Below are 514,882 nucleotides of genomic sequence, written 5' to 3' on the forward strand. Positions count from 1 at the left end.
AAGCGCAAGAGGCGGAGTCTATTTGTAACATATTTATGTTATAGTGAAATTGCTAATTTGTTGCAAAATACATAAAAAAAATTAAACAAAAATATAAACGCGAATCGAACTTCCGACCTCAAGAACATAAATCTTCTCCTCTACTCACTACTCCACCAGCTCTTCGAACAATTGCTTCGCCAATCCACTATATAAGCGACCACATTACCTGTTAATGAATGCTTGTTGTTTGTTACTTTACTGCACCCTTCGGTATACAAACACATTGCTGGCAAAATTAGGCCACACCTCAAATAAACCAAAGTTATTGCAAAAACTTTGGCGCAACATATGAGAAACACCATTTAAACAGACAAACTGTTGCTAGACATGTTTTTCGTAGTTACATGGTGCATAATGTGAAACTCAACTATATTGCAACTGGATTGAAACAAACAAACTTCTAGCTGTCAAACACGTAGTTAAATGCAACTTTCGCGCAACTGAGATGAATCCTCTTGAGAAGTGAACGTTGAAACGGAACTTGAATGCAATAAACTCAAGTTGCGGATGTTTGAATTGGAAGTAATGTGAAACATAACATTAAAATAGGCATTTTGGGAGAAGTTGCAAGAGTTTGTTTGTAAAGTTACTGAATACATCTTGATAAACTTAACTTCATTGCTGATTGCAGAGAACATTTGCAGAAAATCTCGTTGTTTCGATAAAGTTAAACGTCAAACAAGGGGTGAAATGCAAGTTTATTGGAACGATAATGAAACTATATGAGCTTCGATATTGATATGCAACGGAACTAGAACTAGATATGTTACAGATGCTTTTATTGATACATATTTGAAACCAATTTTAGAATGCATCTCTTTGAAAGATGTTTCGCGTGTTACTTGGGTGTGGTTTAACTGTAAACCAGAAGTGGGAAAACTAAAAGTGTTTGATTGTGTTGCTTATGCACATATCAACAAGGGACATCGTAGCAAACTTGATGGCAAGAGCAGAATGCTGGCCATGGTAGGCTATGCTCCGAATGGTTTTCGTCTATGGGGCTCTGCACAATAATCTGTCCCTCTCTTTTACTCCTTCACGAAATTAGTAAACAACAAGGCCAGCAAACGTCAAAATCGCAGACAAAATCCAAACAGTGCAGAACCCCATGGGATAGTGACGAGAACAAAATCGTCATCTCGAGGGACGTCATTTTCGACGAAGGTAATTTCTACTTCAAAAACAAGGATAAACCCTCTAACGAAGACTTGAATAAAAGGCTTGACAAACAAGACGATATCTTTGAGATAGCCTTACTGAAGCATCAAATGTGTCCTGAGATTACGGAAACAGAGTCTGTGGATTCAGAGAATGGAGAGGAGGATGAAGAGGACATTCTCTATTATTCCCTTCCTTCAGAGAATGATTCTGAGCATGACACTGAAAACAACGATGTTGACTTACAAATACGTCAAAGCCAAAGGTGTCGTAAAGCACCTGGTTGGCTTCAGGACTACGAAACTAATTTCGACAGTAGTTTCTTTATGACGCACAATCAAGGGGAAGTTCCACAAAGCATTAAGCTTCTCATGCAACGAGATGACTGGCCAAAACGGAAGGATGCAATCAACGAAGAAATGACCTCTTCATTGGAAAACCAGACTTGGACTTTGGTGAGTGTCGTTCCGAAAGGAAGACGACCTATCAATTCAATGTGGGTTTTCTCGATAAAAGATGATGAGTCAAATCGATATAAAGCGAGGCTAGTGGCAAAAGGTTGCTCGCAGCGTCCAGGCTTGGATTATGGTGAGACTTTTGCTCCAGTGGCCAAGATGTGCACGATACGAACAATGCTATCCATAGCTGTTAAAAGTAATTTACTCATACATCAAATAGAAGTTAAAACAGCTTTCTTGAATGGACTGTTACAAGAAGAAGTCTACATGAGATTGCCTGCAGATATGGACGGCAACATAAAGACCTGCAGATTAAATAAAAGCATCTATGGTCTTAAGACACATTCCAGCGTAACGCGACACCACGAGGAACCGACTTTCATTATCAAATGAGGCCTGTTCTCGGAAATATGCCTTGTGACCATATGATTAAACAGCCTTTATATTTTGCATATTAAATGTACTTGATGTTGTGACATTCATTTTGAAACATAACACTGTATATATGGTAACTAAAAGCAGTTGCATTTCGTAACGCGACACCATCGCTGAAATTCACTTTTTTAAACATCACTCTATAATCGCCTATATTTGCTCTGCTATAATTTTTACAATCCGGGTTTGTTCTAGGAAATCCTTCTATGTATTGATAAGAATCAGAGTGCGACTTCAAACTGGAAGGAAATATTGAATAATTGCAGAAATCATTGATTTCATTTTATGAGCGCCGCGTTACGTTTATCTTCCAACAGGGTTCTGCAAATGGTGTCGCGTTACGCAAAAAGCATTTTTTAATTTATATTGATAAAATCAGTAATGTTGCTTTCAGGTTTCAGAAAAAATGTATATCTAGTATGGTTATTTGTTTAATACATTCGACATTCTGCCTCACAGTGGGGTAATTTGATCCGACACTGGTTAAAATTTATTTAATGTTTCTGTGATACCCTTTGAGAATGTCGTGCTTTGTAAAAGCGTAGATGTGGTCACCATAAAAATTTGACTAAATTCTTTGCAGTAATATTTAGATATTTCTTAAGAATGATTTTTTTTAAATGTTACAGTGCTTTCCGATGGCGGCGCGAATAATCTTGAGCTTTGATACATGTTAGAATGATTGAATTTGATTGTAAAATGAAATTATATAAACCTTTCAACGATGTACTTTTAAAGTATGCTTTCGGCAAAGTTGACAAGCAGACGTTTATGGTTGTCGTGTCGTAACTACCCGAAATTCAATAACACAGTGGAGTTAATGGATCTGACAAATGGGTAAAATTATGAAAAAGATTTAATAAATTATTTTAGGAATATTTTTTCAGAAATTTGTAGACGACCATAAAAGCTTCTTAATGATCGAACGAAAAATATGTAGAGCTGCTGTACAGTGGGGTAATTGCACTTATTTTGGGTTAAATTTTTTAACTGTTCCTTTGATATTTATTGAAGATGATGAAAATATCCGATGTACATTCGATTTTTATAATCTGCTGGTTCAGACATAGCGTGTGCATGTGTTTATGATTTACTAATGGTGGTCTGAAAGATACAGAATTTTGTGGCACAGTGGTGTAATTGAACCAGATATTGGGCCAATAAAATTTCAACGTATCCATGTAGTATTTTAAGGATCATCTTTTAGCAAAATTGTTAAAGTCGTTTATGGTCTCAAAATAGTGATCTGAATATCATGGAATTCTGCCGCAAAGAAGAGTTATTAAATCAGATTATTAGGCGAAATTGTGAATACATTTTAACTCATAAAATTCAGTTCCTCAATTATTCAACCAATTGTTTGAGCTTTCATTGAAAGTAAATAGTTGTACCAGATTTAAGCGTTGGCGCAATTCTTCTGAAACCTTTCACTTTTTGTGAGAGGTAAATACCTATGTTTATTTTTTTCTTTTTTGCACAAAGCTAATCAAACAGCTTTGGTTTAGGTCTGGTTTTAAGAAGCGACACAAATCTTATCAGAAAGGTGCCGGTCAGTGAAAAGATAGCCTCACACATCTTGGGGACTGCTTGGCTTCAATGGCAAACAACATGGATCACTGGAAAATCCGCAATATTCATACAAAATATCAATTTATAAAATCATTCAATCAGGACTGCCCATGGACAACTACAACTCCCTTGGAAAGATCAGCAAAACTGGGCGTAAAAATAATCCTAGACCACTGTGCGTTTTTTTAACATATGAAAAATCATAATTATAGAACTTATAAAATTTGTAACACACGAATAATTGGGGGCCTTTCTTAGCCGAGTGGTTAGAGTCCGCGGCTACAAAGCAAAGCCATGCTGAAGGTGTCTGGGTTCGATTCCCGGTCGGTCCACGATCTTTTCGTAAAGGAAATTTGCTTGACCTCCCTGGGCATAGAGTATACTCGTACACGATATACGAATGTGAAAATGGCAACTTTAGCAAAGAAAGCTCTCAGTTAATAACTGTGGAAGTACTCATAAGAACACTAAACTGAGAAGCAGGCTCTGCCCAAGTGAGGACGTAACGCCAGGAAGAAGAAGTATAATTTGTATTGAAATTAACCCGTTAACGCAAAAGGTATCTCACAATTGGAATTCAGCTCTGTTTTTGTTATTCATAGCCGTATTCCCATAAATTAAACCTTATTTCACCAAAAAATTTCAAGTCTTTGGTGGGGATCCAAAAAAATTCATGGAAGTGTGTCGTCCATATCTAGCTGTTCTATAAGTTTGTTTTCGAGATTATTCAAATATATTTTCATGCTCTTCGACTCATTACAATGTAAGAAAGTTGAAAAAACTGCAGGTGAGGGGTAATTCATAAATTACGTCACGTACAGCAGAGGAAGTAGGGGTTACAAGGAAACGTGGAAAAGTGTGATATAGAGGAAAATAGAGGAGGATGAATATGGCAAAACTTTGCGTGACGTAATATATGAACGTACCCTGATGAAGAAATTGCAGTCTAAAGAATACAAATTTCAGAGGCGAAAGATGCATGCCAGAACTAAATCGTTTAGTGACTTCAATTCAATTTTCTGCTCTACCACGTAAGTAAGATACAGACATACATACATTTCCATACATGTACATGTACAATTATGCACACTTATACCCTTCATACCAAAAGTAAAATAAAAGCTTACGTCAAATATTTTGATTATAAAAAAACAGATGTTTCAGAATAGTCTTCAAAAAGATTCTATAACACTTGCCAGTTGATAATGAAAACATAACTAGCAAAGTATTTTTTTCTGGGTCAAGTTATTAGTATACAATGTGGCTCGGATCTGATAGCGATCGAAATATATATTTGGCAATATCAGAATTTCGTTAGTGCTAATCAAAAGTTAGTCCTTCAACCCAATGACAGTCAAATACTGGACTCCAAATAATACATATTTAAAGCCAACAATATTCGTCTATAACGTTGAAGTTACTGCATCACTGATGCTATGGTCTTATCCACTGATAGAACCGAATCCACGCGGTCCAAGATTTTTGACACTATTCGACGGCTAGAAAACATGTGTTTTCATTTTTTACCCTTCAATAAATGGTGTCAAGGTTCATCTAAAAATGTAAGGAGCATTGCATCCGAAATAAGAGATTGTTGCTCGAATCGATAGTAAGTATCCATTGTTTTGATCTAGGCACACCAATTTCTTTTTGATTGTTTCCTTGATGTTTCGCTCATAAAAGCAATCCCAGCTAATATGTTTTTTTTTTTTCGAAAATATCTCCTTTAGTTGATCATCGTTTTCGAAGATACCAAATTAATCATCACTGGACTTCAATATAGGCGAATAAAATATTTGCCGACTAGCGCCATCATGAACTAAGAAGGTTTTAGGCGAATAGCTTTCTTTGGATTTAATCAGTGGATTGATATATAAGTGAATAAAATGTGTGCCCAGTAGTACCATTTAGGTGATTTCCGAAGTAATACGTTTCCAGTCTCCAGGTCTCATTAAGTTCTTCAACTTTGTCGATAACACTAACTTTGTATCCAATCACTGGATTGAGATATAAGCAAATAATATGTTTGTCTACTATCGCCACCTTGGGAGAGCGTTCCAAACTACTATGTTTCTGAGCGAATACAAGCCATTTAGTTGAACACTTTTGTCGAAGACACCAATTTCGAATCTCATCGCTGGACTGAGATATAAAAAAAGTATTTGACCACTAGCGCCACCTTGTGAGTGTTTTCCGAACTAATGAGGTTTTAGGCGAATAGGATTCATTTAGTTGTTCAACATTGTCCAAGACACACACTTTGTATCTAATCACTTGACTGAGATAAAATCTTTGCCCACTAGCGCCATCTTGTGAGTGTTATAAGGTTTAATGTGACTTAGAATCATTTAGTAGTTCAACATTGTCGAAGACACCAATTTTGTACCTCATAACAGAACTGAGATGCAAGCAAATGCAATATTTGCCTACTAGCGCCATCTAGTGAATGTTTTCTGAACTAATTAGTTTTCGGGTGACTAGATCTCATTCAGTTTAACACATTTGTCGTAGATACCAATGTTGTATCTCATCACAGAACTGAGAGGCATTATTTAGTTGTTCAACTTTGTCGAAGACACCATTTTTGTATCTCATCACTGAACTGAGATATAAACAATCAAAATGTTCGACCATTAGCGCCATCTTTTGAGTGTTTTCCGAACTAATAAGGTTTTAGGCGAATAGGTCTCATCTAGTTGCTCAACTTTATCGAAGACACCATTTTTGTATCTCATAACTGGACTAAGATATAAGCAAATAAAGTTTCGGCTCACTAGCGTCATCTTGGAAGTGTTTTCCGAATTTATAAGGTTCTATGCGAATATGTGTTATTTAGTTGTTCAACTTTGTCAAAGACACCATTTTTGTATCTCGTAACTGGACTAAGATATAAGCAAATAAAGTTTTGGCTCACTAGCGCCATCTTGGGAGTGTTTTCCGAATTTATAAGGTTCTATGCGAATAGATATTATTTAGTTGTTTAACTTTGTCGAAGACATCAAATTTATATCTCATCGCTGGACTGAGATATAAACGAAGCAAATATTTAGACGCTAGAGAGTTGTTTCATATGTTGCTCATATATGCGACATTCGTTGGCGTCTGTGCGCCACCTGGTGAGTTAATTCTGAATTAACATAGTTTCCAAGTGGAAGTCAGCAGTCCTGTGATCAACTTTGCAGAAGACAGTTTTCTCCTAAACCTCTTTATTTTCAAGTTATTTGCATTACAAGTACTGTCCTATTTATAGGACGCTGGGCGTTCGGGGCTTCTGTCCTATTTTTAGGACGCTGGGCGGATATGGGTTAATCTGATTGAACATAAAGCATTGAAAAACGCATCGTTCTACTTTTTCCAATGAAAATGAATATTTAGTGCATAGAAAACTGTGGCCCTTTTTTCATGTTTGTCAGTAAAGATCTAAGGTGCACAACAAAAGGAAACTACCGATTTTCTCGAAGCCTGCCTTGATTGTTGTTGGCATACTGGAGTTATCTTGCAGTTCAAAATAACGTTGTCTTATATTTCGTGTGTAGTATCGGTGCCTCCCTCCCAGGTGTGGACCATCATTCTGTTCAAAATAACCTTTTCAAAAAGTTTACTGACGCAGGAAAGTAAACTGATTGGACAATAGCTAGAATCTTCTGCAGGGTTTTTGTCTGGTTTTAAAATTGGAACAACCTTAGCATTTTTCCATTTGTCAGGAAAATATGCTAATTGAAAACATTTGTTAAATATATCAACTAAGAATGATAAGCTACTTTCTGGAAAATTCTTGATGAGGATAGAGAAAACTCCATCATCGCCAAGAGCTTTCATATTTTTTAATTTTTTAATAATAGTTATCACTTTTTCCAAATCAGTCTCCCTGGCATTTTCAAAAACGTTCTCTTGATTGAGAATATTTTCGAAGTCCTGAGTAACTTGATTTTCAATTGGACTATTAAGTCCTAAATTAAAATTGTGCGCGCTTCCAAACTGCATAGCAAGTTTTTGAGCTTTTTCGCAATTAGTAAGTAATAATTTGTTTTCCTCTTTCAATGCCGGTATTGCTTTTTGAGTTTTTTTTTAAATTTCAGATAATTTCCTAAAGACTTAGAGCCAGGATCCAATTGAAAAATCATATTTTCAAAATTTATGTTTCTTAATTGTGCAAAACGTTTTTTGATTTCTTTCTGCAAATCCTACCATATAATTTTCATAGCAGGATCGCGAGTGCGTTGAAACTGCCTTCTCCTCATGTTTTTAAGGCGGATCAAGAGTTTAAGATCATCGTCTATAAGCACGGATTCAAATTTTACTTCACATTTTGAAATTGCAATGCTCCTGGCTTCAACAATGGAATTTGTTAATGTTTCAAGAGCATTGTCAATATCAAGTTTTGTTTGTAAAGAAATGTCAACATCAAGATTAGAGTTAATATATGTTTCATATATACTCCAGTCGGCTCGAAAATAATTGAAAGTGGAGCTGATAGGATTGAGCTGGGAGGGAGTACCCGATACGAAATTTATGTACTTCAAGGTGAGCCGAGATTCTGCTGTCACGAACTGTCACTGTGAGCCCAGATCTCAAACAATGGACAAACATGATAAAAGCGCGTAATTGATCAAAACATATTTTAGCATTTTATCAAATGTGACAAAAAATCGATTAAAAAGCTATTCATGCTTATTCAAAAGTAATGTCACGATAGCACCTTTTATTCTGATTGAATATAAAGTATTCAAATACTCATAATTTTACTTTTTCCAATAAAAACAAAAATTAACTGCATAGAAAACTTTGGCCATTTTTTCATGTTTGTCCAGAAAGATCGAAGGTACGCAACAAACGAAAACTAGCGATTTTCATCAAGTCTGCCTCAATCGTCGTTGGCAGGTTGGAGTTTTCTTGCAGTTTGAAATAACTTTGTGTCATTTTTCGTGTGTAGTATCGGTGCCTCCCTCCCAAGGATTGAGAATCGCTTCATGAGATATTTGAAATGTAACAGGGACGTGATCAGAATCAAAATCAGCATAAGTAACTTATCGGTTACAAAGATGACTAGAGTCGGTTAAGACCAAATCACTCGTAGATGGATTACTAGAAGAGGAAAAACATGTAGGGCTATCAGGGTATTGAATTGAGAAATATCCTGGAGAGCACTCATCAAATAAAATTCTGCCGTTGGAATTACTTTGAGAATTATTCCATGACCGATGTTTGGCATTCAAGACACCAATGACAAAAAAAATTGACTTATTGCGAGTCAATTTTTGCAAGTCAGTTTGGAGCAAATTAACTTGCTATCCAGAGCATTGAAAAGGCAAATAGGCAGCTATGAAAGTATACTTACCAAGCTGTGTTTCAACTGAAACACCTAAAGTTTCAAAAACTTTAGTTTCAAATTGTCCGATCACGGACAGTAGTTGACGAGGGCAATCCTTCCGGATGGAGCATCCCTGCTGGGTGGCCACTTCCTCTTCGGAATGCCAGGGATGATCGGCCAATTTGAAGGAATGCCTGGGGTGTCGATAGCTCAGACTGTGAATATGATTTCTCAACAACAGTACTGAAAAGGACTACTAGGTTGGGCTGCTTTCGGTGAGGGAAACGCTTTCGGTATCGGTTTTCGAACTACGACGGTTTATTGCGCGTGCCATACAATAGCTAAATACTGAATGAATAGAGTACAAAATGGGAACACTATTTATAGTGAATGAGTTCTTCTTGTTTCTGTTGACTAAATGATGATTGGAATAGGGCGCCAACCAATCAGAGCATGACAGCTGACGCATACAAAAAAGTAAGGATCTTTTTTAAGTTTGGATTCAGGTTTTAAATTTGTTTCAGTAATAATCGATATTTGCATATATGTTTCAGTAATAACTGATATCTGTGAGAAAATTAAACAGCTGCGTCCTCTTTACCATTCATGAAACATTCCAAATTGAAATATATAAGTTATTAATTGGATCCATTAGAAAAAAGTAATCCAACAACAATTTGATTAGTAAATTTTACACCTACTTGGACTGCTTTAGTCATTGTGGTGGATTTGAACATTGCATCAATCATTAGATTCAATTGTTCAGTTACAAAATTAAAATCTGAGGCAGACATATCACTTGAAGTGGGTACATTTGATGATTTTCCGTTAGAATTTTCGGTAGACGAAGAGGCGGAGTAGATGTTACCTGTGGCGAACAAGTAGAATGGGTACTCATAGTACGAATAGGGGAGGAAGTCAAATTACCTGCTACGATATTGGCAAAGGATACATTCGAAATTGAAAGATTCGAACGGCTACCCGGCGGATTAAAATTAGTTTGTGAATGAGCATGATCATAAACTTCCTGATGGGTATGATTCTTGATCAAGCGATCGTTTACTGAAAAATGAGCATTGTTCGATACTCTACCAGGCAGATTCCGGAAACGACCGTTATCGTAACGGATATTATCTTTCATCTGCCTGGCTCAAGCCTCGACGACTCTCCTTCGCGAAGGGCAAGCCCAAAAATTGGACTTATGATTGCCCCCGCAATTCGCGCATATAAACTTGGTGGTATCTTCCTTCACTGAGCATACGTCCTTGGCGTGAGAAGAACCTCTGCAAATCATGCATTTAGCATCCATGCGGCAATTTTTTGTACCATGACCCCACTTTTGGCACCGACGGCAATGAGAGGGGTTCTGGTAATTTCCTCCAGGTTTCTGGAAATGTTGCCATGTCACACGGACATCGAACATAAGTTTTGCTTTTCCTAAAGCTTCAATATTATTTAGTTCTTTCTTGTTAAAGTGAACTAAATAATATTCTTTGGAAAGCCCTTTCCAAACAATGCCAGATTGGGTTCTCTTTTTCATAATGATTACTTGGATTGGGGAAAATCCAAGTTAATCATTTATTCCAATTTTGATTTCTTCAGGTGACTTCTAGTCACTTGAGAGACCTTTTAAGACGACTTTGAACAAACGTTCAGTTTTGTCGTCATAAGTAAAAAATGTGTGCTTCTTCTCTTCAAGATGTTTGAGAAGAAGCTCACGATCTTTAAGAGTTTCCGGCAAAACGCGACAGTCTCCTTTATTTGCGATTTGGAAGGAAACCTTGATTCCCCTAATGGAGTTCAAGATTTTCCGCCTAAATCCCCTAAATTCGGAACAACTGACCACGATAGGAGACACTCTTTGCTTACTCACTTGAATCAAAAAGCCTGGGCTAGAGGCTGCTTCGATTTGGTGTTCGGAAAATTTGTCTAGAGCATCGAACTGATTGCTCATTTCGATGCAATTATTAACATTATTCATTTCACCCTTAGAAAGAAGTTCGCATGCCTTTCGTCCATTCTTGCCACGTTTAATGTCAATTTTAAATCTCACTTTTTGGGAAGGAAGTTGTAAATTCAGAGATTCACCCTTCCTTTTGTTTGTTGTTGCAACCACGTTTAGTGAATAAACGAAAGAAGACGTGACCTTCCAGAGTTTTTTTCCCAAGACGGTGTCCAAGAAGGATTACCACCGCTAGCTTTCGCCAACGGGTCCAAGGGAAAATCGAAGGCACGGGTCCAAACAAGGTTCGTAAAGGGATCAATAGTAGAAAAAAATAGTACTGAAAAGTACTGTTTTAGTAGCACTGAAAAGAACCGTTTTTAATTTTAGCACTGAAAAGTACTGTTTAATCGCTTTAGGTAGTTTTTAAGAAAACTTCCAAGAGCAGAAAGAATTCGTGTACGCACAGCACGAAGGTACGATGCGCTCTGAATGTTCCACTTATTTTCGCTATGTAATTTCGATCATTATCACTCTTATAACAAGCCCTTTCCAGCGTATCTTTCCGGCTTAGGCACCTTCAGGATACTGGGTTTGCCATAGAGTTGAGCTAGCTCGTAGTTCATTATTCGCTGCCACACACCGTTCTACTGCACTACTGCATATTCTCCTCCAGTTCACCGAATGTCACTTTCCCGAATACACGTTTTCCCAAATACCCCGTTTTCTCCAATACCCCGTTTTTTCCCCACTCTTAAGATTCTCGGAGGACTTTTCCTCATGAAGGGCCATAGTGCACAGCTTCAGGTGTCAGAAGACCGGCCTCAGAGGCACGCCCTCCATGAATTAAGTACACAGCTTAGCTTTGTGTTGTGTATTTCTCACTAAGTTGTCCGGCTGGGATATCATTTTTTCTAGTATCCTAAATAGCTAGAAGTATCACGGCGTGGAGCTGTTTGGCGAACATTAGGCTTAGTACGGTCACTGCACCTAGTTAACTGTAATTCAAAAACATTGCCTACCAAATATATGCACTTGCAACTGAAAAAGCTAATTTATGTAAGGCTTAATTCGCGAATCTCATTTACATCTCACTTCGCATCTATGAAAATGTACCCTTTAGGGAAGTACATTGCACCACTTTGAACGTTTGTACCGGAAGCGGAAACTAAATTAATATAAATGAGCATTAAAATGAATTGCTTCACCAAGATTTCCTCAACCTTGGGCTGCATGTAATTACGGTCAGCCTCTTTCCCTGCTCACTTTTTGTTCAACTCACGCTCTTATAGCAAAGCAGCCAAAGACCGGTGCCCCAGCTTTAGCAAACAAGTGAATGCACTTCAGTATTTTAACTACAAACAAAAAAGTTTTCCATCTGCTCGACGACGACGGTCATCGTAGGTCTATTCGGTAGTACACATTTTTTTTTTGTCTTCAACAAGGCAATGACTGCAGCACAGCAGCGTTGAGAAAACCAAGTTCACAAGTGGAAAACAAAACGAAACTGAATCAGCATCCTTGGGGAGAATGCAAAACTATGGAAAACTAGCAGAACACAGTTTCTGAGAAATGAATTTTCGTAATTGATATTCTTTCTCAAGGCAGCAAGGACGAAAGATTTTTTGCATCACTGTCCACTTTTTACCTAATCCCACATCTTGAGAAATTTGTTTGGCTGTCGAAGAATGTTTATTCGTATCCATAGGTTAATGTCATTAGGTATTATGTAGCATTTTTTTTCCCAGAAGAATGGATCCAATTCCCGCTGCTTTATATGCTTCCAATAATTCGCTAGTAGAACTATTGGTATGTTGGTATCTCCAAAGCTGTTTTACACACCAAAAGAATCCAATATTTTCCATCTCACGGATTTCAAGTATTTATTTTGCACCCTCAGGTGATAAATCATACAAACATGGCTATTATATCAAACATTGTAACAAAATTCTAAATGTTGAACGTAACATATCTTCTCTTAAAAAATGTGGCTAGAAAAACTACACCATTTACATGGTTTTAAGGACTGTTCATTTTTCAAAGTGGACACCTTGTACATCATTCGACAAATATTGTATAATGCTGTGGTAATAAAAAAGTTGTCAGAAATAGATTATTGAAAATTGGCTGAAAAATTTGACAATCAATTTATTTTATTTCCAAAAAATGCTTGTAGTTCGAAAGCACCATCAAATAGAAGCTTGATAAAAAAGATTAAGTAATTTTTGGAGGAACAATTTGCCAGATATCACAAAAAAATATTTTTTTTAGGAAAAATATATTAAATTTAAATGGAACTGATATGAGTAGAATTTTACAGTTTAAAGTACGTCCAGACGGAAGCAATAACACAGCATTATTGAGAAAAATAACCTACGCCTTCATAAAGTTGCTTATTTAGACCCCACATCATATGTTAAGAACAATAGAAAAACAAAAGCTTTATTTTCAGAAGACATTTCAGAGCACAATAACAATCATCAAAATAGAGATAACCTATCAAAATGTTCGGAGAAAAATGCTCACAAATTGTATAGTTTCATTAGTTATGTAAACCAGTTCTGAACATGCTTATTACTTTACTCTTTTGCTGGGAATCAGCAAATTTGGCCATAAGGAATGAATCACTAAAGTGACCTAGTATCAGAGACTGGTGAAATATTATTGATGTTTTTAAAGTTTAACCTTTAGAATAGTAAAGGATACCAAAATACAATTTGTTAATAAACTTCGGGATTTTTTTTTCATGCGAAAAATAATACTTTACTTTGACGAACAGTTATTCTTAGAAGTTTTTGCAAAAACAATTTATTTCTTCAACAAAAAGCATTTTGTAAGTTTTTCTACTTTCATAACATTGTAGAATAATAGTTGAACGATGCACAGAAAACCGATTACGATAGTATCAAAAAATGAAAAATATATAGCATAAATAAGGTGCCCACTTTATAAAATAAACAGTCCTTACTCTTGAAAGATTGTCATAAATTATACATATAAATTGACCGAGCCGTCGATTCATTTATGTACATGATTGGCAAAGAAAGATCTCAGTTAATAATTAGTAGTTTACAAAACAAAACAAACACTTTACTATTCAATATATATTTTCTGATGTAAAGCTCCAATTAAGAATCTTCTAGCATGAAATAAAGGCCAATCAAATTTTGCCATCGAATATGAGAACATAAGATTTCTTTTAAACTAGCCCGTTGCAAAGTATTAATGATATTGTTGAAAATTGTATTATTTTTCAGCTCTTTTGTAAGAATATGTAAAATTTAGTCTCAATTTAAGGCTAAAGAACACAAATTTAAAAAAATTCACTTATGCGACACTAGAATAATAAGGAAAATGGTTAAAATTGCTGGTTAAAAAAAAAATGGAAAAACGTTTACTTCACAGTCTTCATTGGCTTATGCAATCATCTCTTATGTTAGGTACATAATGTTGAATTTTCCAATATCAATAACATCCAATTATTTTTTTTAGTTCCTGGGGTGAGAGTCCAAGAAGATATTGTGAAAATTTGAGCGAAATCTATCAACTCCATGGAGGGGTTGAACGAGCTTGAAGTTTATATGAAGGAAATCGACCTAATTGTTGAAGCCTCTTCCCTATTGGAGAATTTTAAAATCAATAACTTATGGTCCACAATGTAATGAGAACCGTTTCACTTTTCTCTTATCTCTTAGGTATCTCTCATCTCTTAAATCTCTTAGGTATCTCTTAAGTCTATTGTCGCTTAAATCCTTCAATACTTTTTTCAGAGGAATGAATGGTTTCTGGGAAATGTCCTACAATCCTTCATGAACGGTGCAGGCGATCTTGTGTTTCTCTGAGATAATCTGCTGCTCTTCTTTAGTGTCAAGCCTAAGGCTAAATAAGGGTGGGATATGTATGATGTTAATTCGTTTGATTTATCACCTATAAGGATTCGCAACATGCGTTTTATACAGTATACTCTGTGCTTTTTTTTTGCATTTGGCGACTTTTAATAGATACGGATCTGTTTTTTTTTTCGTTACTGGTCTATTTTGTGCTGTGATGTGCTGTGACCACATTGCAGATGCTATTGATCCTGAGTAGCGATTTTTGGTTCCCTGTGTAAGTACAAATGTTCTTATAATAACGGAGTAGCAACTGCGGACGATCAATCATGTTCATGCTCATATTTATGCCTGTAAAAGCAGAATTGCAGTCTCTTGGTCAGAGCGTTGGCTGGCTACTGCCGACTCAACTCTCACATCGTAAATATTCGGCGTGCTGACTCATTTGTGTTTGATAGTTGTGATTCCGGTTATGGAACTTCGTATTATTTTTTATTAACCCCTCTACCGTTAGCTTAATTTTTTACCGCAAGAAAAAAAATAAAATCGCGGTAACTTTTTTGTTTCTCGGTATTTTTGCACCATTTTTTCACAAATTCTCAACTCTTCTAGTTTTAGTATCTGTGCCAACATTGATCATTGGTCATCTGGATCCAGTGAAATTCCGAAATTCCTTGGGGGACTGACGCGTAACCAGAACCCACTTATATATCTCAGGCTACAGAATTTTTATCGTATTCGGATATTCACCCTTCGGAACAATACATTAAAGAGAGAATGTTGTAAAAAAGTAATCAATTCGGTGCAGTCGTCTTTAAATAATGAACATTTATGTTGCTGTTACCACGCTGGCCAAATGAAGATCTTGAAAACTTCAAAAACCTCATATCGTAATTTTCATATTTCTCTAAGCATACATAACCAATTTTTATATTTTTTTCAGAGTTGCTCTTTATTACATGGCATTGGATAGCCCACATTCTAATTTTTCGATAAATTGACGTAAAGCAAAATGGTCATTTGAGACATTTAATATGGAAAATATCGGTCGCCCGGAATATCTTCAAAACCAGATCATCAATATCGACATGGATTCTCAAACTAGAAGAGTTTTTTGAGAACTTGTGTAAAAAGGGTGCAAAAATACCGAGAAATAAAAAAGTTATCGCGATTTGATTTTTTTTTTCATGCGGTCAAAAATGAAGCTGGCGGTAGAGGGGTTAAGTCAACAATTATTTAATGAAACTGATTTCAAATGGCTGAATCTTCTGGACATTCTAATATTCTAAATCCGCTGTGGTAATGAGTTTTATGCTGTCTTTACGCTAATGCGTTTCACAGTGCCCTTTTTAGGGCGTTGTTTAAACCCATTGTGGTATGAAGCTTAATACTCTAATTTCGCTTATAAGGTTTTCTCTCTTCAAGGGACCCCACTCCTTTTTCTCCCATCTTTCCCTTCCCTTTTCTTTCTCATCGAGTAAATGATACCTGATACCTGGATGCAAAATCATGAAATTTTTCTGTTTCACACAAAATTACAATTATTTTTTTATTATTTGGGATGAGGCAGTTTACGTTATGTATCGTTCAATTTTCAGTTCGGTGAAGAAAATTTCTTTACTTCCAAGGGATCGAGTATTTAAGTATCTGTCACATTTAAGTATACACATGCCAAAATGATCAATTGGCAAAGAAAGCTCTAAGTTTACTGTGGAAGCAGAGATAAAACGAGACATAGTAGTCGAGTTCAGATTGGGTACCACTTCTACTGCACATAACTGCATTTTTGTCGTATTCGACATTTTTGAAAATTTCGACTAAATACCGTAGAGAATCATTACATGATTAATACTTTCGATGAACTTACTGAAATCTGTGAGATTGTTCTAGAAAATTCGAAAAAAATACAAAGTTGTCACATTGGTAATTGTAACCGCATTTCTTGTATAATTTCTATGTAATATTTCAGTCATATAGAAATTATACAAGAGCCTCATAATGTAGAAATTTTTAGTAATTTGAGTGGTTCTCCGACATTACCCGGAAAACCATTACCCGGAATGCAATTTACCGGAAGACCATTACCCGGAAAACCATTTACCGGAATGTACCATTTACCGGAAAACCGTTACCCGGAAGGACCATTTACCGGAAAATTATTTCTCTATTTCTCGCCTTTTTCATTAACGTCCTTTTAACCGTTTTACGGTACTTCAGGTCAGTATTTTGACATGAAATATTTTAAATGATCACCAACGATAATGAACAGGGAATGTTCTTCCTTCAAAAAACATAAGCATTGAAGAGGAGTCTAAGATACTTCATACTTGATTATGTCAATATGCACCATCTTCATATATTTGCATTTCATAGATGATTCACCCTTTTTTTTTTAAATAAGCTGTTCTTTCAGCTTATCTTTCAGCTTGTCTTGGCTGAACTGGCTAAATTTGGCTACAACTATGTAACTTTACTTTCGACATTCGACCATCTAGAAGGTTCTCCAAGTGTCCAAATGTTAATAAATAAGCAATGGTTACAATTTTTTTTTCGCCGAGTGTCAATTCACCGAATGTTGTTTTTTTTTTTAAACGTCATTCAACCAAATGCAAATGCTTCGTATATCCCTTTTTCTAGAATAACCCATTTCGGGTCATCTGATATTCACCCTTCTTCATTTGATTGGCGGTTCTTTCGAGTTCCACCGATCTCGGCATTTTTGGCAAAATGTGTTTAGTCGAAAATAACCAAATACCTTCTTCTTATGATTGCTTACTATTCTTTCTAGTGTATTATACTGGATTCGGGGTACAGACATTCAGAGTTATGAAATTCGTAGAAAAATAGCACAATCAAGGAAATTCAAAGGAAAAGTAGATCTATTGGGTTCTCCGACATTACCCGGAAAACCATTACCCGGAATGCAATTTACCGGAAGACCAATACCCGGAAAACTATTTACCGGAATGAACCATTTACCGGAAAACCATTACCCGGAAGGACCATTCACCGGAAAATAATACCTCAATTTATCGACTTTTTTCATTAACGTCCCTTAAACCGTTTTATGGTCATTCATGGCAGTATGTTGACTTTAACATATTCAAAATGACCACCAAGGATAAGGTTCTTAGTTCAAAATACATTAGCACCAGAGAGGAGTCTAAGATATCTTTATACTTGATCATGTTAATATGCACCATCTTCATATATTTGCATTTCTTAAATGATTCACCCTTCTTTTAAAAATAAGCTGTTCTTTCAACTTATATTTTCAGCCTGTCTTGGCTGAACTGGCTTAATTTAGCAGAAGCTATGTAACTTTACGTTTAATATTCGACCGTCGATTCTCCAAGTGTCCAAATGTTAATAAATAAGCAATGATTAGAATTTTTAATACTTTTCGCCGAGTGTCAATTTGCCGAATGTCGTTTCCGCAAACTTCAATCAACCGATTGTAAATCCCCCGTCAGTGTTGTGAAAAACTCAATTTCTTATAACTCACGCTTGAGATTTATCATGCTTGAGTTGTCAATCACGCAACTCAGCAGTCAAAAAATCATGGATGAGTTGGCTCACCTTTTTGACTCATTGTTTCATATTTCCACAGTTTACTCACACACGGCAATAATTTTTTGTTAGCCTGGTAAAATTATAGTAATCCTTCCCAACGTAAACAACAACATTCGAGTTTGACGAGTTTTTGACGGGTTTTCTGATTAAATCCTTTTACGGTTTGAGTTGATTGAGTGATTTTGCATCAAAATCTCAAGCGTGAGATTTACGAAGCAGATCTCTAATGAGTTTGCTCTCACGGGAGAGCGTAGTGATTGAGATTTGAGTGTGAGTTTATCAACACTGTCCGCCGTATATTCCTTTTTCTAGAATGACCCATTTTGGGTCATCTGATATTCACCCTTCTTTATTTGGTTGGCGGTTCTTTCGAGTTCCACCGAGAACGGCATTTTTGGCAAAATGTGTTTAGTGGAAAATTACCAAATATCTTATTATTTTGGTTGCTTATTGTTCTTTCTTGTTTATTACACTGGCATTGAATTTGGGGTACAGACATTCAGAGTTATGACATTCGGTGAAAAATAGCACAACCAATCAAATTCAAAGGAAAAGTAGATCTATTGAGGTTCCAAAGATGGACGTTACAATGGCGAATAGTGTCCCTACTCTCAATAACCAAGGCACTCTTAGTTTTCGTCTTGATTTTTTTAGCTTTCCCCAAACCATAAAGCTGGCATGAGAATTGAACTGTTTTATGTTGCTTCCCTCGCAAGATAAGTTTTTTTTTTTAATTTTGATACATTATTAAAATTGGATTCTGGTCTGTTTTAACGTAAAGGAATAAGGGCCGATTTCTTCACCCCCGCTTAGGCCTTAAACCAGGTTTAATTGTATGGGTAAACGTGGTTTACGGCTTAAGCGGAGGTGAAGAAATCGGCCCTAAGAAAACCATGATAACTCCAAACATTTTTAAATGCTGAGATGTTCCATTTACTCAAATGCAACCTACCTTACCTTGTTTGTTGAGCTTTCCTCGATTTCGATTTATAATGATGGTACCTTCCAAGTGGTCTCGGACATAAAAGAAAATTAATAATTATTTTCATTCTTTCTATTCTTGCCTGTAATATTTAGTTGTATAGCCTTAATTTGAAGACATAGTTTTTCGATCTATATCAGGCGATTCTTTTCTAATTAAGTCGTCAATAAAATTATATGTTCAATCAAGTTTTGGTATCGTGATATTCGTTCATAGTTTAAGGCTTACGTTGTGGTAAAGTGAATCTATTCAGAAAGAATACCGCCGGTTCAAAATTATTTCTAGATGACAAATTTGACAACGTTTCAGAGCTAGAGTACGCCGGCGAGAACAATAACGTATTTGGTCCAGGGACCGAGGGAGTCGAGAATGTCCATGGTTAGCGTGACATAATTTGTGCTGCGCATTAATGGAAGGTCGTCGAAAATGGAAGATTTGGCTTTCCGGGTAATGGTGCGTTCCGGTAATTGGTTTTTCCGGGTAATGGTACATTCCGGTAAATGGTCTTCCGGTAAATTGCATTCCGGGTAATGGTATTCCGGGTAATGGTATAGAATCGATCTATTGCGGTTCAATATCTCGGAATCCAGAGATGGACGTCACAATGGCGTAAAGTGCCCCTACTCTCGATCACCAAGGCACTCTTAGTTTCGTCTTGATTTTTTAGATTTCCTCAAGCCTAAAGACTCCCCTTAATCAAGGCGTTTTTTTACGGCGACAGCGACATGCGCTGCATGCACAGTTTGATGAGCGATTCGCAGCGATTTTCGTCGTGTCAGTCTAGAATCTAGATGGTTCCATATAAGAGTGTTTCCAACACTCAACAACGAAATCACGTCGATTTTTTGTCGAATTCTCTTAAAAAATCGTGTTGATTTGGGGGAGTTTTAAAGCTAAAATGAGAATTGCACTGTACTGCACAGTTTTTTTTTTAATTTTTTGATACAATATTTAAATTGGATTCTAAACTGTTTTAACTGTAGGGGATAAGAAAACTATCATAAATTCAAACATTTTTAAATGTTAAGTGCATTGGAGTAAATGTTACATTTACTCCAATGCACTCTACCTTAATTGATAGGCGATTTTTTCGATTTATATTGACCTCGTTAATATTTGACATCATATATATAAATCTTTTCATTATTTTTATGCTTGCCTGTAATGTTTAGTTTTATAGCCCAAATTTGAAGATATAGTTTTTCGATCTATAGGGAGCCGGATCCTATTCTTGACATTTTTGATTCACTTCGGCAGTGGGGTTTTTCGAAAGCTACTTAATTCATATTTGGCCTCAATGTGCGTCGTACTGTAGTGTTTTTTTTTTGCAAAATTTCAGATAATTCTATCGAGAAAAACCTCCCTCCCATGTCAAAGTGAATCATGGAAGTGCCCAAGTAGCTCTGCACCATATCAGGCGATTCTTTTCTAATTTAATCGCAAATAAATGACATGTGAAATTAAATTTTGGTATCGTAATGTTCGTTGCGGCAATGTGAGGCTATTCAGAAAGATCAAGCTGAGGTTGGTAGTATTGCATACCGCCGGTTCAAAATTATTTCTGGTTGGCAAACTTGACGACGTTTCAGAGCTGGAGTACTTACATACTTATCAAACTATGAACGAATGTAAAAGTGGTCGATTGACATAGGGTCTCAGTTATTAACTGTAGAAATGCTACAAGAATAGCTTTGTTCTAGTTGAGTCGTAACGCCGGCATAAAGAAAAACATATTTGGTCCATAGCTGTTTGAAGATGACTTTTGAAAAAGTATTTATGGAAACCAAGGCAAGAATGTCCATGACATGTCGTGACATAATTTGTGCGCAGCATCAATGAAAGAGAATAAATATTGCACACACATATACTGAAAAAGGTCGTCGAAAATGGGAAATTTGGCTTTCCGGGTAATGGTGCATTCCGGTAAATGGTACATTCCGGTAAAGGGTTTTTCCGGGTAATGGTACATTCCGGTAAGTGGTATTCCGGTAAATTGCATTCCGGGTAATAGTATTCCGGGTAATGGTATAGAATCAATTTGAGTTTTCTCCCATACTGCTATAGAATGCACACATGGTATTCCATTTAGTCAATGCCTACTTTTGACGAATGTTACAAATATGCAGTTATGGGCAGTATAGTACTGTATTGTGTCCCTTGGTACTGCAAAAGGTACCCAAGTTTGATAGATCGCAGTACACTTTTCACGGCATTTTAGGTTTTGTTCTACCTTACCTTATTGCCATAAAATTTATTTTTTCTTTGGTGGAAGTGCTCATTAGAACACTAAGTTGAGACACAGTATCTGTCCTAGTCCCAGTCACGCCAGAAAAAAAGTGATTAAAGTACAATAATAGACATAATGATGGTACAATGAAGGATATACGGAATCAAATTTCGACAAACACAAATATTTGGTAAAATTTGCACGTTTAACCAATCATCCTCAAACTTTCAGGAAGTAAAAAAAATATGAATATGAATATTTTCCTATGTTTGTTTTATTCAATTTCAATTCCATATCTAAATCTGAGAGAGAGGAGACAGCTGGCTTAGATTGCGAGCTCCCAAAAGTAAGGGGAACCTGTCATCAACTGTCACTGGAAAACCAACCCATCCGGAGGGCAGAACGAAAAAAATGCTAAAATTAAAATAAACGTAATTAACATTTCAAGAAGTTTTTTGATGATTTCACATTTCAAAAAGTAGAATACCTAAATATAGTTGTGTGTTGGCGAATTGCAGGGTGACGCTCTTTCTAACTTGCTGTTTAACATAGCGCTCGAAGGTGCTATCAGGAGAGCCGGTGTGCAGAGAAGCGGTACCATTATCACACGTTCTCATATGCTCCCTGGCTTCGCGGACGATATCGACATCATCGGGATTGACCGTCGGGCAGTGGAAGAGGTGTTCGTGCCTTTCAAGAGGGAGACAGCGAGAATCGGGCTCACGATCAACACCACAAAAACGAAGTACATGATAGCTGGTGGTCAACGTGGGTCCGGACGTGTTAGTGGTAGCGAAATGGTGCTAGGTGGTGATAAGTTTGAAGTGGTGGAAGAATTTGTGTATCTTGGAACACTAGTGACATGCGATAATGATGTTACCCGCGAGGTGAAAAGACGTATTGCAGCTGCGAGTCGGGCTTTCTACGGGCTCCGTAACCAGCTGAAGTCCCGTAGCCTGCAAACGAAAACAAAACTCGCGTTATACAAGACACTGATCCTTCCGGTTGTCCTTTATGGCCATGAATCATGGACATTGAAGGAAGTCGACCGGAGAGCTTTCGGGGTGTTTGAACGTAAAGTGCTGCGAACAATACTCGGCGGTAAACTAGAAAACGGCATCTGGCGGCGTCGCATGAATCACGAGTTGTACCAAGTGTATAAAGAGGCGGATATTGTCAAGCGCATAAAACACGGCAGGCTGCGTTGGGCTGGTCACGTTGCCCGTATGCCGGAAGAACGACAAGCAAAGATAATATTCAACAGAGAACCCGGACGAGGCCGCCGACTTCGTGGTAGGCCGCGCACACGATGGCTTTTTGCGGTTGAGGAGGACTTAAGGGCACTTAACGTTCAGGGCGACTGGAAGCGATTGGCCCAGGACCGAGCCCAGTGGAGAAGACTCATCCATTCGGCGCAGATTCATCGTAGCGAATTGTAGCCCATCAAGTATAAGTAAGTAAGTTGGCGAATTGCTATTGATTTTTTCGTATTCATATCCTTTTCCATAGTGAACAACATGAAGTAAATATGATTCTGACCAAAATAAGTTTTTCTGACCGTTGTACACTAGTTAAGAATTGAAAAAAAAAAAGAAGTCAAAGGAAGCTAGAAAACATGTCAGCTGTCAGTGAGCTGTCTCCTCTCTCAGATCCAAATGCACAACACTTGGACCATTTTTTTTTTGCGTGGCAGTCCATATTTTCTTCATACCTTTCTCCGATTTCACTTCCCTAGGATGCTTCCGCAGTATCTGCTCCATGAGGGCCAAGTACTTTTCAATTGACCGCAGTTCCGGTACGTTCCATGCGATTGAGATGCTTCGGCACGAAATTGACCTCCTCAGCCTTGTACCACTCCAAAACCTCTTTCGAGTAATGGCACGAGGCCAAATCCGGCCAGAACACCGTAGGACCATCGTCTGACCTGAGAAAATAAAGTAGACGCTTTTGGAGGCATTCCTTTAGGTACACCAGTTGTTACGAATGGGATACTCCGCTTTGCACACGAGCAAATTGTTTGCTAAACCATACATTTTTGGGCAAACTTTGACATCTGCTTTCTTAAGTCCTCATGGATATCAAATTTATGACGAGCAGTGAGAAACTGGAGCCCCGAAAGCTGTCGGTATCCTGTTTTTATGTTCGTCGTTATGGATGAACGAGGCAATGTGGTTTCGTCAACATCTGGGTGTAGAACTTCCGTGCACGTGTTTTACCTACCGTATTCTGCTGTTCATCGCGATTAAGCGCCATTTGGACTTTGTACGTATGTAGTCCTTCACTTTTTTTCGCATCTTGCACGATAGTTTTGGGTCGATTCAGTTTCTTTGCCACATCTCGAACTAAACTGTTGGGATTCCTCTTGAAAGCTTAAGCTACCCGTTTGTGATCCTCAACACTATACCGTTTTAATTCATATTACGGACACTTAAGGCCTCAGTGAAGTATAACCCAGCTTGGACCACACAAAATAAATCATTCTGTATTGTTTTTAGCGTTATCGAGCGTCGGAAGCCCTTAACTTTCGGATGGTGGGTAAAGAATACGCGTCCGCAACTTGAATAATTTTAAATAAATCAAAACGTGTGGCCTTTTCATGATTCTTATTCCGGACGCTCCCTCACTTTTGCCTCATATTCCGGACGCTTTGATTCGAATTACGGACAGCTCATGATAATCATTAATGGAACAGTACGGAGATCCATTTCCGCCACTTTTTTTTCTTTCCGATCGATGATCAAACGTTCATGGTACCGATTTAAAACACGAGACGCCGTAGAATGTACCATTCTCAGCGTTTTGCTGATGGCACGATGAGATAGATCCAGATTTTCGAGGTACGTGCGCAAAATTTCTTTGCGCAGCTGCTGTTTTTGCCGAAACCATCTTCACAGCTGCTATTAAATTTACACAACGTAAACAAATACACATTGAACAAACTGCACCTAAAATATCAATAGTAAAGAGTTACAGCCATTCAATAGTGGTACAATTTTCTTTCGAATCTATCAGTTATAGATCTGGGATCAACTTAGGGTCATTTTGAGAATAACAATACAGAACAAAAATACCATCCTGGCACTACAGAATGAAGTTATTTTCGGGAACTCACCTCAAAACTTGCGATTATTTTATTTTATTATTGATCAAATCAACTCGTATTATGGATCAAAAATATATAACAACAATTTATCAACGAGGGACATGCACTGTGTGTTTAAGCTTTAGCTGTTGCTTCAGCAAACCTGGAGCGTCTGTACTCCATGTAAGGAGCGGTTCACAACAGCGTCTGTTCCTCATGTCAGGGGCGGCTGATCATCGTCCGAGTGCCAGAGAAGGACTCTAAGCTAAACTGCGCACTAAGGCCATCCAAACATTCATGGGGAATGGTCTTCCGTAAATCTAGGGGGTTGGTGTCAGGCCCTGCAAGCCAGCCGTGAAAAAATCAAGCAACGAATAATCCACGAGAGAATTCGAACCTGGACAATCGACGAAGACCACAGCGACGTAAAGGGACTAACAATTGGAAGCTCGGTACGTGGAACTGTAAATCTCTCAACTTCATCGGAAGCACACGAATACTCGCCGACGTGCTGAAGGATCGTGGATTCGGCATCGTAGCGTTGCAGGAGGTGTGTTGGAAGGGATCAATAGTGCGAGCGTTCAGAGGTAACCATACCATCTACCAGAGCTGTGGCAAAACACACGAGCTGGGAACAGCTTTTGTAGTGATGGGTGATATGCAGAGGCGCGTGATCGGGTGGTGGCCAATCAATGAGAGAATGTGCAAGTTGAGGCTCAAAGGCCGGTTCTTCAACTTCAGCATAATAAACAGCCCACACTCCGGTAGCACTGATGATGATAAAGACGCTTTTTACGCGCAGCTCGAACGCAAGTACAACAGCTGCCCAAACCATGACGTCAAAGTCATCATAGGAGATCTAAACGCTCAGGTTGGCCAGGAGGAGGAGTTCAAACCGACGATTGGAAAGTTCAGCGCCCACCGGCTGACGAACGAAAACGGCTTACGAATAATTAATTTCGCTGGCTCCAAGAATATGGCCATTCGTAGCACCTACTTTCAGCACCTTGAGGCTGCATTACCGGAAGAGGGTAAGCTAGATGAAGCCCCTCTTGAGGACTGCTGGAGAACAGTGAAGGAAGCCATCAACAATGCAGCTGAGAGCAACGTCGGGTACGTGGGACGGAGTTGACGGAACGATTGGTTCGACGAGGAATGTAGACAGATTCTGGAGGAGAAGAACGCAGCGCGGGCGATCATGCTGCAGCAAGGGAGCCGGCAGAACGTGGCGCGTTATAGACGGAAACGGCAACAGAAGACCCACCTCTTTCAAGAGAAAAAACGTCGCCTGGAGGAGACGGAGTGTGAGGAGATGGAACAACTGTGCCGGTCTCAAGAAACACGCAAGTTCTATCAGAAGCTCAACGCATCCCGCAACGACTTCGTGCCGCGAGCCGAGATGTGCTGGGATAAGCATGGGAGCAGTTTGACGGATCAGCGTGAGGTGATCGAAAGGTGGAAGCAGCACTTCGACGAACATCCGAATGGCGCTGAGAGCACAGGCAACGAAGGTCGGGACAACAGGGGAAATGCCTTCGTCGGTGCTGCGGAGGATGGAAACCAACCAGCCCCCACTTTGAGGGAGGTTAAGGATGCCATTCACAGCTCAAGAACAATAAAGCTGCTGATAAGGATGGTATCGGAGCTGAACTCACAAAGATGGGCCCGGAGAGGCTGGCCATTTGTTTGCACCGGCTGATAGGCACAATCTGGGAAACAGAACAGCTACCGGAGGCATGGAAGGAAAGGGTGACACAAGAAAGGCGACAAATTAGATTGTGATAACTTCCAAGCGGGGCCCAAATAGCCGTAGCGGTAAACGCGCAGCTATTCAGCAAGACCAAGCTGAGGGTCGTGGGTTCGAATCCCACCGGTCGAGGATCTTTTCGGGATGGAAATTTTCTCGACTTCCCAGGGCATAGAGTATCTTCGTACCTGCCACACGATATACGCATGCAAAAATGGTCATTGGCATAGTAAGCTCTCAGTTAATAACTGTGGAAGTGCTCATAAGAACACTAAGCTGAGAAGCAGGCTCTGTCCCAGTGGGGACGTAACGCCAGAAAAGAAGAAGAAGAACTTCCAAGCGATCACCATTCTAAATGCGACTTACAAAGTATTATCCCAGATCATCTTCCGTCGTCTGTCACCTATAGCAAGCGAGTTCGTGGGTTATCAAGCCGGCTTCGTTGACGGCCGCTCGACAACGGACCAGATCTTTACTGTAAGGCAAATCCTCCAAAAAATTTCTCTAAGTTTTCCTTGAATCTAACCTCGAAAGACCGCTTTGTTCGACCAACGTAGACCTTGCTGCAGTGAGAACAGCTGATTTTGTAAACACCAGCCTTGTTTAGTGTGTTTACCGGATCCGTGGTAGAGCCTAACGAAGTCTTAAGTTGGTTGTCTCTGCTGGAAAATACCAAATCGATTCCGAAATTCCTTAGCTTTGGGCTGAGCTGTTTGCTGATGTGTACGTCGTATGGGATGGAGACTCTCCTCATGGGTTCGGTGATAGACGTTAGTGTCGTCAAAGCACTCCGATTTTGCTGTCTTTCCTTTTTGTCGATGATGACTTTTATCGTCCTTTCCGTTGTATCCGTTGATCCTTGCCGTCTCGTAGCCATTAGCCGTTAGCCGTGAAATACGGAGGTGCATTAGCAGTGGAAGTCGGGTCCTACTATGGCCTCCATAAGAAGCTGCAGTCAAAAAAGATTCACACCCCCACCAAATGTACCATGTACAAAACGCTCATGAAGCCGATAGCCCTCTACGGGCATGAAACGTGGACGATGCTCGAGGAGGACTTGCAAGCACTTGGAGTCTTTGAACGTCGGGTGCTTAGGACGATCTTTGGCGGTGTGCAGGAAAACGGTATGTGGCAGCGAAGGATGAACCACGAGCTCGCCCAACTCTACGGCGAACCGAGTACTGTGGCGTGAAATTGTTGATTCTGTGTTATCTATCAAGATGTTTACTAAATAAATGAAATGCTTCATATCTCAAAACCTTTCACACAAGCGCCTTCTGAACCGTGTTTCATGCAAAATATTCATGGTTTTAAGGTGAAACAGTTTGGAATCAACTTCAAAGATTGCAGTGAAATTTCAAAGGCACAAATCACGCGAAAAACGCATCCAACAACAGTGAACTTTTCATTTTGGCTTTGTGCACTAGCAAAAAGCTTAAAATAAGAAGATCAGAAACGTTTGCTCAACTTATTCTTCAGTTTTGTGCGTTTTAAAACATGAGTAGGGGCACAAGGCGACCATTGTGACAGCCATCTTTGGATTCCGAAATGTTTTACCTTAAGGAAAATTATTGTGAGTGTTACGCTTGGTGTTACGTCTGTTTTTCTGTGACTGTGGTATGGTTTCCAATGATCCACAGTTATGAATCACTGCTGCTAGGGATATGGTTGACATGTTATTTCCTAAAAGGTAAAATGTGTTCTGCGTAGTTGCAACTGATGAGATATTCTCCATTTAAGGGGGTAGGATCCGTCATTGATTTCGAAATGTTCGAAAGCAGTTTTTTCGTTCAAAATGAGACAAATTTACAGGAAAATATGTTCACTGCATTGTATTCTCCAACAGAAACACAGTACACATATTTTTATCGAATAATTTTTAGTTCTGAACAGAAAAACTGCTTTTGAAGTTTCGATTATGACAATGATTACGATGACGGAGCGTTGAACGTTAATCCATCTCTGATCCATATCTGTGTGCTATCTTTAACTGTGGAGCGACTGTTAATGGACTTATCAAGCACATTAAACAAAAAAAAAACAAAAAAAACTGGTACATTTGAGCACAATCTTGTGCAGTTTTCTAAACACTTATCGGGCAGTTGGTCAAAGAAATGCTTTCAACCCTCCCCATGTATATGGTCTCAAACAGTCAAGCTATAGAATGACTAGAAGAAGACCCACTGGAATGTTCCGACAAGTTGAGCATATGTGCACATGTCCGTTAATGTCTAAACGGAAAACCAACTTTCTCTTCCGCTGTTCTTGAAAACACTTTCCATCTTCTTCGTTTTAGATTATTAAACACTATATGACGCAGCAATCACCAAGCTGTTTGAATATGCGGGTCACATCGCATTCAGGCAAATAATAGTTTAACTGTATAGTAAAATTTCAAGCTTTAATTGTTCAATGTTTTAAGAGCAGTCATTGTATCATATGGTTATTACTTATGTACACGCTAGTTACTACTGCATTGATGGACACCACATTAAACAGTCGCTTTTGAAAATTTAGCTACGGGTATACCTTGATATAAGATGACAGATGTATCTTAACTAAAACCTTAATACATGAAAAAAGTGTTAATTGGATCGAAACATTACGACTTCAAAGAGGTTATCCAAATGCACCCGATAGACCAGTTTGGAGACCACTCCTGTTCGGTACCACTCTGACAATGGAAAAGTGAACGTGCGACTAGTAAAGCCAAGTAACTGCTTTACGAGAACTCCAAGGCAAGATTAAATTAATCTGCCGTTGATGAATAATTCAGAGTAAACCACACATTTTGCAGAACATACTTTGGTTGGCAAGTCTAGCAAACCGTATACTGGAGGCGTGTTGGATGCTCTGTTCATCATCAGTTGCGCGTTTTATCGAGTAGAACATATGCCCCAGAGGAAACGTGACAGGAAGCTTCAACCGGTCCATATCGGTGGCCTACCATCAGGATTAAATTTCGATTAATCATATTTGTGAATATAAAAATTTATCAAGCTTTCAGCGAGACTGCGTGCGGGAGATAAGTTTCAATGGGAAAAATGTTTTGTGATTTTATTAGCATTAGGCGCTTCTTTTTCTTCGTTTCAATAATTGTTCGTTCCCAGTGGAACATATTTCTTCAAATTAATATTCTGATGCGCATTTTCAAAGTTATTATTAAAAAGGCTATCTTTGTAACCTTTGTAAATATTGTAATCTTTATATGCATCAAATTTTCCTATCAATTAAGTTAAATAAATTTCGGCAAATTATCGTCACGTCTCTTGTTTGTTTTCTTGTCCCTAAATTATAACACCTTCATCGAACACTCTCTGGACATTCTTTATGAATGTCCAATAGTTGAAAAAATCAGAACAATAAGGACTGGGAAATTACCAAAATGAAGTTATGCATTCTCCTCGGAAAACTACCACTTAAAATCCGGAAGAACAAAACAATCATCGAACGACAAAAATTGAATTTGCAACCATCAAGCAAAACGAGTCGAAACAAGTGCAAATTGTTTAAATTAATTAAATTTCCTTCATCTCGATGCCATTCACAGCCAACGAAAAGTTTGCAACGTGTCTTCTAATTTTAATCAGACTCCCAAAAACAAGTTTGTCGAAAACACCGAAGAAACTTCTGCCTAAACTTGCCAAATGCTCTCCTAGCAATAGATAAGACCACCATTTATTGCTACAACAATTTGCTCCGGGTAGTTCCGTAAACGTACCAAAGATGAGTAAACTTGCACTGATGGTATACCAAATGAACTAAATCTAACTTTCGGAAAATTTCGTAAGTTTATCTTCCAAAGCAGAAACATTTCACCCGAACCTCTCAACTGGACAATGTCTTCCGTCGTGCTGATTTAGAGAATTGAAAAAATCAACTCAAACAATTTTCTTCAGTTTTCCAATTGTTTCTTTCTTGCTTGACGGTAGCTGCTTTTTGTCAGCTTCCGGTCGGTATCTTTATTATTTCATGTCAGTTTTTCTTTCTTGGATCAATTTTCCCCGCACCACAATTCCAGCCGCCGCGAACCGTTCATGTAAGTCTTGTTTTCGAGCAACTTTTAACATTATCAACATATTTTTGCAAAGTTTCTCTTCCGATACTTACTTAGAAAGCGGGAGCTGAGAATGGAGCTAGTTGGTGCACGGCACAGATTGTCAATTCAAATGCTTCATATAGAATGTATATGTACAAACGTATACTACTATAACTCATGGAAAATACGAGCTATTATATAATTTTGTTAACAAGTCATACCTAATTGCATCAAAATCTTGAAATTAGAACATCAGAGATTTAGAAACATTATATTACAGTACTTGTTTTAATTATGAATCGTGGTTTACGGCCAACCAGCCGAGTGGAAGTTTAACAACTACCGAAAAGCTAAACATTACATATAATTTGCAATTGGATTAGATGGACAAATTGATGTGAAAATTTGCGAAAAAGTTACACGTCTTCTCAGTGAGAATCGAACTCACGACTCCCCGATCTCTAGTTGGGGCGCGTTAACCACTACGCCATGAGAGGACTCATGAACGCAGAAGTTAACCTGAATTCGATTTCAGCTCAATAATCACGTGGTCCTCTTTCGCAAAGTGCACCTCTTTCGGAAGAATTAGATGCCCATCCAAACACAACGCTTTCTATATATATCCAATGCCTAGCCCGAGAGCGCATTGTTTTTTAGGTATAGGAATAGCACACTACACTAGCCAGCAACTGCGCTGGCTGAGGTTTCTATTGTGTGGGCTTCCAATGGGTCGCGACGTTCTCAAACGATCGGTTACGGAACATGAGTCCGTTGCTCGATAAATACTTGTTTTAATTATGAATCGTGGTTTACGGCCAACCAGCCGAGTGGAAGTTTAACAACTACCGAAAAGCTAAACATTACATATAATTTGCAATTGGATTAGATGGACAAATTGATGTGAAAATTTGCGAAAAAGTTACACGTCTTCTCAGTGAGAATCGAACTCACGACTCCCCGATCTCTAGTTGGGGCGCGTTAACCACTACGCCATGAGAGGACTCATGAACGCAGAAGTTAACCTGAATTCGATTTCAGCTCAATAATCACGTGGTCCTCTTTCGCAAAGTGCACCTCTTTCGGAAGAATTAGATGCCCATCCAAACACAACGCTTTCTATATATATCCAATGCCTAGCCCGAGAGCGCATTGTTTTTTAGGTATAGGAATAGCACACTACACTAGCCAGCAACTGCGCTGGCTGAGGTTTCTATTGTGTGGGCTTCCAATGGGTCGCGACGTTCTCAAACGACCGGTTACGGAACATGAGTCCGTTGCTCGATAAATACTTGTTTTAATTATGAATCGTGGTTTACGGCCAACCAGCCGAGTGGAAGTTTAACAACTACCGAAAAGCTAAACATTACATATAATTTGCAATTGGATTAGATTGACAAATTGATGTGAAAATTTGCGAAAAAGTTACACGTCTTCTCAGTGAGAATCGAACTCACGACTCCCCGATCTCTAGTTGGGGCGCGTTAACCACTACGCCATGAGAGGACTCATGAACGCAGAAGTTAACCTGAATTCGATTTCAGCTCAATAATCACGTGGTCCTCTTTCGCAAAGTGCACCTCTTTCGGAAGAATTAGATGCCCATCCAAACACGTGTAACTTTTTCGCAAATTTTCACATCAATTTGTCCATCTAATCCAATTGCAAATTATATGTAATGTTTAGCTTTTCGGTAGTTGTTAAACTTCCACTCGGCTGGTTGGCCGTAAACCACGATTCATAATTAAAACAAGTATTTATCGAGCAACGGACTCATGTTCCGTAACCGGTCGTTTGAGAACGTCGCGACCCTTTGGAAGCCCACACAATAGAAACCTCAGCCAGCGCAGTTGCTGGCTAGTGTAGTGTGCTATTCCTATACCTAAAAAACAATGCGCTCTCGGGCTAGGCATTGGATATATATAGAAAGCGTTGTGTTTGGATGGGCATCTAATTCTTCCGAAAGAGGTGCACTTTGCGAAAGAGGACCACGTGATTATTGAGCTGAAATCGAATTCAGGTTAACTTCTGCGTTCATGAGTCCTCTCATGGCGTAGTGGTTAACGCGCCCCAACTAGAGATCGGGGAGTCGTGAGTTCGATTCTCACTGAGAAGACGTGTAACTTTTTCGCAAATTTTCACATCAATTTGTCCATCTAATCCAATTGCAAATTATATGTAATGTTTAGCTTTTCGGTAGTTATTATATTACAGGTTTTTCTCTACAAAATTTGTTTGAATTTTTTATGCTCAACAGTATCGAATCAGAATTTTCAAGGCACTATTGTCATGGTTTTAGATTAACATACAAAAAGGGTGGAACAACATTTGTAATTTTTACAGACATCTGCTATTTTAAGAGGCTACAGTTGTGTCAAATGTCAACATTGTCCACTTCTTGCCAATTTATCTTATGGCCCTAGGAACGTCGATGAAGTAATCAGCTTGCAAAAATTCATGGTCCCCATCATCCTTGCTGCAATAATATTCGTAAGCATAACAGAATGCACTCAAATAGTGATATTTGGCATCATGATGGCATCGATCTTAGGACTTCCAGTTAGCTGGTCCAACCAACTTGGTTCATAACCTAGTTTTCAGTCAGATTACAACGTGGTTATCAACTGTGACGAACTCAAGATCACAGCGAATAATTCGATTCAATATCCAGCGCTTGACAGTAGACGATTTTACAATCAAATACCACCAGAGGCTGGATGAGTAAATGAGTGAGTCAAGTAATAATTAAGTAAAAATATTTTCAGTTGCAAGCAACAAGCCATACATATCTCTCGCGTCTCGTTTCAGCTCATTCCACATATGGAATCCGAAAGAAAATTCAATGATAATTGAATAATGCAAATTTACTCTTACTTGATCTGAGACACTTAACACACCAACCGTAGAAGCATTTGTAAATACATTCAAGATGATTTCTGGGATTGCTCTGATGTACTTATCCTATCACACAGCTCTTCTTGAACGTATCTCACACACCGGAGAACGTTCGTCTCCAACTTGCTGCTTTTGCCACTGGCAACACATTTCTCAAGTTCATCCTACATTTGAACAGCTGAAGAATGGTGTGCCTTCCTGCTCGTTGAAGGTAAGTATTCCATCTTGACGGGTGTCCCCTGCCGGAAGCACCTAACGAACAAGGCAAACGTGCGCAAATTTTGAACACGTTTCGAACCTTCGAACCGTATAAATTCAGTCACATTAGGTGGTGGAGAAATTGAAAGTGACTTTGCTCGATGTGTAATTTGATATGCTGGGCACATTTATTCAATAATCCTGGTGTTTGTGAACACGACGGAGAAGTGATTTGACGAACGAAGTTGTAGATATGATGCTCGAGGGAATTAAAGAACGAAACCATGAGCTCAGATTCAATGAAGTTTTTCCTTTAACAATAAATAATCATTCAGATGATACACCAAATAATGAATTTTAGAAGCAAAATCCCGAAAAAAAACAACACAGCGGTAAAGTTGAAAGATAATTGAAAGATGCGTCAAAACTGCCTGTTAGGATTAATCATCTGAATAGACCTCTCGATCGTTTGTCTAACGCAGTGCTTCCCAAACTTTTTCAACTTTCGCCCCCTTGAGGCCAACATTTATCTGGAATCGCCCCCCTGATATGTGATTCCAATATTTAATGTAATTATGTCATTTTTTTCATTGAATCCAAAAACTTTAAACAAATATATGAAAATACAGAATGGTTTTTAACTCATATTTCAATGCAATATATAAAAATGGTATTTTTTCTAACACCAAGAAAAAATTGTCTCTAAAATGATTTGTACCATGAGAAATGATGAGAAAGTATGCAAATCTTCTTTTTTTCTGTAAAAACCTGCATGCCAATGAAAGAAATAATATCTTTCTAACCTCAAAGTTCTCACGTAAAAATGTCCTTATATAAAATATTGGGCATTTGCAAAAATATCTAAAAATTCTCAGATACATGTTTTGTGGTTTAGGGACAAAATGTCGAAAGCCAAAACGTCGAATGCCAAAATGTCGAATGCCAAAACGTCGAATCCCAAAACGTCGAAAGGGACAAAACGTCGAAGGGACAAAACGTCGAAAGCAGTCATTTTGGATAACTAGTGTTGCTAAGGAAAAAACGGTTGCGATGCGGACGGCGTTAGAAACAGCAAAATTTACAATTTTCGTCGCAGTATGCATGGATTTTTTTTTTTCAGAAAAATGTCACTCTTACATCCATTTTAGACGAGGACAGAAGAACTTGGTGAAGCAAATTGAATTTGAAGTACAGAAGTGATCAACCATGTCAACCATGATGTTGAGGGTATAGGTTCGTGGGTTAAGTTGTATTTTCAGCAACGGATTCCGCAGATCCCCCCATTATGTGAATTATCATGTTCCTTTTCTGTCCCTATAAACATCCTTTTTCAACTCGTCTTCTAGTCTTTTCCTTACGATAAAAGCGTTCAACGGTTACATCCAATAAAACTTCTTTATTTTAGTGAAACAAGGCGCGCGAATTACATGTCTATCGATTGGATTCTTACTGACTAATCTATTGCTGTTGTTCAAACTGATCAGTTTCGTCTATCTTCGAGTTCCGTAAATGTGACATCATGCTATTGTTACTCTAGTGTTTGTAGTTCATGTTGTTTAGTATATAAATCAATATAAAACATTTTGTGTAAAGTGGGATGATATTTCCAAACATGATAATTTCAATAACTTAATTTCATTTGAATGTTTAACTTTTCCAATGTGTTGTAAACTAATTACTAACAACTAACACATAATTTTAAACAATTAGTAAATTCTTTATTCTTTAAAAACATACTCATTCTTTTGTCGAATAAGTACAACTGAATCGATTATTTGTTCAAAAACTGCTTATTATTTTCCAAAACATGATTATCTTTTCTGAAACTTTGGGATCACATATATAGAAGTCAGGATCTCCAGCAAGTTTCCTATATGAACTGCTGACTTAAGTTTAGACGTTGTTTTTTTTTGGTGTAGAGAATTTATACAGTTTTATAATTTAAGCGTTAGTGAGACAGTACCAAAATAGAAAGAACAATACAAGTATCAATTGAAAAAATAATGAAAACCGAATACGATACAATAAATTTAATAAGAGTTAATTGATATTTTTATTTCAAAACACGCTAAATGTTTAACTAATATTAACACTTTGATGAGACACTCTAACACATGTTTTGTAACTTGATGATTTAAACTTAAATATTGTTTAAATCATCAATTTCAACAATTTCTTTTTGATATACCATCCAATACCAACTAAAAATTACGGTACCACGGTAATAACATTGGAAAAAAATTGTCACTGCCTTAACTGTTCAAAACACTGTTTAATTTTTGCATCTCACGTTACATTTTTATCGATTTTCTTCATATTCGTTCATATCCTTGAATAGATAGATGTTTTGTCAGACATTCGCTTTTTTTGTCTATTCCATGTTTTATCCCTCCGACGTTTTTTTTCTTTCGACGTTTTGGCATTCGACATTTTGGCATTCGTCGTTTTGTCTCTTCGACGTTTTGTCCTTTCGACGTTTTGGCATTCGACGTTTTGGCATTCGACATTTTGTCTTTCGACGTTTTGTCACCCAACCATGTTTTGTACATCCAAAATATATTGTGTTTTAAATGTTATCTGTGGCTAATCATATCCGACCTTGTAAAAATCTCAAATATCAACCATTCTAAAAAATTTATATGATATTAAAAAACGTGAATGCATGTGTTTGACAATTATCAAGTGTAGTGTATCATAATTTAAAAATAATTCTGATTGAAGATATATCGATCCAAGGTAAAATATTCCTGAAATTAGTTAAGTTTGGAATTGATTAACCTTCAGATGTGTGTCCTAAAAAATGATATTATTTTCAAATGCTCCCGTGTTAGCCTTTTCGCCCCCTTTCTGAATTTTTCGCCCCCTAATTCTATTTTACAAATTTTCGCCCCCTTGAGCCTGAAAATCGCCCCCAGGGGGGCAAATTAGCCCACTTTGGGAATCACTGGTCTAACGGATGGATCGCAGGCAGCTTCACACTAGGCTAAGTAAAACCCCAATACACATTAGCCTGGGACACGGTTATATGAAAAATTTAGATTCTCGCTCCAGTCCACTTTATGGATTGCATTTTGGTCCCATAACAACTGAGCAAAATTTCAGCTCGATCGGAGAAACTATATTTTAGCGCCAGCCGTTCGAAGTTTGTGTGGGATTTACTATGGGAAAACTCATTTTTGCAAAGAAAAATCGCCAGAGGTCGCCCCTTGTGCTCTATAAAAATTCTGAACACAGATCTTGGTAGGTATTTCTACGATGAACAACATTGTCAAAGACCGCAAAGCCATCCGATGCTTGTGAAAAAAGTTATTAAGCATATACTATTCGGAAATTTTGCCTGATTTCGTTATTATTGTTATTCCTTTACGTGTTAATCAACGTTGCCTTGCCAATAGGTTTTCATTGAATAACTTTTTTCACAAGTGTCGGATTGTTTCGCGGTCTTGGGCAATATTCTTCATCGTTAAAATACCTATCGAGGTCTGTGTTCAGAATTTTTATAGAAGTCAATGGGCGACCTCTGGCGATTTTTCTTTGCAAAAGTAAGTTTTCCCATAGTAAATCCCATACTAATTTTGAACGGCTGGCGCTAAAATATAGTTTTTTTCCGATCGAGCTGAAATTTTGCACAGTTTTTATAGGACCTAAATGTAATCCAAAAAGTGGACTGGAGCGAGAATCTAAATTTTGTCCCACACTAATACACATACAACATGCAATAGAGCTCCTCGCCATTGTTTGCCATTATGGCCGATACAATTAATTATCAGCTAAAGCAATAAAAAACAGAACCAGTGTCCAATCGTTAAAATTTATTTTCTACACCATTAGTAAGAATTTATTGCTACTAATACCTTATATTGTTCAACTTATACTAAATTTCTTCTTAAACTAGGTTTCCTTAAGCTAACTTACCTAGAAGCATATTTGTTCGCTGAAAAATACTTTAATGAGGAGATTAAATGTAATGTCGTTTTACTTTATTTGCCCCGCCTGCACCGTTTTCCCACCGGTGTAGCAAAACTTGCACCCAAACCGTTCTTTTATTCCGCAGGTAGTACACCGTTTCTGCACTCGATCGCCAACGGTGCAGTAAATTCTACACCCTGATCGAGTTGGGTGTAGCAGGTACTGCACTCTTTTTACCAATACATGCATGATGCTTAGCTGTCAGTGATATTCGTGTTTTGATCGCTTTGGTAGGTTTTGTTGTTTTCGCTGTCGAGCAGGTGATATCGTTTTCAGTTTTCGGTCATTATTGAGTGCGTGGATAAAATGGATTTGATCAGGAATTTGATTGAATCATCTGATTCAGAAGGAGACGAGGAAATGTTCCTTGCATTTTTTCAAATAAACGGTACCACAAGAAATAAAAAATCGCGCGCTGAAAATTTTATGAGTACGATTGATCGATACAATGATGAAGAGGTATGTTTTATTGGTATGCTTTTCAGCTTACATCACAAAAGCTTTGTTTTTTTTTTTAGTTTCGCAACAATTTCCGATTAACGAGGAGTACAGCAGAACTTCTTATTTGTAAATTTGAAAATTCTGTTTTTTCAATGAAGCAGAAGAACGGGGCAGAAGTAGTCTATGTGCATAAAAACAAATGCTATCTTTTTTATGGTGAGTTTAATTAATTTAAGTTTAATTATTAAACATAAAACTAATAACACATTGTTGTTTAGGTTCTGTGCAAATAAAAACTCCTATAGAGAGATTTGTAATTTGTTCGACATGTCGGAGTCAACATTTTTTCGACACACGGAATCTATCCTAGATTTATTCCATGAAATATCTAAGGAATACATAAAAATGCCCATGACTGATGCAGAAAAAGCGAACGTCGCGAACGAATTCGGAAAGGTATACGGATTTTTTATGCAATAATGTTGTTGTTATTTATAAACTGTTATTAATTTTATTTTGGATAATGCATGAATGAGGCCATTAAACCATCTTTTTAACTTTTACAGCTCGCCGGATTTAAAAACGTTATCGGTTGCATCGATGGAAGCTATATTAATGTTCGAAAACCAGCAAACAAAATTCGCTCCACATATATCAATAGGCATGAATTGGTATCTATAACACTGCAGGGTATATGTGATGCCGATAAAAGGTTCCTTGACGTCTTTTTGGGCCCACCTAGCAAAATTCATGATTCGAGAATTTTTAGCATGTCCCCGATAAGCCAAAAATTGCCAACGATATGCCAACAAAGTTATCATAGCCTAGGAGACGCAGCTTATCCTATTCGTGAGCATCTATTAACTCCTTTTAGGGATTATGGTAACCTGTCAAATAGGCAAAAAAAGTATAACAAACGTCATTGTCAAACACGAGTTAAAATAGAAAATTGTTTTCAATTATTGAAACAAGGTTTTAGAAAACTTATGCGTCTAGATTTTTTAACTGTTAACAAAATGTGTAAATTTATAATGGCATGTTTTGTTCTACATAACACATGCATCGATCAAAACGACTTATTTTTAACAACCAACGAAGAAAACAATTAAGACGTAGATAATTCTCAAGACAATGTAAGAATAAATAATTATCAAGAATGTAATACAAGAGACAATCTTTTAAAAAGGCTAGGAGAGATGAGAAGAAACACTATTGTAAACACTTTTACATAAATGACGAAAATAAAAAGCTAAATAGTTGAATAAGAGAAAGTTGATTGTGTATTTTTAAATCTAGGCATCAAAGCATATTTGTCAGTTGAACATTATCATTATTCATTTATCTGCTATACGTTGCAACAGTTGAGTTAATGTATCCAACTTTTCCATGCGCTCCCTATGCCTCTCCTTTTTCTCCTCTTGGGCTTTAGCGAAAGCTTCCAGAATTTTTCCTGCAATAGGTGACTTCTGCTTCCTCCTTTATTTTTAGTTGGCTTAGGCGAGAGTGATTGTGATGGAGTCACAGATCCTGACGATGGCGTACTTTTTGAAACGTTTGATTTCGAAGACGTAATTTTCGTTTTCATCGAAGTGGTATCCATTTGCAACTCAGGTTCAATAGAGTCATCGATAGCCACGATTTCTTCGAATTCCGCATCGAACGGAGTGCTCGCAAAAGTGCTTCCAGAGCTCCGATTATTAGCTCTTGCAATTTGACGTCTTCTCGAAACAGTTTTATAGCGATTCTCAACTTGTTTTGAACTGAACGACACACCACACTGCTCGAAAAGCTGGTCACGAATAAACTCCCACATCTTCTTCTTATTTTTGAAATCCTTTAGAGGACCAACATTATCTAAATTCTCCTTGTAAAGAGTTAGCATCATCTTCGTTTGCCCGTCTGACCACTCATGAGCTGTAGCCGATGGGGTGCTTTCAGGAGTGGTTTCTTGGAAATCTGTTGAACCGGGTGTGCTTGGAGTTTTTGCAGCTATTTCAAGCGGGAAATCATAAAACTCCGCTACCAGACAATATCTAACTTTCACTGTTTCGTCCACTAAAATAAACATAAATGTGTAACTTTAATACAAAAAAATATTTCAATATACGCACCATGTTTGTTTCTCAAAAAAATATATTCCTCTTCGTACAGAAGACAATTATTTTCATCAACCATTGGAGCTTAGTCCTCGAGTGATATGTCTTTTGCCATTGCACAAACCTACTACAAAAACTATTTGAAACACAAATGAGTCTAAAATTTCCAAACATCAAAAGCAGACCAACTACAAAAGCAACGGTCGTTTTGTTTATTCTTGATGAATGACATTTGTTTTGGTTGTCGCCTTCACTAACACCATCATACGCTGTCAAAATATTGCACCGAAACCGTTCTATTTTCCGGTGTCAATTGTTACACTCGCGCGGTGCACCGTCGGGAATAATCGAAAACGACATAAGTACAAACGCTATTGTTCGGCATGTAAATGTTTAATAAAACTATTTACAGCTTGAAGCTAACTTTTGAGCAAAAATCGAGTTTGCTTCAGAGAATCCGAATACTTCAGTAACACTGACTTCAACTAAGTTATACCAAAAATACAAATGGGACTGACTTGACTACTTCTTGGCATTACGTCCTCACTGGGACAGAGCCTGTTTCTCAGCCTAGTGTTCTTAAGAGCACTTCCACAGTTATTAACTGAGAGAATTCAAGGAAATTTCCATTTCGAAAAGATCACCTAAGGCTAAGGAAGGCCTTCTCTTTCTATCATCTATTGACTTTGAATTTACGTAAATTTCAAAGAACAAGTCGAAGTAAAATGTGCAAACGAAATCGCACTGCCAGAATCAGCGCGGTAATGCTGCGTACGAAAACTTGAAGAGAAAACAAATATTGTAGATTTGCCGGTATGATAATAAATGCAGGATATAAACTTTTCTATGATTTACGGTGAATCAGAATATAACTAACAAATATTACTATAAAACCGATTCATTTATTCACGTCATCACATTTTAAAAGCTTATCGACGAAGTTAACAGTGAGAAAGAAATACCCATCCACTAATCGACTCACTTTGTACAGTAAAAGGTCCTTTTCAAATTCTCATCCTTATTCGGCACTTCCTTTTTCTGATTCCAATAGAAGAGAACTGCTATGATACCAACACAACGTTCACCTTGTAACCATTGGCGTAAATAGGGAGGGGCCAGGGGGGGCCTGGCCCCCCGAATCATGGGCTTGGCCCCCCCGAAAAAAAAAATGGAGAAGAAATGACAAAAAAGTAAAAACTAGTTTTTAGTATCAAACATGTACTTATGATACTAAACGCGTTAAATGCATTTTGAATATTAATTTCTGGATGATCATTGTTTGACAGGCAATGGCAATAGCAACGTCACATACTGCCATACTATTTCCTTTTTGCCCTTTCCCGATATTTAAATTAATTGAAGCATGTTTTAGAATTAACAGAACTGGCTTGATCCATTTGTAGTGGTATAGTTAATTAGAAAACCAAATTCTATTCATATTTTAAAACAAGCTGGGATATTTTGTGATCAATTATTTAAAACGAATCGTTGTTACTGGAAAATGTTTGTGTATGAGAGTTATGGTAAAGTTTTACAAAAAAAATCTCAGCATCATCATCAGCAAGCGAACTTTAGTTTGTATACTTTTTTTAAGAACTTTTAAATGTTTCATGTTCAAATTTATGAGTCATTGTCTCTCAGACGTCGGGAACAGATATAAACTGCTGTTAAGTAGACGACAAAGAAACAGTTGCATTCAAATGTGACAGCAAAACTGTGAACGTTGAAATCCCTTTATGTATAGTAAGATAGTGGCAGATTCGTACAAAAACAACATCTAACCGTGAGTTTTCTGAAGTTTTTTGATTGAAAAGAAATAATACTATGTTACTATTTGTTTCTGTAGAACAAACGTAAAACCTTGTTCATACTGAAGATTGTTTTAAGACACGCTTTTAATTCTTTTATAAGTGTTTATAATACGACTTTTTTTTATCTATTTTTATTAATTTTTGTTACGCACAATTTTTTGGCGTCTTACGTAGGTTATACGGACATTACATGAATTATTTGTTTATTTTTTGTCTCTGTTAACGAGATTTTTAACCCTGGGCTTTGAAGTCGCCACTATAGCTCCATTCATTTTAAAGCTTATAAATACCGTAGTGTTCAAGTAAGATACTTTCACTACAAATATCATAAGAATCGATTTAGAATTAGAAAAAATATGGCTATTTGTTGTTTTTTGACGTAAACATTATAATTTCTAGTCAAATTTTCATTGCATGGAAATAAATAAGGATAAAATCTTCTTTGATTTTTTTATGTAAGGACGTTTTAAGGCATCATAAGGAATCCTTATGATGCCTAAACACTTATTAAGGATGCTTTGGGGTGTATTAGTACTTCATAATTGATTGGAATCAATTTTTGGCCCATAGTGTGGCAAAAGTTGAACCCATATAAGCTCGCAGATAAATTTACAAATTACCCCAAATTCACATATTATCTTCAAGTTTAGCGACATTTTCCCGATTGTGCCGAAAAAAGTCACCAAAATTTCACATTTTCACTTAGTTTTGTAGAAAACTGCTTTTTGTGGGCTTTGGGAAATTTGTTGAGGAAAACTTAGTGTGTATTTATCTGTAAACATAAGTTTTAGCTAGTATAAAGTATGTCTGTCGTAAAAGTGTCGGTATTTTGTGTTTTGGGCAAAAGTTCGTTCAAGACAATCAGCGAAATTATAGCAAATATGTTGTTTTTATGAAAATTTTGATTATACCACTAAGGACGAACATTTTCCCTACCTTACTCTGATTGAATATTTAAAAAAATCCATGCGCAAAATGCCTTCCATCCTGCATTCTTCAAACAACTGTCATCATACGAATTTGCTGACGACAGCTTTATTTGAATACCGGGTACCCCCGTTGGTTTAACCACATTTAATCTGAACACTTTTTAATTTGTACCCCGCTAATTTGCACATCGTTCAGATTAAAAATGGTTCAAACGTCATTTAGCTCATGGAACGGAGTAAAGTGGGATGGAATGCTGTGGAACGGAACGCAGAAACAAAACATAACAGTGAAAGGGGTGACCAAAAACAGGTTTCTAGGGTGACTAGATGTTCAAATTAAAAATGAACCCCGATGGTTTGCATGAGGTATCGTTCAAATTAACGGAGGTGTACGGTACAAAAAAACCTTCAATCCTGCAATATGATGGTAGCCAAGCAGCTTTAGGATTTAATGTTTTTAGCTCTAACAAAAAAAGGTATTATTCAATCCTATGTTCAAATTTTGGTTTAGAGAGGTTGAAAAATGCTGAGCAACAATAATTCGTATTTTCAAAAAAGTAAGGTTTTTTTTCAAAGGCCTGGGTTTTTTTTTTTTTTGACTTGAAGGCTTCAAGTGGGTTGGATTTCACATTGATCTTGAACCTTAATTGAACTGAAACATTTAAATCTTTATCTTGTTTTATAACTTTGCAAAAATTCTAGTTCAAATCAAATTGTAAAGGTAAATCCTGATTAAAATCTGCTTTAAAATACTTATATTCTATTCAAGATCTATAAGATAGGGTTGAATGCGTGTTCTTGGCAACGAAAAAAAGATTTTGAAATACGTTTACTATTTTTCCCTAAAAGTGGCATTTGGTATCTAAGAAAGTTGATCAATCGATTTTGGACGACCTCTCATGAGAAGGGGCCGTGGCCCCCCTCAAGTCTGATGGCTATTTACGCCCATTGTAACGTGGATTTGAACCTTCGTTCACGAATATCATACCGTCGACGTCGATTCTGGAATGCACACAAAATACCATAGATGGGTGCCAAAGCAGTCATCTTCCGCTCTAGTAGGTATCCTTTTGGGATGGTTTCAATAGCTTGTATAAAGTATCTTGGGGTAATTAAAGTAATTTTGTTTCAAATGTAACCAACTGATTAAAAATAACAATGTAAAATGTCTATATCTTTGGAGTAATTTTCATTTGAGCACAGCCCTCCCAAACATTGATCTCAATAACACTTTTTCCTAATAGGGTCCTAAAGCCCTGTCCCAATTTTAGTGCCAAACGCTTAAGTTTAGGGCAAAAACACATGTTTACTCAATTTTCTAATGTTTTCCGTTGGTTTAAGCCCAAAATTTTTTTTTTTAGATTTTATCACATCCTTTGGCTTAAACTCAAATTTTGGGTGTATTTTGTTTTCCGTGTCCCTTACGAAATGTCAGATAGGAACAACCCCAGTGGTCGAACTAAAACCCCTGTGGTGTTTTTGTCGATTAAGCGAACGTCATACATGATCAAAAATGTCAAGGTTCATTAATGGACCAAATTTTTAAATTAAAGTTTAAACATGATATAGCCATTATTTGAGCGGGAAAAATTGCTAAAGTAGTTACAGTAACATGTTTTTTCGTGTTATTAAATAAAAACAAGATTTCATTACACATTTTAGAACCCAATTGTACCCTACATGCACTCAAGTGAACCAGTCACCATCAATGACTTGGCTGGGACGGATTTCCAGCGGCAAATCCAATACCACTATGCACCGTTCCTAGTTGAATTCGGATTGTGTGCTCATGCAAATTTTAATGGAACTGAACGAACGTGATTTAAATCTACCAATCACTTTCAACATCAGATATATAATATTAATTATAACGATGCACGGCCACAAATGCTGGAGGCATTGCAGCATCGTACCGCATCAAGTGCTCCAGCCAACGGAATCGCTTTTCGCTGCGACCGGCACAGTATCATCATTGAAGCGAATACTTTCCGTCGGTGTTATTGATGCTTGCAAGTTTCACTGGTAAATCTGTTGTAGTGGAATTCGCCGAATATGTGGCCACAATTACGCGTAAATGTTATGAATTCCACACCAAATATAAGCAACTTTAAGGAACTTTAACGTGCGGGTTGGAACACTACCATATTACGTACATTCCTCTGTTTGGCATTAATGTCCTCAGGGGGACAGAGCCTGCTTCTCAGCTTATTGTTCTTATGAGCACTTCCACAGTTGTTAAAATGATTATAGAACGAAGCCATAACTCAAATTTTCAAGAGCACAAGACCTGAGAATCAAACAGCACTCCGCGTTGAAAATTTATCCCATTGATCACAAACAGCAAGCAAGCAATTTGATTGATTTTTAATGCGAACTGTTGTCAGATTCTCCAGTCTTGTGCTCTTTAAAATTCAAAGTTTGGCTTCGTTTTATAATCACCTTAACTGAGAGCTTTCTTTGCAAAAGTTGCCATTTTCGCATTCATATATCGTGTGGCAGGTACGATGATACTCTATGCCCAGGGAAGTCAAGAAAATTTCCTTTACAAAAAGATCCTGGACCGACCGGGATTCGAACCCAGACACCTTCAGCATGGCTTTGCATTGTAAACATTCTACTGGTTCGTCATATAAGCAGAAAACTTGCTCAAATGTATACATTTGCGTTGAGGATTTCCCCGTTTGGCCATGGCAATCATGATAACATCCCGCAGTGCTATTTATCTGTGACAGCTTTGAAGCTAACAAAGCCATCAGCCCTTTTCAGGACCATCAAATGTGTGGAAAAGAGTTAAAAGAATAATATTTACGACTTAATTATCTTATGTTCCTCAATCTCACAGCTTCATACAAAATTTAATTTGTCATGAATAATTAATGACACGACATTTTGAGACTGAATTCGCGGACGCTGCTGCAGTGCCCGGGGTGAGAGCTCAACATTTCACAACGATTGTAAAATAGTGTGGCATTTCCAACAGCATCTTTGATTTCCCATATTTTATATGAACACTTCGATTATGAAAATTATCACATGTAACAAATTTGCGACATATTTAGAATGCTTTTCAAAAAAAAAAATTCCATTGAACAATTTGCATAATTTTGGTACCGATGGATCAGAAAAGTAGAAGCAATAACCTTAGAATGCTAATGTCGCTACTGTTCGTGTTACCAACATCTAGTTTGCCAAGCGCTGACAGCGTGAGTACCGGGAATGGACTTTTGGTCGAAGAGAATTTAATTGCTTTAAGAAGCATATGATAGTTGGTCCAAGGAACATTTAGTCAACACTTTGGTGGAATAGGATTTTTTGACAATAATACATAGAAATTTGGATTGAAAGAGCGGAAAGCATGTATGGTAGGATTTATTACTGGAGGTTGCAGATGCAAGAACAACAATTTACTTCAGGTTTTAATAAGCGACGAGCGATATTTTGGAATTCCAGCTGATCATCCAGACTCTCGACAAAATCCATTGACCCCTGACGCTGTTGACGTTACTTGATGTCATTTCTATCATTCAGGCTTATTCTGCGAGTCAGATAATAGCGACGAGCTGATCTCAAGTAGAAGCATGTGAACTTTTATCACCTAAGTCAACTCGTCTCACCTCACGCGATACATAGGACAAACACAATTACCACTTTTGATTAATGTCGAATTAATTCATAATCAACTTGTTATCATTAGAAGTCATCAACTACTCTATCAAACCCACATGTTTGCCCAAGGAATGTGATTTAGCTGGAAGTAATCATCATAACACCATCATCATAACACCATGAGGAGGAAACGTATCGTACAGGTGGAACATCCAATGGACTCTGTCAAAATCGTTTCCTAAAAGCCATGGCCATCAAAACTCTTCCTCTTATACTACGTAAAAAAGTCATTTTAAGCTGACAATTCAAATTCTCACTCACGGACGTACGCTGTAAAACTTGATACGTTATAAAACTTCCGAGCACTTACACTCGAAGTTGTCATAGGATAAAGATCAAAAATGTATAAAAAGAACGATGACATTTTTAATGAATAATAAATTCAACAATGTTTAATACTACAATTACTGAGCAACGAAGATAGTAAGGAGAATTTCTTGCAAATAATTAATACTTATATTTTGAAAAATAAAACGTCCCGTCTTCCAGTCCAAAATTGGATGAAGAATGAGTACATGTACAAGAATAATGAATCCTTTATAGACACTAATGTAAAGTATGTTTGTCCTAAATTAAAATTCATGTTTCAAGGTCATTCGACCAAACGTTCATTCGACCAAATGTACTTTCGACCAAATTTCATTCGACCAAATGTCATTCGACCAAATTTCCTAAAACCAGGCACCATAACCAGAAGCCTTATGAGTGGCTCAGCCGAGGAGCTGTGAATCGAGCGTCCGGCCTGTGGAATCGCTCAAGATTTCCAGATTGAGCTACATTTCCAAATTTTGACTTAAACCATGCGATCCACTACCTGTTGCTAACATTCAGCTGATGCGACGTACAAGCAGATAATTTGCTCAAATATGCACTTGCTTTGCGTTGGCTTTAAGCTTTTTTCAAGCCTTCAGAAATTCTTTAACGCCAGCAATCAACTGAAAACACCTTGAAGTGCTATTTATCTTTGAGAGCATCCGAGCTAACAATGCCTTCGGTTCTCTTCAGGGCCACGAAATGTGCGTAAAAGAGTTAACAGAGTAATAATTCGACTTAATTTATCACATTGCCAAGCAATGAATAATATTTCTCTCAATCCATCAGACTAAGCGATGACTGGAGCTTTCATCTCAATCCTCGAATAACTTCCTATATAATATTCTTTATTAAGTTCAGCATGTTGAACAAGTCTCAATCACTACTGCTTTTTCCAATGCTACCATATTTTTCATAGGAGGTTACTAATATAATTTCTAAATGATCCTACAACCTGATGTGGAATTTCATATCCTTATTGATAAATATGACGGATGATAGATCCAATTGTTATGCTTATACAAAATGAACTCACTCTCATCGGATAAAGATAATGTATATTTGGGGTATGATTAAAGGAGCACATAGTTGCAAATCGTTATAATATAATATGCATGAATATTTACCAAAGTTTCGAGCACTGAAAACAGTATGAAGTCAAAACGAGCAACAAGCACGACATCAAAATCAGTTACGCAAACAATCGTAGTCCTTATAGTTTTGTTTTATGATGCGCCTCCGTATTTTACGACTAACGTTATTGTCATCCGTTACCAAGGATCCAAGGTAGACGAACTCGTCGACCACCTCGAACGTGTACCCGTTTATCGTAACACTGCTACCTAGGCGAGCCCTGTCGCGTCCGGCCCCTCCAACTAGCATGTACGTTGTATTGTCGCATGGACCACCAGTCCAACTTTCGCTGCCTCGCGTTTCGGCTGACAACGTCCATATCATCTGCGAAGCAAACAAATTGACAGGATCTCGTAAAAATCGTATCGCGGCTGTTAAGCCCAGCTCTCCGCATAACACCTTCAAGCGCAATATGGAACATCAGGCACGAAAGTCCATCACCTTGTCGTAGTCCCCGGTGGTATCCAAACGATCTGGAATGTTCGCCAGAAACCTTCACACAATTTTGCACTACTTTCATCGTTGATCTTATCAGTCTCGTGAGCATCTCGGGAAAGCTGTTCTCCTCCATGATTTTCCATAGCTCTACGCGGTCGATACTATCGTATGCCGCCTTAAAATCGATGAAAAGGTGATGCGTTGGGACCTGGTATTCACGACATTTTTGGAGGATTTGCCGTACAGTAAAAATCTGGTCCGTTGTTGATCGGCCGTCAACGGAGCCGGCTTGATAACTTCACACGAACTCGCTTACTAAAGGTGACAGACGATGGAAGAAGAACTGGGATAGCACTTTATAGACCGCATTTAGAATGGTGATCGCTCGAAAGTTCCCAGACAACCAGAAGTCGCATCAAAGTTCACGTAATAACTCGTTTATTCATACAAATTACATCAAACTCGCAAAACACGGTGGATAAAATCTTCAGATTGATGAGTTTCCTCGCATAAAACGCTTTTTTCTGAGTTCATTTGTACATTTTGTTTCGTCTCGTACACTCGTACAAAGTAAATCGAATCAATCCGTAGCAGCTGTCAAATCAACATTTGTTATCATTAGTTAAGTCGCATAAGATCACAGGTTAGTCCGGTATAATATTTATACACTCGCATTGTATGTTATTATTCATCACATAATATATGCACGAATATCGCCTCCACTTTTGTACGTAGAAGGCCTTTTCGCGGCATTTAATAAGTGAAAGGTTGCACGTACAAAGCCTCCAGGTGATTTCGTTATACGTACATTTTGGTTGTCTGGGTTCTTACAATTTAACTTGTCGCCTTTCTTGTTTTGTTTCCCAGTCAGCCTCTCCGGGCCCATCTTTATGAGTTCAGCTCCGATACCATCCTTACCAGCAGCTTTATTGTTCTTGAGCTGGTGAATTTTCATCCTTAACCTTCCTCAAAGTGGGGGCTGGTTGGTTTCCATCCTCCGCAGTTAGCGTTAGCGTAGTTACGGTATACTTCGTAGATTGGATACTAGCAACATTCATGTTTCTTTTTAATAATCTCATCCTGACTACTTTCAAGAACAAGGCAGGGGAGTATACCTTGTCCAAATCATAAACAAGAATACTAAAAGCATGAATATCGCTATTCCCGGCCACGCCCATCTTTACCGTAACTTGGGATAGGGGAAGGAAATGTTGATGTAGCACTTACTTAATGAGAGGCCACCGACTCAGCGACACCCTCATAAGTGCTACGGAGTTAGAGGTTGGGGAAGGTATATTGTCAGAATTCGCCTAGAAAGCTGGCGATAGACCATAAATATTTGTTGTTTAAGCGTTTTCAAATTAATCTTTCGAATGCCGGCAATCAAAAGAGAAAACAATAGCTTATTTATAGTATAAATAGTATTTCGCGAAATGCTTGTCGATTGTGCAGTAATATTTTTGCTCAACAACCAGTAAAAAGCAAAACCGATCCCTCCAGGGTCATCGGATTGTGTAACGATACGCGTAAAAAAAAAATCACGCCTATTGAAAAACTGTACTGTGCTCATTGAAAAACTGTACTGGGTGGTACTGTATTTTTAGATAATCGAAAAACGAAAGGAAGCGCGTTCGAACTAAACACACTAGGACACAGTCGGTTTTTCTGCTCAAAATTATACGAAAAGCAGGATCGATCCCTCCAGGGTCATCGAACAGTTAAAAAGCATCCACAACCGATTGTTAGTTGCGTTACACCCGCCCGGACAGAATGCGCAATCTGAACATAATTATCAAACTCCGAAAATAACATTTTCCGTTCAAGAAACGATCAGAAGTTCCACGACGCGAACAAAAACGATCCGGAAGGCTCACAAAAGAAAAAGTATCATACTGGAACAAACTCACCGGATTGATTCTCTAAATTTATGTGCTGCATGTCACTTCCGGATGGTTCGGTGAACTTAGGGCAGCCAAAAACCAACAGTACTGAGGACACAAATCAAACAAATCACTTTTTCATTTTTCACTTTTCACTATTCCATTTCTGAATGTAAAAACGGTCCTGCTTGGGCTTCACGAAGCACTACCCAGCAAGATGCTCCAAAACAGGAAAAAAAAAAAAAAAAAAAATCTCCGGCGACGAAAACATGCGCGAAACCGTGAGACAAATCTATCGGACGACGCAAAACCGAACTGTCCTGCTTGGGCTTCACGAAACACTACCCAGCAAGACGCTCCAAAGCAGGAAAAAAAAAAAAATCTCCGGCGACGAAAACATGCGCGAAACTGTGAGTTAAATCTATCGGACGACGCAAAACCGAACTGTCCTGCTTGGGCTTCACGAAACACTCCTGGTTGGTTTCCATCCTCCGCAGTACTGATAAAGGCATTTCCTCCGTTGTCCCGTTCTTCATAGCCTGTGCTTTCAGCGCCATTCATTTGATCGTCGAACTGCTGCTTCCACCTTCCGATCACCTCACGTTCGTCTGTCAAAATGCTCCCATCCAAATGCCAGGGGGGCCTGGCCCCCTCCAGAATCATTCAGCCCCCCCCCTAGAATTCTTGATGATAATAAAAAAAAAACTATTTAACATGAAGCAAAATCTCCTGAATCAATGTACATGAGTCTTGTTATTGACAAAAATCTCTTCAGTAGTTACGTTAATATATATTGTACAATTATAGTGAGAAAACCTCGCTTGTCTTACACAACATCAGCGTAGCGGTTCTGACTTCGGTGAATCGCGTGACCACCGAAAGCTTAACCGTCCAGCTGTCGATCGATTGGATACTGTTAGAAATGGCTTCTTGTTGTGTGCGATAAGCTCAGTTTTTCGACATCTTCGTTGCAAAAAATACCGTGTACAAAAAAGCGTCAATATCCGGGACGTTTGATTCCCAAAATTCTTTTTTTTTATAATAATGTTGTTTCAGCATAAAGCAGCATGTTCACTGCATTCTGATTTCTCATGTTTTGGAAAAAAAAAAAAACCTTGCTCGAAGTGTCCGGTGATGATTTCCCTTATGAGAATTCACTTATGAAATCCATACATTGACTTAAACTCGTATGAAGTAAAAAACACAATCAAAATTACTAAAGAAATTTCTGCGATAATATATAGCGCAAAATTTTTGCCGAAAAATAAGGCTAACTTTCAAGGAACTTTGGTATGGCCAAGTTCTCATAAGATGAATGTCAGAAATTTAACCTGGTGCGAAAAAATGTATCAAAATCAACCATAGTGCTCTGCAATAAATTTTCTCTTTGATTTTGATTAATTTTTTTAAGCATTTTTGTATAAATAAATTTATTGCTTAAGGTGAAGATGCATCGCAACCAAACCTCTAATTTTCAAGAGCACAAATTTAGAGAACCTGACAACCGTTCGTGCTAAAAATTGGATCGATTAATCACCACCAGCGTGTTACCAGCGTGAACCAGGAGATTATACAAATCAAATGTACATCGGATTTTTTCTCGTTAGGGATTAGTATTTGGTCTATGTTTTCATAATCAGAAGGTTTCAAAATATTCTATCGGTGAAATTTTGATTTTTACCACTTTTAAGTTATTTTTCATACTAAAATCTGTGGAAATTCCGTTTTGTGACCCAAATCCGCCCATACAAAATGTATGGAAAAAATTTCACCGATAGAATATTTTAAAACCTTCCGATTATGAAAATCCGATGTACATTCGATTTTTAAAATCAGCTGGTTCAGACATAGCGTGCACAAACGATTGTCTGGTTCTCTAGGTTTGTGCTCTTGAAAATTAGAGGTTTAGCTTCGATGCATCTTCATCCTGAGCTATATTTTTGCAAGGAAATTTATTATTTCATAAATATTCAAGTAATTTCTAACAGCTTTGTAGCAGATTTTTCAAAATACTTTTCGGTTTTCTTTAAAGAATTATAGTCTAATCAAAATCCTCAAGTAATATGGAAGGGTGGCTGCAGAGCTTTATCTAATCTTTCGGAAATTAGGAAATTATGAAATAATATTGTGAGGCTTGTTCATACGTTCAAAGCGAATCCTCCTGGTGAACATAAATTCCTTCTATGTCTGCTTTTTCTAGCAAATTGATTCCGGAAAATGTTCTCGGATTTACCTAAAAAATGTTACTTCATCTTTCAAAAGTTCAGTTTTCACACGAAATTTCTCCAAAAAACAATTGATTTTGACAAATCTAAAACTTAGATATTTTACTGAAAGTTCTATTGGAAATTCTTCTGTAAATTTCTTTAAATAGTTCTCCCACAAATATTATTATGAAAAAGTGTAACAAAATCCATAATAAATATTTCCAAAATACTTCACAAATTGCATCAAAAATTGTTCTATGTTTTTTTTCAAGAAATTTTGCTTCAAATCCCCGGATTTTTCAAAAATTGGAAATAATATTGTTTTTGAAATATCTCTTGCCTCCGAATCTTCAGAGGAAATTTGTTGAAACTCACAGGAAAACTTTTGCTTCCGAAATTAGCATAGCGGTAAAGGAATCTGTAAAGATAAATGTAGCAAAATAACTGGGAAGGGGGAAACTATTTATTGAGATATTCATAAAGCAATTTGTATTGATCTTTCTCAAATAACTTATTAGAAATAATTTTACCAGTTATTGGCAGAATTCATATTCTTGCTAGAAAAACAGAAGTCAAGGAAAGATAGATTCGAAGCATAATTTCTTAAGTAGATTCTGATGGACCTTCTTGAGACATTTGTTTTATTTGTGAATTCATTACGGAGGTTTTAACTATCCTGTAATTTACAATAATATAATAAACTATCATTCATTGTATCGTTGCGCATCTATTGTTCTTCTTGCTTCAACATTTGTTGTTTCTACTCTCTTCGAATGACGCTTTGAGGAACGTCGTACAAGAATCTTTCCATGCTCAAAGAGCAACATTTATTTAATCTAAATAAAGGTAAATTATAGGAGTTCTGAAAACTTGCAGGATTCTTATACGTATGATTCCTGATTCTTAAAAATTCATAAGGAATTTCTTAACAATTTTTTAAAGTAATGTATAAGTTTTCCCTAATATTTAAATTCCTTGAAATCCTGCATTAAGAATTTTACCACAATACATCTTCGGCAATGTTCTTAAAAATACCGGAAACATTTTTACGTTTAACTCCTAATACTACAAAATATTCTATAACATACTCTTTAGAAAAAAGGTGGGATTTTCTAAAGGTAGGAAAAATGTGTTTTACATCAATATATTCACCATAGTATCATGAAACTTTGGAGTTCATATTATCTAAGATTTTAGTTACAAATACTTTCAGTAAAAATTCCATCCATCCAAATGGTTGGTGTTAAAAATCATTTTCTATCATAAAAGACGCAAAAAACAAGATTTTTTGTAGTAAATTTTACAAGGGTCACCTACGATTTTCTGTGAAATACATTGTCAACAAGCTTCAGAAATTCTACGATTTGTTTCTTGAATTTGACGACAGGAATTCAGTAAATTTTTCAGAATTATATTTACGCTGCAATTTAAAAAAAAATGCCAACAAGGTTTTTGTAAACCTTCTTTTGTATGTGATTCTTTAGAAATTTGATATGGAGTGATTCGTAGAGGAGTTGGTGAAGCAATCCCTTAAAAGTATTGAGATATTCCTGGAGTAGTTTTTGAACCAAAATATGGAGAGCGGATATATTTTTTAATTTTATTTATGGAAAAATCCTGAGATTACCATTCGCAAACAGGAGTTATTTTTAGAACCAGAAAGAGTACTTGTTGTAACTTCTGAAGAAATTTTTTAAAAGTTCAGGAATGAATTGCAAAAACTTAGTAAATCTAGTGAAAAATTTCTAAAAAAAATTCTCATCAGAAACGTTAGTGCGGTTCAAAGAGAAAAAAAAATCTTTGATAAATACTTATATGAATCTCCGGTGAATTTGTCGGATGCAAGACAATTTTGATGAGACTCTTAGAATTTTTGTAATATTTTTTGAAGAAATCCCGATCAATTCCAGAGAATCCTTAACAAATTTTTAATGAACACAGGTGACAATTGGAATTTATATTTAACTCAAGAGCGGTCGCGCATTTAGCCATTGCCGACACCACCTCGCTCGAGCTGTGCATGGAAAGCGAACTTTTTTCAGGGTGCGTGTACTCAGTACACGCATGCGACCGATCTTGGGTTAATAAGTACGTAGAAGACCTTCCAGGAGAAATGGGAAAGATTTTCCGTGGGAATCCCAGGACGAACTCAGTGAAAACTGGTAAAAAAGTTCTTGGAGAAAGCACTGAAAAGTACGAAAATAATAAATGAAGAAATTCCCGTAGGAATTTTCAGAGGAATCTCTTCATATCACATTGTTGAATACCAGAAAAGTTCGTGAAAGAATCACAAAGGATATTGTGAGTTTTTTTTTAATAGATTTTTTAAAGGATTTTTGACTGGATTACAAAAAGAATGAAGCTTTTTCGAAGGGAAAATTGAAATTTACAAATATCACAGATTTGCCGTGAAGTGATACAAAATAACTGATTAATAAAATCAATACAAATCTGATAAAACTACGAAATTTGTGAAAATTGTGACTATTGCAACCGACATTACTTCTGTAAAACAAGTATTTGGTAGGCCCTCCCGAGGCCCTCTCCAGCAAAAAATCCTGGCTACGCCAATGCTGTTCCATCTCCTCGCACTCCGTCTCCTCCAGGTGGCGTATTTTTCTCCCGAAAGAGGCTGGTCTGCTGTTGCCGTTTCCGTCTATAACGTTTCACGTTCTGTTGAGTCCCATGCTGCAGCATAGCCGCTGCATTCTTCTCCTCCAGAATCTCCAAAACCAATCGTTCCGTCGACTCCGTCCCACGTACGTTGCTCTTAGCTGCATTATTGATGGCTGCTTTCAATGTCCTCCAGCAGTCCTCAAGAGGAGTTTCATCCCGCTCACTCTCTTCCAGAAATGCAGCCTCGAGGTGCTGCGCGTACGCAGCTGCGACATTCGGTTGCTTAAGCCGCTCTACACTCTTAAAAATAATGAAAATCACTCCGGACGTAATTCACATTATGACTTAATAACACATGATGTAAGTGATGAAATGTCGTAGAAATGGGTTTAGAAAGATGTATTGAAAGAAAAATGTAATTTTACATGATGAAGGTCTTGAAAACGATGCCGCTATGATTGACATTTGCCGAATCAGACACCATTGTATTTGAAATGAGAAACAAATTCACGTCATTTGGTTCGCTTCTTTTATGTGCATCCAAAAGACGTAAAATCGCATGATTTCGGAGTGTGTAGGTCATACCGGGGCGGCCGTCAGTACCGTACGTTGTTAACGACGGAGAGTTTAGGGCGCAGTTAGCGCCACGATAGGTCCTGACGTCACTGTCGGAGAAGTCTGTCTGTCTACTGTGGTGATCTACAGGTGTATCGGTATGGAAGGCTGTGCTGGAAGTAGGTGGTACCAATGGCCATATTCTTGGAAGCGGCAAAATCAATTAGTCGTAAGCCGTTTTCGTTCGCTGAACTTTCCAATAGTTGGTCTTAACTATAATTCTGGCCAACCTAAGCGTTTATATCTCCTACGATGATTTTAACGTCGTGGCTTGGGAAGCTGTCGTATTCGCATTCGAGCTGCGCGTAAAAAGCGTCTTAATCATCATCAGTACTTCTGGAGGGGGCTGTGCACGTTTATTATGCTGAAGTTGAAGAACCGGCCTTTGATCCTCAACTTGCACAATCTCTCATTGATCGACCACCACCCGATCACGCGCCTCTCCATATCAGCCATCACAATAAAAGCTGTTCCCAACTCGTGTGTGTTGTCACGGCTCCATCCCATTACCCCGAACGCCACTACCCCGAATAGGTCACTACCCCGAAAGTCATTACCCCGAACGCCACTACCCCGAATGAGCCATTACACCGAATAGTTTAGAATTTAGCATACACAGTACCAAAAAATAATGTGATTTACGTCTTTTGGGATGCACATAAAAGAAGCGAGCCGAATGACGTGAATTTGTGTTCAATATCAAATACGTTAGTGTCTGATTCGGGAAATGTCGATCACAGTACCGTCATATTCGTGTCCTTTAACATGTAAAATTACATTTTTTGTTCAATACGTCTTCAAGGACACGTTTTTGTGTCGTTCCATCACCTACATCAAGTGTCATTCAGTCATAACCAGAATTACGTCCAGAGTAATTTTCATTATTTTTAAGAGTGTAGTATTGTTTGTGGGCAATAAAATTGGACTGAGCATGGTTTATTTGTATGCATCTGTAATGTAAGCTGGCAAGCAACGGTGTGGAAAATCGGACCTAAAAATTTGGTTGGTTGTTTTTTCGGAATATTCTGTTGGTGTAGATTTCCCCTCTTTTATCAGAGATTTTACTTTCTTTTGAACGATCTAGGGTTGATGTACCTATAGTGGAGGTACTAGCATGATTGAACTTCATTTAACCACCTAAATTCAAGAAGCGCAAGTAATCCACGGCATGTCAGTGAAAATAATACCTCCACTTATAGTACACTGTTCCTTTAGTTGCGGTATATTTTTAATTTGTGTTCCTATAGTTGCAGTATCCGTTGTTTTCTTATGGGATCCTCCACTATAGGAACACTTTACCGCAACTATTGGTACAAGCTAGGAAAGTTTTAGCAATTTTATTGATATTTCATTAGTTTTAAAGCAATTTGAAAGCACTTTTCAACTATTCCGTGTATCAACAAGCCAATTGGCAATGTCGGTTCTGTGTCTAATGTAATAAAACCAGTGAATACAGCACTACCGCAACTATAGGAACACCCACAACTAAGGGAACACTTACCCCGTCTATTCTTTTGTCTTGCTTATTGTCATTATAATTATTATTATTTATTAACGAGACTTCCATCCTGAGATTTATTCATCTCGGCGATCATTGGCATCATAGCTGCAAAAATTTCATCAGAGATATTCCCTTCTATAGGCTGTTCTTTTGAGTTATTGTTACAAAAGTTAGCCACTGATATTTTCTAATACTGTTAAACTTAATCAAAAACAGACTTTTTTTGATTAGTTATACTGTTGTAAGGACTATTGATAAGAGACTAAGCAACATTTTTTTTCTCCAGTAAGGGGCTATAATTACAATCAACATATTTAATTTATTTTGAACATAGAGTTCTTTTTGATCTATGTTAGTTCAGTTCTCTTATAGAGCTGCTCAACAGCTGTTATTAGAATTCAGATGAAGAATTTAGTTTCTTTTAAAAATTCTGTTAAAGAATTTTATTTCTTTACGAAATTCTGCATACAAAAGCTTTTTTTGCCGTAACGAAGATGGAATTTTATGATCATGTTTTGTCGATGCAGGCACATTCTACACAGCCTTCAATATTACAGCCCAGAAATTTTGGTCAAATTGGTCATTCAAATGATCCAGATGGCGACCATTCATTGTCGTCACTGCAAATAAAATATGAACGAGTAAATAATTGATGAATAAAAGTTTGGCTAAGTTTCTGAAAATTTGGAAAATGAATTGGTTAATTCTGACTTGCTGTCGTCTAGATGATGAAAAATTTATCAAGATTACATTTAAAAACATTTTTCCTACATTTTAATCACAATTAAAGTTGTCTGGCAATTTCATGGTTTATAATTTCATAAGAAATTAACCCGTCTTTTCAATATAGGCTGTTCTTTGAAACATATTTAAATCATAATGCCATAATTTGTTGTGTAAATTTTGGAACATACGCTGAACTCTCGACAAATGAAAAGTATTGTGCAAGTGCATCAAATCACCAAAAGGATAATCAATTTGCGCCCACCTTTGTTACAGTTGTTAGACACAGCAATAGGTTGTACAAGAAACTCCTGGAAGACTTTACATCGGAACCCAGATAGCCAGTATTGCATTTGAACGCGTTCAGTTTGCGTTCCAGTTCAAACCATTGAACAAGGGATCAAGTAGGCTTGAACATTGCGCAGTTCAGAAATTTGAACCCGTGCGAGCTGAAAATTGAACACAAAATGAAAACTGTCGTCATGGTAGACATTCGACTTAGTTCAATGTTGCAAAGATATGAGGAAACATTTAAGCTGCCATGTATTTGTAACGATTGGAATTCAATATGTTATGATGTAGTGTTTTTTTTTGTGTCCTTAACTTCAATGTGCATTTTGATGTGAACGGGCAGTTCATGAGCAGGTGCAGAATCATGCACGAGAGTTCAATGTCTACCTACTAGGTTCTCGTGCAAAATTAAAACTCGTTCAGTTCACTTTTGGCTCGCGTTCACTTTAAAATGCATCACTGCAGATAGCTAATAGCAACACTAAGAAGCAGGCTCTATTCCAGCTGGATCATAACGCCAGGAAGAAGAAGTTATACTTTCGAGTTAATGGCGTTCGGGGTAGTGGCGGTCAGGGTAGTGTCATAGAGTCGTTGCCGCAGCTCTGGTAGATGGTATGATTATCTCTAAACGTTCGCACCATTCGTCCCTTCCAACACACTTCCTGCAACGCTACAATGCCAAATCCGTGGTCCTTTAGCACGTCGGCGAGTATGCGCACGCTATGTCTAAACCAGCAGATTATAAAGATCGAATGTACCTCGGATTTTTTCCCGCTAGATATCAGTATTTGGTCTATAATTTCATAATTGGAAGGTTTTAAAATATTCTATCGGTGAAATTTTGATTTTTTACACTTTTTAGCTATTTTTTCATATTCAGCCTATGAGAACACGTTTTTGTCTCAAACACCAAAATACCGCTATACACTCAACTAAAGATTGCTGAGTTCATTGCCGTTTTCAAAAATATCGTAGCACGTCTAGTTTTTGAGATATAGGCTGTTGAAAATGCCAAAATTGACTATTTTAGCACACTTGCATGCAAGTTTACCAGCTTGTAAGGCAATTTATTTGCATGATTTGTCACAGAATTCAAACTTTATGTGTATAACAATATCGTATCCAAAATGTCAGATTTAAAGGGACTACAATTATTTGTTTGTTGCCAAATTTGATAACACATTTAACTAAAGTTTTCCAAACATTAATCCCCGTGTGAAAGCGAATCCGTTCAGAATCTGAATTAATACTATAAAGCCATCTTTCATTAGGGTGGCTTATTTGTACCGAGAAGGGAAAAAATCATGGTGTTCTAGTTGGACCTCAGTTTATTTGATTCTTGAAGGAATAATTTGATACATCACCCTCCGATATTCTCACGCTTTCAATATCATCCTAGTTGAGCACTTCACAAAACATTTTCATCATCGGAATAATGTTGACGTGAACCACCACTATTGCAAAGCGATGTAGTCCTGCATCATATCTCTATATCATGTTATAACGTCGAGTGACGGTGCAATTTTGTGCAGTCTGAATCTCCAAACAAGTAGACAGAACGAATGACAGTTTTACACAGCCCGTGAATGACATTGCCCAGTTTTAAACGCCCGAATGGAAATACACTACCCTGATACCGCTTTGCACTGAAATAGCACACGTTCATGCTAGGTGTCTGTTTGGCAAACATATCCAAATCGTGACATTCAATTTTATCCAAAGGCTGCTCTGAGATGTCTTTCACAATTGTGACAATTGTTCGTTAACGCTTACAGAATTGATAACAAGCACTTGTGTTCTGGTCAATGCCAGCAACAATATCTTCACATTGTAATAGCTTTGGCAAAAGAGGTCCCGTAAAATTAGGATGATGGAAATTCGAGCAAATTTATTTTGGTGTATTTTTATCACAAATAATGCTTTGATAACCACTTCTGATGGTACAACAAACCCCATTATCAAAACATTCATCAAAGTCTGGTACGAGTAGCATACGAAACAACAACGGAAACTTGTACCGTAAATAATATCAAAACCTCTTAACTTTTTGCGGACGTGTCAAAGTCACTTTTCCTAGTCTCAGCTTGAGGTTATGGCTTTCAGTACATAGCACGATAGTCCCGAACCCCACAATAAGGGATACACCCGCTTTTAGCCGGTCCACCAACCGGAGTCAGTGCGTAGTAATAAATTGATAAAAATTCCGTAGACGAAAACACACGATAATCTGGCAAATTGAGAGTGCCAAAACGTGTGAAAGCAAGAAATATGGGGGACATGAACGAAAAAAGGCTGCCTTCGTCGTCCTCCATCAAGGTGGGAGAGAGGGTAGTTGATATATTTCCGGATGAAAAATCGTCTGCGGTATATGTTGCCAGGAATCGTTTAACCTACTGCAATCTTGAGAAAAGTTTATGACACCTGGCACTGAGGAAGCAATTTCGGAATTCTAAATGGACCATAATGCGTTCTAGTATTTTTTTTCTTAGTGTATAGGCAATTTCAAACGTATTCTCTCTAGCCTTCCTTTTCTTCCATGAGCTCAAAAGGGTCTTATTAAAGTTATCTGCTTACTTTTTAACTTCCTCAACTATTATGGGTAATGAGAAGTTGGAAAATGCTTGACCTGGACTTTCAAAGATATGAGAATGAATTTGTATTAGAACAGCCTATCATATTTTGCATAAATGTACGTGACTTGCCTTGAGAACTTTTCTAAGCCTTTGCTGCGAACTAGAATATGACGAGATTTTTAGCTGAATTCTAAAATTTTTTAACGAATTCTTGGCGAGGTGTTGTAGCATTTGAGAATCGGTCCTGACAAAATCATGTAGATTTCAGGAGTGGTTTAGAAAATTTACACCAAATTTTTAAGGGTTCCTAAGAGGAATGATGATTCCTACGGAAAGTGAATCTATTGGAATCTTATGCTAACTCAACCGGTACCCAATAAAATCTTGAAATTCCAAAGGGGGATTATGGGAATCTTATCGAGAACCTATATACGCAGATATAGGTTCCTAGCGAGAACCTGAGACATTATAGCTATATTCTGAGGATTTTGAATGGGATCTTGAGGATTTCTAGCTGGTTTCTGGAAAAATCAATAAGGATAGCAACGGTTTCTGATGATTCCCAATAGGGCCAGGGGTTCCAACCAGGATACGAAGGATTGAGGCCGGAATCTACACGATTTTAGCTAATTTTAATGAGAACCCAACGGAAACAAAGAAGTTATCGCGATTTTAATAATTTGTTGTGGTGATAATATGAAGCTGCTGGTAGAGGGGTTAAGGGCGTTATCATAAATTTTTTAAAATATACAATATAATAATGATTTTAAAAATCTACATAAGGGTTGTGTCATCGGTATAACCCTTTCGGGACGGACCATATTTGAGTGATTATTTCAAAATTTACCTTATAAACTCATCATCTTGTAGAACAAAACATTCTTTATTTTGGCTATTCTATCACTCCATGAACTTTTTAGGGTCAAATTCAGACCAACACAATTGTGCTGGTCCGTCCCCAAGGCGGTCGATGTTCGAAAAAAAAAAATATTTTTTTTATTTTTTTAGAAAGTTGTTTAAGTCATGCCTTTTTAAAAAAAATTGGACCCGTATTTTTTTATTTCGTCATTAATGTGCTCTTTCGTGAGGTAGGGTGACCCAAAAATTCAGAAATAATTATGTTTTTTTAATGCACATTGAAATTTAAAAAAATAATGTATTTTAATTAATATGATTTTTTTTTATAAATGGAACGAGAACAATGTACGAGAGATAAAAATACTTCATATTCTCTCTAAGATTCAAAGCATCACGTGACGATGACGTTTATCGAGATTATTCAAGATCTAGTCTACGTCATATAAAAATGGGTAAAAATACATGTGTGAATAGCTTGAAAACTAATTGGCTCAATCAAATCGTCTTTGTTTTGCTATGTTTGTTTATATCCTCCTAAGTTATGTGGGATTTTTCCTCAAAAATAATTATGCAATAAAAATTAAAATTGAAAATAATAATAAACCTACGATAAACCGAATTGAGAACTATATCTTATTATTCCACTACAGTTTGTATCCTTTGACAGTTACGCATAATTCGACCTCCACTATAAGGCCGTTGTCAGAGTCGTGTACTAGACTCGAAAATTAAATTATTTTTTTAGAGACTCCCTCCAACCTCTTTCACTCACTTTACCTAACATATACACTATCACTTTTGAAATCACATAGCCCTCCTTCAAATGATGCTTGAACGATGTTTTTGTTAAGGTTGGTAACATGGAACTAATTTATTTTAAATAACTGGAATCATTCATTTTATTCCTAGAGCTAAAAAGGAAACGTCAAAATATTCAATCTGCGTAAGCAGCTTTCCTAAAAATTCATGTAAATTTACGTCATATGTGCCCGACAGCTTGGACGTTTTTAAGTGCAAATAATTACCATAAAATTTCTTCTTCTTCTTTCTGACGCTAAAGAAGCCTGCTTCTCAACTTCTCATGAGCACTTCCACAGATATTAACTAACAGCTGCATGTGTATATCGTGTGACAGGTACGATCATACTCTACGCTCAGGGAAGTCGAGAAAATTCCCTTTACGAAAAGATGCTCGACCGGCTGGACTCTATTTTGTCAGCCCCCCGATGAATTTTAGGCTGACAAAATGGGGACATATATTTTGTTTCTGTTTTTTCAAATTTTAACATGTTAATATTTGCTTATGAACTACGTTTACGACCTACATAGCTTTTAAAGGGGGCGAGGGACATGGGCGTAGTCAGTTTTTTTGTGTTTATCAGGGGGAGAAAAGCGGCCCTCACAATTTTATTCTCAAATTTCACGCCAAAGGATCCCTTTGATCGGCAATTTTGCTCTGGCCTGTAATACAACCGGCATCAATCTGAATCTTAGTTCTACCTAACCGTTGAATTATCTAAGCATTTTTCTTACAGCTAGACAGCTGCAAACAGTAGATTTTTTGATTTTCCATGAGCTTTTAAAGTTTCGCAATCGGTGTAACCGTTAGATTACTAAGGAAAATGTAAAGCTCGACCATACTCGTAAGTTTTGTTTTCCCTTTCGTTTCGGTTGCATGTACATTTTTAGCTGTCAATCCTACCGTGGAAAGATTCCTGGAAAGCATTATGTACGATTATGGCCTTTGAAGGAAGCATCACACGAATCAACGGACTAGCATGCAACGCCAAATGGCACAATCATAATACGTATCTGACGAAAAAAATACTGCAGCGGGAATTGAACCTAAACTTCTTTGATCGATACTGCTAGTTACTTTGCAACACTATACGCACGGCAATAAAGTACAGATTTTTATTTTTAATATATCAGCTTATCAAAGTCTCAAAATTCCAGATTTAGACAATATATTTTTGAACGTAAAAGGAATGAAACGATATTTTTTATATGAGCGGATAATCTAGACTCCATAACTTCATACATTGTTTAATAGTTAAGTAGACTATTTCAAACGCATTTCATACATCATAAACAACATATTTGCGAGTAATACCAGCAGGGGCCTTCCTTAGCCGAGTGGTTAGAGTCCACGACTAAAAAGCAAAGCCATGCTGAAGGTGTCTGGGTTCGATTCCCGGTCAGTCCAGGATCTTTTCGTAATGGAATTTTTTTTGACTTCCCTGGGCATAGAGTTTCATCGTACTTGCCACATAATATACGAATGTGAAAATGGCAACTTTGGCAATGGAAGCTCTCAGGTAATAACTATGGAAGTGCTCATTGAACACTAAGCTGAGAAGCAGGCTCTGTCCCAGTGAGGATGTAATGCCAAGAAGAAGAAAAAGAAGAAGAAGAAGACTAGCATGGGCTGCATACATCAATAGTATGCCATTCAAAGGACTCTGTGGTTTGGAAGCAAATAGTAAGTAAAGGTTTTCAGCTTCAGTTGTCAAATTTCATAAATATTATGGCAGAATTTGAATCGGCATACATTGTAGAACACCAAAATGGATTATCGCGTCAACATGGTATTGATCAATTATCAAAGCAAGGGGAAATTCAAAAATTACGTCCATTGTTTTTAAGTCAATCTAAATCCTCCCCATGTCCACTATCACGCTTTTGCCCACATGCACTGTCGCACTTTCATACACCTCTACTCCCCTAAATGAATGACGTAATTTTTGAACGTTCCCCTAAACTTTTACTTTGTCTTAAACTTTGCTAAAGGAGATTTAAAACATTAAATGTGATTTCCAATCTATTTCAAATATGGACGTATAAAAAATAAAAGTTTTTAAACCAAAGCTATGAGTTTCTGTTACATAGTTTTCGAACGGTACATTATCCTTATGATTCGTATGAAATCACTCATTCATGTTTTGATGCAATATTATGCACTATTGTGGACATTAGAACCAGATTCAGCCACTTAATTCGATCAAAATACTGAAAATGAAAATTGGTAGTCTACAACGAACATCGACCGGGTAAGTGCCGGCACCAGCACAATTGTGCTGGTCCCACTTTGTCCCTCCAGAAATATTTGCTGTGTGAATTAATTCTCATATGGTCTTCACCATTTCAAAGAATGACTCTTTCACTCTCGATTCGTATCCGTGCATACCTAGCAATAACGAATAGTTGAAAAGTTGCGACAGATAAAACTTTTTCAATTCTTACGGTGTTTGTTTACTTTTTGTTTACCCTGAGCTGGTGTTTTCTAAACACGATGTAAACAAAAGCTGTTGTGCTTGATTACAAGTATCAATGATAATTCAATAATCGAAATCGAAAAAGTTTAGTAAAACAATGATTTATTGGCTGAAATAGTCATTCGATGTCAAGGGTGCCGAACAGCACAATTGTGCTGGTTCGTCCCGAAAGGGATAAATAAACTATGACTGAACCTAAAGTACCGTCCATTCTATTTTTAATACCAATTGAGTTGACATTTCTTTCGGGCTTAGGGCAACTGTTAAGGCAATTTCGAATTTATTTCCACTGAAGCGATTTTTTTTCTATTGTTACGGCAGACATGAACACAGTTTGAGTGACATTTATGCCACTCTCCCGTTTTCCACATCCGGCGTCCATTATTGTATCATCTGTCCGACCGGTCATCCAGAGCACAATCTGCGTCATTCCTACTCGCGTAGCGTAATTTTTATCTATTATATCAAACTCGGGCAGTCTTGTGCAGTAGGTATATGCGGCTTCCGGCTTTCTTCAATATGATTTTCTGTAGATGACAGCCTCAAAGCTTCAGCTGTTTTATATGTGAGAAACGTTTGAATAAATAATCCAATTTGCAAAGTACGTTGCTGGTATAAGGTGTGAGATCGTTCATAACGGTGCTTGGAATATTAATCATTTTGGAGTTTATAGTTTGCTCTATCCGTAGGGAATCCGGCACTATTAAAGCACTAGAACGCAGCATGTTGTGCCACTTTCACAGTCATTTGCCGGTCGAATTAACCATACCGCGTTGCAGTTAGCCATACATTCTCCTTGATGATCAGCACAGGTCATGTCCATTCTGGGAGGCTTCACTGAAAAACAAAACACAATTATTGCATGTATTGAAATAAGTACCGAGCCATTTAAAGAGATGTTTAAACCATTGACCCATTGTTATGAGACGTAACGTTTTGTCTCAAATTCCGAACAGACTAGGTTTTTGTATGGCGATTTGGTTCAAATGCTTCGCAAAAATATGTCATCAAATCACCAGTAAATGGTAGTTAATTAAGTTTCAACTGTAACTTCTTTTATTCAATTTAATATTTCGGGAGTAGTGATAATTCCCTAGTTCGAGGCTAGTAAAACTATCTCAGACGAATCCATTAGCGAAAGTATTCATTTGAGTACACAGCTAAAAGTATGTTGTAAATTTCTCATGCACATATTTGCAGCATCAAATAGAACTGGAAAGTCAACGACAAATCGCTTATTTTTTCAATGGGATGCACTTTAAATTTACACGCTCGTGTAACATTCAAGCATCTTTAGTTGAAAATTAAACGTGATGCTGTAACAATAGATGAATTTGATTTACTTTTACTATACTCTTCTGTTGACGCTACATTAAAATTTAAATATGGTTTCTGTGTACGATTTATTCGTACTGTTCGGAAGTTGAATCAAGGTGTTCGGAATATGAGATTTAATGAACACAGTATTCGTCATTTTAACTAAACTGTTGTTCCATACTATTACGTAAAAACAATACCTAGAAATTGAAAAAAATAAAAAAAATATCAACATATTCACGTTAACACAAACTTTCACACTATTTAATCGAGTATGAACTCAAACTTCATTGTTTAGCGATAGGGAGTAAGTAATATGACATGCACTTGAAGACCATCCATAAACCATGCGTTCTTCTAGGTTATGATAAACTTTTAACCTGTCTCCTTTATCTCCTGTATGGTCACGTTGTTATTTATTGTAAATAAGTATCTAATATACCAATTGTAATTATCTTGATATAACCTTGATAACGATATCTCACCAAGTCACTCGGCTCATGGTTAAATACTCAATGAAGTTTCCAATCCCGGGAAGGGTCCTGGAATTGGCTTCAGAACATCCTGCAAGTACTTGTAATTTACCTTATGTTGCAAGAAATTAAACAGTGTGAATCGTATTATATTCCTGGTGAAAATCTTGAAGATCACATGATATGATTTGCAATCATCGAATTGATGTTCTTTCTCAAGGTCCCGAAATCGGCTCCAAAGCATCCCGGAAATACTTGTAAATCGGCTCCATGTTGCATTGCAATTGCATTGATTCAATGAATTGATGTTCTTCTGCAGAGTCCAGGGATTGACTTCAGTACATTACGCAAGTATTTGTAAATGACCCTGTGTCGTATACAGTTCCTCAATATACATCTTATTACATTCCTGGCGAACAATCTAAAAGATTGATGTATCGCATGATAAGGTTTGCAGTCAACTAGCTGATGTTCTTCTTCAAGGTGTAGGGATTGATCTTAGAATATTGCTCGAGTACTTAGTATAAGTACTACTAATATATGGCCCTATAATGCAAGAAACTATTCAGTATGCATCGTATTACATTCCCGGAGAAAAATCTTGAAGATAGATCTTTAGCATGGTTGTGCTATTTTTTCCCGAAATTCGTTTCCCCGAACGCCAGTTCCCCGAATATCTCGTTTCCCTGAATAGACAACTTCCCCGAAAAGTTTTTGGCACTCATATTTGTCGTAACTTTATACATTTCAGGATAAACGAACTGGTCATCTAGGAAAAGTGTACCAGTTATGGCTATAGTGGTTCCCTATTTGGACGTATGTGTTTTCTCACAAACTTTGACATTTTGAATATTTTTGAATGTTTTAATGGCTCTGCCCCATTTGGCATAACGGACATTTGGCATAATTTGAAGAATACATTTCCACAAATTGTTTTTCTCAAATTTGGACTCGATAAATCCAATGTATGTCATCTTCGACTCATGATAATTTTATTGATTCTCTTCCGAGCTTGGATCAGCGCCTTCCAAGTCATACTTATAGCTGTGAGTATTTATTCGTATCGTTTCTTGAAAAGGTAATATGAGAAGCATAATATTCAACCCCATAGAGTGAGCTCGCTTAAATCAATCTTATGATGCTCTCTGAACGTCTGTCTTCACTTATTTGTGATACTGCTATAGCTCGATTTTTGACCGTGGCTTGGGTACCACGATTTTGTCGTAGCTGGAAACACAGTCACATGAAACCGTTTAGCCTAGCCTCAAAATTGTATTGAAATTTATTTATTTTTATTTATGAGGGCGCAGAAATTAAATATGAATAATATTCAATGTTCTAAAGAAGGAAATTCTCAAGAGACATGATTTGCCGCAAATGCTACAAAAACAGTTGATACACTGTTAAGAATTCTGTTCGCCCATTGTTGAACAGTACGTGTATTTCTAATGACTTGTTCTACAATTAGCGAGTATTATAGGCATTCAAAAATTGACGAATAACTCTATTATGAATTCTACCTTCTTTCAAAAATTCTTTTAAGTTTACAGCGTAACGAATCATAGTAACGCCAAGATCAATATTTATTCACAACAGGTTGCCTTAATACCGTGTTGATAGAACTGCCCGGGCTCTTGGAATCACTTGCACCGGGCTTAATTTACACAAAAATATTTTTTTTTTTTTTGGTTTCTTTTATGCATAGAGAATGTAAAAGATGTCGCAATAGGACTTTAGACAAAAAAAGTCTGGATTTTGTTTTGGATATTATTTGAAAAAAAAAGACTCATTTTATTTTTTCTTCTCTTCATCTTTATATTTAAGTTTATGCAGTTTCACTCACGAGAAATAAATGAAATTCTTAAACAAATGGGTCAAGAAATTTTCTACAGAGAGATCCATTTGAATGGACATTTCATCTCAGCTGAGTACTTATCTTGATTCTACCCCATTACCCCGAATACCATTCACCCGAATGCCATCACCCCGAATTCCATTACCCCGAATGTACCATTGCCCCGAATTCCATCACCCCGAATGCTATTTCCCCGAATTAACAATTATCTTCACATGATGATTTTGATGACATTTCCCCATGATATAGAAATTCGGGGTAATGTCATTCGGGGTGATGGGTCGTTCGGGGTTTTGGAATTCGGGGTAATGGCGTTCGGGTTGATGTCATTCGGGATAATGGGAATCGGGGTAATGGGGTAGAATCCTTTTCTTAATTTACTTGAACATTTCAAGCAAGTAATTTTCCACGCATTTAGATAGGCGATTACTTTTCTTGTCAGCAAGGCAATTGAATGGAAGGTTATGTTGCGAAAGTTTTACAAATTTTAATGAATATTTACACTTTCCTGTGCTTTGAAATGTCAAAATCATATTAGTAATATATTTGTGGTGATTTTTCTTCGAAAGTTATCATCACCAACTTCCACTGGGATGCACTACCCGAGCAAAGTCGGATAACTGGATGATATCAATATGATAACAACTTTTATTATCACTGTTATCATTTTGATATTATGTTTTCAGTGATAACCGAATGATAACAAAATTTGTTATCATTGTACCCGTGACAGACATTTTTGATAACAGGTTGATAACAAAATATGTTATCACACATCTTTCCTATAACAGTTTTATAAAGCGTGTGTTGGGGATTTTTTTTTATTTCCGTACGGGTTTGGGCCGAAAGGTCTCAGATTTTCATGAAACTTTTTCCACAGACAGGACTCATCAATATATGAATAAAAAAAATTGATAAAAATTCCCTTGGCAAAGGCACAACCTTGTGATCAGCTTGACTGCTGTCAGGTCTCGGGGCTTAAATGTATCTTTACTCTGAAAAGAAAGATGCACACTAGTGGTGCCAATGGTGATAACAATCAAAAGTGTTTTCTAATGAACACTATTGATTAGCATCACCGCGAACCGATACTTTACGTGGTCTATGATGAAGCGGTCCTTGTTTCTCTTTAATGAATGTTCGAATCCTCTGAGCAGAATCTCAAATAGAGAAACTTTAAAGTAGATGGAGTACCGTGTACCTTTTAATTCCGCTCCTAAATGCTTATCTTTGACAGATACGCGTATTTCGACTACCACTTGCAGTCTTCTTCAGTGTCAGTTACTCGTATCCACGTAGTGGATACGAGTAACTGACACTGAAGAAGACTGCAAGTGGTAGTCGAAATACGCGTATCTGTCAAAGATAAGCATTTAGGAGCGGAATTAAAAGGTCCTTGTTTGTTTTTTTCTATACGTTTTTTTATTTATTCTTCCAGACACTCATCCGGTAACAGTTTCACCAAAACCTCCTAACATTGAAGAAATCGTGCTGAACAGGAACACGCATGGCCGTACAAGGATACAACAGAATCTTATGAAACCCGTTTCTTTTACTAATAATATCACTATTTACTAATTTACTAATTATATCATTCTCTTCTCATCAACAAGCGTCATTTCAGGATTAGGTTTTTCATTATAGCATTGAATATATTATAAGAATGCCGTCAGACTAAAAAAACGTGTGACTAATCGCTATCTCTATTTATAGGTACCCGTAACCGTGAATAGGAATAGAAACTCATGAGAAAATTACTAGGATATAAGTGAGTACGAACGAATCACTAACACCCCCAACACTGAAAAGGTAAGCACATATTATGTTCCATTACTCTAACACATCAAATTATCAGAGATTACTACAATTTTAATAATCTGATAGTGTCGGTTAGAGTTTTCAAACAACGTCAAGAACAAATTTCTTCTTATAACAGATCCTAGTAATGACATAGGGTAACCAATATATTTAGGACCCCTATATATTTTGGACCCCCTGGGCCATTTTCCTGCAAATTTCCCAGTTTAAATCGAAAGACCAAATCAATTTGCATGCCATTTGGAAAGATAGGATTATTCCGCACAGGCATCAACCGATGGTACATAGAAAATGTGTTTATTTGATCTAAAATTGATTTAATTTAATCAGTTCATCCATGCAACCGGTTTTTTTTTTTTTTTTTTTTTTTTTTTTTTTTTTTTTTTTTTTTTTTTTTTTTTTTTTTAAATTTCTTTATTAGTATCATTCCAAACATTACATTCATTATTTCTTATATCTAGGTGTTCTGTGTTATAAGACAACACTATCATCCTAATTTGGTAAAACAAATCTAAGATTTTATTAACATTTTGTTAACAACATTTTACATTTCATTTGCCGTAGCAGTTCAGATTTTTTACAGGTGAGTTGATTTCACCTGCTTATAAGAGAAAAAAAAAAAAGTTTTTAATATACTTAACCTAACTTAACCTAAACATATAACGCATTAATCGTGGCAATAGAAGATTGTAACGATTTTTGCCTGAAATTATTGATTATTTTATTTGACATTTGTTCCAATGTTTCAACATTGGATATCCTATGTAACTCATTGGTACTATACCAGGGAGGAAGCCTCAGAATCATTTTCAAAATTTTATTTTGAATTCTCTGCAGAGCTTTCTTCCTGGTATTACAACAGCTAGTCCATATTGGTACAGCATACAACATGGCTGGCCTGAAAATTTGTTTGAATATCAAAAGCTTGTTCTTAAGACAAGTTTTGATTTTCTATTAATAAGGGGATAGAGACATTTTACATATTTGTTACATTTGGCTTGAATGCCCTCAATGTGATTTTTGAAAGTTAAATTCTTATCTAGCATGAGTCCTAGATACTTAACTTCATCTGACCAATTTATTGGAACCCCTCTCATCGTGACAACATGTCTACTTGAAGGTTTCAAATAAAAAGCTTTTGGTTTATGTGGGAATATTATTAGTTGAGTTTTGGAAGCATTAGGAGAAATCTTCCATTTTTGCAAGTATGAAGAAAATATATCCAAACTTTTTTGCAATCGACTACAGATGACACGCAGGCTTCGTCCTTTGGCGGAGAGGCCTGTGTCATCCGCAAACAAAGATTTTTGACATCCCTGAGGTAACTCAGGTATGTCAGATGTGAAAATATTGTATAATATTGGTCCCAAAATGCTGCCTTGGGGAACACCAGCTCTTACAGGAAGTCTTTCAGATCTGGAGTTTTGATAATTAACCTGAAGTGTACGATTTGACAGATAACTTTGAATTATTCTAACAATGTATGTTGGAAAATTAAAATTTTTCAATTTTACAATCAAACCTTCATGCCAAACACTGTCGAATGCTTTTTCTATGTCTAGAAGAGCAAGACCAGTAGAGTAGCCTTCAGATTTGTTGGAACGAATCAAATTTGTTACACGTAAAAGTTGATGAGTGGTCGAATGTCCATGGCGGAATCCGAACTGTTCATTGGCAAAAATTGAATTTTCGTTGATGTGGGCCATCATTCTGTTCAAAATAACCTTTTCAAAAAGTTTACTGATGGAGGAAAGCAAACTGATTGGACGATAGCTAGAAGCTTCTGCAGGATTTTTGTCTGGTTTTAAAATTGGAACAACCTTAGCATTTTTCCATTTGTCAGGAAAATATGCTAATTGAAAACATTTGTTAAATATATCAACTAAAAATGATAAGCTACTTTCTGGAAGTTTCTTGATGAGGATGTAGAAAATTCCATCATCGCCAGGAGCTTTCATGTTTTTGAATTTTTTAATAATAGTTCTCACTTCTTCCAAATCAGTCTCCCAGGCATTTTCGAAAACGTTCTCTTGATTGAGAATATTTTCGAACTCCTGAGTAACTTCATTTTCAATTGGACTAGTAAGTCCTAAATTAAAATTGTGCGCCTTTTCAAACTGCATAGCAAGTTTTTGAGCTTTTTCGCAATTAGTTAGTAATAATTTGTTTTCCTCTTTCAATGCCGGTATAGGCTTCTGAGGTTTTTTCAAGATTTTAGATAATTTCCAAAAGGGCTTAGAGCCGGGGTCCAATTGAGAAATTTTATTTTCAAAATTTTTGTTTCTTAAATCTGCAAAACGTTTCTTGATTTCTTTCTGCAAATCCTGCCATATAATTTTCATAGCAGGATCACGAGTGCGTTGAAATTGCCTTCTCCTCACGTTTTTAAGACGGATCAAGAGTTTAAGATCATCGTCTATAATCACGGATTCAAATTTTACTTCATATTTTGGAATTGCAATGTTCCTGGCTTCAACAATGGAATTTGTTAAAGTTTCAAGAGCATTGTCAATATCAATTTTAGTTTCTAAAGAAATGTTAACATCAAGATTAGAGTCAACATACGTTTCATATATATTCCAGTCGGCTCGTAAATAATTGAAAGTGGAGCTGATAGGATTGAGAATCGCTTCATGCGATATTTGAAATGTAACAGGGACATGATCAGAATCAAAATCAGCATGAGTAATCAGTTGGCTACAAAGATGACTAGAGTCGGTTAAGACCAAATCAATCGTAGATGGATTTCTAGAAGAGGAAAAACATGTGGGGCTATCAGGGTATTGAATTGAGAAATATCCTGAAGAGCACTCATCAAATAAAATTCTGCCGTTGGAATTACTTTGAGAATTATTCCATGACCGATGTTTGGCATTAAAGTCACCGATGACAAAAAAATTTGACTTATTGCGAGTCAATTTTTGCAAGTCAGTTTGAAGCCAATTAACTTGCTGTCCAGAGCATTGAAAAGGCAAATAGGCAGCTATGAAAGTATATTTACCAAACTGTGTTTCAACAGAAACACCTAAAGTTTCAAAAACTTTAGTTTCAAATGACGAAAACAGTTGATGTTTTATACGCCTATGAATGATGATTGCAACTCCCCCACATGCCCCATCAAGTCAATCATTACGATAAACAAAAAAGTTAGGATCTTTTTTTAAGTTTGGATCCAGGTTTTAAATAAGTTTCGGTAATAACTGCTATATGCACGTTATTAGCTGTAAGAAAATTAAACAGCTCGTCCTCTTTACCATTCAGAGAACGAGCATTCCAATTTAAAATATTTAAATTATTATTTGGATCCATTAGAAAAACGTAATCCAATAACAATTTGATTTGTAAATTTTACACCTACTTGGACTGCTTCAGTCATAGTGGTGGCTTTGAACATTGCATCAATCATTAGATTCAATTGTTCAGTTAGAAAATTAAAATCAGAGGCAGACATATCATCTGATGATTTCCCATTGGAATTTTCGGTAGACGAAGAAGCGGGGTAGGAGTTACCTGTGGCGGTAGGGTTTTTTCCATTTGATTTGAAACAAGTAGAATGGGTACTCATGGAACGAACAGGGGAAGAGTTCAAATTACCTGTTACGATATCGGCAAAGGATTTACCGTGGGTAGATACACTCGAAATTGAAAGATTCGAACGGATACCCAACGGATTAAAATTTGTTTGTGAATGAGCATGATTATGATCTTCCTGGTGGGTATGATTCCTAATCAAGCGATCGTTAACTGAAAAATGAGCATTGTTCGATACTCTACCAGGCAAATTCCGGAAACGACCGTTATCGTAACGGATATTATCCTTCATCTGCTTGGCACGAGCCTCAACGACTCTTTTGCGTGAAATGCATTCCCAAAAGTTAGCTTTGTGAGGGCCCTTGCAATTTGCGCATTGAAACTTTCTGGTATCTTCTTTCACAGGACAGTCGTCCTTAGCGTGAGAAGAACCTCCGCAAATCATGCATTTAGCATCCATGCGACAATTTTTTGTACCATGACCCCACTTTTGGCACCGACGGCACTGAGTGGGGTTCTGGTAATTTCCTCCAGGTTTCTGGAAATGTTCCCACGTCACACGGACATCGAACATAAGTTTAGCTTTTTCTAAAGCTTTAATATTATTTAGTTCTTTTTTGTTAAAGTGAACTAAATAATATTCTTGAGAAAGCCCTTTCCGAACAATGCCAGATTGGGTTCTCTTTTTCATAATGATTACTTGGACTGGGGAAAATCCAAGTAAATCATTTATTCCATTTTTGATCTCTTCAGGTGACTTATAGTCACTTGAGAGACCTTTCAAGACGACTTTGAACAAACGTTCAGTTTTGTCGTCATAAGTAAAAAATTTGTGCTTCTTCTCTTCAAGATATCTGAGAAGAAGTTCGCGATCTTTAAGAGTTTCCGGCAAAACGCGACAGTCTCCTTTCTTTGCGATTTGGAAGGAAACCTTGATTCCCCTAATGGAGTTCAAGATCTCCTGCCTAAATCCCCCAAATTCGGAACAACTGACCACGATAGGCGGCACTCTTTGCTTCCTCACTTGAATCAAAGAGCCTGGGCTAGAGGCTGCTTCGATTTGGTGTTCGGAAAATTTGTCTAGAGCATCGAACTGATTGCTCATTTCGATACAATTGTTCATTTCACCCTTGGAAGAAAGTTCGCATTCCGGGGAAACGTCCTTTCTTCCATTCTTGCCACGTGTAGTGACAGTTTTAAAACCCACTTTTTTGGAAGGAAGTAGTGAATTCAGAGATTCACCCTTCCTTTTGTTTGTTGTTGATACCATGTTTAATTAATAAACGAAAGAAGACGTGACCTTCGAAAGGTTTTTTCCCAAGACGGTGTCCAAGAAGGATTACCACCGCTAGCTTTCGCCAACGGGTCCAACGAAAAATCGAAGGCACGGGTCCAAACAAGGATCGCAAAGGGATCAATAGTAGAAAAAATAGTACTGAAAAGTACTGTTTAAGTAGCACTGAAAAGTACCGTTTTTAATTTTAGCACTGAAAAGTACTGTTTGTGTAGCACTGAAAAGTACTGTTTTATTGCTTTAGGTAGTTTTTAAGAAAACTTCCAAGAGCAGAGAGAATTCGTGTACGCACAGCACGAAGGTACGATGCGCACTGATCCATGCAACCGTTACAACACGTTACATACAGATATTGAAGCCTTCAGAAAATTTTCAAATGTAAACAAAAACGTTTTTCAAATTTAAGCACTAAAAGCGTAGAATTACTTCGGTTTTCCATTGTCAATCGATTGGTTAGACTATGGGCAAGCATATTATACAACCAGTGTCGTAGATTTTGTCGCCAAACGATAAAAAATGCCGGGGGGCAAAAATATATACTTTGAGGGTCCAAAATGTATTGGTGTGTCCAAAATAATAAAAAACAGTGCTTCACAATTCAATTATTTTCGACATTTTTTAGATCCTCCATGATCGTAGGGGCATTTCTATCTCGTAGGGGAAGTTTTTCTCCACATTTTGGCATGTTCTTTGACTTGGTTACGCTGTGCAATTAATTAATTGGGACAAAAACTAAAATCACTTCCTTAGGGGGTCCAAAATACGACCGTTACCCTATTATCGGCGCGGTAAAAAATTGAAACAGTTTATTCGCTGGGGTTGAATTTTTGTAAGTGTAAGTGATTATAGTATAATCTGTACTTGTGATTGCTGTGCGATGCGCTTCATTGTTGCAGGACATTGTTCTCATTATTATACGGCCTTCAACCCTCGGCGGGATCACCTTATGAAGATATATGAATAATTCCGTTGCTGGTTTTGATCATGTTACTATGAAAATAGTGATAATGTGATAATATAGTGAGATGATGTTATTGTGTCGAATAATTTTGTGTGGTTAATGGTAGTAAGCTACTAAGATTGTGATTATTAGAGTGATGATAGTTTGTGATATTTTGAATATTAGTAATATAAGAAACGAGAATCCTACTTCTCTTTTAATGAAGATAATGATATTGAGTGTTGATGTGATTTATTTATACAGTGATTATTTTTAATGAGAAGTTTTCTACTTTAAACTTGATGAAGCAGTAGTATTGTGTTGTGGCTGGGTTATAGATGTGATGTTAATAATAAAATTGATATAGATAATGGTGACGTTGTTAGTAGAAATTCTGTTGATAATGAAGATGGTGATATCAATACCAGTAGATAGTGCTATGAAGTAATCTAATAAAGCCTGTCCACGTTAAATTTCGGACACCCAAATAATGGCAGCAAAAAAAAGTTACTCATAATTCAACAAAAACAATTGTTTATTTCAGAATAAAAGAGTTATATCTACAAAATAAACAGTTGACAAGGATGTTAATCCTTCTTTCTGTAAAATTCTCGAACTTTCTGTGGTATACCCGCCATCCGTGTCCGAAATTTATCGTGGACAGGCTTTGGTTATCAAGTGAAGTGATAGTGTGAAAAGAACGTTTCCCACCTTCTACCGTAACCTTCTGAGACAGATCGCAACAGTGTCTTCTTGGAAGCCATATTTCCGTGCACGTCCGGTGAACTGCTTCAGAAGGATTACGTCCTCTTTACTATCTAAAGTATAGTTTAGAGCTTTGGACAGTATTCACTGTACGGCTAGCAACACATAAAAAAAATGATAAAAAATTCAGGGTCGCCTTTTTTCCCGGAAAACTCAGTTGGAAATTTTTTGTTTTCCCTTGACACTACTTACTTTGAAAAATCATAACTCAAGAACGAAGCATCATAGAAACAAAGTTTTTTTTTATGAAAATGAAAGCAAATTTTCTCAGGAATAAAAAAAATAACTGGAAAAAGTTTTCCACAAAATTTTTTACCGTTGAGAAAATTCGTAAAGAATAGCCGGAAAAACTACGCTCCTACTCGTGGAAAATTTTCAAAAACTAATTTTAAGAAGGTAATTTCATAAGATTTAATCGCTGAAATTTTTGAAATGTTTTTTTTTTTTGTTTTTGAGTTATGGCTTATTTTGTAAAAAATGTGCAAATGTGCCATTTTGAGCCTTTTCTTTGAAAAATCATAGCTCAAGAAAGAAGCATCGTAGAAACAAAGTTTTTTTTTATGAAAATGAAAGCAAATTTTCTAAGGAACAGAAAAAAATGTTAACTGGAAAAAGTTTTCCACAAAATTTTCCACCGTTGAGAAAATTCGTAAAGAAAAGCCGGGAAAACTATGTTCCAACTCGTGTAAGATTTTCAAAGAAATATTTTTGAGAACAGAATTTTATAAATTTCAATCACTGAAATTTTTTAGATGTACTACTTTTTAATTCCTGCGTTTGGTCATAGTTTTGTGAAAAATGCCCTGATTTCTCGTACAAGTTTTTTCGTTCGAAAATCATAACTGAAGAGCGTCACAGAAACATTTTTTTTTTGTCAAATCGGAATCAAATTTTCTCAAAACTTTGAGATTTTTTGAAATGGAATAAGTTTCCCAGGACATTTTTCACCGTTAAGGAAAATAAATAAAGATAACCCGATAAGCTATTCCAGCTTTGAGCTGTGATTTATACATTTATAAGTTTATAAAGCTTATTTTCAAATTTATAAGTTTAAAAACAAAACAGCATAGAAACAAAGATTTCTTCAATCATAATGTAGGCATTTTTTCCAGCTACCTGTTAGGTAACTACAAAATTGACAGTTAAATCAATGAGTGGACAATATGGCAATTAAGTATTTACCAATTCTGGTTCAAAGCGTTGAAATGGCTTGAGAATAATAAGTTTACCAAAAAACTAACAAAGAGCAGTGAGAAAGTGCAAGTGTTGTCAGCTGTATATTACTCGTTATTACCGAAGCTGTTGAAATGGACAAAGTTCAATACTACTAATACTATTCGCTATGCTGTAACCCCTTTGGACTGGACGGCCACAAATCAGTAAGGACAAATTTACGCTCGATTAGCCATGGTCTTATGACCAACTTTCATTCGAATGGAGTTCAGCGGATAATGGAAAAGATGAAAATCTGCATGAAGTGCATGATTATGATTAACCAGAAACGAAAATCTTCTGGTGTTAGCAACCAAAGACAATCTTCCCGGTTGAAAAAATGGATAGTATTAAGATGAAAATGTAAGTTATATACCGAATAATTGAATAAATAAAATTAAAAACAAAATATTAATAATCTTATTTGTTCCATAGAAAAGAAAGAATCCCTTTTCAGTGTAATGAAAAATTGAGGCCGAAACAGCGGTGTAATTTTTCATGAAAAATATCATCCATTCCGACTTATACTTTATTAAAACCAATCCCATATCTTTTTTTAGAAAATTTGCAATTGCTTTGATAAAAAATCTTTGTTTTTCCGATGCTTCGATTGAAATATGAAAAGGCTTATATTTTCAAAGAAAAGGCTTATATGGTCATTTTCCACAAAATTGGCCATAACTCAAAAACGAAAAAAAAAGTACATTTCAAAAATTTCAGCGATCAAAGCTTATGAAATTACCTTCTCAAAAATATATTTTTGAAAGTTTTCCACTAATTGGAACATAGTTTTTTCCGGCTTTTCTTTACGAATTTTCTCAACGTTGGAAAATTTTGTGGAAAACTGTTTCCAGTTAATATTTTTTTCATTCCTGAGAAAATTTGCTTTCATTTTCATAAAAAAAAATTGTTTCTACGATTGGAGAGTAAGTTTAATCCAAAACAATCATCTCTCGAAATTTTTCTTCGATTTATGATCATAAAATTTTAAAATATATGATGAAGCAAATTTAGTTATCAACTTGAACTCAACGATAACTTAATTTACACTTTAACTTTGTTAATCGACAAACAAATTTGAGTTCTCATTTTTTTTATGTTGGCTGTTAATTCAGCCAAGGTGATAACAAAATCAGTTATCAAATGATGATAACCAGGTAACAAGATTTGTTATCATTTTACTATTCATCTTTGCTCGGGTAATCATCAGTGATAGAGAGTAGCGAACAGGTCTGCTAAACTGGAATAAAACCAAAACAAAATGCTTGCGAGTTAATTGTCGATTTAATGGGTACATAACACATTTGTCTGTTAAATCCATAATATATCACACCTTGTTCGGTTGCTCGCGAATAAACTATAGTGAACTTTTAACTGTTTCTTTTGGTATGTCATCCCGACCAGGCGGGTGCTAACTTATTCACACCAAGCCAATTTACGAGTTTTTCATGTTTGTTTACACTCGTAAAGTTCTCCCTGAGGAAAAAATGTTTGAATTGCTTAAAAATAAGTCTTAAGCTTATATTTGACAATTCCAGGAGCTTTGAGAATTACGGAGTTTTTGGTATGATCAAAAAATTACTGAGATAACTCTGCTGTTCAAAAACCCAGTAAAATTGTACCGACTTCGGTAATAAAATCTAAGTGTGTGGAATAAACCTAATTATTCGGCGTCAGTTATTTGCTTAACGTCTGCTGGGCCTAGGATAGAAGCCTTAAAATCTCGACACCCAGCGATGCAGCCACATACATCTGGGTCTACAGATTGAATCCATCAACACATGGGCCAGGACCAACGGTTTCTCATTTCCGAATGACGGTTTTACTTCCCTTCCAGAAGAAGACAGGATCAGGGATTGTATGTCTTAGAAAATCCGTCGACGGGCATAGATACCCAGCCGACTGAGGTGAGAGGCAATCACGCTTACCACAATACCAGCGACGCCACTACGAAAAAAAAGTCGGATGTAAGTCCAGAAAAACATCGTGAAATAGGCTGCTCGGCTTTCGAAGTGTCAAGTAATTCGAAGCAGTACGGTATAAAAGTTTAGATTCGCTAAACTACAAACTCGAAAGAAAAGCTCATGTTTGAAAGATGGTGAAATTAACTAATCTAAATTCATTACTATGCTTCAATGCTTATTTTAATTTCTAGGAAATCCGAACAATACAGATGCGCAAGTTTGTAGGTTGAAGTTCGAAAACAGGGGACTTGCTTCTGCCACTTCAACTTCTTGTACAGATATACAACGTACATATATGTTAAATTGAAAAGATTCCAATTAAGAACACAGTCGTACATGGAATTACATTTGATCCAATAGGGTCCTAAAGCCCTGTCCCAATTTTTGTGCCAAACGCTTAAGTTTAGGCCACAAACACATGTTTACTTAATTTTTTAATGTTTTCTGTTTGTTTTAAACCACAAATCATTTTTTATATTTTATATTAGATTTTGTCACACCCCTTGGCTTAAACTCAAATTTTGGGTGTATTTTGTTTTCCGTGTCCCTTCCGAAATGTCATATAGGAACAACCCCAGTGAAAAAACTGCGGTGTTTTTGTCGACTAAGCGAACGTCAAACATGATCAAAAGTGTCAAGGTTCATTTGTGGACCCCATTTTTAAATTAAAGTTTAAATATGATATAGGGAAAGTGTACCAGTTATGGCCATAGTGGTTGCCTATTTGGCCATATGTAAAATTTCGATAACTTTCACATTTTTTATATTTTTGAATGTTTTAACATCTAGATACATCATTTATCTAACTGTTAAAACACACAAAACTTTTCAAAATGTGAAGAAATTCAAGTTAACACGTATGGCGAAATAGGGAACCACTATGGCCATAACTGGTACACCTACCCTAGCCGTTATTTGAGCGGAAAAACTTGCTAAATTAGTTACAGTAACATGCTCTTTCCTGTTATTAAATGAAAACAAGATTTCATTCAACATTTTAGGACCCTATAGTACGCAACGATCCGTTTCGGTGGTTGTGTTTCTCTACACTCAAAGCTTGCTAAAGATGCTACATTTAAATAAATTATCCCGTATGGTTAGATCTTTATCTACACGATACCTCTTTAGCGATATACTCAACCTCAAATGTGACTTTCCGTTGCTAATGCTTTTGTCATCAGCCTTAAATGCATACTTTGAAACATTTGTCCTTGCGAGAATAGCTCAATTTTGAATATTCCTGTAAGGTACAGTGGGGGAAGTGTATCAGTGGGGTAAGTGGATCATTTGTCCATATTGAGCATAAATACTTGAATATGTTGAATGTTTTTGCACCATTGCATCTTTTTAGGTTATGTTCTTACGTCCACACTGATACTAATGCAAAACTGGTACTTCACGTACACTAACACAAGCAAACTTGTTGGCTGCAAATTCAATTAATTTCAAAATTGTTTTCCGTCAATCAAAAATCCATTGTATCTCTGCCTTAAATCAAATTCTACTAGTTTTTTCAACACATGATAAACATTTCAGTTCTTATTGAATGAATCACAATGAAAAATATGTGATTTTTATAAATAAATACAGATATATTGGACATGATACACTTACCCTTACTTTTTAATGGGGTGGGGTAAGTGGATCATGTATTATTATAATTTATTGGCAGACTGCTTACGATAATTTGAATAAGTTTGAATACTCGCAAATATTGTTTTGTTTTTACTTTTTCTCATTACTAGCTTGAATTTGTCTAATTGACTATAGAAAATTTGAATTAATACACCTAAAATTTATGTTAATATTTCTGGTGCAAGAAAATATAAGAGAATGAATATTGCAAAATTTAAACAAAACTTTTCGTGGTTTATTAAAACTGAGTTGTAATGAGCAAAATATACAAATTTTCCAATTGAAAACATAATATCGTACCTTATTTGACCATATAAATTGTTCTAGACAGATAATAGAAATACATTCATAAATAGAATAAGAAGATTTCAGTTTGTTACTCAAACATAAATGTAACTTATATTTTTAAACTACCAGTGTTTTTCGAAAACTTCGTCAGGAATAATCCTACAATTATTCAGTATAACTTTTGTAAATATATAGAAGAATTTTATCCAAATAAATCTAGCTGCAATGTTTTTTTATTCGAAATAGTGTGAACTACTGTATTAATATTCTTAATCATATAATTAAGACACTTTTTGATTTTTAAAGCATCAAATCATGACATAACTAGCACTAATAACAAGAACGAGAGCAATATCATTCAGAGTATAATCACACCATATATGTTTTGAGAATAGATTTTTTTAGTGGTGATCCACTTACCCCACTATGGTGGAGTAAGTGGATCGTTTGGCGCAAATTTTCAAGTCCCTCATACTCAATACATAAATATCAAAAAAATCTATATAAATGATGATTTGAAGTATATTAGTCCCTCATTTGTTATCCACAGAAAAAAGTTTGAATTACATTATTCACGTAAGCTGTACATAATAATGAAGTTGACTATTGATTTTTCTGTATCCACTTACCCCACGGTACCTTAATCTACTTTTCAAGTCTCTCTTGATAAGATTCCTTGTACTTCACATTAACTTATTTGGACTAAAAATCATGGTCAATATTTTCCCTTTAACTTTACTCATCTTAGACAAACATTTCAAGCATTAAAATGAACGCTTAGAAATGTGAAAGAAAAACAATATTTTTAAAACTATGTCAAATGGCCGTAATGCCAAACGGCATTATGCCAAATGGTTTTATGTCAAATCTACCCGTCAAATCAGAGTAATAATCCCGCTCAAAGTTTTACAACTATCGACTAGACCACTTTTCAACTGCAGAAGGCTGATTTGCTTACATTCATAATATGTAATAGTACACTATTGATAAGGACCATTTTGCATGAAAACGAAGTTATGACAAAAGGTCGAAAGGACAAAAGGTAGACAAAAGGTTGAAAGGACGAAAGGTCGAACATCTTCTTTCAAAGAAGGAAAAAAATCCCACCAAGCAAATCATTTTCGACATTTTGTCCTTTCGAGTAAGTATATTGTATGGTAAGCCCAATGATACTTTATGCCCAGAACGTCAAGAAAATTCCCATTGCAAAAATATCTCAATCAACCAGGAATCAAACTCAAACACCTTCAGCATGCTTTGTAGCCGCGACTACTACCACTAGGCTAAGTAAGGCCCATGATGAGAAAATATTAAAATAATTTTTTGCTGTCATTTTTGGTAAGGTTGTTCGACGCAAGTAGCGTAGAGTAAAGTGGGGCAAAAGTTCGAGTGGGGTAAGAGTTTCTTTTTGAGATTTCTAGCTCAATTCAAAACAAATCTTATAAATGTCATGGTGGTTCAAATGCTATTCAAGTAAGAGACTTTCACTCCAAATATCATAAAAATCGATTGAGATTTGGAAGAGTTATGGCGATTTGTTGTTTTTCGACGTGAATATTGTAATTTTTGGTCAAACTTTCATTGCTTGGAACCAATTGAAGATAAAATCTTTTCCAATATTTTATGTAAGGGCGTTTCTAGGCCTATCATAAGGTTGCTTTGAGGTGTATTAGTTTTTGTATAATTGCTTGAAAACAATTTTTAGCCCATAGTGGGGCAAAAGTTCGAATCAGCGGGGCAAAAGTTCGACCCATGTATAAAATCACGGAAAAAATTGCAAATTGCCTAAAATCCACATATTATCTTCAAATTTAGTTAAATTTGTCTGATTGTGTGAAAATTGCCATGCTATTTTTGAGTATATTACAATTAACCCGGTTTTGGGCAATTTTTTGATGAAAATTTAGTGTGTATTTTTCGGCAAACTTAAGTTCACGGCTGGTGTAAAGTATGCCTGTCATAATAGGATCGAAATTTTGTGTTTTAGCCAGCGAACTTTTGCCCCACAGGTGGGGCAAAAGTTCGAATAAGACAATCAATTTTGAAACTGTTATAACTAAAAATGGGTAAATATTTTGACACAAGTTTGTTCAGCAAAATTATAGCCAATATGTTGAAGGTTCACTGTATGGTATTTGTTTTGTTTTAACTGCTTTTGTTTTTCTGGGAACTTTGATTATACCACTAAGGTCGAACTTTTGCCCCACCTTACTCTATAGCTATGCAACACGCATTGGCTTGCATTATAAAAAAATACACGCTAGGTTTTTAATATATCTTGAAAACTCAGAACAAAAGCTATTTTACTTTATTTTAATTGTACGACGTCTTGTTACAATGCTTAGTAATAGTATCTTTCGCAGTCCGTTAGCTTAGTGTTCATTCGGGTAGAAAAGAATTGCAAGCCAATAACAAGTATTGTTATCTCGACAAAATAACTGGAAGGCAATTTTTACATTGGTTCATTAAAAAAAAAAACAAACAGACCGATAGTGAAATTTTTGAGAAATATAAGAATTTTAGGGGAACCTGGTCCAATTCGGACCCTGTTCGGACCCTTATTCGGACTATCAAGCATTTCTCAAAACTAACGCTACTGTAAAGATCGTGTATACCTTTTTCCTACCCACCGTCTGGCTAGGTTCAAACGTAATAAATTTGACGCCTTACAGTTGTTTTGTTTGCTTTTTATATTAGTTTGTTGTATTGAAGTGCTCTATTGTACTGTCGGATCGTATTATGTCCAAGCTTCCTTTAAGCAGCAATTATTTTCCAATCTTTCTGTGTGATTTTATAATCGAATCCTCGCTACCTAACCTTTCATCAGACTTTATGGTTTCGATATGTCTATGCACTGTTCATGCTCAACTAGTTTGAAAATCACAAAATGTGTGTTGGTCGGACCTTTTGATTTTCAACGTGCACTCAGTTTATTCCAAGAGCTCTACTCTATGAAAGTCTTTTGGTAGAAAATCACAGAAGTTGCAATATTTGGCATAGCTGTTGGTTGATTTATTTTCAATATGATCAGATTTTGTCTCTTTGTATTTTATACTCTTTAATCTCCAACAACACCACCGCCAAGCTGTATCCAAAAAAGTTTATCAATACGATACAAACAACGTTTACGAGTGCTGAAAACAATGTAGCTAACATTCCCTTACTCGGTTGAATTCTGAGAAAAAATGTGAGTATCTTTCTCTTATCACTAACAACCATGATCCGCAACACATTATGAGAGTCTGTTTATCGTCGATTGCTACAGCTCTGATTATATCGGTGCATGATAAAACCCATCTAAACAAGCTACAAACCTGGGTAGTGGGTACATTATTGCTATAGGATGTTCAAGGATTGTTTATCATGACAGTAAACTAAAACATCTACCACCAAAGTTGAATAGGCAAGAAAATTAGTTAATCACCACTCTCTCTTTAGGGCTCCCCTTCTGTTGCTATCAACTTCACCAAGTCTATGTTGTCTGTTTCAGTTTCCCATACCAATTCACCAGTTGAACCCAATATTTTCATGCAAAGTTTCAAAAAAGAAAAAATACAATATTCAACGTCAAGATGGAATAAATTTAGTCAGAATAACAAAAAGAGTTGATCCTTCGACCTTGACACTTGCTCCTGCGGGGGCGGGCGATGAGGGCATTGGTGACTCCCAGATCTTTACCTTATCCCACTAACCCAATATCCTTCCCATGACAACAGTGGAGATGCAGAGGTATACTTGATCTCTAGTGAAAACGGTTGTCTAACTAACATTCCTTCCCTTATCCGATGACCATAAGGACGTGGCCGGCGCCTTTATTGACTTTTAAATTTTGAGCTTTTGTGCACATTAAGAATGGTCAGCTAATCCCAAGCCCCATTCATAAAATCTCTGTGCAGCTTCGATCATTCTGGTCAATCACGGAGCAGTAACTATGAATATTACAGTCGTCTCGGCCTATGCTTATGCTTAAATTTAGTCAGAAAAATATAAAGTCTGACTGGAACATTTACATTTTGTGTATTTCACAGAAAAGCAAAATTATGATGAAATTGAAACGTTGAGTCTTTTCATTGTAAATTTCAACAAAATTGACCATTATTCTTAAATGTTAGATTATTTCTATACTCTAAATCTCCCAGTTTGAACATATTAAAGTATCACAGGGCAAAAATACAAGCACTGATTTCATCGAGTCTCTACCCATACCTACTTATGACTACTGATGATTAAATGATAGAGTAGTAAAACACAGAACCTATATTTTACACATGTAATGTATTTCCATCCAGTTTTTTAATAGTTTTATTGAACTGTTGTCTGTAATTTATTTCCAGATTTCAAAAACATTTGTATAATACATACTTACATTAATTAAACACATCGATTATTTGTACTCAGTTTTACACTTGATTCATAAACAACATTATAAATGTTGCATACACCTATGTTTGATCTTCAAATTTATCATTGTCATAGAAATGCATTTAAACCACCAGCACACAACATGTTTCTTCTTCGCCGCAATCAGTTGCTCTACGTGTCAAAGCTTGCGATCGACAATGCGTCATACATTCGCCCAAATGTTCAGCACAGGTATGAACCGCTTCCGATTGTATCACTAAATAAAAATGAAATTGAAAAATAAATTTGATTAGTTGCAAATCATGATTCTAGACATGCGCGGTCAAACCAATCTGAGTAAAATTTCAAGCAGAAGAATCAAACTGTTAGTTTGCAGCCAATTGATGAATTTTCAAATGTCGTAATCCGGAATATTCAAAACATTTTCTGCTCACCTCATTGATGGCGTTATAAAAGTGAATTTAAGCAAACGTTCGGTAGACATATATCGTTAACTAACTTATTTTAAAATTTGTACTTTATATAGGCAAGCTCTCAAGAAAACATAACAAGTCATCATTTTTTGCTGTCACTTGCACAACATACAAGCCCTTCGGCGCAGTCTACGGCTGGCATTTGCTGCACACGATGGCACCATCTGTCACATTTTGCATCATACTGACGGCACCGAAGTCCTTTGGGTGGATTCACTAGAATGATATCATTTGAAAGCATGCTTCACAAGGGGCAACGTCCCATTCGATGTTACTGTTTAATTAATTTTAATTTTGAATTGTAAGTAAACATGAGCAAATGACATATACATAATTGTTTGGAATTATATAAAAAACAAAAAGAATGAACGGTGGATTTTCTTTAATTTAAATTCCTTATGGTATCCAGATAAAATTCAAAGTTCATTGCAAAAGTCGATGATATGATCTGTCCTATTATTTATTTGTTTAATTGCTTACACTATGTTATTTCAGAATAGTTTAAAAATAATATACAACCTCTTCTATTTTATGAAGTGTTACGTTAAACAGTGAAATGGACCGAAAAATGGCATATATCCATGATTATTAAAATGGGGATTTCAAATTCGTTAAGCATTATATTAGGCATGAAAAGTTTCAAATTGGTTAGTAAGCAAACATAATTCTTGTTAAAAAAAATATTTAAGCACTATGAAAAGCTGTTCGAATATAATTTTAATAGATCTATTCTGATCATAACATGCATGGAAATTAGGAAATAAACCTTCATAGCAGCACTCCACACCGCGGTTGGCATTTTCCGGACAAAGTCCTTTAATGGCGGTAAGTGATTTACAGTCGTTTCTCTGAACGCACAGGCCTCCCTGTCTGGCACAGGCTCTTTCAGTTTTGTACACGTTCACTCCTTGGTATGCTAAAATGAGATTGAGTGTGCAGAATGTGGCAACAGAAGGACAAAATAATTAGTCTTACATATATTGAATCTTTCTTATGGGCAATAGAGCGACGTGAGAATCGCTCACTCTATTAATATTTGATTATCATACGCAACAGTCGTTGAAGAAAAGATGCCGAGGAAGTATGGTCGATATGCGATGCGAAAATTTTCATGAAAATCGTGCAATAGAATCAATTGAAGAAATTTGTATGAGAGTTCGTCCATAAATTACGTTTTTTTGCAAACAGACGCCTGAGAAGGCAGTGTGGGGATGCCGCACCAACGACGACCCACTAAAACCGGTCTATGTACTGTTCTTAAGCAATTCTTGTTGAAGTGGTGTACAGTGCACCGACATTACCCTTGGCCTCAGAGCCTTATCTCCCCGGAACCACCTTACGGTATTTCTTCGGGGAGGGCCTGTGCATATAGCACACACGTGTAGCAAAAGTAGCCTAGGCAAACTGCTTCTCCTAGCCAACATAAACAATGTTACAAGGGACCAGCCTCGGCAGGGCTAATCCTCTGCAGACGCTTATTCGGCGCGCCATAGGCGCTGCAATTCTAACTTAAAGTGAGTGACAGCCATAGTTACTGCATTCCAACACTCAGCATCTACACACATTCTCTGGATTATATTGTCTGGGGACATGCGATCTCTCACAACAATGGAACGGGGAAAATCGAACACGACATGCTCCGCTGTCTCCTCCACACCAGCACATTTGAGGCACGCAGGAGATTCTGAGTGCCCAAACCTATTCAGGTACTGCCTATAGCAACCATGTCCTGACAGAAACTGCGTCAGGTGGAAGTTCACTTCCCCATGATTTCTTTTATACCAATCTGACACATTTGGTATTAACCGATGGTTCTAGCTACCTTTAGTGGGGTTATCCATTCCACCTCTGAGCGTTGCCTTTTTACAGGCGTTGAGAACTCCTTTGGTACCCCTTTGGTTGAAGCACTGAACATCTCCCTTGATGATGAGCCCAATGGGCTATGATGCACATGGCCTGTTTAGATACCGTTCGGTAAGCGCTTGCTACTCTTAAGCACATGATCCTATACGTGCTTTCCAACCGCTTTAGGTTTCTGCTCGTCCTAAGTGTTTTGGAACAGATTGGTCCTCCATACCTTCGCATGGATAACGCCATTCGCATTCCATAACATCGGTCCCAGGATACAACCATGAGGTACTCCCGTGATAATTCGAACGCTTTTCTGTCCCTCGTACAGTAGAATCCTACCATCAAAATAGCTTCCTAGAAGCTTACTCAACTGCACCGGTACCTTGAGGCGGTGAAATGCGTAGGCTATCGCTTCCCGGTTCGCGCTGTTGAACGCATTCTTCACATCCAGACTGACTACCGCGCAGTAACGGATGCCGCTTCTTTTATGCTCGATTACCACCTCAGCTGTCTGAACGACCGACTGGATAGCGTCCAGTGTAGGTTTATTTTTCCTGAATCCAAACTGGTTGTTGGACAGGTCGTTCGCATGTTCCGTGTAGTGTACTAGCCTGTTGAGGATCAACCTCTCCAATATCTTGCCTGTCGTATGTAGTAGACAGATAGGTCTTTATGCCGACGGGTCACCTGGTGGTTTCTCCGCTTTTGGTATTAGCACCAATTGCTGGCGCTTTCGTACATCCGGGAAGATTCCCTAATCATAGCAGCGTTGCATCGCGGTACTGAACATGTCTGGATCCGCATTGACTGTTGCTTTTAGGGCAACATTCGGGATACCATTGGGTCCCGGTGCCTTATTTAACGTGAAAGATTTTCGGACTTCTTCCAGCTCTTCGTTCGTTACCCACCACAGGCCATGGGCTTGTGGGGTGGTTCGGGAAGATTATGAATCGCAGTAGCAGAATATCTCTTCATCGGTGACGGAATGGAGGCTTTCCGTTCCAATGACGATCTGCGCATTCGCATCGCCGATGACTATCTTGGCATCTTGTTTTGGACAATCTCTGTAGGCATTATCTAGGCTCTCATACAACTCATCCATCATGTCATCGGGCTTATCGTTTGTTGGCGCATATATGCTGATTGATTAGGCTGTAGTTGAAGAACTTGCCCTTCATTCTCAATGCACAGATTCGGTCCCGCTGTGCGCTGTGGTAGATGATACTTGGATGAAATGTATTTCCTGAAAACCTGTCACGTTCACGCAAACGTTCCGCAGTTCACAAGCCAGGAGCCCAAAACGCACGGGTTCATTCACAATTCTCACGTTTCAAGATCCGACTTTCCGATCGTTGCTTTTTATTTGTTGCCGGGTCGGTTACCGTGAAATCAATCCGTATGCTCTGCTTTTGCCTTTCTTGGTTGTTGTTGTTGTTGAAGAGTTTTCGATAGGCCACCTAATCAGGATTACGCTACCTACATCGTGCTAGAGGGACTGCATCATCGGTGCTGACACGAGACAGCATTATCCGCTTGTTCTTTACATGATGACCACGGTCAATGCCATCACACCATCCACCTTTATAAGGGCTTAGGACATGTAGCCTGGTTCTCAACTGTTTCAGGATCTTTCGGTCATGCTACTATATTGAGTCGTCACCACGGTGTCCACCTCTAGATCTCTATCAATGTACGAATTTTTTTTATAAAATAACAATAAACATATAATAAAACTTGCTTGAATATTCAAAATTAAAAATGACTCACTGGGTCGAAATTGTTGTCTCAGGAGCCTAAACACTTAAAAGATGGCGTCTTCGGCAAAGTTGTTTTATAGCTCAACGGCTATCATTATTGGAGCTAAGGAATTTGAGATTTTGCCACCAGGTGGCGCCAGTGAGCATGAAACTTTTGCTTGTGGATACCCGAGCAAAGTTGGGTAACAAAAAGATAACAAGTTGTGTTATCCGATAACAGGCATTTGATAACATAGTTTGCTTTCATTTTGGTTGAATAAGCAGGCAACATAACAAACGTGATAACAGAAGTTTATACTAAAGATATCATATAAATATCTCATTGTGTTATCATTTGAAACACATTGATAGCAAGTTTTGTTATCCAGCCAATTTCCCTCATTGATAACTCATTATGTTATCAATTAGTTATTAAGATCGAATTTTGATAACAAACATTTGACGTCATTCACCCGTCGGTGGCATCCTCAATCTGACAGCCAGAAATTCGTTGATAACAAGAGTCTTCGTATTAGCTTAGCTTAGCTTAGACTGACTACACATATCAATGGTTGCTATTCCGTGATTGACCGAAGTCAGTGAAAATGCACAAAGAATCAACTAGAAGTTCAGCTGGGATAGGCCATAATCTTCTTCAGTGTGCATAATTCAGTGCCTCTATTTATACAAGGTCAATAACGGCGCCGGCCACGTCCTTGCAGTCAGGTGGGATTGAGGGAAGGAATGTTAGTGTGTAACCTTTGCTATTTGGAGACCGTGTTTGCCTCTGCATCTCCACAAAGGTTACTGGGAGGGATGTTTGTTAATGGGGAGGATCGTTGGGTCAAAGGATTCATTTTGATAAGCGATTAGACCATGATAAACAATGATTTGTGAGATATATACATGCTTATACGTAAATATAATTGTTCATATAATTTTTATGTAGAGGAAAATTATGCCGACACTTGAGGTGACGAACCATTCAAAGTTTGTTGAACAAATACCTAAATGTAACATTCCTACAGCTGTCAGTACGAAAGCATATGTTATTATATTTTACTCATTTGAAAAGAAACAAAAGACTCAATTGGTTGGGACATCATAGAACACTCTTATTCTTATGCCGACACTTACAGTGGCGAACCATCCAAAGTTTGTTGAATAAAGTGAACCTTTCGCAAGTCTACACTTGTAGTGTCGAACCATTCAAAATTTTTTTAATTACAAAAATAAAGGTATATAAGGGGTGTTCTGAAAAAAAAAATGTTAAACATAAATAAATCATGAATCAGAGTTTGTGTCGACACTCACAGTGACGAACCATCCATAATTTGTTGAAACATCATATTTACAACCCACCATTGTAACGATTAAATGTGCAGTCATACATATTTTATAGATTAGAAATAGTAGCATGAAACGAGCTCACCAATTGATCCGTTATCCTTGACTGAGCAGCCACAATCCACTTTCAGCTTCACTCGTTTGCTCGGCTATAAAAAAGCACTCAGGAAAAAAAAAATAAGCGCGCGACCCAAAAAGAATAAAAAAAAAAAGTACTGTTCGGGCTTTCTTGACGCACTGCCCAGGAGCAAGCGTCAAGGTCGAAGGATCAAACAGAACTAACCGATCGCGGCACTTTTTCAGTTACTCCAACCGAACTCACCGATCACGCCACTTTTTCACTTACTAGACCAACGCGCGACATGTTTGATCCTGCCCACGTCGCTCGCCCCGGCAAAAGCAAGTGCCAAGGTCGAAAGATCAAACAGAACTCCGTTGATAACAAGAGTCTTCGTATTGATAACAAAATATAACAAAATGAAATCATGATGAACATCTTGCTATCACTATGTTATGCGGATGTTATTCGACTTTGCTCGGGTATCTTGGCATTTTGCCAAATCAGGTAGATGTCGTCTTCGGCAAAGTTGTTCAGTAGCTCAAAGACTATCATTATAGGAGCCAATTAATTCAAAATGTTGCCACTAGGTGGCGCTGGTGCGCATGATATCTCAGAAACTTGACCACTCAAAATGATGGCGTCTTCGGCAAAATTGTTCATCAGCTCAAGGACTATCATTGTTAGAGGCAGTTGATTCAAAATTTTACCACCAGGCAGCACTAGTGAGGACTATCATTATTCAAACCAAAAGATTCGAAATTTATCCACCAGACGGCGATAGTGTGCAAACTTTTGTATTGCAGATATTTCTGGATCCTGACTACTTATAAAGATGGCGTTTTGAGCAGAGTTGGCCAGTAACACAAAGACTATCTTTATTTAGGCCTGAAGAAGGGGTAAAATAATGATAGACCTTGAGCTACTGAACAACTTTGCCGAAAACGCTATGTTTCTGAGTGGAGAGGCTCTTGAGATATCTGCAAATCAAAAGTTTCAAGCTCACTAGTGCCGCCTGGTAGTACAATTTGGAATCAACTTACTCGAACAATGATATATCACAACAATATATCGATTTCAAACTGTAGTCTTCTTGAACAGTATATAGTACGTTAATTGTTACGTGACTTCTATGTATATTAGTTGATTTTATCGTATTATAAAGGGCCATACTGTAAACGAAATTTGTTGAGTATTATTCTTAAAAAGATTATTGAGAAACACATTTTGGTCTGGTGTCGATAGATGTAAAATGATAGCATATAGAACACGGCTTTTGTACAAAGTACAACAGAGTGACAGCCCGAAGGTTAAGAATAAAAAAATCCATTCCAACTAAATTTGGGTCCCCAGATTTGAGATAATGACATCACAATTCTTGCAATATGTGTATTAGACCATTCCAAAGTTCAACTTTGGAAATCTGCATAATACGCCTTTCTTGAAAAAACACGTTTTTCAAAAGTATACAGTTTTATGATTCAAAAACTATACAAGTTAGTTATGCTGTACGATTTGAAAACCAAGTTCAGTAGTTCACATTTAATTATTCAAAACACTTCATACACTAAAACTTACTACATAAGCTTAGCAGTTGATATATTTGTGCAAAATTAACCTTCTTCTTCTTCTTGGCATAACGTCCCTACTGAGACTGAGTCTGCTTCTCAGCTTAGTGTTCATAGAGAACTTCCACAGTTATTATGAAATTTAATGTCACGTTTTTTTCTTCTCCGCGAGTGATTTCAAATCGGCTGGTTTGAGAAATTATAAAATGGCTGATTCGAAAAAAGCTGAGATTTTTTTTTTTCATAATAAGTGCATTTTATCGTGACCTACGTTAACTTGGAACATTCGTTGTTGCGGAAAGAAAAACAGAAAACAACGATCGGTGGGAAGTACTGGAACACTATGGATGTGTACTCGTTTCCGTGTTTCAAGTGTTGCTGCTGTTTCCGAAAATAACGGACTTTCGTCAATTTGTGGGCCCGAGTACAGGCGGAGGAAGTGACCTTGGCTTGTGGATAAACCAACAATCAGTCTTGGCACCGGTTACATAAACAGCAGACGGAACAATTCGTCAATAACCCAAGGCCCCCAGAAATGAAAAAAAAACTCCCATCGATTGCTTCAAGCGTAACTTACAATGATTGGCGGAAAAGCGGGGTCTATGATCATTGAATACGGTATCATCAAGCATTGGTGTTCAACTGAAATCTGGTGAGATCGTTTTTAATAATCAGTATTATAATTTTTATTCAAATAACATACATGGTTTCACTTTTGGTAGTTTAAAACATGTTATAATATTCTCTTTTTTCTTATTTTAATTGTACTGAAACCTTTTGTAGAATTATTTTTGAAATTATGTTCATTATATTGCACAAATGTTTTTAAATTTATGGGTAACGGTTTCGGTTTCTGTATAGCAGGAAAGGAGCAATATTATTTTTCATCTCGTTTCAGAGAGCGAGCAATGGCGCTTTAACCAAGGCTCTAGAACCAAGACATAAGGAAGAAATGCCTATGTCCCATCCCAGGAGAACAACAATGAGGTGTGCATTAACTTTCTTAGCAACGCCACTTCCAACGATTTTACCTATAACCCTGAATCGAAACGGTTGGTACGGTTGTCCCCGTTTCTTCCTTCTTTAAATTGAAAATGTTGCGTCTATCAGTTTATTCATGCGTGAATAACCTAATCGTCACGATTTTTTCAATCTTCTTCAACCCCGAAGTCTGCACAGTGGGCCTAGCCATTTTAATATTTGTATCATATCGCTGATATTCTGCAAATATTAATACTGACAAGAAAATACCTGAATAAATTTAGGTATTTCCAGGATGCTTTTCAATATTGGCTGTGCAAGCGCTTAGAATAGAATAGAATAGAATAGAATAGAATAGAATAGAATAGAGAACTTCCACAGTTATTAACTGAGTGCTTACTTTACCAAAGTTGCCATTCCCAACTTACATTGACAGCTGAATAACAGCATATTCAGCTAAAAAACTGTTTATTCAGCCTCATTTAAGCTGTATAAATTGATATTCAGCTATCAATGCTACCTGGGTTTTCACATTCGTATATCGTGTGGCAGGTACGATGATACTCTATGCCCAGGGAAGTCAAGTAAATTTCCGTTACAAAAAGATCCTGGACCGACCGTGAACCGAACTCAGACATTTTCAGCATGTCTCGCGTACTCTAACAACTCGTCTAAGAAAGCCTATGAAAATGAAATTGTTTAAAATCCACAGAAATCTTTGAACTAGAAAAATGAGTTAGAAAAATGTCTGTAAAGCAAACGAGGGATTTAGCATCCTTAGAAGGCATTACTATTTGGTGACGACCTGATCAAATTCGCCCCAGTATTCAATATGATTCCGGATTACGGTGCTTTTGCTAGCAACGATTATGAAACGATTATGAAATATCCCAAGCCGTGAACTTTCTCGCAACAGAAAAATCATTTTTCGTTTGTCTCACGAGTCTTACCTTCAGTCTACTTAGTTCTCCGAGCATTACGGTGCCGTTGATTTGAAACGATATGCTTGTCGTTTGGAGGAAGGGCTGGTGCTGGGATACGGTAAGGCTTGTGCATGTCAGACCAGATCCGAACGATGACGACATTATTGGTCCCAATAAAAGGAACATATATGTTCTCGTAACCACTCAAAATAAGCCGAAAAAATAACAGGGATTTTCTTTTGTATGGGTTGTTGAATGTTGGTAGACCCATAATCAAAACCTTATCAGTGAACTATCTCGTGAAAAGTTTGTCTCACGAATCTCACGTTTGAGGTTTCCATGCAAAATCACAAAACGAAAATGATTCTGACATTAAACTCGTTGGAAATCCGTCAAAACTTAATTTTGTTTTTTGTGTCAGAAAACTGTTCTAAGAAACAATAGAGTTTTATTTTCAACGCACTAAAAATAGGTTTGTGATCTCTTATTGACAGAAATTGTATGTTTTTATCATTAATGAGTTGATGAAAAAAAAACATAAGAAGTCAAATTTTCAAAATGTTCAAATTATCAAAAACATTCACCCCACTAATAATAAGCTCTTGCAAAGCAAGCGAATTTAAAGATTTCCTAAATGTATGTGTAAATCATTAAGGACGATACTTATCAAAATGACTTCGCAGACCCCCTGATAAGTCAAGAAGCCCCCCTTGGGGTCCGCGGACCACCGGTTGGGAAACTCTGATGTAGATATTATGGTAGAGTTTGCAGATATTGAAGACTTCAACATTAGAGTACAGCCAATGGTATACACTATAAACATTATCAAGTATTAGAAGCGCTGCACAGTGCGTTGCCTCATTGACAAAAATCAATTTTCAAGTTATTTTATCCGGCGATAATAAGTATCCACAAGTGTTTATAGATAGCATCCGCTATTGAAACAAGTATTTATAAGCTTTACAAAGCACTAAAATAATCACAACAAGCTTAGAAAAGACAGTTGTCGGAGTAGCAGAAAAACTGAATGTTGTCGCATGTTTTCAGCATCCCTTTCAACTAGTAAGGAGAATGTTGAAACCAATATATTCAATCAAAATCTAAAAGAGAACATGGTTGAAGATTGGTAAAGTATATTTGATGTAATAAGAAAATTAACTTTAACTTTGAATATGAGAAATAGGCAAGTTGAGTTGGTTATGAAATCAAACATGTGAAATACTAGCATGTAACTTTGATTATCGATTCAAAAAAAGTCCCACCGAGTTCCACCCTAAATCAAGCACAGATATGTTTCTTAGAGTGTCGTCTAAGAAGTCTGAGAGATACAGCTGCAACTTTCTGCAACTCTTCGAGATTTTTGACTATTTTTAGGCATACTCCTTAACCAGCATAAGTATGAAAATGAGTTGATTGGGATCAAAAATCCGTAAATCTTGCAACGCTATATGGCCTCGACACAACCTGACATTACACCATAGCAAGTTTAAGCCTCAAATGATATATTTTAAAAGTAGTTTCCTAGATTTCATCAAAATGTTATGTTAAAAACTGGAAAATAAAAAATATATGCGATTTTTTTGCATAAAGGCTTATAAGTCACTTTTGCAGCTACGAGTGAGAAGAGACATATTTGCAAATAACTTCTAACATCATTATGAACAATAATAGTCCTAATTGCAAGCTTTTTCTTGGAAAATTATGAAAATGGCGCTTGAGACAGTTTTGCGATTATGCGTATATTATAGGTCATTTATGCAAATTCAAGCTTTTTTAACCAGAAACAACTTTTCCTTCCAAACCAAGGTGCTCAAATGGCTTGATCTTCCAGTTTTGATTTTTGACCCGCATCTCCATACATTCAACGCACTGTGCGCTGCTTCAGAGGCACGTCCCCCGCCATTTGATTGCATCAAACTGATATATGTAGTAAATTAGGATCATAAATCAGCATATGAGCTGATAAACTTGCATGAAAGTTGACGGAAATAGTTAAATAATGCATAAGACGTGCAACGACATTTTTGCAAACAGCAATAGACGCAGCGATTTCAAAGGTATATAGCGATATTTTAGAACTTGAAACAAAAACTTGTTCCGCAGTGTTATCTTCAAAATTATCATTCCAAATAAATCCTTACCGACAGCTATCAAGGCGGGGGCAATATTCGTGTTACCGAAACATTATTCAAGGTACGGAAACGACCTTCCATAGGACTAAAAAAAAAACTGTCAGCAAAACATTTTCCATCACAGTGCGTGATAAGGAATAGTCGAATAAATAACTCCCCTACAGATGCAAAGAAAAGGGAGATAAAATGCACCACAAGAGAAAATTATCATTAAATTGAGTGGGCTTCTCAGTTAGCGGACGATATTTTTATACAGTCACGACGTTCCAGCTGATCGGTTGTGGCCAGTGAGTCAAATTGTAATCAAAACACACGAAAAACAAACAACAACAAAATTCTCGAAAATTGCAATGCGAAGCCCAGAAAATCGCCTCGCACGCGGTAATCGATTATTGCCATGTTCTGTTCAAGTGGTGATAAACTGATGTTGCGGAATAAAATTGTTGCAACAAGAACAGGAAATGACAATGTCTTTGATGTTGCGTGTTGGGTGACAATTGATTCACTGGTTGTAGCCTTCTACAAGATTGAAACGACATTGTCTATCATTTTTTCTAAGTATTCCTAAGCTTACCTACGGTGCTTAAGATTTTAGCTATAATTAAGTTATGGATATCTGTTTATAACATTTTGTTTCGAAGCAGCCTGATAATGGAAAATATATATAAAAAAAAAATACCACGCAGGATCGGAAAATGGCATCGTCTCCTACCCATTCCAACAGACCATTCAACGATAACTATGTGGATTATGGAAACACCGACCAAGATCAAAAACGATTTCGTTCTATATGTTCCCATTTCTGCGTGAAGCATTTTTGACAGAAATCCACCACCTACGCAATATCGAGGTTTGGTGGAGATAACAACCTACTAGTCGTAAAGCAACCGCCAGCATTATGTTTACCAGCGCTTGTACTCTTATTATAAGAGGCTTTAGAGTGGCGGCGCTGCTAGAGTGCCAGTGTTGGCTTTATCCGAAACCAGCAGCTTCACCAACAGAAGCGTATGATGGTAGATAGCTAGTGGTGGTGTCTTTGCTACTGCTCTTGTTGCTGCTATTGGTGTGTCCGTTTAAGTGCTGTTGAATGGCGGCGAAAACAATAAGCTTTTCACACTCTGACAACAATGGCAAATATTTGTTCTCTATTTTTTACCAGAGCGTAAACGCGACCAGATAGCGACAGTGATAGAGGTTGAACACTATCTGTTAATGGTAAAGAGCGGTTTTAAATACTGGTCGATCACCATTTATTATGCCTATACAGATATTTAGTAGTTGTCATAAACCAGTTTTGTTGATTTACTTTTTTTCATGTCGAAATTCAAGGATAACATAACATGCGAGAATAAAATTCAATTTATTCCTAAATCAAAACAAGCGACTTTTCAAACAGTGATTTCCAACATGACCTTGAACGATCGCAAAGCTAATCTAACAGTCATTTATTGAAACGCATAGCATGTTAGCATTGAACTTAAATAGTTTATCCAAACTGTTGAATTCGGTATAAAGTACGCAAAGTGTTGAATTCATAAATTTCACAAACAGTGCTCACACTTTTTCGATTTTCCATACAAAATGGTCAACTTTGGATGCTCAGATTTCAGTTATTTGTGGACCGATTTGAATGAAATTTTCACAGCACGTCAGACATAACTTTTAAACAATATGAACAATTTTTAGACAATATGAACAAGTTTGTTCAAGAAAGTTTTATGTGCAGGGCTTTCCTATTTTCAGATAAATCGTTTATAATTTTTCGTCAAAAATTTCACTTTCGTCAAACCGTTATTACTTTGAACTCGTGATTGGAAAAATCTCTCAAAAATATATGTTAAAATTCATGTTATGTCTGACGTACTGTGAAAATTTCGTTCAAATTGGTCACAAATAAATAAGATCCAAGCCTCCAAATTTGACCATTTTGTATAGAATATCGAAAAAGTTGCAAATGTTTTGTCCAATACTGTGAAGTTAAACCACATGTCAAAAAAATAAGTGGATATCATTGCTTCAATCTTTTCATTTGCTTAACTACGCGAAAACTTATAGGGGCTCATTTGCTTAACTACGCGAAAACTTATCACTCAATCCTTGGTAATAATCCTTATAAAGATCAAAATAAGAATTATACAATTTCCCGAAGAAAACCCCAAAACCGAGGCAACGCTATTACCATCGGCCACGTAGGCGTTGTGAAATTAAGCTCATTTCTATAACTCACCAAAAAGGCAGAGTAGGACCTATGCCAATATTGCTTTACTTGCATACGGCTACGGTGGGAAAAATCGCACCGGAAAAGTATGTAGAAAAAAAAGGAGTGGAAAATCTCATCTGCCTGAAATTTACCGCAAAGAATCGACACAACCCTTGGCGCCGTCATTCGCCCAACATCCGTATGTAGAAATGAAAATAGATGAAAATTGTTATCAAAGAATTATTTTTATTATGATGTTATTAATGTTAATAGCCTTAGGTAGACGACGTGTAAGACGTGGCATGATAATTGCCGTTTATTTTAGCTCACGCTAACGCGCGAAAACGACCACGGCTCTGCCACCATTCGGAACACGATCCTCATCTGATAATAACTGCGGAAAGGTGTGTGGATGCTGCACGACGCACAGTGGCAAGAAGCCGGACAAAACCTCAGAATTTGACATCAAAATTTTATACTATTTTTTTGTGTTTCTAATGTTATAACTAAGAAAAAGACAAATTTTCTACTCAATTGACCAGGGTAACATTGATCAGGATGGTCCGTAAAAAATCGAATATTGTTTTAAGACAAACATTTCTAACATGTTAATGGTATAATCCAATTTTTTTTATGTTTTTTTTGTACTTTTCGAAACAATGATTGCCGTGTTTATGGATGACACCTACCAAAGATTTATTCCTCACATGAGATCTGCAAATGATCCAAGCAAGGGAAATACTGCCAAAAACGATTCCGTAGTATGTTCTATTAAGTAAAATTTATGAATTACCACGAAAAAAATGGTAACATCGATCATTGTTATTTATTATCAGCTAAAAAACGCCTAACATATGTTTTCAAACATGCTAAAAATTTTCAGAAAACAAAAGTCGAGGGAAGGGTGTTTTTTTGTTTTCAAAATATGGAATTTGCAACATTTAAATGATTTATTTTAAAGAACATCCAAAAAAACTGAAACAATGTTGCTACCAGTGGACGATTTCTCGCGTATCTTTTCAAAACAATCATCTTATTTGTGTTACTGATGGCTTTTCGTACTCATGCTGCGTGCACTAGAGCAGCAAGCTCGATTTTGCGCACGGCGTCATCTACGCCTAATACTTTCAGGGCCGTTAGCGTCCACTTAGGGTCCACTTACGGACTTCAAATGTTTACCTGATTTTTTTCTTACCAAAACGAGCACTTTACAATGACGAACTTATAACATTTAACATTTTCGAAAAAAAACAGGAACGGCCTTCTGCACAATCGCATAACATCATAAATTTGAGAGCCAAATTGCAATTTCAATGCAAAATATTTTAAGATTCCCCTAGCATTGCTTTCGAAGACGCTATAAGAAATGTATTCACTCTAGTTGAAATTATAGATTGTTTTAGGTGTGTCGGCTTTTGACAGATGATCGTTTTACCCCACTTTACCCTAATGAAAAAATATAATAATATGTTCTGTTATGTTTGATGAAGCTCTGGAAATTTCAGCATGATTGGATGATTACTTCATGAATTAGATTGAAATTATCAAGTGTAAGTTGAAAATAAATAATTAAACTTACCCCTAACTTTAAAAATACACAGGATATGTAAAATGAACGCCAAAAATGGAATCAGCATACATAAATTGTTTTAAGGCATTTTGGACTATTGTTGAGATTTTGTCCGGCTTTTGTACGGAGGCCCGCCACTGTGCGACGGCCTATTGTATACCGACGGAAGGAAGCTTTCCACCCTGAATGAAAGTAGATTGTTGAAGATGAGAAGAGCAAAACCCTGGAAGCTAGCTTCCGATATCATACGAGCATTTCCTATCGCTTATGCACACATCCATAGATACTTAGGCTCGCAGACATTCGTTTAGCACCTTGTTCCGCCTGCTTTCGGTGCGGTCTCTTCGTTTATAATATTTATTTTCATCTGGGCATCCGACTGAAGGGCACACGTAATAGCTGTGCCAACCTATTTTTCTGCGAGGCGTTGCAATAATTTCCTACTTTCTGAGCTTCCCACCATGTCTGACTAAATTTTGCTAGTTCAGCATCCCAAGATAATTGTACCTTTGTGCTTTAGTGAATGCTAATAGATGAAGCCCGCTGGATATTCCCAGAGCACGTTTTGGTTCTTGGATAGTCAACTCAGACGCATGTATGTACCATCAAATATTCACGGAAATTATCCAAACTAGGCAGGATTAGGCTTATGCAATCTCAGCAAAAAAAAAAGAACAGCCTCGAACGAACTGGTATCTATCAGAAGTCGCCAAAGGCGAAAAAGTACAGAGTACACTATGTAAAACGCATAACGTGAATCCATATATGAGATTATTCAAATAACAACATATTCATAATTCCACCCTTATTTAACCTCAGGCTTAAGACTGAAGAAGAGCAGCCGATTATCTCGAAAACACAAGATCACCTGCACCATTGCTCCGGGTAGCACAGGAAGGGCGCCCTGGTACTCCACATGCTCCATAGATAAGTTTTGCGGTTCGACATATTTTGTTATTAATTATTGACACAAAACCATGTTATTCGTAACCGTACGTATTCTACATATATTTCGATCCATTTTCAATATTCACAGATCGTAGAAGTAAATTTTAGAGACATTTAAGCTACTGCTTTTCCCTATGAATAATAAACTAAGAACTGCAGGTAGGTAACATCAAAGTCAATAGTTTAAGAGCATGGCAATTTGAAAAAAAAAACTCACCATCTTTTCAAGCATCGGTTGCTTCGTCCATCAAATTTAGCCACTTGCATGGCAGGATCGCAAGGCAAATATTTCTAATCTAGCCCCAAGCATACCGCAGAGAAGCATGACTCAGGAGCAGCAATCTCGACAGAGTCTGCCTCCGTCCTGGACTATTAAACTTAATTTCAATCATGAGACCCCCAGCTCAGTCATATAGCTACGTCCAACGCGGTCTAGAGCTGGTGATTGCAGGCCACTTCTCTGCTCTATAGTGGGGAAAATACTATCTGCTAACGAGCTAGTTGCCTTTACACTGCAGAACAGCAAAAGCATCGTGTTCGGGAAAACGGCAACCAACCAGCCAACCGGTTGTCGTCATCATCATCGTTAGCACCGTTTCCGCATCCAGAAAGGCTGGAGGCTAGGACTTTCTAAATCCCACTTGAGCATACTCTAGCAACACAAAATCACCCCGCACTTTCGTACTCGAACTCGAACGCTGCGCTTTTAGGCGGGACATTTTTGTTCTGTTGAAAACTGCTAGAAGATATGAACAGTGAACACCCTTGAAAAAATCGCTAGGTTTTCCGGTAAAATTAATTGCATTAGGGGGAGATCCCCCAGTGCCGGACAGCACCCAATACCGGACAAAGTCGAAACTTTGAGAAATCATGGTCTAATCAAGATGTTGTATCAGTAGAAAAGAAAGCTCTTATGTAGAATAGTGTTTGCGTAGAATAACACATCCTTGAAATATGCATGCCTTTTTAAAAAAGTAGAAAAGTATGAAAATCTTTTAAAAATTGACGTATCTTCTTAATTTTGAGCCTATTTAGTAATTATTTTGAATATGAAAAAATACTTTGGATCCCGCAAGCATGATCGAACATAATCCTAATTTGATAGTATGAATGTATTTTGTACCATAATTGAAGTAAATATGGACAAATTACAATTTTGGTTAAGCACCCCCTGTCCCTCAGTTTCGGACAGCTTGATTTGTTATATGATATCTTTGAAATTATTGCATCAGTGTCTCAAAATAGTTTCATTTTTCATGGGTTTCGTCGATCATGGTATCAAACATGCAATAAAATTAAGAAGAATGAACATTCAGAACAACATCGTTAAATGTGCTATTTTTCATCATATATGAAAGAGGTTTTTGATAGGCATCTTGCAAACTAAGAAAAACTCAAATTATTCTTGTAAATGTTGCAAATGCATTGAATTGGTAATTATAAACTATTCCTATAGTGTACACATTCAATGATGTTCAAATTTATAGAATTCAAGGCATTTCCAGATCGTGTCCGGTATTGGGTGCCACCTTTCAAGATCGATCAATTTGGTACTAAAATATATCATCAAAATGCAATGTCAAAATTCATATTTATATTTTCAAATTTATTTTTGTACACTATAAAAATGATAATATCAATCATAAATGCGTAACACGAGCCCATACAATCAATATTTATCGAATTATGAATTTAGAGGCTTAAGTGTCCGGTACTGGGGGATCTCCCCCTAATTGCTCGCGGTGGTGTAATTTGCGAATAGCAACGAAAATCAACGATTTCATAAGGACGAAAAGTTTACGTAAAATATCCGACTGAAGATGGTGCACGCTGTTTCCAAAGGAGGATATTATTCAACTTTAATGTACATGAAAGTAGGTACCTTAGATTTTCACTCACAGAAAGATGCGTTCGATCATAAGAAACAAGCTATTGAAAACCGAGAAGTATGTTGTCTTAGGTTTTTTGAGAAATCGTCTTTTGAAATGTTTCAAAGTTATCCATAGAAACTTATATATAAAAATCAACGAATAATTCAACTTGTTTGAAATCAAATACAATATAGTACACCTTAATGATAATGATAATGATAATTATGATCAGTAGTAGTTAGTAGTATGTAATAGGTTGAGGGATGAGTGAACAAATCGTCCTAATAATATTGTGAATTTCTTTCACCACTGGACTATCGCAGAAGTTTTTACAAGTGCGGAAATGTTAATAAAAGTGCACGATTGGTTCAAATCCTGTCGGTGTCTTCAGCGGGGTTATTCATCGAAGTCCAACGAACAACCCCGCTGAAGACGCCGGAATAATTCGATGCAATCCCGCACTTTTATTCGCATTTTCGCACTTATGAAGCCGCACTTCGCAGTCCAGTAGTGAAAGAAATACATAATACTACAGATATGCTTACGATTTATGTGGTTTAAAAAATGGGTATACAGGCTTTTTTGGAATGGAAACACTAACATATGATTATTAGCTTTTATGGGCAACTATGACAAATTTCAAAATGCGATTTCTCATAAAATTCAGAGTGGAATATTTTTCAATTATCACTAACTTGTTTCTTGTGGTCGGGAACAACTTCCGGTTTACGCAAATCCGAGGTACATGAAAGTTTCATAATGACTCCCTTTGGACATACCGTGAAATGGCGTTAAATGTTTGTGTATCTGCAACCTGCTTCTTTTGAAATTGGATTAAACCACTTTTTGATGGGCTGAAATCTAAAATATTCTACTGCGGAAGTTGTGCTGCAGATCTGTGAAAAAGATTGTTCAAAACACACCGATGATATAAATCCTGAGCCAAATGAAATCGTAGTGTTTTGTGCCATTGGTGAAATGTTTTTCAAAACAGATATATGGACATATCATGTTTGAGTTATTCTGAGCTAATATTAAAGGTGCTTTCCTTTCATTTTATGTACTTTTTGAACCGATGTTTGCTGCACTACAAATGGAGTGAATTGTATTGACATTTTCAGCAAAATTTAAATAATCAAATAACGTGAGTTCAATAAAAATTAAGAATTTTTTCAGTCATATAACAAACAAACTTTTTTTTTTGCAACGAATTCAGTATTTCTTATTGAAAAATATAATGTTTATTCTTCAAAAATCGTCAATGAATATTGGAGAAGGGCTCTTGACCAGCCATACGACACAACTTAGTCGCAATGCTATCACAAAAGCGCAGAACAAAAATGACGTCCATCTTCCGGATCCTCGTGGTCAACTGCTTCGTATCTTTGGCCCAGAAATTATTTTTGTACACTAAGGCACTGAAGAGCCTAAAAAAAGCCTCCATGGGACGGAACCGGGACAAATTGGTCGGGTTCCTTGGTTTCAGAACATACGGCGTTTCATAAAACCGTACAACATGCTCGCGGAGTTTTTGCTGTTTTGAAGCCAACTTAGATTGAACTGACAGCACCCGAGCGAAAAGAAACAAGCCACCCATTTTAAGGGAGTCCAGAGAGCTTATACACATATGTTAGTTGAAAACAGTCATCTGATTAAATCCTACTTATCGGAACGAAATACCGCGGAATTTCACGGAATCCAATGCACTATGGGCCAGGGACGCAATCTGGCGCGACAAAATTTATAAATCTGTAACGAAGCATTTCCGGTATTTGGTGTCTTGTAACAACGAGGACCATCTACTGACATAATTTGATAGTTCGTTACTCGTCCGCATAGGTGTCGCCACAATCTAACTTTCTCTGTGACGTTCTAGAGACTTGGCATGTTCGGTAAAGTTGTTATTTTTTATTAAAAAAAAAAAACTCTTTTGATGACGTCAAAATTCCTCAGCCTACTGTTTTCGAGTTATTGGCAAAATCAGACCAAATTAGTGTAAAAACAGTTTTTTTTTTCACGCGAGTTTGATATTTTTTTTAAAGAATATCATATAATATTTTTTGCTGAAAAAAATATAACAAAAACAAACTCTGGGAGAAAATTTCTAATTATACGACGCATAAAAATTCAAAAATAGTGAAAAAAAAAACTTGAAAAATTGAGCAATTTTTAAACCTTTATATCTCCAAAAGCCAAAAAAAAAATGGCAAGCTTAAATTTTTAGGCAACATAAACTAATACTTGATTAAATGGATGTCTAAACTTGAAAGAGGTATATTTTGGTGTTTCTGAGATTTTTTCATATTTCTAAGATTTTCTTTTCATTACGCGATTAATATTTTCGTATCAAATATTAAAGTGTAATTTAAAATTAACGGAAAAATAATATGTAATTATTTCATGTAATGTTTATATCTACCTACAGTAAAAACTGGCATTGGATTTCATCTGGAACTCGTCTGTTACAGTTTTTTTAAGCTTTTCATTTAAGCAAATCACCAGATTTTAAACACATATTCAAGCTTAAACAACCTAACAGCTCTTAAAGTCGATGGAATCTTTGAATCCTCTTTTTCAAAACATCCATGAATCGATCAACGCTCTTTCCGCTTAAAAACAAATCTACAAGCTCATGACAAGAGATCGTGTGCTCTGAAATTTTAGTACCGTAAAACGGGGTAACATTGATAGTTTTTTCGAAGAAAACTTGAATATTTATGCATGCTGTTTCAAAGAATTATAGTTTATATTTTTAAAACAAGTACTGGCATCCTACCTATCGATTGCTGTTGATACATTGCCAAAAGATTTATTTTGAATGGATATATAATTTTTCATATAATCGAAAATCGGTTTTCTGTTTTGGAGTAACTTTGATAATGAAGTATGCATCGAACAAAATTGAATGAATAACGAACATTTGTAGGGCATTGCATACCTATGGGCGTTTAACGTTATATGGAAATTTCTGACTTAGATTACAAAAATGGTCCCAGTTTGTGAAAATGCTTTTCGCCAAGAGATTTGAGACCGTATTCAAGTTCTATGATAACTAGGCTGCCAAATATAAGTGGCCAACTATTCAAAAGTACATCAAATAGTGATCGTAGAACAGATTGTTTGTAAGCGTTTCAAAAATGCTAAAATTGTGTCAATTTTAATATTCGTGTAAAAAGCCTCAAATGAAAACTCGTGGTCTCGATTCAAATGAAAACAGCTTTTATATGGAGTGTCATACTAATATTCTTCAGCTTTGCATTCGTTTTGCTTAACCGATTAACAGAAATTATGATATTTCGTTTAGTATGTGGTGGGTTACGCACTATCATAGTTACCCGCATTATCAAAGATACCCCGTTTTACGGTATTTAGAAACATCGACAGGAATATGCTTCATAATTTGATTTTTCGTATTAAAAGAAACACATTCTCAAAATAAATTACTCACCTTGAGCCATGATGACAACAAGTAACTGTAACATGATCAAATTGGCCTTGGCATATTACCGTTTTGTCTCAAATTCCGAACAGACTCATATTCCGAATACTCGGTTTTTGTATGGCGGTTTGTTTGAAATGTTTCACTGAAATATGTCATCGAATTACAAGGAAATAGCAGTCAATTGCAATTCAATTTTAACGTTATACAATCTATTTAATACCTCGGGTGTAGTAATGAGTCTCTAGTTTGGGATCAGTAGAAACCGCTCTGATAAATTTATTTGCAAAATTATTCATTTGAATGCGATTTATTCGTACTGTTCGGAATTTGAATCAATGTGTTCGGAATATGAGAAAGAATGAACACAGTGTTCGGTATTTGAATCAAAATGTTGTTCCATACATTTACGTAAAACATTACTTAACAAGTTTAAACAAACAATTTTATCGACACACCCAACAACTAACAGTTAGACGTTGCGGAGAAATTAAAATCTTCACAAATATCAGCATTTGAAGTCACTGTTGGCCTTAAGTGTTCGGAATATGAGTCTAAACGGTACATTTCTCGATATCAACTCAATGAACTGCTCTAAAACTGAATTTCATGGCTACTTTGATGGCTTATTGAAACAAAAATAAAGTTTTTGCTACATGATTCTTTATTTCTAAAAGTCGATCGTCATCTCAGATCGACTCTTGGAAATTTAACTGTACCTATTTGAGTAATATAATCATTGTAAAAAATGGAAATATCTCAAAAAACACCAAAATATACCTCTCTGAAATTTTGACATCCGTCAAATCTAGTATTGTTCTATGTTGCCTGAGAATTTAAGCTTGCGGTTTTTTGCACTTTTAGAAATATCAAGTTTCAAAAATTGCTCTTTTTTTTCAAGTGTTTTCATTATTTCTCAATCTTTAAGCATCGTAATAATAAAATTTTACCACCAGAGTTTGTGTTTGCTATATTTTCATCAGCAAAAAATATTAAATGGCATGTTTTTTAAAAAAAAATATCATTTTTAACTAGTTTGATCTTATTTTGCCAATAACTAGGAAACTGTTGGCTGTGGAATTTTGGCGTCTTATAGAGAGTTGTTTTCATCAGCAAAAAATATTAAATGGCATGTTTTTTTAAAATAATATCATTTTTAACTAGTTTGATCTTATTTTGCCAATAACTAGGAAACTGTTGGCTGTGGAATTTTGGCGTCTTATAGAGAGTCAAATTTAACAACTTTGCCCAACATGTCAATTCTCTAGAATGTTACATTAAAAAGTTAGATTGTGGCGCCAGTTACGGATTTACGAACTATCCGTGTATGTTAGTAAATGGTCCTCGTTGTTTTTTTTTCTGTTGCGCCACTGCGACCATCATTTACAGGCCACAACAAACAGAACGCTGCGCTTCAATATACAACGCTTGTCAACTGATGGGATAGCTGCGCAGTACCGTCAGCAACTAGACGAGCAGTTGGAAAGAATCAACGTTGCTGGAGACGTCGACAGCCTGTAGGACCCTATCCACGAAGCTGTGACAACAATGGCGCGGGAATTGATCGGCACTGGTCAACGACGAAGACGAAACGACTGGTTCGATGAAGAGTGCCAGAGAGTGACATACATGGAGAATGTCGCCAGAAGCCGTATGCTTGTGGCCGGTACCCGACAGAACAGAGAGCAGGAAAAGGGCAGCGAGAGCCGAAGAAAAGCGAATCCACCACAGAAAGAAAAGGCAGCACGAAGAAAGTGTGGTAGCTGACGCTCAAGAAAGAATGAACCGGAATGATTTGCGGAGATTTAATGCAACGGTCAATGGTGCGCGGTACAATACCGTACCAGTGCCCGCCATGTGCAATGATTGAGAAAGGAATTTGCTGACCGATAAAACGGCGGTGGCTGCCAGGTGGAAGGAGCACTTTCAGCAATTGTTGAACGGTGGAAATGGAAATGTAGTGAGGAACAGGATGAACATTGATGACGACGATCAAGCTGTGGACCCACCGACCATAGGAAAGGTTAAAAAGGCTATCAGCGAGCTGAAGAACTGTAAGGCTGCTGGGAAGGTCGAGATCCCGGTCGAGTTTCTCAAGCAAGGAAGCGAGCAGCTTTACCAGTCGATCCACCGAGTACTTCTGAAGGTAAGGGAGGACGAAGAATTGCCCACCGGCTGGTTGGATGGCCTCATCCGCCCTATCTACAAGAAAGGGCACAGACTGAAATGTGCCAATTACAGAGGAATTACCTTGCTGAATTCGGCGTACAAAATTCTGTCGCGCATCCTGTTTAACAGACTGAGACCGCTCGAGGAGTCCTTCGTCGGCGAATACCAAGCTGGTTTTCGTGAGGGCCGTTCGACAACGGACCATATGTTTAGCTTGCGAATGATCCTACATAAATTCCGGGAGTATAACTTGCAGACTCACCATCTGTTTATTGATTTCAAGGCGACGTACGACTCAGTGAAAAGAAATGAGCTTTGGCAGATAATGTCTGAAAGTGGTTTTCCGGCGAAACTAATTAGGCTGATACGTGCTACGCTGGATGGTTAGAAATCAAGTGTTCGGATCGCAGACGAGGTGTCAACCTCGTTCGTGACGTTAAACGGATTGGCAGGGAGACGCACTTTCGAATTTACTGTTCAACATTGCACTCGAGGGTGCTATTAGGAGATCTGGCGTGCAGAGAAATGCCACTATTATCACAAGGTCGCACATGCTCCATGCCTTTGCGGACGATATAGACCTAATTGGAATCGATCGCAGGTCAGTGGAAGAGGCCTTCGTGCCTCTGAAGAGGGAGACAGCGAGGATAGGCCTGATCATTAATTCTACCAAAACGAAGTACATGGTTGCAGGTAGAGATAGAGTCAGGCATGGTGGTGTAGGTGCTGAGGTAGTGTTTGATGGGGATGTGTTTGAAGTTGTTGAAGAATTTATTTACCTTGGAACACTTGTGACATGTGACAACGACGTTTCCCGCAAAGTAAAAAGACGTGTTGCGGCTGCTAATAGGGCCTTTTACGGACTACGTAACCAGCTTAGGTCCCGCAGCTTGCAAATGGAAACAAAATTCACCCTGTATAAAACATTGATTCTTCCGGTGGCTCTCTATGGGCACGAAGCGTGGACGTTGAAAGAGTCAGACCGGAAAGCTCTCGGTGTTTTCGAGCGTAAAGTGCTGCGGAAAATACTCGGTGGGAAACTCGAAAATGGTGTGTGGCGCAGACGCATGAATCACGAGTTGTATCAAGTGTACAAAGATGCGAACATTATCAATCGTATAAAATACGACAGACTTCAATCGTATAAAATACGGCAGACATAGTGCGAATGTCGGAAGAAAGAATTGCGAAAATAATATTCAGCAGGGAACCAGGTAGAGGTCGGCGGCTTCGGGGAAGACCACGAATACGCTGGCTGTACGCAGTGGAAGAGGACCTGGCGACCCTAAACGTTCGGGGCAACTGGAGTAGTTTCGCCCAAGACCGACGAAGATGGAGCTCTACAATACGCCCGGCAATGGCGTGACGCTACGCTGTAGCCATCAAGGTATCAAAACTTTGTGTTGGGCTATAAGAAAAAAATATACACTGAAAAACAATTTTATATATTTTCAAAAAAAATAAAAAATAGAACTTAAATTTTAAATTACACAAAAACTCCATTTTTAATATTTTTTAAATTTTTACTATAGAATCTTGATAGTAAACAGATGTTTGGGACAAAGTTTCATGATGGAGAAATTTTTAATAAAAAGGTTTTTCTAAGAACAGCTTTTCGTCGATTTCTAAAATTTTGATTTTTTGTCAAGATAAATACGTTTTTATGATACAGTAAGCATCTTGAAATGATTCTAAGCCATGATGATTATATGAATAATTTCTCTAGAAGTAGTCATTTTCGAATTATGTATATCGAGTTTATATGTATATTATTCATACAACTTCGGCGACCTGTAGCTAAAAACTGTGATGTTCTAGAACATTTCAGAAAACGGCATCAGATTTAGCAACCCAAAATCTACTAGAGACACATAATTTGATCCTTGAGACACGCAAAAATGTTACGCTGTGTTTTCAGCCCAAAAGACAAAACTGTCTTGAAAGTGTATGAGTTTGTTTCTGATTCGATCCATGCTATACTGAAAAGGAGCTTTACGTAAGTTTGCGCACCTCGTAACCAATGTAGGAAACAAGAAATATTTTCTTAAGCTTTCCTAGAAAAGTATGCAAAAAAACATTCCACGGAACAAAGACCATTAAGGTACCGCGGGGCAAGTGAGAATACGGGGTAAGTGGGGCGTTTCGTCATAGCTCAACTAGGAAAAGTTTTTCATGGGGGTATTCTTCTAGAAAGTTGAAGATACAATGACAAGGAATGTATTTAGTACTAAACATATTGTTATTTTTATTACCATGTGGTTCATGTAACAGTTGTCAGTTCAGCGCCATTTTCAACTTGCATGACAAATTGTGACACGTTCCACGTCTTGCATTGACTCGCAAAAAATAAATGTGTTTTAAATCGAATTTCCATCAGTATGCTATAATTTTGAGTATTATTACAAGCTGCTAACGATAAACCAATATTTTGTTTTCATTTCATAAGAAATTTTCGATGGTCTATCTTACCCCAGAATATGTTTGTACCTGGGGTAAGTGGGATCTATCAAAACAAAAACCAGAATCAAAACTTTTCGTACACGTTTCATACATTCCCCTAAAGAGTAGCACTAAAACATTCAAACAAATGATTTTTATCAAAAAAGATCAACCTCAAATTACGTAATTGCATAGGAGGGAGAAGAAAAGTGTTATTATTCTTTATTTTTAAATTTATATTTTATTTTTGAAATACGACTTCAAAATTGAACAAACACACAGCTGAAATTTGAAATGCATCATGAGAACGATTACTTTTCTATTTTATTTGAACTTTATTTGTTATTTCTACCAAATTAAGTAGAGAGAGAAAACAATTCCACCTCATAAGGTGGTTTTCTGCCATGCATATAAATAATAACAAAACATATTTATAATTTCGTCAATTATTGATTGTTTATGTTCTACATTTCAATTAACAACTTATAAATGATATATTTTGAACATGTTTAATACCTTTTTACGCTTTTATTGAGGAATTTTCAGTTAATATTAAATGTGAGGTGACATACTATTAAATAAAGGGTTTCTTCCTAAAACGTAACGTATTTTATGGTTGATCCCTTATGTTCATCAAATATGTACTTAAAATTAAAAATCTATGAATTATCAATCCTATTATTGTAATGGTTGACTTACTGATGTGGATTGACGCATGAAACTGGATGTGTCCCACTTGCCCCGCTTAGCGAGGCAAGTGGGACCATTGGCTCATTCTAAAACTTTCTTCCAAGGTTTTCACAATTTCGAAATTATTCGATTAGTTTCATGCACACACCAGCAAATATGTTGCCAAAACGTGATTGTGTTGTTGGATTTGAAAAATATTGACATTTGAAAATTTGATTGAACAATTTGTTTGAACTATCGTTTTTTTTCGTTCCCACTTGCCCCGCGGTACCTTATTTCATTTCGTTTCGAAAAATGACGTGCATTTAAGTGATAATAAATCTTCGAGCTGTTTAGTGGAAAAGGTACCTATACGTAAATGAAAACCCGAATTTAGTACTATACCATTTAATTAATGCATTTTAAGATTTCGTATCGGGTTTCATGAAACATTTTCAACTTTCGTTTCGTTTTGCCATTGATGATGCCACAAATTCCGTGTATCGTTTCGTTTTGTATTGGCATGAAAGAAATACATATCGCATAAGGTACCCCGGTGCAAGTGAGAATCCGGGGCGTTTCGTCATAGCTCAACTAGGAAAAGTTTTTCATGGAAGTATTCTTCTAGAAAGTTGAATATACAATGACAAGGAATGTATTTAGTACTAAACATATTGTTATTTTTATTACCATGTGGTTCATGTAACAGTTGTTAGTTCAGCGCCATTTTCAACTTGCATGACAAATTGTGACACGTTTCACGTCTTGCATTGACTCACAAAAAATAGATGTGTTTTAAATCGAATTTCCATAAGTAAGCTATAATTTTTAGTTTTATTATAAGCTGCTAACGATAAACCAGTATTTTGTTTTCATTTCATATGAAATTTTCGATGGTCTATCTTGCCTCAAAATATATTTGTACCTGGGGTAAGTGGGACCTATCAAAACAAACACCAGAATCAAAACTTTTCGTACACGTTTCATACATTTTGCTAGAGAGTAGCACTAAAACATTCAAACAAATGATTTTTATCAAAAAAGATCAACCTCAAATTACGTAATTGCATAAAAGGGAGAAGAAATGTGTTATTATTCTTTATTTTTTTATTTTTTTTTATTTTTGAAATACGACTTCAAAATTGAACAAACACACAGCTGAAATTTGAAATGCATCATGAGAACGATAACTTTTCTATGTTATTTGAACTTTATTTGTTATTTCTACCAAATTAAGCAGTGATGGAAAACAATTCCATACCACAAGGTGGTTTTCTGCCATGCATATAAATAATAACAAAACATATTTATAATTTCGTCAATTATTGATTGTTTATGTGCTACATTTTAATTAACAACTTATAAATGATATATTTTGAACATGCTTAATTCCTCTTTACGCTATTATTGAGGAATTTTCAGTTAATAGTAAATGTGATGTGACATACTATTAAATAAAGGGCTTCTTCCTAAAACGTAACGTATTTTGTGGTTGATCCCTTATGTACATCAAATATGTACTTAAAATTAAAAATCTATGACTTATCAATCCTATTATTGTAATGGTTGGCTTACTGATGTGGATTAACGCATGAAACTGGATGTGCCCCACTTGCCCCGCTTAGCGAGGTAACTGCGTCCATTGGCTCATTCTAAAACTTTCTTCCAAGGTTTTCACAATTTCGAAATTATTCGATTAGTTTCATGCACACACCAGCAAATATGTTGCCAAAACGTGATTGTGTTGTTGGATTTGAAAAATATTGACATTTGAAAATTTCATTGAACAATTTGTTTGAACTATCGTTTTTTTAGTTCCCACTTGCCCCGCGGTACCTTAACCTTAAAAACAAATGTTAATTTTTCAATCAATATTCTAAAATTATTCATTGACATGGTTGCATGTTTTGATTTTTTTAACAAATAAAGTAAAAAAATATTTATTCTAGTCTCTTACAGATGAGAACCGGCGATTCTTCCGTGTTTTAGACATTGTTACATTACAGTTACATTATATATTGTTGAAAGGATGTACATAAACAATAATTGTGTGGTATTATTTCCACTTTGCTCAAATGTCCAATCTTAAAGCTCTCGTCCATACATCCATTGGCCATTTGGATTTATAGTATCAAGTCGACTTAACGTTTCGAAGGGCGATAAATCGCATTATTATCATGTTTTATCAAATATTGCATAAAGAACGAAAATATCGAGATTTCTGGGTACTGTCCTTAAGAATTATAAAACCATCAGAACAATTAAAAAAGCATACCAAAATAATGCATAGTTCGCAAAATAGGTAAATCGCACAAGATATTATTTTGTTACCGATGATCATTTTCTACTTTTTCAGTTATTTATTTGTAAAAAAAAACTACTTGTCTCAGACATCCCTTTTATTTTGGTAACTTTTGACTTCTAAAATAAATACATAGTGAAAATTGTACATCAGTTTTCTACATACTTCAGATTATGTTTTGATCCATTCCCACTTCCTTGACCCACATTACATCGACTTCACACTGCACATTAACGACTGTTTTCTTGCACTTGCCTCGGCATTGTAGTAGGTATTCCAAATTGATATGCACTTTTTCACATGCAAATTTTTCATAATCAAATTGTTTCTATTTATAATTTAACGTTCATCCCGGTTCCTTCACCTTCAAAGTTATACAGACATGTTCCCATCCAGCACTTGGAGGCAAACATTAAAAACGTTCAAATAAAACATTTCTTCACGCCTTCTGCAGTATTGCACGGTCAAAAGCCAGCAAAAGTGATTCTAGCTGGTACCATTCCATTCCGACTCGCTCATGTATGTTTGTGGGATTCACGCTTGACGGGGAAATAAAATGTGACCCACATATTTCCGGACAAAAGCGCATTTACATTACCCAAAAAATAACATCCTGCTTGTTAAAATGATATACGAGCTACAAAAAGTGGTTTGCCAAAATTCCATGAAAAATTCTTTCGCTACTGGTTTGCACTTTTTTATACGTAAACCCTCTGATACTCTTGTATAAAGAGGGCGTTTGAGCTAGCATTTATTCGTGTTTACTTCCATATTTGATGTCAATTTGAGGAACTAATTTCAAGTGTTGAAATCAGAGAATGAATTTTGCGAAATCCTCTCGTTTCACTCATGCAAAATGAGGGCTTGGTCGGATGGATAAATTTCCCTTTCCTACACTCAATGAATAAAAACAAGCAACGCTCGTAAAAGTTGCAGCCTCCTCGGATTTCACTAAAAAAAAAGTTCAACTCGTCTCGTAAATCCACTAGAAACTAATCTTACATTCAATTCCACTGCTCAAATAAAAAGTACGAACACAGCATATTCAGAAAGTACCGGCTCATCACAAACTACATAAAATCAAACTCATCATCCTCGCTGTCATCCTTGAAATCGGTATAGGGTGCCGGTACCAATGGTTGTAATGCACCAGTAGATTGGACTATGCAATAAAACGAACATTTTTCGATAAATACGACATGTGCTATTTTTGGTGGATAGATCGTCTCTAGTTTAGTCGATTTGCCAAATTTCAGCTTTATATTTTATCAAAAAGCCATATAAATAATAAAGATTATGCAAAAAATTTGCTCCCTTGCACCAATAGTTGCCGTCGTGTTCCAGTAGTGGATCAACGAATGGAAGCAGGTTTTAAAATTGATGTATAAAAATGAAGAAAAGCCCTAGAGATGATCTTTAAGCTTCATTCGAAAGATATTAATTGCTGTTCCGAGGGAAAAATGTTAAACCTCTGTAAAAATTTACCATTTTGTTCAAAATTCCTTGTATCATTCCCGAACGTCTACTACTGGAGCACTAGCGCAACTACTGGAACACGTGTACCAATAGTGGCTCAAGCGATTTTATGTTAAAAAATTAGTTTTATCACTCTTTTTATATTTTTCACTCTTTTTATATTTTTCCCATATAGTAGAGGTTGAAATCTTTCTGTTGACGCCGAAAGATCTTGTTTAAGGCTTTTCGTTATTTTGTTATGATTTTTTATAGCTTAGGTAGTCCACTAATGGCACCGGCACCCTACTGGATCGGTTACTGCTCACCTTTCTCCTATTCACGGCGTTACACCCCAACTACGCTAGAGCCTGCTTGTTTGATTAGTGTTTGAAATATCTTCCAATAGTTTTCAACATGGTGTTGGTTTGTAGATGCACGTTTACCAAATAAATTTAAAAAGCCTCTCATGTATTATTACCAAAAACGAGTGTTATTGCCAAAAACGAGATCCCTTTCATGATATCTACTCCGAGGCATCATATCAACCAGTTTTCGGTGTCCTCCATTTCCGGTCTGTTGAAAGTAGTACGGAAAAGTTTTTGCCATCATAAATTTGCGACACGAATTTTCAAAATCTTTCGCATTTAAGTTTCCACCCGGCAACATTAATGACATCTGTGATACCACTGCCATTGGTGAATGGGGAATGGAAAATAACTGCAAACCAGAACTATTTCCATCTGATGGCAGAAAAATGGCTCTGAGTGATTTGCTTGCTTGCTGACATGTGATCGTTGTGGTGAAACTTTTATCATGTCGTTTCTGTCGGAACACATTTCTATAAATGTGGATTGCAATCGGAATCAAGTAAGTGGCATCTACGTTTGTTCAAAAGAGAAGATGTTTTAATGGCATATAAATGAATTTCAGTTCGAACTTCTGTTTGTTCGTTTTCTGTATGCAAGTAACCAAATAGCACTTTATTTTGACTCAAATAATTAATTTCAATCGATTTATCCATGTAACCGTTACAACACATCACACACAGAAAGTGGAAAAGTTCGAACTTCTGTTTGTTGGACATGAAACCAAATAGCACTTTAATTCGCGCTGCATGCTAATATAGTGCTAGTGGTTACTTGGGTAGCACAGTGCATGGCCGTATTACAATATACGAACAAATCATTTTAGCTTTTACTCTAGGTGTTACATGGATAAAAAATAACATTTTTTGTTCTAAATACATTCCGTATCATTGTACCTTTAAATTTCTAGAAGAATACCCCCTTGAAAAATTTTTCTTCACTGAGCTATGACGGAAGGTCCCGCTTACCTCGGAACCTCACTTGCCCCGGGGTAGCTTTTAACCCGATGCGTTACTATACTGTCTTTAGATGGGCAATACAACAGAAAGCCCATTTACATTTCATAATCAAATATTGCACGTATTCTTCACCACTCATGACGGCATTAAGAAAATGACCAATTCCAAACATGAGACCATAATCAATCATCGCCTCTTTCCCCTCGCTAAATCCGTGCGCTAAACCACTATCGAACCAAGTCCGTCCATGCAGCTAAACGTTCCAAGGACAAAGCTATCACTTTCACTACTCTTCGCTTTGTAAACAGTCGTTCCACACAAATGGTCTTAACGAGTGTTCTTGGTCAGACTGCTTTTTTCTTGCTTCCTGTATGGGAGAATCCCATATCTTCGATCATTTTCGCACCAACTGCCCCGTCCACGGACTGCGACTTGCGAGTCGTCGAAGCGCCTATATGTCGCACAGGAACAACACCCCATCCACCAAAATGTATGAACGTTGAATATTAACCGCAGATTAACGCGCCATGATCGGTTCCCCGAACGTGTGAACGAGTCGCGTGCGCCCAACAGAGCGAACGAACGGAGAACAATAAAAGTTTTACAATTAGGGTAATTAGCTCATTATTGAGGTAGTCCCTATTATCGCAGTATATGAATTAAATCCACACTTTTCATTAAGAACTTGATTAAGCTTATAATATTTCCAATTGAACCAAATGAATGATTTAAAAACAAAACAATTTTGATCGTTTAAAGAACAATTTTAAATGATTCATAAAAAAAATCTATATTTTCAACCGGAACGAATTTCATAAGCCTATTTTTAAGTAAAGATCCAAAACAATTACATTTAGCTATATCAGTTTATTATGGTTGTAGTTACATGATAGACGAAAAATTTTGATGAATGATTTTTTTTAAATATTTTTTTACTGCTATGAAAGGACCATAAAAATCGCTTTTTTCCTTTTATTGCAGTATTGTATATCACATTCAAGAATTCGATATTTCAATAGTCATAGGGTCGGTGTAGGGGAACTGGGGGTAATTTGCCCATAGGGGGCAAAATGTGCCATCCTCGATTTGGACGAACGATGTGTTTTAGAATGCTTTTTTTCACCCCAGATTGTAGTAAATGGATAGAAAAGCTTTTCTAATATATGTTTATGTGTTTTTCTAGTTGATAGAAAACATGTTCGTTTATCCGACCATAATTAAAAAAGAGCATAAATAATGTTATTCACATCTAAAACCCCTGCTTTCCTTAACATGGGCATATTACCCCCAGTCCCCTACCTTTAGTTGACAGTTACCTATAGTCGCACTAGTGGCTTTTTGCGGCCTTAGCTTTTTATACAAGTATCATTGATTCATAGCTCGATGTTGTTGAAAAAACGATCGAAATAAATAAAATTTATTCAACAAAATAAAGGAAGAATTAGGAACTTTTTAACATAATACGAAAGCTTTTTATCCATTTTTAGAGCAAAAACATAAACGTTTGGTGAAAATACGGTTTCGATATGCGTTTTGCTCACGCTACTTGAGGAACATAAATAAGAAAAATTAAAACACTGACCCTGATAAAGTCTGTTCCATTTATTTGGACGCTCAAAATGAGTATTTTCACCTAGAGTAAAAAATGCATACGAAATCATTGCGCATAATTTTGTAGCATTTTTATAAAACTTCAAGGGTAAAATATGTCTCAGCTGTTCAGTTGAGTTTACGAACTTTTTACCGAATTTCACCCATAAATTCTTGCACAGTGCCATTGTCCACCATGTTTGAAAGTTTTCAAGCAAATGCCTAAACCAGACGATGTTTATATTATTTTGACTTATTTATTAAAAATACGCTTATTGCCCATTTTTTTTCGATCAGTCGAATATATAGACAATTTGGTGGATTAATACTGTTTCACTAAAATCCACATCATTATAATGTCAGCTGGCTAAGTCGGGTCAGAACATTGGACACTTGTTCAGCTGATTGAATGGAAAAATTCCATTCTTAAGACACTTTTTTTGTAAACTTGTCCATTTTGTTGTTTTTCTTACACTACCGCAATAAGTTTATCGCTTATGACAACTAGAGGCACCACAGTAATTAAAATAAGCTGCCAAATACTAAGTGAAACTTACTATAAATTTAATTGCAAGAAATATTTTTAATATTATTTTGTGTAATTCAAACACTTATTCATTCAAGCAGAAGATTAATTTTTATCTTTACTGCTTTTGCTTATTTAATTTTGAAAAACACAATGGTTTAACAACCAATCACGAAAACTGATTGAATATATAATTCGTTAATAATACATAATACACCCGATTCTGTTTATGCACGGATTTTTTTTTACACGGCCGTGCAATAAAAGTTTCCATACATTTTTTTCCACCAAAACCTTATTTTTGCATGAAACGTCGAGAAATGGTGTTACTTTTTTTGCACGGTTTTTGAAATGTTGAACTGAAAACTTTTTTTGCACGGTACGCATCCCCCGTGCAAAAACAGAATCGGGTGTAAAACGTAAAACTAAGCATCAAAATGATCGCAATGAAACAACCTCTTAAAATTGAAACTGATCAGTGAAAGTTAGTGGAAATTGAAGGATTTATTGATGTCAACAAATTTATTTTTTATTTAGCGACTAGTGGTCTCTGATGAAAACACTAGTCTATTTGCAAAGATTAACCTTGTACAACTACGATAGACGATGAGACAAAACCAGCAAAATAAATCATTCGATTCAGTTGATTTGTTTTCGAATCGTGACACATCATTTCGTTGTCTGTATAGACATCAAAATTTGATTTATTCCCGAGGAGGAACAAATAACTCCCAAATAACTTATGCATACCATTTTTTGGTATCATACCAAAATTAGGTATTGTTCAGTTTATTGACAACAACCTCAATTTGATATTATAATGGTATTGAAAAAAATCTTTAAAACAATTAAAAATACTTCATTGAGGTTTTAAACAGCTATTGAGGTCTGCTGGAGGTATTGAACTACAATTGAAAAATTTAATTTTTATATGAAAATCCATCAAGTATTATTGAGGTATTACAATACCTGATCTAGTTATCAGTTTGGTGTTCGTAGAATATGCTTGAGATATTATTTGAGGTATTTTACCTCTTATGCAGGGCTAATTCATACCTCATTCAGGTATGTAGTATTGAAAATTATCTGGTATGGAATACCTCAATTTGGTATTCAGTAGTTATTTTCTTCTGCTCGGGTTGTCTCTAAAAACTGACCGTACCGTGCAGCGTCATTTACATGGAGGGAGCATAATTTCATTGTGTGGAATTGGATTTTTATTCATTGTGGCCGTGCGGTTAGTAGCGTCAGTCATTTAGGCGTATTGTGAGTATTGTGAAGCGTGGGTTCGATTCCCGCTACAATCGAAAAAAAAAACATTTCTGTAAATGAAAATCTTCTACAAGACAACTCAGTTTTTCGTGTGTGGTCAAATGTTAGTGCTTTCCTTGAAACCAAATAGAATTTTAATTCGCCTACGGCAATATTTTGAGAAACCGTCAAAGGATCTCCATAATGAGACATATACCCTAATTCGAGTCGAGTTTAGTTTGAAGCGGTTACCGGTAGCTCTGCCGTGGCAAATAACTATGAATCGATGCGCGACCTATGGTGACAAACACATACATATGATCGACGGGGCATCTCCACTTGTTTGACCATTTATTGCTGAGATGGATATGATACGTTTAATTGTAGGCGGCTTGGTCAATGGCGTAAAGTTAACGTTCATAAACTTATAACTGACGTAAGCGCCATTCGAATTTTGAAAAAAAATATCATCAAACAGTCATTCATCATTGTTGAACAAATCTATTGCATCAACCCATATGTACGGAAAAGACGAATTAAAAAAATATGAAGCGAAAGTTCTGCGAAAAACATGTTTGAAATGTCTGATCTGGTTCTGATACGAGTATTAAACGTGGATTTACTTAAAATACTTGAATTCACTCCACAGCTGTGTGAATATGTGTTGTTTACCAAACCAGACGTCCTTTTAAAATACAAAGCCGATTTCACAAAAATAGTACATCTTATAGAATTGTGATTTCTTAAACATCTGGCAAGATTTCAATTTTGTTGTGTTATCATATATTTTGAAAATAAATATATCTAAAGCTTTATCTTTGTGTGGTATGGTATGCTATGTAAATTAAATATTTCAACACCGACAGACGGGACTACTTTTGCCACTTATTTTTGGATTCATTTGCGGCATATATATTAATCTTAGCAATTTTGTGACTTCAGTACATTGATTATCCAATATATGTTCTACAATTCGGCTGAAACATTTATTGAAATAACGTCAACAATGACAGAATAAACAAGACAAAACTAAAACTAAACTAAAACTAAACAGCAAAACTACCAAACATATGCTATGCTAACATTGTTTTATTTTTTCAGAAATCATGGAAATTTATTAGGAGCAACACAAAACTTGGTATTATGTCGTTTAGCATATTTGGCATAACGGCCATTTTTCATAACGGCAATTCGACATATGGCCAATTGGCCTAACTAGAATTATATCCCCCCTTTCAAAATATGCATGTTCTTGATAAATGTGTTCATGCCTAATGACCATTATGCCAAATGACCGTTATGCCCAGTGTCCTTTATGGCAAATGATATTATGTCAAATGACCTTACGCCTCATGGCTTTATGCCAAATGACCCAGATCCAAATTTTTCTTATTTGTGAAAGATTATTCTTTGACTTAATAGATTCTGCTTTAAATAAAAAATACGTTACAGGAAGTTATGTTTAACGGTCTGATTATATGTCATTCATATAACAATGGAAACCAAAACAAATGTATTTGTACTTAACTAATCAATCATCGCAGTACCTGGTAATAAGTATGTTTCGCTGAAAAGTGGAAAATAGCTCCAAGCATTCTTCAAGAAGGTTGTGTTACTTTTCCCCGAATGTCGTTTCCCCGAACGCCAGTTCCCCGAATATCCCGTTTCCCCGAATAACCCACTTCCCCGAAAAGTTTTTGGCAATCATAATTGTCATAACTTTTTACATTTCAGGGAAGTGAACGTACTGGTCATCTGATATGCACCCTTCTTTATTTGATTGGCGGTTCTTAAAAGTGTTATCGTCCTCAGCATTTTAGGCACTATGTGTATAGTCCAGAAAGACCAAATACCTCCTTCTTTCGATTGATTATCGTTCTTTCTAGTTCACCATCTTGCTACTTAAAACAATTAGAGCTCCTATTCGAACAGTACCACTTTTCGGGGAACCAGGTCATTCGGGGAAATTTCATTCGGGGAAAAGGGTCATTCGGGGAACTGGCGTTCGGGGAACCGACATTCGGGGGAAACGACATTCGGGGAAAAGTAGCACAATCCTTCAAGAAATTCCTGCAATTGATGATTTTTTGTGACACAACGTCTTGATGTATCCTAAATTAGCTTGAATAAGAATGCTTGAAATAAAAATATCTGAGTTGTTCTGATATTAATAATATACAAAAAAACAATTACAGTGAAATTACTGAAAAAATCCCTGGAGTATTTTTCGGCAGAATTCAAGAACGAAGACATGGAATTCTTGAGTAGGTTACCATAGGAATCCTTGAAAAATCTTATGTGAGCATTTTAGAAGAAAAATACGAAGAATTTCTAGATACCCCAAACACAGTTCTCAAAGCTAGACATTTTTATGAATCGCAGGCTGAACTTAAAGGAAAAGATAAGCAGTTTATGGAGCTATTCGTGGTGTAACCAGAAAAAAAACCTCAATTTCTGAAGGAATATCTTAAGAAATAACTAAAACAATTTCAAGAAAATATGAACAAATTTTACAAGGAATAAAAAATCGAAATAATTCCTTATAATTATATTAATTATACAAAATAGGAATTATGGATATAAGGACAGTGACGAACACAATTTGTGAAATTTAAACAATGATCACTTTGAAACCAATGCATTCATACACTTCAGGTTTGTTCCATTTAATAAGTGTTAGTCTTAAAAATATGTAATACATGTTCACAAAGATCTCTTTGGCTCTGTTCATCTGTGACAATAGATTAGAAAGAGCGTTAAAAACATTTCTTCAAATTCGAGAAAATTTCAAGCATCCACTTAGTTTAAGTGAAAACAAATGGAACAATTGTAAAATATTGTTATTGAATTTCGCCTCAATCGATGATTTGAAAATATTTTAATTAACAAGAAGCGTAACATTTATTTTACATCTTAGGCACATTGACACGGATAACGGAAAGGGAAATCATCGAACAGCTGGTGAAAGTTTGGGTGATTTTCTCTTATTGTTGTTGCAAAATGAAATTTAGCAGACGCATATTGTGGCCAAATATAAATACAGTAGCTTTAAAAAAAACTGCCGAAGTGAATCAAAAGTGCCAAGAATAAGATCCGGCTCCCCATAAATCAGTTTTACATAGAAATTCAGGAATCACGAAAAAAGGTTTTAAATTTCTCAACTGGAATGTTATTAATTGTTCGTTTTTTGGGGTTATCAACAATATTCAGCAATTTTTTCTGAGCCGAAAATATCAGCATTGAGGGTGCTGTTTATAATTAATAATCACTGAACTGCCAGTATTTGTGATTTAATTCTTTGAACAAATATTTAAAATTTAATTTTTGACAAATTGTAGTGTGTGATTCAGAATTTTGTCACAGAAATGACATCTGTCAAAACTCCTTGTCAAGTAGCGTTGATGTGAGACAGTTCACCATATTCAAGCAAAACTTTTCCGATATGAGAAATAAGGTTTGTTTTTTACCAAAATAAATCGACATCTGGGTGTTCTATCATTGACAGCTTCCATGTTCTAACATTTTTCCAAGAAAATTTCAAATGCCACATCACGTGTCTTGATCATCATGATTGTCAGGCACTCTAAAATAAATGCTGAAATAAATAAATGAGAACAATTCAAACCATTTACCTTAAAACGGGGTATCTTTGATAATGCGAGTAACTTTGATAGTGCGTTACCCATAACATACTAAACGAAATATCATAATTTCTGATAATCGGTTAAGCAAAACGAATGCAAAACTGAAGAATATTAGTATGACACTTCATGTAAGAGTCGTTTTCATTTGAATTGAGAACATTTAAGGCTTTATATATTGGGGCCCACATAGCCGTAGCGGTAAACGCGCAGCTATTCAGCATGACCATGCTGAGGGTCGTGGGTTCGAATCCCGCTGGTCAAGGATCTTTTCCGTAAAGGAAATTTTCTCGATTCCCAGGGCATAGAGTATCTTCGTACCTGCCACACGATTATACACATGCACAAATGGTCAATCGGCAAAGAAAGCTCTCAGTTAATAACTGTGGAAGTGCTCATAAAAGAACACTAATCTGAGAAGCAGGCTTTGTCCCAGTTGGGACGTAACACCAGATAGAAGAAGAAGAAGGCTTTATATACGAATATTAAAAATTGATACGATTTTAGCAATTTCGAAACGTTTAAAAACAACCTGTTTTACGATCACTATTTGATGTAGTTTTGAATAGTTGGTCACTTATCTTTGACAGCCTAGTTATCATTGATCTTGAATATGGTCTCAAATCTCTTAGCGAAAAGCATTTTCACAAACTGGGACCATTTTTGTAATTTAAGTCAACAATTTCCAGATAACGTTAAACGCCTAGAGGTATGCAATGCCCTATAAATGTTCCGTAATTCATTCAATTTTGTTCGATTATCAAAGTTACCTCAAAACAGAAAACCGACTTTCGATTATTTGAAAAATTATATATCAATTAAAAACAACTCTTTTGGCAATCTATCAACTGCAATCGATACCTAGGATGCCAGTACTTATTTCAAAAATATAAACTATAATTCTTTGAAACAGCATTCATATATATATATTCAAGTTTTCTTCGAAAAAACTATCAAAGTTACCCCGTTTTACGGTATGTAGATTTGAGAAACATTTGAAAATGTAGCAAAAAATCTAAGAAAATTAATATAAATAACGATTTTTTTTCGCGACCCGAGACCAGCTCACGACCTCCCTGGGGGTCGCAACCCACAGTTAGGGAAACTATGTTGTAGTCACATTTTGATAGTCCTGTTTATAAATTGAAAAGTTCTTATCAGAAAATTGCTCACTAATACTTTAAAATTCATACGTTGCATTCCGGCAAGTTATATGCACAGAGTTGGTCTCAGCAATAAAATTCTCCCATACATAATCACTCACTTGTAACATGAGACATTTATGCGTATATACAAAAAAAACTCCGCTAAGCCTATGCAGTTCATACTAGATGCTCCATCACCTAAAAGATAAATTCATAATACTCACTCCGCACAACATCTCCATTTTCGGGAACTGTAGGTGGTGGAATTTCGGCCCCATAGCCGGCGCAAACAAATGCCGCAATCAACAGCACAGCAAACAAGTTGAACTTCATTTTTCGACCGTCAGACTGCAGTCTCCAGTGGAACGATTCTTTGATGGGTTCGACGTGATAATGCTACGTGGGCAGAGGTGCTAGTGTGTGAGATCGGTAACACGCGTTGCTGCTCACAATTCTGCACTCCAAAGCACCAAAACACCGGAACGAGGGTATTCACGCAACAATGAGTAATGAACTGTTTGCCGGGTTTCAAAATAACGAATCTGTTTTCATAGAACTTCGGTAAAGCCGCATTCGGTTCTCTCTATTGTCCTGCAAATTGCAGCAAAAACTGTTAATCCTCTCGAAAAATACTCCGGGCAATTTTCACTGTGTTCTTAATTTGCTTTTAGCGGTCGGTTTCGCACAGCTACTGCCTATCACGTTGCACGATTTATGGGTGAAAATTTTCGGAAGCAACGAACAAAAAACGATCAAGTTTCAAATTGCCTAGTGTCGCGTAAATTTTAGTCACCGCCGCTCGTTCTTCGAGTTCACCCTTTTCGCTCGATTTATTACTGGTTGCCTCTGCACGGCTGCTCGACTGACGACTGTCGGGTGCTTATGAGTAATCAATAGCTTTTATAGAGGCACACTATATTAACGATGCGGTGCGGTTTCATTTAGCACTAGCAAACGACTACTGCCGTCACGCGTAGGTTTCCCGAGCACAATTCCACTCAACTGGGTAGGTAGCTGCTGATATCAACTTTGCATGAGCGCCAATTAAAAATGCATAAACAATTTATAGTTCTGGTCCGATTCAAATTCGTTTGTTTTGAATTAAGATTACAGTAACGTGAAACTTCATCTGTTTCAAAAATGATGCAACAGATCATGACAAAGGAAAAGGTGTTGGATTGTTACTTATGCACCAGAGTAAGTCGCCAATTGTTGATCGAGCCTAAATTCTCTCCAATTGTTCAATATTTCATAGATAAAGTACATATGGTGAGATTTTGAGTAGCTTAGCAATTAACAAATTGTTCTTCTTGGCGCTATAACACATTCCTTTTCAGTACTACTCTTTATACTTTCATATTCATTTTGTTACGACTCGTGCCATCGACTTTCTTTTAGACTATAGTCTATAGTTAATGGAAATAAAATTTCTTTAGCAGTGGTACTCCTTGTCACTGTCTTGCAAAAGAACACTTAGAAGGTCTCTTATCTGATTATAGTTGCCTCCATGAACAGGAAAAACTCCTAATTCACAACTTCCTTCCAAAAAGATTGAAATTCCAAACTATCACTAGACATGGAAAAAATGAAAGAAAGGTTCGTTTCTCTGGAATGCATTAATGGGTGAAATGATTAATAATTGATCACACAGCGTAACAAAAGTGACATTTTTGCGTGTTTCAAGAATCAAAATATGTGTCTCGAGTAGATTTGGGGTTGCTGAATCTGATGCCATTCTCAGAAATGATCCAGCACGTCACAATTTTTAGCTACAGGTCGCCAAAGTTGTATAAAACACCGGTTTTATTGATGTTTACATGAAATTTAAAGTACAATTTATCTAACTTTTATGTGATCTAATCCACCAAATATGCAAAATAGAACTTAAACTTTCATTTCTTTTACAATAATTTTCTAAACCATCAAAAAATAACTTTTCCGCATCGAAGGTATGATAAACTTTGATGATAAGTATTCTTATACTTATAAATTTTGAATTCTGTGGCAAATTAAGCAAATAAATTGCCGTACAAGCTGGAAAACTTGCATGCAAAACTTGCATGATGTTTCTTAAAACGGCAATGATTTCAGCAACCCTTAATTAAGTGAATAGCGGTATTTTGGTGCTGAAGACAAAAACGTGTTCCGCAGTGTCATTGATCATTGCATAGAAACGGGCAATCATTTCGATGCTTTAGACAAATTTTCCGAACATCAAATCGTAGTAGCCTTTAGCCCAGGCTCTGATTCTAGTAAGGAAACGAAGAGTGCCGCGTATCGCGGTCAGTTGTTCCGAATTTGGAGGATTTCGGCAGGAGATCTTGAACTCCATTAGAGGAATCAAGGTATTCTTCCAATTCGCAAAGAAAGGAGACTGTCGCGTTTTGCCGGTAACTCTTGAAGATCGCGAACTCCTTCTCAAACATCTTGAAGAGAAGAAGCACTAATTTTTACTTATGATGACAAAACTGAACGTTTATTCAAAGTCGTCTTGAAAGGTCTAAGTCACCTGAACAGATAAAAAATGGAAAAAATACCCATCAGGAAGATCATAATCACGCTTATTCGCAAATTAATTTTAATCCGTGGAGTAGCCGTTCAAATCTCTTAATTTCTAATGTATCTACCCAAGGAAAATCCTTTGTCGATATCGTTGCAGGTAAATTGTACTCCTCCCCTTTTCATACTATGAGTACCCATTCTAATTGTTTCAAATCAAATGGAAAATCCCCTGCCGCCACAGGAAACTTCTACTCCGCCTCTTCGTCTACCGAAAATTCTAAAGGAAAATCATCAGATAATGTACCCAATTTAAGTAATATGTCTGCCTCTGATTTTAATTTTCTAACTGAACAATTGAATCTAATGATTGATGCAATGTTCAAAGCCACCACTATGACTGAAGCAGTCCAAGTTGGTGTAAAATTTACCAATCAAAATGTTATTGGATTACGTTTTTCTAATGGGTCCAATAAATAATAATTCAAATATTTTAAATTGGAATGCTCGTTCTCTGAATGGTAAAGAGGACTAGCTGTTTAATTTTCTTACAGCTAATAACGTGCATATAGCAGTTATTACTGAAACGTATTTAAAACCTGGATCTAAAGAGATCCTAACTTTTTTGTTTATCCTAATGATCGATCATCATTCATAGGCGTATGAAACATCAACTGTTTTCGTCATTTGAAACTAAAGTTTTTGAAATTTTAGGTGTTTCTGTTGAAACACAGCTTGCTAAATATACTTTCATAGCTGCCTATTTGCCTTTTCAATGCTCTGGACAGCAAGTTGATTTGTTCCAAACTGACTTGCGAAAATTGACAATAAGTCCAAATTTTTTTGTCATTGGTGACTTTAATGCCAAACATAGGTCATGGAATAATTCTCAAAGTAATTCCAACGGCAGAATTTTATTTGATGAGTGCTCTTCAGGATATTTCTCAATTCAATACCCTGATAGCCCTACATGTTTTTTCTCTTCTAGAAATCCATCTACAATTGATTTGGTGTTAACCGACTGTTCGGACAGAAAGTTCTGGATGGAAATATCACCTCTCGTAGCAACAACGTTACTGGCAGCAGCAGCTTTAAGCTGAAATTTATTGAAATAATTCTTTAGTGGTCGTGGGGCTCATTTTCATAACTTCAAATTCTTACATTTCAGTGCAATTCAACCAAACCTGTCCAGAACTTCCGCGACTAACTGTGCGTATCTTACTGGGAAGCGAACTTGAACTGTTCAAAAAACATTTTATATTAATTTCTAATTAAACTTCATTGAAACCTCCAATTTCAAACTCACTTACATCACTAATCGAGCTAGTTTACTAACTGACTGCAACTTGGCGAATTCACTCTCAATAAAACTGAATCTAATACTGTAAATAATACTATTAGAAATGCATGGTTCAAATTAGTAATGTTAACTTGCAGTTTCACTGAATAGTCTATTAAGTAACTCCAAAATCGAACAATTCTCTATTTCTCTCTACTATGGTTATTGTTATCTACGATCATAACCACGTTCCCATTTTATGCTCCATCTGACGTTTTACGATCATGAATCGTCATAATCCTGATATCGATGCCAGACTGACAGCTCGTGGAGCATTTGGGACTCACGTTATCTGGTCATAGTGAGAGCGCAGGGGTTCTCATAACACCGACTCTAGTCATCTTTGTAGCCAGCTGATTACTCATGCTGATTTTGATTCTGATCATGTCCCTGTTACATTTTAAATATCCCATGAAGCGAATCTCAATCCTATCAGCTCCACTTTCAATTATTTTCGAGCCAAATGGAATATATATGAAATATGTATTGACTCTAATCTTGATGTTAACATTTCCTTACAAACAAAACTTGATATTGACAATGCTCTTGAATCTTTAACAAATTTCATTGTTGAAGCCAGGAGCATTGCAATTCCAAAATGTGAAGTAAATTTGAATCTGTGATTATAGACGATGATCTTGAACTCTTCATCCGTCTTGAAAACGTGAGGATAAGGCAATTTCAACGCACTCGCGATCCTGCGATGAAAATTATATGGCAAAATGTGCAGAAAGAAATCAAGAAACGTTTTGCACAATTAAGAAAACAAAATTTTGAAAATAAGATTTCTCAAATGGACCCTTGCTCTAAGCCCTTTTTGAAATTATCTAAAATTCTGAAAAAAAAAACTCAGAAGCCAATACAGGCATTGAAAGAGGAAAACAAATTATTACTAACTAATTGCGAAAAAGCTCAAAAACTTGCTATGCAGTTTGAAAGCGCGCACAATTTTAATTTAGGACTTACTAGTCCAATTAAAAATCAAGTATCAGGTATCAGAAGGCCGGCTCCAAAGGCACGTTCCCCACCAGTTGGGAGATTTGTGCCATCGCCATATTTGAGCCTATTTCATCATCTACCCGATGGGAGAGGAAAGGGAAGGGAAAGATGGGAGGAAATAGGAGTGGGTTCCCTTGATGACGGAAGATCGCAAAAGCGAAATGAGAGCATGTAGCTCCATACCACAATGGGTTCGAACAGCGCCCTAAAAAGGGCACTGCAAAACGCATGAGCGTAAAGAGATCCTATAGCTCATTACCACAGCGGGTTAAGAATAACAGAATTTCCTGAAGATTCAGGCTTCTGAATTAAGTTTCACTTAATAAGTGTTTACCAAGTAATTGGAATCGCATTCGCGCAAAAACTGGACAGTTACATATCAGGTGATACGAAGTTCCATAATCGGAGTCACAACTATCACACACAAATGAGTCAGCACGCTGACTATTTGCCATGTGATAGTTGAGTCGGCAGTGGCCTGTCAACGCTCTGACCAAGAGACTGCAATTCTGCTTTGACAGATTTGTTAAATACTTCGCCACCCTTGGAGATGGCTCAGTAATGTACAATTTTGTTTGACTCCAAACTATTCCAATATTGCTAGTGCTGAGTTGCCGCCCAAGAGTTTATCTGAAGCTTTACCCAGCACTTCGAAATTGGAATAGCCGGCTCAGGGCCAATGAAGTCATGCGATGCTCCATCGCGAGCTAGCTTTCCAGCGATGGAAGAATGACCAGGTACCCACACAAGGTTTACAGAGTTGACTGAATTCAGTTCCTCAATTTGAGTTCGACATGCGATAACAAGCTTCGACCTTGAGTTAGCCGAAGCAAAAGCTTTAAAATCAGCCTGGCTATCTGACATATTCCTTTACAAATAGCCAGACATCGTCCCGCGAAGGGAGTTGTGAGGAACATTACCTATAAGCAAAGTAACAAGCAATTGTGAGATCACTCGAAGCAAGGACAATTGTGTCCCAATTCACCGGAAGTGGAAACATCCAAATCACTAGGATTTCCAATGGACGGAGAGAATCCATGGAATTTGGTCACAACCAATTCCCAGTTTATGGAGTATAACAAATGCAAAGTCTGCGAATTTTCATTCATATGTTCATATAGAGATGTAGCGATGATCAGATAATAATTCATCATCTGATACATGCCAATTCGTCAACTCGTGACTGATTCTGTTCGAGCAGAGCATTATGTCTAACACTTCTTCTCTAGCAGATACCATGAAGGTTGGGCGATTTTTTATAAGTAATCCAAGATTTGAAATACTTAAGCATTCCATCAGACTGGAGCTTCTCAAATTGATATCTCAGCTGCTCCAGATGATGTGATGAGTATCAGCATCACTGCCCACAATCAGCAGAACGCCTTTTATTGGGAGTAAACGACAACTCGTTTGAAATCATCCATTGGGATGCTTCATCATGTGGTAAATACACCACAAAACGAAAGACGTATTTCCTATTGAGGTCACCAACAGAAATATCAATTGTGACAGCACATACATCTCTGGTTGTTAACTCAGAAATGAGTGTAGCAACGTCAGCGCTATTTACGAGCACGCATGCACAAGGTATGGTACGCGAGTTTGCCATTTCATGTTTCTGAAAGTAACAAAAACTGGGTCCACTAGGTTACCTAGATAAAAGTTCACAAAAGTAAGGTTTTTGAACTAGCGCTACTTGAGCTGTACCATTTACATGAGTCTACAAATATTAATCGTTTCTGATATTTTATGCTGAAGATTGGTCTAACTAAGCTATCCTAACCGTAGCCACTACCCAAACTAGGCAGGATTAAGCTTTTCGCAATCTCAGAACGAAAAAGACCAGCAGCGAAAAAAAAAAACTGATCGGTATCTCTTAAAAGTCGCCAAAGGCAAAAAGCACAGAATACACTGTGTAAAACGCATAATGCGGAACCATAAAGGTGAAAATTTAAACTAAAGTACAACGTATTAATAATCCCACCCTTATTTTGCCTCAGGCTTGAGACTGAAGAAGGGCAGCCGATTATCTCGGAGAAACACAAGGTCACCTGCACCATTGCTCCGGGTAGCACAGGAAGGGCATTATACTGTAGAGGGCGCCCTGGTACTCCACAGGCTCCGTTTGCGGTTAGGTTTTATTTAGACCCCCCTAACCATTCATTCTTAGGCACGGTAAACTTAAAGCTGCATGAATTAGAGGTCACCTGTGAGGTGGACTTATACCACCGGAACAGGCAGTCCGTAGTGTTAATTCTTAGCCAATTGAAACAACCGCTACCGACACTACACGGCTATCGGGAAAAGGAAATTATCTAAAATTCTGAAAAAAAAACTCAGAAGCCAATACCGGCATTGAAAGAGGAAAACAAATTATTACTAACTAATTGCGAAAAAGCTCAAAAACTTGCTATGCAGTTTGAAAGCGCGCACAATTTTAATTTAGGACTTACTAGTCCAATTAAAAATCAAGTTACTCAGGACTTCGAAAACATTCTCAATCAAGAGAACGTTTTCCAGTTCCCATTGTCCAGTAGTAAAAAAAACTTCACGTTATCTTATAACTATTAACGTGCAACGTATAATTATCATATTCATAATCATGATCATCAAACATCGAAAGTAGATATTTTTTTCAATACTGACATTTTATGAATAAAAGTATATTTAGTATGCCCCAATTGGAAGGAACATATTTCCATAAATATCAATTTGAATAGAAAAAAATGGTCAATTAATTACGAAGAATTATTTGACGAGCTTGACCTCCTCTGGTATTCTTTCATAGTACGTTCAACAAATCAATCCCAATCTACCTCCAGTGACGAATCACCATGTGACTGATACCGCATTATTTCCATTGTGTACAAAGTATCCGTTGCCACCGTTTCACATGCATTCACGGTGTTAAACGAATTTTATCTGATAATCTTGAAATATGATAGTCCCTGATGGCCCATTGGAGGAAGTTTCTCTGTTTGGTCCAACATTACACGTATAGAAAAAAAACAGCAAGTATCATACACACATTTTCAATGGCCCATACACGTGCGATACTGTCAAAACTTTATCGGAGGTTCGCATCTCCAACGACAACCATCAGTTAGGGCACTTAAGTTTCGAAATTGCCTATCGACCGTCCGGCAGCCGCTATTGGTGGAGGTGGGTGGCATCACATTTGTGTGGAAATTATCCATTTTTTGCTGCTGCTGTTGCAAACTTAATGGTGCCTGGTGCTCGTTCCACCTTTTTTTTCTAGAATAGTGAGTAGATAGGAACAATATTGAAGAGCAAACACAGTCAACACTCTCAATTTGTCCTTGGTGGCTTCAGGCTATATAGTGGAAGCAGAGTTTTCCACCAGATTAGCCCATGGATTTCCGCTACTAAGTTTTTTTTTACTCCTGGGCACTCCGGCAAGGCGAGGAAACGATTGTCAGTGAATCGTTTCAAGTAGCTCCTTCCGATAATTTTCGGTCGATTATCGATTTTTGATTTTATGGATATTGTCTACTCTTGCTTCGAAAACGATTATTCGAGTGGAAAATCAGATTGAAGCTAGAGCGATAAGACTAAACGGTTTCCATGGTGTTGCCACAAATGATCCGGAAAGTGCTAGAAAAAACCCTAGTTAATTGTTAGTGAGATTTGTGTTATGTTCAGACTGCAGTCGATTACGTCGTTCATTTTTTCATATCACAATTGTTGTTGGCTATTTTTTCACTAAGCATTTGCAAAGCCATGCTGAAGGTGTCTGGGTTCGATTCCCAGTCGGTCCAGGATCTTTTCGTAATGGAAATTTCCTTGACTTCCTTGGGCAAAAAACATCATCGTGCCTGCCACACGATATACGAATGCGAAAATGGCAACTCTGGCAAAGAAAGCTCTCAGGTAATAACTGTGGAAGTGCTCATAAGAACACTGAACTGAGAAGCAGGCTCTGTCCCAGTGAGGACGTTAATGCCAATAAGAAGAAGATGTACACCACAGCACATAACATAAGTGGAACTCGAGCTCAAAAAGTGGCACCCACTTTAATATTTGCATGCTGGTATAAGGACATCGGAATGTCAAAAGTGTTATACCACCAATACATCAATCGACATTGCACTTTGGGCCAGACCGTAAAATTAGGAGAAAAAAAAAATTGATTATGAAGATGATTTTTTAGAACAAAACTGTCTTCGGCAAAAATGTTACATATGATGAGGACTACATTTTGACATTCAGTGACATTAGGGTGGTCCAACAAAACACGGAAATATTTTTTTTCAACTTTTATGCTTTTCAAGCTAGTGCTTTGAACTGTTCTATAAAGTTGTTCTCTGTTAAATTTTGAACAACTTTGCCCAAGACGCCAACCTTGTAAGTCTACTATGGCCCTTGCTATGGCGCTTTCAATGTTGCAGGGTAGGGTTGTCCATGAAAAATTGATATTTTTCCCATAACTTTTTGACTTCAAATTCTATCAAAATTACGTCTTCTACAAAGTTTTAGAACTAGTTGAAACGCGCATTTTGGTGAAAGAGTTAAGTGATTCTATTTATTTGTTTATAAAATATGATCAGTTTTATAGAAAAAACCATATTTTTCAAACGTCAATATCGACAATAACGGGGATCCAATTTGCAAAGGATCTGAAAGGTGTAACTTAGAGGTTCAAATGGTATATTGTATTACTGGAGAATATTGGAGGATTTACCGTATAATTTTGATGAGAAAATGAACATGTAATTCGATAAACGCTTTGTACGCCGACCAAGTGTTAATCACTCGCCCACGCAAGAGCTAGCGACACGATCAATAGATCAAACACTTTTAACAATCCGCGACGCTTTTTCATTTCACTACTCGACCGACGCGCGATATTTTTGATCCTGCCTTCATCGCCGCCCCCGCAGGGTCAAGCGCCAAGGACGAAGGATCAAACAGAATTCAATTTTGATGAGAAAACGAACATATTTTACAGAAAGTTCATGATTTTAGCTGAAATATTGTTGAGTGCCGACAAAAACAAAGTCAAAACCATCGGAAATCTTCTCAATCGAATATATATGTTTATATTTTTTGTTTATATGCACCTTTGTATTTACGACAATACTATGAAATGGCAATTACAAGCATTTACACATGTTGTTCAATGAAGCTGAACGTTTGTTCTCTGTAATGTAAACTGATCCAAGCTCAAGCACATGCTTATCAATTGCAAAGTAATTTTTCATACAAAACCAAAAAGCATTGCAATTTCACAGTCTATTTTTTTATTAAATTTGATCACTTTCAACCATACACACCATACACAGCCTATTCATTGGAAATGTACAACGAATCAAAACGTTTTCATTGATGATTAAAAAAGAGGGATTATATTCCGAACACGCGGATTTTGTATGGCGTTGTGGTTGAAATATTTCACTGATATATGTCATCCAATTCCCAGGAAGTGGAAGTCAATCAAAACACAAATTTATTGTGTTTGAACCTATTTTATACCCTGGGAGTAGTAATGACTTTCTAGCTCGATGTCAGATAAACCAGCTTAAATTAATTTGTATGCTAAATTGTTTATATGAATAGGATTTATTCGTGCTGTTCGGAATATGCGGCAGAATAATCACAGTGATTGACAATGGAAACAAAATATTATTCAATACTTTTAAGAAAAACTTATAATGAAAGGAGATATATCAATATTTTTATCGCCAATTCAGGCTGATTTTTGCCTATTAGTTGCACTTCAAGTCAGCCTTAGCCGCAAGTGTGTTTAGATTCACATTATATTAATAAGTATAATATGCTAAAAAATATTCAGTTTAAAAGTTTTTAACCAAATTATGTTTAGAACTTTACAGTAATGTTCAATACGCAAAGAATTGACAGCTATTCAAAAAAATAAATATTTTTGTTGTTTTCAATAAGTGTTTTCGATTTGTTGTAATAAAAAAAATGTTGAAACAACAATGAATTTTATCAGAACAATCCAGCTTTTTACGCTAGCTATAAAACAACGGGGGATGATTTGACTTTGATATTTCTTGGCTATCAATTTTATAGTTTAGTCTTAGTAGGCGATAATTGAAGATTGTTGATTGGAATGTCGATAGTTTTCACTGGATTTGTTTTGCTGCTGCGGTTTTTCTGTGCATATTGCAATGCCTACTCCATTTCACACAAAACTTTATTAAATGAACTCATAAACGAATGAATATATTCACTTAATTATTTCATAATTAGAAGACGTAATTTTGATAGAATTTAAAATAAAAAAGATATGGGCAAAATATCAATTTTTCATGGACCACCCTACCCTGCATCATTGAAAACTCCATAGGAAGCTTTCAGTAGGGAGGCTACAGTAGACTTACAAAATTAGCATCTTGGGCAAAGTTGTTTAAACAAACAAAGATCAACTTTATAGAAGCGTTAAATTGCAAAGCTTAGGGGGTCTGTAGCCTTGAGGTTACGCTTTCGCTTCATAAGCGGAAGGTCATGGGTTCGATTCCCAGCCCCTCCACAAAAAACCCGTCCAGCCACCAGAAGACGCCTCACGGAGGACCGTGCTTTGGGAAGCACATTCATCCTCCGTCAGTATCAGATGGTGACTGAGACAAACTGACACTCTTCGCAGGCAGCTAGCCTCACTAACAACAGAGCTCTCTTCTACCTGCTTGGTGTGAGAGTAAAAGAGTAGGAGAGAGTGAAAGTTGATGTAAATATAAATAAGTTAAAAATAGATCTGTATCGGTAAAGAAGCTACAGATCACCTTATTCCGGCACAGTATTGGCCACGAGCACGGAGTGCCCTAAAAAAAAAAAATTGCAAAGCACAAAAGTTGAAAAAATATTTCCGTATTTTGTTGGACCACCCTAATGTCACTTAATGTCAAAATGTAGTCCTCATCATATGTAACATTTTTGCCTAAGTGTTCTAAAATATCATCTTCATATTCAAAACATTTTTTTTCCATCTAATTTTGCGGTCTGGCCCAATGCGGCATTGTATTGAAATGAACCAAAGATAACATATATCCAGAGTGGCAACGTAGGGAATGAAAATAACACCACTCTTATTCGAGATAATTTAGTCAATGTATTAGATATCTATGTTGTTATGCTTGAATTATATTCTTTAGGTGAATGAATGGAAGGATTTTCGAAAGCAAAAGCTTTTTCACGTTACGAAACAGAATGTTTTTTGATAGGAAATAATATTTTCGAAACGATCACATTCTGTGGTTATGAAACATGAATATTAAATAGTATGGCAGAAAAAAAATACGTTTTATGAAAAAATAAATATGTTTTATCTTCAGACATTGCTTTCCAACGTTGTCGACCGTTCCCCGATCTTAATGTCTGTAATCTTCGCAGCAACTGGTCTACTGATCGAATCATATGTTTTTTGTTTACTCTTGGTAATGACAGTTCGATGTCTTCTATACTAGATATACCACTTGCCAGCAGCTGGAAGTGGGTACAACTTTTCAACTCGCTTTTCCTTCGGAGTTCCACATATGTTATGTGACCACAGCCTCAAATATTTGATCAACTTCACGATCATCAACGATTTGATCAACTTCACCCCGGAATCAAAAACTTCACTTTTTGATTTAAAATAAATGTTATTGTTAATAAGTAAACATTTTATCGAAATTTCGTTTGTATAAATCGATAGATATCCAACCAGTACATGTTTTAAAAATATTTGGGTAATAATACATGCAGTCTACTAGGAGTTACAGAACAGAATCGCTCGAAAGTGATCAACTCCACCCCATTTTACGGTACTTTTTTCAATCTTTATTAAAGAGATTTCTGATTATAAGCTAGTTCTTCTCTGGGTTTCTGACAGCTGACAGCTTCAGTAGTTCATTTTAAAGGCCAATTGGTCGGCGTTAAGTCAGAGTGGACCAAGTGACATTTTCAACATTTTGAGAAAAATGGGCTTAAAGTCTATCACTTTGTATTTTTCAGCTCGCCAAAATTTTGATTCAATATGTCTACACATCTTTGGGTTACTTTCAAACAATATAATGTGAAGCGATAATCATGAAAAAAAAACATAATCCAAACCTCTAAAAAAACATTTTTTAATGAACTATGTGTACTTGGTCCACTTTGACTGAACGAAATACCACCGTTCAGTGATCTGGTTCACTCTGACTAAACAATTTCTAGGAAAATAACAATCATTTAATGCTTTCATGGCCAAACTGGGTGCATATCTCTAAGATAAACTGATTATCAACATCCTTCGACATTAGTTTAGTTGATTCTACAATAATCCATATCTCTAATCCCAAAATCCATGGCATTACGAGAGCTTGAAAATTAAAGTTTTGCAGGGTCAGGGCATTGAAGGTCAGAAATATTCAAATATGCGTTCAGTCAGAGTGGACCAAGTGAAAATCTTGAGTGCCGGCCAAAATATACTGATCCAATGAGCGGGTTCTAGGACATTCTATACAGACAACATAAAACTACCAAAAACTTCTATTGGACTCTGATATCGGCTCAAAAATATACAATAATCAATCAGTTTATTGCTTTTTGACACTTGGTTCGCTCTGTCTGCACAGAAATTGTTGCAATTTCTGACCAACCATCCAAATACAGTAAATGATCTAAAATCAAAATCAAATGCTTTGAATTAGGTAATATCTATAAATTTGTATTGATGGATAAGATGATTAATCATTCGATGTGAAAAAAATCTGACAAATAACTTGAAATGTATTTCAAGTCAGCGCGCTGATCATTTTCGCTGTTATGGTAATAAACACTTGGTCCACTCTGACTGCATACTTTCATGGATTTTTATTGATCATCCAAAGTAAATTTGTTGCATATCTCTCGTAGTTTACAACATTAATCAAATCTGATCAAAGAGATATGAAGGTAAGGTAATTTTGCAATTTATGAAAGAGTAATCATTTTTTTCAAGTTTTGTACTTGATTCACTCTTACTTAACGCCGACCTATTTAAAGTGTTAAATTTTAGAAAATGTTCAACAAACTATTGTTTTTGACAATTTCCAAAATATGACTAAAAACATTTGCGTGCTATCCCATCTAAACGAAAATGCCTACATTCTCTAGTCAACCATAAAACTCTTTCTCTAAACAAGACAGACGAGAAATGAAAACTCGATACGTTCTCGTAACGTCGTGTTCAGCGCTCTCCACCCACCATCTTTGACAGTTGGACCCAAAACCCGGAGCTAGACGCTGTTGTACGAACTTTAAATGAACTGTAACGCTTCATCCCCCAGGTTGACAGGAAAACGTTTATAAGTCCGATTGAACTCGACATTCTGATTTGGACGGGAACAAGCGAATTGAGCCTACCGAATTTTGCCAACCAGCAGCCAACGTACGAGACGATCGGCAAGTTAAGAGTGAAGAATGGTTTCCACTCATTGGAATGACATTTCAATTAAAACAACAACTCAATCGAAATCCAATCCGGATGAAAGGATAAAATGCGAGGGAAATTCGATGAATTCACTGCCTGCAAGATACATTGCATTGTTAAATTTCATTTCCAGGGGCACATTAATTTAAGAAAGATTTATCGCTTTGATGTCTGCAATCGATTTTGAGCGTATGACGAGAATTCACCGAAACGATTTTCGCATGTATGGATTAACCGATGCCAGTACCGCAGAAATAAAGAAAGCGGGGAGTACCGGGATTACCATCCTCCGCCATAGAACCAAATTGGAGGCTTTTTTGTCATTTTGAGAGACAGATCATGGGAAAATATTTCATGCAATTGGCCAACCACAACACAGAATTGAATTGCATATCAATTACATGTTATGAAACAACGTCACAGTCAAATATGATTGACAATTCAATGAATTAAGTGTACATAAAAGAGATATACTATGTCTAGTAACGAAAAACGTAACAATTATTGAAAAAAGCGAGAACATGCTCTCAAAACACTGATATTTTACGCAACATTTACAATTTCGGACAAATACATTACAACTTCGAGCAAATCTCAAGATGACCAACACGTGGTGACGTGCCAAGCAATTGTAATCAATCATCTGCAATATTCCAACGGCAGGATTTTATTTAATGAGAATATTTGTTAATTAAATACCCTGATTGCATTACTTGTTTTTCCTTTTCTAGAAACCCTTCTCCGAATGACTTAATCTAAATCGAATCCATTGTCGTAGGAACCCCCATCCCCCCACCCTAAAACCTTCCAGGAATTTTAGATGATAATGAATACGGAAAGATAAAAAACAATTTTATATGATACTAACGCGGGGAAAAATCTACTGCATCAATTTTTTTTTGACATAAATCTCTTCGTTAGTTTCGTTCTTTTATTCTGAACAACAATAGTGGGAAAACCTCGCTTGTCGTACACAGCATCAGCGTGGCGGATCTGACTTATTTGAATCGCGCGACAACCGGATGTCGCTCGATTGATAACCGCTAGAACCAGCTTGCTGTTGTGTGCGATAAGCGTAATTTTTCGACATCTCCGTTGCAAAAAATACCGTGGTACAGAAAAGCGTAAATATCCTGGAAATTCGGTTACAAAAATTAACATTTTCAGATCAATGCAAACAATGCGGTTTCAATTGGTTTAGTATAATTCAGCATAATGCAGTGATTATGATTTCCTATGTTTTTGGAGGATGCACTGCTCGAGGTGTCTGGTGATGATGATTGCCCTTATAAGGATTTATTGAAGGAATCCATACATTAAGTACACCTCGTATAAAGTCCGAAAATATTAATTGAAAGAATGGGCAAAATTACTAAAGTAGCTTCTTTGCTGGCATAAAATAAGGCTTGATTCGTAACAGATCTTTTCTTCAAAAGGATAGCAGAAATTTAACATGGTGTGCCAAAGACCATTGTTTTTTATTCCAGAAAAAATCTTTTTGCTTCAATTTTCCCGTGTAGTTTCGCATGACTCTAAATTAAACTGCTCTAAACTAAATTCTTTAAAAAAATTGGATTTAATTTTTTTAAATATTTCACTTTTTTTGTCTGATTTGAACAGACTTGTAGCAACATGTTTGAAACCACCCTCCAAAATTCCTTGAAGAATTCTAGTATAAACAAATTTCTAAAGCAATTTCAAAGGGTGGCTTCAACTTTCGCTACAAATATTTTGGAAATTAGTCAAATAATTATTTTAAGATTTGTTCATACTTTCAAAGAGAATTTCTCCTTGACGAACACAGCTTTTTTTCTATGTTTACTTTTGGAATATCTCCAAGTAAAAAAAAAAGTGGATAGATTTTATCATATTATTTATGGAAAGATCCTGGTAATAACGTTTTGAAAAAATGGACTTAAATCTCTTCTTAAATCGGAAAAGATATCCGATAGAATCTCTAGTGATTTTTTCCAGAAGTTCAAGAACGTATTGCAAATTCCTTCAGTAATCTGTTGAATAAATTCTTGTGAAAAGCCCTAGAAGAATCGCTAGTGCTGTATCTGCGTATAATGAATTTTACGAAAGAATCATAGGACGAAATCACAATAGAAGAACAAATTGTTTGGATATTTCTGCGTACCGAAATTTCGGCTGAAATTGATAGTTTTTCACGGTTTTTATATGTTTTCTAAAATTTTATCAACACCATATTCGGGGTGAAATTGATCACTTGTCAATGTGATTATTGTTAGTTTTGAAATCAACTCTACATACTTAATTTGGGCCTCCTGAATCCGAATATGCATGCCGAATTCTTAACAAGCCGATATAAATGGAAATAATTACATTTCAAGGACACCGCGGAAAACGCTTTGAAGGATTTTTCTAATATGGAACAGAAACTCAATTATTTCAGCAAAACGAGCAAATTGCTGCAAGTTTCGATGGTAAAATCTGATTTGGAGATATATTTCAAGCACCCTCACAAACTTTCAGGCTGACACTATGTCCATGTCCTTGTTTAGAACTCGAAGTATATGGATGCCTATCAATTTGACACCAAACATGATTTTGTAATTTCACATTATTTTCATAGAAATAAACATTATTTGACACAGAAAACATCACTAAACACAATTTGACATTAAACAAAGAACATTCATTTACTATAGGTTGCATAGATTTCGGTGCACCATTAGTAAGAAATAAAATCTTGTGACACGGTGATCAATTTCACACGAATTTACGGTATTTTTGCCGAAGAATTTTTGAGAGAATAGTTGAACGTATTGTTCTAGAAAGTTTATGTAATGTTTTATTTTTGTTTAAATTTGCTTCGACAGGCATTTTGAAGAAATTTTCAAGTTTTATTTTTGAGATATTATGGTGGTGAACTGGGAGGCCATTCATCTTCCGCCAAGAAGTCTGTTGAATTCTCCCTGCACCAGCTCTGAACGAGATTTGCTGTGTGGGAGGGTGCTCCATCTTGTTGGAAGACATAATGGTCTCTTCCAAACATTTTTTGAACATTTGGCTACACAACTTTCTCCAAAACTTCCGTTTTATAATACACGAAATTGACTTTAACACCTTTTTCGATAAAAACAAGTGGTAATTTACCGCGCTTATAAATACCTCCCCAAACCATCACTGAAGCAGCGCTTTGAAACCGTGGCATGTACCTATCTCTGTCTGACACATTTCTCGACGAGGCGACCCAGATTCTGTCGTTTTGGACGTTATGAGATCGTTGTAAAACAAATAACTTTTCATCGGAAAACACAAACACTTCTCCAGTATGCTGGAAAAGGATGAGTTTGGCTCTTTCGAACCTTTTTTCTTTGACGGTTCTGAAACTCCATGTGCTTTTTAAAAGCATGATATTTGAGATCACTTTTGAGGATATTGTGCATGGTCGATTTCAAGCCTCCCAAATCTTGAGCCTTTTTCCGCGTAGAGAACGGATCCGAAGAAAGTCTCAGCTTCTTCGGATCCGTTCTCTTACAACCTTTATGACTCGTTCTGTCCTAACTGAGCGTGCCCGGCCGGATCGCTTCTAGTCATCCAAAAAGTAAGTACCACGGTACCGTCTGATGGTCCGGTATAGACAAAATCTCGCTTCACACCTTGGCTTTTCAAATTTTTGAAAATAGCGCCTGGGCACTCTCCATTCACAAGCTTTTTTATCAAAACAGCCCAATATTCTTCCATTGTCGATTACAAGTGAACACTGAATGAAAAAAAAAACATATAGCGCAAAGGTAGAGCAACTTAACACCAATACATTGATGATAAATGATCCTTCGTTATACGACGACACAGAAAGAAAAAAGTGTATGAGAATATATTGGACACGGTGTATATGTACTTATAATCCCATGTTACCAATGCTCTAAATTGTCGAATTGAGGTCATCCACATATTTACCCTAACCTACTAACACAATCTCGTAGCGTCTTTGAAGATAGTTTGGGTTCCCTGTATCTTCTTAAGTAGACGTTAAACTAACATTCCTTCCCTCCCTCAGCGATTGTAAGAACGTGGTCAGGAGTACTATTTGATGCTTGTTTTGTTTATTTATATTATGTAAAAAAAGACGTTCATCCCAAACGTTTTTTTTTGCCACCACATACTGATTTCTCGAAACCGATAGAGCTGAGCATTGTACAGACGCCCACGATTTGTACAGTCGGTTCTTCTTCTTGGCATTAACGTCCTCACTGGGACAAAGCTTGCTTCTCAGCTTAGTGTTCGTTCATATGTGCACTTCCACAGTTATTAAGGTGAAACTCCTTTGAATCCACTAATAACTGTATAAAACCCAACAAACAGTTTAGTGGAACAAGAGTTGAACGAACAACTCTGAAGCTTATTTCAACTGAATAAACTGTTATTCAGCTACTAATGTTACTTGGGAAGTAGTGGTACACAAAAAATATTCTCCTATTTGTTGGTAATAGTAAAATTAAAATTGATAAGACGTTGTTGCCAGTAACCGCTACTTCAATTTGAGTCTTGTCCCCTTCGACTAAATAGGATTGCTTGAGGTCATACGCAACCATCAGCCTATCTGACAGCCCTGCAAGTAAGCAGCCGGCGTGAAATTAGAAAAATAAAAAAAGTGAAATGCTGTGATCGAGTGATTGTTTTTAGCACGGTTTGGTGAAATTTTAAGTTGTTTTCATCAGAAATCAACTAGTAATTGATCTTTAATTAACAAGTAGTGAAAGTAAACTGTGTTGGAGGTTCTACGTTTATCGAAAGTGGTAAAATTCGGCGAAAAGTATTCTTTGTTCGCAGGCGGATAGGTGTAAACAATTGTAGCAAAGTTAAACGTCCGTGTTGAAAATTAGCACGGTTCGTGGAATTTTCACCAGCTACTAGTGTTAAAACTACGGAAATTGTAAGGTATTAGTGTTATGATGTGTGGTTAGAAATTTGGGAGTGGATTTAGTACAGGTAAGTGAAATATTTTGAGAAATAATGTGGACTTCCAGAAATGTGTTTGTATATGTGAGGAAGCCATCTTCACTGCCATGACAGGGATTCCTTCCTATATGTCCTTAACAGAGCTTTATATGCCAAAGCTTCCATGTTCGCATTCGTATGACGTGTGGCAGTTACGATTATACTCTATGTCCAGGAAAGTCAAGGAAATTTCCATTACGAAAAGATCCTGGACCGAGTGGGAATCGAACCCAAACACCTTCAGCATGGCTTTGCTGTGAAGCCGCGGACTCTAACCACTCGGCTAAGGAAGGTACAGTCAGTTATGCTATGCTTATTGGGATTTGTATGTAATACATATTTAAGGAGAAATGTTAAAAAAAATCTTAAGAGTTCTCTGACGGAATTTTTCATGGTATTTTTTAATCAATTAAATAGAGATTGTCCGAGCAATTCTCTGGTAAGATCAGAAAACCTCACTTCAGAAAAAATAACCTGTTTAATAATAGTTACTAATCCGGGGAATATGATAATTCTATGATAATCCCTGTAGGAACTCGACGAAAACTGATTCTGGGAGAAAGCACTGAAAAAGTACGGAAATAATTCATGGAGAAATCCCTGTTGGAATTTTCAGAGGGATCTAAAGGTACGTGGTTAATTAGCTGAAAATCTCCTGGAAACAAAATATGGGATTATTCTTAGTGAGTTCTTTGTAAGAATTCTGGAGTGTTTGTAATTTACCAATATCATTGATGTACAGCGATATGAATCAAAATCACTAACACAAATAAAAATAATACATATTTATGCATATTTCAAAGTATATGAAAATCATGATTATTGCGACAGACATTACTTTTCTAAAGGAAGAATTTGCTAGGCCCCCTTCAGAAAAAATCTTAGCTACGCTAATAACCGACTTTGAAGCCTACTGAGCATGCCCCTGTAACATTTTAAATATGTCATGAAGCGATCTTCAATCCTATCAACTTCACTTTTCATTATCTAATTGCCAAATGGAATACATATACATCGATAGTAATCTCGACGTTAACATTTCTTTCTTTTTTTTCATTTCTTAAAATTTGAATCCGTGTTAACAGACGATGATCTTAAACTCTTGATCCGTCTTGAAAACGTGAGGAGACGGAAATTTCATAGAATTCGCGATTCTGCTATAACAATTATATATTATTTTATATATATTTTTTTTTTTTGAAAATAAAATTTATCAAATGGACCCTCACTCTAATTTCTTTTGGAAATTATTTAAACTTTTCAAAAATCCTTAAAAGCAATTCCGCCATTGAAAGAGGAAAACAAATTATTATGAAACATCTCAATAACTTTTTATGCCAGTTTGAAAGCGCGGTCTCACTAGTTTAATTGAAGGGCTTTCCTTAGCCAAGTGGTTAGAGTCCGCGGCTACAAAGCAAAGCCATGCTGAAGGTGTCTGGGTTCGATTCCCACTCGGTCCAGGATCTTTTCATCGCACCTGCTACACGATATACGAATGCGAAAATGGCAACTTTGGCAAAGAGAGCTCTCAGTTAATAACTGTGGAAGTGCTCATAAGAACACTAAGCTGAGAAGCAGGCTCTGTCCCAATGAGGACGTTAATGTCAAGATGAAGAGAATGAAGAAGTAGTTCAATTGAAAATCAAGTTACTCAGGATTTCGAAAGCAATCTCAATCAAGAGAACGTTTCAATAATTCCTGAGCGACTGATTTGGAAGAAGTGGGAACTATTACTAAAAAAAATTGAAATATTAAAGCTCTTGTCGATGCTGAAATTTTCACATCTTCATCAAGAAACTTCTAGAAAGTAGCTTATGATACTTGGTTGATATATTTAACACATGTCAGTTGAAAAATTTCTCTGACAAATGGAAGAATGCCAAAGCTGTATAAATTTAAAAAAAGGACAATAATACATTTTTGCAAATGAACAGTTCAGATTCCGACATGAACATTAGACCACTCATCTACTTTTACGTAAGGTACCGCGGGGCAAGTGGGTAAATGGGGTAAGTGAAAACAATTGATATATTTTACTGAATATGTGAATTAACGTTTTAAACTCATGCGTAAACCTTTGAGGTCATTGAGAACATTACGATAGGTAAGAGATTTCTGAGATTTTTCAGCCATTATTGCATAATAGAGTGAAAAATTGTTAACCTGTCAACTGTTACTCCGTAACAAGTACAATCTTATTTTAATATTTTCAGTGGTAAAAAGTTGCGGAAAATAATTTCCTGTACCACTTCTTAGATGTCCTCTGTGACAGTTTCAAACCGCAATAAAAAAAGTTTTAGTATTAATTCGATGTAGACCTAAAAATAACTAAATTTAAACACCGTCAATTTTCTTATCAGGTGGGGCAAGTGAAAAGTTTATCATTAGAGATTGAATTTGTGTTTTCTCTTCAAGCAGCCATAAGTAAACATGGTTCGCAATTATCATAGAAAAACATAACGTGCTGATAATTCAAGAAACACTATACTCAAGCGTTAAAAGCTATTAGAAATCATGGAAATTCTCTAAAAGATGTTGCCAAACATTACAATATCAATATGTCTACTTCGGGCAGCCAATTAAAAGGAAGACGTTGACTGAAAAGTTACAATATTAGAGAACACACGGAAATCTTGTGGAATGTCTATGTAAAGCTAGTTCAAAACATAAAAATGGGATATAGGTCTATCCACATAAAAAAGACCCTAAATACGTTATTGAAGGATTCCGTTTGATGTCTCCCGAAGAGTTATCCGACGTCATATCTGACTTTCTTAAAAACAAATAACGAGCGGTGGAAATTCTACAAAGCAGAAATGCAATTGCTGTCCTATAATGTAAGAACTAACATTGGAAATGTTGCAGTTATAATGTTGTCGAATCATTTCAACTAACATAACTGAACAGAAGAAAATTGAAGTGATAAGAATAACATTTTCTTTGTTTACATGTTACTTATGTTATTGTTCATTGGGAAGCCTTAACAAGTGTTAAAGCTAATAGGAATCGTGAATATAACTGTTTGTTTTTGAATTTATTGTTCAAAACGGTAAACTTTTCACTTGCCTCACTATTGGGGCAAGTGAAAAGTAAGGAGACATTTTTCAAAAACTTTTTCTGTACCGTTTTGATTCATATTATGGACAGCTTCTTATTCCGGACACTCTATTTTGTATGGGAAACATTTCATACGAAACGTTTCAATTTTTGCCGTTCAAAAGTTCACTTTTTCGAGGCTCGTTTCAATAAGCTATTTCCATAAATATCTATGCAAAATTATAATGTCCAACTGCCATAGACGTCTCTTTAGTGGTTTAACGATTTCAATTGATGATTTGACCTTTCTAACCATGATTTTCATGAGCTGTCCGGAATTCAAATCAATGTGTCCGGAATATGAGGCAAAAGTGAGGAAGCGTCCGGAATAAGAATCATCAAAAGGCCATACATTTCGATTTATTTTAAATTTTTCAAGTAGCGGAAGCGTATTCTTTACCCATCATTCGAAAGTTAAAGGTTTTCGGCGCACGATAACGTTGAGGAATCATACAGAATTATTTATTATGTATGCTCTATGCTGTGTTCTACTTCCCTGAGGCCTTAAGTGTCCGTAATATGAATCAAAACGGTATTTTTTTCTTCAATTTCAAAATATACAAAATATTCAAAAATATACACAACCTCATTTGTTTCAATTTAAAGTCTCTAGAATTGGAAGAATCTCAACTATGCGAATTCCATTACCCACTTGCCCCACGGTACCTTATAACGAATTTAATTCATTCCAACAAATTCAACTGATCTTGCTCATCTAGGCATAGAATAAGGTTTGGTTGTAAAAAGCTTTTGTTTTTCAACATACATTGTTAAAATAATCCAAAGTTAACTGTCAAATAGTAAACCTCAGATCAATTATCAGAATTTAAGTCTGAAAAACTTCCAGTAAGAGCTAGTGTTCTTCAATGCAACATCGTGTCATCTGTAGTAGATTGCAAAGTTAGGTTAAGTTTGTTGAAAAGCGTTTTTTCTTTTATATACAGATGAATTTAATTCACTTGTAAAAATTTTGAACTGTTACGGTAAATGATATGTTATGTTGTTGATAAAATGCTTATAATTGCCTAATTTATCATTACCAAATTAGCATGATAGGGTTGCCTAACACAAAACATCTAGATATAAAAATTGAATGTAATGTTTGAAATGATACTAAATACGAGAATTAAAAAGATCTTCTGCAATAGTACAAATGCATGAAGCACAACTAAAACTTAATAAAATTAGAAAAATTAAACATAAATCATACCTCCAAATATATAAACATCAATCTATATAAATTGCTATCGCTTAAAAACACTCATCTCAAACCTTAGGCACTGACATTCCAATTTATGGCATCATCGGTGTCGGAACACATAATCCAATTATCAGTATCTCATCACATGCTACACAACCCGGTAGAAGAGAAAAAAGGACCGGTCGTTTCATCGCTATCTAATTCACATTTTATCCCAATCATAAACATTCCTGTTTACTGAAACACAAAAAAAATCTAATAAGTGCTGATGGAACCGGCTACAAATTTAAAGTCTCCCAGGGATTTGTGCCGCAGTGGAAAATTCATTAAAATGATTGGTTCCTAAAATATTCTATTTTCTGTTTCCTTTTCCCAGCATGTAGAGAAGGATCTCGTTGTTCATATATTAGCTTCCACACTGGTCAGCCTGTGGATGTGTGGCAATTGGATAAATAATTTGAATTTGTTCCCATGAAAAACGTACCAACTGCTACTAGCAACAAATACAACGGAGCGACCCTCCACTAACCGAAACTCTAGAACCGAAAACCCATCGAAGAGAAATAATTTTATTTGCTTTTCACTGAGCACCGTTTGAGTGTGGGTTCAAACGGAGATGTCGATGGATATTTTTCCATCGTATGTTGCAAACCGACAAAAAAGGAAGATGTCGAGGAAGGTACGAAGGATACTGAATCTAATATCAGAGATTTCCCTGGATGATTTTGGGAGACCTCACGTTTTGTTTTCTTTGGGTAGGTTTAACAAGGCAGGTCATAGTTTATCCGACGGTTCGACGAGGATATTACTATTGATGCACAGTACCAAAAAATAATGTGATTTACGTCTTTTGGGATGCACATACTTATTCAAAAATTAATACCTTTAAGCATTTTACATGAATCCTAAATTCTCTAATACCCCTTTGGTAGAGCATTCTACATCTGGCTTGATGATGAGCCCGATGGGCACAATCTCGGCCTTTAAGGCACACTGCCTCTTTGGTAAGCGTTCGGTATGCACTACTCTCAAGCACATGAGCCTTTAGGCGTATAAATATGTGCTTCCGTGATATTAATCGTTTGTTATTTGTCATTAGTGATTTGCGATAAAGTCTACTACTTGAATTGAGTATCAATAGTGTTGACAACGTTAGCGTATTACGGCTTACCATAGTAGCATGTCCGAAAGAACTTGAAACCATTGAGGACCAGAACTATAGGTCCAAGGCCCTGATAAAGGTGGATGGTTGTGATGGCTGTGACCGTGGTCATCATGTAAAGAACAAGCGGATAATGCTGTATCGTGCAAGCAGCACTTAGAAGGCAGCCCCTCTAGCACGATGTAGGTAACGCAACCCTAGATAGATGGCCAATCGAAGACTCATCATCAACCAAGAAAGGCAAAAGTATAACAGACGTATTAAAAAAGGACAACGATTGGCAAGTCGGATCTTGAAACGTGAGAATTTCGAATGAACCCGCGCGTGTGGGGCTTCTGTATCGTAGACTGCGGAATGTCGGCGTGAACGTGGCAGCTATTCAGGAAAACCCGTGAACGTCATTTCCGAGGAGTGGATCCCATCGCCAACACTTCATTCAAGTTCCACATCTGCTACAGCGGCGGCGACAGGGAAGAACGTAGCTTTATAGTTCATAGTGATTGGGAAGCAGATTAAGCGAGTTGTTCGGTGGAAACGATAACAAACGATAAGCCTCGATAAGTCATACGAAGAGTACCCAAAACAAGATGTCAAGATAGTCATCGGCGACACAAATGCGCAGATCGGGAAAGCAACAGCTAAAGAACTGTAAAACTGCTGGGAAGGACGAGATCCCGGTCTAGCTTCTCAAGCACGGAATTGAGCTGCTTTACCAGTCGATCCACCGAGTACATCTGAAGGTAAGGGAGAACGAAGAAACGCCCACCAGCTGGTAGAACCATACACCCAATCTACAAGAAAGGGCAGACAGGAGTGTGCCAATTATAGAGGGATTACCCTGCTGACTTCGGCGTACAAAACTCTGTCGCGCATCCTGCTTAACAGACATTACCCTTGGCCTCAGACCTTTTTTTCCCCGGAACCACCTTACGGTATTTCTTCGGAGGGGCCAGTGCATACAGCACAACACGTGTAGCAGAAGTAACATAGGCAAACTTAAACAATGTTACAAGGGATCTGCTTCGGCAGTGCTAATCCTCTGCAGCCAACTCTTGGTTGGCGCGCCATAAGCGCTGCAATTCTAACATAATGTGGTTTGGTTTGACTTTATTAACGAGATTTTTAGCCCTGGGCTAGTTCATCTCGGGACCAACGGCTTTACTTCCCTTCCGAAGGAAGTCGTCACTATAACTTTTTACGTCATAAGTGACTATGTCGGGGATGGGATTCGATCCCAGGTCCTCGGCGTGAGAGGCGAGTGTTCTAACCACTACACCAGGTCCGTCCCCACTAACATAATGTGATAGACAGCCGTACTTACTGCATTGCAGCCCTCGGCACACACTCTCTCTATTATATTGTCGGGGGACGTGTCCCCTCCGCATGTAGCGAGCATGCGACCTCTCACAACAATAAAAAGGGGTCAATCGAACACGACATGCTCCGCTGTTTCCTCCACACCCGCACAATTGGGGCACGCAGAAGATTCTGAGTGCCCGAACCTATGCATTGCAAGTACTGCCTATAGCAACCATATCTTGAAACTACGTCAGGTGGAAGTTCACTTCCCCATGGTTTCTTTCATACCAATCTGGCACATTTGGTATTAGCCGATGGGTCCATCTACCCTTAGTAGAGTTATCCCATTCCTGCTGCCAGCTTCTGAGCGTTTCCTCTTTACACGTGTCGCGGACTCCTCTGGCACCTCTTTGGTTGAAGCATTGAACATCTTCCTTGATGATGAGCCCGATGGGCGTCATCCCGGCTATGATGCACCCGGCCTCTTTAGATACCGTCCGGTATGCACTTGCTATTCTTAAATACATTGCTGTCAAAATATGTGATTCAATGTAAATATAATGAAAACAAGATGCAGCCCGGACGCAAAGGAACAACGTTTTCCTCTGTGTAAAACACCGAAGTTGTAAGTACTAATTGATTGTTATTGTAAAAATTATTATAACTTAGCGACAAACATATTGCAGCTTTGAAGCGTAGGCTAACCGAATTGATTTCGTGTTTTATTGCCTTGCTAAAAGGTCGGTGCCCAACGCTGGTGTTTTCAACACTGTTAGACATCATCCTCAAAAGCACCGCTATAGCCGTAGATGGCATATTCAACGTAATTAGCGAAGCTGAGCTTGTCATCGATCATTACCCCAAGATGCTTAAGGGATCGCTTGAACTCTATGGTGGACCTACCGAGATAAGCGCCCGTTGCTCGGACTTGGGGTTGTTGACCACCACCACCTCAGTCTTGTAACGGGCCAGTCCTAGTTTCCTAGACTTCATCCATTCCTCAACTATAGAAATAGAATGCTGGTTTTAGCGGGCCGTCGTTGGTGCGTCATCCCCGCATTCCCTGAGTTACCTTCTCAGGGGATCTGTATGCAGACATTGCACTCGAGGGTCACATCACATGGTCGCACATGCTCCTTGGCTTTGCGGACGATATTGACCTTATGGGAATCGATTGTAGGTCAGTGGAGAAGGCCTTCGTGCCTCTGAAAAGGGAGACACCGAGGATTGACCATTAATTCTACCAAAACGAAGTATATGGTTGCAGATATAGAGGTGTAGGTGCTGAGGTAGTATTCAATGGGGATGTGTATCAAGTTGTTGAAGAATTTGTTTATCTTGGAATACTTGTGACATGTGAGTATGTGACAACGATGTTTCCCGCGAAGTCAAAAGAGATGTTGCGGCTGCGAACAGGACCTTTTACGGACGTAACCAGCTTAGGTCCCGCAACTTGCAAACGGAAACAAAAAATCGCCATGTATAAAACATTGATTCTTCTGATGGCTCTCTACAGGCACGAAGCGTGGACGTTGAAAGAAGCAGACGGGTAAGCTTTCGGTGTTTTCGATCATAACACTTCACTAATCAGAGGGCTGGTCACTTAGTGCGAATGACGGAAGAACGAATTGCGAAAATAATATTCAGCAGGGAACCAGGTAGAGGTCGGCGATTTCGTAGAAAACCACGAATATGCTGACTGTACGCAGTGGCAGTGGACCTGGCGACCCTAAACGTTCGTGGCAACTGGAGAAGTATCGCTCAAGACCGACGAAGATGGAGCTCAACAAAACGCCCGGCAATGGCGTGACTCTACGCTGTAGCCATCAAGTTATCAAGGTAGGTAGTGTCGATAACCATCCTTGTAGTTCATAGTGTACATGATAAGATTTAAAATTATAGAAACTCAGATTCATGTAGAAAAATGTTAGCGTTTCGATTTGAAAACTGAATACTGCATTTTTTGATTTTAAAGTGTACTGAAATAACGTCGACGCTGAAAAGCAGATTCATGTATGTATGAGCAGAGAGTGAATCCTGAGAAAATTGAGAGAATCTCTCACTTATCGCTCTCTGTAACTATCATAATATGCAGTACATTATGAGAGACTGCTTATCGTATACTGCTACAACTTTAATCAGATCGGGGGACAGCAGTGCATGATAAAACCCCTCTAAACAAGCTCCAAATCTGAGGGACAGTATTGTTTTCAAAAGCCTTGCGTGTTTCAAATGACTCGTTCTCAGAAACTGCCCAACCGAATTGCAAACTTTTTGAAGCTACTTCAAGGGGAAGAGTGGGACTATAAGATGGTATACCGGGATGGTTCCTCGACCCTCCCCCTTTTTATGGGGGCGGATTTAGGTGTGGCATAAGGCATAATTTCAACTAACCTTGACTATATGAACATGACAACAACAAAAGATCATAGTTTTCCACAGGAAAATGATTCTGGACTAGCAATGTTTTACTTATTTTATCAAAATAGACACATTTAGCCTCCAAAAGGCCCCACAACAGGTTCTGGGAGTCCTGGAAACTTTGCAAGGGATGAACGACACTCCTACAGCTCTACAAGCCTATTATACGACACATATATTTTGTTTTGGATTTTTTTTACTACTCTAAAATTAGCCAAACATAATTTCAGATAGATTCTGCTCGTCTAGAGGGCACACAATTGGTCCAGGATACCCAGGAATTCCTGGTAGAGGGTGACGGCATCTCCAGGGAAGTGACCACTTTTAGAATCATTCTGAAACTGTTCTTGCGACACATCAAACTTCATGATTTTGCAAAACAAGTTCAATAGAAGGAATTTCAATGACTTCTGGTGACATTGACCACCTACTGGAATATTTCGGGTATGTGGTACCCTCAGGGAAGTGGCCACTATTAGAACAATTCTGAAAATTAGCTTGCGACACATCAAACTTTATGGTTTTTCAAAACAATTTCAAAAGAAGACATATCAACAAATTTTGGTGACGAGCAAAGTACACTGAAGAGACATATTTTGACCATCCAGAGGCCCCACAACAGATTCTGAAAGTCCTAGAAACTTTGCAAGGGATGAACGATACTCCTATAGCTCTACAAGCCTATTAAATGTTTTTGATTTTCTGACTACTCTAAAATTAGCCAAACATAATTTCAGATGAACTCTACTCGTATAGAGGGCACACAATTGGTCTAGGATACCCAGGAATTCCTGATAGAGGGGAAGTGGCCACTTGTAGAATTATTCTGAAACTGTTCTTGCGTCACATCAAACTCCATGATTTTGCAAAACAAGTTCAATAGAAGGAATTTCAATGACTTCTGGTTCCATCTACTGGCATATTCCGTGGTGCCCTCAGGGAAGTGACCACTTTAAGAATAATTCTAAGACCTTTCTTGCAACACAGCATACTGCATTGTTGAGCATATACGATTGATAGAATAAATTCCAATACTTTCTGTCGATATTGGCTATTGCTTAGTATATTCAGGGAATGTGGTGCCTTCAAGAAACAAGCCAGTTCAGAATTGATTCTGAAACCATTACGGTAATCAGGTGCTCTCATGGGAATGACTTTTGATATTATTCTGAAACTTTGCTTGCGTCATAGAAAAATATATGGTTTTGCGAAACAAAGGAGACAAATCAATGATGAAATTTGCTATGTAGCGGATTACAAATATCTTTGGAAGTCATTGAAATGTCTTTCATTGAATTTGCTTTGTAAAACTATGAAATTTGGTGTGTCGCAAGGAAGGTTTCAAGATTATGCTGAAAGTGGCCTCTTCCCTGAGAGCACCACATCTCCGAAATTTGGCAGTAGATGGCCAATGTTGCCAGAAGTCTTTGAAATAACTTTGAAAAGTTTCAGAATTATTGTACTACTTTTCCCCGAATGTCGGTTATCCGAATTTCGTTTTCCCGAACGCCAGTTCCCTGAACACCCCGTTCCCTGAATAGAATCTATGACATTTGGTGGAATGACGTTCCACTCCGGGAGAAAACCGAATTTAAATCTCTCTAAGTACAGAGTAGGGTTCCTAGTACCGACCCCATTTTACGAGTACCGGTTGTACGGTACTGTAACTCTCAGTACTGATAGTACTGGAAATCTTATTCGTCATGGTTGTGAGTTCTAATAATCACAAAATATGGTTCTAACAATAAAAATGAGTAGCTTTATAAGTCATAAAATAAGCAATAAAATAGTTGTGGATATATAAGTTTTGTCTGACGTGGTAAACCACATTCATTCAAATCTGTCGTTGCACCATCCACAGTTGACCATTTTGTATGGAAAATCGGAAAAGATCAGCCACTTTATTGTGTACCTATTGCATTGTGAAATATTTTTAATGTGGAAAATTCGTTCAACATGAATATTATGGGCAAGTTTAATGTTTTCACCCTACTGCATCATGTTTCACCCTCATCACTACGATGGTTTGTTCTGACCAAAATCCAAATATATTGGATACTTGACATTTCGAAACTACAGTCAACTCTCCCTTACTCGATATTGAAGGGACCATCAAGTTAGATACCTCCGAGTTACAGAACACAAAACCAATGCAACTGCGATCCAAGGGACCATCGAGTTAGCGATGAAAACCAACTTTTACTATGGTTCTCTAACTCGAAATCGAGATACGGAATATCGAGTAAGGGAGAGTTAACTGTACTATAATTTCCATAAAATTTGTCAAAATCTAAGCAAAACCCGGTTGAAAAATGGTTTCAAGGGAGTAAACATTCCTCATGTATCATGTAAATATACATATCAACTTAATATATACATATAACTCATAATAAATAGGTATAAAACTTCATGATTTTCTCTCTAGAAGTATTTACAAGATCGGCCTGTACACGGGGCACCCTACAGCAGATTCTGGGTGCCCCGGGAGATGTGACCAAATCGGAATACGTCACGAACCATACCATCATGAGTATCAAAGGCATTGTTCTTCAAGACGATATGCAAATTCGAATTTTAACAAACTTTTTCCTACCTAAACGTTTTTGTCTAGCCCCTTATAACCTTTTTGCTCCTCAATGAAAAGATATCTGGCTTGTTGTAGTCTCTTCTAGAGCTCAAGAATGAATTGGAACAGCTTTTCCCACATATTTGGTACATTTTCTCCCAACTTCAACTCGTTTAGTCCAAAATCCTTCCCCCCTTCAGCATTGATAAATTGCGTCCAAATTAGTACAACGGCTTCTGGGGGTCCAAATGATAAACTTGGAGAATTTTAGTTACAATTTTTATAAATAAACGAAAAACCAAATTCAGTACTATACCATTTAATTCCGCTAGAGTTGGTATTCTTTGACAGATACGCGTATTTCGACCTCAACTGTAAGGCTGTCTTCAGTGCCGTGTACTAGACTCAGCTTTTTATAGTTTGATCATTATGGGCTACCCTAATACGCACACACGTTACATGTGCATTTGTTTATTATTGAATATAGTGCCAGAACAGAATAATTATGATCAATCATGATCATATGACAATAATGCGTCACCCAGTTTAACAACGTCCAAATTCCCAAAACAAACAAATCACTTGAATATAGTTCAACCCGTATGCCATAACAAAGAATTCAACCTCACCAGCGAACCCCATACGATTTCGCAATTTGAATTCGCAAACGCAAAATTCAATTCTGCGGGGTCAGAAAGTTTAACTTACGCGACCGGGAAAATCAACAGAAACGTGACTCCACTTCCAGACTTTTGCGCAGAATCTTCGATTCAAATTTCAATTTTAACCCAATCGCGAGAGCCAGTTGCAACGATACTGTTCTCTCCTGCACCGCATAGCTTCGAAATAACATCGAAATAGTAGCACATCATAGGTCATATAAACCTATCATCATCATCATCAACTCTGACGCGGTGATAGAGTGAAATCAATAAAAAATCTAATCACTATGACGGTGACTAGAATGTTCGTTCCAATGGGGAGCGAGATCCGAAGGGATCAGCCAGTTCAGCCATTATAGTTTTAGCTCGAAAAGGACAAATCATGAAAAAGTCAGTTGAAATTTAACAACGGTGTTTTAAATAATAAGTTGTATAATTTCCAATATTTTTCCTTTGACAAATTCAAAATTTTAAAATTGAAAGTTCTATTATCCACAACTTGTGCAACTGTATAATTTGAGCTACGACTGTGGAAAACTCCAGGGATGTAGTCAAAAAATAATCAAATTTCTGACCAAAACCAGTTTATACGCGTTGATCACATTCTCGTATATGGTAGACAAATCACTCGAGAGGAAACTAATTAAATCGCAACTAAATATTTAAAAAATATTATCTTGCTGCATCAACGTGTCCTTCATTTTCACAGGGCGCGCGCTTCAACCGGTTGATTCTTGCGGCTTGTGTTGATATTTGGCTCTGCCCACTGTAATCAATAATCAGTCAATCACATTTGGCAGCAGCAGTGAGTAATCGGTGAAAATGTGTTTGCAAATATTGAAGATCCGTTATCAAGGACGCTAGATTGAGTAATCTAAAGTGATTGAATCATACTATAGACAAACCGGGATGTTTGCGCACATGATATTGCATCCCAACTGGGATAGTGCTTCCAATTTTTAGCTTACATAGTATGAATACATCCACACTTCCAAAGTTCTCATTAATTTAATTATTTCAATGGCAGCCACATTAACTAGCATTTAAAGAAGGCAAACACTCTATGTTTTATTAAGCAGTAACTACCCAGAGGTGCATAATTGTCCCATGTGAATAAGAAATCGAACAAATATGGGAGTGGCGTGGGCAGAGAAGCCAATGAAACAATTAGACATAAGCAATAGACATAAGCATAAGATTTAAGGAATTCGGTGACCCACTAGATTGGTTTTTCATGGAATGGCTGTATATCAGCACGATATAGCTCTCTATTATACATATATGCTTTTTGCTTTACTTTTTTGCTGGGAGTCAATGGAGGGTATTTCTGCAAATTTGGCCATAAATGAACAAATCATTAGAGTTGCCTAGAGATTGGTAGAATATTATTTGGTGGTTTTGAAGCTCTACCTTCAGTAGAATAGTAAAGGCTACTAACATACAGTTTGTTCATAAAAATGAAGATTTTATTATGCAAAAAATGATGTTTAACTTTGGAGAACAGCTTTTCTTAGGTTTTAGAAAAACTATTTAGTTCTTCAAGCAAAAGCATTTTGTTGGGCCTTTTATTTTTATAACATCGTAGTAGAGCACGGAAAACTAGCTACGAGCTGGTTAATAAATAAAAAGATATAGCATAGACAAGGGGTCATGCACAAATTCCGTCACGCTCCGAGGGGGGGAGGGGGTCAAGCCAAGCGTGACAAGTCTTACAAAAATTTCGGAGGACTCATACAAAAAACATGGGGGGAGGGGTCAAAACAGTGACAAAATTTAGCGTGACATAATTTGTGTACCATCCCCAAAGTGTCCGCATTATAAAACGAGCAGTTCATATTCATCAATTTGAATTTGATTTTAAAAACAATTGATTCTAATCTGAAATTGCTTTGATGCATCTTAAATTCAGGCCTATACTGTGGCAATTTAGTATCCAAATGTAGGGTTTTCGTAAACATATTTCGAATAAGATGGTTTGAAAATTGCGCAGGCTAAGACGACATTTTTCGAACTATTTTTGACACTTTTGTAAAATACTGCGCAGAAGTCTTCTAAAAGTGCAGTATGTGGAACTTTTTTCATAAGGGACTTACACAAAAACATTAGAAAACTTTTCAAGAAGACATTGCGCAAAAATCAACTGAACAGTTAACCGCATCCGCAAATTTCCATGATACAGGCTGTTAAATTTTGGTTGTTTAGTATCAACTATAACGTCTTTAGAAGATGAATTGGACCCACTTCTCAAATTTCTAGAGAGCTCGGGAGTTGTCTCTAAGCTGAAAGTTTTATATTTGGAATCAAATGTTTTCGCTATAATTGGATATATTTGTACATTTTTTTTCATATAAATTCATAGTGTATATGTAAACATAAATTAAGTAATTGAGAGCACTTTATCGTTTAACGCGCGGTCATCGTAATCATCTTCATCATCGAAACTTCAAAAGCAGTTTTTCTCTACAAAACTGAAAATTATTCGATGAAAATATGTTCACTGTGTTGCGGCTGGAGTATAGAATACAGTGAGCACATTTTCCTGTAAATTTTCTTGATTTTGTACGAAAAAACTGCTTTTGAAAATTCCGAAATCAATGACGGATCCTGCCCCTTATGAGCTATCGCGGAGTACCTGCCAAGACTTCGCGGAGCACCAAATGCTTCGGGGAAAACAATCTGAAAACCGCTGCAGTGATACATTAAAAAAAAACATTTTTATCAGAATGTATATGACAAGCTGGAGGTTGGTAAATGGCTGGGCATGGCGTACCATTGGTACCTCGCGTACCTGAAGGAATAAAATAGACCCCTCTGTGCGGTCCTTAGCCTCTTGCCCAGCAACTCCTATCCCTACCTCCTCGCGGTACTGGCCGGGGTACGAGTAACCTTAGGGAAGATCGGGTAACCAACCCCCGGTGGGAACTTTGGTCGTATGCTGACAGGGAAGGGGGGGTTTGCTTTTGCTTTTGCTTTTGCTTCTGCAAACCTTGAGCGTCTGTACTTAGGTACTTAGGAGCGGCTCACAACAGCGTCTGTTCCCCATGTCAGGGGCGGCTGATCATCGTCCGAGTGCCAGAGAAGGACTCTAAGCTAAACTGCGCACTATGGCCATCCGAACATTTAGGGGGGATGGTCCTCCGGAAATCTAGGGGGTTGGTGTCAGGCCCTGCAAGCCAGCCGTAAAAACACATCAGCACAGGAACGTCAACGAGAGAATACGGACCGGAACAATCGGCAAAGACCACAGCGACGGAAATGGACTAGCGATTGGAAACTCGGTACGTGGAACTGTAAATCTCTCAACTTCATCGGAAGCACACGCATACTCTCCGATGTACTGAAGATCCACGGTTTCGACATCGTAGCGCTGCAGGAGGTGTGCTGGACAGGAGCATTGGTGCGAACGTTTAGAGGTAATCATACCATCTACCAGAGCTGCGGCAACACACGTGAGCTGGGAACAGCTTTTATAGTGATGGGTGATATGCAAAGGCGTGTGATTGGGTGGTGGCCGATCAACGAAAGAATGTGCAAGTTGAGGCTCAAAGGCCGGTTCTTCAACTTCAGCATCATAAACGTGCATAGCCCTCACTCCGGAAGCACTGATGATGACAAGGACGCATTTTACGCGCAGCTCGAACGCGAGTACGACCGCTGCCCAAGCCACGACGTCAAGATCATCATAGGAGACTTAAACGCTCAGGTTGGCCAGGAGGAGGAGTTCAGACCGACGATTGGAAAGTTCAGCGCCCACCGGCTGACGAACGAGAACGGCCTACGACTGATAGATTTTGCCGCCTCCAAGAACATGGCCATTCGCAGCACCTACTTCCAGCACAGCCTCCCGTATCGATACACCTGGAGATCACCACTGCAGACGGAATCACAAATCGACCACGTTTTGATCGATGGACGGCACTTCTCCGATATTACGGACGTCAGAACCTATCGTGGCGCTAACATTGACTCCGACCACTACCTGGTGATGGTGAAACTGCGCCAAAAACTATCCGTCATTAACAATGTACGGTATCGACGCCCGCCTCGGTATAACCTAGCGCGACTGGCCCAACCGAACGTCGCTGCCGCATACGCGCAGCATCTCGAGGTAGCGTTGCTGGAAGAGGGCGAGCTTGACGAAGCCCCTCTTGAGGACTGCTGGAGCAACATAAAAGCAGCCATCAACAACGCAGCCGAGAGCATCGTCGGGTACGTGGAAAGGAGGACATGTAACGATTGGTTCGACGAAGAATGCAGGCAGGTTTTGGAGGAGAAGGATGCAGCGCGGGCTGCAATGCTGCAGCAAGGAACGCGACAAAACGTGGAGCGATATAAAAGAAAACGGAAGCAGCAAACCCGCCTATTCCAGGACAAAAAGCGCCGCCTGGAAGAAGCGGAATGTGAAGAAATGGAACAGCTGCATCGTTCTCAAGAAACGCGGAAGTTCTACGAGAAGCTCAACGCATCCCGAAAAGGCTTCGTGCCGCGAGCCGAAATGTGTAGGGATAAGGACGGAAGCATCTTGACGGACGGACGTGAGGTGATTGAAAGGTGGAAGCAGCACTACGATGAACACCTGAATGGCACGGAGAACACAGGCGACGAGGGTCACGACAGCGGAGGAAGTGACTACGTCAGCACGGCGGATGAAGGAAACCAACCTGCCCCCACATTGAGGGAAGTTAAGGATGCCATCAGCCAGCTCAAGAATAATAAGGCCGCTGGTAAAGATGGTATTGGAGCTGAACTCATCAAAATGAGCCCGGAGAGGTTGGCCGCCTGTCTGCACCGGCTGATTGTCAGAATCTGGGAAACCGAACAGCTGCCGGAGGAGTGGAAGCAAGGGGTCATATGCCCCATCTACAAGAAGGGCGACAAACTGGAATGTGAAAACTATCGTGCGATCACTATCCTGAATGCCGCCTACAAAGTGCTATCCCAGATTATCTTCCGTCGTCTATCACCAATAACAAATGAGTTTGTGGGAAGTTATCAAGCTGGTTTCATCAACGGCCGCTCGACAACGGACCAAATCTTCACTGTACGGCAAATCCTCCAGAAATGCCGTGAATACCAAGTCCCAACGCATCACCTGTTCATCGATTTCAAAGCGGCTTATGATAGCATCGACCGCGAAGAGCTATGGAAAATCATGGACGAGTACAGCTTTCCCGGGAAGCTCACAAGACTAATAAGAGCAACGATGGACGGTGTGCAGAATAGCGTGAAGATTTCGGGCGAACATTCCAGTTCGTTCGAATCCCGCCGGGGACTTCGACAGGGTGATGGACTTTCGTGCCTGCTGTTCAACATCGCGCTAGAAGGTGTCATGCGGAGAGCCGGGTTCAATAACCGAGGTACGATTTTCACAAGATCCAGCCAATTTGTTTGCTTCGCGGATGATATGGATATTGTCGGCAGAACATTTGGAACGGTGGCAGACATCTACACCCGCCTGAAACGTGAAGCAACAAAAATCGGCCTGGTGGTGAATGCGTCAAAAACAAAGTACATGCTGATAGGTGGAACCGAGCGCGACAGAGCCCGCCTGGGAAGCAGTGTTACGATAGACGGGGATACTTTTGAGGTGGTTGATGAGTTCGTGTACCTCGGATCCTTGTTAACGGCTGTTAACAACGTTAGTCGTGAAATACGGAGACGCATCATCAGTGGAAGTCGCGCCTACTATGGGCTCCAGAAGAAGCTGCGGTCGAGAAAGATTCACCCCCGCACCAAATGTACCATGTACAAAACGCTTATAAGACCGGTGGTCCTCTATGGACATGAAGCATGGACCATGCTGGAAGAGGACCTGCAAGCACTTGGAGTGTTCGAACGAAGGGTGCTTAGGACGATCTTTGGCGGAGTGCAGGAGAACGGTGTGTGGCGGTTGAGAATGAACCACGAGCTCGCTAGGCTCTACGGCGAACCAAGTATCCAGAAGGTTGCGAAAGCCGGAAGGGTGCGCTGGGCAGGGCATGTTGCAAGACTACCGGACAACAATCCTGCAAAGATGGTGTTCGCGTCGAATCCGGTTGGCACAAGAAGGCGGGGAGCACAGCGAGCGAGGTGGCTTGATCAGGTGCAACAAGATCTGGAGAACGTGGGCCAAAATCGAGGATGGAGAGACACAGCCTTAGACCGAGTAAATTGGCGTAACATCGTTAACGAGTTTTTATCAAATTAATTGATGTAACACCAACTAAATAAATAAATAAATAAATGACAAGCTGGAAAATATATAGATTTTCTCGTGATTTTTTGACCAAATTACGTTATTGTTGAAACAGTCAAAATACTCTAGAGTCTTCGGCAAAGTGAAAGATTATTGTCTTAGCGACTGGTGGCATTTTCGAATAATTTTCAAAGTTGGGTTTGACATTTTGGTATGAAGGTCCAAATATCAGAAAACCACATTCCTCTGAAATTTAGGTATTGAACTGGCTTTTTTCTGGACAGATAACTTGTTTTGATAAATCAATTCGAAGTTTGTTATGGCATGGGTGCATTAAAAAATGATAAGGTATACTGAGTATGGTCTTGCAAAATAACTGCACGATTACCGCTACTGACATTTGGGCTCCGGAAATCTCATGTCTGGCTGTTTCCATGAACACGACAACCAAGGAAGCCAAAAGAGCAATTAAAACATGAACCAAATAATTTTAACGGACACAAACTTTGATAATGTTACGCGACTGATTTATGAATGCATATCGGCTCATTACTTCATTTGAACATGGAAATTACAATCGAAAATAATGGGCTTTAAATTGCTTGTCTGTCAGCACCGTCACCAAGAAGAAATATATGTAGACCTTCCGCTTGTTTCCGATATGCATGAAAATTCAAAATAAAAACTGGAACGAGTCGTGCTGTTTTATCAAAATAACTTTTGAGTCATAATGTACATCTTACTGCGACAGTTCTACAGCCCTCATGATTTCTCGATTTATATTTTTTGACGTTGGATAACGTCTTACGGCAACATACTGGGGTACAATTTCGAAAAACGGAAAATCGCTCGCGTCACGAAAAGTGGTTAGATTTTGACTGTTAAATACTTACTAACGCCCGCATAAATTTTCAAGATTCTTGCACCAATCGATTGCAAATCTTTCTACGAATCTACTCAAATAATGAAAACTATTGATTTTCATGACTAAACTATTGAACAATTGGTAAATATCGAGGCATGTCTTATTTTTAATAGAAAAGCACATTTTTCTTGCTGTTATAAGGTTTTGACGTTTTGGAGTTTACATGTGCCGTAATTTAGTGATAATTGATCATTTTTCATGGTTTTCCTTGTCTGTTTTCAATCATGTTGAAAATGCCAAACAACTGAATACAAGTACGACGGTCAGCCTCTTTGGCTCATGTGCCAAAATTTTATAACAAATGTGGTTTTATGCTAAAAATCATCCCTTAAATAGAAAATCGGGGAATCCCACTTCGGGGTGAAATTGATCACTTGTCAATGCGATTATTGTTATTTTTTGAAACGACTCTACATAATGAATATGAGCTCCCTAAATTCGAATATGCTTGCAAAATGCTTAATAATGCAATATGTAAAGAAATAATGAATAGTTAATTTCAAGAATTGTGATAAAAACGCCTAGATGTAGGCAATTTCTTAAGGAAAAACCTGATATATAACAGAAATTTAATTATTTCAACCGTATGAGCTAATTGGTACCAGTTTAAAAGATGAAATCGGGCTCGGGGATATATTTTAAGCATCCTTACAAACTTTACTTACTTTGAATAATTCCGTTGTCGTCGTCGCTTCCTACATGCAAATGCATGCTAGAGCGATCATAGTATTAATTTGTCAAACAAAGAGCTAAAACTAATCAGCAACAGCTAACTAGAAAACTAATCAACCAAAATTATAATTGATAAATAAATAAATTAATTAATCAATTAATAGTTATAGATGAAGTGTCTCTGGTTGTAACTCTTTTACATCGAATGACCCGTTTTGTTTGAAATGGTGCTTCAATTCAATTTAAGCGCGTTCTCCACGGATTCGACGAGTCAGTTGAATGTCCTTCGGTATGATGCTGACACGCTTGGCGTGGATCGCGCACAGGTTGGTAATCTTAAACAAACCGATCAGATAGGCCATTCGCTTCCTGACGGCCGAGCTCTGGAATCGCAGATTTGCCTCTACATTTCCCCGGATACCACTACGAAGCAGAAAAAGTTCTTCATGGTGCGGAACTTCTTCGAGTATCAAAAGGAACATTAACATCGATTTGAGTAAAGAGGAGAACATGGAGCTCGCGAACTTCATGGAGAAGTACCTCAACCTCAAACTGGATTCGTAAACTACTAAAGCAACCAATCTTAGTGGATCATGCGTGGACCTAACGTTCGACCGAAATATTTGTTTGGGAAGCAAGAGTTACCGCTCATGCTTATTCTTCCATCGACCGAGTCTATCGGTGTTGAAGTGTTAACCGAACCAAACTTACACCACAGATTTTCTGTGCTAACACACAATGTCCACAATAGGTCAGAATTAACATGCAACAAATAATATGAAAATTGATTGGATTTTTATCAGTAGAAATCTTTCATAAGTTTGTGCCGGTCTTAAGCCAGGAAATAGATGAAGCTAACGTTATCCAACGTCAACTTGGCGGTTGTATCTCGGAAACAACCTCTTACTTTTTTTGTAGCAGAACACATGCACTTCATTTGCCATTCAGCGACAAGTTTTGTTGTCAGTAGGTATACACATATTGCACTTGCAGTATTTTACCTCTTCCTCTGACCTGATTTGAAAAACTAGCCGGTTTAGACGTCGCACCGAAATGCAGTGTATGTGCGTTATCAAATATTTCATTTGTTTAATTAAATTGCGGCTGCTGCCTGTATGTTCAGTCGTGTACAGCTGAACGGTGCGTGTCACGCGCTAATATTTTGTAGGTGACTGAATGAACAGAGAAACGCGTGATGTATACGCATACACAGTGAAATCATCATAAGTCGATGTTCCATGACTCCATATCAACTCTTGGGAACATACTAGAACCTAAAAATTTATGGTGACCGGTTTGTATGAAATTCCGAACATGAATCATATTACAAACACTCGACTTTTTATAGCGATTTTCCAGATAAATCACTTTTTTTACAAGATAACCCCAGTAACCAGTAAGCACGATAATGCGGCACGGTAACAGCATTATATGCGCATATAGAGTAATCATTTGATGCTTGTCAGTTTTATATACGCATATAATGCTATTATAATGCCAGAAAAGGCGAAATAGCGTGCCATTATAATGCGAAGATATAACCGTGCTTCTCGGCATCACTAGTGCTGATATAAGACCACTTGAGAAACGTCAGTTGTTTTCGCCAGGTTTTTCGGGCGAATATGTTATGCTTTCGCGTACGCAGCCAGAGAGCTTTCGCGTATGCGGCCAAGCAGCTGGTACACGAGGTAAATAAATAAATGAATGAAAATGGAAACCTCGAATAGTATGCAAAATGTAATAAAATGATTGAGATAGTACTCCTCCGTATCAGACTTATTCATTTTGGTGGTTTTAATCCTTTTGAGGACTTGAAATTGCCACATATTGATCCTTGTTTTATGATGATGAAATTCCTCATTTTGCGTCTCGAACCTGCGACACCTGTATTGTTGAGTTGTTGAAGTTCTGCTCCTTTGCTCCTTCGCCCACATAAGATGAATAGTATTGGAAAGAAAAGTGACCAATTTAAACCACCACTTTTCCCCGTCATAAAAGCTGCAATTGTAGTAGTGAGAAGACTTATGTTTGACTCCCTCTCACCACTATATGTAAACACAAAGCACGTGGTATATCTGTCAAAACACTGGATGGCATTTAAACAGGCCCTGTATGCGAATATAGAGCCAATATAGTGCTTATTTAATGCCCGTATGCATCAGGCTTAGAAGCATTAATGATGCTGTAATAGGGTTTCTATGCAGCGGAAGTGCTGTTATAGGGTGTGTAAGCATTTGTGGTGCTATTATAATGCATGTACGCATTTATGATGCTGATTAAGGGCTTATTATTAGTGCTTATGGTCAAGGATGTTTTCTCTCGCCTCAATCCACACAATCCGAAATTATTGCCGAATCGATTGTTGCGCTTGGAGAGGGCAACCGAGTTCACCCTCTCAGGCGAAAGGCGACATGACAAAGAGAACGTTGAAATGAACATTGCGCGAGAGCCAGCATCGTTCGAGTGGCACTTATGTTCATTTCAGTCTACTTGTGTTAACTTGTCCATTCTTCATTGCCAGCAGGCTGTTCATTATCGTTTCGTGATCCGATCCTGCGCATCAAGTTGCACCTCTCGATCGGATCACTATTCGATTGTGTGAAGATACTATCGGTTGTTGTTGTTGTTTGAGAGGGACTTTAACCCGAAGGTCATTCGTCCCTAAATATACTATCGGTACTTGCATCAAAGCGTCGGTCGCTCGGGCGCTTTTAGAAATATTTGCGACCACATAGATTATAGACGGTGCGTGTTAGCAAACTGGCAATGTTTTGAAAACTCGACCCGTTCGTCACGTGTTTTTAAACTTTAACTGAATGCATAAGAGACTCCTATGGTATATCAGAAGATACATATTGGCGTGGCAGAGAATTAAAAACTGTCTGCCGAATCTTGGATGTGATTCTCATGATTAGAATTCAAATGTGTACTAGTATATGCGCTGGTATTAAGTACGGCATCTCGCACGGATTTCAAGATTTTTTTTTTCCTTTAATTACTATGCGAAAAAATATTTCAACAATGTCAATGTTCAACCATGTTTTCAATTGTTAAACAAAAAATCTTACACTAGCAATGAGGAAGAAGGGTTCGAGAAACCGACGAAAAATCTAACGTGAACAGTCCTTTAGTATAATGTTTTCACAAACGATTGTGATATATGAAGTATCGTCTTCATCTTCTTGTAGATTTGAACTTTCAATTCAATCTTGTGAAATGATTTAGCGAGCTAAACATTTCTTTTTTCATTGGTAATGAGTATCACCGATCGAGCTGAAATTTTGCACAGTTTTTACATGACCCGAATGCAATCCAAAAAGTGGAATGGAGCGAGAATCTGATTTTTGTCCCATGCTAATGTACACAGTGCAGTAAGGCTAATAGGATCAATTTGAGCAATGGTTAAAAAAGCTTCCCTTGGTTTGAATTAAACATAGTGTTTTAATTTGTAGTATTGTTTCTTATACAGGATGCATCAAGTATACTTACCCGAATCTGGACATGACAACAACACAACATTTTGAATGTAATTGAATTAGAAAAGTGTTTACACCAAGAAATCAAAAACAAATATTAACATGGTATATACCTATCCATTTCATTGTCACCAAATAAACACATTGGGAAAAGAGCCTGATTATTATATTGAATAATAGTTTCGATTGACACCAACATAACTTTAATATACATTGGTCCATAATGGTGACATTGGGCCAATATGTTTACAGCAAATTAAAACCAGAATAATGAAAACGATGTGGTATATTTGAATAATACATTAAAAATAGGCACTGGATGGTCATGGATAAGTTTTTTGACACCCACAAGACAATACGCACGTCAGCATTCATATTGGATGTTCTATTTTCTGAGTTATGATTATAATCATTGAATCCGTATTATAATTCGCTCAAATGTTCGAAACTTATTTCAAAATATCCACTCTTCCAAAAGTTTTATGATGTAGGTCGTCATAAATTTGACTTTTATTGCAAACGAAAAATGGTGAAAATTATACGACATAAATTGTTGAAAACATTTGAACTCCCGTTTTTACTGAACAATCCGACCAAAATTGGACTTTTGACAAATAAAATAAAATTAAAACAGTTTTTTTTTCAGCTTTTTAATAAGCAGAACGCTTTGTTGAATGTGAAATAAGGCGATTAAGTATTGCAGTTCAATATTTCAATTTAAACCGTTTAAACTTTGTAACAAATAATATCAAGGATATCTCACGTCTTCTTCTGCAGTATATCATAATATATCATAACTGTTTCGGATTAAAATAATTTAACTGCATTTATGCTCAACGCTGAAGGAAGTGGCAAATGATTGTCCTCATGATATTAAAGTTCGTACAAAACTGTCAAATTAACGATCAACGCTCCGTCATCGTAATCATCGTCATCATCAAAATTTCAAAAGCAGTTTTTCTGTTCAACACTAAAAATTATTCGATGAAAATGTGTTCACTATGTCCAACTCGTACAAATGTCAATGACGGCCTACTTCGCCTTAAGCTGTCGGACTTGCAAAAGCATTGCAAATAAAGCGAAAACCGCCATGGAATGATTGCGATCAAATGAGTGAAATCCCTCTCTTTTTTGAAAATAGGGTCCTAAAGCCCTGTCCCAATTTTAGTGCCAAACGCTAAAGTTTAGGCCAAAAACACATGTTTACTCAATTTTCTAATGTTTTCCGTTGGTTTAAGCCCAAAAAACATGTTTTTAGATTTTGTCACATCCTTTGGCTTAAACTCAAATTTTGGGTGTATTTTGTTTTCCGTGTCCCTTACTAAATGTCAAATAGGAACAACCCCAGTGGTCGAACTAAAACCCCTGTGGTGTTTTTGTCGACTAAGCGAACGTCAAACATGATCAAAAGTGTCATGGTTCATTAATGGACCAAATTTTTAAATTAAAGTTTAAACATGATATAGCCATTATTTGAGCGGGAAAAATTGCTAAAGTAGTTAGAGTAACATGCTCTTTCGTGTTATTAAATAAAAACAAGATTTCATTAAAAATTTTAGGACCCAATTATCGGGCGGCGATTCTTCTGCATGCGATCTCTATGCAGCCGCTATCATGGCATGAATCAATCGGCTACGCTGTGTTTCTTTGTTCATTTGCAAGAAGAGAAGAAAATGAACAAGTCAACCGAATGACACAATCCGTTCATTTATTGACTTGCCCATGTGCTGCTTCTCCTACCACCCGGTGCGAAGAGGGAAGGTGAAAAAGAGAATAATTATCGTTGGCTCTCGCTGATTCTCTCGCCGATCAACAACACTGCTTATGGTTACTTGGGAAGGTACCGCGGGGCAAGTGGGAACGAAAAAAACGATAGTTCAAACAAATTCTCGCGAAACATTATTAAAGGACCTATGTACATATGAGAGATTCTCTCCTCTCTCGTTCTCTTTCGATTATAACAGTGGAATACTAAGGATTTTGGGAAGTTTTTCACTATAGATCGAAAGTCAATTCCCTTGACTAGCATTTCATACAAAAAACGCAACAGAAGAGGTTAATGTGACTCAGTTATTAATGAAAGAGAAAGTAAACAAAGAGAGCCTCCCAATGTTAGATAGGTCCTTTAGTAATGTTCCGCGAGAATTGTTCAATAAAATTTTTGAATGTCAATATTTTTCAAATCCAACAACACAATCACGTTTTGACAACATATTTGCTGGTTAGTGCATGAAACCAATCGAATTATTTCGAAATTGTGAAAACCTTGGAAGAAAGTTATAGAATGAGCCAATGGACGCAGTTACCTATGCCAATGGACAAGTGGGACACATCCAGTTTCATGCGTCAATCCACATCAGTAAGTCAACCATTACAATAATAGGATTGATAAGTCAAATATTTTTAATTTTAAGTACATATTTGATGTACATAAATGATCAACCATAAAATACGTCACGATTTAGGAAACAAACTTACTTTATCGATTCTACGTGTTTCGCAGATGAAATTCTACACGTTGCGCTCTGAACCAACTCGATTTTTCACTTTTAAAACGTTTAATTTCCGGATTTACAAAACGACGAAAGTAAGATTCTCAACTTTCGCAACCTAACCACTACTTTCGCCGCCCCGCTGTATGGAGAGACAAAGTGACTTAACCACGAATCAAAACAAAACACTACTTGAGCCGATTTTACACTGGTAGAAAAACGTCGAAAGTAACCGAATAAATCGGCTTATCATTTTGTAATATTTTTTTTTTGTGGGAAATAACAGGAACTCCCTAGTTTTTGAACGCGAGCTTAATGTATGCAAAATTTAAGCGATGTACACGGCGAAAAAAAATAAAAAATTGATTAATTTTAAAACAGTTTTAAAAGACAGGTTGTGATTCTTCTGAATTAATTTTCTCAAAACCATATGAAAGTTACTTACGTCGATTTGAAAAAGTAATCGAGAATTGACGAAAATATAAATATGTTTTGTTATTATTTATATGCATGGTAGAAAACCACCTTATGGAATGGAATTGTTTTCCATCACTACTTAATTTGGTGGAAATAACAAATAAAGTTCAAATAACATAGAAAAGTAATCGTTCTCATGATGCATTTTAAATTTCAGCTGTGTGTTTGTTCAATTTTGAAGTCGTATTTCAAAAATAAAAAAATAATTAAAATAAAGAATAATAACACTTTTCTTCTCCCTCTTATGCAATTACGTAATTTGAGGTTGATCTTTTTTGATAAAAATCATTTGTTTGAATGTTTTAGTGATACTCTCTAGCAAAATGTATGAAACATGTACGAAAAGTTTTGATTCTGGTTTTTGTTTTGATAGGTCCCACTTACCCCATGTACAAATATATTATGGGGTAAGGTAGACCATCGAAAATTTCATATGAAATGAAAACAAAATATTGGTTTATCGTTAGCAGCTTGTATTAATACTAAAATATATAGCTTACGAATGGAAACTCGATTTAAAACACATTTATTTTTTTGCGAGTCAATGCAAGACTTGAAACGTGTCACAATTTGTCATGCAAGTTGAAAATAGCGCTGAACTGACAACTGTTACATGAACCACATGGGCCTAGATAGCCGTAGCGGTAAACGCGCAGCTATTCAGCAAGACCAAGCTGAGGGTCGTGGGTTCGAATCCCACCGGTCGAGGATCTTTTCGGGTTGGAAATTTTCTCGACTTCCCAGGGCATAGAGTATCTTCGTACCTGCCACACGATATACGCATGCAAAAATGGTCATTGGCATAGTAAGCTCTCAGTTAATAACTGTGGAAGTGCTCATAAGAACACTAAGCTGAGAAGCAGGCTCTGTCCCAGTGGGGACGTAACGCCAGAAAGAAGAAGAAGAAGATGGTAATAAAAATAACAATATGTTTAGTACTAAATACATTCCTTGTCATTGTATCTTCAACTTTCTAGAAGAATACCCCCATGAAAAACTTTTCCTAGTTGAGCTATGACGAAACGCCCCACTTACCCCGGATTCTCACTTGCCCCGGGGTACCTTAATCTTCTTCTTCTTCTTCTTCTTTCTGTTCGGTAGCACTTTCTTTTGTGTGCTACCTCCTAAAGGACCGGCATCTTAGGCCATATGTCCAACTTGATCTATTTTTATACTCCGTAGAGTTTACAATTCGTGTTCTTCTTTATCGACACTGCGGTGTGTTTGTTTTTCAGTCCGTAGACTTTACAATCATTTTAACGTCCGTAGACTTATTCATTTCTTTTATAGTCAGTAGACTGTATTCTACCCCTCCACCCCTGGAGGGAGTGGGAATTGAACCCAAGACCTTCTGATCCTCAGTCAGAAGCGTAGACCACTACTCTACATCCCCCCCCCCGGGTACCTTAATCAATTTTCTTTTGATTCAAGTCCTCTACATTTAAAAGTGACCATGACCATGCTGAGGGTCGTGGGTTCGAATCCCACCGGTCGAGGATCTTTTCGTAAAGGAAATTTTCTCGATTCCCAGGGCATAGAGTATCTTCGTACCTGCCACACGATATACACATGCAAAAAATGGTCAATTGGCAAAGAAAGCTCTCAGTTAATAACTGTGGAAGTGCTCATAAGAACACTAAGCTGAGAAGCAGGCTCTGTCCCAGTTGGGACGTAACGCCAGGAAGAAGAAGAACATTTAAAAGTTGGAAAAATATCGCTTTACCTTTGAAATCGCCACTGTTTGGAACATGAGTCATGTTCGGTCATTGGTAAACGAATGTGTAGCTCGTTGTTTTGAGGCAAATGAATGAACCAAAATAGAAGCTATCACCTCTGAGAGATAGATAAGGATCTTCTCCTCTTGAAAGCATAAACAACGCGTAAATTCATTCTATTACTCAGTACAACAAGCTACACATCTGGTTACCAATAGTTTTTAGGGCGCTAAATTAGGCGAGAAATTAAGGCGTTCCAAATAATGTTGATGTTGTTTAAACAAATATGTTGCTGGTTAACCAATAGTAAATATAATTATCCGAAACATACTGTTCAATTTGCACTAAACGTTCCAGAAGCTCTTCTCACTAAGCTTCAGCGGCAATCATAATATACCTATGCAGCCGTAAACCAAAAATTGTTATTACCTAGCTATCATCAAAAATTTACCCTTCCAATAAACGCGGCAGCTAATGGAGCAATATGTTAAATGGCGGTTTTCGTTTAATCTGTGGTTTTTGAATTTTAACGATTCCGGGTCGTTAGTGTATCTCCACCGACATAAATTGCATGATAAATTAACACAAGGGGTAATAGTTTTCTGCGTTATTTATAATCCAGCGCCCGCTTCCGTAGGATTTTTATGCTTCGATCCGAAACGTTCTGAAAAAAAAAAATAGATGCAATTTCCAGAATGGGTTGAGCAATCTCACCTCTCGCACAGTGTTGGCAAAAGCGTAAATACCTACATCGCTACATCCACATAAACGCCTGTGCCACCAGACAAAAAGGAAGCTGAATGGCAAGCTTTTCGTCAGATGTTGGTACCGTGAGAATGTTGGTACCGGTCAAGCGAACGAGATACTGAAAATGAAAATTTATTGCCATGATCATCTTTTCCACCAGCAAAGGCTAGGGGGAGATCCCCTAGTACCGGACAGCACCCAATACAGGACACCGTCGAAAAATTGAGAAATCATGGTCCAATCAGGGGGCCTTTCTTAGCTGAGCGGTTAGAACCCGCGGCTACCAAGCAAAGCCATGCTGAAGGTGTCTGAATTCGATTCCCGGTCGGTCCAGGATCCTTTTGTAAATGAAATTTCCTTGACTTCCCTGGGCATAATGTATCATCGTACCTGCCACACGATATACGCATGCGAATATGGCAACTCTGGCAAAGAAAGCTCTCAGTTAATAACTATGGAGCTCGGAAGAATACTAAGCTGAGGAACAGGCTCTGTCCCAGTGAGGACGTAATGCCATGAAAAAGAAGAAGAAGGTCCAATCAAGATGGTGTAGAAAAGGAAGCTATTAAAGAGAGGGATGGTTGCGTAGAACAACACATTCTTGAAATATGCACGCTTTTTTTTGGAAAAATATTCGACGAATATAGAAAAATAATTTTGACCTCGCAGTAATAATGGAACACCATCATAATTTGAGAGTGAGAATGTAGTTTGCAGCATATTTGAACTTAACTGCCCATAAACGCATAATTGTCCTATGTGAATAGGAATCCAAGCAAAGATGAGACTGACATGTGTTTATGGGCAGTAAATATGGTCAAACTACAATTTTGGTCTAGCACCTCCTGTGCCCCAGTTTCCGATAGCTTCATTTGTTGCATGATATCTTTGTAATTTTTGCACCAATGATGTATTCAAATATATTCATTTTTCATGGATGTTATTGATCATGGTATAAAAAATGCAATAAAAATAAGATGAATGAAAATTAGCAGTAAGATACTAATCCTAGGGTAAAAACATGCGATTATGTACAAATTTACAGAGTTCGAGGCATTTCCAGATCGTGTCCGGTATTGGGTGCCACCTTTTAATTAATGTTGTCCAATTTGGTACTAATATACATCATCAAAATGCGATGTCAAAATTCATATTTCTTTTTCCAAATTTATGTTTGTACATTACAAAAACGATAATATTTATCATAAATGAGCACCAAGACCGTATAAAATCAATAGTTTTTGAATTACAAATTTAGCGGCTTAGGTGTCAAGTACTGGGGGATCTCCCCCTATACATAAGTATTCATCGCCGGAAAAGCTCTGCAAGAATGGTTTACACATGCTGTCATAAAACAATTTTCTCACCACCCCAGACAACTGTTTGGCTTGCAATCGACATGAACAATTTGAAAAAAATAAGATTTTAAATATACAATAGAAATTTGATTGTATAGGGGAACTAGGTGTAAAATGCGCCGTCGGGGTAACACGTGCCACCACAATATCCCCAAGATAAAAGGTATTTTAGTCAATTTCGATTAATTCATACGATATCTTCATCAATTTAAGCGCCTCGCAAGGAATAATATTTCCCAATTTCCTTGGGATGTTGCTGCTGCATCCCAAACAAATCTTAATTTTTCCGTTTGTTTTTTTTTAATTACAGCTTATGCTCGATAACTGGGCTGAGAGAACCTTCCAGTTAGCAAGCAGTGCTCGATAACTGGACTGCCATTCCAACGCACACACACATTCAAATAAAAATCGAGGGGGACTTAGATGCAAAGTTTTGGTTGGCGTCATTCGGTTTTGGAATCGCGTCGTGTTCGTGTCATTCCGTCATTGAATTCGCGTTTTAATCGTACCGTCTTGTAAATTTTGAGGTGCATTAAACAGTTTTCGTTCCTGCAATGGACATCCCACCGGGCACCAACCGCAAACGGAAACAAAAAACCCTTACGTTGGTGGAAAAAGTTAAAATTATCGACGATTTCGAAAGAGGAGGTGGATCGCACGAGTCGCTCGCCAGAAAATATGGCGTAGGATCTTCCTCGGTGACTCGCTTCCTAAAACACCGAAAAGAATTACGACAAAAACTGGATCACTATAGAGAACATGGCGTGGAAAACAGGAAAACTATGAAGGAACAGTCAACAGGAACCGGAATTCACGAAAGCCATTCATTCGTTGGACTACTTACTTCACTTCGTGCAAAATGATGCTGCCGATGTAAGCCGCTTGAGGTCATTGAGAACAAAGCTGATCGAAAACGAATGGCGCAAGCGAGCTTTGTAGATCCAGTGCAGCGATTTTTTTTAAATGAATTTTCTAAAGTACACACATGAATTTTGTATGAATATCAATAAACCAGTTAAGAACAAAGCAATAATAACTATTTGTGATTTATTTCTCATTTCGACATATTGCACATTGAATTGAAAAAAAAATTAAAATCTAAATGAAAAAAGACAAATTTACAATTAAAAAAATAATGCCGAAACCTTATTTTGCATTTGCACGCCCCTCGTCAGTTACGGGATGGTGAAAGTTTTTGACGTTTAACTGTTTTTTAACTGGGCTACAGCCCAGTTAGCGAGCACCCAGTTAAAAAGCAGCCCAGTTAAATAGCACCCAGTTATCGAGCATTAGCTGTAATTATGAATCGTGGTTTACGGCTAACCAGGCGAGTGGAAGTTTAACAACTACCGTGATGCGCCCTAATTTCGCGCACTTAATTTTCATCAAGATATTTTTCCTTCTCAAAATAATTTGCGAAGTCAATGATTGAAATTTACTATTGGATGACACAGTCTAAGTAAAATATTTAATCAAAAAAATATAACTTGCGAAATTTGTAAGCCATTGTATAACTCATAGCAAAAAAGAAAATGAAACTAGAAGTGCCTAATTTCGCTCACAAAAATCAAGTGGTTCCTAATTTCGCTCAAAATGGTTCCAAATTTCGCTCACGAGAAAAACGTTTTAATTGAATGTATATGATTGTAAGTATAAATAGGTTGTCATTTTTATTAAATGAAGAATGAAACATAGCATTCAAGAAACAGTTTTATTTAATTCTGAACACAAGTTTACTGAACACTGACTCATTCTTTCTATCAATTAATAAGTTCGACGCTGAAGAAATTGGTCAAACTTTTTCTTGAGGACATTTTTTTCCTTCTCAGCTTTCTTCAGTTGCTTTTCGATCTTCTTTTTCTTTTTTGTTAACTCCTCTTCTTGTTTTTGTTTCTCAACTTTTTCAATGAACTCCTTATAAGCCTTTCCGGTGGCTACGGCAGGAGGACGAATTTTGTTCTTCTTAGGTTTGAAAATCTGTGTTGCACGTGGTTTTGGAAATGCTTCGGTTAAAACATCCGTAGTAGTTTGGGTGTTCTTCAGCTTGTTGCGACAATTTTGATCTAAATAAGAAAGAGCAAAATGATTTTATGATTGTAATAAATTATGTATTTGTAACTTCACCTTTAACATCAGCGTCATTCGCTTGAGAATCAGGAAAACCCAAAAACTGAGGTTCTTCGTCTTCTGACAGCTGCGCTGTTGTTACTGTCTCAACAACAGATTCAGGATTTTCCAATGCATTCGTATTGTTTCTCATTCGCTTCCACACTGCAAACAAACTCGTATCTTCTATCGGTCCAGTCCAATTTCGTGTTGTTAGATTTTGCTTGAAACATTTCAATTGTGGCGGTGACAAGTAGGATTCTAACTGATCAATAGCAGATTCTTGAAGGCTATCAGTCTTGGCTGATGGAGGCAATTTCGGCAACGGAGGAGACGGATCTGTGGCAACAATGTTTCCAGATGTCAATGAACTATAGTCTACTGAATTAGGGTCAAACGGATAAAGTCCACAGCGCTTAAATCCATTAGCCAGCGTCGACTTCAGATGTTCCATCTTATCAACAGTCTTCTTCAGCAGTGGCGCGATTTCACATTTTGGAAGTAATTCATCGCATTGTGTAATCCTCCAAACAACAAGAAGCTGATTCCAGTGAAGTTTTAGAGGTCGAAAAAAGCAAACATCGAGCGGTTGCGTTATTTGCGTTGTGTTTGCTGGCAGACAAATCAGTATTATTTTAGCTTGTTTGCAGAATTCCATGGAAAGATGCGACACATGTGATTTGTGACCATCTACAAAGAGGATCACTGGAAGTGTAATATCTTGGCTTCGAAGCCAAGGATCAAACACATCTCGTAGATAGCAGAAAAATGTGTCGCGATTCATCCATCCTGATTCGGTCTTACCAGCAGCCCATCCCTTCGGTAATTGCTTGAATATGTCACCAGGAATTCGTTGTTTGTAGGGAAATATAATCAGAGTCGGTACCAACAGCCCTGAAGCATTTGCTCCAAATAAGGCTGTGTATGCTTCTTTTTCTGAATTTCCAACTCTTGCATGTACATACCGGCTTCCGACTCCCACCAAGACAACTTCCTTAGTTGGAACAGTGCAAATCGCGGTTTCGTCCATATTAAAAATTCTGGTTGGATCTTGCAATATCTGTTGATGTCCCTCTGACTCAACAAAATCTAATATTTCCGAAAACCATGATCTAATTTGCCCTTCCGTAACAACGGCTCGATATTTTGGGAGAACGCTAGGAACACGGCGGGCAATGTTTGGATGACGTTTTAGAAAAAGTTGAATCCATTTTCTGCCGGGAACGCCATTCTTGAAATTATTGCTTACTTTACACTTTTTAACATAATATGCCACGCAAGCTCTCAATGACCGTGTACATACAGGAAAACCAGCTCTCGCCATATCCAGCACCCAATTAACAGCATAGTTCTCGATACTTGGGGTCAGCACTGTGGGGGCTCCAGGTCTTGATTGAGGATGATTGCACTTAAACTTGTCCCTCAATGTACTAACCGGTAATCCATAGGAAAACGCAGCACGGCGAATGGAATGTCCATTCCGGATCATTTGCAGCGCCGCAGAAACTTTCTCCGGATTATGCTGCATATGCTTTTTAGGAGGCATTTTGAAACGTAAACAAAAACAACGATCGAAATTAAGCTTTGTCAAATATTCAAGCTCCAAATTTCGTGCACAATATTAAGATCAAAATTATCAGCAAATACCTCGTTTTTCATTCAATATTTTAGTAATATAGCTTTGACCAACCTGCTAGATGTAGCTCAAGTGTTTTCCAGGATTGAAACAAATCTCTTTACGACACAAAACTTAATATTCCGCGCGCGACGTCGTTCGTGCTGTTGCTAACGTAGACACAAATATGTGTTGTTTTCATATATTTTTATTCTCATGCCGATTTCTTTGTGCAACTGTAGTTTTTATGAAATCGTGTTAAGAAGTGTTGAGTGTTCCTATTAGAACCTAAATTACGATAATATTGCTGCTTATTCCATATAAATAAAAATTTCATCACGATGGTGAGCGAAGTTTGGAGCTGCGCGAAATTAGGGCGCATCACGGTACCGAAAAGCTAAACATTATATATATTTTGCAATTGAATTAAATGGACAAATTGATGTGAAGTTTTGCGAAAAAGTTACACGTCTTCTCGGTGAGAATCGAACTCACGACTCCCTGATCTCTAGTTAGGACGCGTTACCCCTACGCCACGAGAGGACTCATGGGCGCAGAAGTTAACCTGAATTCGATTTCAGCTGAATAATCACGTGGTCCTTTTTCGCAAAGTGCACCTCTTTCGGAAGAATTAGATGCCCATCCAAATTCAGCGCTTTCTGTAGATATCCAATGCCTAGCCCGAGAGCGCATTATTTTTTAGGTAGTGAAAGTACCACACATTACTCGTCACCGACGTGCTGGCTGAGATTTCTATTGTGAGGGCTTCCAATGGATCGCGACGTTCTCAAACGACCGGTTACGGAACATGTACCACGGATTATTGAGCTGAAATCGCATTCAGGTTAACTTCTGTGCCCATGAGTCCTGAAACTGAAATAAATAAATAAAAACTGAAATAAATTAAAAAAAAAACACATTTCCCGAATTTGGCACCCTCGTGACCCCAGTACAACCCGGATTATCTCCGGCATGATTCCGAATTCAGCATGGTCCATTTATGACAAATAACTGAAACCTTTTTAAAGTAACCTGACAGTGGCTTCAAAAAAATCGAATGGAAATTGAAAAAAAAATTAAATTAACCAACTAAGCACTGAAAATCTGAATAATAAAGAAATAAACAAAAGAAAAGAAAGCCTGGGAAGATTCTCCCGATTGATTATTGGAAAATTATCACGTGAAACCAGAGTTGGGAAAAGTTCTGAGATTCACACTACAGTAGGCAAGCGTAGCGAATCACAGTCACCGGAGCCAGTGAAACTCACGCGTATCGCTGCTGTAGGCAAAATACCTTGAAAATAGCAAAACACCCGTTGCTAAGGGCAACCCAAAACTACTGTAGAAAAATGTTCTATTTCCCGTTGCATTTCCCGCATTTGCAGCCTTCAATGACACTCCTCATTTAGAAAATTCATGTACCCAACATAGGCTACTTGATGAGATTCACAATTTTGAACTACTGTATTAGAAGAGCCAAGTGATTTTCACAAAAACTCAAGCCTACTACTATTACCATTCCCAGCACTGCGTGAAACCCTAAATAATATCCTGCAGCAATTTTTGGGTGTTTTCCTGGAGAACATTGCGCAAAATCTTCAAGAAATATTCAGAGTTATTACTGCCATTAGTTCTAGGGAGTTTCTTCACTGTATTGCTTGACAACGTGCCAGATACAGTTAACTCTCCCTTACTCGATATTCCGTATCTCGATATCGAGTTAGAGAACCATAGTAAAAGTTGGTTTTCATGGCTAACTCGATGGTCCCTTGGATCGCAGTTGCACTGGTTTTGAGTTCTGTAACTCGATACCTCCCTAACTCGATGGTCCCTTCAATATTGAGTAAGGGAGAGATGACTGTAATAATTTTCCACATGAAAAGGGTTACTGCGATTATGATAAATCACATCTCTTTTTCTTTCAACGGGTATCGATGTATACCAACATTTTTTGATAGATCCAGTATAGCATTAGATTGTATTGCTGTTTGCATTTGAGATGCAAATCTCGACTAAACGTCCTTCGAATGCGGTAACACAAAACAATGAAATCACCGCCGCGCTATCAAGAAAAATCTATTTTTGACATCGCATTGCTTATGAAAAATCTTACCGCATTTGGTGTTCCCGCATTAGATATTTGCATTTCAGACACACACAGCAATATTGAAACTTAAAAAACTTCTGCTGAGCAGAATTAATACAAACCCGTATTCATCAATTCGCAAAGTTCCCTCTATGTTTGGCCAAACCAAAATCTCTGAATAGTTTTATATCTTTTATTTGTATTTTTTTTTTTTTTTTTCAAGGAAAACATGACGCATTGCAAGAAAAAATAAAGATTCCTGGAAAATCCAGAACGATTCGTCTGAAAATTTCCCACCAAAATCATCGTAGTTACCCCTGATTTAGCATTATCTATTTGCTGCCACTTCGGAGTTTGAGCAGTTTCTGTCACATGCATCGAACAATCATACCTCTGATAAGAGATTTGGAAATTTGAAAAACGAACCATTCTATCCAATCCGAATTGACGATTTGAGTAATCCGGATCATTGAATCAATGACTGGATCGACAGTGACTCAGCTACCAATTCAAATAAAATAGATTATTTATGTATGCTGCTTATCTTCCATGCCCTATTCTTGCGTGGCACTACCTGTTCATAACATTTTTTTTACATATTTACAAATTGATTAATGTTGTAAGGTAGGAATAAGTATCCCCATAATGAACGAGAATTCAGAATCAGGTTTCAAGGGCTTTTAAATGAAGAAGATTACAAGAAAAACTTAAAGACACCGACACGTTAATGCTTCCAGTGGACGATTATGTCCTTTGAAGGAAGCACCACACTAGACAACGGACTAGCATGCAATGCCCAGTGGCACAGTCGAAATACGTTCCTGATGAAAAGTTTTCCGGACTGAAGCGGGAATCGAACCCACACTCCTCGACTCGATGCGGCTAATTGCTTGGTAACACTTACCGCACGGCCACGAAACCCACAACTTGCCATGATTTACTCATCATTATGTTAACTTGTTGAAAAAATAACTGCACTGCTTACGGAGGTTCATTTGCTCTATGCGGGGATTGCCCGATGCACGTTATTACCGCGAAGGCACCATTTTTTTTTAATTTACCCGCAATACCAATGTGCGAAACTTTAGTACTGCCATTATAGCAGTGGATCAGTGATCACCGAACTGTCGCCCGCTGAATATTCTGAGACCATTGGGGTGGTTCACACAACAAATTACCACTGCAGTAGACCTTACATTTTTACAACCATCGCACTCGACCATCTGCTTAATGAGTGATTCCAAGCAACAGCACCAAAATTTGGTAAATTTTTTAATCCATTTTTTTCTATTGAGCTGAAACTTTGCACAGTTTTCCAGTTCCATCTAAATCGTCATTTTCCGATATCAAATCTTCAAGTTGAGTCACGACTAACTTTTCAAAAGGGTGTATGTGAAAATAGTTCAAAAATATTCAAAAAGCTGCACAGCAAAAACGGTTCGTTCGATTGTTAGACAACTAAAGAAACAAAGTTAGACAACTAAATAAAGATTCCAAAAAAATACACACAGTAAAAAAAAAATTTGTTTGCATTAAAAAACATAATTTTTGACACAAAAACTCAAATATCTCAAAACCCTATCGGAATACCAACGTAATTTTTTGAGGGAAAACGGTCCATTATATTAGCTATCTACCATACAAATTTGGTGATGGTAAACCAATAAACAAAAAAGTTATGACATTTCAAACATGTCACAATTTTCACATTTAGTAGAAAAAAAAAAATTTTTCGGTGTAAATTATTGCGGGAACCGCAGTTTGTTGCTGATTTTATTGTTAAGGGCCTTGCGTGAATTAAACAAGTCGTTTTCATGTATTCATTAGTATTATGTATATTATATGTATAAATATTATGTATATGTATAAATATTATATGTATATGTATATATGTATAAATTAAAATGAATTAACAGATTACACGAAAATAATTTTTTTTTTTACCAGGGTATTTTTTTTAGAGTATGATCGATGAGTTTCTAAATGTTATATATAAACTTTAAAAGTTTTGGATTTGGGTATGCGTTATGAGATCATGAAAACATTTTATTAATACTTATTTATTTATTTATTGTTATTCAATTTTTTTTACAATATCGAACACTTTTGCATCATTATCAGTACAGTTCGAGTATAGTTTTGCTTAAATTTTATTTTCTGACAATGGAATAAAACAGTGAAATTTTTGGGTTCCTTGGATCGTTTTCGCGTTATTATATTGCTCGCTGAGCTCTGATGCCGTTAATTCGTACTCTTCAGTAGTAGTAAAAAAAAATGATAATTTTGTTAAATCTTCTTCTTTTCTGCGATTCGTCCAATCAAATAGTTCTTTTGCAGTTTTAATTGGATGCTCACGTTCTTTGGCTAAACTTGCTCTTGTGGCCATGCGCTTTATGGTTCCTCCAATAGCATCACAAGGACCTTTGCCATGTGACGTAGCAAAGAAATGCCATTCTGCATCAATTCCGTACTTCGATTTAAATTGACATAGGCTCGAAAAATTCTTACGGTTTTTGTACTGCGATGCTGCTCCATCAGACATGAAATATATCTTTCTGATTTCTTTATCCTTATCAACGCGTAAAAAGTTAATCATTTTGGCAATGAACAAATTTACAGATACTGAGTCGTGTCTTAAATCTTCGGAAATTACAATAAAACTAAAATGTTTAATTTGCGTACTTCCATTGAAATAAATAACGAATGGATGAATTGTAGCTTGTTGTACGTTCCAGTGATGGGACTGCACTTCATCTTGTAATACAAAGCTATAGTTTTCAGAAAAATCACAAATGACTAAAAATTCACCATCTTGTAATGTATTTTTCGTATTTTTTAAAAAGCGGGATTGCTCTGTTTTAATAAAGTCGTGAGGAATTAAACTTTCTAAATTCAAGCAAAAAAATGATACAAACTCATCTACAGGTTTTACAATAGTTTCTAGGTCACACCTATCCGTGGTCACCCATTGCTCAAATGATAACTGATCAATATAATTTTCTTTAAACTCAGTGAATAAAGTATTTTCCAATGATGAAGAATCTGGACAATCCGAACAAGATCGTAGATAGCAATTTGATGTTGTATTTTCACACAAAAGACTACCAGTTAACATTTTAATATCCTTTGATAAATTGATTCTTTTCAAACTATGTAAGATTAGGTTAATATTTTCGTGTGTTGTGCACACACAAACATTATGTGTTCCTGAATTGGATAGAAGCTTGCATTGCCTTGGACGAAGGCTTGCAAATGAGGAAAAACCTACCTTAATATTTTCGTTAATTTCCTTGAAGCGTGTATACGCTTCTTTCAAAGTAGTCATCATTAATCGTTTTTGGATTGCTTGACGCTTTCCATCTTTTTTTACAGATACATAATCTTTTTGACCAGGCATAGCTCTACTTACTTCATCGTCTTCAAAATATTGAATTATTTTTTCTTTTGTCTCATCTGTTAATGAAGTACTCGACCTAGCATTTTTGGTTGCAAGACAGTTATTTTTGAATTGTTTTACCTCTTTTGCTGTATTTCTATTGGTTTTGAACTCATCAATGGCGTCTTGAGTAGACCACGAGCTTGGCAGCATCGACAAAATCAATAATTTTTCTTTCCTTGTCGTGGCTAGATTCGAGAACCTTTCCTTCATATTCATAATTACCTCATAGTAGTCTGTATTTTCCACATCCTCAGGTCCTAATTTGAAGAGGTTTCTTCGTACAGCTTCGTTGATTTCACGGTATTTTTACTCGGGATAATTGACGTAACCCATCTTCGTCCATTTAATCGGAGTCACTTTTATTCCAGCTATCCCTTCGTTGAAGCGTTCGATGTTGACCTTCTGGATGCACTCATCCTCTGATTGATTTGTTGAAACAAATGTCGCTGATGGTACCGTGGCAAGACTATCTGCACTTGGTACTTCTGGTAACTCCTCAGTTGTTGTCGGTGCATCTAGTAATTCCTCAGTTGTTGTTGTTTTCGAACTTCCTGCAACCTGATCCACCGATGATGTACAGATTGCCCGTTTGTCAACGTTTAAACGGCAGGACGTACAAATGCGTAAATTTGTATTCAATGTAGACATTGGAGCATAACCAGCCGCTTTCAGTTTATCTATGGTGCTTTCGGTGAGATTTCGTAGCTCTTTCGAACACTTTTTTTCTGCAAACGGCCTGCAACAGTTGAGAAAGCGACTACTCATGTTGCTCGTTAGATTTTAATAAACAAAATCACTTTTAAGTTTTTACCGACTAGTTTGGTGTCGTTTGCTTGACTGAAGAAAAAATTTACAATTAAATCTTTTATAACCATAGTGGTAGTATATTTTTAGCTTTTTCGTGAGTATGTTCATGGTATGTACCTATCATGTTTTTGATGTTGTTGAAGTTACTCGCTTTCTCCCAAATATGATTAACAAAGTCTATTCTCTACCAAGGCGGGTCTATACCCAGGTGTAATCAGATTTTAACTTTGTGGAGAAAACCAGCGCCGAGAAAACCGACCTGCTTTACGTATACTAGATCACCTGGGTATAGACCCGCCTTGTTCTCTACGAGGTAAACTTTTTGCAGGTAAACTAGTCGTATACCTGTATAGAAAACTTTTTTTGTAGCTTTTGTCTTCAATATTAGATTTCTTATAGGTTTCTTTTATCAAAAGGTTTCAACACTATTGAGAGAATTTTTCTTCAGTTACGTACAATAAAAAATATGACACTATCAAGACTTTAGATCACAACACTGGATCGCGTCTAACTTTCTAATAGATGCTATAATAGTTATGAATAATTAAATAAAATATCATGAAAACAACTTGTTAACCTCATGTGGTACCCTTAACAAAAAATTCAGCAACAAACTGCGGTCCTAAAAAAAATTAACAATGAAAAAAAAAAAATTCACTAAGTGTCAAATTTGTGAAATATTTGAAATGTCATAACTTTTTTGTTTATTGGCTTACCATCACCAAATTTTTATGGTAGATAGCTAATATAATAGACCGTTTTCCCTCAATTACGTTGGTATTCCGATAGGGTTTTGAGATATTTGAGTTTTTGTGACAAAAATTATGTTTTTTAACGCAAAAAAATTTTTTTTTACTGTGTGTATTTTTTTTGGAATCTTTATTTAGTTGTCTAACTTTGTTTCTTTAGTTGTCTAACAATCGAACGAACCGTTTTTGCTGTGCAGCTTTTTGAATATTTTTGAACCATTTTCACATACACCCTTTTGAAAAGTTAGTCGTGACTCAACTTGAAGATTTGATATCGGAAAATGACGATTTAGATGGAACTGAAAAACTGTGCAAAGTTTCAGATATTTTTGAAATGGTCGATCAGAATCGACTTGCATGCCTCCGTGGAATCCCTTTAATACGGCTGCTTTCTACAAAGATGAGCATCTCCTGCAAACCTGGCAGATCGAATTTGTCACTTACGATGTTTCACATTGACCACAACCTTCGCTTTGCCTGTTCCCTTATAAGGCGAGCTTATTTTCAACTTCCGCCGGACCCAACAGATCGAATCTGCCGCTTCGGCAACTCGTTTTGAAACAAGTTTTTGTATTTCAGCTCCCTTCTAGAGCGAGCATTTATTTCTCCACCGGACCCGACAGTTCGAAACTGTCGCTGCGGTCGCTCCTCTCTAAGCCAAGCATTTGTATTTCCTCATGTTCCCATTATAGGCGAACTTTTCTATTTGAGCATCCTGATCCGACGGATCGAATCCGCCGCTAAGTCAACATCCCTTCTAAGGCGATGTTTTTATTAATTGCGTACCTACTTTTTCTACCGTTAAACTTAACGCAAAAGTAGTCATTAGCACATAATCGACATCCAACAAATATTGTTCCTTGGTTTTGTCCTCAAAGTTCTTGATTCTTGTGTTTTTCATCTTTTTATCAAGTTTTCCTGTGTCTACAATTCTCCGGAAAACGCTTCAGACTACTGTCAGAACTCTTCACATATTCATATTCCTCGCAAAATATTTTGATTTATGATGGCCGTCGTAGACGAGTTTGGGTTCTCTCGTCGTCAATGTGGAGTTTCTTCACTTTATGTCAAGTAATACTTGGCAGATAGGTAATAATCTTCCACATGGCAAGGGTTACTGCGATTTTGATAAATCACCACAAGTTCTATAAAATTTCTTTATAGAAGAATTTCAATAAATCCATATAGAATTCACTTGAGAAATTACTCAAAATCTTCAAAATAGACTACATGAATACTGGATGAGTTTATAGAGTATTCCCTCAGACAATTCGTGAAGAAATTATTGTAGGAATTCCGGTGAAATAATTCAAAAAGTATGACGAAAGGATCTACATAGGAACTCCTAGAACAGTTATTGTAGAATTTCCAGAAAAATCTCTAAACATATTTCTAAAATAAATTCAGGAATATTTTTTTGCGAATTGTTAGGGAATCTTTGAAGCATTTCCTGGAATAACAATTGGAAAAATCAGGCGAAATCCTATGAGAATTTTTCTGTAGAAATTACTGGAGGTATCAGCATTGTTCTGCTGACAGATTCTATAAAATAATGATGTATCCAAAGAAATTGCCAAATTTGATATTTTATGAATATTTCGGATGAAAAAAATCGCTTGGTTTTGTATATAAATCATCATTTATATGTTAATCTTATTCCAGTTACAATCTGCATTGCCAAAGCACAATACAATCAATAAGAAGAAAATAGCAATAGAAGTTAACCGAACGAAACTTAAACACGTACCTTATCAATCACAAGCGAAGCAGGACCTTAATATAAATCGAAGTTAATAATTTTAACGACGATCCGTAGTTCCAGCGCCTCGTTTGCCAGCGAACAGATGTTTCGGTTTTAGATCCGGTATGTGACGATCGGCTTCACCCTTCCGGGCCAGTTTCGTTACCTTCTTAGCAATGTCGTGCTTCGCCATCACCTTGGCCTTCTTCTTGAGCTGTTTTGTAAGGAAAAAATATTAGAAAACTGTTGTTGCTTATTACCATTTGTTAAACTTACCACAACATCCTTGATGCCCAGCTCGTGACCGGGAGTTCTCCTCTTGATCAATTGTCCAGTAGCCTTGACAATGGCGGACGATTCACGATCCTTCTTGGGTGTTTTAGGACCACCAACGGCAGGGACAAGGCTGCGTCGAACGTCAACTTGGTTCTTGGCAAAGTTAGCTTGCTCCGTTCCAGACATATCGACACCAAGATTTTCCATAGTTTTACGCAAATGATCCACCTTTCGATCGCGAACCATGGCTTGTTTGTGTCGTGGCATAACTGGGCGACCGCTCTTCTGCTGTAGTTTCCGTGCATCCTTGAGCAAGAATCGCTTGAGACGAATTTGTTTGGCCATTTCACGAATTTCAAGGAGAGTTTCGTCCAAATTGAGTGGTGGAGGATCGTAGAATCCTGATTCCAAACGCAACCCTTCATCGCGTTCGAGTTCTTCCAATTTTTCGAAGATTTCTGGATCGATGTAGTCTGCGATATTGACGCCGTTGAGGAATTCAGGAATAACATCGTAGCGCTCCTCCTCCGCAATGTCGGCGTAGTTCTTCTTGAGGTCCAACGTGTATTCGTCTCCCATTTCCTGTTCGATTTCCTTCTCAAGTTTGCGTTGGCGACGAGCAATTTTCTCGGCATTGGCGGCTCTAGCAGCGAGAACGGATTCTGGTATGCAAGGTGGACGCTCTTTGTCGTCACGTTTCTCAGGCATGGCCACATGAAGACGATTCAGCACTCCTTCGATCTTTTTGGCCTTCAATTTTTGATCAACGCGATAGCCAAGAAGTCGTTCGCAGGCTTCAGTTTTAACTTCTATCACTCCCGTCTCAGTGACTGTGGACATTTGCATAATTGGAATTTCTTCAGCTTCATCTGTAATGTCTTCAATGATTTTCTTCTTTTCAGGGGCCAATTCATCCAACGTCAGAATATCAGTTTTGTTCAGAACAAGTAGCAAAGGCTTGTTCACAAAAAGGGGTTTGATACTGTCGAACAATTTTGCTTGTTCCTCAATGGAATGACCGCACTGCTCGGAAACATCCATGAAATACAGAATGCAAGCGCGCAAATGAGCCATGGCCGTTATGGCCTGCATTTCGATTACGTTTCTTTCTTCCAAAGGATGATCCAAAATTCCAGGTGTGTCAATCACTTGCCATCTGAGGTACTTGTAATCCATATGTCCGACGTATAGACTCTTCGTGGTGAAAGCATAAGGTTGAACTTCAACATCGGCTCTGGTGACTTTGTTGATGAAGCTGGATTTTCCGACGTTCGGGAAACCGCAAATAATGATAGTCCTGGTGTACGGATCGATAGATGGCAAACGTGACAAATGCTGACGAACTTGTTCCAAATAGGTCAAATTAGAAGCCTGGCGTTTCATGATTGTGGCCATTCGACCGAGAGCGGCTTTCTTCAGCTGTTTGCAACGATACAGCGAATCACCGAACTTGAGAAGTCGTACGTAATCCTTCGCAACCCTGAGAAAGGAAACAAAATTAAGAAAAGTGTTAAATGATTTTTAACATATCTTGATACAAGTAAGCTAACAATACTATGGATTCTATAACATTCCCCAGAAAACCATTCCCCCGAAACCCATTCCCCAGAATTCCATTCCCCAGAATCTCATTCCCCAGAATGTACCATTCCCCAGAATTTCACTCCCCAGAATGAACCATTCCCCAGAAAACCAATCCCCAGAATGGACCATTCCCCAGAAAATTATATACCTACTTTAAAGTTTTGAAATAATCTATTTAAAAAACTTGAAAATTAAACTCCATACAAAGTTGTTTACAAGTACATGAGAAGATTAGCATTGGTGCTACTAATTATGAACACTTAACGCATAATTCAAATTTCATTTGCAAATGAACTATCACAGTAGTTTCACTTTTATTGGCACTTATAAAAACTGATAGATCAGTCTATGGGGAAACACAATATCCAATATTTATTTAAAAGAATATACAACTCATCACTTAAGGGGCCCAGATAGCCGTAGCGGTAAACGCGCAGCTATTCAGCAAGACCAAGCTGAGGGTCGTGGGTTCGAATCCCACTGGTCGAGGATCTTTTCGGGTTGGAAATTTTCTCGACTTCCCAGGGCATAGAGTATCTTCGTACCTGCCACACGATATACGCATGCAAAAATGGTCATTGGCATAGTAAGCTCTCAGTTAATAACTGTGGAAGTGCTCATAAGAACACTAAGCTGAGAAGCAGGCTCTGTCCCAGTGGGGACGTAACGCCAGAAAGAAGAAGAAGAACAACTCATCACTACTCTGCACAAAATAGAGCTACACCCTTCTTTCGGTATAGTAGATTCCAAATGTATAATTTCACATGTATGTCCAATTTTTATCAAATGTAGTGATGTATGCAGCTTTTCATCAATGTTTTAAGAAGGTGCATCACCTCTTACTTTTTAGGGCTACACCGATTAGAATAAAGACGTTCGTAGTATCATATTATACGTTTCCGATATAATGATTACGTAAACTCGGCAGAATAAAAACTTACTATTCTGCACATTAAAATGATACGCCCTTCTTTGCGTCAAGTCTAAATTACAAATGACTTGTTTAATTTTGCACAAAATAGTGATACACCCTTCTTTCAGTCTTATCCTGTTGACGATATAGACAAAATTTTCCGTAAGAATACCAAATGGAAAGAAGGCATTTGGCATGATTGATTAAATGATCAAGGACCATTTGGTATAATGGTTATTTGACCAATGACCATTTGGCATGACATGAAGAACATCCTTTTTGAAAAGAAGGAGCATAAGTATGGCTGGATGGCAAATGGTTTTATACCAAATTATTTTATGCCAAGTGACCTTTTGCTATATGGGCTCTCCATCGATATATTTTGCCTATATCATTAATGAGATAACACTGAAAGAAGGGTGCATCACTATATATGCAAAAATAAACATATAGTCTGTATATTTTATGGGAATGTATTAAAAAAAGGGTGTATTATAATAATATGCAAAATACTCATGAATAGGGGGATTATGGGCATATTGGACACATTAGGTAAATGCTTATTTTACATAGAATGGAAATATGTTTCTTTGCTCTAAAATAAATCCACCGCTTCCTCTGCTTTGCTTATAAACTAATTTGAAGCTGAGAAAAAAATATAGTAGAATTTCAGAGGACAAATGAAGCAAAGCGTAAACTTTTATACCGTCAAAACGTTCATAGGGCAAACGCTCCCTTAGTGGAGGTAGCTCCAATAGTGGAGGTAGTGTGTTTTGGCATGTTTCGCGCTAATAAATGATTATGTGATATTTTTGTATTATGCACAATGCGAAAATGATACAAGTAATCGAATAATATTCATGAAATTTAACCGTAAAACTATTTAAAACAATTATTTTGCTTAATTTTTTTGCTCCTTTGCACCTATAGTGGTGCATCAGTACCCATAGTGGAGGGTCCCATAAGAAATCAATGGTTTGCGCCACTAAAGGAACCATCCTTAAAATATACCTCCACTAAAGGAACAGTGTTCCTATTATTGGTGCAAGGATTTTTGCAGAGAAATTTCAAATTAATCGTGATTTTTATACATTTGACTGATAGAAGGATTTGAGATCTATCGAATGATACGTTAAAATCATATATTTCATGATCTTAACACCGTGTTTTAGCAGTTTTCCCTTAGGTGCACCACTAATGGTACACTTGCCCTATACAATACAGATTTCGTACAGTTTATAAAGTTTTGCTGAAATATGCATATTCCCAGAGAGTAAGGGGGTGTCCATTTCGCCCCGTGTGTTCATTATGTCCCTAACCCTCCTACCTACATATTTGTTTTGTCACATCAGACCTTAGCCTGTCACATAAGTGACTCTTCTTCCTCTTTTCTGGCGTTACGTTCCTACAGGGACAGAGCCTGCTTCTCAGCTTAGTGTTCTTATGAGCACTTCCACAGTTATTAACTGAGAGCTTACTATGCCAATGACCATTTTTGCATGCGTATATCGTGTGGCAGGTACGAAGATACTCTATGCCCTGGGAAGTCGAGAAAATTTCCAACCCGAAAAGATCCTCGACCGGTGGGATACGAGCTCACGACCCTCAGCTTGGTCTTGCTGAATAGCTGCGCGTTTACCGCTACGACAATCTGCGCCCCCACATAAGGTGACTCACGCAAAGCAATAATTAAAAAAAGAAAAAAAAAAAAATGGATATTCATATAGCTTTCTGGGGAATGGTGCATTCTGGGGAATGGAATTCTGGGGAATGTTACATTCTGGGGAACGATTTTCTGGGGAATGGTTCATTCTGGGGAACGGAATTCTGGGGAATGGTTTTCGGGGGAATGGTTTTCTGGGGAATGTTATAGAATCATACTATGTTTTGTTTGACGGCATATTTCAAACATCCCGAGAAATATACTAAAAAAATCAAACAGCGAAATATAAAAAAACGCCGTCAGGACGTCGATTCAATTAGAAAAAACAAACAAATTCCTTGACTAGTCGGCTTGTTGAAAAAATCCATACTCTTAAATCGATTAATTTAAACTGAAAAGGTACGATTTTTACAAGAAAATACATTTATGACTATTTGAATTATAGGTAAAACTAGAACACAATACGTCGTATACACTCCTATGCCAAAGTTTGGGGTCACCCCTTAAAAAATATTTAAAAGTGTTTTGTCCATATGTCTGTGATTGTACGTCAGATTGAAACTAATTAGACGGCATTCGAAAGGCAATGAGTTACATCTTGTGTTCCCACGACTTATATAAAGTGCTTGAACAAACAATGTTGTGAATGGGCTAAATTTTTGAAATTGGTTTAAAAATATGGTTGATTTTCAACAGTAAATTGATTGTTTATCAATAATTTTACTATTGAAACAATCAGTTGACTCTTGAATTGATCTGAGGAGTATAGAATCATGATCTAGTAGCTACTGCATAGTACCGTGCTGCATCGAATTGCCGGACGCTTCGAAAGTCGGACACTAGCCTTTTTCACTGTGTTTTTGAAACAAATTTATTTTTTTTTAAATTCAGCGCAGGAAAGTAGACCGTTTCATGACAGATTGGCGTGATGAAGAACAGACTATTACGATGATAAATTGCAAAAAAAATTACTTTATATATTTTTACTTGAAGTTTCGTTGTTTGAAATTACACTGAAAAGTATTTTCAGCACGGACAGGTCAGACTTCAAGACCAAAAAATAAACATAATCTCATATTTTTTGAAGATCACCTCCAAAATTTTGGAGGGAAAATCGTAAGATTTTTTGAAACGGCTTTGACAAACAGCTACGAAGTAAGATTAACTCATTGCCTTTCCAACACGAAGAGTTTCAATCAGACGAACATTCACATAGATATGGACAAACACTTTTGTATGATTTTTGAGGGTGACCCTAAACTTTTGCACGGGAGTTTTGATGACTAAAAATTCATGATATCATCCATGTTTTTAACTACCGGCCTCCGATAAGGCATTTCCAAACAGCTGCCATTTCGTCAATTTCCATTCGATATTCTTGAAACTACCCTCAGTTTACTTTAAAAAGGTTTCAGTTATTTGTCATAAATGGACAATGCTGAATTCGGAACCATGCCGGAGATATTCCGGGTTGTCAAATTCGGGAAATGTGATTATTTTTTTATTTATTTCAGCTACAACACTAAAGTTTTTATGTAAAACGTGAGATAATGGTCAATTGTCATCATTTCAACATAATTTGAATAAGTGGATCGTTCCGGAACATCGTAGCCGGTTCCGCCAGGGCCAGTTTGGGGACATTTCCGTTTCATGTCCAAAACATACCGTGCGACGTCTCAATCTTCATGAATTCGGGAGAACATGTCAATAAAGAAAAAATTCCGCCAGGGCCTCTTTTAGGATATTTCCATTTTTTTGTCGGAAACATACCGTGCGACGTATCAATCTTTGTGAATTTAAGAGAACTTGTCAATAAAAGAAGAAAAAGCTCGGTACGAACAGATGTGGCCACTCCAGATTTCCAGGCACAGGTTCCACGAGGGATTCTTGGGGAACATTTCCATTTTATGTCCATAAACATACCGTGCGACCTCTCAATCTTAATAAATTTTTAATAACTTGTCAATAAAAGAAAAATAACACGGTGATAAAAGATTTGGCCACTCCAGAGCTTCTGGCACAGGATCCATAAGGGCTTCTTTGGGGATATTTCTGCTTTGGCTCAATCTTTGTGAATTGTAAAAAACATGTCAATAAAAGAAGAATTAACTTATTAACATCTGATGTGGCCACTCCATAGCTCCAAGCACAGGTTCCACCAGTGCCTCCTTGAAGATATTTCTGTTTTATAACCATAACAAATCGTGTGACGTGAATTCGAAAGAACATGACAATTAATGAGGAATGATCCCTGTGTTTCCACTCCTGCCTGAACATCACGTACAGGTTTCAGAAAGGCCTATTTTATGACGTTACCGTTATTTGAAGGAAAATATATGTCAATAAATGAAGAATGACCTCGCTACCTACAGATCTGGCTACTCCAGAGCACAAGGAATAGGTTACGCCGAAAACCTTTTTTGAAAATTTTCCGATATTTGAACAAAACATGATGTGCCACGGGTATAGCATAATGAAAATTATGAAAAGCATTTAAATAAATCTAGGATAAAATACATACAAACTGATGTGGCTTTTCTGCACTGACGCAGTCTTAGACAGGATCTTTCTGAACAGATGTTTTCTACGATTGTTGGAAAACCTGTTATGCAGATCTTCATGAATACGCCAGGAATGCACTGTGCAACTAGTTAAAACTCAGCAGAAAGCTAATAAGAAAACTAACAAGGAATCCACCAGAACTTTGTTCCGAACACCATCAGAAATCCAACAAGAATCCTAGATTGTTACCAGGAATCTATTGTAAACTTCGAAGAAAATTTTCTATTAATTACTCAGGGTTCTCAATAAATTTGTTGATAAAAACTTATAAGGAATTCGCTTTGGAACTCCCCATGAATATACCATAAAAACATATGATTTATGAAATCCCTTAGGCTTACTGACCTTTGGCATATTTACTGCCAATAATTGTTTTAACAGTATAAAAAAAGAACAACCTATTGCCCGTTAAGAGAAGAGTAAATTCGACCAAACGTCGGTTCCGTCAATCGTACCGCTTATTCATGAATGGAGGAATTCCACGTGCAACAGAATAAAAATTTTGCTTAGAATATGTTAAGGATTTCATCAGAAATTGAACAATAATCTAGCCAGCAATTATCTAATTTGGAACCCATTCGAGATTTCATCTATTACCCGCAAAGGGTTTTGCTGCAGATTAGTGTTCGGTCCATCGATTGTGTCGCTTGACCCTACGGGGGAGAGCGATGCAATAGAAACCAGACGTGTCCGGTTCGCGCAGTGCGAAGAAAAAGTGGAGTAATCCAGTCATAAATGTTTGGTCCATCGATTGTATTGCTTGCTCCAGCTGGAGCGAGCGATGGGACCAGAAACACCCACTAATCCAAAGGAACTTTCCAAGACAATTGTGGAGATGCAGAGGCATATTCAGTCTTTGAACTCTCGCTTCGTGCTCTTTGAGAATGGTTCGCTAATCCCAAGCCCCATTCATTAAATCTCTGTGCATCTTCCACTGCTCCGGTCAATCACGGAGTGCAACTACGAACCGGTCATCTATGCTTGAGCTCATGCTCATTATCCGCAAGGGTTCTACTTACAAATTCTTCATGTATTTTTTTTTTTTTTTGAATCTTGAAACAGGGAGTTACCAAATCTTCGTTTATTGACAAGTTTCCTCGAATTCATGAAGATTAAGACGTCGCACGGTATGTTTCCGGCAAGAAACGGAAATGTCCTCAAAGAGGCCCTGGCAGAACCTGTGTCAGGTGCTCTGGAGTAGTCACATCTATGGATATTTTGTTTATTCTTCCTTTATTGACATGTTCTCCCGAATTGAAGAAGATTGAGACGTCACACGGTATGTTTTGGTCATAAAACGGAAATTTCCCCAAAGAGGCCCTCGTGGAACCTGTGCCAAGAGATCTGGAGTGGCCACATCTGTTTGTACCGGGGTTTTTCTTCTTTTATTGACATGTTCTCCCGAATTCATGAAGATTGAGACGTCGCACGGTATGTTTTGGACATGAAACGGAGATGTACCCAAACTGGCCTTGGCGGAACCGGCTACCATGTTCCGTAACGGTTCACTTATTCGAATTATGTTGAAATTATGACAATAGACCATTATCTTATATTTTACATAAAAACTTCAGAGTTGTAACTGCAATAAGTAAAAAAAAATCACATTTCCCAAATTTGGCACCCTTGTGACCTCAGTACAATCCGGAATATCTCCGGCATGGCTCCGAATAGCATTCTCATTTTATGACACATAACTGAAACCTTTTTAAAGTAAATTGACGGTGGTTACAAAAAAATCGAATGGAATTTGACGGAATGGCAGCTATTCGAAAATGCCTTTTCGGAGGCCGGTAACGTAAAGGTTAAAAGCCTATTAAAATAGTGTACAAGGATTTGTCTCAGGGCTGGATATCGTCCAAAAATTTAAAAAAAAATCCTGATTCAATTAAAAAGCTGTAAATAACAAGAATTATCATTTAGAACAGCATCGTTATTATAACATGAATGTTCATTCTTTTCGTCCTTATGTTGATTTTACCTTGCATGAAGAATTGAAACATATTCATTTTAGTGCTCGTTCAAATTTTGCAAAATTATTATTTGAACGTAAATTTATTGGGGTGGAACCTGAACAAATTTATTTCACAGATGGGTCTTTTATCAATAATATAGCAGGTTTTGGAGTTTTCAATTTTCATATAGCACATTTTTTTAAATTAGAAGCTCCTTGTTCTATTTACATAGCTGAATTAACAGCTCTCCATTTTGCTTGTTGTTTAATCAGAAATTGTGCTCCAAATATATATATGGTGTGTTCTGATAGTTTTAGTAGCCTTCATGCTCTAAACACAATTAATTTCAATTTGAAAACAAGTAAAATTATTTTATCTATCAAAGAAATATTGAATGATTTGTTTTCTAGAGGATTTGTCATTAAATTTGTTTGGGTTCCTGCCCATTCTAATATTTATGGTAATGAACAAGCTGACTCTTTAGCAAAATTAGGTATTTCTCGTGGAATAATTTATGATCGGGTTATTTTTCCATCAGAATACTTTACTAAATTGAAACAAAATTCTATAAATAATTGGCAAATCGCTTGGAATACAAGTGATAAAGGGCGTTATTGTTATTCCATTTGTCCTAAGGTGAAGCATTTCCCTTGGTTTCATCAATTATCGGTCAGCCGTAATTTTATTTGTTTTTATACCAGACTTATGTCTAATCACTATATATGTAACAGTCATTTATACCGCATAAATATCAAGGACACTAATCTTTGTGAATGTGGTGAATCATATGAAGATATAGATCATATTGTCTTTAATTGTACTCGTTTTGATTTGCCAAGAAAAAATGCATTTGAAAAAATTTCAAGATTGGGTCTTAATATACCTTCATCTATTCGAAATATTTTGGCGCTTAAAAATTTAAATATTTTAAAAATTTTATATGGATATTTTAATGAAATTTCTTATTATAGTTGATACTGTTCGTTTTTTTTTTTTTTTGTATATTTTCAGATAACTAATCCTTTGTACCATTCGGAGTTTAAGTTGTTTTAACTCAAGTAACTTGGATATACGAGGACCCTCATGATGACTCCAACGGCTCCGATATGGATCAATTCCGGATGAGCCTTTAGTATTTAAGACTTATTTTTGTAATGTTGTTTGAAAAGATAAAGAGGTTTTGTGCCTTTTTGAGAAAGATTTCTAGATGAAATCACTCAAAGGGGTTTTTCCCTCTTTCAAAATTCAAGTTAAAATAAAAGATAATAATAATAATAATAACAGCATCGTTAGAGATAATGGAAATTTGCATTTTCGCGGAAGCATCGAAATACACGAAATTTAGCCTTCATTGCAAAACGAGACGAGGTACAACAAATTACAAATTTTTGTATTACAAATTTTCAAACCCAGTTTTTTGCTCAAATCTGTAGCAATGTTAAGGGGTGTTCATAAATGACGTAGCATTTTTTCACTGATTTTTTACACCCCCTCCCCCCTCGTAGCATTTCGTCACAAATGCTGATACCCCCCCTTGGAAAATACGTAACATATCAAGCAACCCCTCTCTTTTTGTTTTTATTAGCAATTGGGTTAAAACAAATAAATGGAATTCAGAAGTTCAATACAAAGCTTAGTATTAATTATTGTCTGAAACGTAAGGATAATGTAACGATTAAAAGTTTGGTATGCAGTAGCGCTCAAAACTATTTTGAAAAACAGTTTGAATAAACTTTTTCCTAAGTTGTTGTCTAAATTGTATTACTTTTGCTGTTGTTACCATGAAAAAAAAGTTTACAGCTGAAAATGTAGAAAAACAAATCTGTGATTGGATTGATGAAGCTAACAGTAACGAGTTGAGGTACAATAGATTTTATAATAGGTTGAAAAGAAAATTCTTTATATTAGAGGATTGTTTTTTAATAATTCGTTGTTAGGGAATATATTTCAATAAAAATGATCAACAGCATATCTTAATTTGAAATGGCTGTTCGTCATTATTATCCAAATTCAAATCCATTTAGCAATCAGTGGCCAGATGTAGAAAAGATTACACTTGTAATATTTGGAATGTTCAGAAGATCTTAGCGATTATCATACAAATTATTCATCTTTATTAATAATTCAGCTTAACATCATTATCGTTCCCCATACTGAAATAATCTTACACAGCCTATAACAAAACAATTAAAGACTAAGAATAATCTTTCTCCAAATTACCGAGTTATTAAGAAAATTGAATGATAGAACAATTTCGATAACACTCTAATCTGTTGACCAGGCTTTTCCATCAAGTTGTATTCAGGCTATTCCATCAAGATTATTGAGATATCAAAACAAATCGATGAGATTGGGTGAAGATCTTCTGCAACATTGAAAGCATAATTCACGGAATAAATATCTTGTTTCAATGTAATATGTGCAAAAACGAACATATGTTTTTTTTTAAGAAATAAGCTCTAACAAAAAATATGAATAGAACTAGAATAATGTTTTCAAAATCGTTAAAACGTTGTTTTTGGATATTTTTTTTAACTTTAAACTTGTTTATTTTTAAATTAATTTATCAAGACATGAATAAAATTTTCACATAGTTTTTACAGCATTAAAAAATCTGTTTGAATACACTTATCAAGAAAATTTAAAATTTCTTAGAATTTTTCCAATTTTGTCATATGAATGTTTTGAAGCTGAATCATCATTTTATAATTCAACTTTCTAAATCAAGCAAAAAAAAAGAAGTTTGATAAAAATAATTGTATGTCATTTTTATCAGCGCCTCTCATTTTACCGATGTGATTCAAAATGCTACGTCCACTTGCTAGGACCCCTCCCTCCCCCTCGTCACAAATTCGTGAAGTCCCCCCTCCCCCCTAAAAAGCTACGTCATTTATGGACGACCCCTAATGAGAATCTATCATTGCATTGCACTTGTTGCCTGTAATGTGGTGTAAAATTTTCATGTTTTACGTTTGAACAAAATGTGGGCTTTGTCCGAAGTAAATAACTTCAGAAATGCAAAAAAGCAATGAACTTACAATTTCTGTAAATTCCTTAACCGGTTTCAGATCTTCTTTGTGTTAATCACGGTTTAATAAAAATATGTATTTTTTTATGAAACAGGCGACTATTCCAAATATTATGGTATTTTTCTGCCGAATATTCAGACTAGGTATTCGGCAGAACAATAATTATTGCATATTCAATATTCGGTACAACTCTACTCGACATCCGGCAAATAGATAACTTTGCAATCAGATCAGATCAGATAACTGTTGAGTATTGATAATTTTTCCCTGATCTTTAGTGCAGTTCTCCGACTTCCCAGGACAAACATTGAATTTCCTGACAATACAGGTAGTCGACACCCTATCTATTTTACTTACGTATCAATCAGATGCCTAGCCGTATTGAGCTGTCCGAGTGCCAACTTGTAATGGTCCTTATCGTACAGCACATTCATCAGATCAGCGTAGAATGGATGCACATCGTCCAGCTTGGGAAAATCCTGAATGATTTGCGACAGCCTATCGTGGAAGTTCTGCTGGGTGTATTTCACCTTGCGCATATAAAACGCCCGGATCCGGCTGATTTTGTAGTGCTTGTGGACCACCGTCGGAGTTTTCCGCTGGGTCTTCGATAGCATAATATCGATGAAGGCCTGAAAATAACATGTCAATACAGGTTAGAAATGACGTTGTTGAAAACAATCAAATACTCCTATTTAAATCGATCAAATCAAACTTACCTTTGCTGGCGGCACCACCATGATCTTTTTGAAGTTGTACATACTCATCTTGGCTGATTTTCCGACACTTTTCCGCGGAAAATACTGAAAAACCGTCCAGCAACGGTTCGGTACAGAATCAACACGAGGTGATGGTACGAAGAAAAGAATGAAATTTGACAGCGCACTAGACGTCAACAAACGCACACGCCGTGGTGAGAGACAGAAAAGTAAATATGTCACTTTGGCAGCAGAGGCCGATCGAGGGAGTAGACACAGCGCACGCTAAAACTAAATCACGCTCTTCGTCTGGATTATTAACCCAAAGTTGAGGGAAGTTAGCCCTAGAGGTTAGAGCTGTTCAATGCAGGGGTGTGAAATGAGCCAATAATTGGGTCCTAAAGCCCTGTCCAAATTTTAGTGCCAAACGCTTAAGTTTAGGCCAAAAACACATGTTTACTCAATTTTCTAATGTTTTCCGTTCATTTAAGCCCAAAAACATGTTTATTAGATTTTGTCACATCTTTTGACTTAAACTCAAATTTTGGGTGTATTTTGTTATCCGTGTCCCTTACGAAATGTCAGATAGGAACAACCCCAGTGGTCGAACTAAAACCCCTGTGGTGTTTTTGTCGACTAAGCGAACGTCAAACATGATCAAAAGTGTCAAGGTTCATTTATGGACCAAATTTTTAAATTAAAGTTTAAACATGATATAGCCATTATTTGAGCGGGAAAAATTGCTAAAGTAATTACAGTAACATGCTTTTTCGTGTTATTAAATAAAAACAAGATTTCATTACAAATTTTAGGACCCAATTGGGTCCTAAAATGTTTAATGAATTCTTGTTTTTACTTTACAATACGAAAGAGCATGTTCTTGCAACTACTTTAGCAATTTTTCCAGCTCAAATAACGACTATAACATATTTAAACTTTAATTTTAAAAATGGTTTCAAATATGAATCTTGACAGTTTTGATCATGTTTGACGTTCACTTTCTCTACAAAAATGCCACAGGGCTTTTAGTTTTAACACTGGGGTTGTTCCTATCTGACATTTCGGAAGGGACACGAAAATCAAAATATACCCAAAAATTTGAGTTTAAGTCAAGGGGTGTGACAAAATTTCAAAAACCGTTCATAATGTTTTTTGGGATTAAACCAATGAAAACCATTTAAAAATTGAGTAAACATGCATTTCTGGCCTAAACTTAAGCGTTTGGTACTAAAATTAGGAAAGGGCTTTAGGACCCTATTAGCTACCCAACATTGATTCAACATGGCGTCCAGTGTCTTTGTTTTGATTCTATTGGGACTAACAAAACATATGATTTTTTAGATAGGCCTATTCACATGACGTCTCAAATCAGCTGATCGGGAAGCACTTTGACAGTTCTTCTATGAAAATGACAGGCCCGTGTTAGCACCGGTCCTCCACCGATGTAAACAAATGCATAGACGGATCTGTCACATGAAAAGGCCTATAGGAGACATCAATGATACCTCACTGATGCGTAAATCATTCAACAAAATGTTGAAAGAGGAAAAGCGTCATCAAATATGACGATGCAACGCAATATTATGTATCCGGTAGAAATCAAGACCAACATTTATTTACAATTATTGTTTTCTCGGGCCCCGTGCGTCGCAGCTAATATGTGAATAGTGCGCTGTGTTCATAAAAATCGTAAGAATGCAGCGCCACACTAAAAAACTGATTTCAAAATCGCGCGAGTTGAGGCGCGTCGCGAGTCTCACTGGCGCGATCCGGTTTGGTGGCGGTGCGACAATATAATTAATTGCCAGAAACTAGCACTTGCAGCATTCGAGCCGTATACTCGAAAATCGGGAGCAAATTAGGGCAAACCGACCAGAAAGTGGGTACCAAAACGCGAAGTACCAAAAACGATGTGAGGAAGAGCCAAAATGTATGCAGGATGACAGTGGTGTAAGTCCTCTGGTTCAATGGGTCGGAAAAAAAAATCAAGACAAGAAAAAAGGTATCAGATAGGAAATTTCATTCACAATTTGATTAAAATTATTGGAAGTACACAAAGACAATTCCAATTCCAGGATAGCTTATTGAGCACAAAGAAAACAAGCTAGTCCATTCCTCTGCAGACAGCTACTGACTGATAACTCAACTAGCAACTGCTGTTCCTTTTATTTCATCCAGGTATCTACAATTCATTTCCACTAAGCACAACATAACATACCTCTAAATACTACCACCGACGATTCCCGTATATTCTACCTACGGGTGCGACACTACAATCTCAACACTCCTCCTTAGTGTCGTCATCCGGATTGCTCCTCCTGTCGCCAAACTCCTCGTCCAGGTCCACAAAGCTCTTCCAGGTTCTACCATCTCGTCCATCACAAAAGTCGTCCAGGTTCTACCTTCCGAAGATCACGAAGCTCCTTCTTCTTATCCACCACGAAGTTCAGGTTCTACCTCCTAACGGATCACGAAGCTCGTCGAGGTTCTACCTTCCGAGGATCACGAAGTTCCTCCTCAACTCGAGCCCTGTACAAGTGGCCCGACTCCGATGCTTGTACATGCTCTGACCAATCAGCAGCTCCTCCTACGGATCCCGTGCGGCGTTACACGGCTTATGCGGCCGATCCTCCTGTAGAGCACATTCGCAGATGAACCGTTCCTGGGCCCATAACCTATTGGAAGTACACCAAGACAATTCCAATTCCAGGATAGCTTATTGAGCACAAAGAAAACAAGCTAGTCCATTCCTCTGCAGACAGCTACTGACTGATCACTTCCCCGTTGTCAGTAACGCACTTCAGGAAGCCTTCTCCTACACCGGCGGATCTCAGCACCGAGCCATCCGCCAAGTTCACTTCAATCTTCACACTTTCGTCGATCTTATCGAAGAACTTCCTGTCGCTGGTCATGTGGCTCGAACAGCCACTGTCCACGTACCAGCCGTTCCGCTTCCGCTGTCCGCCAACACCAAAACAAATTCCGGGATTTTTCTTCACAGCTTTCTTCACTTCCGGACCTTTTTCTTCTTTTTCACGCAGCTCTGGGCAATCCCTGCGGAAGTGGCCAGGTTTCCGGCAGTAGTAGCACACTCGCTGTCTTCTTCTTCCTCTGCCCTCGTTATTCGCTTTCAGCGCACGGTCACTGCGCTCACTGGACACATCACGCTTCTCCATCCGTCGGTGGTACTCGTCCATCAGCCGCTGCTTCACGAACTCCAGAGTCTGGTCGTCATCTGGCCGGCTTTCCAAAGCCGTCACCAACCCGTTGTACGATTCCGGCAGACTGCGATACACCATCGCCACTTGCAGCGAACTTTCGAGCTTCTGCCCCGCACACGACAGCCGATCAAACAACTCTTCGATCGCGAACAGGTGCTTCTCCATATCCGCACCTTCTTCGTAGTTGAAACTACACAGCTTCTTTAGAAGCGACACTCGCGACGTCACCGTAGCCTTTTCGTGGTACACAGCAAAAAAAAAATGTAATTTGCATCTACGTAATCCATGCCGATGTAATAAAAATCCTATGTAACCGCTCATTTCAAGTGCAAAATGGCACATTTTTGATGTTATATTACATCGCTTAGAAATTACACCAAAGCAACATTATCATTTTTCATCACATTGAAGTTGTGTAATATTCACATCTAAACTATATAAATATTACACAGAAACAAATGCAACCAAGTCGTTCCGACATACTCTTGTGATATTACACAAACTCAATGCTTTTTCGCATACGATACGAATGCATTAATAAGTCTCGCAACACTGCCCACATTTTGTTTTTCGGTCGATGTGTCATGGCGGATTCCGTGTGCGTTCGCGATTGCATCTTTTTGCGCTTTTTGCGGATAAAAATTTGTTTCTTGAAGCGATGGTAAGTATTTAAACATCTACTGAAATATAAATCGCAACTTATTAACAATCATTAAAAATTGTTCATTCCATTCCAGCCCACATCAATCTACATCGGCCAAGCATCTGCTCCAGCAATGATTCCGTCCGGAATTCATTCAGGGTGCGAGTTCCCCAAAACCAAACGGAAACCCCGAAATGGAAAACGAATCCGCTAGACGGCTGTTTGTGATCTACCTCAGGATGTTTCATTGGCCGCAGAGCTGGGAGTGTTCCGCAGGAAATATATTACACCAGCGGTCAACTTTTGGCCTAAAGAGCCAACAGCCAGCGAGAACAGTCTACGTATTTATTTACGGAAGGAGCGGAATGGAAGTGGCAGATACTTATGGTAAGTGATGACTCGCCAAAGCAAACTTATTGACATCAGAAATTGGACGTAATTTTATAATTTCCAAAAGCAAAGAATAAGAAAAGTGCATAATTCTTAGAACTCCTTTCAGGAATTTCTTAAGAGGTATCATCAGAAGTCCCTTAAGGAATTCAACCAAGAGTTCTTTTATAAACTTCAACAGGATTTCCACCATGAGTTCCTTTAGGAATCCATAAAGTAATGCCTAGGTATGTAAATTGCTCCTGGAGTTCCTCAAAAAAAATCATCCAGGAGTTTTTCTTTTTTTTTTTTGGGAATTCTTCTAAAATTTGCTCGAGAAATTCCATCAAGAGTTTCCTCAGGAATTCCTCCACAACTTTCTTCAGAAATTCATTCAGGAGTTTGTTCAGGGGCTCCAACAAGTTTTCGTCTAGGAATTGCACAGGAAAGTCACCAGTGGTCCTTTAAGAATTTCTCCAGGAGTTCTTTTTTTCTGAAATTACTCTACGCTCAGAGGTTTCCAGAAGTGGTCACACAATTGCGGCTCACGGAACGATGGTTTTGCGCGGCCCGCGTTTCGATTATGGATTCAAATGCGATGTGGCCCACATTTATGATTTTGTGACACAAAAAGTAAATATTTTATATATTCTTGCATATGCCAGATTTTGTGTGATTTAACTACTCATGAATAGTTCGTCGTGGGGTTTCTTCATATTATGATAATTTGTTGGATTTTAAAAGCATATTTTGAAGGTCTACGTGGCTGATGATACTAAACAGCCCTGAGAGCGAATTTTCCAAGATCGGGTGATCTCAGAGACAGTTCCTCGGGATTCGTAAAGTCCCACACTGCCCATAACTGCATATTTGTAACATTCGACAAAAGTTGGTATTGAGTAAATGGAATACTAAGTGTGCATTTTATGGCATTATGGGGGGAAACTAAAATTTCTAAAAACTACCAGGAACTCAAAAATGCTTATTTGAGGCTGATATTTTGTACAACTCATATCGCATACTAGGTGAATTGTCAGAAAATATTTCTGATAGAAATTTCATAGCTATCACAGGCTCATTTATAATCTTAATGTGACTGTTATGCGGTTATAATTACCAATGTGACAAAACAACTTGGGGCTTATTCACAAATTTCATAACGCTGAAGGGGGTGGGTGAGTGTCCTCCAAGGGTGGAACTGGCGGCTCTTTATTGCTACCCCGACGTGTCGCTGGTTCTAAAATGTAAACAACCATACAAAATAACGACCAAACAATGGTGACGGCGTAATCAATTTTCTCGAAAACATCTTTTTTGGGAATTTAGCAGAATTTTCTGATTAAATTGCCAACAGCGCACTGAAGTAGCACGTAGCAAATAACTGCTTGCAAACAATTTCTTTCAAGCGCATTGATTACCTGTAATTTTGCGAAGAATGATTTTTACTTTTCCGCGTTAAGCCTTAAAACTGGTTCTGGACTTAGGTTGGCGGCTTTTCAATTTTACTCCCAGTTGACAGCCGCCCTCCACCCTTGGTGTCCTCATGTTGTTACGGCTCATACAAAATTTGTAAAATATTCATACATAAAGTGTTACGAGGGGGTGGGTGGGTGTCCAAAATGGCAATTTTCGGCGTTATAAAACGTGTGATTAAACCCTTGGTATTTTTTCGAATTTTCTAAAAAAATCTCACAGATTTTAGTAAGTTGATCGAAAGTATTTATCATTTGATGACTCTCCATGCTATTAACTCCGTTTTGTCAAAAATGTCGAATGTGACTGTTTTGCAGTTATGGGCAGCACAGGAAATCCACCAGAAATTACAAAATAAGTAACAAAAAATTCCTCCAAGAGTTGCCCCTGAGATTTCTTCAGGAGTACCTCTAGAAATTTTTTCAGTAGTTTTTCCAGGATATTTTTTATTTTTTGTTTTAGGATTTTTTCCAGGAATTCCACGGAAATTCGTCCAGGAATTCCACGAGGGGTTCCTTCACTAATTCCGCAAGGGTTCTTTCATAAATAACTACAGGAACTCCACCAGAAATTCCTAAACAAAATACTCTAAAAACCCATTCAGGGGTCCCTGGCCACGATCACAGGGTTTGACGGTGCCAAAGTAGAAGGTGCACCATAATAATACCCGTCTGTGAAACATATCACCTTTCCAATACTTTGGCACACCTCTAACGGTTCATGATTTATCATGAAACAGCTGCATTCAGGCGGAGGATCTGTTAATATGTTTCGGCATATTATCAGGTCCTCTTCGAACGGAGGGACCGCCAGGGCTCATTAGTTACTTATAAACCAGTGCTGGTTGTTGATGGTTCAGTTCGTTTACCACGAGCTGTAGCATCCTTTGTACTAATCAGTAATGGTTGTTAAGTTTCGAAGCTAACGTGTGATCAATCGTTTTATAATGCAACATAAGAATGGGTGTTTGGTGGTACTGCGCGTAACACTTGTTGTTATTAAATTTAGTGATTGTGTTGGTGCTAATAGTGTGTTTATAATAAAATCTATGGTGATGAAAATTTGAAAATGAAATTGGAAGTGATTCTGATAGTTTAGTTAGAAATATAATAATGATGATGTATAATGATGTGAACTCTACTAATTTAATAAAGGCCATAATACATTTTGCAAGCATTTCTCTCAATATAAACATTATTGCCTAGTTCTTCAAACATGCATGATAAAAGTGTTAATAATGACAGCGAGTGCAGAAAAATGGATCGAAGTGATTTTGTTTTACTGTAACTTTGTTGATGGTGCTAAATTGTAGTTTGAATAGTAATGACTCTACAGCAACAAACATAATGAAACATTTAAATTGAATATCTTTTAAATACTTAGTAATGCTAACAGATGGTAAATGCTAATAACAATGAATTTATATAAAAATGGTGTGATGTGAAAAGTGATATTATGGAAAGTATATCTGAAGTGTATTACGAAAGTTGATGAGTGATAATCGGTGATAAACGTGATAGTGTCGAAAATAAAAGTGACGATAGTGAGTGATGAAATGAAATGGGGACCTTTTAATAAAACTATTTCGTTCTTCACTTTAACCACTCTAGTAGCATTTCAGGCCTTATCATAGTTTGATAGTAGTCTAAAGTACTAGACTGCAAAACTACGGTAAGGGCTGATTGCTGCTAGGGTACACAGTGACCATTTGAGCAACATTGCTTAGGAACGTCTGTGTGATGAACGCAATAGAGGCTTATAAAAGCAAATGCTGGGAAGGAGCTTAGGGCAGATTAAGAGTGCCAGTACTACCCCTATCGCTACCGACAAAAAAAAAAAAAAAAACCGTTTCGGGGTGCATTCAAAAATTCATCCAGGATATCCTCCAAAAGTTCCGTTAGAAATTGCCGCAGGAGTTCCTTTAGAAATTCTTTTAATTTGTTGCTTGAGGAGTTCTATCAGGAGTTTCCCCAGGAATTCCTTTCATTTTTTTCTAAGGATTCTACCAGGAGTTAGGTATTCAACCAGAGTTTCCTTCAGAAATTCTACCATAAGTATTTTTAGAAATTCCTCCTGGAGTTTCTTCAGACATTTCTCCAGAAACTCTTTCAAAAATTTCTCCAAGAATTTCTCCAAGTGTTACTACAGGTATTCCTCCAGGAGTTCCTCCAAAAGTTCCTTCAGAAATTTCTTCATGAGTTTACAGAAACTCCTGCCCAAGCTTCTCCAGTAATTTCTTAAGGAGTTTCTCCAGGAGTTTTCAGAAATTCCTCCAATATTTTCTTCAGAAGTTGCTAGAGAAATTCATTCAGGAGTTTGTTTAGGAATTTCTCTAAGATTTTCTTGAAGTGTTCATCCAGGAATGCCACCAGGAGTTTCTCCAGGTATAACTCTGAAAATTGCTTCAGGAGTTTTTAGAAATTCATTTAGAAATTTCTGCCCATGATCTTTCATATATTTCTTCAGGAGTTTTTCCAGTTATTTGTTCAGGAATTCCACCAGTAATTTCTTTCGTAAATCCTCCCAGATTTTCTCTAGGAGTTCCTTCAGAAATTTCTCCAGGAGTTTTCTCAAGAAATCCTCCAAGATTTCTTTAAAATTTTTTCCAGGAGTTTCTTCAGAAGACGCTGTTAGCGATTGCTTACATCGGTGGAGGACCGGCACATACATGGGGCTGTCATTTCCATAGATGAACTGTCAAAGTGGTAAAAGTGCATCGATATCAGCTGATTTGAATGAAACGTCTCGTGAAAAGACATATTCCACCGGGAGTTCATTTAGAAATTTCTCCGGGAATTACTCTAAAAATTCCTTCAGGAATTCATCCAGGAGTTCCTCTAGAAATGTTTTTTTTAAAAGAGTTCCTCCAATAATTTCTTCAGGAGTTTCTCCTAGGAGTTCATCTAGGAATTCGTCCAAGTGTTCCTTTAGAAGTTCCTTCGGAAGATTCTGTAGGAATTCAACCCGGAATTCCATCAACAGATTTTTTCATGAATTCCTACAAGAGTACCACCATAAGTTTCTCCAGGACTACATAAATTTCGCCATCAGTTCTTTCAGTAGATTTCCCGGGAATTCTTCTTAAAGTCCATCCATAAATTCCTACAGAAATTCCTTCAGGGATTTGACTGGTAGTTCCTTCAGAAATTACTAAGAAAATCTTTGGAAATTTCTTCAGGAGTTTCTCCAGAAATTCATGCAGAAATTGCTTCAAGAGTTCCTTTAGGAATTGTTTAAGGAGTGGCTCGTAGAATTCTGTCAGAAATTTCCCCAGAAATTTCTTATATTTCTCCGGAAATTCCCCTCAGGAATTTCTACGTGTATTCCTTTTTTCCAGAAATTACTCTAGAAATCCTTCTAACAGCTTGCAGAAATTCATCCGGGAGTACCTCAAGAAATTCCCTCAAGAGTTCCTCCAGGAATTATTCCAGGAGTTTGTTCAGGAATTCCTCCAGGAATTCCCAAAGGATTTTCTCCAGATCTTTCGTTAGAAGTTCCTCCAACTGGAATTTCTCCAGCAGTTTCCAGAAATTCATCCAGGAGTAGATTTTTTTTCGAAGTTCCTAAGCAGTTAGTTCCTTCAATTATTCCTCCAGGAGTGCTGTTAGAAATTTCTTTAGGAGTTTCTTCAAAATTTTTCTCCAGAAATTCCCCCTTTTATTTTCCTATGAGTTTTTTTCCTTAGAATTTTAAGAATTGTTTAGTAGCCACCACGAGTTACCGGGAATATTTCAAATAATTTCAAATAAAGTTCAAATAAATTACTCTCATATTTTTTCAGAGATCTATCAGAATGTTCATACACATTATTCAAGAAAAGATTTTTTTAAAGATTATTTCAAAAATGCATCGAGGTTTTCTTAAAATTTACCACTAGAAACTATTTCAAGATCTTTCACAGTTTCCTTCGAGGGTTCATTGATTGATTCTGATCAGCTCGCGGTTTGGTCGAAATTAGGATAAATTATCTTTGGCGAACTTTATATGATTCTAAATGAATATTCTAAAAAGCTTCTCGAACAATTATGCGTTTCTTGTGGATTTTTTTATATTTACTCCAGAACTCCTCATATCTATTATTACAGTAAATTTGTATAGAAACTGAAATGTTTTTTTTTAAAGAATTTCCTCTTCTATAGCTATTTTTATTGTATGCTTATATGGATTCCTGATTTATTTATTTAAGCAATACTGAAAAAAAAATCCTAAAGAAAAGGTTGAATTAATAAATGAAAATACATGCTTTAATTGTTGGACATTGCTTGGTAGAAATTCTGAAGGAAATTGAGACATAATACTTGGAAAATATCTGAAAATCAATTTATCGAGCTCAGGTAAAATCATTGAAAGCATAGAAAACCATAGAGGCCTTCCTTAGCCGAGTGGTTAGAGTCCGTGGCTACAAAGTAAAGCCATGCTGAAGGTGTCTGGGTTCGATTCCCGGTCGGTCCAGGATCTTTTCGTAATGGAAATTTCCTGGACTTCCCTGGGCATAAAACATCATCGTACCTGCCACAGGATATACGAATGCGAAATGGCAATTTAGGCAAAGAAAGCACTCAGTTAATAACTGTGGAAGTGCTCATAAGAACACTAAGCTGAGAAGCAGGCTCTGTCACAGTGGGGACGTAATGCCACAAAGAAGAAGAAGAAAACCAAAACAAAAAACATTTCTTGCATCTCTGTAAAAAGCGCTTTGTAAACTTCTTAAGGATTTTTCTGAGCCAGTTCTTAGTTAAAACTCTTGGAAAAACCTCTTGTGGAATCGTTGAGAATCATCCGAGAATTATTTGTCGTAGTGCCTGGAATGTTTTCTTGAAGAATCTGAAAATGTACGCCTGGAAAAATATTCAAGAAACATCCTTTCAGAAATAGGTATCACCATTTAGCAGAAATTGCCAATCGTCAATAAAGATAGAAAAAAATCCCTGAGGTATTCTCAGAGAAATTTAGAGAGTAATACTTAAAAAATATCCATGACAATTTTCTTGGGGGAATTCCTGCCAGCAATATGCTTGGAAATTTACATAGTGAAATTATTGATAGAATCCTTGAAAGTTTCCTGAAGAAATACTCCAAAAATATTCGAAAGAATTTCTAATAGAATTTTAAAACAAAAATACAGAATGCGTGTAGTATTTTCTTGCAAAAATATAATAATCGAAGTATTCTTTTCCAAATTCCAGGTAAAATAGCTCAGTATAGCCTACAAAAAAAAGAAACAAAATTATTCTAGAAGATATTATAGAAAACTGAAGTATTTTACAGAGGAATCATCATTTTTTTCATGGAATAACGTGTTGTACTTCATCATTTATTTTTTTCAATTTTTTGAACAAACAAGATTTTACGGGTGGAGTTATTGGTGGGATTTTCTGAGGAGTTCATGAAGCTCTTCAAGAGAAAATGCCAAAAGAGTGTTGAAATCAATTAATACAAATAATTTAATCCCACATCAATTCGTGATAAAAAGTGATGTATTTTCTAGGAGTAATTAGGTAATTTATTAAAATGAACACTAAAAACCTTATAAAATCTTTAACGCTAGATTTTTTACAATCACTGGGAAGTTTTTTTAAGAATTGAAACTATTAATTGAAAAAAATCAACAAATAAAAATGGCTTGTCCAATTTCAATGAAATGCTCAAAAAAATCATCCGGTGGACTATATAAACGAACAACTTGAAAGATAATTTGACGAAACCATTGTCCACCGTTTCTGACTAGATTAATTTTCATGTAAATAATAGTTCTGATAGCAGTATCCCTGACAGAATTATAGTAAATTTCACAATGTTTTTTTTATAACTTTTTATGAAATTCGTTGCGGGTTCTTGACGAAATCTCTATATGATTTTCTATAAGATCTTTTGAAGAAACCTAAATGGATATTAGACTACATAATTTATCCAAAAAGTTTATCATGGTGCAATTTTGTATAAGTCTGAATGCTAGAGATAATCTACTAAAATTTTATATTAACCTTCGTAGGAAATGAATTTATGTTTTCGGTGGCTAGGGAAATGGATTGAGCATATTTAAGGCGAAACAGTCCGGAAATAATTATCATCTTCTAAGATTGCACTAAAACTTTAAAGGCACAAATCTGTTGAAATAAACTTCTACAAAACAACCATGCTTCCGTTCCAAACCGCAGGCTACTGACTGACGGAAAAATCTTAAATACTTTGTACACTTTGCTGCTTCGACATAAACAAAGTCCAATGGCTGGTTGTTTGGAACACATTTTCAACAATTAAGAAGATCAGAAATGTTTTCCAACAGATGTCTAGTGTAGATATATGATTTGTATTTCTTGTCTGTGGGGAGAATATTTCTACAAATTTTGGGCATTCATCGTAGTACGGAAGAACAGAAGGAATTCCAGTTATAACTTGCACAAAGTAATCCGGTAAAAACTTCAAAATTATGGGGGCTTTTTATCGGAGATTACTCCGAACATCCATCGGTTGTTTCAAATGGGAATTCCTCCAAACAATCTTTTCTGAATCTTTCCGTGGTTTTGCTTAGTTATTCTATTTGGAATATTTCCAGGGATTCCTGAAGTAATTGTTTTGAGTATTTCTATAAGTCCCATTCTTCCAACAGAAATTCCTCCATACCAGGTATTCCACCTGGAATTCTACAAGGAACTTTGCCAATGTGTTCTCCAGAAATTGATCCACATTCGTACAGGGAAAATCCTACAGATACCCCTTGAGAAATTCATCCAGGCTCTCCCCCCGAGATGTTTTTTGGAAATTCTGCCAGTGACTCCTCTAAATATTATTCTCTCCACTTATTCCATCAAACATTAAAACAAACAATTTCTCAAGGGATTTCTTCAAAAACTCATAAGGGATTACTCAAAGGCTTTCTCCAATGCTGCCTCCAGGAATTCCTTCAGAGATTCCTAAAATATAATTTCTTCAAGAATTCCTCTAGACATTCCTGCGAATATTTCTCGAGGAATTTGTTCCAAGGATTCCACCAGGAGTTCCTCCAAAAGTTCCTTCAGAAATTTCTTCATGAGTTTACAGAAATTCCTGCCCAAGCTTCTCGAGTAATTTCTTAAGGAGTTTCTCCAGGAGTTTTTAGAAATTCCTCCAGTATTTTCTTTAGAAGTTGCTAGAGAAATTCATTCAGGAGTTTGTTTAGGAATTTCTCTAAGATTTTCTTGAAGTGTTCATCCAGGAATGCCACCAGGAATTTCTCCAGGTATAACTCTGAAAATTGCTTCACGAGTTTTTAGAAATTCATTTAGGAATTCCTATAGAAATTTCTGCCCATGTTCTTTCATATATTTCTTCAGGAGTTCCTCCAGTTATTTCTTCAGGAATTCCACCAGTAATTTCTTTCGTAATTCCTCCCAGATTTTCTCTAGGAGTTCCTTCAGAAATTTCTCCAGGAGTTTTCTCAAGAAATCTTCCCAGATATCTTTAAAAATTCTTCCAGGAGTTTCTTCAGAAGACGCTGTTAGCGATTGCTTACATCGGTGGAGGACCGGCACATACACGGGGCTGTCATTTCCATAGATGAACTGTCAAAGTAGTAAAAGTGCATCGATATCAGCTGATTTGAAACGTCTCGTGAAAAGACCTATTCCACCGGGAGTTCATTTAGAAATTTCTCCGGGAATTACTCTAAAAATTCTTTCAGGAATTAAAGAGTTCCTCCAATAATTTCTTCAGGAGTTTCTCCTAGGAGTTCATCTAGGAATTCGTCCAAGTGTTCCTTTAGAAGTTCCTTCGGAAGATTCTGTAGGAATTCAACCCGGAATTCCATCAACAGATTTTTTTATGAATTACTACAGGAGTACCACCATAAGTTCCTCCAGGACTACATAAATTTCGCCATCAGTTCCTTCAGTAGATTTCCCGGGCATTCTTCTTAAAGTCTATCCATAAATTCCTACAGAAATTCCTTCAGGGATTTGACTGGTAGTTCCTTCAGAAATTACTAAGAAAATCTTTTTTTTTTCTTCAGGAGTTTCTCCAGAACTTCATGCAGAAATTGCTTCAAGAGTTCCTTTAGGAATTGTTTAAGGAGTTGCTCGAAGAATTCTGTCAGAAGTTTCCCCATAAATTTCTCATATTTCTCCGGAAATTTCCTTCAGGAATTTCTACGTGTATTCCTTTTTTCCAGAAATTACTCTAGAATCCTTCTAACAGCTTGCAGAAATTCATACAGGCGTACCTCAATTCCTAAAATATAATTTCTTCAAGAATTCCTCTAGACATTCCTGCGAATATTTCTCGAGGAATTTGTTCCAAGGATTCCACCAAGAATTCTTCCAGAAGCTTATTTAGGTGTTCCTTAAGAAATTCCCCTAGGGATTTTACCAAAAGTTCCAGGACTTTCTCCAATAGTATTCTTGGAATCCATTTTTATATTCTTAAAAAAAATCTCCGGGGATTAATCCAAAAATTCCTCAAAAGATTTGGCAGAAACCCTGGAGATATCCCTAGTGAAATACTTGAAGGAATTTCTGGTAAAATCCTTGGAGGAACTTCTGGTGGCATCCCAGAAGGATTTCATGGTGAAATCCCAACAGAAAATCTTTACAGAATCCCAGTTCGCTGGTAGAGCCCCATGTAGAATTTTTGTTGGGATCCGTGGAGCCATTCCTGGTAGAATCCCTGGCTGAATCTCTGTAGAAATTCTTGGAGAACTCTTTGGAAAAGCTCCTAGTGAAATCTCTGACAAAATGGTGTCTCTAAAGTAATCGCTGGTAGAATTCTAATACAAAAATCTAGTAGAATCGTTGGTACAATCCCTAGAACGATTTCTTTTAAAATCTCTAGAGGAATTACTGACTACCCTGGTAAAATTCCTGGTAGAATCCCAGGATCCGTGGAGGAACGCATGACAACCTTAGAGGAATGCATGAATACAGGAGATTTTTTTTAATTAGCCCGGAAGAATTCCTGGTGGAGTCTCTTAAGTAAAGGCCCAAACGCAATGATAGCGGAACCTGGAATTCCTAATAAAATCATTGTAAGTATTTTTGATGGAAAAACAAGGAATCCGCTATGGAATCACTGGAGTAATATCTGGTAGAAGTCTTGTATGAAATATTTGTAAATTATTTTAAGGAATTGCTGGTGGAATCCCTTTAGGAATTGCTAGCATCTTAGCTAGCTAGCTCTTTGGACAAATTTCTGGTAAAATCGCTTAGGAAGTTTCTGTATGATTTCTTCTGTTATCAGGAATTTCTGATAATATTAGTGAAATCTATTGAGGGATTTTCGATGGAACTCATGCAGGAATTTCTGGCGGAATCCCTGGATAAATTACTGTTAAAATCTCTAGGGAAAGTAATGATAGAATTTTCTATATGAATTGCTGATGGAATCATTATTCTTCTGAAAGAATGTCACTGAAGGCATAATCTGTTAAATCACCGGATAAATTCCTGTTAGAATCCTTGGATGAAATACTGGTGAAGTTTCCAAAATAATTCCTGGGTGAATCCCTTAGACAAAAAATTCTGAGAAAAAAAAAACCTTGAAAAAATCCTGTTAATCTTGAAGGGATTCCCGATAACCTTTAAGGAATTCCTGATAACGTTGGAGGAAATCCAGGCAGAGTTTATGATGGAATCTCTGGAAAAATCTTTAAATAAAATATGATAGAATATCTAAAGGAAATCTTCAATTGCGGTGTTTTTGGAGGAATTCTTTCATTCTTTGGACTGCATTAAACTTCAACAGAAATAACTTCCTTAAGAATTCCTCCAGAAATTTCCTAAATTTTCATTAAAAATTCGTTAGAAGATTCTGAGGCAAATGCCTAGAAGCATTTCTTGATTAATTAGTCGAGGATTTCTTCGAAAAATCATCAAAGAATCTTCAAAAATTTCTACATTAATCTGGATTACTTTTTCAGATAAATCCTGGGTTGAAATTATAAACTTATTGAATGAAATTTTTGGAGGAAGCTTGTTTAAGGCAATATTTGTGGAGAAATTAATATAAGACTAATTTCTATAAGATTTGATAGAGGAATCTCTACAGTAGTGCCTCTTAATATACTTAGATCAGTGAATAAATTGTCACCCAACACGCAGCAACAAAGACATTGTCACCTCCTATTCTTGTTGCAACAATTTTATTCCGCAACACGAGTTTATCATCACTTGAACAGAATATGACAAAGATCGATCACCACGTGCGCGGCGTTTTTCTAGACTTCGCATTGCAATTTTCGAGAACTTTCTTCGTGTTGGTAAATATTGACACACTATCAAAAGGCATCCATAAAACAAATTTGGTTTTGTATTTAAAATTACTGATTAATCGTGAGTTGAAAAGGTTACAACAATGTTGCGCACTGTGATTGTCATGACAATTCTGCTCTTGATTATGTCCTTATCCGCAACAGTTGTGACAAACGGTTGTGAGCGAGCATGCTTTGTTGTTTGTTTTTCGTTTACTTTGATGATATTTTGATTCACTGACTTAGATACATTACTGATAATATTCATGAGATTCTTAACGAAAATCTTGAAAAAATCTAGGGAAGTTCGCGGGAGAACAACAACATGGATTGAACGCCTTTTTTATTTATTTTTTGAGAGAGTGTCTGGAAGAATTCCTGAATCCCTGACAAAATTCTTGAAAAGCCGTTCCATGATTAGGTAATGCTTAGCGATCTTCTATGGTGTTCTAGTACTATAAAGTTCTTCACTCACTGGGAATTCTGGCCTCCATAGTTATAAAAAACATAAAATAATACCCAATACTTAATAAGTACAATGTAGCTTCACTGTAGTAATAAATGAAATAAAATCAATATTCCATACTTGATAAGGACAATCAATGAGTGAAAGAACTACCTATTAGAAAAGCCACGTCAGCTAAGCCTTTACATACACAAATGGTCATAGGGTCATGGCGAGCATTCGGTGTGTATGTCTATGACTGATTTTTATCTAACACTAGAAGACCACGCGGACAATTTCGAAACAAATATTTTTTATACATCGGTCTTACGATCCGAAAGGCTCAGGTATGCTGTGAAATCATTCTTTTGAAGTTACTCATTAGTACTGTCACATTGTTTTAATTCTCTAACAAAATTACATAATCAACTCATTACTAATCACTGTGCCTATATTCTCTCTTTCTCACCTTCTTATCTGTTGCATGATTATGATCATTACTAATATAATGCATGAGCAAGCACAATAAGAATAATTTCAGGATTGTAAGAAGTACATGGATAACTGGAGAGAATAGCTTCGAAAAGGGTGTTAAAAATATGATAATCCTGGTCAGAGAAGTATTATCATCAAGAAGTAAGTTACAATTCTTCATTATTAACTCCTGAGTCACACAAACAAATAAACTAATAATATCAAATATCTTTATTTAAATCAGTTCTGTTGAAATGCGTTCTTTACAATAATGTTCATCCATTATCAAAAACTCCTAAAGCATCGTAAGAGCAGCCCGCGGCATCACTCTCATATTTTGTTATTTATAAAATTTATGAAAAACGATCAGCTCATTCTTCCTAACGTGTACAATTACCAGTCTATTTAAAATTTTAATAAGCAAATCAAATTCCAAAACTCAAATTTAGTTGCTACCAGCACATTTACATTTTGCAGCATTATTGTGTCAAGTCTTATCCAATTCCCTATACCCTACCCCAACCCGTCCTTTCCTTTCCGATGGTGTTCAAGCGGTCCGCATTACGGCCATTATATATCCCTGCCCCGGCTTTGGACTGACTTGCGCTCTCAATGCCCTACAAAACGCTGCAAAATGAAAATTAAAATAACAATATCAAAATGAATCTTATCTCTATAAAATAAATGTGTGAGAAAGTTATGTATAAACATGTGTCGATACACATATAGAAAATTAATACAATTTTTGCACTGTAGACATATATAAAATAACTCAATATTTTCTTTTCTTTTTTCTCAGATCGGTACGTAAACCATGTATGGGTCCTGTGAATCATTCTACCGTTTGCCGAGGAAATCAAAACACACCCTGGAGTGCCTTATACTTGCATGTTACCTGGAAGGGTCCATTGCGGTTCCTTGGATTCACTGTTTGAAGCGTCCATTATGCTCCATAATGTGAATTATTCTGCAATAATTGAATAATAAATGCTGCAATAGGAAATAATTGATGACTCAAATGACTCCGTATTGATATACTTTTTTGTTTGCAACATATTTCATATCTTTCCCATCAAATTCTCGTAAATGGTTGATTAAATTGCTTTTATCAATTCCAAAATTATAATACTCTATAACCCAAACTGCATGGGTGAAGCTCGGTTTGAATCATGAATAATAACTTATCACGAATAAGAATAAAATAAGCAATTTAATCAACCATTGAGCAAAATTTGTTATTGCTGTTCTCTCAAATTGCTTAGATTACATATGGGGCCCAGATAGCCGTAGCGGTAAACGCGCAGCTATTCAGCATGACCAAGCTGAGGGTCGTGGGTTCGAATCCCACCGGTCGAGGATCTTTTCGGGTTGGAAATTTTCTCGACTTCCCAGGGCATAGAGTATCTTCGTACTTGCCACACGATATACACATGCAAAAATGGTCATTGGCATAGTAAGCTCTCAGTGAATAACTGTGGAAGTGCTCATAAGAACACTAAGCTGAGAAGCAGGCTCTGTCCCAGTGGGGACGTAACGCCAGAAAGAAGAAGAAGAACATAGCTCTCATATTACATCGCATCGATTACATCGTATTGTGTACGTTGAAATAATTACATAGGAAAAATTACATCGGTCGCATTTATTACACCAATCGCCCACGAATACGTCGGGCTGTGTAATATTGCACGATCGAGGGAACGACTTGGTTGCAGCGGTTTTGATGTAATATTCAACAACTTTTTTTGCTGTGTACTTCTTCAGCTTTTCCCACACATCGACCGCAGATTTTGCGTCTTTCACTAAAGGCAACTGATTGTCCTCAACGTTCAGAATGATCAAGGCCCTCGCCTTTTGATCTTCTTTCGACCACGCCGCAGTCACTGGCATCGGTTTTTCTTCCGAAACCGTATGCCACAGATCGACACTGATCAACAACATTTCGATCTTCACCTTCCACGTTTGATAATTTCTATTATCCAAACGGGCGATAAAAACTTTCTCAGCCATTTCTATTTTTCGATTTTCTGTTGGCGCACACTGTACTCACGAAGGTACAGCCAACAACACTATCGAACGTACCCGCCGTATCTACACACACGTTGGCGGTACACTCAGTCACAGTTCGATTTCTCGAACACCACCACGGCTACGGCAACGAATCGGAGCACAAAATGGCAATCACTTTCTTCTTTGGCTGCGGGACAAAATGGTGCACAACAGCCCAACCGGCACTCTGGACGCCGTTCCGGATTTACAATCAGACGATCCACGGCTCCACCAACCACTTTCACACAGTCCCGATCACAGCTGTTCTTCACACACAGCAGCTGGACCTTCAGTCAAAACGAGCGCAATTGAATGATTAGCTCCCACCGACCGGCACCACACAGGATAAATGTTCACGAAGCGATTTGCACACACCGCGACTTTCCGAGCCAAACTTTCCGGTTCTTTCACTACACTGGGCCCATAACCTGTGGGAAGGCTAGACCACGGAGATGCCCACCAGATACACAGTGGTACCGACAAAACCACCGGGGGAATTTCGGTACGCGAACGGAATGAACACGGAAACACAGAGTACACGGAGACGGAATTCAACTCAATTTTGGGTTGTTTCAACGCAATTCCGTAGTTGAGCCCAATAACTCAATTTTGGCTAAATTTCCAAGGTCCCCACTAGGTAGTTTGGCTTTAATTCCATTAGAAAAATAAACTCAATTTTGGGTTGATTTAACGCAAAATTGAGTTCTTTCGACCCAAACATAAGAAAAGTTGCATTTACCCAAATTCGGCTTATTGGGCCAAAGTACCCCCATTGGGTACATGCAGCTCTCTCTATTTTTGACAACATTCGTGTGGGAGAAAGAGAAAACCGAGAGATTTTGGGTTGAAACTATAATCGATATACTTAATTTTGGGTAAAGTTAACTCAAAAATTAGGTAAAAATATTTCTCCGTGTAACGTTTGCTCGTCGCGGCGGTCGGTTTATTATTAAACACTGATAAAAATCCACACGCTCGATCTGTGTGTTTAAAATTATGGATCGATTCATGAACGTCCATATCGATTTGCTATGATTTTCTTGCAAACTTCGTGTGTGTTACACATTAAATTCCTTTGTTTTGCTTCATGGATTGATTCATCAACCGACAACAGGGATTCCATATTTTTTCCACATAAGTTCCCGAAGCTTTCTCTTCAGATTCGTATGTGTCAACCTATGGACGCATAGATCATCACTCCAACACGGATTCAGTGTGTTTTGCTTATGGTTACCTTGTGTCATAATCATCATGTTCAAGTTGGTCGATTCATTGATATGCGCAATGAGATTGTTATGATGAAATCCATGAGCTATGCTATCGATTTCCATGTTCAAAGCTTCTAAATTGTTTGTGATCAACCCATGGGATGCAAAGTGAACTGAATTGCGGTTCGACCTCGTGTCGAACGACAGTCATCATCATGCTTCCAAAGAGAAGAAGCAAATTATGAAGCTGAAAGTGTTAGATGAAAATTTGTGAATTCGATTTTTCTTTTATTAGTGAAGTTGACCGATATACGAGAATTCTACCTTTCTATAAGAAAACATTGATTATAATGTATAATTTAGTAGAAAAATCGGATTCCACTAACAGATTTTCCTGGCTTTCAGTTTCGAAAAAAATGGAATATGCTTTTCCCTGGCTTCCCAGATTATGGATATGCGGCGCCCCGCTTGTTGCTGGCTCACGGGTTTGAAGAAAAAAATCAAGAGAGCTTGCGACAAGCAGAGGAGCCTCGGATCCATATTTTGGGGAGCAAAAGTTCTTCTACCAAATTTCTTCCACAGACAAACAGACGTAACACTTAGAACAAATCTTAATCAAAATCATAGTCACGAAGACATGTACGCCCAATGCTATAATCGGTGTGTTTGGCCGACGGGCCAACAGATGGTGGTAGTGTGTAAACGTCAAACACGAACAAAAACGATACGAGCGCTGCGGGTGGCGGATCGGCCACCTACCATATTTTTGAATCGACCGTTAAAAAGGTGGTCGATGGACAACGATGAGAGTGTGACGTCTGTTTGTCTGTGTTTCTTCTTTCAGTCCCATGACATTTATGTTCTATCACACATGACTATCTAAAGCTATTACATTTCGAATTCAATAAGCAAATCAGTTGGTTTTCATGATTTATTATTTGGAAATTCATGTTTGTTTCACATGACAACCTAATGTTGATACACATGTTATTATACCGTGAAATCGATGATGAAATCCATATGGCTACCACACTAAAATCATGTGGTTTTCCTCTTTGCGCAAATCTATAAGTAAAACACACGACCCTGACGTGTAGATTTTTCTCAGTGAACAATTCAACATAAACAACAGTCAACACGCTAACATGGATGTACCCATTAATGGGTACTATGGTACCCATTTTCAAGTAAAGTGGCTTAACTCATTAAAAGAGTAAAGTCGACTTACTCATTAAAGAGTATTCGCTTTGAACTTCAAATAATGGGTATTTTTCACTCTTGGTCTTAAGTATGAAAAAGGGTAATAAAACCCCATTATTTCATGAGCTATGCAGTAGATTGAGGTTAAGGATCACGCAAAATGTTTCAATAAATACAGAAAGTAGAAATAAAAGACTTCACACGACTGGGAACATTGATTTATTATATTTTACGCCATTTATTCGAATATCTAATTCTCTCCTCGTATACTTCCCTGACGTTCCAGGAATCGAATATATAACAAATTGGAAATGAAATGTCTGCCTTCCTGCACAACCCGATCATCACGAGAATTGCTGTAGCGGGCAATGAAATTTGATCAGGTTCTTGTCGTTATTCATAAATCTGCAATGAGACAAGTGATTTTTTTTTATGAACTTACCAGAAAGTGTCTATTTCTATTACTTACGTTTCCAAGAGATGGTATGCGATAATTTTCGTCCATCATATGGGGGAAAACTTAAACAGCTTCCACAACAAACCGGGCGGCAACAAACTCTAATTAAACAAATGGCCATTTTGCTTTGCAAACAATCATGTATACTATTTACCCATTATTGCTATCAGTTAGGATACTTCATTATGAGGTTAAAGTACCCTTTTTTATGTCATTGAAAAATACCCTTTTTCTGACAACTCCATACAGACTATAAAAAAGGGTACAAGAAACCCATTTAATGGGTACATTTATGTTAGCGTGAAACATACAATTCACAGGGCCGGCGCAAGGTAGTGATGATAATCATCGCACTTGCATATTAGGCTGGCCCAAATTCCAACACTCCTCCTCGATGTGTTCATCACTACTTGGAATCACTAAGTCCAAAAAAGTCCTCATTGGGCCACTCAGCCATCTCAGGTTCTCAACCTACGAGTCTTACTCCTCCTGCACACAACGCCCTCCTGCTTCGTCAAGTTTGACAACCACAAAGTCACAAAGTTCACAAAGAGTTTACAGTCGATACACGGTAAAAAATCAGCACGTTCGATTGAATAGATTGATCACTTGACTCAATTCAAAACACCAATCACCATGATTTGAAGAGTTCTAACTTTGGATTTGCTCTACTGTCTCTAGAACTAGACTCTGAAGTGAAAAGTCGTTGATTTTGAACATCGTGTCTATTATATGAAAGCAATGATTGACAGCTCGTTGTAGAAAGTGATTGAGATCAATTCAACCCCTTTCAACAGATGCGAGTTGGTGTCGAGGTAAGACACTAGGCTTGCACTCCGAAGATTGGTGGTTCAAATCTGGGTCAGGCGGAAATGTTTATTTTAACTTTTTTTTATTTCAAATCAAAACATGCAACGTTGAATTCAAGTGATGTTACCTTGATTTTGCCAAGATTCAACAGTAGTGCAAATCCAAGTGCAGAACTATTGATAGCATGGTGCTTATTTTTTACCGTGTACACGATGTCACACTTAGCATCGGTTTCCCTCGTCAAAACAGTCATAAAATTCTTCTTGTTGGTGGCACTCCTCCACAATGGGATGCCCAGCTGCATTTTTTCGGCGGTTGCCGCTCTTCCTCACTTCTGCAGTCTTCAGAGCAAACAGCTCTCCACATAGTTCCGCTACAGCTTGCACTTCTCCGCTACGACTTATAATCTGGCACCTGGACTTCACGAAGTTCACTTTTAGTCCCTTTTGTGCCAGCTTCCGGACTGAAAGCAATCCACAGTCCAGCTCCGGAACGTACAGCACGTCTTTCACCACAACTTCATTCATGCTCATTGATTCATTGACAAAATTACAATTGGGTTATGTAACTTAAATTATGTAACAGATTAAAAATTATCACCTACTGGTTCAGAAATAAATAAAATCATAAAATCTATACTTGAAAATGTTCAACAATCAGCTTTCCTATGCTAAATTTGTGACCGTTGTCTCTTTCTTTTCCATTACCCAAAGATAGATATTATATTTTCAAAGCTAAGCGATCACTTCGAAATCAGATGTGAATAACAATACCGGGTAACCCCGTTGGTTTGACCCTGGAAGGGAGGCACAGATACTACACACGAAATATTAAACAACACCTTTCCAAATTGCAAGATAACTTCCGCTCACCAACGACAATCAAGGCAGGCTTGGGAAAAATCGCTAGTTTTCTTATAATCTGTACCTGCGATCTTTCTGAAAAAACTTGGAAAAAGGGCCATATGTTTGCTAGAGGGCCCATTCACAAATTTCATAACGTTTAAGGGGGTGGGTGGGTGTCCGAACGTTGTTACGGCTCATACAAAAATCAAGAGTATCAATACAAAAAGCGTCACGAGGGGGTGGGTGGGTGTCCAAAATGGCCAATTTAAGCGTTATGAAATATATGAACAAGCCCAGAGTGCCTGTAAACTCCACTCCACTCCACTCTGAGGTTTACGTGCATTTAATTTTAATTTTGATTGGAAAAGAGTAAAAAGATGCGTGTTTCAGTACTTTATACTCGATCAAATCAAAAAGTGCTATCGTGACATTACTTATGGGTGTGCAAAAAAGTTACGTAATATGTGAATAACCCCTTCTGAAATAATAGAAACGCCAAATAACATATTAGGTTTACATATTTCATCGATTAAGGCAATAAAACTAGTTTTGGCCAAACCTTATTTTTTTCCGACCATTGTGCATTGAACGAAACCAATCACAGTATGCTAGTAGAGCCCAAAGCTTTGGAAAATAGCAGAAAACAACAATCATTAGCGTGGTTTCCAAGGCATCATCGCAACCGATCAATAATGTTTTGAGAAAGTCAGCAATGCGACTGCTGCGGTAGCTTTCTTTTCAACAGTAGAACGGAAAGTTATCTCTAAAATTGCAATACCTATATGAATTTTCGTTCCAAGCTCATGCGTAAACCTTTGAGATCATTCAGAACATTGCGAATAGTTATACATTTTTGTGATTTTTCAACCATTATTGCAAAATAGAGTGGAAGATTGTGTAATTGTCAGTTATGGTTTCGTAACAAGCTGATAGCGTGCAATAGTCTGGGACACCGTTATATGAAAAAAAAATATATATTGCCGCTCCAGTCCACTCAATTGGGTCCTAAAGCCCTGTCCAAATTTTAGTGCCAAACGCTTAAGTTTAGGCCAAAAACACATGTTTACTCAATTTTCTAATGTTTTCCGTTAATTTAAGCCCAAAAACATGTTTATTAGATTTTGTCACATCCTTTGACTTAAACTCAAATTTTGGGTGTATTTTGTTATCCGTGTCCCTTACGAAATGTCAGATAGGAACAACCCCAGTGGTCGAACTAAAACCCCTGTGGTGTTTTTGTCGACTAAGCGAACGTCAAACATGATCAAAAGTGTCAAGGTTCATTTATGGACCAAATTTTTAAATTAAAGTTTAAACATGATATAGCCATTATTTGAGCGGGAAAAATTGCTAAAGTAATTACAGTAACATGCTTTTTCGTGTTATTAAATAAAAACAAGATTTCATTACAAATTTTAGGACCCAATTGCATTTTGGTCTCATAACAACTATGCAAAATCTCAGCTCGATCGGTGAAACTATTATTGTCGCATAACTTATGATCTCGCCCTGAAAGCCATTGGTAAACGAGTCTTTACTACTTTATAAATAACTATCACCCCTGAAAGATAGAGATGGCTCTTCTCGTCATTGTATCATTGTAAGATAAATATGAATTCATCTGTTTCCACGGTTTGCGCAGAAGCTACAAACCACACACTTGGTTACCAATGGCTTTTAGGGTGACATCATAAATTAAGCGAGAATTTAGCACCAGCCGTTCAAAGTTTGTATGGGATTTACTACGCCAGAGCTCGTTTGGCCCCATTCACAAATTTCATAGCGCTGAAGAGGGTGGGTGGGTATCCTCGTGATGTTACAGTTCATACAATATTCGAAAGATATTCATATAAATTGCGTTACGTAGGGATGGGTGGGTGTCAAAAATGACCATTGTTGGCGTTAAGAAATTTGTGAATAAACCCTTTTATTGATCGCAATAAAAATTCTGAATACAGACCCCGATAGATATTTTTGCGATGAAGACTATTGTCAAAGACCGCAAAGCAACCCGATGCTTGTTAAAGAAAAAAAAGGATGAAAACTTTCTGAATGGCTGTTATGTTTTGTTTATGTTTATGCGTATTTATGGGGGGCTGAAGGGGCCATGACCACCACAACTCTTGACCAACATATTTGAGCTTGAGCATAGATGACCGTACAATTTGTAGTTGCTACCGTTTTGATTCATATTACGGACACTTAAGGCCTTGGTGAAGTATAACTCAGCATAGAGTATACAAAATGAATCATTCTGTATGATTTCTCAGCGTTATCGAGCGCCGAAAACCATTAGCTTTCGAATGATGGGTAAAGAATACGCTTCCGCAAGTTGAAATAAATTAAATTAATAAATAAATTAATTAAATTGAAATGTGTGGCCTTTTCATGATTCTTATTCCGGATGCTCCCTCACTTTCGCCTCATATTCCAGACACTTTGATTCGAATTCCGGACAGCTCATGGAAATCATAAATAGAAAAGTTGAACCATCAGTTGAAGTCGTCAAGCCATTAAACAGACGTCTAAGGCAGTTGTACATTATAAATTTGCATATATTTTTATGGAAAAAGCTTATTAAAATTAGCATCGAAAGTGAAAACTTTTGAACAGCAAATATTGAAACATTTCGTGTGAAATGTTTCCCATTCAAAGAAGAGTGTCCGGAATTTGAAGCTGTCCGCAATATGATTCAAAACGGTACTCCGTGATTGACCGGATCAATCGAAGTTGCACAGGGAATTATTGAATGGGGCTAGGGATTAGCTTACCATTCTTCAATGTGCACAAATTGAGAGCTCAAATTTTAAAAGTCAATAACGATGCAGCCCAAGAAACAATTTTTGCTTTAAGAAAAGTTCCTCAGAGCTGTTTTATTAAACTATTAGTTGCTTAATAATTGACCTAGTTACAATAAAACTATTATTTAAGCCTTATTCGCCCAGAAATGGAGAATCTATTCAACAACAAACATTTTATCAATGTTATATAGTACATATTTATTCAATAATCCTACTTCGGCTGTTCAACAGTAGTAAAATTATACGCAGCCACGGCAATGTTTATTCAACATTTGAACCACAAGGTATCCTTAGCACATAAAGTAACGTTTGTTCAGCGTTTATGCAACAGGATTGTATGACGTGTTGTTTCTTAATTGTGGAAGAAAAGATATGGATGCCATTATTACTTATGATCAGGGTATACAAAAAAGTAGGCTTTGTTCAGCATTAGTTCAACGGAAAACATGCTGAACACAGTTTGTTTTGGTGTTTTGTGCGACTGGTATGGCTGTCATATTTATTTATAGAATTGATTGTATAAACGTACCACACGAAGTTTCTTCGATGTTTCTTCAACATTTATTTTAAAATTGAAATAGCAAAAACATTCGTATTTTTTGGACACTTTATTATATACACAAATCTGTATACCTAGAACGAATTATTTTTTAAATTTCAATTAATTAAACATTTTTGTGCTGCCGGGGCTCGAACTCAGGACCTTCCGATTTGCAGGTACTTGCATTTCCACTGCTCCAACCAAGGTTACATACAACAGCAGGTTCGAAGCAGTATTTAAAGATACAGCAAGATAATCGAACAGGTTATCGTAAATATGTTGTTCAACCATCATCTAAACACCAGGTCTCAAACACAAGACTTATCAAAGCTATCAGCTTTATTACGGTTTAATAATAGACGAACAATCACTTTATATAAACATGTGGTTGAATTAATACTGTATTTGGGCTGTTATTTTGAATGACGGTGATATTAGGTAATATTGACTTCTACAACTTTTCTTCCACAATTAAGTAATTACTCGTTATACAACCGTATTAGACAAACGCTGAACAAGCATTTCAGGATATTCGATGGATAACTGGTGGTTTAAACGTTCTATAAACATTGTAAAGTCTATTTATAGTGTTACTACTGTCGAACAGCCGAGGTAAGCCCATGGAACAAACATGTACTATATTACATGAATAAAAAGTTGGTATTGAGTAGGTTCTCCATTTCTGGGTGAATAACGCTTGAATAATAGTTTCATTTTAGGCACGACAATTATTAAACAATGGATAGCTAAATAACACAGCGCAGAGAAACTTTTATTAAGGCAAAAATTGTTCCGTAGGCCCATGGATCTTCTGTTTGTTGCGTGATTGTCTATTAAAAAACCATCGCGCTGATGCTGTGCATAGAAAATGAGATTTATTTTTATGATTCGTAATAAGCGCGAGCACGTAAGTAACAAACTACTGGGCAAAATTCTCGATTTCGAATTACGAAATATTATAAACATCAGATCAATGCAGTATCAAGTGATTTAACTGAAGTTGTGAACAGTTGCTAAGCAACTGCTGTTAAATATTGAATGTGCTTGTATGCCACATATTGAACAACAGCATCTTATTTAACAAAACCATCTCTTTTTCAATTACTTTGAAAACATATTTAATGATGTACATTGCCACCACAGTTTAAACTTTTATTCGATCAGTTATGAAATAATTAATATTACTTGAGATAGGTAGACATGACAGTCCTTTCCCCTTTAGAAAATTTCTAATAACTCTTTAAAAGCCACCTACAAGTTGCAACAACTCATACAACAAACAATCGAAAATATATCCAAAGAATTCCACGATCTTATCTGAAATGCGCAAATTTGCTGATTCTATGACTACAACAAAACATTCAAATCATTGGATGTACTGCTCAACATTGCATTTGACAAATTCGCCAACACTAAAGAACAATTTCGTTCATCTCAATACAGCAATTGCTTCGCAAAAGAACAACTATGTTCACAATAAACAACAATTTCGTCAGCTCTGAAGAACAATTTGGTTCAACTCAAATCAGCAATTTCAGCACACTTTCAAAAACAGATACAATTGGCAATTCGCCACCCCAAAGAAAATCGATAATCGCCAACACACGTTTCCATGATCCTCGTCGCCACTTTTATATCCTGCAAATTAAAAATAAAATAATATGTTAATCAGTCCACAGTTCGGAAAGTCTCTCTTCTGCGCCAACTGCAGCCAGTACTTATAGCTCAGAAATACCGTAGGTACGAACAGATAAAAGTCAAAAGGTAGAATAATTAATATTACTTGAGATAGGTAGACATGACAACCACAAGCATTATATCATTGCACGAATGCTACTGCATATCAACACCATTGATGCAACATTGCTTTTATTCAACAAATTTCAAGAGCTGTCAAGCAATAAAGCATTAACCCTACATTACATATGTATCAATGCACTTACATCACTTTATCAATTGTACTTTTTTTTCTGATGGTCCCATTGGGCCGTATTTGGTCCCACCTCCACCCCATACGCTTCGTTAGTAGTTGGGAGGCTTATTGGACGAGTTATCATAGTGATATTTGGTTTTTTAATTCATGTTTCTTCATTTTCTTTTTAACTTTCATTCTTGCTCCCGCGTATGTCCATCATCATGATTCATATCAATCCATCTTTGACACATCTTATACACATTCTCTTGAATGAATAAATGCTGTTTGCCTGCTTTACTTCGGTAGGTAGTCGGTTGAAGAGTTGGAATCCTTTGAAAAAGAGACAGTTTTGAGTTCCAGTTTTCTTAAAGTTCGGTAGTCGTAGATCCAATGCTGCTCTTGTGTTATAATTATGTATATCCGTTCCATATTGAATATTTTCTGTCAAGTACGTTGGTAGTAATTGATTCTTAATTTTGAATACGAATTCTAATGTTCTTACAATGATCCTCTCCTCGACATTCATCCATTGGAGACACTCACGCATAGTAGCTGAAGAAGTTGTACGATGGCACCCTAGTATAAGTCGCATAGACTTGTTCTGTATTTTCTGCATTCGACGCTTTTGTCTTCTGTTGGCAAGGAACAGCACAGACGGACAGAATTCAAAATGTGACGCCACGATTGCTTTATATAGCATGATTTTTGATCCGACATCATGCATTAATATTACTTTATAAGTTGCTTCATTGCTTTATCGTCCTTTTTGCATTAATTTAACTGTAAAAGTGCCCTTTTCCACTTTTAAACTACTTTAATGGTAGGCTTAAGGCAATGCAGCTGCATTATATATGCAATTATATAATGCTCCATGGTTACTTGGGTTCCTTACGGTTATCGGGGACTAACTTATGAAAATGGCCTATTTTAATATTTAAACAATGTTTTTTGCATTAAACTTGATATAATTCGAAAATGGCTACTTCTAGAGAAATTATTCATATAATCATTATGACTGAGAATCATTTCAAGATGCTTACTGTATCATCAGAACGTATTTATTTTTAACAAACAATCAAAATTTTGAATATCGACCAAAAGTTGTTCTCAGAAAAAAACTGTTTTATTGAATTTTTTTTTTGTTTTATTGATTTTTTTTTTGTTTTATTGAATTTTTTTTTCCATCATGAAACTTTGTCCCAAAAAACTGCTTCATATCAAGATTATATGGTGTAAATAAAAAAAAAATAATACAAATGGGGTTTTTGTGAAATTTTTTTACAAATGGGGTTTTTGTGAATGTTTTATTTTTGATTTTTTTATTAAAATTAATAAAATATTTTTCCAGTGTATATTTTTTTCTTATAGTCCTAACGGTTCACTACAACTCCTTCATAATACATTTTTCTCTAAAATCAACAGTTTCGGAGTTAGAATTTTTCAAATAAGTAGCATGCAAAATTTTATAGGCCATTTTCAAAAGTTACACTTGAATCAAATGATCTATTTTTCTAAGGAAAACACTTATTCCACCATACCAAAAATCCAAGTCGAAGATGGTCGAGTTCTGTGACTGACCGATTTGACATGGAATTTGTCAAAACTGGATTATGGTTCATATTTCTTAACGTAGATTCAGAAACATTTAAACGAGAAACATTTAAACAACCCAATTGAGAAAGAAAGTTCTCAGGTGATAAATGTGTATCTACTGATAAAACACTAAGCTGAGAAACAGGTTTTTTATCCAGTTGGTACATAATGCCAGAAAGAAGAAGAATAAAAGTTTAAACGTCAAAAAAAATTAGTTGAGGTTTGGGGGGACATCGAAGAAATTTCAATTGCATTAAAACTACGATAGAACATGTTTTTAACCGAATTGATTTTATTAAATTCGTTTGCTTTTGTTTACAGTTACAAATTTTCAATTTTCTTTCTATTAAGTTGAATTGTGCGGGTATCAGTACGATGTTTTCATCGTTGTTATGTTTCACTTGATTGATTTTAAATTTTAGTGTAACTTATGTTTTTTACGTCAAACTGAGATACAAAAAAATATTATCTTATGCTCCTCTAGAACTATGCATCCATTGATTGTAGTCCTCATTTTATCTATATTTCGTTGAAAATATTTGGTCGTATCAAAGTTCTTGGCGTACAAACGATTCGTTCTTTGTGTATTGTTCGTTGCTTATTTAGAGATTAAAAATTAAAACTACAATTCATTCAAATCAACTTATATTAGAGGAAGAGGTGGATAGTTCAGTAAGGACCGAAGAAGAAACACCCATCACCTGACTTAGCTTGGACAGTTCTTGTGCAAATGTATAACAATTGGACGGAGATTTTTTTCTAATAATAAGATTGAAAGTAGTTAAACATTAACAAACAGAGGTCTGACACCAAAGATTGTACATGGAATGAAGAAATACAAAATATTTTAGATTTCTTCAATTCATGTCACAGTGGAGCCTTGTTGATTGGCCTCTGCAATATTTGTGGACAACCTGATGGTAAGGAACTTTTTAAATAATGTGTTGTCCAGAAATATTTAAAAGTTTATTTGAGTAGCAAAGTTTATAGATAACTTGTTAAAGTTTCACTCCAACCTTGGGATATAATACTCTCGAAGATGTCTTGCAGTTTTCTTTTACCAATAAAGTGAGGTTTCCTAGTTTTAAAAGTACCTATTTTCACTAGTTGGCACGGTTACGCTATGAAATTTGTGCACGATTTTTTCACGATTTGCTTTGTGTTACTAAAAGTGAATCGTTGTTTCGTTAGTTGTTTTTAAAAAAGGGAAGAATCACAGTAGTCACACGTCCTAGTACTCGAAGTTCCACGTCTAATAAAATATCCTATCACACTTGGTTTTGTTCTCACGCACACACGCATACCGGCTATTGTTTCAATCGTTTTGTAGTTTCCGTTTTAGCTGCTATGCGAGAAGGCAGTGTTGGTGTAAGGACCGCTGTAGATCGAGCTTCCCGAGTTGGAGATGGTCTTGCCACTGCGCCGGGCTACGATACACATCACGGCGAGAACGACGGCCAGCATCAGACAGAGGCCAGCAATGGCAATGGCAACGGCAAAACTTCTCTGGGATACACAAATGGCGTCATCCGGCGTCTAAAAATATGTTGGATATTCGTTTGAGTATATCTCAAGCTTCAACGAAAGAGTTTCTTACCTTCTCTTTGAACACTGAATCGGCATCATCGTTCAGAACTTCAGCGTTCTCATTGACGTACAAACCAGAGAATACTTCAATAGTCGCCGGGAGACCTTCGTCATCCGTTTGCCGCTTTGATCGTTTGATGCTTCTGCCGGTACACGTGGGAGTCTAAAAGAAAGTATGTGTTAGCATCTTTTACAACTCAGACCTTCGAGGTGATGGAAGGCTTAATGAAAAGATTACTTTCTCAGATCTGACCTTGATCTTAATGAGGTTACGGTAGGACAAATGAATAGAAACGGTAAATCAACTTTTAACTTGAGATATATGGAAAATATTAACGTGTTGTGACAAAAAGGCTTAAAAAGGAAATAAATACCGTGAAGGCCCCATAAGGACTGTGCGCCCCTTTATCAGTCAAAATCGGATCCCTTGCTAAAGTAAAGAAACGACACCGATATTGTCCATGCATCATAATCCTAGTCCTTACTTCTTCAAACTAGAGAACTAAATAAATAAAAAATCAGAAAACGAACTGTTGTTTTCGACTCATTTTTTTCCTTGTCTCAAGGCTATTTAGACTTGTCACTTTTAAAAAAGTTGAAAATGTAACAAGGACTTTAAATTTGTCACGCCCATTCGTGCATGACAAATTTAAAATAGGCTGACAAAATCGGGTCAAAAAGCTGATAAAATCGGGGGTAGACAAAATCGGGGGCAGACAAAATCGGGGGCTGACAAAATCGGGTCAGTACTGTATTCCTTTGATTACTATAGCATCCTCTACGTTTGAAGCAGTCAGGACTAGGGTTCATTGGTAGATCTTTACCCCATAACGCACCACGAAAAGGTGATCTACCCGCGTTATGGGTCAATGGGTTACTACTTACTTACTTAAGAAGAATAAGAAAGTGAAAAAAATAGGTGGCATACTGCATAAACTTGTGCCTACGTACCAGGCATTGCATTTTATCTCATCAATTGATCATCTGAGAAAGATAAGGATCGAATAATCTAATGGACCGATGCACGAGTTCACTAATTTGAAGTTTGAACGGTTCCGAATTCACTCGTTGCCATGGTCACGTAAATAACACGGCACCGCTCAAACGTCAGATAGTGAATCCGTGCATAGGTCCATATGATTTTGGAGCTCTTTGATGGATTTTCAATAACAATATTTGGCTCATTTGAAGGCTCCCCAGATCTAAGCGACTTTTTACGGCGACAGCGACAAAAAATCGTCGCGATTTCGCTGTTCTTTCGCTGCATGCACTGTTTGATGAGCGCGTGTAAGCCACAGCGACGCGATTCGCGTCGTGTCAGTCAAGATGGTTCCATAGAAGAGTGCTTGCAGCGACTCAACAACGAAATCACGACGATTATTTGTCGCTGTCGCCGTAAAAAGTCGCGTAGATTTGGGGGAGCCTTGATACTAGATACAATCTTTTCCGACTCAGCAATCTGCGTGGTAGACATTCGTTAAGAAAAAAAAACAGATCGTACAGTGACACCGGTCGAAAAAGATCAAAATGGCTTCCGACTCCCAACGGAAAAGAAAACCAATCGGAGATCGTAGATCAAAAGTGAGTAATAACTACATATTTAAAATAATATCAGTTATAATTTCAGTTAATTCATAGGTTTTACAGCACTTTACTGGAGTGGAAGCAGGGTTCGTTTGCTGCGCAGAACCTTCCTGTGAACATTGCCGCAGGACATGTCGGAAATTTGAAACGGCACCTCTTCCTCAAGCACCGAGATGAAGCGCTCCAGTGTAGTTTGAATCCCACGAAGTAGCCAGCAGAGCTTTTTAGTAAAATACAAGGCAAAATGAGCAAGGACGCCTATTTGAAAAACATCACCAAGATGGTTATGGTAGGGAAACTATCATTCCGCAATCTCGATGTCCCTGGCTTATCCGACATCCTTGCCATGACGAACGGCATGTTTAGCGCAACCCCCCCGCGAAGTGACAGATAACGCAATTTTCACGTACCTACTTGCAACGTAAACAATGGGGCCATCCACCGCTGCCGGCACAATTTTTCACTATGGCAGATCGAAATTTTGTTACGTTGTTGACGGGTGCAAAACAACGAATAGAATGAAATGAAATAAGGGCGAGTCTGATATTTTCGTCTGCCAATGGAAATAAATTTAATAAAATCACCAAGTTTAAGCACCGAATGAACTTGGGAGCGCACCAATTCGTTCGGCGAATAGATTAAATGAACTGTTAGTGCTTCGTTTTGCTAGAAAGTAATCCATAATAAATTACTTATAATACAGCCTAACTGATTTTGTGGATCGCTCTTATGCCCTCAAAAGAAAGCGCTGGCCGTAACATAAAATAAAATAAAATATTGTTGGCCTCGTGGCCGTGCGGTGAGTGTCGTCAGGCATTTCAGCTCATCGTGTCATGGGGTGTGGGATCGATTCCCGATTCAGCCATTGAAACTTTTCGTCAGGAATGTTTCTCGGCTGTGCCACTGGAGCATTCTTGTCCATTGTCTAGTGTTAAGTTACAGTCCGTGCAGCCTGAAGACGGTGTCCTTGTCTTTTTATTTGAGATCGAGTCAAGTCGAAAAGTGATAATTTTTTTATTTTTATATTTCTATGTGGATTAGAACACTTTTTCTCATACTCACCACCATTAAATAAGCCTATGAACTAATATACGATGACGAAAAAAAAACCTTTACTGCGGGCGATGTATACAGAAAAATAAACGATTTCGTTGCACATTCATCCACGCATTGTCCATCCGGTGAACATTCGTGTTGGTGCGGATGTCATTTTATGTAAACATATTTAGATCGTAAAAAAAAATCGACAAGAAAAGAAGACCGTGGATTGGATGAACTATCCAGCTTTTTAACAGCGGCTATGGCTGCCAAAAGTTAGTTTACTTTCTGGTAGGGATCCAACGAAATTGACGTGTGGCTTAGGTCCGGTCAATTGACTTGTCCACCGGTGTGATAAATTTACTCCGTTCAAGAATTTTGACACTTTAGCGGGTCACGCTTTTTAATGCTCCCCACGTGTTTCGGTCAAGTGTCAAAATTCTAGGACTGATATTAGAGCTACTAAAAAGCTGGATAGTTCACCCAATAAGCTTATCTGATTGAAACTCAGACATCTGGTGGTCAGTATGAGTAAAAAAGTGTTCAAATCCGCAAAAGAAAATGTACGAGTTAAAAGCTGGATATGATCTCAGATTGATTTCAAGCTTATAACTACAGTCAATTTCCCATAAATTAATGATCATCGTAAATATCTAAGAAATGATTCAAATATTATGTGACGACAAAATTTGCCTATTTAAACCCCCTCCCTCCCTAAAGTTAGATTTTGTAAGGAAAATTTCAATTTATTGTATGGACCGTAACACTACAAAACACCCCTTTCCTCCCCTTGTTGTGTTACGTAATATTTGAACGATCTCTAACCAATTCGTCTTGCTTTGAATTGACAAGCGGTCAAACAATAATTTCGTAAACAATCAGCTACTATAAGCAACTTACAGCATGCGGACTACGTCACACCACTATTCAAAACTCGCTCGTGGGCCATACAAAATCTTCCTGATGACCGTACAAATCCTTTCAGAGAATCGCTATTTGGTGATCACTCGGTTACAATGATATTACAAATGCCAAACAAAAATTGTAAAACTTTTTTTATGTCCATCAAGCATAATTCTAGTTTACGCCCTATTTTGAGCACACTCCATGATTTCATTGAATTTGACAGTACCACGGACCAAAATTTTTCGGTACACTGACGTTGTACTGCAGCTGTCATGATGCTCCCGGGTTGGTTTAGCGTCATTGTGACGTCACGGAATGTCGCTAAATTGGAACTGAAAGGATGATTGGTTTGCTACCAGTTGGATGCAGCAACATGCCAAGGACGTAGCCCTTTAGGAACGACCGCACAATTTGCAGAGAACGGTAAAATTCATAATCGTGTGCTAGGTTGCATCGAAGCTAATGAATCCCACACGACAGACATGCTAGCGGAAGCAACGAAGTCTTTGATGGAGCAGTTTGGACAGAGTGTTGATAACTCGTATGCCATTACCGTTGGCAATGCAGCCAATATGAAGCGGACGGTCAAAAATTGAAGTCATGAACAAGCCCTTGAATTTGACGATTTTGGTTAAACGATTTAAATACAAACAACTCGTTGATAAGGTTGAATTGTTCCATTATTGACAGAAATGAAATCAGTCGCTGTAATGAGCAGGAAACAGATGACAAATCAGATATTTAATTGGATTCAGATGCAAATGAAGAAATCGTGACCAAGATCATAGAGTCGAATGTTTTAGATGTACAGTCCTGTGGTGCATATACACGGATGCCATGAAACCCTATTCCGAAAATCTGAACAGAAGTTTTTTTTGAAGAAAACCATGTTTGTGAAATATCAAAAATTTTATGAAATTCATAAAGTATCTCAACCAAACCTGGATAATGTGACACCCCGAGCAGAAGAAAATAACTACTGAATACCAAATTGAGGTATTCCATACCAGATAATTTCCAATACTTACAACCTGAATGAGCCCTGCATAAGAGGTAAATAGAAAATCATTTGAGGGTACCTTCTGCATATTCTAAAAATACCAAGCTGATAATTAGACCAGGTATTGTAATACTTAAATAATACTTGACGGATTTTCATATAAAAGTGAAATTTTTCAACATTATTTGAAAACTTCCAGCAGTCCTCAATAGCTATCGAATACCAAAATGAAGTATTTTTAATTGCTTTAAACATTTTTTTCAAATACCATTATAGTACCAGAATGAGGTATTGATAACTGAAAAATACCTTATTGTGGTGTGTGTAGGATTTAGAGTTTGTAGATGGAAATGAATATAACAGGTTTGTTCAAATACAATTATTTGAGCGTGCTCTAAGAAGGCTAATATAAACACGTTATTGCATAAGATCATCTCAGCGTGCATGAGTGACAGTTCGACACCATGCAGCTGGGAGTGTGCTGGAAAAAATGAGATTTGGTTGAGTTGAGTGAATATTGTTGTGGAGTAAAGAGGTGTTGTTTGTAGCAGCGGAAGAATGATTCGGCTGATGACGGAATCCGAGTTATTCTTTCCTCCTCGGGACGTTGGTCAGGTATATACAGAATGTTGAAGCCGCTCTTGAAATATAAAGAATTTTACAGTTTGCTGTCAGATAGTCTGACATCAACGGAAATAAAATACCAGTTGATTGAAGAAGATTGGTATTTCGTTGAGCAGTTTGTTGAAGCATTTGAGCCAGCGAGTGGTTGCACAGACCGTATACAAAGTGAACAGCTGACCGTTGGAGATTTTTTCTGGGCATAATCAGAAATGAAGTTGGAATTGGAAGAAAAGCATAACCAGAAAATGGCTAACAATCTACTCGCAGCCGTAAAGAAAAGGGAGGTGAAGCTCAAGGAAAATGATGCCATAGTTGCCGCCATTTACTTTGATTCAAGATATAATTTCAATGGTTCTCCTTCTCAGGGAAGAGAAGGAAAGGGCACAGGTATATTAATCATTTTTTTTTACCAAATTTTATTTTAATGTTTTTTCTTTTTATAGGAACATATTCTGAATTCGTTTAATATAATAATGCTCAGTCAGTAGAATCAAGATCCAAACTAATTCCAAAACTTTCAAAAATGGACCAGCTGTTCACTGAAAAATATGGTCCTCCCAACACACGGCTGAACGACATTCCCAAAAGGATCAACTTAATACAATATCAAGATCGATGTCTAATGGCAATCCAAATCGATCAATGTTTAATGGCAATCCAAATCACTGTCAATTTCTACCAGATGTTGCAACTCCAGTGGAATACTGGAACAGGAAAAGGTGTGATGACCCACACATTGCACATACTGTGTTAGCTTTGCCATGTTGTCAAGTTTGTGTCGAGAGATTGTTCAGCGCGTTGAAACTCATTTTAACGTACTCGAGGACAAGAATTGGTAGATAAATTTTAAACGACATAATGATTCTGAAGGGTAATGGTAGATTGTTTGATTTGCTAGAAATAGATTTTAGTTAAATAAGTTAGGTGTATATTAACCTCTTAACACAGAACACTGTTAAATATTAAGTATTATAACATAACATTAAAATATATTGGAATAAATTAAAATTATGTAATTTGAATCTTGCTCATTTGATTTTCCTTGATTGCCCAAACCATCGCGCTGTTGCTGTGCAAAAAAGATCCTGCATTCTACTACAACCAATGTGTATATGACCACTGAAACGTCGCAAAAAAAAAAAATCCAAATAGGCTGTACTCCATTTTCTTTCAATAAACATCGATAGCCGAACGCAGGTAATTTTTGCTCTTTTTTACCAGCTTTTTTCGTTTTCAATTTTGTCATTACACGTATGGGATAGTTTATCATTCAATAGAAGAAATTACTTTTTCTGCAATCAGAAAATGTTATCGTTTTCACAAAACTATGTATCTCCAAGTGATTATAATCTAATATTGCTGTTCGCATTTGAGATGCAAATGTTGACTAAACGTCCTTCAAATGCGGTAACACAAAACAAGGTGTCCTTTCCTAGTAACAATTATATAAGTCACAGCCGCCCTAGCAAGAAATATATATCTTTGACATCGCATTTATTGTGAAAAATCTTACCACATTTGGTGTTCCCGCATTTGATATTTGCATTTCAAACGCACACAGCAATATTACTTCAACAAACATTAGAATTCAGTTTGGAACAAAAATTTGATCATATTACCCAAAAGTTATCAAGATGAGAAGTTATGCACAAGATGAAAATCATTTCAATGAGCTCTAGGATTGAAGATAATATCAAAGACAAATTAAAGACCCCCATGTTCCTTGCAGTTGCCCAAAATTTTATGGCTCCTAAGGTAATCTAGAATGCCGTTCAAAGTGTACTGCGATCTGTCAAACTTGGGTACCTTTTGTACTACCGAGGGACCAAATGCAGTACTAGAAGTGGTACCCAATCTGAGCCCGAGTGTGACGGACCTGATAATATCTTTTCTCAATCCAGATATTATGATCTCTTTGTTTAGATGAGATTGTAATGCCTGCTACGTACTAAAAATCTGTGATATAGATTTTTTTAATTTGCTTTAAACTACTTGTGATAAGGTACTCCCTTGGGGTTTATTCATAAATTTCATAACGCCTAAAATGATAATTTTTGACAACCTCCCACTCCCTCAAAACGCATTTTGTATGAACAGTTTTCGAATTTTGTATGAGCTGTAACATCTTAAGGACACCCACCCACCGGCTTAGCGTTATGAAATTTGTGAATGAGCCCTTATCATTTTTGCTATCGAGCAGTTAATTTGGAAGTCTTTCAATATTTTCAAAGCCATTTTAGTTTTTATTTAAGTGATAAACGTAAATTTGTCGAGAAAATTTTTCGCGTACTTTTTGATTACTATTGTAGTTATGGAAAATTAATTTTGAACGAAAATTTAATTATTTTACCAAATTTTGTTGGATTTTGGTTGAAGTGCGCAGATTTAGGGGCGGTCCACGGCACACTAATTTTCGACCTAAAACAATACTGTGCAATTTGCGGATTTTCATATAAAAAGGCTCCAAAATCGTATGTATAGGTCGCAAACTAGCGTAGGGCAAATTTGACCAGATCAAATTGACCACTGATTCGATTAAAATTGAATATATCGAACTTATTCATGGATTTAATCGAATTATTAGAATCGATGTTTTTGAATCGATTCAAATTTCAAGCGTAATCGTCGAATAAATTCGAGAGCTCCGATAATTAAACAATCGGCTTGACTATCTTCACTCATATGTGTCCTGAACTGGAAGGGAGAAACCGATACAAAATTTATGTACCGTAAAACGGGGTATCTTTGATAATGCGGGTAACTTTGATAGTGCGTAACCCACCACATACTAAACGAAATATCATAATTTCTGTTAATCAGTTAAGCAAAACGAATGCAAAACTAAATAATATTAGTATGACACTTCATCTAAGAGTGGTTTTCATTTGAATCAAGAACATTTGAGGCTTTTTATACGAATATTAAAAATTGACACAATTTTAGCATTTTCGAAACGCTTACAAACAATCTGTTCTACGATCACTATCTGGTGTAGTTTTGAATAGTTGGCTACTTATTTTTGACAGCCTAGTTATCATAGAACTTGATTACAGTCTCAAATCTCTTAGCGAAGAGCATTTTCACAAACTGGGAGCATTTTTGTAATCTAAGTCAAAAATTTCCATATAACGTTAAACGCCTTGAGGTATGCAATGCCCTACAAATGTTCGTTATTCATTCAATTTTGTTCGACTCATACTCCATTATCAAAGTTACCCCAACACAGAAAGTCAACTTTCGATTATATGAAAAATTATATCATCCATTCATAATCAATCTTTTGGCAATCTTTCGACTGCAATCGATAGCTAGGATGCCAGTACTTGTTTTAAAAATATAAATTATAATTCTTTGAAATAGCTTGCATAAATATTCAAGTTTTCTTCGAAAAAACTATCAAAGTTACCCCGTTTTACGGTACGTCAATGTGAGCCGAGATTCTGCTGTCACGAACTGTCACTGCGAGCCCAGATCTCAATCAATGGACAAACATGATAAAAGCGCGTAACTGATCAAAAAATTTCATCACAGTTGAAAACAATCGGATCAAAATCGACTCCTGCACACCCAAAAGCAATGTAACACCTTTTAGTTTGATTGAATAAAATGTATTGAAATACGCGTCTTTTCACACTTTTCCAATTAAAATTAAAATTAAATGCATAGAAACCTGTGGCCCTTGTGTTTGCCTAGGAAGATCGAAGGTACACAACTAAAGATAACTAGCTATTTTCCCAAAGCCTGCCTTGATTGTTGTTGGAGAGCTTGAGCTGGGGAAACTACAGTTTTTCGTCACGTAAGTAATATAATTGTTCTGTTTCTGGTAAACTGATTCTCATAAGAATGAGTTTTCTTCTTGCAGATTTCAAACAACCGCGAAGATAATTAGCTGCAGCGATTCCAGCGATACTTTGTATGTTCTGCGGACATTTCTCCATTCCATTCGACATCCGTTTTCCGGAAAGATGTTGGGAGCAGCTCGAAAAGTCCGTGTGGACAAACTCAATGAGAATTACTTGGATGAATTATTACAATGCTAAAATGTGGTAAAAAATGCAATACGTTGTGAACAGTTTTATCTCTGTTTAATATTTTTTGTATTTTATTGAGCTTTTTTAATTCCTTAATCTCAATCTTCCGCATCGCTCATGAAAAAATGGGGTTTTAGTACCCATTTACATTCTAGAGCACAAGAGTGATAAATACCTATTATTTGTAGTTCAAAGCGAATACTCTTTAATAGGTGAACCGATGAAAAAAAGATTATGATGTGAAATTGTTAAAACTTAAATATACATTTTCCCTGTGATTTTGGACTAAACTGGTCTTGATTTTCCATCCAATAAGCATCTTCCATCAAAATACGTTCGTGTTGGCGCTTTTATAAGTTCTTGACACATCATAGCTATACGAAACATACTAGGATATGTGTAGCAGTTATGGACATACTGGTTCCCTATTTCGCCATACGTGATAATATAATTATTTCAAATTGTTCAACCATTCTGTATATTTAAGCTGTTTGATAACAATTACATCTGGATGTTAAAACATTCAAAATGTGAAGGTTTTGTAGAATTTACAAATGGCCAAACAAGGAACCACTATAGCCATGACTGGTTGAGATATGCTGGATATAGATGACAAACAAGTTTGATTTCACTAAAATTCATCGTTTTTGACTCCTTTTTGGTGTGATTTTGGTGGAGATTATTCTTTTTCGCCTGAGATGTTAGTTGAAATTTCGTATGCGTCGGCAATTTTCGTTATTAGGTCGTGAAAACGTGAACTGAGTAGCAATTGATGATTGGATTAATTTATGTTTTGTTAAGGGCAATCAATGAATGTTAGTTTTATACAATACTAATAAATTTCCGTACAGCCCTTGTAAAACTAAGGCAAACGCTTCCTTAGTGGAGGAAGTGTGTTTTGGCATGTTTCACACTAATAAATGATTATGTGATATTTTCTATGATGTACGATGCAAAAATGATACAAGTACAGATTGGACTCGATTATCCGGAGTTTCGATTTTTCTTTCACTCCGAATAATCGAATCACTTAGAAAAAAATTGAAATCTTCGATTAAAGAACTTAAATATTACCTTTTTTTTTGTTATTTTATTTATATGATGCGATGGCGTAGCTAGAAATTTTTTCTAGGAACAGTAGGGGTCTTGACAAGAAAAAAAGGTTTGATCAGCATACACAAAAAAAAACAAAAAAAAAAATTCAAACCTCCCTTCTTAAATCCGTTCAAAACTGCAAAACCGTTCATATTGTATATTGCAATACGAAATTATCTCAGATTTATGCATAAAATTGAAAAACAAGAACATCAAAAAACAAATTCCGGATAATCGAGTCTAAAATTCTGGATAATCGAATCCCGGATAATCGAGTCCGACCTGTAATTGAAAAATGTTTATGAAATTCAACCGTAAAATATTTAAATCAATTATTTTGCTTTAAATTTGTGCTCCTTTGTACCTATAATGGTGCATCAGAGTACCCTAAGTGGAGGGTCTCATAAGAAATCAATGGTATGCACCACTAAAGGAACCATTCTTGAAACATACCTTCACTAAAACATTGCAGAAGCAAATCTCGAGTTTTAGCGAACCGATGAAGCTGAAAATTAAATGGGTTGTGCACTACATATATAGAATCATATGATAAATATCTAACATCAATAAATGGTGTGGTGCTTGAGATTTGCTTTCTCAAATGGATAGAGTGATTATAATGACGTCCCGTGCGGCCTTAAGGCTCCATGCATACTTTAAACTTAAAGTTAGTCTTCAATTTCAATCGCTTACGTACCTTATGACAGTCAGGATCGTCCAGGGCGCAAAGTTTCACATTACACTGGTAGTACACGGAATTGGTGTATGGGAACTTATGCGCCGGGAATGTCACCGTTGCCTTGGTCTGCTCCTCGGTGTACTCAAACGGTCCCAAGATTTCGCTGTCCAATGGGCAGCCATCGTCGCTAATCAGTCTTTGCTCTCCCCAGCCAAGACCATCGCGAACCAAACAGTCGGTTACGTGTAGACCGTAAGTGTCCTGTTTATCGATGTTGATGACCAAAGTGAGTGGATCTCCAATCTTAACGTTTTCCGCCAACTTTTCTCCGGTAAAGATTTTCATATGACAAGCAGGCATGGGTTTAACCTCTTCCTCCTGCACTGGATGATCTTTATCCATGGATCTGCCGTAATCTCGTCGATCGGTTCCCTCGGCACTCGTGAGCGCCAGTGGTCGATTATCGTCCCGTGATTTCACAGGTTTCATCGCTGCCTCGCGGCTCTTATAGCGGCATCGAACGTGGTATCCACGGCCCAAATCCGTAACCAGCTTCAGATGTGGCTGTAGGACAATCGTGTTGAAGAACTCAATTCCTCCGTCATCCTGGAATGGAACAAATGGAGAATAAAGAAATCATTATCTAATTGCCGATTGACCTAGAACAGAGCCAGCAATGGACATGAGCATTTTCGAAGCTGTATTTAAATCTGACCGATGACATAAGCATATTTTCGCTAGCTAGGCAAACGATACGTGTTCTGGAAGCCATTCAAACCCTACTTTAATAGCTGGAGAATCACATCGTTTAACTTATGATGACTATTGCGAGTCGTCATCTTGCATTTATATAGTGAAATGGGCCACCGCTAATGGGAAGAAACCACTAGAGAGCTAAGAATTGGCGAAACCGTTTGAGTGGGGCCGATGAAATGGCAAAAAATGGGAATAAATTTGATTTGAAGAACTAGCCAGGGGCGTTCCGAACCGTTATTCAAACGAATGACCAGTCAACAATCTATAAGTACCTAATCTGGTTAAGTGTCAGTGTATCCAAAGATGATTGATGATGAATATGTGGGCTTAGATAGCCATAGCGGTGAACGCGTTGCTATTCAGCAAGACAAGGCTGAGGGTCGTGGGTTTGATTCCCACCGGTCAAAGAACTTTTCGTAAAGAAAATTTTCTCAACTACACATGCAAAAATGGTCAATTGGTGAAGAAAGCTCTTATTTAATAACCGTGGAAGTGCTAATAAGAACACTTAGCTGAGAAGCAGGCTCTATCCTAGTTGGGACGTAACGCCAGAGAAAAGAAGAAGAAGATTAATACTAATTGGATGTTCTCTTAGCTTCATGTAACTCACGAATTTTTATCATCATAGAGATCTGTTTTTAATAGATAAAGTACTTCATAGCGTCTTTCCGGGCATGATTTATTGAATTACTTTTCATGTGTTAATAATAGTCCACCACGCCTAGACTAATCCATCATGTTCAAGCCCATACTTTTAATCAAGATCACGATTGAACCACAAGGCCGGTTTTGCATGGAAATGTCAGCACGATTTAAAGCGTGGCCACTTTTCTTGCATGCAGAGTTATGCGTACACCCTTGTTCATATGCTCTTGGCGACTATATATTGAAAATTTAAGCCCTTCAACATACTGGGGTCCAAACTCGTACTATATATTCCTACTAGTAACCAGGCACGAGTAATAAACCAGTTTGGATTGGTGTCCCTTTTTGATCCGTTTTCGTTTAGTAAGCTGCAGTACGAGCGAATTTATTTCACGTGACATGATCCAAATGACTTGGGTTTAGAGTGTCCATCCCGGGACATCCCGGGACAAGAAATCCCGGGATTCGACAAGTTTCGGGATTTCCCGTTTCCCGAGATTTTAATTCTGACATCCCGGGAATCCCGGGATTCCCGAAATGTATGTAGAATTTGATGAAAACTACTAAATTCCAATGAAAAACAATGACATTTTTCCTCACTATCAACCTTGTTTGATAAAGTAGAAAAGCATAATGGAAAAAGGGAATAAACGAGTTATTATTTTTATGAAAAAATCAATTTACCAAGTAAGAAAAGCATATTTTTATGTGTCTAGTTGCAAAGTTTTAATGCTTTTCTTTTCAACATTAGCCGTTTTTATAAGCATATGCTGAGATAACAAATTTAAAAGTACACATAATCTGCCGCAAATCGCAAGTCAGTATCATCTGCAAAAAGTAGGCATTGAAAAAATTGACTGCGAAGTTTTCAATCTCGTTTTCCATACAAATATTCAAAAAATTTCAGAAGATTGGAACATGTTTCGATCTGAATGAAACTTTCATAATTTGCTTTTCATTCCGTTATCTTTCCAAGAAAAATATAAAGATGACCAAATAACGATTCATTTTTGTGTTACACGATGCAAAAATCTGCAGTGCAGGGCTGGTAGTAGTCAGCCAGCAAAATAATAGTGACTTTAGTGACCAAAATAATCAGAAAAGTGACCAAAAAGTGACTTGAAAACTACAAGTGTTAGTCATATTAGTTTTTTTACAACAAAAAATATTCACATCGCGATAAGTGTTATGTTTTTAAATATTTTTGCACAATTTTTTCGCAAATTCTCAAAAAAACATTTCTATTTTTATAATATGCGTCCATTTTATTCATTGGTCGTCTGAAGCCGGAGATATTCCCAAATTCCTTGGAGTACCGACACGTAGCCATAGCCCACATTAATATTTAAGGCAACAGATTTTTTTTTCTCGTGTTTGATTGTTAATTTTTCGAAACACTTTGATGAGAGTCTGTTATGAAAATATAACACGATTTGGTGCAACTGTTTTTGAGATATGAGCATTTATGCTTGTAGTACCACTCAGGCCGAAGTAGGATCTTGAAAACTTAAAAAAAAAAACATATTCTAATTTCAGTTTTCTTGGAGACGATTCAATCGATTAACATGATTTTTTTCAGTGTAACTCCTCATTATCTAACATTGCACAGCCCATATTTTATTTTTTTGATTAATTGGCTAAAAACAAAATGGTGGCCAAAGATATTTTATATGAGGGAATGTCGGTCCCCCTAAGGAACATCGGAATATCTTCAAAATTCTGAACAAAGAAGAGTTTTCTGATTTCAGTCGAAAAATTAAACAAATAAAATTAAATACCTACATGAACTCTGGTGAACGAACTCGTGATAGAATTTTTAGCAAAATTCCTGTTCATGAGGAACATTCTGGTGAAAATTCATTGTAGATTTTGAAGTAGAGATGTAAAATGAATTACTTGAAGCATTTCTTAACTAATCTGTGGAATAAATCGAGGAAAAATGGTTGGTTGTAGACAAAATTGTGCATAAAGAATTAGAATATGATTCCACGCGTACTTCAAATATCTATATTTCAACTGAACGTATCAATAAATGAATTACAGAAAATGATCATCACTCAGTGGCGGCTCGTAACCCCATGTTTTATTTGATTTACGACCTGAAAAATTACTAATGTTGCATACTTAGATTATAAAGCAAACAATAGCCGATGGGAATCGTATATTTGTTGCTGAAATTAATGAACAGGTTGATTTGACGTTAGGTAATCGCCACTGATATCACTATTGATTAATTATTATCTCCAAACAATGTTCAACAATTTATTATAGAAACGTGTTTTTGTAAAGAAATAGTTTTAGTTGAGTCGTGTAAAAAAACAGTGTCAAGGTCAAGGGTTAATGGTTGGAATATGTATTGTTGATTTGTTGGAATTTCAAATGTAATTTCTGAAATGATTTCCAGCAAAATAAGTATTAGCTATTGAAGTCCTGGACGAGTTTCTGACAAAATCAGATTTTTTTGGATGTAATTCCTAGCCGTCTCTGGCTTATCTTCGGGGGAGATTTTTTAGAATGCTTTTCCAGAAAGCTGGTCTAGGATTTCTTCTAAAGCTCAGATCAGATATTGGTCGTGTATTTGGAAAAGTTTATAAAATATTTCGGACAAAAATTACATCCCAAAGTTGCTTTCTAAGTTTTGCCAGAATCTTCTCCAAAACTTTTCCCAGAAAATTTTTACATTTTCTGTTGGGAATGTCTACAGAATATTGACTTGAATTCATCCAGAAAGTTAGCCGGGATTTCCTATTTTTCTTGAGTATTGACTCAAGAATCTGAACGCTTTGATTACCAAATTCACTATAGTTGTCTACTTATATAATAACAAATATCTATTTCTTTCTGTTTGTGTTTGAAAAGCTAACCCAGCCCAGAAAATTAAATTTAATTATCATTATCATTATCATTATCGAAAAAAGTGACTTAAGTGACCATTTTCTTGAAAAAAGTGACTTTAGTGACTTTTTGTTGGAAATAGTGACTTTTAAGTGACTAGGTCGAAAAAAGTGACCAAGTCACTAAAAAGTGACTTACTACCAGCCCTGGCAGTGGGACATGCGTTTACTTTTCATTATGGGACAATTCAACTTGGTGTTTTCCCTAATTGAAGAAAAAGTGATTTTTCGTTAGTGCAGCTGAAAGATCATTAAAGATATAATAAAAACTCGATATCAACTCATTTTTGACCAACATGCAGATGTGACTGACTTGCGATTCACGACATTAAACTTCAGTCAATAATTTTCTGTAATTAACTTTTAGCATGATCTACAATACCTTCAATGATCTTTAATCATTTGTTTTGTTCTAAAGTTTTTATGACTTCTCAAATGTTTGAAATAAATTGTTTTAAAATTATGACTTAAGTTTTTGCCATACTTCTATTCATAGGTGTAATATAGAATTTGAATAAAATCCATAGCAAACCCGTAGTGAGTCAAGCTAAGTTTTGATTTTTGTTAGGTTACTTCGTCAGAATAAGAAAATCTTATCTTATATGTGATTTGCTATTAATTAATTAATTAATTAACCTATTGTTTTAAAAAGTAACATTACTGTTTATTTCATTGAAAAAAAAAATGTATTGTTAAATTAGTACTTCCATTTCAACCGAAATGCTAGTTTTATTGAAAATTTGATAAATCCCGGGATCCCGGGATTTCCCGGGACAAGCATAGATTTTTGTCCCGAATCCCGAGACGAGTAAAATGGTCGGGAAATGGACACTCTACTTGGGTTATAATGTATGCATGGAAACAGATCAATCAAACGAGAGTCGTTTTTAAAAAATATCATAGCACGTCAGGATTTTCAGATATGTAGGTATTGGATATGGACCTATGCACGGCTTTACTAATTTGACGTTTGGGCGGAGCCGAATTCACACTTGCCATGGCCACATAAATAACACGGCACCGCTTAAACGTCAACCAGTGAACTCATGCATTGGATTATTGATGATTTATTGTCAACTTTAGTCAACTTCCATGCAAGTTCACCGACTTGTATGCTTATTATCAATATGAAAAAATCGATGGAATTTCAAATTTGAAAATTTACTTGCTTTGAAAATTGAATGAATAAGTGATAATTAGCTCATTTTCTGCACAAACGACTTCCTTTACAGGACTTTAACTTTTTTAGAGACATTTTAGCACCTGCATTTCTTTCGTCTCCCAAGTACATTTTAAGTTTTAACATCTTATCGTATTTTGTGTTAAGAATTTAAAAAATAAACACCTAAAACTAATAATACAGAAAAACAGTTTTTCCATATAAACCATCAAACAAATTGCTATCGTGATGCGCACATCGTGAGTGGCCCATAGTGAAATCAAAAAAGTGGGACATGTGTGTTTTTACTGAAACTATTGGGTATAGCGTTTCGACATGTTCTACAAACTTTCATTATTTTTGGAGTACTTCGTTTGGACACTGCCAAAAATCTCACTTCTGGTAGAAACATAACTTTTCTCATACATATTTACACATCAAATTGATGTGCTTGTAGAGTTGCAAGTAGTAGCAGCAATTTTTAGCATCATGCTGTTCCGCAACCTATACCATTTTTATATATGCAGAAATAATTGCGGAATCTAGCGGGACTCAAAGCAGTTTATTAAGTTGACAATGACAACTTTTTTTCAAATAAATTAATGATTTTTTGTTTCGAATTATTTACTCATTTTTTTATTTTGTTTTATATTCTATTTTGAACAGTTTCTGTTTAATGCATAAGGTGCTGTTAAAATGCACAGTTTTTCCAGACACCAAAGTGCTATCTCTGTATCTCTTTATTTAGAGGATTAACAAACACTTTTTCTCCTTATTACATCAAATTAAAGATTGCAAATTTTGTAGAGTTACAAGTAGTATCAGCTAATTTTAGAATACTACTTTTCCGCAACCTATATCGTTTTCATATATGTAGAAATGATTATGGGATCAAGTGGGATCCATAGTAGTTTGATTGATAATAACGATAATAAAATTATCGTAAATAAATAAATTATGTTGTTTAATTATTTTTTTATCTGGTACTTTGCTTTGAAATTTTACTTTTTCCATGTTTCAAATGAAAGTGAAATATATAATTTGTACTTATCTAGTTTAAATTTGAAATTACTTTTGAGGAAAATATGTCTTCTTAGTGCAATGCACTGGATTTTTTTAAGTATATCGAATGCTATTAGACCTATAAGTTCATAAAAATATACCCACAACGGTAGTATTAATCCTTTAATACTCAGTTTTTTCCTTACACTACATATTTTTTTGGCTCATTTTGTCATTTTTCAAACCTTGGATATCAACATGATAGACACCGCTATGATACGTATCTAAACGGATACAATGATAGCTATCAAATCTTCCACACTTTAATAGTCGTTCTGATTCTCAATCGAATAGCAGCTTCCACATATTTATCAGCGCTGCCTTTCCTGTACGTGAAACCCAATAATGGAAATACAATCCATTTTAAATTTGAATATCTCTTAAAAATGTTGTCAGATACACCGAAAACTAACAAAAAAATTAACAAAAAACTTTAAAACTTTAAAACTTAACTTCTCGTTAAAACTTAGTGGACAGTAAAATATCAAAAAAAAAAAAAATAAATAAAAAAAAATGAAAAACAAACTTAAAATTTAAAAAAGTTGTTAAAAATAACATTATATTTTTGAAAAAACTTATTATTTTTAACTTAACAAACTGCTTTAGATTCCGCAATTATTTCTGCATATATGAAAACGGTATAGGTTGCGGAACATCATGATGCTAAAATTAGCTGCTACGACTTGCAACTCTATAATATATGCGCACTTAAATTTGATGCGAAAAAACGAGAAAAGCGTTCATATATCTTTAAAATGAAGAGCTAGCGCTTTGGTGTCTTCGGCAAAAAAATGTATTTTTACAACAACTTAAACATTTTAGTACATTGGAAAAATGTGGAAAATCAATTTTAAAAGTTACGTAGAAAGAATGATTTTTGAAGGGGTACTTATCATATTTACCCCCTAACTTTGTCATTGTAAGAGATAGAACTTTCCGTCATCGACAAAGTTTCTTGAAATTATGTCGCCTATAATGTTTTCTTAGACAGTTTTCAATTTTGACAATAAACAAAAAAAAAAATTTTTTTGAAGTACTCTAAAAATAATAAAACTTTGTAGAACATGTCGAATCACTACACCCAATAGTTTCAGCACAAACACACATGTCTCACTTTTTTTTATTTCGTCCCACTGTAAGGCGTGTCCAAATGTTTGGGGCAAAATTATACTTTTATACTTGGTACTTTGATCTAGTTGAATTCCATTTCCATTTGTGAAAAAATTTGCGTTTTTTCTTTTACAATAACCCGTTTTAATATGAATACAGTATGGCTCATAAAAAATGCAAAAATGGTTTTTCCACAGGCGTTTTTTTTCATTATTTTCGTGAGTAATTGTAATTAATGTAGTATAAACAGGCATAATTTCGCTATCTAGGACGATTTTTGTCATATTTTCCATACTAACCTAAATAATGTACTGAAGGGCTTGTTCATATACTTCATAACGCTAAAATTGGTCATTTTGGACACCCACCCATCTCCTAGTGACGCTTTTTGCATTGATACTCTACAATTTTTGTACGAACCATCAGAGCCGTAGCGTGGTCTCATGGCGCCCTTGGCGAACCCACATTTGAGCGCCCCTTGTTTGAAGCTCAAGTTGTTTTTAAATATATTAAGAAAGCATTATATTACCTGTAATACACGAAATTCTAGTGCGACTTCTGTAAAAATGGTTCATCAAAATTCTCAAGGATTATGATATTGCTGTTTATTAAAACTTTGTATACAGACATTCAATGATGGGATAAAGTTCTGTAAGAAGTCATACACAGTATACCAAATTTTATTCTCAGGAGGACTATCTGATAGCCCGGAAGTTATTGAATTTTCTAATACATTTCCTGTTAAGACTACTGGGATCTATTGAAATATCAGTATAGTGTATATTCCCTAAGAAATGCTTGTTGACAATTGCTGACCCATATACTTTTGCTTAAGTTTTTTAAATTCTTGTCCAATAGAGTAAAACTTAGTACAGTTAACTCTCCCTTACTCGATATTGAAGGGACCATCGAGTTAGGGAGGTATCGAGTAACAGAACACAAAACCAGTGCAACTGCGATCTAAGGGACCATCGAGTTAGCCATGAAAACCAACTTTTACTATGGTTCTCTAACTCGATATCGAGATACGGAATATCGAGTAAGGGAGAGTTAACTGTATTAAGGCTTTTCACTACTGTTCTCATATCAATGTCAAATATTTGTTTAATAACTTGATTCGGAATGTTGTGAGGATTGTTCTGAATATTCGATCTGATTCTTGAATAAGATGCTATTCGATTCAGAATCACTTGAAAACGCCCTCCAAAGCGGACTAGGAATCCTACTTAAAATTTTGTCAAAAACTCGCATGGTATTCTGTCAAAGTCCCACATACATGATACATATGCTACAGTATACTGCTTCAATGTGAATCAGCTCAGAATTCAATTATTGTCGAAATTTATTTACCCCAAATACCGTTTTAAAGGCACTTTACTGAAGAAATAGTAAATTAATTGACCAAACTTTTTTTCTGCTAAGTAGTGCACAAAATACTTAAATTAGAATTTCACTGTTGTTCGCGGCTTCTTTCAAAAGATTTGTGCCTTTAAAGTTTTGATTCAATATTTCATTTGTCTTCTGAACTGTTTCGCCTTAACTTGAATTTTTGTGTCAAAAATATTTCATTAAAATCAATTGAGTAACACTTTTTTCAAATTCTAATTTTTCACCTTGTTTTTCTGGTGTTACGTCTTAACTGGGATAGAGCCTGCTTTTCAGATAAATGGTGGATGTATGGTGACTCGTTCTTTGTGAGAGGAATGGTTTATTGGAATGAGCAACCAATAAAGGCAAAAAAAAAATCACTTGAAAGGATGTAGAAAATGTCTTCACAAAAATATTTTATCAGAGACTAGTTTTATTTCAGCTTGCTAAAGAATCTTTACGTCATGTTCCAATAAAACTAAACTAAGTGGTGTTCTTATGAGCACTTCCGCAGTTTTCACTGAAAGCTATACTTGCCAATTGACCATTTTCGTGTGGCAAGCACGAATATACTCTATGCCCAGGAGAATATAGGTTTTGAACTAACAACCCTCATTGTAGCTGCGCGTTTTTCGCTAGGACTATCTAGGTCCCATAATTTGCATTGTCATGTTTAGAGTTTTTTAACTGTCTCTTCGAGAGACCCCCTAATGAAATATGTTTCTTCTAAAATTTTACAAATTATGGCACGCATTTTGGCGCCCCCTAAAGGCTGGCGCCCTTGGCGGGTGCCAACCTGGCCAATACAGGTATACCTCGATTTAGTGGACCCTCGATTATATGGACCCTCGATTTTATGTACTTCGATTTATGTACATTTTACCTCGATTTTATGGACATAAAAATTTCATATTTAATTTTTTGATGTTTATCCAATTCTAAACATGCTTTATGTAAACTTAAAACCTGTGAAGGGTATACGGTATGCTTATACAGGGGCTGGGTCCTGTTTCATTGCAAAATGCCAAATAAATGCGTGTAAAAGAGGGAAGGAATTTGAAAATAAGAAGACTCCAGTAGGACTTCCTCAGCCCGTTTTTAAGCATTCGAGACCTGGGAGGGAGGTACAGATACTACACACGAAATATCGAACAACTTATTTCTAAACTGCAAGATAACTCCAGCTTGCCAACGACAATCAAGGCAGGGTTGGTGAAAATCGCTAGTTTTCATTTGTTGTGCCGCTCCGACGTTTCTGGACAAACATTGTAAAAGGGCCACAGTTTTCTGTGCATTAAATTTTCATTTTCATTTGAAAAAGTGAAATGATGCGTCTTTCAATGCTTTTTTTAACAGAATTAAAGACGCCCTAGTGACAATACTTTTGAATGTATATGAATTGATTCTCATTCGATTTTGGTCACTTTTGATAAAATGAAAAAAATATGTTTTGATCAATTACGCGCTTTTATCATGTTTGTCCATTGTTTAAGATTCCGGCTCACAGTGACAGTTCGTGACAGCAGAATTTGGGCTCACTATGACGTGCAGAAATTTTGTATCGGTTTCTCCCTCCCATGCCGCGACATGTAAATAAACGATAACTTTTAACATGTTGCAATTCACAAATTCAATATTGCTACAACTAAGTCTGTAGTGATGTGTGCGAATTGTAATTATTAAGGTTACTATTGTATTCTTAGGATTGTTCCAAAAAATCCCAAAATTTCCAATTTCTCTTTTGTGGATTTTATGATGCTCAAAGATTTATCCAAGAGTTTTTTTTTTCAGAATTTACTAGAAAATGGAAAAGTTTTACAATCTAGTAAGGATTTATCAACAGATTATTTAAGTGATTATGCATCTTTCTTCAGGATTTGTTAGACGAATCTGCTGAAATTATTCCAGTGGTTCGTTTTGAAGCACGACAATTAGTTTTTCTACGAATTTTTCCAGACGAATAGCATTTTTTTCAATTACACGTGTACGAATTACTCAAAATGGGTATTTATGTTGAGTTTTATACGAGTCCTTTCAGAAATTTTCCACAGTTTCAAGAGCTTTTTCAAAAATAACTTGAAAATTCCTCATTGAATTCGTTCTATTTTTTTTAAGATAAGAGCGATTGCGAAGAGAAAGGGAGTGAGTGCAGCACACGCACACATTCAGTTTCACCCACTGTTGGTGTAATTGCAATATTCAATTTCACCTAGAGGTACTGAATAGGGCGATATTCAAAACTGAAAAGGCAATAGATGGCTCTTTTTCAATGGTAGTAAAAACGAAATCCTGAAGCAAAGAAAGCACCACGGAAGATTAACTAAACACAAAAAGTTATGTATTCACTTTACACTTGAATTCTAATCACTATTTTTTTGATCCAGTTTCCTAATTGCAAGCAATTTACGATTTTCATTATTTTTCATACGTTTTGACAGTTCTCTGACTACCATTCTTCCATGCGCTTGTGTTGAAAGTTTGAGAAATTTGAGAATCCAGCGTAGCGCGATCAGTGGGTGACATACAAACAACAGTGTCGTCGCTCGGCGGCCGGTAAGAGAAACTGAATGTTCGAAAGGTTGTTGTCTGTAATTTTTGCTGCTGGCGTCAACTGTTAGCGTTTGAGAACAAAATAAACAGTCATTACCCTATTGAGAATAGAATATAAAAAATAAGACTGAATTTTAAATCATTGGTGTAAGCAAACAGAAATGTGATGCCTTTATTTGATTAATCTATCAGATTCGTGCATGTATTGTCAAAAAACATTCACACAAAGAAGAAATCAACGATGGCGGATCCTACTGAGGATCAGCGTTGTTGATTGTATATTGAAATATGCAGACACTGGTTGTCACTCAGTATGATATGTTTGTCAATCCAATAATAATTTTTGTCATGTTGACTATGTTGACCACCCCAAATTTACTGAAAACACATGATTTGATCCCTGAGACATACAGAATGTTTTTTTTGTTATGCTGTGTTAGGAATTGTAATAGAATTTCAAATGCGATCGGCTCCGTTATGAGTGATGGTGCTTGAGCCTTTGAATAAACAGTTAAGTAAACCATATTGAAAGCATTTTTTGTCGGGTTTTTAACAATATTATTATGAAAAAAAAAACATACATAATTTGTATTAGAATGCATTACGTCAATGACGGACTGATTTCATCAAAAATTTGTTAACTCAAGGCAACCTTGAAACACTGAGCCTTGTATCGAAAATTTATTTTTAGGCGATAATGATACATTTTAATGAAGTTTCAACTGAATAGAAATCAAAAAGTGAGATAAAAATTTGGCTTCGATTTTATGTACAATTCGATTTTATGGACAATTTTGAAATCAAAATGTCCACTAAACCGAGGTATACCTGTAGCACGCTACGGTACTGCGAACCATAACAACGTTAGGACGCTCACCCACCCCCTAAAGCGATATGAAATTTGTCAATGGGCGCGAAGCAAAATAGTTTCACTGTACGTTGAAAAAAAGTGTTCGATCGTCGTATACTCGTATATGTCATAATAAAATATTTTGTCAGAGTCATTGCTTTTGGGAGTATTTGCGTCTTATTCGTTTGATGTGCCTTCATTTTTCTTAAAGTTATTCTATCTATATAAATGAAAATGGAATGGTGTTTGTATGTCACGGAATAGCTTGAGAACGGGCTATCAAACTTTGAAAATTCTTCAATAGTTATGTTTCTATAGTGTTCCGACGTGTTCATGTAAGGTACAGTGGGGGAAGTGTATCAGTGGGGTAAGTGGATCATTGGTCCATGTTAAGCATAAAAGCTTGAATATTTGGAATGTTTTTGCATTATTGCTTTGTTTTTGGTTATATTCTCACGTACACACTGATACTACTGCAAAACTGGTACAACACGCACATTAACATAAGCAAACTTGTTAACCGCAAATTAATTTCAAAATTGGTTTCTGTCAATCAAAAATTAATTGTATATCTGCCTGAAATCGAATACTGATAATTTTTTAACACAAGGTGAACAATTCAATTCTAATTGAATGAATCATAATGAATAATATGTGATTTTCATAAATAAATACAGATTTAATGAACAAGATACACTTCACCGTGTATTTTGATGGAATGGGGTAGAATGAGAGTAATATCATTCTTACTATACATAATAGCATCACATTTGTTTTAAGAATAGATTTTTTTTTATTGATAATCAACTTAACTTGGTGGGGCAAGTGGATCACTTGGCGCAAATTTTCAGTCCCTCATATTCAATACATAACAATCAGAAAAATCGAATCAAATTACGATTTGAAGTATATTAGTATATTATTGCTATCCACAGAAAAAAGTTTGAATTACATTATTCAGGTTAGCTGAACATAACAATGGAGTTGACTATTGAATTTTCTGTATCCACTAACCTCACGGTTCCTTTTATAAAAAGCACAGAAATTTAAACGGGAAAGTCGAAAAAATGAGAGTGAACGGAAGTGTCATTTCGTACGGGACGTTTCACAACGTATTTTAACAGCCTACTTGATGACAAGACAAAGTTCGTCATCATCTCTAGTAAAAAATAAATACTGACGTCTTCAATAGTTTTTTTTTTGAAGAAGAAGTATGTTCCTTTTGTAAGAGACTACTTATATCAATACTAGCTCATCGGTTTTTAACAAAACGAGCTTGGCGGCACACTTATCACACTTACATGAAGGTTCAACCACTCCAGGCATGAATCTATTCGAGGCAAGGCCTGTGAAGAATCTTACCTCATTGTTAATGTGTTCAAAGTTTTATCCACAAAGATGTTGAACTCGATGACTACATGATAAAATTTCAAGGTATGCTTCAAATTCCTCTCTAGTAAGGTGGAAATAACAGCTCAAAATCATGTCCAAAGCGAACAATGGAGTCTGAACAGATTAAACTATGCAAGTAAAATAACATTTTTGTTTCGTTTTAATTTTCCATTTAAAACTTCCATAAACCATCATATGAAGATTTTCGCATTTTTATGGGCTATACTGTACATGTATTGTCAGCAAACTTAAATGTTTTATTGATCAAAATCATAGTCGCGAGAACAATGCTAAAATCACTGTGTTTGGTAATGGTCCAACCAGGGTGGGTGTACGGCTGTCAACTACAAACAAAGCTCGCCTAACAATCATCTCTCGGGCAGGCCGGCCCCAACAGCATCAGCTCTCACGCGGGCCGATCCAAAAAGCACAGGTCGAAACGCGGGCCATGTCAGGCAGCAAATGCTGATGTATTTCAACACTCAAACAGCGGGATGCCTAGCAGCGTTGTGTGCTAAACGAATACACTCACAAAACAAGAACGGTAGGCACACCTCGTTCCGTATACCCCCCCCCCCTGGGTCCAACAGGTGGCGGTAGTGTGTATACGTCAAACACGAACAAAAATGACATCGAAGCAACCTGTTGGTTTGAAGTAATCGTTAATCCCATCTCAGTAAGCTTGGCTTCTGTAACATTTTGTAGTTATTATCATTCTCAAACTTACCTCTGAATAAACCACACGTTATATTTAAATGAGCTCTGCGTTTATTCATATCCGTATGATGGATTGTGGAGAAGCTTTCTTGCCTATGAATATTGAGTTTGAATGGAAAACAGGAGCTCTTCGGCTTTCTCAGCAGGCGCGTGTGAAGAAGGTCGTGAAATAATTTCGGAATGGCTAAATGTAATCCCACCAAGTCACCCATAGAAAAAGGACTGAAACGAGAGGGGGCATCAAGAGAACCCTACCGCGAGCGTACTTGTGTTGAGCATTTACCCAGACATCTGATTTTCAGCTGGATACCTGGGTCGATATCAACCACATTCAACGGAAGCTCACAGGATACGTTTGGAGAGTGTCGTCCATTACCTAAGACAAGACGTGGCAGGTCAAAGTACAAAAACGAAACCAATTGCCTATCAAAAAAGACCACTTCTCATTTTTGGCAAAGGCCTACTGGTCGTTTTGGCAAAGGCCTACTTTCACATCGTTGAGTTGGTTTACAACAGGGCACTTTGGCGGCATCCACAAATTACGTAACGCTCTAGGGGGAGGGGGGGAGTAGGCTCAAGCGTTACGGCTCATACAAAAATTAAAAAAAAAAATCATACAAAAAGCGTTACGGAGGGGGGGGGGAGGTAATCAAAAATTTCCAATTTTAGCGTTACGTAATAAATGGACGCTGCCTTTGTTGCTAGCTCAACCGTGGTGTTAGCTCATATATTAGAGTTTTTATCAAAAGTTTGGTAATTGTTCATAAAAATTTATTGTTTCAAATATATTTATATTCGATGTTAGGTTTACCGAATGTGCTTCTATAATGCTAAAATAAATAACAAATACTAATTCTGGAGCAATACAATAGAAATTGTGTCAATTTTCTCTAAAAATATCGCTGATTTACAATATATACCTGGTATAAAAAAGCTAGCACCCTCAATTGCACTGTATGAATGAAGCGTTCAAGAAACAATCAAAATATGATCCTTGTTATTTGAATTTATTTACAAGATTTGCTAAAAAAGAATACTGGTAGCACTGGCTTTTGTATCGTCAAGGTTATCGACCGAAAAACAACAGGGCAGTCTTAGTTGAACTGTCACGTCCTGTCCTAGCCTAAGACGAAGCTCCAACACTGTATTGACGTTCCAGTGCACCGTTGCTCCGCCCCTGATTTGAGATGCTGACTGGGAGGCTGGCAATGAGGACCAGAAGTCGGTTTCTGGAAGGACGAACCCAAATGAATACGCTGATACTTAGCAGATATCAAGAATTGCGACGGAATCTAGGGCTGTTGGTTTGAAGTAATCGTCAATACCAACTCAGTAAGTTTGGCTTCTGTGACATTCTGTAGTTATAATCAGGGTTCGGAAAAATCTTGAAATTCTCTCTACGGTAACCAAGCTAAGCAAATCACAGTCAGCGAACCCAGTGAAACTCATTTAGAGCGTTCAATAACTCTCATGATTTAGGAAATTCATGTACCCAACATAGGTTACTTGATGAGATTCACGTTTTTGAACTACTGTAGTCAGAAGAGCCACGTGACTTTCTTGAAATTCAAGCCTTCTATTATTACCATTCCCAGCACTGGTTATTATCTGGGAGGGAGGCGTAGATACTACACACGAAACATGAAACGAAGTTTTTTCGAACTGAAAGATAACTCCAGCTTACCAACGACAATCAAATATATTTGAATCGACTGTTTAAAAGGTGCTCGATTGACATCGATGAGAGTGTGACGTCTATTTGTCTGTGCTTTTCATACGTATTCTTATGATAAATGTTTCCTCAAAATAAAGGAGTCGAACCATTAACGTCGAGATCAGAGAGCGCATGATTCATTCACAGGCCCATCACACTTAGAAAACCTACTTGGAAGCCAATAAATGTATACATTCTTAGCGCTAATGATTCATAATGAGATCGTACGATTTTCATCAGAATTTTCTTTGTAAGTATTTCATTAGAACGGTCAGATGAAAATCATAGGCGACGTATTCTCAGTGTACAGATAAACCTCTTTTTACGCCTCTAACTGGGGACCGTAAAAAGAGGGATCGTAAACTCGAATTTTAAACATAAAAAGAATCAGAATTGTAAGCAAGTTGACGGTTGTTCTCCACAAGTTTTGCGGAAAAGTGGAGTTTATCCGTGTTTCTTCTGAAAGGTATCAATAGGAATGACGGAAACCGAAGTCTGACGCCATTTTGGAATGAAAGATTCCGGTTCATGAAAATCACATGAAATCCAAGTAATATGGGTATTTCTGGAACAAGACAAATGAGTAGATGCCGAAAAAAGAAGTCGACGCCATTTTGGAATGACTTCCAAATGCACCATGAGTATTTTTCAAATGAGACCGATTAGTGAATGCCGGAAATCTATATCTGGCGCCATTTTGTCATCGAAGATGGCGACTTTCGGTTTGTGAAAATTATTTAAAACGTACGACATATGGGTGTTTTTGGAACGAGATCGATGACTAGGTCACGACAATCGATGTCCATGTCATTTTGGAATTCGTAATAGCGACTTTTGGTTTTCAGAAATAAGCTAGCACTCAGGCAATAAGGACATTTTTGAATTGAGATCGTTGAGATTATGACGGAAGTCGATGTCTGACTCTGTTTTGAAACTCAATATGGTGACTTCTGTAGGTGAATTCTGGCGCACATTTTCTTCGAAGAGAAGAAAATTTCTTCCATAATCCACCAGCAAGAAAATTTTCTTTTCTTCGAAGAAAATACGTGTCGGAATTCGCCTACTGGTTTGTGAAAATTACGATGAACCTATGTAATATGGGTATTTTTGAAACTGTTCCATATTACATGAGTTTCAAGTGAGTTTCACATACCGGAAGTCGTCATCTTGGATTCAAAAACGGCATCGAACAACGATTTCCTGCATCTTCTGATCGGTCTTCTTCTTCTTATTCTTGGCATTTACGTCCTCACTATGACAGAGCCTGCTTCTCAGCGTTCAGCGAGCTTCTGATCGGTCCCGTCTCGTGAATATCCATATTGCATGGGTTTCAAATGATATTCGCTAATCGAAAGTCGCCATTTTGAATATCAAAATGGCGTCAGACACCGATTTTAGACATCTACTCATCGGTCCCGTTCCAAGACGCCCAAATTGCATGGGTCTGAAGTGATTCTTGCAAACCGGAAATCTTTATCTTGAATTCCAAAACGGCGTCAGATGTAGGTCACCGATATCTACCCATCTGTCACGTTTTAAAAATATACAAGTGAAACACAGACACAACACAAACCAGATACCTCTTCTTGTATTTCAAAAAACATCAATTTCCGGCATCTACCCATTGGTCATGTGCTAAAAGTATCCGTATTGCTTAGATTTTAAGTGATTTTCACAAACCGGTAGTCGCCATCTGATTTTCCAAAATGGTGTCAGACATCGACTTACGACAACCCATCGTCAGCCCCGTTTATTACATTCGTTCCCGAGGGTCACAATAAGGCAGGAGCGTAAGTAGGATTTTTCGGAGCGTAGGAAGAGAAAGCGTAAGTTGGAAAAAGCGTAAAAAGAGGGTTGACGGACACATAATTGTCACACTTTTGCTGTCGACACTTTTGTTTTTGACACTTTAACTTATATCACCGATTGTCACTCATTAACTTTCATTATACACATCAGATAGAGTAAGGTGGGCCAAAAGTTCGACCTTAGTGGTATAATCATAGTTTCCAGGAAAATAATAGCAGATGAAACAAAACAAATACCATACAGCGAACCTTCAACATATTGGCTATAACTTTGCTGAACAAACTTGTGACAAAATATTTACCCATTTTTAGTTATAACAATTTCAAAATTGATTGTCTTAAACGAACTTTTGCCCCACCGGTGGAGCAAAAGTTCGTTGGCTAAAACACAAAATATCAATACTTCTATGCCAGGCATACTTTATACCAGCCGTAATCTTATGTTTGCCAAAAAATACACACTAAATTTTCATCAAAAAATGCCCAAAACAGGGTTAATTGTAATACACCCAAAAAATAGCAGTTTTTCGCAAAACTAAGTGGAAATGTAAAATTATTGTGACATTTTTCGCACGATCAGGCAAATTTCGCTAAATTTGAAGATAATATGTAGATTTCAAGAAATATGAAAAATTTTCCGTGGGTTTATACATAGGTCGAACTTTTGCCACGCAGATTCGAACTTTTGCCCCGCTATGGGCCAAAAATTGATTCCAACTATTTATGGAAAAACTAATACACGTCAAAGCATCCTTATAATAGGCCTAGAAACGCCCTTACATAAAATATTGAAAAATATTTTATCTTCATTTGGTTCCATGCATCGAAAGTTTGACCAAATATTACAATATTTACGTCGAAAAACAACAAATAGCCATGACTTTTTAAAATCTCAAATCCATTTTTATGATATTTGGAGTCAAAGTCTCTTACTTGAATAGCATTCGAACCACCATGACATTTCTAAGTTTTGATTTGATTTGAGCTAGAAATCTTAAAAAGAAACTCTTGCCCCACTCGAACTTTTGCCCCACTTTACTCTATATTTTCCATCATATCACTTTTAACTTACATAGCTTTTAAATTTTTACCACTTGTATATTCAATTTTATTACCATACACCATCTGTTATCATTTTTAAACAATTAAAACATTTTCAATTTAAATTTTCTTAATTTTTTGTTGCTGTTGTCATTAGTAATAAAATTACGATATAGTACTACAACCCACAAAGTAACAGGAAAAACAATTACCTCGATCAATTCTACTGCACTTGCTGTAATTATGAACTTTTTTTTATCATGAATGTGTGAAGAATTACCCAATAGTGTTTATATTCAGAAAAACGATAGCAAAATGTATTATAACCGTTTTTAAACTAGTAGGGTTCTTATTATTATCGTTACTATTATTTGCATGTGTTTTCAACAAAACTATCACTTCCAATGCCATTTTCAAATTTCCATCACCATACATTTTGCAAATATTATATTCCACCCTCACAATCACTAATTTTACAACGACGAATGTAACGCAGAGCTTCGCCAAACACCTATTCTTATGTTGCATTGTAAAATGATTGATCATACGTTGGCTTCGAAAAAGAATGCTGCAGCTCGTATAAACGAACTGAATAATCAACAATTCATCGTACTAAATGACATTTATCTCTCCTATTGAGTCATTTTGAACCACCCTTATTTTCAACTGACTTTTCAACACGATTTAAAACCTTGAAAAATCTTAAATGTAGAAAATGTTTTCATGATGATAGGTAGAAAATATTGTATAACTACTGTGAGAACTTTGAATGGTTTCAATAAAACGTGAATCTTATTTTGAGAAAACGACACAAATTCACAAAGTGGAATTTTGAACTTTACGCCTAGCAGTTTTCCACAAAAATACTCAAATTTGATGACTTGGATGTCAATTTCTAGTGCTTATTTTGACATTTTTGTTACAGCATAAAAATAGCGTGGATCTCACTTATAAGAAAATTATCATTTTTGAAATACTATCGCACTGAGTATAACGGCATAGTCACTCCATATAAAAAACATGATTCAAAAGTTTCGAATTCAATATAATGTTTATACCAGCCATTTCATTTAATAGAATGTTTACAAAAAGTAACCATCCTATTTTCCCAGAGGTTCCCGAGCAGAAGAAAATAACTACTGAATACCAAATTGAGGTATTCCATACCAGATAATTTCCAATACCGTAAGGCGGGGTGACATTGGTCCATAAGGGTGACTTTGGGCCAATATTTTCACAGCAAACTAATGCCAGAACAATGAAAACAATGTGTCCAGCACAAAGAATACGTGATAAATAGCCAATAGATGGTCATACATTAGTTTTTTGACGTTCATACTAGCCATGAGGTACATCGAAAGAGGCGGTCAATGTCACCCCCTAGGCCCAATGTCACCCCGCACGGCGGTACTTACAACCTGAATGAGGTATGAATGAGCCCTGCATAAGAGGTAAAATTCCTCAAATAATTCGTTCTGCATATTCTACAAATACCAAGCTGATAATTAGATCAGTTATTGTAATACCTAAATAATATATGATGGATTATCATATAAACACAGAGAAACAGACGTAACACGTAACGTAACGTAACAGAACAAATCGCGATCAAAATCATAGTCGCGAAAACATGTACGCCCAATGCTAAAAACACTGTAGGTGGACGATGGACCAACAGGTGGCGGTAGTGTGTAAACGTCAAACACGAACAAAAACGACGCGAGCGCTGCGGGTGGTCGATTGACCACCTACCATATATTCGAATCGAACGTTAAAAAGTTGGTCGATGGACAGCAGTGAGAGTGTGACGTCTGTTTGTCTGTGATATAAATGTGAAATTTTTAAATAGTAGTTCAATACCTCCAGCAGTCCTCAATAGCTACCGAATACCAAAATGAAGTATTTTTAATTGTTTCAAACATTTTTTTTTCAAATACCATTATAATACCAAAATGGAGTATTGATAACTGAACAATACCTAATTATGGTATGATACCAAAATATGGTAAGCATAAGTTATTGCGAGTTATTCTTTCCTTCTCGGGTTGTCATTACGAAAAGTTAATATAACTACCGTTGAGTTGGACAGAATTTCATTCATTTTAGGGTTTTTCGCTTGCCAACCGATGGGAATCTCGGTTACTAGTACAGTGTGATATCCACATTTTAGCCTGTATGGTCCCGACCACGCGAAACGAAAAAGCCAAAACAGACTGTGTGAGATAAAGGAAAACATGATGCATGAAAGATAGGAAAACTTGACTTCGAGTACACATTGAGATGGATGAACCAAATGAACTATTGTGTTGAAAGGGGAAATGAAACATCACCTAGTCTAAAGGTTCCCATAGTTAACTATTCTGTTTTCATGAGTTGATAGGAATTTGTCGCCAATTTAGTGTTGACAGTTGCTTTCAGAAGGCTAATGGAGGCAAGATAGTACAAACTGATAGTGTACAGTACAAGTAGGAAATGGAAAAACTTAAAAACGGTATTCGGATGGTTCAAAACATCACCGTCATCTCTAGTTGGACGGTGAGTGACGAGTGCAGAAACTTCGAGAATTGGGTTGCAACCATGTAAAATAAACAATAAAAATTGAAGCAGTTAGCTTACAACTTCCCGGATCGTTGGGATACAACATTGTCTTTGTCAACATAATTTTACGGGACTGCTGCAGGCATAAGTGCACTGGGAAAAATTACGGTAGAAACAAGTGCCAGCGCGCCTTAGAGGAATCTCCATTAGAGATACTCATCGAACGAATTGGCCATCGGCATCATTGGCGTGTCGCTTGTTTCAGTTGGTACACGGAAGCATAGTTGGCGCAATTAGCTGTATGCAGTTAACTGTATGTAATTGCTATGACCTATTGCCGGTGGATTTTAAGGAAATTCAATTTGCCAGATGAGGATGCTGCTGATGATATACACATTTAAAGAATTCGATACTTTTCTAGATTGTGTCCGGTATTTGAGACCATCTCTTAAAGCTGGTAAATTTGGCTCTAAAATACATCAACAAAACGAAAATTAAAAACAAAAATCAATTATATAACAAAACTCGTATTTTTATTTTAAAATATATTTTTGCAAGCTATAAACAACATACTGCCCGGCAGACCTTCAATATATTGGCTACATGTGCAAACTTATGTAAGAATATTAATCCAATTTTAGTTATATTAATTTTAAAAACAAACTAGTTTACAAATGTGAATCTAATCATCTCATGTTGGGTGCATAAATTTTCTTAATCAGTAGTGTCATTGCATTTATTTTTTTTACGCAATTTTCACGAATTGACGTGGGTATTGTCAAATTCGAATAATAATACAATGTTTTTTAATCTTCTTGATACTGAAATTTCCTATGCTTAGCATTTTCCACTCATACTAAGGAAAAAGATCTCAACAAGGCGTCCGAAGCCCGAAACCCGCACTGGTTGCAATTCTGAGTACCTTTTTCAGAGTAGGTAGTTCATAAGTTTCATAATATAAAGATGTATGTCAATAGTGATCACAGTTGTTTTTTTTTTAAATTTCAAATTCTAAATTTAATTTTTCACTTCAAAAAAAAAGGTGGGTTGAAATGTATTTCAATATCAGTAAATATCTCTATATGTATTTCACATAATCAGACGCTTGCAAAAATTGCATAACCACACTGGCCACGGAATCGACCAGTCCAACTCATCAATCATTTCGTTCACCGCTGACTCACACGCTTGGTGACTCTCAAAGCCAAACAAACCCGTCCTCGGTTAGTCATTGCCTTTTAGGAGTGCGTGAACCACTTCGATCCACACAGATTTGCCCCACAAAACGTTCACCAATTATTATTCCACCTCTATCTCATCGTAACAAGCCACGACCTGTCGCTGCTGGTGCCGAACGATCAACAATAGTTAAAGCTGCAGCTAAATGATAAAATGATCTCAATCTGGCCATCAGTGGCACTTGTGTATTGAATTTAAAGCTACCGTAATTTGGAGTAACATTGGTATTACTTTTGGATATTTCAATCATTTGCAAATGCAAGTGCTGTAAGGTTAATATTGAAAAAAATTAAGAACGAATGTAAAGACCAAATTCCTTCGAATCGTTTATATTTTGAGTCATTTTAAAACTAAAAACAGCTTGAACCGTGGAATAGGCCCAAAGGTAGGCAAAGGGCCTTCCTTAGCCGAGTGGTTAGAGTCCGCGCTTCAAAGCAAAGCCATGCTGAAGGTGTCTGGGTTCAAATCCCGGTCGGTCCAGGATCTTTTCGTAATGGAAATTTCCTTGACTTCCCTGGGCATAGAGTATAATCGTACCTGCCACACGAGATACGAATGCGAAACTGGCAACTTTGGCAAAGAAAGCTCTCAGTTAACAACTGTGGAAGTGCTCATAAGAACACTACGCTGAGAAGCAGGCTCTGTCCCAGTGAGGACGTAATACCAAGAAGAAGAAGTAGGAAATTTCCTAAGGTAATTCTTCATTGTTTGCAGTAATTCGTTAAGATTGCTGAATAGAACATAGTCATAAAAATTTTAACATCGTATTTGTTTTTGGCCATCCTCTTTTCAATTAAACAGTATTTTCCTTACTTGTTTACTTAATCATGATCGTGCTTTACGGCTAACCAGACGAGTGGAAGTTTAACAACTACCGAAAAACTAAAAATTACATATAATTTGCAATTGGATTAAATGGACAAAAATATGTGAAATTTGCGAGCAGACGTGTATCTTTTTCGCAATTTTCACATCAATTTGTCCATTAAATTCAATTGCAAATTATATGCAATGTTTAGTTTTTCGGTAGTTGTTAGTATTTTCCTTGCTTATATCGTCTTCAGAACTCATGTGGGACATGGATCTTTGAAAGTATCATCTATAACCATGGAAATACTTGTTTAGAAAAGTTGATAAATTTACGCATGAACAAAACTTAATTTTATAAAACTTAAATTGATTAAAACTCAGTTTAGAAATGATTCAACGTATTCGAACTTTTTACGAGTATGATCATTTCGATCAATGTTACCTCGTTTTACGGTACACGTCAGCCAGATTCCTCGTGCGTGCAGATCAATGGAGCGGCGAGTGACCTCAAAAGTTGGCCGTACTTACGTAGCATTTTAAAAGTCCCTTGTTTTTTCTTCTCTGCGAAGATTGCCAATTTTAAAATGTGTCGTAATATGTGAGTGGAATAGTTATATTTTTTTTGCATAACTTTAAGTTCGGATATCTATTGGTATCTAGGTGGCAGTATCACTTTCCACTCACCAGTATTGTACACTGAACAGAGCTGAAATCTATCACCGTCAGTCATCATCGTTCGTTAGCTTGGTCTGTCCATCCTAAGTTTATGGCTACGCCTATAAGGAAGTGCGACTGAAGCTTTTATTGCACTTTAGTTGCTCCTATGACATTAGCAGTGAACACTGTATGTTTGAACCTAATTTTATCTCGAAAGTGTGTTGCTTGACGTAGTTAAATAACCATAGCTTTTCGCTGCCCATGGCCGTTAAATGGCTACCCAAGCCGACTCTAATTGATTGATACGTTTCGGAAGTTTTTTGTTATTATCTCATGAGTGTTTTCTTATGTCATGCGCGATACATGTATAACATATGAACGGCAAAGCAACACCAGTTTTCGAGCGGTAGGGTATGGATTATAATGCCGAAAATCATTGGCACGAAACAATGCCTAATGATGAAATTGGATAAAATTGTTTATTTTTGTTTGAAACAATGTTATGATGTTACTAGTGCAGTGAGGTATGAACAATTAAGTCTTTTTATTATTGGTGTTTTAATCGGCAAGTCGAAGTCGATCGAGTGTAGTATGATTCTTTTTCATTCTGGCGTTATGTCACTACTGGGACAACAGTTTAATACCCAGTAGTGCTGTAAAAGCACCTTCACAGTTATAAGCTGAGAGCTTTCTTCGCCTATTGACCATTTTCTCGCATTTGTATATCGAAGTAATTCTACAGTATGGCCCATAAAAAAATGCGAAAATTATTTGAACGTGAATATAGCATCCACAGGCGTTATTTTCATTGTTTTTGATAGTGAATGTAATTTCTGATTATTGTAGGATATTCTGACACAACTTCGCTATCCAGGACAATTCTTGTCATATTTTTCTTACTGTCCTAAATAATGTAATAAAGCAAATAAGTTCAAAGGGTTTTTCCGCCCAAAGCTAATAACAGCGTCTGATTGTCGTATACTCTGGTGATAAACTTTTCACCTTCAAAAATCACACTTTATTGTTGAAAATTTTAGTTTGTTTGGTATCAGAGGATTGAGGAGTTCTTAGTTCGTATTATTTATGATCACAATTAAATATTTTGCCAGGGTCATAGTTTTGAGGGCATTTGCGTCTCATAGGTTTGATATGCCTTTAGTTTTTGGTAAAGTTGAATAAAAAATAAATACGGAGCCCTATAATAGATTTTTGAGGATAAAATTTGTTCCTTCGGTTAGAGACAACTTATATCAATACTAGCTCATAGCTTTTTTTTTTGAGCAAAACGGAGCCGCTTATCACACTTATATGAAGGTTCAATCAAAGCTCTCCAAAATAAGCCGTTTTTTCGAAAATATGTTTAAGTCTCCAATCACCCAGGTATGAACCGATTCTATCATTTGATATGGGCGTATGCTGGAAATAAGGCTTGTGAAGAATCTCACGCCATCGTTGATGTTTTAGAAGCTTTCATCACACAGATATTGAACTCGACGTCCGCATGATAAAATTTGAAGGTATGCTTGCAATTCCTCTCTGGTAAGGTGAAAATAACAGATAAAAATCATGTCCAAAGTGAAAAACTGAGTCTAAATAGATTAAACAATACAAGTAATGAATAATATTTATGTTTCATTCACATTTTCTATGTAAAAACTACCATAAAACATGATATGACGATTTTCGCATTTTTTATGGGCCATACTGTATGGCCGATGCAGGCTATTTTCTCTCATGTTTCTGGCTATTCCGTTTTTTTTTAGGATTTGATTAATTGTGGTATAGAGTGAGACGTGGAAAAAAGTTCGACCTTAGTGGTACAATCGAAGTTTCCAGGAAAACAATAAATGTTGACAAAAACAAAACATACAGTAAACCTTCAACATATTGACTATACTTTTTCAGAACTAACTTGTGTCAAAATATTGACACAATTTTAGTTATACCGTCAAGCTACCATTTACCGTGCATTTAAAAAAAATCTACACTTCAACAAATTATAGAATTTTCCCAGATAATTTAAAGCGAACTAGAATATCACTATGAAGCGGGAAATTTTACCATAATTCAAGGAAAAATATAAAATTAGTGATGCACAACAAAAAAATATTCAAAAACTGTGTGTACAAATGTCACAAATGTCACCTCGTACCGTTCTATGGGACCATTTACCGTGCACACTGGTGCACCATTTACCGTGCGTCTAGTTTTCCTCATGAAATAATTTCGTATCTTGAAGAAACGTTGTTGGTGAAGTAGTTATGGTGCTAGTAGTGTGCAAACTCATTTTTAAGAATATTCAAACTTGAATTAACAAAAAAGCCATAGAATGTTGATAAAATGGCTTAACCATTATTTTTCTTCAAAATCGTTATAGAAGGATTAACTGTAATTTCCAAAACATTTCATATTCGCTCAAAACCTAAATATGAAGTAGTTTAATCATGCCATAACAGTAGATCCAATATTTCTCAATAATTTCATGCCCTTTTAACTAAAACACGGTAATAGCAACCATACATATTAAGGAAGGTCCATTCACTGTGCATTTGTGTTTCAACTGCAACACAATAAAATCTTCTAATTTGCATAAAACCTTTGGCCACACATCTTACTAGTAGTATCTACAGCGAAAACTTGTTGAAATTATGAAAAAATTGATACTCAAACGTTAAAATGAAGAATGTGACTTTTTGGCGTTTCTACTAAGAGTGTTACAAAATCTCATTATTGAACAGATTTCACATGATTTTGATTACAGAAACTAAGTTTTTTTAAATGCATTGTGACAAAAACTACTTCATTTCATCAGCTCTATCTTGTTTTGCCATCAAATTAACAATTTGTGAACATTGTATGAATATTCTGTAGAAATATGTATACGTGCACGGTGAATGGAGGCCGCACGGTGACTGGTGACTTAACGGTAACAGTTTTTAAATTGATCGTCACAAACGAACTTTTGCCCCACCGGTGGGGCAAGAGTTCGAATCTAGTATGGGGCAAAAATAAACACTAAATTTTCTTTGAAAAAATGCTAAAACTATGTGGAAATGTAAAATGTTGGTGACATTTTTCGCACGATCGGGCAAATTTTGTTAAAGTTTCGTGAGTTTATACATATGTCGAACTTTTTCCCCGCTGATTCGAACTTTTGTCCCACTATGGGCCAAAAATTGTTTCCAAGCATTTATGCAAAAACTAATACGCCTCAAAGCATCCTTATAATAGGCCTAGAAACGCCCTTACATGAAATATTAAAACAAATATCTTTATTTGGTTCCATGCAACGAAAGTTCGATCAAAAATTACAATATTCAAGTCGAAAAATAATAAATAGCCATAACTATTCCAAATTTCAATCGATTTTTATGATATTTGGAGTGAAAGTCTTTTACTTGAATAGCATCCGAATAATCATGACATTTTTAAGTTTTGTTCTGAATTGAGCTAGAACTTTTAAAAAGAAACTCTTGCTCCACTCGAACTTTTGCCCCACTTTACTCTACCCCTGTTTAATTTGCATTCTTTCAGGACGACGAATTACCAGTTGGTGTAAATACCGTAGACTGATGATGCGAAGTACTTCAATGCGGTATGATTCTTAGAATTACCAAACCAACAACCAAATTGGGATTTTCTTACCAAATTTCAAAAGGACTTGAAATGTCTGTTTTGAAATATTGTCTTCTACGTACATATAACGCTGAAAAGTCACAGAGCAATTGTTATGAGGTCTCTATTTAATAGTCGCAAAACCGAAAAACAACAGTTTGACTTCGATTGATATTATTCAAATGATATCTTGTCGGTCAATGTCCTGTAAAAAGCCCATTAAGTATGCTTAAAGATTCTTTATTGAAACCTAAAAGTTTTTCCGTAACCTTTTTTTGGAGTTATGAACAGTTTGGATTGCCTAAGGTTTCTGTTGCAATTGAATTTGACTGTATTATTGGATCTTCCCAGTGTTTCAATTTAGATACTCTGCAGAAGGGTTCTGGTCATATGAACTGGACACTTGATCTTTTCCTTGCAAGAAAAAAAGATTTTTTCATTACCTTTAATTCCACAATATCCTAGTACCCAGTATAAATAAAATTGGTTCTTAACGGACAATTGATTTATCAGTATCATGCATTCTCATACTAGTTTTGATTGGCTTGTGTATGATTTTAAAGCTTTCAACGACGTTTGGCTATATCTAAAAATATGCAAATCCGTGCCTACCTGTTTATGCTTCTTAGCAGGCGTGATAAAAACTCTTCTGCGACGCAGAGGAGGCGATTTCACCATTATTCTGAGGAGAAAAAAAATTGAATTTTTAACACAGATCATCAAGCGATTAGAGTGAGAGTGCAAAAAATAATGCGTGGATTTTTTTTCTGGTACTCTCTCTCTCTCTTGTGGCGATGCTCACCTTTACTCACGCTTCAAAAGAGCTCTTGAGCGTCCCGCCCGAACAAGACATTCCTCGGGGAGTTATGACAGCAATTTAAAAAAAGACACCGAAACCGTCTTCAGCCATTGAGCTGCACAGACTGTAAATTAACACTAGACAGCGAACAAGCATGCTCCAATGGTATAGCCGAGAAACATTCCTGAAGAAAAGTTTCAATGGCTGCAGCGGGAATCGAACACACACCCCATAACACGACGCGCTCAGTGCCTGACGACACTAACGGCACGGCCACGAAGCCCACAGAGTGGTAGATACAAGCAAGTGGAAGATACAACTACAAAGTACGAGGAAAGGGACGGGTTTGGGATTGAACCTATGACCTTCTGCTTATGAAGCAGAAGCAGTAGCCATTGAACCATCAACCCCGTCATTTTTTTATGGAATTTTACTCTGGTGTGTTTTGTGCTGCATCTTCCTCGCTCAATTTTCGTCACCTCTCTGCTTTGCAGTTTTTGCTCCCTCGCAAAGGGGCGGTCCATAAATTACGTAAGGGGTTGTGTGGTGAGGATGGAGGGGAGGAGGGTTGAGATTTCTTATGCGTCATAAAAAATATTTTCAGTTCTCATACCAAAATTCTTATTATGGGGGGAAGGAAGGGGGGCTTAAAAAGGGCAAAATCGTCTTAGGTAATTAATGGACCGCCCAAAAGAGGCAAAGTTAGCACGATGCTCTAGAGTATAATTATGTATCTTCTGAACGCAACGAGTAATTCTTGGGATAATACCTGTATCTTATGTTGAAATGGCTAAGGAATTGAACGAAAGTGATTTTGATGGTCGCATGGATTGTTATCATGCCCATTTTATACGAATTCCCCATTTTTATCAGGATTTTGATAGGATTTCTCACATTATATGCAAACTGTGTATGAGCTATTAAAATAACGCTTTTTAAGCGACGACAATCTGAAGATGTGAATTTAGGAATTAAAACTTATCGCACGGATCAGTGTCATGCTCTTTTTATCCAAATTCCCCATTTTTAGGCTTTGGTAAGAGCAAAAAATTATTATGAACGTTTTCTAGGCAATTATAGTCGGAGGAAATGAATGCTGGAATTGAAAGTTATCACAAGGGTTGTGATCATGTTCATTTCATTCAAATTCTTTATATTGGTCTGCTCATTGATTGGACTTATTTTATTATGTGCAAAGAAACCTCTAATAGGTTGTTTATTAGTTATCTTGGGATATTTTGGTTATGATTTTCAACAAGTTTTGATCAGTGTAGCTTTGCTATAAATAACATTTACCACTACAATCTGAATTTATAATGATGGGATTATAGCGCCCTGAAACGAATATCTTGCCGGAGCCTCAAGTTCTCCTTCTTATCATCAGACCATCTGGAGGATTTTTTTGTTTCGTACTGGAATCAACCTCTATATAAACTATATTCTTAAGTTAACTTCTTTAGATTTTTGTCGCTTAGAAAGCGTAATTGCATAGTTCATTATCACCATCCCTGAATATCCATTTGTCAGTCTCTTGAATTTACACATTAAAGTCAAGAGACTGAAAAATGGGGATTTTGGGTAAAATGAGAATGATAACGATTAGATTGATCAATTGGGTCCTAGAATGTTTAATGAAATCTTGTTTTTATTCAATAACACGAAAGAGCACCTTACTGCAACTACTTTAGCAATTTTTTCCGCTCAAATAACGGCTATATCATGTTTAAACTTTAATTTAAAAATTGGGTCCATAAATGAACCTTGACACTTTTGATCATGTTTGACGTTCGCTTAGTCGACAAAAACACCACAGGGGTTTTAGTTCGACCACTGGGGTTGTTCCTATCTGACATTTCGGAAGGGACACGGAAAACAAAATACACCCAAAATTTGAGTTTAAGCCAAGGGGTGTGACAAAATTTAAAAAAATGTTTTTTGGGCTCATACCAACGGAAAACATTAGAAAATTGAGTAAACATGTGTTATTGTCCTAAACTTAAGCGTTTGGCACTAAAATAGGGACAGGGCTTTAGGACCCTATTGTAATTATTGCATTCCCTTCAGTTGACTTTTATAGCTTAGAAAATGTTATTTCAATAGTTCAAGCGTGTGCTAGAATAAGGGCGTAAGTCACATGATCGATTTTTCTTCATCGATCCTCTCTTCTGTGAATAAAGGTGACAAGAAGTGGATTTGTTAACATTTTTTCACTTCAGGACGCTAGAATGTGATGCAATCTTGCGTCCTGAGGTGAAAAAAATCTGACAAACCCGCAAGAGAAATCGATCATGCGACTTACGCCCTTATTCTAGCACACGCTTGAGTTAATGTTTTCTTTACATTCCTATCATCTAAATAAACGTAATTTGAGCAGCCCATGTACAGTTTCCCTGCATGTACAGTCGCCTCTCCACATCTCGATATCGAAGGGACCATCGAGATAGGGAGAGATCGAGATAAAGAAGATTAATTTAATGAACACCAGATTGAAAATCATTCCGTTACTAGGAAAATAATAAACAAACAAACTTCATTTCGAGTTTTCAAATTGTTCTGAACCTCTTAAATCTGGTCTAGTAACCTTTGATTATATTCATATCGACATATGGAGAAAAAATTGTGAACATGAAATCTACAGGAACACATCGAGATATGGAGATATCGAGATATGGAGAGAGAAATCGTATGCAGAATGAAGGAACCGAAGCAATCATCGACATAGGGAGAGATATCGAGATGTAGAACATCGAGATGTGGAGAGTCGACTGTAATGTAAAAAATCCTATAAAAACCTGATAATTTGGGGAATTCGGATAAAACGAGCTTGATATACCTACCCGAGCGGCCAGTTTTAATTAATGCACTCCCTTCTCTAGACTATAATTGTTAAGTAAACGTTATGCCAATAGCTAATAAATGGTTTCCCTGCATATAATATGGTAAATCTTATGAAAAACCTGATAAAATGGTGGATTTGGTTGAAATGGGCATGATAACGATCCGAGCGGCCAGTTTAAACAGCTGCATTTACATACTCAGTCTAACATCGCTTAGAAAATGTTATTTCAATAGCTCATAAACAGTTTCTTTGCTTATAATATGAGAAATCCTATGAAAATCTGATAAATTGGGGAATCTGGGTAAAATGAGCTTGAGCTGATCCATGGAGTCGTTTTTTAATTCATGCACTCCCTTCTCTAGGCAACGTTATGTCAATATCTAATAAATGGTTTCCATGCGTATAATATGATAAACCATTAAGAAAAACTGATAAAATGAGAAATATGGGTGAAATGAGCATGATAACGATCCGTACCGTCAACTTAAATTCTTGCGCACACTTACTCAGACTGTTAACGCTTGAAAAATGTTATTTCAATAGCTCATAAACAGTTTCTCTGCAAATAGTATGAAAAATCCCATCAAAAACCTGATAAATTGGAGAATTTTGTTAAAATGAGCTCAACCCGTTATCGCCCAATGTATCCCACAATTGTGATTTAATCCTGAAATTGTTATCAATAGTTACGTTCCCACACAGTTTCAGCAATAAAATAGAGTCTATGGTGAGGATCCAAAAAATAAATCCTAAAAGTGTGTCGTTGATATTTATAGAATTTATTTTGCATTTTATTAAGACAAAATGTATGCTAGTTGATCCTTTAGGAACAGTAAGAGTGGTAAAAAATATTTACGGTTGGAAACGTTCAACTATTTTAATACCACGGGGGAGAAAACTTACGCTTACAACAAAGGGTCCAGAAAAAGTTGAAAGTCTAACTTTTGCTATGCATATATCCGTCGTTTTCTTAGCGATTTTCAATATTTTGCAGCAGATGAATCAAACACTATTCGAGATCATTACCCATTTGAAATGTATTTGAAAACATTGTAAACTTGTTTTTTAACGAGAGATACCTACTTCTTTGTATTATTTGTTACCGATTTGTGGCACAAATTAAGAAATGTAACAATATTTAAGGTGATAAATCATGGTTTTCTTGGTGAAAACCCGAACCACAATTCACATGCTTGGGTTGAAATATAAATTTTTGATTGTACTCAATATTTATTTTACTCAAAATATTTCGAAAAACCCTATTTTTAAAACTTTTCTCCTATAAATCAAAATTCGACCCGGTAACATGTAGTTTGTTCTGAAAGATGACTGCTGAAGTCTATTGAATTTATTTGTGTAGAAATATACTTTTTTTTTATTACACTCTAAATCGATTTCAATTTAGGTAATTATCTTAATCCTATTGTTCATACTATTTGGCAATAAATATAAATTTTCTGCAATGACATCTCATCTTACATTGCAGAAAATATGAGAATGAAAGAACACGACCCACCATCGATACTCTTACCTTGAGAGAAGCACTGGATAACAGTAAAGACAGAATCGAAAAACTGATGAAGTATTTTCATGATACAAGACTGTATGTTAAATTGTGAATGTGTATTGTAAATTGTGATGAATTAGTAAAAAGTTTGAATAGTTTCTCTGACACGAATGCACCCTTCAGGTGTAAAGTGTCACCAATAAAAAAAAAGATCGACCAGAAAATAAAATTTTTGTGTGCATTTAAAACTTATTTTATTTCAAAAACAACGAAAAGTCCTTTTTAAACTTTTTGCCTGCAAATCAAAAATAATGGTAATTTTTAGAAATTTTAGTTTTCTCCCATACTGCCATAAAATGCACATTTGGTATTCCATTTACTCAATGCCTACTTTTGTCGAATGTTACAAATATGCAGATATGGGCAGTTTAGCTCTTTTAGTAACTAACAAATTGCTGCGAGCTATTCGTCAGATCGGCAAACATCAAATTTAGATACGCTTCAAATATTCTAGGATTAAAATTTTGATATTATCTCTAAACATTTTATACCTTATGTCAATCACGTCAATACCACGTTTTGATTGTCAGTGCTTCGCTTCCACTTCGGATATGGAATGTGAAAAATAATAAAAGTCTTGTGTCACATTTAAATCGTCAAAATTTAACGGTTTTTATTCGTACTTTGGAGAGATTCTAAGTAAGTTTGCAATGTTGCAATCTTATAGCATCTGGTAGCTACCATCATTATTCAATTATTCGGTATTTCTCGGAAGCTTTTCAAGCCCAAAGAGAATCGTATCGGTATTCGATACCAGACACCTTGATCTTGGATCTTATTTATAGCCACGGCAGTACCATAAGGCTAACGGAGGCCCCTTTAATATTTATCGATTATGGCTTGTATGAGCCGCCTGGAAAATATAACTCAATCTGATGCTATCTCAAATTCTTCCGATGCCTGTTCTCTAATTAAGAACGACATCGCTCTGCTAACACCCTTACTTTGTTGAGATTTAGAACAGGATTGCTATTTAATTAAACTAATGACACATCCCGCTGTCGATAAAAGTGCCACCAGTGCTATGGCCAATAGGTAAGGGAAGACAGGGTAATATGCGCCTCCAAAGGAAAAACTCAATTTTAAACTGTGGATTTCGTCCAAAACGTTGTTCCTATTAGGTTTGCTGAGGAGTCGCATAAAAAAGGCTAGCAATTACTGAAAACTGTAATTGTATTGAGGCAAACTTTAACATAAATTTAAATTCGTTGACTAGAATTTTAAGACAGCCGGGTATGACGCCCAGCGAATTCTTGAAGGATTTTTTTGTGACAAAATCCATTATTTTCTTCTTTTTGGCATTACGTCCTCACTAGGACAGGGCCTGCTTCTCAGCTTAGTATTCCTGTGAGCACCTCCACAGTTATTGACTGAGAGCTTTCTTTGCTAATGTTGCCATTTTCGTATTCGTATATCGTGTGGCAGGTACGATTATATTCTATGCCCAGGGAAGTCAAGGCAATTTTCATTACGAAAAGATCCTGGACCGATCGGGAATCGGACCCAGACACCTTCAGCATGGCTTTGCTTCAAATTCTCTTGTATGCAGCAGATACTACGCAGTTCTTTGTATCGTTTGAGTACGGATTTTTGCGGCATAATTTAAGTTTTAACAATGGTTCGTTAGCAACTATTGAGTATAGGGGACGGACCTGGTGTAGTGGTTAGAACACACGCCTCTCACGCCGAGGACCTGGGTTCGAATCCCATCCCCGAGATTGTCACTTATGACAAAAAGTTATAGTGACGACTTCCTTCGGAAGGGAAGTAAAGCCGTTGGTCCCTTGATGAATTAGCCCAGGGCTAAAAATCTCATTAATAAGACAGAAAAAAAAACTATTGAATATGGTGCATTTTGTCTCACGTAATTTACTTCCAAGGTTGCCAGAATCATTTTTGAATGTATAATATTTTTTGACGTGGTAATTGGAAAATGTTTTTTCGTGAGAGGCGATATAATAGATAGAGATATCATATAAAATGATCGAATTTGACTAAAATTCCATTAATCTTGAATATATCGCCATTGTCCCGACGGCGCATGTTACACCTAGCTCCCCAATCATTCCAGCCTTTCATGCCATCATTGTGTCGTCGTGTGATTAGATTGCCGATGGTCGCCAACGGGAACCGATCGTGAATCATAAAACTGGAAAGATTTCATCGACCGATATGGCAACGAACCTTCACCGCAACGCCGCCGCCGTCATGTGGAATGCAAGCAACGAGCTGAGAATAACAATGCTTCAGCGTGTTGCCAACACCACATATAAATATTGGTAGCCGGATAGCAGCGGAGCGGTAAGCACGATGACAATGGATACACATAGTGCACGATTCCCTCTTGGGTCTTAGATATACAGGTACCGATTCTCGGTCTTTTTAGGTCTCCCTGCATTTCACTTTGGTTTGTGCCACATAAAACGGTAGAAGAAAGTCGACATAAGTTAGCCCTTTTGACCGCAGCTTTCATTTTTTACCATAATAATCAAAACGCGATGACTTTTCTGTTTCTTGAATTGTTTGCAAATTTTGTTCAAAAAAAAAAAAAATTCGTATTCAAAATGACCAAACAAGACAAAAATTCTGTAGCTTGATATATTTAGGTTACTCATCAGTCTTCCAAGAAGTATTGGAATATCTCCGGAAACAGATAACCTACTTCGATACTGTTTAATAAATTCATAAAAGTTTTGAGAACTTATTAAACATGGTGCAATGATATTAGAAAATGAAAAGTTGTTCTTCTTCGTGGTATTATGTCCCAATTGGGAAAGATCCTACTTCTCTGCTTAGTGTTCTTATGGGCACTTCCACAGTTATATACTAAAAGTTTTCTTTGAAGGTGTACATCGTGTGGTAAGAACGAACATACTTTATGTCCTTGGAAGTCGAGAAAATTTCCCTTACGAAAAGGTCCTCGATCGGCATGATTTGAACCCACGACCCTCTGCTTGGTCAAGTTGAATAGCTGCTTGTTTACCGCTACGGCCTTATGGTTCCCAAATAAAAAAGTTTTGAATATTTTTTGGATAAAAAATTTTGCTGTTTTTGGAAGGGTTTATTAAAGAAGTATTAGTGGCTTGCTATGATTATAGGCAATCGAATGCAAGTAGTACTTCTTGTGAAAAATCAGGTGTGTCGATAAAATTGTAAACCACTATAACCACTATTTGAAACATATAAAACATATTTTTTTTGGAGAAAATGGAGAAATATTTATTTTGAAATTTTGTTCGTACCTCCAATTGTGTAGAAATTGGTTGATGATGATGATTAAAACGATAAAAGCGAAACAACATCGACTGCTACACGTTCACCTCCCTTATTTGTATGCGAACTTCAGTTTTCCGCATTTTCCGATTCCCTTTACTCTGTTGCTTTGCTGAATCACGTGCTCGTCGAAATGTAAACAAAAACGAACTACAAACATACAGACAGATAAACAGACCGACAGAGAGCATCAGCATCTAACGGTATGAGGGTCAAAGTGGCTTCCACCAGGAGAAAGTTGTCTTTAATGATAGATGATTGGATTGGGGATTCTTTTTTTCCCGTCGTTTCACCGCGATGGACACGATGCCAATGTGACCTATTTTCGGAGCAATGCAATAAGTGGCGCTGTTCCAGACGTGCGAGGTTGAACACAATGGTGAGAAGCTTGCGCTGGGGGCCTCGGTAAGAATGAGTTCAGCGAGAAAAAGTGGAACCATGATTTAGAGCTACAGAAAGCAACTAGATACAAATTGTTAATGGCTGCAAGCTACTGAAAGCATAGAGAGAAATCTGAATTCATTGAGAGGATAAATAATGTTTAATGCCAAATTATTTTTTTACTTTGGTGTGAATTGGGACAAGATAATAGATAATTGTGGATCTACCAATATAAATAATGAAATTGTTTTAAATTGGTTCGGAACTGGGACAGAACCAGCTTTTTAACTTACTATTCTATGATTTCTTCAACAGTTACAGCTGAGAGCTTTAATTGTCAAAGTTGTAATTTATGCAATCGTATATCGTGTGTCTGGTACGAAGATACTTAATGTCCAGTCAAGGTTATTTCAATAAGGAATAATTCTGCATCATCTGGGAATCGAACCCAGATACTTTCAGCATGACTTTGCTTTAAGGCCGTGAATATTATCACTGGAAGCAGTATTGCCTCGTATGCAGTAGTAGTGTTTTTAGTATCATTCCAAAAATAAAATTCATTTTTGATCATTCTATTTCTATCAATTCCATATTACTGCCCATAAAAACATAACTGATCCATATGGATTTTCGAACCAACACACTTTTTAATCGCAAAATTTATGCTTCAGTATATACTTTAGTACGGGTGTACAAATAAACACATTTTGCTTAGACGGTGTTGGTGGTCCAATGGCTACCGCTTTTGCTTCATACTTCTACTTATGAATTCATGGGTTCAATTCAAGACCCGTCCCTTTCCTCGTACTTCGTAGTTGTATCTTCTTTCAATTGCTTCTAACTTCCACTATTAATGTATCATAGTTGATCTATTCGTTCATAGCAAAACCAGAAACGGACAAAAAAAAACCGTTTCCCTACGCTTCTATTCTTCCATCATTATAGCACGCCTTTTCTTACGCCTGATACATAGGCAGTCTGCTAATCATATAGCAAGCCTCTCTGACATAAAATTACCACCCCTACACCTTTCTGCATTAACTGGCGTAGATGCAGGGGTATATCCGGTCTACTGTGGGGCAGTTTCAAATGCAAAATAAATTCCTCCTGCTTTCCTTCCTTGGTCTGCATTCTGAAGTGACAGGCGCCATTGTTGGTTAAAAACAGAAAATAGCCAGCACTTATACACTGAGGGTGTCTGTTAGTCCCAAGCATTCATCTGATTGGTTCCTACTGCAAGTGATGTTGATCTGGCAATACTGGAGTAGTAACCACCGGTCAATCAAGCTCAAGGTATATTAATAAACACACTTTGTTTGAAAAAGTTATGGAAAATATGAAGTTAAGTCAAACAAACAAAATTTGTAAAATTATAGCGAATCGAATGTAACAAAAGGACTCCATCATATATAATAGACAGTTATTATTGTTATAGTTTGATTTTAAAATTACATTGCTGCTGATTTGATATTGAGCTATAATCAGCTACCAAACTAGAAGAATATAAAAAAGTTCTACAAGGAATTCGATATCGAGCACAATATAATATTTTTGATATAACATGACTTTACATAATGAGGACAGGAATAATTATGTTCAAGATAGTCCACAACATAAATTTTCACCACAACTGGAATTTCAATACCGCTGTTCACTAGTATATGACCAGACAGGCTCATTTATTACAAAGAGAGGGCATAGCCATAGCCGAGTGCAGTGCCGGATTTACAAATGTGGGAGCTTTGGGGTCAGAGTCTCGTGAGGCCCTTTTTCCATGAAAAAAAAAAAGTTGGCTCGGTAGGGGAGGTGTACCAGTTTTGGCCACCCTAAGGAAAAATATTGTTTATACATCAATTAAACGACCTTTGGATACGAAATCTTCCAATCCATGCTCAGCAGGGAAAATAAATAAACTAATCAGAAACTTTGTTTTTGTATTAAAAATGGGGGTGGCGAATACTGGACCACTTGCACCAGTATTCGCCACGATTTTAATTTCGGTTCCTGAATTCGCCACTTACGTTGATTTCTTATGGAGGGTGGCGAATCAGGAACACCATGGCGAAAAATAAGTGCAAAGGAGCAACAATTTTAGGAAAAATGATTTTTTTTTATATTATTTTCTGAGAAAATTTTGCGGTTTCCAAGAATGTTTCCGTATCATCTTAAAGCAATTTAGCGAACACTAAACAATTGGCAACCATATATGTCGTAAAACGGGATATAATACGGGTGGCGAATAACTGGTACATGGCGAATACCGGTACACCTTCCCTACTACACTTTCATTAAATTTAGGTTGAGGTTGTGTCTACGACCTTCCAGGCACACAACCATTAAATTGTGCTGTTTCAAAAATGTAGTTAAGTTCCTTTCTTCTACCAGTTTCACTGAGGGGGATTGTAAGCATCCGTTATTCCGATGTATCATGTAATTGAAGGAAGACATTCTGTGTTGATGTGTGTGATTTGATGTATTTGGAATAATACGTTGAGTGTTAGTTGGTTTTCTATAGATTTCAAATGTTAGTGATGATTGTTCCTTTACAATAAGTGAGTTCAAGAAAGGCAATTTGTTATCATGTTCCACTTTGTAAGTGAATGTAATGTTTTTGTGAGCATTATTAATTGTTTCTAAAGTTTGGAGTAAGATGTGTTTTTTTAACTTTACTTAAAACATCATCAACGTATCTTCACCAGATTTCGGGGAGCTGGTTCTTATCTTTTAAACGTTTCTTTTAATTTGCCATAAAAATCTCACTTAAAAATGGAGAGGTTTTCTCATGTTCTCTTCAAGTCGAGCACTCGACACTGAAGACGTCTGTAAGTTGCAGACGAAATAGGCCTATCTGTCAAGATAAGCAAAATATTAGAGTTTGAAAATGATAAATATTGTTGCATCACTGTGGTGAACACATCTCTTGAATTTTAAATATCACAGGGTACCCCCGTTGGTGTTACCACTTTTCAGTTGAACACTTTGAACCCTGAAAGACATAAAGCGCCTCACTTTTTATGTTATGAATCAATCTTTTCTCCATGTTTATGACTTTGGTTGTGCTTGGTGTTTTTACAGCACGTTTTCAAATGTTATGCTCGAACTCTAGAAATCTCAAATCAAAACATTGAGCCATTTAACGAAGCTGGTCAAATGACAGGAGACCTGAGACTAAAGTTCACCTTTTCAATTATCGTCATCAGTTTTCGCGCTAATGATGGTTGATGACTGTGCGCATTTCTAGCGTAGCTTTTCATAAAGGCGAAAATTCAAATAAAAAAAAATTAAAGTATTTCTGATCGCAAAAGTGATTTTTTATGCGAAACTAGTGGTCCCGGCAAACTTCGTCTTGCCATCAAGTAGGCTGTTGAAAAATGCCCTGCAGTGCCCCATACAATATGACAGTTTAGTTTTATCCAGTTTCTCCTACTTTTACGGCGTTTTTCCTAAACTTTTCTTACGCAGGAACACGTCGCATCCCCTGTCGAATCCAACAGTGAAAGTATCAGGTGAGTCCGTAGACGCGTTCTTTCGCCATTTCGTGACATACAAACAACATTTCATTTTTATTTATATAGATATGAGTAACAAAGAGGTAGATGATACAATAACTAGGTGTATTGTTGCAGTTACTATCATTTTTGGATCTCTTGTTTGTCATTTTCTCCATGTCCTCCTTTGGTAAGATGAGGCGTTGTTGAAAATCACGCTGGATTTTATCAAAACAAAATCCCAGGTCTTCTGTCAATTGACGCCGTGTCAACGATCAGCTGTTCCGAAACGTCTCGTAAAATGGCTTACGGTAAATGTCACCGAAGTGACGTAAAACCAGTGTACACGATCGAAAGAAGTTGATCAAAGCATGAGTTAGTCTTTGTCGTCAACAAATGGTGCTGTTGGCAACGCTGAACGATTTGTGTATGGGATAATTGGCAGTGAGTCATATTGTTAATATATTTGATTATACTCTGATTTGAAATTAGAAACTTTAAATTTTAAAACTCTTGATTCAAAATATTGGCATCATTTACCGCTTTCTATAATTAATCTTAAATGTTCAATAATTATCAATTGAGTCGTATTATAAAGGGGGTAAAATGAAGGGGCCCGAGGGCCATGGCCCCCTTGGACCCCCGTAAATACGGCCCTGCCCGAATGGTCAGGATCCGCAATTACGAAGCAATGCCATGCTGAAGGTGTCTAGGTTCGATTCCCAGTCGGTCGAGGATATTTTCGTAATAGAAATTTCTTTGACTTCCCTGGGCATAGAGTATGCCACAGTATGGCACTCAATACTACCATGTACAGTTACCCCACAGTTATGGATCAACTAAGGGTAATTTTTCAGAACAAAATATGCTTAAAACACATGGTGACGCTGTACAAAACAAAATTACTTCCCTGGCACTACTAAATATAGTTGTTTTTGAGAATACACCTCAAAATACCCGGTTATTTACGAAAAAGTGTCGATTTCGATGGAAATTGCAAACGATGTCCACCCCACAGATGTGGATCAGTGGGAGAGATGGATTCGTATTATGGATCAAACCGACTCATATTATGGATCAAAACACTATAACAGCAATTTATCTGCAAGGTAAATGAATGGTGTGCTAGTGAAAGCATACGTTTTGGCGTTTGTTTCGGAATCGTCTTATCTTTGATTCATAACTGTGTTATGGGTTTCAATGCCCCACAGTTATGAATCAACGCTTCTGGGAATACAGATGACATTTTATTTCCTACGAACGGAAAAAATATGCTTAAGCATATTATAATTGATTGCGATGCTGTACAGATTTATGTTTCACGCTAGTAAAATGTGTTCTGCGTAAATGCAACTATATTTGATGAGATATTCCCGTTTTAATCCAACTCTGATCCATATCTGTTAGCTATCCATAACTGTGGGGTGACTGTACTTAGGAGTAATCGAGTTCAGTTCGCCTCCGAGCGTTGGGGTCTCTCAGCTTGTAGGTTGAAGCACCCATCTAACGAATAAGCCATTTTACGAAGCCTGGTCAAATGACAGGAGACCTGGGATTTTTCAATCATCGTCGTCAGTTTTTGCGATGATGATGGTTGATGACTGTGTGCATCTCTAGCGTAGCTTTTCATCCAGGCGAAAACTTAAATGGAGAAAAATTATTAAAATATTTCTGATCACAAAAGTGTTTTTTTATGTGCAATATGGGTAACAAAGAGGTAGCTGATACAATAACGAGGTGTAATGTTGCAGTAACGAACATTTTTGGATCTCATTTTTGTCATTTTCTCCATGTCCACGTTTGGTAAGATGAGGCGTTGTTGAAAATCACGCTGGATTTAATCCCAGGTCTCCTGTCAATTGACGCCGTTGCGGCGATCAGCTGTTCCGAAACGTCTCGTAAAATGGCTCATAGGGAGTCGTTGGTGAGATCCCCACCGGAGCACGTGGTTTCTTTTCGCAGTTTGAATTACAATTTGTACATTTGACACATTTTCGACTTCAAAACCTTACAAAAAGATTTACGTTTTATTCGGTAATTATTATTACCCACGAAAGATAAGATTTTAAAGTCAAATTAAAACTTTTAATGCTTACCAACATAGAGTAATTCTATCTATTTTGTTTGTACATACCTGAAAAGAGATAAGAATCATAATATAAATTAATTGATAACTTATTTATAGCCAATTTTTATATAAGCAACGTTACTTCAGAATATATTCAATTTTCGCATTTTTGTGAATACACGATGCGCAGCAAGTTTGAGTACGACTTTGAATCTTAGTATTATTCATATTTTCGAGCGTTATATATGCTATCTGTGGTAATTTTGTTGGTGCATTAGCTGTGCAAATTTTGAAATTAGTTAATCAATTCTTATATGGCAAGCACATAACCAATAAACTATATTTTTATCAATATCTTATGGCGTGATAAGTGAAAGTACAGTGGTAAAACTAATATTGACCACCCAATATTATGTGGCATTTGCATTTCAATCACATAAGGAATAGAGTGACTAATAATCGTGACTCTAGTCCTAGAGGTGACCCTTTCTTGTGTGAGCAAATCGGTAACAGAAACCATTTGTTTTGTTTTTATTTAACTTTCTAAATTTGATAGTTTCAATTAAGATAAACGATTAATGAATGTATCGGCACTAATAGACACATTTTTTCAAATTTTATTGTGTGTAAATTTTGACCTACCATTAATTTAGTACGAAAAAACCTCCAAAGAAACACCATTTAAAAGTTTTCAGTGGAAAAAAATTGATAAAACACCATAATCTACTCAAGATGAGTGCGAAAATCGAATGTGTAAAAATCTTACTTTAATCTGCTTTAATCTTAAAATAGCAGTATGCTGGAGCCGTTCTCAGCCGATTAACTAATAAATGGCTTAGAACGGCTCCAGCATACTGCTATTTTAGGATTAAAGCAGATAAAAGTTTGGATGGGAAATTATTATGTTTTAGTTGTACTATTTTTTTGAGTGACTTTCCATCCTTGGCATGTTCACCACTATTATTTGTATTATTTTTGTGTAAGAGTAGATTAAACTGGGGCAAAAGTTCGATTTTAGTGGATTATTTTTAATTTCAGGAAAACTACTATGGTTTAGTAGAAATAAATACCGCCCACTGAACCTTTGATTGATGACAACAATTTTGATAACCAATATGAAAATTCATTCACGTTTAGTTATAACAGTTTTAAAATTGATTGTCTCAGGTGAACTTTGATCCGATCATAAGGCAGAAGTTAACTAATGCGGGCTGATATCCCGACTAGCAGATATCAAAATTATATCACAAATATATCATATTGAGTTATAAATATCTCCCGTTGATGCAATTTAGATATGATGTTTTATTTTTCCAATGATTCATAACAAGATTATATAAGAACGCGTTATAAATCATTTTCAAACATGATGTTATAGAAAATTATAAAAAATCTTATTACAATCTTGTTATAACTGGGACAGAATTTATGCTACATTCATCATTATAACAAAATTATATCACAGGTTGTTATGATAACAGGACATGCTATAGGGTAAGTATACCAGTTATGGACATAATGGTTCCCTATTTTGTATTTGATCATTTTGTGTGTTCCAGTAGTTCGACATAACATATATCGTGATGTTAAAACATTCAAAAGTTTTCTAAATGTTAAAGTTTTTGAGAATTCACATATGGCCAAATATGGAACCACTATAGCCATAACTGGTACAATTTCCCTAATTGTGTTTTATTGGATGAAGAACATTTACCAAGAACGAGTAAGTTTGTCGGTTATGCATGTCATTAACTGTGACGGTATGTTTTTCAGCTCAGACGCAGGAGCAATTTGAAAAACACCAAGTCCATTCATATGAACTGAGAAGATATAAAATCAGTTGAGCTTCAACGGCAGGGGCGTCAGGACCATTTCCGGTGGTTTGATACATGTATCGGTTCGATTCCCGTTAATGACTTAATTTTTTATAAACAATCTAATACTCTATTTTTCATTTCTGGCATTTAAATAAAAAAGACACACACTTTTCACCCATATTGAGTATTACTCAAAGCGGTATTGTAACAAAATATGTTACTATTTTGATATGCTGTAGTGCAAAATTTTAGTTATTTTAATAACATCCTGCATCTAATTTATAACAACCGTCATTACAAAAAATGATTGAAACTAAATAACACATCAAGCTAGTCGGAACGGCTTCTGAGCAGTTAGTCGATCAAAATTTCAAACCAGTAAAAAAAAAAACAGTTTTTTTCTAATGAAGCAATGTTTTTAAAAATGTATCATTGGAGTATATTTACTTCTTACTTCTTTTTATTTTAACATAAAAAGCTGGGCTTTTTGATGATTGAATAATGAATTTTTGAGCTTTAACTTATATGGTAAACATCTTGAATACACTGTCACTCTTGCTAATCATAGCTGGAAGGATACATTCTTCTAAAACAATGAGTCCCGTTTTGACTCATATTCCGAACAATTAAGACCAATGCATGGTGACTTCAAATGGTTTAAATCAGCTGATAATTGCTAAAACTTTAAAATCTTTTTTCAAAGTCTAAATGTTAGCTGCTTGGAGTGCTGACAAAAATGTTTATTTAAACTTGTTCAGTATTGTTACGTAAAAATAAAGAACCACATTTTGATTCAAATGCCAAACTCTGTGTTCATGCTGTCTCATATTCCGATTCAAATTCCGAACAGCACGAATCAATCGTATTTAAATTAATATTTTCGCAAACAAATTTATCTAACCTAGTTTAACTGACCTCGAACTAGAGAATCATCACTACTTCCGAGGTGTGATGTAGATCTGGAGACGTTAAAAATAAATTGCATTTCACTGCCATTTCCTGGAAATATTTCAGCAAAACATTTCAACCAAATCGTCAAACAAAAACTGAGTGTTCGGAATATGAGTCTGTTCGGAGTTTGAGACGAAACGGTAGTTAACTTCGTCTTACAGGCATGCGAACAGCAAGAGTTGTAAGAAAAAATTGCACAACATAATTATACTAGTGGCTAGATTATTTTGAAATTATAATGCTTGCATTGCAAGCATAAGTTCATTGTCATATTTATTTTCTTACTTGCAGTCAACATTTTATGATCTACCGAAATCATGACTGGTTATAAATCACACACGAGAGTCAAAGTTCAACGTCTGCACATGTTGAATGTCATCGAAGTTCGATGAACCCACATGCACGGATCGTCCCAACGCCTTTCGCGTTGGTGAAATTCAATTAACTCAGCCGCAGCAATTAACCCTAAATTTACTGCTTGTAAAGACGAACCTAGCACAAAACTTTTTTTTTAATTACATCTCACAAAGCCCGCCCTAATGGGTTTCCTGTTCAGCGCAAGATGGCCTGCTCTTATAAGTCTATATGGCGGACCGTGGCTAGTTAATGGCTTGGTCCCTATCGTCGTGTACCATCTCAAATTCCATTAGTCATCTATGCGTAGCGTCGTCCACGGAAGGCCACCCGACTTGACCCATCAATGACGACTGGCTGGCAGCTCATCGCCATCATATAGGGGTACCTAGAGCAATGTGCACTGTTGGAATATAACAAACCTGGTCAAATTCTGGGGAATAAAGTAATTTTGAATGAAAAGCACTACGCATATTAAGGTGAAGATGAATCGAAGCCAAACTTCAAATTAATGAAATATTCTTCTTCTTTCTGGCGTTACGTCCCCACTGGGACAGAGCCTGCTTCTCAGCTTAGTGTTCTTATGAGCACTTCCACAGTTATTAACTGAGAGCTTACTATGCCAATGACCATTTTTGCATGTGTATATCGTGTGGCAGGTACGAAGATACTCTATGCCCTGGGAAGTCGAGAAAATTTCCAACCCGAAAAGATCCTCGACCGGTGGGATTCGAACCCACGACCCTCAGCTTGGTCTTGCTGAATAGCTGAATGAAATATTGTAAATTATTACCACCCTGCCAAGTGTATCAAACTTTGAGAAATTTCACAGACAGTTAGAACAATAATAATTGAAATAATTGTTCTTTTTTTTTAATTTATATATTCTCGGCAGTCTGAATGAGTCTTATTCAGTTAGATTAATGACAACTCTGGTTATATTGTTTGTTCTATAACTGGTGCATCTTACCCCAGGTCCCCCTAATTTCAGCGACGAATACTTTTGATTGCATGCATCATGAACATCATGTACACCGCGTGAAAATGAGGACTGGGGATCGCGAGAGGTAGGTATGGATGTAATACACAACAGCGAGATTGAGATATGACTTTTGTCCATGTCCACGTTGTCAATATACTCCCGCGTTAAATCACCTAAAGGAAGTCTCGTTCGAGTGGGTTGGAGGAAGGTGGGAACCTCCGGTTATTGTGGTTGATGGCTTCAAGAAGTTGCTGCAGAATGGAACACCGGTAGTAATTGTTGTATGGGTTAATACGCACATTCTTGTGAAATCCGCGTGAGTCAGACGACAAAGATGGAAATGAGTTAAGAAGTTAGCAATATAGCCGCTGATGATGGGACGATGTGTAGGAAGTTATCGTGGATTTGCATACCATCGTCTGCGTAAATTTGTTTTATGCTGAGCTTCGTCTACGTTTCATGAGATATTTCCTCCAACAGCTTGAAGAAAAATTGAATGAACAATTTCGCTTCGATTAGTTATTAGTATTGAAATAAAGTGGGACAAAACTACGAAATTTGTGAAATAATTCTTTCCGAATTTGTGGAGAAATCGATTGTATCGTTCAGTAGTGGAATTTACGACTACGCAGTCTAAGGTAGGTAAAAATTGGTTTGCCGAAATCTCGGTGAAATAAGTATCGAGATTCGGTATTGCAATTCTCAGCTGTTGGATAACCAAGAAATAATTCAAGTGTCAATGAGGTCAGTAAAGCAATAGGGTCCAAGAGCCATATCTTAATTTTAGTACCAAACACTTAAGTTTAGGCTAGAAACACATGTTTACTAATTTTTTAAATGATTTTCGTTGGTGTAAGTCCATAAAACTTTTTACGGGTTTTGAGATTTTGTCACACTCCTTGGTTCAAACTCAAATTTTAGGTATATTTTATTTTTTGTGTCGCTTCAGAAATGTCAGATAGGAACAACCCCAGAGTTAAAACTAAAACCCCTGTGGTATTTTGTCGTCAAACATGATCAAAAGTGTCAAGGTTCATATCTCGAACCATTTTTAAAATTAAAATTGAAATATACTATAGCCGTTATTTGAGCTGGAAAAATTGCTAGAGTAGTTGCAAGAACATGCTCTTTCGTATTATCGAATAAAAACAAGAATTTATTAAAAAAATCTCGTTTTTAGTCGTTCTAAGACTGGGTAGCCACGATTTCCACTATACATATTTCCAGAAAATTTATCACAGTTGAGAACCATTGAAACCATACAATGAAACTTTGATCTATAAGCTACATTTCAAATAAAAAACGTTGAGATATAATGGTAGAAAAGGGGTAAATAATTTTGGAAAAAATAACTAATATCATATAGGAGGAAATGTTTTTGTAGATCAAACCATAAATACATATATTCAAGCGATTTCCTTTTATATTGCATTAAAAATGTTATGATTTTGAAAATAATAAATGACGAAATGCATATTAAATGAATGCCACCTCGGCATTGACGTGATAATGTCAATTTTCAATAATTCGCTATTTCCAAGAGACACTGGTTTCGGAACGATGGTCTGACAGTTTTCAATGTGTCGCAAATGTGATCCGGTTTTTGTTTTTCACGCATCCAACAATGAATGAGTTCAACCTGTTTAGTGTTCGGGTTTTTTTTTTCTGTCACGAGGCACGTCTTCCATTCCAATGCTTTGTGTTTGGTTTTCATCTGTGCGGTCAAGGTTGATGATTTTGATTTAAATTTCGTTCCTTAAATGTCAGAATTGCTTTTTTTTTGCTTCAGATTGTTTTGGAGCTAATTTGTGGGATTTTATGGTGAATCAAATTGAGCGGTTAGAAATATCGGACTTGTTTATAATATGGTAGTGAATCTTAGACGATGTAGCCAAGCGTGAATTTGTTCGGGACATCCTGTAAATCTCGTCAAGCGTAAAACTAAAGCATGCTTTTCAATAGCGGAACATTCTCATGCGAAATGGAGGTATTTATTTACACGCTATGGTCTTCATTTTGAAAATTTGTCGTCAATCTATTGAAGCATGCAGCATGGATGGCCATTAGTTGGCGACCTCTGGCGATTTTTCTTTGCAAAATTAAGTTTTCCCACACTCTTAAAAAAATGAAAATGCATAGTAAATCCCATACAAACTTTGAACGGCTGGCGCTAATATATAGTTTCTATGGGACCTAAATGCAATCCAAAAAGTGGACTGGAGCGTGAATCTAAATTTTTCATATACTCGTGTCCCAGGCTGCCATGCAAGAAGATTATTTGTTCGTTGGGCGGAATAAATTATAATTCATGTTAAACAATTTTTGATATTTAGTGTGTACCATTTGTGCATTCGAACGCCTCCGAGTAACGTGTGGCAGGTACCACAGGTACATATCTAACATTTTAAGACTCTCTTTGTTTGCTTTACTTTTAATCAATAACAGATCCACATTGATACCTTCTGTTGCGTATTTTGTATGAAACGCTAGCCAAGGACATTGTCTTTCGATCTGTAGTAGAAGCTTCAATATTGTACTGGTAAAATCGAATGAGAGTAAGAGAGGTTTTTAATAACAGTGTTTTTTGAATGCAATTCTTTTCTCTATCTCAGCTATAAAAACGACTGGCTGCATTTGATATTTCGTGACAGCGAAATATGGGCTGCATACACGCTCGTTCCAATCTACTCGAAAGTGAGTAACTCTGGCTCATTTTTGTATTTGTAATGAAATGTCAAATACTGAGTCGAATATTTTTTCTAAAATGTGTTACTCACCTACACACCAAATTTTCGATCTATCTTCCAGCAATTTCGTTTGCTGATACCAATTCAGGAATACAACATTTTACTGATATTCAGCACTTATGAAATTGTTTACTGGAATTCAGCAATCTAACTTGCTGGATACTTGTCAATACTATCCGAATTGCTGATTTCCAGTAATTTACATGACAGATGATTGATGACCAGCAATCGATTTGAAATTTTTTCGTAAACCAGCAAACATGATTACTGAACTTGAATCAGCAATAGTTTTATTTGCTGAAAACCAGCGAACAGTTTTACTTGTCAACCGATAAACTTAAACGAGAAAAAAACCCCTGGTATACTTCAGCTTAAGGCTCAACTCACTTTTGACTATCTCTATTCAAATTTCAATCTTTCAACCGTCATTGCATTGTTGCTCAAGTCTGGATCTCAGGTTGGAAAACAAAGGAAAATCGAAAGGTAAGGTATTTTTGTTTAGTTTGACCACCTAGTTCGCGTTTTATATAATACATTTTGTTCTACAGAGTTGTATCCCAGATAAAATGACCTTTAGGATGTCAACGAAGGTCCATACATGCCCATGGCTCACAAACGTTTTCTTTTCCAAAAACCAACGGTCAAGTCAGTTCTGTCAAATGTAGAGTAACTCAAACAATGTCCAATAACAAGTCTATTTTTTCAGTTCTGGTGAACAATGTGAAGCGATATAGCAAATGACCTATAGAGCTCTTAGATGTTTTCAGTTTTACACTAGGGTACGGCTTGTTTTTTCGAAACTTCTCAAGCCTGAAAATTCGTGTGCTTTTCTGAATTCAAATCACATAAAAAGAGAAACCATAAAGTTGGAGCTGAAAATATTTAAATTTAGAGGTAACACAAGCGTCTTGATGGTGAATTTTCAAGTTATGAAAAATTACCTCCAGTTAAGGCACTATAACTTCGTTATTTTCTAACTAATTTTGAAACGTTTAGTACCATTTTCTTTAATTAAATCTATGAAAAGATTATGGAGCATCAAATTTGTCTAAAACAAAAATCAAATAAAGTAGTTTTCTCGAAATGTTTGCTCTTTCCACTGAAAAAAATCATCTTTGTTTGACTATACTGCCGTGAATTGCAAGTCAGTCCCATCTGTAAAAAGTAGGCATTGAGAAAATGGGCTGCAAAGTTTCCAAACTCGTTTCCCATACGAATATTCAGAAAAATTCCAGAGGATTGGAATATGTTCAAATTTAAATAAAACTTTCACAATTTGCTTTTCACTACGATATTTCTCTGAAAAAAATATATATATATATATATATATATATATATATATATATATATATATATATATATATATATATATATATATATATATATATATATATATATATATATATATATATATATATATATATATATATATATATATATATATATATATATATATATATATATATATATATATATATATATATATATATATATATATATATATATATATATATATATATATATATATATATATATATAAAGATGATCAAAACACGGCCCATTTTTGTTTTACACGATGCGGAAATCTGTAGTGGGACAGATATGCGATTACTATTCATTATGGGACCATTTGACTTGCTGTTTTTTCCTACTTTTCTGAACAAATCTTACTATCTCATTAGGGCAGCTGATAGAGTATTGGAAGATATGTTAAAAACTGAACTCAACTCAGTTTTGACGAAAATGCAGATGGGACTGATTTGCGATTCACGGCAGTATAACACTATGAACACTGAGTTTTTCCGCCGGATATCATAATTTTACTATAAAAATAGAGTTTCCAAAGCATATCTCTATAAATACGAGTTGAACAGAACATATATTTATTTATACACTGTTAAAAATAATGAAGATTACACGTCATGTAAACTTCATTTATGCGATGTAAACATAACGTCATGTAAATTTAAGTCTGAAGTCATGTAAAAATGTGTTATATGTCATGTAATCACACAAAATCCTACTGGATTACATGACATATAATTGAAGTTTACATAACATATCATGTAAATATCCATGATATTCCTCGCTCCAATTATGTGCATTATATGTCTCAGAAATTTCCACGTTTCGTTCGAACTGTGTATTATTGCTACAAAATTATGTAAAAATAATGGCAAAGACCTTTCCAAAGGTTTAACAAATGAGAAAAATAACAGTTCCAGCTTTAGTAATAACGTTTAACTGGCTAGAATTTAAGACAAATGGTGTTTTTCGTTAAAACTCATGTTGTGTACAGTATTTGTTAAATAACTTGGTAAGTACCATTTTTTTTAGTTAAACGTGTTGTATGCAGTTTACAAACAGCTTTAATAGCATGTTAAAAGATTTCGAATTGGTTGAATATTCATGAATTTATGGCCAAACAAAGATGAATTTTTGAGTAAAATAAGGAGAGAAAACCACTTTTAACTAAGACAAGTTTTTATTTTAGACAAATATGTTTTTTCTACAAAGTTTTTGTAAATTAAATTATGAAGAGAATGATGCCAAAAGCTTCGAAATTGGTTTAACTACAACAAAGTTATGTATACTTCACTGAAGGTCAACTCATATTTCGAACACTTAAGGCCAACAGTGACTTTCAATGCGTCTGTTAGGCATAAATTAACTAACGTTCGTGTAAATATTATCTGTTTAGTGTTCCAAAAAGTGTGTATATAATCTTTTTGAGTATTGTTTTAGCTTAGCTTAGCTTAGACTGACTACACATATCAATGGTTGCTATTCCGTGATTGACCGAAGTCAGTGAATATGCACAAAGAATCAACTAGAAGTTCGGCTGGGATTGGCCATAATCTTTTTCAGTGTGCATAATTCAGTGCCTCTATTAATACATGGTTTTCCTCTACTGATTTATTGGTTTTGAAGGAGAAACACTAAATAAAATAGCCTATTTTATTATAATTTTAATATTTTGCATTAAACTTGAATTAACTCGAAAATAGCTACTTCTAGAGAAGTGATTATGATACCACTATGGTATCAGACCATACCAAAATGATTGCAAGGTTCCTGTTGAATTATCGAAGCATATTTATTTTACAAGAAAATCAAAATTCTGAAAGTTGACCAAAAGTTATTATTAGAAAAACTTTTTTTATTAAAAATTTCCCTATCATGAAACTTTGTCTCATACATTTGTTTGTATGTAGATTCTATGGTAAAAATTTCCAAACATTAAAATTTGGATTTTTGTGTAATTTAAAAATAAAGTTTACAGTTTTAACTTTTTATAATAATAATAAAAATATTTTTTCAGAGTATTTTTTTTGTGGCCCAAAATGGTTCACTACATCTTCTCCACTCAACGGTTTCCTCTGAAATCAAAAGTTTTGGAGCTAGAATTATTATTCTTACTCTCGAGTTTCTACCATAACGAAAACATGTGAAAAATTAACAGCAAATAGAATATGGTCTGGTCCTGAGACTGACCGATTTGACATGGAATTTTTTATGTGTTTTTAGGTAGCATTCAAAGTTTTTTTTTTTAATAGGGTGGCTGATCCAGTGGTAGTGTGTGTCCCAATAATAGTGGTAGTACGGTTTTAAGCATGTAATAGACAATTTATATTTGTATGTGTATTTCTCTAACATGGCATGTTAAAATAATACGAATGTGTATAAAAAAATCTTGGATATCAGTAAGGAAATAGTAGACAACAATTAAAACCTTAACTTTTTTGCTGACTCTCAATAGGAAATCAATGTAAACGATATTATGGGAACACAAGTTAGCAATTACTAGAACATGTTCCAGTGATGAAGGAAATGATTTTTTTGAAAATTTAATGATATTATTATTCAAAGATTATTTTTCACGTGAAATAGAATAGAATTGCTTTCGAATGACGTATTCAGATATGAAAAACAACCTTCCGTTATGTTTTGGCGATTTCTTATTCCTCAACCCGTTACTATTGCCTCTACCACTGATACAGACACCCTAAGTAATATAAGTGTTGCGTTTATCAAGTGTACATCAAGTTTCGAATTTGAAAATGTTCAGTTTAAAAAAATGACAAATAATTGACACTAGCGTCTTTCAATGAGTTGATTCCAAAATAAGGATTATTTAGTTAGGTGGCTTTAAATAGAGATTTAGACTCATCTACTCCTAGCCATTTCCTAGATAAATTATTTTTGTTATGTGTTAGCAAATTTAATTTGCACTCTTGCTCAATGCCTTATAAATAAGCTTTTTCGAAATCAGTCAATCTATTGCCCATGATTACGGATGAACAGAAAACATTGATGATCTAGCTTACCCAGTTACACCTGTTGTTGAGAACTTAGTAAATAATTAATAAGGCAGAAAACTGGAATTTTAGAAAGTTCATTGCTAGTTCAAATATTTAGTATTGATTTTTTCATGAGTCAATTTACATGTCACCATAGATATTATTGATCCAAGCATATTTAGGGGTCAATTTTGTAAATCGAGCGAATTCATGTGACTCGTCTGTAGTCATTGCCGATCAAAGTAAGCATGCATATGGACCAATGCACGAGTTCACTAATTTGACGTTTGAGCGGTGCCGAATTCACTAGTTTCCATGGTCACATAAATAACACGGCACCGCTAAAACGTCAAATGGATCAATGCACGAGTTTACTAATTTGACGTTCGAGCGGTGCCGAATTCACTCGTTGCCATGGTCACGTAAATAACACGGCACCGCTCAAACGTCAAATAGTGAACTCGTGCATCGGTCCATAGTGAACTCGTGCGTAGGTCCATAGTAATCCAATCACATAGAGTGACAACTGTCGATAAACTCGAGTGACAGAGCCGAGTCGAGCAAAAATTTTGGTCGACAGTGACTTAATCATAATTTAATCCTCTGTTTAAAATCGAGCTTATGTGTGGATTCAATAACTGTGATCTAGCTCATTAAAAAAAAAAAAAACATCCCTTTTGCAATCAAAAAGCACAACGAAAAAAACATTTGTGAATGTCTCTTGCTAATCGCCAAAAATTGAAAAGTAAGTAAATATAAAAACGCTTGTCCTAAAAATAAACTATTTTAAGACACAAATGTAGGTTGCCAAATTTTAAGTAGCGGACATCTAAGCTGCTAAATTCATAACGCACAAGAATGATTTAAAAAACTCAAATACGAATTTTAACATTACATTTTAATAATGTATTGAAGTTCGACCAATCTTAAAGCGTGGTTTCCAATACCACACGGTCTGCTGGTAATGACTCGAATTCCGTAAATTTATACAGCAATAATATTTTACTCCAGGCATAGTAGGGGTAAGCACTAATTTTAGACCTACAAGAATGTTTTTTCCAATTTTAGGATTTCCTTACAAAGTAGGTCGTATGAATGAGTCAAAAACTAGTGATGGGACGAATATTGGTGCTCTTCCCCCGCATTTGAAACATTTACACGAGTAATAAGAGCAATGCTTAGTCTTCAAGAGTCCATCAAAACATCGCTTTCATATATGGGGAAGAAGAGGTGCTTGACCAAAATTATGATTGGCCACAGTTAGTTTAAATATGGCTTGCGTGATCCAAATTATTTTTCCATCTACAAAATCAATAATAATTGAGTTCAAATTGAAGGCAATTCTCATTTTTTTAGCAGTTCTCAAGCAACTCTATTTTGTCTAAAAGGCTTGCATATTTCAAGGATGTAATAATCTACACAAACATTGCTCTCTATAATAGCTCTTAATAGATATAGTATCCAAAGTCACACAAACTGACAGTACCGTGCAATGTCATTAACATGAAGGGAGCATAATTTCAATATTCGAACATTGTGTGGCATTTAACGTACACTAAAAGTAATAAAATATATGATTTTTGGTATACCGCAATAATAGGACAGCACTACCGCAATAATAGGACGAAATACCGCAATAATAGGACAGTGGAAGAGTTTCGTATTTATGTTAAAAAAAATGTTTGATTTCAAAATTTCCTTTTGTATTTCACTATATTCCAGGTAAAGGAAAATTTTAACACTTCACCTTATAAAATACTAGCATAATTAGGTTTTGGACACTGAAATACGATTTTAATTTCAATACCGTGCTTAGATCCTCCATAATAGGACGGATACCCTAAACTCAATTCGTTTTAAAATATTTGATTTTTATTCGACATGATGTACAACTCGATATTATTAACAAATAGTTTTGAACAACGTAATTTTGTATGATTATAATCATTATTTAGACAATTAATATTTAAATTTTTCATTTCCAATGCTTTTTCTCGGTGTGGAATGTTCAAACGGTTACATCAAATGAGATCAACTGTGTTTTCTTATGTATTTTAAGAGATGAACTGTTATTAAGCTCATAGACCATTTATCAAACTGTTATACGACCTTTGCAAAAAGCTTGTTTTCGCTGTTTAAATAACCTTGGTGTAATGGGGAAAACGTGTTGGTTGTAGAAATATGCGCATAAAGCAACCAACGCACTTCGCCGAGTAACATTCACGGCAATGCACTTGTCATGAACCAAAGGTCCAAACGATTGCAAATATAATATCACACATCGCTTCCTAGTGCCATGGGTTTATCTTAGAACTGGTTTCAGCATAACCACGGACGATCAAATTTTATTTTTACACTTCTGCTAAAGCTGGCAAACAAACTCCACCATACACACATTTTCCATCAGCATCAAACGGCATTTGCTTCATACGTGGACCTCGACGGACCTATCTCGACAGATGGAGATGCGAATCGTCGGGTAATTGATACCGACCGAAGCAATGTGCTGGTGCATGACGATCTTCGTTCAGTCTGCTCGGAGAAAAAAAGAGTTGGAATGTGTGGGTATTGGAATTCTTTCACTGGAAAACCGTGAAAAGAGTCTCTTTGTTTGCACTCTCCTCCGCCGACCGACTGTATCAACATTGGCACATCAACTGGTCGGCAAGGTACGAAGGTATCCTACGTAAAACATGTGCTGAACTTCAAACCATTGGCTCTCTGCAATGCAGAAAAGTGCCCCAATAGATAGGGGACAATTCTCCATAGTGTATCCTAAAATTAAATCGTTTTAGCCTATATTTTGTTTAATTCCTCTATTAGTACAATTCCAAATATTTTATTCATTTCTTATATGTAGGTGGTACTATCATCCTAATTTGGTAAAACTAAATGAAACTTTTATTAACGTTGTGTTTACAATTTTTACAATATTTACATTAGCCGTAGCAGTTCAAATTTTTTACAGGTAAGTTGATTTTACCTGCTTATAAGAGTAAGAAAACGCTTTCAATTAACTCAACCTAAATATTTAACGCATTTATCGTGGTAATAGAAAACTGCAACGATTTTCGGCTAAAATAATTAATAATTTTATTTGACATTTGTGCCAATGTTTCAACACTGGATATTCTATGTAACTCATTAGTACTATACTAGGGAGAGAGCTTCAGAATCATTTTCAAAATTTTATTTTGACTCCTCTGCACCTCTGCAGAGCTTCCCTCCTGGTATTCCATGCTAGTCCATGTTGGTACAGCAAACAACATGGCTGGACTGAACATTTGTTTGAAGATCCAAATCTGGTTCTTTAGAGTAGAGTTTCGATTTTCTGTTAATAAGTGCATAAAATGTTTGTGCCTATGTTTCTTACAAACACCATTATAAAAAATAACTATTCTTGAAATTTTTTAAAGAAAAATATATTTTTAAGAGAAGGGAAAATTTCTGAAGAAATCCTTGCATTTGCGAATCAATGTGTTTCGCTTAATTTGAAAGAACGAATTTTGATCTTAGGTTTTCAAATGTCGAGCTTTCGCTGTAAGATTTATCAAATTTCGACCAAATTTTTTGAGATATAAGATCAAGATTTGTTCGGTTGGAGATATGATTCCGATATTCCCTTTCGTCCGTGAAGGAACATCGAAATACGTCCATAATCAAGTTATTTTGATTTTCATGGCTACCTCGATTGTCCCTTCAACAAAATTAACCCTGATTTTGTATTCTATAACTCTACAATATCGAGCAATGTGTCAGTGAATCATCTGACACATCAAGTCGCGGCGATTGAACCATTGATATCATCAATATCGAGTAATAGAGAGTTGAACGTATGGAATTTGTTCAATGGTGCGTTTTGCCCTTCTCTCCTCTGTATACACAGACTCCATCCTAATGGTAAGAGTGGGAGGACAATGCGTCTGTGAAAGAAGAATACTATGCTGTGCAATCTCCCACTGTGGTTATTTTACAGTCAACTCTCCTATAGGACGATGTCATCCAGACACGAAATCAACTCTTTTTTCATTACAACAACAGAGAAATTGCGGAGAGCGGACAGTGATTGATGTCGTCCTATGAAACGCCTGACTGTACAATGATAGAAACTTGTTTTCAGCGGTCCAAAGACGCAAACAGTATATGTAAATAAATTACAATTTCGCCATTTGCTGCGCTTCCTCGAAGTGGACCTGAGAGCCAAGTGCGACAATGAGAAGTCATTTGGTGGTGGGACATTGCAATGCATACATTTCATGCAGGTAATAGTCATTTGAGATGATTGCGATAAAATGTGCCTCATAACTTATTTCGCACATCTTGATGATTGTTACGTAACCATTTTGAGTAGAAATAAGTGTGAAGTGATTATAAATGTTACCATGGCATTGTCTTTTGTTCAAATTGATTTTTTTGTTTGTTCTTCTGAATATCGCTTTACAATTACAGACATTTGAAATATATTTGATTTGCTGTGTGTGAGAAGACTAGATAAGACTACATAGATATTTGAAAACTAATTCATAAATTAATCAAATCGTTGATGATAGCCTCAGCCAGGGCTGCCCAACGAATGGCCCGTGAAGAGTTCGAAACTTTTTCTAATATATGTACAGTCACCCCACAGTTATGGATCAACTAAGGGTCAATTTTCAGAACCAAATGTGTTTGGAAATCATGGTGATGATATACAAAACAAAATTACCTCCCTGGCGCTGCACAATATAGTTGTTTTCAGGGAAAAGCCTCAAAATTCGATACTATTTACGAAAAATCGTCGATTTCTATCTAAATTTCAAATGTTGTCCATCCCACAGATGTGGATCAGTGGAAGATGAAGGCCCTAATTATGGATCTAATCGACTCATGTCACGGATCAGAACACTATAAAGGCAATTTATCTGTGAGCTAATCGAATGGTGTGTTAGTGAAAGCATACGTTTGGGCGTTTCTTTCGGAATCGTCTTCTCGTTGATTCATAACTGTGGTATGGCTTTCAATGCCCCACAGTTATGAATCAACGCTTCTGGGATTACAGTTAGCATTTTATTTCCTACGGACGGAAAAATTATGCTTAAGCATATTATAACTGATTGCGATACTGTACAGATTTATGGTTTACACAGGAAAAAATTGTTTTGCGTAATTGCAACTATATTTGATGAGATATTCCCGTTTTAATTCAACTTTGATCTATATCTCTGTGCTATCCATAACTGTGGGGTAGCTGTATTATTGTTGATTGTTCTACCAACAGGAAGTTAGAACATTGTAGCTATTTCGATTTTTTCATTATTTTTCGATTTTTGCTGACACGGTGAGTGTATATTAACCACTCTCATTTTAAGCGTGAAAATATAATAAAACTGATACATATTAATTTGCCGCAAAATGATCTATTCGAAATCCAATTTTTAATTGAAAACAATTGTAAATTGTTTTATTTTGTTTAACTCTAGGCAACACATTTTTATCATATGTTTCCTAGACAATAAATACACAAAACTGGATTTCTATCAAGCTTGGACAAAAATTGTAGCAAAACGTCCAAATTTATCAAACTCAATGATACTGAATCATGAGCTGAAAACTTGGGCAGATTATTGAAAAATGGGACAATATTAAAAAAAAACTCTAAGGCAGAATTCTCATTTAATTATGAAAATGATTTTTATGGAAAACTTGGGATGGATTCTCATGCGGTTATCAGAAGAATTTTACAAAACTTCAAATGTTCCATAGACTCCTGTTTAGGATAAACTTTGAATTCAAAACATTAATTTATTTTTGCCAAATTAATTCCGAGAGATCAAACATAACGTGGACCCTAAAACTCAGTAAATATCAGCCACTACCAGTTACTATTCTAACTTACTTGTTTTTTACAAGAATGTGATCATCAGAAGTGTTGTAAAGGAGATAATGGTACCGTTCTGATTCATATTACGGACAGCTTCAAATTTCGGACACTCTACTTTGTATGGGAAACATTTCACATGAAATGTTTCAATTTTTGCCGTTCAAAAGTTCTCAATTTTGAGGCTATTTTTAGTAAGCTTTTTCCATAAATATCTTCGTAAATTTATAATGCCCAACTACCTTGGATGTCTATTTAGTGGTTTGACGATTTCAATTGATGATTTGACTGTTTCATTAATGATTAACATGAGCTGTCCGGAATTCGATTCAAAGTGTCCGGAATATGAGGCAAAAGTGAGGAAGCGTCCGGAATAAGAATCATGCAAAGGCCACACATTTTGATTTATTTAAAATTATTTAAGTTGCCGAAGCGTATTCTTTACCCACCATTCGAAAGATAAGGGCTTCCTACGCTCGATAACGCTAAGGTATCATACATGATGATTTATTTTGTATGCTCTATGCTGGGTTATACTTCACTGAGTCCTTAAATGTCCGTAATATGAATCAAACCGGTACATAGTTTTGCAGAACATTTTTGTTTTATAATTCTTGTCATATGAAAGCTATGAAATTTTGAGATGGAAAAATCTCATAAAGTATATCTGAGGCCACTTTTTTTTGTAAAAACTTGCGATAACGCCATTTTTTTACTTTTAATAGCAACCACACGGTATACGAATGTGAAAATGACAACTTTGACAAAGAAAGCTAACTGTTGAAGTGTCCATTACACACTAAACTGAGAAGCAGGCTCTGTTCCAGTGAGGACATAAAGAAGAAGTAGAAGTGGATACAATATATAGAATAGTAATTTGATCAAGGTCACCATGTATTTATTTTGAAGAGTATGATAAATTATTCACTAGTTGTTTCGTTGGTCAATGCCTGTTGACTATCGTTAATTTGATGAGTTGTTTGATTTCAAACAAATAGAAATTTTAATGAAAGTTCGATAAAAAACTTCAGAGCGTGTATTCAGAATATGAGTCATGTTTAGAATTTGAGTGTGTTTTTTTATGTGATTCAACTCTGCCTACAAATAATTCTTCTTTTGTCTTCCAAATTTTTCCACTTTACAAAGAAAATGACTTCGAGTATTCAAACTATAGACTGCAACCCAAAAATATGTTCGAGGAGCATTTTTCGATTTTTTCATACTTCTTTTTCATCTTCTTGGCATTATGTCCTCATTGGAAAAGAGCCTGCATCTCAGTTTTGTGTTACAATGAGCACTTCAAAAAATATTAATTGAGAGCTTTCTTTGCCAAAGTTGCCATTTTCGCAATCGTATATCATACGGCAGGTACGATGACACTATATGCGGAGTCAAGAAAGAATATGCGGAGTCGTAGAAATTTACATTACGAAAAGATCCTAAGCTGACCGAGAATCCAACCTAGACATGTTCAGCATGGTTTTGCTTTGTAGCCACGGGCTCTAACCACTTGGCTAAGGAAGGCCCACTTTTTCAAGGCCAAAAAAAGTAAAATGTCACGAAAGGGTAGTGTTCATCAGGATATTTGGTATTTAAACAACTTCTATATAGTTTGTGTGACATTTCGAAACATTCGAATCGAAAAAAGGCAGATGCATCAGTGGATCCAATGTCCATTCGACCTTGAAACGATGCACGCTGCATATTTGCATATCAGCATCATTTGGACGAAACCGGCTCTTGTCGCATCATATGCTAATGGCGAGGTGATAAAAACTCGCTGCACAGTGCTAAACATTCGTTCAAATTTGACCTCGAAAAAGGGTTCGTCGCTTTCAATGTTGTTTCATTAGCATACGCCCATCTAACCGGTTTAAGATGTAACGATGGAAGAGCCACTTCGTTTGGACACGGGCAGCAGCTACTACCGCTGCTAAATTAGTGTGTAGTAACTTGAGCAATCATTTAACATACCGCATTGTTTGGAGCCCACGACTCGACCGAGAGCTTTTTACGCTTCAAGTCCGGGTTCAGAAATAAAGGCTTGTTCTCTCGGCAACAACACTGAATAGTGACTCGTCAAGCACCCACTAAGCTTGCACAAAAAAGGAAGTGTATAGCCATTGGCTATGACATTCAAAATATGGAGCTGAACCCTGCCGAACCGGTTTCCCGAGCTTGGTTCTCGGCACGAAGCTGGCAGCGAAGGAACGTATGTTCGTTCTTGACTCTTAGTTGAAGAACAAAGTTCGCATTACGAAATACACATCATGCGAACATCTGTAGAACACTATGAGGTCATCGTCTTCATTGTAGAATCAGCAAGTAACTGACAGTACTCCCACTGTTGAACTTGATTTTAGAATTTCTTGAGTAATCGCTTTGAATCGTAACACGTCAATGTGTCTTGCCAAAAAGGTAATTAGTAACCATATGTTTAAAATATTACTTATTCACTATTCATTTAGACCGATTCCTTCCAGAAGGAGTAGAAATTATCAGTAATCGTGCATGATAATCTTCGTTTTTGGTATGACAACAATTCAGCAATCATTTTGACTCAAGAGGGACTTGTAAAAAGGGCCTGTGTATTTTGGCATGCAATTTATTTGCAAAATCCTAGCTCCGAAATTGTTGGTTTAAGAGAGAAACATTCTACCGTTTCATAAATGTAATTTGAGTTTCACTTAGTGTGCAAGTAGTTCTTCAAAAACCTCTTTCATGTATGATGAGAAATAACGTATTTTACGTGTTGTTCTGAATTTTCATTCTTCCCATTTTTATTGCATCTTGAAAAATTAAAATATTTGAAAATTGCAAAGATTTAATTTAGCAAGTGAAGCTGTCCGAAACTGGGGGACAGAAGGTGCTAGACCAATATTGTAGTTTGACCACATTTAGTTCAAATATGACTTTCAAATTTCCATTATTCCTGCGAGAATAAAATTATTTTTCCATGTTCAAAATCAGTATGAAATAAGTTCAAATTTAAGTATCGCCTTAACTCAACTTTTTATCGGATTTCAAACATCTCTATTTTTCTAAAACAGCGTGCATATTTCAATGATGTTATTATATGTTATTCTACGCAACCATATTTCTCCATAATAGCTTCCTTTTCTTCTCATAAACCATCTTGATTGGACCTTGATTTCTCAATTTTTCGACGGTGTCCGGTATTGGATGTTGTCCGGTTCTGGAAGATCTCCACCTATATGAAACCATTTATAAAACAATGATGAAGCCATAACCCAAAATGCGTTTCTTGGGCTACCTCAATGGTTCATTGAATCGCAGTAGGGATGGTACACAAATTGTGCCACTCTAAATTTCTACTTTTTTGATCGTCCCGTTTTCACTGATTTCATTACATTTGCCACAGAACTGACACTGCCAATCGACGTATTGGCTTGTTGATACACAGAATAGTTGAAAAGAGCGTTCAAATTGCTTCAAAACTGATGAAGTATCACTAAAATTACTAAAACTTTTCTGCCTTGTACCAATAGTTGCGGCAAAGTGTTCCTATAGTGGAGGATCCCATAAGAAAACAACGGATACCGCAACTATAGGAACACAAATTAAAAATATACCGCAAGTAAAGGAACAGAGTACCAATAGTGGAGGTATTATTTTTCACTGACATGCCGTGGATTACTGCGATGAAATCATTTTTCTCATTAAGTCAATGATCGTTTCTACCCGTTACAACATTTACATATGCATTTATTGCGCTTCTTGAATTTAGGCGATTAAATGAAGTTCAATCGTGCTTAGTACCTAAACTATTGGTACATCTACCCTATTGGATTCTTATGAAGAAACTGTGTTGAAAAATTAAAATATTTGGAAATTTGTTGGTGTATAATTTATAATTGAAAGTTTTTTTTTCATGATGATAAGCATTTTTTGGTTCTACTTGGAGGTAGAATTTTTCAAATCAATTACATGCAAAAATTAAAAGGCTTTTTTCAAAAGTTACTCTTGAGTTAAATTTGTCAAATTATCTATGTTACACAATTAAAAAATTATCTATATTACACAATTACACAATCAAAAATGATTGTTTGAGGAAAGACTTAGCGTTAATTTTGTCAAAAACAGATACAGTTTCGAATGCGGTCGAAAAACAGGAAACTGCATTAGACCTCCGGCGAAGATTAGAATTGTCTTCAAACGCCATTCTGTTAGGGGTACCTCGGGTGCCAAACGAGAATACCAGAACTCTTGTTACCATGACATGCAATACTCTTGGTATCGATGAGGCCAATGCTATTGTTTCGTGTACTAGATTACCTTCATCTAAAACTGAGATCAGCCCAATAAGAATCGTATTCAAAGACGTGCATGCTAAGGAACGTCTAATAGAAAAGAAGCAAAAATTTGGTCCCCTGACTGCATCGATGATATCCGGAATTCGGTGGCCCAATGGTTGGACCAATAAGATTTTCATCAGAGACGATCTTTCCCCACTCGCGATGGAAATCTTTCGTGAGCTCAAAACGCTACAACCTTTGCATAAATTCCGTTACGTCTGGCCTAGGCGTGATGGCGTAATATTCGTAAAGTTTCATGAGGATTCCTACCCGGTTAAAGTTCGATCACGTGATGACCTGAGGAAACTTATTTTGAGTGCCCAAAATTGAAGCTGCTGATAACACTAACAGTTTCATATAAAAAATATTCCTCCAATGAATTCGAACAACCTGGCAAAAAATCATCGCACTAATTCTTTGGATGCAATTTTTACACCTGGCACTCTCAATGGCCTCAATACGTTGCAAATTAACATTCGCGGAATCAACCGAATGGAAAAGCTGGATTCTCTTTGCGTTTTTCTGCTAAATCTTCCCATTGTCATTGATATCCTTATAATTGGAGAGACCTGGATAAGAAGTGACAGAAGCAAGTACTATAACATTCCTGGATTTAAGAGTACTTTTTCTTCTCGAAGCAGCTCATCTGAAGGGCTTGCTATCTTCATCAGAGATGGAATCAGCTTCGAAGTGATATCCAACATGGAGGATAACGGATTGCATCATATTGAAATTGTTATTTTGGAGACTGACATGAAGGTTCATGGAATCTACCGTCCTCCTGGATTTGAAACCGATAGATTTATCTCTATTCTTGAACGTGTGATATTGTCTGCAGACCTGGATACTCCTTGTTTGATCTTCGGAGATATGAATCTTGCCATAAATAACACAGAATCACGTGGAGTTCAAAAATATTTGCAGCTATTGGCTTCTTACAACATGGTTGTAACTAATACTCACAGTACTCGCCCAATAAGTAACAACGTGCTTGATCATGTGGTTTGTCCTTCTGATGTATCTGGACGAATAACAAATTTCACTATGGATTGCGAACTTAGTGATCATTGTTATATTTTGACTCATTTTGAAACTGCAACTATGAAAGTCAGTCAAAAACTTACCAAGTCTATCGTACTCCACCAGCAAATAGACCTGCACTTCCGCATGTTTCTGGAAGCCACTGACTTCTCATGCTTGCAACCTAACGAACGACTATTGGCAGTTACGGATCGTTTCATGCAGCTAAAGCAATCGTTTACTACGCAGATATCGGTAAATGTCAAAGTCAAGAGGAATGTATGCCCTTGGCTTAATCTGGACATTTGGAAGTTGGGTAGAATCTCCAACAACCTTTTTCAAAGGTGGAAGAGAAATCGCCAAGATGAGCACGTCAAAGATCTGTTAACTTATGCAAATAAAAAACTGGCAGATGCTAAACGTCGTGCCAAATCTGCATACTACCAACAACTTTTTTCGACCAACAATCCCAAGCAGTTATGGAACCGGATTAACAATATGCTAGGAAATCAACTTGATTCAACTAAGCAACAAACGCTTATAGTGGATGATACTGAGATTACTAAGCCCGAAGATCTTGGAGATGCGTTCAACAACTTCTTTTCATCTATTGGAGATAGTACTGCTAGCTGCCTTAATTCAGACGGTAATATTAACAAATTCAATACTATGGACACTTGCGGTCAATCTATATTCCGGCGAACTGCCTCACCAACCGAAGTATCCAACATCATACGAGTGTTAAACAGCTCTAAAGCAACTGGAGTTGATGGATTCCCAGTATCAGCGCTTAAGAAATACAGTGATGTCCTCTCCCCAATTATATGCACCAGCTTCAACCATAGCCTTACTTCTGGAATCTATCCCGACTGTTTGAAAAAGGCGCTCGTTTACCCTATTTTTAAAGGTGGTGATCCCAGCAACTATCGGCCTATATCTGTTCTTCCTGCTCAAACAATTTGGATTCAGACATGGATCTTCAACAGAAGTAGCTGTTTTGGAGTTAGTCGACGATATTGCGAATTGTATGGATGAAAAATCGGCAGCTGGGGTAGTGTTCTTAGATCTCTCAAAGGCCTTTGATACGATTAACCATTCGATTCTTCTAAAAAAACTAGACGCATATGGCATACGTGGCGTTGCTAATGATCTGTTGCGAAGTTATCTGCTGAATCTTCAACAAAAAGTAAGAGTCTCCGGGATTAGTAGTGAGTACCGTAGCAGTAACTGTGGAGTGCCTCAGGGCAGTAATATTGAACCTCTGCTGTTTCTTATCTACATCAATGATATTGCAAAGCTCCAAATTAAAGGACACCCTAGACTGTTCGCCGATGATACTGCAATCATGTATAAGAGCAACTCCGTTACAGAACTATTTGCAGACATGTCAAACGATTTGCGTCTGGTAACGGCATATCTAGAGAACAATTTACTATCATTAAATCTGCACAAAACAAATTTAGTGGTCTTTGGAGCTAGAGAGAACCACGCTACACCTCATCCAACGTTGACAGTAAATGGCGTAACGATTGAAGAAGTTTCGTATTATAAATACTTGGGCATCTACATTGACAACAAGCTATGTTGGGATTGCCATACACGAAATACTGTTGATAACTGCGCATCGTTGTGTGGAATTCTAAGAAAGCTGTCGAAATATGTGCCACAACATGTCCTACTAAAAATATATTTCGCTTTTATCCATAGTCGGTATCAATATGGTATAACGACTTGGGGTACAACCTTCAACACATACCTTAAAGACATCCAAGTTCAGCAAAACAGATGTGTTAAAGCAATATTTAAACTGGATTACCTGCACCCAACAAATCAGCTTTATAGCATTACTGAACATAATATTCTGCCAATACAAGGACTGTACACCATGCGAACAGCCACGATAATGTTTAAAATCCTAAACAATCTCAATCTGCATCATAACTGTAACTTTAATGCTGCTGCACATCACCGTCAGACTCGATATGCTGATTTGCTGCAGAGAACTGGCTTTAGAACGGAAGTTGGAAGAAGAAGATTTCAAAATTTAGGGCCGGCAACATACAATCGATTACCAGAAGAAATCAAGAGTGCTCGAACGATTCAACAATTCAGGCGTAACCTTATATTTTATATAAAATCTAATATTGATCAATTCATTGTTCGATAGTATTCATGTAGAACTTTCTCTAAACTGAATTCAATAATGTAACTCGACTAATTTAAATAGCTATTTCAATAAGCTCTAACGTCGCTTTTAAGGAACACTGGTTTGATAGGGATTGTAAGTATTATTCTTATTGCTTTGTAGCATGATCATAAATAATAAATAAATAAATAGAAAAAAAATATTTTACTTCTCTGAAAACATCTGTAAATATTTATAAAAATCAATGGTCGAGTTCAGTAGTTGGCCGAAATGGCATGAAATTCGTACCCAACTAGAGCTGTATTGACTTAACTTAACAGAATATAAAGGGTATGTTAACCAACGTAAACCACAAAATTTGTATCAGGATCGGGCATTCGTCGGTCCTAAAATAGCAGTTTTTTCATAATGTGTTTATAGTACACACATGAAGTGATGATTCAGACGAGTTCTATTTTGTAAGAATAGTACTCCATTCGTGTTGCTTAATTTAAGCGTGATCAGTTCTGGATTTGGGTTATGAAGGGCATGGGTCAGATCTAATAAAGGGGGCCCTTAATACATAATTAAACGCATTTCGCCATGTCACAAACTGACATGTTGAATTAATAAGGCTTCAAAGCCCTATTCCAAATTTTTGCACCAAACGCTCAAACATGGGTCTCAAACATATATTTTATCAATTTCCAAATGTTTTGTATAGGTTCTAGTCCAAAAACATATTTTCTCGTTTTTTCGTAAAGTTTGCCACAAAACTTGATTTGAACTCAAATTTTGGATGAATTTTGTTTTCCGTGTACCTTTGTGAATGTTCCTATCTGCCATTTTTGTGCCTAAAATATATAACGTTCGTTGTGTTTTAACAATGAAGTAAACGTCAATGTTATTCAAAGCGCCAAGGTTAAAATTTGAACCAATATTTACTTATAAACCAGTTTTTATTTGGGCTGTAAAATTTGCTAAAAAACATGGTTTTTCATGTTTTTAAGGTGAAAATGAATCGAAGCCAAAGCTCAAATTTTCAAGAGCACAAATCTGGAGAACCGAACACCCGTTTTAGCTGAAAACTTAATCGATTGATTACCACCAGCTAGTGACCAATCGATTCAGTTTTCAGTTTAAACGGATTTTTGGATCTCCAGATACGTGCTCTTGAAAATTGAAGGTTTGGCTTCGATTCATATTCACCTTAAACAAAAAACATGATTTTATCTAAAATTTGAGAATTATTTTGAATTAAAAGTTTGAGATTATGAACTTCTTTCACTTCCAAATTGAGTTAATATCACGAATACTAAAACTTTGTAGCTACTTTTACCCAAATCCACTACCCTGAATAATCTGTTTTAAACGGAAGTCAATTTCAAAGAATATATCTGAGCTCATAATTATCATAATTTCAAATGATTTGAGGTACCAAACTAATTAATTATGTGCTATAAATTCTTCTCCAATTGATCGGCAGTCTTTTCAAATACAGCCAAACCTCTTTTTGCGCCCCTAACTGGGGGAGCGCAAAAAGAACCGGAGCGCAAAAGGAGGGAGCGTAAGTTGGAATTCTGAGCTTAAAAAGGGGGAGCGTAAGTTGGAATTTGGAGCGTAAAAAGAGGGAGCGTAAGTTCGAATTTTGAGCGTAGAAAGAATTGGAGGCGTAATAAAGCTTTTCGTTTTTTCTCGAGAAGTTTTGCGATGAGGTGGGGTTTATCCGTGGTACTTCTCAAGGGTATCAATAAATTAATGCACGAGTTCACTAATTTGACATTTGAGCGGTGCCATATTCACTCGTTACCATGGCCACATAAATAACACGGCACCGCTCAAACGTCAAATAGTGAACTCGTGCACTGGTCCATAGGGATGACGTAAACCATAGTCTGACGCCATTTTTAAATTCAAGATGGCGATTTCCGGTTTGTGAAAATAACTTGACACCCACGAATTACAAGTATTTTTGGAACGGGACCGATGGGTAGATAACGGAAATCGATGTCTGATGCCATTTCGGAATCCAAGATGGCGACTTCCAGTTTGTGAAAATCACTTAAAACGGGACCGATGAGTAGATGACGGAAATCGATATTTTACGCCATTTTGAATCCAAGATGGCGACTTCCGGTTTGTGAAAATCACTCGAAACCCACTAAATATGGGTATTTTGGGTACATATATTTCAAGTACTCAGTAAATTTTACTCGAAGTTAATTCTAAATCTGTAGTAGAAAATATCTTTTCAAGTAATTAATTGACCCTTGTTGGAAAATGTTATGGAAAAATGGACTTTGAAAGATAGAATAATTTGTCCACAGAGAATTTATTGAAAACACATTTTTGTTTTGCGTCCTCGGAAGCTCTTCTGATCGGGGAGCACGGAACATTTGCCTTCTTTACTCTCCCTCAAATCCGGACCTGAGCGTGATTGAACATAACTGGGAAGATAACTTACCGTTTCGATGGGCATCGTGTTGCAACTCTTGAGGGGCAGTTTGTAGCGCAGCGGTCCCTCCTGATCCCGGTACTCGGTGAGGCAGGTTGAGTTTTTCGCCAACCCCTTCGGATACACCATCCCACTGAACTGACCGTTCAGGTTAGCGGGTGCATCCTTGATCGTGATCAGCATCGAACCCGATAGACATTGTATCCGCACTGTGGGTTCTTTGGTGAATATCGTGGCAGATCCTGAGAGGAGGAGGATAGAAGAAGAAAAAAGGAATCACATATCAGTTCTCGGTTACGCCTCTCGTTTTACCGCTGGCTGAATTAGACAGCAGAGGTTCAGATCTTTGCCGCGAACGTTGAACTTCCCCGAAGGCGGACTGGAGATTCTCGGAGCTAGACACAGTTAACGAGAGGCTAAGGAGAAGGGAAGATTAAACGACGAGTCGCATAAGAACATTGTTGAAAATTGCTTTAATTCTTGCAGCCTCCTCATGCCTTGGTAAAACAACTTTGAGCTCTTTAGCTTAGATGGTGGTTAGCATGGATCGGTGCATGATGTTAGTTACTAGAGGAAAAAAAAGCTAGCTCGTGATCTCATAAATCTTCTCCGTAGCGCACAGCCCATCGTTCACAACCAGCCCAGCCAATGTGATCATGGTAGATAGTGTTACTTATTACTTGATGCCGCCTTTCGGTGCCGGTTTCGCTAATGGTATGAATAGACCTCATTCCGGTACGTCTTTCCGCATTCAAGCCGGTTATTGAGGTTCAGAAGCATGCTAGAATAAATCAGTTAATTTTGTACTGTTACTACATTCTTTTCAAGAACACATATGGACGTTACAAACCATGTGTCATGGTTGTTGATTACTAGAAATAGATGACATATGAAGTTAAAAATCTAGGGAAGCATATGAAAACAGCGTAACATTCTTCGCAAATCGAAACTTGTCATTAAGTTGTTCCAAAAATTCAGTTTGTAAATAAACTTTGTGACATTACTTTTAATTATGATTCGTGGTTTACGGCTTGCCAGCTGAGTGTAAATGAGAAAAATCAAACTTGGGGATTCAAATTCCATTTCCAAATAACTGAGTTTATTCTACCTGGTAAAATAAGAAAGTCAGAGCCGAAAAAAGTAAGGTGCAAAAATGACTTTCAAAAAGTTAATGCCCTGTGATGTTTGCGAAATGACCAGATCGAAGTAGAACATCTTTGCTTTCGATAATAAAAACAAATGGGAATGATGTGGTGCGATATGAACACATATTTGTTATATAAAAATTCTGAATACATTCCGCTCTCGATGTTCAGTCGAGTCACTTGATTACTTACATCCAAAGTGAAAGGCTTTTTTTCTAAAATCCATAAGAAAACTCAAATAAGGTTTCAAAAAAACCCTAAGAAATCTCAAATAAGGTGACTTCAAATACTAAACAAATGTTGGCAATTATAAATGAAAAAAGTTGATTTTTCCTGGTGATGGTTAGTTTTACCCGATATTCTCCAGACCGTTTTTATTAGACAAAAATCTCAATCAAATCTGAACTCACCGGTCGTTTTCTATGGATAAGCAACATGTGAAAAAAAAAATCGTAAGGCCAGTTTAGAATTTACGCTTTTTTGAAAGTATAGGTCCACGAATTAAAAAAAAACGATGATGTTCGAACTGTTTTTCGTTTACCGTGATAATCAGAAATATACCATCAAAACTTGGTTCAGAGTTGGTTTGCCTAGTGTTTGTAAAACTCTGGGCAAAGTTTTGAATCTAAAGTTTGACAAAACATAGGGTTACGCTCTTTTTGGGGCATAACCATCAGAAACAATAATTTTAAACAGAAAAACGTTCAAGGATCCGTCATCGTAATAATTGTCATCATCAAAACTTCAACAGCAGTTATTTCTGTTCAAAACTGAAATTTATTCACCGTGTTTCGGTAGGAGAATAGAATACAGTGTGTAGTAAACGAAAGATGACGGAATCAAATCAACATCTATTCGTTACCGCAATAGTTACCAGAATGAATCAACTCACGCCAACGATCACAATTTCGCTCAAGCAAATCAACTAGGTGCTATCTCGGAGCTTTATCTCCGAAGCTTCACCACTACATATTTAACCACACGCAAATCACTCGCGTTGCGTTTATCATTTTCCGAACACCACACGATTTTATACGCGTCGGCTTCAAGTCGTTTTTCTGTATTGGGCTCGCTTCAATCCGAAGCAAGCCTTCGTTTATTTTACGTTAATTTTTGATCCTGTACAAACTCAACAATATCATCCCATTTTATTTGACATTCTTACCATAACCACTACACAGTGGACACATTTTTATGTACACTTTCAATTTTTGAACAAAAATACTGCTTTTGAAAATTTTCAAATTGATAACGGATCCTGCCCTCTTAAATGGAATTCCAGTAACGTTATAATGTTCAAATGTTTTAACAACAAACTGCTATTACATCTCACAGAAGATGATTTTTCATATTTGATGCGGTCCGTGATTCTTTGCTAAATCATTTTTTCCGATATCAATCTATTGAATCTAGTACAATTCTGTTGAACGGTACAATCTAGATGCAAATTACAATGATTTCAGTGTAGGAGGTAATTGAATAATTCTCTTATGAAAAGTATGTAACATTAAATATGATACTGTGTTATTAAATTCAAAAACGAAGTACTTTCTTAATTGTTCATGCCTTTCTTGATTGTTTTCCAGTTTAACGCACATAAGACATTTCAAGTTGATCAACAGTATAAGATTAGAGAAGCTGAACCATGACTTTGTACAAAAGTTTCATTATTGTCTAAAACGAAATTCGACATCAAAAAACTAAAAACTGTAAATATGTACCGAAAAGCTAAACATTACATATAATTTGCAATTGGATTAGATGGACAAATTGATGTGAAGATTTGCAAAAAAGTTACACGTCTTCTCAGTGAGAATCGAACTCACGACTCCCCGATCTCTAGTTGGGGCGCGTTACCACTACGCCATGAGAGGACTCATGAAAGCAGAAGTTAACCTGAATTCGATTTCAGCTCAATAATCACGTGGTTCTTTTTCGCAAAGTGCACCTCTTTCGGAAGAATTAGATGTCCATCCAAACACAACGCTTTCTATATATATCCAATGCCTAGCCCGAGAGCGCATTGTTTTTTAGGTATAGGAATAGCACACTACACTAGCCAGCAACTGCACTGGCTGAGGTTTCTATAGTGTGGACTTCCAATGGGTCGCGACGTTCTCAAACGACCGGTTACGGAACATGAGTCCGTTGCTCGATAAATACTTGTTTTTAATTATGAATCGTGGTTTACGGCTAACCAGCCGAGTGGAAGTTTAACAACTACCGAAAAGCTAAACATAATCTTCATCTTCATCATCATCTCTTCATCATTGTGTAGCGAAATCGTTCATTTTATGTAAACACGGCCCGCAGCAAAGGTTTTCTTCCCACTGGAAGTGCAGCGTGACGTCATCGTAGATTAGTTCAACTCGAGAAGTTGCAAAAAGTTGCAAAAAAATTTATATGCATTAGAAAGGCCAACATTTATACATTGTTTTCAAGGTAGACTCATTCGTGTCTGCGCGTGTCTTTGTCACTTTTAAATGTTTGTATCTTTTTGCAACTTTTCGAGATATTTTAGTGTAAAAACGTAAATTTTCTATAAAAAAATGCTTATAACTCATAGAAAAAATGATTGTTTTATCTTGGTGTGTTCAGCAAAGTTTTGTATTTTGAAAATATATACATAGTGCTAGAACATTGTAAGCCATGAAAATCGCTGTGAAAAAAGTTAAGTGAATATTTGTACTTTTGAAGTGGTTTTTTATATAAAATCGCTATAAATCCTAGATAGAGGAGAAATGTCTTCGACAAGTTTTCTTTATTGAACATTTCCAAAAACTTTGTCGAAGACACCAAATGCTTTCATCGACAAATACAGAAAATAAAATTTTTATCAAGCTTATGAGTAAATTGATCTAAAATTTCTTAATCCCAAAATTTGCTGCTTAAGGTGAAGATGAATCGAAGCCAAAACTCAAATTTTCTAGAGCACAAATCTGGAGAACCAAGCATCCGGTTGAGCTGAAAACTGTATCGATTGGTCACCACCAGCTAGTGACAAATCGACCAAGTTATCAATTGGATATCTGGTTCTCCAGATTCATGCTCTTGAAAATTTTAGGTTAGGCTTCGATTCATCTTCGCCTTAACATGTACAGTAACTTTGCCGAACAAAGTATATCCAAACTTTCACCCTTTGACTCTGAAAAAGTTGATGATCGTGTATTTTGCATTTTAAACCACTGTGCCTCGGTGGGAAATTTGGTCGTATGCTGATGGAGAAGGGAGGTTTGCTTTTGCTTTTGCTTCTGCAAACCTGGAGTCTGTACTCTATGTTGGGAGCGGCTCACAACGGGGGCGGAACGTTTTGCATAAAGACGTTTCGCATAAGGACATTTCGCATAATTTTATGGATGGACGTTTCGCAAAATGGACGTTTGGCATAAAGAGAATTGTATGCCTTCTTTAAAATGCCACCTGTTCTTATATGAAACTGCTTTATGCGAAACGTCTATTATGCCAAACGTCCTTATGCGAAACGTCCTTATGCGAAACGTCTTTATGCGAAATGGGTCACCTCCGGTCACAACAGCGTCTGTTCCCCATGTCAGGGGCGGATCATCGTCCGAGTGCCAGAGAAGGACTCTAAGCTAAATTGCGCACTATGGTCCTCCGAAAATTCAGGAGGAACGGTCCTCTAAAAATCTAGGGGTTGGTGTCAGGCCCTGCAAGCCAGCCGTAAAACAAATCAAGCAACGAATAATTAACGAGAGAATACGAAGCGGGCCTGATACACCTGGAGATCATCGCCGCAGACAGAATCCAAAATCGACCAAGTTCTGATTGATGAGCGGCACTTCTCTGGCATTATCGACGTCAGGACCTATCATGGTGCCAACATCAAATCTGACCACTATCTAGTGATGGGTAGACTGCGCCCAAAACTCTGGAAAACTGGATGATGCCCCTCGTGAGGACTGCTGGAGAACAGTGAAAGCAGCTATCAACAATGCAGCTGAGAGCAATATCGGGTACGTGGGATAGAGTCGATGGAAGGATTGGTTCGACGAGGAACGTAGGTAGATTCTGGACGAGAAGAATGCAGCGCGGGCGGTCATGCTGCAGCAAAGGACCCGACAGAAGTTGGAACGTTATAGACGGAAACGGCAACAGCCTCTTTCGGGAGAAAAAAAGCCGAAAAACAACTCAAGAACAATAAAGCTACTGGTAAGGATGGTATCGGAGCTGAACTCATAAACATGTGCCTGGAAATGCTGGCCATTTGTCTGCACCGACTGACAGGCATAATCTGGGAAACAGAACAGCTACCGAAGGAGTGGAAGGAAGGGATAATATGCCCATTAGCCTGGGACACGGTTATATGAAAAATTTAGATTCTCGCTCCAGTCCACTTTTTGGATTGCATTTAGGTCCCATAACAACTGTGAAAAATTTCAGCTCGATCGGAGAAACAATATTTTAGCGCCAGCCGTTCAAAGTTTGTATGGGATTTACTATGGGAAAACTTACTTTTACAAATAAAAATCGCCAGAGGTCGCCCATTGTCCTCTATAAAAATTCTGAACACAGACCTCGATAGGTATTTCTACGATGAAAAACATTGCCGAAGATCGCAAATCAATCCGATGCTTGTGAAAAACGTTATTGAAGGTTTCAGGCGAGTATTCCAGTTCGTGAAGGTGTGAAGGTTTCAGGCGAGTATTCCAGTTCGTTTGGATCCCGTCGAGGACTACGAGAAGGTAGACTTTCGTGCCTGTTGTTCAATAATGTGCTAGAAGGTGTTATGCGGAGAGTCGGGCTTAACAGCCGAGGTACGATTTTTGCGAGATCCAGTCAATTTGTTTGCTTCGCGGATCATATGGGCATTGTCGGCCGAACATTTGAAAAGGTGGCAGACATGTACACCGGCCTGAAACCCGAGGCAGCAAAGGGTGGACTGGTGGTGAATGCGGCCAAGACAAAGTACATGCTAGTTGGTGGGGCCGTGCGCGACAGGGATCGCCTAGGTAGCAGTGTTACGATAAACGGGGATACGTTCGAGATGGTAGCCGTGAAATACGGAGGCGCGTCATCAGTGGAAGTCGGGACTACTATAGGCCTATTCACATGACGTCTCAAATCAGCTGATCGGGAAGCACATTGACAGTTCTTCTAGGAAAATGACAGGCCCGTGTTAGCACCGGTCCTCCACCGATGTAAACAAATGCATAGACGGATCTGTCACATGAAAAGGCCTATTTCCTCTACAAGAAGCTGCGGTCAAAAAAGATTCACACCCACACCAAATGTACCATGTACAAAACGCTCATACGGCCGGTAGTCCTTTACGGGCATGAAACGTGGACGTTGCTCGAGGAGGACTTGCAAGCACTTGGAGTGTTCGAACGTTGGGTTCTTAGGACGATCTTTGGCGATGTGCAGGAAAACGGTGTGTGGCGGAGAAGGATGAATCACGAGCTCGTCCAACTCAACTGCGAACCCAGTATCCAGAAGGTGGCCAAAGCTGGAAGGATACGATGGGCAGAGCATGTTGCCAGAATGCCGGACAGCAACCCTGCGAAGATGGTGTTCGCTTCGGATCCGTTGGTACAAGAAGGCGTGGAGCGCAGCGAGCTAGGTGGGCGGATCAAGGGCGTACCGATTTGGCGAGCGTGGGGCAGAACCGAGGATGAGAATTTCGGCCACGAACCTGTTATTGTGGCGTGCAATTGTTGATTCAGTGTTATCTGTTCAGATGTTAACTAAATAAATGAATGAATATTAAGATTTATAAAATCTTAGTACACAATGCGAATATCATCTAGGGAAAGAATAGTTTAACTTTGGGTTGTATCACTTTCGCATTGATCAAAGCATCATGCGATGGATATTAGCACATCACCCTTATATGCACATCTGCTAAAATGTCTCATCCCTTTTTCATTTGGATCAAAATTCAATTCTTACCAATTTCAATTCTTAAGCTGAGTATGCTGTTTCGCTTAAGAAAAGTAAAGAAATTCCTTGACGGAACGGGTCAAGAAATTTCCTACAAAGAGCTTCATTTGAAATTACATTTCTTCTCAACTGCGTACTGCGATCAAAGAAAAGTGATTTTCTTGATCATTTCTTGGAAGAATTTTCCCACGCATCGAAATAGGCGATTACTTTTCTTGTCAGCAGCAAATCAGCCTTTAAGCCTGATTCGCTGCTGACAAGTAATTTCTAGGCCTATCTTGATGCATGGGAAGTTCCTGCAAGGAATCGCTCAAGAAAGCGCTTTTTTCTGATCGCAGTACGCAGTTGAAAAGAAATGTCAGTTCAAACGGGAGTTGCTGTAGAAAATTTCTGCAAGGAAGAAGGCGAGAAATTTCCTTAACAATTCCTGTTCAGCAGCAAATCAGGCTTTAGCAACCATTGCCATGTACAGCGAGTCTATGCTATACTAGTTTTGAGCAACGTATTTGTCAAACTTATTGCTCTAAATTATTCTTCTATGTTTTGGTAAACGCAACCATAACTATCTTCGTTGTTCTACGCGCATAAACCGTTTGGTTTTGAGTTGCCTTGGTCGACAGCTAACAAAATGAATACCAATGTTCAATAGCAAAGCGGTTTTGATTTACTCTTCACAACTTCCTAATGGTTTGGCGTCAAGTACAAAAACAACATTTTACACCTTCTAATGTTCATTACTGTGTCGATTGATATAGGTACTTACGTTTAATGGAAGGAATCTGAGCACATCGCGTGAAAGTAGCTATTGTCTGAAAGAAAGAAAAATCAAAGAAAACACTTATTAGTAGTGGCACCTCATTAAATTGCGGAGCAGAAGGGGGTTGGATGGCAATTTGTGCCTTTTTCATCGGTATCGCAACACAACAGAGCGCACAACCTTTAAAAATACAAATAGGAAAAATTCAAAATGTGCGCCCATTTGTAACGCTACCAGGCCACTTGAAAGTTCGTTTGCCTTCCACACCCATACGAGGCGAAGCGGCGGTCATTGATTTCATTTGGTCCGTGGGCAACTACGAATCTATTATGCTCATTATAAAAAAAATAATCGGTTCGCATCGAACGTCGATCCAGCCACAGTTTGCGGGATGCATAGTAGGTACCATAAACCGTGGTAATATTGATCAGTTCTTGTTGATATTTCTTAAAAAAATCTTTTGAATGTGTAATAAATAATTGCACATAACTATTTTACGTAACCTATTTTTTTATTCTTGAAACTTTTAAACATAATCGAATTGTAATAACATTGATCATCAACGATTGTTTAAGTTGTGGTATTTTAAATATCGTTACAAACTAAATTCATGGCCTCTGAAGCTAAATATGAAGGTCAAAGACTTTTAAATCAATAGCCCAAAGGTAGACAATTTCCAAAGGGAATCCTACTTTTTGAACTACAGTCGCCTCTCCACATCTCGATATCGAAGGGACCATCGAGATAGGGAGAGATCGAGACATAGAACAAGTTTTTAATGAATACTAGATTGAAAACCGATCCGTTGTTAGGAAAATAGGAATAATAATAAACAAGCAGACGTCCTTTCACGCACCTCAATTTTGTTCAATCACGAAAATCTGGTCTAGTATCCTTTGATGAAGTGCTTATCGACATGTGGAGAGAAAATTGGGAACGAAAAATCAACAAAACCACATCGAGATATGGAGAGAAAATTTATATGCAGAATGAAGGGAGGCATAAATCTTCGATAGTGTATTCCAAAATCCTGCATTAATTCTGAAAGATGAAAGTTAACGCATGAACGAAACTCAATTTACATGTTCCAACAAAATATCTCTGATTCGAGCTTTTTACGAGGTCACTCGGATCAATGTTATCCCGTTTTACGGTATTGAACGGCCTTCTCACGAACGCATCATTCAGTTGGCGGCATCCGAAATAGGCAATTGTTAAAAACCTCAAATTGGCGCCAATGAAAACTATAATTATTCCAGACACCCCAAGAAATTAACCGTATTCCGATTTGAACGAAGGAGGGTGTTGCAAATTTGAAATCATGCTCGTACGAAGCGGGACCATATGAGAGTAGGTAGGCTGGGCGGTACTTCATGAAATTCGTGGCAAAACAGATCATGCCGCTGCTATGGCGGTCATATAAATTATAGCGAAGCCGACCTGGGGCAAAGTCGTGACTTTGTTGAAATTGGGCGAATGTGAGCTATGGTGGAAATGGTCTACAACCATTTCATTTTATGTTGCAGACCGACCGAGAACGTCCGATCTTTATGGAGGTGCCATGGTTGCGGTACGCAACGAGCAAACATTTAATAGAATTTCGTTTTGAGGCTTGCCAGAGTTTTTATGCGTTACTTCTATTTGAGTTTCAATATTTGTTTTAATTCGACCTAAAAATAACTTAAGGACTGTATCGGAAAAAAAGTTGTAAACATTCAATGCAATAAATGAGATATTTTAAAAATATACCTAGATGATTCAATGTTTTATAGACAACAGCTTTTTTGTGGTATAATTTATAAAATATATCACTTGTGACATATACTATGTTAAATGTTTAGAAAACAGAAAATTAGACTTTAAAATTCCAATTGTAGCTTCCAGAAATACTTATGAATTATTTTTTGATACAAACTTAAATTTAAAATTTTAAATTCAATTGAAAATATATTTGTATTTTGTTTTTAGTGATTGTTGCTGGCATTAAATAATGACACGGAGAATAATTTATTCATGTCAATATTACTACTACCTAAAATATTCAAGAGTATGTTAACTTACGAATTGTTGATTCAAAATTTGTTTTAAAGTCAAATTTATTGTCAAATCAATTTTACACACTGTGTTGATTCAGCTAAGCACTTGTTCTTCTTTTTGGTGGCATTACGTCCCCACTAGGGCATAGACCGCTTCACAGTTTAGTGTTCTTATGAGCACTTTCTTAGCTAATAACTGAGAGCTTCCTTTGCCAAATTTGCATTTTTGTATTCGTATATCGTGTGGCAAGTACAATGATACCACAGACAAACAGACGTAACACTTAGAACCAATTTCTTCAAAATACATCGCTCAGTTTACACTACCATCATCTGGTGAGTATGTTGCAAGAAAAGGTGTTTCGTGCACCATGATGGCGGTAGTGTGAAACTTCAAACGCGAAGAAAAACTGTGCGCGTGCCTCTGGTTGTGTGATTTGTAACATGACGAATTTGAAATGATCGTCAAATGAGTGGTCGATGGAAATTTTGTCAGTGGAATGGAAGAATGGTAGTCGGTTTGAATATCGCCCTATTCCTTTAGCGCACCCCAACCATGTGCCTAATAGAATACCTGATTGTACTAAATTGAAAATTATTCAATATGTAACAAATTATGCTCGTTGATATGAAGAACTATGTTTCAGGAAGCTCGTGATTGTCCACACACATTTTTTTTAGAGGGGATCTATTTAGATTTACATTTAGAACATTCTTTCGTGGGACAATAATTTTGAGGCATATACTTAAACTTCAATTATATTTAAAGGGTGGAAGTTAAGCTAAGAAAACAGATACTGGACTTTGAATTTTCCAAGTTTAGTTCGTCACAGTCCTTATAATGAACAATGTGATATAATATTTTATCGGTTAATCACGTATGAACTAAACTACAAAGCATAAGTTGATAACATAAATAACATGTTTTCTGCGCAACTCATCGTTTCATTACATAATTCCCTACTTTATTATCTAAACCCAATTTACGCCCTTTGTAAAAACGGAGGCGTAAATTGAATTTACTTCGTAAAAAAGTGACGTAAATCGAATTTACTTCGTAAAAAAGTAACGTTAATTGAATTTGTAATCATTTGAAGCACCTTAAAGTTATTCTGACAATCATGGAAAAAAACAGCCCCAATATGTTGACTGTGAAAGATATGCAATGATTCGCCGGCGTTTCGGTCCTTGAATCGGACCTTCTTCAGGGCTCGACAATCGGTGTGTCAGTCGCGAAAGTGTTACAACTGACATTGGATTTGTAAACACTGAAACACAATTTTCAAAATTTACTCAATTGATTAGGTAATATCGAGTACTGATGAAGATTCGATACAAGGACAGGAACGATACAAGGGCGGAATCGTTCTTACATTCCAAGACACGGTAGCTGCCGTGATTTTGACACATATTCTTTAAAGTTTTTTACATTATTTCCTAGACTTTTCTACGAATCGAAGAACAAATTATCAACAAAAATATGATCATTTCATGTAAAAATCATCCAATGTCCAGACAGTCTAATGGCAAAAAGATTTCTGTAAGAATTGCTTCATGAATTATCCAGAGATTTCTCAAGGATTACTTTGAAGTACTGCTTCATTATTTCTTCTAGCAATTTTGAAAAATTAATTAAGACGTTTATCTAAGACCTCAGGAGTTTTTTCCACAGATTTTGTCAAAAATTTATAGTCAGTTTAAAATATTTTGTCAACTTTGGGGATCATGCATTAACTAATCATATTACACATCAAGTGATGCTGACCGAATTTACATAAGCTCAAGCGCTGACCGAATTTGAATAAGCTAAGGGCTGTCTCAAAACCACGTGATTGAAACCACGGTGGCCAAATAAAGATCATGAAAACTTCAAAAAACCTCATATCGTAATTTTCAGATATCTCAAAGATTAGTTAACTAATTTATATAATTTTTATAAATGAGTGGCTCCTTATTACATGGCATTGTAAGCCCACATTTTATTTTTTCGAAAAGTTGACGTAAAACGCAATGGTCGCCTAAGACATTTTATATGGAAAATATCGGTCCCCAACGGAACATTGCAATATCTTCAAAATCAGATCACCAATCATCATTATCGATACATTTTCTTAAACTAGACGAGTTTTTTGAGAACTTGTAAAAAAATAGTGCAAAAATACAGAGAAACAAAAAAATTATCGCGATTTGATTTTTTTTTCTCGTGGGATAAAATAAAGCTACCGGTAGAGGGGTTAAATGAAAATCTAACATTCATCTTACCAAGGACATTGCCAGGAATCTCTAAGTACCCTTCTAGAAATGTTTCAGGGTTCTTAAACGTTTACTATCTTTTTATTAACTCATAAATACACATTTTCCCGGTCATTTTTAATTCCCGGGTTTTTCTCGCTTTTCTCGGATTTCCCGGATGGACCCTTTTTGTTTATGTTCTTGTAGAATCTTAAGTGATTACTGATGACAAGTTAAAGTTCGACTGTCGTATTGACAATGTTATCAAGAAAATAGCCAAAAAGTATGGAATTCTCTGCCGCTTGAAAAACGATTTGAATATTGCAAGTAAAATACAGTTGCATAAATCAATCATCTCTCCTCATCTAGACTTCTGCCCCTCCATCTTGTTTCTAGCAAATGAATCTCAAATATCAAGATTGCAACGTTTGCAGAATAAAACAATGCGTTTGCTTCTAAGATGTAACCGGTTCACTTCCTCCTCTTTTTATTCCATGCCCTACAAGTGAAGCAAAGAATTGTGTATTTCACAATGGTGTTTATTTTTAAAGTAGTAAATGGATTGTTGCCTCGATATTTGTGTGATCGAATTGACAGAGGAAGTGATGTTCATAGATATAATACTAGAAACGCGGATGATATAAGAACACCGTATTTTTTAACCAGTTCTTCACAAAATTCTTTGTTTTTTTAAAGGAATCAATGTCTTAAATACGATGCCTATACACATCAAACGTGCAACAACACTAACACAGTTCAAAAGACTATGTATTTCACACGTCAAAGCTGCCTTTTGAACAGCTTCTCTGATAAGTTTTTTAGAATTAGACGAATTTTATATCTTGACGAAGTTTTCATTTACTGATATTTTGTATGGACTAAATTGTATTTTTTTGTTTTATATTATTGGGGCACTAATAAACTATAATGTTCGCCTCAATGATGATGATGGATTTTTTATATTTTGACGTAGTTATGGTTTACTCTTTTTTTTTGAAGTCAACAGATATTTGACTCCCGCGCGCGGTATACAGGTATAAATGACTTTTGATTATTTATCAACTAAATTGGAGATTTAGGTTGTTGGGTGATTCCATTAATTAGTAGTAAGTTATCTGGTTGAATGTCGGAAATTTCTTGAAAATACGAATAATGCCCATAGTTTTGAAATAAGCTTGCGGGGTTACCAAATCTGGCAATGTTTTGGATTTTTTTTGGACTTTTATGATCACTAGTAATGCTTACGAATATTGATGGTTGAGACCAACAGTGTTTTGAAATTTATGATATTTTTTTGTTGTATAGTATGGAAACTTCTGATGTTGTTTACACCTGTTATAATAATCAGACCGAATATTGCTTGTAAATCTAGTGAACATTGATCATAATTAATCACCTAAAAGATATATCGTCTAGCTCAAACCTCTATAGGGGTATGTGGCATCATCATCATCATCATCATCATCATCAAGTAGAAGAATCCTTTAACTAGCCTACTTTGGTGTTTTTGTGCGTAGGACTTTCCGTAGTTCCGTAGGACTTTGCGAGGTTAAAATCTTACGCAAAAAAAACGAAAAACTTACTAATATTTTCTCAGATGACATCGTACAAGGTTCGAATGAAACGTGAAAAGTTCTAGAACATATAATGCACATATTTCGTACGTATCTCATGAATATTTACATGATATGTCATGTAAACTTCAAAGACATGTTATGTTTAATTCAGTTATATCAATCATGTAATCTATTAAATTTACATGATTTGAGACTTAAATTTACATTACTTCATTTATATATCGCATGAACGAAGTTTACCTGACATGTAATCTTTACTGTTAGAAGTACAGTCAACTCTCTCTTACTCGATATTCCGTATCTCGATATCGAGTTAGAAAACCACAGTAAAAGTTAGTTTTTATGGCTACCTCGACAGTCACTTGGATCGCATTTACTCTGATTTTGAACTTGATTCTTCCCTAACTCGTGTCCCTTAAATATCGAGATATGAAGAGTTGACTGTATTTATACCTATTTGCTTCTAACATTCCATTTGTACAAATTTAGCCGGCACGAAATGATTTTATCGTCAAATTCCATATGACTAACTCCAATTGGTTAAGTTGGAAGAGCTGTGGACTCATATTTGCCGCCAGACCGATTCCACAGCGTATTCATTTCACGTACCCGCACCAAATTAAATATTGAGCACCGGGTTAATTTCGCGCATGCAGGATACTCTTTTCCATCTAATTTTGCACATTTTTATCGTCCGCAAGTAAACAGTACCCAGTGGCTCGTGTCGTGACAACAATTTAAGCAAATTTCTGGTGGCTCGCCTTCTAGTCGGCTTGAGTTTAAAGACCTGCAGTCGTAGTGTGCTATGTAAAGTAGAGTTACAGTAATACCTCGATATAACGTAACCTCGATATAACGTAACCTCTTTATAACGTAACTCGATATAACGTAACTTTTACCTCGATATAACGTAACTTTTATTTTGCTCCCTTTCATTTTTCCATCTTTAATTAAAACATGAATTATTAAGTACAATAAACATTTTTCAATATTCAAACACCAACCAATATCAAATCAGAGCAATGTAAGTACTGAATACAGTCATACATCGATATCGAGTGAGATATAAGCTCAATGGGAAAACCAACATTTTGTCATTGCTGTACATTTTATACAAATGTGCAGCAATTACAAAAGCATTCTTCTTGTTGTATTTACACTTCCACTGGAACCAAGTCTGCTACTCGTATCAATGTTCTATGTAAACTTTGATAATTATTGATTTAGACTTTGCATTAAAAAAAACTAAATCAATCTCGGATTAGACTTGTGTGTTGACGGACCACGCTGCCATCGTCAATCTTTTCTAAAAATGCCTAAGAATATATTTTGCTAGTACTTAAGGAGTTGCTACAGATATTTTTTAAATGATTTTTCAAAAAAAAAAAAATGATGTTTCTCGTTACGGATTTTAATTAGAATCCATCCGAGGATGCCTCCAGAGATTCCTCCAATAACTTCGCGATGAACTCATCCTAAACCCTTCTGATAGTCATGTATCAAACTTGAAACATTTTTTTAATAAGTCCGATAGGAATCCCCATAAATTTCACTAGTTACCTCTCCTGATATTAATGTATAAATACTTCTGAGATTTTTTTCCAGGGATTCTACCAGATGTATTTTAAAAGCGTTTTCAGGGATTCCTTCAAGAGTTTTTAGGAACATTTGATCAGTACTGACATCCGTTTTAAGGATTCCTGGAGGAATTTCATAAAAAAAATCTCATTGAATTCCACTAGTAAGTGGTTAAAATTTTTCTCCAGGAATTTATCTAGAATATGTCCAAGGAATTGTGTGGATTCTAGAAATTTTAAATTCAAGCATTTCTCCAATAGTTTTTTTAGTATATATATAAAATCTACTGTGTCTTTGATTAAGAATTTCACCATTAATTTCTCCAATATATAAAGTGGATTCAACTATGAATTCTTTAAAACATTTTGCCTACGATACTTGTTTTCTCCTGAGTCTAGAGATCCAGAAATTATTCCAGCAATTTTTCATCTTTTTTCATCCAGCGGCCCTTTTAAAGGACAATTCAATAATATTCTTGGAACGCTTTAGAAGTTATTCCAATAAATCGTATAGGTTTTCGTCTAAAAACCTGAAAAACAATCTTCTCGAAAAATCGCAATCAATTTCATAACGAATTTCTGCAGATTTTTTACAAATATTTATGCAAAAACCATTCTATGCACCACTTTAGTTTCTTCTTCTGTGTGGAACGAAATCCTTCATTGATTCTACCAGGAATGTCCTAAGAAAGATCTCTGTTTTTAGTGGGTTCTCTAAGTAATTCTTGAAGTATCTGTCTAGGAAATTTTCTATGGATTTTTTATTTCAAAAATATATTCTGGAATTCGTTTAAAAACTGATCAAGTTCCCCAGATCCCCAACAAAGTTCTCCTAGGATTCTGCCGAAAATCTTAACACATATTGGTTCAGAAACTTTCCATTGAAAATCCCTCAAGAATAGTTCTTGTTTTTAATGGAGTTTCTAATGATTTCTTCATGAAATTTGTTATACGTTTATAGTAGAATAATTGGGGAAATTATTCTTAAATTCTGTCAAGAAATTATGAAAGGATTTGTTTTGAACAGTTTACCACGAGTTCCACATAACAGCACAAAACTTTTTTAGAGATGAAAATACTAAAAAATAAACACGGAAAAATATCGAAAAAAATGTAAGAGAGACTGAAAATACCTGATAAGTCAAAAACACTCATTTCAAGTCCATTCTCTCATCAAACAATACATGTTGAACGAAATTTTGAAAAGAAAATATTTTGCTTCGATATAACGTAACCTCGATATAACGTAACGAAAATAAAAATCGAGTTACGTTATATCGAGGTATTACTGTATTTCGTTTGCCACGTTTTGGTAGCCCTTCGAAAGATGCGATAAGACATGAACATTTAGCATTTCAAAATAGACTATATTATTAAGTTAAAATAGTTTTCAGAATTTCCCAAAAGCTAAGTAAACAAAATTGAAACAATTTGTTGGTTGAAATGCCTACAAAGTAAGCCGACTTATTGTCATTTGAATAAGCCATAATTGATAATCTAAATTAGACGAGTAATTACAGAGATATGAATCAAAAACCTATTGTATGTTTTAGAAGATGGCCTCAAACTTTTGCACGGGAGTGGGTAGAGTCAAATCTTCCTCACGATATATAGAGTCCAACCTTCTTTATAGTCTCACATGTCCATACAGTACCCACATATCTTTCTGAAATTATATTTTACGGTTACAGTAGAAGATTAGCATCGAATGTTATTTAGTTATTTAGTTCTGCATGCTTAGAGCCTCGGGGAAGAAAATGAGAGAATAAGGAAATGAGCGACGATCAGTTGCGCATGAACCCTATTAAACTTGATTAAAGCAATCTCCGCGCGTAATGCGATAATTCCACGGTACTTAGGAGCATTTGCGCACAGAGGCAGGCAAGAATTCCAAGCCGTTTACACACCATCCACGAGCAAGACGACGTCGCCAAGCAGGAAAACCTAACGGGGCATATAATAGCATGTGCGATGCGCTTTGACTCCCTTGAAGCATAATCAGTAGTCGTCCATTCCTGAGGGCCCTCGAAGCCCCGATCCCGAAAGAGCAACAAACAGCAGCCAATAAATAGGAAGTCGGAGAGACTTCTAGGTCATCGTGGTCAGCTGAGTAACGGCAAATCCACGTACTTGAAGGCCTGTTGATTGCATTAACATTACAATAAAATATAAGGAACATACACGGTCGGTCGTGAATGGCGCCGTTTTTTCCTCCATGGCACAACATTGTGTTGTGTGGAATTCAAGCAAACTGACCACCAACCAAACAAGGAAAGGTCATGCAATTCAAACGGAGAGTCGGAAAAAGTGCTGAGCGTAACAGCAGCACGGTGTGTCTGAATCTGTTATTCACGGAAAATGTACACGATTTTTTTTCCTACCATTCGAATCGAAATTTGAAGATTCTGAGCTACTTAGTATGGGATATTCACGTGCTTCAAAATATTATCTAACAGTATGCCTGGAAATGCTACTGCAACGGGGTGGGATTTGGGGAATATAATGAAGCATGCAAATACTCTATGAGGTCTTAAAAATGTTGCGCCATATAATAATTCTGAAAAATATTCAAACAGAATGCGTTACGAGGGGGGGGGTGTATTTGACAAAAATGAAATTTTTGGCGTTGAATACTATATTTTTCGATTGGTGGGCACCACCGAATTCTCGGACATTTTAATCCTTTAATAACGATCTTAGACACACCGCGGTAGTGTTCTGACGGTTGCTCCCATACAATGGCGACGCTAATAGAATCAGACAGCCGCTGAGGTTAGCCTCAAGATCGTGTGAGGGCGATCATGAATGGGCAGTGACTCAATGACGGTAACATGACTCATCACATTAGTCTTCTTCAAAGGTTCAGAAATCGTAGGAAAAAAAACTGTGAAATCTCTTCCATATTATCTCTTACTTACATGTATCTTGTAAGGCTGACGCTTTCAGCCAAGCGGACAACGATGATTTGTTACAGTGCTTTAATGCTCATGTTGTGCAATTATGCAATCGTCTTGTTGCGATTAGTTTGCATCTTGGCACGCAAATGCTTTGTCTAACTGTTGCCGAGATTAGAAGTTCAACCTGTGCTGGTTATACCGTTTTGCAGCTGCTCTCCATTGTTTCGGTGGGTAGTAAGAGGAAGCAATATTTTAAAGAAAAGCTATTTCAAGTGCATTCTATTCTATGTTAATGTGATTGTTTTGAAATTGCTTTCAAACAGTTTCTGATGAATCCACTTAGATCAGCAGTTAGTTGGTTCCACAACATTGAAGCTATATTAGAAGGGAACACCTCTTGCTAATTAATGCTCCAGAATAGGTTTCAAAAAAGCAGATAGAATTTGTTTAGTACATTGTCGGTTCGATTACTTGAGTCCCAAGCGCAGTTCTTTCTTTCTTTATAGGTTTCAATAGGTTGCTTAATTTCATATTGATAACAGCCCAGTGTTTGTTTCAAGAATACGTTCAGAATTTCTTCTATAATCACTAAAAGAGATTTTGGAAGGATTTCGCCAAAGAATATTATTGGAGTTCTTCCACTTGTTGGAGTGCCTGTTATGCGGACTGTACAGCAGGCCGTTCGTTACAACCGGCACCATAAACGGACGCATTTATCGTGAGGAATTCTTGCAGATGCGCTTGCTGCCATTCCTCCGCTTTCACCTTGGTCCCACGTTGTTCTGATCGGATCTCGCTTCGTGTCATTACCCAAGCTTGTAATGGATTGGTACGAAGTGAAGGGCGTTAATGTGGTCCCGAAGGAACCCGCCAAATACACCAGAACTTCGTCCGATCAAAAAGGTTTGGGTGATAATGAAGGAGAAGTTGAACATTCAAAACCGATGAAGCTTTGAAGAAAAACTGAGACAAATTTTGTAAGAACGATGAGCAGAGCATCGCCCAAGATCTCATGAGCAGTGTTAAGATAATAAGGGTGGGGTTATGAATATGTTGACATTTAATTTAAATTATCTCCTATATGGATTCGCATTATGCGTTTTACACAGTGCATTCTGTGCTCTTTCGCCCTTGGCGTCTTTAAATAGATACCGATCTGGTTTTTTCGTTGCTGGTCTTTTTCGTGCTGAGATTGCAAAAAGCTTAATCCTGCCTAGTTTGGGTAGTGGCTACGGTTAGGATAGCTCAGATCAATCTTCAGCATAAAAGAACAGCAACGATCAATCTTTGCAGACTCATGCAAAATGGTGCAGCCCAAGTGGCGCTAGTTCAAGAACCCTACTTTCGTAGAGGGAACATCTATCTAGGTAACCTTGTGGACCCTGTTTTTGCTACTTTCAGCAAACTTGAAATGGCAAACTCGCGCTGCATGCCCCGCACATGCGTGCTCGTTAATAAAGCAATCGTTGCTACACTCATTTCTGAGTTAGCTACCAGAGATGTATGTGCTGTCACAATCGATGTTTCTGTTGGTGACCTCAAAAGGAAATACATCTATTGTTCGGTATATTTACCACATGATGAACGATCCCCAATGGATGACTTCAAACGAGTTGTCGTACACTGCGTAACAAAAGGCCTTCCGCTGATTGTGGACAGTGATGCCAATGCTCATCACATCATCTAGGGCAGCTCGGATATCAATTTGAGAGGCTCCAGTCTTTTTTTTTTTTTTTTTTCCTTCTAAGCAATGGGGGGATAATCTGCTCAACAGACTCCGGACCGAGGTCCGGGAGTGTGGGGTTGGGGACCATTTACTACGTACAAGCAGTAAACAGGACTACACCCCCGATCCACTAAACCATTTCCATTGCCGCCAAACCCTTCGTCTCTCCGGGACCACCAAGAAGGCATTGCTTCGGAGAGGGGCTATTGCACATCGCATCCTCCAGGTTAGCTGCGTAGCCATGCAGCAACGAACATCGATGACACGCTTATAGGGGTCCACCAAGGTAGCATGCTGGCGCATTGCCAGCTTCCCGGGTGGCCCTCACCTCCCGTTGTCCGCTGAAGGCGGGCAGGGTCGACCACTAAGCCCGCGCCCAGCTGCACCGCAGGTATCAAGAACTGATACTGCGGGCTTCGCAATTTGACCTACTGAAGGCTCAGGCCCTATCAGCTAGCACGAGCTGGGATTGCTGACGAAGGGGCCTCCACCTGCCCCGAACAACCAAAGGCTCGTATCCACCCAGTAGGCCGGCGCCACGACAGCAGCGCTACCAGGATGTTCTCCCCGCGGCCACTTAATCGCTGTAAGGGTCGATTTCGACCGTAGGGCACCGGTATGACCTACGTAGCCGACTGCGAACCCTTGGACCACCTGTTGATTAGCGTCTGCACTAGTCACTCCTCGAGTCCACACGCCACCTCCTTTGGAGTTCCGAGATGATGTGGGTGATAGCCGATGAAACGGCATTCCAGCCAAACTCGTCTGCACACATCCTCTGGACCAAATTGTCCGGAGTCGTGTCCCGACCGCATGTGGCAAACATGCGGTCACGCATTGTGCGGAAACGCGGGCATACGAACAAAACGTGTTCCGCCGTTTCCTCTAAACCTGCACAAACTGGACATTCGGGAGAACCCGCATGACCGAAACGGTGTAGATATTGTCTAAAGCATCCATGACCTGAAAGGACCTGTGTTAGGTGGAATGTTAGTTCCCCATGGCGCCTATTGACCCAGATATCTAACCTCGGAATCAACCTGTGAGTCCACACTCCCTTGGTGGAACTGTCCCACGCACGCTGCCATTTGACCATGGAGGCCAGTCTGGCAGTCCTGCGTATGCCTCTTGTGCCGCGCATTTCGAAGCACTCTATGTCTTCCATGATAAGGATACCAATAGGCATCATACCGGTGATGACACAAAGTGCATCGTGTGACACGGTACGGTACGCGCTCGCAACCCTCAGGCACATTAGCCTATAAGTACTCTCTAGCTTGCTACGGTAGCTATCGGTACTCAAAGCCGTGCCCCAAGCCGGGCCACCATACCTCAGTATGGACGAAGCGACACTGGCCAGAAGCTTACGCTTGCTGGCGTACACCGCAGAGCTATTGGACATCATCCGGGACAGTGCCACAATAGCTGTGGAGGCTCTCTTGCAGGCATAATCGACATGGCTACCGAAGGTAAGCTTGTCGTCGATCATCACCCCCAAGTGTTTGACGGAGCGCTTCGAAGTGATTGTGCAGTCGCCTACACTGATCACCGCTTGCTGCACCGACTTTCGGTTGTTGACAACAACAGCCTCAGTTTTGTGGTGAGCCAATTCCAGTTTCCTGGAGCTCATCCACTCCTCCACAATTGCGATCGAGTGGGCTGCAGTCAATTCCACTTCTTCGATCGATTCACCGTAGACCTCCAGCGTAATATCGTCGGCAAAGCCAACGATGACCACACCCGCCGGGAATTTTAATCTCAACACCTCGTCGTACATGACACTCCATAATACCGGACCCAGGATGGAACCTTGCGGGACTCCTGAGGTTATGTGAAAGCACTTCCGACCCACCTCCGTGTCATAGACTAATACCCGATTCTGGAAGTAACTTCCGAGAATCTTGTACAGGTACTCGGGTATCCCCAGACGCAGGAGCGCATCAGCAATAGCCGCCCAACTGGCACTATTAAATGCATTCCTTACATCCAGAGTCACTACTGCGCAGTAGCGAATCCCCCTCCTCTTACGCTGGAGTGCTATCTCAGCGGTTTTCTTAACCGTCAGAATAGCGTCTACAGTGGACCTCCCTTTCCGGAAGCCGAACTGGTTGCCTGAGAGACCATTTACACCCTCGGTGTACCTCGCCAGTCTGTTGAGGATGATCTTCTCGAGCACTTTCCCCACCGTGTCAATCAAGCATATTGGTCTATACGCCGACGGGTCACCGGGTGGTTTCCCCGCCTTTGGCAATAGTACCAGGCTCTGCCTCTTCCACGCATCTGGAAATACTCCCTCGTCCAGGCATATCTGCATAGCAGATCTGAACATACCGGGAGCCTCCAAGATTGCGACTTTGAGGGCCAGGTTTGGAACTCCGTCCGGACCTGGTGCCTTCCCCATGCTGAGGGATTTTGCAATCCCTACAAGTTCCTCATCAGTTACTCTATCCTCATCGCCAGCCCCAATCCCCGGCTGTCCTACAAAAGGAGGCCATGGGCTAGGGTTGTGGCGCGGGAAGAGCCCCTCGATGATCCCCTCCAGCATCTGTGGAGATTGCTCCGTAGGAGCAATTGCACCTCTTGTCTTCGCCATTACGATCCTGTAGGCATCACCCCACGGGTTCGCGTTGGCACTCTGACAGAGTCCCTCGAAGCAGGCCTTTTTGCTTGCCGTTATCTCAGACTTCAGCGCGACTTTGGCAGCGGTGAACACCGCCCGTCGTTCTTCACGCTCCTGCTCGGTACGTGCTCGCTGCATCCGTCTCCTGGCCCGTAGGCAGGCACGGCGCAGGTTCGCAATAGCTTGAGTCCACCAGTATGTCGGTGGTCTCCCATTCCTAGGGTGGACTTTTCTAGGCATGGTCGCATCGCATGCACGCGTAAGCACCGCTACCAGTTCGTCCCCGCTTAGGCCGAGTAGGTTACGCTCACGGCGGAGCGCCTCCCTAAGTACTTCATCATTGAAGTACGATGTCTTCCACCTACGAGGGCTTGGCCTTGACCTAGCCGCTTCCTCAACCCGCTGCCTGCTGTTGTTGTAGTCGATACTGTAGCGAACCGCCAGGTGGTCGCTGTGAGTGTAGGCATCGTCTACCCTCCAGTTCGAACTACTCGTTAGGCCAAGAGGCTCCAGTCTGATGGAATATTTAAGTAGTACAGACCTTGGATTACTTAACATAGGCAATCGCCCAACCTTCATGGTTTCTAATAGAGCAGAAGTGTTAGACATAACGCTCTGCTCGAATAGAATCAGTCACGAGTTGACGAATTGGCACGTATCAGATGAGGAATCATTATCTGATCATCGCTACAACTTCTTTGAACATTCAAATGTAACTTCGCAGACTTTGCGTTTTAGAAATCCCCGTTCAACAAACTGGGAACTCTATATTGAATTGGTTGCGACCAAATTTCATGGATATTCTCCTTCCATTGAAAATCCAAGTGATCTGGATGATGCCGTTGATACTACAACATCCTACATTATGGAAGCTTTTGAAGAAGCATGTCCTTTGCGGTCTGTAAAGACTACAAGAGGGACCCCATGGTGGAACTCCGATCTGACTAGACTCAGGAAACAATGTAGAAGGAGTTGGAACAGACGCCGTTCAGCTGGATCAGAGTCGTTCAAGTCGGCTCGCAAGGCTTACAAGAAGGCTCTCCGTTCTGCTGAACGATCCGGCTGGAAAACCCTTTGTACAAATGTTTCCAGTTTTAGTGAAGTCAGTCGGCTGAACAAAATCCTTGCAAAATCTAAGGATTTCCAAGTGAACGAAATTCGCTTACCTAATGGTGACTTTACTTCTTCCGTTGAAGAAGTTTTAGAAAAAGGAGAAAGGAGGACGTGCGTCGTATGAGAAAGCGAAGAATTTTAGACCAATCAGTCTGACCTCTTTTCTTCTGAAATGTCTGGAACGCATTATCGATCATCACATCCGTGATGTTTATTTGGCAAACATGCCTCTTCATGTCAATCAACATGCTTACCAATCTGGAAAGTCCACTGTAAGTCTTTTACACAAAGTTGTATACGATATCGAGAAAGCATTCGCTCAGAAGCAATCCTGCTTGGGTGTTTTCTTGGATATTGAGGGTGCCTTTGATAACGTGTCTTTCGATGCCATATTGGAAGCCGCACGAAACCATGGGCTACCTACAATGATTACCAATTGGATTCATCAAATGCTCAAAAACCGACATCTCTTCTCGACATTGCGTCAAGCAGCGATTCGAAAATTGAGTGTTTGCGGATGCCCCCAAGGGGGAGTCTTGTCACCACTTTTGTGGAATCTCGTAGCAGATACGCTATTGAGGCAACTCAATAATTGCGGTTTTCCAACTTATGGATTTGCCGACGACTATCTAGCTCTGATAGTTGGTATGTGCATAAGCACCCTATTCGACCTGATGCAAAGTGCTCTTCAGGTAGTCGAGAGTTGGTGTCGCCAATATGGCCTTTAGGTTAATGAATAAAACATCTATTGTTCTTTTTACGGAAAGACGAAACCGCGATGGAATTCGACCTTTACGTCTTTTTGGCACTGAGATTAATGTGACTGATCAAGTAAAGTATGTCGGAGTCATTCTAGATTCCAAACTTTCATGGACACCTCACATTGATTTCAGAGTCAAAAAAGCTTGCATGGCCTTCGGTCAATGCCGGCGAACCTTTGGTAAAACTTGGGCCTCAAACCCAAATATATCAAATGGATTTACACAACAGTTGTTCGACCAATATTGGCATATGGATGACTTGTGTGGTGGCAAAAGGGCAAAGTGAGAACAATCCAATCAAAATTGGGCCATCTCCAAAGGATGTGCTTGATGGCGATATCTGGTGCGTTCTCTACAACTCCCACAGCAGCGCTCGAGGCCCTTATCGACGTTGCGCCACTACACATATATCTTAGACAAGAAGCACTTTCTTGCTCTTACTGTTTATGGGTACTGGATCTACTGGAGAAAAATCCAGTGAATCGTAGATCTACACACACTTCGTTGTTTCCACTTTTGGTAAATTGGGATAAAATTGTCCTTGCTCCAATTTCAGATCAGATTTCTTGTCACTTTCCTTACAGGACATTTACCACACAATTCCCTTCACGGGAAGAGTGGACGTCTGGCTATTTGGAAAGAAGTATATCAAACAATATAATATGTTACACTGATGGCTCCCTTCTTGAAGGTACCCAGCAAACCAGAGATCATATAAGCATGTTTATTTCAAATTGTATATTTAAATGTACAATTTTCGTTGGAATTGGATATGATGCAAAACTTAATTGATTGAAATCGTTAATGAAGTCATCAATTTCATCTGACTTGAAATTGCATTTTATAGAATTCCAATTTGGTCTGACCAAATATGTAACTTTAAATTGACATTCCATTACGATTTATTTTTCACATGCTATTACTCTATTATAATCATCAATGTGAGATTACATATGAGTTCATCTGATGTAGATATAAAATCATACAGGGCACATCGCCGAACGCAACATAAACATAAAAGTGAAATTCATGAACAAATTGACTTAACGTTTAAAAGACCATCACCGTGTCATCACTTTGTATTTTCGTACGATGTCTTCAATAAATTACTGCACTTCGTTTCAACTGCAAACTTTGATTCGATAGAACATGAAACCTTCACTGGCTCATTTGCAAAATGACAATTAAGTTCCGTAACATTCAAACATAATGCTCTACAGTGATTGATTTATATTTGCTAAAAGACCAAGGCTTTCAACAAAAACTGTGCGGCTTAGTGGTAGCGTATCTGACTAGTGATCTAAAGGTTGGAGGTTCGAGGCATGTCTAGTGATATTTCACTTTTTTTATTTGTAAAAATTAAGCCATATAAACTGCAATACACAATCATACATGAAATTTTAGTGAACGCCAAATCAAATTGTCTGGAGTTGTGTTGACCATGATAAATTCTCGGAAATGTACGTATATGGCCTCCAGATTTGTGCGAATAGAGGGAATTCGTGCATTTTATACAATCTGTTTTTACCGAATAAGTGTTCACTTTATTGATTTACTGTCTCACTTATGTGAACATATTTGTTGGCTGGGTAGAGCTGGTGCAGGAGTATATTCTCGTGAGCTAAGGCTGAATCAGTTTTACTCACTTGGTAGAAACAGCACCGTTTTTCAGGCGGAAATATTTGCTCTTATGTGTGGAGTGCAATCAGCACTTCAACAGCGCGTAATGTGTAAAGTCATATACTTCTGTTCAGATAGTCAGGCTGCTATAAAAGCTCTCGCTTCGGCCAACTCAAGGTCGAAGCTTGTTATCGCATGTCGAACTCAAATTGAGGAACTGAATTCAGTCAACTCTGTAAACGCTGGAAATGAATTGGCTGATGAGCTAGCTCGCGATGGAGCATCGCATGACTTCATTCGCCCTGAGCCGGCTATTCCAATTTCGAAGTGCTGGGTGAAGCTTCAGATAAACTCTTGGGCGGCAACTCAGCACAAGCAATATTGGAATCGTTTGGAGTCATGCCGTCAAACAAAATTGTACATTACTGAGCCATCTCCAAGGGTGGCAAAGTATTTAACAAATCTGTCAAAGCAAAATTGCAGTCTCTTGGTCAGAGCGTTGACAGGCCACAGCTGACTCAACTATCACATGGCAAATATTCAGCGTGCTGACTCATTTGTGTGTGATAGTTGTGACTCCGATTATGGAACTTCGTATCACCTGATATGCAACTGTCCAGTTTTTTTTTGCAAATGCGATTCCAATTACTTGGTAAACACTTATTAAGTAAAACTGAATTCAGAAGCCTGAATCTTCAGGACATTCTGTTATTCTTAACCCGCTGTGGTAATAAGCTATAGGCTGTCTTTTTAGGGCGCTGCACAGTGCGTTGCTCCATAGACAAAAATTAAATTTCAAGTTATGTTGTCCGGCATTAATAAGTATCCACAAGTGTTCATAGATACCATCTACTATTGAAACAAGCATTTCTAAGCTATACAAAGCATTAAATCCACTACAACCAGCATCGAAAGTGACAGTTGTCGGCATAGCAGAAAAAATCAATTTTGTCGCATGTTTTCAGCATTCCTTTCAATTAGCCAGGAGAGTTTTGAAAACAATCTATTCAATCAAAATCTTCGAGAGGACATGGCTAAACGTTGGTAAAGTATATTTGATGTGATTAGAACACCAATTTTAACTTTGAATATAAGAAATCGGCACGTTAAGTTGGCTATGAAATCAAACTTGTGAAATACTAACATGTAACTTTGATTATCGATTCAAAAAAAGTTCCGCCGAGTTCCACGCTAAATCACGCACAGACATGTTTCTCAGAATGTCCTCTGACAGGTCTGAAAAATACAGCTGCAACTCCCTGCAACTCTTCGAGATTTTTGACTATTTTTAGGTATACTCCTCAACCAGCACAAGTATGAAAATGAGTTGTTTATGATAAAAATCCGAAAAACTTGTAACGCTATGTGGTCTCGGCTCAACCAGACATTACACCAGAGCAAGTTTATGCTTAAAATAATTTATTGGAAGTGTAATTCCCAAGATTTTAGTCAAATTTTATATTAAAAACTGAAAAATTAAAGAAAATGCGTTTTTTTTTTTTTTTTGCTTTAAGGCGTATAAGTCACTTTTGCAGCCACGAGTGAGAAGAGACATATTTGGAAATAACTTCTTACACCATTATGAGCAATAAAATTATAAATTGAAAAGTTTTTCTTGGAAAACAATGAAATTAGCACTTGGGACAGTTTTGTGATTATGTGTATAGTATATGTCATTTATGCAAATTGTAGCTCATTTGACCAGAAACAACTTTCCCTTCCATACCAAGGTGCTCAAATGTGTTGATCTTCCAGTTTTGATTTTTGTCCCACATCTCCATACATTCAACGCACTGTGCGCTGTTCGAACCCATTGTGGTATGGAGCTACATGCTCTCATTTCGCTTATGCGATCTTCCCTCTTCAAGGGACCCCACTCCTATTTCCTCCCATCTTTCCCTTCCCTTTCCTCTCCCATCGGGTAGATGATGAAATAGGCTCAAATATGGCGATGGCACAAATCTCCCAATTGATGGGGAACGTGCCTTTGGAGCCGGCCTTCTGATACCTGATACCTGATGCCCTGGGAATCGAGAAAATTTCCTTTACGAAAAGATGCTCGACCAGCGGGATTCGAACCCACGACCCTCAGCATGGTCATACTGAATAGCTGCGCGTTTACCACTACGGCTATCTATAAAAAAAAGTCACCATAAGGTAAGCGAATTTCGATCACTTGGAAATCCTTTTGCAAGGATTTTGTTAAGCCGACTGAATTCACTCGAACTGGAAACATTTGTACAAAGGTTTTTCCTGCCGGATCGTTCAGCAGAACGAAGAGCCTTCATGTAAGCCTTGCGAGCCTACTTGAACCACTCTGATTTATCTGAACGACGTATGTTCAACTCTTTCTTCCTAAGTCTAATCAGATCGGAATTCCTTCATAAGGAATCTCTTGTAGTCTTCACAGACCGCAGATGACATGGTGCTTGAAAAGCATCCTAATGTAGGATATTGTAGTATCAACGACATCATCAAAATCACTTGGATTTTCAATGGATGAAGAGTATCCAGGAAATTTGGTCGCAACCAATTCAATATAGAGTTCCCAGTTTGTTGACCGGCGATTCCGAAAACGCAAAGTCTGCACAGTTGCATTTGAATGTTCAAAGAAGTTGTAGCGATGATCAGATAATGATTCCTCATCTGATACATGCCAATTCGTCAACTCGTGACCGATTCTTTACGAGCACTTCTTCTCTAGTAGATACCATAAAGGTTGGGCAATTGCCTATATTAAGTAATCCAAGATCTGTACTACTTAAGTATTCCATCGGACTGAAGCCTCTCAAATTGATATCTGAGCTGCCCCAGATGATTTGATGAGCATTGGCATCACTGCCCACAATCAGCAGAAGGTCTCTTGTTACGCAGTATGTGACAACTCGTTTGCAATCATCCGTTGGGGATGGTTCATCATGTGGTAAATATTTCCTGTTGAGGTCACCAAACAGAAACATCGATTGTGACAGCACATACATCTCTGGTAGTTAACTCAGAAATTAGGGTAGCAATGATTGCGTTGTTAACGAGCACGCATGCACGGGGCATGGCCTGCGAGTTTGCCATTTCATGTTTGCTGAAAGTGGCAGAAACTGGGTCAACAAGGTTACTCAGATAGAAGTTCCCCTTACGAAAGTAAGGTTCTTCAACTAGCGCCACTTGGGCTGTACCATTTTGCATGAGTCTGCAAAGATTGATCGTTGCTGTTCTTTTATGCTGAAGATTGTTCTGAGCTATCCTAACCGTAGCTACTATCCAAACTAGGCAGAATTAAGCTCTTTGCAATCTCAGCACGAAAAAGACCAGCAACGAAAAAACCTGATCGGCATCTATTGGAAATCGCCAAAGCTGAAGAAGCACAAAATACACTGTGTAAAACATATAATGCAAATCTGTGTAAAACGCATAATGCAAATCCATATAGGTGATAATTTAAGCAAAATAACAAATTATTCATTATCCCATCCTTTTAAAACTAGAAGCTTGTGTAGGATTTTTTTCCAGTTTTAAAATTAGTACAACCTTGGCATTTTTCAATTTGTTAAATAAACAACTAAGAATGATAAGCTGCTCTCTGGAAGTTACTTTATAAAGATGTTAAAAATTCCACCATAGCCAGAGGCTTTCATATTTTCAAATTTTCAATAATAGTTCCCACTTCTTCAAAATCAATCTCCCAGGAATTTTCGAAACCGTTCTCTTGATCGCGCTTTCAAAGTGTATAGCAGGTTTTTGAGCTTTTTCGCAATTAGTTAGTAATAATTTGTTTTCCTTTTTCAATGCCGGAATTGGCTTTTTCAAAATTTTGGATAATTTCCAAGACAGCTAAGAATTGTGATTGAATGGTCCAATTGAGAAATTTTATTTTCATCCTTAATTTAGTTACACGTTTTTTAATTGGTTCGATTTAAATTTATTATTGATTCATCAGGTCAAATTTAAATCGGTTAGCAATTTTGATTTTCATTTTTTTTTATTTTTATTCTGATATTTCAAAATACGTTTTCACTAATTTTCACTCATAGACAATAGAGCTTCACAATTAATGACTGTACTCCTGTTAAATAGGCAATAAAGTTTTCAAGATTCTTGAAAATCGATCGTCAAGTTGAAACAGAAAGTCATCAGTTTTGTTACTGTTATTGACCTTGGAAGTATTTTCAATGTGAAACCAACACTCGAAAGCTCTCCATACATTCGTCGACCTCACTCTTGCATCGTCCGATGGGTGCGCCGAGTGAAAGTGAAATTCTAATAAAAAAAACTCTTCCTTAAATTCACTTTCAATACCATGTCGAATTGCGAAAGCTGAACCGGCCCCTGTAATCCACTTTCCGAACATGAATATGCGGCCCCCTACTGTTTGTCTGTGCGATCATTCATGCACTCATTTATTACGATCTTACCCCTCATTCACGTACATGCAAAGCCGCCCCCCACCAGTAGAGAGAAGCCTATGACCTCGTTGTAGAACCACTCACTTCGGTCTGTCTCTCAGCCCAACCTCCATTAGTGATGGACTTTCACTGCCTTTGCTACCGGGCAGTTCCAGTGTATACTTTCGATTGAACCGAACGCTCGCTAAATTCTCATCCTCTGCCACCTCAATACCGCCAATTCGCGCTCATCGCTGTTCTCTTCAACCTTGTTGGCGGTCGCGAAACGAAGCGAAACAGCAAAAACAATAACACGAACATGAAAACAAGCAACGAGCCCACTTCCTCAATATCAAAATTAGGCTTTTATTGCGCTGGTCCAACGTGTCTCACTACTACCGACTGCCGTCCCGACTAGTGGGTTAGAACAGAAATTTAAATAATGTTGTTATTTAGTTGGCAATTTTTTAAAACTTTTTCTATGTCTAGAAGAGCAAGACCAGTAGAATAGCTTTCAGATTTGTTGGATCGATTCAAATTTGTTACACGGAAAAGTTGATGAGTGAATGTCCATGGAGGAATCCGAACTGTTTATTGGCAAAACTTGAATTTCCGTTGATGTGGACCATAATTCTGTTCAAAATGACCTTTTCAAAAAGTTAACTGATGGAAGAAAGCAAACTAATTGGACGATAGCTAGAAGTTTCTGCAGGATTTTTGTCTGGTTTTAAAATTGGTACAATCTTAGCATTTTTCTATTTGTCAGGAAAATATGATAATTGAAATCCTTGATTATATATATTCCATCATCGCCAGGAGCTTTCATATTTTTGATTTTTTTAATAATAGTCCTCACTTCTTCCAAATCAGTCTCACAGGAATTTTCGAAAATGTTCTCTTGATTGAGATTATTTTCGAAGTTCTGAGTAACTTGATTTTCTATTGGACTAGTAAGTCCTAAATTGAAATTGTGCGCGCTTTCAAACTGCTTAGCAAGTTTTTGAGCTTTTTCGTAATTAGTTAGTAATAATTTGTTCTCCTCTTTCATTGCCGGTATTGGCTTGTGAGGTTTTTTTTTTTCAAAATTTTAGATAATTTCCAAAAAGGCTTAGAGCCAGGGTCCAATTGAAAAATTTTATTTTCAAAATTTCTGTTTCTCAATTGTAAAAAATCGTTTTTAATCTCTTTCTGCAGATCCTTTCATATAATTGTCATAGCTGGATCACGAGTGCGTTGAAATTGCCTTCTCCTCACGTTTTTGAGACGGATCAAGAGTTTAGGATCATCGTCTATAATCACGGATTCAAATTTTACTGCACATTTTGGAATGGAAATGCTCCTGGCTTCAACAATGGAATTTGTTAAAGTTTCAAGAGCATTGCCAATATCAATTTTTGTTTGTAAAGAAATGTTAACATCAAAATTACTATCGATATATGTTTTAAATATAATCCAGTCGGCTCGAAAATAATTGAAAGTGAAGCTGATAGGATTGAGAATCGCTTCATGGGAAATTTTAAATGTAACAAGGACATGATCAGAATCATAATCTGCATGAGTAACCAGTTGGCTTCAAAGGTAACTAGAGTCGGTTAAGACCAAATCAATCGTAGATGCATTTCTAGGAGAGGAGAAACATGTAGGGCAATCAGGGTATTGAATTGAGAAATTTCCTGAAGAGCACATCAAATAAAATTCTGCCGTTAGAATTACTTTGCGAATTATTCAATGACCGATGTTTGGCATTAAAGTCACCAATGACAAAACATTTTGACTTATTGCGAGTCAATTTTCACAAGTCATTTTGAAGCAAATTAACGTGTTATCCAGAGCATTGAAAAGGTAAATAGCTTTGGAAGTATATTTAACAAGATGTTTCAACAAAATCACCTAAAGTTTTAAAAACTTTCGTTTCAAATGTCGAAAACAGTTGATGTTTTATACGCCTATGAATGACGATTGCAACTTCCCCACAGGACCCATCAAGTCGATCATTACGATAAACAAAAAAGTTAGGATCTTTTTTTAGTTTGGATCCAGGTTTAAAATAGGTTTTAGTAATAACTGCTACATGCATGTTATTAGCTGTAAGAAAATTAAACAGCTCGTCCTCTTTACCATTCAAAGAACGAGCAATCCAATTTAAAATATTTTAATTATTATTCATTGGATTCATTAGAAAAACGTAATCCATTAACAATTTGATTAGTATACCTTACACCAACTTAGACTGCTTCAGTCATAGTGGTGGCTTCAAATATTGCATCAATCATTAGATTCAATTGTTCAGTTAGAAAAAATAAAATCAGAGACAGACATATCACTTGAAGTGGGTACATTATCTGATGATTTTTCATTAGAATTTCCGGTAAACGAAGAGGCGGAGTAGAAGTTTCCTGTGGCGGCAGGGTTTTTTCCATTTGATTTGAAGCAATTCGAATGGGTACTCACAGTATTACCTGCAACGATATCGGTAAAGGATTCACCTCGGGTAGATACATTCGAAATTAAAAGATTCGATTGAGCATGATTATGATCTATACTCCCGTGCATAAGTTTGGTTTCACCCCCTAAAAAACATGCAAAATTGTTCCCAAAAGCAAACCCAAACTTGTGCACGATTTGCACCATACTGAGGGGTGAACCAAAACGTTTGCACGATGACTTGACTGACTGTTTCATTGATTTTAAATACTTTCCAGATTTATCCGCAAAAATTTCGTGGCGTCACTTCAAAGAATACAAAATAACGATTCTAATGACAATTTGATTTAAAATTTTGGTCGATCCATTGTTGAGGAAATTAGATATGATTTTACAGTGTGTTTTTTGAAAAATGTAACAACTTTAAGTAAAAATTTAGTATAAAAAATTCAAAAAATGTTTTTGGAAAAATACATACGAAGTAAGAATAACTCTTTGCCTTTCGAATGCGGCTTAAATAGTTTCAATTGGACGTGTAATCACAGAGATATGGACAGAACACTTTCGTATGTTTTTGAGGGGGTGAACCCAAACTTTTGCACCGGAGTGTACCTGATGGGTATGATTGATAATCAAGCGATCGTTAACTGAATATGTTCGATACTCTACCAGGAAAATTCCGAAAACGACCGTTATCGTAACGGATATTACTGTGCATCTGCCTGGCACGAGCCTCGATGAGTCGCCTACGCGAAGGGCAAGCCCAAAAATTTGACTTATGATTGCTCCCGCAATTTGACGCATATGAACTTATCGGTATCTTCCTTCACTGGACAGACGTCCTTGGCGTGAGAAGAACGTCCACAAATCATGCATTTAGCATCCATGAGGCAATTTTTTGTACCATGACCCCATTTTTGGCACCGACGGCACTGAGTGGGGTTCTAGTAATTTCCTCAAGGTTTCTGGAAATTTTCACATGTCACGCGGACATCGAACATAAGTCTAGCTTTTTCTAAAGCTTTTATATTGTTTAGATCACTTTTATTAAATTATTAACGTTCAGTTTTGTCGTCATACGTAAAAAATGTGCTGTATCTCTTCAAGGCGTTTGAGAAGAAGTTCGCGATCTTTAAGAGTTTCCGGCATGACGCGGTAGTCTTCTCTCTTCGCGATTTGGAAGGAAACCTTGATTCCCCTAATGGATCTCCTGCCTAAAACCTCCAAATTCGGAACACTGACCGCAATAGGTGGCATTTTTTACTTCTTTACTTGAATAGCCTGGGCTAAAAACTGCTTCGGTTTGGTGTTCGGAAAATTTTTCTAGAGCATCGAACTGATTGCTCATTTGGATGCAATTATAAACATTATCCATTTCACCCTTGGAAGAAAGCGCGCTTTCCGGAGAAACCTCTTTTCTTCCATTCTTGCCACGTTTAGTGACAGTTTTAAATCCCACTTTTTTGGAAGGAAGTTGTGTATTGAGAGATTTACCCTGCGTTTCGTTTGTAGTTGCAACCATGTTTAGTGTATAGACGAAAGAAGACGACGAGACCTTCTAAGAGGTTTTTTCCAAGGCGGTGTCCAAGTGCCATTACCACTTCCACTAACCGGTCCAACGAAAGGGTATAAATAGTAGAAAAAATAGTACTGAAAAGTACTGTTTTTGTAGCACTGAAAAGTACTGTTTTATTGCCTCAGGCAGTTTTTAAAAACATCCAAGAGCAGAGAGAATTCGTGTACGCACAGCCCGAAATAACGATGAGCACTGACTGATTTGTTTCGATTATGTTATTTCCTCCACTAACCTAGAGTGACCCTAACGATGATGCAATTGAGTTACAGTTTAGATGTTACCCATTAGTCGGGATCTCAGCCGTATGTTACTGCGATATGAATGAACTCCCCATCCACTAGCAATGTCGATACGGTACACTTGACCTACTTGAGGAAGATTTCACCTTTTTCGGACAGTCATGGATATGTTAATTATTGCACCCGCCGGCCGGACGACGCAAACGACGAACGAAGATGACGGCCGTGGAATCGAATCCCATCTACATTTTACCCATGGAACACATAATCTGGAGACCACCACGTGCTTTCTCGATCACTCCCAGCAACATTTAGCACGTACCGAAGCGATACCGCGAGATAAACACACTCAGTGTACGTACACCTTAGCATCGTTTCTCCATCTTTGTGCTTGGTAAAGAAAAGAGTGTGCTTTTCTTATTGACTGTAATCGTGAATACAACGTGACCTACTTTCGTCGCGGGGGAAAACGAGATCCACATTAAGACTGCGACCAGAGTAATTCAAGATCGTGGAAAGTGATACAATGCCAATTGGAGGTTTTACTTTTTGCTGGCGTTGCGCAGTTAATTGTTTGAAATTTCATATAATTGAGCGTTCAAGTTTTCCAGAAGGTAATGTTCAAAACCTAGCTGAGGACTGTGTCTTCTCTTTCTTCTTGGCATTACATCCTCATTGAGGTCAAATCCAGCTTCCCAGCTTAATGTTCTATGAGCAGTTCTGCAGTTATTAAGTGAGAGCTGTCTTTGCCAAAGTTGCCATTTTCACATACGTATATCGTGTGGCAGGTACGATGATACTCTATGCCCAGGGAAGTCAAGTAAATTTCCATTACGAAAAGTTCCTGGACTGACCGGTAATCGGACCCAAACACCTTTAGCATGAATTGGCTTTGTAGCCACAGACTTTTACCACTCGGCTTAAAAAAGCTCCATTCTTATTATTCTTTATTGACGACGATTTACGCTTGTCAGGGCATTCGTCGGAGTAATTGTTTTGTCACTAAACAACCAAATTGAAAATTAAAAAAAATACAGCGAAACAACAACAATCGCCCATAGCCGTTGACATTTGCCATATGGTACCAAAAGACTCAATGCCTCCCAGCAAAGTTCAACTGGCCAGTAGTTTACACGAGAGGTCTTGCGTCATAAGCGAATCGATTGAATGTGAAGCTTTCAATGAGACTTGGAACCATAACGTGTACCATACCGTTCAGCTCGGCGTTGTGGTCATTGTAGGTCTACTGCAGCAGTCGAGGCTCGTTCACCGATTAAAAGAGGTAAATCGTGTCAGTATCTGGTGCTACTCATGGTGGTCCAAACCAGTTCCAATAACCTCGAACCGGGTGGTTGGCAGTATGTCGTTTCTATCACTTTTTCCTGTGAGTACACGACGTGTTTGATAGAAGGAACTCAATGCAAAACAGCAACGCTGATTCAGTTTTTGTGATTTTGAATTAATTATTTGTCTAATGATGCCCGAGAAGAAATAATAACTCGCAATAACTTATGCATACCATATTTTGGTATCATACCATTATTAGGCATTGTTCAGTTGTCAGTACCTCAATTTGGTATTATAATGGTATGTGAAAAATTTTTTTAAAACAATTAAAAATACTTCATTTTGGTATTCAATAGCTATTGAGGACTGCTGGAGGTATTGAACTACTATTGAAAAATGTCTCTTTTATATGAAAATCCATCATGTATTATTTAGGTATTGCAATACCTGATCTAATTTGGTATTTGTAGAATATGCAGAAGGTATTATTTGAGGTATTTTACCTCTTATGCAGGGCTCAATCATACCTCATTCAGGTTGTAAGTATTGGAAATTATCTGGTATGGAATACCTTAGTTTGGAATTCAGTAGCACTTTTCTTCTGCTCGGTTCACGTAGCACGATAAGATGAAACAGTGTCGCGGGTCACGGATCGCGTTAGTAGTGTTTGATCTTTTGATCATATCGCTTGCTCTTACGAGGGCGAACGATGAACACTTGTTCGGCGTACAATGCATTTATCTAATAAAATCGCGAATCCATTTAGGCGTGAATATAACATGGATCGCATCACCGAACTTTACCTTATCCCACTAACCCAATATCCTTTCCATGACAACTGTGGAGATGCAGAAAATTCTTCGGTGTCTAACTAACATTCCTTCCCTTCCCCGATGACCGTAAGGACGTGGACGGCGTCGTTTTTGACTTTTAAAATTTGAGCTCTGGATTTGTGCAAATTGCCAAGCCAAGCCCCATTCATTAAATCTCTGTGCAACTTCGATTGCTCTGGTCAATCACGGAGTTGCAACTAAGAATTGTACAGTCATCTATGTTCCCTCCCCCTTAAAATAACCGAAAATTTGGAAGAAAAAAAGAGATTCATAATTTTTTGACAGGTTTTTTAAATTCCTAAATTTTAAAACAGGTTGAATAATAATCCAGAGGACGATTGAAAAAAAGTATAACAACTAGCGTTAGAAATAAAAATTCTAAAATATAACTTTTTTTTTCTTTATTTATTTTTATCCCCCCTTCCCCGCACATTCCAAGTGATCTCGGACATTAAAGAAAATTAGTATTTGTATCATCCTTAGTAGTATAAAAATACCAAACTATTTTTCAAATATTGTTTGATTCTATATTTATAATTTAGACTCTGGTCCTCATCAAAAGGATTAACTATTCATAAAAGTAATTTAATTATGATTCATTCTTTTCATGTACGTAAAAAAATGATTTAAACGTTTTGCGGATAATATATTACATTGTAGAATTTGCAACATATAATAGATTTCAGTTAAAAGAGAACACACAGCCCATAGAAACTAGACTGATGCACATTTTGAATTTTTTCGCTTCCCTTTGTTCAAACGGTGTAAATTACACTGCGGACCACGTTTTTGTCTCAAGCACCAAAACACCGCTATTTTTTTAATTAGGATATGCTGAATCCATTGCCATTTTCATAAATATCATAGCACGTCTAGTTTTTGAGGTATTGACTGTTGAAAATGCAAAATTTTACTATTTCAGCCAACTTGCATGCAAGTTTGCCAGATTTTGTACAAAGTTGTTCAATTTCAGAAATCACACATATTTGCAGAACACAACTTCTTTCCACGACTTACCGTTTTCGAATTAAATTAAAAAATCTCTCGGTTACTTACTTTTGTCTTTGAACAACCCTCTGAAACTCTATGTAAAATGACTGCAGTATAATAATTCCCTTACAGGTAAAATTTCAAGTTATTTGTAGTTCGTCATCCAAATTTCATCCAAATCGGACTACAGAAGCTGAGATACAACTTATGACACTGAACTTCTAAAAAAATCTGGTTTGCATTAATGATATATCGATTTAAATTTCTACATAGATTCCTTCAAATATTTCTTCTCGAATTTCTTCAAGAATAACACTAGGAATTCCTCTAAGAACTGTTTCGAGGTACTGTCAACATATTTTCAGAAATCAATGCAAGGATTTTTTTTTTTTTGTATGTATTTGTTTTCTTGTGATGTTCTCAAAATATTTCTGTAGACTTTTATCTTGGTAATTTTTCTAAGACATTACCACACATTTTTAAATTTCCTTTAGAATCAAAGGATTCCTTTAACATCACCAAAACTCCTACAGAGATTCGCAAAAGAATTTCTCCATGGGTTTCTTCAGAATGTTTTCCAAATAGTATGTAACGATAAATTTATCTGGACCCTTTGTTGAAATTTATCCTACCAAATTAAAAAAAAAATATCCGAAATTCTATACCACTTTGTAACATATTTCGAACAGACTCGGCACATGAGTTCACTTTATTTTGGAGATTTTGTTGAAATGTTTCACTAAAACAATAAAATTTACAGGAGATGGCGCTCGATTGCACCTCATTTTTTAATATATATAAATTAGTCAAGCTAACAAGTGTGTGTAGTTGTTTTTAAGCATATAAATAAATATAAATTCACAAGTTATGTAACAAAGCAATGACAAAGAGAGAATCTTCCTCTTTTTCACAGTGGTGATGGTATTGATTTTCCATTTGCTCAGAATTAACGAGCCACAAAATGCATTACTAATGGAAAGAGTGTCCATTGGGGCAGTTCAAAATTTAGAAAAGTTTAAAAATCTATTCTACCATACCTTCCTTACCATCATGACCATAACAATAGTGTTATTTAAAATTTGCCGCTTTTTCGGTGGTAACTTAAAGGTGGCCCATAGACAATGTAGGTTTATATGGAAATTATTATGGAGAAATTTGGAAAAATGTTCCAAACACGTACAAGTACAAACTTATCATTCTATAGTGAATACTCATTCTTCAAACTTCAATAAAGAAATTTGTTGAATGGAGCAAATCAATCCGATGGATAGTAAAAGAGATATTCATGGGGTTGTTTGCTCTTGTTTAGCTTCATATGGGATGCAAACATTCGCGAAAATCACAAACAAAATTGATACAAGGGGATTTGTTTCTTTAGCAACATCTTTTATTAAAGTTTGAATAATGTATTTTCACTATGGGATGATAAAAAGATAGTGTATTTATCTAACATAAGATGGTTATCAAAACAAATCACATATAATATAAAAAATCAACAGTTAGCTTGACTAATTATGATTTTGCTAGGGATTTTTTTTCATATTCTCCTTAATGCTTATGTTAACAAATAAGTCATAATATTGAAACAATTTGCTTCAGAGATTTGAAAAGTAACCTTGAAACAAAAGAAGGTCATTGAAGGTATGGGTTCATTCATAAATTTCATAACGCTAAAAATGGCCATCTTCGACACCCACCCACCCCCTCGTAACGCTTTTTGTATGAAGATTTTTCAAATTTTGTATGGGTTGTAACGCAACGAGGACACCCACCCACCCCCTTCAGCGTTATGAAATTTATGAACGTGCCCTATGTATTGTAGAATATCATGCTAAAAGCTAATTACTGAAAATTATCGACTAAAGCCTAGGCCTATAAGTTGAAGATAAAAGCGTTAAAACTTTGCAACTAGATAAATAAAAATATGTGTTTCTTACGTGGTAAATTTGTCTTCCCGTGGATATGATTACTAAACTGTTCTCTATTTTATCAAATATGGTTTGATACTGAAGATAAAATGACATTGTTTTTTTATTGAAACATTGTGGTTTTCATTAAATTCTATGTACATTTCGGAAATTCCAGGATTCCTAGGATGTCAGAAATAATATCTCGGGAAACAGGTTATCCCGAAATTTGTCAAATTCTGGGATGTTTTGTCCCGGGATGCCCCGGGAAGGATATTCTACTAATGGACTTTAGGGCAAAGTCAGAAATTATACTAGATTTGAATACTTATTTTTCACGCTATTCAGGATATCAACCAAGGTGTTTGGAATATGAAGCAAAAGGTTGTCTCAAATATTAACGTAGAAATTATTTAAAATAAAGATTACTTCTACCTACAAATTCAGTAGCAAAGCAAAAACATATTTCGGAAAAATCAGCTGATTCTTGCCTATCAGATGCATGACTGTAAGTTTGAAGTGTTCGGAATATGAGTCGAAGTGGTACAAAGATTACTTTTTAAATGTTTCAGAAAATTTCTTTTTTCTTTTTTTTTTCTTTATTTTCTTATTCTTATTTCTTATATTACTAATTTGTGGAAGATTAATATTTTGAGAAATTTCCTTTGGAACATGCAGAAGAATCGTTCTTCACAATTAACTTTACTTCTGTCTATAATTTTCATTGAATCGCTACAACTCTTTTGTTTTTCAAAGTTGTAATGATTTTTCCAACGTCCGAAGCAAATTATTTTTTCATTATGACTTGTATTAAAATTAATATTAAGATCGCCAGGAAACCCAAAATTAGTTAAGGTAAGCTTTAATTTTTGCTTAGCTACATCATCAGAATAAAGCAAAACTCGTAATTTAAATACAATATGTTATAATTGATATTTCATCTCGGAAAGTTTCTTTCTCTGTATATTTTATTTAAAAAGCATTTATCCAGCTTTTTACACTAGCAAGCCATAATATTTTAATCACCCCTTTCTGACGATTCTTGCATGTCCTATAATTTTTTTTAGTTGGATCACAGATAACTTTTTTATATAGACCACCAAAGTGTGGTCGAGCAAATTATTGATGTTGACGAACGTGTTTCCAGGAGGCCAAAATCAACAGGTGATGTCAAGAAACTTCATACTTTACTTATACAGTATTTTTATATCATTTGCTCTAATTCTTATTTATTTTAGGTGCATTTAATAGGATTACCAGTAATCAAATGGACAAACTGAGTTATAAATTTGTTGTAGGAACAATAAATGCTTTGATTTATTGTGATTCGTCAATGATCGACGGAGTGAAGTATTATGCTCCATTAACACAAAATACATATGAGCCTGGACGTAGGCCGTTAATTTTCATTAATCATCAAGAGAACTGGTTTAATTTGTTTTTGAATAGCAGTCGATACTGTTAATGTTAATAGGGATGAAAGGCAGATTATTCATGATTCGTAACTTCGTGTGGCAACTAGTGCATCCATCTTCACTAATAATGTCTAATAATTTTAAAATTTAATGTTCGGGATAAAAATAATTTTGCACTCAAGGACGATTTTCTTAGCCAGTCCTAAAATGCGAGTAAATTGGGTTTCGGTCGTCCGATAAAGTAGACTAAGGTCTTGAAAATGTAGCGCGCGGCTGCTTGCCATGGACCTAAAAAATGGATAATAGTTTCATTGCTTAGAAGGTGAAACCTGCTGATTTCCATACAATGCTTTCAGTTTTTTGCGGGCTCAAGCAAAAAGTTCGAGTTTTGATTTCTTGATAGCCAATTAATTAGTGGCTTGCTTCCTTAGAAAAGCGGAATATTGAGCGCTTTTATTCGTGAGCTTTCCACAATCCACACCAATTAGTCCGACTATCCAAAAATTGTATGAGAACACGTTAGCACCAGGAAACTTTTAATGGATCCTAATTATTGATTGCCTCAAATTAAACAAAATAATTGAAGATAATAAAAAAATGGTTTATGTCAATAAACATAAAAAGTTGGATGGACCGATGCACGAGTTCTCTAATTTGACGTTTGAGCGGTGCCGAATTCACTGGTTTCCATGGTCACGTAAATAACACGGCACCGCTCAAACGTCAAATAATGAACTCGTGCATTGGTCCATACGAGGATAATGCACTTGCTAAAAATATCGGGTGAAACATAATGACAGTTTAATCAACAACAGAAACTCTTAAATCATAAAAGCCTGATAATACTTAACTATAAAATCTGTAGGCAACAAATATCGAAATTGAATCACCCCTTGTTGATTTATAGCTAGCGTAAAAAGCTGAATAATTAAAACTTTACGTCGGATTCAACAAAAAATACTTGTTTTATTCAAAATCTATGAAATCCCAGGATCCCGGGAATTCAACTCAACCTAAAAAAAGTCCTAAAAATGTTTGAAATAATTCTCAACAAACCTCAGAAAAAAAAATGCTGTTCAAGGAATCTGTTTCAGGATTCCTGAGAAAAATTAAACACCAGAGGGGGGATCTAAGAAAATCACAGGTTTGATTTCGGAAGAAATGCTAGACAATTTACTTTGACAAAATTCCTGGTGGACATCAAAACAAACACTTAATGTACTTGTGATGAAACTACTGTAATATTTTCCGAAGGAAATCTCGAAAAATAAATACGAAATCTCTACAAGAATTTAAGGGGAACTTGTTGAGAAGTCTTTGGAAAAACTCCAGGGAGAATTGTTAATCTAAATTCGGGTGCACGGCGTTAGGCATAAATACGTTAGGCATAATGAACGATTGACATAATGGATGTTTAGCATAATGGACGTTAGGTAAAAAGGACGAAAGGCATAATTCAAAATGAAAATTGAAATAATCGATGTGAAAAGTGAGTTTACTTTTTCATTCTTGTGAAGAGCTTCAGAGATCAAAAGTGTGTCTTTGGAAATGCAGTTGCATTGCAGTTGTCCCATAGTTGTGAATCCCTTCTCAATTTCTTCATTAAAACTTGATCAGCATGACAATGCTGTACAGGACCATTAGCTTTGTAGCAATTTCGGTGACCATAGAGCAAACTCATGCTGAAGGTGTCTGAGTTTGCTTCCTAGCTGATCCAGAATCTTTAAGTTTTCTTTCCTTGGCCATGAAGTATAATCGTGCTCGTGTATTGTGCACATATAATACAAAATGACTTATTTGGCAAAGCAAGCTTTTGTTCAATAACTGTGGAAGTGTTCCTAGAAAACTAAGAAAAGAATTGGTGTTAAGGCGTAGTTCCAAGAATAAGAACGACACTGTATACGACTTGCTCATCTTTTGAGTTTAGTTGTACACATATAACTGGCAAATTTTTCATCATAGATTGTCCTTTCTTTATATCGGAGGCTGTTCTTCATAGTTATACTATCGACAATTATTGGAGTTAGTGCTGCTAATGTTGTAATCACAAAATTTGTCTTCTTTCATGAATAAGTTGTTCTTCCGAGTCATACTAATTCAATCAATATTATTATTGCTGAAAATATGTTCATCATATATTTTCTCTTCTTTAAATCATAGGCTTCTTTATACTTATACAAATATCAATGGAGGTAAAGGCTGTTTGAAAAACCACCATGAATGTATTTCCATTAAAAAAATCATTTAGATATGCTCCTGAATGATAATGTGGAACACTTGGAACTCAGATGGGTTGAAGGAGCTCTATGCAATAAAATCGGTAATATTGTTTTGAACTCAAACGGACCGCATGCTCAATGCTGTATACTGTGCTATATTAAATTTGAACTAGATTTTTGTGTCTGAATTATGTACTAAATCAAATAAGGTTTATTAAAACTAATTCAAAATCATCAAAAATGGTTTGCAGAAGAGGCAAAGGAACTGTTCTTACTACACTAGATTGATAATCAGACTCAACAATATGACGCCTAGGTGATAGTTGTCACACTACCAGAAAATTATTGTTAAAGATGATGTCACCTATCATTACATAAATTCTTTACTTGACTCTGGGTTGTTGTCTTTGAGTTAATCTTTTGCACTATAAGTATTAATATTATTATGGAAGATTTTATCTTTTTTAGAGCTAACTCATTTATGTGAATAATAAACAAAAATCATAAGCTCACTAATATAAATATCTTCTAGAAACAAATAACACTTTGATTGTAAATCGCAAATACAAATGGACTTTTATAAAATTGATTAAACTGGATTTTAGAATGATAACAATTACCTTGATAACAATATTACTCCATATCTTGCGATAATGGGACTCATTTTTAAATTTCATAACGCCGAAAATAGTAATTAATTAATTTGTTACAAACCAACCAACTAACTGAGAACTTTCTATGTCAATCGAACATTTCTGCATGTGTTTCTCGTGTGGCAGATATGAAAATACACTAGCACCCTAGCAAGTCCAAAATTTTCCTACCAGAAAATTTTCTCGAATAACTGCATTTACCACTACTCTTGTAGAGGTGTCTTGCGAAGAAATTTTTGAAGAGATTTCGTGGAATTTCTCGTTGTAGCTTCTGGATGAATATGTGGAAAACATTTTAGAGGCATTCTGGCGAAAAAAGTGATTGTATGAGACATTCCGTGAAGAATCTGAAGAAAAATATCTAAAAGGATATAAAGAGGAACCCTAGGTGGAAATCCTGAAGAATAAGTGGAGCTATTCATTGCAAAATTCCTTGAAGAATTTTTCGGAAAATTCCTGGGCGCATTTATTTAAAGATATGTTTTGAGATCTTTTGAATAAACCATTAGAGTTCCTTCAAGAAAGTCAAGAAATCTATAATCATGCAATTGTTTAAGAAGTGTGAGTGCGTAAAATAGCTCACGAAGAGTTAAAGCAAAATTACTAGGGTAGGTGTATCAATTATGGACATATTGGTTCCCTTTTTCACCATACGTGATATAATTTGATTATCTTAAAATTTTTAATCATTCTGTGTGTTTAAGTAGTTCAATATCAAATACATCTTGATGTTAACACATTCAAAAATATTGAAAATGCAAAAGTTTCCGAGAAAACACGTATGGCCAAATAAGGAATTACTATAGCCATAACTGGTACACTTTCCCTAGCATAGCAAACAAGTTGAATCAAACTTTTTTTTTCGCTGGCCAGGGGATAAACGATTCTTGTACCAAATCCACCGGATAAAATCTGGAAATGGCTCGATTTCTGTTAATTTGTTCGTCGTTAAATGTTTTTACTCCAGAAATAGTATTTCATAGCCAATTTAAAGCTTTTGCAACATTTCCAAGAACAATTTGAGTTTCAGTTAGTTTGCAAGATGTCCAGCTAAAATCTCTTTCATATATCGCGAAGAAAAACATTTTAGGATGTTGTTCTGAATGTTAATTACACTGTGGAACACGTTTTTGTCTCAAGCACCAAAACAACGCTATTTACTTAATTAGTTTTTGAGGTATTGACTGTTGAAAATGCAAAATTTGACTATTTCAGCCAACTTGCATGCAAGTTTGCCAGCATTTGTGTCAATTTATTTGCTCAATTTGCCACAGCATTCAAATTTAATGTGTATAACAATATATATCTACAACGTTCATAATACTTTCGACGGTCAAACATTATTTTTTGGTGGTTCAGAAAAGTATTGTATTCTGCCATACAAGAGAAATGAAGAATTTGTATGAAGACTGCAAGCATGTTGAAAAAATCGTTTTAATCTTAATTTAATTATGCAATTTCAACTCAACTTTAAGTAAATTGAAAGTTCAATTACTTTTTTATTTTTTTAGTGGATTGGATTACAAAAAAGTTGATAAATCATACTTTAAATTTTATGTAAACATTAAGATATCCAGTGTTTTATACAACTTTGGTGACATGTAGCTAAAAATTGTGACGTGCTGGAACATTTCTGAGAACGACATCAGATTCTGCAATTTCAAATCTACTAGAGACACATAATTTGATTCTTGAGACACGCCAACATGTCATTTTTGTGACGCTGTGTTATTCTTATTTTTGTTGCATATTTGATCGATCTTCTTCTTCTTCTTTCTGGCGTTACGTCCCAACTGGGACAAAGCCTGCTTCTCAGATTAGTGATCTTATGAGCACTTCCACAGTTATTAACTGAGAGCTTTCTTTGCCGATTGACCATTTTTGCATGTGTATATCGTGTGGCAGGTACGAAGATACTCTATGCCCTGGGAATCGAGAAAATTTCCTTTACGAAAAGATCCTCGACCAGCGGGATTCGAACCCACGACCCTCAGCATGGTCATGCTGAATAGCTGCGCGTTTACCGCTACGGCTATCTGATCGATGGAATCCATGAAAAATTAATATACTGGTGCAAAAATTACATAGATATTATAGAACAAATAAAGCTGTCCGAAAATGTGGGACAGGAGGTGCTTGACCAAAATTGAAGTGTGTCCACATTTAGTTCAAATATGATGCAAAATACATACTTACTTCCAAATTATATAATCATAATCATGCTTGCGTGATCCAAACTACTTTGCCAAATGTCTTTTTCAACAATTTCCTAACATCTCTACTTTATCGAAAATGCATGCATATTTCAAGGATGTGTTATTCTACATATACAATACTCCCCATAACACTGTGGAACGAATCTATGACATTTGGTCGAAAAACATTTGGTCGAATGATATTTAGTCGAATGACGTTTGACGTTATTGACGTTATTCGACCAAAATAAGTGTTCCAAAGTAATTCGATCAAATGTCCATTCGACCAAATGTCCTTTCGACCAAATGTACTTTCGACCAAATGTCATTCGACCAATGTCATTCGACGAAAAGTCCTAAAGCCCTGTGGAACACGTTTTTGTCTCCAGCCTCAAAATACCACTTTTTACTTAATTTTGGGTTGCTGAATCCATTGCCGTTTAAAAAAATATTATAGCACGTCTAGTTTTTGAGATATTCACTGTTGAAAATGTAAAATTTGACTATTTCAGCCAACTTACGTGCAAGTTTCCCAGCTTGTAAGGCAATTTATTTGCTTAATTTGCCACAGAACTTAAACTTTATGTGTATAACAATACTTATCAGCAAAAAATATGATTAGTATCGAATTTCAAAAGTTATTTATTGGTGTTTTTGAAAAGTATTGTATTTTGCCATATAAGAGAAAAGAAGAGTTGTGTATGGAGACTGCAAGCATGTTGAAAAAATCGATTTATTCTAAACAGCCCTGTCGATTCTAAATTTTATCGTTCGTTTTTAACCAAATTATATTTGAAATGAAAGTTTAAGTCCTATCTTGCATGCTTGCAGGATAAGGTCACAAAAAAGTTTGATAAATCATACTTGAAATTTCATGTGAACATCAACAAAACCAGAGTTTTATACAACTTTGGCGACCTTTAGCTAAAAGTTGTGACGTGCAGGGACATTTCTGAGAACGGCATCAGATTCAGCGACCCCAAATCTACTAGAGACACATAATTTAATCCTTGAGACACGCAAACATGTCATTTTTGTTACGCTGTGTAATAGCTTTATTTTCATCAAATACACCATCTTGATTGGACTAAGAGTTTTCAACTTTTCAGCTTTGTCCGGTATTGGGTGCTATCCGGTACTGGGGGAACTCCCCCTACTCCTTGGCTACGCCTTTACGTGCAACCACTACTTCGCTATCCATTCAGTGAATGGGCTTTAGGATGTTAGATCGATCCGTGGACTCTATCGGTTACTCTTGCCTCAAATCAACCAACAAGCTGCATTTAGTTAGCTGTGTTCAAGGTACGGTGGCCCCTATCCATTCACTTGGTCGTATTAGGCGCCGTCCACAAATTACGTAACGCTCTAGGGGGAGGGGGGAGTAGGCTCAAGCGTTACGGCTCATACACAAATTTTTAATTTTTCATACAAACAGCGTTACGAAGGGGGGAGGGGGTCAAAAAATTTCAATTTTAGCGTTACGTAATAAATGGATGCCGCCTTATAAAATCACCAAGAGTTGTGCTGCTTGATCGGTTGAAAACTTGCGGACATTTCTACCGACACAGTGGGTCGGAAAAAAAGACCCATAAACAACCAGTCCCCATCGAGGACGCTGATGGCATGACCACGACAACATCGTTTCCTTTCACCGCTGCTCAAACCAGCTCTGGATGGACTAGCAGTCTTTTTTTTTGCTATTTTGTTGGGCCATTTATCGTTTGCTCGATTGTAACACTCTTCCGGTGTCAGACTGTTATGATCTGCGAGCTTTGTTCATTGGTGAACTATAAATATTATAGCTCCGCTACCGTTAGAGAACTACAACAGAATGGATATCACACCAATGTGCAATGCATTTTGAAGTAAGATGCTTTATCGTTGAAGTGGATACTTACCAGAAAGTGTGCTAAAATAAAAACTACCGCCTGCAATTCCATGGTGCTCTCATTGGAATGCCTGGAAGAAAACATTGAAAAGAGAAGCGATTAATTAATGTTCAACTACCAGGGGGTGGGAAGTTCGTTGCATTTTATAGGCTCTAGGATGGGCAAGTGTAGATTTATGACATTGCGCAGAGGTAGAAAACAGTATAAGCATAGGAAATTGATCATCAATGTCGGCAGCTTGCAAACGAACATCCTAGAGAGTCACGTAAAGATGTCGCGTTAATCAACTTTTAACAGGGTCACTCCTTCTACATTTTATTATATTTCTATTAACGAGATTTTCAGTCCCAGGCTGGTTCATCAGTTTCCGGTACCGACCCTTTGGGTGTGTACAGGTTCTAAGGTAGCCGTAGAATAATGGTACTGATAGTTTTTCGTCGAATGCTTTTTCTTTTTCCCATTAGAATAACCTTAAGATTTGTTGGAACGAATCAACTTGATTACACGTAAAAGTTGATGAGTGGTCGATTGTTTATGACAAAATTTGAACTGTTCAAAATATTAATTTTCGTTGATGTGGACGATTATTCTGTTCAAAATTATATTTTCAAAAAGTTCACTGATACAGGACAGCAAGCTGATTGGACGATAGGTGGAAGCTTCTGCAGGATTTTTGTCTGGTTTCAAATTTAGTACAACCTTGGCATTTTTCCATTTGTCAGGAAACTATACCAACTGCAAACATTTGTTAAACATATCAACCAAGAATTATAAGCTACTCTCTGGGAGTTTCTTGATGAGGATGTAAGAAATTTCGTCAACGCCAGGGGCTTTCATATATTTGATTTGTTTTTAATAATAGTTGCTACGTCTTCCAAACCAGTCTCCCAGTGCATTTGGTGCGGGGGTGAATCTTTCTTGACCGCAGTTTCTTCTGGAGCCCATAGTAGGCACGACTTCCACTGATGATGCGCCTTCGTATTTCCCGACTAACATTGTTGTCAGCCGTCAACAAGGATCCGAGGTAGACGAACTCGTCCACCACCCCGAAGAAATCCTCGTCTATCGTGACACTGCTTCCCAGGCGGGCCCTGTCGCGCTCAGTTCCGCCTACCAGCATGTACTTTGTTTTCGACGCGTTCACCATTAGCCCGACTCTTGTTCTTCTTTACCATCATTTCCATAAAATTAGTGTTTTGTGAAATTTTCAGCTTTTTCGGTGCTGATTTAAAGATGGCCCAAAGACAATGTGGGTTTATATGGAAATTACTATGGAGAAATGATGAAAAATGTTCAAAACACATCAGTACTTTAAAGTTTTCACAAATTGTCAATCCCGTAGTTTAACCTCATTGTTCAAACATTAATGAAGGATGTTGCTGAAGAAAAAATCCCTTTCGAGCCAATTTTGTTCAAGATCTTTGTAGATATTTGTAGGACTATAATCTCATACAGTAGGGATTCGCTCGTTGGAGCTCCGCTACATGGTTGGACGTTCACTGGTTGGAAAATATTCCAACTAAAAAGCACTCGAATGTCAAGAGTAGATGTCAAACTGACCATGACGTCTGAGCACCGTCGCATTGAAGTCTACATATATAGGACAAATGTGCATGTATACGTGCAAATCGTGACGATTCGTTCTCCAGATGCCTGAGTCTGCAGCATTTTCACCAGCTGTCAGTCGTTCCAATCAGCGGGTCAGATTCGCTGGATGGAAGGCAGTCGTGTTCCAACCAGAGAATCCCCGCTGTATTAAGCTGAATAATAGTAAATAAATTAATGAATTTCTCTTCTCCTATCCGTCGAATTCTTCTTCTGTCGGGTGTGGGATCACTGCGTCCATTTTTTAGGACTATTGTGATATACCCTATTACTCTATGTACACAATGTTTTCCAGTAGCAAATGTGCCTCCGGAATACTTTGCGCATTTGACTGAACTTTGAACCATCTGCCATTGATGGGCAGAAGTCCTAGGTTGCAGTGTTGTAGTTCCCCCAATCTGGCGTGATCAGCCTAATAAAGCTAACCACCTCCCTGGGGGATGCGTTCCAAATATCAGCTGGCTGTAAGTAGTGCTTGCCAAATATTTTGAACCTACGATGGATGTGTGCACTGCAAGAGCAGAGAAGGTGTTGTGAGGTTTCGTCCGTCTCGTCACAGAAACGGCAATTTGTGTTTTGGACGACACCGATCTTGTATAAGTGGTATCTGCTTGGGCAGTGACCAGTTATTAGACCGATGTATGTTCTGAGATCCCTTTTGTTGAGACCTATAAGTTTTTGTGTTTGTGTCGTGTTTATTGTTACGAACCTTTTGGACTGATTCGCATTGGAAACTGTATTCCAATTTGATTGAATTTGATCGAACAACCAGTTGTTCAATTCCGTGTTTAGTGCAGAGTTTGAAATGCCAAGGAATGGCTCTGGACCAATGAACATATTGGTTGATCCATTCCTTGCTAGCTGATCGGCAATTTCGTTACCCTCTAGACCCGTATGTCCTGGGATCCAATATAGTTTAACTCGATTGCGTTCAGCTAGGGATTTCAGTGCAAGAATGCATTCCCACACAAGTTTTGAGTTGCAAGTGAAAGCCTTCAAAGATTGAAGCGCTGCTTGACTATCAGAGAAAATACATATGGTGGCATGTCTGTAATTTCTTTTCAGACACAGCTGCGCACATTCCTTGATTGCATAGACTTCTGCTTGAAATACTGTAGGCCACTGTCCAAGAGAGACAGAGATTTTGGTTTTCGGTCCGTATACTCCAGACCCTGTCAAATTATTCATTTTTGAACCATCTGTGTAGAATTTAATAGATCCCGGTGAAATGGTGGGTCCACCTCCTTCCCATTCCTCACGAGAAGGAAAGACCACCGTGAATGGCGAGTCATAGTTTACCACTTTTTCCATCCAGTCACTACATTTTTCAACAATAGGATTTATCGAAAATTCGTTTAATATACTGAGGTGACCTGTTAAGTCCCCTGACAGTAGGACTGTTGATCGTTTTAGCCGAAGAGCACTTTTCTCAGCATCCAGCTTTATGAATTGATCCAGCCGGGGCAGATTGAGTATAGCATCTAGGGCAAACGAGGGGGTACTACGAACTGCACCGGTTATGGCAATACAGGCAGTACGTTGAATTTTGTTCAGCTTAGCTCTAGCCGTAGCTTCCTTTGTCTTAGGCCACCAAACAAGGGACGCATAGGTTATTCTAGGCCGAACGATTGTTTTATAGATCCACATGATCATACTGGGTTTTAGACCCCATGTTTTACCACAGGTCTTTGAGCAAACCCAGAGTGAATTGAGACCTTTATTTATGATTGTTTGAAGATGGGTGTTCCAATTTAGTTTTGCGTCAAGTGTGATGCCAAGATACTTGACCTCATTTGAGTAAACTAATTGTATTTGGTTCAAGAAAAGAGGGTGGAGTTGTACCTTTCGTCTTTTTGTGAACGGTACAATTGTTGTTTTTGAAGGGTTTATTCCTAGTTTCTCTTTTTGACACCAGGAGAGTGTGTGATTGAGAGCAATTTGCATCCTTGATGAAATAACGCTGTCAAATTTGCCTCGTACAATAATGACTAGGTCATCTGCGTATCCAACAACTTCAAAACCCCTTCTTTCTAAGCAATCTAGCAGTTCGTCCACCACTAATGACCACAATAAGGGAGATAGTACTCCCCCTTGAGGGCATCCCCTTGTAGCCATTACAGTAATGCGCGAATCACTCAGCTCAGATGAGATCTGTCGATTTGCTAGCATAGCATGTACCCAGGTTGCAATGCATGGGTCGAAGTTTCTCCTCAACATTGCCGAACCTATAGACGAATAAGAAGCGTTATCGAACGCGCCCTCAATATCAAGAAATGCTATAAGAGCGATTTCTTTTGCATTAAAGGTTTTCTCGATCTTGTTCACTAGCGTGTGCAGTGCTGAGACCGTTGATTTTCCGCTTTGATAAGCAAATTGGGATTTAGAAAGAGGCATAGTTTTCATAAATTTAGAATCTATATACTCGCATAATACCTTCTCCATGATTTTAAGCATTACCGAGGATAGGCTTATCGGTCGGAATGCTTTAGGGTTGGTTTTGTCCTTTTTTCCTGCTTTTGGAATAAAGACAACTCGAACTTGACGCCAATCATTTGGAATGTGTCCCAGAACTAAACTTGCCTTAAAAATCTCTACCATGTGTGGAATCAGTGTCTCTTCCTCTTTTTGGATAAGCGCTGGGAAGATTCCATCCATGCCAGCAGATTTGAATGGCTCGAAAGATCTCACTGCCCTAACAACCCTATCGCGAGTAAAAGCTTCTTTGGCAACCTTTATTGCGTCCCTTTTTGCTCCTGAGTCCCCTGATAGGAACCCGTGTGGAACTGAGACGTCAAGTCTGGCACCTTCAGCATTTAGACTCGTTTGTGGGATTGAATCAGGAAAGTGAACTCTTAGCATTTCACTCAGTGTTTCACGAGGTTCCACAGTGAGTGAACCGTCAGTCCTTTGAAGACTTCCCAAACCATTGGAGTGATCCTTCGAAAGAGTTTTATGAAGTCGAGCAGCTACGGGAGTTTTCTCAATGCTTTCACACATGAGAACCCATGATTTCCGTTTTGCTCGTCTCATTTCTTTGTTATACTCTGTCAGAGCCTTTCGGTATAGACTCCAATCAGAAGTGCGTTTGGCTCGGTTGAATTCCTTCCGAGCAGTTTTCCTGAGTTTATCAAGGTTGAAGTTCCACCATGGAACATCTCTGTTCGAACTAACTGTTTTGATCGGACAGCTCTCTTGATAAGCATTTAGAATTTTGTTTTTAATAGAATCCGAAGCTGCTTCTAACTGTATAATTGTCTGAATATTCGGCTCTATTATATAGTCTTCAGAACGGAGAATAGCTGAGTAGGTTTCCCAATCAGTTTTCTTGGGATCTTTAAACGACTTTTGAATCATTAGACCCCCTTCCCACTCGAAGACTATATGTTTATGGTCTGACATAGATATTTCATTAGAAACATGCCAGTTTTTTATTTTATCCGAGATGGATTGACTGCATAAAGTCAGATCAAGGACTTCTTGTCGTAAGATGTTTTCAAATGTAGGCTTATCACCGACATTGCATATGTCAATATTTTTGGAGGAAAGAAACTGCAAAAGATGCTCACCTCTGATATTTGTGTTTGTGCTTCCCCATACAAGGTGATGAGCATTGGCGTCACAACCGATGACGAAGGGGATGTTGTGTTTTTGACTGTAAGAGACAAGAGCAGCCATCTCTGGAGGAGGAATGTCTTCTGCGTCGCCAGGGAAATACGCCGAAACCATAATGATCTCAGTACTGCCCCTAGCAGTAGAAACCTCCATCCTGACCGCTACGATGTCCCTTTTGATGAATTCTGTAATTGGAAAACATTTAGTATCATTGCGTATTAGAATAGCTGCTCTGGGAGAGAGCTGGCTGTCATCATATACCAACCTACACGAGTTTAGTTGAATACCTTGTATTCGAGTTTTGTTGACCCATGGCTCTTGAATCAGTGCCACGGAAAGGTGTTCTTTTGTGAATCTCCTGCAAAGCACATCTGTTGCGCACTGAGCATGATGGAGATTCACTTGGAGGATTTTAATCATTGCTGAGGCGTTCCGCATTTTCCGGACGTTTGCCGTCCTTCTTTGGATGTTGCGGATCATCAACTTTTGATTTTGGGGGATGTCTTAGATTTTGGTTTTTGTCCTTTCCCTTACCTAGGCCTGCTGGCTTATCCCCTGTGGTCAATTTTACACTTTTGACATTTCCACTGCCCTTATTGGGAGCCATTGAGGTGACACCGCTTGGGCCAGGAAGTGAGGTCAAATATGCATCTTTTCCATCAGAGGAAGACAAGCTAGCCTGTATGGTGGGAGTTGGTTGTGGGATGCTTCTAGAGGCCTCCTCAGATTTCTCTTGGGTCGGCTGTCCAGTTGGATTGTCATTGGAGTTTGGGGTTGTGCTCTTTACTTTCCTCAACTGTATTTCTCCAAAGCGGAAGTTGAGGATGAACTTGGATTGAATGAGTTTTTCCATGGACGGTCCATCTACATTAAAGACCCACACCACATGCTTGTTGTTAGGAGTGAGCCGTTGCATGACACGCCAGTTGTTGGTTATCAGATCGTTCTGACTCTCGATGAGAGCTTTGATACGATCATCGGTGTATTGTGCGCTTTGAGGGAAGAAGGCTCGAATCAGTTCTGGACGTTGAATCTTATCCTCATCCATTGCAACCACCTCAACGCCTTCCAGGGGATTTAATGCAGGTGTTATCTCCTTTACCCATTCCGCAGTCTCCTGATCCTTACAAATAAGAACCATATGGCCAGACTTGTAGATAAGGTTAGAGAACTTGGGCTTCATTGTCGCGTTCCGTTGTTGTTCAACCCGAAGCAGCAGTGCCTCCTGGAGAACGTCCAGCTGAGTCGTTGAAAGTTGGGTCGTGGGGAAGTCTTTTGGGATTATTCCGACTCTCCTGCGACTGGTAATTTCACCGTAGCTTAGACTAGTCTGTTTTTTATCTTCTGGTGGGGGTTTGTTGATCGTCGAGGCTGTTGAGCTGTTGGTTTCCTGTTGCCCAACGCGCTTTCTCGGATTCAGGTGTTGTTTCATCCGTTTCTGCTTATGTTCTTCTTCAGCATTTGTAGACTTGTCAAGGTCCTGCCGAGTGCGTTTCGAAGGAGTTGACACCATAGTCTCACCCCCCGTGATTCTGGATAGGGCCTCAGGGCGGCTTAAGCCACTTTGTCGGAGTGCTTTTAGCTGCTTCCTTTGGCTCCGAGTGATCTTTTTGGTGCCAGTAGGTTTTTGTTTGTTCGCGTCATCTGTTGGATGTTGATCGGTCTTCCCATCAATAGGACCCGAGGTGACGTTCGATCCTGTGATTGATGGCTGCGATCCTGACAAGTTTATTGTGACTGTAATTCCATCCTCTTCGTCGTCCATTGGTTCAACCGAAGGATGGAGTCCTGGGTCGTTCGGGAGTGTCAGAGGGAGGTCGGTTTCCATGTTTTCATGCGAACTACTGAGAAGCTCATCTTCGGTCAGTCCAAGCTTACCAAAAGCATTCTCTGTTTCCGTTTCGTCCGACTGGGAGAGGCAGTCGTCACCTTTTTCGAACTGAGGGAGGCAGTCGACACCTTTTATTTTGGTTTGATTATTTGCACTCATTTTTTGGTCCCACGAGTCGCTGGGGAAAGACGGTCCGCTGCATCATTGCCCCGCCCTAATGCAGTAAGAGCTACATACTGGAGAGTTCGCCCTGGTGCTCTCCAGGCTCCGTTAGCGATTGAGCATATTTTAAACCCCCTCAACCATTCATCCATCAGCACGGGTCGCATCACACCTTGGGATTGGGGTTACCTGATTAGTAGATTTTTACTACAGGATCAGGCAATCCGTAGTGTTATTCTTAGCCAGTTGAGACAACCACTACCGACACTACACGGCTATCTAGGCTGCTTGGAAAAGAAGATAACATTGAATATTAACTTCTATGAACGACCAAGCAGCCATCAATTGTCGAATTGAATTACTCTCTTCAGCATTTTTTTATTATGGTTTGAAGAATAAGTTTACATTTAACCCGTCAGAGACAACTCGAAATCTATTCAATAAAAATGCACCAATAAAACATTTTTGGAAAACTGTTGTATTTTGACACGATACTTATATCATACGCTGCATAAAATTATGATTTTATTATATCATAATGAAATATATCTGCCTAGCTAATATCTCGAATTTTATTTAGTTGCCAATCGTCAAAGCATGGAGCAACAAAATTTACATCAGCCCAAGCATAAGCACCTGTGTTCAACACCTTGTAGTTAAATCGTAAATAAAAAACATCGTTTCACAGATAGCAAATCATCTTCCCACTGCGAGGGGGAGTTGTTGCCATCGGCCAACTGCATTACGCAATGAAAACAATCGTCAGCAGCCTCGAAATGCAAATTTTTTCGCCAAATAACTTGGTCACGATTTTATCTCCTCTAATTTTTGTGTCACTGCTAGCCGAAATACCTACATTTCCATATCAGACCAACCAGTCAGTGAGTGTTACTCGCCATGATGATTGCCAAAAACGAGAAAGCACGGTATGGGTGGAAAAAAATTTAAATGCAAATGACATCACAAAGCAACGGGTATGTAGCTACCTCGCGTCTCCCTCACCAAACGAGCATAGAGCAGAGAGGGTGCGAGGTGTTGCGCATCCGATTCATCAACCATTGCAGCAGAGGTATTGTGAAAATCGTGAAACGGGGTAACTTTGATAGCTTTAAGGATGACAATGTGATTATTTCTGCATTTTGTATTAGTTTGTTTGTTTTATTGTTTTAATCAAAGTGGCATATTGCATAACTTTTCGTTATGAATGGACTCAAAATTTTACATATTAACGAAAATATATTTTCGATTTTGGGGTAACTTCCTAAGTAACACACAAGAACATGGTACGAAACAAATTCAATTGGGTTGAAAAAAAAAGAAGCAAATTTGTTTTAAATAGAAGCAGCATCGATCAGTGGCGTTTTGATACCAATGGAGGCAGTCAGATATTAATTTGCCAGCTCCCAAAACAGGACTTGGTACTTTTCAGCACGAACTGTTTACTCTTCTCTAGTTAAAGGTAGGCTATTATGCAACGGAACAGCAAAAACAGTTTTTAGTTAAAACAAACATGACAAACAGTATTATAAGTCTATAAATATTTCGAAAATTATGAGTGCTTAGTTATCATTCTTTAAGATTGATATCTATATCAATCAATATTATTTTAGAACATATAATATTATGCGGCATGTTACATGCGGTAAGTAAATAAATAATGATTCCGTCAAATACAATTCGAAACGACATCATGCGAAAGTCCACTGAATTCAAAGAGGCAAAATTTTCTTTTGATGATTTCGTTGCCTTTCGTGAAACTGAAAAACAAAACCTCTCCACTATCCGTATTTGATGTTTTGTGATATATGTTTTTTGTTAATTAGATGGTATTGAAAACATGTTTATTTTTTAGGTTACTTTATCCCATGAATTATGCCACTACGTTATAGAAAATAGGGTAACCAACAAGAAAGATGGAATATTACCCCGTTTTTTCTACATCGCAACATGTTATCAATATATATATAATGCTTCTTTGAACACCTGGTAAAACAGCCAACTTTTATTTGAAGCATATTTTTGAGGTTTACGTTTTATTTCCTTTAATACTTTTCTTGCATAAAAATGCAGAATTTTTGGTTTAGTGAGGGGGTGCTCATGAACCACTTGAACTATATGGTCAGTTTGTCAGATTGTGGTATGTAAAATATCCTCTTTTGCCCTAACCCTGTCACGACGTCACCACCACAAACAATCCTGTAGGTCAGGCCTGCCCAATGTAAGGCTCGCGGACTGCCCGCCGCTTCATTTTGTACGGCCCGTGAAGAGTATTAAGATCCTCCTCATATCTAACACTTCTGCTGCTCTATCGACTCGATGTTAAAACATTTCATGGCTGATTATTACAACTTTAGATTCTTCAATTTCAAGATATTTTATTCTGAAAATTCTATACATTAGACTTCAATGCTTTTAAATTTTCTTGCTGTCTTAAATGATTGAAAACAATTCATTTTCCATAAAATAGCTAAATATCAAGAGGAATAATTACAAGAATTCTTGAAATTAACTTCGTTAACTATCAATGAACAAAGCTGATTTAATATCAATTTCGAACAAATGTTGTCGACAAAAAGTTTATGGATAAACACAATCTTACTGAATCATAGGTAGATTCTCGCAAACATTTAAGCATGAACAATTTTAACATGCAGGCTAATTGTAAGCTTGAAAAATTTTATACAGGATTCTTACATAAATTTCACGGAAAACTTTCTTACAAAACACAATTGTCACAAAATGTAGGTCATCTTGCTTTAGTAGAATTAGCAGAACCCTAGCCAGGATTATCACCGAATCTGGAATATTATTCTGGGAGAGGTTCTCACATAATCCTTAATGAATTTCATAAAAAAATTGTAAAATTTGTATTGAGTGGGGTTCTGACCCAATCCTGAGAGCAATTTTTACAGAATCCTGTACTGGATACTCGCAATATTTGGAACTTTATTCTTAGAAACCCATAGAAAGAATTTTAAAATAATGTTATCACTTTCATTTGATTTTACCAAAAAATTTGAAATTGTTGAATTAAAAAAAGTTTGGCTTGTCCCACAATATTGCTTACAGATTTGGTCCGCAACTCAAGGATGGGCAGTAGAGTGATGCAAATTTTGAAATTTTGGCTCCCCTATGCTTAAACGGTTTCTCTTATGGCGAATAGCATTCTCCCAAAGTTTGAAATAATTTGAAAGAAATTTGACTGTGCACAAGCCATTTTAAGTTTACATGGAGATTAATATGAAAAACGCCAACATTTTGTGTTCAGCCCTCTATCTCTTTATCATTATATTTTATGGAAAAGTTAACAAACTTTTCTTATGTAAAATCCTTCTAGCTACAATTTTGCCAAAGATTACATTTTGATTGGACGTCAGGATAAATTGTTATTCGCGATTACAAAGTGAGTTTGTATTTTACATGCTTCATCAACTGTTCGGCAGGCAACAGAGGAGCCCCTGGTAGGAAGAATAGATCAAAGTAATCCAGGCTACTATGTTCTACAGCAAAAAGGCAGTGTTGCTCTTAAAGTAATGGAATGATCATCTCAGCATGATTTAGACTTTGTTATCAATGATAACAAATTATCCTTACGTCCCATAAAAATGTGGTCTTCGGCAAAGTTGTAGCTGGGAAAATTTCACACGATAAGAGTTTGTTCACTTTTCCATAGATTATTATGACTAGCAGTTAGAGGACTAAGCACAAAAAGTTTGCTTTTTCCATAGTAATTTCCATATAAACTTCAAATGGCGTGTGCACATCCAAATCTCTTCCAAATCATTTCATATTTTGGAAGAATGAGTTTCAACATAATTGACACCGTTTAAGCAAAAACTTCAAAATTTGCATCAGTCTAATGGGCAGGCCTGCTGTAGATTTTTGAGAGAGGGGTTTTAATGGGCTCTCCAGAGGTTTCTAGGAAAACCTAAGATGTTTTCAAAGTTTCTTAGCGATTCTGAGAGTATTTACTGCAGACTCAAAGGGTTTTGCCAATTCCTACAGATTAGCTGTGATCTTCAAAGTTATTCCAGGAGTAACTCAGGTCTCAAGAGAGAGCGCAGAGGGTCCTAAAGCACTAAAAAAGTTGCCAGAAGTTACCAAACAATTGTCAATGAATTTCCAGGACCTCTCCTCAAAGATTCCTGATGAATTTCATGGAATTTCTATAAGTTCAGCTGGGACGCATCTAGAAGTATTCAGGATTTTCAAAAGGTATTTAGATGTTTCCTAGAAATTTTAAAATCAATCTCAGTGGTTCCAAAAGTGTGTTCAGGAATTTCCCAATAGTGCTTAAGAAGTTCTTAGATGTTCTCTCCTCGCCCAAAGGTTTCTAGCATAGTGATTTGCAATTGTGTCCTTGTAAATCAATATGAGCAATCACAGTTTTGCATTTATAAGTTGATTTTGATTACTTTTTAGAAAAAGTCTGGGTAGTCATCAGAAATCCTTCAGAAAATCAAATAATCTCTTTGGGAATCTTTGGTATTTTACTCTGAAAATCTCTGAAAGCTTAATAAATATTATTTGAGAACTCTTAGAAAACTATTGAAATCCTCTGAAGTATTCTTCTGAACCCATTGGAAACCCTTGGGAATGCTTTGCATTATGCGCTTTTGCTTAGCCCCTTAGTTTCCTGTACTAGTTCTTGAATTTCATTGGGTATATTATATATTAGTGGGATTCCGTTTTTAGCAACAAAGTCAAAATTTTCAGTTGTCGAAAAACGGAACCCTACCAAAATCGGAACCCATATTAACCATTTCATTTTTCAATAATTGTTTTTCGGAATATCATTAGGATGTTTTCACACCATTCTTATGTAACCATATGATAGCCAGACTTTCTAAGCGGTGCATTTTGAATCATGTAGCCGTATGGTAGAATTATGCTGTGAATCTTTAGACACGTATTATTAAATGTGACAGACGTTCTGCACACTCTCTATCACTTAAATGTCTTCAATGATTTTTATAAGTTCTATGTACACAATTTGTATGTATGGGTGACGTTGGAACAATAATCGCCTTAATGACCTTTATTCAAGAACTGGAAAATTCCGTCAATCCGTCAACACTCCGTCATCTGTATTCTGGCAGAAACGTATTAACAAACATATTTTCTGAATCTGGGTATCGCAAAATTGAATGATTTATACATAATAACCATTGAAAATCAGTTTATCCTCTAAGCCCCAACGTCAAATTAGACCAAATTACGTTAAGAATGTCTCCTTTGAATTCTGTGTTGCAATTTTTGCATACAAAAATAATGTTTTTTTTTCAAAACAGAGTATTGACTAAGCATTTTATAGGATTTTCCATAGAAATTCGGATGTGAAGTTCATAGAGACATGATTTTAAAATGGTGTGGAACAGTGGTGCTCAATCTGCGACCTGTGCTCCGCATTAGACTTCATGATCCATAAATGCGGTTCGTAATTTCCTACAATACACACATAAGTTTCTTATAATTCAATTTTTAATGTGTTTTAGATGATGAGCGACATACAAAAGTGTATGGCGTAAATCTACCGTATAATATCAATAGACATTTACAGGATTTCGCAATAAAACCCGAAGAGGTCGATATAGGGTTTCAGTAGCTCGTAAGAAATCCACAGGAACACTCTTGGACTCCGAAGCATCTCGCTAGGAATAAACAGGATCCCGGTTACAATTATCAGAAATTCGCTTAAGATTCCGATAGGAAATAACATATGTCCAAGTGCTCATTAGGAATTCTGAGTCTGTGGCTTAAATTCTTAAGATTCAGATGCAATTTTGCTAAAAATTCTCAAGTTTCCGATGAAAATTTTAAGAAGTCTATCATTCTCAAGCTTGCAATCCACAAATTCCACTGGAAACCTATTCAGAATTCAAAAGATTTTGCCAGAAATGCTCTGGGTATAATTAGTATCCCGCTAGAAATTCACAGAACGTCATTTAAGTCTCAGTGTTGGCGATAAAATATGCTGTGAAACCGGCAACACTGACTGACGATACAAAATATAAATAGTATAGAAAATCACTGTTGGTAGGAGGTCAATTTGAAGACAGCGCGAAGTAAAATACCAAAATGTATGTATATAATAAGTTAGATTTAAAATATGTTAAAGTAAAATAAATTGAATTTCAGCATTGAAGCTGCTATTGAGAATGCTGCTCTCAGTCTTTGGTATATAGCGGCAAATTTGACTTCCACCCCAACACTCAGGAATTTACTTGAAATAACTAAGTTCCCTAGAATCCCGCAAGAAACCCATAAAGTCCGTTAGGAATCCTCAAATTACACTCAGTATCATTGAAACCCACTAGGAAAACCTAGGATCCTAAATGGATTCCCCAGGATTCTGTTAGGAAACTCCTAGATATTGCTAGGGAGGATCTCGTATGGAACATTTTGGTTATTTTGTGAGGCTCGTATCCTTGATTAAAATTATTGATATGATACATTAGACTGATGCATATTTTGAAGTTTTTGCTCCCCTATGCTTAAACAATGTTAATTATGATGAAAATTAGAAGTGATTCGGAAGAAATTTGGTTGTGCACACGTTATTTGAAGTTTATATGGAAATAACTATGGAAAAGGGAAACCTTTTGTGTTCAGTCCTTTAACTGCTCGTCATAATAATCTATGGAATAGTGAACACACTCATCTCATGTGAAAACTTCCCAGCTACAACATTGCCGAAGACCACATTTCGATGGGACGTAAGGATAATTTGTTATTATTGATAACAAAGTCTAAATCATGCAGAGATGATCATTCAATTATTGCTGTTTGCATTTGTGGAGCAAATCTTGACTAAACGTCCTCCAAATGCGGTAACACAAAACAATCAAAGGACACCTAGCAACAATTAAATAAATCACCGCCGCCCTAGCAAGATAAATCGATTTTTGACATCGCATTTCTTGTGAAAAATCTTACCGCGTTTGGTGTTCCCGCATTTGATATTTGCATTTCAAATGCACACAGCAATACATTCAGAGCAACACTGCTGTTTTGCTGTAGAACATAGTAGCCTGGATTACTTTGATCTATAGGCCTGCACTGTTTTGATTTTGTATGGGATTTTGGCGTTTACTGGCCTTGTTGTTTACAAATTTCAAGGTAGAGTGAAAGAGCGAGCTAGATTTTTGTGCAGAGCCCTATTCATCCCCCCAGGAGCACCACTGTTGCCTGCTGAACAGTTGGTGAAGCAAACATGCAAACCAACTTTATGATGATGCATAACAATTAATCCTGACGTCCAATCAAATAATGGTCTTCGGCAAAGTTGTAGCTGGGAAAATTTCACTTTTCCATAAAATATCATGACGAAGAGAAAGAGAGCTGAACGCAAAAGAATGGCGTTTTCCAAAGTAATCTTTATATAAACTTCAAATGGCGTGTGCACAGTCAAATTTCTCCCGAATCACTTCAAACTTTGGGAGGATGCTATTTACCATAATTAAAATAGTTTAAGCATAGGGGAACAAACAGTTCCAAATTTGCATCACTCTAATGATGCAAAGTTTACTCCAGCTAGGACACTACTAGTATAGAATGTTGGATAGTCTCTTAGAAATGTCATACAGAAGTTCTAACAAAAACTGAAAGTTGTTCTTAATAATCAATGCAGACTAATCAATATACACACTCATAACACAGACAAACAGTAAAACTCAGTAATGTAACGGATAGATTTTGTTTTACTAGCTTCTGTTTTGGCCCATCCTATTATTTGCTTATTTTACAATGTTTGCATGATTTTGCTCATGTTTTTGAAGAACTTTAGGTGGCAAAATAAGCGGAAAACGTATAGACCCAAAAAAGAAGTCAGTAAGTCATCAATGTGTCTGGCTTCTGAAAAAATTGTGGATTATATGTTAACGTATTCTATTTCAAAAAGTTCCATATAAGTTAAGAGACACGACTTTTTGCTTAATTTGTAGTAGTAGAAACAATAGTTTTACATATTCAATGTATATAATTTCACAATGACAAGAACTGTAAGCTGAAAAGCCGAGACAAAATTTGTGCTTTGTGGCGAAGCGATGCTTGAGCTATTTTCGATCGTGTTGTTTCAAATCTGAAGAAAAGTGTATTTAGTGGCAGACTGAAGAAGGCTGGTCACAGAGTATGGATGCCTGAGACAAGACGCTGGAACATTATTTGAGATATTTGAGCCCTAAAAGTTGCTGGGATTTCGGGAAATATCGACGAAGATGCTGCTGGAATGTGGTCGGCATGATACTGACTTATTTTTTAAATCTGTAAAGACACGATGATATTTAAAAATAAATACAAATTTTAATGATATTCCATTTTGTTGCCGAAATCGAGGGGGGAGGGGTGCGGTGTTACTAAAAATGGAGCATGTCAAAAACGGAGCATGCCAAAAACGGAATCCCACTGTATTATTTTACGATCTGATTCAATTAACAAACCAATTCTCTTTGCGAACTCTTATATTAGTTTGTAAACGCAGAAAGTAAAAAAATAGTAAAGGCTGCAAAAAAAAAATCTTTTCTCAAGCTTTTTGTGGAAAAAAAAACCTTAAACAAATAATGGCGGATAACTAATTCCGCGGAATAACATGTAAGTTTTGCTTCGTTTCGAAAAATTCGGCACATTTTGGTGATTGCACCCCGTTTAAAATAAAGTCGTTCGGCATAAAGCCGTTTGGCATAAAGTCATTTGGCATAATGGTCGTTTGGCATAATGAGTGATTTAGAATGAATATCTGCATTTTTTTAAGCATTTACCGCGATCAACACCAACGAGCCCATAGCAAAAATGGTAGGTACTCAACAAGCGTGGTCTTCATTCAGATATTTGCCAAGCTCTGTTGTTGTGTTATTAGAGAGCATAACTAAATACAACTAGTGATGGGTCTGGTGAATGATCTTTTCAGAATAATCATTTTCTCTACATCCCAGAACATAGAGAATCATTTAACTTGTTGTAAATTGGCAAAGAAATAAAGCAGATTATAATGAAGGGAACGATCTAAGGACATTTTGTTATGGATCGAGCTCTGACCCAGTTGAGACGTGACGTTTGATGAAAATTACTTGGTAAAAGAAGGGAAAGTTTATTTGTAAAATATTGAAAGCTCTAATCCAAAGATCTATTATGGCAGCATAATGCAAAAATAGCCTATATACGAGAGCAGACTATTTTTCGTTTAAAATTGTTAAGGCTTTAACGCATAACAAAATCTTCTCACAGCTTAACTCGAATGAACAACACATATTTTAAAGATAATATTTGATACAAAATTTTGGAACAATTCATAATTAATTTTAATTTTGGAAGTGTAAATTAAAAACACCGTCTATTACCGAGAGAAGGAAACATTTGTGATTGAAAAAAAAAACAAAAAACTCGAAATGTGAAATCATGTGCGTGTGCTAAATTTTTTTTGTAAAAATAATGCAGTTGAGCATCCTTTTGGATATAGTGAAAGTTAGAAGATCATTCTCAAAATCCTACCTAGCATTAGATATTAAGATCACGAACCGAAATATGTGAACATCCTGATAAAGTTTTTGCGAAACCATGGTATAATTAAGTATAATTTCTTTCCAGGATTTTACAAGAATTGTACCAGGGATTTCTTCAAAATCTCGCTAAATATTCACTGAATACTACCTTGAAATTTCTGAGAAAACTGTCCAGGATTTCAAAAAAAAAAAAATGCTTATATTTCTATTACAAATTTTTCTGAGATTCTGTCAAATTCTTAGCTAAAATTGTGACTTTCCAGAAATTTAGAAAATTACGTGCTAAATTCGATGAAAGGCCTTTCCAGAAGTCTGTGGAATTCCTTTTAACATTTGGTGAGAATCCTGCCGTTTAATTCGTGCCAAGAATTCTTTGAAAATCCTGTCAAATATTTCGTGAAAACCTTGTATTTTTTTAAATAATTATGACAAGGAATCTGCGCAAATCACTCTCAAAAGGTGATCAATTTTTTTTCTCCAAGATTCTGTGAGATTATTGACCTGCTTCAGTGAAGTTGTGTTGGTCCTTTGATAAAAACTTTTGTTCAGGCTTCATTCTTCAATGTTAAAAGAAGTCATTGTAGAAATATTGTTGTTGTAATCCTGTAAAGATTAATCTTATTAATTTGTTCACATTAAACCACAAGTCGATTATTTTGAATCAGATTTATGTGTAAAACAATTATACCAATTATTATAACATCAATCAAGCATAATTTCTATCTGAAAAACATCCAGAAAACTTTTAAATTTGAAATAAAATTAAATATTTATGAAAACATGTAAGAAATAATTACTCGTCCGTAGATATTAGATTACTAAAACAGTTAGCTTTGGTAGGTGCTGGCTTCAAGTTGGTAATTTTGTATTTTTTTTTCTTTTTGGGTTAAAAATAACTTGTAAGTTTCTATTTTTTGTCAAGACAAGGAAACAGTTGATATAATAGTCAACGGGCTAAGTATAAGAAGAATCTCCAAGCCCTCCGTGGACCACACAAAATAAGGTCGCGAGCCGGATTGGGCAGCCCTGTCTAAAGTTATGATCATTTTAACAACACGACTTGCAAGAATTGAAAAAAAAACAGTAAAATATAAAAACATTGCACGTTTGGCATTACTTAATTTTATCTTATAACAGTATAAATATAAAAAAACTGCTATTTTATAAGAAGGCAGAATTTATGCAATAGAAGATTGGACGCCAAAAAATATAAAGGCATGATAAGGAGAAAGGACTTCAAAAATTATGTTCAGAATTATCGGAGTAAGTGACTTCTCTTATCGCTGATAACTTGAGAAGATCAATATCATCGATTACCGCCCTTATATCAATTGAAAAAATATAAAGTCTAAAATATATAGCCCCATAGAACAGTCTATGTACAAAAAAGGGGTTTTTTAGGGTAAATTTGTCCTAAATATACCAAAACGTCCAGTGTAAAACAATATTCCAATAGCGCAACTCAAAAGAATAACTTACATTTGAAAGAAAGGTTATTTCTGAATAAGTAATAAAATTCTATTGGCAATAACTTTCCTTATATGCTTTTGTTTATTCAAGAGCATATGGTTGTTGAATAGAGTGTCATTTTTGTATCAACTGACTCCAAAATAAGCCTGATGTCGTCAGAGAGATTCAATAGAAGCGCAATAATGAATGTTATTTTTAGAAATTCATGGTTCCAGACTCATTATGCCAAACGACCATTATCGTATCGAGTTACATAGAACATTTCCATTTTTCGTTTGGTTTTGTCATTATCACTGCTAGAAATTACGCGTTTCTTTTCGTTTCGTTCAATCATAATAAAAATGCATATAATAATGGGAATATAAAAACTTGAGTATATTGGAATTATTTATGTAAAGTATATGGGGCGCTTTTACATCTAGGCGTTTAATATTATAGCAAAATTTCTGATTTCGCCAACAAAAATGACCTCAATTTGTTTTTTTTCTCGCTAATGAATTCGGGACCAAATTCAAGTTCTACCATAACAAGGTTGTCAAAAATGAGTGTTGAACTCTCGTTAAATAGTGATCGTAAACCAAATCGTTTGTAAATGTCCACAAATGCAAAAATCTCATCAATTTGTAATGTTCGAATATAATTCGAATGTGCTCGATTCCAATGAAAAAAGCTTTTAACTGAAGTGTCATGCTAACACCACTAATTATTTTTTGATTCGTTTTGCTAAATCGGTTTAAAGAAATTATGTTATTTTGTTTAGCAAGTTCTCTACTATCAGAGTTATCCGCATTGCCAAATATACTCCATTTTACGGTACCATCATCAGCTGACGTAGGTATCTACATCTTCCATACGTTTGCATGGAAAACGAAAATATCCGCAACGACCACAACGCGTTGGAGCTCATCGTTGTTTGGCTTTGGGATGGGGCTGCCTTGTATTATGCAACGCTATTTATTTCCTCCCATCAATTTTTGCTCTCACTTGTTGCTTGTTGCTGCTGCTGGTTCGATGGCGCTCTGTTTTGGTAAACGAACGTGAGATCAGCCGGCCGTAACAGTACAAACCTTGGTCGTAACTTCCATCACTACCACTACATCAATTGTACAGTAAAACACATCACGTGGATGAGCCCATATTTGATCTGTGAACCGTACGATTGAAACAGAGAGCATCGATCAAAGCGGAACAATTTCGCTGTAAGAAGTTCAGCGTATCGATTTTGGATGCTTTTAAAATGATGAATCGATGCTGATAAAAATGATAATATCGTATAGCGTAACATGGTAAAAAGTTGACATCAGAAAACATAAATACAGCCATAGTATGTTTATAAAATAAGGCAGAATAATATTTTTTGAATTGAAATCGGAACTTTAAAAAACACGTATTGTGTTCTGGAAATTGATTGCAATTTCGAAAAATGTACGGAAAAAAAATTTTGTTACCGAAAACAATATTAATATTAATATCAATATTATAATTAGGATTATTTCTTTGATTATTCGTTATGAAGGTTTAACATGAAGGTTTTACGTTAAAATTACTATTGGATTCATCGACCAAGAATGAATCAATGTAATAATATTTGAATGCAACTTTTGATAAAACAGGACTTGAGCTTTTGTATAAGACATAGTTTGATTGAAATTGCATCGATTTTATTAATTTCGAATATTCTTGCAGATTCCATACATAATTTGTCATTTCTTTCATATGGCTAATTATAAAGCTCATATTCATATGGCCAATTATAATCATCAAAGATATCTCTTTAACCACGAACATATGGCATACCTCGTTGATAGGTATTTTGAAGGGCTTAAAAATTGATTTCTGTAGTAAATTAATCCCATAAATCTGCATACAAGCTGGAAAACTTTCATGGAAGTTGACTGAAATCAATAAAATGCATAAAGATTTAAAAAAAAATCAATCATTTATTGCTACGTGGAATAAGATTTCTGAAAACAGCAATGGATTCGTTGATCTCAAATTTGGTAAAAAGTTGGTGTTACATGTCTACTGGTACAAAGCTTGCTTCTCAGATAGGTGTTCTTTGTGCACTTCCACTGTTATCAATTATAAACTTCGTTTGACAATCGGCCATTTTTGGCTTTGTAGCTCTTGTGACAAGCGTAAAAATATTATTTGCTCGAAGAAATTGGAAAAAAAATCCAATAAAAAATACCTTTCCGAATCGAAATATGAACCCGCCACTCTCAGCATAGTCATTGAACTGCATTGTGTTTATCGTTACAGCTATTGGGACCCTACGCACTTATTCAGTGCTCATTTCACTTTTGTGCCATAAACGTTCCTAATGATACTGATACTGAATATTGTCAATAAGAAAGCCGTTGCTTTGAAAAGTCAATCTATGGAACAAGTGATCTAGTTCACATAAAGCCGAGATATATGAAGTTTTTTTTTTTCTCACACGTGTTCCACCCACTATTTCATTTCCCAACCGCATAAAACAATAAAGATTTCCCATCTAGCCAACATTTCACTGAAACTAAGTCTACCTGTTCACTTTTCTCAATCCAATGTGGTCGTTTCCTATTTCCCATACGTACCTACATTCCACTCGAATGGAAAACCTCAGCAGCGAATCTGATTTTCACCCCATCAACCGTCTGGGCTCTACTTCCCACATCATTATTACCTACTTTACGCACCTTGGCAGCATACCGAGCTGAGACACACGATAGGGCATACAAAAGTGTACCAAGTAACTAAACCGCCAAACCCATAAGAGCAGGTTTCCGCAGCTTCGTGACAGTGATTTTTTTCCCGCGCACAAGTGTGATCATATCGATTCGTTAAAACGGGTGGAAGGAAGTGGTAGGTAAGATTGTACGCGCCCGATAACTAGGTGTGCTTTCCTTTCGTTTGACGGGCGCCTATTGCAGAAATGAGCACATCATGTTGTCATCCATGTTTGTGCAAAAGAAAAAAATGTTGCTTCGCTGGTTTGTCAGGAGATGACATCAGATACCTCAATATGACAGCCATAAGTACAAAGTTCGTTAAAAAAAAAGACATCGACCGTTAGTTAATGCTTCCAATGGACGATTTGCCCTTTAAAGGAAGCACCGCACAAGACAACGGACTAACATGCAATGTCCAGTGGCACAGTCGAAATACATTCCAGGCGGAAAGTTTTCGGACTGAAGTGGGTAGCGAACCAACACCCTTTGACTTGATGCGGTAAAATGCTTGGTTACACTAACCGCACGGCTACGAATCCCAGAATTCTTATGTAAATTACGAAATTTATGAAAGTTATTCATTGCACAATTATGTATATTATATTACCTTTTTTCCAATTACTAAAAAATTTTAAGAATTGGGAGTCTTTTTCATACTTCAAGTTTAAAAAAGCAAAACTTTAGAATGTTAAGGTATAAGAGGTAATCAATAGAAAAATCATCTGTTTCTGTCCGGGATGAAACTTATCTATAAGTAATTTTTAACTTTTAATTTACCAAGTCTTGCAAAGAGCCTCTAAGGAAAAAAAATGCCTCAACTTGATTTCTTGGAAGATATCGATTTTATTCTCAAACGTTTTCGCTAAGATCTCAAAGATCTGAACAGCATGGTTTGAAAAACATTGCTGTAAGAATGATTTTCACTTCGATACTTCAGTCAACACCCCATAACTTAATATTTAAGGTACCATCGAGTTACATATCTTCAACTAAATGTTATAGATGCACCGACTCGGTAATGCTTTCAGTGGGTGATTTGTCTTTTAAAAAAGCACCACACCAGACTACGATTACAACACGCAGTGAACTACGGAAAGATTTTCTGAGGCGAGAATTGAACCCATAACCCCTTCTGTGCGTACACGAATTCTCTCTGCTCTTGGAAGTTTTTTAAAAACTACCTAAAGCAACAAAACAGCACTTTTCAGTACTATTTTTTCTACTATTGATCCCTTTACGATCCTTGTTTGGACCCGTGCCTTCGATCTTTCGTTGGACCCGTTGGCGAGAGCTAGCGGTGGAAATCCTTCTTGGACACCGTCTTGGGAAAAAACCTCTCGAAGGTCACGTCTTCTTATTCACTAAACATGGTTCCAACAACAAACAAAAGGAAGGGTGAATCTCTGAATTCACAACTTCCTTCCAAAAAAGTGGGATTTAAAACTGTCACCAAACGTGGCAAGAATGGAAGAAAGGACGTTCCTACGGAATGCGAACTTTCTTCCAAGGGTGAAATGAATAATGTTGATAATTGTATCGAAATGAGCAATCAGTTCGATGCTCTAGACAAATTTTCCGAACACCAAATCGAAGCAGCCTCTAGCTCAAGCTCTTTTATTCAAGTGAGGAAGCAAAGAGTGCCACCTATCGTGGTCAGTTGTTCCGAATTTGGGGAATTTAGGCAGGAGATCTTGAACTCCATTAGGGGAATCAAGGTTTCTTTCCAAAAAGCAAAGAAAGGAGACTATCGCGTGATGCCGGAAACTCTTAAAGATCGCGAACTTGTTCTAAAACATCTTGAAGAGAAGAAGCACATTTTTTTACTTATAAGGACAAAACTGTACGATTGTTCAAAGTCGTATTGAAGGGTCTCTCAAGTGACTAAAAGTCACCTGAAGAGATCAAAAATGGATTTAATGATTTACTTGGATTTTCCCCAGTCCAAGTAATCTTTATGATAAAGAGACCCCAATCTGGCATTGTTCGGAAAGGGTTTTCTCATATTATTTAGTTCACTTTAACAAAAAAGGACTAAATAATATTGAAGCATTAGAAAAAGCAAAACTTATGTTCGATGTCCGTGTGACATGGGAACATTTCCAGAAACCTGGAGGAAATTACCAGAACCCCACTCAGTGCCATCGGTGCCAAAAGTGGGGTCATGGTACAAAAAATTGTCGCATGGATGCGAAATGCATGATTTGCGGAGGTTCTTCTCACGCCAAGGACGTCTGTCCAGTGAAAGAAGATACCGATAAGTTCTTATGCGCCAATTGCAAGGCCAATCATGAGTCAAATTTTTGGGCTTGCCGTTCGTGCGAGAGAGTCATTGAGGCTCGTGTCAAGCAGATGAAAGATAATATCCGTTACGATAACGGTCGTTTCCGGAATTAGCCTGTTAGAGTATCGAACAATGCTCATTTTTCAGTTAACGATAGCTTGATCATGAATCATACCCATCAGGAGGATCATAATCATGCTCATTCACAAACTAATATTAATTTTCTTACAGTTAATAACGTGCATATAGCAGTTATTACCGGAACGTATTTAAAACCTGGATCTAAACTCAAAAGAGATCCTTACTTTTTTACTTGTTTTTAATTATGAATCGTGGTTTACGGCTAACCAACCGAGTGGTAGTTTAACAACTACCGAAAGCTAAACATTATATATATATTTTGCAATTGGATTAAATGGACAAATTGATGTGAAGTTTTGCGAAAAAGTTACACGTCTTTTCAGTGAGAATCGAACTCACGACTCCCTGATCTCTAGTAAGGGCGCGTTACCCCTACGCCATGAGAGGACTCATGAACGCAGAGTTCGATTCTCACTGAGAAGACGTGTAACTTTTTCGCAAAACTTCACATCAATTTGTCCATTTAATCCAATTGCAAAATATATGTAATGTTAAGCTTTCGGTAGTTGTCTAACTTTTTTGTTTATCGTTATGATCGACTTGATGGGGCATGTGGGGGAGTTGCAATCATCATTCATAGGCGTATAAAAGATTAACTGTTTTTGTCATTTGAAACTAAAGTTTTTGAAAGACAGTTTGGCAAATATACTTTCATAGCTGCCTATTTGCCTTTTCAATGCACTGGACTTCAAGTTAATTTGCACCAAACTGACTTGCGAAAATTGACTCGCAATAAGTCAAAATTTGTATCATTGGTGACTTTAATGCCAAACATCGGTCATGGAATAATTCTCAAAGTAATTCCAAAGGCAGAATTTTATTTGATGAGTGCTCTTCAGGATATTTCTCAATTCAATACCCTGATAGCCCTAAATGTTTTTCCTCTTCTAGAAATCCAAATACGATTGACGTGGTCTGAACCGACTCTAGTGATCTTTAAAGTCAATTAATCACTCATACTGATTTTGATTCTGATCATGTCCCTGTTACATTTCAAATATCCCATGAAGTGATTCTCACTCCTATCAGCTCCACTTTTAATTATTTTCGAGCCGACTGGAATACATATGAAACGTATATTGACTTAAACTTGATGTTAACATTTCTTTACAAACAAAATTTGATATTGACAATGCTCATGAAACTTTAACAAATTCCATTGTTGAAGCCAGGAACATTGCAATTCCAAAATGTGAAGTAAAATTTGAATCCGTGATTATAGATGATGTTCTTAAACTCTTCATCCGCCTTGAAAATGTGAGGAGAAGGCAATATCAACGCATTCGCGATCCTGCTATGAAAATTATATGGCAGGACTTGCAGAAAGAAATCAAGAAACGTTCTTAACTATTAAGAAACAAAATTTTTGAGAATAAGATTTCTCAATTGGACCCTGGACCCCTGGAGCCTTTTTGGAAATTATCTAAAATTTTGAAAAAACTTCAGAAGCCAAAAACGGCTAAAATATTAACGTCCCATAAAAATAAAATAAAATGTCCATAAAAAAATGCAAAATTTGCCAGTAAAGAAACAAGGGTAAAATCAACAGAAAAGTTAAAAATTTACATAAAAGAAATAAAGAAGTGCATAGAAAAAACAAAATTTTCCAGTTCGCTTTCCTCCATCAGTAAACTTTTTGAAAAGGTCATTTTGAACAGAATGATGACCCACATCAACGAAAATTCAACGAAAGTTCGGATTCCACCATGGACATTCTACTACTCATCAACTTTTACGCGCAACAAATTTGATTCGTTCCAACAAATCTGAAGACTATTCTATTGGTCTTGCTCTTCTAGACATAGAAAAAGCATTCGACAGTGTTTGGCATGAAGGTTTGATTGTAAAATTAAAAAACTGTAAATTTTCCAACATACATTGTTAGAATAATTCAAAGTTATCTGTCAAACCGTACACTTCAGGTTAATTATCAGAACTCCAGATCTGAAAGACTTCCTGTAAGAGCTGGTGTACTTCAAGGCAGCATTTTGGGACCAATATTATACAATATTTTCACATCTGACTTACCTGAGTTACCTCAGGGATGTCAGAAATCTTTGTTTGCGGATGACACAGGTCTCTCCGCCAAAGGACGAAGCCTGCGTGTCATCCGTAGTCGATTGCAAAAAAATTTGGATATTTTTCCTTCATACTTGCAAAAATGTTTCTCCTAATGCTACCAAAACTCAACTAATAATATTCCCACATAAAACAGAATTTGTTTATTTGAAACCTTTTGTAATACCAGAAAGAGAGCTCTGCAGAGAATTCAAAATACAATTTTGAAAATGATTCTAAAGCTTCCTTCCTGATATAGCATTATTGAGTTACATAGAATATACAATGTTGAAACATTGGAAAGAATGCCAAACAAATTTCAGGCAAAAATCGTTACAATCTTCTATTGGCACGATTAATGCGTTTTATATTTAGGTTAAGTCAGGTTATGTCAATTAAAAACGTGTTTTTTTTTCTCTTATAAGCAGGTGAAATCAACTCACCTGTAACAACTCTGAACTGCAACGGCGAATGTAATATGTTGTGAACAGAATGTTAATAAAACTTTTTTTTTACCAAATTAGGATGATAGTGTTGTCTTATAATACAAAGCACCTAGATATAAGAAATCAATGTAATTTTTGAAATGATACTAATAAAAAATTAATAAAAACAAACCCATTCTGCAACATGTTGCGTAAATTACTATTGACGCCTCCCAAAACAGTACTGACAACTGCTTCAAGTGGCATAAGATAGGAAAAGTAGGACTTATGGCGTTAATTTTCTTGATCAATTACATGTATATTTTACTCACAATTGTTTTCGTCCTGGTGTTGATTTGTTTATTTTGATTAATATTGTAGGCGAAAGGGTACATTTGTTTAGTTTATTAAATAGAAAATGGTATCCATTGGTTCGAAATGAATAAGAAGCATACCTGAAAATAGATAAAAAGAAAAATGGAAGATTTAGATTATGTTAGTTTTAAACGCTTAGTTATATACTTATTACTTATTTTGTATGTGCAATACATATATATATTGCGGCTATGCCACAAACAATCATCAAGAACCATCCCGAGAATATCCCAGCAGTAATGGAACCCGCCTCAATCTAAAAATCGATTGATCAACCATATGAGTGACCCGTCTTTGATTGAAAATCCAGCGTCTACGTTGTTGTGGTCAGACTACTAAATGAATATTATTATCTGGTTGCAACCCAGTCGCCTTTGATTGGGTTCCGCAAGAAAAAAAGTTCCGCAAGCTGCCAACTTAAGGAGGGGGTACATATCTTCAATTATGCAACCAATCATTCAAGCATGCTGCTGTCTCGAGTACAGAAACGACAAGCTATGCCACAGCAATTAGCTCACTTCAACTGGCGAAGATGCAGTGGTCCCCCCAACCACCGTTTGAAGATGATGCTGCAAAGCTGCATCTCATCAAAACGAAGAGCTCGAGCTTGGTGGTGGCGTCATCAAGTAAAAATATCCGACCGCAATCAAGCAAGTAGCCTGGTAGTCGATGTGTCCGTCGGTTAACCGGTGTCTACTGCATTCCAGCTTTGTTCAAGAAGCGCTTAAGCGATGTCTCGTGTATGACCGGTAACGCAAAACATTAACGGTAGGAAAAAAAGATTAAAATTATCTTCCTCGCATGAACTCAGTAAAAAACGATAGAAGTAGCTGAAATCCTCCGAACTAACGATCGTTGGTCGCGTCATCATGACAGCATGATTCAAAATGTGAACCGTGACGGCTAAACGCAAAAGCTGGAAGTTTTGCTTCCTAGCTATGAGCTCATATCTACCCCTGTCAATAGCAAGCACATTACCAGAAACCTAACAAAAGGCTCACTAGTAGGGTGTCCCAAATTGCACTTCTTGTGTTGAGTATCATAGCGACGTATCTTCTTATTCTTTCTGGCGTTACGTCCTCACTGGGACAGAGCCTGCTTCTCAGCTTAGTGTTCTTATGAGCACTTCCACAGTTATTAACTGAGAGCTTACTATGCCAATGACCATTTTTGCATGTGTATATCGTGTGGCAGGTACGAAGATACTCTATGCCCTGAGAGGTGGAGAAAATTTCCAACCCGAAAAGATTCTCGACCGGTGGGATTCGAACCCACGACCCTCAGCTTGGTCTTGCTGAATAGCTGCGCGTTTACCACTACGGCTATCTGGGCCCCATCGACGTATCTGCAGTGATCAATTTATCTCCATTGAATTTCTTTGTATGTCTTTGTATGAATAGCAGTGTATAGTTTGTTTATTCTTGCGTCGTATGCGTCCATGAATGTAAATAGTACTGAAAGTTTATGTGATTGGGAAAAGTAGAAAAAGTAAGAATATTCCTGAAATCCACCTATTTGACTTTTACGTCTAGGCGTTGGCTGAAGTTTTTTCCGGTCTGATTTTGGCTTGGTTCACGATACAGAGCGTTTAGTACCTCCTCGCAGTTTTTCATTGAAACTGTATGACGTCAATGTCTTCCTTTCAATGTTTATTTTGATTTTACACTGCACTAATACAATCACACACAAACTTTGTCCTCACCTCTTTCACATCACATTCCCTTTACGGTCTCTACACAGTAAAACAAATCTTAAATTTCCACGGCGCGTAAACTTTCATGATTATGTAAAACGAGTTTTAACAATATTCAGTTAAAAACGAATAACGATAAATTTGTGATTTGCTGTAATAGATGGACTATTGGGAAAATTGTGTATCGCACTGTGAAGGTCACCACTCCAAATATTATTCACATTTAAACCAGAGTACTGACATCAGCTGTGCCAATCTTGTTTGAAGTTCGTTGGCTGACATCTCAGCAAAAGTGACGTTTGATGTCAGCGGCACCCTGCTATAAACAAATTTGATTTTAGCTGATATATCGGTTGAAATTCAGTTGCTTACTACTCGGCTATGCGGAACTCGGAAAAATAATGAAAATTAGCTGAGCTCAATTGAGTGTGTTCGATGCAAATGGATTCCTATTCAAAGTTTTTCACGTGTACATTTACCCGACAGATTACGATGGTTTTTCCTATCCAAATGCAGATTAGCACTTGACAGTATTATTGCCACAATAAATGACAATAATTGACTAATCAAGCCTATTTAATTGGCACAAATACTTTTACAAATGTTTTATAAGCAAGTACAACAAACAAATTAGTAACCCTGCTAGAGGCACATGGTTTGACTTAAACGAAAACAATTTTCATTGGCGTTACACCGAATCACTGTCTTTTCTTGCCTGTCAACGGCGAAAACAAAGGGTTAGGCGTTTCCGGACTTATGAACCCGCCTGCACTTCTTAAGTGCGGGGTCCAGTAAGGTGGGAACTGTGCAATAATGTAAACTGACACATTGCATTCATGAATGCTTGCAATCTTGAATGAAAATGAAATATTTCACGTTCTTGCATCCAATATTCGCCTATATTGCATGCTTTCTTGCATCTTGAACGTGAAATTGTAAACAGAATGCTCTGTTTACACGACTATACGCTGAACATTATGTCAATAATAAAGTACATAAATGGATTGAGGGCCTGGTAATTTTATGTGCATTATTAATGATTGTTTTTCATTCTTAAATCATGTAAACTGAACTGTCTGCTCACAACATTCTTTATTAGAAGACGTTTCGCGTTCAATATTAAGGGTTTTGCTAGCAATATTGGATAGAATAGCTGCGTTTGTTGTGTTTATCATTAAATAATCCGTCTGAAATTGCTTCACATCATTAAAGCTAAAATTACGTGACGTGTAGATCAAAGATTTTTTGGAGTGTATGTCAATTGACATTATTTACATATTCAAGGGCAAAGTAGTCCGTCATTTGGTTTGGCAGCTATATTGAATTTCCAGCATACAATTTCAAAGTAATAAAACTCAGACTGCATAATTTATAACGACCCGGAAAAGTATCACCATAAACGCTTACATGGTGAAATTATTCTGATACTTTTTCAGCTATGTCAGTGCAATACCAACTGATTTTCATAAGTTCAACATTGTGACATGATTCAGCAACACGGGTACGGATCGTTACTCATTTTAATGACGGCCTACTTCGCCAAAAGTAATACAATTGGAATATTTCGAAATCATTGGCTGCCCCATATCAGACAAGAGGAACAGAAAACATCCATGGTAACTGACGATCAATAGAAGTGAGCCGTATCCTATTGAGGATGATTATAAAATGAAGCCAAACCTAAAATTTTCCAGAACACCAATATAAAGAACCAGACAGTGCTATGAGCTGAAAATTTGATCGAATGGTCAAGTAAACGGACATATCAATTTTAAGCGCGAATAATTGTCAGATTCTCTAGATCTGTGAATTTAAAAATTTGAAGATTTAATTCGTTTTATTATCACCTTGAAGTAGGAAAGTAAAACTAGGTGTAAAATGCGGCACCGCAATATTTCCAAGATCAAGGGTGTTTTCATCAAATTCAATTTCATACGACACTTTTTTCAATATTTTTACTTGTTACGGAAAAACATTTCCCTATTTTCACATACAAAAAAACAAACACGATTTCGGCAACCTTGATAGTAAATTACGTAGACATTTCCGTTTTTTTGTCGGAAACATACCGTGCGACGTCTCAATCTTCTTGAATTCGAGAGAACTTGTCAATAAAAGAAGAAAAAACTCGGTACGAACAGATGTGGCTACTCCAGATCTCCAGGCACAGGTTCCACGAGGGCTCCTTTGGGGAAATTTCTGCTTTTTGTCCAAAACATACCGTGCGACGTCTCAATCTTTGTGAATTGTAAAAATCATGTCAATAAAAGAAGAATCAACTTATTAACATTTGATGTGGCTCCAAGCACAGGTTCCGCTAGGGCCTCTTTGGGGATATTTCAAACCATGTGGCGTGTCAATCTTCGTGTATTCGAAAGAACTTGTCAATTAATGAAGAATGAACTAGGTATCAATTAATTAGGTCACTCCTAAGCACCTGGTACTGGTTCCGCCTAGGCCTCTTAGGAAAACATTTCAGTTTCATGTTCAAAACTTATTGTGCAACGGCTCAATCTTCATGAATTCGACAGAACATGTCAAAAAATGATGAATAGACCCTGTGTTGCTACTCCTGAGCATCACGCACAGGTTCCAGGAAGGCCTATTTTATGACATTTCCGTTATTTGAAGGAAAAATGTGTCAATAAATGAAGAGTTAGGGTAAACAGGTATAAAACGCCCCCCCCCCTAAGGAAAAACTGCTCTATCGTAGGCTTCGTGGCCTTGCGGTTAGCGGCGTCAGTCGTCTAGGCGTATTGTGCCACGGGGTGTGGGTTCGATTCCCGCTCCAGTCAGTGGAAACTTTTCGTCAAACGAAAAATTCGTCACTGGGCTACTGAGTAGACTGGTCCAGCTCAGTATGGGAGAAAATTAAAGTTGTATGATTCCACGGGGCACCCCCCACGATTATTTCTTGGGGTGAGAGGAAGCCTTTCTGAAAAATTCAGCTCATTTGGTCGTTCCATGAGCTGGCGCATTTGAATTGAAGTTAATATGGGATTTTCAGCTCAAACATATGAGCAACAACACATCATCTACTGTTTAGTTCAGGCAAATTGATGATCGCGTTCAATTGGACCCAGAATGTCAAAAACACTACTTGATGTACAGGGTGATTACTATATCCTGTCAGTAAAATAAGTAATCATAGAAAAAAGATAGCTGTAAAAATTTTAATTACCTGTGCATATCCAGTTTTGGACATCTATAACATTCGTCTTCTTTCCAGCCACAAACGTTGTTTCAGAAGCATTACAGTTAACACGCACGTTATTCAGAAGCATATATTTTTACCAAAAAAGACAATTTTTTTTTCGCTAAAATTTTCCATAATCAGTCTTATGCTATTCCCTAGTAAGTCCAAAAGATTGTGGTAACAGGCTGTTTCAATCAGGCATTTTTTTTCAGCGAAGTTTAGTCAAAACTATATATCTGTGGAAAACGTGCGTGCCAGGTGCAATGCCTTTAAAACAACACATAAGACTAAAAACTAAGGTAAATAGAAAAAGATTTAATCTTTACTTTGTCAAAACAAACTTTATAGATGTGCAAAACAGGATGTACACCGGAAATTAAAATTCATACATACATCTTATATCTACCATCATTTACTTTACTGACAGGAATTAGTAATCACCCTGTAATGGCGAAGAATATTGTAGAAGATTGTACCATGGTCAAAATTAATGTAGTTGGTGTTTTAACCATCTGAAGTATATCATGCAGTACTGCTTGTATTTCTTCAACATAGCTTGGAGGTAGCCACTAAGCGCATCATAGCCACCTATGACGCTGGGCGAGCTGAGGCACATGTTGCATGCATATTAGTGACTGTACGAGAGTGCTGAAAAGAGCCTAACTTTCAACAACTGAAAGAGTAATGAAAATGAGATTAAATCCAGATAAAACCTTCTACAATTATGTTCATTAGGGTATCAACTAGTGTATTAGTCATTCTGGGCTTATTTGAACGCAAACAATTAGTATACGGAACGAAACAGTGACATAGGATCAATTTTCAATACATTTGAGACGAATATCCCATACAAACTTCAAATCGAATGCGCCAGCTGGTGGAGCAACCAATTGAGTTGAAATTTTGAGAGAGCGTTTTTCTTACCCTAAGGCTCATATCTAGGGGGTGCCCCGTTGAGTTTTACAACTTTTTTGTTTAAGGGCCAGTCTACTACTGAGTGTTACGTGTTGTCCGTTGCCTAATGTTAGTGATCGTTCAGTCTGTGCAGCCTATGTGCTGAAGACGGTGTAAATTGTCTTTTGTAAAATGCATGACTTCTATCGTTTTTGCTGTCAAAGTGTTATTTACTTAGTTGGTCATGCTCTGCATGCAACTTTCTCTTGCCAGGTAGCTTCTGAAAAGAGTACAAGACGTTTTCTATAAACGGTCCAAATCTTGACGTTTCAAAACAAACAAAGAAATGTTTCCAAGGAGAATTCCACCACTTGCTAAGCTTTTCTCAAGCTAACTCCATTAGCAGTCGTCTTCCGGTAAAAGTTTTTGTAATAAGTAGAATAGTAGAGGATGGGCTTCATTAACAACGAAACTTGCCTATCGGACCCAAAATTTTACAAAAAAAAACTAATTTTCGATATATTTTGTTTTACTATTGGTTGTTTATACTTCCCTAAGATCTTACATGCGCAACATCATTTTCTCGCGAATATTTCAGATATGTAATCATATTTACGTGTTAAAGAAGCCTCAATCCCTTGAAGATGAAATGGGTCGTATTACCCTGTTGGGGCGCATTATACAAAATTATCCTACCTCACTACCAACAGATCTGGCCACTCCAGAGCACAAGGAACAAGTTTCGCCGAAAACTGTTTTGAAAACTTTTCCGTTATATGCGCAAACACGATGTAATGAAAATCCTGAAAAGTATTCAAATAAATCTAGGACAAAATGCATACAAACTGATGTGGCTTTTCTTCACTGATGCAGTCTTAGGCAAGATCTTTCTGATCAGATGATCTGATTCATGACTACGCCAGGAATGCATGCACTGTGCAACTAGTAAAAACTTAGCAGAAAGCTGTGAACAAAACTAACAAGGAATCCACCAGAACCTTGTTTCGAATATCATCAGAAATCCTATAAGAAACCTTTAAAGGTTTTGGCTAGAATGCTACCAAGAATGTGTTATAAACTTCTAAGAATTTTTCAATTTCATCAAAAAAAAAAATCTATCAATCCCCTGAGTGAGAAATTTGTTAACAAAAACTTAAAAGTAATTCGATATGGAACTCCACATGAATACACCATAAAAACCTTTGGCATATTTACTGCCAATAATTGTTTTAACAGCATCTAAAAGAACAACCTATTGCTTATTTAAAGAAGAGTCAATTCGACCAAACGTCTATTCCGTCAATTGTACCGCTTATTCACGAATGGAGGAATCCCACGTGCAACAGAATAAAAATTTTGATGAATTTTGTAAACATTAATTCAGCATACATACTGGTAAAATGTTCATGCAAGTTGACTGAAATCAAAATTCCTATGAATTTTCAATATCCAAAATCTCAGAAATCTATCAATGCCGGATATGTTCGATCTCATGTGCATGACAATCATGAAAAAAATGCAAAGAAAACAAATATATGTCCTCAGTAAATCTAGAATAAATTTTATTCACATAAAACTGTGGGATGGGTATTATGTCTTTGGCAAAGATTTTTCTTACACTGTTTCCAATCTTTTCATAGGTGCAGCCACATACTTGTAATTTTTGATACCAACTTGATGAGACCGAGTAGGAATTTTGTTGACCATGTCAAGGACATCAAATATTCAAAAACATAATTTGTTAAATTTTCGTGTTAAACGGACATTGGATGATTTTTACCTGATATTTCGTATTCCAAAGTGGAGATTAATAAATAGTATCATAATTTTTCGAAGAACTAGAATTTGTTCTATATCATTTCCAAAACTTGGACTTTTTTTTTAAATCTCCACGAGGCAACCTCTAAACGTTCTCAAAGCTCTCCCCATACAAACGTTTATTTGTCACATCCTAAACTACCTCCAAATGGTAGAGAGCCGTAGAATTTTTCTGACAATGTTCAATTTTGAGACACCCTACTCACTAGCTTCTCGTTTGAAGAGGCTTGAAGATCATGTTCGTTTAGAATCAAGTGTCTTCCAGCTGAGCAGATCTAAAACTAACGATGCTGGTTTACTAGAAAAAAAGCTTTCTGGGCCCCCAAATCCACGCTGAATAACGTTGTGTATTGCCAAATGGGGCCATTGTCGGTACCGTCCCACGTTCCTCCGTCTGTAAGAGAGGTGTGATGGCGTGGCTAGCTAGCTATGTGACGTTGAAGGATTGACATTGAAATACTAATTCCGCGAGGGTTGGGGCAAATACCTTCGCTAATTACAGTGGCGGACCTATATTTTTCTTCTTTTTTCTGGCATTAACTTCCCACTGGGACAGAGCCGGCTTCTCAGTTGAGTGATCTTATGGGTACTTTCATAGTTATTAACGAGCGTTATTTTCCAATTGATCACTTTTGCTATACACATGCATGTGGAAAGTACGAAAATATTGTATGTCCTGGGCAGTGCTGGAAAAGATCGCATCACGAAGCAGCTCACGAATGTGTACCAACACATAAAAAACATCACAGACACACGAACTGGCATGGTGTGAGTAAGTCCGCACCCGTCTGCTCGAGAGAACATGTCAAAAGAACTAGCTCGGGAACGTTTACTCGCGAGTAACCGAGCAAGTTGTGATTTATTAAGGCTCTGACAGACAAATTAATTGCATAACCATTAAGTCGACAGTAAACTACTAAATTGTAGTCAAAAACCCTTGGAAACCATAAATATTGGAGAGGAAGCAAAAACAAAAACACAATTTTACTCTAAACAGCTCCGAACACGTTCGCGAATCACTTTTAGCTTCGGTTACTCGGGAGCACGACGGATGCGAGTAAACCAGCGCTCTGACGCTCGGGAGCGTTTGGTTTTGTTTATGTTCTAGTTCAGCAGAAATGTTCGCCACTTTCCATCACTGGTCCTGGGTGGATGAGAAAATACCCAATTCGAAGAGATCCTCGACCGGTGGGATTCGAACCCACGGTCTACACGCTTGGTCTTGCTGGATAGCTGCGCGTTTACCGATATGGCTATTTTGGCCCGAAATCCGTAAATTTCATGCAAATAATAAATATTTTGTTTGAAGTAGACGGATTCCGATTCATTTCATAGGAGAGCGGACTTAGATTCCGCATGATATTTATTAGTTATTAATCTCAGTTTTGTAGCGAGCCATTGATTTAAAGAATTTCGACCATTTTCTAAAATTTAGTTGGAAATTATTCAACAATAATTGAAGTTTCGAAACAAATCAGAAGGTTAGTACCATGGCCCGTTCCACAATTAATCACAATCTCCAAACAATTTCAACCATACGCATATTCGTTTCTCCCGTCCCGTAAACCTTGTAGTCAAATCATTCTTTGAGCGCCGCATACCCGACACACGAATCATTCCAATCTATGCGAGCGATTTCTTACACGATCTCCATATTTCAAAGACTCCCGACCTATGTCCCCAAGCACCGACCATCCGTCGGTTTCGCCGTTGTCGGCTAGGCTAGGCCAGTAAAGTTGCATGGTTGTCATTGAAACGTTTCGACTTTTATGGGCAAGGCAAGTATTTTAGTTTTTCCATCGTTCTTCTGGCTTGCGTGGCTTCTTATAGGTACGTGGCGAACGCAGCAATTTGAGTGATCACCTTTGTGGTTCGAGTTGAACGTGTACGGAGCAACGGGTTCACCAACGCACAGGGGTTCGATCTAGAACTAATGAAGGCCAAAACTGAAAACTATTTTTGCTTCACTTATACATTTGATATAGAATCAACTCTCCATACCTCGATATTAAAGGAATCATCGAGTTAGGCAGCGTTAATAAATGATGTAGCATTTTTTGGACGAGTTTAAAGGCACTTTTCAAAAAAAAAACATTGTTTTTCAAAGATTTGTTTCCATAATCCAATCATTATTTGAATTTTTTCATTTGACTCAGGTGTACTTTGTGTGCCTAATGCTCACTCAAATAAAGTTAAATAAAATTCAAAATTCTAATGAATTCGTTTCAATTCTGGATTTAAAAATGTTGAGGAAGTCCAGAAAAATACCAACGTTTGGAGAAACTACTTTGATTGTAGAGGATTTTATCACCTTCGAACCACTGTGTAACGGTCTGGCAAAAATTGATATATTGAATACGCACTTGAAGGGAGGCAAATTGAAGTCTGGGCCTTAATTTGTACCTCACTAAGCATCGAGGTTTTTACAGCTTATAATGAAAGTACCGTCGCCATCAACTGTAATGGCTGTCTGCGTATATTTTAAACATATGATTCTTTTTTTCTTCTCGCAAGAAAGATTGATTTCTTAAACTCTACGTGCATTGGTGGCAGGGAGAGCTCCGATAGAAAAAAAGACGTAATTATTATCTCGCGTAAATTTTTGATGGCATTACATTCGATAGATCCAATGATGTGTCCGCACAAGTGCATCATTTGTTCTTGCAATTAATTTTCATGGGGTTTTCTTACAACCTTACCTTCCAGCAGTGGAACCCATTTCGCCATTTGAATGCCATTGTCATTAGGTAATAAAAATAGATTTATAGCTCTCTGTGAGTCGCTTCACCATCATGTTGGCGATGGGCATCTTCTGTGTCGAACGATGTCTTGAGGGAGATGTCGAACAGCTCTCATCTCGATAGCAGAAGATGCAGTATCTTGACGTTGATTAATGTTTTGACGGCGGACATTCTTGGGCTGATATTGATTGTCCTCGTGGGTTCAACTTGCATTATCTTGGAGATGCACAAATTGAATTATATTGCGCTCTAACGGTTATACCGAGGACCACCCAATGGAAGACATGGACTGGTTATTTGTGCACGGTATACCGTTGAAAAAGACATCAGTTTTCTCTAGACTAAATTGTAAAAAATAAAATGTTTTCAAATCAAAGCATCTGCTGGCCACCCCAGTGGTGTTGCGATCATTCTTTGAAAACTTGTTTATAAAATATAATCAAAATGCACGAGGAAGACGAAACACAGATTTGCATAGATTGTTGTCTTGATTTGATTCATATGAGATTGTGATAAATGGAAAGAAAGATCCACTTTTCATTAAAGGAAATTCCAAAACAAATGATCCGATTCTGAGTTTGAGCTTGAGCTTGATTAGCCAGATCAGCTGCACTTACACAAGGAACCAACCAGTTGACTGCTTGGGACCAACAGACAGTGTACAAGTGCTGGTGATCTTCTATTTTTAGGCAACAATGGCGCCTGCCAGGTTAGAATGCAGATCAATGAGGGGGAGGGGGAGGAATTGATGATGATTTAAACTGGCTCGCACAGTAGACCGGATATACCCCTGTATCTACGCCAGTTCATGCGGGAAGGTGTAGGGCTGGTATAATTGTATGGCAGAGAGACTTGCTGTTTGGTAAGCAGACTGCCTATGTATCAGGAGCAAGGAAAAGCGTGCTATAATGATAAAAGAATGGAAGCGCAGGGATACGGTTGTTTTGTCCGTCTCTGGTTCTTGCAAATGCTATGAACTGTGATAGATCAACTGTGATAGATTAAGAGGGAAAGATAGATGTAAGTGAAAGATGCAACTACAAAGTAAGAGGAAATGGACGGGCCTGGGATTGAACCCATAACATTCTGCTTATGAAGCAGAAGCAGTAGCCATTAGACTACTAACCCCGTCGTTGAAATTTATGATACAATTCTTAGAATAAAGTTGACAATAAATTCTACCTTAGAGAAATAATAAACATTTGTTGAAAAACTATTCCTTGAGAGCATGGTTGCCATGATTGACCGCCCGCAGTTGCTACTCCGTTTTTGCTTGAACAGCTGAACTTACATAGGGAACGAACCAACAGACGCTACTCATGATCAGTAGCATCTTTAATGTGTAAGTACTGGTGCTCTCATTATTCGAACCAGCCGCCTTCGGAATACTTTTGTTTTTTAACAGCTCGTTTAATGACTTAGCTTATAAACTTACAAATTATCAATTACGCCGAACGTGATCAACATACTTGAACTAATTCGAACCCCTTTTTATGATGATTCCAAGAAACACAACGTAGACCAAAACAAAAATCAAAACATATGTTATGTAGAACAAATTAAAAACTCAAGACCAGAATTTAGATCGGAGCGCCTCACCCCACAGACAAAATAAAATCAACAGACGTGAAATCGTATACTATGCAGCCCTACGTCCATTGAAGATCACCCTGGATATTCGGTACATCCATTACGGCGCTAGCTCGGCACATCCGATAAAGATCCGCAATGAACGAAACAGTTACAAGAAGCAGCAGCAGCCAACAGCTCTGCGCACCCGTCTCGAAGGAATAATCTTGATAGCACCTCTGGCTCGCACTGGGCACCCCGTGAAAGCATAAAGGCCAAACCGAAGCACCGCAATTCATCAATCCGTACAAACCAAACAGCCAAAACAAATTCCCAGCCTTGAACGCTTTACGAAGCCCGCTAGAGTTTTATTGGTGGTGCGCTTGCTGCTAAGGGTATGCGATGCGCATTTTTCATGTCGATACGAAATGTAACTCGTAATTTCTTACATTGATTATAACGAAACGAAATATGGAACAGTTTCGTGTAGCTCTATACGAAATTCGAAACGCAATTTCTAGGAACGAAACAATTCTTTTGTATTTATTGCACGGCATATAATTTGTCATAATTTGGGACCTTACTCACAAAGTTTGAAAATACGGTGACATTAATTACACTACGGAACATTTTTTTTGTCTCAAGTAAATAAATATCCCTAGTTTTGAGGTTCTGGCTGTTGAATATGCGTTCTGTCATGATTTTAGTCAACTTGCATGGTGGTTTACCAGCTTATGTGTCGATTGATTTGCTTTATTTACCACAGAATTAAAACTTTATTTATTTAAGAATACTTTTAAAAAAAGTTCATGATACTTTCGATGCTCAAAAGATATTTTTGGAAGCTTAAGAATTGTATTGTATCATGCCATATGAAAGAAACAAAAATGTTGGTGGGTTTCACTTTTTCGATGATTCCTAATTTAAATTTTTATGTGAACTTTAAAAAACTGTATTTTGTACAACATCGGCCACGTGTTGCCCAGAATTTTTAAGTGCTGGAACAATACTGAGAATGGCATCAGATTCAGCAGCCACGAATTTACTGGAAAAACATTATTATCCTTGAGAAATGCAAAAATAAATGTTTTAATTACACTGTAATGTCTGAGTAAAATCGACGTAAGCTTCTTTATGGTATAACATGGACTTTGTCGGGTATCCTTCTCACACACCTAGTATTTTGTCTATCCTTAGCTGCCGTGAATCGCAAGTCAGTCCCATCTGTAAAAAGTAGGCATTGAGAAAATGAGCTGTGAAGTTTCCAAACTCGTTTTCCTTACAAATAATCAAAAAATTCCAGAGGATTGAAATATGTTCCAATCTAAATGAAACTTTCAGAAGTTGCTTTTCACTTTGATATCTTTCAGTGAAAAATATAAAGATGATCAAATCATGGTTCATTTTTGTGTTACACGGTGCGGAAATCTGTGGTGGGACTGATATGCGATTACTTTTGATTATGGGACAATTCGACTTGGTGTTTTTTTTCCTATTTTTACTGAACAAATCATGTTGACTCATTAGTGCAGTTGAAAGATCATTGAAAGATATGTTGAAACCTGAACTCAACTCAATTTTGACAAAAATGAAAATGGGACTGACTTGCGATTCACGGCAGTTAGGGTTTGTGCATGACAAAATAATGCCTAAACGCATTTTTGATGTTTTTTTTTGTTCAAGACATTTAACACCAGAGGGGTGCATTCATACATTACAAAATGAAAATTACCTCTAAATATTTTTGCATATTCATAGCTTGTTGGCGATAAGAAACGAGAAATCCCAATTTTGTTAAAACGGTACTTTATTGACGAGTTACAAAATTCCTGAAGGTCAAATCAAAACGTTAGGCTCAGTTCACGAAAATAACTGTATATGATACTCACTGTAGTAGCACAACAATTTGATGACGACGTATTTTAATTAAGAAGTTGGAACCTTTATGAATTTAGCTCTATTTAGTATTTTAAATCGTGATGTACCAGATCATTTTCTCACCTCGTAGATTCAATAATATAATATATCAATGGCGTAGTGTTCTTCAGTAATTCTAATCCAATTCCTGTTTGTATATAGCATAGTTTAGGTTCAAATTCATATTTGGTTATCAAATTCACCGATCTTACCGTTTTAGGTAAAAAAATATAATTAAATTAGAATGTAAGTATGATCAAATTAGATTTAAGAAAATAGCAACAAATTTCAATATCGATTTCACTTTCATATATTTCCTTCTGCACCTACGCTTCGTTATTGTATCTTTTGACCTTCAATGCGATCACCCCTTGATGTACGATCCTTTAAATCTATGGGTGTGGTTGGCGCACTCAGCGGTGTAGTAAGGTCGCAGTTAGGCGTGGCGCCATCAACATAGCTTGTTGTTCATTTTGGTTAAATACAGAAAGTTGATTGATTGCGATGTTTTACCTCTTTGTCACTTAAGCCATCTTGTAGACACGTTCTACTAATGCCATACTTAACTCGCTTTTATTCATACTTTCTACAATGTAGAATTATGTGCCAAATATCAATTACAGATCCGCATCATTCACAAGCTGGTGTAGGTTCCTTTTGCATTAGAAAGGTGCGGTTTATTTTCTGTTTGGATGCGCCACTGCAGTCATTTTTTTAGATCTACTGTGACATTACCCGTATCCTTAGTGTATAGAACCTGTTGCATTACTCAGTTTCCATTGATAGATAATGAAGCATCGATTTCTGCTCTGTTCTTGTTTTCATTGTTAAAAATCGAATAAGATGAAAAGGTCCCGCTATTTACTTCAATCATAAAGACTAACATCTCAGTGATGGCACGCAAACAAACCCCTTAGCAAACATAATTGATTTAATTTATGAGGAATCAAATCGGTACTACTGATATTTGACCATGCAACGGAACTTATTCCCATCATTGTTTAGCTTTTAGTTTAGTCCCAGAAAAATACTAGAAAAAAGGAGCTTTGTACTAGCAGCACAACCGAATCAAGCTAGAAAATTTGTTACGTAATCAGCCTTGGTGAGTTAATACTCATGATTCTTATCCGGGCTTCAAGTGTAGTTTTGGGACTGACAAACTTCGAGTCGCTAACCATATGCTTGATGGAATAGATTCAATTTCAGAATCTGTAGCTAGCAACAAGGACTTTGTACCCGAAACCTTGAATTACAACAACTAATCACCATAGCCTGACGACCAAATGAGGCTAGGGTTTAAATTGATAGATCTTACTTAGTAATGCACCACGAAAAAGTGATCTACTTGCGTTATGGGTAAAAGTGTGAATTAATCGATACTTTCTTGATCTTTCCAACACGACCTTGACTTCTCTCAATTTTGCGTCTCTTTTATCATGCCATCGACTGTTGACCAATTTTGACGTATAGTCTGTTTCACCATTCTCAACGCATCCAACCCTGGGATACATGCTCGTTCAAATCTACTCAAAAGAGAGTAACTTTGACTCACTTTTGAAGTTTCAAGTTTGCTGTCAAAAGTGAGTAACTTTATTTTATCAAAGCGAGTAACTTTTTACTCAACCATGAAAGAAAACGTCCTTACTCACTTTTGAGTAAACACAAACATATTTGACTCATTTTGTAAACGTCAAAGACTTGTGAAAATTTCGCGCGCTCGAACTGACAAATCCTCCGTTGTGGTGAAATTTCTTCCATCGCCGTGATGTCGGACTGTTTTCAAAAACAGTCGAGATAAAAGCCGAGCCGGCAGAGCGCTTCGGAAGTCCAACCGGTGAACTCCAGATTAGTGCTGCGAAGTCAATAATCTTGATATCAAGTGAAGCGAGGTCGGATTGAAAATGACCAAGGTTTTGATCAAATAACCGCAAAAAAAAAATATAAACTGTAAGTTTTACCGTCGTTTTTTTTAGTGGACTAATTATTAATTCTTTACTTACAGTCTAACCGGGAAGGCTACTGGATCGGTCAAACTACATCCTCCATGACTTTCATCAATGCCCCAGATATTTATAACATCCGGGGATCCATTCCAGAGCAGCGAAAATTTCAACACAAATATCACAATTTTTTTACTTATTATCATGTATTATTATTATGTATTATGTATAAGATAATGAATAAATGTTATGCTCTTTGTATATTTCTTCTGATTTTATAAATAACATAATACATTTATTTCCAAAATTATTATTTCCTGAAGTAAGTGACATCTACTCACTTTCGCAAATTTCAGATTAAACGAAGTGAGCACAGACAAACAGACGTCACACTCTCATCATTGTGCATCGACCACCTTTTTAACGGTCGATTCAAAAATATGATAGGTGGCCAATCCGCCACCTGCAGCGCTCGCATCGGTTTTGTTCGCGTTTGACGTTTACACACTACCGCCATCTGTTGGCTTGTCGGCCAAACAAACCGATTTTAGCATTGGGCGTTCATGTCCTCGTGACTATGATTTTGATCGAGATTTGTTCTAAGTGTTACGTATGTTTGTCTGTGGAAGTGAGTAAGTGTTACTCCCATATTGACATTTGACTATGTTACTCTAAAGTGAGTAACGATGGTGTTACTCACTTTTGAGCAGTTCCACTTTGTTCCGAAGTGAGTCGGAATCTACTCACTTTTGAGTAGATCTGAACGAGCGTTTAGGGATTTCGATAGCAAGCTGCCTTCTGTCTGGCATCATTCGTCAATCGATCGGTTTGGATGTTTCCATTGATGCCGTAATGTCTGGGAATCGAGCAGAATCGGACCGGTTTGGATCTCGTTATATTCTCAACTTCTTGAATGCATGGGTGTTTTGATTTTCCCGCCTCAAAGGCGAGCAGACAGATGGCTAAGTCTGTTAAGGTCACCATATCGTTTCTGATTGTTGAGATCGATGCTGCCATCTTTATGGCACAGACCTTCGCAGAGGAAATGCTACACTCTTTCGAGATACTGTATTTGTATAAAAGTTGTACAAAAAGGCCGACCCTACTTTAGAACCACCGATGTAGACGATTGTGGAATGCTGTAAGCGAGTCGACAGCAGCTGCTGTACGACTGGGCGAACTCGGATACTCTCATCCCAAATAACGGATGGTTTTTGTGCATGTCATACACGATCGCTCTGCCTCATGATTGGCTGAATAATTGCGAGCGCTGTTCCCGTAAGTTCCTTCAAACGATCCGATGCTCGACGTATCAGCGGAAGAGGTCTATTGTATTGATTTTTCGGCCAAATACGGATAGCCTCTCGTCCTGTAGACTGTGCTGCAGGAAATCAAAACGGAAGCGGGCATCGATCATGACCGAATTTAAAGGGCAATAGCTCCGGTTGCATATAGAACCATTTTGTTGTATGCCGGTGCTAGAATCTGTAGGTTTGCTGGTCTTGCTCGGCTCACTAGATCTATTCCGTAGGCAAGCATGGGAAACATTCACTCGAATATTGCGTTTCTCTCGCTCACTTCCACAAGCGGTCAAGAGCGAGATGGCCGTTTCTCCAACCAATGCACTTTCTTCTTGTTCGCCGAGCGACAAGTTAGACAAAAACGGCAACAGAATGATTCACTACCGACTCCTTGTGCCGAAGTCATCCTATTGCTGTAGCGAATGATTCTTTACATTCCGATTCCGCACGAGTGGCATTCGTGTTTAAGAGCTGAAGAGCGTTCACTGGCTGGAAATACACAAGGCGAAATGATTCAGTGAACGCAAGTGAACATCAAGAAACGTTGTTGTGTATTGTTTGAGTCGGTCTGTCTGCTTTCCGTTCGACGAAACTGTTCATTTATCGTTGAAATTGTGTCGAAAAATCCTTAAAAGTGTTGTAAAGCAAGGACTGTCGCTGTGAATCAATATATACTCTCACCAGAACTTCATATCCATTGCTGATCATCGAGAAATTTTGGACTCAATTTGCGGATCAAACTAATCATGGATTGCAGAAAATGCCTTCATCACGTCAAGACGCCAGATCAACCATTCATTTTTTGCAATGGGCTGTGTAGTGGAGTTTACCATGCTGCGTGTGTTGGGCTGAACAAAGAGAGCCTAACTGCTGTATCGTCACCGAACAAGAACAGCATTTGGTTGTGTGATGATTGCTTGTCGAAGTTTGTTCAGTGGAGAGAGGGGCAAAAAGATTCAACCGATCGAGATGGCTCAGCGTTACATCGTGACGTAGAAGTCCTAAAATCTAAAGTTGAAGCTATTATGTCAATTCTTGCTCCAAGTTCGATATGCTACCAATCGGATACTGTTATAAGCCATTCGACTCCACAGTTAACTTCACAACTATAACGTGAACGAGTGAATCAGCACAGTGAAACGCCGCTTGTACCTGATGTTTCCCGAGAATCACCCGGTGTGGCAAACACTGCTGATGAGAGCTTTGCCTTATTATTGACCAATATCGTCAGTGCGCATCGTACCTTCGTGCTGTGCGTACACGAATTCTCTCTGCTCTTGGAAGTTTTCTTAAAAACTACCTAAAGCAATAAATCAGTACTTTTCAGTGCTACATAAACAGTACTTTTCAGTGCTAAAATTAAAAACGGTACTTTTCAGTGCTACTAAAACAGTACTTTTCAGTACTACTTTTTCTACTATTGATCCCTTTACGATCCTTGTTTGGACCCGTGCCTTCGATTTTTCGTTGGACCCGTTGGCGAAAGCTAGCGGTGGTAATCCTTCTTGGACACCGTCTTGGGAAAAAACCTCTCGAAGGTCACGTCTTCTTTCGTTTATTAACTAAACATGGTATCAACAACTAACAAAAGGAAGGGTGAATCTCTGAATTCACTACTTCCTTCCAAAAAAGTGGGTTTTAAAACTGTCACTACACGTGGCAAGAATGGAAGAAAGGACGCTTCCCCGGAATGCGAACTTTCTTCCAAGGGTGAAATGAATAATTGTATCGAAATGAGCAATCAGTTCGATGCTCTAGACAAATTTTCCGAACACCAAATCGAAGCAGCCTCTAGCCCAGGCTCTTTGATTCAAGTGAGGAAGCAAAGAGTGCCGCCTATCGTGGTCAGTTGTTCCGAATTTGCGGGATTTAGGCAAGAGATCTTGAACTCCATTAGGGGAATCAAGGTTTCCTTCCAAATCGCAAAGAAAGGAGACTGTCGCGTTTTGCCGGAATCTCTTAAAGATCGTGAACTTCTTCTCAGATATCTTGAAGAGAAGAAGCACAATTTTTTTACTTATGACGACAAAACTGAACGTTTGTTCAAAGTTGTCTTGAAAGGTCTCTCAAGTGACTATAAGTCACCTGAAGAGATCAAAAATGGAATAAATGATTTACTTGGATTTTCCCCAGTCCAAGTAATCATTATGAAAAAGAGAACCCAATCTGGCTTTGTTCGGAAAGGACTTTCTCAAGAATTTTATTTAGTTCACTTTAACAAAAAAGAACTAAATAATATTAAAGCTTTAGAAAAAGCAAAACTTATGTTCGATGTCCGTGTGACATGGGAACATTTCCAGAAACCTGGAGGAAATTACCAGAACCCCACTCAGTGCCGTCGGTGCCAAAAGTGGGGTCATGGTACAAAAAATTGTCGCATGGATGCTAAATGCATGATTTGCGGAGGTTCTTCTCACGCCAAAGACGTCTGTCCAGTGAAGGAAGATACCACCAAATTCATATGCTGTAATTGCGGGGCTAACCATAAGTCCAATTTTTGGAATTGCCCTTCACGAAAAAGGGTCATTGAGGCTCGTGCCAGGCAGATGAAAGATAATATCCGTTACGATAACGGTCGTTTCCGGAATTTGCCTGGTAGAGTATCGAACAATGCTCATTTTTCAGTTAACGATCGCTTGATCATGAATCATACCCATCAGGAAGATCATAATCATGCTCATTCACAAACTAATTTTAATCCGTCGGGTAGCCGTTCGAATCTTTCAATTTCGAATGTATCTACCCACGGTAAATCCTTTGCCGATATCGTAGCAGGAAATTTGAACTCCTCCCCTGTTCGATCCATGGGTACCCATTCTACTTGTTTCAAATCAAATGGAAAAAACCCTACCGCCACGGGTAATTCCGCTTCTTCGTCTACCGGAAATTCTAATGGGAAATTACATGACATGTCTGCCTCTGATTTTAATTTTCTAACTGAACAATTGAATCTAATGATTGATGCAATGTTCAAAGCCACCACTATGACTGAAGCAGTCCAAGTAGGTGTAAAATTTACAAATCAAATTGTTATTGGATTACGTTTTTCTAATGGATCCAAATAATAATTTAAATATTTTAAATTGGAATGCTCGTTCTCTGAATGGTAAAGAGGACGAGCTGTTTAATTTTCTTACGGTTAATAACGTGCATATAGCAGTTATTACCGAAACGTATTTAAAACCTGGATCTAAACTCAAAAGAGATCCTAACTTTTTTGTTTATCGTAATGATCGACTTGATGGGGCATGTGGGGGAGTTGCAATCATCATTCATAGGCGTATAAAACATCAACTATTTTCGTCATTTGAAACTAAAGTTTTTGAAACTTTAGGTGTTTCTGTTGAAACACAGTTTGGTAAATATACTTTCATAGCTGCCTATTTGCCTTTTCAATGCTCTGGACAGCAAGTTAATTTGCTCCAAACTGACTTGCGAAAATTGACTCGCAATAAGTCAAAATTTTTTGTCATTGGTGACTTTAATGCCAAACATCGGTCATGGAATAATTCTCAAAGTAATTCCAACGGCAGAATTTTATTTGATGAGTGCTCTTCAGGATATTTCTCAATTCAATACCCTGATAGCCCTACATGTTTTTCCTCTTCTAGAAATCCATCTACGATTGATTTGGTCTTAACCGACTCTAGTCATCTTTGTAGCCAATTAGTTACTCATGCTGATTTTGATTCTGATCATGTCCCTGTTACATTTCAAATATCCCAAGAAGCGATTCTAAATCCTATCAGCTCCACTTTCAATTATTTACGAGCCGACTGGAATATATATAAAACGTATGTTGACTCTAATCTTGATGTTAACATTTCTTTAGAAACTAAACTTGATATTGACAATGCTCTTGGAACTTTAACAAATTCCATTGTTGAAGCCAGAAGCATTGCAATTCCAAAATGTGAAGTAAAATTTGAATCCGTGATTATAGACGATGATCTTAAACTTTTGATCCGTCTTAAAAACGTGAGGAGAAGGCAATTTCAACGCACTCGCGATCCTGCTATGAAAATTATATGGCAGGATTTGCAGAAAGAAATCAAGAAACGTTTTGCTCAATTAAGAAACAAAAATTTTGAAAATAAAATTTCTCAATTGGACCCTGGCTCTAAGCCCTTTTGGAAATTATCTAAAATCTTGAAAAAACCTCAGAAGCCAATACCGGCATTGAAAGAGGAAAACAAATTATTACTAACTAATTGCGAAAAAGCTCAAAAACTTGCTATGCAGTTTGAAAGTGCGCACAATTTTAATTTAGGACTTACTAGTCCAATTGAAAATGAAGTTACTCAGGAGTTCGAAAATATTCTCAATCAAGAGAACGTTTTCGAAAATGCCTGGGAGACTGATTTGGAAGAAGTGAGAACTATTATTAAAAAATTCAAAAATATGAAAGCTCCTGGCGATGATGGAATTTTCTACATCCTCATCAAGAAACTTCCAGAAAGTAGTTTATCATTTCTAGTTGATATATTTAACAAATGTTTTCAATTAGCATATTTTCCTGACAAATGGAAAAATGCTAAGGTTGTTCCAATTTTAAAACCAGACAAAAATCCTGCAGAAGCTTCTAGCTATCGTCCAATCAGTTTGCTTTCCTCCATCAGTAAACTTTTTGAAAAGATTATTTTGAACAGAATGATGGCCCACATCAACGAAAATTCAATTTTTGCCAATGAACAGTTCGGATTCCGCCATGGACATTCGACCACTCATCAACTTTTACGTGTAACAAATTTGATCCGTTCCAACAAATCTGAAGGCTATTCTACTGGTCTTGCTCTTCTAGACATAGAAAAAGCATTCGACAGTGTTTGGCATGAAGGTTTGATTGTAAAATTAAAAAACTTTAATTTTCCAACATACATTGTTAGAATAATTCAAAGTTATCTGTCATATCGTACACTTCAGGTTAATTATCAAAACTCCAGATCTGAAAGACTTCCTGTAAGAGCTGGTGTTCCTCAAGGCAGCATTTTGGGACCAATATTATACAATATTTTCACATCTGACTTACCTGAGTTACCTCAGGGATGTCAAAAATCTTTGTTTGCGGATGACACAGGCCTCTCCGCCAAAGGTCGAAGCCTGCGTGTCATCTGTAGTCGATTGCAAAAAAGTTTGGATATTTTTTCTTCATACTTGCAAAAATGGAAGATTTCTCCTAATGCTTCCAAAACTCAACTAATAATATTCCCACATAAACCAAAAGCTCTTTATTTGAAACCTTCAAGTAGACATGTTGTCACGATGAGAGGGGTTCCAATAAATTGGTCAGATGAAGTTAAGTATCTAGGGCTCATGCTTGATAAGAATTTAACTTTCAAAAATCACATTGAGGGCATTCAAGCCAAATGTAATAAATATGTAAAATGTCTCTATCCCCTTATTAATAGAAAATCAAAACTTTGTCTTAAGAACAAGCTTTTGATATTCAAACAAATTTTCAGGCCAGCCATGTTGTATGCTGTACCAATATGGACTAGCTGTTGTAATACCAGGAAGAAAGCTCTGCAGAGAATTCAAAATAAAATTTTGAAAATGATTCTGAGGCTTCCTCCCTGGTATAGTACCAATGAGTTACATAGAATATCCAATGTTGAAACATTGGAACAAATGTCAAATAAAATAATAAATAATTTCAGGCAAAAATCGTTACAATCTTCTATTGCCACGATTAATGCGTTATATGTTTAGGTTAAGTTAGGTTAAGTATATTTAAAGCGTTTTTTTTTCTCTTATAAGCAGGTGAAATCAACTCACCTGTAAAAAATCTGAACTGCTACGGCAAATGAAATGTTACATGTTGTTAACAATATGTTAATAAAATCTTAAATTTGTTTTACCAACTTAGGATGATAGTGTTGTCTTATAACACAGAACACCTAGATTTAAGAAATGAATGTAATGTTTGGAATGATACTAATAAAGAAATTAAAAAAAAAAAAAAAAAAAAAAAAAAATTGACCAATATCGACGGCAGCGTGTCTGAGAAAGATGTTCAGCAAATGGTTTCTCGATGTTTGGGTGCTCGTGATAAAGATTATAAAGAAGTTCGAAAACTAGTTCCAAGATGGATTGACTGCAACAATTTACTTTATGTTTCGTTTAAAGTTGTTCTCGATAAAAAATGGAAGTTGACCGCAATGACGCAAAATGTATGGCCAAAACACGTTAAATTTAGGCAATGCACCTGGAAACCTGGCATTATGTAACGTAGTTGTACTTTATGAGAAACTCTTTTTGTTAAGTGTTGATTTTATTGATTTGATATGTATTGTTATTTGTTGAAGAAATTTTTGTATTTCACATTATGATGTTGTTAGTTATGTATCGTTCGTACCTGTATCTTTTTAGTTTTAAGAACATTCAATTAGACAAATCAGTCCGTTGAATTACACAAATAAACGCAAAATCTGTACATTTCGCAGGAAGCATTCAGTGATTGAACAGCGAAAGCGTTCTTTCATGTCTCCCATTTAAGAGCGGATAGGTGCTCTCTCCGCTCCGTATATCTTTTCATTTTCGGTTAATCTCAATCGTTTGCGATTCGTCGGGATTGCGCTCACCCTCTCGGCAGTCACTGAACATTCGGAGGTGGCAGATACTTTTCAGATAGTTTATCGGTAGCGTTCGGGTGAGTGAGTGAATTTTCCTATGCTTGCCCGTAGGTCAACTTTGCAGTTATCAACACTGAGCCAACATGCAATAAGGTTGACCGATTTCCACAAGGAAGTTTGGCACCGATCATCTGCAGTATCCGTAGGCGAGATTCACAAGACGCGCCTTCGAACTGCAATAAAAAATATGTGATTTTGTTGCAGATATGGCAAAACCTACGCTTTTAGCCCATTTGACGACAGCCTTCACGGCAGCTTAAAGTTTTCGGTGTAAACCGACTGTTTTCGCCCTGCGTACTACAATAAGAATGTCGTCGGCATACAGAAGTATATCGACTCTACTCGGTATTATCCGAAAGATAGGCTGCATCGCGACGAAAAACAGCGTCGCGGACAGTAGTGAGCCCTGTAGTACTCCATTTTCCAGCTTATGTTTATGGGGCTCGGCAAAGTGTGTGTCGATGCCGCTGCCTGCACAGAAAGCGTGCTGCCGCTTGTAAAGACAACATTTCTCGATTACTTTTTAAAATTGACGTAAGTAACTTTCATATGGTTTTGAGAAAATTAATTAGGTAGAATCACCACCTGTCTTCTAACACTGTTTTAAAATGAATCACTTTTTAACATTTTTTGCCGTGTGCATCTCTGAAATTTTGCACACAATCAGTTCGCGTTCAAAAACTAAGTAGTTTCTATTATTTCCACACAAAATTATTATAACAAAATGATAAGTCATTTCATTTAGTTACCTTTGACGTTTTTGTACCAGTGTAAAATCGGCTCAAGTAGGTAACGTTTTGTTTTGATTCGTGGTTTAGTCACTTTGTCTCCCCATACAACGGTGCGGTTGGGTTGCAAAAGTTGAAATTCCTAATTTCGCAGTTTTATAATTCCGGAATTGAACGTTCCAAAAGTGAAATATCAAGTTAGGTAAGAGCAGAACGTGTAGAATTTCTCTACGAAACACGTAGGATCGATGAAGTAAGTTTGTTCACTTCTCTGACGAGACTATTTGAATAAATTTTCGAGATTATGCGGATTTAAACACTGTTATCTTGTTCTTCTTATTCTTGGCATTAACGTCCCACTAGGACAGAGCCGGCTACTCAGCTTAGTGTTCTCTATGAGCACTTCCACAGTTATTAACTGAGAGCTTTCTTTGCCTAAGTTGCCATTTTCGCATTCGTATATCGTGTGGCAGGTACGATGATACTCAATGCCCAGGGAAGTCAAGGAAATTTCCATTACGGAAAGATCCTGGATCGGCCGGGAATCGAACCCAGACACCTTCAGCATGGCTTTGCTTTGTAGCCGCGGATTCTAACCACTCGGATAAGGAAGGCCCCAAAGGATATAAGTTAGTTCATTTCGGCTCAAGAATCATATTTCAGAAAAATATTTCAACTAAGCATCATAAAGCAGCAAGTGTTTGGAATATGAGTCTGTAAGTAATTTGAGATTAAACGGTACAACTTTTCCACGTAACACCAAATGGAATAGAAAGTTCAAGCTGATATTTGGTAAGTGTTTTGCATGTGTTTTTTGGGAATTCAGTTCGATATTTTGCGAAATTCCTTTGTGTTCGTCTGTTATCAAAAACATTTGCAGAATTTGTTTCCATTAAACGAAACAAAACCTAAAAATATGTCCTATTGGATTTTGTGGTCGAAATTTCGTTAATCGAAGTCACATAATGATTCTTAATACCGTATACCCTTAACTTTGCTGCTTCCAGATCTTCGTTACATACTTTTTGGCCGGTGGAGATTTTACGCTGCTGCACGAAAGGCACGTGTAGAAGGCGGTCCGACCCCATATTGAAAAGTCAGCTGATTCGAGGTTGATTCGGATAAACCTGGCACTTACCCACAATTTACACACAATTAGTTTGGGGTCCGTCTGAAGCTTCTCTTCGAGTTTAAGAGTCCGATTAGCACAACTAGTGCTGTTAGTTCTTTTTTTTCGGCGTACCAGATCTTGGAATTTCGATTGTGAGAGAGTGCGAAGCAATCTGCCGGAGAACTATGTTCTTCCATTAGGTGCCCATTACTTCGACTGGTAAAAGGCAAAAGAGCATTGCAGCCATTAAAATCGGAGCAGATTCAGGTCGGTGGGTAATTGGAGATTGGCAATGTTGCGCACTTTGTAGTTGAGCTGCTGCCGTTTTGGAAAGTGCAAACGGGATCGGTATAGAACGTGTAGGGCTTAAATCGAAAATTGCTAGTTCCCCTGAACGGTTCGTTTTCAGGGTTATTATCCGCTAAGCAGGTATGATTAATTGCATTACAATCCGCAATTAATGGTGGTTACCTGTTGGGTGGGTAGCGGTTTCGACTTTAAATGGATCAATGAAATGGGGTCTGAGATTTGTAAGAGGGAAGTAGTTCACACTTTAGTCAGCAGACGCAATGTATCAGAATCATTTGCATTCTACTAGGCGACCCTAATGAAAATTGTTAAATTTGTCTTTAATAAAAAAAAAATCATTATATTTTTTTGTTCATTTTTAACAACTTTATAACAAAATTAAATAGATATTTATGCATTTCAATAATATAAAATATTATCGTATATCGAACAGTATTATAAATACTTTGTATCGAACATTATAACATGGTTTGATATGTTTTTGATATAATTAAATAACATTTTGTTATGTTTATATTACTATTCATACACTTTTTTTTATTATAATTTAAGTTATTTTAACAACATCCTGCATCAAGTTTATAACAACCTATGTTCGAAAAAACCTAATAACATAATAACATGTGCTGATATAATTTTGTTATGTACCCTTAGTCGGGTTGCTTAAAGCAGTGTAGGTTCAATTCCCACTTCAGCTCGGAAAACTTTTGAGGAACATTTTCCAACTTTGCCACTGAGCTTTGCATACTAGTTCGTTGTCTAGTGTGTCGCTTTTTTTGTAGGACACATCGTTCACTTACCGATGCCATTATTTTGTAATTTCATGAACAAAAATAATGCCTTAGGTACTTAACACTTTACTTGGTTGGGATACTTACCATTATGTGACGATATAGACGTAAAACATTTCCAAGCTAAGTTGTGAGCTTAAACCCACATCATACCGTCAAACGGGGCTTCTTTTGACATAATTTCCACAGTCTTCGAATTTGAGGATTTGTTGCTCTTAGAATTATGGATAGATTTCGATAATTCTTGTATATATCTAAGTTGTAAATGTGCGTAACAAATGTGCAAAATATGAAACCAATCTATCAAGCAATAAAAATATTGCTTGAAAAATGTGTCATTCAAAACAAAAAAGGGGCTACTTTGGACATTTTTAGAAATCAAAACAATTTGGTAATAAAATGATTTGTTCTCATAAATTTTGAACTGATTCTATAGATTATCGTCCATTATGATGTTTTTGAACGTTTTTTCATCGACAAACTTAGTTTAGAAAATTATAAAGCTCTTAAAAATTACACATGTATAACAGTTTTTTTTTGCGAAACATGCTCCTTTCAAGTTTTAGATTGTAACTTCAAACTCACCTTCTTTCAAATGGAAGTGTCAGTTACAAATGCTTGACTGTTGAAGTTCATATACACGAATGATGTAACTACCAATTACCGCAACGATTAATGAGTTTTATACAAAGTATTCTGATTTTTATTGTTATATACATAAATATATGTACCGTTAAGTCACCAGTCACCGTGCGGCCTCCATTCACCGTGCACATATACAAATTCCTACAGAATATTCATACAATTTTCACAAATTATTCTTTTGTCAGCAAAATAACATAAAACTGATGAAATGAAGTAGTTTGTGTCACAAAGCAATTTGAAAAACTTAGTTTATGTAGTCATAATCATGTGAATTCTGTTTGGTAATGAGATTTTTCAACACTCTTAGTAGAAACGCTAAAAAGTCACATTTTTCATTTTAGCGATAGAGTATGAAATTTTTCAAAATTTCAACAAGTTTTCACTGTGGATATCATTAGTAAGATGTATTTCATTGTATGAGCAATAAGATTTTATGCAAATTAGATTTTTTATTGTGTTTCAGTCGAATCCCAAATGCACGGTGAATGGATCCTTTTCAATATATATGGTTCCTATTACCGTGCATTAGTGTAAACGGCATGAAATTATTCGGTAATATTAGATTTATTGTTATGTCGTCATTAAACTACTTCATATTTAGTTTTTGAGAGAACATGGAATGGTTTGGACAATACAGTCAAACCTCTTATAACGATTTTAATGAAAAAATAATTATTTAGCCAATTTTTAAACTTTTGTATGGTTTTTATTGTAAATGAAGATTTAAATACTCTTAAAATGAGTGCACACACTACTAGCAATATAATTGCTCCATCAACAACGTTTCTTTAAGATATAAAATTAAATCATGACAAAAACTATACGCACGGTGAATGGAGCACTAGTGTGCACGGTAAATGGTGACATAGAACGGTACGAGGCGACCTTAACATGATATTTCCAAACATAATTTTTGAGTATTTTTTTGTTATACATCACTAGTTTTAGATTTTTCCCTGAATTATTATATAATTGCACGCTACGTAGTGGTATTCTAGTACGCTTTAAATTATTTGGAAAAAATATATAATTTTTTGAAGTGCAAATTTGTCTTAAATGCACGGTGAATGGTAGCTTGACGGTAGAATGATCTCATCAATTCCTGTAATTATGAGTAATTTTTATTTAAAGTGCAATCCATTAAGAATGAGAATAATGTTTCGCAGGATCGTAAATAATAAACATTTTGCTTATCTTACAATCATTTTTGTACTCAATAGTGTTGAGATGACATAAGAGTAATTCATTTGTAGCAGATGAAGTATGCAATTGCTTTGTACTGAGGATTCATGTTAAATATGGCTGATATACATGGAAAAATTGTAAGTTTACTGTTTTAAGTATTGAAATGTTTATGATTTATGGTTATTCACTTTTCTGAATCCTTTGCCTAATTTGATTTGTGTTGTTAAATATACAAACCAATACTATAAACTAAAATGAAGGTCGTAAAATTAAGACCTTTGGTCGATTATTTTTATAAACCAACATTTTTTAACATTAAATTATCGAAAGTATCTTTGAAACATGAACATTTGATAGTTTTGTGATGACAAAGTTTACATAGCAAATGTTTTGTACCTTGCAAAATTTTGTGCGGACTTTTTCACATATTTTATTGTTTATCCTGTTATTGTTGACGTTGTTCCAAAAAATGTTCATGCTTGGTTGTAGAGAACATATCGGTGAATAAAAGTACTGAAGACACAAAATGGCTCAGGTTAATATTCATGCTGCAAATAAATCCAGAACGCGAGTGTCCAAAGTAGCCCCCGGAATCAAAAGTAGTCCCGTCTGACGGTACATAAAGATTCGTGGTACCGTAAGCCGGGGTATCATTGATCAGCGGGTTAACATTGATCGGAATGACCTATCTCATAAAAAGTTCGCATTATCATTTTTTGATGGAACATTTCCAAATCATGAATGGTGCTTCTCTTTCTTATATTCATCAGCTGATAAAAGTGAAGATTTTTGCGAAAATTGCGCTTACCTTCTGCGTAAATTTGGCAACTTTTCGAAACAATGATTTCAATGGTTAAGGATGACACTACCAAACATTCATATCTTACATTAGTTATGTAAATGATATGAGCAAGGAAAATGCGGTTCTTACTTAAAACGGCATCATCGAAAACGATTCCGTTGTCCAAACTTTCATAAGTATGTTCAATTAGGCAACATTACCGAATTACTGTTAAGAATGTAACTTTCCCTTAGGAAATTGCCTACTTTTAGGCGAATTCCGTGGTTCGAGATGTTTTTAATTTTAAAATAACTTAAAAAGTAAATGACTTGTAAGCATTGGGCCTTCATATTTATCTTCAGGGGCCATGATTCTAGTAGGTAACGACATTTCCAATATTACCGAACGTTGTTTACATAGGTGATCAATGTTACCCCATATAAGCTAAACAAAAAAAAAACACTTAACACATTTTTGTTAACATGCTTAAACCTTTCAAAAAACAAAATAAAGTATATAGTCACGAGCTATAGGTGGCAGTACTTGTTTTAAAAATATAAAATTTGGAATTATTGCATTTTCGAACCAAATATTTAAGAAATATTCAAAAAAAAAGATCAATGTTACCCCGGATTACGGTACTTCAAATAAAACGAGCAAATAATAAAACTGAATCATTTGACCCAAAATGACCATGGTTCCTCGTCAATTAGCAGTTCGTTCGTTCATCTACCACCCTCGCATAGAACGCAAACCAGCTGTCTGTGGATCGAAATCAACAGTTAGTAAACCATAAACCCCAGCCATCATTGTCAAAGAATATTTGGCGGGTTGGGAGTGACGTAGCGTTCTCAACTTTGGCGAGGTTAAACAACCTGTTTTCTGTATTTGGCTGGCTGGCTGGCTGGCGTACTTATATACCGTCGTCACTGAGAACGATCAACGTGGATCAGCAAGCCCAACTGGTGAAGGAAGTTGTATCTTTTATGTATATTCGACACTTAACTATTCAATCGTGTGGGCGGATATGGTGCCAACGTGCAACCTATCAGAAGGAGAAAAAAAATACTGTAGGAATAAACGCACATATTACACCTCCTCGAAGAATGATTGCGGGGGTTGTCCATTTTATTGTCTGTGCGATGACATCATTGGAGCTGACTTACGGTTAAGATTGTATTGAATCATTATATCATGGCTACACGGCGGAATGAATTTATTCAAGCTTTTGAAGGTTAGACCCGGTACTAATGAGGTTGTGTGGCCGTTGTGCAACTTTTTGTTATTTGAATTGAGGGATTCAAATGAGTAAGAATTTATTAGATCAGTTCTCGTGGTTTTATCCTAAGTTACACCAAATACTTCTTTAAATAAGAGATTAAATGCAGTTTAATGATTACTTCACTAGTCGTGCTATTGTATTTTGTACATCATAGGTATCTCGAAATTCACTCTACAGTAGCCAAATTACAAAATTACAAATTACAGTCAACGACGTCAGTGAAACTAACACCCATCGCTGCTGTATGCAAAATTCTTTGAAAATAGCAAAACACCCGTTGCTAAAGGCAACCTAAAATTACTGTAATGTTCTATTTTCCGCTGTATTTTCCACATCTAGAGCTTTCTTCTAATGATTTAGAAAATGTAGCCAAAATAGGCTACTATAATAATATTAAAGCTTTAGAAAAGGCAAGACTTATGTTTGATGCCCGTGTGGCATGGGGATATTTCCAGAAACCTGGAGGAAATTTCCAGAACCCCACTCAGTACCATCAGTGCCAAAAGAGAGGTCATGGTACCTGTCAGCGCGCCTAACGCTAAGTTGGGCACACTATACGTCCACTACACACGCATCGAAAAGCAGAGAGTACCTTCCATACTATGAAAGTTATGGCGCCAAAAAGGCGCTTGGGTTTTCAATTTATTTTTTGTGTCTCGAATTGTAACTCATTCTAAAGCGAAGCCGCAATCGGATCGTTGTTATTTGAACAGTGAACTAGTAAAGTTGATTGTTAGTTTAGTTATAGAAGTGTCGCAGAAGTCCTCGCAGTTTAGTTAGTTAGGCAGCGTACATAAATGACGTACCGTAAAACGGGGTATCTTTGATAATGCGGGTAACTTTGATAGTGCATTGCCCATCACATACTAAACGAAATATCATAAATTCGGGAGACTGACAAATATGCTTATACGGACATGGAAAAAGAATGTGCCGTAGTAACAGTCGGTGCAATGTAAGTGGGTGCAACTATCGTCATAATCCCTTACTGCATGGAAACCATCAGTAGGATTGATCCCATGGGTAGCTGAAAACCATACGCACCATCTGCTGAAGTCGAGTGTCCTGTTCTGGATCATTCCAGTTTCTCTCTATGGCAGTACATGACGAATTGACACCTTTGCATTTCTGGATTAAGGTTCGCAGGTTAAAATGCACTATGTAGCCACTGTGCTTGTGATGGACTGGGAACACATCCCGATAGGAGAAGAACTCCAAGATGGTGACAGTCATTATATCCAAGTCAGGACTGAAGCAAAGGTTCCAATAGTCCAATGATCGGACGGTTGAGAGTCTTAATCTACCGGTGCAAAGCTTTAACTACAACGAAGCAGCGGCCAAGCGTCCATACCTGAATTCCGATCCAGAGATACGAGAAAGCTGTGCCAAATATCTTAATCGACCTCGATGATCTTCGTCTGGCAACTCCTCTGAAATTCGTGAAGCTGTGAAAACCCGACTGAAATGGTGCGTATATGGCCAGCAGGAGGCGCAGATGCCTGAAGGCTACAGTTTCTACGTATGCAAATGTGAGAAGGACAACAGGCTTCAGGAAACCATTAAACTTTTTTTCACGGTAGAAGAGAATGGCGTGATACCAGTCAGACCAATCGTGAGCAGGGAAGAGCCTGGTACTTCCCACTAGATGTTGTCACCAACCCCAACAAACCGGGAAAAGTCCCCGTTATCTGGGACGCTTCTGCGAAAGCTTGCGGCGTGTCATTGAACAACATGCTTCTCAAGGGTCCTGATCAACTGACGGCTTTGCATGCAGTACTGTTTCGATTACGTCAGTTTGGAGTAGCAGTAAATGCAAATATCCAAGAAGTGCTCCATCGAATGCGTGAACGAGAAGAAGACAAGTTTCCTATACTGTAAGGACAAAATACAGCCAATTGACGTATTTCTGAAGGACGTTGCAACTTGTTCGCCTGCATCAGCACAGTATGTCAACAATCGGAACGCCATGTACCACGTAGATCAGTACCCGCGAGAAGTGAATGAAATTCTACACTGCGTGTGCACTGTGCAGTCTATTTGCGTGCTATAGATCAAGATGGAATCGTGCGATACACGCTGATTGCGGACAAGGCCAAGGTAGCTCTTCTCAAACCTATTTCTATTCCTAGGCTCGAATTACAAGCTTGCATCCTCGATGGCCGCACCATACAGGCCAGGAAAAGAGTTTTCTGGACTAATTCTACCACAGCATGGCACTGGATTTGCTCGGACCCTCGCAATTTCAAGCCATTTGTTGGACAAATTCACGAGAATACAAACGGTGCAGATTGGCGATGGCGGCACAACCCAGCTGACTAAGCCACCAAATGGGGTTGTGGCCTGTATATCTCTAGTTAGAGTAAGTAGTTCAATGGACCGTATTTCCTTTTGAGTTCACAACAGGATTGGCCCAGTGTGTCCCCACCAACTGTAGGCACTCCAGAGGAGATATGAGCGTCGATACTTCATCGGCTGATCAATCGGCTGATCGACTATGAGAGAATTTATTCATGGGATAAGCTCCAAAGGACCATAGCCTACGTTTGTCATTTCCTAACCAAGGCAAACAAAACCTGTGTTGAACCGGGTTGGAAAGCTGAACTGCAGCAAAATGAGCTCCTTTCTGCTGAAATCAGCCTACTCAAGCTCGTACAATGGGACTCGTTCCCAGACGAAATGACGATTCTGCAAAAGAACGCGGTTCTACCTCTCAACGAACGAAAGCCGATTGAGAAACAAAGTCAGCTGTTTCAGTTAGTCTCAGTACTCGACGAAGACGGATTGAAAGAGCCTCGTCAACACAAGGCTTCTGACCTACCAATCGCTCGACTCTGAGGCGTCCGAAGCGTTAACCCCAAATAATTTCCTGTTGGGGTCGTCAAGTGGAGCCACGCATTCCAGTCGTGTTACCAGTTACAGTCAGTCGCGCCACCCGATAGACATGTACGAAAAGATACAACTGAAGCCGGACCGCTTCTGGTAACGATGGGTTGTAGAATATCCTCGTCATCAGACGTCAAACGAAGTGGTTCGAAGAAGTCCGACAGCTACGAGACGGTGATTTGGTGTTGATAGTCAATGAAGGCGAGCGGAATAGCTGGTGGTGTGGACGTGTCAAGCAAACGATCCCTGGTGTCGATGGGAGAGTTCGGTACAAACTTCATGAGGTGTACTCCGGCGACCAGTAGCGAAGCTCGCGCTTCTGGACGTAGTTTCTGATCGTGCAGTCTTGACGATTGCCAGGACGCACATGGGGGAAGATGTCAGCGTGCCTAATACTAAGTTGGGCCCACTGTCCGTCCACTATACACGCATCGAGAAGCAGAAAGTACCTTCCATATACCATAAAAGTTATCGCGCCAAAAAGTGTTTGAGTTCTCAATTTATTTCTTTGTGTCTCGAATTGTAACTCATTCTGAAGCGAAGCCAGTTAACGAAGGTAATTACTCTAATAGAACTCTATGTCTCGAAGGCTTCCTGTAACAGCTGGTGTTCCTTAAGGCAGCATTTTGGGGCCAATTTATACCATATTTTTACAACTGACAGTAATCTGTTATTGGCGTTGCAGTCAGTGTAAATCAAAAGCTGATTCGTTTCAATTGTCCCGAATCAGCTTTTGACTTACACTGACTGCAACGCCAATAACAGATTACTGCCAGTTCCCTCAGTCGATAGCATTCCTCCGAGTTTACAACTGACTTACCTGAGTTGCCTCAGGGATGTCAAAAATCTTTGTTTGCGGATGACACAGGCTCTCTCCCAGATGACGAAGCCTGAGTATTATCTGTAGTAGAATGTAAAATAGTTTGGATATTTTTTCTGGAAGATTTCTCCCAATGCTTCTGAAACTCAACTTATATTATTCCCACATAAATCAAAAGCTCTTTATTTGAAACCTTCAAGTAGACATGTTGTCATGATTAGAGGGGTTTCAAACATTTGGGCAGATGGAGTTAAGTATCTAGAGCTCATGCTAGATAAAAAGTTTACTTTCAAAAATTACATTGCCAAAGCCAAATGTAACACATATGTAAAATATATGTTTCCACTCATTATGAGAAAACCAAAACTGTGTCTTACGAGCAAACCTTTGATCTACATAAAAATTTTCAGGGCAGCTATGTTGTATGCTGTATCAATATGGACTAGCTGTTGTAATACCAGAAAGAAAGCTCTACAGAATGATGAATCATAAAATTTTGAAAATAATTCTTAAGCTTCCCGCCTGATATAGTACTAATGAGTTACATAGAATATCCAATGTTGAAACATTAGAACAAATGTCAAATAATTTTTTTAAATAATTTTAGACAAAAATTGTAGTTTTGCCTAGAAAACACATAGAAGACATGGATATAAGAAATAAATGTAATGTTTGAAATGATACTAGTTTAACAAATCCGCCCTTATTAGGTATAGAAGAAGAAGCTACAATATTCAATATACATTTTAGATTCGCTTTCTTGAGATTCTGTTAAGAGGGTTCGAATACTTAAAAGTGGTAATATTTTTTCTCATCAAGTTTCATATTGCATATAAAATTTCCCTTCAAGTTGCTATAAAATTGTGTAAGTGGAACAGACTTTATTGCAATGAAAAATTAGAAACAAAATTGAGAATAATTTTCTTTTGAATGTAATATTAGTATGCACACTTTTTTGTATCCCATGACATTTATGCAAATTAAGCTATTTAATACAATAGTTTTCTCCTAATTACGAGTAGTTCAAGGGATATTTTAGCGATTATATCTATTTGCAGTTTTTATTGACTGGATTCCATGTTTTTACCCTTAGTACGGTTGTAATCTGATAATATATATATATATATTATTCAGTTAAATTGTATTGCTTTTCCACGCCGCATAGAGTTAGCTTAAAAGTCAAATTACCCGATTACCATTTCCTATGGAAATTTCCAAAACAGCACAAAACTCCGGAAAGCCTCCAGCCGAAATAGAGCATCTTAATCCGATTTCCCACATCATCAACCAGTTTCACTCGTCAGAGCATTTCCCTCGCTCCAGTAAAACAATAATCATCTCGCGTTCATCCCATGTTCTTGCTTTTTTTTTCACCCCACAAAACCAGCTGCTGCAATGGCAATCGGCACAAAACCATTTAGCCTACCTTTCTGCTTCCAGACCGCCAAGCTCTAATAAGTCACCCAACTAGCGCGCACTGTTTCCTTCCCATCCTATCCCATGTTGAAAAACTGCGCGGAGAAATTGTAAACACTATCCACCAAGCTTCAACGGCTCAACAGGTCGGTATTAGGTATCTACCTTTTTGTTGTGCTGCTGCCACTACCGCAAGGTGGAAATGAGGTTACGCGCTCCAGGTTTCTTTCTTTCTCCCTTCGATAACGATGCTCGCGGTTTTCCTCTTGCTTCGCATTTATGCCAGCTGGATTAGTCGTTGCAACTACGGGCCTATACGGGTTAAAATATGCTTAAAATTAAGATATCCAGCTCCATTGATTTTGTAAAAAGTTAAAAAATAATTGGTTATCGTCAAAAATAAACATAAAAATACAAACGCATATACATAATTTTTATAACAAAAAATTCATATCATATAATGCATTTAATGAAAAAAGATTTTTGGTCTTCTGTCACGAAATTTCGTTTTTCTTTCCCAGAGTGGCGTTGGTTGGATTGTTGCAGTTCTGCTAGCCTCCTAGCACCAGGGAAAGATGCCGCTGGCTGGAGGAGAAAGAGATGTTCTGCGAACCGAAAGTAGGTTTCCGATGCCACAGACTTGGACCGTGTGCGGCGACAGAGAAATGGCTTCCGCTTTCGATCCGGTGTGCCGGCACACTGACGAAATAAAAAGCGCCGTTGATGGAGAGCGAGATGTGGCACAGCATAGTGGAATGATGAATTAGCATTTCGATGTCGCTGTTTGTCATTTGGTATGTATGTTAATTGCCTTTTCCCGGTTGAGGGAATTGGGCGGATGCGGTATAGTAATGCATTCGGTACGGAATGATTCGGATTTTTTTGTAGTCGGCTTCTTTCGGCATGTAAAAAACTGTTGCTCGGTTCATTGACGATTGAAACTATATTTTTTTAGAACTTGGTGTAATTTTCTGCTCACTGAATGTGAGCACTGAATGTATAATTTGAGCTCACCGATTGAATAGAGTAGTTGTTAGAGTTCAGAGCGGCAACTTCTTTTATTATAGTATTCTCCTCTTTTTTCTTCTTCTTCCTTCTTCGGAATTTTATCCCCTGCTTTGTAAGTCAGAGCCGTGGTCATTGTATCTCGACCATCTCAACCAGTGTCGGATTCGAGCTTCGAACGGCCCTGGTCATATCTAATAAATGGCGATTTTATAGCGAACCTATCTGGAACTTTATGCGACCTATTCATAACAAAGTGGACTTGACAGCTGCTACGGATTGACTTGACATACTTTGTATGTGTATACGGGACGATACGAAATGCACAAATGTTCTTATGCTATTTTTGGTTGTTTTGGTTGATTCTAGGGCAGTTCGCTCCCAAAATTTAATCTCATTTGGATCAAAACTGAGATTGCATGAGCCCATCTAAGTTTGTGGAAAACGCAATAAATTTATAGAGGCAATTACAGTCTTTTCCATGTGCTCTTGAGCGTTAGTTCTACGTTGATATTACCAGATACATTTATTAACTAAAACTATTGAAGACCATTTTAAAACTTGACGTCTCTGTAACTAGCTATTAATTTACATTCAAATGAAGTTTTTTACAAAGTTGCAAATATTATAGTAAAAATGCAATTCCGATAACTATTAATTACTAAATAATAACTGAGATGTCCGGTTTGGAAGTTATGGTCAACAAAGTTGTAGTTGATTAATGCATCTACATTGTTTCCTATTCGTTTCCTGATAGGAATTCCTTCTTGGATTCCCCCTTGCCGTCTTCACAGATCGCAAAGGACTTGCTTCTTCAAATATTTCCTTAATATAGGACGAAGAGACTATCCAAATCCCTGAAAGTGTCAATGGATAGAGAGTATACTTAACCTTCATCCAGCCAACATACTTTTCCATGCTGAAAACACACTAAAATCTGCACAACTTTCATAAGTTCCTGAAACATTCTTCTAGTTTAAGGTCTGAAAGTTTTGGAAATACAATCCCGGTGGTTCCGGAGTTATTCCGGATTGTCTTGGGGTACCAAAATTGGCCGTATCATCCTTTCGACGGATATCTCAGGATCCTGATGAGCTAGACGGTTGGTGTTTACGGCAAAGTTGTTCAGTAGAACAAGGGCTATCTGGCAGTGAAAAATCTGTTTGGGAATTCGTCCGCTAGGTGGTGCCAAAAAACGAAAACAACCTTATCGATTGTTTGATAACAAGACTTATTAAAATATCATTGGAAATAGTTTTGCTTGGTATAGCAATGCATTTTACTGTAAAAAGCTAGGTATGCTATTCAGCTGAAGAAAAGTGATAATTTCTGCTCAAGAAATGGTTAAGAAAATTTCTACAGTGAGCTCCATTTAAGGAGAAGATGAATCGAAGCCAAACCTCAAATTTTCAAGAGCACAAATCTGGAGAACCGAACACCCACCACCAGCTAGTGACCAATCGATAAAGATTTTAGCTCAAACGGATGGTTGATTCTCCAGATTTGTGCTCTTGAAAATTTGAGGTGTGGCTTCGATTCATCTTCACATTAAATTGACATTTCTTTTCGACAGCGTACTGAGGTCAAAGAAAAATGCTTTTCTTGAGCATTTCTTGCAAGAAATTTCCCACGCATCGAGATAGGCGATTGCTTTTCTGTTGAAGTGCATACTTCCCATAAGTGTTTTTTTTTTCTTTTGGGGTGGAACAAAGGTTATATTTCCTCATGTTGAAGTTATATCGATCATTATAAGCATAACACTCGATGAGCGCAATATGTATAATAAAGGGTAATCGGTATTTCAAACTAACTGTCTCAGACAAATTTCCATCATCTACAAATCACTTCCAAAAATCAAATAATATTTAAGCGTTTTAATAAAACCAACGCCAACATATACACGTACTACATACAAAACAGCCAGTTGACTAGTAAAGAAAAAAATGCTAAGAACTGCCTATACAATAATGTCCCGATTTTGTCAGCCCCATATAGGGTTGACAAAATCGGGAAAAATTCGACTGGTTTAAAGTTTTATTTTAACTTAAGGACTTAGTTTTACGGTTTTGATAGTTAACATTAACATTATTTTTTTACTTCCATTTTCTATGTACCGTAATCCAAGGTAACATTGATAAGTTTCCTGCATAATTATTAGGAATTTCAAAATTTTAGTCTTTAGATGATTGTATAGACGTGTCCAAGATAATGATTGATTTATGCACCCAATATTGGCAGTATAGACGTGTTTAGTCTAATAAAAATAAATATAAATTTTAGGTCGATAAAATCGGACAAAAAGGATGCTAAAATCGAGGGTAGACAAAATCAGGGGCTGACAAAATCGGGTCATTACTGTAATGGGAATCTAAACACAGCTCCGTATCGCTTATGATTATGCCCTCACGACTTACGCTACTAGCCCTACAACCACAAGGCTGCGTATATTTTGAGACGGTTTTGAGTAGAAGGTATCACCAATACTATTACCATCAACTGGTGTCGGTTATAATGGTTGTGTGAGTTTGATCATCGCAAAAATATGTTTACTTTTCATCTGTGATAATCGCAGTCAACGACGATGTTCTGTAATGAAAGTTGTACCGATAAATAAGGAAAATGTTAGGCTCAAATTTAGATTTTGGCTTTTATTTGCATTACAGCATCTTTGCTTGACACTGATAACATCTAGTTTGTCCACAAAAAAAGCAAATAATTTTTGAATCAAAACCAGGTTTTGACTGTATGAACAATTTTTCAAATAGACAAGTTGCCTATCTTATGCCGTCCGATCTTGGCCGCCGGAACAACTTTTTTAAAGGCATCGACGTTTCATGTTCTGTTCTCCATATAAAAAAATAGTTAATTAGTTAAAGAAAATTAGGATATCCACTCGATAAATCAGTTTGATCACAATAGAGGAAACTAGAGCCGCCTGAACAATTCTGAAAAAGAAATCAATAAATCAGTAAAGTAGATAACAGAATCTTAAAATGCACAAATAAATAAAAAAAAAGACGTCGGAGGTTTATTTTAACCGTCTAAACATTTTCACCTAAGACGCCAGCGTTTTAGCTCATCTGAATTATGAAAAAAATGTTTTAAGGACTGTTCATTTCATAAAGTGGACACCTTGTGCATGCTGTATCTTTCTTACTAATCAATGAAATTTCAATCGGTTTTTTGCACATCGTTCGAATAGTATTGTACAATGTTGTGATAATAAAAATTCTCCAAAATAATTAAATTTCACACGAATATGGAACAACGATTAGATCGGTCGATTTTTTGAGGTTATCAAAATCAATGATTGTAAGAAATTGGCTGGAAAATTCGATAATTTATATTTTCTATTTTCAAAAAAGGCTTGTTCTTCGAAAGCATCATCAATCAGAAGCCTGATGGAAAAAATCAAGTTATTTTTGGAGCAACAATTTTACAGATATAATAAAATCAATTTTCCCGTATATTTTTAAAGAATTTTTTTTTTAAATTTGATGGGAATTGATATGAGTAGAATTTTTTGTGTAAAAGTACGTCCTGACGGAAGTACTAATATAGTATTAATATGAAAAATAACTTACGCCTTCATAGAGTTACTTAGTAAGTCCCCACGTCACATTCAAAGCACAACAGAAACACAATTGTTTTATTCTTAGAAGACCTATCAAAGTACATTGACAATCATCAAAATTGGCAACACTGCTGTAATTAAATCGTTTTTCTTTTCCACATATTATTTTCATAATATGTTATTCTGAGATTACCAATTGAAAAATTCGAAGAAAACTGTTTACAATTTGCTGTAGATCGATAAATATGCGTACATGATTTTAAAAGTATGATACTTTTTAGTAAAACTACCATAAACAGTAAAATTTATACTTAAGACTGTAGTTTAATCTCACGATTTAGCTTTCGTTTATACTAATATAGTTTCTTTAGTAATCCAAACTAGTTTTGAACACGCTTTTTACTTTTCTCTTTTGCTGGGAGTGAAAGGATGGTGTATCAGCAAATTTGGCCATAAATGGGTAAATCACTAAAGTTACCTAATGTCATAGAATGGTGGAATATAATTGATATTTTTAAAGCTTTACCTTTAGTAGAATAGTAAAGGATACAAACATACAATTTGTTCATAAAAATAAGGATTTTTGTTTTGCGAAAAATAATGTTAAACTTTGACGGACAGCTTTTTTTAAGAGTTTTTGGAAAAACTATTTAGCTCTTCAACCAAAAGCATTTTCAAAGATTTTATATTTTCATAGCATTTTAGAATAAAAGGTCAACGATACACAGAAAACCGATTACGATTTTATCAATAAATAAAAAATATATAGCATAAACAAAGTGTCCACTTTATAAAATGAACAGTCCTTAAACGCCACCTAACTTTGCCGAAAACTCCAACCTTCTAGCACATCATGATCTGAAGATACGGATAATTGGAGAAAATTTGTTACTAGCGCCACCCAGCGGAAGAATTCTCAAACAGATTTACCATTGCCAGATAGCCCTCGTTCTGCTTATCCACTTTGCCGAAGACTCCAACTTTTTAGCTAATTAGGATCCAGAAACATAGAAAATTACAGAAAAATGTTCTTAACGTCAACTAGCGGACGAATTCCTGTACAGATTTTTACTGGCAGATAGCCCTCGTTCTACTGAACAACTTTGCCGAAAACATTAACCATCTAGCTCATCAGGATGCTAAGATATTCGTTGATGGGATGATGTAGCCAATTTTGGTGCCCCAAGAATACTCAAGATCCGAAATAACTACGGAACTACCTGGGCCATGTTTCTAAAACTTTCAGACCTTAAATTAGAAGAGTAAAATAAGCAAAATCCATAAAGAAACAAAAAAAGTTATGCAGGTTTTAGTGTGTTTTCAGCAAGCAAAAGTATGTTGGCTGGATAAAAGCTAAGGCCCAAATAAAAGTGGTGAAAAAGTCGAAACTGAAAAAGCAGTTTTAGACGAATCGAACAAAATAAAAACACACAGTTCTTTAGTTTGCCAAATAAAAATACTGTGTGTTTTAATTTTCATCGATTTGTTGTTTTAAAAAGAGAAAACTGCTTTTTCAGTACTGACTTTTGTGCCATTTTCTCTTGCGTCTTAAATAGGGTAGAATCGCTGGTTTTGACTCGCATGAGAGAAAATGCTTTTAAAAAAATATGTGCGAAGCCTTATGTGTACTGCAAATACGTGAACTGAAAGCTTTCAGTCCATATAAGACTCCGATTTATAAAAAAGATAAAAATATATTGGATCTTAGAAAAAATCTCCTTTCTCACAGAAAATTTCGTTGGTCAATATTATTTTTCATACTTTTTTAACCGTTTCGATCGAGTAAATGAATGTAGCTTTAACATGCCAATGTAGTCTACTGAACACAAAATGTTTCTGCACTATACTCCTTCAATGATAGTTTTCTGTGGGATTCATTGGAGGAAATTTCGTATTACTTAGTTGTCAATGAAGAGTAACTGAGAAGCACTTACAGCTCTCTTTGTTTAATTTCTCAGAAACATTTGATAAAATCAATTAGAAGGTCCCACTAACAGAGCATCAACAGTTAATGTAACTTAGGAAACAAAACTTCAGTAATGACATTGATCAATGACTCGGATATCTAATCTTATCTTTGATCGCCTAAATAGAATGCTTACTTTTTGCAACCTCGTATGTCAAAATTAAAAATTCTTTCGTTACAATCATATTGTTCAAACATCATATTGACCAAACGATCTACATAAACAGCAGAAAAGTTTATAATTTTCAATAACATAACGAATTTTTCAATGACAAAACAATTGTATAAAAATACAGGGTTTGTCTAAATTGAGTGCCCACTTGATATTCTCCTTCTCTTAGCAATATTTTCAACCGATCATAGGATAGGTTAAAAAGGTTATTAATCAGCCGAAAAACTGTAAAGCTGCTGGGTAGGACGAGCACGAAAGTACTGCTGAAGGCATGGGAGGACGAAGAAATGCCCACTGGCTAGTTAGATGGCTTCATATGCCCAATCTTCAAGAAAGGGGACAGACTGGAGTGAGCCAATTACAGAGGAATTACGAATATGTGAAAAGAAATTAGCTGTGGCAGATCTCAGAACATGATTTTCCGGCGAAACTAAAAATGCCTACACACTCAGAAAAAATCATGTGATTTTACGTCTTTTGGATGCACACAAAAGAAGCGAGTCAAATGACGTCAATTTGTGTCACATTTTAAATACCATGGTGTCTGATTCGGGAAATGTCAATCATAGTGGCATCGTTTTCATGTCCTTCATCATGTAAAATTACATTTTTCGTTCAATACATCTTTCAGACCACATTTTTTCGTCATTTCATCACTTACATCATGTGTCATTTTAAGTTACTTATCACTTTTAGGTCACTTATCACTTTTAGGTCACTTATCACTGGTACGCCGCGATCACTGTTACGCCGCGGTACAACGTGGTTTTGCGAACCTCGCTGTTCTTAATTGAATCGCGACGAACTTGACTTAACTTGCTAAACGATAGCCATCCTGACGTCTGTCAGTTGGGTCGCTCAAGGGTTCTTCAATTAGTGGTCGATGGCCAAATTTGGACACGTCCAATTGGGTCGAGCTAATGTATCAGAATCGTTACGTTTATTGCAGTTCAAAGGTTTTTATACATTTTCAAGGTCTGGAACAGTTTGCTAAAGTGTGTATGATAGAAAGAGTAATTTGTTGCATAGGTGAGACAACTGGATTGACAATGTGACCAAAAAGTTCATCTTTGCATGCTAAGCAATATCGGTTATTTGTCGCGATCACTTTGGCTTGGCTTGTTATTTGACTCCTCCGAGTTGCCCGCAACCAGCTCCGGACCTCACCGAGGGAGGTAAGGTGAGCCGATAGAACGATGCACCTCGGTGGTTAATGACTTCCATATGTGCCGTTTGTGATTGCATAATTGCCTGGTCATTGCTTTGGTGCTAGGATGGTTGGTGTGTGTTATTTTACAACATGGGTTTTATTTTGGGTTATGGATCCAACTGGTATGCTACACCATCCCCCTTTACGAGAATAATGTAATGTAATGAAATTATTCTAAAAGATTCGAAAAATTTGAATGTGTATCTCCAGTTATCTCTTACATAGTTGTTTGATAGAGTTATCGTTTTTTTTTTCCTTAGTTCATAAAATATAAATTAACCTAGATGTAGCTAACCGAATTTTGCACTCCTCAGCATATAGCTGGGAACTTTCACCTACCTCATCTTTTACTTATTTTTTGAGTTTATTATTTTTTTGAGAGGTTAGGCTCGGTGGTACTCTAGTTCAAGTTATTCTTAGAGTTATGCTTTAATTATTCTGTTTTTGTGTACTGTTACAATTTTACCTGAAAGTATATGCTCTATTTCACAATTTGGCTCATCTATTTTTGTAATTTTGTATGGTCCAAGATAAAATGAATCCAATTTTCTTCTGTTTTCGTTTTTCAAATAAATTTTGTCGTTAATGTTAACAGAAATAGGATTGATATTGTTATCGAATTGTTCCTTTCTTCGGTTTTTTTGTTCTAATAAAATTTGTTTTGCTATCTCATGAGATTTCTTTAATTTAAATTTTAATTCACTTTTGTATGAGTCGTAATTGTATATAGGTTCATTATTGTTTTGAATAGTATCATGAGGGAAAGTTGCTTTTTTTCCAAAAACTAATTCGAATGGGGTAAAGTTATGGTCTGTATGAGGAGTTGTATTGTATGAAAATTCGTAAAATTTTGTCCATTCATCCCAATCGGATTGGTGCTCATTGGTGAATGATCGCAAATACTCATTTAGGCATCTGTGATTCCTCTCCAATGAACCGATTGATTGAGGATGATATGGCGTTGAAAAGGTTTGTTTAATTTGAAGTAATTTGCTAATTTGGTTCAGGACTTCATTATTATATTCAGTACCTTGATCGGAACGCATTTCGAGAAAATTACCGTAAGTTAGAATAAAATTTTCAACCAAAGCTTTAGCTATGGTATTAGCCTCTTTGTTTTGTATCGGAATAACAACAATGTATTTAGTCAAATCGCACTGGATAGTTACACAGTAGCGATTGTTTTTTATGGTTAACGGTAGTGGTCCTACCGTATCTATGGAAATAATTTCGAAAGCTTTTGAAGGGGTTGTTGTAATTCTCATTGGTTCTTTAGTATGTTTGATAATCTTATTTCTTCTGCACAATTCGCAGGCCTTAACGAAATGGGCAATAGAATTTTTCATATCTCTCCACTTATATTTCTCGCGAAGTCTGAGATACAAGCGATGTTGACCAACATGACCTCCGAGTGGTGTGTTGTGGTGGTTATTTAATATAGTTAAAATATCATCTTTACTATTGACAAAGAGGGGCTCTTTATAAATTATAATTTGTAATTGTTTTAGAGTTTTATGCGCTATTATTTTAAATAAGTTCATTGGTACCAATGTGAAATTATAATCGTCTGCAGACATTGCTAATTTTTGTATTTTAAATCCTTTGGCAATTTTTTCAATTTCTGAAAGAGCATGCTCTAATGCGTGACTTCCATTTCGAACATCTTGATGCACTTGTGCAAAAAGTGTTTTATTATCTTTTTTCCATATCATAAATTTCATTGTGTTGTTCTCTACGGCTGTCGACAGTTTCATCATTTTTCTCGTTTCCGTAGGACGTTCGGTTTCATAAACTGAGAGGTGATCAATCTCTTTTATTTCTTCTTGGATTTTATCTTGTATTTTCTTTAATTGCGCCTTTTTCCGGGTCATTGACCTAGTATTTACTAATAATATATTTGATTGTCTTAATTCTTCAGACGTAGTAACTATTCGCGAAAGCGCATCAGCTGCTACGTTTTCCTTACCCTTTATATATACAACATCGAAGTCAAATTCTTCTAATTCGATTCGGATTCTGGTTAACTTTGATGTAGGATTTTTCATCCCAAAAAGATACACTAGTGGTCTATGATCGGTTCTTACAGTGAATCGTTTGCCATACAGGTACGGTTTAAAGTAATTTATCGCCCAGTGTATAGCTAACAATTCTTTGAGTATAGTCGGTTTATTTTTCTCTGCCGGAATGAAGGTTTTGCTTGCAAAAGCTATTGGTTGCTCTCCTGTTTCTGTGGTTTGTGACAAGACGGCTCCACATCCAATATCAGATGCGTCTGTCGTTAATGTAAATGATTTTGAAAAATCTGGATATTGTAGAATCCTAGGAGACATCAAATTATGTCGTAAGAGGTTGAATGCATGTTGGCATTCCGATGTCCAAATAAATTTAGTATTCTTTTTAAGAAGTTTATTCAAAGGATTGGCGATTTGTGAAAAATTTTCGACAAATTTGCGATAGTAATTGCAGAAAGCAACGAACCTTCGCACATCGTCGACATTTTTAGGAACAGGATAATTCTTGATTGTTGCATACTTTGCTTCGTCAGGTAATATTCCTTTATCCGTTAACTTATGGCCCAAATATGTGACCTCCGTTCTAAAAAATTTGCATTTTGAAATGTTCAATTTTAATTCGTATTTTCTTAATCTTTCGAAAACAGTTCTTAAATTTTGCAAATGATGTTTTAAAGAACATCCAATAACCACAATATCGTCAATATAGACAAATGCACGTTCTGGGGTTAATCCAGCCATAGCGATGGTCATCATTCGCTGAAAACTATTCGGACTAATGTTCAATCCGAATGGTAGTCGTTTAAATTGGTAATGACCAGAATTTGTTGAGAATGCTGTGAACTTTTTTGAGTTTTCTTCTAAGGGGATTTGATGGAAACCTGACATCAAATCCAGTGTACTAAAATATTTCGCTCTACCAAGTTGATCCAAAATGCTATCAATTCTTGGCAAGGGGAATTTATCTGGTAATATTCTTTTGTTTAGCTGACGAAAGTCTATTACCAAACGCCATTTTTTGTTGTTATCTTCTGATTTCTTTGGGACTAGTAGTATTGGTGAATTATAAGATGAAACTGAAGGCTCTATAATGTCTTCTTGTAGCATCTTTTGCACTTGGTTTTCAATTTCTTCTCCTTGCGAATAAATTGTTTTGTAGTTGGGAATGTACACAGGAACATTATTGTTTAAGTTAATGTTCTGTGTGTAAAAATTGTTAAATGTCAACTTCTCAGGTAAACAAAAAATGTCTTCATAGTCAGTAACTAGTTTTTCGAAATCATTTTTCGCATAAGTGGGAATTTGTTGTATATTGACTCCTTTCAAAATCTTTGCACGTCGCTCCGAGTTAGATTTGCTAGAATTTTGAGTTTTGCAGATATGAAAGTTTCTGAGCGGTTCCATTTTTGGTCTGAAATTAGCATAAGCGATATAAACTTCGTCATTTGTTGTATTTATAAATTTGAATATGGGCTCTTTGGCCGATATTATTGTGTTACCACAAAAAATTCCAGGTTCAACTTCTTGTGAATAGACCACCATATCTTCTTGTAACTCTAATCCTGGTATGTATCGAGTGACTTCATGGCGGGGAGGTAGAAAAAGTTTTCTCTGAAAATTGTCTTCAATTGGGATTGAAATTTCTTGCTGCTTTACTTTAAACGACAACAACCAAGGCTCATAATCTATTTTACATTGGTTCACACTTAAAAAGTCTCTTCCAATAATGCCATCGGTTGGTATTGGAAAATCGTTTTCCACTATTTGAAATTTTTGGTTCACCGATGTGCCATCTACTATTATATTAGCATAAGTGCTACCAAGTGACGAAATACCATTATGTCCGATTCCAGAAATAAAGCATTTCTCGTCGGGATAATATATTTGTGTAGGTTTTACTATGTTTGCTTTTATGATAGATATATCAGCACCAGTGTCCACTAAGAAAGTACAACGGGTATCAGACAAATCTAGTGTCAGGTTTACATAGTTGGAAACTGATGCATTTATCGTGCATGCTGTCCAAACTGTGCGCCTAAAAAATTTGGATTTGGCATTATTTGTTGGGAGCCTGTAAAGTTCTGGGTATTCACCATCGGAATTTGTTGATTTTGCTGATGTTGTTGCATTGGTAGTGCTAGAGCCTGCTGTTGGCTATGTTGATTTGTTGCTTGCAATCCAGGTTGCATGAAATAAATAGTTGGTCGTCCTCTTTGACTGTAATGTCCTCTTGGATTTCCATGTCCTCGTGTATTCCATTCACTTCTCTGGTTTTGAAAACGAGGTTGGTTATTATGGTAGAAGGATTGATTGGAATTTTGCCAATTTCGTCCCAACCTGTTATGAGGGTTGCGATTCCCTCGTTGGTAATTAAAACTACTACTTCGTCCACGGCCTCTATTATATTGATTCCTGTTGGCCATGAAAACCTGAGCTTGCATGGCATTTGCGTTTTTATGTTTATCCTCTTGAGCCCTTTGTACCGCGTCATTCTCTTGTAGTTTTTGGATAGCATCGTTCAGCCTGGTAAATGTTCCAGCGCGCAGTATTGTTTTAGTTTCTGAATTTTTCGTCCCAGCAATTAATGCGTCGACCCCACACTTGGTGGCCATTTGTAACGCTACATCACCTGGTATTCTGTTTCGTATGTAGATGGACTTCAGCTCTTGTGTGAGCTTTTCCACTTCAGTACAGAAATCTTCTGTGGAAGACGTTTGTTTTGTATTTTTAAGTTTCGCTAAAACATTCTCAGCGGTGGTTTTTGATGAGCAATTTGTCTTCAATGCATCAATTAACTGATCAAGATTTGCGTTTTCAGGTATTGATTGTCTAGCGGTTTCTGTAAGTCGCGTTTTGATAAATCTAAGAGTGGTGGCTTTTGCTGCGTCTTTGGCAGCCTGTGAAGCAGCCGCGTTTTCGTTATTAACTATATCGACGAATAGTTCAACGGAATCTAGAAATGCGTCAAGATTCTTCGGGTTACCGTCATACATATTGATTAGTGTGGCACCAGTTTTAATGTTTACTTTTGCCATTTTTGATTTTATCTTGTTTAACAATTTATTAATAAAGAGAATTGCGTATGATAATGTGAACAGGCTTATTTTATGAATTGCAGCCCTTTCAAGTTTAGATAATATTAATATGTGTACGTTGCTATAAACTTGTCTAATAGCATTTGTTAAAAAAAACAATTCTGATTCTTTGATCTCGGTTTCAATTATAGCTAATGCGTCCGTAACTTTACCATAAGTTAATTTTGCGTTAATTAATTTTTGCTCTAAAGTAATTTTTCGGTATTTTTTGTTCGGAGCTTTGTTAAGATTTCTCAGGATATTATTCAAATGATTGATACCTTCATTGATGATTATTCTATTTTCGTGTGTTTTCATATCAAATAAATTAGAATCAAAATATAATATAAAAATGTATTGAAAAAAAAAAAATAAATTCCGTATGGAACGAACTCACTTCAATGCCGTTTACGTCACCGTATTGCGTTTCTCGCCATCTGTATATTTTCCTTCCAGTCTCGCAGTTCCTCGCACAGCCAGTTGTACATGTATTTTAGCAGCAACACCATTAACATCGCACAAAACAGCAGTAAGGATGGACCGTTGATTCTCATGTTGATTTCACTGTCACTGCGTCGCACTTGAAATGTCATTGCTCTTACTTGATTGCTGTTACGGAGGCAAGCGAAACTGCTCGCTTTATAGCTTCCTGGGTTCGCAGTCGTTCGAGCTTGATGATGATATGATAAATAACGTATAGAAACACAAGCACTAAAACTGCAGTTCCAATATACACCAGTTTCGTCGTTGCGTCAGCTGATCTTTCTAAGTGAGCTGTTTGTTGTACGTTAGTATTCACAATTTTGATAATTTCTTCCGGCACCCTTGGTGGGGCTAGTGTTGTGACTTCATTACCCATTTTAATTTTCTAGAACACTTTTAAAACACAAATCCAATTATTTGTCCACCAATTCTACATTTATTTTTTCATATTTTGTTAATCACTTTCTTCACCAAATTTTCTTAGGGTTCACTTATTGTTGACATGATTTTTGTTTGTAGTCTTCTCATTTAATTTTTTTGATGATATTTAACTTCATCACCAAAATACACATCTCCACTTTTTGTAATTTGTAATTTCGGGTAATTTCTTCGCCAATAGTTCACCAGCCAGTTGTAGCATCCGTTATTTTCACATTGCCCAATTCTGTGTTTTTCTGCACTTTCTACGCATTTTTTATAATCTTGGCGCGCTTGCGCATCAATTTCACTCCAAAACTGTTTGCTTTCTTCTGAGTTCATCTTTATTTTCAACCTTGAATACTTTTTACAGGTTCACTAGTCCGGTCGCCATTTAAGTTACTTATCACTTTTAGGTCACTTATCACTTTTAGGTCACTTATCACTGGTACGCCGCGATCACTGTTACGCCGCGGTACAACGTGGTTTTGCGAACCTCGCTGTTCTTAATTGAATCGCGACGAACTTGACTTAACTTGCTAAACGATAGCCATCCTGACGTCTGTCAGTTGGGTCGCTCAAGGGTTCTTCAATTAGTGGTCGATGGCCAAATTTGGACACGTCCAATTGGGTCGAGCTAATGTATCAGAATCGTTACGTTTATTGCAGTTCAAAGGTTTTTATACATTTTCAAGGTCTGGAACAGTTTGCTAAAGTGTGTATGATAGAAAGAGTAATTTGTTGCATAGGTGAGACAACTGGATTGACAATGTGACCAAAAAGTTCATCTTTGCATGCTAAGCAATATCGGTTATTTGTCGCGATCACTTTGGCTTGGCTTGTTATTTGACTCCTCCGAGTTGCCCGCAACCAGCTCCGGACCTCACCGAGGGAGGTAAGGTGAGCCGATAGAACGATGCACCTCGGTGGTTAATGACTTCCATATGTGCCGTTTGTGATTGCATAATTGCCTGGTCATTGCTTTGGTGCTAGGATGGTTGGTGTGTGTTATTTTACAACATGGGTTTTATTTTGGGTTATGGATCCAACTGGTATGCTACAGTCATTCAGCCGTAATGTGAATTACATCCGCAGTAATTTTCATTATTTTTAAGAGAGTACGCTAGATGGATCGAAATCGAGTGTTCGGATTGCAGATGAGGTGTCTTTGGAGGATGCCTTTGAGCCTTTGAAAAGGGAGACAGCGAGGATAGGCCTGACTAATTAATACTACCAAAACAAAGTACATCGCTGCAGGTAGATATATAGGCATGCTTGGTGCTGAGGTAGTGCTTGAAGGTAATGTTCTTCTTTCGGTGTTTTCGAGAGTAGAGAAATGCTGCTGACAATACTCGGTTCGAAACTAGAAAATGGTATGTGCCGCAGACGCATGAATGACGGCAGACTTATGTGGGCTGGTCAATTAGTGTGAATGTCGAAAGAAAGAAATGCAAAAATAATATTCAGCAGGGTAGCAGGAAGAGGTAGGTGACTTCGTGGAAACCACGAATACGCTGGCTGTACGCAGTGGAAGACGACCTGGCGACCCTAAATGTTCGGGGCAACTGGAGAAGTATTGCTCAAGACCGACGAGCTCTACAGCACGTGTGAGGCCATCAAGGTACAAGTTCAATATTTTACTCTCATTTTCAAAGTTTTCTGTCACGAACATGTTGCTTCAGTCAAAACCAATTCATTAGCGAAGTTTTAAGTATGACGTTAGTGTTCGGCAATAAACCTGGTAGAACGAAGTTTTAAGTATGACGTAATCGGTTATACTAGTCGTATTAGAAAGTAAATCTGGTTGCATTAGTCTAGTTGTGTACAATAATATATACTCTACAGACAAAAAGGCATCGAAAGAGTTTCAAATTGTTATAGTATATACAGTAAAGAAATGTCTATGTTTGCTTGATTTTTTTTATTAAATTAGATATTCCGAAACCCTTACAAGGTATGAATCAGCAAAGAGTATAGATATCTTGAACGATTATTGTTATTCAAGATTTTTACTATCATGAATACCCTACACATTACTAATATTTATCAATCGACCGATCTTGGGCAAAATATGGATAAAATCCAGATAAAAGCCTTGGACAAAAATCCTGAACTATGACTTTATATCAATTTACGTTATAATAAGCAGATGGAAACTTACGTTTGGTGATTACCGTTAATTCATTATTCACCACTTTAAAATAAAAATATCTGTCAATTTATTAAGTCCATGTTTCACACCAAACACAGATCAGAAATTTTTTTCGTATTAAAAAATTGGGTGGCGAATGCTGGATCACCTGCGCCAGTACTCGACATACTGTTAATATCGTTCCTGAATTCGCCATCTTCATCGATTTTTCTGAGGGCGATTAATTTAGGATCATCATGGCTGAAAGAGTTGAGAATCGATTGAGGCTTATTTGCGTAAAACGGTATGTACTACAAGATAGCAAATATTGATACTGAGGCGAAAACCGGTGCATTTACCCTATGAAAAGATTTTCTTCAAAAAGGCTGACGGTTACTAGTTCAAGAGATACAAATGACAAAAAAGACTATCAGTAATTTTATTCAAATGATCAATTGTGAACTATAGTCCTAGTGATATAGGGGTGGTTTGATATGCAGTTGAATTAGCTTCTCTATGATTGAATGAATTATTTACCCAAATACTGTCAGGGCGCCATATACATTATTAGGTGATTATTAACAAAGAACTCATCCTTAAATTGAGTTCACGATTAAAGATAAGATGATTTTTTAAACTGAAGCAGTGGTAATTATATTTTTAACTTCCGAATAAAACCGGTTCCTGCAAGACAGTGCGCATGTAGAGAAAAAGGGATCGTTTCTATATGAAGGTAATCAAATTTAAGAGAAAATGAGGAGTAATTTGCTGCTCTCCACCATGCAGCATACAGCAGCAGGGAACATAGCAATTCGTTCGACCTAAAATGTATAGCGATTAGCGCCCACTGAGAGCAAACGTTTTTTTCGACGCTGCTACGTAAAAAGCAGGTTGAATCAGGCCGTAAAAGTTCAGAGTGACTGGGCCTGGGTCAGCGATCTTCGTTCCAACAACGCAACGGTAACCTTGATGCTGGATTGAGAATAATTGATTCAACACGTTCATTTACACCTACAACATTACCGATCTTCACACAGCCACAGAAAAGGTGCGTTTGTGAATGGGGAGCTGACCAAATTGCACTGGGTGTCTCTCTTCAGCGATGAGGGATCTGTGAATGTTGGAAGGCAAATTTGACAGGTGCATAATTTGCAAATTTGCTAGACATGAATATGCCAATGAAGTCTCTCAATTGAAGTGATATTATTGAGAAAGACTCAATTATCAATTACAGTTAACTCTCCATAGCTCGATATTCAAGGGACAATCGAGTTATGGATGTATTTATCAAGTCATGGAACACAAAACCAGTGTAACTACAATCCAAGGGACTATCGAGGTAGCTATGAAAACCAACTTTTATTATGGTTGGCTAACTAGATATTGAAACACGGAGAGTTGACTTCGTCACCAAACAATGTGCCCACCAGACAGAAGTGCCCACATGCTTATAATCAAGCAGGTTGATGACTTACCTCATGCGTCAAGTTTTCTGAGCTGAAAGTTTGATGATTTTGTCACAACAAGCAAATGACCTATCGAGTAAACAATAACGTGTAACGGTTGATTTGTTCTTCAGAATCGAACTCTTAAAAATTCAGGAGTGACTTAGTGAAGTAAGCATTTTTGACATACATATAAGCATTATATTGCACGATATCGGTCCATAATATTTGCATTCACACAATGAATAATGTTGTCAAAAGGCTGAAATTTTCAATGGCGCTTACGTCGAATTTGCGAATATGGGCAGTATGTCCAATATAACCGATTAAAGTATATTTAGGCGAATATTTAAAGAACAGCTGAACTGCTGAGGTTTTGAATAATAATACCCTAGAACTATTATAAACTAGTGGTCCCGGCAAACTTCGTCTTGCCATCAAGTAGGCTGTTGAAAAACGCCATGGATCGTCCCGTGCAAATTGGAAGTTCCGGTCACTCCAGTTTTTTCAACTTTCCCGTTAAATATCCTTTACTTTTTATATTCACAAACACGTCGGAACACCTCAGGAACATAACTATGTAAACCCGATAGCCCGTTTTCAAGCCATTTCGTGACATACAAACACCATTCCATTTTTATTTATATAGAAGATTGCGTTGAAAAATCTCTCAAACGTCTTGAATAACTTACCATTTTGTTTTTGAAGAAAAACTTTGGATAAAGCAATGGTTTTACTCTAGTGCTATTGATAATTAAAGTGAAGGGGAATGGACCGCCCCCTGACGAAAAGAAATCGAAAGCAACTGGTTTTTAAATGTTTTTGTATTTTTCATAGATTATTTTAGCCTTTATTTATACTTGGTCTCTCTTAGATTAGCTTTTCTGTAGGAAGTAAATTGAAAAGCGGAATTACATCATAAAATCCAACGTTATGACCCTTGATCTGGGCTTTCTTCAGGGAGGTTATAGGGATATCGTTTTTCTGTCGTCGTCGCATGCAGCATGTTTATATAAAATTGTGCCACGATTAACTTGTTGGCTAATTCATGTTGTGTAACATAAAATCAGACATATATCAAAGATTTTACTAGAAATCATTCGAAGGTTTCATCAACAGCCCGTAATATATATTGAGTGGAATCTGCCAAAAATCTTTTATTAAATTCAAAAGGTTCATGCTAAAGATCTGCCAAATTACTTTAAACCGAATTCATCCAAGAGTTTTCAAAGAATATGAAAAAAACGAAAACATAATCTCTTCTAGAAGGCTTCTTGATGTTTTTCTTTCATTTCTTCAAGGAATTTATTCAAAAATGTCTACCAGGTTTATTGCCGAAATCGTTCCATGGAGTATGTCAAACGAGTTGGAATATCTCAGCACCTCAAACAATACCTCATACTATTTTTTGGAAATGCATGTTAGCAATCTCGCTAGAACTTATTTTAAAACACATGTTTTTTTCAAGAATTCTAGTAAAGAAGTTGATGGAAAGAGTATAGGGTTGCCCGCTGCTATTTTTTAAAGTCTCATAAGTTTTTTTCATGCGTTCCCTTTCCCTCGATATCAAAAGTAATTCCTCATGATATTTCTTCGGATATTCTTCCTGATAAATCTTTTGAGACTTTAGAATAACTCCATAAACTCTATCCATGATCCCAACAAAAACAAACCCTTTCCAGAAATTAATTCCGGAAACTCTTAATAACATGCAATTTTTGACTAAACAATTGTTCAGGAAAACCTCTGAAACTCCCCCAAGAACAAAGAACAAATTCCACTTTTGTATGGAATTTATACATAATTTACACTTTTTTCAATTGTGTTTAACCATTTTAGGCAACTCCACATGAAACTGCCAACATTATCGAAAGATGCCTACAGAAATTTTTCAAAGATTTTATAAAGAAATTCAACTCTAAGCATTGGTTAGCCAGGGTTGCCCCAATAAATTGCTCCAGGGATGCTGAAATAGTTTTTGTAAACTATCCTATAAGTTTTCCCAGAAATATCCTTTAAGATCAGTCTTTCCTGACTCTTTCTAGGAAAATCTTAAGGATAACATAAGAGATTTTTACAAGAATTAAATATAGACAATTCTCATGCAGTTCTATTTACGAGTCAGTAATTTATATTGAGTGGAATCTGCCAAAAATCTTTTATGAAATTCAAAAGGTTCATGCTAAAGATCTGCCAAATTACTTTAAACCGAATTTATCCAAGAGTTTTAAAAGAATATACAAAAAACGAAAACAGAAACGCCACATAATCTGTATGAATTGCTTCTAGAAGACTTCTTGATGTTTTTCTTTTATTTCTTCAAGGAATTTATTAAAAAATGTCAACCAGGTTAATTGCCGAAATCGTTCCATGGAGTATGTCAAACGAGTTGGAATATATCAGCACCTCAAACAATACCTCAAACTATAACTCTCTTTTCCTCGAAATTTTTTTTATGGAGGTTCTAAAAACTTGTTAGAGTTTCTTTGCAGAAAATATCAAAGAATTTACCCATAAGAATGTTAAGCGATATAATTTGATGTCTTATAGGAATTATATCCTTGTAATTCGATTTTTCTAGGAATTTATCATGTAATTTCCTTCTGTGAAAGTTTAATGAGTTTTCTTAAAATTTCTTCGAATATTCAAGCAGGTCCACAAGTTCCTTCAAGAAAAAAAATTGAAAACTCTGGACAATTATTTGGATGAGTTAGAGCTAGATTTTTTGAAGAAAAATCTTTAATGAATTTTTGAAGCATTTTTGAACAATATTTAGGTTGAAATTTGAGGATGAAATACTGGGGAAATATTTTTTATTATACTTCAAAGAACTCCGTAAACTTCTGAAGGATATATTGTTACTATTTTTGAGGATCTTCTAAAGAAATTCGAGGAAATATTTTTATTTGAATCTCTGCAGAATTTTTGGAAGTCTTAGAGAAATTCTCAGTTTCTTGGCGTAGTTGCTGGTGTTAATTTAAGAACAATTCTAGAAAGCACGCCATGAAATATTTTTGTAAGAACTTCTAAAATCTCAATTACTTTTTTAAATCGACGTAAGTAACCTCCATACGGTTTTGAGAATATTAATTCGGAATAAACAACCTGTCTTCAAAAACTGTTTTAAAATGAATCACCTTTTTAACATTTTTTCGACGTGTGCATTGCTCAAATTTTGCATACAATGAGCTCGCGTTCAAAAACTATGGAGTTCCTATTATTTCACACAAGAATTTTATGACAAAATGATAAGCCGTTTCATTCAGTTACTTGCGACGTTTTTCTACCAGTGTAAAATCGACTCAAGTAGTGTTTTGTTTTGATTCGTGGTTAACTCACTGTGTCTCTCCATACAGCGGGGCGACGAAAGTAGTGGTTAGGTTGCGAAAGTTGAAAATCTTACTCTCGTCGTTTTGTAATTCCGAAAATTAAACGTTCTAAAAGTGAAAAATTGAGTTGGTTCAGAGCGAAACGTGTAGAATTTCGTCTGCGAAACACGTAGGATCGTGTAAGATCGTGAAAGTAAGTTTGTATACTTTTTTGACTTGAGTCTATATGAATAAGTTTTCGAGAAATATTTTGTAAACTTGTATCAAAATGTTTTTTTTTAATCTTAATTTGCTTCCCGGAAACGTGAAAAAAAAAAATAAAAATGTGAATTCCAGATGAAATTCCAAAAGGACTTCAAGAGAAAATATTTGAAGACATCTTTTGAGCGATTGGATTTATCATTAGTTAAAATTTTTAGGAAAATATCCTGCGTAATCCAGAATAATAAAAAAAAAGTTCGAGTAGATTACAGAGAAATTTCTACAACAAATATTAGTAGAAAACTCAAGAATTCATGCCTTGTTTATTTAAGGCAATACATTTGATAGAATTGATTGAGGTATTTTGGAAAAAATCCTTGGAGAATGCAAATGCTAAAAACACTTAATTCTGGAAAAATCTCTTCAAGAATCCATAGAGAAATTTCTGGGGAAAGTTCCATCGGATTTATTCGAGGAATACTTGCCAGATGCCCCAAGCAATTCGGGAGTTCTTGGAGGACTTTGCTTACTGTAAAAAAAAAACGTTTCATGCAGAAAATATGCACAGGTTGGTGTATGTATTGATCGTTTTGCGTGATACTGTTAAATGAGCTTTCGAGCTCGCTTGACCTCCCACTACTGATGGAAATCCTGGCTACTCCCATGGTTCACTCTGAATTATCAAAACATAAAGTTTTAGCTGAAATGTCTGCTTGAGTTGTCATTTGCGTTGCAGAATCAAAGATTGAATGTGAACAAAAAGTAAAGCTCACAAGCTGACAACATGTAAGATACAAAAAAACAGCCCTGAAACTTCGCGAGTTGAAAGAGCAAACCATATCCAGCGTTGGTCGGCACCATTTGGTATTGCCGCCCCAAGTCCAGTACACCACGATGAGGAAAAACATGACACAAACACAGTGCATTATTTCTTGCACCGCCGTCGCGCGGTATACAGCATTTTCTTAATATTGAACAATAAAGCAAACAGGGCTGCAAAAATTACAGGTCTCGGGGTGCACTTACTTTCAGGCTGGGTTTGTTGAAGTTACGTAACTCGACGACGAGAGTACGGTGTCCGATGATTTGTCGAGATGGTTGAAGGTGTTCGAACGATCTCAGTTCAAGGCAGGTCACCTACTCTAATCCTTCTGTTTAACACACTTTCAATTGTGCTATCGAGCCAATCAACTTTATTTTTCACACTATTTCCAATTGAAATATCACTCAATTGCCTTTTCCTTGCGATTTATTGAAGACACTTATAATTTTCTATTCACCTAATTTTCATTCTTCTTTTTCACTCTGAAAAACAAACCCAGGATTATTAATCTCTCCAATTTAGATATCATCACATAAATAGACACACAAATCGGTCAGCTTTACACCGCATTCCCATAAAACATCCCAATTCCGAAATTCCTGAGCAAATTTTTGCTTTGCGGATAACTAAATGAATCAAAACGGTCCAGAAATCACACAAAGCAAAACGAAGCGAGATCGCTTCTCGCAGGACAACAGATGAGCAAAAAAACCCGCGATCCGCAAACCGAGCCCCAACAACAACAAAGAAGGGGTGAAGAGGATTGATGGGTGGTCGGTCAAACGAACGACATTCGACCGCGAACGAGCGAAGGAAACTTACGTTAACCACCTCTTCTAGCACAGCGAGATACACACGCGAGTCAGGCCGAAGCGCGAAACATACTGATGGAGCTCGCCGCTCTTAGGTGTGTGCTTTGCTTTGCTGCGGCGGTGGTGGCTGGTGACTTCAACTCGTCCGTAGACAGGAATACCTTGAATCGCTCGTTTCGGTTTTTGTGCTGCTGCATGCGAACAACGGAGCAGCGATGCAGTATGGCTGGTTTGCGGTCCGATGGACGGGTTGTTGGGTTGGGAGTGAAGCTAATCGAACGGGTTTGTATGGGGGGAGTGTGTGCGTGTCTGGCCTTTCCGCAAGTATCGTGGGCTGAGTATGCAAGTCTGTTTCAATATGTTTGTGATTCTACCGGTGGTGATGATGACGAATGAAAATGTGTTGATGTTTTCCTCTGACTTGCATGTGAAGTGCAACGTTGGATGGTGCTCGTGAGCATTGCTGTTTGGGCGATACATAGGGATGCTACAGTTTCAAAAACAGACACAAATTTGACAAAAGTTATTCATAATGTTTGAAATTATGGCTTTCATAACAGTCGTACCTCCAAGAAAGTTATTCATAATGTCGAACTATTCCAAAGAAGTTTTTAGTAATGGCGAAAAAAGGAAAATATGTGTATATTGCAAATATAAAAACAGAAATTATACTGGTATTTAAGAAAATCAGTATAATCCCTTTTCTGGAATTTAAGCTCTATCATCCTGGGAAATTCGGGATTCTCTAAATCCTGAAATCAACTAAAGAGTTGATGAAAACCACAAAATTTTAATGCAAAACAAAGATATTTTTCTAAAACTCAAGCTGTATTCGATAAAATAAGAAAGCATCATGAAAGGAAGAGAATAAATTGGCCAATTTTTACGAATAAACTAAGTTATCAAAAAATTAATAATATTTCTTTTTGTACACTTAAAAACTTCTGACAACAAATATCAGCAATTAACTTTGAGTATAATCCACTACAATACCTCCTACGATCCAAAAATGTTTCTTTTGTTCTTCAAAGTTTTGATGACTTGTCGAATCTCTGGAACAGATTGTTTACTGTTATGACTTACATGTTTATCATACTTTCATATATTGTAAAGATTTCAAAAAGATCCTCATAAAACCCTTAATTAGTCAAGGTAGGATTAATTTTTGTTACGTTACTTCATCAGAACAAAAAAGTGATGCATGAAACACAATATATTGTAATTAACTTTAAATCTTGGCCAATCTCTTTCGCTTCTGTACTGTTGCAATTTTATTTCCATTTTGACAAAATACTGGTTTTTAAAATCTGCAATCACTTGGTATCGCGGGATTTCCCAGAACAAGCATTAATTTTTGTCTTGAGTCCTCGGGCAAGTAAAATGGCCGGGAATACGGACACTCTAATACCGACACATGTAGTGACGGACCATACATGATTTGTTTGAAATTTACATAAAGGTAATCTAACCACGATAAAAAGTGTTATCAAAGATATTTGATAATCCATCCTCGACTTAACACAAACATCACTTTGCACTCGTACAACGCAAACCGGACATGATTGAGCCTGATTCCGTCACTTGCCCCACAGAAGTTTACAGTAGAACCAACTGATCAAACACAACCCAACATAGCGCGCAAAAACAAAAAAAAATGTTCCGAAACACTCTCAAGAAATTTAATTAAACTTACCATAATTATCTGTTTTTATATAGGCACAAGTGATATTGAGCATTACGGAGCCGATTTAATTGTGTAATTACCTTTGAACTCCATTTTTGAACACATCAATCGTAGTTTATTAAATATCATAAGTTCTGGTTTTCGAAACATAGTTTTTACATGTATTTTCCATACGTTTGTTTCAAAGAATTCCTACGTAACCTAGGATGAATTTTTTGGAAACCTCAATGACCCATTTCACATGGTTTATTATTTTTGTCAGTTCATTTATTCATAGACCAAAGAAGGTTTATTTTGTGATTGGTTGAATTTCCAGACTCCATGTATGTTAGACCAGTATGTCAAACAACGAGGCCATGTACAAATGTATGATACTGTGGAATAAAAACACACTGAATCCAAAGAAATCATGAATTAATGTTTTAATGTTTTCTCTCATTATGTCTTAAATGTCATTATATTAGTCTTTGAACCGACGAACGAGAGTATGCGAACTTAAAAGCAATTCTGGACATACGCGTAACTCATCACCAAACGATGCGATTTTCGTATACAATAAACATCCCAAGTAACATCAAATATATCTCTTTGAGCAGCATTCACTATATGTTGTTATATTGAAGCTTTATTTGTATATGAAATATAATACAGTATTCGAATAACATGTCATGCAAAATCAAGAAATAGAAATGATTTAATTATAAATATTAATTTAGAGCTTTTTTGTCGATTGACCATTTTTGCATTTGTATATTCGCGTGGAAGGAACGAAAAAGCTCACTGCCCAAGATTTTTTTTTTTTGCGAAAAGACCGATGGAATTTGAATCCACGACCCTCAGCTTGGTCTTGCTGAATAGCTGCATGTTTACCGTTAAAGCTATCTGGGTCAGGTGCATCTTGGTTAGATATGTGAAATCAATCTTTGCTAGTGCTAGGGCAAACGCTCCTTTAGTGGAGGTAGCTCCAATAGTGGAGGTAGTGTGTTTTGGCATGTTTCGCGCCAATAAATGATTATGTGATATTTTTGTATTATGTACGATGCGAAAATGATACAAGTAATCGAATAATATTCATGAAATTTAACCGTGAAACTATTTAAAACAATTGTTTTGCTTAATTTTTTTGCTCCTTTGCACCTATAGTGGTGCATCAGTACCCATAGTGGAGGGTCCCATAAGAAATCAATGGTTTGCGCCACTAAAGGAACCATCCTTAAAATATACCTCCACTAAAGGAACAGTGTTCCTATTATTAGTGCATGGATTTTTGCAGGGAAATTTCAAATGAATCGTGATTTTTATACATTTGAATGATAGAAGGATTTGAGATCTATCGAATGATACGTTAAAATCATATATTTCATGATCTTAACACCGTGTTTTAGCAGTTTTCCCTTAGGTGCACCACTAATGGTACACTTGCCTTATCAGTTTTACATGCTTACATCGTGGTTATGCAGACGAGGGGCCCAGATAGCCGTAGCGGTAAACTTGCAGCTATTCAACATGACCATGCTGAGGGTCGTGGGTTCGAATCCCGCTGGTCGAGGGACTTTTCGTAAAGGAAATTTTCTCGACTTCCCAGGGCATAGAGTATCTTCGTACCTGCCACACGATATACACTAGCAAAAATGGTCAATCGGCAAAGAAAGCTCTCAGTTAATAACTGTGGAAGTGCTCATAAGAACACTAAGCTGAGAAGCAGGCTTTGTCCCAGTGGGGACGTGATGCCAGAAAGAAGAAGAAGACTCCAGTCGAGCCATTTTGATCGACTCAACTTATAAAATAAGGCCCTTAGTCTCATGATGTTAGTTTAGCATCTTTTCATTAGCATTGTGCCATTAAAAAAGATAATAGCATTAAAAAAATATTAATTTTTGAGCTAATTTTACATTTATATATCTTACAATGCCGAGGCTAATGGATCATTTATAATATATTTTTATGTGTACCGTCATAAGGGGATGCTTTATGACAAGGTTCATTACATGCGGAAATCTCTACTAGTCAATTCGAATAACTAAAATGGTTATTTTTGTCACCATTCTATGCGATACATGTATCATCATGGATTACGGAGGATCTTCTTCTTCCTGGTATTACGTCCTCACTGGAACAGAGCCTGCTTCTCAGCTTTGTGTTCCTATGAGCACTTCCACAGTTATTAACTGAGAGCTTTCTTTGCCAAAGTTGCCATTTTTGCATTCATATATCGTTTGGCAAGTACGATGATACTTCATGCACAGGGAAGTTAAGGAAATTTATATTACGAAAAGATCCTGGACCGACCGGGAATCGAATCCAGGCACCTACAGCATGACTTTGCTTCGTAGCCGAAAGGTTAAGGAAGGCTTGGAGGATGTAAATAATATTACACTGGGCCAACGGTAAATGCTTGATGTTGATAAGTAAAACATTACCTAACATGCTGAAAACACGTTGTTCGCTCTCGCATCGCAGTCAGCGTCATCGTAGGCTGCTTCAATCACTCGAAAGCAGCGCAAGTAGTCCATTCACTATTGTTCGCCTTTGATCGCATAGCACTATAGCAGCAAACAGCCAAGAGCAACGGTAGGCATAATGAAGTCATCCGCTGCGCACTGCTTCCTTTATCGCATTGTATCATTACCGTACTGCTTACACCTATATAAGGTGCAAGCGAATGAATGTATTTTTAGTCTGTAGGGCCGTCGCATCCTGGACGAAACACACGTTTTTAATGAATATTTGGAAAAAAAATCACAAGCTAATATTTCTTGAAGTTAATGAAAAGATGATAAACTAACATCATGAGATTTGAGTTTGATAAGCTTTGAACACAGTTAGAAAACAATTTGCTTAAGGTGGCACACTTGCCTCGAATTCCGCTACTCTCTGACATTTGGAAAAAAGATGTTCAAGGTCCTCCTCTGCAGAACTAGATTGTCAGCTTTTCCCCTACTACAGTTCAGAAACGCCTGCTGGTGCCTCATATTGGTTTATTATTTTGATTTTGTTGATGATATATACCGTCAAGCTACCATTCAACGTGCATTTAAGAAAAATTTTCACTTGAAAAAATTATATAACTTTTTCAAATAATTTGAAGCGTACTAGAATACCACTACATAGCGTGCAATTATATCATAATTTAGGGAAAAATCTAAACCTAGTGATGCATAATAAAAAAAATAACTCGAAAATTATGTTTGAAAATGTCATGTTTAGGTCGCCTCGTACCGTTCTATGTCACCATTTACCGTGCACACTAGTGCACCATTCACCGTGCGTATAGTTTTCGTCATGATTTTATTTCGTATCTTGAAGAAACGTTGTTGATAGAGCAACTATGTTTCTAGTAGTGTGTGCACTCGTTTTTAAGAGTATTCAAATTTTCATTAACAATAAGAACCATAAAAAGTTTAAAAATTGGCTAAATAATTATTTTTTCATTAAAATCGTTCTAGGAGGTTTGACTGTATTGTCCAAACCATTCCATATTCACTCAAAAACTAAATATGAAATAGATTAATCACGACATAACAATAAATCTAATATTACCGAATAATTTCATGCCTATTATACTAATGCACGGTAATAGGAACCATATATATTGCAAAGGGTCCATTCACCGTGCATTTGGGTTTCGACTGAGACATAATAAAAATTTCTAATGTGCTTAAAATCTCATTGCTCATACGATGAAATACATCCTACTTATAGTATCCACAGTGAAAACTTGTTGAAAATTTAAAAAATTTCATACTCTAACGTTAAAATGAAAAATGTGAGTTTTTGGCGTTTCTACTATGAGTGTTGAAAAATCTCGTTATCGAACAGAATTCACATGATTTTAACTACATAAACCAGTTGTTTCAAAATGCTTTGTGACACAAACTACTTTATTTCATCTGTTTTATCTTATTTTGCTGACAAAATAATTTGTGAAAATTGTATGAATATTATGTAGGAATTTGTATATGTGCACGGTGAATGGAGGCCGCACGGTGAATGGTGACTTAACGGTACATTTTTACTAATTTTACTCCAACATTTTTTGTTCACCAAATAGGTGACACACTTGCCTCAATATGTGTGAATTTCAACCAAACTTGATTTCGTTTGTAAAACAAGATACCTTTTACGTTCAAATGCCATAACATCTTACAGATTTGAATAGTTTCACGATGTACAGTACGTTAGAAAAGTCTGTTAATAATTTACCATGCTATTTGAAAACAACGGAATTTTATAAAAATTCATTGAAATTTGGTGTTTAAATGAAAGGTGAAGAATAGAGAAGAAATTTCATCATTGTATTTTGGAAAATAAGGGAACATATTGTTAAACTCGGAATTAAAATATATTTTGTCGTTTTTTATAAAAAGCAGGACTGACACACTTACCCCAAAGTCCGCTAAGAGATTCGTGGAGAATACTAGCAAAGATGATTAGGGCTGTAGTATGTAGAGTTTATAGTTTCTCTGAATTGTTATTTTCAAACATAAATTCTTCGAGAAAAAAAAAACGATGAAATTGTTTACGAGCTATGTAAAATTTAATAAGAATGTTAGTAATACCGTGAATGCAAGAGCAATCAAATTTTATCAACAAAACCTGCGGATTATAGTTTTTTTTAATATAAATGCATTTACACCAATGACAAATGATCAATTTAACAATAAAAGCATTAATTTCTAGAAACATATTTTTTAAAGATGTATTTTACTTTTCCCGAGTTTCACTTTATCTGCGCCATCAATAAATCATTTTACGGTGAAATTATTTCTTTCGCTCTCCTAGAATATTAGGAAATAACGGTGCCGCTATTGTCAAAGTTTAAAGGCATTGGCATCGTTGCTTCAAAATTACGCATAGGAAAAATCAGAGAGTGAACGTTCCTATAATAAAAAAGCACTTTGTTTTGCGAATATAGGTAAAAAGCATTTTGTTTTGTGATACCCGGAGCAATGGATCAATTCTGAGACCATGCACTGTGATTTTTTTAGAACCCGGAATACAGATGGCGAGACCCCTTCATTGATATCTCCGTGAAAAGAAACGTATAAACCATGCTCAAAAGAAGAGTGGATGTGATTTTTGAAACGAAGAGTTCATCCCTTGATACTCTTATTTCAATAAGCCCTTTATAGACTGATGATAATACTTTAAGCAAGGAACCGATAGTTATGGAATCTGGCAAGTATGCAACATAAATAGAATGATGGAAACTACGGTTAATGACTTATGTTTACATAGTCATGTATCGACCAGGTAAAAGCAATAAAGCCAATCCACTTTCTAGATCAGTACTTCCCATACTTTTTTAACTTTCGCCCCCTTAAAGTCATTATTTACTTGGAATCGCCTCCCTGATTCATTTTTCTAGTTAACCGCTATACAAATCAAATATTATAAACCTCTAATACCCAACCCCGCCTTTAGACGGGGTACACTTTGGAATTTTGTGTATTTTTTCGTAGCTCGCAAATCAAAATAATTTTATTTTTGGCTTATACCTTGACTCATAACACGCATATAAGAAAAGTTTTTATGACTTTTGAAACTTTTTTGTATTTTTAAAAATTGTTTGAAAAATTGCATTCTTATATAACCTACAAATGCCTGGGCTTCATTTAACGTGTAATATAAAAAATCGTACCTTTTATATTTTTCTACGATTAACCTATCACAAACGAAGAGCCTGGTGATATTAAAATCATTTCAAATCTGTTTTTGCGTTAGTTACACGGAAAATAAAATACGCTCCGAAAAAAAATTAAAAATTTAATATTTTTAAAAATACCGTAACAATTTAAATTTTTATTATTGCCAAAAATCAACAACTAAAAAAAAGCTTCAAGAAAAAATGAAAAAAGCTAGGGATGTTCAACAATAAAAATTATAAAAATCAAAAGCCAAAATTTAAAAATTTGCGAATAAAAATAAATAAATGCCCAAAACGTGTTTAGAACGATTTTAGATAACGAAAAATAATACTTAAATCGAAAATAAAAATTTGGGTATTAGAGGGATAAAAATCGTACCGATATTTGATCAAATTATCAAAATATGTAAAAAATATCAAACATATGTGCGTTTGATACAAATGTATACGCAAAAAATGTCCAAGATTCGCATATCCATAGAATCATATAACAATATCTATCGTGAACATTTGAAATTTTTCCTTAAATATAAGTGCCGATAATTATTAGCAATCATTTACTGGACTTATTTTTTAATAGCAGTTTAGACAATATCTTGCTTCTGTGAAAAGGAAAAGAACCATAATCGTTTTAGAAAATTTTTAGAACCAGTTTTTTTGGCTCAAAATTGAAGCAATGTTCATGACAACCTATCATTGCATTGTTACTTGTTATTTGTAAGGCAGTGAAAGATTTTCATAAGAATTTCTTTATATTTGGACGAAAACATTGGTTTTACATTTTTGATTATTGCTTATGATTTATGATGGATCCTTGAGCCTCAAAGGCCAACTCAATCAATTTTCGATACGAGCTCGGCCCACTTTCAACTATTTAAACGCAATGTATGCAAGGGCGCCAACTTGTGACGTAGTTGAGGGGCGAACACTTCTTTTCACATGAATATGGAGGTGAACTGCATCGATTTTGTTTGCAATTTTGGTTTTGGAAGTTCTCGCTCCCCAATTACGTCACAAGTTCATGCGTATGAATATATGTAATATGTTCTGCTATTTCTAAAATTACTATGTACAATAATTTTAGAAATTATAAATAATGAATGGATGTCTACCAATTTTTTCAAAACTTGTCTTTTAAAATGAATTTGAACCAGTACTGATAAGAATGAGTGCAACCGAAATGCCTCTGGGTGAAGTCTTCGTAAAAAAATGCAACCCAAACATCAAAATGGGTATTCTAGATATTTTTCCATAAAAATCCGGATGCCAATAAAAATATTAGCTTCCTTATTTCAACCAAACAACAGCACAAAGTGAAAACATAATTTCCCGTATAAAATATTGAGCATTAACAATAATTTTTGAAAATTCAAATGTACATGTTTTGTACGTCTAAAATTTGATATGTTTTTTAAATGTTATCTGTGACTTATCATTCCGACCTTAAGAAAATCTGAAATACCGGCCATTTTTTAAACTCACATAATATTACAAAATCTGAATGCATTGTACAAACATTTAGTGTTTGACAATCGTCAAATAATGCATAACATTTAGTGTTTGACAATCGTCAAGTGTTGTCTATCATTATTTTAAAATGACCATGCTTGGAGATATAACGATCAAAGGTAAAATTATTCTGGAAATAGTTAAGTTTAGAATTTACTATCCTTCAGATGCATTAGTATGAGCATATGTAAGTCCTCCAACGGTTATGAGTAACTATTTCAACTGCTACCATGTTAGCTTTTTCGCCCCCTTTTTGGGTTTTCGCCCCCCTAATTCTGTTTTACAAATTCGCCCACTTTGGGAATCACTGATTTAGATTATGCCAACCTGCACCAGATGAGGGAAATTCTTTTGACGAAGAATCGGAAAGAATCATCAGGGTGGTTGCTGATAGTTCTTGTTCTGTATCAATTTCTGTTGATCCAATAGTTTCTGCCACAAAAACAGACATAGAACTGCAAGAGATAATCAAATGGTTACCTTTCCATCCAATACGACGGCCTAACACCTCACACCGATATAAGAATATAGCTGATCGCCTAACTAGAGATGGTGACTTAGTAATGAAGGGTCAAAGAATTGTGATACCAAGATGTCCACAGAATCAAATATTGCAACTGGCACACAACCTATGATTATCATCCATGAAGAGAAGATTGGGAACCATATGGTGGACCCGAATAGATCAAATGGGAGTACATAATTGCATGGAATGTATACTAGTCTCAGCTCCAGTCAAAGACCATTTTTCCACAATAGAAATTCCTAACAGGCCATGGAAGAATGTTGCTACTGATTTTACCGAAGTTGTAAAAGGAATACATCTTTTGGTTATCACAGTCTTAAACTGTTATTGTGTCATCAAATGACAGCAATGAACACGATCACTTAACTATGTGAAATATTTGCTCGATTTGGTTATCCAGAACATCTGGTGTGTGACAATGGTCAATCATTTTCTTCGGGAGAATTTTCTGAATTTTATCGCACATTTGGAATTACTTTATGCCATACTGTACCTTGACAGACAATATCGTATGTTACTTAAAACAATATTAAAATTAGCGTAACCATGGGCCGAGACTGGAAAATCGATTTACAAGACTTACTACCGTAGAATATAACTTGTGGGATGAACAATCATCATCACATTAATTCAGATATCAGTTACTTTGTTTTGATACGTTATCTTAGAGCGAGTAGCTTAGATCACCTGTAGATACATCTCAACATACACTTGTTCACGAGACTCCTCTATTTCTCACAAACATATCCATTCTACGAGCACACCGTCAAACTTAAGGTTAATCCAATATGGCGCCCGTCTTTGCACACAACTATGAAAGTATCTTTTGAATGGTAACTATAGCTTAGCTTTTAGTATGTGACACCGTGATAAACCGAAAATGCATTCACCAACACATAACAGTGAAGACCACGATGCTGTGATGACGATGATAATGATAATGATGATGATGATGATATCAACATTGATGCACAATGAGCGTTGGCGGCTTCGGAGGCGGCATTCGGCCCATCATAAACCGAGAACAGACGAAGCATAGAATAACAAACATGAAAAACAGCGAGAATAAACACGTAGAACGAATGTCGGTACGAACGCGATACAAAGCCGCAAGGCAAATACGTTCGGTACGACACACAGTGATGGGCGACGAGACTGTCCGAACGGAACATTGTGAAGTCAGCCGACATTAGCATGACATCAACAGTCCCCTAGAAGCCTTTACCAGGAAATCGAAGGTATGTACTTGTCGAGACAGATTGCTTGTCTGGATCGGTTGGGAAGTCGGTGAACTGCGCGGTTTTGTTCTGTATGTGTAATTGTTGCTGAAAGGCGTTAAATAAATTATAGCTTAATGATTGTTGTCATACTTATTAGATTTTATTATTATTAAGGTAAAATGTTTGGAAATATTTTTATCAAAAATATTCTAAGCACTCTTCTACTTATTTATGTTTTATCAAACTTCTTTTATGTCATACACATTTTATTGTTTTATTTTTAAGTGTTGATTTAGAAAATTAACTACAAAAGTTGAGACATTCAATTCTTTCTAATCAAGCTAATGTGAGACGAGAATTTAACTTACAGAAGCTGTACTGCCGTGAATCGCAAGTCAGTCCCATCTGCATTTTCATCAAAATTGAGTTGGGTTCAGTTTCCAACATATCTTCCAATACTCTTTCAGCTGCACTTATGAGATAATACAATTTGTTTGGAAAAATTAGGAAAAAACAGCAAGTCAAATTGTCCCATAATGAAAAGTAATCGCATATCAGTCCCACTACAGATTTCCGCACCGTGTAACACAAAAATGAACCGCGTTTTGATCATTTTTATATTTTTCTCGGAAAAATATCGTAGTGAAAAGCAAATTGTGAAAGTTTCAGTAAAATTTGAGTATGTTCCAATCTCCTGGATTTTTTTTGAATATTCGTATGGAAAACGAGTTTGGAAACTTCATTCACAGACCATTTTCTCAATGCCTACTTTTTACAGATGGGACTGACTTGCGATTCACGGCAGTGTAGTGAACATTCAATTCGTATCAATTATTAGCAACATTGTGCTTCTCGAGTATGAACTTTATATGAGCATCGCTCCATTACTCGAGCCTATCTTCTAGATCGATGCAAATCCTGGCTCTACCTTCCTTTTTCAGACTTTGTTGTCCGCGGCTATAAAGCAAAACCATGCTGAAGGCGTTTTGGTTAGATTTCCGGTCAGTATTACAGTAGGATCTTTTCATGATAAACATTTTGCTTGTGAGAAAAACTTGTTTGAAATATTTTTCTCAAAAACAATATGAAAAGAACCATTTTCTCAAATCTTCAAGAGCACAAATCAAACAAGTTAAGGGCTAGATATACAATCGATAGATCACTATCGGTGCCGATCAAATTTCCAGCAAGAATATCACTGGAAAATGATGGATTCCAGCCAAGCCTTCTCCTACTCTTGTAGGAAAAAGTAAGATTTTCGAATATATCCCCTACTGCCTAAGTGCTGTCATAATTATTGAATTCAATGTAATTAAAAGTTCACTGCCTAATGAAATGATGGAAACATTCTTGACGAAAAGTTCCTGGATCAAGCGAGTATCGAACCCTAACACCTGTAGAATAGCGTTGCTTCATAGTATGATACCGCAAACCTAAATAATTTCCAAAAAATGTCATAAATTTCTTTCTGTTATCAATCAATTGTATTGTCATTGTGCAATTATAAACAAAACCTTGTGTAGTTTTCAAAAGTCTAACATTATTTTGTTTTTTACTGGATTTCGAATTAATGCAAACATGAAACACCCTATCACACTCTAGGCAACTATTTAAATTATGGCAACTTCCCTACTAATATTCAGAGCACTCATAAAACCTGGAAACCCTACACGACATAGATATCGAAACATTCTGCTCTTCTCATTGTGGCAGAGAACATGAAGAGACATCGTCCAGATGTCTAAAATAGTCCCGCTCGAAGTCACTAATGAGACGGGCCTGGTCCGATTGGAAGTTTTGCTTCTTCATCTGATCGACAGCCATCAGCAGTTTCTTGTAATCTGCCAGTACTTCACTCCTTTGTTTCCGCAACTGTTTGATTTGCTTCTCGTATGTCAATCGCTCTTGGCGAGCTCCATCACGGGTTTCCTGCGAATATATGGGTAATTTTGTTCAATTCACATGAGGATGAGAGTTAATATATTTATATTGCATTCGATGTTGCTGTGAAAATACTAGACATTCCCAATCAAAATAAGACCTACCTTTTCGGCATCGTGAGCAATATTCAGCTTTATCTTGTAACTGTCAATGTCTTCCTGTGCTTTGAACAGTCTTTTCTCTAGGTTTTGGTTGTTTTGGGTCAAACAGCGAATCTCAGTCCGAGCAGTGGACAACTCTTTTGCGCCATTGGTAATGTGGGCGTCCTTTTCCTGGATTGTAAAATGAATCTGGGTGTTATTACTCAATCAACATTTGTATTAATTATACTGAGAAGAAAAGAGCTTTTCCAGCTAATGTTCCTTAAGCGCTTTTAACTCTACGGCCATCCAGCGGTGTTAACAAGGTAACATTGACAGTTTTTTATATATTTGAACAGAACTTAAGGGGCAGGATCCGTTATTGATTTCAGAATTTTCAAAAACAGTTTTTTCGTTCAAAATCAAGAAAGTTTATAGGAAAATGTGTTCATTATATTCTATTCTCCAACCGACACACAGTGAACACATTTTCATCGAATAATTTTCAGTTTTGAACAGAAAAACTTCTTTTGAAGTTTAGATGATGACGATGATTACGATGGCGGATCGTTGAAAGTTAATTTGAAAATGCAAATATTGCAAGTTTTATATTTTTGGTACTCTTCGCTCCTGATTGCATACCGTATTTGGTTTTCTAAATGTTTTAAGCATGTTTAACGTTCAAAGACACATCATCGTAATCATCATCTCTATCGAAACTTCAAGAGCAGTTGTTCTGTTCGTAACTAAAAATTATTCGATGAAAATATGTTCACTGTGTTTCGGTAGGAGAATAGAATACAGTGAACACATTTTCGTGATTTTTTTTTTAATTTTGAACGAAAAAGGCCAAAACTTCACGAGTCATATATCTTTTGAGCAATTTTAAAACTAAAAACACCATGATCTGCGGAGTACGCCCAAATGTAGGCAGTTTCCCAATGTTGTTGTTGTTGTTGTTGGTAAGGGACTTTAACCCGAAGGAAATTCTGCATTCTTCATAATTATTAGTTGTTTTTTTTCTAAACTGATCATACTTATGAAAACTGTGACAGTGGAATCGTTGTCGGCAATGCTATTTTTAGTAAAAATAACATTTACTTTGTTTATACAATTTTCAGAGAGTGTGAGACATAAATCTTCGGTAGTGTCATCCATAATCATGGAAATCACTGTTTCGAAAAGTTGAACAATTCACGCATGAACAAAACTCAATTTCTACAAAAACTTTATATTTTGTTAGCTCATAAATATTAAATAGAAGTAAATAAAAAAATAAATATTTCTTCAATATATGTTGAATCGAAGTTTTTTTGACGAGGGCCGTTTCGATCAAAGCTAAATGGTCAATGCAATGTTTATTGAGGCTGTAATTGTAAATTGCCAAGATTTCTCTACAGGCTCTCAAGTAAACATGTTTTGCAAGATTATATGTACAGTCCCAAATTGCTTTAAATGCACTTAAATATCAGTACTTCAAATGACCTGTTTTATGAAGCTTTTAAAAAAGTTAGAACAAAAGTACTAATGTGAGAGCGATTCATGATGACTGCATCCCACTTCGTACCAGTAAGAAACACAAGTCATCAAACTTATGGTTCAACAACGAAATCCGTAAGGCTATGTTGGAACGTGATTTGGCCTATACCGACTGGATTAGAGCACCGACTACAACCAAGGATCAAGCGCGACGCCGTTATAACGCTTTGAGGAATAAAACAAACTCGATGGTTGTGGCTGCAAAAAATCAATACCTCAATCGATTCTTGGACAGCCGAGTCCCGCCGAAAGAGCTGTGGACGCGACTCAAAGGAATTGGCGTAGGAAAAGATAAATCATCAACCGTTTGTGAGTTTCACCCAGACGATGTGAATCGCATATTTCTTTCAAGCTGTGTTCAATGCGATCATAATAGCAATCCGAGAAATTCATCGTCCAACTCGCCCTACAGTTTCTCGTTCCGGCAAGTGGAGTACTGGGAAGTAGTTAATGCCGTGTGTAGCATAAAATCCAATGCAACGGGCATGGATGGCTTGCCGATCAAATTCATAAAAATTATCCTTCCGTTGATCGTGCAACAAGTTACCCATATGTTCAACTGTATTATTGAAACGTCTACTTTTCCGTCGTGCTGGAAACACGCTAAAGTTTTGCCGCTGCGAAAAAAGCCTCATGTTAATGCGTTGTCGAACCTCAGACCAATTAGTATTTTGTGTGCACTATCGAAGGCATTTGAGAAACTCCTGAAGCAACAGATGTCATCCTACATTACTGTAAACAATTTGTTAACAGAACATCAAGCCGGTTTTCGTAAAGGGCAAAGCATCCAAACAGCCGTTGTCCACGTTTATGACGAATTGGCAAAAGCTGTTGATAAGAGAGGAACTGGCGTATTACTGCTGCTTGATTTTTCCAAGGCTTTCGATACTATTCCTCACCGAAAACTCTGCTCGAAGTTGGAAACTCAGTTTAACTTTGCTGGTACAGCTGTTGAGCTTATAAGTTCCTATTTGAAAGAGCGAATGCAGACTGTGTACTGTGGGAACCAACAATCCGAACGTGGCTTTTTAACGTCTGGTGTTCCTCAAGGGTCGGTGCTTGGACCTTTGTTATTCTGCTGTCATATCAACGATTTGCCTACCGTCCTAAAATACTGTTCGATACAACTGTATGCAGACGATGTACAGTTGTATATCTGTCGCCTTGGTCCCTGTACTCGCGATCTCATCAGTATGGTAAATATGGACCTCGAGAGAATCACGGAATGGTCGCAACGAAATCAGCTTTTTGTTAACCAATCAAAAAGCAAAGCAATGTTGGTAAATAATCGACGGAGAAACACCGTTCAAACGGAGTTGCTGCCTCTTATCAGTATGGCTGGGCAGACTATAGAGTGGACGGAAAGTGCTGCCAATCTTGGATTCACCTTTCAATCAGACCTGCAGTGGGAAGGCCTAGTGAATCAGCAATGTGGAAAAATTTACGCATGCCTCAGATCGCTCTATTCTTGTTCTTCTGGAGCTCCTATTAGTACACGTCAGAAACTGTTCAAAGCACTCATTCTTCCGCACTTCATGTTTGGCGAACTACTTCATGGCAGATCCTGCGCCTATTCTATGGACAGGCTACGTGTCGCATTGAATTCCTGCATACGTTTCGTTTATGGGCTGAACCGCTACGCGCACGTTAGTCATTTGCAAAGGAACTTGATCGGCTGCCCATTTGAAAACTTCTATGCTCACCGTTCTTGTGTGTTCCTGTATAAGTTGGTAAAAACGAACACTCCGCCAATACTCCATCAAAAGTTGTTGCCGTTCCGAGGACGTCGCTTGCAGAATTTGATGATCCCTCCCAATAACTCAATGTGCTATTCCAACTCGTTATTTGTTCGAGGTGTGGTTTATTATAATATGCTTCCTACTGCGGTCAAACGCTCGACATCAGAAGCAGTTTTTAAAAGGGGCTGTCTAGAGTTTTGGAACCGTATGTAATGTGAATATTGTAGAATGTAAGAGTAGTTTATATGTTAAGTTTTTATTGTATTTGACTTGTTAAAAACGCAGGTGGTAAACAAAAAAAGGTTTCCTTTACGCCACTGGAAATAAACAAACAAACAAACAAACAAACAAACAAATGGGAAAAATATAACAAAATTTTGTTTGAATGCAATTCAGGCCTCTAATTAAAAGGGCCTATTCAAAAAAAAAAGCTGGCCAAAATTATCTAGTAACTAACTGAGAGAGACTCACGAAGAGGACAAATTTCAACGTCATATGCTGCCCACATTCCACCGTCACGAAACGTCAAATGCAGCCAGTCGTTGTTATGGCTGAAAAAGTGAATAGTATTGTATTCAAAATAAACTGTTATTTACAACCTCAGTCAGTGGAGTGATTTTTCCAAAGATGCTGATAAATCTAAACACAAGACAAGTTATTTTCAGTGTATAAAACGTATGCAAGTATGAAATTTCACTCAAAAGATGTCAGTAAACCAGTGTTGACCAGACTCATTTCCCCGAAATTCGAATTGTGAAGCCATGAACTGTTATAACTGTGCGTTGTTTTCCTGAGATGGAGGGGGAGGTGGTTGGGCTTGAGTGTTGCACATGGGATCCGACAGTTTCGATCTCGGTAGGCCGCAATTCAAGTTTGTGAAATTATTCGCACTCACTCACTCACTCATTTCATTTCACCGAAACTTGAATTGTGGCTCTCTGGAATCAAAATTGAACGATTTTGTGTGCAGTACTCAAGCTCAACCATCTGCTTTTCTATCTTAGGACGATAGAGCATGATTGTAGTAGTTCGTGGCTTCGTAGTTCGGAAAATATTTTTTTCGGGGAAATGAGTCTGAGCAACACTGCAGTAAACACATGTCAGTAATAACAGGAAAAGAAGACCGTCTTCGCGAGTCTCGTTAAGGTAGATACGTTTTGTTTTTCAATTTGGGTTAGACTTGAACTCTCATTTTTAATATATATACTGAAGCCAAGCGAAGTAATTTCTCTACAAGGCATTTATCGTCAGAGACATCACAAATTTAAAAGAATAAAATATTCTAAGTAGAATTTTATTGTCCCACATGCATAATTTATGTATATCCCAGCCTGTATCTTCCAAATAAAACCATTATGAATAGAAGTACATCTTATAAGAAAGAATTTTTTGCGTTCGGTTCCAATCTACTATTTTTGAAAATTTGAGGTATAAAAAATAAATCAAAAATATCTAAATGGCCAATTTTGCAATAAAATTTGTTGGAAATTTAACTAGGCCACTGATTTCAACAGTTAATACCACTAGCGCCCTGGCTTTGCATGGTAGATGTTTGGTATTTTCGAATAGGTTGAACTACATTATGTCTACATATTGATCGCTCCGGTTTCGTTCTAGACGAGTTGAAACTGATCTAGATAAGTTGTTTTTTTTTATTACTCCAGGAATTTATCCAGAAATCAGTTCAGTCGCAATTAGTAGTGTCGTTCGGTGACAGTTTTGGCTTTTGCACCATTTTTACTTGGGCCTTAAAAGGAACGACAGGAAAAGCCGGAGGATTGTTCTTATGCTGGTGTTGTGGCAGGAAAGACCGCTTTGCCAGTTGAGCAGGTATTATTGGATGAGACGGACAACGAAATTATTGAAGTCTTAGAAGAGGAGGTCATCGACCAGTAATCGAAAGCTTCAGATACAGAACAGGATCCCCCCGAAACTAATGTACAAGGAAGCAGGAGGTGTTTCGAGCTAACGGCGGAAAAAGTGGAATTAGCGGCCAAGGCGATCCAAGAGTTGATGGGAAACCCACATGCCAACCAGCGACGAGCTCAATCTGCGGCTTCCCATTCAAGTTCTGGTTCCGGATCAGGTTCACGTCCGAAGAAAAAGTGTGCGCTTAAAGTTTTTTACTAGATATGGTTGTTTTTTTTCTTTTGCAGCCATTCCATGAAAAACCGATCTAGTTGGTCTCCGAATTCCGTGAAAATTTGCTATTTTGTTCCTTATCCGAAATAAGGATACACGTATTTTTGGATTTTTTGATTAGGGTGACCATTTCCAAAATAGGTGACCAGAAAAATCGCGATTTTCAAAATTTTTATTTTTAAAAAAATTATAACTTTTGAACCGTTTGACCGATTTTCAATCTTTTCGGACGAAATGAAGGCTAAAGATTTTGAATTTTCGGGAAAAATAAAAAATTTCACAAAAATTGTGTTTTTTACATGAAAAAACTCAATAGTTTCCGTTTTTTCGTGTTTTGAAGGCCTCGGGACCAAAGGGGCTATTGCTGCTCTCATTTTTTCTTAAAAGTTCAGAAAATTTTACGTAAACTGTCAAATTTTCAGCGATGTATGTTTTTTTTTAGTTTTTGAGATATATTTTTTTGAAATTAAAAAATCAGTCATTTTTCATCGGCACACACTGTAGATCTCAGCGCATTAGAATTGTAATGTTTAAAAAAAATCATAACTTTTGAACAGCTCAACCGTTTTCCAATCTTTTTTTATGGAATGAAAGCTTAAGGTCTCAACTTTTCAGAAAAATTAAAAAAAAAATAGAAAACTTTGAAAAAAAAAATCACATTAAAATATATGAAAATTTCTAAAAAAAACTAGAAATTTTTATATTTTTTCACGTTTAAATATATTTTTATCAGCTTTTTCAATTTTGCCTGAATAGTTGAAATTGTAAGCTTTCATTCCATACAACAAGATTGGAAATCGGTTGAGCTGTTCAAAAGTTATATTTTTTTTAAACATTACACATCTAATGCGCTGAGACCTACAGTGTGTGCCGATTAAAATGACTGATTTTTTATTTTCAAAAAAATATATCTCAAAAACTAAAAAACATACATCGCTGAAAATTTGACAGTATACGTAAAATTTTCTGAACTTTCAAGAAAAAAATGAGAACAGCGATAGCCCCTTTGGTCCCGAGGCCTTCAAAACACGAAAAAACGGAAACTATTTAGTTTTTTCATGTAAAAAACACAATTTTTGTAAAATTTTATATTTTTCCTGAAAGGTCAAAATCTTTAGCCTTCATTTCGTCCGAAAAGATTGAAAATCGGTTGAACGGTTCAAAAGTTATAATTTTTTTAAAAATAAAAATTTTGCAAAATCGCGATTTTTCTGGTCACCCTATTTCGGAAATGATCACCCTAGCTTAGCTTAGACTGACTACACATATCAATGGTTGCTATTCCGTGATTGACCGAAGTCAGTGAAAATGCACAAAGAATCAACTAGAAGATCGGCTGGGAGTGGCCATAATCTTCTTCAGTGTGCATAATTCAGTGCCTCTATTTATACATGGTCAATAACGGCGCCGGCCACGTTCTTGCAGTCAGGTGGGATTGGGGGAAGGAATGTTAGTGTGTAACCTTTGCTATTTGGAGACCGTGTTTGCCTCTGCATCTCCACAAAGGTTACTGGGAGGGATGTTTGTTAATGGAGAGGATCGTTGGGTCACAGGATTCACTTTGATAAGCGATTAGACCATGATAAATAATTATTGGTGAGATATAATGCTTATATGTAAACAAAATATTTTCATTTGATATGAACAATATCAATGTAGAGAAAAATTATGCCGACACTTGACGTGACGAACCTTTCAAAGCTTGTTGAATAAAGTGAACCTCTCGCATGTCTACACTCGTAGTGTCGAACCATTCAAAGTTTTTTTAAACACAAAAATAAAGGTAAAAGGAAAAAGGTGTTTTGAAAAAATAAATTAGACTTAAATAATTTATGAATCAGAGTTTATGTCGACACTCACAGTGACAAACCTTTCATAGTTTTTTGAAAAATCATATTTACGTCTCACCGTTGTAACGATTAAAGGTGCGGTCATACATATTTTATAGATTAGAAATAGTAGCATGGAACGAGCTCACCAATTGATCCGTCATCCTTGAGCAGCATAATAGCATGCTCGGCTATATAAAAGCACTCAGAGAAAATAGATGCGCGACCCGAGAGGGAAAACAACTGAGGACTGCTCGGGCTTTCTCGGCGCACTGCCCAGGAGCATGCGTCAACGTCGAAGGATCAAAAAGAACTAATCGAACGCGGCACTTTTTCACTTTACTCGACCGATGCGTGACATGTTTGATCCTGCCCTCATCGCCGGCCCCCGCAGGAGCAAGCGTCAAGGTCGAAGGATCAAACACAACTAAGCGATCGCGGTTTTTTCACTTTCACTCGACCGACGCGCGACATGTTTGATCCTGCCCTCATCGCCGGCCCCCGCAGGAGCAAGCGTCAAGGTCGAAGGATTAAACACAACTTCCTATTTCGGAAATGATCACCCTAATCAAAAAATCCAAAAATACGTGTATCCTTATTTCGGATAAGGAACAAAATAGCAAATTTTCACGGAATTCGGAGACCCACTAGATCGGTTTTTCATGGAATGGCTGTTTGAATATCTAGTTTAACTGATGGTTTAAAATGATGTCGGCTCCGTAAAGTTTTTCATTAAACAAACGAGCCTAATAAATGAAACACTGGTAAAAAAAATATTCAGAAACTGCTGGAAGTGGATTTATTTCAACCTTCTCCTGTTATTCAACTACGAGTTCCTCTAAATTATTGACTGAAAACCATTCTCAGTACTCGTAGTATACTGTAATGCTTACACAATTTTTCTTATGCCATTTTTTTAGTATACCATCAGTGATTTCTTCGAGGATTTCACCGATTTATTCAGAAGATCGTAAAAGAAAGTTTTAACGGGATGTTTCCATGTATTTCAGCTAATTTTCATTTTTTTTAATTTCTTCAGGATTTCATCGAAAATTTCTTCGAATATTCATGCAAGGATTCTTCCTTTATTTTTTACTAGGGATTCTAGAAAGGATTTGTACACATTTTTTCAGTCTTTCCTTAGAACATTTCTTTTTAATTTTTAATTTTTGATTCTACACACGTTGTGAGTTCCAGATCCAACACAAGCTGATTCTGATTGGTAATCGGATTGCCCAAAAGTTGTAAGGAAAGCAGCAGAGTCAGCTAGTAATTTTTAGCGACGTCTTACCTGTTCTGCGTTCTAATAGGGAATATAGGATTGTATGATACCGTTGAGTGCGAGAAAATTTGTGACATTCATACTTTTTTTTTTTTTTTTTTTTTTTTTTTTTTTTTTTTTTTTTTTTTTTTTTTTTTTTTAATTTCTTTATTAGTATCATTCCAAACATTACATTTAGGGGGGTCTCGTAGCCTCGAGGTTACGGTTTCGCTTCGTAAGCGGAAGGTCATGGGTTCGATTCCCAATCCCCCCACACAAAAAACTCCGTCCAGCCACCAGAAGACGCCGCACGAAGGACTGTGTATAGGGGAACACATCCATCCTTCGTCAGTATTGGATGGTGACTGAGACACATTGACCCTCTTTGTAGGCTGTTGCCTCACACGACACATATACATGGCAAAATGAACCACCGCACACCAATGGACTTCGATATGGATATGGATTGGATCAACGGCAGCACTCTCCTCTACCTGCTCGGTGTGGGAGAAATAGCAATAAGAACTAGGATATAAATAGATTCTGTAAATATGATCCTCGGCATAGTAGTGGCCAAGTGCACGGAGTGCCTAATAAATAAAAAAAAAAAAAAAAAAAAAAAAAAAAAAAAAAAAAAAAAACATTACATTCATTTCTTATATCTAGGTGTTCTGTGTTATTTGACAACACTATTATCCTAATTTGGTAAAACAAATTTAAGATTTAATTAACATTTTGTTAACAACATATCACATTTTATTTGCCGTAGCAGTTCAGTTTTTTTTACAGGTGAGTTGATTTCACCTGCTTATAAGAGAAAAAAAAACGTTTTTAATATACTTAACCTAACTTAACCTAAACATATAACGCATTAATCGTGGCAATAGAAGATTGTAACGATTTTTGCCTGAAATTATTAATGATTGTATTTGACATTTGTTCCAATGTTTCAACATTGGATATTCTATGTAACTCATTGGTACTATACCAGGGAGGAAGCCTCAGAATCATTTTCAAAATTTTATTTTGAAGCTTGTTCTTAAGACAAAGTTTTGATTTTCTATTAATAAGGGGATAGAGACATTTTACATATTTATTACATTTGGCTTGAATGCCCTCAATGTGATTTTTGAAAGTTAAATTCTTATCTAGCATGAGCCCTAGATACTTAACTTCATCTGACCAATTTATTGGAACCCCTCTCATCGTGACAATATGTCTACTTGAAGGTTTCAAATAAAGAGCTTTTGGTTTATGTGGGAATATTATTAGTTGAGTTTTGGAAGCATTAGGAGAAATCTTCCATTTTTGCAAGTATGAAGAAAAAATATCCAAACTTTTTTGCAATCGACTACAGATGACACGCAGGCTTCGACCTTTGGCGGAGAGGCCTGTGTCATCCGCAAACAAAGATTTTTGACATCCCTGAGGTAGCTCAGGTAAGTCAGATGTGAAAATATTGTATAATATTGGCCCCATAATGCTGCCTTGAGGAACACCAGCTCTTACAGGAAGTCTTTCAGATCTGGAGTTCTGATAATTAACCTGAAGTGTACGATTTGACAGATAACTTTGAATTATTCTAACAATGTATGTTGGAAAATTAAAGTTTTTTAATTTCACAATCAAACCTTCATGCCAAACACTGTCGAATGCTTTTTCTATGTCTAGAAGAGCAAGACCAGTAGAATAGCCTTCAGATTTGTTGGAACGGATCAAATTTGTTACACGTAAAAGTTGATGAGTGGTCGAATGTCCATGGCGGAATCCGAACTGTTCATTGGCAAAAATTGAATTTTCGTTGATGTGGGCCATCATTCTGTTCAAAATAACCTTTTCAAAAAGTTTACTGATGCAGGAAAGCAAACTGATTGGACGATAGCTTGAAGCTTCTGCAGGATTTTTGTCTGGTTTTAAAATTGGAACAACCTTAGCATTTTTCCATTTGTCAGGAAAATATGCTAATTGAAAACATTTGTTAAATATATCAACTAAAAATGATAAGCTACTTTCTGGAAGTTTCTTGATGAGGATGTAAAAAATTCCATCATCGCCAGGAGCTTTCATGTTTTTGAATTTTTTAATAATAGTTCTCACTTCTTCCAAATCAGTCTCCCAGGCATTTTCGAAAACGTTCTCTTGATTGAGAATGTTTTCGAACTCCTGAGTAACTTCATTTTCAATTGGACTAGTAAGTCCTAAATTAAAATTGTGCGCACTTTCAAACTGCATAGCAAGTTTATGAGCTTTTTCGCAATTAGTTAGTAATAATTTGTTTTCCTCTTTCAATGCCGGTATTGGCTTCTGAGGTTTTTTCAAGATTTTCGATAATTTCCAAAAGGGCTTAGAGCCAGGGTCCAATTGAGAAATTTTATTTTCAAAATTTTTGTTTCGTAATTGAGCAAAACGTTTCTTGATTTCTTTCTGCAAATCCTGCCATATAATTTTCATAGCAGGATCGCGAGTGCGTTGAAATTGCCTTCTCTTCACGTTTTTAAGACGGATTAAGAGTTTAAGATCATCGTCTATAATCACGGATTCAAATTTTACTTCACATTTTGGAATTGCATTGCTCCGGGCTTCAACAATGGAATTTGTTAAAGTTTCAAGAGCATTGTCAATATCAAGTTTAGTTTCTAAAGAAATGTTAACATCAAGATTGGAATCAACATACGTTTTATATATATTCCAGTCGGCTCGTAAATAATTGAAAGTGGAGCTGATAGGATTGAGAATCGCTTCTTGGGATATTTGAAATGTAACAGGGACATGATCAGAATCAAAATCAGCATGAGTAATCAGTTGGCTACAAAGATGACTAGAGTCGGTTAAAACCAAATCAATCGTAGATGGATTTCTAGAAGAGGAAAAACATGTGGGGCTATCAGGGTATTGAATTGAGAAATATCCTGAAGAGCACTCATCAAATAAAATTCTGCCGTTGGAATTACTTTGAGAATTATTCCATGACCGATGTTTGGCATTAAAGTCACCAATGACAAAAAATTTTGACTTATTGCGAGTCAATTTACGCAAGTCAGTTTGGAGCAAATTAACTTGCTGCCCAGAGCATTGAAAAGGCAAATAGGCAGCTATGAAAGTATATTTACCAAACTGTGTTTCAACAGAAACACCTAAAGTTTCAAAAACTTTAGTTTCAAATGACGAAAACAGTTGATGTTTTATACGCCTATGAATGATGATTGCAACTCCCCCACATGCCCCATCAAGTCGATCATTACGATAAACAAAAAAGTTAGGATCTCTTTTGAGTTTAGATCCAGGTTTTAAATACGTTTCGGTAATAACTGCTATATGCACGTTATTAACCGTAAGAAAATTAAACAGCTCGTCCTCTTTACCATTCAGAGAACGAGCATTCCAGTTTAAAATATTTAAATTATTATTTGGATCCATTAGAAAAACGTAATCCAATAACAATTTGATTAGTAAATTTTACACCTACTTGGACTGCTTCAGTCATAGTGGTGGCTTTGAACATTGCATCAATCATTAGATTCAATTGTTCAGTTAGAAAATTAAAATCAGAGGCAGACATGTCATGTGATTTCCCATTGGAATTTCCGGTAGACGAAGAAGCGGAGTTACCTGTGGCGGTAGGGTTTTTTCCATTTGATTTGAAACAAGTAGAATGGGTACCCATGGATCGAACAGGGGAGGAGTTCGAATTTCCTGCTACGATATCGGCAAAGGATTTACCGTGGGTAGATACATTCGAAATAGAAAGATTCGAACGGCTACCCGACGGATTAAAATTAGTTTGTGAATGAGCATGATTATGATCTTCCTGATGGGTATGATTCATGATCAAGCGATCGTTAACTGAAAAATGAGCATTGTTCGATACTCTACCAGGCAAATTCCGGAAACGACCGTTATCGTAACGGATATTATCTTTCATCTGCCTGGCACGAGCCTCAATGACCTTTTTGCGTGAAGGACAATTCCAAAAATTGGACTTATGGTTAGCCCCGCAATTACAACATATGAATTTGGTGGTATCTTCCTTCACTGGACAGACGTCTTTGACGTGAGAAGAACCTCCGCAAATCATGCATTTAGCATCCATGCGACAATTTTTTGTACCATGACCCCACTTTTGGCACCGACGGCACTGAGTGGGATTCTGGTAATTTCCTACAGGTTTCTGGAAATGTTCCCATGTCACACGGACATCAAACAAAAGTTTTGCTTTTTCTAAAGCTTTAATATTATTTAGTTCTTTTTTGTTAAAGTGAACTAAATAAAATTCTTGAGAAAGCCCTTTCCGAACAATGCCAGATTGGGTTCTCTTTTTCATAATGATTACTTGAACAGGGGAAAATCCAAGTATATCATTTATTCCATTTTTGATCTCTTCAGGTGATTTATAGTCACTTGAGAGACCTTTCAAGACAACTTTGAACAAACGTTCAGTTTTGTCGTCATAAGTAAAAAATTTGTGCTTCTTCTCTTCAAGATGTTTGAGAAGAAGCTCACGATCTTTAAGAGTTTCCGGCAAAACGCGACAGTCTCCTTTCTTTGCGATTTGGAAGGAAACCTTGATTCCCCTAATGGAGTTCAAGATCTCCTGCCTAAATCCCCCAAATTCGGAACAACTGACCACGATAGGCGGCACTCTTTGCTTCCTCACTTGAATCAAAGAGCCTGGGCTAGAGGCTGCTTCGATTTGGTGTTCAGAAAATTTGTCTAGAGCATCGAACTGATTGCTCATTTCGATACAATTATTCATTTCACCCTTGGAAGAAAGTTCGCATTCCGGGGAAGCGTCCTTTCTTCCATTCTTGCCACGTGTAGTGACAGTTTTAAAACCCACTTTTTTGGAAGGAAGTAGTGAATTCAGAGATTCACCCTTCCTTTTGTTTGTTGTTGATACCATGTTTAATTAATAAACGAAAGAAGACGTGACCTTCGAAAGGTTTTTTCCCAAGACGGTGTCCAAGAAGGATTACCACCGCTAGCTTTCGCCAACGGGTCCAACGAAAAATCGAAGGCACGGGTCCAAACAAGGATCGTAAAGGGATCAATAGTAGAAAAAATAGTACTGAAAAGTACTGTTTTAGTAGCACTGAAAAGTACCGTTTTTAATTTTAGCACTGAAAAGTACTGTTTTTGTAGCACTGAAAAGTACTGTTTTATTGCTTTAGGTAGTTTTTAAGAAAACTTCCAAGAGCAGAGAGAATTCGTGTACGCACAGCACGAAGGTACGATGCGCACTGAGACATTCATACTATTGTATCATAACCTTCGTGCTTTCAAAATACTGAATTGATACATGCGAGTCCTCTTGCATATGTTGGTGCTGTTAAAAAATATTCAGCTAAATCAACATTTTTCGTAAAAGCAAAAAAAGTTGTATGCAACCCGTTGCAAAACTCGATTTTTCCAGTACTCGCTGTATTAATTTAACTCGGCCTCGTTGGATAAATGTACAACTCGTGCTGAAAAAAAAAACATTATTTTGTATTTCGTTGCATAAGTAACTTTTTTTTTGTAAAAGCATTAGTCGTCAAGTTTTAACATAGTACTTCGATTAGTAAACTTTTTTTGCGGGTCATGTTCATTCATGATGGCGTACAAAATGAAAATTTCTATCAGTTGCTGAAAACACTATTATTATGAATCACTTTTCACATTACGGATCAAAATGTGACATATTTTGATAATGTTTTATTTCATGATATAAAAATAAGTGGCTGCTCTAATTTCAGATTCTTTGAGTATTTTTGTGAACTTTAAAGCAGATAATTAAAACTTGGCCCGTTTTACCCGAAGCTTTTTAACTATAGTTTTTTGTTTGAAAGTAAAATTTACAAATCTTGATCTCAAAAGTACTTTTTCCTTAAAAGCTTTTGCCTTTAATAATCAAGTTCAATATTGAAACTAACAAACATCTACTTTGGAAGCGAACCTTTATTGTGAATAACAAACAGTTCCTGGTCCAAATTATGCATCACTTGTAGCAACAGTATTTAGAATCATGAATCAGGATACACATTATTCAAAGATAAAATCATACTAAATTTAAGTGAGTCGTTCTTTTTAATTTCATAAAAGTTGAGTTTTACCTTCTGTTGGAGATTGAGTATGCTCATGACATTACTTATTGAAAACGAAGATATTTTAGTAGCAGTGTAATACACACTCAAAATTTGTCAAAAACTTCATTATTTTGTGGTTGAATGGGGTTCAATCACAAATCATTAAATAAAATTAGTATAATTAGACAAAAATATGTCTTACGCCAAAGTACATGATTTGAACGAGATTCTACCCATTCATATAATTTAGGCCTACTTTGCACAGTGATTTTTTTTGCCGATTTCGTGATCGAAATAGAATAGCGTCTAAACTGTTGGTTTTAGTGAAAAAGTTTGTTCAGAGAAGTTTCTTGATTTGTAAAAGCGCTTCTTTTGATACTAGCGGCCAGGTGATTAAATCACCTAAAAGTGAGATAAAAAAATATTTTTTTTACCTGTTCGAGATAGACGGTCGGTGTCTTCAGCAAAGTTGTAGCACATGTTAATTCAAGACACTTTGTCTAAGACACCAAATTTCTATCTCTTATAAATTACAAGATATGTAATTTTATCTTAAAATGACCCTTAAAAACCAAAATTTTAGTATAACTTTTTTCCTAAATTTTTGACATTTTTTGTGTCTTCTACAAAATTGTTCAACTACCAAATCTACATGTTTTTGCTGAACACTGCAACTTGCTATCTCTTATGATAAAATAGTTATTTTCAAATAGTCGATTTTTATATGGCTTTTTTGGACTAATAGCATTAGTTTGGACGCAGATTGACGCACATAGCGATTTGCGATTCTGAAAGCACTGTTTTTTCACTTTCAAATGACACTAAGAACTTTTGGCCAGAAGCGGTCTATTGATTTTTATATTTAAACTAGTTAAACCATAAAAATGCATTTTTTTACGCTTTTACGACTTTTTTCTCGTTTTCATAACGTTATTTCATATATAAAATGTTGGATTTGATACGTTATGATCATTTATATAATTTTTGATATACTACCTCACCCACAAACTTCATTTAGCATGGAAATGCTTTTATTTTTTTTTTTATTTTTGTTTAAGTCATAACGTTTGACCCAACTTTTGACTCTCGATAGAGCGTTACGTAATTTGTAAACGGTGCCATTCGTTTGTTACGCAACTTTCATTTGTGGCGCTATCATGAAATGTCTTTGTTCCTTTCAAAATCTCGCGATACGCGGCATAGCTAATAAAAATCCTCTATGTGTTATACAAATTCTTCTATGATATAGGAACAAAATTTAAAAAAAAATATCGAGAATAATATGTGTGCTGACACTTCTATAGTGAATGTAAATTTCACTTATACTAATACAGACAAAGTATATGCTGATTTGATATAAAACTGTAACAGTGAACGCCGATTGGACATGAATCAGAACTTTAAGGACATGTAGGAAGGAATCCCTGTCATGGCAGGGAAAATGGCCTCCTCACACAAACAAACACATTTTTTCTCAAAATATTTCACTTACCTAATATTATTCACTCCCAAATTGCTAACTGTACATCAGAACACTGTTATTTTACCATTATTGTAGTTAAAGTAACTCATAACTAGCCAAATTTCACAAATCGTGCTAATTTTCAACACGAACGACGAACATTCTCTCGTTTGTTTATACTTACTCACCCGCTAACGAAAAATACTTTTCGCCCAATTTTATCATTTCCGCTACACGTAGAACTCCGTACTCAGTTTACTTTCATTAATTATTTATTGAAAGACACCTTCTCATTGATTTCTGATGGATACAACATAAAACTTTATAGATCCGTGCTCAAAACAATCACCCGTTCTCAACTTTCCGCTTTTTCTAATTTTTCTAATATCAAGTCGGCTGCACGCTTGCAGTGCTGTCAGGAATGTTGATAGTTACGCATGATATCAAGCAATATTATTCAGTTGAAATTAAAAAGACTGGAACTGATGCTGGGATTAATGCCAACGGAGTCTTATTAATTGTAACTACACTATTACCAACTAGTAAGAGAATATATTTTGTGTACCACTACTTTGAAACGGAAGTTTACGGATTCAAAGGAGTTTCACCTTAAATTCAGTGCATATTATTGAATTCTGTTATAACTGTTAGAAACTCTGTGAATTCAGTGAGAACTGTTGAAAAATGTCTGGTCCAACAAATACAGGTATAAATTTGATTATAAATTAGTTGTACCATTCCTTATTATCATGATTTATCATTTTCATTTGTTTGTTTAATTTGTTTACCGGCAAAACAGACCGATGATGCTCCGAGTAGGAGCTATAAAATGCATTTTTATGGTTTAACTAGTTTAAACATAAAAATCAATAGACTGCTTCTGGCCAAAAGTTCTTAGTGTCATTTGAAAGTGAAAAAACAGTCCTTTCAGAATCGCAAATCGTCATGTGCGTCAATCTGCGTCCAAACTAATGCTATTAGTCCAAAAAAGCCCCATAAAAATCTATTATTTGAAAATAACTAGTTTACCATAAGAGATAGCAAGTTGCAATGTTCAGCAAAAACATGTAGATTTGGTAGTTGAACAATTTTGTAGAAGACACAAAAAATGTCAAAAATTTAAGAAAAAAGTTATACTAAAATTTTGATTTTTAAGGGTCATTTTAAGATAAAATTACATATCTTGTAATGTATAAGAGATAGAAATTTGGTGTCTTAGACAAAGTGTCTTGAATTAACATGTGCTACAACTTTGCTGAAGACACCGACCGTCTATCTCGAACAGGTAAAAAAATTATTTTTTTATCTCACTTTTAGGTGATTTAATCACCTGGCCGCTAGTATCAAAAGAAGCGCTTTTACACATCAAGAAACTTCTCTGAACAAACTTTTTCACTAAAACCCACGGTTTAGACGCTATTCTATTTCGATCACAAAATCGGCAAAAAAATCACTGTGCTTTGGGTCGAAAATAAGTGCTTTTCCCCTATTAGATTCCTAAAGTCAAAGTTATCCGTAACCATGTGTGATCCGCAACTGTGTGGGCATAGATTTCTACTAATTATCCAATGATTTTTTTTTCATAATTCTTTCCAGAATGTTTATAAGATATTATCCTGAAATTTTTGAATAAATTTTCCGTGAATTGTACCAAAAATTTCAATTGCCACGCAGCATTTTAAGTATTATAAGTTCAAGTATATGATCATTTTTCTCTACGCCCATGTGCATCACGAGTAACACCAAAAATTGTTAACGACGTGAAGCCAATGCATTATGATGCAGAACACAGTTTTACGAGAAAAGATTGCATTTTGAGATTTCGAATGAAGCAACGATAACGGTCTTCTACAAAGTACTCACAATCAAAGTAGGCGTTACAGAGATATTCACAATCAAATTAGACGTGTTTTTGTAAGAAAAAAAAATCTCCCGCACGGAAAGAAATAGTGGGGTGCAAAAACTACTTTGATGAGGTATTAGAATTGAAAACGCTGGAGCCTGGAAATCAGTTTCCGTTGGAACACTCTTTGTCATCTTAGGAAAAAGCTTAAAATCGGTCAATTTGAGGTGACACATCATGGAATCCCAACATGGCAGGCACAATGGCCGACTTGTGCCCCTACTTACGATTTCAAAGGCACTAATCTACTGAAATAATGAACGTACAAAGTCAATCTTCTTATTATAAGCTTTCTGCTAGTGTACAAAGCTGAAATAGAAATTTCACTGTAGTTTGATGCTTTTTTCGCGAGATTTGTGCCTTCAAAGTTTTGGTACATTATTATTTCTACGAAAAGAAGATTAGTTGTACCATTTCTATGAAAATGTGAACCACCATAATTTTCAATAGCACACAAAACAGGGCGAAAAAATACAACTTTGTGATTTCCTTTGCTAAACTTAATACAGTCGACTCTCCACATCTCGATATCGAAGGGACCAGACGTCATTTCGTCTTCGCAAATTGTTTTGAATTCCTAAAATCTAGTCTAGTAACATTCGATAATGGGAATATCGACATACGGAGAGAAAATTGGGAATGAAAATCACATCGAGATAGGGATATATCGAGATACGGAGAGTGAAAATGTATGCAGAATGAAGTATGTATGCCGAAAAAATCATTGTCATAGGGAGAGATATCGAGATGTAGAACATCGAGGTGTGGAGAGTTGACTTTATCTTCTATTGTACTTCTGAAATGCTTCTACATTTAAGCAATGTGACGTTACCTTAACTTGTTTGTCCAGCTCCAAATTGCGCTCTTCAAACTTTTTCACCGTGCGTTCCAGAGCAGCGTTCTTAGTCAACAGTTGCTCTTTGAAGTTTTCTAACTGTTTCAACCGATCAAGTGCCAAATTCAAATCCTTCACGTTGGCTTCGTTTTGCTTCTGCACGGCTTCCAATTCTGTCTGAATGATGGCAACCTTTGACTTTAAAAATCTGCAAACAAAGTATGGAATGCTTAGTCAAACTAATATTTGTTATTCCAGCTGAAACATACTTGATCAACCCTTCGGAACTGATATTCTTTTTCTCCAGCACTTTCGGCACTACATCGGCCATATTCTTGTTCACATTCTTGGTACCATTCGAAACCGCCAAGTTCTGCTTGGCAACGGCTTTATTATTTATCTTTTTCTCACTGGCCTTTACGAGCTGCAATTCTTCCTTTGGCGATCCTAATGACGAGCTTGTATCCTTTTCGCTTTCTACCGATTTCTCTTCCGTGCATTGCGTCGCACAATCATTAAATTCAGTTTCCGCATCAGATGGGCTAATATGATCGCAATCGTTTTCCTTATTATTGCCCCCATCACTGGAACTAGTGGTCGAACTGTCCGACAGGCTTGACTGAGGATTGCTCAGCTTTCTAATGTTATTTTTCATCCTTCTCTTGGTATTCATCCAACTGACATTTTCGTTCAACTCAAAAAATCCACGTGATTTGGCGTTAATTTCTTCATTCATCCGGAAAAGGACTCGCTCACGTTCCAACAGAACCGCATCCATGTTTTTCATCGGGATCAGCAAACTGTTACCTTCAACTTCAGAGTTCAATGGTTGGCCGTAGAATAGCAAGGAGGTGAAAATTTCACCCTCGTCAAATGGTACGTTGTTCTATGCTTGCAAGTTCGATAGAATACCGGCGAAGTGCGAACGACGCCGTCTCCATGTTAACAAACAGTTTGCTTTCTGGCAATGTATGTTCTAGGTAGGGTTAAATGAACTGTTGTCTGTTGAAATGGGTTACCACTGCATAGTTTGGACATGTCTCAGTCGAATAGTGGGTCGGGTCCATTTCTCATCATAATTTACGATAACGATTGACGCATTCAATAAAATTTACATTACATTGAAGTTAACGATTTTTTGCTCTTTCATTGAAATTACTGGAAAAGAAAAATGAATATATAAAAGCACTTTTACATTTAACTTTCATCTAGGATCAAAATGAGAACATCAGATCGACAACAAGACCAACAACCTTAAAACGAAAACCAGGTATCGTGCAAATTAGAATGCTTACAAGGTGAAAACAATAATGAGAACACCTAACAATTGAAACAATTTCTGAAGTTTTGTAATTTGTAATTTTTTCACACATTTCAAGAATATGTGAATCAAAATAGATATCAATATGATTAGTTTTACTTTAATCTAGTTCTGCTTTTGTGTGACGAATTGAAAAGCTTAAATAAAGGGTATTTTGGTTAATATATGTACATTATTTTAGGTTTAAAGCATGTGTTTTCTCTTTAGCTTGATACGTTTGTACTTACATTACAGTACTAACGTGTTTGGAACATTTTCCAAAATATCTCCATAGTAATTTCCATATATACCTTCATATATACCTTCAAATCATCACTTAGAAATCTGAAAATTTCACAAAACACCATTTTTATAGTAAGAATGGTAGGGTGAGGTGCTAGTATCCATCGTATTAAGCATTGAACAGTCCGAACAATTCTTTCTCAAAATGGCTTTAGCATTGTACAATAAGATTTTGATAAATCTTGATCTCTTTTGATCTTTTGAATTTTGACCAAAACTATCTCTTTTATTATCAGCTCGAAGAACCAAAAAAAAAAACTTATTTTTTGCATGTTTTGTTTGCAGTTGAAAAGAGTGTATGAATGTGGCAATTAAGCATTGGCACACACATCTTCAGCGCTGTAGCAGTCCAGCTGATCCTTATGTTTTGCAGGTTTTTCTATTCCTACTTGATTTCCGTCTTCATCAACGCAGTAACATTGGCCCCGCCGGCAGGCAAGTGGCTTGTAATTTCCATTAGGACAACATTCGGGAAGCTCCAAACTGTTACTATCCATAAGAAGCTTCCGTGCTCTTGCACATTCTGCAAATGTTAGATTGTGGTAAAACAAGTATGCTCTAGGATGGATTATGGAATTACTTACTGCAGTTCATTTGCATAGCTTCAGGAGAGCTGCGGCTCGTTACGTATGACTCCAGTACACTTCCATCCTTGTTGGAACAATATTTACTGAAAAAAGGAATTGAGTAGCAAAATCAGTTTGAAATTTTCTATCAAATTTGCTTACTGAGTGTCATTCACTTGAATTCTGTTGAACCACCCGTCTGGTTGACATATGTCTGTGTCAAATTCTAGTACATTGAATCCAAGACTTTCGTAGTCGTGAATTTCGCGCAGTTGATTTAGTTTTACCAGTTCACATTCTCTTAGATATGTAGCATTATCATGAAGGCGTTTGTTAACTGAAAGTGGTTAAAAGTGATTAACCTATTTTAAGTTAAATAAGAATTTCACATACAGCATGGTAAACCTGCTAGCCCACGTGTAATATTTTTTCTGTCCGAAGTTGGCTCTCCACTGTGCATATCGACGCAAGTGCAAATATCATCAACACATTGCAGCTGGTCGAAAGAACCTTTGTAATCACATCTCGACGTCAATATGGGATAACGTGAGTTCAGCAACTTTTGAGCCTTTGCCGCTAACCGTGAACATTCTAAAAGATCAAATTCTCAAACAGCTTTCTTTGCCAAGTTGATTTACAATGCATACCACATCTCATCGATATTTGAATGCCTGCCGTATGGACTGCTTCACCGAAAATTCGATTCCCGTCTTCGTCGATGCAGTAGCACCTGAAATTCGTTTTTGTTTCGCGTTAGATTTGTCATGAAGTTCATTATAACCGATCACATACTTACGTCTGTCCAGGAATACAAACAACGGGTTCGAAATACCCATCCGCATTACACTCAGGTCGTTGCATCAAATGGCCAATCGTGCCACTCTGCCGTTTCTGATCGAATGCTTTTTGCGCTTTGAAGCATTTGCTTGAGTCATGCACTTGAAAAAACGCCCATTAGTTATTATTTATGGAAATCTTTTTACGGCCGTAACTTACTAGGCTGACACGTTGGATGTTCATTTTCTTCAGATACTGTACAATACAATCCCGGACCGCATATTCCTGTGGGTACAGGCGAACCTAGTCCACCTACCGAACAATCGTCACCCAATTTCAGATTTTCTATGCAAATTTGACAACACGAGCAAGGACCAATCGATGGCATTATAATGCCATTATGAGTTGCGTTCTGTACCTTGCATGCAGACTTCAATCCTTCACATGGCTCATTTTCGAGATAGTTCTGTAATCGAACAACTCAATATATCACCTAACAATGAAGCATAACAAAATACTACTCACGTCACAAAAGTCCTCAGTACAAACGTAATTATTGGGAATCCCCAGTTGTGTATTTACTTCTAGTGCGATGCAGCAAAAAACTGCAATTAGCAAATGCCACTTTGAACCCATAATTAATTCGGATTCTTAAGAAAAATGACTGCTTTCCCAAATGAATGATTGCCTTTCACTTAATCGACGTCCAAAGTGACAATAAATCGGCTCTTCGTGATTGACAATTGACGATAAATAGTTATCAGTACCGGTGGAAGCAAACTGATAAGAAGCGGTAGGGTTGGTCGCTTACAAAACAAACCATTTAAAACCATTAGTGACGCTATATCTAACTGAAATACAGTATTTCAAGGGGGATATTTCAACACAATATTTGAATTTTTGATGGCTGTGGTTTGGTACGATGTTCAGTGACAAATAAGGGTATGCGAAATACCGAATGATTCCGTCAAAAACGCTTCGAAACGAAATTCCGCGGAATTCCACGGAATTCATACAGGCGAAATTTGTATTTTGCTATTTCGTTTCGTTTCGCCAAATTGTTAAAATATTTCCACGGAAAATTGAAAACAAACGGAATAAAACGGAATTTCGCGAAATTCGAATTTAATTTCGAATAAAAAAAGGCAAAGCGCTCGCTTCTAGTTCTAGCTACAGTCAGAAATGGGTCCGTATTATGGACCAAATCGACTCATATCATGGATCAGAACACTATAAAAGCAATTTATCTGCGAGGCAAACGAATGGTGTGCTAGTGAATGCATACGTTTTGGCGTTTCTTTAGGAATCTTTAGGAATATCTTAGATGCATAACTGTGGTATGGGTTTCAATGCCACACAGATATGAATCAACGCTTCTAGGCATATGTATGACATTTTATTTCCTACGAATGGAACAAATGTGTTTAAGCATCTTATTGTTGATTACGATACTGTATAGATTTTTGGATCGCGTAGGTTAAATGGGTTCTGCGTAATTGCAACTCTATTTGATGAGATATTCTTCGTTTAATCCAACGTTGATCCAAACGCCCATTTGCCCTAATTTCCTTGCGGCGAATAGCCCAGGAAAGGAACAACTGCTTTTGATGAACTACCGCAATGTTATCTTCCATAAGAATGAAGAAAACAAAACCACGGTTGTTCGTTTCCTCCGGGGAACATCGCGTGTCCTTTTGAGCAAATCCGTTAATATATCTCAAAAATTGTTTATACACAAATGTCTAAAAAAAGCTGCGGAACGTGAGTCCCTGATGTTCTGGATTTGCTTAGGTGGTGCAGATTAGTGAGGCGTGCATTAGTTCTCTCTTGCTTTCCAGCTGTGACGTGACTTTTAACTCTGCATAAGAACAGCGGGAGAATAGAAGAGAAAACTAATAGCACGCATCAATTATTCGCGCCACAGGAGTAAAAGCTCCCCCAGATCTAAGCGACTTTTTACGGCGACAGCGACAAACAATCACCGCGATTTCGCTGATATTTCGCTGCATGCACTGTTTGATGAGCACGTCTAAGCTACAGCGACGCGATTTAGCAGCGATTCGCGTCGTGTCAGACAAGATAGTTCCATAGAAGAGTGCTTGCAGCGACACAAATTAACACAAATTAAAGGCTCCCCCAAATTAACGCGATTTTTTCCGCGACGGCGACGAAAAATCGCCGCGAGTTCGTTGTTGTGTCATAAAACTCTACATGTAGCAGCGAAATCGCAGCGATTGTTTGTCGTTGTCGCCGTAAAAAATCGCGTTGATTTGGGTGATCCAAAGCCACACCTGAAACCTTCAAGAGCACAAATCTAAAGAACCAGATGTCCGTTCAAGCTGAACACTTGATCGATTGGTTACTCGTTGGCCAATCAATCAAGTGTTCAGCTTGAACCGCTGTCGGGTTCGTTAGATTTGTGCTCTTGAAATTCTGAGTCAAGCCTTCGATTTATATTCTCTCTAAACAAGGAAGATGCGTATATTATTTTATATCGAAAAATGAATCTAGGTTTATTCACGCTGTACCACACCACCAACTCCTCTCTCCTCTTATATCGTGATAATATTTCCTCACGACCCCCAATTAAAAAAAAAACGATTTTTTCGGATTATTTAATATTGATAATATATCATCACAAGTATTGGAAGCCAAATGCCGCAAGGCAAAGGTCTTAACCTTTTCAATACTGACATCAAAGTTTCAAAATTCGCTAGTTTCGCCATCTTTCGATCGATTTTGATGAATTTTTTAAGGAAAAATCACAAATCAGTTATAAAATTCATTCATGCATTACATGCATCATCAACATTGGTTCCCGATTTAGATACAAGTTTGGTGGGATACCTAGGACCTTACACAATGGAAAAGCGTAACTATCTTTTTTTCGATTTTCGCACATCTAAATCTCGAGTAAAAAATAAGCCAAACATTAAATTTAGCTCATTGAAAGACGGATTGTCTGAACGAAAATGGGTGAACTTGTCAAACTTATTTGCGGTTCCTCTATGCTACCAGGTTCAAAACTTTTTTTTTCGAAATTATCAAATATTTTTCAAAATACTCTCGAGGCTCAAAATTTAGTGAAAATGTGATTTTGTAGTCAATTTTAAACAAAGAATCTGAAAATGAGATAATATCAACAATCCTTGATTCTTCCAGAAATCATTCAGAAATTCCTTCACAGATTTTGGAATAGGCTCATTTTTTCAGTATTTGCTCTACAAAATAATAGAAATACCTTCAGTATTTTCTACAAGGTTTACTCTTAAAGCTTGCATTCATCCAGATTTGATCCTCCAGAGTGATCTTTCCAAGAATTAATTCACAGTTTATGCAAGGCTTTTCCAGAAAATTTATTAAGAACTTCAAAATTAACCCCAACAGGCAATCCTGGTTAAGTTGCTGCCACAATATCTCTTGGAATTTATTACTCTTGCAGTTCTTTTAAATTCATCTTGATTGATTTCTTAGATATGTGTTGATGGATTCTTTAAAATATAATTTAATTCAATACTCCAGTAAAGACTGAAGCAAATATACCAGTTGTTCATCTGTTCTACTTATTTTTCTTCTTCTTTCTGGCGTCATGTTCCAATTGAAACAGAGTCTACTTCTCAGTTTAGTGTTTTCATGATCACTTATCGACTTGTATATCCAATCATATTCATTCAAGCCATAAAGCATACAGTACAGCAAAAAAAAAAATGAAAATCATTATTCCATGTTTTGTGGTATATATTGGTATAACATCACATCCACATGATTAAAAAATATGTAAGGCATTTCTAAAAGTTAAATTAATTTTGGGCTCAACTTAATATTTTTGAGATTGTTTTAAATGTTTGTAACTGCTTTTCGATCCACATCTTAGTTGTAACATTTAACCCACTCATTCCCTTGTGTGAATGTCAGATATGTTGAAATGAAACCTTATAAAGTTATTGAGAAGATTTCAAACAAACAAGAGTCTTACCAAAACATCTAAGGATTCCGCTGAGCAACACTAAGGTTTCCATATGGTAGGGGGGGCTGGGGCAAGAAGGACACCTTAAGATATATAGGGGAACATGGGGCAAGAAGCAGTGTTGTGAAAAACTCAATTTCTCACAACTCACGCTTGAGATTTTTCATGCGTGAGTTGTAAATCATGCAACTCAGCAGTCAAAAAATCATGAATGAGTTGGCTCACCTTTTTAACTCATTGTCTCGTATTTCCACAGTTTACTCACACACGGCAATAATTTCTTGTTAGTATGGTAAAATTATGTTAATCCTTTCTAACGTAAACAACAACATTCGGGTTTCACGAGTTTTTGCCGGGTTTTGCGACTGAATCATTTTTTACGTTTTGAGTTGATTGAGTTGATTTTGCATCAAAATCTCAAGCGTGAGATTTGCGAAGCAGATCTCTAATGAGTTTGCTCTCACGGGAGAGTGTATTGATTGAGATTTTGAGTGTGAGTCTATCAACACTGGCAAGAAGGACACCCGGGGCAAAAGTGCCACCTCTAATTTCACGTAGTTCAAATCAATTTTTTGATGGTTAACGCGGGATAAGTATAAATTGAGTACGAATTGAGGATTGTGTAAATATTACAGTTAAAAATGTTTAGTAGAAAAAATAAGAAAAGTGTCTTTAACTCACCAACGCAAAATATGCGAAATATTATAAGAATGTAAAACTGGAAAACAAGGTTTGACTCCCAATAAATACAAAACATATTGGTTTTTTCTTACAGTATTGATGATTTACAATTGTTTAATATAGCTGTGAGGAAATTTTTTCGAAAATGTTTTTTTGACATTAAGTTTCACATATTTAAAAACAGTTTGTCTTATGGGACAAGAGGGACACCGCAATTTTCTCAAATAAAATCAAATGAACTTTTATTTTTCTTGTTTAATATTGCATTCAATCAATGTTTCCTACTAAATAAAATCAAAATAAACCATCTTGAACATTCAAAATGGTTTCTGAATTTTTTTAATATTATTGTTACAGTCAAATAAGATGAAACTAAATTAATTTCGTAAATTTACTTTTTAACTATAAGTCAACTTTTATCCCACAGTTTTTATCTTTACTTACTCTACAATTTATCGTTTAGGTGGGGAAATAATAATATACAAAATTTGTGGCATTTTGCTCTGGTGGTCTTCTTGCCCCATACGAGTGGCACTCTTGCCCCGTACCTCGTTAAAAACCTCATAAGAAGGGACATTTTCAAAAATCTCAAATCATCATGTGTTTCTTATATTTTTGAAATCTATCGATAACATCATTTAGAACAAGAGATGAGCTTACCCCTACACTGGACTAATCTTCACAAATTGTGCTTATCAACCATTATTTGAACCTAGGGGGGCTGGGGGCAAGAAGGACACCTCAAGATATATAGGTAAATAAACAAATTCAAAGGAAAAATGAGATATTTTAACGGATTTCTATAAGCTTTGATTATCAAGAGGAATAAACCATAAAAATTGTATTCCATGTAGGTATTTTGAGTTGTTTGTAACTTCTATATGGAGCTTTGAATGAGAAGATCAACCATATATGGAGCTACGCCCTTTTAGGAGGTGTAACCATTAAAGACACTATTTTTTAATATATTATTTAGGCGTTATAATACCGTTAAGCATGTTCAAATGTTTTCAATGATACATTGTTCTTACATGCCGCACAAGTTTTTCACAATTAACTGATTTTTTATAGGCTCAGGCGCTAGAAGGCATTACAGTGCTAATTTCATCACAAATATCCAAATTAGTTTTTATACAACAATATTCTGGATGGTTTGGTGAAGCAATGCAGTCACGATTAGTAAGAGTCCACGGCTACAAAGCAAAGTCATGCTGAAGGAGTCTGGGCTCAATTCTCGGTCGGTCCAGGATCTATTCGTAATGGAAATATGCTTGACTTCCCTGGGCGAAGAGTATCATCGTACCTGCCAATATATACGAATTCGAAAATGACAACTTCGGCAAAGAAAGCTCTCAATTAACAACTGGGGGGAGTGGGAGTGTATAAGAACACTAAGCTGAGAAGCAGGCTCTGTCCCAATGAGGACGTTAATGCAAAGAAAAAGAAGTTTCGGGCTTGAGTTTTAGGTTATGGGTGGCAGGGTATGGAATTAAATGAAATTAACGATATAGAAAGCAGCGATACAAAATGGAAGAAAATAATGCAAAGTACTGATCATTCGTTATTATTTTGTTTCATGGAACTCAAAATTGTAGCACATAATGAGCTTAATTTTAAATATTAGTCATTGTTACCTATGAAAAATTAATTATAGTAATGTATGATTTATTTTCGTTTTTCTACACTAAAATTTAAGTCTTTTTGAATCTTTACCCCAATGATTTCCATTACCACGAATACCAAAAGACCTTAACATCGAGTTCCAGTTTCTAGAATGGCATGACTTCAAATCAGCCCTGTCGTCCTACTTAGTCGCGCTTAGTCGACGGCTAAGAAGCTTTTCACAGACGTTTTTTAGATTTTTTCACTCGAAGTCATAAAAAATAATGTGATAGAGCTTTTCGACATCAACAACAATCTAACGTCCCATAAGACATCTATCGTAACTTACAACCTGTATCAACGTTCAGAAGTAATTTTACCTTATTTCATATAGAACGTTTCGAGATTAAGAGCGTATTTCCGCCCTGTAGAAAATCAATCGAAATCCACTAGCGGTATCAACGCCTTATTAATTTCACCTTATCTATCGCCCCGTAGAACATCGATTAAATGTTCTAGGTTTAATCAACGCCCTTGTCGCATGTAGATCAGCTACATCTCAACGCCCTGTTAGACAAATGCCCTTGACTAATTTGAACTCGTCTTTCGAAGATCAGGTGCATCTTAACGCCCTGTATCAATTGAAAATTCCATGCTGTATTGACACCTTAGAGTAATTGTATCTTGTTTCATATATATCAGCTGCGTCTCAACGTCCTTTGGGACATCATTCAAAAAATTTAAGCTGTATTAACGCCCTGAAATAATTTGGCTTCATCACATGTAAATCAAATGTACCTTAACACCCTATATGACATCAATAAAAACTCCAAGCTCTATCAACATCCTGGAGTAATTTAACCTAATCCTATATCGATAAAGTACATCTCAAGGACATCAAGCTTTATCAACGCTCTGCAGTAATTTGCCTTTATCTTACGTAGACCAAGTGCATCTTTACGCCCTGTAGCACATCGATTGAATATTCCAAGCTTTATCAAGGCCCTCTAGTGTTTTGACCTTCTCCATGTAGATCAGCTACATCTCAAAGGTCTGTGGGACAAACGTCAAGATGTATGAACGCCCTCCACTAATTTGAACATGTTTTGCGTAGATCAGGTGGATCGTTACGCTCTGTAGGACATCAATCAACAATTCCACGCTGTATCAACGTCCTGAAGTAATGTGGCCTCGTGCCATGTAAAATAGCGGCATATAAACGCCCTGTTTGATATCATTTTAAAATTCCAAGCTGAATTTACGCCCTGGAGTAATTTGACCTTAGTTCAGGTACATCTCGACGCCCTGTAGGATATCAAAGAAAAATTCCAAGCTTTATGGAGTAGTTTGGCATCATTTTACATAATTCAGAAACACATTAGCGCTTTGTATGACATCCATTGGTCAAGCTATATTAACGCCCTGGAGTAATTTGACTTTATTCCATGTTGGTCTTTGCAATCGAAATTTCTTAGCAGTTACAAAACTCTGGGAGTATATATACTTTATCATATGAACATCAAGTGCATCTTAACTGTATGACATCAATCGAGATATTCAAGATGTATCAACGCTTAAGGATTAAAAAACGCCCTGGAATAATTTGACATTCTCTCATGTATATAAGGTACAAAAATCCATCTTCATCAACGCCCTGGAATAAGGACTGTTCATTTTATAAAATGGATACCTTGTGCATGCTGTATCTTTCTTATTAATCAATGAAATTTCAATCGGTTTTTTGCACATCGTTCGACTCAGGGACGAAAATACTCAATCTACCCTCGCTTACATTGATACTTGCTGGGTAGAATCTTCGTTGATTTTTATTTGTTTTTATCCTCGCCTTGACAACACAACAAAGATTGGCAAAGCGCTTGCCGCAAGATTGTCAGTTTCCTTTTACCCTGCTGATACTCAACCGCTTTATGATCATCGGAAGCAAAAAATGATATTCATTTTGGACAGCTTGACTTTTTTACATTCCGCTTCGGGAAGTTGTAATTTTTGCACAAAGCACAGTAAAGACGCGTCAACATCATCGATTCCGTGCATCGGATCGTTCATTACCCGTAAAGCAGCATATTTTTTCATTAGTATGAACCTCAATGATAATCAATTTTCTAAAACTGACACTCTTCTGCTTCTGATAATCAAAAACACCAGCGACGTAAGGGCATCGTTGTTTGTTTTTTCATCTACTTTTGTGCCATCTTCATGCCTAGCCCCCTCCAGAATCATCCAACCCCCCCCCCCAGAATTTTTGCTGATATTAAAAATAAAAATTAAAAAACACTTAATTTAACATAAAGCAACATCTTTCGAATCAATGTACATGACTCCTGTTATTGACAAAAATCTCTTCAGTAGTTACGTTATTTTATGTTGTTCAATTACAGTGAGAAAACCTCGCTTGTTTTACATAACATCAGCGTGACGGTTCTAACTTCGGTGAATTTCGAGAAAACCAAAAGCTCAACCGTCCAGCTGTCCATCGATCGGTTACTGTTAGAACTAGCTACTGATTGTATACGATATGCACAATTTTCAACATCTCCGTTGCAAAAAAACGCCATGGAATAAAAAAAAGCGTCAATATCCTGGAAGTATAATTCCCAAAATTGTTTTTTTTCTCTAAAATTCAAATAGTCCTGCATAAAGCATAATGCGGCATATTCACTGCATTCTGATTCCTCATGTTTTTTGGAGGAATAAGAATCATCTAAAGAATTCCATATATCAACTTCAACTCGTATAATGTCAGAAAAAAATAATTGAAAAATTAGAATTTTGTCTACAGGAATTTCTCAGAAAATATAAAGCGGGAATTTTTGTCCAAAAATAAGGCTAAACTTGCAAGCAATTTCGGATTTTTTTCAGATGAATAGCAGAAATTTAACCTGGAGTGAAAAAATGTAACAAAATCGACCTTAGTGTTATATTCCAGTAATATATTCTATCTTTGATTTTGATTCAATTTTTAAAGTATTTAATTTTGCATGACTCAATTTACTGCGTAAACTATATTTCCTCCTGGTGGACATCCATTCTTCTATGTTTACCATATGTTAGCAAATTGATTCCGGAAAATGGTCCAGGATCTACTTAAAAAAGTTACTTAGTTTTTCAAAGGTTCAGTTTTTCCGCAATTCCTCAAAGAAAAACATTGATTCTGTCATATCTAATGCTGTGATATTTCTCTAAATTTCTTGTGTTATTTTTTTTATAGTTTTCCCAAATTCTTCCGCTAAGTTCATCAAAAGTCGTAAACAATATTTCCAAAGTAATTCACAAATTTCGTCAAGAAATCTTCTATATTTAGGATTATTCAACAATTGGAAAGAATATTGCCTTCGTAATTTCAGATGAAATTTGTCGAAAACACCAGGAAAATTTTTGCTTTAGCAAATCAGCATAGCGCTAAAGGAATCTGTAGAGAAACATACAGCAAATAAATGGGAAGGGGGGAAAATTTATTAAGCTATTCATAATGAAATAGTATTGATCGTCCCTAAAACACTATTTTTAGAAATGATTTTGCCAATCATTGGCAGAATTTTGAATATTTGTGCGATAAGAGGGCGAAATTTATAGAGGCTTCTGGCAGAATTCTAGGAAATCAGAAGTCAAAGAAGGGCAGATTTCAAGGATAACTTCTAAAGAAGATTCTGATGGACCTTCTTGAGAAATTTGTTTTATTTGTAAATTCATTAGATAGGTTTTAATTATCATGTAATTACCTCTAGAGAAAAGATAATAAATTATCTTTTATTTCATTATTGCCCTACCTGCTTCAATATTTTATTGTTTCTCCTTCCTTCGTATGACGCTTTGAGGAACTTTGTACAAAAATCTTTCAATACTCCAAAAAGCATCTTTTTGAAGAATTTAAAAAAAGGTAAATTATAGGTATAGTAAAATAAATTGCAAAATTTTTATACGTATGGTTCCTGATTCCTGAAAGTCCATCAGGAATTCCTTAACAAACTTCCAATGCAATGCAAAAGTTTCCCCTAAGATTTAAATTCATCAAAATCTTACATTACGAATTTTTCCACAATACATCTTCGGCCATGTTCTTAAAAGATGCTGGCCATATTTTTGCGTAAAACTTATACAGTACTACAAAGTAACCAACAGTATGTGTAGTTTATTTTTATAATTTGGAGTTATTTTCAGAACCTGAAAGAATAGTTGATGGAACTTCTGGAGATTTTTTTTGAGAAATTCATGTATGATTTGCAAAATCCTTGTAAATACGGTGAAATTTTTTTTCAAAAGATTGCCAAATGATTTTCGCGGAAGAGTTTTTGAAAGAATGTATTTTTTTTTGGGTAAGCATTTTTGAAATTTTTTAAAAATATATATTTTCGAGAGAGTTTTGAGGGAAGGTGAAATGTTGCTCCTTGATTGATAAGGAATCTAAAAAAAAAATATCACTAAAAAATACAGATAGATCTGCGAAGGACTTCTCTGAAAAATCATGAATAACATTTTTTCAATTGAGTTTTTTTTTAAATTGCTCATGAACTTCTTGTTATTACGATCTTTACAGTAACACCTGGAAGAGTCAATCTTTTTTTTCGGGAAGTCTGGATAATTTCTGCTGCGATTTTTTCAAACAATCATTTAATAACTTCAGGAAGAACTTCAAAAGCAAAGTTGGTAAAACTGTTGGCAAACTCTCTGAAAAATTCGTGAAATGATTCCTTGCTTGGTGATCTTGAAGACATTTTTGATGAGACCCCTAGAATTTTTGTACTATTTTCTTGAAGAAATCCTCAGTAATTCCTGAAAATCCTAAATAAATTATCAATGAACACAGGAGGACACTTTGAACTTAACATTGGAATTTATATGTAATAAATACATGTATGACTTATGATGCAAATTCAGAATTTCTAATGCATTCTCTGGCGGAATCCTTCATGATTTTTTTAAAGCAGTTGGATAGAGATTCTTCGAGAAATTGTCTGGTAAGATCAGAAAGTCTGAGAATGATTTTCCGTGGGAATCCCAGGACGAACTCAGTGAAAATTGGTAAAGGAGTTATTGAAAAAAAACACTGAAAATGAAGAAAAAATTCATGAGGAAATTCCTCAAGGAATCTATGTAAAGCACATTGTTGAATACCTGAAAAGTTCGTGGAAAAATCAAAATGGACATTCCTTGTGAGTTTTTGCTAGAATCCTTGTAGGATTTTGACTGGATTACAAAAAAAATGAATGTTTTTCGTAGCGAAAATTGAAATTTACAAATATCCCTGATGCGCTGCGAAATGAGACAAAATAACAAATATACAACAAAATCAATAAAATCAATACAAGTTTGTTAAAACTGCGTTTTTTTTAAATCGTGAAATTTGGGACCGACATTACTTCTGTAAAGCAAGTATCTGCTAGGCCCCCCCTAGGCCCCCTCCAGAAAAAAATCCTAGCTACGCCAATGAACAGAAACACAATTGTTTTATTCTTAGAAGACCTATCAAAGTACATTGACAATCATCAAAATTGGCAACACTGCTGTAATAAAATCGATTTTATTTTCCACATATTATTTTCATAATATGTTATTCTGAGATTAACAATTGAAAAATTCGGAGAAAACTGTTTACAATTTGCTGTAGATCGATAAATATGCGTACATGATTTTAACAGTATGAGACTTTTTAGTAAAACTACCATAAACAGTAAAATTTATACTTAAGACTGTGGTTTAATCTCACGATTTAGCTTTCGTTTATACTAATATAGTTTCTTCAGTAATCCAAACTAGTTTTGAACACGCTTTTTACTGTTCTCTTTTGCTGGGAGTGAAAGGATGGTGTATCAGCAAATTTGGCCATAAATGGGTAAATCTCTAAGGTTACCTAATGTCATAGAATGGTGGAATATAATTGATATTTTTAAAACTTTACCTTTAGTAGAATAGTAAAGGATACAAACATACAATTTGTTCATAAAAATAAGGATATTTGTTTTGCGAAAAATAATGTTAAACTTTGACGGACAGCTTTTTTTAAGAGTTTTTGGAAAAACTATTTAGCTCTTCCACCAAAAGCTTTTTCAAAGATATTATATTTTTATAGCATTTTAGAATAATAGGTCAACGTGTATAAAACCGATTACGATTTTATCAATAAATAAAAAAGATATATCATAAACAAAGTGTCCACTTTATAAATGAACAGTCCTTAATTTAAGGTTATCTTATGTAGATTAGGTTCATCTTAACGCCCTGATACAGCGTTGATACAGCGCCCTGGAGTAATTTGACTTTATCCTATGTAGATCATGTGCAACTTCCACACTAATCAGATGCATCTTAATGCCCTGTATGACATCAATCGAAATTTTCGAAACGCCCTATGATAATTAATCTTGTCTCATGTAGATCATATGAATGCCCCATAACACCATGGAATAATTTGACCTTATCCTATGTGGATCAGGTACATCTCAACGCCCTGTAGGATATTAATTGAAAATTCCAAGCTTTATCAACATCCTGCAGTAATTTAACATTGGTTCACATAGATGAATTGACTCTTTGCGCCGTGTAACACAATCATTATTTTTTTTAGCCAGTATCAACGCCCTGAAATGATTAAACCTTGTTTCACGTAGATCAGCTGCATCTAAACGCCCTGAAGAAAACCAATTGAATTTTGTTTACTCTATGACCTCAACTAATGAATATCAAGCGAAGAAGAGTGTTTGATCTTTTAATTGCGTCGTCTGCTCTTGCGAGAAAGAGTGACACAATCCGGATCAATGGTGATAAGAGTATTGTTTATGCCGATCAATTTATTTATTATTTTGATTAGTTCTTTCTGGTTGAAATATGTGTTATATGTTGTTTTATAATATCTGTATTTTATTCCATATTTTTTTACAGTTCCCAGTTTGCCGTATTCACAAATGACACATTTTTTTGAGAAGTAATGTAGTTCATAAAGGTGCGATAATAGTCCTCAGTTACAGGATGGTGAATAAGAAAGAACGACTAGCAATCATTGTTGACCTTTTTCCAAGTATCAAAATCCAATCAAATGAAAAACGGGTGCACACCAGGGTTCACTACTCTGAAATGTATGAAGTTGTGATAATTCTGAATACCAAAAACTTTTTGGGGAAACGGATAGTCAAGACAAAGTAGCACAATTACTTAAGCAAATGATTATTACGATATAAAAGCATTTGCCTATAGGGCTTTAACAGTATGTACTTGATTTAGTATGATTCAATATTATTGAAAAAAATTCTGGTTTAATTATATCAAGAGATCCCTCGATGAAAGCAAGAGATCATTAAGGGGCCCAAGACCACGGTTCACATTAATTTGAGAAAAATGTGTAGACAAAAAACACGATGATTAGGATGAGAATGGGTTTGTAAAACTCTAAAATTAAACAAAGTGGTTCATGCATAGCCCTTAATAACTAAGGGATTCTTTATGATCCACTATGAAGTCATATGAAGTGAATCCACTATGAATGGATTGTTGAAAGACAAAGTAGTGTTAATCTACTTTTTCTGGGCTTTCGCCCCATCATCAACAATAAATTTTGATATCGCCCCCTAGTACATAAATTACATTTTTCGTATGGAAAGAAAAAATATGCTGAAACTTTGACGTACACTTTAGCATGCGTGAAACAATATCGATCGAAAGTTTGATGAAATATGTTAAAATTTGAAACTGTTTTCAGTTTATCTTCATTTAATATGTTCTTAAGGCAGTTAGGGTCGTCCGATAGATTTTGCTCACGGTTTCGCGCGTGTTTTCGTCGCCGGAGATCTTTTTTTTTCCTGTTTTGGAGCGTCTTCCTGGGTAGTGCTTCGTGAAGCCCAAGCAAGACAGTTCGGTTTTGCGTCGTCCGATAGATTTTGCTCACGGTTTCGCGCGTGTTTTCGTCGCCGGTGAATTTTTTCCCCTGTTTTGGAGCGTCTTGCTGGGTTAGGTATTTGGGAAGGCCCAAGCAAGACGGTTTGTTTTCGGGACGCCAAGAAGTTTTGCTGTCAGTGTCAGTTTTTTGTTCGGTCGAGAATGGATTGCCAACTGGTGAGTTCGTTTCATGCTTGTGATAACACATTTTTTCTTGAAAGCGTAACTTTTATGTAATATTAAAACAAACTTTGTATGGTTCGCCACTATAAGTGTCGGCATTATGTTTTTTTCTTATACAATTTCAATATACATATATTTTTCTCTTGTTGACGTTATTAAAAATTATCTTTTGAATTGTTCGACATTGTGAATGTTGACGTATTTTCTAAAACATCTACCATATCGAGACAAAATGCACAGTAATACTCATAAGTAATTTTCAAACAAACTATGTATGGTTCGTCACTACAAGTGTCGGCATTATTCCTGTTTCATATAATTTAAAATATATACATGTTATTTTCAGTTTTCGTCATTAATAAAAACGTCTTTTGAATTGTTCGACATTATAGATGTTGACGTATTTTTAAAAGCTTCTACCAAAAACTTCTGGAGACAAAAATACCCCAAGTAACAATGATAGCTGAACAGCAAGAGTATTTGCTGAATATTGGCTGATCAATGGTGTACAAGGCTGAACACTGTGACAGCTGAACAATAATTTGAAGTAAAGCTTATTAAACACTCTTATTCAGCAGTACACTCAAAGCTGAATATTGAGTTGAACAAACTATTTTTCATCTACATTTTTAACTTTTGTTCAGCCAACCTGAATGATATTGATTAAAGGTTATTTAAAGCTTTGATCAAATCACCAGCCATTGTCGAAAAATTGTTCACCTGTATATTGATAAAAATATATATACCGAAATATATACCTACATTGGGTCGAACACTAAATTAATTATTATAAAACTGTTTCATCGAACAACAAAATTTTCACATCCCGAAGCAGACATGCTGTAAACGCACACGGGCCTATCATTTGTCGAAAAAAAACCTGAATCCGACATCGATGACCTTGTGTAACAACAAGATAGAACACTACACTCGATGACGCAGATTTCTTCGTAACATTTTTAATTAACTGTACGAAATCGAAATCATTACCAACTTGCATTGACAACAATTTAATAGCAGAAATTAAAAATTACCGAGGATTCTATTTTGAAACAAAAATCACAACACACTTTGACAGCTAACTCAAGTGCTTTTGCATAGCGCTGTTATCACTTCTTCAGCCTCAATGCAGCCTTTAAAATAACCCTTATTCAGACAAAACAATATGTTAATCCCTTGCTGTTGATGATGTTCACACAGTCTCATGTGGAGCAGATGTCAAGGTAAGTGGTTATAAATCAGCGAATCCCAGTTCAAATCTCAATGGCACATATTTACTAATCTTCATCTTTTTCTATTTACTAATTCCAGCACTTTTCTACACTATGTGTTTGAAATTGTTAGTTGCGTTAAAAAAACCCAAAACTATAAACCTGTTGATACTTATTAATTTTTTTGGTTAATTGTTGAATTATGGATGAATAAGCAATCGTTAAGCTTTCGAAGGTTGCCATCTGTTCTAAAAATAGAATTATGGTTATTGAAAGAGGCCTGAAAAAGCGCATGCTAGACCTTTATTCAGTCTTCTATATAGCTTCAATTAAGCTTAAGGCTGAATAAAATCGCCAGAATTAGATGTTTAACAGCTGAACAACAGTGAATGCAGGCTATGAACAGCTTTTGTTCAAACAAAGGCTGAATCGAATCAGCTATAAAAGCGTTTGAGCAGCTTCAAATTGCTACCTGGGACAAAGCTTTAAATATAAGTCGTATATTTCCCCCTTGTCCATGGATCGCATCACCGACCAGAGGTGACTCCCAGATCTTTTCCTCCCTCACTAATAAACACCCTTCCCGTGGTGATTGTGGAGATGCAGAGGTATTCTCGTTCTCTAGAAGCAACAATCATTACACCCTAACATTCCTTCCCCATCCCAACTGACTGTAAGGACTTGGCCGGCGCCGTTATTGATCAATAATATTAGATCTGCTAAAATTGCACTTCGAGAGTAAGCGAAAAGTCCCATCCCTTATTCATTTGGATCGTAGTACAATTCTTAAAAGTTCCAATCAATCACGGACTAGCAACTATTGACATGTACAGTCAGTCTATGCTATGCTATGCTATTTAATATGTTCTTAAGGCAGTTAGTTCATACCCTTGTTAGTTTTGGACTACTAATTTTCATAACATAATGATAAATATGCATAATGAAGTATGAGCCATAAACAGCATTTTCGTGTTTTTTGTTTGATAACCTTCTGTTATTAATATTTGTCAATTCCAAGATTGACTAAGACATCAAAAGCAAAACATTTACATAAAACCATAGCGAAATATACGGAAATCCAGCGCAATTGTTTACATTTTTTGCATTTCACCTCAAAAGCGATATTTTATTTTTTAGTTAAATCATATATTTGTCTGCAAATTGAACACCTCTTCTTTAAGCCACAAAAAGTTCAAACGTCCTAGATGTCCTGCTTAAGGAAAACTCAAAAATTCTTTGTAAACTTAATAATTCGATTCAATTATTTTTTTAAGAAACATTATATATTTCTCCAAGTATGTTTAATATATTACTCCACGTTCAAAAATAATCAAACATTCGAAACATCAAATCTTAAAAATATTATTTTTTTATGTTATACTTCGTAATTTTTTTGCACCCTAAACAAGTTTAAAAGTTTTTCTAGTCTGGGACCACCATCGGTACATAGCGTTAGAATTACAGTTTTTGTCGTCGTTTGCAGTAACTAGAGGAGAAGCGTTTTGGTTAACTCAAATTGCAGAAATCTAGCTTGACAGTCTGTAAAAAGCTCATATTTTGAATATACTTCTTCACGTATCCCTCACATACATACCCTGAAATGCAAATCAAACTTAGGGGCATCGCCAATTTAAATTTGGCCTCCATCTTCATTTTATCAGAAAAATGTGTTTTCACCGTTACGGCACTGTTGGTTTCAAATTCTGAGGTCACAATCCAAAAGTTTAGAAAAAACTGAGTTAGAGCAGCTGCCAAAACTGGCCAATAATATGTACCGAATGAACGATATTCTAAATATAAAGGGCGAACACGAAATTATTGCGACACCGAAAATGTCATGCCAATTTTCTTATAATGTTTAGAATCAAATTAATATTTTAGGGAAGTTTTATACATATATTTACTTCAAAAATCAAAAGAAAAGTTAATCGATGGAGCCTTGAGTGTAAAATTGAAGGCATTTTCGCTTGATGCCCTCGATCATAGTCTTTACAGTGTCATCCGGTTCCAGTTTCTCAGTTTTTTTTCCATTTTCTTAACATGTCTTTCTCGTCTTTGACTGTCTTCTTGCTCTTCCGAAGTTCTCGCTTCATTATTGCCCAGTACTGCTCCACCGGGCGCAGGTCCAGACAGTTTGGCGCATTCATGTCCTTTGGAGCAAAATGGACAGAATCGGCCTCATACCACTCCAGGACACTTTTAGAATAGTGGCATGATGCCAAATCTGGCCAAAATAGCGGAGCTTCGTCGTGCTGCTGCAAGAACGGCAAAAGGCGCTTCTCGAGGTACTTAGATTTGTAGATCTGGCTATTTACTGTGCCCTTTGTCACGAAAGGCTCACTCCTCAGTCCGCAAGAGCAGATGGCCTGCCAAATGAGATATTTGGAGGCGAACTTCGAGATTTTCTTCTTCTTAAATTTGTCGTCCACATCGAACTTGCCCTTGCCTATGAAAAACTCCAACCCCGGACTTTACTTAAAATCAGCTTTTATATACGTTTCTTCGTCCATCACACAGAGCCCATATTTTGTCAGCATTTTCCCGTAGAGCTTCCGTGCCCGAGTTTTAGCCGTAGATTGTTGCCGCTCATCGCGGTATGGGAATTGTTTGCTAGTAGTTAGATACGTATACAAACATACTTCATTGAAGTATTTATTCAATAATTGTTTTTATTACGTAGATATTTTTGAAAGTGAGAGTATGAAACGACCTTTTTTGTTCTCAACGGTGGTCTTAAATCCAAAAAGTCACATAGACAAATATATATAATAAAAACGACAGATTTGTATACAATATACTATTTTATTATCATATAATTAAATAATTATTTTATTAATTACGATTTGTTGCAGCTATCCTAACTGCAATAGTAAATACTATTTCAGGAGATGCATGCACATTGATGCCACACGTAAAATGTTCAGGATCGAAAACAGTGAAGCAATGCTTTTCACTACCAGACACGATCTGATATAATAAGATCATCATAGTGGATGCAATTTACGTTAGTGTTGTACTCTCAAAACTTATCGTATATAAATTTGTCTTAACTGGATCAAGAGAGCATCCACAAATTATGTTACACTTCAGAAGAGGTTTGGAATTGAAAGGGGAGAATATTGAATTATTAGATTTCCGCGTGACGTAACTAATGGATGTTCCCTTGTTTTAAAACTTCAAACTGTGGGTTCGTTGCATAATAACCGCTACGTCTTAATACAGCGAAACATTGGTTGGATCTTGAGTTGCCCAGTCCGGGAATGTATTGATCTCTGGATAAACAATGGCCCCCCAAGTGGGAAGCCCTATCCACATAACGACCAGGGTTATCACCGTTGGTCCTAGTCCGGCAAGTGCCATATCCTTAATGGAGATGTGTCCAGCTCCAGCTACGATTGCATTTCCCGGAGTTCCTACTGGCATGTGGAAGGCATAGCTACAGCACATTGTTGCCGGAAGCATTAGGTACAGCGGATGGATTTTGATTACAACAGACTGGAAATTAAAAAGAACTCGTTAAAACTTGATTACAAGTTGTTTAAATAGGACGTACCATTTCAGCCAGTACCGGAAGAATTATATTGCTAATGGCAACATTTGAAGTAAACTCTGTAATCATTGAGGTAACCAGGCACACCACAAACAACGTTGCCAGTGGCGGAAGACTTTGCAAGCCAGACAAAGATTCCCCGAGGAGAGCTGACATTCCGGTGGCCTGTCCGGCTTCGGCAAGTGCGAAACCTCCTCCTAGCAAGAAAATGAGACTCCAGTGCACGTTCTTGTTGACATATTTCCACGTGATGAGAGCTGGGGATGGTTCCTTGGGTAGCGGTCCTTGTGGAAAAATAAAGCATAGTGAAATGAATCGATGGAGTAATTCGGAGTAATGCGGAATGCAAACTTTCTTCCAAGGGGAAATGAATAATGTTGGTAATAGGGCGATATTCAAAACTGAAAAGGCAATAGATGGCTCTTTTTCAGTGGTAGTTAAAACGAAATCCTGAAGCAAAGAAAGCTCTACGGAAGATGAACTAAACACAAAAAGTTATGTATTCACTTTACACTTGATTTCCAATCACTACTTTTTTGATCCAGTTTCCAAATTGCAAGTAATTTAAGTTTTTCATTATTTTCCATATGTTTTGACAGTTCTCCGACTACCATTCTTCCATGCGCTTGTGTTGAAAGTTTGAAAAATTTGAGAATCCAGCGTAGCGCGATCAGTGGGAGGAATACAAACAACAATGCCGTCGCTCGGCGGCCGGTAAAAGAAACTGAATGTTCGAAAGGTTGTTGACTGTACTTTTTGTCGCTGGCGCCAACTGTTAGCGATCAAGAACGAAATAAACAGTCGTTACCCTATTGTACCGAAATGAGCAATCAGTGTGATGCTCTAGACAAATTTTCCGAACACCAAATCGAAGTAGTCTCTAGCCCTGGATCTTTGATTCAAGTGAGGAAGCAAAGAGTGCCGCCTATCGTGTCAGTTGTTCACAATTTGGGGGATTTAGGTAGGAAATCTTGAACTCCATTAGGGGAATCAAAGTTTCCATCCAAATCGCAAAGAAAGAAGACTGTTCTGTTTTGCCGGAAACTCTAAAAGATCGCAAACTTCTCAAACATCTTGAAGAGAAGAAGCACAATTTTTTTACTTATGACGACAAAACTGAACGTTTGTTCAAAGTCGTCTTGAAAGGTCTATCAAGTGACTATAAGTCACCTGAAGAGATCAAAAATGGTATAAATGATTTACTTGGATTTTCCACAGTCCAAGTTATCATTAAGAAGAAGAGAACCCAATCTGGCATTGTTCGGAAAGGGCTTTCTCAAGAATATAATTTAGTTCACTTTAACAAAACAAAACTAAATAATATTGAAGCTTTAGAAAAAGCAAAACTTATGTTCGATGTCCGTGTGACGTGGGAACATTTCCAGAAACCTGGAGGAATTTACCAGAACCCCACTCAGTGCCGTCGGTGCCAAAAGTGGGTCATGGTACAAAAAATTACCGCATGGATGCTAAATGCATGATTTGCGGAGGTTCTTCTCACGCTAAGGATGCCTGTCCAGTGAAGGAAGATACCACCAAGTTAATATGCTCAAATTGCAGGAACATTCATAAGTCCAATTTTTGGAATTGACCTTCACGCAAGAGAGTCGTTGAGGCTCGTGCCAGGTAGATGGAAGATAATATCCATTATGATAACGGTCGTTTCCGGAATTTTCCTGGTAGAGTATCGAACAATGCTCATTTTTCAGTTAACAATGGCTTGATTAGTAATCATATCCATCCGGAAGATCATAATCATGCTCATTCACAAACTAATTTTAATCCGTCGGGTAGCCGTTCAAATCTTTCAATTTCCAATGAATATACCCACGGAAAATCCTTTGCCGATATCGTAGCAGGTATATCCTCTGATACTATGATTACCCATTCTAATTGTTTCAAATCAAATGAAAAAAAAAAACCCTGCCATCACAGGAAACTTCTACTCCGCCTCTTCGTCTACCGAAAACTCTAACGGGAAATAATCGGATAATGTACGTACCCACTTCAAGTGATATGTCTGCCTCTGATTTTAATTATCTAACTGAACAATTGAATCTAATGATTGATGCAATGTTCAAAACCATGACTATGACTAAAGCAGTCCAAAAAGGTGTAAAATTTACTAATCAAATTGTTATTGAATTACGTTTTTCTAATGGATCCAAATAATAATTTAAATATTTTAAATTGGAATGCTCGTTCTCTGAATGATAAAGAGGAGGAGCTGTTCAATTTTCTTACAGCTAATAACGTGCATATAGCAGTTATTACTGAAACGTATTTGAATCCTCAAAAGAGATCCTAACTTTTTTGTTTATCGTAATGATCGACTTGATGAGGCATGTGGGGGAGTTGCAATCATCATTCATAGGCGTATAAAATATCAACTGTTTTCGTCATTTGAAACTTAAGTTTTTGAAACTTTAGGTGTTTCTGTTGAAACACAGCGAGATAAATATACTTTCATAGCTACCTATTTACCTTTTCAATGCTCTGGACAGCAAGTTAATTTGCTCCATACTGACTTGCGAAAATTGACTCGCAATAAGTCAAAATTTTTTGTCATTGGTGACTTTAATCGGTCATGGAATAATTCTCAAAGTAATTCCAACGGCAGAATTTTATTTGATAAGTGCTCTTCAGGATATTTCTCAATTCAATACCCTACATGTTTTTCCTCTTCTAGAAATCCATCTACGATTGACTTGGTCTTAACCGATTCTAGTGATCTTTGTAGCCAATTTGTTACTCATGCTGATTTTGATTCTGATGATGTCCCTGTTACATTTCAAATATCCCAAGAAGCGATTCTCAATCCTATCAGCTCTACTTTCAATTATTTTCGAGCTGACTGGAATATATATTGAACGTATATTGAATATAATCTTGATGTAAACATTTCTTTATTAACAAAACTGGATATTGACTATGCTCTTGAAACTTTAACAAATTTCATTGTTGAAGCTAGGAGCTTTGCAATTCCAAAATGTGAAGTAAAATTTGAATCCGTGATTATAGACGATGATCTTAAACTCTTGATCCGCCTTAAAAACGTGAGGAGAAGGCAATTTCAACGCTCTCACGATCCTGCTTTGAAAATTATATAGCAGGATTTGCAGAAAGAAATCAAGAAACGGTTTGCACAAATAAGAAACAAAATTTTTGAAAATAAGATTTCTCAATTGGACCCTGGCTCTAAGCCCTTTTGGAAATTATCGAAAATCTTGAAAAAACCTCAGAAGCCTATACCGGCATTGAAAGAGGAAAACAAATTATTACTAACTAATTGCGAAAAAGCTCAAAAACTACTTACTAGTCCAATAGAAAATCAAATTACTCAGGACTTCGAAAATAATCTCAATCAAGAGAACGTTTTCGAAAGTTCCTAGGAGACGGATTTGGAAGAAGTGAGAACTATAATTGAAAAAATAAAAAATATGAATGCCCCTGGTGATGATAGAATTTTTTACATCCTCATCAAGAAACTTCCAGAAAGCTGCTTATCATTCTTAGTTGATATATTTAACAAATGTTTTTAATTAGCATAATTTCCTGACAAATGGAAAAATGCTAAGGTTGTACCAATTTTAAAACCAGACAAAAACCCTGCAGAAGCTTCTAGCTATCGTCCAATCAGTTTGCTTTCCTCCATCAGTAAACTTTTTGAAAAGGTCATTTTGAACAGAATGATGGCCCACATCAACGAAAATTCAATTTTTGCCATTGAACAGTTCGGATTCCGCCATGGACATTCGACCACTCATCAACTTTTACGTGTAACAAATTTGATCCGTTCCAACAAATCTGAAGGCTATTCTTGCTCTGGTCTTACCCTTCTAGACATAGAAAAAAGCATTCGAAAGTGTTTGGCATGAAGGCTTAATCGCAATATAAAAAAACTTTAATTTTCCAACATACATTGTTAAAATAATTCAAAGTTATCTGTCAAATCGTACACTACAGATTAATTATCAGATCTACAGGTTTGAAAGACTTCCTGTAAGAGATACAATATTTTCACATCTGACTTGCCTGAGTTACCTCTTTGTTTGCGGATGACACAGGCCTCTCCGCCAAAGGACGAAGTCTGGGTGTCATCTGTAGTAGATTGTGAAAAATGTTTGGATATATTTTTTTCATACTTACAAAAATGGAAGATTTCTCCTCATGCTTCTATATCTCAACTTCCCACATAAACCATAAAAAAAGATTGGAAATCGGTTGAGCTGTTCAAAAGTTATGATTTTTTTTAAACATTACAAATCTAATGCGCTGAGATCTACAGTGTGTGCCGATGAAAAATGACTGATTTTTTATTTACAAAAAAATATATCTCAAAAACTAAAAATCACACATCGCTGAAAATTTGACAGTTTACGTAAAATTTTCTGAACTTTTAAGAAAAAATGAGAGCAGCAATAGCCCCTTTGGTCCCGAGGCCTTCAAAACACGAAAAAACGGAAACTATTGAGTTTTTTCATGTAGAAAACACAATTTTTGTGAAATTTTATATTTTTCCCAAAAAGTGAAAATCTTTAACCTTCATTTCGTCCAAAAAGATTGAAAGTCGGTCAAACAGTTCAAAACTTATAATTTTTTTTAAAATAAAAATTTTGCAAAATCGCGATTTTTCTGGTCACCTTATTTCGGAAATGGTCACCCTAATCAAAAAGTCCAAAAATACGTGTATCCTTATTTTGGATAAGGAACAAAATAGCAAATTTGCACGGAATTCGGAGACCCACTAGATCGGTTTTTCATGGAATGGCTGTATAGTTATCTTGTCAAAACGGTTAGGTGCGAAATTCGGCCTCGCAATACTCTAGATTTAGACGTAGCTGTTTGTAGTAGGAAATACTAATGACTGGTTTATGAAACATCTGGTACCAATCACGGATTTGTAAACAAGGAATTTTACTGACTCATCGTCTGATAATACCATCCTAAATACATACAAGTCAGAAAATATATTTTGATTCACACAAATGATAACTCATTTTCAATCACAACTAGCTTATCAGTTATCAGCTGGAGGCTCGTTCATTAAAGCCATAATACACGTTGTTTTGATTTTCATTAGTCTTCGTCAACGTTATCTATCTATTTACCAACGATATGTTTACCTGAGTTCTTTTTGAAGTAGTTCAACCATCGCCAATCAGCCGGAACTATAAATAGCATGATAACAATTAGTATCGCTGGTGTGGCATCCTTTATTTTTCTGTAAATATTTCAGTAGGCACTGTGAAGACCGGAGCTATAGGACAAAGTTTATCAATTTTATACTCACACTCCCGGGAAAACATCCGACCATCCTTTTACGAACCCTGGACTGCGGGTGAAGAACAAAACTATCGACAGCACGAACAGGAAGGCAACACTGATTTCGTTCGATGTCATTGGTCCCATTTCCTTGTAACGAGTTTGTATTACCCGTTTGGCCACAGCTTCTCCTTCCCGGCCTATAGAAGATTGTTTCGCTTCCTTGCTGTGTGGCCTGAACAGTCCCATGAAGTGCCATTGAAGATATAACCACACCAGGAACACATCCAACAGCATCAACGGCACGTTGAAGAACAAGAAATCGGGAAAATCGATTCCATTTGCATCAGGAAAACGATTTTCGTAGATGCCCTTGAAGGTTAGGTTAGTTCCAGTTCCAATGAGAGTGCCGCAACCTCCAATGCTGGATGCGTAGGCCGTTCCCAGTAAGTAACAAAGTGTAGTTTGCGATGGTTTCTTGTTTCTGAACAATAATATACAAATTAGCTTTTTTTTTAAATCCAAAGCTTTTAAACATACTCATCTTTGGATTTGTCCTTGTTCTTGCCTTTGTTGTTTTCTTCGGGGCATTCATCAATCTCGTACATATGGCAAAGGCCTTGCTGAAATTAAAACCATATGAACTACTTTACGTATCACAATTCAACCGTCAGACATACAGACTCCAACTCCTCCAGTACAGCTAGAACGATAGGACACATCATAGCTACGGCAGCCGTATTCGAAATCCACATGGACAGAAACATGGCGACAACGATCAACCCCAAATGTAATCTCCGTTGGCTGCAACCTATCAGGTCAATCACTTTCAAAGCAACTCGTTTGTGAAGATTGCAATACTCGATGGCCAGGGCAAGCACAATTCCTCCGATGAACATAACCACTGGTTCCTTCATATAGACCATACAGGTCTTACTTGTGCTGAGAATTCCCAACAGTGGGAATAACACGATGGGTAGCATGGATGTGATTGGTAGCGGCAGGGCTTCCGTTACCCACAGCAGAGACATCACAATAACTACGTACAAACATCGGAAGGCCGGTGAATATTCGATAACGAATAACAAGGATGCCAATGTTGGAACAAGGAGCACCAATAACGTTCTCCAATACACTGTGATGAACTGAAACATTCGTTTGCAACATCCCATTCGAGAATCATCCTGCGATGTTCTGTGAAGTGTTTGTATATTATAGATTAATGAAGACTAGCTTAACAAATTAATTCTTACGTTGCTTGTTCTTCCGGTACATCAACATTCGAGTTCTCTTCAGACATTTTGTCTCTGACCGTTATAACTAATTTTATCAACTTCACAAATACCACCTAAATATGTTCTCATTCCACGATTTTTTCATTAGTGGTTCACATAACAAGTTTGTTTTCTGGTCGAATCTAGCTTGTAATTGCTTATATTTTTATATATTTTTTCGATTCCACTATATTCTTTAGAATTTAATTCACTTTTTCTTTTTAATACTTATACTTAAAATCTTGAAAATACTAAATTGATTCCACCGAGTGTGATGTGAACAAATCGAATGTACGGCACAAACTATTATTCATGTTTGTTGAACGGCCACTAAAATGTTCCATATCAGTCAAAGATACGGTCTGTAATCAGCACCCTCACCCAGTCTTATTTTATAGTCATTCAGAAGCATTCGATAGAGATTGACACCCATAAACTTAAGCCATCATATGAAATCGAAGGTCTTCGATAATATTATGCTTAACTGATAGTAGTTGAGTTCGGACTTCTGTAGTTGCATGGTGCTATCTATTTGTGAATGTTTGCAATAAAGGAATCTAAAAAAGAAGTAAGTGACATAAAATGCACTAGACGGTTGAATGTGTTCTCTTGTTCATTTTCATAAACGTAACGTGAAAGGCTATAATGCACAGTCATGCAGAAAGAGTTTAGACTTGAATCGTAGTATAGCACTGAATCTCTTGAAACTGAAACAGTTAGAAGGCCGTCATTCTCTTAATGGATTTTTTTTTTCACTTTTTATTGAAGGGATTTTCTAAAGTAGGCAGGTTCATCTCCAGTTAGGTTAAAAAAAAACAGAACAAGCCTAAACGACCAGACTGAGAAATAAAACTACAAAAGTGTTGTAACTAAACCTAAGGACACAGAGTTGTTACACAGAGTTTTTAAGATAACAAAAAGCTAGACGCACAATATTTACCCGTTTCGTATGTGACTAACGCTAAGAACGGAATGAAAATGTAATGCCAATATGTGGCAGAAGAAAACGAATGGTCAAAGCTGGAAGTATAAATATCTGAAATACTTGAGAGGAGAGTAAATTGCCACTTTTCTCTAGAATGAAGTGGTGCGTCATTCAAAATGGTTCTTGACCTCTATTTTAAATAGTTCAATTTAAAAGGACATGATGTACTGCTTAACAGACGATCGAGCGCTGAGAAATTTTGCTATAAAGAAATACCAGTATTTTCATTGACTTTCCACAATATTTTTTTAAATTTTTGATCCACACATTTATTTTTGCCAAGATGTTGAAATATTAGGTAAATCAACTGTAAGCTGATGCGACTGAAATTATGCAATTGCGTATAAACGTTTAGGCTCTGAATTGAAAATATTTAAAAGTTATTTTTAAAAAAATGAAGTTTCTTTGTTTTTACTAAGGTACTCCATCAAATTTGAATTTATCAACACCATCACTGAATTTAAATTGGTATATAAAATGAATCGAATATATAAATCATTTTTGATATTTGTTGTAAAACTGTTCTTGATCTTCAAAGTATTGAAATTTCAAGGTTTTTCCTGTTTGTTTCATGTTTGACTTCTTACGAGTAAGGTACAGTGGGGGAAGTGTATCAGTGGGGTAAGTGGATCATTTGTCCATATTGAGCATAAATATTTGAATATGTTGAATGTTTTCACACCATTGCTTCGTTTTAGGTTATGTTCTCACGTTCACACTGATACTAATGCAAAAATGGTACTACACGTACACTAACACAAGCCAACTTGTTGGCTGCAAGAATCAATTAATTTCAAAATTGTTTTCCGCCAATCAAAAATCCATTGTATCTCTGCCTTAAATCAAATTCTACTAGTTTTTTCAACGCATGGTGAACATTTCGATTCTAATTGAATGAATTACAATGAAAAATATGTGATTTTTATAAATAATTACAGATATATTGGACATGGTACACTTACCCCCACTTTTTAATGGGGTGGGGTAAGTGGATCAAGTATTATTATCATTTATTGACAGATTGCTTACGATAATTTGAATAACTCGCAAATATTGTTTTGTTTATACTTTTTCTCATTACTAGCTTAAATTTGTCTAATTGACTGTAGAAAATTTGAATTAATCCACCTAAAAATTATTTCAATCTTTCTGGTATAAGAAAATACAAAAAAATGAATATTGCAAAATTCAAACAAAACTTTCGTGGTTTATTAAAGCTTAGTTGCAAAAGAGCCAAATATACAAATTTTCCAATTGAAAACATATTATCGTACCTTATTTTACCACATAAATTATTCTAGACAGATGATAGAAATACATTCATAAATAGAATAAAAAGATTTCACTTTGTTACACAAAATAAATGTAACTAATATTTTTAAACTACCAGTGTTTTTCGAAAACATCGTAAGGAATAATCTTACAATACTTCAGTATAACTTATGTAATCATATAGAAGAATTTTCTCCAAATAATTCTAGCTACAAGTTATTTTTTGTTCGAATTAGTGTGGACTAATGTATAAATATTTTTAATAATAATAAAGTCACTAATTAATTTTTAAAGCATCAAAACATGACATAACTAGCACTTATAACAAGAACGAGAGCAATATAATTCTTAGTATACATAATTACACCATATATGTTTTGAGAGTAGATTTTTCTTAGTGGTAATTCACTTACCCCACTATGGTGGGGCAAACGGAAAATTTGGCGCAAATTTTCAAGTCCCTTATACTCAATACGCAAAAATCAGAAAAATCTAAATAAATGACGATTTGAAGTATATTAGTCCCTCATTTGTTATCCACAGAAAAAAGTTTGAATTACATTAGTCACGTAAGCTGTACATAATAATGAAGTTGACTATTGATTTTTCCGTATCCACTTACCCCACGGTACCTTATCTGAAAACATGCATTGCTCATCGTAACCTTCCAGCTTTGGCCACCTTCTAGACACTGGGTTCGCCGTAAAGTTGGGCGAGCTTGTGATTCATCCTTCGCCGCCACACACCATTTTCCTTCACACCGCCAAAGACCGTCCTAAACACCCGACGTTCAAAGACTCCAAGTGCTTGCAAGTCCTCCTCGAACATCGTCCACGTTTCATGCCCGTAGAGGACTACCGAACTTGTGAGCGTTTTGTACATAGTACATTTGGTGCGGGTGTGAATCTTTTTTGACCGCAGCTTCTTGTGGAGGTCATTGCAGTATCGAACGTATCCCCGTCTACCGTAACACTGCTACCTACGAGAGCCCTGTCGCGCTCGGCCCCACCAGCTAGCAAGTACTTTGTCTTGGTGACATTCACCTTTGCCGCCTCACGTTTCAGGCGGGTGTACAGGTCTGCCACCTTTTCAAATGTTCGGCCAACAATATACATATCGTCCGTGAAGCAAACAAATTGACTGAATCTTGTGAAAATCGTACCCCGGCTGTTGAGCCCGGCTCTCCACATGACACCTTCTAGCGCAAAATTCACACAATTTTGCACACCTTCCATCGTCGCTCTTATCAGTCTCGCGAGCTTCCCGGGAAAGCTGTTCTTGTCCATGTTTTTTCATAGCTTCACGCGGTCGATACTGTCGTATGCCGCCTTGGAAACGATTAAAAAATTATGCGTTGGGATCTGGAATTCACGACATTTTTGGAGGATTTGTCGTACAGTAAAGATCTGGTCCGTTGTCAGTCGGCCGTCGACGAAGCCGGCTTGAATACTTCCCACGAACTCGTTTACTACAGGTGTCAGACGACGGAAGATGATCAGGGATAATACTTTGTGTGCCGCATTCAGAATGATGATCAATGGAAAATTCTCACAATCTAACTTGTCGCTTTTCTTGTAGATGGTACATATTACACCTTCCATCCCCTCCTCCGGTACTGTTTCCCAGATTGTGCCTATCAGCCAGCGCAGACAAATTTCCACCCTATCCGGGACCATCTTAATGGGTTCAGCTCCGATACCATCCTTACCACCAGCTTTATTGTTATTGAGTTGGTGAATGGCATCCTTAACCTCCCTCAAAGTGGTGGCTGATTGGTTTCCATCCCCCGAAATACTGACGAAGGCATTTCCTCCGTTGTCCCATCCTTCATTGCCCATGCTCTCAGTGCCATTCAGGTGTTCATCAAAGTGCTGCTTCCACCTTTCGATCACTCCACACTCATCCGTCAATATGCTCCCATCCTTATCCCTGCACATCTCGGCTTGCGGCACAAAACCGTTGCGGGATGCGTTGAGCTTCTGATAGAATTTACGTGTTTCTTGAGAATGGCACAGCTGCTCGCACACCATCTCCTCCAGGCGGTGTTTTTCCCCCGAAAGAGGTGGGTCTGCTGTTGCCGTTTCCGTCTATCACAATCCACGTTCTGCCGGGTCCTTTGCTGCAGCATGACCGCCTGCGCTCCTCCAGAATCTCTTACTCGTCGGACCAATCGTTCTGTCGACTCCGACTCACGTACTCGAAGTTGCTCTCAGCTGCATTGTTGAAGGCTTCTTTCACTGTTCTCCAGTAGTCCTCAAGAAGAGTTTCATCCAGCTCACTTTATTTCGGTAATGCAGCCTCGAGGTACTGCGCGTATGGAGCTGCGATATTCGGTTGCTTAAGCCGCTCTAGGTCATACAGGGGCGGTCCTCGATACCGTACATTGTTGATGACGGATAGTTTCGGGCGTAGTTTCACCATCACCAGATAGTGATCGGAGTCAATGTTAGCGCCGCAGCTCTGGTAGATGGTATGGTTACCTCTAAACATTCGCACCATTGATCCCTTCCAACATAATTCCTGCAACACTACGATGCCGAATCCGCGGTCCTTAAGCTCGTCGGCGAGAACGCGTGTGCTCCCGATGAAGTTGAGAGATTTGCAGTTCCACGTATCGAGCTAGTCTCTTTACGTCGCTGTGGTCTTCACCGATTGTCCCGGTTCGTATTCTTATTGGTTCGTTGATTTTTCGTTGCTTGATTTGTTTACGGCTGGCTTGCAGAGCCGGGCAGTACCGCGAGGAGGTAGGGATAGGAGTTACTGGGCAAGATGCTAAGGACCACACAAAGGGGTCTATTTTTTTCCTGCAGGTACGCGAGGTACTAATGGTACGCCATGCCAAGCTATTTACCATGCCCTGCACATACCTATGATACGAAAATTTGGTGGAAACTCCTGTACGAGCCATTATTTGCGTTTGAAAAAGCTGTGAACTGTTGAAATCGGTTGATAATTGGCAGACATATTGACACGCGACGGTAGATATGGAACCTTAAGCGTGGAAGCAACTTCCACCATTCTGTCGCCCCGGTGTGCTTAAGTCAATTCCGTCTGCTTTTTCCAATATCGACTCCCAACTTCCAGTTATCGGGGTCAAAGTTCAGGGAAGCACAACAATGTCTGTGGCATGTGTCTACCTACCATGCGAAAATATTCCTAACCTACGAGACGAGAAAGAAAAAAAATATTCAACAACTGCCCAAACCCAGAATGGTCGTTGGTGATTCAAACGCCCACCATCCGGTCTGGGGTGGATCTCGGTCAGACTCTAGGGGCCATACCCTACTAAATCTCTTCGAAGATAGTGATTTTACTATCCTAAACGATGGTTCCCCGACTTCCTTCAATAAGCAGTTGCTATTCGACGGCAATGTTATGGCTATTGCCCGGTCGGAGATCGGACGGTTCAGCTGGTTCTTCAATTTGAATCCTATTCAAATCGTTAGCCGTGGAGGCTCCCGTCACAACCAGGTGGCCCCGCTGGCTGTATGTTCAGGCAGATTGGACTGCTCATAATAACAGCGTCAGTGTATCACTTCGCTCTCGCCACCCGAGTAACATGGCAGAATTCACTGCCATGGCAGTATTCACGTAGAAAGGTCCTTCGCACCGTGAAGAGAATTGCACTTGTCCATCCAAACCGAGATGTAATCGTTGATCGGTATCACATCGAACGTAACACTTGTTGGCAAGCCATCCGAGACGCCAAACGAGCCTGTTGGGAGGAGTTTTTAGATAGTATCAACGCAACCCAATCAACCGCTGACCTATGGGCCACGCCCTCAACGGAAAAAGAGTCGTCACTCCCCAACCCTCGATTTTGATGGAAACAGTACTGCGGATCCAGAAATCATTGCCTACGGCCTGGGAAAGTATTTCGCTAATCTCGCAGCCTTTAGGACGTATGATCCGGTCTTCGTCCGCTAAACCGGTACGACTGCCTACGACATAAACAGTTTCACTGTACCCGAGGACAATGCACAACGTGCCATTTATCATCCTTTCTCATTTAGGGAGTTGCAGTATGCTTAGAGTCGAAGTAGTGGGAAATCCGCAGGCCCAGACGATGTTCGTTATCCATTGGTGAAAAATCTTGAAGGTCATGGTAACCTTATCCTACTGTCCAATTGCACTCACCTGCTGCCTCTCTAAGGTAGTAGAGCGAATGGTAAACCATCGGCTTACACATCATCTCTAGCAACGCGGCCTGCTGGATCACCGGCAGCACGCCGTTCGGCCCAGTTACGGTACTACAGTCGCCTCTCCACATCTCGATACCGTAGGGACTATCGAGATAGGGAGAGATCGAAACATAGAACAAATTTTAAACGAATACTAGATTGAAAATCACTCCGTTGCCAGGAAAATAAAAAAACAAACAGATGTCATTTCGTCTTCGCAAATTGGTTTGAATCTCCAAAATCTAGTCTAGTAACCTTTGATAATGGGCATATCGACATACGGAGAGAAAATTGAGAACGAAAATCACATCGAGATAGGGAGATATCGAGATAAGGAGGATATCGAGATATGGAATGTGAAAATGTATGCAGAATGAAGGGACCGAAAGAATCATCGACATAGGGAAAGATATCGAGATGTAGAACATCGAGATGTGGAGAGTCGACTGTAATACCTACTTCGCGGCCCACTATGCGGCGAGGCTCTGCAGGAGGCGAAATCGGATCACCATACCGAAATAGTTTCATTAGATATTTTAACAGAGTTTGGACACCTCTCGTCCTGCAAAAGTTAACCAGCTGGGGTTTCACCGGCCACGTTTTGCACTTCGTAAGAAACTTCCTTACCAATCGTACCTTCAGGGTGCTCACCGGAAACACCAAATCCTATTCATTCAGAGAAGAGACCGGCGGCGTTCCGCAAGGATCCGTCATAACGGTAACTCTGTTCCTAATAATGATGAACGGCGTCTTCCAAGACATTCCAAACGGCGTCAAAATATTTGTCTACGCGGACGACATCGTTATTGTAGTATCTGGACCGGCTTCTAAAAGTGTCCGATGTCATGTGTGCTCATCCGGGCACAGGGTTAGTGGGCCTCCGATCAACCAAGCTATCCCCATCCGTAAAACGGCAAGAATCCTCGGTTTAACTATCGCCCGAGGCCTGACCTTCAAGCCACACTTTGAAGGAGTCAGAGCCAACTGCCGAAGTCGTCTAAATTTATTGAGATCCTTATCGAGACCTCATCACAGCAACGACCGGAATATCCGTTTCCGTGTAGCCGCTGCCATCATCGATAGCCGGCTATGAACAACATCACGCGCTATCCCCGATCTACAACCGATATATTCGGATTGTCTTGGGGCTTCTCCCTTCCACTCCGGCTGACGCTGCATGTGTTGAAGCCGGGCTTCTTCTATTCCGCTTCCTCGTCATTGTAACCCTCTGCACGGAAGCAGCCGCTATTGCTGAGAGGACCGCAGGAAACCGCAGAACTCGCCTCATGGAAGAAGTAGACTACCAGCTAGAAAACGCCACCGGTTCCCGTCTCCCAACAATTACCAAAACGCATTGGTGCACAGTGCGTTGCTCCATAGACAAAAATCAAATTTCAAGTTGTTTTATTCGGCGATAATAAGTATCCAAAAGTATTTATAGGTAGCATCCTTTATTGAAACAAGTATTAAGAAGCAATACAACGCATTAAAACTATTGCAACAAGCGTCCAAAGGAACAGTTGTCGGAGTAGCAGAAAAACTAATTTTTGCCGCATGTTTTCAGAGTGTTGAAACCATTCAACGCACTGTGTGGTGTGGCGAACGAGACTGGCGCAGCTCAAATCTTAAATTCGACGACAGAATAAAACAAAGTTTTAAGGCAAGTGATTCATCCATCCGGTTGCGAAAAACCGTCGCCGAGATTCTTCGGAAAGACTACTCAGCACACCAGCGACGATACACAGACGGATCCCTCTCCGTACGAGGTGTTGGGATAGGTATAACAGATGAAAATCTAGCAACCAGCCTCAGCCTCCCCGGACAGTGCTCTATCTTCTTCACCGAAGCAGCGGCTATTCTATATGGATCCAGAGGATAACAAAAGAGGCCCCATACGACGTTACCATAATGTGTGTTCCAGGACACAGCGGTGTTCCTGGTAACGCAACCGCAGATTTCCTAGCAGGATCTGGCCCTTCTGGCCCTCGTTACAGCACTAGGGTAGCGGAATTTGGGGCAAGTGTGCCACCTCAAGCAAATTGTTCTCTAACTTTGCCGAAAGCTTATAAAATCCACCTATTTAGCCTGATGATGTTAGTTTCACATCTTTTCATAACCACTGTGCCATTTAAAAAGAAAATAATTTCAAAAAGTATTAGTTTTGGAGCTTCTCAAATATCGTCCAAAATAACCTATTTTTCGACACTATGGGGCAAGTGTGCCACCCATATGGGGCAAGACGGCCACCGAATGAACATCGCATGTAATTCTACTTGTAATGAGATTTTATTTATTTTCTATTAATATTACTTGCAAAGCAGACGCTAATCGATAATTTTAAAAATAATTTTAAGTTTACCGTAATAAAGGGATGCTTTATATCAAGGTTCAAAACATGCGTAACTCCCTATTACTCAATTCGAATAACTAAAATGGTTATTTTTGTCTCCATTCAATACAATATATGTATTACCCTTATATTACGGCGAATATGTATAATATTAAACTAGATCAGCACTAACAGTAAAATAATGATGAAGATATGAAAAACGTTATGCAATAACGGTAAAATAATGATGAAGATATGAAAAACGGTACTTAATAAGCCGAAAAACATGTTATTATTGAATATTTTGAGAAAAATTCAATTTGGGGGGCAAAAATGTCAGTTATTCCCCTACTAGACACCAAAAACTACTAGTGGTGCCTCATTTTGGTTTATTATTATGATTTGGATGATGATGTTTATATTTTTATAAATTTCACTCCAACAATTTTTGTTTACCAAATAGATGGCACACTTTCCCCAATAAATATACATTTCAACTCAACTGGATTTCGTATGTAAAACTAAATACTTTTTTCGTTCAAATGCCACAATAACTTACACATTAGAATAGTTTCACGATGTACAGTACGTTAGAAAAATCTGTTAATAATTTACCTTTCACCATGCTATTTAGAAACAACGAAATCTTATAAAAATCCACTCAAATTTGGTTGCCTTTGCACAAGTCGATGTAATTACGTGAAAAATAGAGCAATTTTAATCATATTTTGATCATTGTATTGTGAACTAAAAGGGAACATATTGTTAAGCTCAAAAAGAAAATATATATTGTAGTTTTTATAAAAAGCAGGGGTGGCACACTTGCCCCAAAGTCCGCTACCCCTTTCCGATATTCGAAGGTGGGTGAAATCGACCATACGCCAGAC

The 514,882-nt window shown here is 36.9% G+C and overlaps 7 protein-coding genes and 4 long non-coding RNA genes across 15 annotated transcripts; 4 read left to right on the top strand and 7 right to left on the bottom strand.

Moving 5' to 3' along the window:
- The first annotated feature begins 37,475 nt into the window (after positions 1-37,475).
- Positions 37,476-39,166, top strand: LOC110676181. Its single transcript, XR_002500138.1, has 4 exons — positions 37,476-37,913; positions 37,973-38,111; positions 38,174-38,351; positions 38,462-39,166. It is a non-coding gene; the product is annotated as an uncharacterized LOC110676181 (long non-coding RNA).
- Positions 39,167-86,168: 47,002 nt separating this feature from the next.
- LOC5572533 lies at positions 86,169-126,844 on the bottom strand. 3 transcript variants are annotated; one of them, XR_002500139.1, is made up of 4 exons: positions 126,107-126,329; positions 87,514-87,663; positions 86,709-86,963; positions 86,169-86,530 (listed from the first exon to the last, which is right to left on the bottom strand). XR_002500139.1 is itself a non-coding variant. In XM_001654012.2 (3 exons), the coding sequence occupies exons 1-3, from the start codon at positions 126,213-126,215 to the stop codon at positions 86,397-86,399; spliced, it is 393 nt and encodes a 130-aa protein (XP_001654062.1). In that variant the 5' UTR covers positions 126,216-126,843; the 3' UTR covers positions 86,169-86,396. The 3 variants fall into 3 exon arrangements, 2 of the variants coding, with proteins under 2 accessions (XP_001654062.1, XP_001654065.1); XM_001654012.2 differs by lacking the exon at positions 86,709-86,963 and having other exon boundaries at positions 126,107-126,843; XM_001654015.2 differs by lacking the exon at positions 86,169-86,530 and having other exon boundaries at positions 126,107-126,844.
- Positions 126,845-176,899: 50,055 nt separating this feature from the next.
- On the bottom strand, positions 176,900-178,121 carry LOC110675391. The gene is made up of 2 exons (XM_021840285.1): positions 177,671-178,121; positions 176,900-177,609 (listed from the first exon to the last, which is right to left on the bottom strand). The coding sequence occupies exons 1-2, from the start codon at positions 178,104-178,106 to the stop codon at positions 177,311-177,313; spliced, it is 735 nt and encodes a 244-aa protein (XP_021695977.1). The 5' UTR covers positions 178,107-178,121; the 3' UTR covers positions 176,900-177,310.
- Positions 178,122-187,972: 9,851 nt separating this feature from the next.
- On the bottom strand, positions 187,973-200,953 carry LOC5572534 (nucleolar GTP-binding protein 1). The gene is made up of 4 exons (XM_001654011.2): positions 200,791-200,953; positions 200,429-200,703; positions 188,366-189,845; positions 187,973-188,303 (listed from the first exon to the last, which is right to left on the bottom strand). The coding sequence occupies exons 1-4, from the start codon at positions 200,836-200,838 to the stop codon at positions 188,148-188,150; spliced, it is 1,959 nt and encodes a 652-aa protein (XP_001654061.2). The 5' UTR covers positions 200,839-200,953; the 3' UTR covers positions 187,973-188,147.
- Positions 200,954-204,553: 3,600 nt separating this feature from the next.
- LOC110675392 lies at positions 204,554-218,607 on the top strand. The gene is made up of 3 exons (XR_002499443.1): positions 204,554-204,651; positions 204,728-205,020; positions 218,413-218,607. It is a non-coding gene; the product is annotated as an uncharacterized LOC110675392 (long non-coding RNA).
- Positions 218,608-231,303: 12,696 nt separating this feature from the next.
- On the bottom strand, positions 231,304-445,390 carry LOC5572535. Of its 3 annotated transcripts, none has more exons than XM_021842996.1 (8): positions 445,294-445,390; positions 444,675-444,953; positions 360,816-360,876; positions 320,648-320,693; positions 312,848-313,080; positions 243,592-244,179; positions 232,627-232,779; positions 231,304-232,565 (listed from the first exon to the last, which is right to left on the bottom strand). In XM_021842996.1, exons 3-8 carry the CDS (start codon positions 360,855-360,857, stop codon positions 232,368-232,370), a joined length of 1,260 nt encoding a protein of 419 aa, XP_021698688.1. In that variant the 5' UTR covers positions 360,858-360,876; positions 444,675-444,953; positions 445,294-445,390; the 3' UTR covers positions 231,304-232,367. The 3 variants fall into 3 exon arrangements, with proteins under 3 accessions (XP_021698688.1, XP_021698690.1, XP_021698689.1); XM_021842998.1 differs by having other exon boundaries at positions 445,303-445,336; XM_021842997.1 differs by lacking the exons at positions 444,675-444,953; positions 445,294-445,390 and adding an exon at positions 386,935-386,953.
- Positions 233,965-234,789, top strand: LOC110676183. The gene is made up of 2 exons (XR_002500141.1): positions 233,965-234,197; positions 234,255-234,789. It is a non-coding gene; the product is annotated as an uncharacterized LOC110676183 (long non-coding RNA).
- On the top strand, positions 241,205-241,843 carry LOC110676182. The gene is made up of 2 exons (XR_002500140.1): positions 241,205-241,564; positions 241,631-241,843. It is a non-coding gene; the product is annotated as an uncharacterized LOC110676182 (long non-coding RNA).
- A 12,054-nt stretch (positions 445,391-457,444) lies between the features above and the next one.
- On the bottom strand, positions 457,445-478,241 carry LOC5572537 (dynein regulatory complex protein 1). Its single transcript, XM_001654008.2, has 4 exons — positions 476,932-478,241; positions 476,660-476,870; positions 457,915-458,082; positions 457,445-457,798 (listed from the first exon to the last, which is right to left on the bottom strand). Exons 1-4 carry the CDS (start codon positions 477,447-477,449, stop codon positions 457,571-457,573), a joined length of 1,125 nt encoding a protein of 374 aa, XP_001654058.2. The 5' UTR covers positions 477,450-478,241; the 3' UTR covers positions 457,445-457,570.
- A 193-nt stretch (positions 478,242-478,434) lies between these two features.
- Positions 478,435-480,341, bottom strand: LOC5572538. The gene is made up of 8 exons (XM_001654007.2): positions 480,134-480,341; positions 479,828-480,074; positions 479,628-479,769; positions 479,479-479,561; positions 479,225-479,422; positions 478,994-479,168; positions 478,850-478,935; positions 478,435-478,788 (listed from the first exon to the last, which is right to left on the bottom strand). Exons 1-8 carry the CDS (start codon positions 480,242-480,244, stop codon positions 478,577-478,579), a joined length of 1,254 nt encoding a protein of 417 aa, XP_001654057.2. The 5' UTR covers positions 480,245-480,341; the 3' UTR covers positions 478,435-478,576.
- Positions 480,342-497,944: 17,603 nt separating this feature from the next.
- Positions 497,945-506,013, bottom strand: LOC5572539 (protein I'm not dead yet). Its single transcript, XM_001654006.2, has 7 exons — positions 505,208-506,013; positions 504,635-505,148; positions 504,495-504,577; positions 503,983-504,438; positions 503,816-503,913; positions 498,693-498,973; positions 497,945-498,634 (listed from the first exon to the last, which is right to left on the bottom strand). The coding sequence occupies exons 1-7, from the start codon at positions 505,252-505,254 to the stop codon at positions 498,353-498,355; spliced, it is 1,761 nt and encodes a 586-aa protein (XP_001654056.2). The 5' UTR covers positions 505,255-506,013; the 3' UTR covers positions 497,945-498,352.
- Between the last annotated feature and the right edge of the window lie 8,869 nt (positions 506,014-514,882).

The sequence above is a fragment of the Aedes aegypti genome, chromosome 2, assembly GCF_002204515.2.
Source record: "Aedes aegypti strain LVP_AGWG chromosome 2, AaegL5.0 Primary Assembly, whole genome shotgun sequence".
Lineage (NCBI taxonomy): Eukaryota > Metazoa > Arthropoda > Insecta > Diptera > Culicidae > Aedes > Aedes aegypti.

What these genes read in the sequence shown, in the direction of transcription:
- LOC5572533 (XM_001654012.2), bottom strand. Translation starts at nt 126,215, where the DNA reads ATGAAGTTCAACTTGTTTGCTGTGCTGTTGATTGCGGCATTTGTTTGC. An exon ending in AAATGGAGATGTTGTGCGGA is followed by an intron (nt 87,664 to 126,106) that starts GTGAGTATTATG and finishes ATCTCATTTTAG; the next exon opens with CATACCAAGGAGTGAACGTG. An exon ending in TGTGGAGTGCTGCTATGAAG is followed by an intron (nt 86,531 to 87,513) that starts GTTTATTTCCTA and finishes ATTTTTATTTAG; the next exon opens with TGATACAATCGGAAGCGGTT.
- LOC110675391 (XM_021840285.1), bottom strand. Translation starts at nt 178,106, where the DNA reads ATGGAACATCTGAAGTCGACGCTGGCTAATGGATTTAAGCGCTGTGGA. An exon ending in GAATGACGCTGATGTTAAAG is followed by an intron (nt 177,610 to 177,670) that starts GTGAAGTTACAA and finishes TTTCTTATTTAG; the next exon opens with ATCAAAATTGTCGCAACAAG.
- LOC5572534 (XM_001654011.2), bottom strand. Translation starts at nt 200,838, where the DNA reads ATGAGTATGTACAACTTCAAAAAGATCATGGTGGTGCCGCCAGCAAAG. An exon ending in GCTAGGCATCTGATTGATAC is followed by an intron (nt 189,846 to 200,428) that starts GTAAGTAAAATA and finishes TTCCTTTCTCAG; the next exon opens with GGTTGCGAAGGATTACGTAC. An exon ending in TGGGCATCAAGGATGTTGTG is followed by an intron (nt 188,304 to 188,365) that starts GTAAGTTTAACA and finishes CTTACAAAACAG; the next exon opens with CTCAAGAAGAAGGCCAAGGT.
- LOC5572535 (XM_021842996.1), bottom strand. Translation starts at nt 360,857, where the DNA reads ATGGAATTGCAGGCGGTAGTTTTTATTTTAGCACACTTTCTG. An exon ending in ACGATCCTGACTGTCATAAG is followed by an intron (nt 232,780 to 243,591) that starts GTACGTAAGCGA and finishes ACTTTCTTTTAG; the next exon opens with ACTCCCACGTGTACCGGCAG. An exon ending in ATTCAGTGTTCAAAGAGAAG is followed by an intron (nt 232,566 to 232,626) that starts GTAAGAAACTCT and finishes ACATATTTTTAG; the next exon opens with ACGCCGGATGACGCCATTTG.
- LOC5572537 (XM_001654008.2), bottom strand. Translation starts at nt 477,449, where the DNA reads ATGAAAAACATGGATGCGGTTCTGTTGGAACGTGAGCGAGTCCTTTTC. An exon ending in AGCTGGACAAACAAGTTAAG is followed by an intron (nt 458,083 to 476,659) that starts GTAACGTCACAT and finishes TTTACAATCCAG; the next exon opens with GAAAAGGACGCCCACATTAC. An exon ending in TTGCTCACGATGCCGAAAAG is followed by an intron (nt 457,799 to 457,914) that starts GTAGGTCTTATT and finishes ATATATTCGCAG; the next exon opens with GAAACCCGTGATGGAGCTCG.
- LOC5572538 (XM_001654007.2), bottom strand. Translation starts at nt 480,244, where the DNA reads ATGGGTTCAAAGTGGCATTTGCTAATTGCAGTTTTTTGCTGCATCGCA. An exon ending in TCAAATATCGATGAGATGTG is followed by an intron (nt 479,423 to 479,478) that starts GTATGCATTGTA and finishes TTGATCTTTTAG; the next exon opens with AATGTTCACGGTTAGCGGCA. An exon ending in AGCTATGCAAATGAACTGCA is followed by an intron (nt 478,789 to 478,849) that starts GTAAGTAATTCC and finishes TAACATTTGCAG; the next exon opens with AATGTGCAAGAGCACGGAAG.
- LOC5572539 (XM_001654006.2), bottom strand. Translation starts at nt 505,254, where the DNA reads ATGTCTGAAGAGAACTCGAATGTTGATGTACCGGAAGAACAAGCAAC. An exon ending in TACTGGAGGAGTTGGAGTCT is followed by an intron (nt 504,578 to 504,634) that starts GTATGTCTGACG and finishes TTTTAATTTCAG; the next exon opens with CAAGGCCTTTGCCATATGTA. An exon ending in TCGGATGTTTTCCCGGGAGT is followed by an intron (nt 503,914 to 503,982) that starts GTGAGTATAAAA and finishes AAATATTTACAG; the next exon opens with AAAAATAAAGGATGCCACAC.